The following is a 504612-nucleotide window of genomic DNA, read 5'->3' on the forward strand; positions in this document are numbered from 1 at the left end:
AAATCAATAAAATCTTTAAAAAAAAAAAAAAGGAGGGGGTAAAGTTTGTGGTATATGAGTTATAGCTCAATAAAGATGTAAAATATAAAATAGAATAAAAGGAGACCAGTCTCGGCTTCTCAATCCTTTATCCAGAAAGTATCATGCTCCAAAGAGCTGAAGCCAAGGTAAAAATTACCCCTGCTAACATCTGGAAGTAAATGTAAAATTACAAGCCACGAGTGAGATTGGGACTTTTTAGTTTATAAATTTAAAATAATACTACTTTTAAAGTTTTCTTTTTTTTCTTTTAATAAAATTTCAAAAGTAAATATGAATTACAAGAACAAATGCTAAATGTGCTAAAAGCAAAAAATTGGCTTGACAACCTCTGAATGTGTGATTCTGATACTAAAAAATAAAAAAAAAAATGAAGAAGTGAAGGGATGGATATCTGAGGTAGAAGGAAAAGCTGTGAAATGGAAAAGAGAGTATCAGTCAGAGCTGATGGGGTGCTTGACTGGTTTTCTCTTACCATAAAACACAAATCAGGTGTTTCCTGTCTCTAAACCAGGGACTTCTGCAACAGCTATAACAAGAATTATTTATGAGGGCTGGTCTAGCTACTAGACTTTGTAGCTTTGTCCTCAAGGTAGATAGAATAATGACCTATGGTGTCCTTGAGGGACTGTTAGGAGAAAACTGCCAGTCTCTGTGGTGCTAACACTACCATAACTCAGTCCTGGGGCCCCCACATCCCTCCATGCTTTTTCTTCTGCTCCAGCCGCTCTGGGTCAGAAGGTCGTATCAGGTCTTCATGTGTCTTCTCCAAATTTGGCTGCTCTGAATTCCTCTCTTCAAGCCAAGCATATTAACCTGTCTGCCATTTAGACTTCTTTTCTCAATGATGGCTGCCTCTTGAGGTTACTCCAGATGTTCAAGGGTCTCCAGTGCCATCTCTGCCTCAGCCACCCTCTGGCTGAGCCACACTGTGCAGGTGGTATGGCCCTGACTGTTGTGGGGACAGCATTCCTCTCTTTTCAGTGTTGGGGTCTTACCCTCGTCCAGAGTATCAGTTGGATTGATCCTGTCAGCTCCTGGTCACCCCTGCCCCACTTTAAACCTTCCCTTTCTAGAATAATCAGCTTGCCCCCACTTGTCCATATATCTCCCAACCTAGGCCACACTTCAGAACAGACAATAATTGTCTGCTTCCTCCTAGACTCTACTTCTTGATAAGCGGACCTCTCTCTCTCTCTCACCTCCTTTCATGTCTTGAAAGCATTTCTTCTACTTTAGTGAGTGGTGGTGCATTTAAAAATGGTAAGAAATTTGAAAATGTTTCATGAATCCAAAAATGATTATTTTCTTTCTAGTGCCTTATTTAATTTCATTTTTTATTAAAAAAAGAAAAAAACAAATATTTTATTCTCCTTTTGCCAAAGGCTAACAATTATTAAGTGTATACATCAGGCATCAGCACAAGGTAAATAATAGTATACAGAAGGTTTTAAGAAGTTCACAGGATATCTTTTATTTTCTTTTGGTATAGCATATGGTTAAATCACATCCGTCTTCTTTTTTGCTGTGTTATTGATTTCTATTATAAGATGCCAAGGGGTGTTTATGTGATAAGTCGCCCTATAAATGGCTTTGTACTCAGACAATGAAATGAGAAATGTTCATCTATAACCATAGTCCAGATGCTTCCTTGAAGATGCTGGAAGATGCTGCATTTAATGCTGTCAAAAAAACTTGGTTTCAGAAAAAAAACAACAAACTAGCTTCCCTTTAATTGACATACCTTGTCTTATGAAACCACTGTCATGCAGACTCTAAAACTGCATGAAAGAAAACACAGTTGAGAAAATTCCAATACTGAAATATTTAAATTCTGGTTTAAATTAATCTTTTTGTAACCAGTTGTTGAGACTAAACTCAGAGTTATTACTGTGTAATTTACAGCCACCAATAAAATGCCATTCCTAACAGCCAGATATTTTGGTGACCAGATTTAAATTATTTTTCACTTAATTATTTGGCAGAACTGTTCTTAAGAGTATTTCAGAATTAGATGCATTGCAAATGCACAGAAAAGGTTGAGAAGACTCTGGATGCAGAGCATCCCACAACTTTGAGGAACTCCTTTCTCCCGCAGAAACAATGAGCTCAGCATGAAAGGCAGAATAGACAAACTGGTTTGCCATAAAAAGCCTGGTTTCGTCTGTGAACATAACCAAAGGCAGTGAACCATGTAGTTATTTGGTGGTTATTTCACTTAAGAATATGTGAAAATCTATTCTTATTTCCTGTTTTCATGATCCAACACATTGGAAAAAGCTTGCCCCAGACTTTTGAGGCACAATGATGAAAAAGGTTATCCAAATAAATGTCAGAAAGGCATTAAATCCTTATTTCTTTTCTAAAACCAAAAATGTTCCTACCCCATATAGCTAGGTTCTGAGTTGGCAGAGAAAGTAAAACACTGCAGATTTCTCCTTCCTGGAACAAGGCAAGGACAGAGGAAGATGTGACTTAACAAGCGTTGGAGTCATTTCATAAAAGTGATGCCAGTTGTGAGGGATGAAGTAACAATAAAACTAACACAGATAGTGCTTTGTATACATTAACTAGTGCATTACTAATTACATATATATAAAAGGGAGCAGAGAAAAACCAATGAAAAGCAAGCGAGCCAGTGGCTGATGTGTGAGAGCATATTAAACTCACAGACAAGCGTAATGGATTGTAACAATGAAATTTATTACAAATTTCATAATTCCCTCAAAAGACTGACTGATAATGCAGACTGATGAGTGACGCATAACTAAGAGGCAGGGAAAGTTTGGTATGACTAAAAGGCTCAGGTTTCAAAGGAGCAGCATGCAAACAAGCCTACAAAAAAATACTCGTTTTTTAAAACCTAAAAGTATAACACATAATTTTGTAGATAAAACAACAGAACAAAAAGACAAAAAGGTAAAAGAAGGGTGAATTCACTGTCTGCTTGAACTGAGACATCTATCTTCACCTGCCTTTGGACATTGGTGCTCCTGTTTCTCAGGCTTTCAGACCCAGACCAGGATTTAAAACCATCAACCCCTAAGCCTTCAGACATAGACTGAATTACACCCCGTTTTCCTGGGTCTCTAGCCTGCAGAGGACAGATTGTGGGACTTCTCAGCCTCCACAACTATGTGAGCCAATTCCTGTAATAAATCTAGATGATATATGATAAATAGGTAACAGATGATTAGATCAGTAAATGATAATAGATGATATAGATCCCTAGATAGATAAATACAGATAGATGTGGAGATAGAGAGATAGATAGATAGATACAGAGATACAAATACAGAGATACAGAGATATAGATATAGATATATAGGAGACTGGCCCAGGGTATCCCACAAGGCTGCAGTTAAGGTGTAAGCAGAGCTGGAGTCATCTACAGGCTTGAAAGGGAGAGTATCCTCTTCCAAGCACATTCACATGGCTTTTGTCAGGGCTCAGGTCCTCACTGGCCAGTGGCCAAAGATATCAATGTCTTGCCATATGCCTATGGGACTCTCCATAGGACTACTTGCAACACGAAAGAGGCTTCTTCCAGAGCAAGGGCTCTGAGAGAGAGAAGGAATGAGGGTGCCCAAGACAGAAACTACATGTTTTATAATCTAACTCAGAAATGACTTTCCATTCCTTCTGCTGTAGTCTTTTCACTGGAAGTATGTCTTAAGTGCAGACCACTGTCAAGGGGAGGGGACTGCAAATACCAGGACTCGGGGATCACTAGGGGCCATCTCAGAGTATATCAACCATATTCCGCTTTTGCTATTCTCTCCTTTACTCTTTTCTCTTCACTTCTTTTTTTTCCTGATGGAGGCTTTAAGGATTCAGAAGTCTTCCCACTGGCTCACACCTAATGCTGAATGAGAATGCATGGGAATATGACTAAGAGCCATTCTTTTAGGGTCATTCCCTCCAAACCACTTGGGTTATTACAGCATCTCAACTTTTTCTTACTTCCTTCATGACAGGAGATCATAAAGTAGACTCTTCCTGAGGCTCTTTACCATCAACTACTTCTAACATAATTTTGCCTCTAAGTGCCTTATCGAAAACTGCAACCCTAATTAAAAAATAAGAGACATCAACAGAGCTAGAAAGGGTTAATCCTTTCAGCTCCTCAACCAAAGACTTTTTCGCTGTTTTTATAGACTGTTAAAAATAATTACCTGCTTGAATATATGACACAGAAAGAGAAGAGACATTTTTGTACTGTTGGTGTGTTTTAATATCCAAATTCCTATTCAAGTCCTCACTCCACAGTGGATCTCTGAGAATCTTCCATGCTACTAAAATTTGTATTAGAGAATGTCCAATTTTCTGACCAGCTGCCTCCTTCTCAGGTCCTCACGGTGTCCTTAGCACCTTATTGCCTCCAGACTGATACACTGGAATAGAGACACAAACATACCCAATAGTGATGTATATTATTGGCACATAACAGCTAATCTGTCTTCATGTTCTAGCAACGACCACTCTGGTCACCCTTATCCTCTCTGGTAGTAGCCAGTACTGGCATTTGGTAAGCATACATTTAAAAAAAATGATTTGCAATGAAGAGCTGACTCCTGAAGCTAAAATCCAGTATTATTTTTACAGTAAAATGTGGTGATTATCCTATGAGAAGCCATGAAGCAGAGTGACACGTTAGCACATATTCAAAAACTTTTGAAAATATGCTGGTGATATATTTCTAAACTTGTTAGTAAATAATTGCTGTTTATGATACAAACACTTCTCTTGGTATATGTACTGATGAATAAGTGATATGTTAATTCTAATTAGTATGGTATCTGATAAATCTATGAAATAGGGAAGTTCATTAACTACTGAAGCATTTTAGATGATGAGTAGCATGAAATGTCACGTATCGAAATATATTTTGGAGGAGAAAATCGTAGTTAGAATTATTCCCATCTATTAATCCTGACCAAATATCTTCCTATGCTGAACTTGCCTTTCTAATCTTTTTGGCTCTTTACTAGTGAGTAGAAATGGAGGGAAATAAGGAAAGGTAAGAAAAATATGTGGAACATAAAAGATGGAAGAGGAATAAAAGATTAGCATGTAAAATAGCAATGTAAAAATGTTGTAGAACAATAAAAAACCTCTCTGGAAATATTAAAAAGGTACTACAATTAAAATCCAAAGAGATCTCACCTCACAGCTGTCAGAATGGCTGAAATCAACCGTACAACAAACAACAGGTATTGAAGAGGATGTGGAGAATGCTACTGATGGCAATGCAGACTGGTACAGCCACTCTGGAAAGCAGTAGGAAGTTTCCTCAAAAAGTTAAAAATACAGCTACCCTATGATCCAGCAATTGCACTACTAGGTATTTACCCAAAGAATACAAAAACACTACTTCCAGCGGATACATGCACCCTGATGTTTATAGCAGCATTATCTACAATAGCCAATTTATGGAACAGACCAAATGTCCACCAAATGATTAATAGATAAAGAAGATGTTATAGTCTATATATCCAATGGAGTATTACTCAGCCATCAAAAAGAATGAACTCTTGTTATTTGCAACAACATGGAGCCAGAGAGGATTATGCTTAGGGAAATAAGTCAGTCAGAGAAAGACAAATACTATGTGATTTCACTCATGTGCGGAATTTAAGCAACAAAACAAATGATCATAGAGAAAAAAAGAGAAAGGCAAACCAAGAGACAGACTCTTAAGTATAGAGAGCAAACTGATGGTTACCAGAGGGGAGGTGGGTCAGGGGATGGGTGAAAGAGGTGATGGGGATTAAGGACTGCACTTGTTGTATGAGTCCTAGGTGGTAGTATGGAAGTGCTGAATGACTATGTTGGGCACCTGAAACTAACAATGCACTGTATGTTAAAACTAACTAGAATTTAAATAAAAATTTTAATTTTTTAAATACATATATAAAAGGGAAAAAAAACACAAAAAAACAGAGTTGCATTTAATTTCATTTCTTCCTCAATTTCCAATGCTGAATAATTGCACTTAGAAATATTAAAGACATAGTTGTAATTGGTCCACTTCTACATTGTGAATATTATGTATCATGTAATATATATGGCCTGTTCTTCTCATCAATTACTGTGAAGCTCAGAACTAAATATCTGCCTTACCTCTAACAAATGCATGGATTTTGTATGGTATACATTTTATTCTGACTTTTTCCTAGATTTAGTTTATTTCTTCCTATCTCTATTTTCATCTTTGGGGGAATTTGTTTATTTAAAGACTTTTTGGTTTTGGGGCAATTTTAGATTCGCAGCAAAATTAAGAGGAAAGTGTGGACATTTTCCATATATCCCCTGCCCCCAGAAATAGTCTCACCTTTTGTAAACATTCCTCACCAAATGGTACTTTTGTTATAATTAAGCTACACTGAGACACTGTAATTGTCTGAAGTCTATAGCTCACATTAGGGTTCATTCTTTGTATTGCACATCTAGAGGATTAGACAACTGTATAATGACATGTATCCAACATCATGATATTACACAGAGAAATTCACTTCCCTAAAATTTTTCTGCACTCTACCTGTTCATCCCTTCCTTTCCCGTAAATCCTGGTGACCACTGATACTTTTATAGTCTTCATAGTTTTGCCTTTTTCAGAATTTATATAGTTGAGGAATCATGTAGTATATAGCCTTTTCTGGTCAGCTTTGATCATTTAGTAATATGCATTTAATTTTTCTCCATGTTTCTTTATAGCTTGATTTTTTTTTTAACTTTGAATGAAGTTTATTACAAATAGACAGAGATAGAGCTAGAAGTTTCCATGGTTAAAATCTACTGTCTGGATGTAACACAGTTAATTTAGTCACTTACCTACTGAAGGATACTTTGTTGCTTCCAGGTTTTGACAAATATGAATAAAACTGGTATAAATGTCTGTTTACAGGTTTGGGGGTGAACATAAGTTTTTAACTCCTTTTGGTATAGATCAAGCAGCATGATTTCTGGATTGTACAGTAAGAGAATGTTTAGTTTTATAAGAAACTGCAAAACTGTCTTCCAAAAGTGACTATACCATTTTCCATTCCCACTAGCACTGAGAGTTCCTGTTGCTCCACATCCTTGTCAGCATTTGATGTTGACACTTCAGATAAGGGTCATTTTGATAGGTGTGTATTTGTAGTTCATAGTTGTTTAAATTTGCATTTCCCTGATGACATACAATGTGGAGTATCTTTTTATATGCTGATTTGCCATCTTTATCTCTCTTTTGGTGAGATGTGTTAAGTTTTTGGCCCATTTTGAAACTGAGTTAACTCAAATTTTAAAAGTTCTTGTAATTTGAATAACAGTCCTGTATCAGACAAGTCTTTTGCAAATATTTTCTTCCCATTTGTAGCTTGTCTTCTAGTGTTCTTAACATGGGTCTTTTGCAGAGCAGAAGTTTTTTATTTTAATTAAGTTCAGCTTATCAATTATTTTTCATAAACTGTGCCTTTGGTATTGCACCTAAAAAAGTCACTGTCATGCCCAAGGCCATGTAGGTTTTGTCATATATTATCTTCCAAGAGTTTTATGGTTTTTATTTTATATTTAGGTTTATTATCCATTTTAAGTTCACTTTTGTGAAGAGTATAAAGTCCATGCCTGTATTCATCTTTTTGCATGTGGATTTTTTCAGTTGTTCCAGCACCATTTGTTGAAAAGACTCTTTTGCTCCATTGAATATCATTTGCTCCTTTGTCAAAGATTAGTAGTTCTTTTGATCTATTTGTCTATTTTTTTCACCAATACCACACTGTCTTAACTACTATAGTTGGGTTTTTTTTTTTTTAATAGGACTTTTCTTTATTTATTTGACAGAGAGAGACACAGTGAGAGAGGGAACACAAGCAGTGGGAATAGGAGAGGGAGAAGCAGGCTTCCCACTGAGCAGGGAGCCTAATGCAGGGCCTGATCCCAGGACTCTGGGATCAAGACCTGAGCCAAAGGCAGATGTTTAATGACTGAGCCACCCACCCATGCACCCCGACTACTATAGTTTTATTTTAAGTTTCTTATGTCAGGTAGCATCAGTCCTCCAACTTTGTTCTTTTCCATCAATATCTGTTGACTATTGTGGATCTTTTGCCTCTCCACACAAACTTTAGAATCAGTTAGTTGATGTCCACAAAATAACTTGCTGGAATTTTGATGGGGATTGCATTGAAAATCTACTTTCATTTTTAAAGGTGATTTCATCATACCTATCTGTTAGCTGTTACTACATAAAAAAAACTACCAAAACTCAGTAGCTTTAAACAAGAAGCATTCAATATAAAACAATAGTCTATAGGTCATTTGCTGGTTCTTCAGGTCTAAACCAGATCTCAACCAATCTGCACATGCATCTGAGGTCAGTCAGAGTGTTATGTGGGAGCCAGCTTATCTAGGATACTGGCTGAGGTAACAGGCCAAGTTTATTCTCATGATGAGTACCAATAGAGAATGAAGAATCATGCAATGTCTTTTGAGGGTTAGGATTAAAACTGATACATCACATTCTACTAGCAAAACAAGTCACAAGGCCAGCCCAATTTCAAAGGGGAAACAGACTCTACCTGTTAATGGGAGAAGCTACCGAATCACATTGCAAAAGACACAGATGCCAGGAGGAATAGGAACTGGGAAGATTGTGTGTGTGTGTGAGTGCGCGCGTGCGCGTACCATGCAAGATATTTTTAAAGCTATTTCAAATAGTTTCTTTAATAAAGTGAGGAAAATAAGTTAAATTAAACATAGGCAACTGCATAACCCTTCTTCCATGATGGTTCTTCTTATCATGCAGGTCTCAGAATATCTTTCCCTGTCTCTCACCAAATTAGAACCATTTCAAATATCCTCTTTTTGTTATCATAAAGTACTTACCATTATATGAGATTATATTGTTTTCTTGTTTCCATATAGATACAGTATTCCTACTAAAATACAAGTTTTGCAAGAACAAGGACCTTCTCTGCTTGTTCACTGCTAAATCCACAGAAACTAAAATATAGACTGTTACACAACAGGTGTGAAGGGGACCAAATCCATACACAGTTTTAGCCCTCAATAGGGCTTTTCTCCTCCCCCTTGTCTGATGGCAGGCAACAAGCCAGCTCACCTAGACTAAGACAGTTTACAGAAAAATAACAGGACTTTTGGGTGATATTAACACTCTTCTTAGGGCTTTCATTATGTGTATCTTGGCCCTTAGTATACATATTCCCCAGCATTATTTTGGGGTCTAGAGGTTCTTTGTTCTGTGTTTTGTTACTTAAAGAAACTAGCTCTTTTCTATCCTTTTGTTATGGGCTGAATTGTGTCCCTTCCAAAAGTCCTAACCACGAGTACTTGAAAATGTTATTGTATTTGGAGACAGCACTTTTAAAAAGTTAAAATAAGGTTATTAAGGTCAGTCTTAATCCAATAAAACTGGTGTCATTTTAAGAAGAGGAGATTAGGACACAGACATGCATAATGGGAAGACCATGTGAGGATACCAGAGAAGGCAGTCATCTGTAAACCAAAGAGAGAGGTCTCAGAAGAAATCAACTCTACTGACGTCTTGATCTCAGACTTCTAGACACAAAAATTGTGAGAAAATAAATTTCTATTGCTTAAGTCACATGATTGAGGCACACAGTCTGTGATAGTTTGTTGTTACGGCAGCCAAACAAACTACTACACTCCTTTTAGATCAACACACAAATATGGAACCCAGCCTGCGAGTGATGGTCTCTCTCTTAGGGTATTCTTTGTTGTGTGTTCAGGGTGCTGGCAGACATGCTCCTGAGAAACACTTATTTTAAGAAATCCAGTACTTCCCTCTTACAAGGTATCATAACTAATGAATTTTGTTGTCATCAATATCACACATTTTGGGGGCACGGATAATTCTGCATTTTGCACAATAATATTTTAATTGCATGGATAAACAGACACATAAAAAAGGCAGCATTTAAAACTGGGAATTGAATAAGGCCATTCTGATATGTGGAAACTGATCAAGACAATGGATAGGAAACTTGTCACCCCTACCAAAAGCAATATTTAACTTACTTGAATCCTGATTTGTTCTGTCCTACAAAAAGTCATGTTTGATTTATGTATTTAATGAAACCTGCACTGAAGCAGAAGAATAATAACTCTGCATGAATTTTAAAAATTTGTTTCATAGGATAAAATTGAAGGAACTTGAACTGCACATTTATTAGAAAATGATAGATAATCCTAATAGATAATATAATGCTACTATCATAAATTAGGGTTTTTCAGAAAAGCACAAATCAGATAAAATGTTTCTCGTGGGATTAGTCAGTGAACTAAGGGGAAGTACTGAATCAAGAATGTACAATGGAGTAAAAGATAAAAATAACAGAAGAACATACATTCTCCATACATAATTTTTTAAATTTAATTTAAATTTATTTTATTTTCAGTGTTCCAAAATTCATTATTTATGCACCATACCCAGTGCTCCATGCAATACATGCCCTCTATAATACCCACCACCAGGCTCACCCCACCCCCCAAACCCCCCTCCAAAACCCTTAGTTTGCAACAAGAATACATACTATAAAATGGAATAGTGAACTATTATTAGCTATGAGACTAAACAGAAATAATAATGAGGGATTATAGAAATGAGGTATTATAGAAAAGAACACACATACACCCTAGATAGAACAAAGTGCTATCACTGGAATTCCCTAGGAACAGACTCTGAAATGGAAACTTGCATAGAAGAATTTTATTAAGGAGTGATTTATGGAGCAACATCTCTGAGGGAATGAAGGAAACAAGGATGAGATGTAAGAGAAATTAAATTGCTATTGAGCTGCAACAAAGGCCTCAACTGATCTCATGGAGAGCTATGGAACTAGGATGATCCTCTAGAGTAGCTTCCCATTCACAAAAAGAGTGAGAAGTTTGATCTTCTCCTAGATCGCTCATTGGATATAGGTTTGCCCTGGTGAGGGGGCATATGCTTGGACGATGCAGCACCTTTGGCTGAGAGCAAGTCCTCAAGAGGGCCTCAGGTTTGAAATTTGGTAGGCATCACTCTCAGCAGCTTTGGAATTAATGTTGTGGTTCTAAGAGAGAGATCCGGACAGTGTATCACATCACCTACTACAGCCCACCCCTTGCACTATTAATTGTTATTTGCTTCAAAAATATGTTAACCTGATCAGGGATATCTCCTCCAAGGTTCAATTTTGCCTCTTTTCCCAGGGAAAATTATAAGAGAAAGAATACTGGAATTAGCTACAGCCTGTGTTGCTGTTAGTTATAGACCTGCAACCAATCCTCATCATCTTCCTCCTCCATTATCCATTCTAGCTTCTCCTTACCCATCACAAGCAGTATTCCTAGTGTACACAGCCTTCCTCATGAATTGACCCCTACTCTCATTCTTGAGAGGTTTGGAGTTACTGGTCTCTATGTCCTTTTCAGGCCAGGAGGACTTGGATAATTGGGAAGGGATTTCAAAGGAAAGGTTTGGTGACTCATCTGAAGGCCAGATACACTGATTTCCCCCTTATTTACAGGAGACGTATACCCAGACTGGCAATGGATGCCTGAAACCGCATATGACACTAATCCAATATATACTACGTTTTTCTCTATACATAACTAGGATAATTCATAAATTAGGGATAGTAAGAGATTAACAAAAAGAAGTAATAGTAAAATAGCATGATTATAACAATACACTCTAATAAGAGTTATGTGAATGTGGTCCTTCTCTTTCTCACTCAAGATATCTTGTTCTGGGGGCACCTGGGTGGCTCAGTGGGTTAAGCCACTGCCTTCAGCTCAGTGTATCACAGTATGATCTCAGGGTCCTGGGATCGAGTCCCGCATCGGGCTCTCTGCTCAGCAGGGAGCCTGCTTCCCTTCCTCTCTCTCTGCCTGCCTCTATGCCTACATGTGATTTCTGTCAAATAAATAAATAAAATCTTTAAAAAAAAAAAAGATATCTTGTACTGTACTCATCCTTCCTCTTATTCTGATGATATAAAATGATAAAATGCCTAGGTGATGATATCAAGCAAGTTGAACAACATGGGCATTAGGCTACTGTTTACCTGCTGACCATATGTCAGATGGAGGATCATCTGCTTTCATATCACGGTTTATGTTGGGTAACTAAAACCAAGAAAAGTGAAACTCCAGATAATGGGGTACTACTGTTTATTATGTCTGCCCTTATTATAAAATAGCAATCTTATCTATTTTCAATCTTCAGAATCACTAACTCTTAAAGAAAGATGATTCTTTTTCCACTTACTTGTCCTTTGGGCCAAGAAGCTCAAAGGAATGGGTAGTAGTCATTGCTTAACATTTAATGGTACTCTGTTTTACCAATTAGTAGATTACTCCACAGGTAGAAGAACTTTTATCCAACAAAACCTAGACATATGTGGCTGAAACATACAAATTCCCAGAGAGGGAGCAATGATAAGCTGGCTAATTCTGTTTCTACATTTGATACTCAGACTATGTATTCTCTCCACTGGGGACATAGTACCATACAATTGTCACTAATTTAGTTGACAATTAAATATACTACATTCTAGAGGGAGAAAAGCACCCCATTATCACAGGATATCTGCATCTTCGAAAATCTATTCCAGGTTCCAGCTTCTGAATAGTATGATATGTAACAGAGTAAGGGGATGTGCCCTCTGTCACATTTCCTTTGTCACAAATTTCTTCCCTTGGTCCAGTGTAATGTTAAACAGTATCCTGCATCAGTGGATCAAATCTTCTGTGAGCCCTCAGGGAGTGCTGCTAGCATGGGCAAGAAAGAAAAACAAGCCTAAAGTATGTAGGTTGGTCAATTGCTGCAGCTTCCAGAGTGGAACAAATACATTGTAATCAACTTGTCACAAATGGCTAATTGCCCTTCTCAAAGAACAGAGCCTTCTCAGGGACCCAGCATTGATCTCTGTTCCTAGCCAACTGGACATTCAGCAGAGAATTAACCATACCAACCTTGGTGAGTGAAAGGTCATGCTGTAGGGCCTATGCACTGCCCCTTTCTCTGCCATAATGGCTAATCTGTTCATGTACCAATTGCAGCACCACTGGAGTAGACAGTATTAGAGTTGCCTGGGATATGTGACTAATCTACATCTACATCATAGTGTCTCTTCTGGATTAATGCTCTCCAGGGAAAGTTAACCATGTGGTCCTAAGATCTTCACATTCTATCCCCCCTCCAATATATAGATCCACATGACTCCACAAGATGTCTTTGTCCTTGACACACCAATTTTGATCCTTTGAGGCCCATGAACAACCAGTGAAGTCATTCACCATTGTTCGTGAATCTATATAGACTCTAACTGAACTCTTTCTTTCTCCATACAAAGTAGATTATCAATAATGCCTCACAAAGTTCTCATCACTAAGAGTATTTTCCCTGATTGCCATTTTCAAGACCATATCAGACAGGCGCTATAGTGCAGCAGCAGTCTGTTTTTGGTTTCCACCAAATTACAATACCGGCCTATCCACAAATTTTGACCCTTTTCTTGTTCAGTTAGATGGTCCTAAGAAATCCTCCCTACAGCCACAGGTGTGAACTAATGGACAAGTACCCGTGCAATAGTAGTAGATGATATAGGGGATTGGGATCTTTGCTCAAAGACCTTATTTGTGCCTTCTGGCATAGCTTGTGCATGATCCAAGTTGTATAGTTTCCCCCTACCAAAATTTACTGCTAGACCTACATGATCTTATGACTTAGTGTATTTCCTAGCTCCCAAATGTTTGTGGGCACCTCTGGATGCATTTTCACTTGATTTCACATGGTCAGTTGCTTACTTCTATCAAACTGGGTGCTTTGAACAGTGCATAACCTTCCATTGAAAAAAATGCAAGGTCTTGCCTCCAGAAATCTATTGGGTCTCCAGTAATCTTATTGATTACTGTAATATCAAGTAATCCAAGGTTACTTGATATAAACACTACATATTTTTTTTTCCATCACAGATACACCTGATACCACTGGGTCTGACAGACTGTATGACTCTAGTGGAAGTTCTGCTGATACCACAACCTGGACTGGTTGCAGAACACTTTTTGTTCTGACTCCAATCAGAGATGGTAGCCTCATGTGTCACTGGGAAATGGGCCAGAGCAATATTTCTCAGTTGTAGAAAATGCTATCTCCAGATCTGAAATCCTTGCAGTCATTGCGTGTGTTTGTTTGTCTCTTAGATTTGGAAGCATGAGATGCAATAATTTGTCTTTTGCTTCTTGTTTAGTATACCCCAGACAACAAAACTCCTTAAAAAACGTCAATAATATGATGGCTCCCTTACTTATCATATGGTTTATCTTTCTGCCTCTGAAGTAAATGTGTCTTACCAAAACCTTCAACACACTTGTCACTTATTTTGCTCTTAGAGTTGCTTTGTTCTAATAACTATCTTTATTGCCCTTTGCTGATTAGGGACCCCTGACAACCACACCAACCTTGCTCTTTTGATTAGCATTGTATCTACCTTGGTTTTGGTGGTTAAGTTCTGCCATCTGTCTTCTATTACTTCCTATCATCATATCATCCCCATTGCTATCAGGGAGCCCCGTTCTATAAGAAAATATCATCATCTCTGTTGTTCTGAATTCAGGCACCATTGGGCTCTTCCACAATGTTGGTTCTTCTCCCACCAGTGCATACTTCATAGCTTGAGGAGTCAAAGTGTCAACCATGCCATCCACTAGCCTGGATAGCTAGTGGATTTTCCAGTGTTTCATAGTATATCTACTCTACAAGGCCCACTTATCTGAGATTTGTATTCTTTTCCCCCACCATTCTCACAGAATTCTGGCATTCCTACTTAGTATGAACCCTAACTTTACCCAAGCTTTCAACAGCCGACCTAATCCTGTATCCTTTCCAGGTATTTAAGTCCTCTGCATGGGAAGGTCTTCAATAAATCCTCTCTTATCCAACTTTTTATGTTCTGTACCTAACCTCTACTTTGATCCAACCCTTAAGCATCCAGCCCCACACATTTTCTTTTGACTGTTATGTTGTCTATATTCCACAGTCTTGTGCAGGGTGAAGTCTATTTTCTACTTTAGCAAGTCCAGCAGTGCCTTGCTGAGTTATTCTATGGCTTAACCTTAGTTGTCTGTTGGCTAAAAGAGAGTTGGAGGTAGACCCTGACAGAGAATGGAAAAGACACACGTTCTCTTGCAAGGCATAGACCCTTACATCACCTTTGATCAATGCAATTTTAACAGAATGGACCATTTCTTCAGTTTCAAAACAGTCAAGAAAAACTAGGGATCCAATACTGTCAGGTGTGTCAGCACAGATGTCTCCCATTTCAGGTCTTACAAATTTGCTATCCTTGGCAGAGCAGACTTTGTGAGTTTGGAACTTAACCTTCTCTAAGGCCCTGGTGTCCTTCTAATTAAGTTCTGAGACTGATTCTCAGGGTTGGTTTTTTTTTTTTTTTTTTTTCCTAGGATTCCAGAAGGTGAGACTGTTTATATTCCCAAAAAGGCTATGGGAATTTCACACTTGAGCCCAAATGGGTAATTAACCACTCAAAGTACTTAATTTTCTTTCTCTAATACATCAGTAACACTCAGCATGGGCCATCCCAGTTTATAGACCTATTATTACCAATCATCCTAAACATCTCAAATCCCTGCCTCTAAAACCACTGCACCCTTTTCAACTGGATACCATCCCAATTCAATACTGGTGAAAGTTTTACCATTGCACCAAACAATGTAACAGCTAAAATAGAGGCCTCAGCCCATCCCATTGAAAGCTCTGGAGTTGAGACAGCCCTTAAGAATGTCCCAATATAAAGAAAGAGGCCCAGGCCCTTGAGCCACATCTATTATTAAGCCATTTCATATGAACTACCATTTGGGAGAGCACATAACCTCCATGAGGCTGCTCCCTTCAACTACAGCCAATACTTTGTAGGGACTCAAGCTGTGAACCACTGGCGAGCAACAACACTTCAGCAACTGAATGTCTTAAATCTGGGTGGCACATCATGACATCCACCATGCAAGGTTATTAGTAAATATGCATGGGCTGAAATCCACAATTACATTAAATAAGTTTAGCACTGCAACATAATAAATAAATCTGTTTTCAATAGAAAAAAAGTATCATATAAGCAGTTGCTGGGAATTTTAATAGTAATTTTAATTACTATTAAATGGGAATTTTAATAGTAAACTGAAAAAAATAGGTAATATGTTTTGATAAAGTCTTACAAGATGCTGAAGCACACTATATTAGACTTTTAAAAATATCCTATTGGGAGAAATCTTACATGGCGATAAAAAAGAAATTCAACAATCCCACAGAAGAAATTATAGAGTAAGGGAGTCTTTTTATAAATCTTTATTTTGGGGCACCTGGGTGGCTCAGTGGTTAAAGCCTCTGCCTTTGGCTCAGGTCATGATCCCAGGGTCCTGGGATCGAGACCCACATCAGGCTCTCTGCTTGGCAGGGAGACTGCTTCCCCCTCTCTCTCTGCCTGCCTCTTTGCCTACTTGTGATCTCTGTTTGTCAAATAAATAAATTTTTTAAAAAATTAAAATAAAAATCTTTATTTTATAATTAAACTCTATCCATTTATCTCCATCCTTCCCTGGAATGGATTTTTTTTCAAAAAGGGTGGGTTAATCCTCCCTTTCTCTTTCTGCCCAAAAGGTCATTAATTTTTCTACAGCAGCAACCAAGGGAATATATTACAAAAGAAAATTACTCACATCAGTATGTACAGGTACTGAAAACCCGTCGCATATGTAGAGTATACAACAGGCAATGACATTCCTGCACACAATAGATGTCCACTAGATTGTGAGTTCTCTGAGAGCAGGGATTTTGTCATTCATGTTTGTATACAAAATGCATGCCACAAAGCCTTGCAAAGAAAAATGCCTGAAAAATATTTTGTGAGGGAGCTGACTAATTAAGAAATTGAGGAATAAAGGGGCGCCTGTGCCTCAGTGGATTTAAGCCTCTGCCTTCAGCTCAGGTCGTGATCCCAGGGTCCTGGGATCAAGCCCCATATCCGGCTCTCTGCTCAGCAGGGAGCCTGCTTCCTTCCTCTCTCTCTCTCTCTCTCTCTCTCCCTCTGCCTGCCTCTCTGCCTACTTGTGATCTCTGTCAAATAAATAAATAAAATCTTAATAAAAAGAAATTGAGGAATATCAACTCTGTGCTTAGATTCAAAATTCATTCAGGTGTCTAGTAAATGAATCATCTGAGGTTGACTGAGAACATTTTCAATAAAGCTTCAAATGTAAAGAGTATGCTCACAGACTTTTGTTATGGGAATTATATAGCTTATTAAAGACAATTTAAAGTTATTTTCCTTAAAAAATGGGTATATAGTAGCCTGTGTTACTCAATAAATACTAGAGAGTCAGCATATATAGATTGGGAATGAATTATAGGACAAGATGCTGCTAGGTGCTGGGAAGTAGGATAAATAATACACAATACCTTCCTCCAGGAAACTTACAGGTTTCCAGTGATGGTAACATTCAACTGAAAGCTGACCATAATCAGGCAAGGTAACATAAGAACTAAGTAGAGGCATACAGTTGATTGGTAATTCTTGACTCAGCTGCAAGCTTTCCCTCTTTGAGTAACAGAACCCAATTTTTATTTGAATCTGGGAACATCAAGAATAATTATTTCCCAGCCTTGTTTGTAGCTACATTAGCCATGTGCTAATAGACTGAATATAATAATTAATAGTCTAAATATATAAAATTGTGTGGCCCTCCTGCCACAAAAATTCATGTACTGAAATCCTAACCCCCAAGGTGACAATATTGGGAAGTGGGGCATTTGGGAGGTGATTAGGTCATAAGAGTTATCTGTAAATGAGATTAGTGCCCTTATAAAAGAACCCCTAGAGAGCTCCCTCATCCCTCATACCATGTGGAGACACAACGAGAAGATGGCTATCTTTAAAATAGAAAGAGAGTCTTCACTAGACACTGAATCTGCCAGTGCCTTGATCTTAGACTTCCCAGCCATAATAAATGCCTGTTGCTTAACCATCTCAGGTTGTGTTAATTTTTGTTTTAGCAGCCCAAGCTAACTAAGACACCATGTAACCGAGATCTGGTGGATGGAGTATAAGCAAGTGGTCTGTGAGAATTCCAAGAAGTCTCTTTAAAAGTAGCTCTTTCCTGGGGTGCCTGGGTGGCTCAGTGGGTTAAAAGTAGCTCTTTCCCCACTGCTGAATGCTCAGAATGGGAACATAATGGCCAGAGTTCTAGACATCATCGTGTACCATGAGGAACTTAGAGAAAGAAAGCCACATACTGAGAACAGTAACTGGTAAACAGTCTGAAGTCCTGGTGATTACCAGATCAACCACGCTACCCATGGAAAGAAGCACCTGTCTTCTTTAGGCCACTTCAACTTGCTCCTATTTGTTGGTATACTTTACTAAATAAAGGCAAACTGAAATCTAGTGGATACTGGACAAGTAAAAAGTAGTCATTTGTTCTTACGGGAGGACAGGGAGTTTTAGGGAAGAAGAATCTTTTGAGTTAGATCTGACAGGATGAGAAAAATCTGTCTTTTTTTAAATTTTGAACTCAACCGTTACCATTAGCCTGAAAAAAAAAAATAGAGATGTATGTTAAAATATTTGTGTCAAATCCATTCCAAAGGAAAACTTAGTAATGAGAGCTATGTTTATTGTGGTTCAGTTGTTCCAGGCTTCTTATTTAGCCCTGGACATACTTAAAAGCTTTCTTTGAATCTCTAAAATGAAAACCATAATTTATTTGCCTGTAAAAGACAAAACTATCATAAAGCAGATCATAATTTTAAAAGCACACCTTAAAAATATACATAAGAGCTGATTATACTTTCAAATTAATTAATTTTGAGAGTGGAAATATATATTTTTCATGTGTACATGGAAATGACCTACTTGATTCCACTAAATACAGAATGAATTATTTTGGTATCATACTAAATACATAATAAGCTGTGGGGCAGAGCCTCCTGCAGATACCAATGCAAAACCAATAGAGAAGTATATGAAAAACCTTTCACTCTGTTAACACTAATTTATAGACTGCAGTAAATTTTGCAAAATAGGTTATTGTCTTCCTTGACATCTATTCCTAAACATATGAATATATAGGTTGACATACAGTCCTGGAAAGAGTGCATTTGGAAGAAGAAAGGAAGGAGAATATTGGAGAGATACCTCAAGTCATATAATAGTGTAACTAAGTTAAATATGTCTTTGGAATGAACCCTGCAGTGAATATTTTTATATTCAATTCAAAATGGGTGATTTTTTTAAGTTGTTTGTCAAAACTTATCAAGAACTGTGAAGAGTCTCCTACCCGCCTCGGAAGCTAACAGGTTGTAAGGTAACCAGAGTTCGATGGGTGGAAGCGGACGACCCAAGACACCCGGGTCAGAAACAAAGGATATTATTACTCCTGACAGACTCCACAGAAACAATGCAGAAGGCACAGGAGGGTACTGTACACACAGTGGGCTGCTGTCAAAGAACCCGAAATTTTTACAAAATGCTGCTAACTTTCCTTGGACAATGAAGAGTATATTGTTTTTTATATAAATATACATATATTATTATACCAGACAGTAAACAAATCTGTCCTGGGCTGGACAGGGAGACCGTACCTCTATCTTCCAAGCTATACAGACAACCTTAAGAAGATAGGCAGTGCTTGTGATTACAAGATGTGCAGAAATGTAAGGAGCCCAGGGAGCATTCTCTCTCAGAGAAAGCAGTACACTCCCCATTAGAGTAACATGACAAAACCATCTTTGGGAGAGGAATCAGATTAGCAAGTATAAGGAACTTAAAGGAGGCCAAAAGGACTATATCTAGAGCAGGTTAAGAAGGAAGAGAGCCAAAGACAGATCATACAGGGACTTTAAATCCACGGGGAAAAAGTAGGTTTTATTCTGAAGACAAAGGGGAGTCATGGAATATTCTCCAGCAAAGGAAAATCACGGTCTACAGTGCAAATTATATTTTAGAAATGCTACATTCTAAAAATATTGCAAGTACTGAGGCACTTGGGTGACTCAGTCCGTTGAGCATCTCATTTTGGCTTAGGTCATAATCTCAGGGTCGTGGGAATCAGCCCCATGTCAGGCTCCCCACTCAGCAGGCAGTTTACTTGAGATTATTTCCCACTGTCCCATCCCCTGCCCTCTCTCCCACTCTCTCTCTCTAAAAATAAGTAAATAAACATTTAAAACAAATAAAAAAACAAATAAATATATATATTACAAATATTGGTTAAAGGGTACAAAGTTTCAGTTATGCAAGACGAATAAGTCCTAGAGATCTACTATATAGCACAGTGTCTATAGTTAATACTGCATTATATAAGTAAAATTTTGTTAAGGGGGAGGATCTTGTGTTAAGTGTTCTTATCACAACATAGTAAGATAAATAAGGAGAGTAGGAGGAAACTTTGGGGGGTGATGGGGGAAAATATGATATCGGCTGCTGTGCTTTGTAGGGAATGCATTATACAGGAGGAGCAAGAACATGAGTAACACCAGGCAGACCAGTTATGAAGGGCAAAGATGACTGAGGCAAGGACTAGCACAGTCAGGGAGAGATGGAAAGAGAACAAAGTCTCTATTCTGAAGATGAAAATAATGGAACTTAGTGACGAACTGGGTATGAAACAATTAGATGGATAGATGAATATGTAAGATAGATTAGGAGCTCGACTGGGACAGGAGAAATACATTTGGAAGTGATAGAGAATATGATATGTAAAGATACAGGAACAGATGAGGACCCTGCATACAGAAAAGAATAGAGAAGGGAACCTTGTGGCAAAGGCATACAACATGATCAGATAGGAGAAAACAGAAGAAGTCATAAAAGGAGCCACAGATTAGGTATTCGAGATATTCAAAATTCAAGATAGTTTGGTGTCATGGAAACAGAACAGAGATATTTCAAAGAGCTACGTCTAAAGCTTATGAGAAGTCAGGTAACACAAAGAGAGGTAATGCCCACTAGATTTAACAATATGGCATTTTTTTGATGGCCTGGGAAAGCTCAGTTTTACTGAAAGCCAAAGAGTCAAATTAAGAGCGGATTTAATTGTTCCCACCACTAGAAGAAATGATAATTATGTGACCAGATAGAAGTGTCAGCTAATGCTACAATGGCAATCATGTTGCAGTATAAGGGTATCAAATCAATTTATTTTACATCTCAACATGTCTTAATGCCTACTCCATGTTACATATCAATTCTATCCAAAAAAGTGAAAAGTATGGTAAAGTTTATGAATTGGCATTCAGTGAGCATTTCCACTCAATACATAATAGAATATTTATTATAACATAGTCCCGTCTACTTTCTCACTAAACTAAGAGATCTTAGAGGACGGAAGTAGAGCTTTTCACCTTGGTTTCCAAAGGCTGACATGTAATACACATTTAGTAAAGATTTTAAGTGAAAGAAACAAAAGAGTGGATTGAGAAGAAAACCATAAGTGGATTGGTGAAGGCTGAGGAATGCTGAGCACAGACAACTCCTTCCTGGAGGTCTGCTTTGACCTCTACATCAGAGAAATAGGGCTCGTGAGTGTATAAGGTCAACGAACTTCTAATGGGAGGTAGGAGAGTATATTTTTACATTATTGGGAAAGATCCAGAAAACACCATGATCTTTGGGAAAATCAAAGAGGACAGGTGGAGAAGTTTGTATTCCAAGGCTAGGGGCAATTATTTCACAAAATAGGAGGGTAACTATAAAATCTGTGCATAAGGGAAATTATATTTGTATCTTTGGCACGAAAAGGAAAGGGTTCTATTCTAAAAGAACTCCATTTTTTTTCAATGAAGTGTGGTCCTCATATTTTTTCTTATGAAATTTCTTATTTTCCCAGTGAAAAATGGGGCCAGGGGTTGACTATAAGAGGAAGGGGGTGTGGGAGGATGGAGAAGAGAAGAAAATGCAGAAAAAATAGACACACCAGCAAGAATTCTTTTAGGGGGTTATAATTTGTTTGTTCCTAAAGAATGAGCATAAACAGTTCAAGAAGGTTTGACTAGAGAGCTTATTGAGATTATAGATAGAAGTCGGGAGGAATGAGAGGACCCTGATAACGTAAGTTGTGGCTACTAAACATTTGTTGCACTAGGTTAGGTCCTAGTATATGCTACTGTAATTTTCACAGATCACAAGGAAGGGATGATTTTCCCATTTTACAGTTTAAAGGACCGATGCTCAGAAACGTGAGGCAGTTTTCATGAGGTGAACCATAATCAGTAAATAACAGAATTGGTTTTAGGATCAAGTCTGACTCAAAAGCTCATTTTCTTCACACAGAAGTGGGAAGCCATCAGACGTCTTTATTCAAGGAAAGCATGGGAAGAGATCTCCATTTCAAGAAGGTATTTTTTCCGGAAGTGTGGATAAATCAGAGGAACAGAGATAAGAAGTGAAACCAAGCTTTGAGAGTGTCGCCCTCGGTCAGTTCTTGGTAAAGGCCTAGCAATGGAAGGATAGAAACTAAACATCTGTAGGTTTGTTAAGTAGATACTGAGGTGATGGACCCCACATCGACCTAAGGTTCACTTCCTGCCATTTCAATTTACTTCTTTTTTTAAAATATTTTATCTTTAAGTAATCCTTATACCCAACAAGTGGCTCTAACCTACAACCCCTAGATCAAGTTAGATGATCTGCTGACTGAGCCAGCCAGGTGCCCTTGGATCCATTTATTTCTATTCTACTACCAGTAGCTCTAAAAAGGAGACACTGTCACTATTTACTCCCTCTTTCCTTTTCACCTTTTCCTCTGACTTCAGAGAAAGGGGCTAGAAGGGGCTGGCGGTGGGGGTAGGGACAGTGAAGGGGGGAAAAATGGGAGGAGGGCATTTACAAAGCAGTAAGGCAAGCTCAGCCCCATTGTCTCAGGGAGATTCAGGAATAGTCAGTGTGAGTGACCTGAAATAGTACTGAGTATCAGGACGGGGTGTGCAAGGAGCCCCCAGTACATGCGCAAGACAACTCCACTTCAAATTCATCCTCCTGGGTTTGTGTTGCTTGAAAAACACTTTCCCCTTTCACATTTTTAAACTTTGTGTGTAGGTGAGAATTGTGAAAAACTGAAGAGAACAGTATCTGAAGACAGATGATCCAATATTAATTTAAAAACAATCACCTTATGTGGACATGGCCTCCATGTTTGCCAAATGTTCGTCATAAACACAAACATTCTCCTAACAGGTGCACTCGCTGCAATGAACATCACAGCGGGCACACACAGCATTTCCTCTACAGTTGGGCCATTGAAACAAAATGCAGAATAATGAAAATATATGACTGCTCAGATGTATTGGGAGAAAATCATTTGCCCAATGGTAATTGATGCTTACTGAGGACAGGAAAACACAAGAAAAGTACTGTGATTCAGCCGATATTTCTGTTGCCAACTGTATAAGCTACTCCACAGGCAGAACAGATACAGAATGTGAATTTGTCTTCGGGGCAGTATATAATTTCATGTATTTTTTTCTGTTGGGTTTCCTTTTATTCCTTTTTCACACAACACCTTTTTTTGATTTTCTTTAATGTGCCAGGTAGTATACATTTACTTCTCTCTTTTTTTTTCCCCTCATGGTGTAGGGGGAAAAAGTCCCTGAACAGATGTTGCTTTAAGATTGCCAAGCTCATTTTGCTTTTGATGTGCCATGCTCAAAGCTGCTTTCTGGAGAGCACATTGGAAGAATGTAGTCCTTGTTGTGTACTGTACATTTAATAGCAGGAAGACAATTGTGACACCATTCCTGAAAATGCTATTGTCACTGAGCATTCGAAACTGAGCAGAAGGAAAAATCTGGCAAAGGGTTCACATGATGAGACACAAAGATTGAATTTTTAAGTCTATTAATGGTATTTGGAGACAGACAATTTAATATTAATTTTAAAACAATCACCTTATGTGGACATGGCCTCCATGCTTATCAAAAAGTTATAATAAGCAGAAAGTTAAGAATAATACTATATTTTAATTATATACATATATGTGTGTATATGTGTGTGTGTGTGTGTGTGTGTGTATTCACTATATAGAGAGAGGAAAAATGCTTAGGGCAGGGAAGAATTTAACAACTCAGAGATACAATTTGGGGCCATCTGTACCCCAATGTTTATAGCAGCAATGGCCACGTTCGCCAAACTATGGAAAGAACCAAGATGCCCTTCAATGGACGAATGGATAAGGAAGATGTGGTCCGTATACACTATGGAGTATGATGCCTCCATCAGAAAGGATGAATACCCAACTTTTGTAGCAACATGGACGGGACCGGAAGAGATTATGCTGAGTGAAATAAGTCAAGCAGAGAGAGTCAATTATCATATGGTTTCACTTATTTGTGGAGCATAACAAATATCATGGAGGACAAGGGGAGATAGAGAGGAGAAGGGAGTTGGGGGAAATTGGAAGGGGAGGTGAATCACGAGAGACTATGGACTCTGAGAAACAATCTGAGGGGTTTGAAGTGGCTGGGGGGGTGGGAGGTTGGGGTACCAGGTGGTGGGTATTATAGAGGGCACGGATTGCATGGAGCACTGGGTGTGGTGAAAAAATAATGAATACTGTTTTTCTGAAAATAAATAAATTCAAAAAAAAAAGAAAAAAGAGAGATACAGTTTGATAAGCATTAAAAATTACAATAAAGTGCAGGGCAAAAAATTACCAAAATAAATACCAAACAATTAGTAGCCGAATTTCCCCTAAAACCAGCTGGCAGTGAAACTTGTAAGTTAGGCCTTTACCCTCCTGAACATAAGCACACCAACAGCAGCAGTGCTGGCTTCATTTTCAGGTCTCTCTCCTTGGCTTAGAGATGGCTACTACTCCCTAGGTCTTCACATAATCCACCTTCTGTGCTGTTTCTGTGTCTTAGTCTCTTCTTATCAGAACACTAATCACACTGCATTAGGGTTCTTCCCAAGGACATTACTTAATTTTAATTATCTCTCTAATGACCTTATCTCCAAATACAGTCACTTCCTGAGGTACTAGGAGTTAGGGCTTCAACATACAAGTTTCTGAGGGGCTCAACTTAGCCTATAACCTAACACTGAACTCCTGTGTCCAGAACTGAGCTACACGTTAGGGGTGTCGTCTCTGGTCATTGTCTTCAAGGAGCTTACAAATGAGTGACGCATAGTGCCTACAGAGTGCTAGAACGCAGATGATAAGGGAATATAAATGATGGAATAACCAAGTTGATGAAATCAAGGGAAACACAAAGAACATGTGACATTTGAGCTATGACTTGAAACCTGAGCAGAAACTCACTGGGCAGAGAAGGGTTATGAAGGCTAAATCAGGGAGACTATGACAACCTGGCAAAGACAGAGACCTACAAAGAGACATAGTCAAGGCTTATGACATCCCAAGGAACCACCAAACGCAAGCAAATGAATCAGTACAAAAGTTGTTTAAATGTCCCCTTCTAGAGCTGTAACATATTCTAGACAATTAAGGGAAAATTTAAGATATACATATGAAACTCAACTTCAAGGTTGGGTCTGCATGGATTTTTATGGCAAACTGTTGCTTCAACTTTAGAGTCTAGTAACAGTAATGAAAATAAGACCATCAGAAACTTCTAATCCTCCTGGGATTTGGAACAGAAATTTTTTAAAAGACTTTATTTATTTATTTGATAGAGAGAGAGAGATTGCAAGTAGGCAGAGAGACAAGCAGGGGTGGGGTGTGAGGGTCAGGGTCCCCGCTGAGCAGAGAGCCTGATGCAGGGCTTGATCCCAGGACCCTAAGATCCTGAGCCATTGGTAGAGGCTTAACCCACTGAGCCACCCAGGCGCCACTGGAACAGAAATATTTTAAGTCAGACTTAGGATCAGGCTAACACAGTCATGTACATTTGTGAAAGTGATGTTATAGACACAACGCACTTATGTATCACGGACACTCATCGCATTTAGATATGACTTAGGAAGGTTTACGACACTTTTGTTCTCATTCATCTGAGAAGAGAAAACTCAAGATCTAGCTGCTTCATTAACGAGAAAGACAATTCTTTTAGTAAAGACGGTGAACCTGACCATGTTGTGTGACTCTAAATGTTGTAAAATCATCAACTAAAAACCTACTCATCTTTTTAAGTTACGCTATTTCAATTCAGTTCATTTCTTTGCCCCAAATCAGTCACACAGTCCTTGGAACACTGCTATTCATGTAACACAAACAGATTTTAGAGAAGTGCAGAAGAATAGGGCTTCCCACTGCTCAGAAATTTGGCTCAGATCCCTGCCTTAACTACATATATTAATGCCTTCATTCCAGCTCAATCTCTTGAAAACCACAGTATTTATTTGTAACATATTTTGTGTCAAAACACCCAGAAAAAGAAAAAAAGCCCAGTTAGTGATGCCAGATTAAGAAACAACTAATTATCTATCAATTCTGAGGCCTGCAGTTCCTAATTATTTGCCTCTTCTTGTGTCCATTCAATCTATAGCTGAATAACTGAAAGATCTTCTCTTCAAGACTCTGTGAGGTGACAAATAACAGGTGGAAAATAACTGAAAGCACTGTTTGCAAAGATCCAAGCACAACAAACAATTAAGGACATACAGCTGACTCCAATATTGCTCTTAGATTCTCTTTAAAAAACTACTGTGGGGCACCTGGGTGGCTCAGTGGGTTAGGCCACTGCCTTTGGCTCGGGTCATGGTCTCAGGGTCCTGGGATCGAGTTCCGCATTGGGCTCTCTGCTCAGCAGGGAGCCTGCTTCCCTTCCTCTCTCTCTGCCTGCCTCACTGCCTGCTGGTGATCTCTCTCTGTCGGATGAATAGATAAAATCTTAAAAAAAAAAAAAAAACTACTGTGGCTGAGAAAAAATTCTGACACTGGGCATCTGGTTTTCCTGATCTCATGCTATCTATGTGGGATGTAAGCTTCCAGATTCAGCACCATTTACTGAAGTCTTAGATTTTGAAAATGCACTTGCTTAAAGTGCAGACTTTTGACTCCTGGATGTTCACAGGCTGAATTCCTCAGGATAGCTTACTTTTATTTAATAAATTCAGCCAACCAACACCCATGATATGATGATAGCATGGTGGCTCTTTCTCTCACCCAGCACGCTGGATCTGGGTCTCAAGACCTGGCAATGCGGTTATAAACAAAGGATAACAGGCATTCGCAGCGATGAGGATGACAGTTGCTGAAAACCACCTTTAAGAGCTCTGTCATTTCCTTTGTGCCTCATTAAACACATCACCAGAAGGATTAGACCAGAACTTCAGTATTTAGTTGGCTCACCCAAAGCGAAGTGTCTATCCAAGCACTAACTCTTAGTAATTATATTCAGTATATAAGCTCAGACTGTTTTTTTTAATTTGGTCTATAAGTCTTGATACAGCCTGTAAAGACAGACATCGCAGATATCTTGGATATTAGCAGAGAATCGCACCATCGCCTGGGCTAGCCTCTAACAGTTATTGCCCAAACACAGGGCATTTTAAAATGCCAACATTGTTAATGAATATTTCAAATGGGATGTGAAGACTGTACATGTATCCGTATGCACACAATTATGTATTTCAAACACAGTGATAATAGTTGTTTTATTGATCAGAAAAGTAATGCTATCTTTCTAATTAACCAAATTCCAGAAATGCAAGGGTTTTATTTTTTTAATTCACAAAGTTACTAAAAATAATTAAAGATAAGTGCTATTTAACCATTAAGTATTCAAAGCAACTATTTGAGAACATGGAATCGAAAATGTAAGAACATCCCAATTACTTATGTAAATGGCCTTCTGATTTGCGCTATTATCCATTTTTGGCAGCCATTATTCTAAAACTGCATTCCCACTTAAAAAATAAAAGAAGAAAAATGCACAGATGTGTAAGCTGAACTGAAGAGAGCTGTGATGGCAGAGGTTCCAGTTGCTAGGGTAACCAGATCTTTTGTCTGCCTATTTAAATGGCTTTCTCCTTGGCAAACTGAGACTGGCCTTATGACATTCAGTGAAAAGTAGAAGTTGAAAAGATAATATCTAAGCATATAAGTATTAAATGAACACTAAGAAGTTCTACTTACACACTATGAACATTCATTATTCAGTCAGTGTACTGATTAAATGATCTCACAGTTGGTCATAAATAAAGATAATACTACCGGGCATAGCTGAAAATATCAAAGCATTCTTAGATGTTACTTTTATCCAACAAATGGATAAAATTTATTTTTTTAATGGACAAACATTTCTGAATACGTGTTGTGTGCAGGCAGAGAGTTAAGTGTGATATTCCTGGTCAATAACCGAGTTTTGGAGCGATCCTCTTATACCCCTACTCACTATGAAATAAAGTACAACACAGAAGAATTCGGGGGTATATAAGGTCATTACGAATAATACCTCCTAAATGGGATAAGGTCAGGGTTAGGGTTAGGGTTAGAATTAAGTATGGTTTTTCCTATTTTTTAGGCAAGAAAGCAGATGGTTAGAGGGATTAAGTAACTGAACCAAGGTCCCTTCTAATCACTTTGTAAATATTAGAGATTTTTCCAACAAGATGTATGACTTCAGAAAGCATGAAGAATGACTTACCTTAGAAAAGAAAAACAGGATGCCTGGGTGGCTCAGTCGTTATGAGTCTGCCTTAGACTCAGATCATGATCCCAGGGTCCTGGGATTCAGCCCAGGATCAGATTCCCCTGCTCAGCAGGAAGCCAGCTTCTCCCACTCCCACTCCCCCTGTTAGTGTTCCCTCTCTCGCTGTGTCTCTCTCTGTCAAACAAATAAATAAAATCTTTTTTTAAAAAAGACAAAACAATAAAAGACATTATAATAACAATATATTTGCTGACTGAATTATGATTTGTAAGTTAGTTTTTTTTAATATATCATGGATTTTTTTAAATTTTTATTTTATTAGTCACCATACAGTACGTCATTAGTTTTTCATGTTGTGTTCCAAGATTCATTATTTACATGTAACACCCAGTGTATAAGTTAGTTTTCTGACTAAGTGTGTCATATGATGGTTGGATCACAGACTTGGTCTGCTCCACTCAAGACTAAATCCAGCCCTTATCTGTTGCTCTTTCCTTCCATAATTCCTTTTGCATATCCTGTCCAGTTCGTATAGTCATCCTGTAACTAAGCATTAGGTAGCCATGTGACTGATACTTACCACCATTTGCTGTAGTTATGCTTCAGAATTCTTATTAAAAGAGAAAAAATAATAAATAAATCACAAGCTGAGTTTCATATTACATAGACCTGTTCTCAAAGGGTTCAAGCACCAAAAAATTCCCGTCCATGTGCTCTCTCCCCTTTGGCCTTAAGATCCTTCACTCCCAGAGTGATGCCTCTCCAATCATAAAATTTTGTTCCCTAAGCCAAAGATAGGCTTCATTTGAATTCTTCACCTAGGATTAGCATTATTTACATTGATAATTGGGTTTTCTTATTAAAAAAAAAAAACTCCATGCGGTTGAAAGATTATTATTTTTGTTACAGTCTATGTAAATCAAGTTTTACAATTGATAACTTGAGAAAAAATAATGGTCCATTTAGAACAGAGAGATTTGCACCTGTTTGAATGACAAGTTTTGATTCAAATAGGCTTAAAGTTCTTGTGTGTGAGGGCCAAATCATTCTTACCTGAGGGAATAAAAAAGAACAGAAATGAGGGGAAAAAAATAAGAGAGAGTAAAATAGTAGAAAAGAAAACCAGCCAGAGGTCATGCATACAATGGAAAAATTGGCCTTATGTGGTGAAATTATTTTTCTCTTTTTGCTATGTGACTTGGCAAGGTGAGAAGGAGTTCTGAACAAGGAACCTAAATGAAAAATAGAAATCTTTCTATGAATAACCTATAATCAGGAAATTCTCATGTTTTCCTCCAGGAATGGAAGGATCTGGAACACTGAGATATTATCTGGGCATGCAGAAGAATTTGACCAGAAATATGGAAAGTCAAGGTGAACTGATGCTTCTAAACCAGGGAGTAAACTGGAGAAAATTAAACTGTATGAAATAGCAATTCATTAAGGTATAATTTGTAATAGTAGTGCATTTTGAGCATGTGTGCCTCCCTGTATAATTTTCCGTAAATGTTTCATTTTTCTTATAACTGCAGTATTTTAATAGAATGCTCATTTCTTAAATAAAGAATTATGATATGTTTTTCCAAAACAATTATTAAGCAGTTAATTACTGCATTTCAGTTGGAGTTACTATGGGAGTATAGTTCTTGTGCCAGGATGTTATGGCACAAAATGTGCTGTCTAACCCTTGACAGCAAACCCTAATTATGGAACAATCAGAGTGGCATGAACTGCCTCAGGGGTACAAATTATTCAAATCCAAGACTATGAAGAAAAAACAAACATTACACAGATCAAGTCCTGTTCTATAGCTGAAAATGTGTACAGTGTAGAAAAATCAGCATGTGATATGTCAATGCACCAGCACTCCAAGGCATTCCTGGCCTCAGAAGACATCATATTGCTGAACCTAGAGCATTTAACCTGTCAGAGTTAAAGATTCTCAAGGTCAGGTTACATGAGATGTATTTCTACAGCTATGAACACCTGGTAAATTTCCAATACATTTTAAATTACTTGTAAGAAATGTTTTCTCATAATTAGTCACTATTTATTGTGAACCATGAAGTGCTTTAAACATAAATTACAATTAACAGTAACAACAATCAAGAGTATAATTATCCTTACTCTAGAGATGTAGAACCTCTCTCTGGGTTTTTCTGTAAGTAGGGAACCCACTGTGGTCCCAGAGAGAGAGAACGTTTGTTCACTGTTCCCCCAGGGGCCACAGAGGGGAAGTCCGGTCAATGTCTTCAGGTCCCACATCAAGCAACTTCTTGCCTGTAGTTGTGCCCTATAGTATCACTGTGAAGTATAAGTCAGAGTAATCCGTGTTTTCAAAGCACTCTTTTCATCCAGCCAGCACTGTGCATTCACCTGATCTCTTGATCCACGTCTTCCCTGGGAGGTCTGCCCTTGTGGAAGAGTCTTGAAGCATCTCAGTTCTGGGAGCTCATTCAGTTTCTCTAGAAAAGAAATGATGGTACTAGTGGGAGGTATAATTCGGAATTTGTAGAAGTGTCTGGGCTGTGTGTGATGGTTCCTACAACTTTCCATTCTGAATATGTAAATGTTTGGGGACTCACGTTGAAACTTGCTACTCTCTGTTGTGGTGACCTGAAAAGCTAAAGAACTGGTAACTGATGTTGGAGATTCCTTCCCAAGAACATATGAATGTTTCCAATATTCTGAAAATTAAGTTACCTTGGGAAAAAAACCCTTTGCCATTAGTGGGATTCTTGAGTTGTCAGTAGTCTCCTCTGGAATTCCGTTGTATCTTCACTGAAAAGATTTAAAAGATTAAAAGATTGTTCCTCGACTTGGTAAAACCCACATTGTGGATCTTCTCTGCGTGCCGCATCTCAGTTTTACTCCTAAGAAATTATTAATAATTTTCTTACTAATGGAAAGAGAATAATAAGTCTTAGCCACACAGACAGATGTGCTACCTTCACTTTTCCATTTACTGCCTGACAGTAGGAAGCCTTCAATGTCAAGGGTTCAGTTTCAGCATCTGCAAAGTGAAGCCTCCCTCACAGGATTGGTGAGCACGAAATGATGTAAAGCTTAGAAAGGAGTTTAGTACGGGGGACCCCATACCCTTTATATGCATGCGTGTATTATGTTAACAATTAATATAATGTCTTGCGGGTTAGCCTTATTGGTCCACATAGCTGTAAAAGCTTATGGAAAACAAGCCATGGCTTTTTCCTTCTTTCAAGTTTTTAGTTAAATTCTAGTTAGTTAACATATATGGTAAAATTGGTTTCAGGTGTAAAATTTAGTGACTCATCACTTACACACAATACCAGGTGCTCATCACATATGCCCTCCTTAATGCCCATCACCCATCTAGCCTATTCCTCCACCCACTTCCTTCCATTGACCCTGAGATTGTTCTCTATGGTTTGCTTCCCTCTCCCTTGCCTTTGTTTCTCTTCCCCTATGTTCATCTGTTTTGTTTCTTAAATTCCACATATAAGTGAAATCATACAGCATGTGGCTTTCTCTGACTTATTTACTTAGCATAATATAGTCTAGCTCCATCCACATCATTGCAAATGGCAAGATTTCTTTCTTTTTGATGGCTGGGTAATATTCCATTATGTATCTCTACACCACCTCTTCTTCATTCATTCATCAGCCAATGGACATTTGGGCTCTTTCCACAGTATGGCTACTACTGATAATGCTAATATATACATCAGGGTGCATGTGTCCCTCTGAATCAGTATTTTTGTGGGTAAATACCTAGTAACGTGGGGCGCCTGGGTGGCTCAGTGGTTAAAGCCTCTGCCTTCGGCTCAGGTCATGATCCCAGGGTCCTGGGATCGGAGCCTCACATCGGGCTCTCTGCTCGGCAGGGAGCCTGCCTCCTCTGCTCTCTCTCTCTCTCTTTCTGCCTGCCCCTCTGCCTACTTGTGATCTGTCAAATAAATAAAAATCTTTTAAAAAAAAAAAGATTAAAAAATAATAAATAAATAAATAAATAAATAAATACCTAGTAACGCAACTGCTGGATCATAGGGTAGTTATATTTTTAACTTCTCGAGGAACCACCAGTTTGCATTCCCACCAACAGTGTAAGAGGGTTCCTCCTCCTTTGTATCCTTACCGGCACTATTGTTAATTGTAGCCATTCTGACAGGTATGCAGTGGTCTCTCCTCGTTTTGATGTGTATTTCCCTAATGATGAGTAATGCTGAGCATCTTTCATATGTCTGTTAGCCATCTGAATGTCTTCTTGAGAAAAATGTCTGTTCATGACTTCTGCCCGTTTCTTAACTGGATTATTTTGGGGGGTGTTGAATTTGATAAGTTCTTTACATATTTGGGGTACTAACCCTTTATTGGATGTGTCACTTGCAAATATCTTCTCCCATTATAAAGTTGTCTTTTAGTTTTGTTGAATATTTCCTTCTCTGTGAAGAAGCATTTTACTTTGATAAAGTCCTAATAGTCCCTTGACTCTGGAGATGTGTCTAGTAAAGAAGTTGCTATAGCATAGATTAAGGGAACAGAATAGAAAACCCAGAAATGGACCCACAACTATATGGTCAACTAATCTTTGACAAAGCAGGGAAGAATATCCAGTGGAATCTCCAGTCTCTTCAATAAATTGTGTTGGAAAAACTGGACAACAACACAAAAAAGAATGAAAATGGACCACTTTTTTAGACCAAAAATAAAGTCAAAATGGATGAAAGACCTAAATATAAGACAGGAAACAATCAAAATCCTAGAGGAAAACACAGGGACCAAGCAATGTCTTAAAGCTTTTTAGAATCTCATGGGACAACTAGGATGCTGCTAGATATAATATATTTACTGATAAGCTACCAGTATTTGCCAAATCCGAACAAAAGACAGCGTAACAACTCAGTCTTCCCTAATCACTCACATAAGCCCTGTTCCTTCTTCCACATCCCTTCCATGGACTCTGAGAAGTGACTCAAAAGAGTTACAGTGACATTTATATGGGCAATTATTATAAGAGCAACTTGGAAAGGGAAATTTGGAGAGCTGTGTTCAACTGGCCAGGCTAATATTGTCAGCTCTTAGAGGAAAAATCAAAATTAATCAGGTGTTCAAACATCTCCAAGACCTGGAGAAGGGCGGTGGAAGGACAGCCCCAGAGGAGTCTTCAGTATCACTTACATGTGCCCAGTGTAACCTCTGCCCTCATACCGGAGGCTTCTGGGAGCACAAAATGAGTCTCTTCCCTCAGAAAGCTCTTATGTTCCTATTAATCAAATTCCCCAATTATTCTAGTAAAAGCTGGCAATATTAATCACATTCTGAAAGATACTATTAGCAGCACTATGCTTAAAGAAATCTGAAGCACACTGATGTTGCTTGTCTTCTTCAAGGTCACTGAAAAGTTGAGACTAGAACCCCAGTGGTTTCAGGTTTCTCAGTCAAATTTCTCTTCATCAGCTTAGGTAAAAGCTATCACTCTGGATAACATTAGTACTAGAAAAACGACTGTAAGAGTTAAAAATATCTTTAAAGATTTGAACAGATGGATAGAGAGAGACAGACAGACAGAAAGGGATTTGAGGGAATCAATTGTTTCCACAGTAGATACAATAATCATATATGAGAATAATAGCTACTCTAAATCATGTCGTATCAGTATTATTAGTGTTTAAGGAAATACTCTAATTCCAATGAGCTGGTTCATAGCAAACATACTTTACTAATTTAGTTTTTGCATATTGGTTTCAAAAAAGGTTTTTAAAAAATTATCAAGTAAATTACAAAACTCTTTTTCATGTTAAAACACAAAAAAGTGATTGGGACGCCTGCGTGGCTCAGTTGGTTAAGCAGCTGCCTTCGGCTCAGGTCATGATCCCAGCGTCCTGGGATCGAGTCCCACATCGGGCTCCTTGCTCAGCAGGGAGCCTGCTTCTCCCCCTGCCTCCAGCCTGGCACTCTGTCTGCCTGTGCTTGCGCTCTGTATCTCTCTCTCTCTCTAACAAATAAATAAAAATCTTAAAAAAAAAAAACAAACACAAAAAAGTGATGTAATAAACACTGGGTGTTATATGCAAATGATGAATCACTAAATTCTACCTCTAGTAATAATACACTAGCAATACTATATGATACACTATATGTTCATTAAATTGAATTTAAATTTTTAAAACGTTTTAAGTTTATTAGCTGTTTTTCAGAAAGTTTTCATTTGATTTCAGAATCAATCCAATATACTGCATACCACCTGTAGCAAATTTATGAATACAACAAATTTCATTTCATATATGGGTGACTGTAGTGTGATATATTTAAAATCAACTTTCAGCCATTCTTTTTGCCTCTTTAAATAGAAAAAAGTCATAAAGTATCTGAATCACAAATCGAGTATACATGATAATTTCTCTTGGTGTGTCACGCTCCTTTCTCCCTCCAAAGGCCTACCACCAATGTGAGCAGATAGGGCGCCCCCTGCAGGTTTAAAGGAAGGGAGCGTTGAGGACTGACATGAAGAACACAAGGCTGGAATTTTGCCTCCCACTCTGTGAAAGTGTAACTTTAAACTCGTCTCTCCTCCGCAGTTCAGGGACTACCACCGCCCACACCAACACCACACCTTTAAGGGCCTCAAGTTCACATATGTACATAATCACCAAGCCTCTTAGCTTTGTGCATTCTTGAAATGGGTGTACAGTACAACCTACTGTAGCCAAGAGAAGCTAATTAACTTCTCTGGACCACTTTGAACAAAGTTCCAGAGGAGTTGCGGGGAGGGAAGCCAAGCGCAGAGTGAGTTACTTAATTCCCAAACCTTCCTCAAACCCTTCAAAACCCACTGTTCTAAACTGAGGACAGAGCTACTGTCTGTATGTAACCATTTGCTATCTGATTCAGGGGAACATCAAGAAACACTTTTCCCTTAGCAGATGCTTCGCTGTTGGAAATTCATTCCAAAGACAGCGAAAACCCTGAAAAAAAAAAAAAAAAAATCACAGGAAAACTACCAGCTTCTAAGAAGACATAGGAGGCCAAAGGAAACTCCCCATTTGTCTGGAAAAGTTCCTAACACCAAGAGATACTCATTTTAATGAGGTGTTAAGCGGTGTAGAGATCTGTGCGTTGCCAAAACTTGCCCTTCTTCCATGTCTCCCCCTTCTTCCAGAGCTTGTGCTGCTGGATAAAGCAGTTGTTCTTTTGTTTGTTTGTTTTTTCTTTTAGGACAGTTGTTCTTCATCTTGCTTTGGTCAAATCAACAAAAACGAAAAGAAACTTATATGCCCTCAGGGGGAAGATGTGCACCTCACAAAACTATAACTTGGTTTAAAAAACCTCAAGTTTCTGCTTTGTACTTCTTTTGCATAAAATTTACTTTCGCTTTCTCCTTTTATGCTTTAAAATACAAATTTTTGACTACCTTTCCCCAGTGCCTATGTGAAAATCAGACTATTGATTAAGATCCCAATGGAACTGAACTATATGTTTTTTATCATTGGCTTGAATTTTACCCGTATCATTCCCACTCCTGCAATTTTTAACTCACTCGACAATATTTGTTAAGCACTTAAGCTGTAGAGAGCAGTACGAAGGACTCGGGGGAGTGCCTGCAATTAGAGGAAGGCCAATCCTGCCGACCACCTTTGAGCTAAATCCAAGAACACAAAGGGTATACTTATGTGGGACTTCAGTGGGAGGACAGAACTCTTCCTGCTTCTGTCAGGTTGCCTAGGCATCCCTCCCTCTGTTCAACCCTCACAGCATTCCCATCACTCTGTACCTTGGACCAACTGGACTCATCTAATTTTATGTTTTATCCCTGTGTATACCAAACACCACAAAAGACCCATGACACCAAGGTCATTCTTCATTCCCTGGAAGTGAATCCTCATCTGGCTCCATAGGCTGCCTTTTCTGACCCATCTCCCACCTTCCATTCCCTGAAATCTTTTTGTTCACTATGACCCTGAAATTGTAGGTCAATTACAAACCCTCCTCCTTAACTTCAGCATCTTCTTTGAAAGTTCTCATCATATTCTTAATTGGTCTGATGCTGGTTCCCCTCTAAGGACACAGGTTTCCTCCCAGGCCTCTCCAACATTGGCTGTCTGCTACTCCCCGGGTGCTGTGGAGTCTGCAGCCGGAGTGTGAGCCCCTCTTATTCCTCATGATCATTTACAGAACACTTTCCCTCCTACCCTGGATGGCAGACTCCTCCAATGCCAACTCCCAGCATTGAGAGATAGCATCAGATGCTTCCCCTCCCTGTTGCAGTCGCTTTCCACACCTGCAGGAATCTATCTGTCTCTCTTTCTAGAAGAGGTTAGCTTTTGGCTACTGTCATTCTTTCCCAGTACTTTCCTATCACAACTTAAAACCCACACTGGTCATCCTTCCAAAAGCCTGGACTCTCAACTCCTTGAATTCCTCTCCTCCAAGGTCTTCACTTTAACCCCACCTTTGGCACTTATTCCTTAGCCACGCTTATTATTGCCTTAATTTCAATAATCCCCACACAATAATCACCACCTCTTAACTTTTAGCCCACACTCTACTACCTCAATTCTAATGTCATGGACTGAATATTTATGTCCTTCTTTCAGTAAAAGTCATAATAATTTGAAGTCCTAACCTAACCCCTAAAGTGATGGTATCTGGAGGTGGAATCTTCGGGAGATCATTGGGTTAGATGAGGTCATGAGGGTGGGGGCCCCCATAATGGGATTAGTGTTCTTAGAAAAAGAGGAAGAGAATCCAGATAGCATGTTCTCTCTGCCTATGAGGACTCAGCAAGAAGGCAGGCTATTTGCCAGCCAGGAAGAGAGTCTTCACCAGGAACAGAACTGTACAGGCACGTTGACCTTGGACTTCTCAAGCCCCAGAAACAAAGGTCTACTGTTGAAGCATCAGAAACAAAGGTCTACTGTTCAAGCCACTTAGTCTGTGGTATTTTCTTATAGAAGGTCACACTAAGGTCTCTAACAATTCTTCAACCCACCAGGACCTACAACCTATTGACTCAACCACCTTTTCGCTCTTACTCACCCATGTCATCCTCCTCTCTTCTTTCCTTACACAGCTGAAGTCCTGCCTGCATAACCTCAGTAACCTTACTACTCATTTCCTGCTTGTGTCTCGAATTCCTTTCCTCCCATTCTTTCTTGACCTCACTCCCATCACGTGTTTGCCTCCATCCCTCTGTAGAAACCATCCTTCTGAACTCACCATCATTGCCGCTTTTCTATATCTAACAGTCATCCCTGGGTCCTTAACTGTCCTGAGCTGTCGGCAGAATTTAACAAAAATGATCATCATTTCTTCCTTGAGACAGTTTCTATTTTTGCCTTCCAAGACACCAAATTCACTTTATTGTCCCCATATCTCTCCCCGTCTCCTTTGCTGTGTTTTCCAATCCCATTTCAAATGTTAGGGTTCCCAGGGCGTGTCTGCAGGCCCTCTCCGATTTCCCCTCTGCGCCCACTCCCCAGGTCATCTTCAACCACTTTGTAACTTGGGGACCAGCCTGGCCTTGATGGTTCCTACCTGTATAACTCCAGCTCCAACTTTTCCCTGGACCCCAAACTCACATCTCCAAATTATCTGCTTAATATTTCTTTGATAAGGTTATCTTTTATAATCTTCTTAAAGAACTTTTCATAGGTTATTTAGTAGACATCTCAAACTTAAATGCTCAAACTGAGCTTCTAATATTGTACCAACACCAGTGTCTCCTACAGCATTCCCCATACCATGAAATACATAGCCACACCAGGTATATATTTGTAAGCTTTTATACTTATTTATTTTTGTTATATCCTTTAAGTATGTTTTTTCCTCCATATCAAATTTCCAATCCACCCTAAATTCCTGCTCACTCTACTTTAATGAGCATTCCTGAGTGTGACCATTCTCACATCTCACTATCCATGTAGTCCAAGCCACCAGAATTTCTGGTCTGGTTTACTGCAGTAACTTTCCACATAATCTTACTTCTTTTATCCTTTCTTTTCTATAACCTATTTTCAACACAGTATCAAGAGAAGTCTTATTAAAGCTCTAGTCAGCCAAGCCCTCCATTTCCTTTAAATTCTCAAATGCATTCACATCTCACTCAGAGTAAACCATAAAAATCTTGTCACGCACAGGTCCACACACTATCTGACTCCATATTCCCTTTTCCCCTTTTCTCCTACCCTCCTCTCCCTTGCTCCAGCTATGCTGGACTCCCTGACGTTCCTCACACATACTAAACACAGCCTTTTCTCAAGGACTTCATGCTGCTTTTCCACCTGCATGAAAGTCCGCTATGCTAGATTTCTGCTTGGATGGCTCCCTTACTTCCTTTACTCAGTTGTCTCTCAGGGATATCTTCCTGACCATGCTATATACATTTTAGTGTCGTTCCATATTTGTTTTATGTGCTACCCCAGACCAGGGCCGTTGCCTTTCTTTGCCACTGGGATAAAAACAGGGTTAAAAACAGGAATGTCTATGCTGTTCTTGTGTCAAAGGATCTAGGTTGTTGCTGCCCCTCTAAATCCAGGAACCCACTGCAACAGTAATTCCCAGTTTTCTCCCACTGTTGGTGGCTAGTGCCCATCAACACCTTGCCTTTTGCCCTCTGCATGCACTTTTCACCTCTTGCCTTGCAATTTTCAGGCAGCCACAGAATCTGGAGATACCAGGGGACCTGGCCAGTGAGCTACAGGCACAGCCGGAAACCATCCACTGACCTCTTCTCCCTTCCTCCTCCTCCCAGACACTTCTGGACACTCCGCTCAGAAACAACTGCTTCATATGTGTGCCCTCTGAAGGGGTTCTGTGAGAGAGAATCAACAATGGCTTAGCCACAAGTAGAGTCAGTTTGGTAACACACTTCCTTACATTTGCCCTCCAAGAGTTGCCAGTATTGTATTCCAAAACGTCCATCTCCCTAAGTTACTCCTCTCATGTGAAACCCTCCACAGTTCCTCTTTGCTTGTAAATAAACCAGCAGGTTCTTAACATGGGATTAAAGTTTAACAATAATCTCCACCCTTTTCTCTTGCCCCCAAATAAACCAACATCCACCCCTAGACTATACCCAGAAAGCTTCCTTGTTATGTGTCTTGGCCCGTAATTTCACCTACTCCTGGAATACCAAGACCCTCATTTCTTCCTATCAAAACTCAGTCTGTAATTTCATGATTCAGATCAAATATCACTTATGCACAAATCGTTCCTTATTCTTCCCCAAATAAATGAGTCTCATTTCCCTGTGTGATAACTTATAATGTGCTTCCTCATATACCTGCATTCGTTTCTATCTTCTTAATTTCTTTTTCCTACAGATTTTGTTTTAGAGAGTGAGAGAGCATGAGCAGGAGGGGCAGATGGAAGGGAGAGAAAGATCAAGTGGATTCCCCACTGAGCATGGAGCACCCCCTGGGCTCGATCCCACAACCCTGAGATCATGACCTGAGCCCAGCCCAAGAGTTGGATACTAAGCCACCTAAGTGCACCTTACCTTCTCAAATTCTAAGATCCATGATGACAAAGACAGCATTATCGAGGTCTTCCTCCTTTGTAATTTCTAGTCCAGCTCATATGAGCATATCATTTTTGCTCAAAAAAATGTTAACCCTAATCAAATAGTAGGGCAGACTACCTGGAAACACCCAAAGAGACAGGAGTATTCTAGAGTATATGAGGTCGGCCCAGGAATGCCACGGGAGTCAGAAAAAAGCAATATGCTTCAGGGCCTGAGATTACATTGATTGAATTCTGACTCTGATTGAATCCCTGTGCACTTTCAAGTCTTTTTGATTTGGTTGTATTTTATGGATATGGCCCCGCCTACCATATCCTATACATACCTATGTATATGTCACCTATAAATAAGAGTTGAAGAGTATGTGCCTTTTAAAGTGCCTGCCCCATGGGGAGCCTGGGTGGCTTATTTGATTGAGTGTCCAACTCCTGGTTTTGGCTTGGGTCATGATCTCAGAGTCGTGAGATCAAGCTCAGCATGGGATTCTGTGCCCTGGGCAGAGTCTGCTTGAAATTCTTTCCTCCTCCCTCTCCCTGCCTCTCTGCTCCTTCCCCTACTCCCACTCTCCTTCTCTCTCTCTCAAGTAAATAAATAAATCTTTAAAAAACAAATAAAAATTTTTAAAAGTGCCTGGTCCAGGACCCACAACCTCATGTCCCAATTTTGCATTCTAAGCCCCAAAGGCCCCAAGCCTCTCTGTGTTGCCTCTGAGACAGATGCCTTAGGTCAAAGTGTCACAAGCACAGATACATAGAGGTCCCTTCCCCTTCTGGACATGGGGTGGGCTCCCCTGGCGGGTGAGAATGCAGTGTATCTTCTCCACCTACACCACAGCCTTGTGCTGCACGACTTGCCAACAGCAGCAGAGGATGCCCTGAGCAGGAGAAGCCCTTCTTATCTCTCCCCACGAGGTTCTACATAGTAGCTCTAGCTCCTGAAAGATGTGGAGCCCGAAAAAGATTGCCTTTTTAAGCTATTAGCACAACGGAGAGTGTGGAAAACAAACTTTCAAAGGGAGAGGGGGTCTTCTCACTGTTTGTCATATTGATTTCTCTCAAAATGGCTATACAATCTTATAGAATTGGGCAGAACTTCTGGGAAGCAAGAAAGAAGTTGAGAAATGCTAGCTCAGAACACAAAGTAGGACGAAAATGGGAAGGAGTTATTATTTCCTTGTCTAAAAGAGGAATAACACTGGAACTGTTCTTGCTTTCAATAATAATGTTAACATGCCGATATAAATGCATCTTGTCTTCAAGCTTGAGATTTCATGTCATAGTAATCGAGGTTTAGGCAGTGTTTATAATTATGTAAAATTGCATGGCTCGGAGTGGAAAGGAACTAAGCCCTCCTGCACTGACAAGTACAGAAGAGGAGGAAGCTCAGAAACGATAGATTAGGAATCGGGGCGATCCCTTCTGAAATATAGCATTTCACACACAGGGACACACGAACCCAGCCCGCTGATGACATTCGCCGCTGATGCCACGATAAAGAGATCGTGTCATTTTGTTTCGCACAAAAAGTCACTTCTGTGACTAAATCTCAAAGGCATCATTTCTAAATGAAGAGAACACTATAAATGTAACTCAACTGACCCTCAAATTCACTTCCCAAAACAAGGTTTTTACTGAAAGCAATTAACGGCACATTCCCCAAGTTACTTTCCTTTGTAAGAAAACTGACTGATCGATTGTGACTGTTTTATATGCTCAAAAAACCCTGAAGTTGTTGCCCCAAAACAACATTTGAATAGACAGGGACAATTTAAGCATTTTACTTATTTACATTTGCATACATGCTATTTATATACATATCTATGTACTTGTGTGTGTGTGTGTGTGTGTGTGTGTGTATTTACACCTGAGCCATGCTTAGCCATTGACAGATACCACACATAACTTATATTCTATTCGTCTTGGAACCCTAGCATTCAGTACTGTGTCTGGAAAGGGGTAGGTGATCCATAACTTTGTTCCACAGACCTATAATCTGTACAAATGATTTCCATTTGGGGATTTAACAGATTCAAACACAGCAAATCTCTTAATGAAATAAGGTCACACACTTAGAAAGCTGACCCTACCGAGAAGGAAACAATTACATTATTTGTCAAAGGAACAAAGTTTTGAGACAAGTGGGTAAAAAAGTGACTCCTGAATGTGCCACAAGCTTCCTTCTAATGTATCAATTTTTGGTTTAATGAAAATTTCTAAAAACTAAAAAAGCATTCAGAAAATACAGTTTTTGCCCCTCCCAAAGATAACCTACATTAGTTCCTGAGGAAACCAAGAGACAGAAGCCATACACTAAGAGCCATGGTCAGTGTACAGTGAGCCCCAGACCAGCACTGCAGGAGGACAGGAGCACCAGGATCTCTCTACTGCCTGGCAGAGGAGATGCCCAGTGGAGAGCAGGTGTAGTCTGCACTAAGAAGAATGGCTACAGAACAGTTCACTCACTGGTCAGAGTTCACATACTTACAATGTTCCAGGTGAGATGTATTAATAAACAAGAGAGGCAAAATCTCTAGAAAGAGACTAGTGTGGGGAGACAAGCAATGAAATATAAATATTATCAATAGGTTAATTATATAGTGATGAGAAGGTAATGACTGCTATGAAAAGTAGAGCTGGACAAGCAGAATCATGAGGTGGGTGGCTGCAAACTCAGCAGTGCACTTGAGTCAACCTCCTGAAGAAGGCACCCACAGAGCAAGCACATTAAAGGGAATATATCTAGGGATGAGTTAAGCATGAAGGGAAATGATTAAAAGAGATGAGTGTTTGGATCTTGACATACAGACATAGAAGAATAAGCAGTAGGAACAGAAGCAGAGGAGTAGCACAAAGGAGAAAGCAGAGTACGGAGCTAGAACATTCTAAAGGAAGCATCTGCGAAGGCTGGATGTCATGAGGGGTGGGGTAAGATGGGTCTTTATTTCCCCTCGTGGGGCTCCCAGGACAGGGCACAGGGCACTGTAGAGGACCACTTACAACATTCATTTTGGCTTCCGTTCCTTGTGATATAAGGGAGTACTCCGAAAATTCTGCTGAACTAACTTTAGGATATTCCAGGAAGCCCAGATATGTCTGCAGAGCATAGTAATTAAAAGAAGAGAAATAAAGCACATATTCTGGGAAAAATTCATATTGCTGAAGGTTGACCCTTCTCAAGAAAGTGCCAGCCAACTTTAGAGTATAACGTCAGTGGATCCCAGAGCGTCAGTGGACTTTTCTATGTCTTTCCATCTGTGTCCCTCTCAGTAAGGACGGGTAAACTTCTTCTGTTCCCTGTCTAGGATGGTGTCCTCCAACATTTCTCTAGCAGTGTTCAAACGTTCATTCTGTGCCTTTCACCGTGAAGCCCAAATGACATTGCAGTTACTATTTCCAATTGTAAATGTAGCCATCGTGGAGACAGACAGAAGACAGTGTCTAAGGGAATCTGGAAACTCCATCTTGTTAATGGGGCTCCCTTCAGACTAACTACAAGACCAACACAGCCAGCAGATCAAATGAAAAAAGGGTAGAACTACAGTTGCTTTTTATTTCTGAGCCTATGAAACCCAGGGCCTATGAGACCCAGGCCCATCAGACAGCTGACTTACATGTTATACATTGGAGAGATAGTTAAGGTAGAAAGTGAGATCCATACTTGATGTGTCATGTCCAATGGGAGATTTAAGAGGGAAGACAGCACAAATACAGAAAGAACCCTAAAGAGGTGTGTACAGAGCATTTTTTTAAGTCATAAATGGAGAAAGCTATAACCTCATAAAGATGGGGAGAGAAAAATGACACAGAAGATAATCTGATAAGAATTGAAGAATGACTAGTTCACAAGGCAAATAGAGAAGAACATTCCAGACGTGTGTGTGGGTGTAGGGGTGTGTGCGCATGTGGTGAAGGGGATGGATGTGGGGTAGAGAGGCTGTAAGTACACAGACCGAAAATGCATGACCAGAGAAAAGTTAAAGGTTTTAGTGAAACTATTTTCCATGTTTAGCCTCTTTTCAAAAATGTTATAGAAAGGGCTTTGCATAGATAGGTGTTTGGATTTTATTTTTAAATTATTAAAGTATTCTGATGCATGTTCAAAGGCATTCTATGCAAGTGTTAATAATGTGTTTCTCCAAAGTGAGTAAACTTGCTGAATTTGGAACAATGTTTAGCACTAAAGTTTTATATCTCACAGAGCCCCAGCTAGTTAGAGAATGATCTCTGCTCCAATCCATCTTGTCTCCCACTTGGTCTGGTTGATAAAAGGCAAGACATCAATCAGGAAAGAGCATAACTATCTAGCGCTTTAGGGAGAAATACGGACACCTTAGCAAGAACATGAAACCATTATGAAATAATTTGAGTTTGGATGAGCATAGGTCAAAAACATAACTTCTTAAAAAATGTCATTGGCATAGAAATCAGACTATACTGAAGGGATATAGTTCTCTAAGACGTTTCAAACTTTACTTCTTTTAAGATTGGAATCTTAAGTAGACCTTATAAGGTACGCTGTTTAGATGCATAAAATGGAAACATTCAATTTAAGCCAATTTCAGCTGCACAATCGCACATACCTAACCAATTCTGTCTCCATGTCCCTTCTGTGTAAATGGCTTCAGCATTAATCCAGCTAATCAAGGAAGGTGACCTCCAGTGTCACTGACTCCCCGTCTTCTCCTGCAGCCCTCCTACCTCCAACAGAAGCCTCTCCCCCTTCCCATTCCATTTCAGAGCCTCAGCTCTGAAAAGACGGTAAGGTGATTAAAATCTGGTGCTCCTGAATTCTGTAGATGTGAATTTGAATCTTGGTCTGCCAGTACCCTACATGTGACCTTGAAAAGTGACTTCATTCTTCTGAGTCTCAATATCCTCATCTGAACTGGAGAAAAAAAACAAAACCTAGTTCAAAATGTTCTATGATAATTAATGAAAATAACACACAAGAGGTATTTGGAACATGTTAAATACTCAATAAAATATAAATCTTGTTATTGAACTTATTATTACTCCTAGATAATGGGCTAGGAGGGAGTAAAAAACAGCACATGTGAATTCACGTGAAAAATATTAGACAGCAATATATAGAACTGTCAAGTCAATATCTTGTACAGCTGAAACTAATATAACATTGTATATCAAATATACTTCAATCCTAAATTTTTAAAAATATATTAGATATGCTACTCCATAATTTCATTGAAATATCTACAAGCTATAGATAAAAGGTATGTTTCTATTTTCCTGTCTTCTGTCACAATAAAGTATTTTGACATCTAAAAGCCACAGTTACTTTTTTTCATTGGTGTGGGAGAGCAACTGAACACAAAGTAACTATCCATCCGAGGCAGGCCATTGTCCTTCACGCATCGGTGAATTTGCCTCGACGTTTGTTTATCGAGGGATGGAAAAGACCCATTTTTTAAAATTTTTTATTTTTTATAAACATATAATGTATTATTATTCCCAGGGGTACAGGTCTGTGAATCGCCAGGTTTACACACTTCACAGCACTCACTATAGCACATGCCCTCTCCAATGTCCATCACCCCACCAAAGGGTTGGCATTTGTATAATGCAACATTGTTAATCCCTTATTTATTTCATGCCAGGTGAAAAACCACAAAACTGTAAATTACAGCACCCTGTCCTGCACCAGCGAGCTCCCTGTACCTCCCCCAGAGTCATCTCTCTAAATGCGGAAAGACAATCTCCAACTGCAGAAATATCACGTGAGTCTGTAGAACTGAGTTTAAACTCCTTAGCACAGCACCCTCGGCCTGTTCACACCCCGGCATTAATCCAGGCTTATCGAGCGCTCTTTCCACTCACAAACAAAAGCCTCTAATCATCCCATATTAATCCAAATTCCTGAACTCGAGTATACCATGCATACACGTATGCTGGCCCAGCATTTTCCCCTCTGAGAGTGCCTGAAAAGATTGTTCCTTGTTCCTTAACCCTTAACCCGGTAACACCCACACTGTGGATCTTCTCTGACTGCCCCACCTCAGTTTGTGTCTGGTTTTGTCTCCTACTGCGTGGGCCTGGCTGACAGACCAGAGTATGAGGACAGAAAGTAGAAGCAAACTTTTTGCTTTTGGACTTTGTGCCTGAGACCACAGGGTATGTCCCAAAAGTAGTTTCTGGGTCTGACAGTCAAATTTGTAGGGTCCAGTCTGTTTTTCCATATCCTAAGAGACATAATTACCAAAGACAATTACATAATTAAGTCACAGAAGGGAAAAGTTGGGGGGAAGTAGTGGTCAGGAGCCCTGGGAGCTGGAAGCACAGAGCGGATATAGGCTATAGGAGGTCAGGTGACTGCTAGAGACGTGCTGAATGAGATGTGCTGCCCAGAATCTCTTGGGGAAGGCCTTGCCGCTAGCTGATGGCTGGCAGCTCCCAGCCATCAGATCCTTCTGTCTCCTTCTCAGTTGCAAAGAGCTTCCTCACCTAAGGGATTTTGGACTCTTCCGTGACTCATCTCTGTCCATTACACCCCACATTCAGCTGACCAACAAATGCAGTCTGCCTGCTTTAATACAAATCCAAATCCAACGTTTCTCATCACTTCCACCACTGCCCTCTGGGTCTAAGTCAATGGTTCTCACCTGGGAGTGACTTTGCCTTCCAAGAGATGTTTGACAATGTCTGCAGACATTTTTCATTGCCACAACTGTGGGGGTGCCAGTGGCATCTGTGAATAGAGGCCGGCGATGCCACACAATGTTCTACAAGGCACAGGACATCCCCCATAACAAAGCATGAGCCAGTCCCAAATGTCAAATGTTCATCTGAGCCACCACCATCTATTACCTGGCTGATTTCAGTACTTGCCTTCTGACTAGGTCCTTGTCTGCCTCCTCTGTTCCCTCTTCAGCCAGTCACCCTTATAAAATGTTCACTGGTTCCGAGCATACCATTCAACTCTCTAAGGCTCCTCATCATATTTCAGATTCGGAACTCTGGCCTTGCCTCCAAGGCCACTTGAGTCAGCCTCTGGCTACCGTTCCCACTCTCCTTTGCACCTGTCTTTCTTTGCCCCCTAGAGGAAGGTGTTACCAGCTTCAATGGCCTTTTTGCTACTCTTTCAAACACAGACTCTTCCTGACTCAGGACTTGGGTTTTTCCTCCCAGTTTTTCCAGGCTTGTGCCCTCACTTCTGTAGGCTCTATGTTCCAGTGGCCCTTATCAGAAAGGTCCCCCATGACTGCCTTGCCCTGTCACCCATCACTCTCATCCTATTGTATTCTTCATAGTGTGTATCACTGTGTATATTATAAATGTACTTTGTATTTGTTTATCATTTAACTCGTGCACTAGGCAGCAGGTCCCCACTAGATCCCAACACCCCAAACAACCCTGGCACATAGTGGGTGCTCAAATATTTGCTAAATGAAGGAATATATGAAGCTACTTGCAACAGATCTATGAACATGTATGTGGGTGAGTTGGGTTACTTTAAAGGGAGGCAAGGGGGACATAATGGTCTGGTAGAATCTAAGCTTCTGGTATAGGCTCCTAGGTCATTAACTACATGGCATAAACTGTGGGTTTATATATGTCTTTCCACCATTAAATTATGTGGGTCTTAAGAAGAGAAACTGCTACTTTTTCCTGCTCCCACAAAACCTAGTTCTTTTTTTTAAAGACTTTATTTATTTGACAGAGAGAGAGATCACAAGTAGACAGAGAGGCAGGCAGAGAGAGGGGAGGAAGCAGGCTCCCCGCTGAGCAGAGAGCCCGATGTGGGCCTCGATCCCAGGACCCCGAGAGCACGACCTGAGCCGAAGGCAGAGGTTTAACCCACTGAGCCACCCAGGTGCCCCACAAAACCTAGTTCTATGCTTGAATCACAACAGTTTGTTGAAAATAAAAAGGGAAACACTGTTAGATATTTTATGGCAAAATATGGTAATGGAATAAATTTAGTAGCTATGGATCAAGGAAAATGGCTATTTAGAAATCTGTTTTTTTTTTTTTTTTTTTGTTTTTTTTTTTTTTTTTTAAGAATTTATCTATTTATTTATTTGACAGACAGAGATCACAAGTAGGCAGAGAGGCAGACAGAGAGAGAGAGAAGAGGAAGCAGGCTCTCCACGGAGCAGACAGCCCGATGCGGGGCCCGATCCCAGGACCCCGGGATCACGACCCGAGCCGAAGGCAGAGGCTTTAACCCACTGAGCCACCCAGGCGCCCCTAGAAATCTGTTTTTAAAACAATACCTTGATGTGATCCTAAGAGGTTAATTATCTTACTGTACAACATTTACTACAGATAGTCAGGGTTTTTTCTTTAATTATATGTCCTATAATATCTGCATTCCACTGCTGCAAATGTGGTATTTTTATATCAGCACACATGACAATAGTTATCTAGAAAAATACTCTGCTACAAAAAAGGGGAGACTATGGTTCTTTCCTATAGTTTTAAGTCTCTAGCAATTTTTCCTTTCAAACCATCTTTTAATATATGGTATTTCCTGAGGAACCTTAAGGAAATGGAGCAACACGTTATCTACAATTGCTATAATTCTGTATTTTCTCAGAGCTCTTATATTCTGGGTAGTGGATTTCAGCTTACTTTCTGACCAGAATTATGTTTAAAATGTAGACTGCCACCTACCTCTCAGTGTGTAAATACTACAAGTATATAACAATGGCACACTCTCCATCTACAATCTCCAAAAAGCTTCTTTGGTCTTCTTTCTCTATTCTCTTTCTATCTCTACGGATTTTCTTATTTCAATTTCAGAACACATAGAATTTCAAAGCAAAAACACTGCACTGGGTCGAGGTAAGCAGACAAGGAAGACTTGATTCAAACTATTGCAACAGGCAACAGAAACTAACTGAACTAATGCCACTGAATCAAAAGGCAGGAAAGTTTTAAGCCCTAGCGTAAGCTGATGGAAAACTACTGGAAGGCATTAGGGGTGAGGTTGATCAATGGGTTGTGTTGAGCATGTTGAGTTATTGCCGAGTTTGCAAATGGTTTTTGCTGTAATTACACCATCTGTGCTTGCTAATTGGCATCCACCCAAGTTAGGCTCCTACCTCCCACAGAGACAGAAGATGGGCATCGAGATGTTACCTTCCTTGATGTTTAAGTTTCAAATAGATGGTTCCTCCTGTCCATAAGAAAGACACTCCCTGGGCTGTAAAACTGGAAAGAGGCTGGGAGAAGATTTACACACATTTCAAGGAGCAGAAAAAGAATTTACGGTTGCAACTGTTCTAAAGAAAATGCTCTAAGAAGAGGGAGGCCAGGGGCCTGGAGTCAGGAAGAAATCTGCCTCAAGTTTAGCCAAGGGGAGGGCACAAAAAGTCTGTCCTGGGCAAAACTGGATCATTAAAACAGCTGCTCAGACATGCATACATTTCAGTCGCTAGAACTGTCACCTGGAAGACCCCATTATTGAATTCCTGTCCTCATCTCCGCAGAATCATCCAAATGTGACGTATACATGTGTGTGCATGTGTGTGTGTCTTTACAAAATACCATCTGAGATTTTTGAAAGGGCTTTTGTTTTGCCTGCTTTCCGTGGACCTACCATTTATGCCCCCCCAAACTCCGTATGGAGAAACCCTAACTTCATTGTGATAGTATCTGCAGGTGGGTCTTTGGGAGGTAATTATGTCCTGAGGGTGGAGCCTACATGTGGGATTACTACCTTATAAGAAGAGGCCACTGTTTCTGGCATGTGTGTACACAGGGCAGTCTTCAACCCTCAGCAGCAGCAGGGCAGTCTTCAACCCTCAGCAGCAGCAGGTCTTCACTGGAAGCCATTCGTGCTGGCACCCTGCTCTGGGACGTCAGCGCTCTCCCAGAAATAAATGTGAGAAATAAATGTTTGTCGTTTAAACCACACAGTCTATGGTATTCTGTTATAGCAGCCTGAGTTAACACAAACTCCACGGCTGCCTTATTTACATCTATCTTATCATCAATATTATCAATAAGTGGGCTCTAGTAATGGACCACTACACCTCATTTAGTAATGACCCAAAGCAGGAATTTCAAGGGCAGCAACAAACCCTCCCCAGCTCACCTCCCAGCCCCGCCCACCCCCTCCAACCACCACCCTCCCCACCCCGCCCACCAACCACCACTGAATTCCATCTCTTCTACTGCACTGGACCTGGAGCATCACAGGTCTTGCACATCATAAGACTGCTTTCAATTAGCTTTCTAAAATTGAAAAGCCACTGCCAATTCTGTAATTTAAGTAATTGAATGCCCGAGGAAAGGAGGACACGACAACAGAATGGAAAGGCGAACCTTCAAGCCGTTCTCTCATTTTGGCTGAGTGACGCTCCAGAGCTGAGATAATGGTGATGGATGCCCTCCTACTTCACCAGAGAAGCCAACCAGACTGCTCCCTCGGTTCAAGAATAGAGCCTCTTGGGTTCACAGGACATAAAACTAAGCCAGCTGAGACTTCGATTGCTGACCCCATTTTCTACATACTCAAGAGGAAAAGTAATAGAGTTTGTTTTTCCAAATTAATCTTCTAAGTCATTAAAAAAATAAATTTCATGCAAGAAGATCTTCAATGTAATGACAAAATTAACTGGAAAAGGATGAGCGAGAGAGGTCCTCAAGATCATAAGAAAGAAATGAAAGATAATATACCAGAGGCAGCAATAAATATTTTTTTCTTATAACCCCAGCTCATAATCAATGGCAGTTAATACATAAAGACAGCACTTTTCACCCATTAGCTAATTAATTCTCACTACATCCTTCTCAGAGATAACGATCCCCCTTAACTCCTTGCACCTGTCCGTGTGAAGATAAAGCTCAGTGTTCAAAACACACTCTTACAACTGTAAGAACAGGAAATTGAATTAGTACTTACATTCTGCCTGTTCACTGAAAATTTAGATCTCCACTTGAGGATGCTTTCTGAAACTGGAGCTTCCCAAACTTACTTTTACAGAATGACAAAAAACAACACCAACTGAATGACCTCAAGCCAACAGAAAATAAGCTGTTTAACAACATGTGAAGAATTTTGCTGAATACAGAGTTCTAATAGACTTTTTTATTCCTCCTTTTTATATTAACAATAATAATAAATCAGTTGCTGGTCATGCACTTAAGTACATAAATCATCTATTTTCTTGCTCGTTCTCTTCCCTAGTAATAACAGCCTAGCATTTAAACATCAATTATACCATTGCGTAAAATGAAGTACTAACTGTGAACAACATTGTCAGCAAGTACACGTCAGTTATAGCTCTAAGGGTCGTTTCACCTTACCTAGAAATACTACTTTCCAATAATATTTACTAAATGTCATAAGATACTAGCTATTAGAATTATATAAATCATGTAAAGGTATCGAATTCTACCTAAGCTCCCCAATTTAGTTTATGCCCTAAGTTATAAGCTTTCTATTAAATTATATAAAAATTTTAAAGAAGGAATACAGCCACATGATTCAAAAACAAAAAATCTTAAAAATAGATATCAACATGGGGGCTTAAGTGGGTAGGAGAAGAATAAATGAAACAAGATGGGATTGGGAGGGAGACAAACCATAAGTGACTCTTAATCTCACAAAACAAACTGAGGGTTGCTGGGGGGAGGGGGTTTGGGAGAAGGGGGTGGGATTATGGACATTGGGGAGGGTATGTGCTTTGGTGAGTGCTGTGAAGTATGTAAACCTGGTGATTCACAGACCTGTACCCCTGGGGATAAAAATATATGTTTATAAAAAATAAAAAATAAAAAAAAAATAGATATCAAAAGTATCTCTCTAATCCTTGTCCCAAATCCACCCAATTCCCACCATCTCCAAGTATCACAACAGATAAGTGCTATGAATCCCTCTGCATCATACCAAAAGGTTCTTTCTGCATGTCCACCATGGATTTTCATTTAATAAATGCTAGTGTAAAACAGAGAATAAATCAGTATTTCAAAAGGAGCACAAACTAATTTCATGACAAAGCATTCTTTAATTAATTAAACTTTTACCATATCATATTTTTTTTTTCCTAACACACTTGAAGCTTTCTATTATGTCCCAGAACTCTATTACATGCTTAGTGGTTCAGTCAAGAAATATGCCCATTTGTCTCCAACAGGTAAAGTGGAGTTTGGCAAATAACTGAGTCAGGCCTGAGGAATGATCTATGTTCTGGCTAACTAGCATAAACAGAAAAGCAATGTGCAATGCTATTTTCTATCCTAGCTTTGGTATTTCACAGGGATGCTAATTAATTAGAGGGTAAGACCTTATCAGACCTGTGAAGTCTTTTGAGATTTCGTCTGAAACTAGAGTTCTAACTCTCTCAGTTACACTAGTAAGTGCAAACGTAACTGTAGAAAAGGTAAAGAAATTACTCGTAATTAGCAGGTAAACTTATATAAGCAGGATTTTCATAAAAGGAAAGTAGGACAATTTCATACTTCACTGTCAGTAAACTTTTCCTGGGCATTGATGTAATGTCCTATATTCATTAAACCCCACTCTTCAAACAGGTATTGTCTCTGGCTTCCAGAGTTATAGTATAGATGAATTTGTGAAAAACTAAAATTGTACAGAAGTCTGATAAAAATTTATCGAAATTAAAATGTGTCATAAGAACATTGTTGTTTTTTCATTTTTTATTGTATTCATCAGCTATTGCTATAATAACACCATGTAACAAAACACCCTCAAATTCAGTGGTCTATAGTAGAATTTATTTTTCTTATCTTTCTGCACATTGGTTACAATGTGATGTTGTCAGTGAGCCGAGCCTGCCTCTAGCCCACAGGTTGAATTCAGGTCTGTGTCATTCATCTCCTTGTTCCTGGGCCAGTCTCAACCAAGGGCATATTGTTCTCAAGGTGAATGGCAGATCTTTGAATAACTATTTGAGGATTAAACATCATGCCAGATAAGATCCCAAAAAGTTCTTGTTAAGCACAAAAAGATTAAAATAATAAAATAATAAAAAAGAACACAAAGGAGTTGTTGATGGAAGAGAGCTTTACATGTCCACCTGGTCCAGGAAAAAAATCTGACGACAAACTCAGGTGTGAGGAGAGCAAAACGGACAGGGTTTCAGTCAGAGGAGAACAACTGCTGTGCTTACTGAGACGTCAGTCAAGCCCTCCATACTCTTACTTGCTTCATTCCTTTTTCCCTCGACCCAGACCCTGGCCTGAAAGCAGACATGATGGATGCTCTTGTCATACTGTGAGCTGATAACTGTCACATCTCCCCTCCCTTCTCGCTATAATTGCCTTTAGGAGGTTCGGTTTGCTTCTGGCTGAGTTCGAAGAGAGCTATTCTTAACAAACATAGGAGAGAAGTGAGAGAAGAAATATGGGTTTGTGACCAGTTTAAATGAAGAGGTAGAACTTCCCTGCAAATATTAAATTAGAGGCCATGATTCAGGCTTCGGGTCTTACTCTAGTTACTTAGCTTTCTCATGAAACTCAGGACTCGGAGAAAAAAACATGAATTTAGTATTTACCGGAAACATTCCTGGAAAACCACTTTGGTGCTTCTGTAAGAATAAATGAGAAACAGCATAAAAATACATCTTATTTCACAGAATGCCAAGGATCTCAGGTGCCAAAGGCCTTTGGAATTATTAATTGTTAGCATGACCTTCCTGGGGGTACTCCGAGAGCTTAGGAAAGAAGCATCCATAGGGCTTCTGAAAAATTCAGGACAGCTCTAGCAGGCAATATTAAACTGAAAAACTAGGGAAGATACAGGTGAATCTGATTCTGTTTTTAAGGTAATGAAAGTGGTTTTCATTAAGTGATATTTAGTATCAACAAATGCTTGCAGTTTGGTGTTTAAGATGCTACCACAGATGTACCTGTGCAAAGGTAACAGACACGGAGACAACGTGGATGGTCACTGTGATTTGATGATATCAGAGGAGCCTCTATGAAATACCTCAACATATCATTTTGACTCAGGGGAAACATCAGATTCCAGGTAATCAAGGCAGAAAATTCTGATCTTTTAGAAGGGGTGATTTCAAATTGAAGGGGTAATCTCAAAAGGTTCACAGAGTTTGTTCAGGTAAGCTCTAGTGGGATCCATCTAATCCTTCTGAAGAAGCAAAATCATGCTACAAACTTGACCCAGAAGGAAAAAAAAGAATTCCTATGACATGACCTCTTTCCATTTTTTCAAAACTTGTTCTGTTTTCTAGAATTTTACAGATTTTAACTCAGGGTGGACATAAAACATTAATATCAAAGTTGCATTCTCAGTGGTAAAAGAAAACTTTGCTTCACTACCTCGTTGGCTCTGGCATATTGTTGCACAATTCAAAGTTAAAGACGCTATCTAAAATCCAGGCAGCAATTTTATTACAACTGCCTTTTCAAAGTTCACAGAAGGCTGCAATCATAAATGTCATTTTCATTAGAATAATGTGAAAGGTTACATGCCACACGGAATAAAACAAGGCTTGACTGCCGTTTACCACTCTTTTCAAAAGTCTCAGGGTGAAGAGCTGTCCCCCAGGCCCCAGAGCCACAATACCTCACAGGCAAACCAGGCTGAGACATTAAAGAAAGCTCGCGTGGGCAGAAAACACAGCGTCTCAGCAGCAGAAATACCACAGAAGTAAACATTCTCTCAATTTAAACAACAACAAAAAACTTACCCAATCCTCAACTTTATCCCTGGAAAGACATCTCCAAATCTGCAATGCCTTTTTAGCCAAACAGTATTTCAGACAGCAAGAGCTGTCTTTTTGGAACACACAAGGTCATTTAAGACCACAGAAAAAGACCACTGCAGGGAGGAAGAAGTATGGGGGTGTGTGGGCATGTGAATGTGTGCACACTCGGGTGTGTGTTGTGCATTTATGAGGATTCCTGACAAATTTCAACAATTCTAAAATGTCACACGAGTTTAATTTCTTGTTTATCCTTTTAAAATACAGATACTCTGGGGGCACCTGGGTAGACTTGGTTAAGTTGCTTAAGCATCTGCCTCAGTTGGTTAAGTGTCTGCCTTCAGCTCAGATCATGATCTCAGGGTCCTGGGACTAAGCCTGGCATCTGGCTTACTGCTCAGTAGGGAGTCTGCGCCAATCTCTCTCTCTCCCCCTCTGCCCCTCCCCAATGCTCATTCTCTCCCTCTCTTTCAAATAAATAAAACCTTTTTTAAAAAATGCAGATACTCTGTACCAAGATTCCAGAGCAAAATAAAACTTCCTGTAGCAGAACCAAAGTAAGTGAACAATGCTAGAGGGCATCATTAGGATGCTAGCTGAGAAGCTGGGCTTTGCAAGTAATGGCACGTGATCACTATATCCTTTTATACGGGTATTCTATAAGATACTTCAAACAGCTGACTGATTTAAAGTATAAATCTAAAAAATTTTTAAGAGAAATAATGGAAACAGAGTGACCTACCAAAAAAAAAAAAAAAACAAAATTATTTGTATTGCAAGACCCTTGCAAACGATGGCCAATGTATAATTTAGATGCTTCCATCTCAAGGCTGCTCCTCTCTCTGGTTTTGTGTCTCCAGTACCTGCATGCTACATCTTTTAACTTTATTTGGACCTAGTTCACACGCTGCCTACTCAGAGACCTCATCTAGGACCCTCTACCAAAAGAGACATACATACCTCTCGGGTAGTGGTTGACCTATATGTCAACAGGGTGAGGCTTTGGTGACCAAACATTAGTCTAGATGCCGCTGTGAAGGGGTTTTATAGGTAGGATTAACGTCTACAGTCAGGTGACTTTAAGATTACCCTCCTTATTGTGGGTGGGTCTCATCCAAGGAGTAGAAGGCTTTAAGAGCAAAGCTGAGGTGTCCCAAAGAAGAACAAATGTCTGCTTCAAAAGCATAACACAGAAACCCTGCCTGAGTTTCTAGCCTGCCCACGTGCCCTACGAATTTTGGACTTAAGACTATAACCTCAACTCCTCCCTGAGTTTCAGACTTGCCTGCCTCCATGAGCCAATTCCTTAAAATAAATCTCATACATTGATGGTCTGTAGGCCTCCATCTCCTTTCTCCACTTCATCATTCTTCATGACAATTGTCAACACGAGCTAAGATACCTATGTATTTGTTAGGTTTTTAGTAGTATCTAGAACAATGGCTGGGACTTGACAGGCACTCTGCACACGTTTATGGAATGCATCAATGGTGTGCTGAATTTTACCAGTCACTGTTTTACATGCTTTGCATGGAATAATTCATTTAGTGCTTCCAGTATCCATGTTGATGGCTGAGGTTGATGTTGTTTTGCTCCCATTTGCAGATGCTGACATTGCAACACGGAGAAGTAAAGAGACTCCCCTAAATCCTGCAGCTGATACGAAGTGGAGCTGGCCTCTGAAACCAGGCAGCTGGGCCCCGGAGTCCAGGGTCTAAAACCCTGCATTTGAAAACCTCTCATGGGACTTTTAAGCTCTAAGAAGATATCATTTGGAGGGGGGAAATCTTCTTTTAGATGTTATGATAAAGTTAAAATACACAATATACCTATAATCTTGTGATGCTGTGTAATCTAGGGGAATGTTACCAATCACTCTGTTAGACTAGAAACGGAATTTTTAATCTAAAGAAGAAAAAGAGAAAGAAAGAGAACACTGAGAATCATCAGCTGTTCCACAGACTTCAGTAAAAATAGATTTCAAAAAATTCAAGTAGAGCAAATTGGTCCGCTGAAAAGACTTTAAAAGGAAACACAGCTGAAAGACCATGGGAGACATTTGAAAATGAAACTACTTTTATTATAACATCACAAATACCCTAGTGAGAAAGAAACCAAAAAGGTAGTGCGAGAAAACAGGGAGGAGGCAGAAGCACAGAGTCGAGTGGGCCCCGGAATATGAAGCATGCTGGAAAAAACAGCCACCATGAGGTTCCCTCAGGCCACACCCCCACCGGGTCTTACAGCCCAGATCCCAGTTCTTAGTCTCCAAACCTGGCTCAAAATTCACCAAGAGTTTTTGGAACTCTGCCCCACCTAGAGGCAATAAAGTCCAAGAGTCAATAAAATGAGATCCTTATAAAGTGCCGGGAGTAGAGCAAAACTCAGTCATTACAGCAATAATCACTACCGTGTAAGTCCCTGATGAGACAGCATCTGAGTTTTTTGGTAAGCATCCTGCAGAGGAAAGGGCTATGCCTGGGAAACAGTCAGCCATATATAGTTTCCCTTTGGGGTACTGGGTCTTGACTTCAGTAAGATGTTTGACAAAAATTGCATGGATGGTTGCGTGGGCAATATAAAAAATAAATGCACTTGCTTCTCAGATGGTTAGTTAGCCCAATAGCTGATTAAGTGGTAGACTACAAACACTGTGGACTGTATATGACAAGCGGATGCTGAGTCCCCGTGATGCTGGAGCTGTAAACCTCAGGCACAAGCCTGCTGTGGGATTGCCAATTTCTGATCCGAAAGCAGCCATCTTTCTCTACTAATAATAGCTGCTCACTCTGAATGTTTCCCCACTCCTCCTGAGCTTCTACTTTTCTCTGAGACTGGTAGAAAGTGGAGGGGAGCCAGGCTCTGTGGGAAAGGTGAGGTTGCATGTGTGGAGCACATCTACTTCCGAACGATGTCCAGTTACAGAGATCCAGGATGTCAGGCCCGGTTTTCTTGTTGATGTAATATTTGATGTTGGCAAATTAGCCCAAGACCATCAAGTAGCACTGCCCATGAAATCTTCTGACCTTGATGGTCTACACAGTACCATGGTATGGCCAACGCCTCACCCCTAGCAGGGAGTCCACCTCACAGCTTTCATATGGAGTCTTTTTGTATTTTGGGAGAGCCAGTGGACACTGCCTGGACATCCAGACCTGCCCTAGCTTATCTGCTGCATGGGAAACTTAGGAGTCTCGTTCCCACAGAAAACAGGGAGGAGATGGGACTCGGGACATGGCCAAGATCATCTCCTAACCAGCTCTGCCACTCTACCATCTTCTACAGGACATCCCTAATGCCACTGGAGCTCGTCTAGAGGTACTGCCACTGAAACGTCATCAGGTGAAGTCAGACCTGAGGCCCCAAGTTCGGAAACACCACAGTCTTTAGGGGAAAAATATCCAATGGCTCCTTCCTTGTGGAGAGAGAAAAATGGGAACTTCCCCCACTGGAATACTCTCTGAACACCCTCCATAACATTCTCTATCTAAAGGCCTCTCCTTTTCTTTCCTTATTTCTTTATTATTTTTGTTTTTATTTTATTGTGATAAGAAGAGTTAACATGAGATCTACCTTCTTAGATTTTTAGGTGCAGAATACAATACTGTTAACTACAGGTACAATATCATAAAACATGGTACTAGCACTTATTCATCTTGTGTGACTGAGATTTTATACCCACTGATTAGCAACTCCTCATTTCCCCTCCTCTCAGCCCCTGGCAACCACATTCTGCTCTCCTTGGAGGTGAGGCTGCCCACTTGTTCAGCAGTGCTCGGTCAGGTTAGTAGGGTCTCCTTGGAGCCCAAACATTCACAGTCGGGACAAGAGTGGTCAGGGGCAGTGTTTAACGTCTCAAGTTGTTGCTACAAAAAACTCTTTACAGCACTGTATTTATTACACAGCTTAATGTAAGTCAGTGCATAATGTGGCTGCCTGTTAGTTGCCTATTGTAAAAATACTAGCATGCTTACAATCTTCAGGGCTTTTCCCCTCCCTGACCAGCATCCCTCACTGTTTTGTGTATGCCATAAATGCCCATCCCTTGAAGAGTTCCAGAAAGCAGAGACAAGTTCTGGATTAGATTCTATCAGGAAGGCTAGGTGGAAGATATTTGGTGATTGGATGTTGGTCAGTTTCACCTAGGGCTGCCCACCACTCTAAAAGCCAGAGGGCAAATCCCCCATTCTGTAATAACCCTCTCCCAAATCCCTCTTACCTAGACGCCCCATGGTCCCTCTGATGTGCACTTTCCCACCTTGTAAAAAACTAAATAAACCTAACCTGGTTTGACTTAGGTGTATTCCGGTTAACTTTGGCTGAAGAGGAAAGAAAAGAGACACCGCTGATAGAGATGTACTGATTGGAAAGAGTCTTTAGTCTTCTTAATTATCAACGTGCCTGTTGATTCATCTGAGGAACTTGTTTCCCTGCAGATGTGGACTTAGTAGAATGGGAGTGGTACCCGAGGTTCTGTGTTTCTAACAAATTCCAGTGATGTCCATCCTGCCGTTCCAATGTACACACTTGGAGTAGCAAGTCTCTGGTCCACTGGCTCTCAAATACATAGGCTGTCCAGTTCAATAACCTGGAGAGCTGTTAAGAAAACCCTGAAGCTTGAGTTTTACCCCCAGGGATGATTCCAATATGAAGTAATGTCTAAGAAATAAAGTTTGCTATTCAATGGAGAAAGACAGATGGCACAGAAGAGTTAAATTAGCAATTTCAAGGGAAACCATACTAATGAGCCAGGTTATGTCAAGACAGAGAGAGACAAAACAAGGAGAGAAAACACAAAGAACTGAAAAAATAGTTCACATTCCTGGAATCACAAAAGCAAGTAAGATGAGCCAAGAATAGGGGACACTAACGAAGTAAGGTTACAGCCCTAGAGCAGTTTAGGGTATATTTACTCCATTCTATGTTACCCTGATTACAGGGCTCTTATCTTATGATAATGATATTATAATAAGGAATCTACATGTAAATCGAAGAAGCAGTAATTAGAGACAGAGTTCTAATCGTCTACTCAGCTATACCAGGGAGAAAGGTCAGGAAGGACAATGGAGGTTTTGAGCCACAGAAAAAAGGGAAGACATAAAGAACATAAATTATGTATAAGAGCCCAGGAGTCTGTGTTCTTCGAGAGCTTCTGGGTTCTGCTGACCTACAGTTTCTCCCACTTCCTGAGGTCAAATCAATATATGCAATAAATTATGTAGTTGCGAGGCTTATCTTTCTGCTCTTCAGTTACCACTCCTGGAAAGCAAAAGGCATGCGCCTACTCTCTGGTGCCCAGCAGAAGTCAGCTTCTTGACTTACTGCCTCAGTCCTTACACTCACCCGGAATGTTGGGCTTGACCAGAGCTGGGCTCTGAATTAAAAGTCAAATATATATATGTTTATAAAAAATATATGTTTATAAAAAATAAAAAATCAAAAAAAAAAAAAAAAAAAAAGTCAAGAGAACTATTAGGAAACATAATAAGGAATCCCCAGTGCCACGCACCCTGGCCTGGTTACACCTACTCATGAAAGAGTGCAATGGTTGGAGGGTTTCACCAGCAGCATCTGCAAAAGACAAATAACTGCCTTTGGGAGGAGATACCCATGCAGGAGCCCCAGAGTAAATCTGTCCCTCTCCAAGGAAGCTGTGTTTTGAATTGGACCCTTCCAAACATACATTCTAATTACTGTAAAGATGTAACCTCTGCTGATAAATGAGCTGACTGAAATAGATGGAGAAATCTCTCATGTCTAATATCAGATTCTGATAGATATGGATAGTAACATCCACTATCACTACTGCCATCTCTTTCCCTTTCCTGGGACCTTTGCGGGTCTTAAGTTTTGCCTTCCCCTTATGCAACACAACAGGTCCAAAAAAGTTTAGGAGACAATTGCCTTCCAATGTCAAAGGCCCTCACTAGCTCTCAGACTAAAGCAGAATTCAGCTAAATGCTTTGCAAAGGACCTCAGCCATGTAAGGGAAATTAAAGGTGGCATATTTACTCTAACACTATTCTGTTCCCCAATTCTCATTTTCTCTATTGATTATGTACATAATCCCAAGAATAATTCCCTTAGCACAAAGATCATCTTCTGATCATGGCTGCCAAGATCACAGCTTATTTGTCTTGAATGATGCTTTGGAGACTGATAGGATGGTAAGACCAGCGTCATGGGAGGCACAGACCGTGATCACCTGTGGATTCAATTTCCAGAACACCCAGATTTTTCAGCTTCTTCTGGTTGATCCCTTACATTTCATTCTGGAGTGATGGTCCCTCCATCACCTGGAAGCTCACATTAGTGCTGCACCCCTATTATGAATTAAATCCTAGAGCACATGTTTTGATTTCTAGATGAGGAAAGGGAGAAAGGTGAGGAGGTGGAGGTACGTGGGGGACACAGAAGAATGATTTTTCCCTCTCGCAGACCACCCAACTCCAGATGCTACCTTTTGCTCCATACACCTTTCTCCCCTGGGGTCCCTCTCCCATTCCTAGCCAGGTAAGAACCAAGCAGAGGCAGCAGCAGAGACCCTCCACTCCCTGGGAGGAATGCACCCAAGAGAATTGCCAGAGGCCACAATGGTGACAGATGCAGCTCATCCTCCCACTCCTCCCAAAGGACAATCATTCAGAGTGCGCTGATTTGTTCTTCCTTCCTCTCATCAGTCTTTGCTGCTTGTACTTACTGAGAACAGGAAAAGCCTTGTGAGCGTAATGAGAAGTGAAAGTCTCAGCAGCATCTGCTCCTCAGCAACCTCATTACTCCTCTCCCACCATTCTGCCCGCAACATGCTCATGTGCCATGCCTGCTCCCCCTCCCCACTCACCTTGCCCCCCCTCACCACGCCCTTCCAAAGGAGAACCACTAAAAATAGCAGCCATTGTAAAACAATGTTTTCCATGCTGTACCAGATAAATATCCATCTCAGAGTGGGGAAAGCATTTCCAAGCATAGAAATAAAGAAAGAGAACATAAAGTAAAAGATTGATGGGCTTGATGACATAAAAATTTTAAATGTTTATGCAACAAAAGCTGCCAAAACCAAGATCTGAAAAGCACAAGCTAGGAGGAAATTGGTACACCATAAATAACAGACAATGGGGCATTATTCCTAATATATAAAATGCTCTTCCATAAAGAGATGAATATTCCAGTAGGAAGCTTGGCCAAATGTGAAAAATTGATGCACAAAAGAAAAGATATACATGGACAATGGAACTATTTCTTAGAGTTCAACTTACGTACATATTAAAGAAAGGGACTATAAACATGAGTGTCATTCTTAACACACCATATAAGCAATTATTTTTATAATTCAGTATAATATTCAGTATTAATGAAGTTATGGATTTTATATGCTGATGGCAGTAGTGTAACCTGCTACATTCTTCCTTTTTTTAAATTTATTTTATTTTTTCAGTGCTCCAAAATTCATTGTTTATGCACCTTGCCCAGTGCCCATGCAATCCGTGCCCTCCGCAATACCCACCCTCCCCCCATTCTCTCCCTCCCCTCCAAAACCCTCAGTTTGCTTCTCAGAGTCCACAGTCTCTCATGCTTTGTCTCCCCCTCTGATTTCCTCCAATTCACTTTTGCTTTCCTTCTCCTAATGTCCTCCAGGTTATTCCTGACATTCTTTTTTTTTTTATTTTAAGATTTTATTTATTTGAAGGGAGAGAGATGACAAGTAGGCAGAGAGGCAGGCAGAGAGAGAGAGAGAGAGAGAGAGGAGGAAGCAGGCTCCCTGCTCTCCCTGCAGAGAGCCAGATGCGGGACTCGATCCCAGGACCCTGAGATCATGATCTGAGCTGAAGGCAGAGGCTTAACCCACTGAGCCACCCAGGCGCCCCCCTCCTGACATTCTCCTTAATAGGAAATACACCAATATTCATTAAGATCCCTGAAAAATATTTTTAATGTTTATCTTCCTAATTCTACTACTAGTGATTTACTGTGAGGAAGTTATCAAAGATAAACAATTATCTATTAAAAAAGATATTTTCATAGGATTATTTACAAAGAAGAAAAATAAGAAACAACTTATAGGTGGAACGGCCTATATCTCAAGCATAAATATGATGAAATATCTAGGAAGCAATATTTGTCCTCCATGAAAATTTAGGTTTTAAAACAATGTTTGATGACATGGATATTCACATTATAAAGGAGGACTTAAAAAGTTATAAATAGTATGGACCATAAACGTGTGTGTGTGTGTGTGTGTGTGTGTGTGTGTGCAGTGCTGCGGTGATCCAAGAGTGGTGTGACCAAATTTAAAGTTTCTCAAAGGAGCTTTTTCTTCTGTAATTTTCCAAACTGTAATAAATATGTATTTCATTTATAAATATTCTCAGAAAAAATAAATAACATTTTAAAAAATGTATATGTGCTTTTAATTGATCAAAATATCATTCTCCATTTATGGCAGAACAGATTATTTAATCAACTATCTACCACATTCATGTCAAAATGCCCATCAAAGATGCTTCAACCCTGGAGGAAGAGATAATTCTGCCTAATGAACCCAGCAAATGCTACACCCACTGCATGTGGTCACACCAGCTGATAACTCTTGCAATAATGTTTGGAGCAGTGAATGGCCTCCAGAAAATGAATGTAGGCTGTTCAATATGCAAATTAAGGCCTATAAATATTATAAAGATCTCAAATATTTTTGGAACAATGTTTATTTAAAATCAAGTTTTAACTATAAAGCTTTCAATATATGACAAAGTAAAAAAAAAAAAAAAAAGCAAGACTTAGTGCACTGAATTCAATGTAACTGAATTGTGATGTATTTGTATTTCTTCCTCTTCATGTAGAATTCTTTGCCTACAATGATCAGTGGTTTAGAGACTCAAATATAGTGCGGAAGTAGACTGTTGGGAGAGGGGCTGTGTACAGGGAGCAGCTCTAAACACCATTGGGCCATGCTCAAACATGGCATTCTTCTATATGGTGATAACTGAAAAATAGAAAATAGAAAATAATTCCACATCTGGTGTTAGTACGTTTCCACACAGAATTCCCAGTCAGATGTCATTTAAAATATAATCTCCCAACTGGCCTAATTTAATCCAGGTTTCCTCTCGTTCTTTGTTCTTTTGAGTAATAGCAGTCCCTTTGCACTTTGTCTTTTACGGTAAGCTGCATCTTTTCCAAAGTGCACTGGTGCATGGCTCCCCAAAATGTGTTAATCCTGGGGAGATTTACCTTTCTCTCCTAGAGCCTTCTCTAAATCACCATGCTGCTTCTGGTGTTTATCATTTTAATAAGGAACCTTGGAGAGCATCTAGTCAAAACAGACTTTCAGTTAGCACTTTTAAAAAAGTTAATGCCAATTTACTGATCCTTCAATATTTAAGGATATTTCACTAAAAAAGGTTTCTTGAGTCATTTCTAAAACTGATGAAGGGCTCTGATTTTTGTCTTACACTGACAATAAAAAACTTGATTTAGTCTGATAACCACCTCTCCAGGATCCAATTTCTCTTTCTCTGAAAGAGAAAAAATAGTGGGGGGGGGGGGAGAGAGAGAGAGAGAGAGAGAGAGAGAGAGAGTGTGTGTGTGTGTGTGTGTGCGCGTGTTTTGTGCGTCCTCTGTATGTATTGTATGTCGTGTGTTATGCGTGTGTTCTGCGTTCATTGTATTGAATATAGCCTAGGATCACTTAGCAGTGATCGCTTCTGGACAATGAGATGATGGGTAATTTTAAAATAATATACTTTTCACAAATACATGAAGTGTTTAAGGAACTAAATAAGGAAAAAACCTCTAGTTTTGCATAATCTACCCTAGATCATAGGCCCTTTATATTACTGATATTCAATATTTTCATAAAAAACACAAAAATATTTGTTTTTTAGAAGGTTTAAAGATCTATGAATTGGTAAAATAATAGTTTATATACAGTTTTTATTACCAAAAAACAATACAATTTTGTAATTGGGGTTGTGAACTAGTTCCTGCATATGTGGGTAAGAATTCTGAATATTTAATTGAAAAGTAAAAACCCATGTAGGTGGACTGAAATTAAAAAAGAGAAGACAAGTAATTTTACACATTGTCCAGAAAGAACAATGAAGTGTATTTGCTTTTCTTTTTTTCTCTTTCGTATCCCTGGTATAAATTTATAGAAAATCATTTCAAAGTAAAATCTGAAAAAGAAACATGTGGGGGCTTTGGAATATGAATAATAATTAAATAATAATTCATATTCAAGGAGCTTTGATCAGTTCTACCCTTCTTTCTTACAAGTTATAAGCCAATTTAAAATGAAGACAGAATAAGCAGGAAGATAAAAAAAAATATTACCAATATTGCTGATAAAGCCGACATTGGATAATGTGTCCTATGTCTAGTGTAAGTAACTTTCTAATGCTGCATCCCGACAGTGGGATGGCTCATATCTGAACCACTGAAGTTTCAGAACGGAAGGTCCCCAGGCCTGAACTACAGGGACGGGGCCTCCCAGCTAAGCTAACTCATGGCTGCAAATGATGGAGAACATTCGGTATCAGTAGACAGGCCAACTCTCAAGAGGAAAGGGAGATGAAGCAGCAATAACCTCCTTGCCCTAAAACTCCCCACGCAGGTACACTTAAGGGGAGGAACAAGCGAGGGTAGGGAGATGTGAATATATACATGAAATAATATAGCAGGGATTAATAAATACCTCCTACCAGTTAGAGAACATACTTTGTTTAGTACCCTGGGACCACTGGTGATTAAAATATTCCTCATCCATGAATTTCTCATCTAGCTAAATCTGAACCATTTAACAATGCACATACATGGTTGAGAACCCATTCTAAAATGTGACTCATCCTTTCCTGCGTTCTTAAATGGAGTTTGGAAAGCATGATGGGAAATTCTTCTGTTTTAAATCCACACTCCCTCAGCATCTGCCTCCATACTCAGACACCTGGGAACTTCAGGCCCGCGGTTCTTGTGACTATACAGGAAGGTCCACCCATCGTGATGGATTGGGTTGGCCAATGGAGAAACCTCCAAGTCATCTCTACCTAGATCCCAGAGAGTTATGTAGAACCAAGTCTCCTAGAGGCTATTTCTTAGGGTCCAGCCCAGCCTAACCATAGTTTTCTAGCTTCTGCTCCCCTTACAGAAGAAAAACCCAGCCCCAGATTGGGGTCCCTACCTAATAGTACTAATTAAAAGAAAGAGTAGGAGATGACAGCCCCCACCAAAAAATTTATCCCCAATAAAGTTGTCTCCTCCAGGACTCCTAGATTCATGTCATTTCACTCCTCTAGCCAGGGATCTCATACCCTTGGACCTAAAAAAATGGGGGAGTTCTGGGGTAACTCCTCTGTTTGCTAGATGGTAGAATTTTACATTTCTTCCTGATTTTTATTTCTAAACATAAACATGGTGCCTCCATGTTTGCCCCTGCTGCCTACCAGGACTCTCATTTTTGTCCATAGGAGAAAGAGGAAAAGGTACAGAATCATAGCTTTGCTGTTCTTTCAAGGCTACTTAAGCATCCATCACTGCAGTGGGTTATTTGTGATTTGTGACTTACACAGTGGGGCCCTGTGATAATATTGGGGCAAATATGTAAACCCAGACATCTGAATCAAATTCTTCTTCCAGAGATTACTTAATGATGTAATCCAGATCAAGTTAAGGCACTTCTTTAAGCCTTTCTTTCCTCTTTTCTAAAATAGCAACAAAAAAATCTCCGTCCTAGCAACATCCTACTGATTAAATGATGTGGCTTCGAGCATACAATAGAACGCTTAGCACTGTACCTTCCTCCCCTCCCTGTTGCTTTTCATGGTCATTAAGATAAACAGACTGTCTGCCTCTACATTTAACATCCTCAGTGATCCTAAGTTTTCTACTCAGGCCTCCTCCCCTGCCGCACGGTGTCCTGCTATGTGTGTACCCTGCAGCTCCCAGCCAGGGGCTCCACTCTACACAGCAGCCGTGACTGAGGGCTAAGGTCGCATCAGCCTTCCTCTCCTGGAGTGGTGTATACGTAGGCTTTGCAGCTGCCTCTTGCTGTGTAGTGGATGACTGTCCTATCTGGGCTGTCCATGCCCTTCAATCACCTTACCCATATTTCTTAACTCCCCGACTGGGCCAGCTACTACGATAGCATCTCGCCTACCAGCCAACCTTCTACATTCTGTTTTGTGATGCTGAATGGGGACTCTCTGAACCAAGGTCTACTTTGCCTGTGGCTCCCTTGTGGGTGCTGCCCAAGGCTCAAAACGCAGACGGCCAGGCTGGAAGAGTGAGAAGGGACACTGTCATTCCCTCTGACTCCTGCTCCATCCCTCCTCTCTCAAGCAGTGTTTCTTCACCATGGCAACAGCACTTCACTCTGGCAGTGCTCATTTGGTTCCAGTTCACAGTTTTTCCAATATTTACATAACTGGCCCCACTGCTTCCCCTTAGAGACATCAGAACCCCCCCCCCAATCAAGCACTCTCTCTATGGGTCTGGGTCCCTGCCCAATGCGACCCTTCCTCCAAGCAGCTTAGTCATCTACACATGAATATCTCCAACTTCTTCCTTTTCTCCCAAACCCTAGGGGTGGCCCCCATCTTCTGCAGTTGTTACACTAGGATACATTCACAGATTTTTTTTTTTTTTTTTTTTTTTTTTTGCCATTTCAGTTTCCTAGTCAACAATTCTTTATCTCTGGTTAGCAACTCTTTGTACTGAAATATCTTTGTTAAAATTACCAGTGTGGGGGCGCCTGGGTGGCTCAGTCGTTAACTGTCTGCCTTAGGCTCAGGTCATGTCTCAGGATCCTGGGATGGAGCTCTGCATCAGGCTCCCTGCTCAGCGGGATGCTTACTTCTCCTTCTCCCATTCCCCCTGCTTGTGTTCCTTCTCTCACTGTGTATCTCTCTGTTAAATAAATAAATAAAATATTAAAAAAATAAAATAACCAGTGTGATTGCTCAATCCTAACAGGACCCTGACTGAGAAACTCCCCATTGCAAGTTCCACCACTCCAAGGTAGGGATGCAGACCCACTTGCCCAGTGGCAGCCAGAGCACAGGCCTGTGTCAGAATGCTCAGCTCGCCCTAGTTTGTATGGGACAACATGGTTTTTGTACCACATGCCCCACATCCCAGAAACTCACCCAGTCCCAGATAAAACTGACAGTTGGCCACCCTACCTGTGGCCCATGTGTCACTAATCAGATGTACCTTGCAATATTCAGGAGTGCTCTCAATATTCAGGGAAGTCCAGGCATTTCCCTTGTATGAATGAGAAATAAGATATATAGAAAAGTACGGCACTCTATTTTTTAATAACTTTATAAATATACAGTAACTGAGATATAAAAAGCTGCATCTTTAATGTATACCATTAATAACACACTTTAGCACTTCACAAATAAAGATATTACTCTTGAAATACTGTAAGTATATTAAATCTATAATGTAGGCTCCTGAGAATAAGACCCATATTCTAGATACGTTCTGTATCCCCAACATAATTGTATTAGTTTGCTGAAGCTGCCGTAACAAAATCCCACAGACTGGTTGGCTGAAATTTTTTATTTTATGTTCTCACAGTTCTAGAGGCTAGAAGTTCAAGATCAAGGTACCAACAAAACTGGTTTCTAGTGAGGTCTCTCTTCCTGGCTTGCAGAGAGCAATTTCTCACTGTATCCTCGCCTGATTTTTCCTCTGTGCCCAAGTGGACAGAAATCTCTGGTGTCTCTTTCTCTTCTTATAAGGACACTAATCTTATCAGACTAAGCGCCCCCCAACCCCAAGACCTCACTTAACCTTCATTACACTTTTAAAGGATTCCGTCTCCAAATAGTCACATTGGAGGATAGGACTTCAATATATAAACTTTGGGAAGACACAATTTAGTTCATAATGTTGATCTTCAGCATTATGGGGAAGGGTGGGGGTATTACCTAAAATATGTGGGATTCTATCTTTACATTAATAGATATGAAATGATGAGGAAAATTTTTTATTTTAAAAAAGTTTTTTTATTAATTTAAGCATAGAATACCATACACCTTCTTCCCAATTCCATATCAAATAATTATCTTCCTTCAGAGATCAGTTTGGGATCCATGTGACTAACATGTGAGTTGATACCACTTGTCTGGAGGAGTGACACAGTTTTCCAAAGATTGAATATGAAGTATTTTTTATATCCTTTTAGCAGATCAGAAGTAAAACTTAATGGTTTCATGTAATTTACAATCCTTATATCATGCATTCAGAGTGAATAGCTTGGGCAGGCCTAATCTGTCTGTAAACACCTGTCTTAACAGTTACTGAAATTACTGCAAAGTAACACTGTCTATTGTGCAAAATGCATTATTAGGATTACAGTCCCACTTCGGGGGTCATTATGTAGTATCTGTCAATGTGAGGTGTCTCATTAATTAATTCTTTCTGAGCTTTCAAATGGGTACCAAGGGATACCATCAACAGCAGGAAGGAAAACAACTTACCCCATGTAAAATGGGGATAATTCCCGCCCCTGCCAGTTTCAGGAGCTTAAATGAAAATGAAAATGTGGACATGCTGCAAGCATTGGCACATTTAAATTGAAAGTAAATCTTAGGGTGTGTATTTTATAAGAGAAGTATGTGACAAAATTGCATTTCTGGCAAGCAGGGGAAAGACTGATGGCCTAATTTTGTCAACATGTTTTTCTTAAAAGTTTAGGGTTTTTTTTCCCCATTGTTGCAAAGTTGCCCTGATAATCCAAGACACTAAAGCTCCCCAGGACTAAATGATTCATTAAGATGAGGACACACTGGAATCACAGCCCAGGGCATGACCAAGGAGGAGATATGACTTGCCTCTGAAGAATGTGATTGCCCAATGTGTTATCAGCGGGAAGTTCTGACCACTCTAAATGTCAACGATTTCATAGCTATTGTCTTTGCAGGGAAAACTTCAACCCAATGATCAAAATTACAAAATTATGAGTCAGTTAAATGATTTACTCAGCTTAAAATTAGTGACAATGTAGATGCTAAATATTCAGACAGGTAAGAGGAAGGCAGGGCTAAAAATTCCATTCAGCCTCTCACTGGTTCAGCTTCCCTGGCCTTTCTCAGCCCTGGCACCCCACCGCCACAGAGGTCCATGCCTTATATGAGGTGGTTAACTCCTCTTCATCATTAAAGTCTCCACTGAGATACTACCTTCTCTGGAAAGATGGTCTGGCAATCACAGTGTAGGAGAGAAATGGAGGTCCAAAGCCCTCTGTTCCATTCCAGCTGCAGGTCTTCCCAGGCTATCTGACTACTGACTTCTCTGAATCACCCCAGTGGACTTGAAGCTTTACAGAAGGTATTTCAGTCATTCATTCTTTATTTAGACAGCCAACAGATATTTGCTGAGCATGTTACATGCCTCAAGCTGTTCTAGGAACAAGGACACCTCAGTGAACAAAATGGCAACGTCTCTGACCTCGTGAAGCTTGTGCTCTAGTAGGGAAGGCAAGTAATAAAGAAATACACCAGCAATACTGCTTTCAAGCAATCCATGAAGTGAGGTGAAAGATAATGATGAGGGTATGATTTCATTCAAGGTGAGTGGTCAGAGAAGACCTCACTGAGGGAGCAAAAGAAAGATAAGTGCAATCACCCATGGACAGAGAACCAAGTGTGACAATGCTAAGGTAGGAGCAGGCTCCAAGAGTGAAGGCACAGGAAGAAGGCCAGGACGATGTGAGAGCAAGAAGCAAGGAGAAGAACCATACAAAGAAGGCAGAGAGGAAGTCCAGGACCAGACTATGTAAGGCCTTGGGGACCATGATAAAGGTACTGGGCTTTCTTCCAAGAATAATGAGAAGCCCGTGCAAGCTTTCTACTGGCTGGGGATTAGGCTAAAGGTGGGGAAAGGAGACCGCTCATGAAGCTATTGCAGGAGTCAAAGAAAGAAGGGATTATGGCCTGGAACAAGGAGTAGGAACAGGGGCTGTAACAGCGCTCCGACTGGTCTTACAGGTTAACTGGCTTCAAGTTAACACACTCCTTACTTGCTAACCCAAGTCCCTGGATCTGGAGCAGACAGATGACTGGCCTTGAGGTCAGGAGAACCAGAACCTTTCCCAGGCTGCAGAGGCCAGCAAGTCTGTGTGATGCCACCTCAGCTTTCTGATTAACCTAACAATATTTTAGCAAAAAAAAAAAAAAAAAAAAAAAGTCATAATTTTATTAACCTCCTTTTGTGCATCTGTAGACCTTGTCCTCCTCTACAGAGAGAACACAGTCCTCCTACATCTCATGACACAGGAGCCTGACCCCTTCACACAACCGTTAAACTTGGAGGTAACCTTTGTAGCTGGCATCTTGTAGTCTGTCCATAATCAGGAGACATCACAGACCACTCACTGCACTCTCTTTTTGATCAGCTATCCTGAACCCCTTTAAAAAGCCCTCAGGCCAGGCAGAAACCTCAAAGTTGGCTTTTGGACAAGACCCAGCTTCTCCCCAGGCAGCCAGCCTCCTGAATAAAAACTCATATTGCTTTCCACTCAAAACTCATCTCTTTTTTTTATTTATTTCTTTTCAGTGTAACAGAATTCATTGTTTATGCACCACACCCAGTGCTCCAAGCAATCCGTGCCTCCATAATACCCACCACCTGGCTCCCCCAATCTCCCACCCCCCGCCCCTTCAAAACCCTCAGGTTGTTTTTCAGAGTACACAGTCTCTCATGATTCATCTCCCTCTCCAATTTCCCTCAACTCCCTTCTCCTCTCCGTCTCCCCATGTCCTCCATGCTATTTGTTATGCTCCACAAATAAGTGAAACCATATGATAGTTGACTCTCTCTGCTTGACTTATTTCACTCAGCATAATCTCTTCCAGTCTCGTCTATGTTGATACAAAAGTTGGGTATTCATCCTTTCTGATGGAGGCATAATACTCCATAGTGTATATGGACCACATCTTCTTGATCCATTCATCCGCTGAAGGGCATCTTGATTCTTTCCACAGTTTGGCAACCATGGCCATTGCTGCTATAAACATTGGGGTACAGATGGCCCTTTTCTTCACTACATCTGTTTCTTTGGGGTAAATACCCAGTTCAAAACTCATCTCTTGACTATTAGCCTTTTGAGCAATGCAAAGCCAAACAGGTTCAGGAACAGACCCATAAGAAGCAGATTTGGGATACTTTTTTTTTTTTTTTTTTAAGATTTTATCTATTTATTTAACAGACAGAGATCACAAGCAGGCAGAGAGGCAGACAGAGAGAGAGGGGGGAAGCAGGCTCCCTGCTGAGCAGAGAGTCCAATGCGGGGCTCCTTTCCAGGACCCTGAGATCATGACCTGAGCTGAAGGCAGGGGCTTAACCCACTGAGCCACCCAGGCACCCAGATTTGGGACACATTTTATAGGTAGACCAATAGCATTGCTGATAAATTGATAAAGACGTGTGAGAAAACGTAGGAATCAAAGATGACTCCAAGGTTTGCAGTTTGAGCAACTGTATGGACAAAAATGCCATTTACTGAGATGAGGAACGGTGGAGAGGATCAGGTTTAGACAGAGAATCAGAATCCTATCTTAAGAACTTAGTTAGGCTTGAAAGCCCTACTAGTATCCAAGATATCAAGTGGGCAACTCAAGATACATGACTGGAGTTGGGGAAATGCATTTATGAATCATGATCATTTAGACGGCATTGAATCCACTGGCTTGAGATTACCTCGATCAAGGTCCGCAAACCTGCAGCTTGTGGTCAAATCACGACACTTCCCTATTCTGGCAAAAACACTTTCTTGAAACACAGCCATGTGTTCTGCTCCTTCATGCACTGTCCATGGACACACTTGATGCCACACTGGTAGAGCTGAGAAGTTGTAACAAATACTATATGGCCTGCAAAATCCTAAATAATACTGTCTGGAGTTTTTTTTGTTTGTTTGCTTTGTTTTTTTTTAAAGCCAACTCTTGACCTAGAAATGAAGAGAGTAGGCCCAAAGACTGGGCTGTGGGACTGTCCAACATCCAAGTCAGGGAGAGGACACAGGAAAGGGTCAGAAGGAGCCATGGCAACGAAACAGGAAAGCAGCTGCTCTTTTTCACACTGTGTCCGTCATATCTAGAACAGAGTGTGCATGAATACTGATGGATGTCTGTCAGACTAATGAATAAATAAGTAATGGTATTAATAAAAAAAAATGATTGAAAACTCTTTGCATTCCAGTCTACCAACACTTTAACACAGTTCTATGACAAAGGATTCTGAAGTCACCATGAGATTTTTAGGGGAAAACATATTTATAAACTCATTTATGGGTAAGATGAAAACAGCAAGCTCCAGTCAACTTTTGATCTAGACTTCCCTTTTGATCCTAATAATGGGTTCTGTGTATTTTTATTGTAGGATCCAAAACAGAGTGGAGACTGACCAAAATAAAAAGGCTCAGACTAACATGATTCTCCATGTTCTATCACTGGAGAACATGGACATTTCAAAGTCAATTTGCACAGTGTAATTCATCCCAGCTGCCTACAGGAAATAAGTAAAACTCTGAGGCCCTCTCATATCATAAGATTATTTTTTATGCTGGACAGGCATTTCTCACATCTTTCAGCTGCATTAGGTATCTGAGAGAAAAATCTGTTAGTCAGAGAGGCTATGTCTTTTGCTTCCCAACATTAGGCTACAACAGTAGTCTACACAGCAGGTGACCTCTCTCCCTGCCTGCAAGTCAGAGCCTCCCTCAAAAGTGAGGCTAAATACGGGAAAAGGTGAATAGGAAAAGGGGATCCCAATTAGGGAGCCCCTCACATTTTTATGAGCTACCTCTATATCCTACCTAGAAATACCAAATTTTCTATACGATGTAAGGAAATATATTCAGTGTCAGTTGTAATAATCATCAGCCTGCACTGAGCACCCTTCTTGCTAAATCTCAGAAAAGCCTCACTATTGTCTTTGGAAGAAGAGTTATTTTCCTTTTATAAAGAAGGTAGCATGGACAAGAATGGTAAACTTACACACTACAAAACAACCTGTAATGTGAAGAGCCGTATTTTCACTGAAGTTTTGTGGGTTGTTGGTTTTTTGTTTGTTTGTTTTTTAACATCACCTCATGCTTCCACAAGACACACCACTGAACTATACATGGATTAAAAAGAACATAAACAACATTTCTCAGGACTGAATTAAACTGTTCAGGCATCCATGCAAAGTACAGATCCCTGTCCCAAAAGGTAAACGGAGGCACAATAAAAATATTTTTTTCAAGACTTTCTTTGAGCACACATGGGTTCCAACTGGGCAGCATAAAACCAAAAGTGGTTAAGAATAGACAGGAGAATAGACACAGACAGGAGCTGAGGAGGTAAAGACGCAGAAACAAAGCAAGGAAATTACTTAATTGGCTATAGCTTAGAAGGGAGCCTTAGTAGAAAAAGCCTAGTTGGCTGTCTGTGGCAGCTCTTCTTACATTTCATTTTCTCAGATTCAAGTGCACTGACTCTGGCTGAGGTTTTGGTTTGCTTACAGAGGCTACCAGCATTAAAGCCATTGCAATCTAATGGTCTCTTTGTTTCATTACTTGAACACTTTCATGGGTGGAGAGAAAGCCACTCCAAGTCACAAGATCCAAAGCCAATAAAGTTGACGGTAATTAATGAAGGCACTTTCTGAGACACAGACAAGCTGTCAGTCATCTGATTGGGAAAGATCAAATAACAGTTCCTAATCTAAAAAACTGGGCATGGTTACATTGATAAGCTTTTCTTTCTTCTGAAACCCATGCCAAGTAAATATTATCAACCAAGAAATTTCAGGGTGCATTTCCTTAATCGTCTCTATTCTGTTTACTAAGCGAAAACCAAAATTCTTATCTAGAACAAGCCCTTTTTACAAGCACTTTCTACAAAACATCTTGTACTCCGCAGCATTTTCATGTAGAGTAGCAGGTGTCTCACCTGATTGTCTCTGGCAAAACTTTTAATCTTTAATCTATAGGTTTAAATACTGGCATGCTGTTTTTTAATCATCGTTTAACTTTTGTACTTACTGTTTCACTTATCCTGCAGTTCAGAGTGGAGCCATGAGATCCTGCAAGTAATATTCTCCATGTGTATTCATTTAAAAAAAAGAAAAAGGAAAAAATACTTATGTTCAAGTTTCCAAACTCTTCCAAAGGACCTACTTGCTCCCAGCCTCGAGAAACACCGTTTTTTGTACATCGTCTTTTAACACAATTTTCTTCACTACTCATTTATTCATCAGTTCCCAGTCAACAGTGTTAAAAGAAATGAACTGTGGTTTCTCTTTCTCTTCTTTTGGAAGACACTGGTTAAATTTATTATAATTCTATAAGATTTATAAGGGAACTATGATGTGCTTGTGTAGGGAGAGTGAGTTTGGCAGATAAGAAACGTGTATTTCTTACACAGATGTTTATGTCCCTCCAAAATTCATGTGTTGAAAACTGATCCCCAATGTAATGGTATTAGGAGGTGGGGCATCTGGGGAATGATTAGGTCATAAAGGTAGAGCTTTCATGAATGGGATTAGTGTCCCTATAAAAAAAGGTCTCAAAGAGCTCCCTTACCTCTCTAGCCACGTGAGGACACAAGACGGAGAACAACCATCCGTGAGCCAAGAAGCAGGTTATCACCAGACACCAAATCTGCCAAATTCTTGATCACAGATTTCACAGGACTTCAGAACTAAGAGAAACAATTGTTTGTTGTTTATAAGTTCTATGGTGCTTTTGTTATAGTAGCCCAAACCGAAAAGACAGAAATAAATTTATATAAGTAGATATATATAGATATATCTTAAATATGTGTGTGTATGTGTATATACAAGTTTTGAGATCATAATAGAAATGCTCAACTACTCCCATGAACTTGGCTAAAAAAACTAATAAAACCTGTTTTTACTTTCCTGGAAAGTGATCCTCTTTGTAGCACTTAGCTACAAAGGGAGAAAGAGGCACCTAGCTATCCTTCTGCCCTGTGGTAGGCAGAATAATGTAACCCCTCAAAGACAGCCACATCTGAATCTCTGGAATCTGCAGTAGCAAGTGGGACTGACCTCCAAAACCTGAGATGGGGAGACTGTCCTGGATTATCTCAGCGGACCAGTCATTGAAGGGTCCTCATCCGGGGAGGTGGGAGGGTGAGAGACAAGACGTGATGAGGATAAAGGCGGTGCAGCAACAGAAGCAGAAAGACAATGGCAGATGCTGTCTTACTGGCTTCGGGGATGGACAAGAAGCCAAGGAATACTGGCAGCCTGTAGACTCCCCTCCCGAGCTTCCAGAGGAACACAGCTCTGCTAACTCCTTTTAGAGTTCTGGTCTCTGGAGCTGTACAACAAATTCTTTTGTTCTGAGCCAATAAGCTTGTAGTAGCCAATAGGCTTGTTATAGCAGCCATAGAAAACTAATACATCTGCCAAATCCATTCTGACAACAAATAAGGGACAAGTATCACAATCAGACTACCTTGACAATAAAGACTCATGTGCATCAAAGAGAATAAACCTCCATGATATCCACTACTGTAAGCTGGTATCCCATGACCGTTGGGTTCTTGTGTCATGGGCTATTTCATCTTTCTGTGGTTCTGCAAATGCTGGGCTGTATCTCAGAAGACAGAGCACATGGGTTTACCTGACAGGAGAAATCACTGCCAATGTCAATCATATGAGTAGAGGTGGGTCTTCAACTCTGTGAGGGCAGGCAGAGGAACCCAGTATCTCACCTTTGATCTGGACTCTGAAGTGACTAACCAGAGTGATGGGAATCAAAGTGAGATTTCTCCTAGAGAATCATGCCAGAGGCCAGAAAAGGACTGACCTTGGAAGTATGTGATTTCTCCCAGGACCACATGCTGACAAACCTGGTTTATAACCCTCAGGGCCAATCATATTTTATAATTGCATTTACCTTTATCTCTTAGCTATGAGTAAACTTAAAAAAAAAGAGACATTTTCTCATGTAATCTATAGGATATTTATGCAGGAGTTATAGAAGATATTTATGAGTGGTCACCATCCCACATTAATGATGAATTTTAAGGACTTTTAAAGAAAAGGCCAGCCTGATTACAGAAACAGCAATTCAAGAGTAAAGGCAATTTCAGAGATCATCAGGCCACAGGGCTGGGTGCCCATTCCCACCAGCTCATTCTCTTTCCACTGACAACCTTAGTGATGTCCACTTCGTTTTTATTGAGAAGAGCAGCATTTTATGGAGCACAATGAGTGCCATGGGAGAGCAAGAAGCACTATGAGCATGCACTGACAAATTGTTGAAGGGAATCAGGGAGACAGACGTGAGGTGGGTCTTCAAGGGCATATGGATTTGGATGGGTGAAGAAGAGGAAGAAGAGTGTTCTGGGCAGAGCTGCATGTGGGCTGATCCCAGCAGGGACTCGGGCGGGCACTGGTAGGACTGTAAACTGTTACTAATAGGACCATAGTATTGAGCCATTCTCCCTGAAGTCAGTCAAATGACGGGATGGCGTTCACATGCGAGGAAAGCAGGCAGAGGCTCTGAGAGAACACAGCATGGGTAGAAATACAGACCAATCTCACACGAAAAGGCTGGTGCTTCAGTTCAGTTAGGAAGAGTAAAGACTGCTGGGCAAGGACAGCAGAAGTAGAAATTGAGTCGAAGAAGGGATGAACCTAAAACATATATGGAAGAAAATACGTCAAAACTTAGATTGGCTATAAGAAAAAGTCAACTAGGAAGAATTTCATAAGGTAGGTACATTAGATTTCTAGGGTTGCTATGAAAATGTATGGGTCTGGGTGGCTTAAAGAACATAAATTTATAATCTCCTAATTCTTTAGGCTAAAAGGCTAAGATCAAAGTGTTGGAAGGATAGAGGGCTCTCTCTACAGCTGGCCATCTTCTCCTGGTGTCTTCCTGCAGTCTTCCCTGCGTATGTCCTAATCTCCTCTTCTTCTTAAGACACCAGTCTTCCTGGATAGGGCTTACACCAAAGACCTTATTTTAACTTAACGTCCTCTTTAAAGATCCTTCCTCCAAACAGCTGCATTCTCAGATATTGGGGGCTAACACTTCAATATATAAATGTGGAGAGAATGCAACTCAGTCCATAATAGTAAGGTGGATCAGGGAGACGGAGGGAGAAAATGGTAAGTTCAGCTTTGAACATGTCGAGTTAAGAGGAGGTCAAGATAGTCCTACAACTTTCTGCTATGAAGGTTTCTAAGCAGCAAGCCTCTTTTCAATCCCCAGGTAATGATTCATTTGTTTTAGGAACTGTCAGTGCAATTAAGTGCTGGGAACTCTAGAAGCTGATTTCCTATAGATACTGGAGTGCAGAGACGTTCCTAATTCTTTTTAGGACTCTATGCTTTATTGCATATCAGAATGCCTCAGTGTGTTCCACAGATCATTAGGCCCACAGAATACTCTGCAAGAACAAGCTTTCTGAGGCCAAATAATTTGGGGCCCTGCATGCTGTGGTATCCTTCCGGAGAACCACAATTCACATTAAGAAAAGGCCTTCAAGTCTTTCAGCTAAAAAATAACAGAATTCATTTTGTTTAATTTGCATTCCCAGCATGATCTGACCACAATTTGACCATTTTTTCCCCAAATACCATTTATTACTGTATTGCAGAAGATATTTCTGTGGAAAGCTCTTCTTAGATCTATTTCAAAACCATACTCTTATCTCAATCTCATAAGTTAATCTTAAGATTAGGGTATTGAGTGTGACATAAGCTCAGCATGAGAAAGCCCTCTAACACCCGACGGTAATGTCATATGCCATCAGGGAGCATTCATGTAAGGCAGAATAACACTACGGTGCCAACTGTGCTCTAGAGGTCTATGGCAGGTAGAATAATGATGGCATCCTCAATATGGTCACATACCATCTCTGGAACCTGTGATCTGATGTAAGGCAAGAGGAAATTATGTTTGCAAATGGTTAACTTTGTTGATTATCTTACTTTAAAAAAAAAGAGAGTATCCTGAACCATTCTAAATGGGTCCAATATAACCATAATTCCCTCTAACTGGGTAAGAGAGCAGTAAAAATCTCAGAACCAGAGAGAGAGACGACAGCAAGGCCACTGCTGGCTTTGAAGGTGGAAGCGGACCATAAGCCACAAAATGCAAGTGGTCTCTGTAAGCTGAAAAAGGCAAGAAAAGTGATTTTTCCCCTTGGGTCTACATGAGGAACGCAGCCTTGGCCACATCTTGATATTAGCCCAGCGAGACCCACTTTAGACTTCTGACCTCCAGAACTGTAGGAGAACAAATTAATGTCAATAAATTTTTGGTAATTTGTTACAGGAGCAATAGAAAATTAATACAGAACCTCACCAGAATAATTTAGATAGATCTTACAAATTGCTGGTTTCCAAGGGTAAGTCATAAACTTGCTGGAGAATTTAAAAAATAGCGAAATATAAGTGCTTAGTATTCATTTTGCATGCCAGTGATGTTTTAAATATTTATAATCCAGTTTTGATTATACGAGAGCAACAGCAAGGCCACCCTAATTATCAGATACACTTTGCAGATCAGAGGATAGTATATATACCATTTGGGGATGGTTTATTTGTTGATTGGAGGTCATATTCCAGAGCAAATCTGTGCTTTGCATTAGTATTACACATCGACTGTGTGCTTCATTTGATTCAGTCAAATCAGACTCCATCACTCCTGCATTCATCACTCCCCATGCTAGGCCCAACAGCAACAATTCAACAAATACAGATTGTGTCATACATACCACTTCCCAGGCATGGTTGTAAGTGCCATGATGGAGACAAGCAAAGTAGGCAGCTTACACTCCAGTCAATGAAGGAAGCAGACAAGTAACTAAATACCATTCACCTCTCTAGCAAAGGGTGATGTATTAATTCATGAGACTGCCATAAAAAAGCAAACAGACTAGGTGGCTTTAACACCAGATATTTATTGTCTCACAGTTTGGGAGACTAGAAGTCAGAAATCAAGGTATTGACAGTGTTGGTTCCTTCTGAGGGTTGTGAAAGAAATCTATTCCATGTATCTCCCTTAGCTTCTGGTAGCCTCAGCTTTCCCTTGGCTTATAGGTGGTATGCTCCCTGTGTCTTCACTTCATATTCGCTCCACATATATCTGTCTCTATATCCAAATTTGTCCTTTAAAAAAAAGGATACCAGTCATATTGGATTACAGCCCACCCTATCAACCTTTACTTGATCATCCACAAAGACCCTATTTCCAAATAAAGTCACCTGAAATACTAGGGGTTAGGACTTCAACATCTTTGTGGGTTGGAGGGAGACACAATTCAACCCACAACACCACTGTGGGGTTAATGTAGAGCATGAAATCAGCCCTAATACCTGGCTTGCTAAAATGTAACATGGAGGCTGCTGAGGTGGATGGCAGGTTTTGGTGAAGGGTGTAGACCTTTAGAATGCTTAGGCCTGTGTGACCACTCTGCCATGCCGTCAGGAGTTGCCTTCCTGAAGCTTTCTTACCTCAAACAGCCACTCTGTGATCTAAAAGGTATAAGCACTGACCCTTAGGCTATGTTTAATAGAACATGTAGAACATGCAGAGTAGCAAATCCTATCTTTCCCATCAACAGATTCTCCTAGTTTCAGTAAGACCCCTTGTCACACGTCACATGCTTGAGGAACAGTGATAAGGACTGGTGATTATCCCGAAGGACCAATAAAAGCATGAGCAAAGAAGAGCCCGCGGTCCTCCTCTCGGATCACTGACCCCCTTGCCTTCTCCTCTCTTTCATAGCAAAGTTCGGAGTAATCCTTCATTCCTCAGTACAGGGATTGCTGGCCATTCCCAGCACAACACATAGGCAGGAAGGCCCTAAAACCAACTAACCGGAAGCAAGGAGGTATCAGTTTAATCCTTGGGGATTTTTCCAACCAGCACCCCCCTCCCCCACCAATGTTATACTGGAAGACCTATGGTGAACAGCACCAGGTCCAGCTGTTCTACCAAGATGAATCATTCAGTTACTCATTCACACTCTCCCTGGCATTCGGTTCTATCAAGTTTTCAGAATCTCTTCTTCCAATGACTGAGTGATGTTTACTTCCCCTCCCATTTCACCGTTCCCTTGGATCCCCATGATAACATTTAACCTGGTCACCTTTCCCTGGAGGCAAGTCTTACACATTTTAGTCACTCAGATCACAGTTAAGTTAGGTGTAGCTTAAATTATGGTCAGCTTAAGAGATTTCTTCTTTGAGCATTTACAAATATGGCTTAGTCATGTCTGAAAGTGAGAGGACAATGTAACAACAATGCACGTATTTGCATTGCTTTCTAAGTAGCTTCCCTATAGATACACTGCATTTAGTCCTTGAAATAACTTTATGAGATGTAAATTAATATCCTCATTTAATGAAGATAATCAGCTCCAAAAAGCTTACGACCCATGCACAAAGTCACAATGTTCCACAATGGTAGGTATAGGATTCAAACACGAGTTACTAAAACATGACTTAAGATCATCTGTGACCTGGAATTATCTGTCATTCGAAAAGATGGTCACAATAAAAGGTGAGAAAATACAAGAATATGATTCAACTACTCATTAGATAAATATTTCCCCAAAATTATTCTTTCCTAGTATATCCTTTAAGTGAACTGAGAAACTGCCTCTTCAGGATCTGACTGAAGAGCTGATTAATCTTTCTTCCCTATGAGAGGCATGTCAGGATCAATATTTTCCTACATTGAAACAACCTATGTTTTATCACAAAAGTTCAAGCTTTTAACGCAATTCCATTAATTTCACTTTCATACTCCTCTTACTCAGATTTTTTAAAAATACATATCAAACAAAGTTTTCAAAAGGCAGATTACGATTCCCACATGGGGGCTGCTCTAAATGGGCTTCAGAGAGAGGTTGATGCTGTCGGAGTTGGTCAAAAGGCTATCCCATCAGTAGATGGTTATCAATTGAGAAAGAATATTGTCTGTATTCTCCAAAGGAGGAAGAAAAGGCTCACTTTTCATTACAGCTCTACCCTGTTTTCTCCATGACCTCTGTTGGAACTTGCTAGGTGGCAGGGCAGTGTACGGGCTTCAGGCGAAAGGAAGTGAACACTTAGCCTGTATAGGTCAAAGACTTCACCCCCTCATAATGAAATCTCAGAGACCAGCTCTTAATTCCAATACAGGAAACTCTGAAAAGGTTAATAGCAGGGAAAATCCATGGCCAGCAGTCAAGTTCACACCTGGAGAGTGCATACACTTACGTTAACTGAGAAGAAAGCTCTGTCTGTCATGCTACAGTATGGAAGCCAGGAATCAACTCTCTGGCATCATTCATGCTCCTTCATTCCCTTGATTCTCACCCAAGTTGAATATATTCTTTGGCTGAGTTAGCCTCTCAACTCTCTTTTGGAAAAGATTACAAGATTTCTGCACTGAGAACTGCACTGGTTTCCTCCACTGTTTCATGTCCTGCCACTTCATGCTAATAAAACAAGACAAGAATTTTGGGCAAAGGGCTTATTGGAAAGGTTTACAAAGAGAAAACCCGTTTGTTATAAAAATATAACCCCACTGGAAAAAATTCAAAAACGTCTTCTAGGCTTCCCTTAAAATGGTACTAGGAGGCGACAGGAAATGCAATGTCAACTATTTAGGAAAGAAAGTTGATGATGAGCTAAGTGCCATGACTTGCATAGATCTCCCTATATAGTTCACAAATTACCATGATATTTATAACTTGTTCTTTAAAAAAAAAAAAAAAAAGAGGAAGTTAATGACATCCAATTAAACCAGAGCCTTTAGAGACCTAAGCAGTTGGGGACCAGTTCTTAAGTGAATTTGTTCGGTAGCCCTAAGCAGCAACAACATGTTTGTCTTAGATCTCTGCAGCTCTTTACAGATCAGATTACAAAGGATCCATATGTCTTCTGATTTACCCTTCCCCATCCAACTGAAAGGAAGAGGACCTGGGGTATCGCTATCCCTGTTTGTTGTTGTTGTTGTTGTTGTTTTGTTTTGTTTTTTTAATTTGACAGAGAGAGATCACAAGTAGGCAGAGAGGCAAGCAGAGGGAGAGGGGGGAAGCAGGCTCACCACCGAGCAGAGAGCCCCACGTGGGGCTCAATCCCAGGACCCTGGGATCATGACCCGAGCCGAAGGCAGAGGCTTTAACCCACTGAGCCACCCAGGCGCCCCTCGCTATCCCTGTATAGATTAGGAAATTGAAGCTCAATTCACTTCTCCTTCAGTTAGTAACTGGCACACCTGAGATTCTGATTTTTGTCCAGGCTACACTACAACTCACTGATTAATATTATTATCTTAGCAAAAGTACAATCTCCTACTTCCTACATCATCTGCTTCAGTTACCATTTAAATACTGATGGGATTGGGAGGGAGACAAACCATAAGTGACTCTTAATCTCACAAAACAAACTGAGGGTTGCTGGGGGAAGGGGGGTTGGGAGAAGGGGGGTGGGGTTATGGACATTGGGGAGGGTATGTGCTTTGGTGAGTGCTGTGAAGTGTGTAAACCTGGCGATTCACAGACCTGTACCCCTGGGGATAAAAATATATGCTTATAAAAAATTAAAAAAAATACTGATTATGATTTCTAAAATAAATAAATAAACAAATAAATAAATACTGATGATGCCCAAGTCCATACCTGTGAGCAAACCCACAGACGAGACTTCTTCCTGGCTATATAAAACCAGATATCCCAGAAGCACCTCAAATTCAATAGGTTCAAAACTAAATGCACCACCAAGCAGCCTCCTTCTCATGGCATCACCCCTCACTCAACTGGTAAAGATAGATGCTGCAAACAATTTGAAGAAATGCCCCAGCACTAGCCAAATGTAATCCATCCCTCTCTCCATCGTCTCTCCGTAGTCTCAGCATTCACGGGGTGTAGCATTTATGCCATTCTCTATCTCCTCATATCCCAGTGTGTGTTTACACATGTGTCCTCCTGGATATTTAAAAGTCTTTGAGAGCAAGGACTATGTGGCCTGTCGCTTGGTAAGCCTGACATATATATTTGCTGAAGCTGATCTGAAAATTAACATAACTTTTACATTAGAAAGTCGTTGGGTTTTTTTTTTTTTAAGATTTTATTTATTTATTTGACAGATGGAGATAACAAGTAGACAGAGAGGCAGGCAGAGAGAGAGGAGGAAGCAGGCTCCTCGATGAGCAGAGAGCCCAATGCAGGGCTCGATCCCAAGACCCTGGGACCGTGACCCAAGCTGAAGGCTGAGGCCTTAACCCACTTAGCCACCCAGTCGCCCCTAGAAAGTCATTTTTCAATAAAGTTTTTATTTCAGAATAGTTTTAGAGAAAAAGTACAAGGATAATAAGAGTCCTTGTATGCCTCACAGATTCCCCTATTAGTATCTTCCATTAGTATGGTATATTTGTCACAATTAAGGAACCAACACTGATCACTATTAAATTCCATACTTTATTCTGACTTCCTTAGTTTTCACCTAATGTTCTTTTCCTGTCTTCCAGGACCTCACCCAAAATTCCACATTACATGTATGTATCATGTCTCCTTAGGGTCCTTTTGGTCATGAGACTCAGGGTCTACTTGTTTTTGATGACCTTGACAGACTGAGGGAGTACTGGTCAGACATTATGTAGAATGCGCCTCAATCTGCATTTGTCTGATGGTTTTCTCATGACTAGACTGTGTTTATGGGTTTTGGAAAGAAGACCAAAGAGGTAAAGTGCCACTCTCATCACATGATATCAAGGGTACATACTATCAACATGACTTGTCTTTGTTGATGTTGACTTAGATCACATTGCTGAGGTAGTGACTGTCAAATTTTTTCCACCATAAAGTTATTCTTCCCTCCGACCTGTTCCATATGGTACTCTTTGAAAGTGCGTCTCCATGGGCAGCCCACACATGAGTTATGCTTCACCTCCTTGAGCGCGGAGTATCCTCAAGAACTATTTGGAATTCTGAACAGACTTATCTCTTCTCTCCCATTTACTAATTCTCTTATTTATGTCAGCAGAGACTCATGGATATTTACTTTATACTTTGAGTTATAGTCAAATACTACTTTATTCATTTTCTTGTTCAGCTCGTTCCAGCTTCAGCCATTGTGAGTTCTTTCAGTTGGAAGAAGTCTTTTATTCATAAAAATAAAAATATCATTTACGGATGCAAGGTAGTTTTTTACAATTTCAGAAACTAACACAGGCCATGTCATTTAGATGCTTAGGACCTAATTTTAATGAACAGTAACATGTGGCTTCTGTTCGTTTTTCATGTTCTTCCTCCCTTTTCTTATTTTAACAGTTGTAAAAATTTATAACCCTTACTCATCTTCATATTGTACCTAACTAATCCCCACATCCAGCCTCGCAAGATAATGAAGGATTTTTATCTCTATTTTACAGATGAGAAACTAAGACACAGAGCAGCTAAATGGCATGCCCCAAGGCTTTGCATACCACACTAGGGAAATCAAATCTGTAATTCATCATGCCCAACCTTCCTTCAGAGCCCTGGGTCACCACTGCCTCCCTCCCTTCTCCAATTATGGAGGGCTTTGCAATCAACGTGGTAGTTATCTTGCCCTTTGCTAAGGCTCCAGTTCTCCAGCAAAGGTTAGCCTGTGTTTTGCAGTTCCTTGGGCATGTTTTGCCTTCTCCTGCATGTAGAGCCCTGTAGAGCAGGGAAATTTCAGCTACTTCTCAAGACCACCTGGAATTCTCAATTCCCAGCTCCCCCAAGAAGCTTCACAAACAAGCTTCTTGTTTTTGCCCTGATCCCGCAAGACCTTTATTCAACATCCAGTAGCCTGTTCAGTTTAGCTTTCCTTTCAAAACAAACAGGACTCCTTTCTGTTCTGAAAAGCTAAGCCCTATTAAGCCACTGTCTAACACTGACGGGAGATGAGATTTTGAGCTCCCCGTGCTGTATTACACAGGGATCGAAAAGAAGGACAAAGAAAGAAGAATGAACACACAGTAAAACAAAAAGTGCCTGTGATTCTATTTAGGGCTTTGCTGATAATTAGCTTCGTGACCTCGGGCTACCCCCTCACTCCCTGCAGACCTCAGTCTCTCCATCTGCAAAATGAAAAGGTTGTGGAGACTGAAGTTTTGTGGCCTGGTATATTAAAGCCTTCACATGAACAATTTCATACATTTATAACTGAAATCAAAGTTCACTAGCCATTATTTACCCTTTCTACATGTGATTACTCTGATATTTTATATTCTACTCCATATCTTTTTTTTTTTTTTTTTTTTTTTTTTTTTTTTTTTTTTTAATGCAGGTGGCTTGGGAGTCAGTAAAATGGACAACCTGGCCCATGAATGAATGGATCACGGTCTGCAGTTCTAAAAATCCTGAGGCTGGACCATTTCTGAGATGCTGGCCAGCACTTGTTCACCAAACCTCTAAATTAAGTTTCCAAGAGATGTTTATTATCAGAGCCACCAGGGCACATCCTAGAATCCTGCCCACTTATTCCGATTTCGTCCCAACTCTGCATTAGTTGTGTGACCTGCAGCAAGGAACTCAACTTTCTGAGCCTCGGTGTTTTATCTCTAAAGGAGTTCTGTTGTCAGGAGTATATTAGAGCATGTACAGAGCAATGCAAAGTAGTTGGCATTATTATTTAAAAAGACTGAAAGAAAAAAAAATCTTACCCAGGATGAGGCATCTTCCATAGAAAGGGAAAATGAACAGTGGAGACTTCTCCACAGAGGGGTCATGGAGCGCCAGGTGAATCCTTGCTGCACCTTTGGGCATCATTCTCTCTGCCTTAAGCCGACTGGCTGCATATGAGGATGCTGTAGATTTGCGGGTGCTGAGAGTCAGCAAGACCCTTAGAAACCCCTCAGCTATGTGCATGAAGATGCCTTCAGACAGCAATACTACTACTTAATTTTATAAGGTCATTGCCTCTCATACTTTATAAAACAGAGAATGTAGACTCAAACAACAAAATGTCTTTCAAAGCTTTGTCTGGAAATCTCTCTCTGAGTGTGTTCAAGACCTTTCTTACACACCCCGAAACCCCATATCCACGCATTCCAGACCCATCAATCTCCAGGTTCTTCAGCTATCAAGAAGTGTTTTCCAGGAAGAGGACAGGTTGGCCCAACCAAGGCAATCAGGCAGGCTTGTCAGCAGGTGTCATCTTTAAGTAAAGTCTTCTATAGGGAAGGAGGGTTTTTTAACTCCTCTGAAATGAACAGATATGAGAACAAACGCAACGCAAGTAAGGGAAGAAACTCTTCCTTTCTCCCTTTTCTTAAAGCAATTTCTTCAGAAAATTTGCAACTGTTAAGTTCTTTATCTCTTTGAAATATATGTAGATCTTTTCAAATGCTAAATGGGCTTCTCGGCTTTAGTTTCTCCAAGGATCTGACCATCTCTCAGATATGAGATCATCAAAGGAGCCAGACCCTTTTCTAGGGGAGGGTAAGCGTTCAGGGGAGGAGGTGTGGGCATGGCTAGTCATAGTGATTGTGAGGCCTGTGACTTTCACCAGGGAAAAACAAAAAAAGTACAATGATTTAGCTTCCCTAGGAAGCTAAAACCATATGGGAGGAAGTGAGCTGTGTTATGTACCAAAGGTCACTGTGACCCTATACAACTCTATTCCTCGCTTATAAGTACGTGAATAGGACCCTTTTTTCTACCTTGCCTCCTCTCCAGGCTTCTTCTTTTTCATTAGCATTCTCTGAATCTAGAGGTAATACCTGGATCAAATAAAGATTCAGAGTCTAAAAAAAGAATAGCAATGGACAGCTCGCCCTGCCCTGGCCGGTGCCGGGTCCAGGGGATACCAATGGCAAACGTCCACTGTATGGTAACCTCTGTGAAATAGACAATGCTAAGTGCTGTCTGATTGTCACAATAAGCCACAAGACAGACCACGAATCCCATTTTACAAATGAGGAAATTAAAGCTTGGATCCCTGAAGCAACTGGTGTGAGTGAAAATTCCAGCCCCAGGCTTGGTGACTTCAAAGAGCAGACAATCACCACTGCAGTACAGCTGTAAGTTTCAGAACCGTGGGCTCGTTCCTACTCAGTGTGAACTTGGGAAAGCAGTGAACATCTCTGGCCCTCATGTTCATCTGAAAGGCAGTAGATTTACACTGACCTGAGTCCTGCTGCCTCAGAGGATCAGGCTACATAGCAGATATGAAAGTACTTGGAAAGGTCTGTATAGTGTGGTGCAAGCACAAAGCACTGTTATTTACCCTGACAGCTCAGAGGATAGGAAACCGGGGAGAGTCCTGCTCAATAGAAATTTTATTAACACACTCAGAAATCAAAAGAGTGGCAGAATTCCTGGAGATCCTCCCCAGGCTTCCCAGTCACCGTGGGACTGCAGAGCACATTCCAACTACAGGGCCATGGCCTCCCTCACAGGCTCCATCAGAAGAAGCTTCCAGAGGACTCTTCAATGTGCAATTCATGTGAAAGACCTACTGGTCTGGGAAGATCAACGCCATAACCTTGGGACAGAGGCTCCTATAGGGGTATTTTCTATCCAAGACCTGGCAAGTGGTTCCTTTTCAGAAATACAGGAGGAAGATGAAGTTCCCAGACTCCAGTACAGTGGCTTTCAGAGTGGAGAGAGGGGAGGATCAGGCCACAGAGGGAGGGGGTAGAACTCGTGCATGTGGCCCCCAGCACAGAATTCCATGTCTGCCCTTAGTGCACAGGCGAGGCAGCTGCAGTGAGACTCCCCAGGCAGTGGCTAAAGAGAGGTGGCAGGTGTCTCTCATCTGCGTGGCCATGCAGAGGTAAGCAGTCCAGGTGAGGAGGGTCCTCTGTCCTGGCAGAGCCAGGCTGGAAGTTCCACTTCCCAGTCCTCAACATAGCACTTTCATGTGGTGGTATTGCTAGTAAAAGCGTAAAACCAGCTCTCAGAGTAAGCAAAAAACACCACCACCCCAACAAATTCCTGATTTGTAGCATTTGCCAATTTCCATGCTACAGAGACTCAAGCTACCACGAAGACGTCACTGCATGCAAAACAGAGAGGGGGTGTGTACAATTCGCTCTCCATGGCCCTTGTGAACCGCCCCAGTCCACTGCTGCTCCCAATTCTGCAATCCAGGAAGCAGTTTCAGCTTCAGCCAATGGAAAGGGGATGAGAGAAAATGATAGTAACCATCTTCTTTATAATAAAATGTTATCCCGGGGCACCTGGGTGGCTCAGTGGGTTAAAGCCTCTGCTTTCAGCTCAGGTCATGATCCCAAGGTCCTGGGATTGAGCCCCGCATCGGGCTCTCTGCTCAGCAGGGAGCCTGCTTCCAGCTCTCTCTCTCTCTCTCTCTCTGCCTGCCTCTCTGCCTACTTGTGATCTCTGCCTGTCAAATAAGTGAATAAAATCTTTAAAAAAAAAAAAAAAAAAAAAAGAAATGTTATCTCAAAGCTCTCTCTCTCTCTCTATGGTCGAAAATGGGGCCGTGTGACCATCCCTAACTGCAGAGGTGGCTTAGAAATATGGGAGCCATCAGATGGACATGTTGCATATATTCAGTTGAACCTTGAAAGACAAAAGGAGGGGATACAGATATTGCCCTCTTTTGAATTAGCCCTAGGTCCCCCAAATGACAGGTTTCCTCTACTTTCTCTACCCTCACCTGCAATTCAATGAAATTCTGTGAATGTCTGCCTTGGGATCAGAGAAATCACATCATCATCCCTCCTCCACCCAAAAGAACAAGGAGTCCCAGGCTGAAAGGAGCCTGAAGGGCAGAATTATCACAGACCTCAAGGAAACGTCCATGTATACACTAGAAGCATTCTTTACGTGGGAAAATCTGGCTGCAGTTATGCAGTGATAAATAACCAGTGGAAACAAAGTCAAACAAACAAAGACTCCTAACCTGGATACTGGATAAATCTACAACTGGACCACTTTTCAAGCCAGGGGTTGTTTCATGTATACTCCCCGTGTGCTTTTTTTTTTTTTTTTTTAATACAGGCTAAATGTGGTACTCATAGACAGTTATGGTTTCCCTTGCAGGCTGAGTACGCATCATTCATGTAACAAACTTTCTGAGCATCTATTATTTTCTGGGCTCTCAGCTGTGCACCAGGGCCATAGTGATGAAGAGAAGTCCTTCAGAGCAGGTACTCGTAACGCCACATGAGTGTGCAATAATCCAACAAGTCTAAATTCATCAAGTCTGCTAAGAAAGGTCACTAAAAAACTAATCAATTTAGGCAACATATACTGAAGGATTTTATAGGCAGTATTTTCTAGGGTAGAGGTTCTATTAACATTTGGGCATTGTTACATATTGAATATTTCTGTCTTCCCAAAACCCACATAATGAAATCCTAACCCCCAGTGATGATGGTAAGAGGAGGAGAGATCTCGAGGAGATAATTAAGTCACAAGAGTGGACCCTCAGGACTGGGATTAGTACCCTTATAAAAAGAGACATAAGGGCCTGGCTCCCTGTCTCTGCTCTCCACCACAGGAAGATAGAAAGACCCAGGGACACCTGCAAACAGGAAGTGGGCTCTCATCAGACACCAGATCTGCAGGCGCCTTGAACTTGCATTTCCAGCCTCCAGAAGTGTGAGAAATAAATGCCTCTTACTGAAGCTACTCAGTCCATAATAATGTATGATAGCAGTCTGAACTGACTAAAACAGCTTTGCATTTGTTATCAACAAATTACTGCAAATCTAATGGCTTAAGACAAAATGCATTTACTTTCTCAGTTTCTCTGGGTTAGAAGTCTGGGCACAACTTAGCTTGATTCTTTATAAGGCAACAATCAAGGTATCAGTGAAGACTGGGTTCTCTACTGGGGCTTGACGGGGAAGGATCCCCTTCTAAGCCTGCACAATTGTTAGGGGCATGCAGTTGCCTGTAGGCTTCCAGATGGAGGGCCTCAGTTTTTTGTTGGCTGTCAGGCAGAGGCCATTCTTAACACTTTTGCCACATAGCCTCCTCTGAGAGGCAGCAAACAAAATGGCAGCTAGCTTCTTCAAAACTAGTGGAAGAGAGTTCCTAGCAAGAAAGATATATTACAATCTTTCATAACATAATCACATTTTCCTAATCACATACATTCTGTCACCTTTGTTGTATTCTACAGTTAGAGACACATTATATGTCACTCCAGCATTCAAAGGGTGCGGATTAGAAAAGAGGGTGGAGACAAAGAGTCCATGGGGCCATCTTGGAGTCCGTCTGTCATGGGTGGTATGATTATTCCCTGGGTGCTACTATCCCACACACAGAGGATGTTTAGCATCCCCTCCCCTGTGTACCAAATGCCTAGTGCCCCTCAGTCATTCCGACAAACAAAACTGTCCCTATGTATTTTCAAATGTATGTCACGTGGCAGTATCTCTTCAGGCTGAGAACCACTGTAGCCTCTGGTTATCAAATTGACCACAAAATTCCTCAATTTCTATGCACTTTGTATCCCATGAATGTGACCAAGAACTGACTAGAACACACGTCTTCATCCTTCACCTTGTAAACAGTGTATCATAGTGAGACGCTGGAACCAGTGCACCAGCCATTGAGTTACATTAAATAAAGCTTAACGAGAAAGGAAACCTTTCAATAAAGTCACCCTAAGGATATACATTTCTTGTATCATCATGAAAAACATTTTTATTATATGTAAATGAAATATAAAAGATAGTGCAGTCAAAGAAATGTTAAATCATTAAACAGCCACAAATCTAGACCCACCATTTTTCTGATAAAAAGCCTCTATAAACTTCTGTTCAGTTCTTTTGAAACCAAAGTATTCACTTCCTCCCACAGCATGGTGGCACAATTGGTAGACCACGGGTTTAAATTCCCCAAAGGACGGACTTCATTTAATGTCTTTCCCAACTCTCCTTACAGTCCTTGATGCAAGAAAAGATAATTGTGTCATTTTCCATTCTCATTACACTGGAAGATTGTTCTGACAATGGATTTATTTGATGCCTTTGAGAGCTCTCCTCAAAGATACAGTCAAAAGAAGGAGAGTGCATCAAAGAACGCAGGGTATTTTTTTGTTGTCCTTCATCCTTCATGATGAGCCAAATTAAAAATAGAAACAGACTCCAAAGGAGATCTATTCTTGTTACCTTAAGGTTCTTCTGGGACTAGGTTGCTAGTTGTACAAGCCACCTGTCTGTGTTGAAATCTATTTCTGTACATATTTAAGTTTAAAAAAAAAGTAGACAAGACTTCATGGCTGGTCCTAAAAGCTAGCTGCTGTATAAATATACTTCATACAAGCTTTGTAAATTTAGAGGAAATTTAGGACCATCTTCATTTTAGTATATGTGCTGCCGAAGCAAGCACAGGACCATCTTCATTTTAGAAACTCACAGAATCTGAGATCTGGTAAGTCAACATTAAACCAAAAGTCTTCTTCCAGGATAAGGTGAGATACAGACCGTTTGAAAGCACAAGCTCTTAAGGGCATTTATCAAACTTCAACATGTGCATGAACCGCTTCACAGTCTTGTTAAAATGTCAGTTCTCATTCAGTAAGTCTGGGATGGAGCTTGAGAGCCTGCATTTCTAGAAGCTCCCAGGGGAGGCTCATGCTCCTGGTCTGGGTTGGGATTAAGGTGGGGAAAGTGAGGACTTGCCTCGAGCATGAAATTTAAGAAGATACCCAAAACCTTGCTTATCAAAAACAATCTTTTAACACAGTATTTTTTTTTTAAGATTTTATTTATTTATTCGACAGAGAGAAATCACAAGTAGGCAGAGAGGCAGGGAGAGAGAGAGAGGAGGAAGCAGGCTCCCTGATGAGCAGAGAGCCTGATGCGGGACTCGATCCCAGGACCCTGAGATCATGACCTGAGCCGAAGGCAGCGGCTTAACCACTGAGCCACCCAGGCGCCCCTACACAGTATTTTTAAAGTTAAAATGAATGTAAAGATATTCCTGATTAAAATATATCAAAAAATTTAAACAAGAAAAAAAAAAAAAAAAAAGGCTGTTATTAGCTTTACAGCTCCACACTGTTGTGCAACAGAACCGGTTATTTCCAGCCCATGCTTCTTTGCAGACCCCACCACACAAGCTCCTGAGTACAACAGTGGCTTGGAAACCGGCTGCACATGGCAAGGCTTTAGATATCATAATCCTTTATTACTGTTGTTGTCACTGTTGTTGTTGTAGGAGGAGAGGTTTGGTTTGGTTTTGTTACTTTAAGATTTGTTTTAGAGAGAGACAGCATGAGCAGAAGGGGCAGAGGGAGAGGAAGAGAGAGAGTCTCAAGCAGACTCCCCACTGAGGGCAGAGCCCAATGTGGGGCTCAATCTCACAACCCTGAGATCATGACCTGAGCTGTAACCAAGAGTTGGACACTTAACCAACTGCGCCACCCTGGTGCCCTGCAGTAGAAATTTTATCAACATTTCCCACAAGGTCTGAAACATGGTAGGGTATTTGTTAAGTGTATATTTCCTTTGGCCTCAGGGTCCAAAATGGCCCCACAGGGCACTGCTGCTTATCTTCATATCATAGCTGGAAGAGCAAAGCTACCATGGCTATCTAAGCCATCTGTATCTAAGATTCTGGCCACTCACCATATGCTCTCCTGGCCATTAGCATTGACATCATCTGGGAACTCCATAGAAATGCAGACTCTCCAGAACTTCTGGACCAGAATCTGTATTTTAACTTAATTCACAGGTGATTTGGGGCATAATACAACCTACAAAGTATGGCATTATGAATTTCCAATCAAGGAACTAGGATCTGCCAGATTGTGAGCTTTTCTTTCTCTAGCTCCTTGGAGTGGTTTCTGTGTGTCGCAGGTAAAGAGGAAAGCAAACATTTATTTCCTGCAGTATCCTTATATATTTTATATTCCTTATTGCACTTCTGAGCCAAAGGTGATAAATGACCTCAAAAAAGACTCCTATTCCCATGTGGAAGAAAGAGAAGAAATTTTAAAAAATAAGCAGGCTTTATGGCCACAGGGATGTTTGACATCTGCCCAGCACCAACTCTTCTCATGTACATAAATGCATAATTTTTCAAGAAGAATGTCAGGATTAACTGCATTAACCTTGAAACATGGGTCCCTTTGGGTTGTAAATTCCTGCAATCTCACAGGTGAGGCTTTTTCAAAGAGAAGAGCAGAGAGGAAGGGAGTGGGGGTGGAGGAAATCATCCCCACCTCCAGAGCAGAAAGAAGGGAGTCCTCTGAAGCTAAATTTAGGTAGTTTCATGGCCCAAAATACCATTTCTCACTACTCATCTCCAGGATGAAATGAATACATCTGTATTCAGTAGTACAATAGTATAATAATCTACCACTCCCCCTAGGAAAACAAATCTTATTATAAAAAGTTTAAAAGAAATTGCATTTGCACCTTTTCATCAATGGGGAAGCAGCATTCTGGAGAATTAAGCAACTTAAAAATCATGGCATTACAGAATTTTAATGTCATCGAATCCTTCCTTACATAGCCATGTTCCCATGATTATTTATGATCCTGAAACAAAACCTGAGCTCGCCATTACAGAGTATTCATATTTTTAGAGTTCACCAGTGCTGTTCAGACAGTAAGACTTAAGATTAACCTGAACTCTTCCGTCTGTCCTCAGAGGACTCGCCACAATGACACAGACGAATAACTGAAGGGATGTGGCCAGAGTAGAGAAGATGTCGGCCACACCCGACAAAGACGCTTCGGGGCGGGGCGAGGATATGAAATTGATGAGGTCCTGGATACAGTCTATTTCTCCTGATAATGAAGTAGCAAATACTGATGAAAACACAATTTTCTATGATATACACTGTGCCCCTTCAAAAGCCACAATTCCATTGGTAAACAACCTCCAGAAACCCCACTCCTATCGCACCTGACATAAACTGGTTCATAAAACTTACTATCAGAATGTAAGAAAATACTTGCTGATTTAGAGTAAAATAAAAAAGAATCATCTTCGATTTAAATAGCTATCTAACGAGGAAGGGTTAAATCCAGGAAACCGCAGCTGAAAAACACCATTTTTCTTTTGACAGTTTAGGTCACTAGCACTGTTTAGCAGCACCACATTTTAAACCTGCAAAATCCATTTTTCCCCTCCAGTGTTCTTTCCTTTTATTGCCGTATATATGCCACTCAGTTTGCTTTGTCTTGATATTTGCTTTGACTGTTATCCACTTCATTTTTGCCCTCCCCTTCCTACTTTTTTTCATTGTTTTATTTGGCGCTTGCTGAAGGAGTTAGATGGACAGCCCACGAGACCCAAATCCTCTGTTTATCCAGAGAAAAAGTAAAGAGAAAAGCAATGAGGCCGGGCTTCACTGACATCCAGCGCGCCCTCGGTTTTACTGCTGAGCCCCCCAGCTTATCAGAAAGCTCATCCACAGGCGCTCTGCTGTTACCCTCCAAGTTACTGTGGGGCAAGGCGCAGTACTGACTTCTAGGGAAATACCTAATGTCTTGGCATTTAATGTGGGTGGGAGATGAAGTCTGCCGGAAAGCAGGGAACACAGAGATCTCTTAACTGTTCGTTTTCTCACCTCCAAACCTCGGATAGCAAGCTTTCAGAACGGTGCATGTGGATGTGGATGTACCTGCAGTGAATCTGCACATTTTCCGTGTGTCATATTACCTAGGGATCTTGTTAAATTTCCAGACTTTAATTTGAATGATCTAATATAGTGCCTGAAATTCTGTATTTCTAAGAAATGCCGATACTGCCGGTCCAAGGATCGTATTTTGAATGACAAGACTTATGTACATTTGGGAAAGACCAGGGATACTTGCCACAATCAAGTTCCTCAATTATTTCTAGAGTTGGTTTCACCATAGAAATAGGAACGGTGCTGTGATACTGTGGTTTAGTGATACACTAAATCCCCCCAGAGTGAACATTATTGCCTTCTGCATCAGTGCTTCATGGCAGCAAACACTGACAGGATAAGAAATCCATGATTCATGAAGAATGCCAATACTTTATTATCTACAAAGCCCTGGACTGGGAATACGAGACCTGTACAGGCTGTAGAATACAGGATGCAGATACCCTGCGCTTGTACTTAAATTCGGGCTCTATGTTGATTGGTACAAGCCCTCTTGGCTGGTTGCAAGCCTGCCCTAGTAGTCTCTAGCTGTCGTGAATCATTTATTACTGCAACATCAGCTGGAGACTAGATCAGATTTTATTCTCCAACAATTGCTTTTTTTGTCTACTTTTATCACAGACCTCAATATGCTACCATTTTAAGCCACAATGAGAAATATGAATACATTCTAAAAAATAGCTAGAAATGACTCCTGCCCAAAAACTAGAGGCCAATGTTTAACTCTGGGAGCATCCAATGCCTAGTCTACTAGTCTATCCTTAAAAAAAAAAGAAAAGAAAAAGAAAAAAAATAAAGAAAGAAAATCCAAGGGCACTTACTTATATAAAGATGTAATAAGGTCTATTTTAGCATTCCCTAGCCAAAATTTTAAATTTGTTTCCTCATAGTTGTGGGCCATTATAGAAAGTTCGGCCCACAACAATGCGTCTCCACAGAACTTCTTCTCCAAAGTGGCATAAAATCTATGGATAGAATAGTGAATTATTTTAGGGCTGGAATGTAACAGCACTCCGACTGGTCTTAAGGGTAGTCTTGCTTCAAGCGTATACACTCCTCACTTGCTGTCCGAAGGCCCTTAGTAGCAGAACTAACTTGCTTTCTTTGAGATTTGCAGGCCACTGGCCTTGAGTAAAGGACCAAACTTCCCCAAAAGGTCTAACTACACTTGAAACAGCCAACAAACCTTTTGTGTTTCTGTAGACCTTGCATTCTTTTGCAGAAAGAACAAAGTCGTCCTAAACACCAAGAAAGAAGAACCACAAGTCTCTAGCACTGACGGCAATGTCCACAGCTGGCACCCTCAGGTCTGCACGTAAGCAGTGTTACAGACCACTTCACTCCCTTCACTGACCAGCTACCCTGACACCCCGTTTCAAAACCCCAGGGCCAGGCAGAAACCTCTGAGTTGGCTTTTGGACAGGAGTCTACCATCTCCCAAGGTGGCTGTCCTCCCGAATAAAGCTCAAATTCCTTTCTAATCAAAACTCATCTCTTGAGTACTGTGCATTTGAGAAATGGGCAGCCAAACTTGGGGGTCAGTAACAGGAAGCTGAGAGTTTCTGAATGGAAAATTCTCAAAGGTATCAAAGTTGGCAGACATCTTTTAGAAAATAATGAGAGAAATCCTCTTACTCCACTACCTACAAACATCAGAAATCCTTACATATATTTATGAGAAAATAAAATAAGTAAGAAAATTTCCTGTCATTTTCCTTTTATTTTTATTTTTTCCATTGTTCTTGTGTTTTTTTAACCTGCCGTCACCCTCAGAGCCTGGTCAACAAGACATCAATCATTTGTTTCAGTCCTCGCCGCGCTGTGTCCTGCACCTCATGCCCTTGTCTCACTTCTTCCAGGTCTAATTCCCATTTTTTTATGGTCTCTGAATGTGACATGATTGTACATTTATGTCAAGAGAACTGACTTGACCTTCCCTCTTCTCTAGAAAAACAAACATTACATTAGTTTGCTTGAGGGTTTCTTCTCAAAGAAGCAGGCCAGATTTTTGCTCTTTAAATTCTTCGTAATATTTTATTTGAAGACTTTTTCTTAAAAATCAAGAGAAACACCTTCGGACTTGTGCAATAAACTGTCTTAAGAATAAAGCAATAATCACTCCTCATATTCAACAGGTATCAAACTTGTTTTCAGAGTCCTCCTGGTTGGAGATCTCTGGGTTAGTGTACTAAAACCATATTACATCTGAAAAGAGGCTATACTGTAAGTACAAATTGTACTGTTTCAAAAATGTTTATTTATGTAGCCCTAAAGTCCTTACTTTTAGCTGAGTGCTCTTAAAAAGGTGGTAGATCTCCAGAAGTTTCTAAGAGAGATGCTTAGAATTATTTTCCCAAATTATGTACCTCATAACACCAATTACGAGAATTAGCAATAGGTATTGTTCTAAAAATAAAGTAACATAATCAAGTAAGTTTGAAAAGCATGAAGCCAAACACAGTTAAATAGGCATTTTATTGCAGGACTTCTGTGAGTTTTTCAGTTTTGTGGGGTTTTTTTTCCCCCCACTTACAAGTGCTTGAGTTTTTCAGTTTTGTAGTAGAGACAGGTCAGGTGCTGACCACTTATTTTCTATTGAAACACATGGAACTGCCACATTTCCAGCTACCTCTACTTAAGATTGAGGCCACAGGACTGGTTCTATCCAACAGAATGTGGTCAGTGTGAGGTGTGCCATTTCCTGGTCTGACCATCAAATGTCCCACCTCGTTATCTTTCCTCGCTTCACTCCTTGGGAAGCTTAATGCAGAGGGTCCACCAGGGACTCCCAAGAAGCTGAAGAAGATGGTAGTACCAGGGGAGAAAAAAACACAAGTCACCACATGGAGGGCACTTACCAAACATCTGATCACGTTGTGACCTGAGTGAAACTGTGCTTGAGTTAAGCCACTAAGATGTCAGAGATGCTTGTTCCAGCAGATATGCAATACCCTTCCAATTGCCTTTCTGCCTCCACTTTGCCATCAACTTAACCTTTCATAAATCTACTTTCATCATGGGCTTCCTTCTTCAAACCGCTTTGTAGTTTGTTAAGTTATGTTAAACTTATGAAAGATTTTAACACTTTAGTCAGCCTTAGGAGCCCTCTTCCATTGGCGTGTAGCTTTATATCCTTCTCCTAGGGTGAAACCTCTGTGCCAACAGGTCCACTATAAAGCAAAGTTATGCCCATAATCACCCATAAAAGTGCAACTTGAAAACCAAATCCAAAGGCATGGTTTAGAGCACTAGCTCAGAGGGTTCTCTCTCTGTTTGAAATCGTATCTCTTTCCTTTCATTTCATACATTCATATTTTAGAAAACCACTCAGTCAGCCAACCAAAACCAATGTTTATTAAACATCTATTAGGTACCATGAGCCATACTAAGTACTTAAGACTGAGTAGGAAACAAAGGATCTGCCCTTCCTCCCACGAAGCTAACATTCTAGAAATAAACTACCTGAGGGGATGGTATCTTACTGACTTCTTTTAATACCTGCATATAACATGACTCACTGGGGCTACTCAAAACGCTGAAATGCCATTGCAGTTATTGTCTTGGTGTGCTGATAACTTTCCCTTTATTATATGTTATCTTGAACCTTTTCTTCGCATTCATGTATTTTTGCCCAAGGAGACTATGGTAGAGACAATTTAAAAGATGTCTCCAGAAGATCCCTCTTATTCAATAAAACACTAACCTAGGAACTGCTCTGAAGGAGGTCCTGAATCAGTTGACCTGAGACAGAAATATTCACCAAAAAACCAACAGAAAAATTGGGTTTGCCCAATATAGTCACATAAGAAGCGGAGGAAGGCAGAAGAGTTCATGTGAGAGATGCAGCAGAAGGGAAAGTGGAAGAGATGTGAAGAACGAGACCCACCATTGTTGGCCATAAAGAAGGCAGGAAGAAGATTGTTAGCAGACTCTAGGAACAAAAAGACTGACCTCCCAACGGACAGCCAACAAGGAAATGGGACCCTGAGCCCTACAAATGCAAAAACCTGAATTTAGCCAATGACCTGGAATGCGCTCTGAAGTGGGATCCTGTCAAAGACTTCAGTACTGACACACTTGGCTTTTGCCCTAGGATGCAAATACAGAGGACCACGCAGCCCTGCTGTGCCGGGCTGTGCTGTGTGGACTTCTGACCTGACGAACTGGGGAAAATACAATTCTGCTGTTTGTAAGTCACTAAGTTAGTAGTGACTGTTATGACAGTGACTAAAAGCTAACACAGAGATTGGCACGTTTATTCCTTCAACCACACGGGTGGAGTGACCATTCTGAACAAGGCTGTAGATGAAAATCAAAAGTTAAAAAGACACTCTCATCCGAGCAGCCACAGCCCCATGCCCTAGGGCGTCGGCTCACTTTGGCGATCAGGAGGCACCTCTCTCCATTCGTGGGGGGTGGTGCCAGCGATGACCCCTGCGGGAACCCAAACTCAAGCTGGCCAACAGAAACCTCCCCTCCAGCAGGCATCAGTGGAGGCCAGATGAGGAGCCTGAGCCAAGGCAAAGGAGTGTTTGAAGGCGGGTCCGAACCGACGTCCGACCCGAAGGCGGGTCCGAATCCATGTCTGACCTGAAGGCGGGTCCGAATCAATGTCCGACCCGAAGGCGGGTCCGAACCGACGTCCGACCCGAAGGCGGGTCCGAACCGATGTCCGACCCGGCAGAAAGATCAAGTGGAATTACGACGTAAGGAAACATGCTCTGTATGTTATTTAGAAACCGCTGATGACTTGAGATGTTCTGTGATTTGTCGTGGACAGTGGCGGATGTAGCTGATGAGGCTACGACTGTAATAAATACGTAAAAAGTAAAAACAGTAGAAAGTGTTTTGCCTTTTTGTTTTTTGGGTTTCTTCTTAGGAAACTTAACTAATAAGGAAAGGCACAGGGAGACAGCTAGAGGTAAAGAGAAGGTTGTGTGTTACAAGAAGGTAAGGATTTAAACGGTCCTACCATAAACAGAAAGATTCTTTGAAGAACAGGGCCAGAACAACTGCAGAGTAGGAATGGGTGACTGTGAAGTTCTCCAGGAGCCTGCGAGGCTCCAATTACCAGGGGATTAGCCCTGGATGGGAAAAAGACTTCCATCCCTCCCAAGATCTCAGAGCAGGAGGAGGCTGAGCACAGAGATGTATGTTTTTAGTGGCAGGGAGTCTAATCAACCAAGTGCTTTCCTGATGATTTTGGGATTTTCTCAGTAGGTCAGAGGCACAGTAATTTGCAAATAGAAAAGAGGGGGAGATGTGTACTTAAAATAGTCTAGGACAGTTATACCCAACCAGTATAATTAAGGAGTAATTCTTTGATCAGTAATTATAATAAATTGAAACGATGATGTCTCAGATAGTTCTTTTCTTTGAGCATTCACATTAGATTTGAAAAATCATTCCTTCTCTTCCCGTGTAATAAAAAAGAACATTAGTAAAATTGCAGTGCTCTGCTAGTGGTTTTAAAAAGTGAATTATAGCTCTGCCATCTCCAGGTATTTTTAGGCAATTTCTACCATTTATTTGGGAAGAAGAAAACCAAAAAAAAAAAGAAAGAAAGAAAGAAAGAAAGAAAAAGAAAAAGAAAAAAAGTCTTATTTTCAACTACACAATCAAAAAAGAAAAATCACTGAGTATAACATTTGGCTACCTCAATCAGTGCTCAGCTACATCACTACTTATTGTTAATAAATGTCATGTTCCCCTTTTTTATTCCTCTCTTCATTATCTCCCTTGTTAGGAACCAAACGCTGGTATGTTTTCCTATCCTAGAAGGCAGGGGTCTAGCCCTATTCTCAGGAACTGGAGACACACAGCTTGTTCTACAAGTAAGTGTCTGAGAGACAGAATCAACATGTGGGAGCTCAGACAGTGAAGCGGGGAGGGGGCGTGTTACCATCACAACAGCCAGTCTTATCAGGAAGCCCCAGGAGAGAACAGAATGGAATAAAAATGGGGCTGAAGACACGTAAGAGAGCAGAAGCCTGGTTAGAAAGCCCTTTAACCAAAAAAGAAAAAGATAAATGTGCTGATGTCATCTACCAGCACAGGGATGCCATTAGCTCTTGCCCTGTGGCCCGGCAGGGCTTATGAGGGATTCCATAGATGTGTCCAATCTACATATGTCGGTGTGATTAAGTGTATCAGTCATGTCCTAAGATATGCCAGACATGGAGCCATGTTCTATACGACCGCACCGTTTGTTACCGTGGGTGAGGACCGAACAGCAACCCTGTAGTGAAGTCACATACAGAACACCTGAGAGCCAGGCTGGAAACAGGAAACTCTTGCATGTTATTTGTGACAGAGCACCTCTTTGTACTATGACTCCTTCTACTTAACACCAAAAAAAAGGAGTCATCAGATGATTCTGGAAGGGTCAGGTGATCCTTGTGCTAGTTCACCACGATTTAGCTCAAGAGCTTCTTCAGGTAACTTAACCTCTTCAGAACTCCAACCTTCCTTAAAAAGGAAATTGAGATCTTTGAATTGCTGAGGTCCAGACACATTCAAAAATCTGACGGGCCCCACCCCTGAAATATAAACTTGTGTATAGATACACAGACTTCAGATACTCCATGAGTCAGTGCAGTCCAGTTAAAGACCATATTGTGGGTTTAACTGTGTCCCCTAAAAAGATTTGTTCAAGTCTTAACCCCAGGTACCTATGAATATAACCTTGGGAATGAAAACTGGGTTTGGCATATGTAATCACATTAAGATAAAGTCATGCTCGGAAGAGGGGGGTGAGTGCACCAAATTCCAAATGCTGGTATTCCCTGAGAGACACGATAGCTAAGGAGAAGAGCATGTGATGATGGAGGCAGAGACTGGGCTGATGAATCTAGAAGCTAAGAAATGGCAAGTACTGGGGTGCCTGGCTGGCTCCGTCAGGGAGCACGCAACTCTTCATCTTGGGATTGTGGGTTCGGGCTCACACTGGGTGTGGAGATCACTTAAAACTAATCTAAAAAGAAGAAAGAAAGAGAGAGAGGAGGGAAGGAAGGAAGGAAGGAAGGATGGCTGTTGCTAGAAATGACCAGAAGCTGGAAGAGGCAAGGAAACGTCCTCCCCAGAGCCTTCAGAGAAAATATGGTCCTGCCAACACCTTATTTTAGACTTCCAGCCTCCAGAACTGTGAGATAATAAATCTCTGTTGTTTTAAGCTCTTCGGTTTGTGGTATTTTGTCATGGCAGCCCTAGCCCTGTATCACACTCGTACACACTCCATCAGCAACTCTCTTAGCTTTACCTGCAAATTTTGTCCAGAGTCTGACCATTTTCAATACCTCCCACCCTAGTTCTCTGGTCTAATACACTGTCCATTATCTCTTGCTTGGATATCACATTTCTCTACCTGATTCAGTGCCAGGCTGCACCATTACTTACTGCTAAGACACGTCATGTTCCCTCTTTTGCCCATCTCTTCATTGTCTTCCTTACCTATTACAAATCAGACATGTTGTTATTATTCTCGGACATGCAAACTCTTGTGTCCATGCACACAAGCATAAGTTCATTCCAGTGGAGGAAGAAGCTGGGAAAAGAATGGCTCCCCTGTGCCACCATGTTCCATCAAGAAAATCCAAGGAGTCTAAGAATTCTAATTTGAACCTGGTCTTTTTAAAATTATGGAGGGCGCCTGGGTGGCTCAGTGGGTTAAGCCGCTGCCTTCAGCTCAGGTCATGATCTCAGGGTCCTGGGATCGAGTCCCGCATCAGGCTCTCTGCTCAGCAGGGAGCCTGCTTCCTCCTCTCTCTCTCTCTGCCTCTCTTCCTACTTGTGATCTCTCTCTGTCAAATAAATAATTAAAAAAAAAAAAAGAAAAAAAAATAAATAAAATAAAATTATGGAGACAGATCTGTCAAGGTCAGAAGAGAGAACACACTTTATTTAACATATTTTAGCATGATGTATAACTTTAAATATATAGACATATGGGATATGGGTCTCCTTTGGATTGCATACTGCTCCCACAAGTGTTAATGCGCCTGCATCAGGAAAAGATTCTGGTAGAACTAAATTTCCATTTTCTTTCTTTTTTTTTTTTTATTTTGACAGAGAGAGAGATCACAAGTAGGCAGAGAGGCAGGCAGAGAGAGAGGGGGGAGGCAGGATCCCTGCCGAGCAGAGAGCCTGATGTGGGGCTCGATCCCAGGACCCCAGGATCATGACCTGAGCCGAAGGCAGAGGCTTAACCCACTGAGCCACCCAGGCACCCAAATTCTACTCTTTTATATGAGCCCAGGAACCATTCCATTTGCCTTATCAAAAAAAGTGTTTATAATTAATTGACAGATATTAATATCTGGCGAAGTTGAAATACATCTAATCCTAGAATGAGAGTCTGTTAATCTACAGATGCTCTGAAATTCAACTGATAGGAACAAGGTGTGGGAAAAAGATGATTTTAACGAATCTTCAAGCTAACTTATTTTGTTGACACCAATGGCCCTTCTAGCAGCCCATGAGAATGTGGTAAACAGAGACCATCACCTATAAAATGAGTCAAAACTGAAGATATTTGATTTAAAACATATTCTTTCCTTCACTATTTACCAACTAGCCACCCTGTAAAGGTAGATATAAATCACTGTGATTATGATATATATACATAAAACAAACACTGAGACTTTGCCGGCGGCTACCCTTACAAGTTGCTCTGGTGAAATATTCCTGACATTTGCTATGACAAGAGTCACTGTTGAGTTTCCAGCCACAGACTGTCACAACATTCATTCAACAGATTTTCAACGATGATAGCCAAGCTGTGCACATAAATAGGATTGCTAATTATGCTCCGGTAGGGGCATATCAGGGAACAATATAGCCGCACTTCATGCTGCCATGGAGCGTATGGTCCAGTGGGTGAGCCAAAAATTAAGCAAATATTAGTATGAAAAACATACCTATTTGAAATTCTTATATGCTAGGAAAGGCAGTGAAGGATTTGAAAAGCAATTAGAAGAGGTGAACCAGCCTTAGCTGGCAGGGAGGGGGTAAGTCACAGGTGGCTTCTTTCAGGAAACGACATTTAAACTGAGCCCAGTAGGATGCACAAATGCTAGCGGAGAGAAGACAGAGCAGTTGTCACAGCCCTGAAGCAGAAAGAGCTTTGATGAACTACCGGAAGACAGTGTGGCTGGAGAGGAGTGAGCAAGGGGGAAATGATGTTAGACAAGACTGGAGAGGGCTGCTGGGGCTGGAACAAAGATGGTCCTCCACGTGCGGCTGGCACACGTTTCCGGTAGGGGGCCCCAATGGTAAGTACTTACGTGTTGTGGGCCAATTGCCAAAATTAAAGATATTTTACCGGTAATTTATATCAGGAAAGAACGAATTTCCACATTTTTTATCGACAAAAATCAACACATAATAACAGTAATAACAACAATAAAGTATAGCTTTCATTTGTTATACATACCTAAAATTGAGAATGGAATTCTCTGGAAGAGGGATAATATTTTGCTTAGCACTCTAACGTCGGTGTTTCCTATGATCAAAATTGATTGGATTTTATATATTTTATCTCTGAAGACATCTTTTCACATATATAGGTACTACCAAATACTGATCCATGAATATATGATTCCAGCATGTTCATCACTTGGAATCAGGCATTTATAGAATTCTTCCTCTCTTGATATTTGCCTTTTAGCATATCATTATGTCTCCGATTAATCATTTCCAATCAAAAGTTAGGTAAAAGCTCCTCAAATGCAGAGTTAAACAGATTTTGAAACACTAAATTTCCTTTGCACACGCACTGAAGTCTGGAAAGTGCTGCTAGAATTATCCAGAGTCTGCTGAAAGGTCATTTATTAGATTAAATAATGCTGCATAATCTTTCTTATCAAGCCCTGAGAAAGGAAAAAAAATCTAAGATTCTACGCTTTAATTAAATAGTGGTTTATCTTCTATGATGAGCAGTTTTGTCTATTTTTATTTTTACTTTTGTAGACATTTTATTTATTTATTTGACAGACAGATCACTAGCAGGCAGAAAGGCAGGCAGAGAGACAGGAGGAAGCAGACTCCCTGCTGAGCAGAGCTGGATCCCAGGACCCTGAGATCATGACCTGAGCTGAAGGCAGACGCCTTCACCCACTGAGTCACCCAAGTGTGCCAGTTTTGTCTATTTTTAAAATGTCTGCCTGGTTCCCTTCTTTTACCAATCCAGTTTCTATGGCACACATTATGTATATTCTTTCTCTTTTAGTTAAAACTTTTTTTTAGCATTTATTGATCCTCCAGATAAGATGATCAGGAAGCACAGGGCTAACAACTCCCTTGTGGAGGAATTTGAACTGAAAATATGTCACCTCGGGGGGCCTGGGTGGCTCAGTGGGTTAAAGCCTCTGCCTTCGGCTCAGGTCATGATCCCAGGGTCCTGGGATCGAGCCCCGCATCGGGCTCTCTGCTCAGCAGGGAGCCTGCTTCCTCCTCTCTCTCTCTGCCTGCCTCTCTGCCTACTTCTGATCTCTATCTGTCAAATAAATAAATAAAACCTTTAAAAAAAAAGAAAGAAAGAAAGAAAGAAAAAGAAAGAAAGAAAGAAAGAAAATATGTCACCTCACAAATCTACTTTTCTTGGCTATTCGCACAGCATTGCTCACCATGGGCAAGTTCTTGGCCCAGACTATCTTTTGCTCAAAATTCTGTTTCAAGAATCTCAGAAGAACTTTCTACCAAATTACCCTAAACACTTAGATGGCAATAAAGATACCAAGGACAAGTTCATTATAAAACTTTCACAAAACACAATCCCTCAGACGTTAATGAAGAAGAGAATTTAATGAATTTTTTCAGTCTTTGCTGGAAAACACCCCACACACTGACAGCACTGGGTGGAGAGATTTGCTGCGATTCTGCTTCTCACCGTCAAATCCTGACCCACTCAAGAGAAAGCAAAGCAAAGGAACAACAACAAAAAGAAAAAACCACTGGTGAATGGACTTAAGAGCTGACAACAACATTAGAAAGAGACCCTTGATGAATACACTTCTATTTTAATTTTCTAGGGATGCGTAACTAATGTTCACACATTGAGAGATGTGAAAAGCACCCATTTATTAACTCACAGGTCTCAGAAGGTCCTTCAAAGTGTGAGTGGGCTCTCAGGGCTGAAATCAGATGGGTTGAGTTCTAATCTGAAGAAGCTATAGAAAAATCTGTTTCCAAGCTCATTTTTTAAAAATATTTTCTTTACTTATTTCAGAGAGAGAATGTGTGTGCCTGAGGGAGCACAAGCAGAAGAGAGGGAGAAACAGGCTCATCACTGAGCAAAGAGCCCATAGTGGGGCTCAATCCTAGGACCCTGAGATCATCACCTGAGCCGAAGGCAGATGCTTAACCCACTGAGACACCCAGATGCCCCACAAGCTCATTCTTATTGGCAAAACTTAGGGACTTCAGGTTGATGGGTTGGAGTCCACATTTCCTTGCTCGCTGCTAGTGGGGGGCCATTCTCTGTCCACAGAGACTGCCACATGCCTCAGCATGTGACACCCAGACAGGCCCACCCAAAGAACTGTCAATTATGCCAGATAACCTAATCAAAGGAGAAAATCCATCAAAATCATAATCCTGAGGTTTATGAAGGGTACATGTTCACAGTAGGAAAGAGAATTGGGGGTGGGGTCTATCTTGGAATTCTGTCTACTAACAACCAATGGGATTTCAGGAGAAAAATAAAGTTCAGTACACACACACACGTATATATACATACATCAGGATTCAATTCTTTTATCTTTTGGCTTTTTAGATTTCATTTCTGAATCTCAAAATGTAATCTTCATACTAGAAATGGTTTTGCAGCACCATGATGGTTCCATAAATAAAAATGATAAAATATCAGAGGGCCAAAGAACTTTGTGGACATAAGATCTCAAATTATAGTTTCATTTCTAAGGCTAAGATCACTCTTCCTTCAACCAAAAATTCCCTTCTCACCTAAATAGTTTCCTTACAAGGATTATAGTAGTTGAGAGCATTTAGCTACAAAATGCAAGAGTAAATATCTGAGTGTATAAGTATTCAAAATATTCAAATATTCAGAAGCTATAATCCATATTTTTTTCAGAAGAGGGAATATTTTTAGAGTCATAAAATGCACTCTATTAGGGGGAATGTATGTGTATGATGTAAAGAGAATCCATTACTTCCCACAAAATACAAACTTTTAGTAGAGCATTAAAAGTGAGCACTTTTTAAACTATGGGTGTCATTAACAAATTTATACAGAATACACACACACACACACACACACACACACACATTTCTGTTTATTTTCAAGCCTAAACTCAAGAATAGGCCAATGAACTAAGGATCTTTTTATCTATTGACCACTCAAATTCTTATATCTCTTTCCTAAAATATATATATTAGACAGAAGAAATTTAGTTATTTTATTTTTACATTTTAATCTAGCTCATATTTGATATCCAATGTCAAATTACCTTATTAATTTATTAGGCTTAAAAATCCAACTCACTCTCGGTGTTTGAAGGTAGTTTTGTAGGTGAATTGTCTTTTTTTTTTAATGGTAATCTAATATTAGACCACTAAGAAAACATTAAAACATTACAAAGAAAATATATCCATACAAATTTCTTTATCAATAAAATTACTCAAGATGCTTTTTGCATATAAAATCCTTCACAGAAATCCTGCTATGGCTATTCAAATTCTCTAGGTTAAAAACAAATCAAGAAATCAGATTACCTAAACATTAATTTCAGGAAAAAAATTTATAAAAGGAGAGAAAGATTGATTAGAAGGAAGGAAACAGTGTATAAATCAATTCAAGATTATGAGGAGGGTTGCAAAGTTGTTTTGCTTTTAGCATGAACTTTAAAAACAAGACATTATCTCAGTTGCCATGGAAAGTCAGCTTTTCTGTGCTGGCATTTGTTTGCAATCTATTTGTTTTTTTGGTTTTGGGGGGTTTTTTTGATTAGCATGCTCTCTGCTAATATAAGTCTATAAAATTAACTTTTTTGGAGTGAGAAAGTAAACTATTATTAGATGTCTCCAAATTGCCGAGGATGAATTTTTCTTCTTCTCAAGGAATAAAACCTATACCAGTCAACTGGCTGCCAGCTTGTCAGTTTCCAGTCTTATTCCAGTTATCTACTGCTGCAAAAAGTTATCCCAAATCTTAGTGGTATAAGAAATTAACACATTTATTATGCACTGCATTCTGTGGGTCAGAATTCAAACAGTATAAGTACCAATGACTTGTCTCTGCTCCATGATGTCTGAGGATTCAGCAGAAAAGACTCAAATTACAGGAGATGACTCAACAAAGCTGGAGGTAAATATCATCCAGAAGCTTCTACACTCATAAATTTTGTGCCTAGGCTAGAATGATATGAAGGGCCTTCCTTCACCGTGTGGCAGCCTCATGGTTTCTTATATGGTGACACAGGGCTCAAAGAGAGAATGGTCTAGCAAACAATACAAAATCTACATAACCTTTTACAACCTCATCTCAAATGTAACATGGAATTTTTTCCTCCAAATTTTACTGATCAAAGTAGTCACAAGACCACCCAGCTTCAAGGAAAAGGGATATCAACCCATCTATCAATGGGATGAATATTACAAAACTTTTTGTCATGTTTAAAAACCAACACTGGTCACCACTATCAATTCCCTGCTAATTTTCCATTGCTGTGATTATGAAAACAAGTGCCAAAGAATAACAGAGTTTTATGTTTATTAACTGTACATCAAACACATACTGTTTGGACATTCCCAGAAGCCTGGCTTGGTCTTGAACACACACAATCTGTTTGATTTCTTTAACTGATTAAATGATTCACATTAGCTGAAAACAGAACACAGTTAAACTGGTTTTTAAACAACTCACATCAAAATAAATCAGTCAGTATGTAATAGGTAATAGAGCAAGGAGCACACAATAGGGGAATTAAAAACAAACAGTATCTGAAAGAAAAAAATAATAGTAGATATTCGGTAAGTATTTGTTAAAATACGATCTGTACGTCCGTATCACCTCAGCTGTATTTGAAGTTCTTTTCGGAATGATCCTGCATCAGATGTGACCCTCATCCTGAGAGGTCAGCATTGAAACTAAAACTAATAGAAAGCAAACTGGATCCAGGTTAAGATAGAGATTCTAGTCTTCTCCCATTTATTATGTAACCATAATAACGTCATTTATCTATCCTGGCCTCACTTTTCTTACCTGTAAAATGAGCATTTGAATCTTAAAAACAACAAAAACAACAACAAAACTATGAATTCCTTTCTAATGCTGCCAGTTTCTGTTATGTTTTTTCTTTTCTATAGACTGATTTCTTTTGTTATATAACTTTATATATGAAAGCTGATAAATCAAAACCATATTTTGAAATGAGTTTGCCAATAGAAATGATGGTAAATAAAGATGGTTATCATGCTACCCCATACACCCCAGTTGTATAAGACTACAGTCCAGCCATGTTTGGAGTCTAACACTTTATTCTGGCCTTCCATTTGGGATAGAAAGTAAATGGGTATTGTTGGTGGACTAAATTGAGAATCTACTCAAAATCAATAAAATGTATTTTTGAGGGAATGTGCTCCAAGACAAAATTGAGGACACATGAGACATACAACCTGTTTTCCTAATCCCCAGCCATATCTGCATCAAGATCAGAAATCAAGTAAAACTGCATTCTTCTCTTGAAACAAGCAGTAGATGAATGCCAACCAGCCAAAAGGAAATCCTTATAGAAACTTACTGGGAGACTGGTCCAAAGAAATAGAGTTTTTGTTCTCCAATAACTACCTCCCACCTCCTGGTGTGGCTGCTACTTACTGGTACCTTGGAGGGAATTAAAGACTGCCCTATCTCCCACCTTCAGAGCGGACTGCCACTGACCAAGTGCACAGATCTCCCCATACATCATTCAGGCAGTCCAGCCACTGCTGCATCTCTTTGGAGTCTGAGACAATGGTAACGAGTCAAAACTGTGCCTTGAAATTTGAGTTTCTAGAAAAGAGTCTGCTGGTAGTAGGTAAAATGGTGGTGGATTCATACTGAACAAATCTATTGGTGTATTTCCACAGAGCTTCTAACACACATCAAACAATGATACTAAATGGCACCAAAGTGGAAAAAAAAAAAAAAATCACCTTGAGTTCCACTATGATAACAGGAAACGGGGTAACTTTACAGCAAGGTTCCAAGCAAGAGACACCACAATTCTATTCATCATTCAAAAAAGTAAGTGAGCCTTGGTTGTCAGAGTCAAGAATCAATTTCTCACGAAGTGGTATGGGGCACTGTATACCTTGGACTCCACCATATCCCTAGAACTTAACACAGTGCCCGGAACAGAGAGAGTACCCCATACTTTAATTCAACTCGGTAAAGGCAAAAGGAAATGAATCAGTGATACGTATGATAAGCAGATACAGAAGAGACCTGAATTTTAATTCTAGGCCAATTACTAACTAGATCTATGCCAAAGTTTTTGAAGCTTTCTATTAATTTATCTGTAAAATCATAAAGTAGAGCAGGACTTGCTAAAACCCCCTTTAGTGCTAACTCATCTGACTACATGACTGCTATGTCCTTGAGTTTTGGTTACAATTTGAGTGAAACCAAAGTGCTCAAAATACCCTCAATCAAAATACTCAATCACAAAATTTAAGACAACTTAATGTCAAAGTCATGAGGGAAGAATGACTACCACAGGCACTGTGTCATACCCCACTTGCACCATCACAAACTGCAAATTGCGTAAACCCAGAGACCCCTTTTGTTTAGAGGGAGACATCAATAACAACTTTGCTGTGTTGAAAAGAAAACTTTGGGATAAATTTCTGTACTCTTCAAAACTCCCCTTTACAGAAGCAAATTTTTATCAACACCATGAGAAACCCTAGAAGAAATATCTAACTTTCTAGTAAAAATTACAGTCGATTATTCCAAACAAACACGCCCTTCAATTGTATCTACTTTCCCTGTGAAATAGTTGTTGGCTGGCCATTTATCTTCAATTTATTCTCTTACCTCACATAGATATTAAAGTGTACGATAATTTAATTAACATCGTTTTTTTATCACAAAGAAGAATTACTGCATTGAAATCTGGCCCTTTTCTCTAGTAGTAATTTAATGTAAGTTTTTTTAATGAAATTATAGTGATATGAAAAACACAGATGCATATTTAGTGTACGGGGAATGTCACAGTAATGAACTGATGAGGTACAGATAATTTTCATCTACCAAAATTTATGTTTCCCACATATATTGTGCCTACCATTAGAACTATGATTCCCAGGGGCACCTGGGTGGCTCAGTGGGTTAAAGCCTCTGCCTTGGGCTCAGGTCATGATCCCAGAGTCCTGGGATCAAGCCCCACACTGGGCTATCTTCTCAGCAGGGAGCCTGCTTCCCCCTCTCTCTGCCTGCCTCTCTGCCTAATTGTGATCTCTGTCTGTCAAATACATAAATAAAATCTTAAAAAAAAAAAAGAAAAAAAAACGATGATTCCTAGCCCCCCCTTACACCCTGATGGTCATGTTGCATAAAGCAGTTGATCTCACCTATGGAATATGAACCCATGTACCATGTGTCACTCTTGGATAAGTGTGTTCAAGAAGCAATTTTGTCTTCTGCACCCTCTCTTCCCCTCTATGCCAGATGAATGCACAGGACTCTGAAGCTGTAGGGGTGGTTGGGCCACAGGATGAGATAAGTCTGTGTCCCTGAATCACAGCAACAAGACACCTGACCAGAAGCACTGACAATGATTTGTTACACAATAAGAAAGCTACTTCTAGTATGTTTAGTCTCTGAAATCCTAGGCATTATTTGTTACAGCAGTTGGTATTACTATAACTAATAGATTTTAAAAGTGAACACAAGTGCTTAGTCTCAATTTCCTTACCAGTGACGCAGAGACAGTAAAATCCACCGGGAGCACTGCTGTGAGAACAGATGAGACAACATATTAAAACCTGGCAGCCCAGGTCCCCGCATACTGGGGGTACTGAGTAAAGAACTGTCACAATAATGCCATGTCCCTCGCTTTCCCCCAATCCTTCCCCCACCTGGTTTTAATAGAAATCCTTCAAAAATTATTACAACTAATTTTGTCAAATAATAATGATGTTAAATTTCTGTGATACTCTCCTTTTTGAACATTAGCAGAAAATGTCAATCTAATACAACAGACCACCACCCACTCTCCCCCACACACACATGCACATAAAGAACACAAACATAAAACCTACCTTTTCATACAACAGTGTTTGCAATTGCCAAAGGTTTGGGCTTTTTTTTTAAGATTTTATTTATTTATTTGACAGAGATCAAAAGTAGACAGAGAGGCAGGCAGAGAGAGAGGGGGAAGCAGGCTCCCTGCTGAACAGAGAAGACCCAGAACCCTCGGATCATGACCTGAGCCGAAGGCAGAGGCATTAACCCACTGAGCCACCCAGGCACCCCTGCAACTGCCATAGGTTTTAAATGAAAGCAAGAGAGAAAAAAATTGGGACAACAAATAGGATGCTCACAATAACCCTCTTAGTATTAGTTTCCCTCTCATTATTGTCAGCCCAAGATATTTCAGCCTATGACTTAATACTAGCAGGCACACACACATACACACACACACAAACACACACAAGTACAAACCAACAGCAACAACGAAACATAGTTTCCTTCTCCTTGGTCTTGATTACTCTAACTATACCCATCTGTCTCAGCAACTTCAATCAAGATAACTAATTTTGAGAAAATTGTTAAAATATAAATTTTTAAGCTATTTTGAGGGATTGTGTGCCCAAGAAGAGTACTTGTGAATTTCAAAGTTATGCTAATCATCAGTTTCTCCTGCAATACATGACCATTATGGCAAATCAAATTCAGTTTGTAGTAAGTCCATTTTGCATCGGGACAATGAGGCACGTAGAATAGCAACAAAACCAGGCACTGCTTATCAGTCCTTTGCTCAGTTTACACAAGGCCTGTCAGTCCCTGGTGCCTGGTAAAGCTGGCTCACCCCCACAAGCATGATGGGTTTGGCATCTGGGTTGACCAAGCCCCAAAGGAGACTGGTCAGTCACACTTTAAAAAGGGAAAACAAGATCTAAATTTCACAACATGCTTATGTTTGTCGGGGAAATTCTTTCAAGTTCCTTTAATATAAATTCTTTAATTCTGTACTACTTCCATATTGACTAGAGTATGTATTGGATAATTTAGAAAACAGAAGACTGAAACTCCCCATTCCAATAACATTACCACTGGCGTATTGCAATTTTTCCTCATTATGCGCGCGTTGTCCATTTGTGTACATGTATATACAATACTTGATAGTGTGACATCTACTTTAAAGACACAATTAGGTGCTCTCTGAAGATTGCCTTAGCAGATGGTCTACAATTATTCTAAGAGTAAAAAAGTTACTTTCCAGAGCTGCCCTCTCTGCCACAGCAGAACTGGTATTACAGAGCTCCTGCTGTGTGGTTGAAAGTTCTCTTTTTTAGAAACACCCGCAATAAAAACGTATTTCTTCAGGCCTGGCATCATACTGGGTGAGGTCACTCTCTCAGGTCTTTCTCCCCATGGAAAACTACCAGACACCATCCCCTACAGACTCACCTTAAAAAAAGAAAGGAATACATGTTTATATTCTCTCTCCAAACATCTTCAAAATAACTGTATGAGAGGAAATTTCCCAGCACAGTTCTACTTGTTTTCAGGTTCTGTGCTGATAAAAGGAGGAAATGATGCTCCTAACAACAATAAATGCCCAGGGAAGGCAGAAATCCTCCCTGGGCAAGAATCTCCAACTATGATAAATAGTATCTTAAAAGCAACAGTAAGAGAACTCTTAGGAGCAGAAACGGGAATTTTCTGGATCTCAAAGAAATCCATCGTGACTGGGAAGAATGATTAAAAACCACTTAAAAATCTGCAAAAGAAAACAGCATTCAAATCCAATACTGTGATCATACCATGCAAGATCAATGAAACAACTGTAGGCAAGCACTTAAGTACAAAGAATTTTAAAAATTTAAAGAACCCACAGGTATTATTTCTTGGAGCTGCCATAACAAAGTACTGCAAACTGGACTATTTTAACAACAGAAATTTACCACCTCGTGGCTCCGGAGCCTAGAAGTCTGGTATCAGTATGTGGGCAGGCTGCGTTCCTTATGCAGGCTACTAGGGAATATGTGTTCCAAGCTTCCCTCCAGCTTCTGGAAGCCTCAGACATTCTTGGCTTGTAGACAGTGTCTCCCTGCATCTTCATGTCACCTTCCCTGTGTGAGTGTCTGTCTCTATGTCCAATTTCCTCCCTTTTATAAGGACATGGCCATATTGGATCAGGATCTACTTTAATGACTTTATCTTAACTTGACTATCTACAAAGACCCCATCTCCAAAGAGGGTCATGTCCACAGGTACTGTCAGTCAACCATTCTCCCTCTTGAAATTCAGTAAAGAAAAAAAGGGGAATGAGTTGCACACCCATGACACTTCTATACCTGGTTTTTTTTTTTTTAAGTTATTTATTTATTTGACAGAGAGAGAGTGGGAGCGAGAGAGCACAAGCAGGGGTAACAACAGAGGGAGGGGGAAAGTAGACTCCCCACCGAGCAGGGAGCCGGATGTGGGGCTCCATCTTAGGACCCTGAGATCATGACCTGAGCCCAAGACAGTCGCTTAACCACCGAGCCACCCAGGTGCCTTGATACCTGTTTTAAAATATCATAGCCCCTAAACTAGCACACTGTCTGTATCAGATTATCTAATAACCTGAACTAACCACATGTTCCCAAAAGGAGATTTCTGAAACAGTAACCGAAGATACTTTACATTATTTTTATTTACTAGTTTCACCACCTATAAGACATTCTGCTGACAAGTTATTAATTCAGAAAAGCACACATATAATCTTTTATTAAAGTTTGCTTCTTTGAAATAGTAAGCTAAACTTTATCATTTTTTTCATGGACAAATTGGCAGCAGCTCCTGTATACAGTTTTTGAAAATTCAAGGTCTACCTTCTGTCTTTATCTCATCAATTATTTGACCCACACAAAGAAGCAAATTATCAAGGGATTTTATTTCTACGCATGGATCTGGATGAGCAGCACTCCTCTAAGAAGGAATTTTGACTTTTGTTTAGGACTCACAATACTGAAATACACTGGTAGTCAGTGCCATGGGTGCTCAAGGGGCCTTAAGCAGTCAACTATTAGAACTCCCTTATTTTATGGACCAGCTGAATTCCCCAATGAGAGCTTGAGCCAGACTGGAATACCAGCATCCAGAAAGTCCCAAGATCTTTGTTCTACTGGACTCCAAGAACACATTTGAGTCACGAGCACTGAACGACAGTTGGCTTCTATTGCCTGGTCTGCCCAGCATCTAGAACTTAACACATCTCTCCCAGCTGATGTCAGAGTAGCCTGTCAAACCCAGGACAATGTGGTCCTTCATGATCTTCTGTCACAGAGATCGTTTTTAAAGAACCCATCTGAATGAACTTGGCAACCTTCAGAGCTGCAATTATCTCAACTTTTTCATAAGCTGCAAACTGTCAGAGAAAAATCACGAGTTGTTCCTTCTTGATGTGTTCAGAAATTCTGCCACTGTTTGTCTGTTTTCCTGTTTGTTTTCTGGGCTTTATCACTGTTATCCCAGAGGTGCACATACACAGTCCCACGCATTTGTACCCTGAACAGGAAGTGAAATGATGAGATGGGTGGTAAGTTGGGGGGTAGGCAAAATTCTAAGAAGTCAGGCAAGGTTCCTAGAACCAGTGGACACAAATCCCTCTCCTTGGATGTGGACAGGACCCATGGGTATGATGGGACATCACCTCCATAATTAGGTTACCTTCCAGGAAAAAGGTGAAGGGATGCTTGCAGACATAATAAAGTTTCCCTAATCAACTGACTTTGAATTCATCAAAAGACAGATTACCCTGTATGGTTCTGACCTAATAAGAGGAGCCTTCAAAAAGGACTGGGCCTTTCTTAGAGTCAGAGACTTGAAGCGTAAGAAAGAGATTCTCCTCCTGGTTCTGAAGGAGCAACTGCCACATTGTGGAGAGGGTCTGTGAGAGGGTGATGTATGTGGCAGAGAATGGTGGCAGGCCTCCAGAGCTGAGAGTGAACCTCAGGTCACAGCCAGCAAGAAGGGGGAGGCCTCAGTCCTACAACCGCAGGGAAGTCATTTCTGTCAACAACCCAGGAGCCCGGAGAAGGCCCCTGAGCCTTGGATCCAACTGAACCTCCACTGACACTTTGATTTCAGTCTGGAAGACTCTGAGCCGAAGGCCCAGTTAATCTTGTCTGGCCTCTTGACCCCCTAGAAATTGTGAGGTAATAAATGGATATTGTCTGAAGCCCCTCAGTTTGTGGTATTTGTTATGTAGCCCTCAACAAAGAACACAGGAAGTAACAGAAGACAGAGGTCCTAGAGGAGAGAGAGAGGAAAGTGTAAGCAGCAGACGGAGTTCACCTTCCTCTTCTCCGCTTCAGAACTTCCCACTACATGGCAGTCTTCATACAGCCGGGTCAAGAGAAACACACCTGGGGATCTGGTTAGTGTCTCACTCCTTCTGTCCCCATGGCATTTTTACAATGATGAGTGGTTGCTGTGGCAACATCACGGGATCCCAAATGATTTCTTCTAATTCACTGAAATAGTCAAATAAGGCGTGCAGTGAGCAATGCTTGGGCTCAGTGAGAGCTCCGCTCGCTGGCTGTGATAAATCTGTTTCCATTACTCCACCTGCCACCTGAAAACATCCCAATAAAAACTTCAAAATAGACTGAATAGTTGTTATATGTACAAAAGAACCCTGTCTCCCACAGGAGAAATGCAACTGCCTATATTACAGATAGCTAATCATAACCATGGAAATCATTCTTCATTAAGCTATCTTAAAACTAAACTCCAGTGAAACTGTTCCAATTCTCTTTACTTAACCATCAACAAGCAAAAGTCATTCATGTGTTTAGCCATTAGCTAATTGCCTCCATCACAAAATGAACACTTTTATTAGAAAACTTACTTTATGCAAAAGCAATAAAGTTCGTCCATAACTGAAGGTAACTGGAGCTCCCAACTAAGTGAGGTAGCATTTTGAGAGGCATCCAACCACAATTTAATAATGGTCCAATCCTTAAAATGTCTCTAACCACCACACTGGAAAGAAAAATCTCTAAAAGCCTGCTTATAAAATGGACTACCATGTTGCGTACCAAACATAAAATTAAATATCGAGGTCTCCAATGTGGGTCAATTACCCATTAATCACTGTTCTTTCCTTCTGTGTAAACCAAACCCTGTTTTGTGACCATGCTTTTGGGGAAAGCCATGCTTCTCCCCAGCACCAGACGAACTGCAACCAATTCCAGTCAAAGGTTCTCGACCTCTATCTCTCATCAGCTTCATCTCCAGGGCTCAGCAAACAGTTTGCTGGGAGTTCCTTACCCATGGGTGTGGGATGGGGCCCAAGAATGTGCACTGTTAACAAGCTCGCATGTGATGCTGATGCCACTGACTCTGGGGGCTCCAATGTGAGAAACATGCCAACCGTTTCTCTCCCCAGTTAATGATCTGTCTAGCTGGGGGCCTATAATACCATTCCAAACGCTAAACCAGGAGGGTAAATCTGCTGAGGGCTTTGGAAATATTTTTTGTGACAAAAAAAATCCTGAAACATACTAGTATACTTCTTCCTTTTCCTGCTTCTGACTTTTGTTGATTTCATTTGATGCCTAGAACATGGGCACTTACCTTTGGGGAAATGAGCCTGAAAGAACAAGACAGTGGAACAGGCTGAAAGGTTAGAGATAACCTGAATCAGGAATCTGCTGAGATTCTGAACTGACCAGCCCTAGGACCTTCTACTTCTGAACTTGTTCTTGCACATGGCTTATTAGCTTTGAGTCAACGTTGGTTTGGTTTTCTGTTACTTAAAGTCTTATTTAGACTCAGAGTAACAGAACCATTAAAAATTGGGGCACGCTATTTGTAATTATGAGGTTTGGATTAAATAAGTAAGAAAAAAGTTATTAATAAAGAACTATCACATGCTCGCCACATTCATGTTCTAGGTCCTACTGCCTTAGCTATTGAAACATTCAGGCTCCTGCTATGAAAACTGATCAGACCCAAACAGTATTTTGGATAGATTTTAAGAGCTGGAGAAGAAAGCACTGGACAAAAAATTTATTAAATGCAAAACTAAGTTTAGAAATATGTTTCAAAATCTTAGTACTCCAGACATTAGTAAACATTTACTTTATTGTCAACAGAGTATGTTAAAATGGCTAACTGATTAAAATTAAGGGGCTGCCTGGTGATTCACAGACCTGTACCCCTGGGGATAAAAATATATGTTTATGAAAAAAAAAATTAAGGGGCTGCACAGCTGGTTTGTAAAAGGGTGTTGTGGTCATTTCACTTTTCTTTCCCAGGCCATCTGTTTTACTCAGATTTGGGTGAGTCCAAGGTTCAGACAGCCCTTTTGCAGGAAGATTTATTTAGCATCTGAGTGTGCCCCATCCTGCTTCCCCAAGAACCTGTCCCTGGGACCTGCCCATGGGACAGCAGCTCTCATCCTTTAGTCAGAAGGGGGCTGTTCTCCACTTCAAGTCCAGGATGGGGCTGCATCCTAATCAAGAGCTCCCTCAGCCACATACAGTACTGTCTCTAGTTATAAAGCACAATGGAATTAGGAAAAAAAAAAAAAAATGGTCATTGGGATCCTGTGATCAGTGGTCTTCAAACTAATACTACAGAAGAGCTCAGGCATTCCATAAAGAAAAAATCATTTTTTACCAAACAATAACTATTTGAACTGCCTGAAAAACCCACTCAATGAACCTGCCATATTTACACGCTAGGATCATGAATAATGATTCACCAAATGTATTAAGTCTGTTGCTTAAAAAATAAAATAAGGAAACCACAGGCATAGTGCCAAAGCAGCAGACAGAATATTAGTCAATTTAAAATTAAGCTTCTTAAAAAAAGCAACTTCTCTTTAATTCATCTCATTGCTTCTCTGGACATAGAGACTGAAAGTTTTTCAGAATGTGTCCTATTTCCAGGTTTTATAGCTGCATCCTTTTACTCAATGACTTTGGAAAGTCTTGATTAGTTATTCTTCTCTAGGGAAGAAAAATCCATAAAAAGGATCTTTTTAAGTTTAGTTTATTTTTATATATAATGTATTTTTTTTTATTTTGGAAGCAATCCTCATAGAAAATTAGTAAAAGGTAGGACAGGGGCGCCTGGGTGGCTCGGTGGTTAAGCCTCTGCCTTCGGCTCAGGTCATGATCCCAGGGTCCTGGGATCGAGTCCCATGTCGGGCTCCCTGCTCGGGGGGGAAGCCTGCTCCCCCCTCACTGCTTGTGATCTCTGTCTGTCAAATAAATAAATAAATAAATAAAATCTAAAAAAAAAAAAAAAAGGTAAGACAGAGAGAAGTAAACCATCCATATCCCCAATACTCAAAGACACACATCACTAATTCATATTTTGATAAATCCTCTTTAAAATTTTTTGTCCTTGTTTTAATCTCTACAGTTTCCAAAACTTACAGACTTAGGTTTCTTCTCTTGCAATGATTTCTCAACAACTTTAGCTGATTATTCTTACTACGCCTACCTATTAAACTTTGTTATTCTTCAACTTCTACCCTTAAACATCTTCTAGTCTTACTCAATATACCCTCTGGTTAATGTGATCAACAGGCACTGGTAAGTCCCAAACACCTTCCATTTACAACTCTCTGATCATTAAATCCATTTTTCCATATCCTTACTGTGTAACTCCAACCGAATATCTTTACACGTAAGCATCAAGTCAGCCCTTCCTTCCTTAGTCTCCTAAGATTATTTTGGTTGCAAGTAAGAGAAAACCGAAGTCAAATGTGTATGTAAATAGAAGTGAAACTAAAAACAACATATTGGGGACGCCTGGGTGGCTCAGTTGGTTAAGCAGCTGCCTTCGGCTCAGGTCATGATCCCAGCGTCCTGGACGTCGCTGGGATCAAGTCCCACATCGGGCTCCTTGCTCGCAGGGAGTCTGCTTCTCCCTCTGCCTCTGCCTGCCATTCTGTCTGCCTGTGTTCACGCTCTCTCTCTCTCTGACAAATTAAAAAAAAAAAAAAAATCTTTAAAAAAAAAAATTCTAAAAACAACATATTGGTTCCAGGATAGGACTGGCTTGCTGAGGAAGCTCCAGCACTGATAAAAAGTCGGACTGATCATTGCTCCATCTCTGCTCTAATAGTTCCCAATGGCTATTCATTTTTTATTTCTAGTGTTACTTCTTGGTTTGTAACAACAAAGTTACATGTAACAACAAAATTCTAAATGCTTCCCAGCAAAAAAGTTCTAGGAAAAAGAACCAAAAAACGGAAAGTATGGAGCTGCTCAGGTAAACTTGCATTAACAAGAACGTGCTTTTGTTTCCATACTCTGTGCCCCACTGACCCAAATGTTCACTCTGCAGCCAGCCTTAGAATTCTGTTTTGCCATGTGATAGTCTCTACTCAACTCTTGAACCACACACGAATCAGGAGATGCAATGGAAGCCCTGCCTGCATCAGTGAGAGCCCTACGACTCAATGGATAGTAGCAGTCCAATCACCACCCCTGTGTTCTCTTCTTCACTGGAGGCTCTAAAGCAATTCCACTCATACGGTAGAATATGGTCATAATTCACAGGCATACACTTGAAGCTCAGTGAGCTGAGTGAGCTGACTGTCAAGTAGTCAGGAGCCTTAATCTACATGGTTTTGAATAAGAAAGAAGTTGCTGCCCCAAGAGTTCACTAAGGAGGGGACTTGCCAAAAATAAGAAAGCTGTGCAGATGGTCATCGGGATATTTCAATGGAAACAGTATGTTTCACTGTAAGATGAAAGACTCAGTGTGTCTAACAGTGAGGACACAGCTGTACAGATTTTTCTAGTGCCACACTATTAGCAAGCCAGGCTCTGGAGTCCACAAAGGAGGAACTGGTACAGTTGTGGATAAGTACACATTTTTTTCAGATTAATCTCCTTGGAATTACTCCTTGCCACAGCATAAAAACACCAGGAATCCCTTCTCTGAGCCACGATTATAGAGCCTTGGCATATGGTTGTCAGCTATTTCTTTGTGTTGCCTAGTGTCTACTTCCACAGAAAATAGCTGATGCAGTAGCCTTGATCTCCTTTGCTCCACTCATCAAATTAGCCAACCATTTATCTCTCTGATGACATATACGTGTGTGTGCTGCATGTATGGTGCAGTGGATCCAGCTTTTTGGCAATATAACAATACCTTATCTTATTGCCTGGGACACTGACCTATATGTGATGCCTCTTTAACCTTCCACTTTGTTTCAGTAAAATAGTAGAGGGGAAAACCAGGATTTGCCTGAATAAGCTGTCATTATATCAATTACACATACACAACACATACAGATAGCAATCAGTTAGAAGTGAACCACATAATTTTCAGGTATAACCAGCCCCTAAAAACCTGTTTCCTTAAGTTCTTCAGCTGTTAACTGCTTACCAATGGTAGGACCTTCTTTTCTAACTTTGAAAACCTTTAGCATTTGTAGAAAAGGCAGTTGAGTTCCTGTCCATCCCAGTCACCTACAAAAGATACTAACTGAACTGCTATCTTTATCCATGGCTATCATGGTAGAAAACTGCATATGGGAGAGAATGTTGTTTGGTTTTTTTCTTTGTTTTATTCCCTAGGAATGGAGGGTCATTCGGTGTTAACATCTTACAAAGTCAAACATAGTCTTACCCTATGATCCAGGAATTAAACTCTTAGAAATTCACTCAAATGAACTGAAAACTTTTGTCCACATAAAAACCTGAAGATGAATGTTTATAGCAGTTTATTCATAATCACCCAAAACTGCAATAAAACAAGACGTCCTTTTATAGGTAAATGGATAAACAAACTCTGGTACCTCAGTACAATGGAGATTATTCCATGATAAAGAGCAATGACGAATGAAGCCATAAAAAGACATGGATGAATCATAAATGCATATTGTTAACTAAAATGATTCAGTCTACATACCACCATATGATTCCAATTACACAGCATTCTGGGAAAGGCAAAATTATAGAAATGGTAAAAAGAAGAGTGATTTCTAGGGATTTAAGGGGAAGGTGGGAGGGCTGGATGGATGAAACGGGATTTTTAGGATGGTAAAATTAGTCTGTACAATACTATAATGGTATATCCATTAAATTAATATCCAATCTATATTTGGATATTGAATTAATATCCAAATCTACAAATCTTAGCAGAGAGAGTAACTCTTAATCATATGTAAATTTTTAAAACATCATTTAGGAGATTGAGGATCCCAGAATGGAATGCAAAATGTGACAAAACAACTTATATTACAAATGTATAAAACTACCTCACTGATTAGAGTGGGAGAAAAAATACTGACTTAAGCAACACTGGAAAAGTGTTGAGCCTGTAAAACGAAACACAGAAGAAACTGCATAAACACTGCACTCTAGTTCATAAAGTTTGTTTCCCATGACAGATACAGATTCAGAAGTATGATAATTGTATACAAATGTATGATAATTCAATATACATATGCTAGAATTAGAAAATTAAATAAATGGCAGATGGTGAAAATCAGGTTTCTTACTATTGGAGTACAGGTTACAAAGAAACAAGGAGAAGAGGCTAGACTGGTCCTTGTGGTAAAGAATTAGAGTCAGAGACATTAGTATAAACTCATGTTTAGCTTAACATAGATATATATCTTACACATAAAAGTATTTCTTGAGATGAATATGCATACCAGTTAGTACACATACATATATTTCCTTGCTCTGTTCAGCTGCAAGGACCTAGAAGTAATGACATCCCAGTGAAAATGAGCATACCTAATGCCCACATCTTGGTGTCTAATACCATTTTCCAATGACAGGAACCTGAGTTTTTGAGAACAATGACTGATATTAGTACTGGAGAAGAAATACACATGATGAACCTGAAGCATCGTGTGGTGCTGCAAAATAGGGCAGCGTTAAGGAAGAAGAGATGAAGACAAAGAAGAGGAAACAAAAAAACTATACACACATACAATGACAGGGTTTGCAAAGGGGTCTAAGAACCAACATAAAAGCTCCCAGTAGCCAAATTGTGAGCAAATCAAGCAACAAAATAAATAGAAACAGATTTTGCACAGCAAAAATAGTAATAATAATAATAATAATAATAAAGTAAAAAAGCAATCTACAGATTGGGAGAAAATATTTGCAAACCATATATCAGATAAGAGGTTAAATAGCCAAAATAGATAAAGAACTCATACAACTCAACATCAACAACAACCAAACCCCATAAATAATCCAATTAAAAAGTGGGCAATGGGTAACTAAATATACATATTTTAGCAAAGAAGACATTCAAATGGCCAAGTGTAGTCACTGTGGATGGAAAACAGCACAGAGGTTCCTCAAAAAAATGAAACTACCATATAATCCAGCAATCCAACCCCTAGATGGGTTAGCTAAAGAAAATTAAAATAGGATATTGAAAAGACACCTGCATTCCCATGTTTATTACAGCAGTTTTCACAATAGCCAAGATAGAAAAACAATCAGTGTCCATCAATAGATGAAGGGATAATATTCCACTATATATGTGTGTATGTGTATACACATGTATACAGTATGTGTATACACATATTCCACATATTACACATATACACATATTACACTGTATATATGTGTATATGTGTATACGCATATTCCACATATTCCACATATACACATATTCCATTGTATACATGTGTATACACATCAACAGATGAAGGGGTAATATTCCACTGTATACGTGTGTATGTGTATACATGTGTATACACACATATACAGTGGTAATATTACCACTGTATACGTGTGTATGTGTATACATGTGTATACACACGTATACAGTGGTAATATTACCACTGTATACGTGTGTATGTGTATACATGTGTATACACACGTATACAGTGGTAATATTACCCCTTCATCTGTTGATGTGTATACACACGTATACAATGGAATATGCGTATATGTGGAATATGTGGAATATGCGTATACACATATACACATATATACAGTATAATATGTCTATATGTGGAATATGTGGAATATGTGTATACACATACACATACACTTATGTGTATACACATATATACAGTGGAGTATTATTCAACTATGAGAAAGAAGGAAATCTTGCAACAACATGGATAGACCCTGAGATCATTATATTAAGTGAGATAAATCAGAAAGAGAAAGGCAAATTGTCATATTGGAATATGCGTATACACATATACACATATATACAGTGTAATATGTCTATATGTGGAATATGTGTAATATGTGTATACACATACTGTATTTGTATATGTGTATACACATACACATACACTTATGTGTATACACATATATACAGTGGAGTATTATTCAACTATGAGAAAGAAGGAAATCTTGCAACAACATGGATAGACCCTGAGATCATTATATTAAGTGAGATAAATCAGAAAGAGAAAGGCAAATTGTCTATGATACCAATGTAGAATCTAAAAAACCTGAACTAATAAAAAACAGAATGGAATGGTAATTACAAAGGCTGTGGGTGGGGGAATTGGGAGATTTTTTTAAGAATATAAACTTGCGGGCGCCTGGGTGGCTCAGTGGGTTAAGCCATTGCCTTCGACTCAGGTCATGATCTCAGGGTCCTGGGATCGAGTCCCGCATCGGGCTCTCTGCTCAGCAGGGAGCCTGCTTCCTCCTCTCTCTCTCTGCCTGCCTCTCTGCCTACTTGTGATCTCTCTCTGTCAAATAAATAAATAAAATCTTTAAAAAAAAAAAAAAAAAAAAAAAAAAAGAATATAAACTTGCAACTAACAGACTAAAAAGCCCTAGAGTTCTAATGCACAGCATGGTGATTATAATCAACAATATTATATTATAAACCTCAAAATTGCTAGTAAAAAGTTGCTATGTCCCAGGTCAAAGAGATGGCTGCCTATATTCTCCTCCGGGATTTTGATTGTTTCCTGTCTCACATTAAGTCCTTCATCCATTTTGAATTCATTCTTTTGTATGGTTTAAGAAAGCGGTCCAGTTTCATTCTTCTGCATGTTGTGTCCAGTTTCCCTAGCACCATATGATAAAGACATTGTCTTTTTTCCATCAGATAGTCTCTCCTTTTTTGTCAAAGATTAGTTGACTATACAGTTGTGAGTCCATTCCTGGGTTTTTTAATTCTGTTCCATTGATCTATGTGTCTGTTTTTATGCCAGTACCATACTGTCTTAATGACTACAGCTTTATAATATAGCTTAAGCCCAGAATCGTGATGCCTCCAGCTCTGCTTTTTGTTTTGTTTGTTTTGTTTTAAAGATTTTATTTATTTATTTGACAGGGACACAACGAGAGAAGGAACACAAGCAGCGGGAGTGAGAGAGGGAGAAGCAGGCTTCCCACTGAGCAGGGAACACGATGCGGGTCTCGATCCCTGGACCCCAGGATCATGACCTGAGGCAAAGGCAGATGCCCAACCAACTGAACCAACCAGGCACTCCCAAACTCAGGAGTTTTATTTACCACCACCACCCCTGGCATCAAACACCAGTGCTCATCTCTACAGGAAAATCTATCTTCATCTTTGATACCATGGATGAGGCAAAGGTGAGGTTTTTGGGAACTAGTTTTAGAGGTACTATCATTGCAGTGATGCTTTGTAGAACGCAAAAAACTGAACATGGTTTTCTGGCCAAAAATTACTCAGAAACATCATTAAACAATAATTTACAAAGTATCTGTGATACTATTTGCCTTTTCAACCAGTTGGAACATTAGTAGGTTAATAATTTCTGGTCATCAAACTGGTCATCGAACACTGTAATTAAAATGGAATGTACAGAAGTATGATTCAAGTCTATAAAGGATACAGAAGTTTGCTTTTCCCAAAACATTTTAGTTCAGTTTTTACACCTGTGTTTCATTTTAAGGGACTGGACAAAAAAACTGAAATTTTAATCACCAGTTAGTTTTGCTACAAATGCAAATAATTAGTTGCATTTATTTACTAGGTATCCAAGGTTTTAAAAAGAAATGCTTCAACAGATTCCCATTATCTAGTTCATGTAAATATCTGAAATTTCTTGTATTTCATTAAAGTTGATGTGCCTGTGCTACTACTTCATGTTTATGAATAATAATACATGCACAGTTGCAAAAACTGTTTAAGTCACTTGATGCTGAATTTGTGGTTGATGCTTTGAGGTTCTTGTATAATTATAAGTTACATAAAAGATATTCCTCAGCCTCAATGGAGAACACATTCTATAAAATTCTCTTGGGTATTTTCTTTATGATATTATAGGACTTAATCCTTTATTTGCAAGAGTCCCATTGTTACATCTGTCATGTTCCATCCTTTATTTGGCTGGCCTATTTTTTAAAAGAAAGAAAGTTCATTAAAACATTTAAATAACATTTTCTAAGCTAGAAAAACTACATCATTTTCTCTCAGATCTAGAGAATAGCACAGTTGCTATTTATTTCTTGCTTCAAAAGGCTTTCTCATTATTATGGAGAGCTATGTGTCAGTTAAAACATTTGTCAAGAATCACCGATAAAGAATCATCCAAGCCACTGACTGAAAGCAGACTGATTCTTTATGCAGCCGTGTACAGAGGAATTACAGCCGATGGAGATTATTCAGCCATTCAGTGTAGCAAACATAGGAGCCTCTACTTCTGTACCATGCGTGTATCAGAGAGCAGGCATCAGTAATCTCCTATAAAGGGGCAGGGAGCAAATAGCTCAGACTTAAAGAATCTGCCACATTTATCACCTCTGTTGCTGCATGAAAGCAGCTACAAAAAATACATGGATGAATGACTGTGCTGGTGTTCCAGTAAGACTTTATTTACATGCAGGTAGCAGCAAGTGCATCGTCGGATTTGGCCCATGGGCGCCAGTTCGCCAACCACTGTCACAGACAGGGAGAGCGGGAGAGAGAATGCGGACGGCAGAGACTCATCACCGTGAGGTCTAAAATGCGTTCTGCTTTCTTCTCTCTTTTTTGCTCCCTTCCTTTCCTTCCTTTTTCTTCCTCCTTGCAAATCCTCTCTCACTTTACCAGCCCAGCCTTTCCCTGCTTAACCACACACAGTTCGTTTTCTCTTTCTTGCACTGCGCTATTGTGGCTCTTCGTTTGCAAATCTACCATTCTTGGCTATTCACGGAGCTCCTTGGGAAGGGGCCAGCTCCGTCACAGAACTAAACATACACTATACACAACATAACCCAGGTCCTTTGGAGCTGAGCAACACATGGCGGTCCTTCCTGGAGAAGGAAAAATACCTCATCCGTCTCTGTATCATCATATACAGCAGAATGCCATTATCTAATTAATAAAGAAAAAGTGATGAGAAAAACAAATGGAGGGCCACAATGTGCTACATGAACTCAGAGGAAGGACAGTGCCCTCGATGGAGGGCCAAGAGAAAGCTGCATACGAAGCTGGTACTGACACAGGGCACGTAAGGAGGAAACAGCAGCTATTCTAGACCCTGAGCATGTCAGGCAGTCTCCAGGATGGCCCACGATGATCCCAAATCATGATATTCAGGCCCCGTGCAAACCCTTCCTCTTGGTTGTTGGCAGGACATAATGACTTCTTTTTTAAGATTATATTTATTCATTTGAGAGACAGTGAGTACATGAGCACGGGGGAGGGGCAGAGGGAGAGGGAGCCCGATGCTGGACTAGCTCCCAGGACCCTGGGATCATGACCCAAGCCGAAGGCAGATGCCTGATAGACTGAGCACCCAGGTGCCCCATAATTACTCACTCCTAATGAATTAAAACACAACATGATGAAATAAGGTCTCTTCCACCTTTGACTACAGTGGCTTCCATCTTGCTCCCTCTCTCTTTTGGTCGCTCTGGGAGAAGCCAGCTTACACCCTGGGAACAGTCCTGTCGGAGGGCCTCATGACAAGAAACTGATGGCTTCAGCCAACACCGACAAGATCTGAGCCACAGGAGGGAGCCACAGGAGGGAGCCCGGACATGCTGTCTTGTCCCGCGCAGTCTGGAGAAGACTACTGCCCCAGCTGACACTTCGATGCGGACTTGTCAGAGGATCTGAGCTCCGGGCTGAGCTGCGACTGGATTTCTGCCTCACAGGAAAACCCTGAGACAATAAATGTGCATTGTTTTATTGTGCTCAATTTTAAGCTAATGTGTTACAGTGCAACAGATAACTACCACAATTGTGTTAGATGATTTAGATACAATCTTGCATTTAATCTTCACAATAAACCTAGAGCATACAATTTACTGTCAACTTTATGGACAAAAAAATAAAGCCCTAGGAGATTCTGTAACCTATCCAAAAATTCAGTTATGAGTAGCAAAAGTGGCACTCAAATCTTTGCTGAAAAAGCATGAACTGAATGCAAGATAAAGCTGAAGAAAGAGTGCTCTGGAAACCACCACGCAGGCTCTGTTCTATTTCAGTAGACACGGAAAAAAGGTGATCTTAGCCAGTTCACTACACAAAGAGGACTTGTGGTGTGTCATTATAAAAGCAACTTTTTTTTTCTTTCTGGGCAAGGGGGTGGGTTTCTTACTGTGCCTTTATGTTTGCTCAGCAGGGCTGTCCTTCTGCTATAGAAAGCAAACTCTGCCAAATCTCATGGCGTTTTTGGCCTCTCTTACGTAATCAAAAGACCACTTTATCCAGATACGACCTTAATTCAGTGATGCAAAATGTCCAGGGTAATACACGATCAACTCTTCAACCCTCATGCAGAAATAATGCCTCACCCGCCCCCCCATCTGCAGACATGCTGCCCGGTGCCTGGGTCCAGCCTGTGCCGGAGGTCTCTCTGTGTTCCTGCGGCCTCCACGTACGAGCTGATGTCTCTACTCCTGCCATGGCTGAGGGGCTTGGGGGTGCAAGCAAAGGCTCAGTGACTGGAAGAATCCATCCTACCTAGCACTGCTGTGAGGTCGCTCAGTCATTGTCGGGCCTAGCAACTACTTAAAGTTGATTTCTTCTCAGAGTACTTTCTCCAGTTGCCCATGTGTCCCTCTGCCTACAAAATCTACATCAGGAGCTAGACCTCACCTTTTGCTAGCCTCCCCCTCTCCAGTGAGCTCTATCCCCGGCAGTACACACATACCATTTTACTTGACCCCCACCCGGAACCTGACACCTGCTCCCTTGGGCAGAATCCCCCCTCGAACCGCGCCAGACTGACACTCCTGCTCGGAGGGGCGGCAGCATCCAGGCTCGGCTGTTTGTTCTGCTTTGACAGGCTGCTTTAGCTTCTCCGCACGGGAGTCAAGGCCATCCTGCTGTGTTCTCTAGCTGCAACTGACTTGAGGCCTCTGAGGGGCCCCACCGAAGCATCGTTCTTCAGTCCTGAAGACATCCCTATCCCAAAACAGTGCAGGTAAGTGGGGCTCACAGCACAACTCCCGTCCATCCTCAGAATTATTTCCCAAACTCAGTCTCTGAACTCATCAAAATCTCCCTTATGGGTGGAGGATTTCAAAATTGTGAAGCCAATTCCCTGATTGCCTTTGAAAACCTGCTGATGGTCTAGTGCCTTGCTGCTGAAACTTCCATTTAAACATCAAATTACAGCACGAACAGAGTTTTGCTTAGGGGGGGCTCATCTGGTGTCTGCAGGCAAGGCTGGAGATCGACAGCACTGGAGGAGGGAAACTGAACAGGCAGCTACTGAGTAACGTGACATATAGACTGGTGAAGTTGGAACTGGGGCGGTTGTCGTGGGAAGAAAAACAGGAAGACTGTCTCAAGACTCAAGGCAGAGGTAGGGCAAGAGGGACTGAAAGAATAGGAATTTTAAAAAGTGGGGCTTGAGAGCCAGAAGGAAAGAAGTCTGGCCAGAAGTCTGGCCAGTAACAGAAGTCAGAAATCAGAAGTGCATCTGAAGGGGAAATGGTATGATCAAGCCTGTGGCCCTTTAGGCACCACTACAATCCCGGCTAGAGACGAGCGTCAGAGAATGAGAAAATGGGCCTCAGGATTCAGAATGGAAGCACAGCGTCATCTCCACGGAGGTAATTACTGAACCCACAGTAGTCATAAGATTAACACTGGAAGTATGTAATAATAGAAAATGACTGAGAAAAAGAGGAAAATGTCCCCGCAGAGATGGTAAGAACATTCAGAAAAGGGAACCCCAGGAAAAGGCAGGCCTTTGATGAGGGTAAAAAGCTGAATAACAGGATAAGTGAGAAAGTCCTAACTATGGCCTCGAAGAGGCCCGTCACCAGACATGTCTCCGGGAGTTGCTGAAACCAAGCCCACATGTCAGAGGTTGGAGACCGACTGGTTAAGAAGTGGAGGCAAGAAGCACAGAATAATTCAGGGCAATCTGTCGGTGAACAAGAAGAGATCTCTTGAGAAGACAGAGGGCCGAGAGAACGTTTTAAAACAGATGCATTTGGGACACCTGGGTGACTCAGTCAGTTAAGCGTCTAACTCTAAACTCAGTTAAGCATTAGCTCAGGTCATGATCTCTTGGGGCATGAGATGGAGCCTCTTGTCTGACACCTGCTCAGCAGGGAGTCTGCTTGAGGATTCTCTCCCTCTGCCCCTCCCTCCCAATCATGTGCATGTGCACACATGCATTCTCTCTAAAATGAATGAATAATTTAAAAAAAAAAAAGTGCATCTGTACATGTTTGTAGGCAGAGGGTGAAGAGCCAGTGAACAGAAAGTGATTTGGAGATGCATTAGAGAAGGGAGCTGCCAAGGAATCGACTCCCCAAAGACATGCAGCAGGACAGCAGGACAGGCTCAGGAAAATGACAGATAAGTGCTTCTCCTACACTTCTCCTAAAGGAAAGTTAAGAGAGGATGGCAGAAAGCCTGAGGTGCAGAAGAGAAAGCTGGGAGACACCAAATTAGAGCGTTTAAATTTTTCAATAAAGTAGAAAAAGTAAGGTCATTTTAAGGAGACAGAAGGGTAGGAGTTGGTCTTGCAAAGAGTAAAACAGATTGAAGCCATCACTGTGTGGGATGGAATTTTTAAAAGAGAATCAATTAGACACTAATAAAGAATTACTGATCCAAACGGAGGGTTTAATTGAAACTAACCTCTTCCTCACCACTTACTCCATTATTAATGTCATTTTTCTTCCAGGTCAACTAATTGGCCTTGGGTTGTGACTTTCTCCAGGACTACTTGCCAAATCAAGATGAGCAGAGAAAGCGGATAGTGCCCTGGGCAGGTACCTGGCAAAGTAGCTGACGATATAGGTCAGGGCGGAAGAGTGTTCAGGAGGAAAAGAGAGCAATCTTCAAGTGCTGACCGCTGGTCATGCAAGAAGAAAATAAGAAGTAGTAAGGTAATGGAAATGGCTAAATCCGCAGGGATGGCAGATGGAGATGGAAGGGTGATAGGTAAGAATCAAAAGGTGGAGTCCTGCAGGAAAGCACAGAGTCCCCCAAGCTGGTAGAACAGAGCGATACGAAGAAGGCTCAGCATTCTGAGCAATCACAGAGACCAGGAAGGCTGCACATGCCATAGGTAGCTGCCATTAGGGAAACCACTTCTGCCAGACTTCAGGTACAGCCCTCCAGGTGGCCTCTCCACTCTGCCCCACACAGGTGGTGTGACTTTCCTGACTGCCGAATTGGGCAAAAAATACTGAGACCACTTAGGTCAGCCTCCACCTTTCCCTCTAAGGTGTGAGCTCCTTGTTGGAAAAACACCATCTCTGCTGCTATTCCACAGACAGGACCCAAGTAGCATCAAGCATTTTCTCCCACTGGGCGAGTAACTGTAGCCAGTCCTGGGGTTCTGGTCCATTTGACTCTCACAGAAGTACATCCTCCAACTTGGCTGCTCTCAATTATTTTACCCTCCAGCTGCCACTTGGGAAGGAGGTGAAAGAAGAAAAGTTTTTACTGAACCTTCCCAGAAATCTAAAACCTCCTGAGGTCTGGAATGTTTCTGGTTTATTTCCGTTAGAAACTAAATCTATGGAAGAATCCCACTGAAGAGCCCTCTTAGCTCCTTTCCACACCCCCTTCATGATGTATGTCATGAGAATAATCTGGAAGTCACAACTGCTTAGTGCTCTAATGAATGGCCGGCCATGCCCAACAATGCAGAATGTCTGATCCAGCCATGGAGAATACACCGATACAATCCTACTAGCTAAGGAAAGTTTGCCAGTGACAGAAAATTGTAATTCCAGACAGGTTCTCAAAGAAAAAAAATGTTAAAGGAACTAAAACTGGTCATATTTTAGAGCAGAATATTAAAATCTATCAGGTCAAAAAAAGAATTAGAAGGGACTCCCAAATTTTAATTGGAGGTAATAGATAAAGAAGAAAACTTCACAACTTGAAGTGAAATTCCCTTCTGTAGGTCACAGGCCCTTGTTTTAGATGCATGGATTATTTATAAATATGCAATGATCCAGCTCCATATAAGAAACCATTTCTATATGATTGTCTTCATTTCTAACTACAAGGGTATAAATTCCAATTCAATGCTTAAATTAAGTTTGTATGTGTGAGTCTTTGAAAACTGTTTCTGCCAATGAATTGTTGCCATAGTAACTAATGCACTTCCAAAGAAGGAAAAAACGTGCACCAATCTTTTGCCTGAAATGGTAAACATTAAACTAAATAACAACAGATCGCAGCCATTTCATTAAAAGGTCATTCTCTCACAAATGGTATTACAAATCTCACTCACTTCCTTGAAATAGAAAAATAATACTCTCTTCCCCATCTTCATGTGTTCTCACTCAAGGACAAGAACAAAAAGCCCCTGAACACTACACCGAGAGATTCATGAAGAACTCACTAAGCAAACTTATGTGAAATAAAAAATGGCATGTTATAGCTTAAGTGGTCTCTTATTTTAAAATAACTAATTCAATATTAATAATAACTGTCACTTCATGTATTCAGGAATCTCCCGCACAGAATATGTAGGCATTCAAATTATATTAAATTCTATTTAAGCTCTAAACTTCAGGGACTTAGAAGAGATCCTGGACCATGAAAACAATGATATTCCACATATACTACTGAATATTTATAAACTAATACCTTTGCCCTTACTTTGTTTTCCTGCTCGTTCTGGTGTAAAATAAGGTTTTGAGCAAATAATTCTTACCTGAGCTGGGTCTTTTTTCTTTTTCTCATGTTGAATCACTATGATATGAAAGGTGAAAGTTCATCTATAAATTTCCATTTAATAAACTTTATATTACTTAAGTTTACTGATATTAGAAAATGGGGTATGCAGAACAAATGTTAGAATTTAGATTTTGGTTAACTGAATATGTCCTTCTCTCTAAGAGACTACAATAAACAAATAAATTTAGTACTCACCCTGAGATTTAACAAAAACAAATCAATTCCTTCATTTGATCTCATTGCTACTATTTTGCGTCTTTTTTTTTTTTTTCATTTAGAAATAACATCTCCAATATGGAACATTATGCTTTATATTTTCTGAAAGTCACCAACTTTGAAATCTGTGGAATAAGGCTGTATACACTTCCTAGTAATCATAGTAATCATTCCTGTTGGCATCAGTAACGGGAAAATAAACAATGTGAGATAAACAGAAATGGGGAAAATAAATTGCATATCAAAGGGTGAGAAAATATCATCTTTTTTTTTATTAACAACTCTAGAGTAAGAGACAGAGTTCTTTAAGCCAAATATTATAGGTATCACTTCAGACACTAAAGCAATGATAAAATAATACAACACAAAGTGAAATTAGATTTAGATAACAAACAGATGGATGATACACAGATGTTCCCAGAACAGCTGCTGTAACAATAATACTTGAACAGTCTTCGGGAAAATTTAGGTGATTACTTTCTGTTTGTGGAATGAAGTGTAGTTAAGATTTAGATCTAATAAGTAGTGCTACTTCATTCCTGCATGTGCCTGTTAGCCAATGTGAAGTGCAATGAATTGGGCATTTATTTTAAAATGTCTGCGGCTTATAACAATAGAGACATTCAACCTCATGGTCACTGCTGTCATTATCAGATTATGTCCCTAACGGATCCAAGTTTGGCCACAGCTTTCCTGGGAATAATTCTACCCCAAATGTTGTTGATTAGTACACACAGCATTCATTCGGAATGATCTATGGCTTCCAGTGCCATGTGAAAACAACGTACCCTGGCTCCACTTTGGGGCAACCCAATCCATCAGAAATCCAGCCAAACTCAGAAGACATTTTGGGTTTTGCCACACATGCGGCAAAACTGATACCTGATTGAAGACCAAGGCCCCAGTTTAATGAGTTTCCTTGGTCTTGAATCCATCACTGCCAGACTCCAAACATCAAAACCTGGCACCTTCCGTCAGAAACTATTTCACCTGTAAGTCTGCATAGCATAAAGAATTGCCAGCCTGGACATTTGTAATAATGAAAACTTGCCTGGCTAAGCCACAGGATCAGGTGCCTCACCAGTAAGAACCTTGAAGATTGAACTATTAACACTGGCTTTTCCATACTTTTAACAAGTATAAGCAATTACTAAACTTTCATTTTTTAGGGCTACCAGGATCTAAATAGCAGGTACAGAAACAAAGCATAAAAATCCATACATGTAAATTATTTGTGTGGGGATCAGTATTTATAGAAACTAATGCAAATGTACTTGAACAGGCCCATTCAGGATGGTCTGGACCCTAAAAACAATATCAACCCTAGCAGAAACAACTACTTTGGATAGCCTAAGGACATAATGAGATCATCGACCCATGTGAGACATGGTCTTGAGGGTGTGTGTAGAGAGAAATGTACTGGTCACCGATATTCATGTTTTCTCAACATGTCCCAGTTCTCTTGCAGTTATCCAGGGCTATATGACTATTCTAGACAATACACCATGTATAGGAATGAAATGTGCTCCCTCTGGTTTGAGGCATAAAAGTGGGTGTGAGTTTTTCATGCATGTGTCTGTCCCCTGCTGTAGTGAGCCACATTCTGAGATGTGAGGGTCACAACATGATGGCACTTTTGGGATTCTGGGTCTCTGTCCACCACCAACAACCTGTATTGGTTATAGCATAAGCAAGAAAAACTCTCCATGTACTGCCAATTTTCTGCTGTATAACCTAACCTCACACTGACAGAGAATGTTGGGAGTAAAAGTGACCCTCAGGCAAACCACTGATATCAGGAATGCTCTAGAAAAGAGTAATAGGTGACATCTAACTACCAGAGCACTGGGATTGGCAGTCTAGGCACCAGTTCCATTATGAGCTCCAGGCTGATAAGCATAGAGCTTTGGTCATGGAATGTTTTTGAAAAAGAACTTCATGAATGGCTGTGTAAGACTTCATAACTGGAATGGGGGATTACAGTGAGAAGGTATCAACATAGATACAGGAGAGATGCTTGTTTATCTGAATGAGGACACCATACAAGGAGAAGCCCACTGAAGCTTCTGTAAAAAGGCTCTGAAACTCCCTGTGACTAAGAATAAGACTTTTACCAAGGCTGGAATAGGACTAAAAATACCAGTAGAAGTCTTAAAATCCAAGCTCTGAGCAAAGGAACTTATTTTGAGGCAGAGAACCAAGCTGGTCATGACAATAACTTCAAAAATTTAAATGAAAAAAGCTTAAACCAGACTCATATGGTGATCAAGTCCATATTTATCATTAAAATGATGGTGAGTAGATTCTCTCACGTTGAGGTGATCCTCACAGACCATGTAGGCTGAAATCGGAAAAATCTTCAGGCAGCAGGGGCTGATTCAAAGTCAGATTCCTGCTAAGGCTACTTTGTGTCTATCAGCATAAAAGAAGTCTCTCAGCTCTCCTATATAAGAAGTTTTTCACAGAAATTTGATGTCTTCAGTATCGATAATCAACTTTATCATTTCATGGCATTCATAAAAAAGTGTGATTCAGTGAAATTCATAACATTTCTTCCTGCTTCCACAGACTTAAAAAGACATTTTCAAACATGTCTGATTGCCTTTTGAGATGTGGCAATATGAAAATATATATATATGTGTGTGTGTGTGTGTGTGTGTGTGTCTTTACCTATTGGCTTTGGCAAACAGAAGCTTCCATTCTTATGCAATAAAATGCATGAATTTTGTTTTAACCAATGTACTCAAACATGTCAAAAAGGAAAATCAGAAATAACAAAGTAAATTAGGATTTAGACTTTACCCAGACACAAATCGGTTTTGCTAAATTTAGAACCATGCAGAAAATTCAGCAAAACACTCATATTGGTCTTTAAAATATTAAATCAGCATTTTGACAGATGGGTGTCTTTACAACTGTGATCTGTCATGTTATAGATGGAACTACATCTAGTTTTATAAACCAACATCCAGATGATTTTCAAAAGAAGAAAAAGACTGCCAATGAAGAAGTCACCCAGAGATTTATGAAAAAGACATATACATAACAAGAAACTGAAATTTCATACAGAGCTAATCTTATGGTCACTAAATCAAATATTAACTGGCCATCCACAGTGGACTCAAACTGAAACAAACTTGAAACAAATATAAGAAACTGTTAATCAGTTATGTAAAACAATAATCAATTTGCAAATGATCAGGTAACTGATAGAAGTCTATGTAGATCAACTAAGTCTACATTTAAAAAAATGGCTTGATTTGATTAACAATGGTTTAAGTATTTAAAGTTCTTATAGTATTCTTTTACCTACTTAGTAAAAAAGAAAGTTCTTTCACTCTTTAGGAATTAGTGCAATATTTATACCTCTTTCAGGCATCAATATTAAACTGTCACTTTGGTTGTTCAATAACCTGGTGGCAAATATATATACAAGGTCATACACATCATATACACATGGAGATTTAAAATATCATCCCACTTAAATCAATAGTGTAAAATTTATTGATTTAATTCCATCTTGAAGAGAAGGAAAAATGAGCAGTATGGCTTTCTTACAGCCTAACATCGTTCATATAGAGTTTCAAATTTGTTTATGATTATAATGAAATCCATCTACTTCATGTCAAACGGATAAACAAGTAGGCCAGGGCATTATCAAGAGAACCAAATAATTTTCAAAAAGCCAATAGATAAACACATCAGAAGATATTTTGTGGCTAAGGAGTTCAAGAATATTAAACTCTTTTAGAGCCATATAGGTCATCTTTTCTAATTATCACAATATAAAAATACTTGGGATTTTGTTCTAAGTATGGGCAAAAATATGTGTGGGTGCATATGCGTTGTACATACAGACGTACATACTCAATTATACAGACATTCCCTAGGACACTGTTGCCACATGTTTCTTAAGCAAAGTGAAATTAATTTAGCAGATATGTTCTAGAATATCATTGAATTATAATAAAATAAGTAACATAAAATAATAACACAAAAATGTAATTAACCAAAAAGTAAAATACTGAGGTAACTGATAGATGCAACCTTCCTCTCCCTGTAAGGGAGTACCTTAGTAACAGTCTTTGATAAAACATCACTGAGTTTATATTTTAAGTCAAGCCAAGCCTCTCCACCATTCCCATGGTCTCAAAATCCAAGGCTACAGATAGGCAGGTAGACATCTTACCAACTTTCCTGGAACAGGACACTAGGTTTGGGTAGCTCCAGCCAACAGATACATGGGCTGAAGCATAAGAGCCAAACAGAGAGAAGGTGGTAACCAGATGGGAGATATGACATGAGATATCAGATATATATAAGAAAGAAGGGAAAAATTACTGGTTGAAATAAATATCCAATAGAGGAAGCAAAGCCCAAATTGGTTATAGGTAGAGTACACAGCATCACTGACTTCTGTACTAGGAACAAAACACAGCATTCCAGGTGGGGAAGGTCAGGCTGAGTCCCTGAATGAAAGTCAAAAATCACATTCCTCTTGGGAATCTCTCACAGATCAGAACTGTGTCCTCATACTGAGCACAGAAGTGGGCTTCTTTCAATTTTATATCATCCTAAGTAAAGATGAACTCCACGTTTTCCTCACTCCTAGCTGAAACAAACCTGGAGCATGACTTTATTAGGTTGGGTTGGTGGGGGGAGGGGGATCAACATAGCATGCCATGAATTTAGGCAATATGAACTTCCTGGTGAAACAAGAGAGACTGAATCCCATAGGCCTTTCTAAGAATAGATGGCCAGTGTCAGGATTATCTTTGTATTTCAAAGGAGACCCTGATCTCAACACATAAAAATTTGACAATTACAGACCTCACCGGGATACCCACATCTTGTTTCATTCTCTCCTTCCATTTAAAAAACATTCAAGCTTTATTCTTCTAATGACTGCTATCAGCAACTCTAATCTACATTAATACTTTTGCCTTCTGACTTCTTAACCCATATGTATATACTCATTTTGACATTAAGTTCTAGATTCTCCTACATAATAATAGTTTAATTAGATTATTTCACCAAGAACAGTAATAAATTCTTTTTAAAAGTTTCCTGCATAGTTAGGCACCTTCCCATTTGGGTAGTTCAGTCAGTTAAGCATCTGACTCAATTTCAGCTCAGGTTATGATCTTAGGGTTGTGGGATCAAGACCCAGCTTGAGCTCTGTGCTGGGCTCCACAGTGGGTATGGAGCCCACTTGAGGCACTCTCTCTCCCTCTCCTCCTCCCCACTCGTGCTCTCAAAAACAAACAAACAAACACTCCTGCATGGGGCTCAATATGCTAGGCATTTTGTACACAATAAATTGAATTTTATGAGACTTAAATTCTCTACAAAAATTTTCCTTAAAATGATTATTAGATTTATTGCATGGTCAAGCACAACTTGGCAAGAGGATATTCTTTCTGTGTATATTAAAATTATCTTATACAAAGGCATATTCTTACAGAACATTCTTATACTCTTACAGGATGTAAAAGATGAGGCAGAGTCGTTACCATGTCCTCAGTAGGGCATTTAACTAGGAACAGTGACTATAATAATCATTCCAAGGAAATCTGACTTCATGACTTAAGAGCAGCGGACAATGCTGGGGATTATGCCATGAGAGATATTTTTGAATAGCACAGAAGAAATATGAAAACTGTGGGGCACTCTGGGGAGACTGGGCATGAAAAGGGACGATTCACTCCTTTACCTCTCACCCAAATGTCTGTGTCTACCTCTAGGTACTCCCAAATTCCTGGGAATATGACTCAATCTTCCTTGTGTTCAGTCACTGATTCTTCATTTCACTTGCCCCACAAATGTTTATTACCTGCTATTTTGTGCCGGGCACTCAGCCGGGATAGGCCCATTCGTAAGACTGTCAGGAGCCCTACCCTCACTTAATCGTATTCTAGTAATAAAGATATAAACAGACGTTTGACTGATAAATAAAAAAACTAACTACAAACTGTGGTAAGTTCTAGGAAGAAAATGATCCACCTGAAATGGACAATAAGATGAGAACCCAGGATGATGAGGAATGACTGCTCTGAAACCTGAAACCTGTTCATGAACAAGCCATTCAATAAGGCTGGCAAAGAACATTCCAGGCCAATACTGGTCTCCTTCCTTAGCTATTTGTATAAGAAGGGAAATTAGGACTACTGCAGCACACCAAGCACACCATCTATGATGATTAGAATTTCAGAGTCAAGTTGTTCTTTAACAAAATAGTTAGGCACCTTCCCAGCAACACTCGATGATACCACAAGCCAAACGTGCAGACATTTTTCATCATATGCATATGAATGTATTCAGAAAAGTAGATGCCTCAATATACTGACAATTTGGAAAAACCACAAATCTCAATGATCTCTACATTATACCCCAAGACCATTCATTTTTTCATGAAGTAGACCAAATTTCTATCTAAAATGTCAAATATGTCCTAGCCATTCCAAAACAGACAATTAATCTTCCTTATACTTGTTATTCAACAATGACATGACTAGCATGCCCCTTCCCAAAGTTGCCCTGATGAGGAACATGCCATAGAATGAGCCCTTGCTTCTGTAACCCAGAGTCAGAGACATAACTGGGCCACAGGCAGAAAGACACAAAGGCTGAGGGGCTCAGGGCACCTATGATGGAGCTTACTCCACCAGAGCCCTACCCAAACAGAGTACTGCTAGACTTAGCTGGGCCAGCCAGATACTCTGTCTTGGAAATAAACTGGGAAATAAATCAAATAGTAAGCGGTAAGAGCTAAAGCTGGAAGGTGAGAAGTCAAAAGTAATAAGGAAGCTACAAAGCCCTACGGTATTGAGGGATACAGAAGATGCTGATGCCAAGGAAGAGGAAGATGCACAAAGTGAAGACCAGTAGAGCACATTAATGGTGGAACGTTATATGGAGGGCAGTCAAGTCTACAGCTGCCTCACTTGGAGTTCCAGCCTCCATTAGGCTAAGATACAAGGTTTCTGCACTGGGATTCCTGGAGCACCCCACCTTCCCTCACTGCCACATGTACCCACGTGTACCCACAGGAGCCTGACCCTCCTGAGTTCACTGAGCAGGAATGACCAAGTCTGGTTTTTGATACAAACAGCCCCTAACAGAAACATGCCCATTACACCAACCTTTCCCCTTCAGAAACAATGAGACACTTAAAATGTTCCATACATAGTACCGTTGCTGAATTGGCAGAGCCTAAGGAAGCACTCAATAAATGTGTTTAAAAGTTAACTGATGAGTGACTAAAAGAAGTGATACCAGTATTTGTATGTTATTGAAATACGAAAATTCTCTTCTCCAACCAATGTCTCTACAAAACTGAAGTTTAAAAGAATATGGAAATATTATTTTATATCACAAATTCTATAATTAATTATATTCAGAAATCAAGAAACCTTAAGAAATCAGTTGAGCTGTTGGGGTTAATGCAGAGGATGAAAACAGCCATCATGCCTGGCTTGCTAAAATGTAGCACAGAGGCCCTTAACGGCAGAGAAGATTTCAGAGAAGGGCATAGACCTTTGCAATGCCAGGGCCTGCATCACCTCTCAGCCTGGGGTAATGCCCCAGGGAAGGGTCTTCCCAAAGCCTTCTTTTTTTTTTTTTTTTTTAAACTGGCAAAGGATTTTCTTTTATCCAAGCATTTCTTTTATTTTTTTTTAATTAACATATAATGTATCATTTGCTTCAGGGGTACAGGTCTGTGAACCATCAGTCTTACACACTTCACAGCGCTCACCATAGCACATACCCTCCCCAGTGTCTCAGCCACCCTGTCCCTCCCCCCCCCCCCAGCAACACTCAGTTTGTTTCCTGAGATGAAGAGTCTCCTGGTTTGTCTCCCTCCCTAGTCCCATCTTGTTTCATTTTTTCACTCCTTGCCCTCCACGACCTCCCCTCAAATTCCTCATATCAGAGAGCTCAGGTGATAATTGTCTTTCTCTGATTAACTTATTTCACTTAACATAATACCCTCTAGTTCCATCCACCTCAATGCAAATGGCAAGATTTCTGTTTTTGTGTTGTTGTTTGTTTGTTTTTTGATAGCTGCATAGTTTCCAGAACTGTTCTCAGCCCAAACAGCTGCACTGAGATCTCAGAGATGTATGCATTGTCCCTTAGGCTAGGTTTTGTAAAACATGCAGATTAGTATATCATATCTTTCCCATAAACAATCCTCTTAGTTGCAGTAAGACCACTTGTCAAACACCACCTGCTTGAGAAACAGTGGTAAGCACTGGTGATGATCCTGGAGGACCAAAAAAAGCAGGAACAAAGAAGAGCAAAGGGTCTTCGTCTCTGAGCCTTATCCCCTTGCCTTCTCCTCTTTCACAGCAAAGTTGGGGTAATCTCCATTCCGTGGGCACAGGGACTGCTAGCCATTCCCAGCAATGTTTTTAGGTATAAATTGAGATACAAACAGTAAAAATGAGCCCCAGATCAAAGTCTAATTTGCTCCATTCCTAAAGTTGAACATTCAAAGCCATCCCCTGCTCTCTCCTACAGGAACAGGTAGAGCAGTTCTGAAAAGAAAGGAAGAAGAAAGGGAGGCATTGAGAAAGGAGGGAAGAAGGAGACAAAGCCGAAGGGCCTTAATATCCAAACATCCCCTTTCACTCTGCATAGCCCTTATTCCTCAACTGGCCCTTCCCTTTATTTTCTTATCTTTTCCCTTTGTCCTCTGAGAGCTTTTGACGCCCAGAGCACAGAAATGGCACAACTGCCTTTTTAAGGCAAACTCTCATCCCAAAATCAGCAACATGGTCTCTACCACTCCAGAGCCCTACTTCTCTCAGGCTTCACTTTGCTCTCCACTGGCTCTGACAATTAAGTCAAGGTTGTGTTCTACTGCGAACAAGAAATAAACTGGAAATCTTGTTTATAGAGTGTTTAGACCGGAACAGACACTGGCCTTTCTTCCTTTGTTTCTTAAGTAGTATTTCTTTGCACAAATAGGATAGAAAAAGAAGGAAAACCCACCACGTTCAGAATGAAACAACCCCGAGTTTAGAAGGTGCCCCTTCATGGAACTGATGAAACCAAGAAAGTGAATATGCACAACTTAGATTTTTATACTTACCAGTTCTACTCTTTAAAGAATCCTTTGGTTAATTCAGCTTAAGGGCAGTATCTGATGGACAGAATTAAATGAAATGCACAAGGTATTAAGTAGTCCCTAAGTGATCCTTATGTCTAATTTGAGAAAAGAATGGAACATTGATTGTCCTGCGTCCATTTTATCTAAGCAATCTCTTTGCCAGAAATTAATACTTATAAAAACAGGTTGGCAAATTAACATAAACAAAAGTGTCTTGAAATATGAATTGTCACTTCCTTAGTTGCATTCGGTCCCAGATATCAAAGGTCTTTCTGCCTATGTCTAAGAACAGTAATTCATAGCAGCTCCTTGAGTTGCTCCAATAAAGGTTTAAATCCTATGATAAAATTAGTGCTCTCTGGCTGCATCGAAATAAAAGATTCTAGCTATCAACTATGGATGGATTTACTCCACTGTATTTTATTTCAGAAAAGACAAAGTTGTTTGTTAAAAAGAATTTCTTGTTTTTGTTTTCTACATGGATGCATAAATCATACAATGTAACAAAGCCATTCTTTAAAGCTGTAAAAGAACAGCAATAAAAAAAAAAAGCCCTTTGTATTTATTTTTCCCTCTTGGAGCTTAAAAAAATTGTCAAACTAATTTTTTCCAAAATAAAAAAATTGCTCCTGGGTTTAATAGCTTGTACAATAAGTTACATTTCAGCCTTGGAGGATAATTTGACAAACTGAGTTATACCCTTAGAAAAACTGTGCTAGCATGGAAAGTTTGGTACGTTGTTAGCTATAACCATACCATAGCATACAACAATTATGAAAACTAGGAACAAAAATTGCGTATGCATGTTTTTAGTTAATTTGGGAAACAAAAAGCAAGTCTGTACATAAAAATTATCAGTCCTTACAAAGAGCTCCTTTGGTGTGTTCTGTATGTGCATAAGTAAATACTATCCCATGAGTATAGCTTTTTAGACAAATAACAAAGGACAAATATAAAGGAGAATGTGGTGTAAGCGTTTTACACTATTTAATATTTTCCAGATAATGACCTGTGGTTGTTGAGTTGTATAAAAATATAGTAAAACGATTATATTTAAAAACGAAAACAAAGTGAATGACAATAAAAACAAATCTCCCTTAAAAGAGCACATATCTGAGATTAGAATTCTTACTTCTCACTGGCAATGTGAATTGAGAGTTCTTGTTATTACCCAAGAGGAACTTCCCATACTGATTCCAGAGTCTTGCACAAAGTAGGTCATCCCGGGCCTCACTATGCACTGTCTTTTAGACTATAACAGCCAAAGAGGTTGGCCATATGTCACTGTTAAGGGGTGCCCTAAGGCAGGGGCACAATTATACCTGAGGGGTGTCAGGAGTAACAGAAACACCACGTAACACTCTAAAAAATCCCTAAACTAATTCCCAAACACAAATGGAGGAGAATAGGAACTTGTCCCCAGGGAAGAATAGAGCACAGGGTTCTAACCTTGTCCTAAAGGCAGACTACATGAGGTCAGCTGTGGCTCCTCCACTCACCCACTTCCCAACTTTGGGCAAGTTAACTTAAATTGTGCTTGACTAAATCTTCTCTTCTGCTTATGGCTGCTGCACTATAATATAGTTACGATAATACAGTCACACAACTTGTTTTCAATTATGGCCAGCTAATGGATGATATAGGGAGAACTACTATGTTAAATCAAAAATGCAAAACATAAAACAGAAACCATGTTACAAATATATATTCTATGGGGCGCCCGGGTGGCTCAGTTGGTTAAGTGTCTGCCATCGGCTCAGGTCATGATCCCTGAGTCCTGGGATCGAGCCCTGCGTTGGGCTTCCTGCTCAGGGGAGAGTCTGCTTCTCCCTCTGCAGACTATTTTGTTTAGAAATACAAAGCATCATGGTAGCTATGTCTGGGTGGTAGAGTCACAAGTGAGGGAGGGAGATGTCAGAGACATAGGTACATTTTTCACATAAGGAAGAGAAGTGAGCTTCTGAAGTGAGAAAGAAATAATATGTATAAAAATGAGAAGCTCCTAGAGAGATTTAAATGAATTTGCCTAGCTAGCTTCATCGTGCCGTGGGTATCCTGGAGGAGTAGGAGAAGGAGAGAGGAGAAAAAAATTGGAAAATCACTACAATGTCAGGAAAAAATTGGTGGGTAAAGGATTGCAAAGATTTCCACATTCTGTCTATTGTTACTGAATGCTGCAAAAGCACCATGTGCCTCCTCTCATCTCCACAGACTCATGTTTTGCTTTGTTTTTTCCCTCCAAGGGTGACAGTGAAGATATGAATTATTTCATTCTTTGGCATGCTGGGATTCATGTTTCTTTAAGTCAGATACCAACCCTAAGCAGGCCCCCAAGTAATTCTGGTTTTACATTAATCATATATCAAAAATCATCTTAAAAACTATATTTTTATTTTTTGCATAAAGAGGTTCATACTATATACATATGCCTCTATGTATTTTTCAACTTGATAATATATTGTGGACCTCTTCCCGTGTCAGGACTCACAGACATACTCCATTATATATTTTTTTCTTATGGTGTAGTATTCCACAATACACAAGGACCAGCTCTGGCTTTGTTGTTGTGCTTGAATTATAAACAATAGCATAATGAATGTCCTGGTAAATGTATATATGAGTGTTTGTGCAAGTATAATGAAGAGTCCGACTCCACTTTTTGACGTTTGGTTGCTGACGACTTTACAGCCTCACATCACCCTCTTCTCTGGGGAAACGAAGAGTAAAGACATGCTTCAGGGCACCCGGTGGTGCAGTCAGCTGGGCAGCCAGCTCTTGGCTTCAGCCAAAGTCATGATCTCAGGGTTGTGAGATCAAGCCCTGGATGGGGCTCTGTGCTCGGTGGAGAGTCAGTCTGAGATTCTCTCCCTCTGCCTCTGTCCCTCCCGCTCCATACTCTGTCTCTCTCAAATAAATAAATAAATCTTAGGAGGGGTGGGGGGAGACCATGCTTTCCCTTCCCCGGTGCTAGTAAGAAGTCCAAAACATGCAGCTTCTGTCTCCTACACAAGCACCCTCTGCCAGGCTCACCCACTAACTCAATAAGAAGGAGGGCATGTGCTATGGTGAGCGCTGTGAAATGTGTAACTTGACAATTCACAGCCACTGACTTCACTTTGCTCTCTCAATTTGGGAGTCTGCCCTGCTGTCCCTAGAAAGCCTGATTATGTGAGTAATAAATCTCTCAGTACATGTGTGGCATCTAGACATCTGAAACACATCTGGGTGGGTGGTTGAACATGTCCTTCCAGAGGGGAACCACAAGACAGTAAGTATTTACGTGGAACATATTTCTAGAAGTGGATTTCTAACACTGACAAGTTGTATAATGTCCCATTTTACCACATCCTTAGTATGTAATTAGGATTTTTCATCGTTTGCATCTTGAAAAGCCAAAAGGGAAAGTAAAGATAGAATTTAATTGCATTAATTTGTAATTCTCTGATTAGTAATGAGTTTGATATCCTTTTCATTTACTTCCTGGCCATTTGTGATTCTTATACAAAGTATTATTTGCATTCTGTTCTCATTTTTCTACATGTAGGAATACTTTATTAAGAATATTAATCTTTATCTGTGTTATATATTGCGTGTGTTTTATCTCATCCTAATGTTCTTTTAACTCTGTTTATGGTATTTTTTCTGTAGACAATTTTTTTAAATTTTTATATAATTAAATCAATTAGCCCTTTTTGTTTTATCTTTCTGGTGCTCAGTCATGTTTAAGAAGGACTTCCACAACCTAAGATTATAAATTCGTCTCTCAAAGACAATCATCATATGCTCTCTCTGATATGAGGAAGTTGAGAGGCAGGGTAGGGGTCCGTGGGGGTGGGGAAGGAAAAAAATGAAACAAGATGGGATTGGGAGGGAGACAGACCATAAGAGACTCTTAATCTCACAAAACAAACTGAGGGTTTCTGGGGGGAGAAGGGGTAGGGAGAGGGTGGTTGGGTGATGGACATTGGGGAGGGCATGTGATATGGTGAGCACTGTGAAATGTGTAAGCTTGACAATTCACAGACCTGTACCCCTGGGACAAATAATGTATGTCAATAAAAATAATCAATATAAATAAATAAATAAACAAACAAACAAACAAACAAACATCTCTACATTTTCTTTTAGAATATTTGGAATTTCATTTTTTACATGTATACATTTGAAACTAAAATGTAAATATCTGTGATATAATAGCTTAATTTCTTTCCTAATAAGTGCCTACCTATCTTAAACCACTTATTAAATAATCTTAATTTTCTTTGATGACTTGAAATATCAATTTTATCACATATAAAATTGCCATATTCCAAACACACACAATTTCTGTACTTGTTTTCTTTAACCTATGTGACTATCTATTGCTTTCTTTGAAAATCTACCTTTATAATATAAAGGATTTTTTTTTTCAAATTTTCAAATTTTCTTGGCTATTCTTTACAATAAACTTTAGCATTAGTTTGTCAGATTCCATGCAAATTTCCTTAGTCTTTATTCTTGTATCATTGCCTTTAAGATTAATTTTGAAAAAAAATTAATATCATCATTATATTTAGTCTATCCCTCCAGGATCTAGAAAAGATCTCCATTTATTTAGGTTTTCCACAATTTCTGCAATTAACTTACATATCCTAGATTCTAATAAGTGCATATTTACACTTTTCTGTCTCTGAATGCATAACCCATCACATGTATGTGTTCATAGTAATATTTCTGTTTTTTCAAAGTGCCATAATTAAATTCTAGATAATCTGAGAGAGAGAGGAAGCCTGAGTAGGGGCAGGGGCAGATGGAAAGGGAGAAGCAGACTCTCCACCGGGCGGGGAGCCTGACGTGGGGTCCTATCCCAGAACTCCAAAATCCTGCCCCAAGCAGAAGTCAGATGCTTAATTGACTGAGCCACCCAGGCACTCCCATATATTCTTTATAATGCAGGCTTAACCTGCTATTTAAAAGAAGAATCTTATTTGCCCTTTGAAAGTTTCTTTGAATTGATGCCACAGGTGAGGTCTAGCCCTTAGGAAGTAATAACAAATCCAGTATGAAGTGTTGGGAGTTTTCCTACATCCCACAATCCAGGAGTACAAAGGAATTAAATTGATATCATTAACCCAAATAGCTCAATCCCCTTGAAACTTCACTCCCAAGAATTTCTGGAGCTGGTCTCAACACTGCAGACGTGAGTTAGTCCACTCAATTACACAGGATTTCCACCATCTCTACCAGCTGCCTTTGTGGGACTCCATCCACCATCTCCCTCCAGGACTGCCCTAGGTACCCATGAGTTCCCAGAAACCAAACCTGTATGCCTGACAGTGAGCAGGGAGACTATGTTACCTTCTTGGGAGGTAGTGGGTGAAATTACCTTTTCAAGAGGTTGAGATCGTATGCGTGAACAGGAACATATAGTGCGTAACTCAGTTCTAGATCCATGCTGCCTTTTCTTTATGACCAGGCATTATTTTATCTAATAATTGTATTAAGTGCATACATGTTCCAGGAATTGAGCTAAGAAATACAGATGCAAAAATGAATAAGACATAGGCTCTGAAGTCCAAAAGCTTATGGTCTAGTAAAAGCTGATGCCTGTGTCAGAAATTAAGTATAATATAGAAATAGACCAAATTGCTCAACTGTTTTTCAAATATTTGAAGAAATCATGTCATTTCAAATCATCACTGTTCATATTGTCTTGATGTGATATTTCTCTTGCACACATATCTCTCTTTTGGACCCTAGGGAAATACTACAAGCTATGGTACAATGCAACCTTCACACTCAAATCTAGACTTGGGCTCCATTAATGCAGAAAAGAGAAAACAAGCCCATCCTGTTTGTCCAAAGCCCACCTCTTAAAGGCTTACCCTGCAATCAGGAATTGCCCAGAGAAAAGAAATAATAGTTAATATTTCCAAAATTTCTATGTTCTGATGCGTATTTTCATTCTAAAATAACCCCTTTATTTCCATGCCCATTATTTGCTCGGGATATGGGTAAATGCTATTAAATGGAAGAACATAATAATAATATGTGAATAATTAAAGAATATACCTTTCTGTAGTTGCTCACTCTCTCTCTAAGAAAACTGTTGATAGCATATTAGGAAAAACATAAACAAAAAGACCCAGCAATCTTCTAGTATCCATTTCCACACAGAAAGAGGTAAACAGGATGGCCTAGGCTTCCATTTTACCACTCTTCAAACCATGTTTAAAGGCTGACTCCAAATCTGCTGTTAACATGTTTTAAAGAAACGGTCTTTGCAGTTTAGTCTCTTGGCATGTGGCCTCTTCCAGATTCCTGAGACTCTAATTCCTAATCTGCAATGCAGCCTCTGAAGAACAATTGTCAAAGCTCCATACACACTGGAAAAGAGAGATTTTTCCATCTACTGCCAAATGAAAAATTCAATACCATGCCGGAATACATAGCAAAATCTTTTATTCACTAGAGGGCAAAAGTTGCTTTCAATACTTTATTTAAACTTACATATGTTATTACTGCTGGCACATAAAGTAACTCTCAAGCTTTCTAGATGTTTCCTTCTCTTCTTAGGGAAAAAAAAGTTCTGTTAATTTTTTCTCTCTTCCACAACAGCACCAGATTATAATTACACCAAATCTCCTTATGCTAGAACTAGGGGGAAAGAATGGGGGTGTTTACACGTTCAAATGAAAATCTTAATTCCTTCAAATTCTGCCACAACTCTGTAAAATTTTTATTTCATATTCTAAAGTCCCCCATGACATATGCTACCTATGAATAATATTTTTAAACCCACATATGCCAAATATGCTGTTACTGTTCTCACATTATTAGCCAAGCAAAGTTCCTCACTAATTCTACATAACAAAATGTTCCCAACACTTGAAGACACTTGCAAAATTTCATAGTTTTACTTCTTTTTTACCTTGATGCTCACAACATTAATTTTTAATTTCCTTGGGGAAATCATGAAACCAAAAGCAGATTTAAGAAGCAAAATTTTGTAACACCTAATAGGTCTTTTAATCATTGCTCAAACGGGCTATTTTCATGCCATCTTTCCGTTCACTACTGCGTCAATGCATATTCCAAAGAGATGTTTTGCCATCTCACTGGGTCTTTTTGCTGGCTGGTCTCATTTACATAACACTCCACAGTTTTTATTCCAGCCCATTTAGCCTCTAAGATTCCATGGAAACTCTAAGGGGACCATGGCTAAGTAAAGGTAAGATAAAGAACCAGACAGCTGGGACCCCCTCCTCTTTCTGCCACTTAACCTCCTCAAGTGCAGCGCTTCTAACCCCTCTGAGCACCTCCTCCATGACGCCCAGTTTTGCTTTCCTCATCGGTCTGTGTCTCTCTTCCTAATCCACTGTCCTATTCCATCTTTTCCCTCTTTTCTCACTTCCTCTCCTTTTCTCCTCCCCTTTGAAGTGGAGGCACACAAAGAAGAAAGAGAGAAAATCAAATGTCTGTCCTAGGGCTATTCACTAAAGTTAATAGAGACTTTTTTTATTGTCCATTTGTTCTTTTTTCTTCCCCAATAGCTCTGAGTTTATGCGTTGTTCGTTTTCTTGGGAGGAGGGGGTTGTTTTGGTTTGGTTTGGTCCCTCACTCTTTACTCACTATCCAGATCACTGAAAACTTGTCATATCTTCTCCTGTCCCCTGAGGGTCACCTTTCATTGTTTGTCCAGCAAATTCATGTGCTGGGATGAAGAGAAAGATGAGGCTAGGAAAGAAGACATGAGGCAGAGAGTGAAGGTCCTTTCATGCCAAGCTACAGAGTCTGATTTTTATCTCAAAGACAATTATTTATGCTGAATAATTATAACAGAAAATAGTATGGTCCCATGTTAGAATGTATTAAAACCGGTGTTACACAGAGTCTAAAAACACCATCCCTGAGGACACACAGATCTAGGTGTGCATTCCAGCCCCACTCTTGCTTATTCATGTATCTTGAACACATTTGAAGGGATCTGATCTCTACTTCCTTCATTTATAAATGACAACAGAACCTGCCAGGTTGTTCCGGGGATAAATGACAGAGGGAACTTAATTTAAAGCATCTAAAGTACTACCCTGTGTGCTGCTGAGTCTCCACTTGCCCTGCCCCTCCCCCATCTCCCATTCTTTCTCTTCCCTTGGCTGCTGGCTTTCTGCTCCAGAAGTCTGACCCTTCAAGACTCCATCATCAGGGCTCCTTTGCTCTCTGCTTCTTAGCCAGTGGGAGGCACCAGCAGGAGAGGGAGGCGGGAAGACAGGGGCCGCTGCATCTCTTCTCTGTCCTTCCTACTTCCATTCTGGGGCTCCATCAGTGGCAGCATTCTCTCAACACCAAGGCTTTTTCCACTGCCCTAGTTCTTAGAGGACTCCAGGAAGATTCTTCCCTCCATTTGTCCTTCATAATTCTCCCTCTGCCAGCCCCAGGGTGGCCCAAATCCTCTTTCGGTTTCCTTAGCCTTGCCAGGGCTCTACAGTTCTCATTAAGATCTCTCTAGCTGATCACACTGAGCAGAATTCTGTTCCTTGACAGACTTCCAGCCGATGCACCTGGCTTGTAAAGTGCCAGTGACAACAACATTACAGAGAAGTCTCAAGTACCAAAGAGCAAAGCGAGAATGGCTTTCTTCCCATGTTCATATTCTCCAAATGGAAAGCAACATGATTATCTATTAGTAGCCGTATTAAATAGAGTGTTGATCCTTTTCTATTAGTATTATAAAGAATGGTGAGCCGTTGCTAATCAGCTGGTATGAGCTTTGTTCTTCAAAACCCATTCCTTCTTTAATTCTGAATCTTAGAACTTTTTTTTTTTTTTTTCCATGAAAAAGTAGAATAGCTCTATGTGGGGAGAGGAGAGTGTACATCTGCCATCACAGCTCTTTTTGGTGCCAAGTCCCTGCAGTGGGAAGACAGCAACCTGCTGTAGCTATTAATATTGCAGAAAGAAAACCTACAGTAGAAGGAATTTGCAGTCAAACACCCGAAAGTCAAAAGAAGAAAGTGAAGAAATCTTTAGCTATAGTAGTTCACCCATACTTTGCTGAGGTCTTAATTAAATGTTAGTCTAGATTTGGATTATTTTCACCAGAAAGACAATTTTTTGTTTGGTAGCAAGGGAGGGGAAAAAAAAATTCTCTAAACCATTTAAGAGCTTACACATTCAAGAAAAATTCTATTTCCCAAAATATTTTTAACCAAATGTAAGAGTAATAGAGCATTTTGTAAAATCAAGTATTGCCACTAATATAATGACAGGATAAAGCACAAGATCTTCTTTCATATGAAAGCTGTCACCATGGAGAAGGATGGGCAATATGAATTTGTGACAATATTTTGGAGAGGCAGAGTACTTAGAAATTATTTTTTAAGATCTTATGTATTGATTTTAGAGGGAGAAAGAGAGCATGTGCCCATGCAAGGCGGGGGAGGGAAAGTACCGCAAGCAGACCTCAAGCTGGGTGCAGAGCCCCACGTGGGGAGGGATCCTTCAACCCTGAGATCATGGCCTGAGCAGAAACTAAGAGTCAGATATTCAACCAACTGAGCCACCCCAGTGCCCCAAGCATGGTGCTTAAAAATTCTGAAGATTGAAAAAAATGTGAGTAACCGGTTAATAATCAAGTAAACTGGTTAAAGCAGAAAAGTGCAGCTACAGGCCAAGGAGATTCTCTTCCGTTATATCTAGTTTGTATTTTATAAGGAGGACTCACCATCTCAATTGCAAACCAGCATACCTTGTTTAAACAACAAAGCAACAACAGGGATAATCCTGATTGATCAACAGATTTGTAAACAATTAAATGAAGGGCTTCATCTTCACAATGCAGAGATTTGCCACTTTCCATAATGGGCTGCTTTCTATAATGTGTCCTCCTAGGTCATAATAGTGTTTTCTAGATCACTAATTACTTCAAAGATAAGTTTTGTTTTGAGATGAATGTTGACAAGATAGATACTGAAATACTGACTTTTGGAAGTTGCAACCAATAATAAGAAAGGCCACAAGTAAGCCTTTCTGGAATTTAACAAAAATTTTGGTGAAAACAGGTTTCAAACAGCACACAAGGAGAAGGTCTCCTGTGCAATGTTCAGTACCACCAAAAACTTAAAGGAGTATTTAATTCAGATATTTTGAAAGAAAAGGGGGGGGGGGGGGGGCGCAGGCTTCCAGTACAAGAGAGCTGACGGATCATAAGCTTTCACCTCTCTTTGAAATCAGTATCCCACTGATGTAACTGAAATAAAACACAACAGAGGCTACATTAAAGCCAAATTAGAGAGGGCTTTACCAGCAAACCAAAACAAAGATTTCTCAGAGATTTCTCAACTGATGGAATCAAACTAATGACAAAGGCCCACAAAGAGAACCTAAAACACAGGATAAGATTGCACTAAGACAAAGGACATTTCCACAGAGAACCTGAGAGTAACTCCTATGGTCAAGGCTGACAGACAGAAGACTCTGGAATCAGAATGCCTGAATCCACATCCAGGCTCCAACACCTGCTGCCTGCCTCAGTGTTCCCAAATGAAGAACTCAAATGAGAATAGTATCTACCTCATGAGCTCGTGTGCAAGTTACACAGGATAAAGGAGATGAAGTGTTTCACAGTCTGGCTTACAGGAAGTACTCAAGGATGAAGGACTTAACAAAAATGAGAATATGCAATATCAAAACCTAAGGGAGGCAGTTAAAAATAAACATCTCATTGTGTTTTTTTAATAATGTATTTTATTTATCTCAGTGGTTCTTAGTCAGGGAGAGTTTTAAATGCCTTTATTATTCAAGAAGAAGGACTGAAATGCATAAACTAATTGCAGCAGATACTGTGGGTTCTCTGCCCAGATCCTTAGGGATCCTTTATCAGCCATGAAGTGTCTCTTCCTAATGACCTACACCTGTACATGTCTGCAGTGGGGTGCCCTTGGATGACTGCCTCCCCAGAGGTGCCTGGAGTTATGTCCCAGTTCCCACTGGCTTCACTGGAGCCAAAGACTGTAGTCCCCTCTCTTATTTGCAGGAAGTATGTTCCAGGATACCCAGCGGATGCCTAAACAGTGGATAGTACTGAACCCTACACATACCATGTTTTTCCTACATGTACATACCTATGATAAAGTTTAATTTCTAAATAAGGCACAGTAAGAGAGTAACAGTAACTAATATAAGAGAATAATTATAATAATAATTTACTATAATAAAAAATACATGAATATGGTGGTCTCTCTTTCTCTCAAAATATCTCGCTATGATGTACTCACTCTTCTTCCTGGGGTGACGTATGACAAAATGCCTACCTGGGGAGATAAAGTGAGGTGAATGATGTAGGCACTGTGACACAGCATTAGGCTGCTATTGACCTTCTGATGATTTGTCAGAGGAAGATCATTGCCTCTGCACCAAGACTGACCACAGGTGACTGAACCGTGGAAAGCAAAACCATGGATAAGGAGGGACCACATGTAATACTGGAACACAAAGGTCCTGTATTTTTGCCCCAAGTTAGGACAGGCTAATTCATGCTTCATTTATGCTGCAGAGCTCCCCCACCCCCCAGAATAAGCTGAGTGGGATCAGACTTCAGTCTCTCCCTGCGACCCCACTCCCTCTAGGTTCTTGTGAGCACTTCTGTAACAAACGAACTTGACAGGAATCCCCATCTCAGGTTTTGCTTCTGGGGACCCAGCCTAAAGTACAAGCCTTCAGCTCAGAAACTTAGAACAAGTATCCCACCAAAACTAAACCAACATACAAATACAAGCCAATAATAAAATGAGAGTAGAAATTGTTTAAAAGAAGGGAAAATGTGAGCTCGAAAAATTGAACCAAGAATTTGAACTTTTGAGTATTTCTCCAATGGACCACTCTCTCCGTTAGTCTTACAAATCATAGTGCTTTCAGTAAAAAAAAAAAAAAAAAAAAAAAGTTAATTTGGAACTCCAAATGGTTGATGTATTCTCATAAAAAGTCTTTATCCCTACAACAAAAGTTGTAAATGTATTCTTATGTGTATACTGTTAGAATAAAATGGGTCCAAATATTGTATCTGTTGTTTGTGAACACTATTTCTTTTTTCAGTTAATCACACTGAATTAGTGTGCTTCTATTCTACTCAAAAAAGACTTAAAAAAACATAAGAAAGGAAAATAACAAAGTATACACATACCTGCTTATTTGTGAAAGAATAAACCAGAAACCAATGTGACTGGTGACTGAGTGAAAACAGGGTGGAAAAAAATGGGAGAATGGAGGTGGGACAAAATTCAAAGTAGGTAAAATTGTAAAGTGGGGTAACATCCTCTTGAGCATTCTGTTTTGCATGACTCTAACTTTTAAAACGATTTTCATGTTTCACAAGTTTAAAGATAAATTATTAAAATTGAGCAGAAAGTGTGTGTGGGGGTTGGGGTGGGAGGTGTGTTGGTACAGAGTGCAGGCAACTGGGCTTTGTCCTATAGGGTCCACCATGCCCGTGGGGAGGGGGAAGAACATAGTTCTGCTCCTAAAGTAGGCTGGGAAGAGCCCACAGGGCTCTGTCCTATAGGATCCAAAGCTGAAACTTTGGATGCGGGGACAAGGCATCACGTCTTTGCTGCTCTTCACCTCAAATAGGGCAAGTAAAGTAAAAAAATGTTCTGTTCGGGGGGGGGGGGGGGGGCACCTGGGTGGCTCAGTGGGTTAAGCCTCTGCCTTTGGCTCAGGTGATCCCAGAGCCCTGGGATGGAGCCCCATGTCGGGCGCACTGTTCAGCTGGGAGCCTGCTTCCCCCCCTCCCCTGCCTGCTTCCCCCCCTCCCCTGCCTGCCTCTCTGCCTACTTGTGATCTCTGTTAAAAAAAAAAAAAAAAAAAAAAAAAAGTCCTGTTCCAAAGGAATTTCTCTTCTTGGTCATCTGGCTATAAGGAATGGGCTCTTTCTGGGGCTTTTAATGTCATCTCCCATTGGCAATTCTGGCTTTCAGGTCTTTCTAGCACCCAGGCAGAGTTAAATAGGAGGCAAAAGAAAATTCAAAGAACTCACTATCAGATCATTCTCGGGTCTAGAGATTCTCCCCCAATGTTCCTACATTTCTCTACCCTCTAGAGCCTTCTGATAGTTGTTTTGTTCATTTTAATCCAGGATTATTCATTGTTGCTAACAAGAAACAGGCTATAGGGTATACTTATCTTATATTACCTGGACCCAGAAGTCCAAAACTCCTGATTTTTTTTTTTCCCTTCAAAGTATTGTATTTCTGTTCTCTCTTACCTGGTTCTTTCTGGCCATGCTGTGGCCTCTAAATTAACTTTCCTGCTTCTTTTTTTTCTTAATAGATCTTCCAAAGAATGATACTTAAACTCTATTATTCCCATGTCACACGCTGAATGAAATTCTTCTCAAAACAAAACAAAAACAAACCTTTCTTTTATCAACTATTTGGATCCCCTAAAATACAGGATTTTAGGAAAAGTTAATGAATGCTTGATTTATTCCTTTATTTACCAGCTTTCAGAATAATGAGTTGCTCCTTAACATGCCTTAACAACCTCCAATGATGATCAATGAGGCTTTTTTTTTAGGAGGGGGGGCCAGAGAGCAATATGATGCCCGAGATTTTTAATCTATTTGAATTCATTGTATTTCAATCCATTGAATTGAATCTTACTTCCAGCCTTTGTCATAATTATTCTTTTTTAAGATTTTATTTATTTATTTGACAAAGACAGACACAGTGAGAAAGCGAACAGAAGCAGGCGGAGTGGGAAGGAGAGACACAGGCTTCCCACTGAGCAGGGAGCCCGACGGGGGATTCAATCCCAGGATCCCAGGATCATGACCTGAGCCAAAAGCAGGCACTTAAGGACTGAGCCACCCAGACACCCCATCCTTATTGTTTTTGATATACACATTGCCCTATGTTTGACTAGCAGGCATCCTTTCAAGATGGCTTTATCCTGTGACACAAACCCCAGCAGTCCTCGGTATCTTCCTTACTTTTCAATCTAACAAGAGGTTCTGGGCATATCTTGTACATTTTCTGGCCCCAAACCATCAATTATACATTTTCCCCCCAAGTTGTTCTAGTTAGCCTCAGTATGATGTAGTATTTCTAAAATGGAGTCTAAGTGCTAGGAATGCTCATTGTTACTGAGTTGTTTGCAACTTCTATTTCTCTTCTCTGGAAACATACACATTGACAAAGAAAAATCGTGAGTTAAGAGTGATATTTTTCATTTTATGATTGTATATTTTTCTGATGACAAAATTATTAGATGCTAATGGCATTAATATAATTATATTTTTGCTTTATCACTGTATATATTTGTTTCAAAAAACAAAACTACTTTCCTTCTTCCTATCTTCCTTTCCTCCTCTACTTAAGGATGGCCTTTCGGATTTTTAATTAATTTTTATTTGTAATTATGTAAAACATTTTCATGCTCCCAAAGTCAAAACTATTTTAAAAATAAAAAGATACATTCAGAGAAGCCTAGTTTCTTTCCACTGTCCTCTTTATTCTCTTTTCCTGTCTCAGTCTGCTCAGACTGCTATAACAAAACACCATAAACTGGATGGTTTAAAGAACCACCATTTATTTCTCACAGCCTCAGACAAGGCTGGAAGTCCAAGATCAAGGTGCCTTCTGCACTGGTGTCTGGTGAGAGCTCTTCTACCGGGTTCATAGGTAGCTTTCTTCTAACTGTGTCCCCACATGGCTGGAGGGATAAGTGAATGCTCTGGGGTCTCTTTTTATAAGGGCACTAATCCCATTTATGAAGGTTCTACCTTTATGACCTAAGTAAGCACTTCCTAAAGGTCCACTTTTTAATAGCATCACATTAAGTGTTAGGATTTCAATATATGAATTTCGGAAGAAAAAAATATTCAGTCCATAACAATCCCTCTCCTCAAATAGGTAACTGCCACTGGTGTGGGTTTTGGCATGTTTCTCTCTCTCTTCTCTCTCTCTCTCCATATATATGTAGATGTTTCGCCCCCGCTTTCCTGAAATTAAAAGCAATATACTCTAGGGGCACCTGGCTGTCTCAGTCAGTAGAGCATGTGACTCTTGATCTTGGGGTCATGACTTTAGGCCCCATGCTGGGCACAGAGATTACTAAAAAAAAGCAATATACTCTATATACATAGTTTTTCTATACCCATAATTTTTTTTCTACAGACCTATTATATCCTGTAGACCATATATACCACAATGTGAAGATATTACTCATTCCTTTTACAGCTGCGTTGTGTGCTTATTCAACTAGTCCTTTGTTAATAGAAATATGTGCTACTTTCAGGGGCAGCTGGATCGCTCAGTGGGTTAAGCCTCTGCCTTCGGCTCAGGTCATGATCTCAGGGTCCTGGGATTAAGCCCCGCATCAGGCTCTCTGCTCAGCAGGGAGGGTGCTTCACCCTCTCGATGCCTGCCTCTCTGCCTACTTGTGACGCTCTCTCTTGTCAAATAAGTAAATAAAATATTAAAAAAGAAATATGTGTTATTTTCAGTCTTTCACTCATGAATACTGCTGTAATAAATACTTTTCTCAGAGGTAAATTTGTGGTTTTTTCCAGTGTATCTTCTGAGACACTGAATTCCATAGATATGAAATTGCTGGGTCAAAGGGTAAAGCCATATGTACTTTTACTAGATATTGCCAAATTGCTCTCCATAAGATTGTCTATTGTTTCATTTCTACCAGCAATGTGTAAACATGCCTGTTTTTCATTTGCCTGCCAACAGAAGATTTGTCAAGTTTGTAGAATTTGGTCAATCAATCTGATAAGTGAGAAATGGTATCACAGTATTAATTTATATTTTTATCCACCTTAAAATGAAATAAATTGAGCTTATTTTCATATTTAATGGCAATTTGCACTTCTTTTTCTATGGAACTTTGGTTCATATTTCTCGCTTATTTTTCGAAAATGGTGGTAGAGCATTTTCCTCTCAAGTTTTAGAAAAGCAGTATGTATATTAGGGATATCAGCACATTTTCTATGACTATAATATTTTTCCCAGTTTGTCACTTGTCCAAGATGTTCTTGAATGGAAAAAAAGCAAATGGTACAAAAGTGTGTAAAATATACTTCATTCAAAAAAACTTGTGTGGGGGCCCCGGGGTGGCTCAGTCAATTAAGTAGCTGCCTTCAGCTCTGGTCATGATCTCGGTGTCCTAGAATCAAGCCCCACATGGGGCTCCCTGCTGGGCGGGGAGCCTGCTTTTCCCTCTCCTCCCTTCTTATGTTCTCTCGCTATCTGCTATCTCTCTCCCTCTCAAATAAATAAATAAAATCTAAAACAAACCAAAAAAAGCCCTCATGTACAGTTATTCTATAGTTTTCTATTCATGTATAGTTATTCTATTCATGTATCTATCATATATTCTATTCACATATTCTATTCATATATAATATATACCATACATTATTGTTATATAACCCCTAACAGTTGGTTTCTCTTTTTTGTAATGCAAGTGCCTGACTTAAGTTTTGATAGTCAAGGCTTCTATTTCAAAGAGGCATCCACTTCAAAAACAGCTAGTTGGGAAAAGCACAGTGCCAGCCACAGGACTAAATCAAGAGCCACACCTCCTCCCCACCTGCTCAGCAACTTTCTTTTAGAGATCTTAGTTGGTTTCCATAACTGGTCATTTGGACTACTTATTTTTTCTCTTCTCACACTTGAAATTCCTGCTCCTCCATTTTAAATTCACCAATAAAAAGTAAACCCTTGAAACTCTAAACCCCCACCCTCAACCCCAATAAAAGCAGCTGCATGAGTTCCCAGTCCCATAAGTTCTCTCCATGACCTTGTTTTGTGGCCCCTAGGTATGCCATGTAGTTTCAAAGACTTTGAGTAATAAAGCTCTTTCTCCCCAATGTTTCCTGATGGTTATTGCTGAGGGTGTCTTGCAATCGTAAGAACCACAAGGGCCGGTCCAGTCACAAGTTGTTATCCATAGACTGAGATCAGCATAAAATAATTATATATTATAGTACATAGTGTATCACATACACCATATACAATGTATACCATGATATATAGTACATTGTACATGCTATATTTAGAAGGATCTACATGACCTGATACTAGTGATTATCCTGGTGAATGGCAAAGGTAGTCAGAGAACAGAGGGAGAACCTCGATTTTCTACCATATTAGCGCTGTTTTGCTTGAATTTTTTTCAATAAGCAAACATACATGTCTTTTATAGATTTTCAACCAAAAAGAGAGGAGAAAAAAGTTCTTCATTTCTAAGTTTTCTGGCAATACTTTGCCAATATCTAGTCTATTAATGTTGTTTGAGGAGAAAATTGTGCAAGTGAATTGCTTAGCATCCAAAGTCCAAAATAAAGAAATGATGTAAGAATTTTTTTAAAAAAACAGAGGTCTCTTCTTGATCTTTATTCAACTGCTTAAAGAAAAGAAAATTATATTAATTGCTTTCCTGATACATTTGCCTTGATCCCATCTTTGCAGAACACTGGCAACACCACTTCCTCGGTGTGTATTGTCTCTAATAGTTGCCTTCAGCAGTGACTTTGAAATAGATTTTAATACAAAAGACCCAGTTCCTCTCTCCTAATTTGGTTTCATAAGACACAGAGGAGACAAGTAATTGTTCTAGTGATTTTATGAATCTATGATATATTTTCTCAAATATGTAATTAAAATGTTTCCCTTTTATCTTGGTAAATAAGCCAGTCAACCAGCTCAATACAAATGATGAGAAATCCTAGTCTGTGATTTGGGTAAAAGCACATTAGTATTTCAAGACTTTATTTAATATCTGTCCATGGATACAAAATAACTAGGAATTACATAACACAATGTAATCTGTTGAGAATTTTAAAAAGAACTTGTAAATGTTCTAAAAATATAAGAGAAGTATAGATATGAAGCTTGAGGCATCATATCTACACAATGAGTTGTCAATTCCTACAGCATTTCTTTCAGAGGTTATCAACATTCTCTGTTGTATTTTCTGAGCTACTTTGCAAAGTTGGAATTGTTTTACAACATCAACAACAAAATGACCAGGCTTCATCATGTATCAACTTGCATCACATTGATACTTGTGAGCTTAACAAAAACTCAGTGAAAGACCTCATTAAGTTCTACTACCTCCCTAGTGTTTGCTCCAATGAGGGGGGTTTAAAATCACATCTGCACTTCCAGCATGGAAGGAACTGCATGAATCTGGCGGCCAGCTCTACTAAAGCCTCACAGAGACCAGCTTCAGGGAACCCACACTTGGTGTAACGCAGCATGTTAGTAATGGATTTGTGCTTACTGGAGGGCTGGAGGAGCAGCTCTGTTAAGACACATACAAACCACAGATCAAACCACGCTGCCCTAATGTTTACCAGGAAATACTTGCCATTGACAGAGCCACCAGACTTGCAGCTGGGACCCCAATTCTGTTATGTGAACATGACAAAAAAGAAGATACCAGAACAGTCTCAACCACTCCCTAAAAGCATTCTCCACACCAGTCATGTGCACTGCCTATGGCTCCACCATCATGGTCTTTCCTCTAGTCTAGGACACAATACAAACACTCCTGGGAGAGAAGAGGTGGTGGGCATTCACCATCCCCTGGAGGTCAGTATGAATCCTTGGCCTAAAAGCAGAGAATGTGGGTAGTCGATACAGTTGATGTTCCACCTTCACCTTGAAGATGATGTTTCATCTTCCAGATGCTTTGAGTGTTGCCTGCTAATGGCTCACAGCTGCCCCTCCTGTAGACAGTCCTCAGTCTAATGGCAGCGGCCTTGCCGGAAAGGTTAGGCAGCCCTCACACCAGCTTGGGGAGCCCAGAGAGAATCACTAACTATACATGGTACAAATGGCTGGCTCCCATACCTCAAGATGAAGTGAGCCTATGATGCAGGTCATGCTCCAGAGCCTCCAAGCCAACACCACATCCAACAGCATTTCCCTACACCTGGTCCTGCTTCCTCACTCTCCTTCTCCTGAGAGCTCAGTACATGACATGAGCCGTTGGTACAGAGCATGCATCTGAGTCCCTGGCTCTGCTTCTAGGAGCCCTGACTCAAGACACAGGGTAAGTCTTGCTGGAAGGAGAATGGAGAGGAATGTCCATGGCAAGAGGGGACATGACCAGTTAAGGAGCTATCAAGAGGCTTTTACCATGAGGCCCGTAGAAAGGTGCTGAGGAATGGACCTGTAAGATGACAGAGAAGGGAGCTGGAGGAGAGGGAAAATTCGGCCGCCTCCTTCTCCTCGGGGCAGCCTTAGTGATCCCAGAGGAGAGCCATGTCATACAAAATGGTTTCAAGGACCAGAGAAGGTGCAGAGCCACAGAGAGTGGCAGGATTTGCAAAGACTGCGAGGCGCCGCAGGCAGCGTGCACAGTCCACAAGAGTGCAGGGGCCGCCATTTGCGTTCCAAGTCCAGTACATTTTGCTTCCACTGCAAAGCTTTCTCCCCTGACTCATACTCCATCTTCCAGGGAAATTGCCTAGTGGCCTTCACCTCCATAACAAACACTTTTTCCGTGGATTGGCCCCTCTGGGATTGTGGTTACCATACAGAGAGTAAATCTGTTTCGCTTGCCATTCAAATCTGTACTTTGTATAAACCTGAATCTCTTTCACACTCTCCTGCCCTCACTTCATCTTCCAGGAGAAACATGCCGGAGGGCATGGCCATGGTGCAGGTGGATAATAACACACCTGGTGGCTCTCGACTTCCCTGTCTCTTGTCTTTGCCTTATCAGGAGTCTCCCAGAAAGGCGAAGAAACAAGGGAAATGGGAAACTCGAGTAAAACCTGAGTAAATTGCAATACATAAGTAGAAGAACTGGTCCAAGTTAGGCAATTTCCCTGGAGAGTTTGAGCAGGGGAACTGCTTAATGGGGAAAGCAATCAATGATTACCCCGAAGGTTAAAGTAAAATAATTGCAGAATAACAGAAATAAATGTAGTCATCCCAAAGAACCCTTCCTAGATTCTTCCCTCAGGGTTCCTTCTAAAATCCTTGCTTATAGTTTATTAGCCTAGATGTACCTGACTTTACGAAAGAGAGAGAGAAAGACAAACAGATTTTAAAAATGTGAGTGAAGTGATCAAATTCTCTTCCAGGTACTGAAAAGTCATTCTTGAATTAAATCAAGAGATTGACAGCTTTGAAATGCAAATGATCACTCAATTTTAATTTATAGAGGTTCATTTTTCATCATTGGTTTGTGTGTTTCTATTTTCAGATGATGAACGTTTGTACAAATGCTATTCCATGAGCCAGCTGGAGCTCAGCATTCCACCAGGGTTGTCCTTGCGGCTTTCTCCTGTTCTCACCCCACGGCCACAGTATCTTTCTGCATCACAAATACTATCATGTGTCTCTGGTACCTGAAAACCTTTCAGGGGCTTCCCACTTCTCACAGCACCAGATGGGTACCAGATACCTCCATGATCTTGCTTCACCTCTTAATTTCTGCTTCTCCAACCCCTCCACTTCCCCCCATATCATTCCCCAGATACCTGAAAAACACCAAGACCCCATGATGTCTCACAGCTCCCTTCCATGCCTTTACTAACCACTCTGTTGTTTACACTCAGCGATCCCGCTACTCCAACTAACAGGGCTGCAAGGACCTGTTCATATATTCTAGCCCCTTCTAGATGGTGTACTCCTTAAAGGAGGAATTAGGTTTTGCAGTGGACTTTGTAGCATCTGCCACAGAGTGTGGCAATAGCTAGGTGTACAATAAACATCTTTTGAGTTAATTAATGCATTTTATATTAAATTGTAAAATATCTCCTTGTTTCAGGGCATCAACAGCAATACAGGATTAAATTCTATTTAACTTAATTAAGAGCAAAATTCAGGAAGGCCAACTTTCTGCCACATAGCCTTTCCATGCTAGAGCCTAAAGACTCAAATTTCCACTGAAAAAGTAAAAAGTAGAAACCTGACATTCTGGAATGATACATTGTTTGATGTTCAAAATCTTGCTGGAAAAAAAAAATCAAAGCTGTAACATCAAAGCTTTAGCTCCTTAATTTCTAACAAATCACTGTGTTTTCAGTACTTCATCTTCATGGCAGAGTTGATTTAACATATACTATAGTTCTCAAGGTCAATCCTCAAGTATTTAAACCTAAAAGGAAATTTAGGGGGTGTTCATTTTTAAAATGAAGAAATGGTGACAATTGATTTTATGTGTCTCTATTCTATTTTAGGTTCTGTCTTTCTTTGTTGCAGGAATGTGAGGCAGCTTTGCCTTGTGGCTTTGGATTCAATAAATAATTGTTTTTGAAAGAATCTCACTGTCTGCTTGTGTAATTGCCCAACACAGAATTTTCTGACAAAAATGGTGCCCAATAAAAAGACAGCTGGACAACACGGTAAATCTATTCTCAAGTGCTACAATTTACTTCGATATGCATGATGAAATTCTAGCGAATTCAGCGTTCTAAGCACTGCTCTTGAAGACACTAATGAGTCACATGTCAGTATGCCTGCTTCAGAAAATTCATGATGCTTAGTATCTCATGCTAGCTTAGAGAACTTAAGTAGAGACCTTAAATAGAAACTGTGATTATGTTCCTCAATGTCTGTGGAACCATCACATGAATCCCTCACCACCTGTGATTAGCCTCGTAGTAGGGCTGTGATGAACATGTAGAAATATAAAATTAGACTTTGCACCAATACCACCAGTTACTATGACTTTGCAGAGACAAGTTCTCTAAGAATAACATCAGAATAATAGTAGCTAAGATTTAATCACCACTCTTCCTACATACCAGCCACTGTACTGCAAGCTTTCATACTTTATCCCATTTAATCTCCTCAAAAATCCCATAGAGTAGATACTTTTAAATCCATACTTCCCCACGGAGGAAACCATGGCTTAGAGAGGCTGTATAGTTTACCTCAGACTGGTTTTTTTGGAATTTAGTTGAACAAATATGATGAGACAATAGAGGAACTCACAAAAATATAAAGGAGAAAATCTTACATTTTGAAAGTTATGAGGGAAAAAAAATAAAGAGAAGAGGGAGAACAAATGCAGAACTGGTATTCCCAATATCACTTCTGACAAATCCCATGAAAGCTGCCAGGCTTACCCCACTCAACCCAGGATGTAGGCAACCTACCATACGCACTAGTTAAAGAGGCTTCTAGGTTCTGGGAGAGGCTCAGTGTTGCCTGCACAAAATGCCTAACAGCAATCATGTACTTGTGTGCTGAGAGTGTTCGATGAGCAATGTAGCCTTCCTAAAAACCAGGAGTACGTTAGGAAACAAGCCAAGCAAGGTCTCTATTCCAAATAATCTCCTTTCTGGAAGGGTTAGGCCAGTGCTTGGCCCAGAATGTGTAGGCCTCTAGCTTATCCAATTTAGGGGGCTCCTTTTAAAATAAGAGTACCAAAAGCTATTAATATAAAATTAGGAACAAATGTGAATATTAATTTAGAATGAAATAAATCTGCAACATTTAAAACCTAGCAAATACCATAAATCTTGAAAAATATATAACATTTTTTGAAAAACAGTATAACATTTTAATTAATTACCTACTTAATGCATAGCAGAGTATTTTTCCCTTAAATTTTGACTGCATAATCTTTACTTCTCATATGACTTTTAAAAATCTTTTCCTGTAAATAGAATAGGAAGATAACCTAGTCTTTCCTCTAGTGTGGTTGAAAATATTTGTGTTTGTATTTGATAGTTCAGCCAAAGTTTATTTCAGCTTCACAACTTAATATTGGGAATGACATTTTTAGCATTCTTGTCAATTTGGAGAAAACCTTTATCAAGCTTCTTTCACATATGAGCTGTTAGAGATAATTCTGCTACAGATGTTGTATGCTACGAACAGAAGGAATTCTGAAAATTTCCATATTGTGAGAGTACCATCAAAAAGAAGATACTATATGGTTTATCACTGGCCATAGTCCTGACAGGGGAGAATACTCATTTTAAAAGTTGATGAGAAGGAAATCTTCCTTTTAGAATTTTTCATGTTTGACAACTGGCATAACTTTCTACAAATTAGCCTCTTTCCTCTTTCTTCACACATTTCAAATCTTCGTCCTGAGTGCCACAGGACGTGTTTCTCTCAGGGTATGATATCTGGCCCTGAACGTCTGTGTGCCTATACCAGGTAAGTCAGTACAAGGGGCTATGGAAGTACTCGTGGAAGGCTCTCCTACACCAAGACACTAGAAGTAACTTCATCCTCAGGGAATTTACCACATTCAAACATCCCTTTAAACTCAACTAAACCAATCTAGCTCAATCTCCGCCATGCATACGGACTCTCCAACACAAGGTATCATGTGAGAAAATGGAGGAAAATGTAGGGTGGGAAGAGACTCTATCCTTACTGATGACAGCTGAAGTATCTTATTTTGAACAACTTTACACATACTCCCCATATGAACACACTGTGGGACCCCTCCCAGAGCCTTGGTAAAAAGCAGCTTGACTGGAAATTTAGTTAGCCCATGGGTTTGACAAGAGGTTCTCAATAGGAGAGGAGGGTGGAATTCTCTCGTGGGGGCATTTGACAGGGACCTGAGACGTTCACTTTTGCTGGTCATAATGGAGAGGGGATAGGAGGGTGCTAATGGCAGCTAGCGGGCTGAGGCCAGGGATGCTGCTAAACGTCTTTCAGTGCACAGGAGAAACCCTCCAACCAAGAATCATCTATCCTTCGATGTAAATAGTACTGAGGTTGAAAAGCCCTAAGTTAGATTAATCAAACACAAGAAAAGAAATCCATGAACAAGATAATTCAAATAGAGATAAATACTGTAGAGGCATTAGGTTACACAGAATGTGGTGAGAAAGGTATCCCCAAAGAGGGAGAGGTGGCTTTTAAGCTGAATCTGAACAACACAGAGGACCCAGGGTGAAAAGCCACAGAGAGAAAGCAGTATAGGCAGAGTGAAGGATTAGTGCAAAAGCCCAAAGTGGTAATGAGCTTGGTGTGTCGTGAAACAGAGCAGACCAGTATAACTGGGTCCTAGCAGGCAAATGATGCAATCCAAAAGTGCAGGGCCTTGGAGACCATGGTAAAAAATGCAAAAGGAAAGTAATCGAAGTGATCTGACTTAAGTTATAAAAGGCTATGCTGATGCTGTGTGGAAAATGGAGGACAGAAGGGCAACAAACTTTTCAGGGAGACAGATTAGCACTTCACTGCAGTGGTCTAGGCAAGTGAGGATGGCAGCCTGGACCACGTGATACCAATGGAGAAGAAAGTGGTGGAGAGAAGAGGGGTTTATTTTGGAAATTGAGCTTAAAGTTCTTGCTGAGGGATTAAAAGTAAAGATGAAAAAGGACGCCCTAAAGAATGACCTAACGGTGCTGTGGCTGAGCACCTGGATAAATGTTCTTGAGATTTTCTGAGATGGGGAAACAGAAATTTTGGAGGGTGGCAGAATCTAAAATTTCTATTTGGCCATTCCACATTTGAAATGCCATTAGACATTCAAATGGGGATGCTAAGGAGGCAGACAACTGAATGGTATTTAGAGCAATGAAAATTCCATCAGATATACAGGCTTAAAACTTACATTACAAAGAAACAAAAACAAAATTTACATTGCAACGAGCATTAACTATTATTTATTATATCTGACAAGTTTTCACCTGAAAGAATTTGAGCTGTGTTTAGCCAAAAACTGTCAAATGACTCTGAAATTCCAAGGACTATATTCAGAGACAAAATATCTACCAAATGAAATGATAAGCACATTGCCAAAGACTTCATTCCCCTCTCAGGAATCAAGAAGCTAAAAATCCTGAAAACCCCCAAATATACACCCCTGGACCATATCCTTGCATTCCAAACCATTAAATCAAAGCCGTGACTCAACAGTATTCAGCATAATTGCCATTTTGAAAGATTTTCCTCATTCTCCAAGCCTGGGTCAATTCCTATGTGTTTCCAAAATTACCAATGGAATTATTTAGAGCAATTCCACCTGCTATCAGGAAAAGAATGTAAATGTAGCACTTACTACAACAACAGTAGAGCTGATGCTGGTGACCTGTTAAGCAGAAAATGAGAAGATTCTGATCCATATAGTCCTGTAGGATTCAGACTCAAAGAGACCCCATCATTGTTAATATGTCACTTTCAAAGTTACTTAAACTATGAGGCACACAGGAGATGGAAAGAGAGACCATAGAAAAGACAGGCAGGAGAGAGATTGTGAAGCAACACATATCACATCCAATCATATTCCACAGATGAGAACAAGCCATATGGTCATAACTACATTCAAGGAGACTGGGAAATGTAGTCTCAGGCCAATAACCCACCTCCCAGCAGCAACCCTACACTACAGAATATAGATCTCTGGTGTAGACCTGTGCATGTCTTCCACCCATTCACTTGTCTATGCCTACCTCTAAAGTGTAAGGTTCCTGAGTGAATGTCTTCCACCCATTTACTGGTCTGTTCCTACCTCCAGAGTGGAAGCTTCCTGAATATAAGACTATGCCTTGTTCAGCATTATGTGCCCAGAAGTCAGCCTAATCCCAAAGGAGGCATTGGTATATAGGTCCAAAGTATGGAGCCCAGTGATAACCTGAGCCCTAAATTACTATCCTATAGGCTCAGATTGCAGTATCTTTCAAGGATCTGTGGTTATAATTAAGACAAGGAAAAAATTACTGACTATACCCTGAAATATCTAAAATGGCTGATCTCGGACTCATCCACCAGGAGCACTGACTTCAGCAGAAAACTTAAGGCCAATTAATGGCATCATTATTCATATTAAACTAAGAGTAAAGGGGTGACCAATGAAGAACCCAAAAAAGTGGAGTGGTTCCCAAACTATAAACACTAGTGCTCTTCTATGAATGGTGCCTTTATGAAGCATGGCATGGCTTTCCCAAAGGGAAACTATCACATGACCTCTGTCATCCTACTCTTCCGTGTAGCTTCGCTGTGCCTAAAAGCCTTTGCTGGAAGAAATGCCTGGTGGTCTGCACTGATTTTGACACTGAACACATTAAAGTTGAGTAACATGAGACTGGGTAGGCAGCATATCTCACCCAGACACATCTGCTTTTCTATGTTAAGTAGCCAAGCAGTGCTCCCAAGAGTCCACACAGTCTTTGAAGAACCATTTCAGGTAAGAGGATCTTGTACGAAGATACTGCTTAGAACTGAAACCATGTGGTTCCACCCCAAAGCACAACCGCATCTTAGTGACTGGCTTAATGTGAGTTGTCAGACATAATACAATCAAATAACAGGTTTCATTAAGTTAGGGCACCTGTGGGCAGAAACTTTAAGCAAACAGTGGACAGGAGAAGAAAGCAAATGTAAAGTCTTATTACCCTCAAGCAAAAACGGTGCTGTAAGTTTAGGCAAACATTGAAGGGTGACTTGAAACACATTACTGAGTGAGATTTGTGAAGTAGAATTGGGCAGGCTTGGGCACAGAGAAGAACTAGAACTGATCCTGATTGAGCCTGCAAAATCAACAAGATAAAGAGCCTGGTCCCAGGACATTAAGTCACAGCCAACATCAGCATGAGTAGGTGGAGACTCGACAGATATGATGTTGCCAACATAATGCCACTGATTAGTATATAAAAATAACACATTATAACGAAAAAGGGCCAATCCATCCATAAGGAATTATGTAACTCCTCTGATCAAAGCTCTCCAATAGCTCACAACTCCACTCACCTAAAAAACAAAGTGTTATCAAAGGATCTAAGGTCCTACAAGTCTGAGCTCATTTCCTGTCACTTGGACCACACCGGCCCCTTTGCTACAATCACACTCCCACCCTGGGCTTTGTTCTTTGCCTTTTTTTTTTTTTTTTTTTTTTAAAGTAAGCTCTATGCCCTGAGCATGGAACCTGAACTCACAGGCCTGAGATCAAGAGCCACACGCTTTACTGTCTGAGACATTCAGGTGCCCCTCTCACCCTGGGTTTTATAAGACCTGATCCCTCTGCTTGTAAGGTTCTGCCACCGGAGGCCTGTGTGGGCTGCCTCTTTAATCCAGGTTTCCATTAAAGGTCACATTCCCCATGGGGTTCTCCCTGCCCACTCTACATTAAAACAACAGCTTCCCTCCATACATACTTCAGCACTGACCTTACTCTACTCTACTTGTTACCACCTGACATACTGCTAGTTTTCCTACAAATCTGTTTGTCTTCCTCCCTGCCTAGAATATAAATTCTGGAGGAGAGACTTTGTTTTATTTACCTATAGAGCCCCATTGCAAGAACAGTGCCTACATTGGGATAGGAAATGTTTGCCAAATGCACAGGGAGGGACTAGAGCCACTGGGTGTCAACTGGTTGTGAGAGTGACTTGTGAGTAGAAACAGAGTGGAGAACTAGTCAAAATCAAAGTACTTGTTAATTTTCATACTACTGTGGTTAGACATTGTTCCAGATATTATGCTAGGTGGGGCTTCCACAAATCCTTTAAGGTAAGCATTACTGTATCTACATTAAAGATGGGAATATTAAGGTATAGAACAGAGCAGGACTAAGTCTCACGCCAGAATGACTCCATGGTAAGAAAATCTTTTTTTTAAGACTTTATTTATTTATTTGTATTGATTTTGTTTTATTTATTAAAATAAGCAAAGGGAGTGAGAGAGGGAGAAGTAGGCTTCCCCGCCAAGCAGGGAGCCCAGTGCGGGACTCGGTCCCAGCACCCTGGGATCATGCCCTGAGCCAAAGGCAGACGCTTAACAACTGAGCCACCCAGGCAACCCCATGGTAAAGACATCTTAGATAAGAAGGAGGCAAAACTTGGGTGATTAATAATGCCTTTATCATTATTTCTTCCCCAACCCCCTAAAATAATATTGAAAAACTGCCCAAAAAAGTAATTAAAACCTACATAGATATACAGAAATTAAAATAAAAGGGCGAAGAGAGACACAGGGAGAGATCAACCCATTTTAGAACATGGAATGATATACAGCACCTGGTAGATCTGTAAAAGCTGATTTCCAAGAACCTGCAGAGAGGAGGAAACCAAAGATCAGAACGTCAGTTTGAGCCTGAGAACCCGGAAAGGCTCAAGTATCAGAGCTGTCTGCTATCCAGGGGATGGGGACAGGGCAAGGGGCTCAAAGCAAATGACTTAGTGGAGTGTCTATATAAGGAGGCTCACATACTGCCCTCTCCCAGCACATCCTCCCACCATGACTACCCTCCTCCAGCCTAACAGGAGGGAATAGTTATTCTGTGGGAATACTGAACCAGATGGGGCTTTAGACTGAAAAAACACCAGGAGAGAAGTGCTTTACTGAAAGCAAAAGAACAAGGTCAGGGAGTAATACAAAGGGAGATCTCCAGGTGCCTTCTCTCACTTGTCTCCCAGAGATGGCAGCCAGCTGAGGACCGTCTACTGAAAAGCCCAACAAGCATGGATTAATAGCCAGAAAAACCTCCGATCAACATGACTCACTCACATCCACAGAGCTTCAAATGGGATTTTTAGTACCTCAATCTTACTTATAAATAGACAGGTCAGGCCACCAGACAAGTGAGGGACAGGACTGAGACCAACACAAATCAACATAAAAACTGAGAAGAAACAGATACAACATAAGATACGGAAGAAATATTCATTAAAGATTTAAAGAGTAAAAATATTCTTAAATATTCATAAAAATCAAGAAAATTCCCAGAAAAATGAGCTAATTCACATGTGAAACTTGCAAAATATCATTTATAAAAGAAACCCAAAACACTCTTGGAAATTAATGATCATATAAATAGAATTACATACTAGAAAAAGTAGAAGGGAAAAGTGCCAAGAAAACATCATCAGATTAAAAAAAAAAAAGTAGGAACAAAATCTGCCCAAGTTATAATATTTAAGAAAACAGAGACTATCAAATACATTTTAAAATATAACTTCCCAATTGAAAGGACATGACAAGTGCCAGCCCAGTGAAAGAGAAGACCCACACCAAGACTTATCACCATGAAGGCCTAGAAAATCAAGGACAAAGACTCTCGAAGTTTCTGAGGGTTAGGGAGTTGGGGAAATTATTGCAATTAAAAAATTAGAAATCAGAGGGAAATTGAGTAACAAGCCTACAATTCCAAATCAACATGATTTCCAACCCAGAATTTTAGAACCAGACAGCTCCTAAACTGTGAAATCATTAAAAAAGACATGTTAGTTCTCAGTGGGGGAAAAGGTATCTCTCAAATTTTTTTCTTCTACAACAAGACAAAAGATAATGTCTGAAACTGGTATATATGAGAACAGTAAGCATAAGCATTTTCTTTAGAAACAAAGAAATAAATGCCAGAAGGAATAAAGCACTATTGATTCAGAAATGGTTAACCCTCTGAAGTGGAACTGGGGTTTGGGCAGGGACAGCTGTTTCTCATTAATCTCTTCTAGTACTACTTAACTTAATTAATACTCATATTACAAAAACAAAAAATGTTCATGACAAAATGGGCTTTCAACAGTCAACTCTGCTGGATTTCTGACGAAACTAAGGTTTTGATTTTGGACTAAAACTATCCAGATATGGTTGACAAATACAGAACCTGAGCATTTGTGCTACAGAAATTAGTCCCTGCTGAGAATGAAAGCAGGGCTTTTTCTTCTTCTCAAAATGAGGCCCCAGGTCTCATCATTCCAGATTCCGCATCATCTTTACTTTGACCCATGGTGAGAGGGCTCTGCCCAGCATAGTGTGACAACAGCAGAAATACCAGCTATATTCGCTAAATCCTCTTGTGCTGACTTTTCATTCGTAACCACTGAGGACTCACAGAGGTTTCCTTTACCCAGTGAAATGAACAATAAATCTATAGCCCCTGGAAATTCTGATATGGAGACTACTCATACATCTGCACCCAACAGAGCTGCAAACTTAAAAGAGAACTATATGCTCCTCCTCATAGTTAACAAACGATAAGAAATCTACAGGAATTATTCTTCAATATGAATGGCTGTACTGTATTTGACTTGCAATGGTTCTGCACCATATGAGGAGATGGAGAGGGGTGGGGACACTTGAGTCTCTTTGGTATCTAACTGTAGCCATTGTTGAAGGTCTGCTTTCCTGGTCACCTATTTGTTTACTGTCACCTTGAGAGCCAGCACAGGAGGAGGTGACAGTTTCTAAGACCCTGCTACATCACCATTTCTCTTTCCCTTGCTCATAAGAATCCTGAGAAAACTTACACCTTCTATAGATATTAAAAACAGACATCTTTTCTGTCAGCTGCTCTCATAGGAAATGAGCTGGTTCCATGATCCCATCTCTTTGGAGGAGAGATGGAAATCCTTTGGCTCCCCTTGGGCTGTCAGAACAAAAGGGAAAATGTGGCATACTACCGGCCTGCCATTGTTGAAGACTGAAAAGCACTGTGAATACAGGTGAAGAAACCCTTTCATCAGAATGAAATTGAGGCATTTCAATACGCTTTTTACCCTAAATTTCTTCCTCTTCCTAGAAGGTTGTAATCAAAACTATTATTTTATGAAAGAATTTAGAATCAAGTAAAAAGGTGTGAAAGAAGATAGCATTGATCAAACTCCTACCAAGATTAAAACACTTTACCCTCATTATCGCTCTTATCCTTAACAAAGACAGTACTATTATCACTAACTTAGAGAAAAGGAAACAGATTACCAGGTCAACTAAATCACCCTAGATGGCACCATCTAAGGGTAAATGGGGGACAGAACAAGCTCACCTTTGAGATATAAAAAATGCAACTTTACCCTGCCCTTTTAAAATTTCCCTTTAAAATGGATAAAAAGTCAGGCAGACTCCCAAGACTTTGTTGGTCACTCTAAGGAAATTAAAGTCTTATAGCCAGTTGAAAGTCACAATTTGGTAATCATATCTGATTGCTTTCCTAAGCAGGAAGCACAGAAGAAAAACCTTGACCTTCTCCTTTCCTGGCTGCTCTTTCCCCTTCTTCCTATCTACCAAGTGACCTACTATCTACACCATGCTACCTCTAGACTTCCTCTTGACCAGGAATAAGAAAGGAGGAGGGAACTTCCTACCTGCTGGCCTGTCCTATGCTTTCTACTAAGGACCTGGCCCATGAGAAAGTTGAGTCCATCTCCAGCATGCACCTTCAAAGACTTCCTGATATCTCCCAAAACCTGGGAGATGCATACCTTCCTCTTGGTGTTTCTTGGCCCTCCACCCTGGATTCTGCTGGTTCACTCTATAGTAATATTCTGACCACTCTAGTCTCATTATTCTTCAAAGAGGTCCTCTCAGAAAAAGTGAAGTGATTCACACTGGGACCACAGGGAAGACCCAAGATAGCCCCTCTTCCATCAATGTAGCTCTCAGAACACTTTACCAGCCACTCTCTCTGGGACAAGAGATCTTTCAAGCAAGAGACAATCCAAAGCCACTGAGCCCAACTTCAGAAGAACTTCATGCCATTCAAGTGGTCATATTAAAGCCCTAAATAATCTTATTAATAGCTTATAGAATGAGAGTTGAGACTCACAGAACTCTAAGAACTTTCTTGAAAGGCATCCATCTTTCAACTGTTCTCTTCTCCTTTTTCTTTTTTTAAAATCTTTTCGTACCCTTCTTACAGGTGGTGAGTTTTAGGATTTGCAACTCTGGTTTCCATTAGAAATTTTCCTCTCTATATAGAAATTCCCTTTGGAACTTTTTTCCAATATCTCTTGATGCTTCACTTAATAGGAAAAAAAAAAACCTTCTATGACATGGGCAAAAGACTGAAACCAGGATTCAACCTAGGCCTGGGAACTCCAAACCTGTTCTCTCTCCTGTAGGACCATAATGATCCTGGGAACTACACTGTCACTGAGGAGACCACAAGGACTCCTTATAACTGGCACGAATTTGCCAGCACAGTCTGTTTATTAACAGACAAATGTTCAAGGTATTTTAGATACAAAGGATAAAACAAGGTTGACATTTTAAGAAATATGAGTTTTTGGTAGACACAAGAGGTTGATAATCTTTAAGGAAGTGTCAATGACCATAAAACAGTAAGACAACCAATATTCTTCATAGTAAATACACTAAACACAGCCTCATCAAATATAATCATCAATGGGCTCACGTACAGGAATTCTGAAATTCCGGTTATGTTATTTCATTAATTATCAGAATTGGAATATCCATTAGATACCACCTGTCAGCACCTTCCTCTTATAGTGAGGAAATGAAGGCCCAGGCGAGTGAAAGATGGGTTCAATTAGCATGTGACAGAACCAGAACCAAGATTCAGAACTCAACATACTTATTCAATATCTTCATCTCTTTCACTCCACATTTGGTGTGGAGTGAAACTTAAAAACAAGAACAAAAACCAAGGGATAGTAGATATGTTTTGAGAAGTCACATTTGCAGTAATGAGGCTCAATGAAATTCTAAATTATCATCTATATTTCCATTGAGTTTTGCATTATTAATATTATGCTACCTTCTTAAGGTCAAGATACAAAAAAGAAAAAAAAAAAAACAGAGGTAAAGAGGTAATACTTGCTAGATTTTTTTCATATGTCATCTCTCCATTTTTATGCAAAAGCATCCCAAGCTACTGCATTTGTCTATAAAGATAATTTCCCTAGGTGTGCTAAAAAATGAAGCTGAATGATCCAAAGTATCATTTATGCTCAGCATGACACACCAATATTGCACTGTGCTTAGTTAAAAAATAAGCCTTTATTGCAGATTTTGTATTTTGGGCCTCGTTTGCATATTTGTCTCCAACCTGTGAAATATTTGTCTAGTTAACATTGACATTTTCTGATGAGGCAATCTATTCTGAAAGCTAGACTAAAACATACAGGTGGGCCAAAATATGTGTTTTCAAAGGATTATTTAGATACAGGTGTCAATTCTATTGTATATGCTAGAATACTTACTATCCTGCTGCCAAACTTACTTGATTTCTCACTTCCTTGATGATTAAAGTGGCCACAGTAAAAAAGGGTCAGGAAATTAACAATTATATGCATACACACACACACACACAGACATGTATGCACATGCACATGTATATAATCAACATCCTTTAAATAAGAATGAGAAACCAGCAAAACTTCATAATTAGAGGAGAGCTTCTTACTATGAATGGGATAATGGGCTATATCTAAATATATATATTACTGTGCTTAGTAGGTGTGAAATAACTCTTCTAAGACAAATCATTGATAGTAAATGACTAAATAAAGGGGAGAGAGGTCTAGGGGAACCTTATATTTAGCCCTATGTCTTTATTTTGTAGATAAGGAAAAATGAGACCTAAAGATATTAGAAAAGTCAGACCAAGTACACACAGATAGAATCAAAACTAGAGTCTTCTCACTCAACCTGCATTGATATGTATTATCACTGAATTTTATAAAACATCAAGTACAGATAACAACCCACAAATTCTGTACCCATGGAATGTAACTTTTTAACTTTAATTCTACACTGTATTTAATTTCTATTTTAAATTTCCACTCTACCAGATGGTATAAACTAAATAGCAGCCAATTCAAGGACTTGCCCACGTCCCCAAGTCCCCAGAGTAGCATCTGTGTTCTGTAAGAGCTTTCACGATGCCAAACATGAGTGTGTGTGTATACAGTGCAAGGTTGTGAGCCCTGTTGGTCTTACTAACATGGATTAAAACATCATTGTTCTGGTTGCTGGCCCAAGTTGGTCACTGTTATTCTTCTCCTGCTGACTGTGAGAACTCTCCCAGTCAAACTACCTCTCAGCTGTTTGCAGGCCCCTCTATGTTAAAAGGAAAATACTGGGCTTCCATGTCTCTGAGAACCTGATTTAACCTTCTAAGATTCTCCTGTCCCAACACCACACAACCATTTCTAGGCTTTTGTCCTTGCACCAGGGGATTCCTGAGATTCTGGGGTGTTGTCACCTCCCCAAGCTCCCCTTTAAAAAAAAGAACACAGGTTCACCTCTTTTCCTGGGTTTTCCAAACCCATCTAGTGTTAGTACCACTACCACCTGTGGCCTGGGGTTAGAGGGCAGACTGAAACCAGGAGGTTGGGGGAGTTGAGCAATGAATTATAATGATACAAGCTGCATTTTAAAAGATCATTCTGACTGCTGTATAGAAAGTGGGCTCTAAGAGACTAAAGGGAAATGGGAAAACATATAAAAAGGTTACCTGCTACTTATATAAAACAAACATGAATTACACCAGAGAAGTAGTGGAAAATAGCAAGGATATGATATGAGGGATAGGCTGGGCTAGCATAGATAGAATAGTGTAGGACAAGATAAAAAATACATTTTTGGAGCTGACCAAACATCTTGATAGATTAGACATACAATACAAATGGAAAAGAAGAATCTAGGATAAAATCCTAGCATTTTGTCTGGTAGCATTGCTGAGGGAAAAAAAAAAAAAAAAATGTTTCCAGAAGAAAGAAATGGTCAACAGTGTCGAATGCTGCTAAGCAGTTCTGTACATGGTTGTTCACAGGACAGAAAACTGACAGTGGATCTAGAAGGATGGAGGGCATGTAATAATGACTTTAGAGGAATGGTAGGGTTGAAAAACTAATGGGAGTGGATTGAAGAAACAGTAAGAGATGAGAACATACAGAGAGCAATTCATTACTGTTAAGGGAACAGAGAAATGAAGAAGTGGCGGAAAATGTGATGACAAAAATGTTTTAATTAAGACAGGTATATCTGTAAAAAAAAAAAAAAAAAAAAAAAAGGGCAATGAGCCAGTAAAAAGGAATACCTGTTGGGGAAAAGAGGTCTGGAAAGAGAGTAGGAGAGACTGAAGAAGGCAAATGTGAGAGGGTAACAAAGTTCTTGAGAAATCAAGAGTTGACATGATCCAGAGCACATAACAAGTTTGATCTCAGGTAGAAGGCAGCATACCTGCAGGTCACTTCATTGCAAAAGGAAATAAAGAACTGGTATTTACAAATCATATGGGTTAGTAAATTAGGGATGGAAAGTTAACATTGTTCTTGTCCAACTAAATCCATTTTCTTTGTGAAGAATGAGAACACATCAGCTGAAAAGTTAGGGGATGAAGGTATTAGAATTGAGAAAGGGACAATATATGGGGTGGTTTTCTCAGAGTGTAAATTTGAAGTCTGAAGTCTGAAATGCCCAGTTGTGAAATGTCCCTGAACACTACACAGCTGCCAGGGGCAAGCACCACTTTTGATGTTTAGAGAGAGTTGGGTACAATATATGTGGAGCTGATCATCTATGTGGTTGTGAAAGTCCTGTGGAAAGATGAAGGAATGGACAGAGGAGGAGACAATAAGGCAGGTACCGAAGTCATCAATGAATAAGGCCAGCAGATGACAGAGACAAAAATGTGAAATGAGTGGAAAAATCCTATACACCACACTTTAATGAATTAAGATTTCCAAAGGATAAAAAGAAAAAAAAAATTGAAAGCGGCAATAGAGAACAAGGAGGACAGTGATCCCTCCATCAGATCCGGGGTACCTAAGGTGCCCAAAGAAATCACAGCCTTCCCAGAGACATGTCCTTGGAGGAGAGCCAGTTTTCAGTCAGGGGGGAAATGATGAAAGAAATTATCAAGAAAAAGGCAGTGCAAGAGAGCACAATGGGTGAGTTTGGGGAAGCGGAGAGGAGTATGAGCTAGGGTCAGATTCAGGGCTGTACAGAGTAGTGAAAAAAAAAAATAAATCTTGCAGGAACAGATGGTGTGGGAAGTAAAAGCTTATAATGGTACTGAAACAAAAAATAAGTACTATTGTACAAATTCAATTGTTTTAAGGTAATTTCTTAAAGCAAACTAGAGCAAACCTGACCTATATTAATTAACCTATGTTAATCTTATCACTCTGATATTTATCCCATTATGTTGTGTGAACTATGAAGCTATGAAATTTTTAACTTATATGACACAAAAGTCCATTAATCATTAACATAGGATTATGTACAATTAAAGCCATATATTAACTTTTTAACATAATGTTCAATTAACTCATAACCTGGCCAAATAAGACAAAATGTGACAATGAGCATCCTGGAGATATTTAATCTCTGTCATAGGGATGAAGTTTAGAAAGAGTTAAATGGTTAAAAGTTTCCCTCAGGATGTAACTAAATCTTCCACTCATTCATAAGCAATAGAAAAAGCCTATACTAAGTACTTGTATTTATTTTCATTTATTTTGTTTTAATTCCAGCTCTATCTTTTAAAAATAAAGGGAAGAGAAGGGGAGATGAGCAAGGAGGGTAGAGAAGTGGGGAGGGGGGGTAGAACAGAGAAGAAAACAGAGGAAAAGGGAAGGACAAAAAGGAAAAAGACACAGAAAGGATGGCAAGAGAGCTATAGAGCCAGGAAAGGAGAACAGAGGAGAGAAGGGAAAGATGGAGCAGGACCAGAGGTAGGATGGCAGGGAAGGGGAAAGGAAGAGAAGGGAGGTGAGCAGGAGGTGGATCTTGGAATGGATATTTCCTTACCAGAGAAATACTCATACCACTGCACAGAACTTTGATTAAAAGAGATGCACAGGGGTTAATAAAGCTTGGTTTTTCCTTTAATGTAAGAATTAAAGATGAACTGCTAGTACTTGGAGTAAACAAAAATTGGAACTAGCTCTACTGGTAGCATTTAATTTGGCCCAAAGGGAAAACTGTAGGTCAAGCAAAATGGGGAGACAGAAGAATATGCCCCAAAAGAAAGAACAACAACAACAAAACTCAGAAAAAGAACTAAATGAAAAAGCAATATGCCTAATAAAAAGTAATTAATGTAAATTAATTAATTAATTAATGTAAAGATACTGGGCTAAAGAAAAGAATGGAAAATGCAGTGAGATCCTCAATTAAAAAAATAGAAAATATTACGTATTAAAAAGAACCAATCAGAACTGAAGAATACATAACTGAAATTTAAAAAAACACACACTAGAAGGAATCAACAGTAGATTAGAAGATGCAGAAGAATGTATCAGTGATCTTGAAGACTGGGTAATGGAAAGCACACAAGCTGAACAGCAAAAAGAAAAAAGAATTTTTAAAAAATAAAAATAGTTAAGAGATCTCTTGGACATCATGTAAACAAACACTTGTATTATAGGAGTCTCAAAAGAAGAGAGAGGGAAAAGTGTACAACACTTATTTTAAGACATACTAACTGAAAACTTCCCTAACCTAGGGAGGGAAATAGACATCCAAATCCAAAAAGCACAGAGAGCTCCAAACAAGATGAAGGAGGTCCATACCATGGCATATAATAAATAAATGTCAAAGATTAAAGATAAAGAGAGAATCTTAAAAGCAACAAGAGAGAAACAAAAGTTACCTACAAGGGAAAACTTACATGATTTTTCAGCAGAAACTTTGCAGCCCAGAAGAGAATGGCATGATATATTCTAAGTGCTGAAGGGGAAAAAACCTACAAACAAGATTCTACCCTGCAAAGTTATCATTCAGATTTGAAGGAGAAATAGTTTCCCAGACAAGCAAAAGATAAAGGAGTTTATCAGCACTAAATCAGCCTTACAATAAATGTAAAGAGATTTAAGTGGAAAAGAAATGGTCTTAAGAAAAATATGAATAAAAACATATAAAATGTGGGGCACCTCAGCAGCTCACTCAGTTGAGCATTCAACTCTTGATTTCAGCTTAGGGCTCAAGCTCAGGGTCAGGATCAGTCTCTTCATTGGGCTGCATGCTCAAAGGGGAGTCCCTTGAGATTCTTTCCTTCTGCCATTCCCCTCCTCTCTCTTGCTCTCATAAAGAAATCTTTTTTTTTTAAAAGATGCAAAATATGAGAGCATGTACATCAAATGTAGAAAAGGGGGTAAAAAGGGAAGAGAAGGGAAAAAAAGAAAAAGAAGTTTTTTCTTTTGTTTTTTTTTTAATATGTTTAAATGTAAATGACCACCAAATAAATATGGAGTGCTATTTACTTAGAATGTTACATGTGAACCTCATGGTAACCACAAACCCAAAACCTATGCTAGATACACAAAAAATAGAGAAAGACAAGTAAAACACTACAGACACTCAACCACCACAAAGAAAGAGAGCAAAAGGAGAAAGGAACAAAGAACTACAAAAACAACCAGAAAATAAGTTTTTAAAATGGCACCACATACTTATCAATAATTACTTGAAATGTAAATGACCTAAATGCTCCAATCAAAATACAGAATGGTGGAATGGATTTAAAAAAAAAAAAAAAATCCATCTACATGCTGCCTACAAGAGACTCACCTCAAACCTAAAGATGCATACAGACTGAATGTGAAGGGATAGAAAAACATTCAACTCACAAATGGAAGTGAGAAAAAAAGCTGGTATAGCAATATTTATATCAGACAAAACAGACTTTAAAACAAAGGCTGTAATGAGAGACAAAGAAGGGCACTGCATAATGATAAAGGATCAATCCAACAAGAGGATATAACAATTGTAAATATCTATACACCCAAAATCGGAACATCTAAATGTATAAAGCAAGTATTAATGGACAAAAAGAGAGAAACTGATGGTAACACAATAACTGGAGGGGACCTTAACTTTTTACTCACATCAATGGACAGATTATCCAAATAGAAAATCAATAAGGAAACAGTATCTTTGAATGACACACTGGATAGGATGGATACAACAGATATATACAGAACATTCTATCCCAAAACATCAGAATTCATAGTCTTTTCAAGTGCACATGGAATATTCTCCAGAACTGATCATATACGGGAACAAAACAAAGGCTCAATGAATTCAAGAAGACTGAAATCATATCATACAACTTGTCTAACCACAGTGGTATGGAACTAGAAATAAATCACAAGGGAAAATTAGAAAAAAACACAAACATGTAGAGACTAAACAACATGTTACTAAACAACCAATGGGTCAATGATCAAAGAAAAAATTGGAGATAAATGAAAATGAAAACACATTGGCCCCCAATCTCTGGGACACACTTAAAAGAGTTCTAAAAAGGAAGTATGTAGCAATATAGGCCTACCCCCCAAAAAACAATAAAAAACTCCAATAAACAATAAAACCTTACACCTAAAGAAAGGAAAGAAGAACACACAAAGCCCAAGGTTAGTAGAAGAAAGAAAATAATAAAGATCAGAGCAAAAATAAATGATGTAGAGACATAAAAAAAAAAAAAAAATAGAAAAGAATCAATGAAACCAGGAGTTATTCCTTTGAAAAGAAAAAACTGACAAACCTTTCGTCAGACTCATCAAGAAAAAAATAGAAAAGATCCAAATAAATAAAATTAGAAACAAGAGAGAAGTAACAGCTGACACCACAGAAACACAAAGGACTATAAAAGCATACTTTGAAAAATTATATGCCAAAAAACTGGGCAACCTAAAGAAATGGATAAATTTCTAAACACATACAATCTTCCAAAACTGACCTAGAAAGTAACAGAAAATCTGAACAGACCAATTGCAAGCAATGAAATTAAATCAGTAGTCAAAAAACTACAAAAAAAAAAAAAAAAAAAGTCTAGGACCAAATGGATTCACTAATGAAGTCTATCAGACACTTAAAAAAGAGTTAATACTTATTCTTCTTAAACAATTCCCAAAAACAGAAGAGAAAGAAAAGCTTCCAAATACATTCTACAAAAGCAGCATTACTCTAATACCAAAACCAAAGACAGCACAAAAAACGAGAACTACAGGCCTATATCCCTGATGAACATTCCTCAACAAAATATTAGCAAACTGTATACAACAAATACATTTAAAAGATCATTCACCTGGCTAAAATTAACAACTCAGGAAATGACAGATGCTGGTGAGGATGCACAGAAAGGGGAACCCTCCTACACTGTTGGTGGGCATGCAAGCAGGTGCAACCACTCTGGAAAACCACATGGAGGTTCCTCAAAAAGTTGAAAACAGAGCTACCCTATGACCCAGCAATCGCACTAATGGGTATTTACCCTAAAGATACAAACGTAGTGATCCAAAGGGGCACATGCACCCAAATGTTTATAGCAGCAATGTCCACAATAGCCAAACTATGGAAAGAACCTAGATGTCCATCAACAGAAGAATGGATAAAGAAGATGTGGGAGATATATATATGGATATATATATATAGTGGAATACTATACAGCCATCAAAATAAATGAAATCTTGCCATTCGCAATGACATGGATGGAACTAGAGGGTATCATGCTTAGCGAGATAAGTCAATCAGAGAAAGACAACTATCATATGATCTCCCTGATATGAGGAAGTGGAGAGGCAGTGTGGGGGGTTTGGGGGGTAGGAAAAGAATAAAATGAAACAAGATGGGATCAGGAGGGATACAAACCATCAGAGACTCTTAATCTCGCAAAACTAACTGAAGGTTGCTGGGGGGAGAGGGGTCGGGAGAGGGTGGTGGGGTTATGGACATTGCGGGGGGAGGGGTGTGCTGTGGTAAGTGCTGTGAAGTGTGTAAACCTGGCAATTTACAGACCTGTATCCCTGAGGCTAAAAATACATTATATGTTTATTAAAAAAAGAAAAATTTAAAAAAAAAAAAAAGATCATTCACCATGATCAGGCAGGTGGGATCTATTCCTGACATGGAAGGATGATTCAGTATTTGCAAATCAATCAATGTCATATACCACATCAAAATGAAGGATTAAAGTCATATGATCATCTCAATAGATGCCGAAAAAGAATGTGCTAAAATACAACAATGATTCACAATAAAATCTCTCAATAAAATGGGATTAGAGGGAGTATACCTCAACATAATAAAGGCCATATATAGAAAACCCAGAGCTAACATCATCCTCAATGGTGAAAAACAGAACCTTCCATTTAAGTTCAGGAACAAGACAAGGACATCCACTCTCATCACTTTTATTCAACACAGTACTAGAAGTTATAGCCACAGCAATCAGACAATAAAAGGATGTGAGAGGTATCCACATTGGTAAAGAAGAATAAAAAGTCATTACTATCCACAGATGACATAATACTATACACAGAAAATTCTAAAGATTCCACCAAAAAACTACTAGAAGTAATAAATGAATCCAGTAAAGTGGCAGGATACAAAATTGATACCCCTAAATTGGCAGTATTTCTATTCACTAACAACAAAGTTGTAGGAAGAGAAATTTTAAAAACAACATAATTTACAACTGCACAAAAAGAATAAAATACCTAAGAATAAATTAACCAAAGAGGTATAAGATCTGTACTCTGAAAAATATAAAACACTGATGAAAGAAACTGAAGATGACACAAACAAATGAAAAGATATTTAATGCTGGAAGAATTTATATTTTCAAAATGTCCCTATAACCCAAAGCAATCCATAGATTCAATGCAATCCCTATCAAAATACCAACAGCATTTTTCTCAAAAGTAGAATAATACTAAAATTTGTATGCAACCACAGAAGACCTAGAATAAGCAGAGCAATCCTGAAAAAGAACAAAGCTGGAGGTATTACAATTCCAGATTTCAAGATATAATACACGGCTTCAGTAATCAAAAACAATATGATACTTGCTCAAAAACAGACAAAGATCAACAGAACAGAATAGAGAGCATAGACATAAACTCATACTCATATAGTCAATTTATCAAAGGAGGCAAGAATATACTCTGGGGAAAAGACGGTCTTTTCTGTCAGAATACTAGACAGCTACCTATAACAGAATGAAACTGGACTACTTTCTAACACCATATACAAAAATAAATTCAAAATGGATTAAAAATATAAATGTGAAAATTGAAGATATAAAAATCCTAGAAGGGAACACAGGCAGTAATTCCTCTGATATCAGCTCTAGCCATATGTTTAAGATTAATCTCCTAAGGCAAGGGAAATAAAAGCAAAAATAAGGTATTGGGCCACATCAAAATAAAAACTTTTGCACAGCAAAGGAAACCATCAAAAAAAAATAAACTAATGAATGGGAGAAGAGATCTGCAAATGATATAACTAATAAGGGGTTAATATCCAAAATGTATAAGGAACCTATACAACTCAACACACACACACACACACACACACACACACACACACACACACACACACAAAAGCCATCTGATTTCAAAATGGTCAGAGGACCTGAACAGACATTTTTCTAAAGATGACATACATAAGGCCAACAGATACATGAAAAGATGCTCAACATCATTAATCACCAAGGAAACACAAATCAAAACCAGAATGAGTTATCACCTCATACTCGTTACAATAACTAAAATCAAATCAAGAAAGAGCAAGGATTGGTGAAGTTGTGGAGAAAAAAGAACCCTTCTGCACCATTTGTGGGATTGTAATCTGGTACAGCCACTGTGGAAAACAGTATGGAATTTCCTCAAAAAAATTAAAAAGAGAAGTACTGTATAATACAATAATTCCACTATTGGGTATTTACCCAGGGAAAACACTAACTTGAAAAGACAGGCACCCTTATGTTTACTGCAATATTATTTACACTAGCCAGACACGGAAGCAACTTGAGTGTTCATCAATAGACAAACAGATAAGGAAAGTATGACATACATATCTATCCTTAGACACACACAAGGGAATATTATATGGCCATAAAAAGGGATGAGATAATGCCATTTGCAACAACATGAATAGACCTAGAAGGTATTATGCTAAATGAAATAAGTTATAGTTAGAAAGATAAATACCATATGATTCCACTCATAAATAGGATCTTTTTAAAAAATGAATAAATGAACAAAAAGCAGAATCAGAAATAAATACAGAGTCAAATTGATGGTGGCCAGAGGGGAGGGAAGTAGGGGGTTGGGCAAAATGTGTGAAAGGGAGAGGGATATTTAGGCCTCCAGCTATGGAATGAGTAAGCCACGGGAATAAAAACCAGAAGGTAAGCAATACAGTCCATGATAATGTAACAGCAATGTAATGGGATGGATGGTGGCTATACTTGTGGTGACCACAGCATAATATACAGACTTGTTAAAACACCAAGTTGTACACCTGAAACAATTGCAAAATTGTGTCAACTATACTCAAATTTAAAAAAAAAATACATTTAAAGCCCTTAAAAAAGAGTTGAACAAATTAGATCAAGAGAATACTTTAAAATGATGGCTTTATAGAAAATGTACATTCCCTGAGAACTTGTTTTCCATAAATTGCTAAATTCTTCGGGCATCATATGCAAGTTCTCCAATGCTTTCTGTCATTTCTTTTTTTTTTCCCCTTTCATGTCATTTCATAGCATTATTTCCCACTCTTTTTTTTTTCAACTTCTAGTCACTTTTATTCCTTCTTTGTAAAATTTGTATTAGAAATACCTTAATTTTATAAAATTATAATAAGCCACATGAAAAGATGGACAAACAGTATAAACAGACATCATAGAAAAAGAAACACAAACTAGTGGTTGACAACATTAATTATCCTCCAACTTGTACAATTAAAAAAATTACACAAACTTTGCTGAATAATTCAGAGAAGACATAGGTGACAAAATTTATATTTTAAATTAAACTGACTGAGTACTTTTGTCATTTACAGTGTTACTTTCTCTTACTATAAAAACAGTATATTTCATTACAGAATATTCAGATTAACAAGAAAAAATAAAGAACATCCATAACACCAGCCACTTGAAAGCATCCACTATGTACACCTGAAAGTGTCTTATACATTCCAATTGTTTCTACCAAAAAAAAATACTGTTTCCACCAGATCACCTGGAGCCCCAGCTATTTATATTCAATGAATGCCAGCAACAATTTAGTCCATTAAATCTACAAATTGTTTTCCTGCTTCATCTTCAATCTGTAATATCACGCTATTCTTCGAAGCATCAAGTCACTCTGATTCCTCTCCATGCACCCCCAGTATATAGGGCTGGCAGGAGAGCAGGCTGGGTGGTACCAGTTCATGAACCAGCTCTGGGGTGCTCCTGCAGGAGCTTTATCTCTAGGAAATTTTAAACTTTTACTTAATTAGTAATTGTTGCCTTTAAGGATTTCAGTGTAGTTCCTAGCAGTCAAGACTCTTTGGAGAGGAGGGGAAAACCTTAGGATTTGTTTTTGTACTAGAGATAGACAGTAGAAGAGATAGATAGATAGATAGATAGATAGTAGAAGAAGCTTTCGCCTCCTACCATAGACCCAAAAACCAAAAGAAGTGAAAAATGAAGATGTGGGGAACTAACAATAGAGTCAAGAATAGAGCCAAATTAAACAATAATAAGGATGAATTAGGATAACTGGAAATGACCCGATGAAAGCCAAACTGTATTTAAATATTATGTGCTCACAGAAGACAATAAATAATCTCCCACACACCCTAAATTTCCCACAGGTGGGAAAAAAGCTAATAAAACTAAATCAATAGCAAAAACTATAAAGTTTGCTTGTGAAAACATGAGTGCATTTTGCAGGAAAAGAAAAAGAATTGACCCAAAGAGGGTCTTCCAACATTCAAACATCTAGATAAAGTTTAGAAGCCACAATCTTAATAGAAAGAATTATTTGTTGACTTAGTCACTTATTCATTCATTATAATTTCTGTGTTTTCAAGTACATGACTACTTTATGAGGTAGCTCTGAGAGCACTTACCTTTTAATTAAGACAAGAGCTTTACTATCTTACTGTACAACTTTAGCCCAATGAGACAATCAGTGGAGAATCCTTCAAGATCTAAATTTAGGGCAATGCAGTGCACTGGGTGTTTGGAAATGTTGAATCACTATATTATACTCCTGCAACTAACATTACACTGTATGTTAACTAACTGGAATTTAAATAAAAACTCTAATAAATGGGCACATATGGCATGAAGCACGGATGTAGTACATAAACAATGAATCCTGGAACATTGAAAAAATAAAATTAAATTTTAAAAAAACTCTAAAAAATGAAAATAAATAAATAAGTCAATTGTAGCAATGCATGATCCTGAAATCCCACTCCTGCTTATATATCCAAAGGAAATGAGAACAGGATCTGGAATAAATATCTGTACTCATGTTCACCGCATTATGCACAACAGCCAAGATATGGAAATAGTTTAAGTGTCTGTCAACAGATGAAAGGATAAAGAACATGTCCTGTATAGAGAGACAATTCTGTAATATATATATTCTGTAACATATAGGAAGAAATATAATAATACATGTATTATACACACACAGAGAGAAAAATTATTCAGCCATGAGAAGAAAATCCTGCCATCTGCAACAACATGGATGAAACTTGAGGGCATTACGCTGAGTGAAATAAATCTGACAGAGAACAATACTGTATGATATCAATTACATGTAGCATCTAGAAAAGGAGAACTCATAAACACAGAGTAGAATGTTGGTTACCAGGGGCTAAGGAATGAAGATAAAGGGAAGATGTTGGTAAAAAGGTACAAACTTCTGGTTATAAAATGAGTAAGTTCTAGAGATTTAATATACAACATGGTGATTATAGTTAATAATATTGTATTATATACTTGAAAGTTGCTAAGAGAATAGATCTTCAAGGTTCTCCCTACAAAAAAGATATAATAACTATGTGATGTGCTGAACATGTTAGCTAGCACTATGGTGGTAATTATTTCACAAAATACACATTGTACACCTTAAACTTACACAATGTTATTTGTCAATTATATCTCAATCAAGCTGAAAACAATAAATTAATAAATCTGGGCAAAGCCATGTCCATTCATGATTGTTATGGTGTCCAAGCCTAATCATCCCTAACGGCACATTATCATCTTTGTATCATCCACCTTTCCTCTCACACTGACCACTACTCCTATAAGCAGAGAGCAAGTCTTTCTTTCCCCCACAACACTTGGCAAAATACCTGCCAGAAAGCAGACTGATATCAGACGAATGTCAAGAAAAACCAAACTATTCACTCTTTTGCAAATGCTATGAGTATGGTACAATTTTTAGCTACTGACTGTAAAGGTAACTGAAATCTCCATGACAAAACCATGAACTAACCTGGACTGAAACACCCTAATGAATTTTAAATCATCAAAGGCATCCTATTTTTATCTTTCTTCCAAAACAGAGCTTGCAAGGCACTTACAAATTTGAATAGACTTCTTATTTATTTGCTTTTTCACATTGTTGGGTAAAAATGTGAATATATGGTAATGGATTTCATTGATTTCTGTCAAGCTGGACAACAATTCGTAGCATTAGTCTATCCTTTCAGGAAGAAAGGTAAGAAAGCTGTTGTATCAAGCCTTCTTCCTTGTCAGCAAAATATTGGGAAAATATTATTCTGCATTGACTTTAAAAATGATGAGAGGTACATATCAGGATTCAAGCCACTAGTGGCTGAAGCCACTAGCAATACAGCTTGTACAAAGAGGTATTAAAAAGAACTCTCACTTACCGGCTATTTCTAAGCAGACGGGGATGCTACAGGAATCCATCAACCAACTCCACGCAACTATTCTTGTTCACAAATGATTGTCCGAAATTCCGGGGAAGAGATTCCCAAAGGCAGTTGCTGAAAGGCAGCAACACTGCGGGAACTGCCAGGAAGCAGTGCCTGAGGGAATCAGCTACCCCACAGTGTGGAGCACTCCCAGTAGTTTTAGACTCCGGTTAGACACCACTCCTTTCAGTCAAAGAACAGAAGTGCACTTCAGAGAGGATAATTCAGCTACTACTAGAAGACGATTATTATACTGCTTTAGAGATCAGACAATTCAAGTTAAGAGGGAAAGGATTCCTGGGCCTTGTGGAAAGATTCTCAAAAATATATTCTAGTGGGGCAACATTAACCACAGCAGAAGGGGATTGTCCCAAGTGCCAACACCTTGACTCAGGCTTAGTCAGGCTTGGAGTTAGTATCCAAAGTCCAAACATGGAGCCCTGTGCTGGTCAAGTGGTTCTAGTCAAAGCTTTGTGAATATACTACATGAACTAGCAGACTATGTGTGGCTGGGTGGCGAGATACTCATGGTGACGCTGTTTCCAAAATATCCATGAAAATAACATCTCCTATTAGTTCTGTTTTCCAACCAAAGACAAACAGAAAATCTGAAGTTCAATCAGGGCCAGAACTATATTTCTCTAAAAACAATACTTCAGGGGCACCTGGGTGGCTCAGTGGGTTAGGGCCTCTGCCCTCAGTTCAGGTCATGATCCCACGGTCCTGGGATCGAGCCCCGCATCCGGCTCTCTGCTCTGCGGCAAGCCTGCTTCCTCCTCTCTCTCTCTCTCTGCCTGCCTCTCTGCCTACTTGTGATTTTTAAAAAGCTTTAAAAAAAAAAAAATAAAAATAAAAACAATACTTCAAACTCAGCAAAATAGCAGAATCAGAAGTCCTCAGAATAATGCTCTCCTGCGCATGACTCTTACCACTAAAAAACTACAGTTTGATAATTTTTCCAGTTTCCTGTACTCATTAGAGTAAAAGCCAGTGGCAAAATACACGGAGTCTCTTAATACACTTTGGAAAAAGGAAATCACACTAGAAAGTTTTATCCAAAGAGTCACACAGGTATTCCATGGAGTCACCTCCTGGGAAAGGATGGCCCAGACTTCTCCAAGCATAACACCCAGTTTAAAAAAAGACAGGGGTTGGGGGAGGAGGTGGGGTATAAGGACATTGTAGCTTTCACTGCTTTTCTTCCCCGAGTCAAAATATCTGTGAGGATGGCGACTATACTTAATAATCCTGTATTATATCTTTGATAATGATGAGAGTAGATCTTAAAACTTCTCATCATACACACTAACTCTGTGCTGATGGATGTTAACAAGGCTTATTGTGATGGTCATTTCACTATATATACATATAACAAATCATTATGTTGTTCAAAAACTAATATATCATATGTCAATTTTATCTCAAAAAAAAAAAATCTGTGATGACATATTCCTGGCAACTTGTACATGATTGATGCAACTTCCGTACTGAAGGATTCTACTCCCCTTCCCTTTCTGTAAACTTGGAAGGCAAGAGTTTTGAGTCAGCAGTTCTATTCGACACTAACTTCAGCCACTTCCTCAAGTTATGTGTGCATCTCTTGCCTCCTGGACTCTCCTCCAGGCCAACAAGTCCTTTGCCTTTTATTACCACAACAGCTTGGCCCATCAGCCTTGGTTGAAGTGTGTGCCCCCTGTGTGCTTCCAGGATTCAAACAACATGGCTTAGATGAGGCCACTGGTGATGTATATATAGCTTGTACAAAATAGGGAAATAAAAGGATGCCATCTCACAGGATGGACTTTGACATCCTTAATGGCCACAGGCAGAGTTGAACAATGCAACCCAAAGTACAAGGAAATGAACTCTCTGTTGAGTCAACTTTGAGCGATGGTCAGAAGGAAACAGGAGGGAACCAAAGCCTACCCCAGTATGGACTCCATGCTCTGTTCGCATGGGCTTCTTTGTCTTCTGGTGCTGAGGAAATGCACCTCCAGGCCCCAACTGTGTCTTTTCACAGCATTTTGTGATGCAGCAGCTGGTCTGGTAATGCATCCCTTCACATCTCTGCTTACTTTCCCCTCACTCTCACTGCCTCGGTGTTGCACCTCCTAAGTAATACATGAATACTTTAAATCCTTGCCTCAGACTTATTTTCTAAGAAACCAAGGGTAAAACTCAATCTATGAAGTTTCACTTAAACTTGATTTTTCAGTTATTTTGTTCATCCAAATTCTAGACTTAAAATATAACTGAGAGTAAGTTCAAATTAAGTGTGTCAAGTCCTTGGGGAAATATTGGGATATATATGTATATATATATATATATATATATATACACACACAAACTCACCAATTTTAAATTAAAGAAATATCCTTGGAAAGTTTTATAATTAACTATCTTCCTTCAAGCACTCCAAACAGTGTTAATAAAGACTCACTCTCAAAAAATCGACAAAGCTAAAATCAAAGATCCATCTCTGAAACTGGGGTGAACAACCAAAAAATTGTCAAAGGTTATTACTTCTCTTCATCAACATTATAGAAAAAGAGTATAGGTGACATGCACAATCCCCATTACAATGAACTTCATAGTCTTGACAAATTTATATCTTGGGGCCCAAAACCTGCACTTTTCTTACGTGGCTGGAATTCATAGCCTCGGGCAGCTGGAGATAAAATAGCTATGTCCAAACTCTCTAAAATGAATTAGCAAACATAAACAACTGCTCTAAACACAGTTAAGAAGTTGAAAAATAACATGAATCCTCTGAACAAGTGATTCTTTGTACAAATTGTACAAATTGTGTAATTTTCTTTTGGAGGGTGATCAGGATATTTGAGAAGGAAGGAGATGATGAGAATCAGCTGTGCAGTGTTGGGCCCTGGGGATTCAGAGATGAATAATAAACAGTCCCTGCTTTTGATAAGAGTCCGATAAAAGAGAAGAGACAAATCAGAATTCAGAATTCATTGCAGTTAAGTATTGAAAGTAATACATTTCGTGTTATGGTAGTACAGATGGCAGTTGCTAATCCAACTTAGAGGAAGTCCGAGATATCAGTAGATGTTCTAGTTAACATGCTACTGTTAACTTGTTTGAGGTATGAATTTTCTCAAGGAAGGAAAGTAAGAGGTTTGGTTTGGGATATGCTGCCTTTAAGGTACCACATCCAGGTACAGACAAATGGAAAATCAGGCCTGATGTTCAAGAAATACTTCTAGTCTAAAGAAGGAGATGTCAGTAGGAAGGACACAGACTAGAGTTGCATGCATACATGAGAACATCCAGGGACAGCATATGGGGGGGGGGGGGGTTGGGAGAAGATCAGAGCCCAATTTTGGAACCCCCGCGAACACAGCTATTTGGGATGAACAGAGAATTAGAGAAAGAAAAAAGGGAAGAGTAGTCAAAATTTAGGAGGAAAACCAAAAACATACATTATCTCAAGTGAAAGTTGGAAAGTTTCAAAGAGAGAGAATGTGCTCAGCAGTTTCAATGCTGCTCCACTGTCCACAGAAATAAGTGACCAGAGAAAAGTTACCGTTGGATTTGGCAGTGAGCAGGTCATGCTGAGAGGACTTTTTCAGCATCAGAAGTGACCGAAGCCAAGTTGCAAATGGCTGAAAACAGAAAGGCAGGCAAGAGAGTGGAAAGGGTGATGAGTGACTAGTGTGAAACAGTGATACCGCATCATCACGCTGGGTCGGAAAAGGAAACTGCATCAAATACAGTTGCTGTGTGTGTGACAGCTTGTTGTCTCTTCCTGGGGTCTGCATCACCTCAGCAGGTCTGGTCCCTCCTGCAGTCTGCTGTTCCTGGGAGCCCTCTGCTGGTTCCCACTTAAGTATCTTTAGGGACCATTCTGGCTTCTGGGGCCACCTGGGATTTACACACTCAGCTCCCTTTTCATAGGCTTCAAGCAGGAGCACTGGGCTGGAGAACAGGACACAGGCACTCGTGGTTTGCCTCCAGTTTCCCAAGACAGTTTGCTGCTTCCTGCTTTGCCTCCTGTTGCCCTCCAGCTGCTGCCCCCTCCAGATGTTAAAAAACTGTGGCCACCACCACACTCTCCCTCTCCACAGCCCCCAGCCTGCTCCCCTTCCTGCAGGATGATGACAGGGCCCCTGACAAGAGAAGGCGGCTGTAAGAGGGACACACATGCGCCTCTACCAGGAACCGCAGAGGAGGAAGAAAGAACTTAGCTACAGGTGTCTAACCTCTGGTGTCGTTTCAGTTACTTTTCAGTATTATTATTCTCTAGTCCCTCATTTATCATCTACTAGCATTGTATCAAGTACCGTGATATGGAAACTAACGCTTGGATAGAAAAGACAGACTTCATATATGGTAGGATATCGACCTCTACAAAACTGTGCCAGTTGTATGTCTCTGGCTGTCAAATCCATTTTCCACTCTTCCTCTAAGGAATTTCACTCCCCAGTTCCCCTTGGCACCTGGATTCCACATGACGGCAGCCAGGGAGAGGCCCCAGCCAAAGACCTGATGGAGGGCAGAGGATAGAACGCAGGAATCTCTCCCTCTCTGACTCGCTTCACGCAGCTCCCCCAGCAGTGGCTGTGTCTTTCTTGTCACTGCAGATTCACCATGCCACTGCCATGGTTCTCTCTCCCTGAAGGTGAGCCTGGGTCCCAAGTTCTGGTCATACCACTGCCCCCCACTGTCTCTCCAGTCTTACGTGTGAGCACAGATCTCTGCTGTCACTAATCTTTTCAATGCATCGACTTCCCCACTTGGCTTCTCAGATCTTCCACTACCCAAGAACAAATTCCCTAAATTAAACTCCTTTTGTTTAACCATCTAGAATGGTTTCTGTCCTCTGATTAAACCATCACAGAGAAACCACCATAACCAGATGTAGGAAACATAGTTTTAGGAGGATTACTAGCAAATATAGAGGGAAATATCTCTATTAGCCTTCATTATCACACTTCCCTACCCAGCCCAAAGTGACAGAGACACTATGTTCACAGTGTCCTCCCTAGTGAGAAAATGTAAATGGATTTAAAAGCAGGAAAACGTGAATTCAAGGAAAGACAACGCCATGAAGGACAGCAACACGAGAAGTCAGGGCTCTCAGACAATGAGGGCTGGTGGTCCTAGATGCAAATTAGTTCAGGGAAAAGGGGGACATACCAGAGGCTGAGAGCTGTCAGAAAGGGAAAAGATGTCAAGATGAGATGCATAGGGAAATGTGCAGAACAAAGTCAGAGGAACCGAGGTGAGGAGACTGCTTAGTGAAGTTAAAATCTCTGAGATCTGTGAGGTAAAAGGACACAGGGCTCCACGGAGGGACAGAGAGAAGGAAAGACTCTACTAGAAAATAGGGAAGGGGGTTGGTTTCGTTTTGTTTCGTTTTGTTTTGTTTTTAACATCAAGAAGAAACAGCAAGTATACTAAATGGTTCAAGTCTCTGCAGATATAACTGGACCAATGAAGCCTATGTTTAAACAACTTCACTCATGGAACCTTAAAAATAAAACAAAATAAAAACAAATTCCTGGACTCCCACTCTAGAATTACTGAAACAGACTGTCTAGGGGGTGAAGCTTTGACTCTGATTTTTAAAGAGCTCCCCACACAAAGTTGAGAGGCCCAGCTGAAAGGATTTCCTGCAAGACCTCGTGGGCAGGACGAACACTAGCACAGTTGAATCATCTCCCAGCATGGAGGAGTAGAGGGAAACTTCTTTAATAGAAGTGAGGAAATCTGTCTGATACCAGAGATCCCAAGAATTAGAAGAAACATTTCACAGTAAGTCTTTCTGGATACTGTGGACAGTGATAATGTAAAGTTGTTTCCAGCAGACCTGGGTAAGCCTTCTGTTTGACCACTGCCTTGAGATGAACCTGCCTCATTCCAGCCCAGAGTAAGAGTTTGGTATCTATGCATACTTCCTTGTTTAGGATGTACACGTCTATGGATCTCCTCCATTTCTTTTTCCTGCATTTGTGGTTTGGTCCTGAAATAATTTTACCTAACTTTCCTCACCATGGCAGTTTCTTTTAATTCTCAGTTGGAAAGTTCTGGAACATTAAACAAAACAAAAAGGCTCTTTGAAAAATATTATTTTATAGAGCTATTTGCTGCACTTATTTTACACACAGAATGATGATTACTTCTCCGGGCTTTTTTCCTCCCCTTCCTTTTTTTTGTTTAGAGATAACTAGATAAGCAATTTTTAGAAAACAGTCACAGACACCCATTACTAAATGCCTAGCACATTCGGGGAAGCTTCAAGACCATTTGTAACACTACTGAAGACATTTTCAATAACTGGCACAATTTTGAAATGGAAATTGCTCTTGGTGTTAAATTTTAAAAGCAATTTTGTTTGGAAATATTAGTGCAGTCTACAAAGAAAAATCAAATCATACAGCTAAGGGGACTAACAGCCTTTGAAGCTTTAGCGGTAGACTGGAGATTTCTCGTTCTTTTCTTTGTGCTTGCTTGCCTTCCTTCCTGTCTTCCTTCTTTCCTTTGTTCTGGTAGATATGAGGAACGCAGGAGTGAATAAAACACCTATTATATCGGCCTTTATGGAGCTAGAATCCAATGAGACAATTAGATAATAAGTAAAGAATTCTATCCAAAAAAGTAGTTATAAATGTGAGTGCATCTAAATGTGGGATTTTACACAGGGATGAGAAGTTTCGGTGCCTTTCAGACGCGTAGGAGAAAAGATAGGTAGACGGGTGGTTAGAAGGTAAAAGTCGAAAGACAGGTTGTGGTTAACAGATTACAGGCTGAAACTATCCTGATTCAACGCTATTTCCTTTGCATTATCATTTGAAATGGCCTGGATGAAATTTATTCTTTCAGGTAATAATCACTAAGTAGTTAACATAGCGGTAGTACATATATGGTCTTCACTGGCCTGGTCCTTCGTGTGAGTGAAGGGGAAAGATGGGTATGTTCGAAATGGTGAAGTAGAAAGCCCTATATAAATTCAGACCCAAGATGAGATCCGAGGCAGGGACTGATGCCCGAGTCCGACGGAGAAGATCAGGAGCCCCATGCACAGGGTTAGGGAAGGTGGAGGACATGGAGAGGAAAACGCATTCCGATGAGGGAACAACCGTGGGTTTCCCCAGCTGTCTGGAAGGGACGCATTCTCACGAACCTTTCCTAAACCTAAATGGCCTAAGGAAAGACGCAATTACCATTAATTTAGATGGGGAAAAGTTTGAGCATTCTCAACCCCAAAACTCACCTCCTTTAGGTTTTTCTGATACCTTCGGTCACATCTTGCTAACGGACGGACGCACACAATAAAAGGAGACAAAGCCCCGAGGCTCGCAGGCACAGTTCAAAGCCCCGAGGCTGGAGGCCCGGACCCTGGGAGCCGCTCCCGGGGAAGGGGCCGCCTGCTGGCAGGCGCACTGCCTCCGCCAGGCCCGCTGCAGAACCAGCCAAAGCTGCACGCCCTTGCCGCCCCCACCTCTCACCTTACGGGACAAGCCTCTTCGGATTTCTTACCCCAAACCAGTAGGGTGGTCCCCCCACCCCTTACCGCGGGGAATACACTCAAAGACCCCAGTCAACACCCGAAGCCACAGATGGAGCCGGACCTCCTGTAGAGTACGCATTTTTCCCCAGACAGACGTCGGTGACCAAGTTTACCTTGTAAGCTGGGCACAGCAGAGGAGCAGCAGCGAAAGATTAACGTGCTGGACTCACCCTTCTTCTGGCGACGCCCCAGCCAGGAGACGCAGTGAGGGCAGTGACGCGGCCGCGGGCACCGAGCGCGGTTCCCACTGACCTTCGGACGCTGCGTCAGAAGGAGGCTCATCTGCTTCCGGGTCACGGTTGACCGCGAGCAACGGAAATGATGGAAGCGAATCCCCAGATCCGGGGAGACTCCTGATGCAGGTCTTCTGCAAAATACAAGTGGCCTAAACAAACTTTCGAAAAGCAGGGATAACAGTTTACCAAAGCAAGTATCCGCCGAGAAGAAAGGCAGATCCCGGCATAAATGGGGCTGCTGTGAAGTCACTCAGGTCAGAGAGCCACTCAAGATACTGACCGAAGCCCACATCAGAGGGTGGGTCTATGTATATATGCTTATCAGTATATGCATATGTATACGTGCATAATAGACAAATATTTATTAATTAGTATGTAAGATGCAAAAATACTAAAAATTTTAGCTAAAACAGACTCATAGCATGAGAATAGGTAAGAAGTTGAGCCAAACTTTAGGGAATTTAGAAATTGAGAAGGTAAGAGTTTAAATAAAACTGGACAAGTTCCCCCCCAATACCCCTTTCTCTTGTGGCCTTCCAACCTTTCCCCACCTCTTGTTATTGTATTTCCCCAAAAAGCTATTATTATCACCATAAATGGCCCAGACTATGACTCAAATCAGTTTTAAGGTATATAGAAAGTTGACTAGCAGTTCAAATTTTCTAATACCCAACTATCCCATTTTAAAGTAACCCTCAAGGAGGTGAACCATGAGAGACTATGGACTCTGTAAAACTATCTGAGGGTTTTGAAGGGGCAGCGGGCAGGAGGTTGGGGAACCAGGTGGTGGGTATTAGAGAGGGACAGATTGCATGGAGCACTGGGTGTAGTGCAAAAACAATGAATACTGTTACACTGAAAAGAAATTAAAAAAAAAATTTTTTTAATAAATAAAAAATAAAGTAACCCTCAAAAAGAAGGGGAAAGTCTCATTACTGTGCATTAGTCCATTCAGGCTGCTGTAACAAACTACCATAGACAGGGTAGCTTAAACAACCAACATTAATTTCTCACAGTTCTGGAGGTTGGAAATCCCAAATCATGGGACCAACAAGTTCAGTGTCTGGTGAGAGCCTGATTCCTGATTCCCAGATGCAAGTGCCCCTATGTTTTCCAACATGGAAGGTCCTAGCGAACTCTATGGCATCTCTTTCACAAAGACACTAATCCCATCAGGAGGGCTCCACCCTTAGAACCTAATTACCTCCCAAAGTCCCAACCACCTTGCAGGTTAGGATTCCAGTATATGAATTTAGGGGGAACACAAACATTATATACCTGAACTAAAATGGAAAAAAAATGTATCTGCATAGTTTATATGATCAACATCAACTACAGTCACCAAATTAAGAATAAAGCACTAGGAATGCATCTATGTGTATTAAATACCCTTATCAAAGAAATAATCCATCATTAAGGAAAGTCTTTTACTATCATAGATAGAAATATGCTTTCTTTTTTGCTGGTGCATTTAAGTATTAGCTCTTTTGTAATTGTACACCTCCCAAGGCTACATAAAAAGTCTAATTATTCCAGAAGTAAATAAGACAGAAGGGTTTTCTTACAGAAATGATTCTTGAAAATGACTTAAACTTCAGCACAGTTCCTTAATTATTCATTGTTCTTTGTTTCACTCATCAGCCCTTTTCTCTTTGTCTCACAATGAAGAGCTAACTTTCCAAAAGGGAAAGGAAAAAAAGCACTTTGGAAAAAGCACATAATCTCTCTGAGCGTGGAGCTCCTCCTATGCAGAACGGGAGAGCAGCCCGGTTGGGGTATTGCCTGCTACTGTCAGGGGGCGCCCCAAGCAACTCAGTCTTCACGACTTGGAGGTGACCATCCTCCCATTACAGGTAAGGAAACTGCAGTTGAGCTACTTGCCCATCAACACAGGGGAAGGGAGGAGAACATGGGAAGGTTCAAGTCCAGGGACTTCAGCACCGTTTGTGCCATGTGGCATCATCCTGTATAATCAACAAGTCAACCTCCTAGGATTCTTCTGCAGACCAAAACAGACAAATTACGTGAAGCATTTATTACCTTTTAAAGGATTACACAAAAGTAAGTTATCATTTTTATTTAAGTGAGTGATGAAATGAATATCCAGGGCTATTATGAATGAAATTACCTCAAGACCTTCACCCTTAAGTTGCCTGATTGGAGGGGCACCTGGGTGGCTCAGTCCGTTAAGCATCTGACTCTTGGTTTTGGCTCAGGTCCTGATCTCAGGGTCATGAGGTCAGGCCCTGCACTGAGCTCCACACTGAGCAGGGAGTCTACTTAAGATTTTCTGTCTTTTTCTCCCTCTGCCTCTCCCTGCTCACATGTTCTCTCTCCCTCTGTCTCAAAAATAAATTAATAATAAGAATAAAAATAAGAATAAGAATAAAATAAAAGTTGCCTGATTTGAGATGTCAAATGGGAGGGGAGAAAAAAAGATAGACTTTACATGTTTCACAATACCATAAAACATTATTACGGACATTATAGCTCACTATGAGTAAAATAAAGCCTTGAAAATATGTGATACCTTACAGCTTTGGTGGTCTGATTAAATCAGACATGAAAACAGTAATCTCTTTTGTGAGTAAGATTATCGTGGGTCAGGCTATAAAATTTTTATTTTAACTCACTTCATATTTTAGGTCAGATGTAAGTTACCTTTAATATATATTATCTGTCACTTCCTAAGAAATTTGAAATCAATTTTTTCTAATTCATTTGAAAAACTGTGCTGCAATGATCAAAACTAATTGTTCAATCTTTAATTTAGATTTATTCTATCAATAAAGAAACATAGCAACCACAAATTTTTACTTTTATTACTATTTCTTCTAACTTCAGTACTTTAAGAGGTATTTCCAATTTTCTTTTTTTTTAATTTATTTTTTATTTTCAGCATAACAGTATTCATTATTTTTGCACCACACCCAGTGCTCCATGCAATCCGTGCCCTCTATAATACCTACCACTTGGTACCCCGACCTCCCACCCCCCTGCCCCTTCAAAACCCTCAGATTGTTTTTCAGAGTCCATAGTCTCTCATGGTTCACCTCCCCTTCCAATTTCCCCCAACTCCCTTCTCCTCTCTAACTCCCCATGTCCTCCATGCTATTTGTTATGCTCCACAAATAAGTGAAATCATATGATAATTGACTCTCTCTGCTTGACTTATTTCACTTAGCATCATCGCTTCCAGTCCCGTCCATGTTGCTACAAAAGTTGGGTATTCGTCCTTTCTGATGGAGGCATAATACTCCATAGTGTATATGGACCTTAATAGATTTTATTTATTGACAGACAGAGATCACAAGTAGGCAGAGAGGGAGAAAGGAAATCAGGCTCCCCGCTAAGCAGAGAGTCCAATGCGGGGCTTGATCCCAGGACCCTGGGATCATGAGCCAAAGGCAGAGGTTTTAACCCACTGAGCCACCCAGGCACCCTTCAAATGGTTTTCCATCATTTACTTGTAATTGTGGCAGATGAGCCACACCCACCTAAAATATCATTGCATAACATTCATAAAAATAGAAATGTATGATACATAGTTAAATATTTATATGGATATATTAAAGTCACAAAACAAAATAAATGTTAGAAATTGTTCTATATCAATGTAAAGCATCATAGTTTTATTACTTTCAATCTTGGAAACAGTTTGACATCCATGAAACATTCATTCATGGATTTCAAAATAGTTTTATTCCTTATACTGTGTCATATTTTAGACATTTTATATTCTTTTGCTATAAACTGCTTGAAGTCACCAAAGTAACTCGAACTTTGTTGAGTATTACTTTAACAAGCAAGAAGTTTGTGTGGCAAGTTGTGGAAAGTCTAATGGTATTCAATCAAAAGGACAAACAATACAATGTGGTAATATTGAAAGGTTCATGAAAGGTACGTAATTATAAATCCTCTGGTGGTGTTGGTTCTTGGCTAAGTAATTTCATTTGTGGGTAAACCTCAGGTAAACTAGAAACATTGAAGAAACTGCAGAACCAGATTCCAACACAACAGTAATTATTTGAAAGGCTATAATATATAATTTTTTCGAGAACTAAATGATATTCTAATATTTATTGTATTTAAGGATGAAGTAATAATTATAAGAAATTGACTGAATGGTAACTATGTTTTAAGTACTTACTAAAGGCTTTATGCCCGTTATAGTTAGAAATAAAGAAAATCGATTCAGTTGCACATACAAGTGATTTACATAGAGTTAGGAAATGAAATGGGTCATTAGGAATCTGTGTTCAGTCTGGTGATGTTTGATGATATTTTATTCCAGGAAGCTAAAAATCCTCCTATTTGGCTTTTTCACTAAGGCTAACAATGATTAATAGGAAAAGTGGACATGAAAGGCACCTTATTAATATTAGCCACTGCCTAAAACACTTCCAAAGCAAAATTCCTGCTGAAGCCGGCACAGCTCAGGCTGAAACTTTCCAAGGCCTTGATTTTCCTCCTTGCCTGGATTGCAGTGGAGCCCCCAGTGGTGGATGTAGTGAAGCACAGCAGGGAGAAGAAATAAAACAGACTCCAAGGGAACCACAAGTCACTTACTAATATCACAGAAGAGCTGCCAAAGAGGCAGAGACAAGCTATACCCATGTGAAATACCATAGAATAATGGTCATAAAAAAAGAAATGTGTAATACATATTTTAAAAATTAAAGCCATTTTCATTATGTTTTAATGTACAAATGACTTTTAATTTGGAAGAGTAAAGCAGCCAGAAATCATTCCATAGGGGTTCTATCCTAGCTGGGGAAGTGTGATAAGTAACTTTATGTATCAACTGGGCCACACTTTGGTGCCCACTTCTTTGGTCAAATAGTCTAGATGTTGCTGTGAATGTACTTTGTAGCTATGATTTTCATTTATATTCAGTTGGTGTTAAAGCAGTGAGCGCCATCCAATCAACTGAAGGCCCTAAGTGCAAAAACTGAAGTTTCCCAAGAAGAAGGAATTCTGACTCAAACTTGTAACATAGAAACCCTGCTTGAGGGGCCCCTGGGTGGCTCAGTCAGTGAAACATCTGCCTTCAGCTCAGGTCATGATCTCAGGGGCCTGGGATCAAGCCCCACATCAGGCTCCCTACTCAGTGGGGAATCTGCTTCTCCTTCTCCCTCTGCCTCTCCCCCAGCTTTTGCATGCTCTCTCTCTCTTTCTTGCTCACTCTCTCTATCTCAAATAAATAAATAAAATCTCTTAAAAGGAAGGAAGGAAGAAAAAAAAAAAAAAAAGGAAACTCTGCTTGGGCTTCCCAAACTCCTAACAGGCCCTGCAGATTTCGGACTTAAGACTACAACATAACCCAAATTTCCGTTCTACCTGTATTCCCTATAGATTTTGAACTTGTCAACTACACAATCATGTAGGCCAATTCCTTTGAGTATATATCAGTCAATCAATCTTTAAAGAGAAGAAAGAGCAGAACTCTGAATTATGTGGAATGGTTAATTTTGTAAGGTAGAGAGGGGACATTTAAGAAATATTTAAATATTTAAAATATATAAAAATATATTTTATAACCTATGGATGACATATTTATTTTCACCTGGTTAAAAAAAAATTGCTTAAAATGATCATATTTGTGACTGTAAAAGAATTCATAGTACATTCCCATTAGCAGAACTATTTCTAACTCACAATGCATTAAATCTGGTAATGTAAGAATGAATATGTATGAAAACTCAAAAGACAAAAATAATAAAGGTAAGTGATTATAATACAACCAAAAATCTCCTAAACTACTCCTAGGTCAAAGAGGAAATTTACATCTCTAATTACAGAGATCTTTGAGAATGTGGTGTATACCAAATGGATGTATTTGGCTTCACACTGAATGTGCCCCCCTAGTGTGGCAGTATTTGGCAGTGGGGCTTATGAGAGGTAACTGAATTGGAAGAGGTCTTGGAGATGGGACCCCATGAAGGGACTGGTGCCCATATTAGAAATAAAGAGACCAGAGCCCTCTCTTGAACTTATGCAAACACCATGAGAAGGTGGCTGTCTCCAAGCCAGGAAAAGGGCCCTCACCAGAATCTGACCATGCTGCCACCCTGATCACATATTCTCAGCCTCCAAAACTGGGAGAAATAAGTATTTATTGTTTAAGCCACCCAGTCTATGGTATTTTGTTACCATACCAGTAATAACCCAGGCTAAGACACAATCATCCTAATTTTCTGCTGAAGTGAACCAACAAAAAGAGAAAGTGGCTGAGAAAATTGTATACCATTGTGGAAAAGTCAGGAGGCATTTTAATTCCGCATTGCAATGTCAAGGAATGATAACTTTTAAATAATGCAGTTAAAATGAGATTATGAGTAAGAAACAATGTCAACCTCTTCCACCACTGGCCATGTCAGGAAGAGAGACCATTGAGGACAAACATCTACCCTGAATTGTTCCTGCAAAGAGAAATTATCTGGTCAAAAGTTAATTTTTCAGGAAAGAAAAATGCAAAACTGTACCTCTCATACAGGTGTAAAAACGAACACGTTATAGATTTTGTTTAACTCATTAATGAGGAAGCTGAAGAGGTGTCACAACCAGTTTCAGGAGTTAATATTACAATTCATTTACATTATACAGATAAGAATTCTTTCACATTGCTTCTAGTTACCTGCAACTCGAATAGTTATAACACAGCTCCCACAGAATCCGAACCATATGATGTCATATTTAGAAAATAAGTAGAGGGGCTCATGGGTGGTTCATTCGGTTACGTGCCTGCCTTTGGCTCAGGTCATGATCTCAGGGTCCTGAGATCGAGCCCTGCATTGGGCTCCCTGCTCAGTAAGAAGTCTGCTTCTCCCTCTGCCTCTCCTCGTAGTTTGTGCTCTCTTGCCCTCTCTCTCACAAATAAATAAAATATTTTTAAAAAGAAAACTAAGTAGATGCTCCAGCAAATCGTTTGTAGATGTTGAATTTAACAGCTCTGGTTATAGTGACTTCTATATAATATGAATCATGTGCTACAGTAGATTTCTCTCATCCCTATTTAAAAGGTCATGATATTTATCCATTCAAGTTGAATGCATTAATATTTATATTACAGGCTGAAGAGAAAACCAGAGACCACTACAACAAGGCTGTTTATAATTTCTTTTCTTGAACACCAAGTTATCCTACATCCATCCTAAAAGTCTGCCCTAAACTATATAAACTATACAGGAAAGCTGAGAAATCTTCAGACATGAAAAAAGACAAAAGAATGATAAAGAAAACTTATGTGCGAGCTGAACATCCTTCTCCTGTTCACTCTGGATTTAGCATTTTTTAAGAATCTGATATTTTTCCCCTCCATGTGCAAATTCTTAATGAGTGCGAGCATGAGCATTTGCTTCTTTTACTTGCCCTGGCCTGGATTTCTAGACATTTTAATATTTGCAATAAATTCCTTTGAGTTGGAAGCGAGAGGTTTATTCACATAGAAAAAGGTTCACAAAAGTCCAGACACCCTTGGTTACTTGTAACTATTCATGATTATATGTGGATAGTGGAATTGCCGTTCTTCTTATTTTCTTATTTTTGCTTTATTTATTTCCCATGTTTTCTACAATGAAACTACCATGATTCAAATTGAGAATCAATAATTTTTATCTGAAAATTTTTAAAGGCCACTGGGAAATTTCGATGTCTCTTAGAAGCTTATGTTTGTTTCATGTGAAGGTACTAGGCTGAAAGCCTTAGGCCAGACATTAATTGATGTACTACTCATTAAAGACCTGTATAGTTTATAATTCTAATAACTAGCTATACCCTTCTCATGCTCAGGGAACACAAGTCCCACTCACTCCATCTCCAAAAAAATGATGGGTGTGTTCCTTATGCACTTTCATCAGCTTCTTATAGTTATAGAATTAATCATCGCCAACATCACCATCATAGCTAATTAATCATGTTCTATGTGCCAGACTCCATTCTAGCTAATTTATAGATAATTCACCAATCCTCATAACAATCCTACATGGTATGTGCTAACATCAATCCCATTTCACAGATGAAAACATCAGTTTGGAGAGAGGTAAAGTTCCTTGCTCTAGATCACACAGCTAGGTAGTGCTATAATTGAACTAGATACCAGATGAGAGACTCCAGATCACACACCCTGAACTCCCAACCTCTCTGTCTTGCTATTGTGTAAAGCACATGAACAAAAAGAAGAGGTGGGAGCAGCACGAGCAATGTGAAGGTCACACACTTAGAAGCGAGCAGAAACAGGCAACATTCTCCTGCACACTAAAGTTCCACTGATGACCTGTCCATCTTTCCTGGCATGAGTACCTAACAGTAGGCACCATATACCTTGACCTAGAGGTTTTCTGCTGGGTCATATTTATACATCAGACCAAATGGCACAGGGGTTAAAAATGCTCTGAGTTTTTGAACAAAAACTTTTTGAACAAAACCTTTATGTATGATATAGGCACACAGAATAAAAAGGTGAAGTCTATGATCAGAGAACACCCTGGGATTTTAGGGCACATCCTGCCTTCACTCAGCTACTATCTTCCTTCTAGCTCCGCTTGCCTTCTCCAACTTGAATGCCATTTTCAGTCACTTTACAACCTACCCAACCATGACCAACCACATCATCTTTCCACCATGCCCAACTTACCATTTACTGACCCCAGGAAAGCTGACCACGTGTTCTTGTTTATTTCCCGCTCCTACTTCTGACCTGCCAGGAATTATGAGAAACAAAATAAAGTCATGACAACTGGCTTGATTAATCTCATTAATCAGATTATGTTGCCCTCTCTCTCACAAATAAATAAAATCTTTTTAAAATAATCTATATAATATGAATAATATACTATAGTAGATTTACTATATATACTATATACTATAGTAGATTTCTCTCATCCCTATTTAAAAGGTCATGATATTTATCTATTTTAGAAATGCTCACCACCAGTTTTCATTCAGTTCCTCATTATTTCCCTTGCCCATAGTAAGTAGCAGGTATCAGAGAACATTCCCGTCTCCCCACCTCCTTCCACCTTTACTTCCTCCTCCACACTCAGCAGATTGCCTGAATCCTATTCTTAGAAGGTTAGGGCTGTCCACATTGAGTCTCCTCCGCTTCCATTCTAGCCACCACAAAATCTGTCTGGCATTCAATCTCTAGGTATTTTTGTCCCTGCTTTCAAGAAAAGACATCAATCCCTTTGACTGCAATAGTCACCTCTAATTGAGCTCTTTGCCCATCATCTTTCTGTATTTCCTTACTTTACTCTTTATCCCTTTGCTCTTGGAAGTATGTATTGTCTCCCTCTTGACTTTTAAATTTGGCCATTTCCTGCTATTTAGGCCAAATAAGGGTTACTAGCTTTCTGGTTTTCTGTATCTGAACCTTAATGTTTTTGCTCCATGTCTTCCTCAGTCAACCAGTTCTTTATCACATTCATTTATTCAATAAATATGGATGTGCACTCCTAGTATCCAACTCTATTCTAGTAAATAAAGTAGGCATAAATACCTGTCTCTTGACACTTACACTATAGGGGGAAACAGGCAATAAAATGGACATAAAAGTAAAATATACCATATGTTAGATCATGCACAGAAGAAAACTAAATCAGGAAAAGGAGATCTAAAATATCAGGGGATAGGAGGTTGAAGTGATGGAGAGACTAAGGAAGAAGCACTGGGAAGGAGATTTTGAGTCAGAGCCTAAAGGATGGAAAAGAACTTGCTAGCAAACATTTAAGGCAGTGCTCCGGATAGGGGGAGCAGCAAGTGCAAAGCCTTGGAGTTTGGTGTGTACCTGATGTGCGTAACGAAGAGGCCATGGGACTGGAATATAGGATATGCAGGAGACAGTGGTAGGAGACAAGGTTAGGAAGATAAAAGAGGAGGAAGAGGAAACCACATCAAATAGGGCACTATTGATCTACAGATCAGTGTAAGGACTCACTTTGGCTCTGAAAGTCTGTTTTCTTTAGAATGGAGAGCTGACCCAAGGAAAGAGTGCATTCCCAAAGTTGTGGGTTAGTTTTCTCATATATATCATCATGCAGTTCAGAGACAAATAGTCCAGGACTGTCACAGTCATAGGAACCCACGCTCCATTTATGTTTTTGTTCTGGTTTCATTAGCTTGTGACTTCTTTATATTCAAGACTACCTCATGGTAACGGAATGAATGCTGGGACTCCAGCCAATGCCTATATCCCATGCAAGGGCCACTCATAAGCCCATTTTAAAGGCATTCTCAGAAACCTTCAAAGACATGTTCTGATATATCATTGGCCATCCCTACTTTATAAGAGAGGTTAGGAAGTGTTGAATTTTAGCTAAATACATTGTCATCTCCCCAAATTAAGAGCTCATTAAAGGAGAGAGGAGAATGCGGTTGGAGTGGGCAACTAGCTGCCCTAGATAGTTAACATTTTTATAGCTTTTGATCGGAAAATGAAGAAGCTGGATAAATTTTTTAGAAGTGGAATTCTGAATTTGGCAGTTACTTTATTCACAAAATAAAGGTATGTAACAAAAATACTATTTAAAATAAGAAAGGAAACCAATATTTGAAGCAATTTCAGTGAGTATTTCATCAGTGGAAACATACTAAGGAAACTTGGAAAGCCCCCCTTTTTTTTTTCTTTTGTTGGTGTGGGAATATAACTGAAAATATGACTCTCCAAGATAATTATGAGCAAAGAGGCTCTCAAGAAGCCATGGATCTACTCTACGCTTACTATGGCAGAAAAACATATTTCAGTTATGGGGAAACCATTCCACAAAATGCAGACCCAACTGGTATCCTCTGAAACACCAGTGTCCAGAAATCCTCAGGAGAGATTATGATGCTTGAATAGCATTCTGCGAACTTAAATGTTGCACATTTGTGGGGTGTTAAAAAAAGAGCTCAAGAGGAAAAAATAGATACAAGAGGTAAACTAAGTGTTCATAAAATTAAAATGTAGAGGCAATAGTAAGAGAAAGTCATTGAGTATCTCTGCGGGCACGTTGAGTGGAGGAAGGAAAGAGAGAGATTTGCAGTTTGAAGTGCTACCTTGACCAGAGAACTCATCCTTTCTAGGTTCCTTATTCCTGAGATCCTCTGTCGAGGTCATAAAATCCACGGAAGCCCTCATTGCTCCCACTTCCGGGTTAATGTATTTTATAAAACTCTTTCAAATCCGGGAAGGTGGTTTTCACTAAGACAGTACAACCTTCCAGCACAGGGGAAGCTTCGTTTCTGTCTTCAGGAAGCAGTAAACCCAGAGTCATTCTCTGTGGGCGCTAAATGAACATTAATTAATGATGAATGGAGGATACTTTGCCATCTGTTCAGCACTGATTCAAAATACACTGTTGTTATTTAATTGGATTATTTTTAGTCTCCCAGTTTCAGCTGGGTGAACACTAATGGCTGGAACTGTGAGATGCCCAGGCAAATCATAACTCCCATTTTGAATTCCTTGTCTGGAAGGGTGGCTAATTATTGGATGATAAGTACATCCAAATAGCAACGAAAGAAGGTCTTTTCTAACATTTGGTTTTCGGAAAGTGATAAAGCATCCCCTCTTCAGTAAAATAATTCAAGTCATGTATAACAAGTGACAGCCTGAAGGACTGGGAGCTAATGGAAGAAAGACAAGGAAAATATATTTTTTTACAGGGGAAAAGAAAACAAATGGGATTTACATGCATAGTAAATAGTAGGACATTGTCTTTTTTGTCATTAGCAGCCCTCTGCACACCCACCTCACTCGCTAATCCCATCAGAGCTGCCGCGTGGTGCTACCCTCTGGAGGGAAGCCCTGTGATACGCAGCGGGACCTGCCCAGAGGATTTCCGTTCAGTCATTTCATATTTACAATACAATCGCCATTTCCTTGTGAAGGATAAATTGAGCTGTTTTTAAAATTACCTAAGGCAAGAGGTTTCCGAGAGGTTACACGACTTTTTTTTCAGACTTTCAAATTAAAATTAAGAATAAGAAGTAAAGATATTTACTTAGGTGAGCAAGGGAAGCTATGGTTTAATTTGAGTGTACTTTTTTTTAGTTCATGCATTGCAGGCTAGAATAATCGATAGCCCCAAGTGTTTTATTTGCCCCGGTGAAGGACTTTATTAAAGGTGTGATTTTACCTAGCTTGTTTTCAGCTGCTCCAACAACACAGCCATCTCAGATATCTCATGACGCAAGATATAAAAGACAATCACGATCGTGCTTCTAAGATGGATGGCCGGGCTGGCAGAGTGTATGGAGCACAGAGGTCAATTGTAAAGTATCATATTCCAGCTGCAGCACATGCCAGATACGTGACCTTAACCTCTAGAAGTTTCAGTTCTCCCTGAAGAAAAAAAAATGCACATTTTAATAAAATCTAAATCACAAAGTTGCGTTGAGTATCACATTAAACGATGCCTCTTAGGTATTTTGTACAGTGCCTGGTACTTCCCATGCTTTCTGTAGGTACATATAATAGAGAAAATGCTGACCACGCTTGCCCTAAGGGAAGCTTAACAGCTACCACTCACCCAGGCCCCTTCTGAAGAGTCATTTTCCCATGGATCCCATGATTTGAACCCAGGTCAAGATGGATTTGACCAGAGCAGGGAGCCTAGTGCAAGGACAATTGATCTATGGGCTGAGAAGAGGCCCACAAGGTAGCCTACTGCAAAATCTTTTCTCTACAGATATAACTGTAATTAACTGAACCAAGGGGGGGGGTGGGAATCCTCTTGGTCAAGAAGGAGATGTATGAACAGAATCCGGTGATGTCTGGGGCAGAAGCAACATGACACATACGTGGGGAAATGCAGCAAAGGGACATGAAGCAACAGAACACACAGGTAAGCAGGAGCAAAAGGCAAGGAGTTTGAGCTGTGGCAGCAGAACTGGTAGGAGAGGCAGAGTGAAAGCATGAGTCAACATAGTGACCACAGGACAAGATAGACGCCTGTGACCCTGAGGAACAAAATATCCCAGTCCCTAGAGCCAGCAGCCTCTGGCTGGGTGCCTCCTGTCTGTGCCCAGGTAAGGGCCAAGACGGTAGCAGGTGGCCCCAATTGATCAGAAACCAGGTCAGCTTCTACAGGGCACGAGGTCTGTGCGCAGCCTCTACTTCTCAATCCTCAGTCCCGGGGCTCCCACGCAGGCAGTAGTGCCGAAGAGCAGACCCCTGCGTCTGAGGCTAAAGCTGCCTGCTTTGTCCCCCAGGTGGCCCTTGCCAAAGTCAGCAGGAAAAGCTACCCTTTCCACTCCTCCGAAGCTACCTGGAAAATGCCGGCTGAAGTTTACCCTTTGTACCACTCCCTTCACCGACTCTCTCGTTCCTCCCTGTTCCAGACCTTCCCTTCCTTGGCTCTTCTTACATCTGCGTGAGCTTTGCCGCAGCAAACACCTCGTCCCCATGCTGTTCTGAGAGGGGCTGTTTTCTAGATTCTACTTCTAACCCTAATTAATAATCATTTCCTAAGCTAATAGAAGGGGGAAATTGAGTGTTTTTCTTCTACCAGACACTGGTCTGAGTCCTCCACGTGAATTAAACCACTTTATTCCCTACAACAGCTCAATCGGCTAGTAATGGAATAATCTTCATTTTATAGAGGAAGAAACTGAAGGACAGTAATTCTAAGTAATTCGTTCAGCATCAGTCCCCTGAGGCTTGTCAGTGTGGCTGTTTATGTTTGATTTGCTTCTCCCTATAGCATTGCAACAAAATCCGAATGCCCAGTTTAACATACATGTTGAAATAACATGGAACATCTATATCGGTTTCTTGAAGCCTTTTTTTAAAAGGCCCAGCTAAAATTCCTTAATATATTTTTACATGCATGTCTCCTTAAATATTTTTCCTTTGGAAGCCAGAGTCAACACAAAGAGATTATTATTTCTTGAAGCAGATTCATAAAGAACCACACTTGGGCCCAATACGAGCACGCTTGCTTTGGTTAGGAAACAGGGGCTCCGCGTGGTGTTATAGACAGACACAAGAGGAGAGCAAGAGGAGGGAAGGTCAGAGTGGTGGCTGGTGGCCAAATCATAGAGAGCCTTGTAGGATGTGGCGAGGACCGTGGTAAAGCCAGCAACGTAGCCGCCGTTCGCAGGATATGAACTGGGGAAGGGCATAACGTGGTCTGTGTTTTAGAATGATAACCCTGGCTGTTGTTCGCAGGAAAAAAAAAAAAAAACCACAGTTGGAATGTGGCAGTAAAAGAAGGTAGATCAACCAGCAACCTGCTATAATTATCCAAACAATAAATGCTGGCAGCCCCAATTTGAGAAGAAGGGGGTCAGAGCGCAGAGAAGGCATGAGATTCTGGATATGTTTAGGAGGTGGCCGTCAGGATTTGCTGATGGACTGAACGCGACACGTGCATTCGTCTTCTGCTGCTGCACAAGGGATGACCACACAATTAGCAACTTAAAACGACAGTCATTTATCTCTCAGCTTCTGCGCATGGGGACGCCAGGCGTGGCTCGGATGAGCCCTGTCTTCTGGGCGGCCCAAAGCCGAAATCAAGGTGTCCGACAGGCTGCATTCCCATGTCAAGGCTCAACAAAGGAAGGACCCACATTAGAGCCTCCTCACGTTGTCAACAGAATCACTTTGCTCGCAGCTGTCGAATTCGCCGCAGCCTGCTTCTCCAGGGCACCACAGACAGAAATCTCAGCTATTTGAATTCTCGATTTCAGGAAATGTCTAGGCCCTTTAATAACAGACTCACCCGACAAGGTCAGGGCTACCCAGGATTCTCTCCCCCTTTGACCAACCTAAAATGGACTTATAGGGGATCTTCTCTTTTTATTTCTACCACATAACATGACGTAATCACAGAAATTCTATCCCATACACGATGCCATCTTCTATAGCATAGAAGCACATCATCGGGACACCCACAAGGGGAGGAGAGTGCACAAGGGTGTGTATACTAAGGTGCAGAAATCATGGGGGACACCCCAGGATATGTCTTTCCCCGCCCCCGAGAAAGTGTAAGAGAAAAAGAGGAGGCCTGGATGGCTTCACATTTTTTGCCCAAGCAACTGGAAGAATGGGAGCGTTCAGGTACTAAAATAGAAAAGATAGGCTGGAAGGTTTGTTGGAGGACTGGAGAATGAAGAGTTTGCCTTCAGACATATTTTCTTTGATATGTCTATTTGATGTCCCCCTGGAGACGTCAGGGTAAGCATGTGCAAATTGCAGGTGACGTGGGAAGACTGCATGATTGTCCAGGCGGAAACCAGCATGTGGCACCTGCCCGGCTGAATTTTGCACGGCGCAACTTCCTCACCTTCCATCTCGATGGTTCTGAAATGGGATTGGCTCAGTGCTCCACGGCTCAACACACTGAGTCTGCTCCCTCGTAAGAGATGAACGTAATAACAAGAACATATGATTCACCACGGTGATGTCACAGGAAAGCAGACTGGATTTTCATATAAATACGGGGAGCACTGCCGAACAGGTCTAGGGAAGCACTGCTAGTATTTGATCTAATGACTTGCATTTTTTCTATGAATCGGTAACTGGCCACCTCCCATGACCAATGCACACATTATTTCTTTCACTCAGAAATTTCGACCACCACTACCCCCATATAGTTCTGAAATGCATGCTGAGTGGGACTACTCCCTGTCAAACATCCCTGCTTTGGTTTTTAAATGGGATGTTGCTCCAAAATATTAGATATTCATTTCATAACTCTCCAAGAACAGTTTTTATCACCTCACTTCCCAGTTTCTTGAGGCTTACCTAATCATAGTCACATATGACCTGCTACTTAATGAGGTACGCATAATATCCAAATTTACTGATGAATATAGAAGCTCAAAGAAGTTAAAGGACTTCCTTAAGTCCCACATCTAGAAAGGATCAGGGAAATTCAGACTCGGGTCTAGAAAACCCCAAAGATCACGTTCTTTTTTAAATATCTGCATTTCTAAAACCGTGCTCTGCGTAGCTTGGAGGGTGAAGGGAGGAATAAGCCAAAGAAAATTGGAAACTTCTTCCTTCCTGTGTAGAGCAATTAGAAGTTAGGTGAATAGTCCTACAGAACAACTGTCTATATCATTTTCCCAATATATTTTCAATAAGTGAAATAAGCAGATTAATACATCTCCAAATCCCTATTTCCTCTTAAAATCACTATTGATCCTTCAATATCTAAGTTCGAATGACTCTCTAGTGAAGTCCCCAGACAAAATCAATAGCCTTCTCATAGTGTTCAAAACAGGAATCTATTTTAGTACCTTCCATATTTATTATAATTATTGCCTTTTCTGGCTGTCTCCCCAATCAGTCTAGGAGTGTCGTAAAGGTGGATGTCGTTTCTGCATCAGATTTATATCTTTGGCGCCTAGGACCATTTACCTAAGCCTAAAGGACGTTCAGGCACTGTTGAATGAAGGAATAAAAGAATAAACAAATGAACGAGCAAGGGAATAAATGAATGTTTTATGACCCATCATTGTCACTGTGATTACAAGAATATAATGTCTAGAACAGAATGGCCCAAGATAGACTTCTCTTCTATTTGCTAAAGCCGACAACACACAGGTTAAATTGTAGATTCCAATTTTACGTCCTGGCATATGTATAACTTTAAATAATAAATAACAATGACTCTTATAATAATGGCTCTTATTAATAGAGTCCAGCTTCACTCTGGCCCAAACACTGTGTTATACTTCCTACATACATCATCAGTTTTGAGCCTGACAAAAGGAGGAAGAAGTGAGTACTCCTATCTCCCTTTGCATATGCTATAACTGACATGAAACTATCCTGCAAAATTCACACCTTTAGCATTTCACACAGCCAGGATTTAAGCCCAGCTTGTCGGATTCTAAAGTTCATGCTCTTCCCCACGACTTTATAATACCCTTAAAAATGTTGCTAAATAAATCAAGGTCTGCAGTAATTCAATGTGGAAGAAAAAAATTAAACAGATCCAAAAGTGTATTGTTCTGCTTTAGTTTCTACGACTGTTCAGTGCTCCAGGGTGTGTATACCTTCAATAGCTAGTTTATGGGGGGACATTTAGAGTGACTCTGGAGAGTCTCTTTTATTACTGCAGCATCTTCGGTTGGCACCAGTTCCAGCTTGTCTGATGAAGCTGTTTCATCTGAGATTTCTTTGCATTTAATGTGCGTGTGTGTTTTACACTGTGTCCAACCATTCTGGTAGGAGCATATGGTTGGTTTTGTTAATTGGGCTTTTTGTTATGCTGTGTCTGCAAAGCTTCTTTTAATTTATATTCAAATGTTTGTCATCCTCTGGCAGTCTGTTTTGTGATGTCTGTGTTTGTTTTGTGACCCAGGACTGTAGCATGTTTTTCAAGCTGTGTCCTGGCACATTGTTTGAAGATGCCCACCATGTGCTGGCTTCGTGCTACAATATAATTCCTGCTCTGTTTCCCTAACGAGCCAGCAGAGTTGGCCCTTGGAGAGAGTAGGGGCGGGGTGGGGGAAGGGGGGTGTCACTGTTTCAGCCCATTCTAGGCAGCTACATTGTTAGGCATGATATAGATGAGACAACAGTTGGCCTGCTTATGAAATACACAATGCTAGATGGTTCCTGTAGCATGAAACATTCCTAAAATCCTATCCTTTGCCAGGCACTGTTCCTGGCCAGGCTCAGGAGATTCAGTAAAAGGTAAACTAGGGAAGCCACGAAGAATGGTACTGATCTGGGGCGCCTGGGTGGCTCAGTGGGTTAAAGCCTCTGCCTTCAGCTCAGGTCATGATCCCAGGGTCCTGGGATCCAGTCCTTGCATTGGGCTCTCTGCTCAGCAGGGAGTCTGCTTCCTCCTCTCCTCTCTCTCTCTCTCTGCCTGCCTTTCTGCCTACTTGTGATCTCTGTCTGTCAAATAAATAAATAAAATCTTTAAAAAAAAAAAAAAAGAAAGAAAAGAAAAAGAATGGTACTGATCCCAGACTCTTGAGACCTAACTGCCTGGGCTCAGATCCCAGTTCCACTGCTCACCAGCTGTGTGACCTTGGACAAGATACTTCACTTCTCTGTGCCTGAATTCTATCTATATGGTATGGAGAACAATATCTGTTTCATAAAATTTGTGGAAATGTTAATGAGCTAATCTTATAAAACACCTAGAATAATTCCTGGGATGTAGAAACATTCATCATGTGTTAACTATTTTTGCTATCTTTGCTATCATTGCACTAATATAATTAGTGCAAGAGGCACTGGACATCAGAAATTAAAAGACCGGGATGCCTGGGTGGCTCGGTCGGTTAAGCTGCTGCCTTTGACTCAGGTCATGATCCCAGGGTCCTGGGATAGAGTCCTACATGGGGCTCCATGCTCAGCAAGGAGCCTGCTTCTCTCTCCACCTCTGCCTGCCACTCTGCCTACCTGTGCGTGCACGCACTCTCTCTCTCTCTCTCTGACAAATAAATAAAATCTTAAAAAAATATATATATTTAAAAAAAGAAATTAAAAGACCAAAGGGGTCCAACCAATATTTCTCAAACTGCACTCTGCAGAAAATTAATAAATTTAAGGAAAAAGGCTTCTGTGGTTAATATGAATAAGAAATGCTGAGTTAAACAGATGCCTATGAACTTCACAGAGCCTGTGTTAGGCGAATGTGGCTTGCGACTCTCCAAAACGAAAGCAAACACGCAGCCCTCAATCATATTAAATACAGGACCTTCATCCTCACATGGGGTCTAGATGAAGGGGCTTGTCTAGTGTAACAGCCTAGTATTAAGGGACTAGTTTCCATAGAAAAATCTTTGGGAAGTTCTGATCTGAGGAAAAATGTGAACAGTCACAACTGGAAATTACAAGGAAGCTAAAGTTAAGGAGAGGAACCTTGTTACTAACTGTTAAAGATCAAATTCTTGGAGATTTAAGTGCCAGTGCAGTAATGCAATTATGTGACACCACACATGTGCACGCATACACATACAGGGAACTTGTCCACAGCACAAAGCTTGGTGTCACCATCAGAGACCAGATCTTACAACATTTTTGGTACCTCATCCTTTATGGAATGATTTTTCTCAAAAGAGAAACCAAAGAGCCTCCAATCCCCCAGCAAGGGAGAGAGCTGAAATGCAGCTGGGATTTTGCTGATGACTGGCACTTCTGTGCTGCTCATGTGAAATTCTGAAGATGGAGAATACTGTCTCCCTCCCATTTTGTTTCTGAGAATGTAAAAATACACTAATTTGTTTGTGCTGTAATTTGCCACACGTATTTCTAATGGTGAACGACTTGGAGAAGACCAAGGGTAAAGAGGAGCCCCAAAGGAGGGGGATGGCAGACGCCAGAAGGCAGTCATGTTGGGGCAACACCACTAAACGGAAGCACTTCCTCCCAGCTTAAGGAACACTTATGTTTGACTCAAGAAAAGTTTTTACGGAAATATCTGACCAGTTTTAATGTGACTGTAATTCTTTAGCATGATTTCTACATTGTGCTAGATGCTAGGTGGGAAACGGTGGATTTGACACAAGAGTCTCTTCGTGTCCTCATGGCTAATCACACAGGCGTTAAGTTAATTCGCAGCAAAGTAGCTGTGGGCTGAAGAGGTTCAGGAGCTGTAAAGACAAAGGGATGAGTCACTTAACTCCAGCCGGCTGGGGAAGAGGCGGAGTACTTCCAGGGGAAGTGGGAGTCGAGAGAGAACTGGAGTGAACAGGAGTCAGCAAGATGATAAAGCGTGGGATAAGAGATGAGTTTGACAACAGAGAAAAACCCAAGGGCGAGAGAAAGAAGAGCAGAGCTGGGAAGCAGAAATCAGGTTACTATGGTTGCAGTGCAGAGTCCAGAGGAGCAGAGTGGTGAGAGATGAGACGGAGAGGTAAGTCAGGGGCAGACAAATGACTTCCCAAGTCAGGTTAAAGGGCCTGCAACTGCTCCTGAGGATTATGGGCAGCTATTGAACTCTTTAGAACTCTGTTCTAAACAGAGCAGGGACGTGATCAACTTGCTTTTCAGAAAGATAACTCCATCTGCTATGAGGAAAATCAGTTTGGTTGGGAACAATATTGATGGTCAGAAGACCACTTAGGAGTCAATATCTGTAAAGAAGGCAAGAAATAACAAGGGATGGAAAGGTGTGAGAGGTGGAGGAGGTAAAATTTGTGACTGGCCGGATGTGGGAAATGAGGGAGGAAAATTCAGGATGGCTCAGTTTCTTGGAATGTGGGTGCCACTCATTGCTTTGGGAACAGAGAAGCAGAACAGGGTGGGGATAATTAATTTAACTTTACATATGTGGACTCTGAGATGCTCAGTCCGCTGTCTACATGGAGATGTCCAATGGCCAGTTGGATATGTAAATCTGGATTTCAGTTGTGAGTAGTCTATGCTGGAGATAGACTCAGGTAGTGTCATCATGGAGTAGACGCCTGGGGAGAGTATATGGAGAGAGGACCTCTAGGACAGTTCTCTGGGAGACAACCAGAAGGCAAGGTACCCCCAGGGAGACTCAGAAGTCAAGGAAAGAATGGGGGAAGGAAAATCATCAAGAAAAATAGAGGCAGCCACCATCAATGCTAAGAAATGACAAAGCTGAAGCCTGAGAAGCATTCTTCAAATGCAGAACCACCACCATTGTTTCAGGAAAACCAGTAGCAACAGCACCGTGAGTATGCTGGAAACGGGGTGCAAATGAGGAAGGGGGAGGAAAGTGTGCTCTTGAGGGGAAGTGATTTGATTGGGAGCTGAAGGAGGATGCTAAGTCATGGAAAGACGTTTTCTCTTGGTACCAGGTTCATCTAAAGAGAGGAAAGGGTTGGGTGTTTAATTCTGATGAGAAGGAGCCAGTAGATAGGAAAGAATTATCTGGAACTATCAGTTGAGTAAGGTCTCTGAAGAGGTAAGAAGGGATAGGAACCTGAGCTCACCAGTCCTTGGTTTTGTATTCATGCCCCCCAAAATCACAGGTATACATCTATCGTATCACCGATCTTTGAGCCTTGTCAAGCTCCTTTGCAATAGCTGTGTATAGTGAACTCCATGCAGGCCGGAATTATGTCTGCCTTCCTCATCACTGTATCCCTCACACCCATAGTAGTCAATCAGCACACATGTGATTTTTAGTATTTCCATAATGCAAATTTTAGGAAAGAAGACTTGGCATAAGGACTAGAGGCCACAGCATGTTCTTTCAAGGCCTTAATGTGTCTAAAACTTAGCAGTAGCTCAACAATATCCTTTTCTAACTGAAACCTTAAGACTTCATCAAAAGGCAGCATGGTTTAGCACATTGCAAGTCGGCTGCCTTTGGACCTAGCAGAACTGGGTTATTCAACTTACTAGTTACTAGTAATGGGGGACCTCAGACAAATTGTTCCGCATCTCTTAACCTCGGTTTCTTGATCAGCAGAAGTGAGGAGGAAGACAGACCTGAGGGAGAAGGACAGGAGCTGCTACAACCTCACAGAGCATCAGAAACTTTTACAGATTGTTAGGGAGCAAATATTCAGAACAAATGTGTTCAGGGTTCAGTAAAGAAAAATCTCATGGAGCTCTGCCAGGTAGATATTTTTTTTGGAACTTGCTTTGTTCCTAACAAAGAATGATGTTTCATGTCAGCATTGAAATGGTACGTGAGACTGTTTAAAACATGTGTTCTCTTAAGCTCCCTCGTAGTAGACTGGTGGTCTACCCAGTCTAATAACACACAGCTTGCAATTAACAAAGCCAGGATTCAAGTATAGATCTAACTGAAAACTAGATCTCAAATCCCTCCCACAAACCTACTAGGAAAATATAGACAATGCATGGAATAATGCACAAAAGACTAAAGAGGCACTTTGCCTCCCCCCCCCCAAAAAAAAATCCAATAGGGTAATGAATGTGTGCAGTGACGCTCAACATCATTGATCATCGGGGAAATGCAAAGTAAATCCACAAGCAGATACTTCCAAACCCTGACAGAATCACTAAGACCGGAATTTCTGGATCAGCCAGGCATCTTATCTGCAGATCACAGGAGTCCTTTTGGAGTAACTATTCAATCAGTATCTATAGTCTTATGTTGGAACGCAAAGATTTCCATGAGCTGGAGGAAGAAATTTGAATTTGGTCTATGATGGAGCTCAGAGTTTGGCTTGACTTGGTTTGGTCCAATTTATCTATTTTTGCAAGTTAACGTGCAACACCTTTTGAAAAACTGATTTCTCTCCATTTCTCAGTGTTCCCTTTCCAGTCTAGCTGCCAGCAGAGCAAATTCTATCTTTATTGCTCTATATTTATATACTACATATTAATATTTGCATATATATTCATTGGGTTCCTCAGTTACAACATGTACACTTTCTTGACCTATATTATATTTTAACATAAACTCACAAAAAGTAAGAAAAAAAAAGACATGAATTTCCCATTCCCACTCTGCCTCTCTTCCCTTCATCTTCCTGTTTTTGTGTTCTGCTCTGCTCCACCTCCTAGCCCTGTGAACTGGTGGACACACTAGCTTTTACCCAAACCCTCCCCCAGAATGTGGATGCCCTCGGAGTCTACACATCTCCCCTGAGAAAGCAGCTTTCATCTCCTACACCCACCCTCCCGCTTCCCACAGGAAACCCCTCTGGCTCTGCTGGACTTTCCCACAACCCTGACCGTGGTTCACTTTAGATTAGCCTTCTACACATTAGGTCTGTTTTCCTCTCATATGCTGTATACTTCCAAATGATGTTGATACAGGGTTGTGCTGTTTGTTTCAGAACTTTTCCATTTTTAAAAATTTTATATTTCAGAATGGGTTTTTTATCACATGGGAGAGAAAAGAATAGCACTTTTTTTAAAATCAAAAGTTTCTTTTCTTTCTTTCTTTCTTTCTTTTTCCTTTCTTTCCTTTTCCTTCTTTCTAGCTGTAGATACACTGAAATAACACCTTCTTCTGCACAGAGGAATGTTCTTATAACTTACCTAAAAGTAGTTAGAAGCTAATATAAGAAGCCCCCATGATTATTTTTAAGATTACTTTGCTGACACCTACTGGACAGGATCTCTTACACAAACATATAACACAAGTAAGGCAATCAAGAGTCCCTATTCTAATTATGATACATGAACTATTTTTTTCAAAGAATAAAATGGATGGGATTAACTGATTTGTAAACTCCTTGTATGGATCCAAGTTAAATTTTGTATTCCCTTTCCTTCCTTTCTTTTCCTCTCCTCTCTCCTGCCCTCCCCCACTTCCCCCCTCCTCTCTTCTTTCCTTTCCTTTTCTTTCCTCTTCTTTCTTTCTTTTGACAGGGAATGGATAAAGGTCAAACATTTCCAGCTTTTCAGCTTGGAAAGAAATGATATCACTTTTCTTTAATACAATAATGTATTAAGAAAATCAGTACTTAACAAGCTATATCTAAATTGTAATAGCTGGTAGATCTTCCAGGTTAACAAAACAGATGAGACGAAAAAATATTTTGAAATTAATCCACTGGTTTCCAATCAGAAGCTAATGTGCTCTCTTAAGTCATTTAATAAGGCCTTTTGAATCCCAAACAAACATTTATGAGCACTTGGAATTCCAAAGCAAACAAGAGTTTCATTTAATAGTTAATAGAGGTAATAAAGCTGTAATTCCTAGAGCTATAATTTTAAAGTTGTTAACAAATGTGTAGCCACAACAAAACTTAAAATTTATTTAAACATTTCATTTTTTAGTTGTACAGATAGTAGGGGGACAGTCGAGGAACTGGAATTACAAGAAACATCAGAGTTGTGCCTAGAACCCAGAACCTGAATCCCAAGCCAGTGCTTCATGCAGTATCTACTCTATCCCTGGCCCTTAAATGTGGGCTTACTATTTATCCTGTGAGAGCAACAATTTTCATTATATTATGGATCAACACCATTCCTTACTTCAACTCATTGATTAGATGCTAACAATGGAGCAAATGATCTGGTGACAAATTTGGGGAAAGATGTGTTGATGCATAATCAATAACCACAAATTTAGTAGCTTAAAACAGCACCTACTAACTGTCTATAGTTTCTATAGATATTTTCTGAGGTCAGGAGTCAAAACACAACTTAACTAGGTCTTCTGACTTAGGATCTCCTGATGTTAAAGTCAAGATGTTGGCTGGCTATGGTCTCACCAGAGTTCAACTGGGGAATGATCTGCTTCCACAATCTCTCAGGCTGTTGGTAGGTTCTTTTCCTTATAGCTGTGGGACCAAAGGCCTCATTTGCTTATTTTATAGGTCAGAAAGTGCTCTCAGCTTCTAATGACTTCCTAGAGTTCCTTGTCATGTGGATTTCCCTAACAAGGTAGCCTCACTCCATGGAAGCTTGCTTCTTCAAAGCCAGCAAGACTCCACAAGACAGTGCTAAGTTTTATGAAAGACCACCACAGAATATGTGGTGCTCATGTAATCACAAACATCCCATCTCCTTTGCCACATTCCATTGGTTGGAATCAAATAATGTGTCCTAACTACATAAAAGAGAACACCAGGAGGCAGGGATCTTGGGGGCCACCCTAGAATCTTTACCCCGCAAAAGAGATCTAAAAATACCAAACTCACATTTATATCCACCTTGCATTTTAAAACAGAAGAACACCCATATGTATAATTTTGCCTTGAAAATGTGAGTGTGTATCTAATGGAATATAAAACAACACTTAAGTGGTACAGCTTTTACCCTTCCAAAAATGAAACAGCTCCAGTGAAGATTCCCAGAGTAAAGGGACCACTGGCCGGAAACCATTAAAAGCCCCAAGAATACTCCTGTCGCTAAAATGGAGTTGTGAATGTTTTCAAGGAGAGATGATAGATATGGAAGAGGAAAGCTTGTTTCAAAACAGCTACAAAATAGGAGAAAAAAAAGAGAACAAAATAAAATAAACCTCTTTGCATGAACCCTGCAGACACATGACTGTTGTGAGCTTTAAAACTAATTCTTCCATAGGAAGTACAGCCAAATATACCAAGTATAGCACATTTTTCAACACCTATTTCAATTGTCTTGATTGCATTTTAAAATAACATACATTTGAGAAGCTTCTAATATGAGGCAGGCATTTACAATTTTGTCAAGTTATTTGTCCTCCATTAAATCTTGGAATTCATGGGCTTGGATTTGACTAGCACCATAGACAGCACTAGAACAGATGCGGGGAATGTTTTATTAACACAACGAAGCAATGTGCGGTTGTTTCCTATATTGAGAGAGTTTGGCTATAGCAATATGTGAAAGCAATTTTGCAGGCTCTAAAGATGAGTTACAACTAATTAAGCATTGACTCAGCCATGTTAGCATACTGCCAGATTGGTAATGGATATTCAATAAGTCTCATTTAATCTCCAAATAACCTTGTAAGTCACAGTATTACCCTTACTTTATAGATGAGGAAACCAATGCTTAGAAGTTAGGTAACCAGCCCAAGGTCAGGCAGATAATGAGTAGGAGTTCTCTAACTTTATACCTAGTGCTATTTCCATCATAAAATATCTACCTAATATTTGTATTTTAAATTAATTTCTTATGTCCTAAAAGATCTAAAGGAAATATCTTTGCTCCCAACAGATATGATTTGCTGGAGTTGGTCAAAAAACTTATACATACACCTATTTTAAGTTGAAGAATGTGAGTATGTGCTGCACATTTACACATTTTTTTTAAATAACTCATGGATTTAAAAAAATGAATGTATAAAATATAAAAGGTCCTTGGCTATCCAAATGTGGCCATGACACTGGTCTGCTGGCACAGGAGATTTCAAGTTGAGCTCTTGGCTACTGGGATCTATAGATTGATTCCTTAGGGGCTGTGAGAGCTAATTCAGGGGGCTACCTAGAGAAGCTGTAGAGCTCTCATGACATGGGGTGCATTGTAACAAATAGTGGAGAGATCTGTCCTCTATTTGCTCTGTGTGTACAAATGGCAGTTTAGATTTCAAAAATAATATCCATTAAAAATCAGTTGAGGAATGATAAATTACGCAATAGTTTCTGGGAAATGGGTTCAAAAGATAGCTCTATTTCACACCAAAAACAAATTCTTATCATATTAAATATAACTATAAAAACAGAAAAAATATTACAAACTTGTATCATGAAAAGGCTTTCTTAGCATATCACTTAGGTAAACAGTGCAGGGATACACGCACACAAACTGTAGAGATAGTCTATTGTTCTTTCTTGTCAGTGATCCTTCCTTCCTTTTTTTAGTAAGAAAAAACTTCTGAGGCTTTCAGGCACCATTTTTTCCTATTGCTCAGTGCCCATGACTTACCACCCTACCTTCCAGTTCTAGATCAAAACCAAACCGGCCCATCAGAGCCACGTGCTTCACATCACTTAACATTCATGGGCGTGTAACCTGTGTCAGCCCAGACAAAGTCTTCCAAAGGCTTTTTTGGAATTCTTGGGAGAAAAGACTCTCTCTTCAGGGTCTTGGGAACTGAAGATCTTGTAAGTCTGAATCTGCTAAAGGGGTGAAGGGAGAGGGTGAAGGGAGAAGAGTTCAAACAGGAAAGACAGTAGGAAAGATAAGGGAGAAAATGAAAGATGAGAGAGAAAAGGGGAAAGGCAATGATCAAGAATCCTCCCCATGGGAGGGTATGTGCTTTGGTGAGTGCTGTGAAGTGTGTAAACCTGGCGATTCACAGACCTGTACCCCTGGGGATAAAAATACATGTATATAAAAAAAATAAAAAATAAATAAAACTGAAAAAAAATAAAAAAGAATCCTCCCCATGCAACAAATCTTTGAAATAAATTGTTTTAGCCTTGAGATGGATTTGAACCCAAAAATTATTTTGAATTATAGAACAGAAGGGAGTTACCAATTTTCAAGGGTTGAATTGCTTTAAATGGCTATATCCAATTTTGCTGTATTGGGAAGTCCGTCAAAATTAAAGCAGAAAAATGGCCTACTGATGGGAATGAAAAATACTTTCATTAAGAAAGGGAGCTGAGTGTGTGTGTTTTCCATTTTATTGTATCCAATACAGGAGTCTTGCTAAGAACTCTTCATTTCCCTTCATCACTCTTTATTGAAATTCATGGACTTTAACGGAACCTTAAGGATAACGTGGAGGATGTGATTTATTACTATTTAGAGAATTTTAATGATCAGAGAAACTGAGAGCTTATGTTAGTATAAAATACTTAACATCACATTCTGTAGTTACCAAAACAGATGCACAATTATGTCAACTAATTTCTACTTAATCCATTGTTGGAATAATTTATTTATGAAGATTAACTTGAACAGCATTGCAATCAGTAGGAGAACTGGAATGGGGGAAAGCATAAATAGCATAAATAAATAATGAAGTGAAATAAATAAATGAGAAGAAACTATAGAAACAAGTTAGTGCTATGTGTCCTCCCTTCATATGAGAGAAGGGTACAAAAGATCTCATGTGAAAATATCCCCTGAAATGTGGAATGGGCTGAGCTCCTGTTTCAGGAAATGCTTTATTTTACACCAACAAACCATTGTCCTTCAAAAGATATTCTGTCCACATTTGTGTCCCTGCCTTTTGCTAGTATTTGTGGAAGAATCCATTATTTTTTAGTCATTTTGTTTTAACACCTTCATTCAGGTAACTATTAAGGGCACACATTCTGCACTCTTCTCATGCCCAGGTGGAAGAACGTCCATTAAGATAAGCCCTCACTTGTCTCTTCTGCTGCCCTCATTACTTCTTGAATAGCAGAGCAGTTGTCTAATACTGCCTGTGATTAAGTGGGGGAGGTGATTCTGGGATAACATTTGGCAAAGCTCTGTGGGGTCACAACAGAAGCCTCATTCTCCAACCAGTTTTATTTGCAAATAGTTGAAACAATGATGTATCTTAAATTTCCTTCAGTCCAACTTTTGAATCAATCCATCAGTTGATACAGACAGAAATCAGACAAAGAGAGAAATTCAGTGTTGCCTTCTTGAATTCCAATTATTTTGTCATTAGAGTTAGGGTCTAATACTATATTTAATTCAAAACCTCTCCTCTTTATTTACTCAGGTCTGACCCATTATCCACAAGCCTCCAGTGGGCTAAAGAGTGTGGTTCATTCTTTCACTCTTCTCCTCTACTCACTAGGCAATGTCCTCCTTCCTGACCTCTGTGATAGACCTACTCAGCTCTCCTTCCTCACAGCCTACAGTTCCTTCATCTCAGGAAGCTTCTGTCTTGAGTGGGTTCTTTCAAGATGGGTTGGGCCCACTCACCCATCATGAGAGACAGTATGGCAGCCAGACTCATGATATTTCATATGCCATTCACATGACCTTGAAAAAGTCTCAGTGACCCGTGTATAAAATGGGAAAGCTAAAATACCAGTATCATGTGGTTGCTTAAGGATTAAATGAGCTAATATACCTATTACTTTACACATACATACATACATACAGATATAGATATAAATCTAGATATAGCTATATTAAGGTATTCATTTGGAACAGAGCATGAAGAATTGCATACCAAAGTGTAAAAAGCAATGCAGATATTGGTGGTAAGTACTTAAGAAGAACCCATAGTTCCATGATAGTAAAACAAATAAAATGGACAAGCACAGAAGGTTAACAAAGCCAAGGAAAGATTGAAGGAGAATGCAAGGATCTCAACTCTGGGTGTTGGAAAGACTGTATGCACAGAAGAGATTGCAACCACTCAGGGAGCTATCAGAGCAAGATGTGGGATAAAGTATTCCCTAATCCACACAGAAAAGCATCAGCAAAGGGCAGAAGCCTTAGTGGTTCACTGACCAAACACTTACTAAAAAATAAGCTCTTTTGACCCAGAGACAAAATTTAGGAAGCTTAAATTAAAACTAAATGGCACTCCTTCTGGGTGATCTGGAAAATTGTGTGCATGCTCAAAATTGAACCTTCTCAGTGGTGACTAGAGAGGGGGGTTGCAAATGTCTAGACCTTGACAGAATGTGGAACAAAACTATAAAATCCCTAAACTGTGAACACTGTCTCCAAGCCACACAGACACGCAATGATAAAGCCTTACATACACATACAATCAGGAAATTCTAACTGGCTGAGGAGCTCAAGCGCAGCCTTCATCCAATGACTCAGGAGCTGGCTCAGGAAATATCTTAGGTAGCCACACTCGAAGACAAAAACAAGGAGGGGAAAAAAAACAAAAACAAAAACAAAAAAAACAAAGCAGGGACTTCAGAGCCTACATGCTCCTGAGCAAATAGACTGCACAGCATGCATTCAGCCAAGTCTCTAAACAAATAAACAAGTGACAAGACAGACAGCAAAAATAAGTGCTGTGGGGGAGAGGTGGAGTCAGTACCAAGATTTGTCACAATTTATTATCTAAAACTGTCTGGTTTTCAAGAAAAACATTATAAGGCATGCAAAGAAACAGGAAACTTAACCAATATCCAGAAGAAAAGAGCAAACAATAGAAATTGCCTTTGAGGGGATCCAGATGTTGGACTTTAAAAGCAAAGCCTTCAAAGCAGCTATTGAAAGTATGTTAAATCAATAAAGAAAACTCTATTTAAACAACTAAAGCAAGATATAAAAATTCATTAAGAAATTCATTGAGTAGAGAATACTAATAAGAAGACAGAAATTGTTTAAAGAATCAAACAGAAATTATGGAGTTGAAAAACACAATGCTAAAATGAGGGGGGAAAATTACTAAAAGAGTGTGTATTCATTTGCTAGGGCTTCCTTAACAAGATATCCCTGCTTCTCCCTCTCCCTCTGCCTCTCCCCCTGCTTGTACTCTCTCTGTCTCTCTCTCAAATGAATAAATAAAATCTTAAAATATATATATATCAAAAACCGAGAAGCTTAAACAACGGAAGTTATTGTCCCAAGTTCTAGAGGTTAGAAGTCTGAGATCAATGTGTTGACAGAGTTGGTTTCTTCTGAGGGTTATGAAAGAGAAACTCTGCTCCATGCTTCTCTCCTAGATTCTGGTGGTTGGCTGGTGGTTGGCTGGCAATCTGTTCCTTGACTTCTGCATCACCTCAGTCCCTGCCTTCACTTTCACGTGATGTTCTCTCTGTGGCATGTATCTATGTTCAAAAGTCCCCTCTTTATGAGGACACCACACATATTGGCTAAGGACCCACCCTATCACACCATGACCTCATCTTAATTAATGACATCTACAACAAGCCTATTTCCACATAAGGTCACACTCTTTGCTACTGGAGGTTTAGGACTTTATACACACAATTCAACCTTTAACAGAGTGCAAAAACAAATTGATCTGATGGAAGAATCTGAAAACTTGAAAACAGATCAATAGAGATGATGAAATTTGAAGAACAAAGAGAAAAAAGAAATAGGAAAAATGAACAGAGCCTCAGAGAAAGGTGGGCATTAGCAAACAGGTCAACATATGCACAATGGAAGTACCAGAAGGAGAGGAGAAATCTATTCAAAGAAATAATGTCAGAAATCAATAAGAATTAGAGGGTTGGAGTGGTGAGTGAGAATGCTGGTGGGAGGCAAGAAAGTAGGTGTGATAGAAATGTGGGCGCCTGGGTGGCTCAGTGGGTTAAGCCGCTGCCTTCGGCTCGGGTCATGATCTCAGGGTCCTGGGATCGAGTCCCGCATCGGGCTCTCTGCTCAGCAGGGAGCCTGCTTCCTCCTCTCTCTCTCTCTGCCTGCCTCTCTGCCTACTTGTAATCTCTGTCAAATAAATAAATAAATCTTTAAAAAAAAAAAAAAAAAAGAAATGTGACTAAAACATGTTTATAGCAGCAATATCTGTTTGATTTTAATTTCTAATATATGCTGTACTTTGTTATCCTACCACCATATAACCCAACTCATCAGCAAAAATCTACTGTGCACAGCAACCATAAGCCATCAGTGCTGGAAAAATTAAGGAAAAAACTACAGAGATGGAGAAGAAAGCACTGAGTACAGGTACTAAACAGAAGATCAAGAAATCAAAGCCAGAGTTGACTGAGCCGTAAGCAGCCAAGAATCATCCATTAAATTGCAAGAAGCTTTGGGCTTCACACTGCAAGTAAGATTATATTTAAGCCAATTTTAAATGAATCTTCAGGGACAAAGAAAAACCAGCCAGGTTGCAATTCTTATTATAAATTCAAAAACAGATAATACAATTATTGCTCAAATTGTACTAAAAGGTTAATGGCTAAAGAACTTGGTCTTAGTTGCATTTTCTTAACTTGTTACATGGCTTTAAAATACGTCTAAACAATGAGTTGTACAGCATATAGACTCATATTGCTTGCCTCAGATAAATGTGTGCGTTCTTTTTCCTTTCAGGGTGATTTAATTCACATCACATTTTTGCATACTTAGGGGAATACAAGTAAGGTGAACTTTCAACTGTAATTTCTGCTGTAAGATCATTTCCCCATCTTTAATATGAATCTTCTCCGGTGGGGAAGGATTCCAAACTGTTTGGCTGTGGGCTCACTTCATAATACATCAAAGCCTCAGCTCTACCACAGCATCAAGCCATTCCAGAAGGGACCTGTCATTCTCATCATCAGCAATGCCTCCAAAAATTGTGTACTCATTTTGTTCAATGTGAACTCTTTGTATAAAAGACAAACACTTGAATGAAGACTCTGTGCATCTCCGATCTGAGAAAACTCAACTATAAGCAGCAGCATGTGAGTGAGGAGTGAGCTGAACTCATGGGAGTGTCTTCAACTGAAGAGTTTCATCATCAGGGATTTTATGTTTTTAATGACATGTACCATTGCAACTGTCTTCTTTTCCTCTATCACATGTAAAAACAGCCTTTTCCTTGAGTGAGTGATCCTAAGATTACTTTTCCTAGAGTTAACAAGGAACCTGTGGCTGAGACTCCGCAAGGCCAAAGCACGTCTAAGAAATGAGCCATGTAGGCTCTTTGACCTGAGTGAACATGAAAGTCAAGGAGTAACCGACATAGAAGCACTTGTGTCCAAGCTGACTTTCAGGGCAAGCTGATGAGGACTAACTAGCTCAGATTAATGAAGGAGCTGTGGGACTGAATCCTGAGCTCCCAGAGAATGTCCATGAGCTTGAGAGCCAGGAGCACTCCACCATTTAGTGGACGTTTCATCTTGGCCTGCAGCAAAGTGAGCTTCTTAGCCTCTTCATATTCTCTTATGTAAAAGGAAGATATTACTTTTTAACCTCGAGGGTTGTTCTGGGCTTAAATGAGACACTGTGGGTAAAACACCTATAGGCTGACTTGGCAGAGCGAGTTTTTGCCCTACTGTCATCCCCAATGAATAAAATAAGTCTACAATGCAATGTTTACAAATAAGGATTGATAATTCTTCATGAATATTTGTTTGAAGAATGGTGTTTTTGTTAATAAACATGATGTGGAGAATTCATGACCACAATTTTTGATGGAAGGAGGTCTGCAAGGAAAACCATTTTTTTAAAAGATTTTTTAAAAATTTATTTATTGGACAGACGGAGATCACAAGTAGGCAGAGAGGCAGGCAGAGAGAGAGGGGAGAAAGCAGTCTCCCCAAGGAGCAGAGAGCCTGACGCGGGGCTCAATCCCAGGACCCTGGGATCATGACCTGAGCTGAAGGCAGAGGCTTTAACCCACTGAGCCACCCCGGCGCCCCAGGAAAACCATTTTTGAGCAAAGGACAGTGAAGGGAACACTCATGTCATCTAAGAAGCATCCCAGCTCATATCACTTCCTGAGAAGTGATTCATTTAACTCAGTCAATACAAAGTTGCTGAGAGACAGAAAGTGCCCCAGAGCCCTCGTAAGTGTGTTCATAGACCACTGGCAAGATCCCACTCTCTTCTGGGCAGTGCCTGCCTGTCCTCTTTCTTATCTACGCAAATGAGCGGGAAGTAGATGGCAAGGGTTCCACTCCTGTTCCGATTCTAATTGGCATTTTCATTTCCTACAAAATAAAAGTCATTTCGTTGATCAACATGCAAGCAATTGACTAACTGCTCCTTTTAGCAGATCCATAGAATTTATCCAAGATGATACTATCCAGAAAAGCTTTTCTGAGGGAACCCAGTAGGACGGTATTAAGTAACTAACTAGCATGGAAAAGCCTGGAGTACACTAAAAGTCTAGGGACTTAAAGAGCTGCCAGAAAGTAGCTTTCCCTGTGTTTCTAATGAGTCAACAGCCATCGCTTGCTGTATGAAGAGGCAGGACATCAGGCAGGGTTAATGGTACCAGGTGCGAAAGGCAGATCTGGCCGAGATCATAGGGTCCACCCCTGCTGACTCAGTGGCTTTGAGCAAGTTACCCAAACTTTCTAAGTCTTGTGTTCATCATCTGTGAAACAGGTGCTGACAATAATACCTACAATAATGATGAGTGTTAAAGGCACTAATACAGAAAAGAACTTTGTCAAAGCTTCATGTTCAAGCAAATCAATAGGAATCTTGCTAAAATGCAGATTCTGACCGAGCAGATGTGATCATGCATTCCTAACAGGCTCCCAGGTATTTGACTGCTGCTGGCACTACCACGATCTTTCTAGTAGCCAGGCTTTAAAGATGTTGTCTCCGGCTTGGCGCACCGTAAATATTCAGTGAGTTTTCACTTTATTATTATGATTTTTATCCATTAAAACCCATATCAAAGAGCCCTGCATACTGGCCTTCCTTTCAACTATGGAATGCCTCTGGAACTATTAACCGTCAGGAACAGTGATGTTCAAGAAAAGTTTGTATACTCTAAAAGTAAAATAACACTGGGAAGTAGGCTGAATATTCCCACCCAAAGACATTAGGTCCTAAGACTTGGAACCTGTAAATGTTACTTTATAAGGAAAAAGGGTCTTTGAGATATATTTTCATAAGGCAAAGAGGCCTTGGGTCCATTTAGAATTCTGAAATGAGATTACCGCGGCTTATCTGGGTGAGCTGTAAATCCCATTGTGAGTGTTCTTGTAAGGAAACGACTGAGAGAGATGAGACACACAGACAGAGGAAAAGGTAAGACAGAGGCAGAGCGGGGTGTCTGGGTGGCAGTTAAGCATCTGACTCTTGATTTCAGCTTAAGTCATGATCTCAGAGTCCTACAATCAAGCCCTGTGTTGGCTCAGTGGAGACTCTGGTTGGATTTTCTCTCTTCCTCTCCCTTTGCCCCTCCCCCTGCTCTCTCTCTCTCTCAAATAAAGAAATCTTGAAAAAAAAAAAAAGAGGCAGGGAGTGGAGGAAGGTGGCCAGAAGCCAAGGGAAGCTAGAAGCCACCAAAGGCTGAAAGACGCAAACAAGGATCCTCCCCCAGAGCTTCTGCCAGGAGCACGGCGCTGCCGGCACTCAGAGTTTGGACTTCCGGCCTCCAGAACTGTAGGGAATATATTTCCTTTGTTTTAAGCCACCACACTTGTAGTAGTTTGTTTCGGCCTTCATGGGAAATGAAAGTAACTGGTTTTAAGTAAATCGTTAACATATATACAAACGAGGCTGCAAACACCTTGAAAACTAAGCATTTTAACACAGCAAATTACTTTGTCTCTGCAGAAAGAAGGGTCCTGACCCTCGCCGAAAGCATAAAGAGACTGAAAGCATATTAACACTGAGATTTTACTTTCAGAAATCAGAAAAACCCTATATTCTGCTCTTCTGTAAAATGTAGAAAGTTTTAAAGAAAGTTGTCACTGTTCTTACCATGAGAAAATGGTAAAGGCATAGATAGGCCAAAAAGAAAGGATAGAAAAACATAATCCAAATAAGTCTGAGTGGGAATATTAATATCAAACAAAGAAACATCAGGAGAAGGAATATTACCCACCTTAAAGAAAAACATTACATGATCATGGAGTCAACTCACTGCAAAGACACAGTGATCCTAAATGAGTATGTATCTTTTTGGGGGGGGGAGACTTACAATATTTATTAGTACGAATCAGCGTGTGTTAAACCCCAAATAACATACACTTGGGTGATGCTGAGGGCAGTGCCTTACTATAGAACACAAGGTGGAAACGTCCTAATTGTCTGCAGAAGCATCTTCTATATGTGTGAGAACAGGGTCCAGCCCAGACAGAAGCCCTTTATAAAAACACGAGAATAAGGAGCAGTTTATGCGACAGAGTGCTCACATTGGATCACTGGGTCCGCTTTCAACAAGGATGGCTCAATCCCGAATGGATCTGAAAACAGCAAAGGTTGAAGACCTAACATGAACTTTGAGCCAACAGAAGGGCTGTGCCCCAGGGAGAACTGAATTCACCTGCGGAGGGAGGTTTGGATGACGGAAATAGTTCCCTTATGGTCAAGGACTGTGGTATACGTGGGCTGAGGCCAAGCTCTTCTTATGGGATTCCACTCGCTGCCATGCTCGCGGCCAGTCGAATTACAAGCTAGCTTATAAGCTAAATTCATATGTATTAAAAACAACTTCAAAATCCACTTAGAGATACATGCTGTCACGTAGGCGGCATTGATACCATCGGGGAGCTTGCTAGACATGCAGAGCCTCAGGCCCCTTCCCAGCCCCACTGATTTTAATCTACATTGGTAACAAGATCCCCACGTGACTTGAGTGCATTTTAAAGTCTAAGAACGCGGGTAGCCTTGTGCCACACTTCTAATAAAGAATATATGCTCGGGTGGTATATTTTCATAGCAGTTCTTCCCACAGGCACAAAAAAGAGGCTAACTCTGTGAGGGGATAGACACGTTGACGAACTTGATTGTGGTGATTGTTCCCAGTGTGTACAAATACCAACTCATTAAGTTTCACACCTTAAAGAGACACAATTCTTAATTGTCAATTAGTCCTCAACAAAGCTGAAAACAGTTAATTAAAACATATTTTGCCACAAACTCACTAATAAATATAAATAAAACCATTTAATAAACCTATAAACAATTCAGTGAAATAATTACAATTTCTTTAAATTTTTTAGAAAAGAATCTTTTTGCTTCTTGGGTTCATAGAGGATACAGAATTCAGCAACAATGTTTTATAATAAAGATTTTAAAGTTGGAGACTAAAATAGAGTATTAATAGGAGAAACATTAGAGATGCCTGGGTGGCACAGTGGGTTAAGCATCTGATTTTGGCTCAGGTCCTGCTCCCAGGGCCCAGGGATCAGGTCCCATGTCAGGCTCCCTGTTTAGCAGGGAGTCTGCTTCTCCCTCTGCCCCTCCCCCATTCATATTGGTGCACGTGCTCTCTCTGTCTCTCTGAAATAAACTAAAAATAAAAACATTTTAAAAATAGGGGAAACATTAAAAAAATGAGAAACATTCTAATATCATATTTGAAAGGTACTTTTAGCATTGCAACTCTCCAGTTACATAATTGCTTTAAGCTGTTTGAGCCACAAACATAAGTTTCCTCATTGATGAGCAGTAGTAGTCTGCAACCATTCACTCCTTCAACTAGTGGTTCTGGATCCAAGCTGCTTTAACAGGAGGCCCAGGCCCTTCCCCTAGATATTTTGATTTTAGTAGACTGTAGTAAAGCCCTGGCAACAACAGGTTTTTAAAGGTCCCCAAGTGACTCTACTGTACCACAGGATTAAAAAAAAAAATACTTTAAGAAATTAAGGGATTTGTGGGTATTTTTGAGAGACAGAAACAGCATGAGTGTGCATGCATACCGGGGGGGAGACAGAGGGAGAGAAAGAATCTTAAGCAGGTTCCACAGCCAGTACAGAGTCTGATAGGGATGCTTGATCTTCCAACCCTAAGATCACCACCTGAACCAAAATCAAGAGGCAGACACTCAAACAACTGAGCCCTCCAGGTGCCCCACAAATTGAGCTTTCTTTAAAACACACACACACACACACACACACAATTAGTAACTGTGATTTCAACCCATGCATAACCCATGAACACTGTATGTGGCCTTATTAAAACTGACTCTTGCACAAGTAGTGGGGAAAACCTAATTACCTAATTGGCTTTCCAGGCAACTCTGTTTGTGATTACATTTGATATGAATGTTACGTGTATTAGCCTAAGTGAAGAAATACATGAAGAAAGGTATTAACAGTAATCATAAGACCTTACCAGAGCAGGGGCAGAGCTTCGCGCTGCACAATATGTCTTGGCTCTATCCACACGACACACAGCAAGGAACAATAATGTAGAGCCCAGTGAAAAATGGAATTTGGCATACAAATTAAAGACAGAACAAGGCTCCCGATCTTGGCCCCGTACGCGCCCAACATAAGCTCAAACTTGGAAACAATTAAGCTTGCCTATAAATCTGGAGCCTTGGGAAACTAAATGGAGTCTTAAATCAGAGAAGGTACACAGAAGGCTAGGAAGAAGACTCATTAGCCAAATTCACACAGTGGTTTGATGAGTGTTCCTAAGAGGTGGCAGCTGATAGGACTTTTATAAAATCTCAGAGTCTACCCTTTGAGGCCCTGAAATTCTTTTTTTTTTTTTTTTAACTTATTTATTTGACAGGCAGAGATCACAAGTAGGCAGAGAGGCAGAGGGAGAGAGAGGAGGAAGCAGGCTCCCTGCTGAGCAGAGAGACTGATGCAAGGCTCGATCCCAGGACCCTGGGATCATGACCTGAGCCGAAGGCAGAGGCTTTAACCCACTGAGCCACCCAGGCGCCCCGAGGCCCTGAAATTCTAACGTTAGATCATAATACCACTGGCATTTTGTAATGAAGCCTTTGAAATCCAAGGGATAAAAAAAAGCAAAATTTTAAAGGAAAGGCCCTGTCGACAGATTGGGTCGACAACACATTCTGCTCTTGCCTGGGTCAAGTTCATTGGTTTTCACATGCAACACAGAATGGAACTGACCATTTAAGGTAAATAAGAATGCGTTCATGGGTTCAGGGTCTTAGACAAGTTCCTCTCTGATTCTAAAGCTGACCTCGAATTCTCTCCTCTTCTTCAACGTGGTGGTATATGCGGGTTCTTCAAATGCACATTCTGGATACGACAGATGTCAGTCAATTGACCAGAATGCATAAACTGCAAAAATTACCACAACTAAAAGCCAGAAAATTACCAGCCGAAACTACTAGATGTCCTCATGTTTTCACAAGCTACTGATTTGTTTATTGGTCTTCCGAAGCATTCGCCCAATCTGGAGGACCATATTGTGAATAGAAGTAGACCATTTGTTTACCCTTAAGAGGTATTATTTTGATGGGCTGCTGAGGGCTTCCCATCAACGTCATCAGTTACACAATATAATTTTTAAAAATCACCCTGAGCACTTGCAAGAGAAAAGTATTTAAAATGTAAAAGCATTGGGAGATGGAGAGGAGAAGGGAGTTGGGGGGAATTGGAGGGAGATACAAAGCATGAGAGACTGTGGACTCGGAGAAACAAACTGAGGGGTTTTGGGGGGTGGTGAGCCTGGTGGGAGGCTCATGTATTGCGGAGGGCACGTTTTGCATGAAGCACTGGGTGTGGTGCATAAACAATGAATTCTGGAACACTGAAAAAAATTTAAATTTAATTTTAAAAATGAATAAAATAAAATGTAAAAGCAATTATGCACTTCAGCGGGGTCTGACATAGGAAAAAAATATGTTGCAGAATCTGGGTGGGAGTGGAAATTATATCTTCTAAGAGAAAACTGCTCATGTATATATTTTATTACTCTTATCATTACTAAAGATTTCTGCGCTGCAAAAAATCTGTCAACTACATTATCAGCAAATGTATCAATTTTTTTTGTAATTCTACACCTTTGAGTGCAAGTTTATCACTAATAAAGATATCGCCAATGCAGTGCATTTTGTATGTACTGGAGACTCCTGCAATCCATTTAACTACATAACACGTGATTTGCCTCATCCTGTCTCCTACTGTCGAATTCTTGACAAGACTTTTCCATCACAAATAGCGTTTAACACCAAGAAGTGCTTCTCACTCTAGTGACTTGGGAACACAGGATTTCCACGGGCCACAGCTCTGTAGCTGGCAGCAGTCAAGCAAGGTTTGAAATTCCATTTAGGAAGCAGCCCTCCTCAGCCCTCCCACTCCAGGCTGGGTTTCCTGTCACCCTTCCTGTGCTCCCTTCCTCTCATTAGGAAGCAAAAGAAGACTCCCCAGTCCTGCCAGGTGGGAGAGGTTTTCCCTTGTCCTTCAGATCTAAACTGAGATGTCACCTCTCCAGAGCTGCCCTTCCTTAGGGCCAAGTCACATGAGGTCTCCATAGGGAAACCACCCATGGTAGAGAGGTTGCTCAAGAACACCTGGGCTGTGGCTTTGCCACGTCCCCTAATGGGGACCTGGCTTTGCTGCTGCTGAATGGGTTCAATGCTTGCCAATGCTCCCTTAAAGAGAAGCTCAGAGGAGACAGAAGTAAGTGGAAATCCCCACACATCAGGACAGTTCTGATGTGGCAAAGTGTTTTCTTTTGTCTCAATTCTGAGAGGACTTCATTTGCATCAAGAGAGTCATCAATACCTGCCCCCTGCCCAGGAGAACCAGGGGACCAAGAAAAGCCAGACAGCAGTGTAATGCCCAAGTTTTCATGTCCAAGAGACCACCAAGGAGCCAACACCGATGCAATCACATGAGGGTTTATTTGACAAGCTTAAGCTTGGGCCCAAGAATACCCAACACAGCAGAGTAGGGACCTGGACCCCGACACTAGCTAAGGCAGGGGTTTTTATGGGTCATTACAAGAGGCCTGCGGTGGCGCAGGCGGGGAGGAGAAGTTTCTGACTTTTCTGCAGTAAGCTGATTAGCTGTTGCCGGGCTGTTTACGGGGTTAGGTACTTTCCTGGAAGTGTTTACAGTGTTAGTTATAGTGGTTTTTCCTGTAAGTGTTGACAGGGTTAGGTATTCCTGTTACTAAAGCAGGGTCTCAAAGGGGCATCATTGGCTCTTCACTTCTTCAGCGACATTCCTTACTGAATTTGTCCCTAAAAATTTCTAGTTGTCTCCATGATGTCCTTTCCCACTTCGGGTCTCAAAGACTTGTACTTACATACCAACAATTTCGTTTCACTGGAACTAAAGTAAAGTACGGGAAACTTCAGCCCTGGGTCACAGGGGCCTGAGACGGCTGCCGAAGCTAAGATGGCTGTACTTGAGCTAATGCGAAACTCGAGGTGGGATGGCCTTAATTTTCTCGGCCTCCACAAGTAGCTGCTTTGGCTCAGGGGAGTTCCTTGCTGCTGGTACACTTGGTGTCCTCTGTTAAACAGGGACGCTGTAGTGTGGCTTCTGCCTACTAATCCGTGACACCTGAATGGCTGTGGTCTCCCTCGCTTCTAGCACCTGGCATTTTCCTTTGGAGTGCAGAACGCCCATCTCTATACGTCCCTCTATGAATCTCATACATGTGTCATACTATACATTCATATGTTGAGATCATGTAAAGTTGCATATCTGAATAGTCGCTTATTTTCCGTGTCTAGTCCTCTTACGCGAAGTCCTTGAAGTCAGGGAATGTGGCATTTTTTTTCCCACCGTTGTTCCTGACACACAGGAATCAGACACACTGAAGTAATTTTTTAAGAAAATCAATACTGAGATGATGACAAAGACTCAGCAATGACACCCGTACCCTCACCGTGTGTTGTTTTCTCCTCACACAAGCAGTTGGCGACTCTTCCCATCACCGGGAAGAGTCAATGAGTTGGTTCTCTCTTGCCCCACACCCAATTCAGTAGAAGCCAAGAACCTTCTGTGGGTGGGAGCTGCAGGGTGAGAGCTGGAGGTGGTGTGGAAAGGGGCATCATTGGCTCTTCACTTCTTCAGCGACATTCCTTATTGAATTTGTCCCTAAAAATTTCTAGTTGTCTCCATGATGTCCTTTCCCACTTCGGGTCTCAAAGACTTGTACTTACATACCAATAATTTCATTTCACAAAATTAGATGAACTATGCATTTTCAACAAGTTAACTTGATAAGAAACCTCGTTTTGAAAGCTTATTTCTGGACACTCAATGGCACTTGCTCCCTGGCTGAGAAATAGCAGTTACAATTTTGACATTCATTAACAGCTCTTTATTAATTCACGTCATTTCTACATCTTATTATTTGTTCTTCAAAATAAAATGATTGCTTTATCACAATTCCCACAATTAACTAGTATATAGTAATTCAGACCAGCAGAAGCTGCTCAAATGAAAAGAGTATTGTCCAAGATGGGTGAGGTCCCAAGAACCGTCCAGGCCCAGCTCTGACCATAATTAACATAACATGAGAGGGACCCACACCTGCTTCCTATAAAATGGTTTATCACCAGAAACACAAAGTTAGACAGGAATTTAAGCAATCATTTGCAGACCACAGCTCTAATTTAATTCTGACTAAGTTTTCTAGTCAATAAGTTATAGATGAAGCAGTTTATAATTCACAACAGGATTTAAAATAAAAACATATGAAGAGTTCCACAGATAGTATTTTCTTAATTAATAAAAGGCCCCCACAGCATCTGACTTCTATTTTTTGCCTGGTCTCCCAATCATTACACCATTTCAAGTCAACCCGATATTTTCTGAGGTGTATCTTTCACCTCATACTACATGTTTACCATTTCCATGTTAAGAAAGCTTTGATCCTGTTCATCGTGGCTGCCTCACATCCCCTACTTCCGTAACTATAGACTTAGTACTGAACACGTAGGGTGCTCCCACTGTTTTCTGTTATTAAATACATTTTGATATATAAATTACTTCAGCCTCTTCAAATTGTTTTCTTGGTATAGATTTCCAGTAGAGAAGGTAAGACTCAAAGCATATGAACATTTTTATGGCTCTTTCTGTGCTTGGATATTTACTTATTTTACAAAAAGAACGGGTTGATTTCCACTGCTCTAGGAATCTCTAAGCATATCACTTTTACAAAGACCTCACCACAAGTCACTTCCAGCCTTCATATTTTTTATTATAACAAATATCTGTATCTCATTATTAATTATCAGTGGAGTTGAACATCATTCTACATGTTTATTCTCTAAGATTACATGAATTGTCTATTCATCGATTCACAGCCTTAACCCAATCATCTACTTCCTTCCATTTTTTTTAAAAGGTCTTCCCAAATGGCTGATTGAGCTGTGAAAACAAATCTCTTAACCTGACCTAAATGCAAAAGGCCATAGAAGCAAAATCAGCACAAACCTGCCTGTTCCCTTAGTGAACAGGGCTGTTTCCAGAATCACATTAGTGGAAGAATAATACGTTCAAGGAAATGTCTGCTTGACCTACCCTGTCTTTAGACCTGAATGCATTACTGTGGATTTGCAGGCCACACTTCATTAGGGAGTTGTAAGTTTTGCTTTTAAATCACCAAATAACTTTTCAATAAATACAAGGATTGGTCATTAAGGATGAAGCAGGTTAAAAGTGATTAAGCGTCCAACTAAGGAGTAGGGAAAACCTACACAGCTCATTAGCTGCGTGATCAACATTGTTCAGCGCTCACGGACAAATAAAGGTTAGGGTAATCCGGACCTGCATTTTCTGGAAGTTTTCAGTAGGGACACACCCATGTTACTTGACATCACAGAGAAGGGCAACCCCACGGAGCACCCAGTGTTCAGGGACCTGGGCCGTCCTGAGGTCCACAGCGGCGATGTAGTTCAAGTCTGTTCGAACTGGCTTCTTGTAAATGGGGCAGGAATAAAACCGAGGATCTCTTAAAGCTACAAAAAAATCCATAAAAAAAACTTAGTGAATTTCAACATTAGGCAGCCCCAACAGCACACAGAGGCAAATCTGTGCATTTTAAAGATCATTCCAAAGTTTGGGTAGAATGAGAGAGATTCTTCCTGAGGTCAGCCCGTCCCTAGATGTGAGGCAGACATAACTGTACCTTTGCAGGGAGTATGACAAAACACCCAGACATCTTCAGGTTTATCCGGCTGGCCTCTTGTCTCCTGTCCTTGACGATAATCCCTGCCCACATGAAATGACAATGGACCTCCCACTGCTTCCTTTCCACTCGTCAGTTCAACATGGCCCCCGCACTCCTCCTCTAAGTCCTCACCCGATCTTATGCTTGGACAACACCCTCTCCATTTTTCTCTCAGGGTTTGCCTTTGACACAAGGCACTTGTCACTTTTAATCAGATACCCAGCACCAAGCGTCACTAGTATTTCATTATATTAAGATTATGATTTCAAATCTCTGCCTTTGACCCTCTGTGCCATAGTCTAAGGATATTCGAAATCACAGGACAGAGGATGTTCCCCTCGCTTATCAGGGGTTGTGAGTTCTCCATGTGTACAGAGGAAGAGAAGTGGCTGGGAAGAAGACAGCCATGGCACAGTTCAACAATTCCCTGAGACGCAATCTACCATTTTGGAGTAGATGAAGTCACGGAGTTTCCAAACTGTTTTTGCAACAAAGACAACTTCCACATGTCCATCTTTCAAAGACCCTTGCTAATATATTCATCCCTAACCAAAGTTTCACATTCTCTCCAGTCTCGGAAACCCCATGATCAGGGACAGATCCACAGGTCTTACAGGTGGCACAAGGCTTTCAGAAAAAGAGTAAAAATTTACAAATACTAAATTGGGCTTTGGGAGGAGCCTCTGCATGGAACAGCTTGGAACAGGAACTTGGTCAGCTTCTCCTTCACTCTACACTGTCCGCATAGCTCTTCTGTGCGTCTCTGCACATCCATCTCAGGAAGCAGTACTTTATTTTCTCTTCTCTTCCTAAACTGTTTCCGTAGAAATGTGGTGTCTGCACCCACCGTTGTGCCCCTCTGGAAGGCCAACACTGTACATGACCCTCACAGAAACATTCAGACAGAAGCAAGTTTAATGAAGAGGAGAATGCTGCTTTGGTGAATTCGTGTGACGCACACATGTGAAACTTGGAAACAGTAACTCAACGCTCTATGTGAGATGCTGACATATTGCTGAATTTATGTCCCAAAACTAACTTGTATGATAATTTATCTTTTTCTAACAAATTCCAAAAGCAAGTCACTCTCAAAAGTTAAGATCTCATTTTCTGACCCAGTAAAACCCTCTACCTGCTTTGCCATGTGTTTTTATAACTCCACTGTAATTAATTTATTGGGAGAAATTAAACACTTGAATATGATGATATTATACATTAGGTTTCAATATAAAGTAAATATTCTAAAGCAGTGATTCTTAACCAAGGATGATTTCACTCGTGGGGGACATTTGTGACTATCTGGAGATATTTTTGGTTACCACAGCTGTGAGACCGCTACTGGCATCTAGTGGGCAGAGGCCAAAGATGCTGTCAATGTGCTATAATGGACAGGACAGCACCCCCTGCAACCCCCCCAAAGGGTATCAATAATATCAAGGTCAGGGAACCCTGTTCTAAAACAAACTCATAGGTACTTTAAAACTACGGGTTTGCTTAATCCCATGAAATTAATCATGAGAGCGAATCTAAATTAATTTAACACCTAATTTTTAAATCTGGGTGTTGTTTTTTAAATTACCAGGAGACTATCACTCATAATAATTATTAGGCAAATATATCAAAAATTCTGATTAAACAAGTGAATCGCAGTAAATTCATGGAGTGTAGTTAATACTAACAGTATTGACTGATATCATCAAATCCTTTAATCCTGGGATCTGTAAATATATAAGTGTTAAATATTGTTCTTCTTGATGCAAATTTGACTAACGTTACAAATATTGAAGGAACCCAGTGTAGTCTCGCATTTGGCGCAAATATAATTATAGTATGTATGTAATAATAAATATATGTAATTGTAATAATTACACCTTGGGAAGTATTGGACTACTTGGATTTTAATCCCAAAAGCAAAGACAAATTGGGGGGTGGGGTGGGAAATAACATTCTTTTCAATAGACAGGTAGAAAACAATCCTCGGAGATGTTTATCCAATTTTGTTTATTTGTAGTTGTTGCAGAACTGAAGGTGCCCAAGCCACACCAGAACAGGCAGCCAACTTCCGCAGCAGGATTAGAAGCTGCTGGAAGTGCCATTTCATGGTCAAAGTGCCAACAGACACTAAACAACCACATCAACAGATGATTCAAAGCCATTAGCCCTAGTTAGAAAAGTAACTTTGAAGACAAAAATAAACATGCTAGGTAGGGAAAGCAAATCAGCTAATCACGTGGAAAGCCTTAGAGTCCCAGAAGGAGGAGCCGAGACAAGAGGCTGTCTAAATCGGGGAGAGGCTATGGTTTCGGATCTGAAAGGTTTAAACAGCTTGAGGGAGTTTCACTTTCTAACTATGTCACTTCCCTCTCTAGCCTACACTTTTCATCCAGGTGCTAGTATATCACTGCATCATACGTTCCTTCCGATATCCAAAACTACCAAGTTACATAGAGATTCCCTATATAACCTTTAAATCATTCCTTTGTTTAATTCCTCTTTGTGAATGACATTGAAGTGATTTAAAGGGGACTCTTAAATGTTTATTTTAATCCTGCAACAAACATGTGAGTTAACTTATTAATAACAGCAATAATAACAAAATGATTTATTTTATGCTAACTGGGTGCTAGCCACCTGTCAGTTTAATGCTCTTAACAGCCCTACGTGATGGGTACCATTATGAAATCCATTTTGCAGACAAGGAAACTGGAACACAGCAAGGTGAGCTATTCACCCAAGGTCACAAAGTTGTAGGTGATAGGAACAAACCTGGCCAGAATGGGTCGAGAGCCTATGCCCTTAATCTCAGCAATAGTCAGAATGTTGTAAGTGTGTGTGCCACTGCATCTTAGCAGGAGGAGGTGAAAATGAACTGGAAATAACAATTAGATGTCTGAATTCAGCTTAAAGCACATTTGAGACTCCTTCAAAGTCACACGACTGAGGCACCTGGGTGGCTCAGTGGGTTGGGCCTCGGCCTTCGGCTCATGTCATGATCTCAGGGTCCTGGGATCGAGCCCCGCGTTGGGCTCTCTGCTTGATGAGGAGCCTGCTTGCCCCCCTCTCTCAGCCTGCCTCTCTGCCTACTTGTGATCCCCCTCTCTCTCTGTCAAATACATAAATAAAAAATCTTTTAAAAATTTTTGAAAGCTACATGACTAATTACTGGAGTGATAAAATCAGAAGTACAACTCAAATACCCAGGCTCCTGGCTCACTGCCTTTTACCTGAGCCCTGTGCCCCATCCCCCCCACCCCTTGCCACCTGGCAGGGGAGGTGACCACATTTAGCCCTAGGTGACCACATTTAGCCCTTTAGCCTGCAGCATGCAGAGAAGGAGGCCACAGGAAGTGAGAGCTCTCATCCAGACGGGCAGACTCTGTGTCTACTTCACCATGTACCTGAGAAAAATAAACTCATGACTTCAAAATGCAAAGAAGCTGTCCTCATTTGTAATTTAGGCTTTGATTTGAGCTTCAACCCAGACACCAGAGAGACTCCCTAAACGCATAGTCTTAAGTAGAACACAGGAGTTCCCAGAGGTGTGCATTCATCCCACATTCTGATACCAGCTTTGATAGCTGGAAACCCTAGGCCAATTTCATACATCTCCACCCATTAACTTTCCCATCTGTAAAACAGGGACGATACAGCTTACTGAGTTGTTGTAAATATTAAACAAACTAATATATGGGACGGACCCCCCAAGCATAGTATAATACTTGAAATGTGACAGATGCCCAAAGTATGTTAGATTTCTCCTTTCTCTCTCTCCTCACACACACATGCACACACACACACACACACACACGCACAAATCTACACCCACCTTTATCTTTTTACTGAAAAAAATTCCCCAGATTCATCTTCCCCATGACTCTAAACGAGTCCCAGGTTTACAAACTGAAGGTGGCTTAAATTCCATGGGGCTCAGGAGTCAGGAGGCCCCCAACTCCTGGTCCTGGCATGGGGCTATTCCCACCCCCAGCCTCATGGCTGCACAGTGTTGGGTCAGGGTGCCTCACAGAGTGTTCTAGAAACACCTTCTTCCTCATTAGCTGTAGAGACCCTGAGATCCTTCTCACCCTACTGAGTGCCCAAAGATACATAGTAAGTCTTGCTTTGTCCCCGCAAAGTTCCAGTTACCATTTTCCCATCACATTGCCTACAGCACTGAAGTTCATTGGGAAGCATCACTCTATCTATATATAATCTATAGGGAGATAGAAATTTCCTATGTCTGCCTCTTTGCAACTTCCTTTGAGAGCAAAGGAGCTAGAGTTGATATGGGAGGTTTTGCCCTTTTGGTGAATTTCATACTATTTGGGTGACGTTCTTATGATGTCCTAAGCATATGGGGACACATTATGCAATTTTTTAAACTTACAATAAATATCTAGATTTCTTTTTTAAAACAAACTGGTCTTCAATGGTGAGTTATTTAAACTAAAAGTTACCCTTCATGTCAACATAAAAATAATTTACTATAAGAATTTTAACCTTAAACTTTAAAGCTTTATTAACAAAGCTACACCCCTTTAGCTCAATTAGAGCCCTCTATTCAAGTTATCAAAATTAAATGAAAATTAAGTTTATAGTATGAAAACAACAATGGAATTTTAGCTTTTCATCACTAAAAAACACTTCTCTGACAACAAAGCTATTTGGCAAAACAAGTTTCCACCAACTGCTACTGAAATTAAAAAAAAAAAAATGAGAGAAAGAAAAAGAAAAAAGAATGAAAGTTTTCCTTTTTTTTTTTTTCAGTGCTTTGAAATTAGTCACTTTTTCCTTTGCTTATTCTATTTCCTCCCTTAACCTGCTGCTAATGAACCTCACCACTGACTAATTCCCAGCAGGGTGAGTACAGTTCTTCTATAAAAATGTGTTCTTAAATAATAAAGAACGGCCTGTATTATGAAATTATTATTTTATTGATACCATGCTGAGATGTTCAAAATCATGTTACAATGGATTGTTATAGTTTAGTCATAAGATATATAAAACTAACACCTAACTGAATATGAAGAAGATTTTATTTTATTTTTACTTTATAAGGGAAACATTTTTTGCAATGTGTCGACTGGGCCCAATGATATATTAAGCAAAATTTCTAAAATATTATCTTGGTTAAAAGAACACTTAATGACTATTTCTACAAAGTAACCACTGCCCCAGGTCTTCACACCACCCGAAGAGCCAATAAATCTGAAGCCTCAGGCAGCTTGCTTGCCTAGACTCAGCCAGACACATTTCTCCTGTCAGATTCCCTTGGGGTACGTGGAGGACCTCCCCGTTTCTTTACTGATGCGCCCTCTCTTCACAGGCTCCTCTCCCTTCACGCACCTTCTTTCTGTTCCTCACTCACAGCATAGCTACCTCATGCTTTTGCACTCTCACCTTTGCTCCTGAATATTCGCAGAGCTGCCTTCCGTCACCTGGATCTCAGCTCAATGTTCTCTCCTCAGCGAGCCTCTTCCCGAACCCCTAAACTACCCGTTCCCTAGCATGACACGAGTGTGTTTCCTTCATAGAAAAGAACTATCTGGAACCAGTATGTGCATTTAGAGTCGATTCTCATTATCTTGGGACTTCAGTACATAAAATCTCTAGGAACAGGGAATTAGCAACTACTGAACCATTGTTCCAAGGGTTTCCAAACAGAGGGCAGGTTTCCTACAAGCCTTTGGTTCCATTATGTTCATCAACCACTCAATAATAACCTTATTGTAAATGTGTTTTTTTAAAGGCACCTTTTTCATATATATTGTTGATTCATGAACATTGAACTCATGGCACTTTAACTCACGCTTCAGTGAAGCTTGTGTTAGACAGGTATTTTCTCCATGAGGCACATCACAGCCTTCTTCTGCCTGCAAATGACCATGTCTCGTGCATGGACTCGGGGGTTACACACAGATTTTAGAGTACAGTGAATTCGGAAGTGCAGAATCCATGAGTAACAAGGACCAGCTGTGTCTGTCTGTTTCCTTTTCGCTGCCTGTCCCTCCTTGACACTGGGTTCCTTAAGAATGGGGATTCTGCCTGGTCTTTCTTCCCTGTTACATCCCCAGCACCAGAGCAGAGCACACAGGCGGTCAATACCAGACAGATACTGGATGACCTACTGGGCTAATGTATTTCCCTCTGAGAAGAAAAGTCTATCGCCTACTCCTCTCACACTCATTCTTAGCGTCAAAGCACACTTCATTATGAAGTGCTTCGCAGCTCCCTGGGCATTCTGAGTGTATCTCTATCTTAACATGTATCAAATTCCATTTCAATTATTGATTTACTTGGCAGTCTCCCTAACTAGAGGGAATCCCTTCTGGGCTTGATCTGGTTCATCATTATCTTTGTGTCCTCTGCACCTAAGACAGTGGCTGGCCCATATCAGGCATCCAGCAAATATTTGCTTAAAAAATAAATATTCATGGTTTATAAACTCTTTTCCCTTAACCCATGTTCCCAAATGTGATATTTATCTAAGAGATGGGGATCCTAGAAGCTGTCTTTCAAAAAGAGATGGTCTATTCCTTACTTGTTTAAAGAAAAACCTATTGTGTTTCTGTCATAAAATCAGTTTTTCCTTGAAATCCACTATCATGGCCCTCACCAAAGTGCATGGCTTACATCAATCATCTCACCACATATATATATGTGTGTACATCAAATCGTCTTGTTGTACACCTTAAGTATATGCAACTTTTATTAAAAAGATAAAATAAATTTTCTAAAAATGAGATGAACAGGGAAGTCCCAGGTGTGCTGAAAGGTGGTTATTGCTGAGGAGATATTAGCTGAGTGAAATGTAATAACAAAAGCCTCCAGAACACATCAGGCCAATGATGGAAACCACTTTAGATCTTTTTAATCTTACCACACAGAACTTTGTCAAAGTGCAGTAACGTTTGCTTCATACACATGCTATTATGTTCGTAGGCTGGAATATGAACCCAGGTTTTTACTATTAGCTACTGGATTCAGCCAAATGGCCCTGAATTCAATCTGGCTTTCACACCGTGGCTTAAATCTCCAAGCTGGTAGAGTCACCACCTCCAGAGGGTCCTATGCTGTCCTGCCCAGAAAGCCTCCCTTGCGCCACTCATCCTACCTCATCTTATCAAACCTTCCGGGCCCTGTCGAGGCTCTGCTCCTAAGACCCAGCCCCTGACCACTTCTTCCCACTCCCATCTCCCCTCCTTTCCCATCCTCTGTTAACTATTCCAAACACTTGCTTCTTATCTCATCACCATTTCGTGGGTATCCCTATATATTTTACCTGCTTTCGTAAATAGGCAAGATTGATCTAGATTCATGGCCTCCCCTGTAACACCCAAAAAGTACCTAGCAATCAACAAGCACTCATTAAACGTGGGTGTGAATGCAAATGCTGATAAAACAGTAAAATCCTCGTGCCATGATAATAAATATATGAGACCTTGTGTTTATAACATTATCCAATCTGACGCCAACCATCCCTAAACGCACAGGACAACTTACTGTTGTTTTCCGCGTAAATCCTTATGACAGGCATCAGCTCAAAGAGCACTTTTGGTTTGGACTCAATGAGCTTCATGTTCCTCTTGTCCCAACCAGCACCTTCAAGATACAAGCCGTAGACATAGACACCCTCGGTGGGAGGGGCGGAAATGTCATCCTTCATCCACTTGGTGACTTCATTGCAAAGCACCATGTTGTCCAAGGCCCAGCCTTCGTTGGCCCGCGTTATTTCCTGCTCAGGACAAGCACACGAGCAAAGGACGGAGAGCGTGGTTAGAGGTTTATCTTAACATAAAGAGGTAACAGGGATGAAAGGGTAACCCCCAATTACCCTAATTCGGAGGAAGTAGAATTGTCCTTTTACAGTTACAAAGATGCTCTCATAAACAATACCCATCTCCTAACTCAACCACTGTATTTTACCAAAAAAACAATCAAATTATATCAAATATAAAGATAACAAATAAATTCTTTGAAAGTCAAGTTAGCAGCCTGAGAACAAGCTGCTGGATTTCCTTTCAGGACAGCGTAATTGCTGGTGGCACAAACGGACAGCCATTCTCTGTCTCGTTACAGTCTTAAAACTATACTGACAGAAGAAAACCTTGTAAAAGAAAAACATAATAACACAACAGGTGTAAGTCGAAACTATTACCTGGCGCATTGCAGTTAAAAATCCTTGGGGGTTAAAAAAGCCTGTCATCCAGAAGCAGTGGGGTCGGCCGTTGAAAACCCAGGAGGTAAACTGGCAGTTTCTTTCTAGAAGTTCAGTAAACCAGAAACCCAACGTACTAGAAATCCATGATGCCTGAAATGCATACATTGAAATAATTAATTAATACAGGCTTCATTCTGCTGTGTGACTAGCTATGTGCACAGGAAAAAATGAAGAGATACCAAATCACTTTTAGAACTTAAAAGTTCCTGAGACAGGAATTTCCCTTGGGTTCTGACATTTAAGTTTTCAAATTATTCTTCCTCTTCCTGATTTTAAGATATGCTAGAATCAGCTGATCATCACATGAATTCCAGAACAATCTAGCACTCAGTATGCTCTTCAAGTACAAATATATTCACTACCAATTCTATTATAAAGCAGCTAAAATAGTTAATTGAATTAAATTTAGTAGGTCTCAACTATTTTTCCTTAGTTTACATTTTTTTTCCTTAGGTTACATTTTTAACAGCTACACATAAAACAGGGTTTCCATTTACATAAATGTGCTCATGGTCTCTTTAAACTATATTGTTAAAAAAATAAAATATATTCTGTTGCTGAAAAATGATAGAAGCCCTCCTCCTCTTCTCATTTTTAATGAGGCAAACAACAGTTATTTTCAGAAGTTCTTGTCCCTGAGAATGAACTTTTATTCCTCTGATGAAGGAGCAGAAATGGAAACACAGGTCCCTTACCACCAACAAATTAATTGCATTCATTGTTTGTAATATTCTGCCTGAATTCACACGTGGAACTTCTGTTATTACAATTGGTATGGGTATGTCATTAGTGTTAGCAGCAACTCTACCAGTAGATATCTCCAAACTGTATTTTATATCATTTTACTGGAATTGGAATACCTTATGTATGAATAAATGTAGTGCTCAAACTGTGTAGATATACTGCTTGAATTTCAAAATCTTAAGAATTAATTTGCCTATAAAAAATGAGATTCCAAAGACCGACAATAAGTTGAGTAGAATAAAAAACTGTAAATAAAATCATAATTTCAAAATTAGGTAACTCATTCTATCCTATCTTTATAGGTGTGTTAACTGGAAAAGATGTGTTTATACTGACCTGGGGGCACAGGGAACCATTAATGCAAGGGCCTCCCCTGACAAGGATCCCTCCTCCAAAGAAAGCCTTCCAGGAGCTGACCAAGCTGGGTGAGCTGGTTTGGTGGGAAATGAACCTGCAAAGGCCACTGACTAGTGACCAGGCAGGTTCTCCCTCTGTCACCGGCAACAAGGACAGTCAGTCCACACAGAAAACTCTCTGGCCTTGGGAATGAATTCATTGAAGGTGAGGAGAGAATGGAGTGTGGTCAAGGCTGATCTGGGTTTCTAGAGCCCAGGGTGAGATACCAGAGTCTCGATGCGAAACAGTCTCCTTCCATTCTAACTCGATCATGTCCCACCTTCCCATTTACCTGAGTAGCTTCCAGAAGGCCAAGACCTGTCACTGCATGACCCACTCCCATCTCCGGATGCTGCCCTCACTGCACGTGCCCCCGCCTGGCCCAGCCCCAGCTTTCCATCCTCCCCAGTGCTCCCGACATAGACCCAGATCTTCACCGCCCCCCCCCCCCAATGCATGAACTCTGGACAAAGTTACTCTGGTACTCCCTTTACTTCTCCAAGTAGACAAGCATTTGTCAGAAGTGTATCTGCCATGTAGCACAAGGACCAGCACACGATCAGTAAGCAGACTGTTACATCCTTATCTTGTTACCTGAAGATATACATACTCACTTATCTACAGGCAAACCCATGAAAAATGTTTCTCTTTGGTGTGACTTTGGCAGTGTGTGTGTGTGTGTGTAGGAAAACTTCCTTCTACAAAGCTAACATCATGGGCTTTGAAGCTCAAGAGCCGGGGTTTAATTTCTGACCCTTGGACTTCGTAGGCATGGGATCTGGGAAAAGACTCAGTGTCTCCCAATCTCAAGTCCCTCACCTGCAAAAAGAGGGCTATAAAATGCAAAAATTTAAATGAAATCATGCATACAAATGGCCTAGTAGAATGCCCCATACGTGGGAGATGCTAAGTAGTCTCCTTCCTGCACTAAATGCTACAATTACAGACCTACTGGGGGACCTGTCCCTAAAAAACAGAACCCTTCTAAGTAAACGACTCTCCTGCTTTCCCCTTGCCAGTCCGGACTACCGACAACAATAAAGTGAGGAGGGAGACGGGGAGCAGACGTGACCGTACTTTCTTCCACCGAGCAGGAATTCTGGCATCGAATATGCAGTTCAGCGCATCTCCCAGATCTTCGCTCATGATGATGGTGCCGTCGACAGCGAGTTTCAGCTCGGTCAGGGTGCTGCGGACCAGGGAGAGCAGCCTCTGCATTCTCTCTATCTCCTGCCTGAGGAAAATGTTCATCGGCTGGAACAGCCCCATCTTCTGCAGCCTCTCTCTCACCTGCCATGGAGACAGTCAGCACATGTTCAAAATGTGACAGCAGGGCGCCTGGGTGGCTCAGTGGGTTAAGCCGCTGCCTTCGGCTCAGGTCATGATCTCAGGGTCCTGGGATCGAGTCCTGTATCGGGCTCTCTGCTCAGCAGGGAGCCTGCTTCCTTCTCTCTCTCTCTCTGCCTGCCTCTCTGCCTGCTTGTGATCTCTCTCTGTCAAATAAATAAATAAAATCTTTAAAAAAAAAAATCTTAAAAAAAAAATGTGACAGCGACGGCTATTTATGTAACTGGCTCCCTGGGGCTGCTGAAAGGCCCCTGATTGTCCAATTCCACTAATGGTAAGCTTTTAATTTTTTTTTTTCACTGCCAGAAAACAAAGGAGAAACACAAAAGGACACATCTGTGGGTGGACCAGCTGACTTCCTGTCCCAGGCAGGAGAGAACAGGCAGCCATTCATTCCCAGAAGAAGACGAACGCATGACCACTATCATGCAGCCTTCCACACAGCAGTGGCGCTCGTCGGGAGATGCTCATGTACCTGCTGGCCTAAGACTGGCAAAAACACACACAGACACACAAAAAACAGATGTGTACATGCACACAACCATCCTGCTGGCTGCTTCAAAAGACTAGACTCCTGTCTTCAGAGCTTCTGGTTTTTTCCATCAGAGCATCCATCCGATCGTTCCCCCCCAGCCACCCACCCATTTCCATCCTACGAGTACTTATCGAGAGCGTCTTCTATGGATCAGCTATCCTGCTGGGCTGAGTTGCTTTATCCCAAGGCAACACAGACAAAGGAAGGAGGCTCTCCTAAACCCCATTACTTGCCATGTTTATTTATGTAACTGCTATTCCATTTTTAGATATTTTTATTGCTTCATAAATATTTCAGCCACTGTTAGATATGAATGACCTCTCTCCCGATACTACAACGACAGGTGCTTATGAAAGCTGATAATGGTATTGATTTTCTCCAAGCAAGTGATCAGTTTTCTCAAAGGGAAATTATTCCCTTGGTAATGGGTCCTTGAGTTCAGTGTACAGTACCAGAAACCAAAATGGTCTGCTTTGTGGAAAAATAATAAGATGTTAAAGAAACAAAATGCTGCAGGTTTCTTTTTTGAAAACCAGGTAAAGAAGGGCAATATATATATATATAAAGGGCCAGGGGGTCCTGTGACAGAAGTGTTACAGGGTTAGTCGGGGCATCTGCTAAAACTACATGGAAAGTTAGTCACTGGTGCTTTTATCTAAGATTTTAAAATGTTTTCACGGTAAATCTTTTCACTAACATCTGCTAAACTGTCTAAAAAAATGAACTTTCCTAATAATAAATTTGGCTTAGAAGTCACTTACATATTAAAAAGACAAATCAATTTTCAAAACCCATGAAGCTGTAGAGTTACTGATAAAACCTTCCCGAAATTAGGATGGCCTGAATTTTAAGATGTGCATTAAATTGCACAATATTTTTTCATTGACCGGGTGCCTGATTCTCAAAATACATGACCTCCCTTTGAACGAATGACAATGTGAAGAACCTCAAAGGAAAGTTCTAGAAAAGCAATCCTAACCCATCGGTATACACTTAGAACCTAGTCACAAACATGAACATTCTTGTCAGGGTTCTTTATTGTTTCTATTTCAAAATGATCACATTTATAGACTTAAAAACTTCTTTTCCTGGTTCCTCAGGAAGTGAGTTTTTGAATGTTTTTTTTTAGTTTCAGAAAAATCATTTTTTGCCCTCCTTCCTTACTCTTCACTCCCACCAACCGAACAGATGCTTCCCACTGCTGACATCCAGTCAGAACGTCAACTCACTTCAAATGGGCTGTAGTCGGGGGGCAGCTTTTCCAGCATATCGTCGGCCAGCCGGGCCACCACAGCCTCCCGGGTCTCATCCCCTCCCCCAGAGCTGTCCTTGGGCTGGATGCTGAGGATGGTGTCCAGCACATCCTTGGCCAGCTTGCTCTGGTAAGTAATGTCGGCATTGGGATGCAGTCCGAACACCTCAGGGCTGTCGTAGGTAGGCAAGCTCTGAACAACAAGTACCCCACATTAGCCCACATTGCTGATATAAGCACCCCTTAGATTATACAGTCTTAGGAAAGAAATGTTTTTATTGAAATAAATCATGTAACATTGGGTGTCAACTATACGCGAATTTTAAAATGAATAAATAAATAAGTAAATAAATAACATCAAATACTATCCCTACCACCACCAAAAAAATAAGCATTTACACAATATGTCTTATTAGTGTCAGGCTTCAATCTCAATAATTTCTCCAGGAAAGAGTCAAATGTTGACGTGAAAGAGGATGAACACTGAGAAACACAGTAAGGTCAGGGGTCCTTACTGTCTACACTTCCAGCAAGTTTAATCAGAGACACTGTCTTGTTTTAGAAAATGTGAAATAGAAAGAGAGCTCTGGATTAGTATTTTGTTTTCTGAAGGTCTAATTTAAACCAATCTTTTAAATAAATGTGATATAACTAATGGTTTCTGTGCGTTAAGGTACCAGAAAATGATAGTTTTAAGGTACCAGAAAATGATAGTTTTAGCAACTATGGCCCAAAAAGGGCCACAGGTGGGAACTGTACTCTCCCAGGGAGAAAGATGGAGATTAGGAAAAGAGGAATACCGAGAGCGACCCAGTGTGAGAGAAAGGCAGACAGCAAGAGATGATCCGAAGCAGCATAAGCAGGAGAAGAACACAGCTATTTGAAAGAAAAAAAAAAGTACCTAAATTTGACATTGGTTTCAATGTGTGAATTGTATCCTAAACTTCATTATTGTCTCCTATTTTTCCTGCAATCTCCTCCCTTATTTTATTCCTTTTTACATAATGTCTTCTCATGAACAAACTCAAGTTCATTGTGAAATGAAGTATATGTAAATAAATGCATGTACGGGCATATCTAAATTTATATCTTCACAGGCACTTTTGTATTCAGTGCTAATGATTTAAAGACATCTATAGAGCAGTTAAGACAAATGTATTTGTTGATGTGAATTAATACAAGTGTAGAGGTGGTAATGTACGATAAACTCATTACATTCATATATCACAGAACCTCTAAATGTACTGATAATTTGAGCCCTTTGGGGCCATTGGGTTTTAGTTTGTTCACTCTGAGATGAATCTCAGATAGAGGCAAAGAGATTTATTTTTGTTTTTTAAGATTTTGTTTATTTATTTGACAGAGCAAGAGAGCAAGAGGACACAAGCAGAGGGAGCAGCAGAGGGACAGGGAGAAGTAGGGGCCCGATCCCAGGACCCCAGGATCACAACCTGAGTCAAAGGCAGACACTTAACTGACTGGGCCACCCAAGGAGTCCCAAAAGAGTTTTCTAAATAATGATCTAATGAGTTCAAGGTATGGAGACAGAAAATGTAGTTACCCTGAAACACAAATCAGATCTTTTCCTCAAATTTCCTGTCAAAATCTACCAGATTCCCTCTGAGAGCAACACTTCCCAGCCAGGGGCAATTTTGCCTCCCGGGAACATTTGGCATGTCTGGAGACATGGTTGGTTGTCACAACTGGATGGGGGATGCTGACATCTAGGGAGCAGAAGACAGGGTTGCTGCTAGCCCACTGACAAGACAGCTCCCCACGGCCAAGAAGGTTCCTGAAGATCCTCAGATTCTACCATCCGGCCAGGACTGAGAACCAGAGGTCTCAGGATGAGTTCCCATGTGGCCTTCGCCCTGTTACCACAAGGAGCTGAGATCTCAAGAGTTTCCAGGGACTTTCGTAGCTTCCCTAGTTTAAAACCCATCCAGTCTGTCGTATCCCCAAAGAATATTCCTCACGAAGAATAAAAGAGAAGGAAGGGAGGGAATTCATACAAAACCCACACTCAGAACAAATACAAACATTGTAATCATTAGGTGATAGAAACATATGAAGAAAGCACTTACAGTGAGAGTATGTATCACCATTAAAATTTATTTTAAAAGCAGTGTTTGCAGTGCAAATAAATATCAAAATGGTCACTAGGCTGTAGACATGCGCTCTAGGCATATAATTCTGAAGCAGACGAACCTGGATATATTGAAGATAGTTATCCACTGTGTTGCATTTCGGAATATTATACCCTTGGTAAAAGCTGAAATCTGATCCAAACATGTTTTCACTGAACCAGACCTTAGCAAATGTGTTCAGCAACCTCTTATCATAGTCGTCGGTGACTCTGCCTCCGTACTGAATCTCTCCTATCATGTAGCAGACAGTGGTCCAGGAGACGCCCTGCGAACATGGACAGAACCGTTGTGGAGAACTAATTACCTGGTTCATCCTGGTTTTCCCCATGAAGCAACAGCTGTGTATTTGTGGTCACCAAAGTCATTCATTCATTCTTCATCAGTCATGTTAAAAGTGCAGGAAGAAAATGACATAGACAAACCTTGAGGATTACTCAAAGCTCCTGTACATGATTTGAAATCGACCCCTTTGGTGCATTCCTATGCTTTCATATTTTAATTTCAACTTAAAAAAAGCTAGATTTGGGGAATACTGAGGCAGCTCCTTAAAAAACACATGCTTCAAAAGTGACCTAGACTTTCATTTTTGTTTTTTAGGATTCTAAAAAACAAGTTTTCTCACCCCCCCCCCACCAATTCAACCCTTTTGCTTTGCATGTAATTTCAGCTCAGCTTTGAGAAATACAAAGATAAACAAAACTGGTTTCTTTTTTTTTCATCTGAAATCCAGAGGCAAGTGTGACCCCAGCTGGCACGACTTAAAGGTAGGACTATGCAAGCACGGAAGGCCATCACTGTCACAGGATCCGTTCCGAAGCTGGGCAAGTGTGTGAACAGAAGGCCCTGTGCCCACAGGAACTGACAGCACAGGGTGGTGCACACACGGTACCTTTTTGACATCCATGTCATCTAGGTGGTTTTGGATGAACTGCACGGTGGCGTTAAAGTCAGCCTGATTAAATTCATAGGGGATGTTCCATCCCAGGGGACCAAACTTCCTCCTCTCCTGGACTGTGGAGTGCAGGAAAGCCACCGCATAGAGCATGGGTTTCCACTGCGCTGCGGTGCTTACATCCAGCAGGTCCTGGCTCACACCTGTCATGGCCGGTGGGGCGAAAACCTGTATCGTCACTCACACCCCTTGACTTCTTATTACACTTATACATTATTATTTTTGTAAATTTCTGATAGTAAAATTCATTTATCTTGAATTATTTTTATCACATTCATATGACAATTATAATTTAACTTTGGGTGTCCAGAGGGTGTTTCTTGCTGAAAAATCTGCAAAGAGACTGGGCGAGGAGGTTGGGGGCTGGTTAACTTAACTTAACATGGGTCAAGTTCCTGCCAGTCTGACAAGATATTGTGGGTATAAACTAGAGGTAGAAGAAGGATGGCAGTACTATTACTAAAATACTAGTATTTCAAATGCTATTATTAATATTATTTATTATTACTAGTAACCTAATATCATTTAATATAATACTATTATTAGTATTATAAATGCTACTACTAAAATTAGTATTATAAATTAGTATTATAAATACTACTACTAAAACTACTATTACTAATTATTTATTATTGCTCTTATTATCATTATTATTTGGAATCTGTACTCAAGTTGCAATGAACTTCAGTATATACTACTCACAATTTAATATCAATTAAGACAGTGTATCTAGAAGCCCACCACACCCGAGTATATTTCCCAAATTATGCTAAGTGAAATAAGTCAATCAGAGAAAGGCAATTATCATACGGTTTCACTTATTGGTGGAACATAAGGAATAGCATGGAGGACATTAGAAGAAGGAAGGGAAAAATGAAGGTGGGTAACTGGAGGGGGAGACAAACCATGAGAGACTGCGGACTCTGAGAAACAGACTGAGGGTTTTAGACGGGTGGGGGTTGGGGGGGATGGGAGAGCCTGGTGACGGGTATGAAGGAGAGCATGGATTCCATGGAGATTGGGTGCTATACATAAACAATTAATCATGAATATGACATCAAAAACTAATGATGTACTGTATGGAGACTAACAAAACATAATAAAACATTATTATTATAATTATTATGTATTTATATTACATATATAACTGTATATTTTTTACTTAGAATTTTTTTTACCACCCTCATCCTTCCCCATCTATTTACTCCCACATTATCTCGCAGCCTGACAAGCATTTGAGCCTTGTTAGCAACTCAATAAAAACTGTAGAGTGTTCAGATGGCCTCATGAAACGCAGGCAGGTCATAACTTGAATTCAGCCTCTGCTTTTGCAAGAGGCTATTGGCCAACTTTAGGTAGGGAGCATGAAGAACCATAAATGGCAAAATAATGTTAACATAGAAAGGCGGGTGTCTAGCTGGAGAAGAGCACAGGCCAAAGCAGAGCAATCCAGGGAATACAGGAAAAGTTCAAGGTGGATGACCATGAGCTCTGATGTCCTAAGGCCACCAGAACGTATTCCATGTGGGGTGTGACAAGGTGTTGTCCTCTCCTCATCATGGTAAATAATAGTATAGTTCACTACAGCTCTATCTTGACTTATGGCTTTTGCAATTTCTTTAAGACAACAAATTTAAGCACAAAAAGTCCCCTCGACTCACCACCATATGTTCTTTTCAAGCCTGCCCGGAGGCCCTGTGGAGGCTCATTGGCAAATTTAATGGCCATCTGAAGGAGCGTAATGGGAAAGTTCTTATGAACTTCGGTGGTCATCCACAGGCGGAAAGCATCATGTACCATCTCGGTTTCTACAATTATGTCCATTAGCTCATCCATGAAATCGAGTCCCAGATGGCAATTCTGCAGAAGTGCCCATCCTCCCTAAGTCAACAACAGTAAATGGAAATGAGACACTATTTCCTGTTGCACCCAGAGATTTAAGTTAATATATTCTTCAGAAAGTAGGTAATCAAAATTTAACAGAGAAGCACACTAACCACTAAATCAGTCCAGGTCAAATCTACAGATACAATGACGTTGAGTTGAGGTTAAGTGTGTCTTTTTCTTTTTCCATGCATTTGTCCCAAAGCATACTAGCACGCCAACTGATAATATATAGTAGGAGTCATGAAAATAACCAGAGTTGGTGCCAAAAGAGATAACATCACTGCCTTGTACAGGTGGTTGAGTGAAACGTCCATGTACCTCAGCTTCCTCCCAGGTTCCGTGAGAAGTACAAAGAAGGGACATTTTTAGAGGCATGAGTTTTTACGAACAAGGACAGTGAGGGTGAAGACAGTATCAGTAACATTTAAAACAGGAAAGCTAAATCCTCAACTGGCATTCAAGGAAAGCTGAGAAGTAACCTGATTTACGCCACATAACCCCAAACACACAAGAGCGTGTGGTGAGATGTTCCTGTGGAAGTGGGGGAGAAGATGGGCTCACATGAGAGACCAAAAGCCCAGCCCTCCAACCTGTTCCTGCCTCCCTTAAAGAAAGAGGGAAAGCTGATTTTCTTTGGAAGGTACCATGGACAGGGCCGGACTGGAGGCCATCAGCACATTGAGGGTCTAGGAACCTCACTGAAGACAGGTGAAAGAAAGGCTACCTACTCAGTTTCGAGACCTATTCCATCCCTTCTCCCACGGAGTTCCCAAACTTCTGGGCAGGATGTCCACCACCTAGAAAGTGGGAGAATCTACATACTATAAGAACAAGAGCCTTAGAAAATAAGACTTATCTTTTGTATAACACATGGTATGAGCCTAAGAATGTTTCTTGTATAAAGCAATAGAGACAATATTTTAGATCATGTTGTAATAATTTAGTCAACACCTAATCTATATAATATTTCTGCTAGAATGATCTATAATATCCAGATCATAATCTCGAGTTGTTTTCTTGACTCTGTAACTTTGGCTGGTTTTGATTTGACTAGTGCAGCCCGAGTTATTTCTCTTTCCGAGAAACAAACCAAGCACCAAATTTAAAATCTTGGTATAAAACGGATCACTGTGAAATTTCACATATCCCCTTCTATTTTCTTGAGGAGTATATAGCACTGCTGAATAAGTAAACTATTTTTTGTCCCTTGAAAAATTCAACTGGCACCGTTTACAATTAAAAAAAAAAATTAGATATAAAACATAACAACCACAAAAAGGGTTGAGCCACTCTCTGTCTCCCAGCATGCCGGGGAATCTGAGGTGAGAAGTGGGCTGTTTCAACCCTTCCCTGGAATCTATTCTCCATGGCTGTTTCTGTGGGGTTACCATATTCTGTATTAAATGTTTTATGTTAAGGAGATCATCCACATTGCCAGTCTTGGGTAGTCAGTTCAATCTGTCATAGTGCCTCAAACCTTCCTTTTTTTCTTTTATTAAGATTTTATTTTTTAAGTACTCTCTAAATCTACCATGAGCCTCGAACCCATAACCCCAAGATCAAGTGTAGCGGCTCTACTGACTGAGCCAGCCAGGTGCCCTGCCTCCAATCTTTCCTACAAAACTTTAAAAAAGCTAGTATCTCTGACAAGTTGTAAGCATGCTAATAATAACATTTTTTTTCTTTTACTTGATTTACTAAACTACTAAACAGAAAACATGAATAAACTGAAGGCTAAAATTATTCCATTTATACTCAACTTAGTTGCCTGAAACTATAATTATTAAATATTTATTTTAAATTAGAGTTAAATAGGTGTCCTGTTATTGCGGGTGTCTTTGTTCTAAGCACAGTAACATGCAGAGGGAGAAACAGAGAAAGTGAAAAGGAGGAAGGGGAAAAGGAGGAGGCCAAGAAGAAGGAGGGAGAATGCGGAGGAGGCCGAAAGGAGGTAGAAGCCAGGGTAGAAGTCTACTAAGCCTTCATGTCAGACCAGACCTGGCATTCTTTTTAAGATTTTATTTATTTATTTTATAGAGAGAGAGAGAGCATGAGCAGGAGGAAGGACAGAGGGAGAGGGGGTAGAGAAGAATTCAAGCAGACTCCACAGAGCCCAACATGAGGTTCAATCCCAAGACCCTGAGATCATGACCTGAGCCAAAATCTAGAGCTGGATGCTTCATCAACTGAGCCACCCAGGTGCCCCTTCCCAATCTGGCATTCTTAAGTATAGATGCATGTTTTCATCTCTGGATACACTTCAGTCCACCCCTGCCACCCTCCTAACTGCATAGCAAGTGCTCAGACAAGGCACACACATGTGAGCCTCCCTACAACCTTCAAGAAAACTGGGGGTGGGGCATATTGTACTTGGGGATAAGAGAGGTGCTAGGTAAATATGGAGGTTCTAAAACCTAGTGGGCTCAGTTCTAGACCAGAGGAAAGAGACTAGACTGCAGCAAAATAGTGAGGTTCTAGATTCAGTGGCCAAGACCTAGAACCCAGTGGTTTCATGGTGGGCCTAGTGGTTGGAGGCTAAGAGTGGTGTGAAGATAGCTAGTCTGTCCTCAGGAGGGAGATTCCCTGGGGGGGCACAGAAGGAGTTTTGAGATATGGCAGGGGAGAGCTCAGACTCAGGGAAAGAGGATTAGGGTCCGATCTAAAAAAAAAAAGAAGGCCAGAAAGGCATCTAGATCAAGACTGCATATTCTCCAGTAGGAATATGAAGCCAAGTCATTCTGCCCCACTTGCCTGGCCAAACTGTGGAGGAAGAGGGAAACGGGGCAAGGGTTCATCCAGACAGAGTTGGACACTCCAGAGAAGGCTAGACCAGCATAAACGCATGAGTGTCCTGTCCTAGAGATGGAATTCTAGAGAAGAAATGGAAGACCTTGCGCATTCAGTTAATTTAAGTCCCTGGAAGTGCCTCAGCTCTGGACTTGACTATCCTATTAGCAAGATTATCATGTGGTTTCCAGCACTTTATAGCTCCCCAGTGAGGCCTGAGCGTGGCATATTCTGCATGCTACAGAATTTGCAAGCCACAAAGGGCTCTAGGAGCCCCAGTCTGGAAAGCAATAAGCGAAGTTTCCTAAAATCTCTGGTACCACCACAGGGTAACAGCAGATTCCTGGCCTCTGGGGTCTGGGCTAAGCCTAGGGGACTCCAAAGCACAGATTATACATTATGGAACTCAAGAAAGACATGCTGTGGTGGGTTCTGGAGTGCTGGGCATTACAAGAGCAGAACTGGAAGCATAGCTGAGGTCCTGGAGTGTAAGGCACAGGGGGTAAGGCTGTAGACCTCCCCCTCACACTGAGGGTTTGGGATCTAGAGTGGGGCTTAACATTATGCAAATTTGTTGTGAAATAAGATGCTCTAGTTGGGTAAGTTTTCCATAAGTCAAGGCTCAGCAGAAAAAAATTGTATGTTGTTCCATGAAAATTTTTCCAGTGAATATTAAACTTTTCCCTGTTTGGTGAACATCACAAAGCACATAAATTTTAACTCTTAATGATTCATAAGTTCTTTTCTGCATTGCTATTCTTTAACCTGTATTAACAACATAACCTAAAAGTAGACATTTGGCCTCACATTCGCCATGGTCTGCTGTAAGAGCTTGCGTGCGTGGACCTCCTGGCCTTGGCCCATGGACACATAACGGGTTTCTATTTTTAATCTCTTCCCCAAGGCAATGATGGAATCCGTGGGATCTGAGCCCATAGACAGGAGACAGATGAGTGGTGTCCGTGGATCAGATTCCTCCCACGTTTTTTCCAAGTCCAGGATAACTCCTTCTGCATAGCGCTCTCCCATGGAGTCCATGATGTACTTGCGGGCCTGCCAAAAACAGTACAGGAGTTACCAAAACGGATCCTAACTCCTCCATGTGTTATGATGCAGGGTGGCTCCCAAAATTCATTTTGGTAGATTGTCTCAGTGATGTTCACAGTAACTCTGCCTGGGAAATAGGACAGAGACATTTTCCTTATTGTATCTCTACTCTATAAATACCAGAGAGGCTGTGTGTTCTTTGCCAACACACAATCACACAGTTCAAGACCAGAACCCAAGTTGGCTGACCAGTTGTCTGGAACCTGTTTCTATACGCTGGCTACTTCATGGTACATAAGAAATTTAAAATATTAGGAAACTGTATTATTCAGGATGCTTTAAGGGAAATGTATATTCATTCTAATAATCAAATAAGCAGCACAACACCTGGGATTTAATGGATACTTATCAATGGATAATTACTGAATAACTTCTAATTAAATAAAATATATTAGATATTTACTGAATAAGTTAGTCAATATTTTAAAGATTTAGTCCATAGTTATTCTCCTAATCATTCTTAGAATCCCTTTCCATTTTGGGCTCATCTCCTTTACCATTAGTTTTGTTTTGACTGAAATACATGCTCACAATATCACAGACTTTGTCAACTATATTATCAACCATATAAAATATTTCACGTAAAAACATAGCCCCTTTTCCAACAAAGTAAAATAATTAACCAATAAAATACTATTTGATCTTTAGTCTATGGTCTCCCTCTGGTAAAAACTGGATTCCCTCAAAGAAAAATTTCCTATTCTGTTTTCTTCTCCTACCTCATGGGAGTAAAACCCAAATTTCTCTACCCAATGAGATTCCCCAGAAGAATCTCTCTCACGTAATAATCAGAGCCCAGCTACAGGTGCAACATGACCTTTAACCTTTCCAGGGACTGGGTAAGGTGAACTTTGGTGAGGTGGGCCTTGGCGGGACCCCACTTCCAATTCTGGAGAAACACAAAACAGTTGTAGTCAGGGTTTTCCTTAAGTCAGAGAGACTTGAGAAAGACTTGGGCCAAAGCGAGAGTGGTACTGGTTAAACTGTTTTCTTTGACTTAAAAACACCCGAAGTTCGATTTCAGTCAGTAATACAGGCTCTTCCTCCATTTTGAATATCCAGCTATGCACGATGCATTCCCAAAGTAATTGTCACCTCCCAGGTCTCAGAGCTTTAAAATTGGGATGATGTCCGCACTCATGTCTGCCCACTGCAGGTTAGAGTGGGAAGGTGGTAGCCACAATAAGGGATTCATCCAGATCTTTGGGTGATGAGCGGGATTTATCTAGATGAAGAGGATAGGCAGGAGAGCTAGCGTGGTGAGCATTCCACGCAGAGAGGACACACACAGAGAACTTGAAACCAAAAAGAGCACGTCACCAAGAAGGGCCAGAAGGACATCCAGTATAACTCATGTAAGATTCAGCTGTGGGACATCCCGGCTTCTGCATACCTCATCGGCATGAATGGAAAGAGAGTGCCACATTGTCACAACTTACTCTTCACATACCTGTGAAGAACATTTTTGTCTCAATATCTGATTTCAGTGAAACAGACTCAAGTGTTGAGTCTGGGTAAAAAAATCAACAAGTAAACCTCTGCACCTGTTCTGACCCTCTTCATTGTTCTTGAGACACAAATGTGTATGAGACATGAGATAACCTCTGAGGGTGCTCTGTTTTTACAACCAGGCCGCTGAAATTCGCCTGACGTGGGCAGTCATGCTCAGCCAAAATACTGAGAACAAGCCTGATGCTGCCTATGGGGAATGGGGACTGCATATACCCACGCTGTAGACTTTCAAATATGCTTCCCAAGAAGGTGTCTGGTTGAAAGGCACAAAAAGAATGTAATGTGAGCATAAGAATTTCAGAGGAGAGGACATTTTTCCAGAGGGGCCTTGCAGATCTTAAGACTTGGGTGTTTTAATGGCCTTGGGAAGGCACTGAAAGTCTTCAAAAAGGAAGGAATAGCATAATCATATTTCCATTCCTTCTAGAGTATACAGGATTGACTGGAGTGGACAAGGAGGAGCAAGAGGGGACCCCAGCTGGGAAACCATGGCTCTAGTCGATCCATGGACAACAGAAGCTACGATGGTGATGACAAAGTTACAAAGGAGCTTTGTAGACTTCAATTCAGTATTGAACCAAATGAAGTGTTACATAAGGAAAAAAGGAAGGAAGAGAGTAGAGGGAGAGAGAGAGAAGGGAGAGACAGGAGAGAGAGAGGAGAGGAGGGGAGACGAGGGGAGGGGAGGGGAGGGGAGGGAGAGGAAGGAAGAAAGAAGGAGAAAAAGAAAGAACGACAGGTAAGGGAGGGAAAGAGGGAGGAGGGAGGACATGAGAGAAAGGAAGGGAGGGAGGAGGGAAGGAAAGAGAGAGAGAGAGAGAGGAAGGACTGCTTGAAACTCCTACACTGTCCTTAAGGCAACAGTCTGACAAGTCTTTGGGGCAGGATAAAAGTAATGAAGTTGAGAAGAGAAACTGAAGGAAGGGTGATCTCCGTTGCCCTGCATTGCAAAACTCATTTTTCTTTTCTCAATAAATCATCGAATCTAGTTGTTTTCATGACTCCTTGGTACCTACCTGGACTTGGAATGGGCCATTCCCTGTTGTTCAGGCTCGCCCCGGAGAGTGCAGGGGAGCGCGTCCCACACTCTAGTATAAGCCCAGCCTGCTGGTACTCTGTGGCTTGTTTGGGGAGGGCCTGAAGGAATCCACCTGAGCTGAATATTCAAGCTAAATTTTTCATTGTGGAGGCAGGACACAAAAGTCTTATTAGCAGTGACATTTCCATGACAGGAGGCCAGCAGATTAAAGGTCTTTGAGAAGATGGATCTTCTGGAGGCAGCATTCACATTTAAACCATATGAAAAATTCAAAGAGTTTTAAGCAGGTTCTTGCATCAAGGTTCCTGAGACTTTCTGGGGTTGTAACTGTAGATTTGGGGATACTCTGCCTCCCTCTTATCTACCTCTCCGGCCAGAATTCCACACTCTTCCTACTTTTTACGACTAACAACATGGAGCATCCACATCATTTTGGAGTTAATATAAAAATGGTATGGAGGAGTAATACATTATCTTTACGTCATACCTGTACGCTGACCTAAAAAACACGGCTTCCTCATTCACTCTTGTACCATTTAGACCAAAGAAGATTATTAAATCATTTAGCCCAAATGCACACCTCGCTACATTTGTTTACTTTTCCATTTGTCACATGGATATTGCCAGAAAATTCCATAGAAGCCTCCAATTCTGACTGGGATTAAAATATTCAATATTTCTTTAAATTTAAATGGAAATTCTCCTTAAAAATATTCTCCTAGGGGGCACCTGGCTGGCTCAGTTGGTGGTGCATGTGACTCTTGGTCTCAGAGTTGTAGTACGTTCGAGCCCCACAATGGGTGTAGAGATTATTTACAAATAATACAAACATCTTTAAAAAACATTCTTCTTTACAAACTTTTTACCTGGGCAATGGTTCTGTCAGGACACCAGGATCTAATAAGGAGAAGACGTCTAAAGCAGTCAAGAGATTTGTCATAGGCATTTGGAAGGGGCTCCTCCTCAGGGTTTTCCTTATCAAACCAAATTTTCCACATTTTCTCATTTCTTGATATCTGAAAATACCAGGGGATAAGAATTGCATCACAGCACAGAAAAACCTTTCAGTAATAGTTCCCGGCTATTTTTCATCAAATCTTCTGACTTTTCCAGACACGTGTGAATGATATCCCTTGTTTTGCTTTTTATAAATTTTATATTCCACTACCAAAAAGTGTAACAGTCTAAAATCAAATGTGATTTTCTCTAAAGCCGGTCCACATTAATGCCAGCGTACAGTAGCTTTTGAAGTAGGGTACCTTTCTCATACCTTTGTGCTAACAAACTTATGAGGAATAAAGAAATCAATGAAAACTCATTTTCATTATTTTAAGGAAATCTGATTTGCTCCATGAAATCCTTTCATGATCAGGAACCCATTCACTCATTATTCACGTATGTTTCCTCATTTCCCAGGGCCACTCCTGGCACAAAAGAAGACATTTAATATATGTTTATTATTGAGCCAAAAGCCTTTTGGTCAATACTCCATTAATCTAGAGTAATTTGAAATATATGACTTAATATCGTATCAAATGAGTAATGACACACATGCTTCCTTTAGGCAATTGATAAGGAGGAAGAGAACACAGTCCATTATCCTTTGGAACTTAAAATCAGGGACAGCAGTCCACGGGCATTCATCTCTAAAACACAGCACAAACAAATAACGTCTGCAGATAAATATAATCCAATGTTCTCTGGTATATTCCCCTTGATTAAAGCCCCGGATATAGTTCTTGGAGGCCTAATCAAAGGGAAAAACGTGCCAGATCCACACTAGAAAGTACTGTGTAAGAATAAAAAGTAAAAACCTCCCTCTGTCGTGAAAGACAACATGATGTGGAGGGACTTCAGGCATAAGACAATCTCCAGAAAACGGCAACCTCAGGAACAGATACCAATCGGAGAAAGGTCACTAGGAGTCATCTCATAGGGGAACACACTCGAGTGCATTAAAACCTCCCAAATGAAAGTTATTTTACACAAAAGAATGGGTTAAATTATACAGCAGAAATAATGCAGATCACCAGGCATAAAGCCAACACATACAGATAGAGCTGAACAGTAACTTTTTGGTCAAACGAAACCGGGAAAGTCAGGAACCAACATTAGCATGTTTTCTGGTCATAAAAAGCCTACAGCTTGTGGGTACATAAAGCCACCTTGCTCTAGTGTGACTTCTCTCTGCTCATCTGATTCTCAAGAATCTGTTCCCTAGTTTGTCCCCATTCAGCTCTCCAGACCCAACTTCCATGATGCCAGCACGTAGACAACTCACCAGGAACTGGCTGGTTATGACCGGATAGTGACTTGTAAAAGGGGCCAAGGACTGGCAGCCCATTTATGCCCAGACACCTGGCTAAGGCCATATCATGGGAGCACAAGAGAGGAGGAAGAAGAGAAAAACAAGAGGCAAGAAAATCATCTCCAGCATTTAGAGGTCGGCTGTTCATGTTTCTTTTTGTTAATCTCCAGGAAGATGGCAAAACCCCTTAAACATGTCGAGTGATTTCATTAAATCTCAGTGTTCCCACTCATGGCTCTCCGGTCGGTGATACTGACAGAGGGCACTGGACGGCACCATTTCGACGTGGTGGAGTTTGCTTCATCAGAGTGCGAGTGGGTGGGAGGAAGGTCAGGCACCAGGGCAAGAGGGACCACATTAAATGACTTCTCTCTTCCACAAGGACCGCAGCTACTTGTGAGTCAGGGAGCTGCTCCCTGCGACGCTGCTGGAAACTTATTCAAAGCACAGGTTACCTGATCAAGGATGTCTGAAAACTGTCTGAGTTTGCTGAGTTCCACCAGATTCAGCCAGGTCATGTCCAGGATCCATTTAGCTGGTTTAGGAGGACAAGCTTTAAGGTCCAAGGAGGCACCTCCTTTAAAATCAAACACAGAAAGTTACTAGATTGTTCTTTCTTTACTCTAAAACAACATATTTATATACAAAAGTTTTTTCTGAAACATTTTTTTTAAGATTTTATTTATTTATTTGACAGAGAGAGATCACAAGTAGGCAGAGAGGCAGGCAGAGAGAGAGAGAGAGAGGAGGAAGCAGGCTCCCGGATGAGCAGAGAGCCCAATGCAGGGCTCCATCTCAGGACCCTGAGATCATGACAGAGACAGAGGCTTTAACCCATGAGCCACCCAGGCGCCCCAACTTTTTCTTACACTTTTAATTTTAATTATTTACCACCTTGACATTTTTTAAAGGTTTTAGTATTCTGAGAGAGACAGACAGAGTGTGCACGAGCAGGGGGAGGGGCAGAGGGAGAAGCAGACTCCACACCAAGCAGAGAGCCCGACACAGGGCTGTATCCCAGGACCCTGCAATCATGACCTGACCCAAAGTCCAACACTTAGGGATGCGGGAGTGGCTCAGTCTGTTAAGCATCTGCCTTCTGCTCAGGTCATGATCCCAGCATCCTGGGATCAAGTCCCGTGCCGGCTCCTTCCTCCGTGGGGAGCCTCCTTCTCTGTCTGCCTGAAGCTCCCTCTGCTTGCACGTTCTCCCTCCCTCTCTCTCTCTCTCAAAGAAATAAAATCTTTGAAAAAAAAAAAAAAAAGTCCAACACTTAACCAACTGAGCCCCCCGGGCACCGCATTACCTTGTCATTTTTTAGGCTCAGAAATATGTCATAGTAATGAACAAGCTTTAAAATCAAATAAAGGAATTGATGATTTTAGAAGAATCAGAAGCACAGGTATGGGCTACTGGATTCTGTCCTAACTCTGTGTGGTTAAGGTCTAGGACAAGGCAGCTCATCACCTGGGTTCCTGTTTCCGAATAGGTAACAAGGATTAAAGAAGCCTGGGTGTTGTGATGGTGACAGAATGAGAGAAAATATGTATGTAAAGCACATGAGACAGGACCAAGACCACAGCAGAGGGACACTAAAGGAGCAGCTGTTGTCGACATTGGCACAAGCTCTTTCAAGGAGAGAGTTCATCTAGAAATGTCAGCAGCACCCACGTGTTTAAAGGGTTCTTGTCTATGAATCAATATATTATTTATATCCATTTGAGCACACCCAAGCATCCTGCACTGTGTCACTTATTTTTGGTCAGTCTAACCACAGCAAACATTTCCACTGGGTAATGACTCTTACTTCGTAGCTGCTGACTTACCTAAGCTCACATAACTCATATAACTCCCACGACACCATAAAATAAACGACACCTTAAAATGTTATTGTTGCCCATCTCAGAAGAACTAAATGTGTAAACAATCATATTTTAAGTCAAAGAAATATTATAGGATGAAATATATTGTTTAATAAACACCATCTATTAAAATATTTCAAGGAAAACATGCTCTAAGTATAGTTCTTAAAAGGATATAACCAATTCATTTGGCTAACGTTAAAATACTTTTTTGAACACAGCAGGTCAAGAACAAATAATAACACTCCAGATATTTATTGAACCAATCTCCACTTTATCCAGGTGCCATGGACCCCACTAAATTACTATCTTTTGGCCAAATCCATCTTAGTATATTTCCAACAAGGTAAAAGTATGGCCTTGAAGCAATTTTGATAAGATTATTAAGTCACCAAATCAAAACAGATTGCTTCAATGGCAGAGAGCAGTTAAAGACCTGAGGACAATGGCATTGTGTTGAAATATGTCATACCAATTTCCATGGAAACTGTCCATTTTCCAACAAACTCAAAAGAATAAGACAGACACCAGAGAGTTAGGGAGAAGCCATTTACAGGAAGGAAAGGGTGGTCCTTGCAACCAAAGCATTTATTCATGGGTTAGCAGAGGGTAACAGTGGCATGAATATTTTTCCTGCCTCAAAAGTGTACAATGGGCCACAGAGGATGATGGTATTGGGTTGGGGGCAGATATATTCCTGGATGATACGGCACCAGATTAAATGTACTTCTGATGAGTGAACAATTGGAATAGGTATAATTCAAAATAAACTCTCCAGGTGACTGAGAGATATGCTGTTGCCTCCATTCTGTGAATCCTTACTCTGGGAAGAAGTAAGTTTGAATTTATACCATAACACTTTGTAAAAAAAAAAAATTGATACATTCTTACAACAAAAATTTCTACAAGTGATATCCCAGAATCATAAAGTGGTCTAGGTAAGGCAGATTTAGAAAGTCATCGGGGCTGAACCTGTTCCACCTTAGAGATGAGAAAATTAAAAGACCAGTATCCAAACATTTTTACTCTCTAAATAATATTTTCAAAGAAATGACTTTAAAGTCCTTGCAGAAGAAGTTCCCCCACTGGGTCCTTCTCGCCAATATCTCAGCCCCTCGTTGAGCAATCTTGTGACATAGCTGCCTTGCAAAGCTTCCTCCAACTCTGTTGCATAAAGCAGGGTCACAAAACTGTTGAATGCCAAAACCCCGCAAAAACCAGTGCAGATTATGTGAGCCTCAGATTAATAAAAAAAATAAAATAAAATATTACAGATAATATAATAATGCCTATCATTTGCTGAACATATCCTACGTGCCGTCATTTACACAAATTGTGTGACTTCTCAATAATCTGCTGGTGTAGACTTGACCATCCTTGTTTTATAGCAGAGGAAACAGGAGCCTGAAAAGTTTGAAGAACGTGCTTGAGACACTCATCAAGAAATTAGCAAAGCCACTACTTTCTCTTAGAGTCATCCTAACCCTAAATCCCACGTCTGCTATCATCACATCAAATGGCAACACATTTCCCAGTATTTCATCCAGACTTGGATGGAGATGTCGGGGACAACAAGCCACAGGAAACCTCCATCAGCTGGAGCAGTCAATGACACCGTGAGTCGGCTATTTGAAGGGCTCGGTGAAGAAGTCAACCCCTACACCTACGCATCTCCCTAAGGGATGTTTCCCCAAATCATTCACCATCCACGTGCTCTGATTTAGAAAATCTGGAAAATAAAGAGATCTAAGGAGCCAGAGTTCAAGAGCTGGAGACAAAGAATAGAGAGAGAGAAAAAGAGAAAAATTGTCTGTAAATCATACATTCCTAAGTTCATGTCTCACCAAATGAGTCTTGGTTGTTTCTATAAGATAGGTATGCAAATGTATATTTATACAAACACGAATACGCATTTGTTCACATTGGACATAGACCTATGCCGCCCAGGGCACCACAGGTGCAGAGCCACCCCCCTTCCCTCCTGCCCCTTCAGGGTTGTCTTCAAGTTCCTCTGCAGCTCCACTCTCCAGGGGAACGTGCAAATCTCTCCCCACCCACTGTAGAGAAAATTATGTCTTTTCTGTAAAGATAAACCTTTGCTTAGAAAGATACAGTAAATAAAGCCATGTAGACCCAGCGACATTTCCACTAGTTTTTGTCCAGATAGTCAAGAATGTGACAGCAAATGGGTTTCCTAGCCTTCCCTGGGCTGTAGTGTGCAGTGGCACAAGGGACCTGCCTGTGAGCGGTGCTTCAGAAAAAACACCCAGAGGATGAGCTCCACAACTGCCCCGCCCACGGCTTCTGCCTCTGTCACACCAGGCTTGCCCCCACCGGCACCTTGATGCCCATTCCTCTCCCTTTGACACTCTCCCTCTGCCTGTCTTCAGGGCCAGTGCCCCCGCCCCCTCCAGGCTTTCGTTCACCTGTCCATCTCTCAGGGAGGCCTACCCCATTAGGTATCCCACTAAATACTCCATTCCAATATTTTAACTGCCCCCACCAACTCTGCATACACTGTTCACTCCCCGTCTCCCTTATCAAGCTCTGTTTCTTTTCCCCATCATGCCTACTAGCTTCCACATACTACATAATTTACTGTTTCATGATGTGCCTAGTGTCTAGTCTGTGACTCAGCACACAGGAGGCTCTCAATAAATATTTATGCAATAAATGAACAAATAAAATATTGCACATATATGCAACCTTCAGTGAAATGCAAGACAACCGTTAGAGAAAAAAAAAAGTGCTGCTCTGCACCTTCAAGTAATTCCTACATCTGGACCTTTCTATTGTTATACTGACCTTTAACAAGGGTGAGAAACTCTTCATGCTTGACTCGGTTCCTCTGGATGTCGATCTTCAGGGTGAGCAGCAAGGTGAACAGGAACTTGTGTTCTTCATACAAGCCCCGGGCCGCATACTTATGAACCTCATAGGTCATATGCTCAATGATATTAGCAATCCTCTTGCTCGTAATTGGGCTTTTGACAGACCTGGTGGAGAGAACCAGACTTAAATCAGGCTTATCCCACTCCCCTTTTCCATTGCCCATAAAAATGTCTTTAGCGGGGGCGCCTGGGTGGCTCAGTTGGTTAAGCAGCTGCCTTCGGCTCAGGTCATGATCCCAGCGTCCTGGGATCGAGTCCCACATCGGGCTCCTTGCCCTCCGCAGGGAGCCTGCTTCTCCCTCTGACTCTGCCTTCCACTCTGTCTGCCTATGCTCGCTCTCGCTCACTCTCTCTCTGGCAAATAAATAAATAAAATCTTTAAAAAAAAAAAATGTCTTTAGCAGAGAACAGGTAACTTTGGAGGGCCAGTTCTTTTTTACGCATAAGAATAAGCATCCTAAATCCAAAATAACAAGCATTCTCTCAACATAAAATAACACAACAGAATCCGCAATGTTGTCTAAATCAATTTTACCCGCAGGGTATTATCACTCACAACAAGGTCTTGGGAATTCTCTTGTTTAACAGAAATAGATGAAACCCAAGGAATCAATCCATGGATGAAGAGTTGGTAGAGCTGTCTCTGAGCGTAAGAGGATTTATGCGAATGATGTGTTAACATGCTGGTAATTACACTCGGCTTAGATTTAAAAAAAAAAAGACTCAGTAGCAAAAGGAAAAGAAGTTATAAGGTCATCATTGGACCCCGCAGATAGAAAATTCAGCCTGGCTTCCTGAGTACAGACATACCTGGCTAAGGAAAGGTCGAACAAGCCAAGAAACTGGCCGAGCGAGGTCTGATACATTTCATTGACCAAGCGCATCTCAGTGATGAGGAAATACAGAATGCTGCCTCGCGTCGCCACTGAAAAACAAAAAAGGTTACATGGGCTGGGGTTGGACAGTGAATGACCCGTGCACAGACCAGTTTAAACTCTAAATGAAAACAGGTCTTAGTTTTGTTTTATCCATGACTATCTACCAGCACTAGGAGTCTGAAGCAAGGCTCATGATGTATAAATTAGTTCTTATTCATAAGCTTTGTGTAAGCAGTCTGTTGTTGGTGTTTATCAAGTGGAATTTTGCACGTTAGAACTTCCAGATCCCTTATAAACATACTTCACTCTCTTTTCTCATTGGCAGAAAAGGCAATTGATGGGAAAGCAAAAACTGTAATGACCGGCAAATTGTGTAGGCACCTTATGCACCTCATGTCTATGCTCCAGGAGAAAGCCCCAATCACGTGTGGCCTCAGGTTGGCAAAACAAGGCATGGCAACGATGACTCTCCACCAGCACATGATACCGCTCTGATTATTTCTCTAAGAAGAATGATATATTTCTAAAGGAAACAAGGCTTTCCACAGGTCCCTCTTGTAATGCGTAAACAACACTGATTTGCAAATTTATGAGTAAGACTCCAGCACTCCAGGTGAGACCAAGGAGCTACTTTTCTAATACAAAGACTGTAAACAGAATACTGGCTGATTGCTACCAAATGATAAAAAACTAGTGAACAGCCCATAAATGCTGCACTAACTCCTCAGATTTCGAAACAGTTGTCAGACGTTCTTTCAAAATCCTCCCTCTGTACTTTCTAAGTGTAAAGAATTTGCCAACCCACAGGAACGGTAAGCACCTAGAAAATATACACCATTGCAAATTTTTTTCATCTCAGTTTTACCGAATGCCTCCCAAAGTGATGCCACAAAACGTGAATGGCCACCCTGCCTCGTGCCACCATTTTCATTAATGTCCTTCGTTCCTTTAATTTCTCCGATGTTCGATTTTTTTCTCACTTCATTTTCCTGTGACATTTATCTTTCATTACCAAACTTACCAGGTCTGTATTCCTCCCGGGCTGAGTTAATTTGAATTTCTGTCTCTGCCGAAATTTCCAGCTTCTGTGTCACCTCTTCCGCGGTCTTTTTTGTGTTACTCAGCACAACTATGAGACTCTCGTCTTCCACCAGGGACCCCCGGGTACTCGTCAGCCGGTAAAGCAAATTATCTTCTAGCTCTTTCATCCTTCTTTTGTTTGCAGTTACCTCCTCCACGAGATGAGTTCTCTCTTTCTCCAGTTCCTGTGAATTGGCATAAAGATATTTTCCTCCTTAATTAACAACTATTGTTTGGCCATTCCTGAAAAAGTTAACCTATGGGGCTGCCTTCCTCCACTGTAGTTCTCATACTGGACTGCTGAAAATACATCAGATTAAGAAGAGGGGGAGAATGAATGGAAGAAGGGAGAATGGATGGCCAATAACAAGAAATTTGCTAAAAACACTACCAACATCCCTGGACCATCTATCTATTTCCTAAAGTCAAATCATTTTAAGTGACTTCTGGAATTATATGTAAGCTTGTTTTGAAGGTGAAAAATAGTTGAGAATATATTGGAATATATTCGAAGACGCATATCGATCTCTCGGATTAAATACATTTTCTTCTGTTTAGTTTTTGTTTATAAGAGCTCTGTTGTTGTCTGAATGGGATTATTGTCAACTCGCTGGTTGAAATGGTATCCAATCCCCCGAAAAGCAAGTGTCCAAAAAACTTAGTCAAACAATCCACATGGCTGTTGTAAGTATCTTTAAATGGGAAACTGTTTTTGGTCTGGAAAGGTGCTATTCTCTCCAAGAGAAGGAAAGTTCTAGATCTTTCCTGAAAGATCTTTTTAAACAGCTGGGGAGAGTGGGACGCCTGCGTGGCTCAGTTGGTTAAGCAGCTGCCTTCGGTTCAGGTCATGATCCCAGCGTCCTGGGATCGAGTCCCACATCGGGCTCCTTGCTCAGCAGGGAGCCTGCTTCTCCCTCTGCCTCTGCCTGCCATTCTGTCTGCCTGTGCTCGCTCTCTCCCTCTCTCTCTCTGATAAATAAATAAAATCTTAAAAAAAAAATAAAAAAATAAACAGCTGGAGAGAGAACGGTTTTGGAAGGTTATTGTCCTTACTGGCTACTTCTTCGTCATGGTGGTTTGGAGAGGGAGAGTCTGTGGAACAGAAGGAAAAAAAGGATGAACTGGGGAGGGTGGAGAAAGAGGCCATGGCCATGACACAGAACAAGCCAAAGGCAGCACAAAGCCCAGTGGCTATAACTGAAAACCACAGATCTAACATAAAGGTGGTAGTAACAAAACTGCATGAAGACAAAGAACAAAGGCCACTGGCCACTGCATTCTGTTCTGGCCAACTAATCACCGTTGACCCAACACTTATGATGGGTACAACCCTACCAGGCTTTGAGCAAAATCTCAGAACTTGCTTAAGTCTTGGAGACAAAGCAACTCCAGCACAACCTGCCTTTATCTGCTTCCTTTTACTGGGTTACATTGAAAAGCTTCCTTCATGGTTATTTTCATTTCACTTATTCACCGGATAAGAATCTCAAATTTGAGAAAATGTAAAAAAACAAACAAGCCAACAAAAAAAAAATGAGTACAGAAAGTGAAAATGAGTACAGAAAGTGACATCAAAGACACCTGCAAAATTCCTCACCAAAAGTTACTGTTAAAAAAGAGAACTTACGCTACAGTTACACTAAGAAATAAAGTAATAAAGTTTAAGGGAAAAATTCAAGTATTTTTTATTGTCATATTCCCACATTTCCCACACTATCACTATCATGTCTGAGTTCCTAAATATCTATCTAAATATCCTAAGTATCGGTCTAAATATCCTCACCTCTTGAAGATGACCAGTAAGGGAAAGAACGTAAAGCCGTAGGGAGAATCATGGTTTTGACATCAGGGAGACATGTGCTTGAATCGCAGCCCCCAGAGATCTATCAGCTAAATGGTGTTGGCCCTATTATATAACCCTAGAGCCTCCGTTTCTCTATGTGTGAGATGGCTATGGAAACAGCTCAGACAGTGATCATCAGGATATAACTAGTAAAGCAGCTACAACAGAAACTGAATCACAATAACTGCTCCAAAGATTGCTCTCTCCCTTTTCTCCCCTTCTTCGACTCTTCCCAAGCATGGATTTTTCAGAAGCATTATAATAGTTATTGGGAAAATAAGCAGTTTGGAAAATAAAATTATAGGTTGGCACAAAATAAACCCTACTTCGGAATTTCACAAATCATTATAATAGCCCAATCAAGTGGCTGAAATGGGACAAAAGAGAACTTTCCGATCTTGTACTTATCTTCGAGATGCATGGTCTCGTGTCTGCTGGGACGAGAACATGGGCTGTCAAATTCCAAACTGTACCGAGTCTTACAGATTCTTCCAGCACCGTAGTTCTTCCTCCATCTATGGGTTCCAAACCAATAGCCAGGGCCCTGGGTTAGCCTTTAGTTACTCCTCAGGGACTAGTCTAACTACAACTGGTCTCCCTGCTCATCCTCTGCTCTGTCCTCACCTCCTTTCCTGCTCCTAGACCTTTGGGGATCTCTCGCAGCTGTTTTGAAAGATCCAACATTCTCAACATAGTTTACAAGACATTTCAACCTACACTTCCAATCTCATCTCCGCCTGAGAACTACAGAATCAGTACTAAAATCATAACCCCATGTTACTCCCGAAAACTGTTAATCACAAAACAAACAGTTAATATAATGTATACAAAGGGGCAAATCATCCAGTTTCTGATTTTAAAAATAGCAAAGCTTGAACACTATTCAGATGGTTGGAGTCAGTTCAATATCATTGTTAACACCAACAAATCTGTCAATTAAAGTAACTGCCTGTATTCCTAAAGGATTAAAATGAGCCTAAGAAGTACATTTCTCCCGAAGTCTGAAACTGATAAAATAATATCCCCTAAAGTAAACAGTATAATTTAAAGCAATTGGGAATTATGAAAGCAATCTGTATACTAAATAGTGGGTAAACAGCCAATCACTACAATGGGACAAGAGTTATGGAAAAAAAGAAAGTAATCTCTGAAGGTAAACAGAACAACTATTTGCTTCTCTTTTCCTTTTCTTTTCTTTCCTTTTTTTTTTTTAAAAAGATTTTATTTACCTGACAGAGATCAAGCATGAGCAGAGGGTAGGAGCAGTGGGGGGAGGAAGAAGCTCATGCCCCACTGAGCAGGGAGCCCCAAGCAAGGCTTAGGCTCGATCCTAGGATCTGAGGACCCTGAGATCACCACCTGAGCAGAAGCCCGATGCTTAACCAACTGAACCACCCATGCACCCCTGCAACTTGTTTTTCACTCAGGATTTTAAAACAGAAAACCTATTTTGGGATAAGGTTTTCAGTGTATGCTCACATGTATGGCTGATTTAAACATCGTTCTGTTGAACTATGACTTTAGGTCCCCCAAACTATAAGAAGATAGTTCTTTTTGAAATTAATAATAAGGAGCAAAATTGATCAAAATCATTTTGTCTATAAGCATTTTCCCATCAAAGGGATTACCTCAACACACACACACACAAACACACACACACACACACACACACACACACACGTAAACATTTGTGTTATGTATTCTATTTACTAAGGCTGCCATTTAAATTTTTTATAGAAACTTTGATAATATGAAAAGTATCCCCAAAGTGGGTAAGAAAGTACAGTAGTGATTCAGAACAATATCAGGAAACATACTATGTATTAATCAAAGTATCAAAAATTAAGTAGCTCAACAAAGATGCAAATGACAACTAAAAATATTTGTGTACCTAAACTGCATCTGTCACTACGGTTTTGAAATCAGTAAAAGGAAACAGGTGACAGCCTTTCAGTTCTAAGAGATCACCCAGGCTTTCATCCAAGGATCCTTCCCTTTTGTACCTTACATGGCAATTAAAATAGAAAGATTAAACAATAGCATTCAGATTTATTTTTCTCTATAGCGATGAGCTGGTGATAACGACATCTGTTTAAGGATCCTCATTAAATTATTTCTTCTGTTGGATCCACCAAGTTTGGGTGCTTCCACCCCTAAAATAAATCAAACATCTGTTGTCTCCTCTGGGATTTTGAACAAGGTGACCTCTGAGGCCTTGTGTTGTGTGAACAATAGAAGCTATTAATCTAGATTAGTATTTTTCGCCTAATACTATATAGCTCTCTTTGAGTTTCTGTCTTGTTCTCGGGGATCAAGGTAAGAGTGAACCTAAGGAAAAAAAAAATTAAGGATAGTTACTAGAGAACTACTGGTTTGCTGCCTGTTTAAAAGGGTCTTGATACCTCGCCTTCTGGTGACAACAGCAGGCTACCTACATCTACTCACAGGTACATCAGGTCAACAATTGAATATGGCCTTGATGTGACCTTGAACAGCTCACACATTTAAAACGACTGCTTTGCAGCACCCAGAAAATGTAGAATCATTAAAAATCTGCCTTCCCTGCATTCCTGTGCTCTGGGGTTTGCATCTGTTTCTGAAAGGCAACAAACCCCGAGAGCCAGCAGTCTAACAGCAGAGCACTGACGAGACCAGAGCCCATGTGATAACAAGGCTCCTCACTGCCAGTATCTCCAAGACACTGGACAGCTGGTGAATTTATGGATTCAGAGAAAAATAGCCTTTCCCCGGCATCATAAGTCATTGTTCCCAGCCACCTTTCAGAAGAACCGACAGACCGCTAAAGGTTGGATTCATCCTGACTGCAGAGAACCCACACCTGGTTTCAGCTCATGTGTTAGGGAATTTCTTAGATGCCTTCCAACACCAGCTTCTTAAGCGGGGTCTTCTCTGCTTTCAATACCCACCCTTGGCTCTGAACAGCATGTTATCCTGATGGAGTATACACAGTAATCACCTAAGAAGAGACCATAGTCAGAGAGACTGCATTGTCACAGAAGTCAAAGGAACACTTTTTGAACCTGTAAGGCTCTTTTCAAATGAGTTACTCAATTTCCAGAAAGCACCAGAGACCAACTCAGACCCCCTTGCCACCATCCAGGCTAAGGCGATTTAGCAATGTGAGTGAATTCGGGAGTGTGGGGGGAAGACGAGATGCTACAAAAGAAAAGGCGGCTTGCAGGTTGTATATTACTGAAAAGCCTTCGAAAGTAAGTTCAACAGCTCACTTCATGCATGAGACCTTGTGTTAGAGGGAAGAAAATACAGGTTACGTGTTGTCTAATCATGTGTTTCAGGGTAGGAAGACCCTCTAATACTCTAAGAGAGTGAGGGTCCCATTCATATGGCCATACTTTTCCCAAGAATTATCTACTCGGAGCCTGGAATAGATTCTGATCATGAGACAACAGCAAAGGAGTAGTTTTCTCAAGACACTCAAGGCACTTTTCTGGGGGGGGGGGGCGGAGAAAAAGCCCAGCCTGGGATCCACATTGGCTTTTCAAGGCTGTTGAAAGCCTTTCCAAAGGAGTTTAAAGTGCCCCTCGCATCCTCTTAAACTTCTGTTTGAACAATTATGGCTTCAGTGCTGGAGCTGTTTTGCTGCAAATAAAATCTGTCAGAACAAATTATTTCTTCCAAGGAAACTATATTCATCTCAGCTGAATGTAAGAAAACCAAAGACAAGCCTATGTTTCAAACTGCTGCTGGGACTCCTTATCTGCTGGAAGCCAACACCACAGGTGAAAGCAGAGCCTAACACAAGGGTATTGGCCACTGCCCCAAAGACTCTTGGGGATTCCCTGCTCGACATTGCATGTGGCGGATGAAGAATCCCAGTCGCTCCTAAGGATATGGCAGTGCTAGGCTTCCTCAACCAGCTCGAGTCCGACTCACAAAATAAAGAAGCGCATATTCTGAAGGCTGCTATCACTTCAGGAGCAAGTCTGTGGTAGGAACTCTGGCCTCAGTTCCTGGCATTCTGAGGTCACTAACTACGTGAATCTACAAAGTCAGATTTAATGCTCCTAATAAAACTTCCAACCATAGGACTCTATGATTCATGCACTATAAACTAAAAAATAAAAAGAGACTACCCATAAAAAAGGAAAGGAGGGAGGGGGAAAAGTGGTGAAGAAGCAAGAGATAAACATATAGAAGGACTCCCAAGACCAAGCATGAAGCACACACACACAAAATGTTTTTTCAAAATCATAGAAAGGACAAATTCCAAAGATTTTGCCAAAGGTTTTAACCTAAATAAATCTTGAATCAGTCTAAAAGGGGGCTATAAAATAAAGTAGACTTCTCGTTGCTCCTGGAGAAAATCAATAGCAACTCTTAGAGTTCATGCAGTTCTACCCAAACAGTCTTATTAAAATCCGGTGACTCAAAACAAGGAGGTTTATAAATTATTGGCTATTTTTTATCGATCATTAAGTTATTCCACCAAATAGAAGTAGAGAAAACAGATACGTGACCAAGCCAGAGCCTCCAGAAGGTGCTCAGGGAGGTTCCAGAGTCACAAATGTCTGTCCCGTCACAACATACATGCAGCTCTCTCATATAGGCAACAAGTAAGACTTGAGAATGTTGTCTGTTAGCTGTTTTTAATCCCAGGGGTTTGAAGTCACTAGTCTTAACTTTATACTCCAGAAGCATAATAATGAATTGAATGAAAGCAAAACCTAGCTGTATCCTAGAAACCTAAAAGTTAACAGGCAAACAGAACTCACAACCATGCAAACTCTTCAGAGAAATGAAGCAATGTAAGACCAGAATAATGATGCCGGGCATGAGACTGATATTCTCATAGTCCCGTCATTATGCTCCACAAAATCAATGGATATATATGATTTATGAGACAGATGAAACACAGAGGGTAATCGGTTAGTAATTACCCAAGACACCTGGGAATGAATAATGGAAAAAAAAAAAACCACAGGAATAAAAGGCAGGGGGGCCTTAATCCTATGAAAACTTTTATCATATTATTTTCGTCAACGAAAGAATCGTAACACAATGCCGAAAAGGAGGTGGTCACACTTCACTCACCTGCTTCTCTGTGAGGATGACTCTCCCCAGTAACTGATCTTCCAGACCTTTCATGGTGACAGTGAAGTCAATGATAGAGGTCCGAGCACTTATTTCGGGGGTGTAGGCTGGGTTGGGCAGTTTGGTGGTGATGTAGAGTCTGAAGCCATCCATCACGTCTACTTCCTTATCACCAACTTTCACCTTTATTATAAAAATAAAGTCAAAAGTAATAAAACATGCATACACCTTCCTGTGTCCTTCTCTGCACAGGATCAAGCATTGCTTTAAGTAATTATATAACTGGAGATCTCTGTATACTGAAAAAGAATTCATCATTAGGCATTCACAGGGCTTCAAACCACTAGGATGAAAGAAAGCAAGGTGGGTGGAAAGGAGGAAGGGAGGGAGGAAGTTCAATGTAAGCCAGTATATACCATAAATTAGAAGTTAGCACCAAAATTGGTGTGATCGTGAAGAAGTGAGATGGATAACCCATCCAAAATTTCGTTCAGAGATCAAAACTGATGACATCACATATGTACCAAAGGGTATAAAAATGTTTATTACTCATATAATGAGATTTCTAGAGAGATTAAAGTAGGTCCCCAACCGGTCCCAAAAACTGATTGAGAGAGTAAGGAAAAGTAGCGGTCTTCGGGTTTTATGGTGATTAGGAGCTTGGGCTGGGATAAAGGTTCCCACACAGGGCATCAACAGAGGATTGTATGGTTTGATTTTCCCACCATTGTCAAAGGCAAAAGTTCCACATTTTCTTGTCAGCTTGCCCAGATTTGAGACAGGAGGGGAGGGTGAAGGTCATGATGGGTTTTGAAAGACATCCCTACAGTCAATCATCAAAATGGAGTCAGATTCTGTCACACAAAACAAGTAGATATTTCTAAAAGGACTGTTCTTAAAAACTTTAATCCAAACTCAGGAAGTGTAGAAAAGAAAAGCAAATGTCTCTTCCAATGACTCAAATTTCAGTTGTTGCCTAATGAGAAAATTTCATCTATGTCTATGTCACATTTACCCGGCCTCGTGCTAATGGTTCCACACATTATTATCAATAGGTTTAACCTACCTTAAATGTAGACCCAGTCTTAATGAAGTTCCTCTCCAAAACATTATCCAGCGCTGGATCTAGTTCCTCCCCAACATCTTCAATAAGCAAGGGCCTTCCAAGAGAAAGACTGTCCTCCAGATGGTTTCTGAAATACTTGTGATTGAGAGATGTGATCTAGAAACAAGACCCAAAGGTTGCTGTTGACAATATCACGATGTCACACACACAGAGAACGGACATTAAATGGTGCCTGGGCATTCTATCATGGGACACAAATACGGAGATCTTTAGAGAACCTTATCTGGAACCCATAGAGGGTGAGACTGTACTGCAAGCTTAAACTGTTTCCATTCTTTTCTTTTACAAACTGTCATTCCCCAGGGCAACCTGTCTTCTCATCACCATCACTTTTGTGACAAATAATAATGGGATAATCACGAAGCGTCCTAGTTCAGTGCTACACACATGGTGTGGTACAACTCCACACTGCTCTGTTCATCAAGGAAGGATTTAGGCTCTAACAGGGGAATCTGAAACCTTCAAAAGATGGCATTAGTAGAGATCCATACAAATGTAAACACAATTTTTAGAAAAGATTTTAATATTAGAGTTTAGACTTGTATCTGTTACTGCTCTATCAAGGATTACAATAGCTACTATTTTCAATTATTTCTTACTTCTCAGACTCTTGTTCATCTGTGGCAATAAAACCTCTTGGTAGCATGAATGGACTCAAACACAAGTTACCTGGAGTTCATACTGGCTTTCTTTGTTTTTAATCCAGATCTTCCCTTGAGTCTGTGGGTCAATTAACAGAGGATAGCGAGATGCCTTTGTGACAATGATCCCGTTCTGAATGGACAGGTCATCGTTTGGCAGACCTTGGAGGTTCCATTCACTAATAGTGGGAGCATCAATCAACATCTCGTTGAGATTTAGGTTGTCTCCAAATGGAATTTCCCGGACTTTCATTTCCTTCTGCCAGTCATTGAGCAGCAGACTGCGAAACTCTTGGTTAAATGGACCAGAATAAGATAGAAAAGCTGTAGCCAACAACACATCCCCTAAAACAGAAAACAGAATGCCACTGAAATACTTTATAATCAGCCTTGTAAATGTGCAGAATATTAAATATATTCTAAAGGCAACCACTCTTTTAAACTAACTTCCAGAAACCAGACCGTGACCACATGTTGCTATGTCTTGGTGAATAAGCAGTAGATCATCGTTAAACAGGTCCAAATGGTCCACCTGACAGGCAAGTAACACCTGACAGGCATCATCAACTAGGTTATTTTGATTCTTGCTGGATGTGAGAGTATGACTTTGGAGCTTAAGGGATACAAATCCTGAGAAGACAGAGCTTCCATTCCAAGTGATCCTGGTCAATAAGACCATTGACTCACAGGAAAATTTGAAAGTGACCCTTTGAAGGTCAATAGCACATCTATCTAATAAGGACTGCACAGATGCCAGACCGGTATTCATCCTTCTGAAACATCTGGACACATACACACAGGAATTTGAAGGACTAGAGGGTTCGTTTGTATTCTGATTAAAGTTTCAGTTTCCTAACGCCCTAACAGAGTCCACACGTAATCTGATTAATACAGGAATTTACATACCTACAAGTCTTTTTGTTTGTGCAGCAAACTCTTTGCTTTGTTCCGTCCATCTTTCTTTTTCTCCTGCCAAGCCCCCGATCAGCGCGGAGGCCGTCTGCATCTTCCGCCTGCAGCGCTCCGCGTCCTCAAGCAAGGTCTAAAAAAGGGCCAGAATCAGAAGAAAACTCTGTTCAGAAAAATATGGCCTCTGGCTGAGGAATATAATTTTAAACCATTATATATTATCTGCCCTTCTGAGACCTGTGAGCCATTTATCTCACAGGAAGTATAAAACTCAATTCCTGTGTGCCTGTGTTAGCCAAAGCCCAGCTTTTAAACCTTTACAAGGGTCCTGAGCCCACAGGTCACACTCTCCCCAGGTGTTAATAAGTAAGAGATAATAGAAATTTGTGTCATTTATGAGTTCCTTATAAAGAAAAATAGAGATAAAATACAAGCATACTTACTAAAGTAAAATACATATCCTACTTGAAAATCAGGAATATTTCTCCTGTTAAAGTTCTCACATCATTAATGCTTCATGTAAGTGCACATCTCCTCTGACTTGAAGTGAAACTTTATATTAATCTTCAGATTGTGCTATTCTGAGGTTTGCTCACAGATCCCGTGGACACCTGACTCAGCAGGTCCCTTTCTGGTGCTCTGTGCATCAGTAAAAGACCATGAACCAGAATTTCACATGCTGTTGCCACTCAAGTCTCCATTCTTAAAAACAAATGGTCCTCCTCCTGAAAACCACTGCTAACGCTACTTGTAAAAATGTGTATGTATGAAATAACAGTGGGGACAGATAAAGATTTAGCTATAGGACCTGTCACTGGAAATTCATTTATAACATATATGTATGTTACACATAATATATAATTATGTTATATATGCTAAATGTCTAATGATAGAGAAACATTTAAATAAATTATCGTGGAATAAGCATACTCTGAAGCCATTAAATTATTTTATAAAGATTTTTATAATCAAGAAAATATTCAATTACTAAGTTAAAAATTTAATTTATAAACAGTATGCATTGAATTATGTTATATATTTAAATGTTATATTTTACATATATTTTTAAAATATATGTAAAGCAAGGAAGATGTTCAGATGGGAAATGAAAAAGAGCAAATACTTCTCGTGTTCATTTCCAGGATTCTCTATGCGTATATTCCATAAAGAACATGAGTTGCTTCTGTAATAATAACACAACACAGTGTTTTTCAAAAGCAAGATACGTATTCTAGTTTGTTCTCTGAGATTCTATTCTCCTGTTCCCTTTCCCCCAGAGTTACTGCAGGAGACCTCAAAGCCCAGCTGAGGTGTGCCCCCACATCTATGTTGTCCGTATTTGTTTATTTGTTTCTCCCCAAGAAGAAAGATGCCAGCTAGGAAGTGTGACCCTACAGATCACTTATTTCTGCCTACCTTTGAAACTAACTTTTCATGTAAAAGATATTTTTAAGATTAAGTTGTCTTCCCCAAATTCCCCATCCCACTCACAAATAAGAAAACGGCCAGGACCCTCTTCTCTGGCATTTTTTTTTCTGGGAGCCCATGCTCATTTGGGGGATGGGAACAGCAAGAATGGAGAGGAGCGGACATCAGAGAGTACGGAAGCCAGGGGCAGCTCTTCCCTCCAAGCCTGGCTGGGGCAATGAGCAGACTTCCCTGGGTTCCTCGGGCAGGGACCCAGCCCACTCTCAGTTGATGCTCCTGGGGGGTAACCAGCCATCCTAAAGGCCTAGGGAAGTGGGCCCCACAAAGGCACCACCCTGTGCAGAGAGGAGTGGGGCACACACTCCTTCAGCGAACAGCAGAGACCTGGGGCTGGAGGTTATGGGTCCCACCATGGTGAACTGTGAATTCAAGGCTCCCCTCCAACTTTCTGTAAGTCTGTAAGCACCCGGGACTTGCATGGCGCTCATGGAGGGGGAAGGAGCCACAGAATGACTAAAGGTCATCTTCACTCCAGCATGGGGGAGGCAGGTAGACTCCCAGCCAGATTTTGTGTTTTTTAATTTAAAAAAATTTGACATTTGTCAAAACAAGTTTTAAAGTCAGAGCCATGCCTTCACAGTAGCACTTCTTGTATGGTCCTAACAAGCAGGAGATGCTCAAATCCAAAATAGCATATTGAACGAACTGATGCAAAAATATTCCAACTGAAACAGAACAACACGGGACCTAAAATATTTCCAGTCTATTCAGTAGCGCCTCCAAATGGATGGGAGTGTCCCCCGTGGCAAATAATGATCACTCTTTCACCATAGTTTCCGAAGTATATTTTCTCTTTATGTGATGATGATAGGTGAATCCCAAAAGCATAATAAACAAACCCCAACAGGTGATGTACAATTACTTCTCTAAAATTTCTAAAAGTCTCTTCTTTTGCTTTCAGGAGTGGAAGTATCACACATTCTCACATAGTAAAATTTGAGCATTCATAAGTTCCCTTGTTGGGACTCCTGTAAGAGACTGGACAATCAGAGTGGGAACCACAACCCTGACCACTGAAGATCGAGAGCCGGCAGGAGGAAGGGAACAGAGTTTTTCCTTTATCTCTTATTTACCAAACACGGGATTTACCAGAGCCAGATACAGTCTTTGTAGGGCCAGAAGCTAACATATCTGTCCACTTCAAGAAAATCATTAGAGATTCATAAATACAAAACACCAAGGTGAATGTGTGTTTAGACTGAGAGGGGAAAAAACACTACAAAGTCTTGGTGTTGGGGCATCTGGGTGGCTCAGTGGGTTAAAGCCTCTGCCTTGGGCTCAGGTCATGATCCCGGGGTCCTGGGATCGAGCCCTGCATGAGGATATCTGCTCAGCAGAGAGCCTGCTTTCCCCTCTCTCTCTGCCTGCTTTTCTACCTACTTGTGATCTCTGTCAAAGAAATAAATAAAATCTTAAAAAAAAAAAAAAAGTCTTGGTGTCTTAGAAACTCAGGTACCTTTCGTCTGAAATCTCTAGGCATTTTATCCAAATGCTTATATGCAAATACTTGCCAACCATAACCGGGTCTCCCTCTTACCTACAACTCCCAGGATCCCCAGCGCCTAGGACACTGTGCACATGAGAAGCTCTGAAGCTTAAGCTACATTAGTTGTGTGTTAAAGCTGCCTGAATTTCCAGAAGGAAAGAAGTCCGTATGGAGCTGGAATTATTAGAAACAAGATAAAGAACCTATTGCCCAGTGAACCAGAAGTGTCTGAACCCAAATTCTGAAAGGTTCTACAGCTGCTATTTGCAGCCTAGGTTGAGAAGACCATAGACGGTCATTGTCATCAGATGCAACCATGTGGCCATAACACTGGTCCAGCAGAGAAGCCTGAAGTGGACAGCAGAAGACCAAGATCTACTTCTGACTGCCCAGCCCTACAACTAGGAGCTGTCCTCTGGACCTCAGCTCCTTTCTCCAAAATGACAATTTAAAAAGCCATCTTGCTTACCTTGCAAGATCAATTTAAAGCTTAAATGAAATGAAGAGGGAAGACATGATTTGAAAAACAGAAAGTGCTCCACAAGGGGCTGTTTTCACCATCATCCATGAGAAGACTCAGAATGTTTATGTTCCAGAACAGACGCCCATCTTGGCTGACCATCCTGACCTCTTACCACGGTCCTCAGGGCTTAGTGAAGGATGAAGTGTTGTTTATGTACTATGTATACATTGAATCAATCCCTGCTGGGAACCAAACCCTTGGAGAAAGAAAGGAGCAAAGGAAGGGTTTACGGTAGCCATATTAACGTATGACCGTCCCTTCAGTGCTGAGGAGTTACCTGCTTCTCGGTCATGGCATGTTCATACTCAGCCTGCACCACGTCGAGCTCTGCACGCTTGTCATCCAGCTCAGCCTGGGCCTTTTGCAGATCTTGCATGGCCAAGACGTAACGATTCTCCTGTATCACCAAGTTGGCCTGCACAGGACATACCCGGGTTGAATGAGGGACTAGGAACAACCAACCAATCAGCCAGCATTTCTTCTGAGATCTCAGCCATGCTCATACCTGTTCTCTGCTCTTCCCCTAGAGTCTTGGCATTAAGTCAAGACCAAATTTCAGTGTGGACTTGACATAAATGTTTATAAGCAGAAAATTGTAATTCATTCGAAGTTAGCACATCTTTTCTGTCAAGTGACAGATAATAAATAGTTTAGATGTCTTGGGCCGAGGGGCAAAATTGAGGCTATTATTCAGGCACTTACTTAAAAACCATTTAAAAATGTAAAAATTCTTCTTATTTCACAAGCTGTACACACGGAGGTTGTGAGCTAATTTGGCCTGCAGGCCGGAGTTTGCCAGTGCTTAGATCAGAGCATTGCGGTATGAAAAGCACAAAGGTACTCTACAGAACATTGTAAGATTATTGTAGGAAAAGAAAAAAATGAATATTGAGAACCATCTGCCGAGTAAGACTCATCACTATTGATGAGGATGTTAAAACTAGATAAAAAACGGAACCTAATTATTCACTGAAGGTAAAATATAGATTTTCTGAGCCGTGGTGATCTCGATGTCGTTCTTGTAGTCTAGTCTTCTATATTGCTTGCCTTCCATAAAAGAATTGTTACCTTGATCTGTGACTAATTAAAAATACTTATTTTTAAGGAAGCTACTAAATTTGACTCAAAAGCGATATTCAAAAGCAGTATTAGCAAAAGAGGAGATATAGAAATCAGTTCAGGAATTTAGATGCTTTAAACAATTTTTTGGAATCAAATTTTTCCTTTTTAAGTCTCTAAGATGTTAAAATTGACTTTCATGGGGGATAATCCACTATTAGGGCCACGTTCTCTCTGGGGTGTTTCAGAAGAAAAGATTACCTTGAAAAAAATTTTTTGAAATAAATAATTTTCCTGTCTGAAAACCTCAGGCTCCCAAATTTTGGAAGAATAACTCTTTAAGGGAAACCCCAAGTTCTATAACTTACTAGGACCAATGACAGGCAAAAGCGTGGCTTAACAACTACACTTTAAAAAGGATCTAACTCTTGGGACATGTTCTTCTCTGGTCTGCTGTAAACCACACCTGTGGCTGTGGCATAAATATAAAAGAAAAGCAAGTTAACAATGCCCAACAACTCTCTAAAGCAACACACTGATGTCAAACCATCACAGCTCCAGAGATTTTGAATATTTTCTAGAATTTTCTAAATTGAGGAAACTTTTCAAGAAGATCTCAAAAGCTGCCAACCAAAAGGCATAGAATCCTTCAAGTCTAGCGGCTCGCCTTGGGAGCTATGGGCCTTCATGCAGATAGCTTACATTCTGTAAGATTCAGTTTATCCATGACGATGCTGAAGATCTACCTCCTGTGATGTGTGTGAGAGAGGATTAAATAAGACAATGCATGTAAACACCTACCACTGGTGTTTGGCATAGAGCAAGAATCCAATAAATAACAGATGTTGTTGTCCAAGTTGAGTATTTAAGGCTCTATTGTTATAAACATCCTGTTTCTGTGAATGGATATTTACTGGTTTTCATGGTTTTCAAGGAGAAATCTCATTATAATTAACTTGAACAGAGTCTAAATTGCTATTAGTTGGTATTTAAGTTCATTCTCTACTAGATGTCACTTGGCCCGTTGACAGGAGTGTTCCCCGGACAAAGGAGAAGAGCCCCTCAGGGTCCTCGTCACTGCTTAGTGTTGAGGAGGTTCCAGCTGGAGTGTAAGGAGTGTCCTTAATCTGTCTTCACTCAGAAGCAGGGAAGCCCCTCTGGGAACACGCAAAATCAGAGGCCTTGGTCAGGGTTGTTGCATACGTTTGCAGAGTTGCCCAGCAATAATCTGCACTCCCTCCATCTTCGCCTTCTCTGAAGCAGTGACTGTGTAGGCTCTAACTGCACTTCTGTTCACGACAGAACATTCAGAAGGACCTGATGCACTCAAGGCTCCCGGGGCCTGGGAGCTCATAAGACATTAGGAGGTCACTTCCGGGTCTGACTTCTCAGAAAGAGAAACAGAGGATCTAGGAGCAGATAAAACATTCCCCCTTCTGACAGTGTTCCCTTCACTTCCTACTGCATGATCAAGGGTGTCCTAGGACCAGGGGGAGGCTAAAATGTCATAGAATAGGGGAGTGGATTTCCTTCTTCTTATGTAAACCTTGTTCAGAATGGTCATTATTTAGCATTGATTTTGGCTCATTTTCTTTAGAATAGTTATAGTGACATAAAAGCTGTCCATCATGAATTCAACAGTAATTCCCTTAAAAACACTGCATGCTCACTCACTGGAAAAATTTGCGAAGGAGGTCCTGCACGTTTCATTTGATAAGGCTGTTCCAATTCAGCCAGTATCAGAAGGCCCATTTTGGAGCTACGCTGGAGTCTCCAATGGTCCCAAAATTCATAATGTTGACAGCATGACATCAATCATTGGTTCTGAAATTCCCTAAACCAAATGAGCCTCTGTTCTTTAAGTTGCTTTAAGACCCCAAGGGGCTTTAGCCACTGAATAAATGACCCTGGTATGGTAACAGAAAACGAAATGGGACTTGCAAGTCAATCCCTATCTTCTTTCCACTCTAAGTTATTTGTATCATGTTTATTAAGTTCCTCACATAGTTTATAAGCGTTAGTGGATTTCAGTTGATGCTTGAGAGAGATCGGACTCCTACAAAAGCAAAATAATCAAACAGGCCACACGTGCCCTCTTTGAGACACCGGTATTCCATTTTCAAAGCAAGTATTTGCCTCTCTGTCTGCTGAAGACGGTCACTGATGGCCGGGGACAGGGCACGAGTGTGCATATGAAGCCTAGAAATGCAATTACTCAAAGGGAAACAAGCCTACTCTCCAATTACCTTAAAGAACAGATGACATTCAATGTCCTTCCTGAGCGGGAAAGGAGGAGAGTGGGAGTACTGTGTCATACCTTACAACCAAGACCAGCCACCAGCTGTGTGTTGATCTGCCTCAGTCATAAGATTCCCTGGCAGGAGATCTGGGATGTTATTGGGGGATTCTATGCTATCGTTTTCTATGTGTCTTTTTTCCAAGTTGCCATTGTGGAGGGAGAATATCCAGCAGCCTACAGTGGACTTGGCATCCTTGTTGAGAGTCCATGCTTAAAGGCTTGCACAACTCAGCCTGGAGTGCTTGGCCTTTCTGTCACTCGCTCTCCCCATGGACTTGAATGCAACCACACCAGAGGCCAAAGGCTCCTGTGCTACATGGAAAGACAAGACGAGCTGACCTCAAGGGCTCTCACAGGCACGTAACATGTGGTTCTACATAGGAGGCTCACCTTCAGAGGCAAGACTTCTCTGTTGATAGAAAAGAAGGAAGCCATGGCTTTGGTCCAGGAACAGAGACCAGCTACGTTCCCACACACACGCTTAGCAGTTTCAATGTTGTAGTCTGTCATTTCAAAGTAAGGATTCAGAAATTCTATCACTTCTTCATTGATCGTGTCTTTGGGGAATTGCTATGAAAGAAAAGAGTAAAATTAAGTCAAAATACCTACTTCCATAAAGTCATACTCCCATGATGCTTACAATGCAACTGCAATTATTGAACAACCAGGAAAGGATGAATGACATCATATTCTGTTGATATCTCAGGATATGGGGCCAAAGTCTTGAGAGTGAAAACAAAAGTGGGCAGTGACAGCAAAGAAGTCAGAGCAAACTTTAGCTTCTGTGAACAAGAGATACCAAGCCCCAGTAAATGTTCTGGGATCCAGGGAAAGAGTAAATTATTTAGGTGAATACTAATATGGTTACTAAAATTTCCAAAGCAATAACATTTTCATGTCATTAATCCTAAATAGGTGAATTGTAGGCCCATAAAATCAATAATGGAAAACTAACACAGTCAGGTATACTCAGCCTAAGGATAAAATCTATTTAGCATTTAGCAGCAACTAAATGCTTAATACATTCAAAGAGAGACTCTATTAAACTCATCTGAATTACAAAGTAACAACCTGGACATTAGGTCTTGAGGGCAATGAATTAATTTTTAATCATAAAATTATCCAGAATGTGGGAGAACTGGTATCTTCTGAAGCGATAAAACTGAAAAACAGTAGCAGAAGTGGATTACGAATGCTTTCTTACGTCAAGAGACAACTGTCCAACCAACGAACCTGGACCTTTCTCAAGAGGTATTTGCGCCTCTCAAAGAAGATGACTAGATCTTCTCCAGGTAGACTGGATCTAAAAGCTTTCACAGAACATCCATGAGGTAGGGTGCAACCCACACTCTCATTCAGACATCTTCCACTACAAGTTTCTTTGATGACACTTGAGAAATAGTGAAGCCAGAAGAAGAGCCAGAAGAATATTTGGGAGCCATGGAAGGGTGGTGGTGATGGCAAATGGCAAGGGAACTTCCAAGACCAGGGGCCCTGCCACCAGGTACATAGACCAGGAGTCTCGAGTCACCTGCCAGGATCCTCTGTGCAGTCCAATTCCATCGTCATATTTTTCTGTGAAAGCTTCTTAAGTCTTCTCTGCCACCTAGCTCCCTCAGTCAGAGTTCATCACAACCTTCCCTCCATACAAACAGCATGCTATTCCTTCTTGGTGCTACTGACATCCCATATTTTAATTATCTGGGGAAGACCTGCACAGCCACCAGTTCATAAGCTGCTCACCACCACGGCTGCTGGAAGGTACCTCACAAGGCGGCCCAGCCACACGGCACTTGGGCAATGTGGCATTGGAAACTGAGTGAAAGGCAGTGCTAAGGTCATTGCTTGGGAAATAGGCGTGACTTTGGTATTCCCAGGTACTTATGGCAAGATCCAAGTATGAAAGATAAAACAATAAAACTTCTAGAAGAAAACACAGAACCATTTATTCTTCCTTAGAGGCAAAGATTTCCCAAACACAACACAGAAAGCACGATTAAGGAAAACTGAAAAACTGGATCATGTTAAACTTAAGAATGTCTGTGAATCAAAGGACACCCTTAACAGAATGAACAACTAAGGGAGAAAGTGCAACAAGGTATTTGCAGGTTACTCATGTTTTATAGAAAGTAATTCTACCCATGAATAAAAAATTAAATGGACAAGAGACCTAAACAGGCATTTAAGGGAAGAATTCCCAAAAGGCTCATGAACTGATGAAAGAGTCTCAACGTCATTACTCCCCAGGGAAACACAAACTAAATGCACAATAATAAGACATTACTACAAACCCATCAGAATAGAGAAAAACAAAAAATAGTTAAGATGTAGAACAACTTAGAATCTCCTAAAATCAACAAGTCAGGAAACAAACAGATGTTGGTGAGGTGTGGAGAAAGGGGAACCCTCTTACACTGGTAGAAATGCAAACTGGTACAGCCACTCTGGAAAACAGTATGGAGGTTCCTCAAAAAGTTAAAAATAGAGCTACCCTATGACCCAGCAATTGCATGACTAGGTATTTATCCAAAGGATACAAATATAGTGATTCTAAGGGGCACCTGCACCCCAATGTTTATAGCAGCAATGGCCACAATAGCCAAACTATGGAAAGAGCCCAGATGTCCGCTGACAGATGAGTAGATAAAGATGTGGTATATATATATACACACAATGGAATATTACTCAACCATCGAAAAGAACTAAATCTTGGGGTAGTGGGTGGCTCAGTCGGTAAGTGTCTGCCTTCAGCTCATGTCAGCAGGGGCCTGGGATCAAGCCCTCCATCAGGCTTCCTGATCAATGGAGAGTCTGCTTCTCCCTTTCTCTCTCCCTCTATCTCTGCCTCTCCCCTGTTTGTGCTCGCTCTCTCTCAAATAAATAAAATTTTTTTTAAAAAAATTTTTAAAGAGTGAATTTTTGCCATTTGAAATGATATGGGTAAAACTAGAAGGTATTACACTAAGCAATCAGAGAAAGACAAAAATCATATGATTTCACTTATATGTGGAATATAAGAAACAAAACACCTGAACATAGGGGAGGGGAAGGAAAATAAAATAAGATGAAAACAGAGAAGGAGATAGATCATAAGAGAGTCTTAACTCTAGGAAACAACTGAAGGTTGCTGAAGGGGCGTGGGGGATGGGGGAACTGGGTGATGGACATTAAGGAAGGCACGTGATGTGATGAGGACTGGTATTAGGTGAAACTGATGAAGCATGGACTTCTACCCCTGAAACTAACAATATACTATATATTAACTAAATATAATTTAACAAAAAAAATTTTTTTTAAAAGAAGTTAAACTCTGCTCACAGATCTGTAAACTGACACAGCTACTTTTGAAAATTCTTTGGCACTACCTATGAAGCTGCTTAAACATATACAAATGGTAGTTACACTGTGCTGAGCATACCACAATATACAGAGTTGTCCAATCAGTATTTTGTATACCTGAAATTCATGTTAACATTATGTGTCAACGATACTTCAATCAAAAAAATTTACAGGATTAAAGAATGTATAACCTAAGACCCAGAAATTCCATTCCTGAGTACAAAGCTAATTGAAATGCAGATACACCCAATGAATGACCTATAGGCCAATATTCATAGTAGCTTTATTTATAGTAGCCCCAAACCAGTAACAACCCAGAAACGCATCAACAGTACAATGGAAAAATAAACTAAAACATATGATAGCATTTCACACTGTGCTGGTTCATACATACTCATGAGGAACCATTCCTAAATTCTCAGGAATTTTATAAACTGTGTGTTAAATAGAACAGTTATTAAAAATATATTGTATATACTTACACTTGAACAAATTTCATTTAAAATAAAAATAATGCATAGTCAAAGTAATCACTGTCTAACATTTAACTGCATTTTACCCCCTATTTTTTCATGTCATTTATATCTATTTTACCTATATTGTGGTACATTGCTACTATTCTACTATGTACCTCTCCCCAGCTCTCCATTCAACAAGACCATTTTGGTAGCTTGAAATTGGCCATTGTGGGCATATTTACACCATGGAAATTAGCAAACACTACAAATCAGACTTTTTACTCTTTTTTTTTCTTTTTTCTCCAAGAAACAGTTGTTTTAAATAATTACCCCATATTACCGCTTCAGATACTGAACAGCCATACAGCAATGAAAAAAGAATGAAACATTATCCTTGCAAAATAAGAATGAATCTCAAAGACTTGTTGAATAAAAGATATCGAAACAAAATAGGTCATATGACATGATATCATATCTATAAATTTCAAAATGAACAAAATTAATTATCAGGATAAAGATCAGAATAATGGTTATCTTAGGGGAAGTTACCGACTGGTTTGGGACACAAGAGAGATTTCTGGGGCCTGGAAATACAAATCTTGATTTCAGGGCTCATTAACAGGTATAAACATATATAAATATTTATTAATCCATATACTTAAAATATGTACATTTTATCATATGTAAATCCTATATTAAAACTAAAAATGTATAAATCACCCCCCAAAAATCACTATTGAGACTTGCAACATATAAATATGCATACATTTGTATCCATATGCATATAACATATGCACATATGCATTGCTTTCTTAATATGATTTTTTTTAAAGATTTTATTTACTTGAGAGAGAACGAGGATGAGGAGAAAGAGAGCATGAGAGGAGAGAGGTCAGCGGGAGAAGCAGACTCCCTGCAGAGCAGGGAGCCCAATGTGGGACTCGATCCCGGGACTCTAGGATCATGACCCGAGCTGAAGTCAGTCACTTAAACAACTGAGCCACCTAGGCACCCCTTAATATGATTTTTTAAACTTTTATTGAAATATATCACTGATGATGCTTTAATATGCCTAAAATCTGTCAGGCAAGGCTCTAATGCTTGTTTTTAAAGCTTTAAAGTCTTGGTTTTGAAAGATAAAATTCTATTCTGAAAAAATATTTATGTGTTCAATATATGTATGTAGAATATTATTCAGGCTTGAAAAAGGAAATCCTGACATTTGTGGAGGACATTATGCAAAACAAAGTAATCGAGACACAGAAAGACAGATATTACACTGTCTTAGTTATATATAGAATCTAAAATAGTCAAACTCCTAGAAGGAGGGAGTAAAATGGTGGTTGCCAATGCTGAGGGAAGGGGAAATGGGAAGATGTTGGTGAAGGGATTAGAAAGTATCAAGTTACAAGAAGAGTAAGTCCTGGAGACTTCATGCGTGGCAATATGAATACAGTTAACAACATCGCATACTCCAAATTTTCTAAGTGTTCTCACCCCAAAATAAGAAAATGGCGACCGTGAGGTCATAGAAACCTTAGCTGGCAATGATTTCACAATATACAAATCTCCAAATATCAAGTTGTACACCTTTATATAGAGAATTTTTTCTCTCTCTCTTTTTTTTTTTTTTTTTTTTTTTTTTTGAGAGTGAGAGAGAACACATGAGTGAGGAGGGGTGGTGAGGGAGGGGCAGAGGAAGGAGGAGAGAGAATCCCAAGCAGGCTCCATAGCCCTCAGATCATGACCTGAGCTGAAATCAAGAGTCCGACACTTAACCAACTGAGCCACCCAGGAAATCCTGCCATTCAGAAAATTTTTATACATGTTATGTAAATCTATATTCTCTCTCCAACTCTTTAAGAGAATTTTGGAGGTAGCCAATCACTAATGCCGACCCAGCGGCTATATCAAAGATAAGGACTGCGGATTAGCAGTCTGGATGGCAAAGGTGGCTACCAGACACGCAGGGAAACTTGGTGTATGTAAGTTTGGAAACTTTGTTTTATACATTTGTAAAATAAGTTAGTAGATCACTATTGTAAACTTTTATATGTCATTATACCTCAAGAAAGATAGGAAAAAACTGAGTAAGTAAAAATATGTAAATTTTTTAGTAAAAGTAAAAAAAAAAGTAAAAATCTGTAAAATTTTTTCTGAAATTTGTTCTACTAAAGGACTCAGACACTCTAATGAAGTCTCACTCAGCCCATCATCGCTGAACTACCAACCTGTAAGTTCTGTAAGAAGTTTCCTGCCGTCATGAGTTTTAAAGATTCCTGCCATGACGGAATTGTACAGCTTTTTTCCAGGTCAATTTTCACTGCATTGACTTTCCTTTGAAACAGGAGCAGCACACAGTCCATGATCCTCATGATGAGGTGAGGGGGTCGGCCCAGCGTGCGGACAGTGGCGATGTCTGAAGGCTTGATGGTCTGCGGAACGACAGGAGGTCATCATCCCACCTCAGATAAGACAGCGTGGACCAACTTTTCATCTTTAAATGCTACTTGGGCGGAGGAAAGCAAGCATTTTTGGAGTTAGATGCCAAGTCATCAGGCTTAAATGCATAGTTAATCCCCAAGAAATGCCATGTCCCCAAAAGTTCAAACTTTTACAATTCAACTGGCAGTAAGAGGAGAGACAGTGAGGGAAATGTCGGTGAGCAGCTAAGAAACTGTGACTTCTCTAAAATTACACACACCACTTTGTGTCAGAAAAAAATGAGTATAATCTGAAAGAAAAAGAATACTCAGCACTTACGGAGCTATGAGGAATTCTCAACCAGGAAAACTCCCGGCTGGTGCTGTGCTTTTTACTCATTAGTTATGTAGGTCAAGAATCTGCCTCTCTCTTTAGCAACCCAGACTTGTCACGGTGGACTAACCCTCACAGGTAGCCCCGGGGCTGACAGATTGAATAATTAGAGATTTCTGAGCTGGGAAATGACCTTTAACTTATGGAACTGAAGCAATACGATTTCACTAAGTCAGAAAAGTCCTGTCGCATTTCTAGTATGGAGATTCTAAAAGAGTAAATTATTTAATAGTCACATAGAATGATTGTGATTGTTAATAACTGCTCTATCTCTTAGCCTCTTTATGGAATAAGTATTGGAAAAATGTGAACTATGAGAATCTAAAAAAGTCTTATTTCTAGGACAAATAGTGTACACTCATTCCTTCCAGATCTTATTTGCGTGTGCCTACCCACCATCAAATGAAGGTGACCAATGACCTTCTTATTAAAGCTACTAATCTTTTCTCTGCGGATTAAGAAAAAATAATGAAGATGAAAACCACTGAACTTGTTAATTAGAAATGTAACTACTTTGAAAATGTTTGTGTCAGGATTAGTTTTTGTGAACACAAGACGACTGGAAGTGAAGGGGAATTTGTGTTCAAGAGCTGGCAATGGCAGATAGCTATTGATAGGAGATGTGTGCCTAGAAAAGAAAGGAGAGAGATACAGCAGCCAGTGGAGAAAGCAGGGTCGAATAAACGTTGTGTAAGCTGTAGGAGCTGGACATGCTTATTTTACTTTAGCTTTAAAAGGGAGCCTTCTCAAACAGAATTGAGCTCAATTATGTTAGGTGCCCAGGTAAAAGGAGGTGGAGGAAAAGGGATATCTAAAGTCCAACCTATTTCAGCTAAGTATTGGATTCCGCTTTTACTCTGCAGGCAAAGCAATATGATTGCCACAGAATTTCCTAGATATCCTTGCAATATAATAGTTATTTAACATCTGGAGGTATTTTGTATGATTGCATGGAGTCAGACTAGCTTTGAGATAGGATGAGAAACAATCTTTGCTATTACCTTATTTGTTGTACAGATTTATGTGACCTGATGCCAAAAAGTTAGCTTGACTGGGTCTGGAACTTCTTAGAATATGTTGGTAGTACCATATTTTAGGATTTCAAAAGCTCACAAAAAAGCAATAAAATGGAGGCAGAACCAATAAAGGAAATTGTTGAAAATCTCTCCAATACACATCATCATGTCACCCCTGTTTCCACCCATTTCAGCACTAAAAATTAATTTTATAATGCAGAGTATCTTAGTGGTTGAGAATATGAAATTAGAAGGATGAAGGAAAATATTTTATAATATCAAAAGGATGACAAGTTTTTTTTTAAATCCTGGGAAAATGCACACCTTTAAGCATGATCTAAGGGCCATATGATCTGTTTCTATGATGTCATTAGGTATGGAGATTTCTTTACATTTTATCAATATATTCTGTCTGTTGATCAGAGACTCTCGGTCTGAAGCCAAGAGGCCCCAAAAAGGGGAGTGTATGGAGATCAGGATCTTGAAGAGATATCTGCACTCCCATGTTCACTGCAACATTATTTATAAGCACCAAGACCTAGAAGAAAGCTAAGGGTCCACCAGTGGGTGAGTGGATAAAGAAATGTGAGACACATATATATACACAATGTGTGTGTGTGTGAGTGCCTATGTACAATGGAATATATTCAATCTTAAAAAAAAAAAAGAAAAGAAAGAAAGAAAGAAAGGAAAGAAAATCCTGCCATTTGAGACAAGGATAGACCTAGGGGCCATTTTGCCAAGTAAGGTAAACCAAATAGAGAAAAACAAATACCGTATGATCCCATTTATATGGAATATAAAACAGTCAAGATTCATAGAAGCAGAGAGCAGAATGGCAGTGGTCAGGGCCTAGTGGGGAGAGGAAAAGGGAAGCTGATGGTCAAAGGGTACAGATTCTCAGTTATTCAAAATAAAAAAGCTCCGGATATCTACTACAGAGCACAGTGCCTGTGGTTCATACTGTATCATATATTTCAAATTTGTCGGAGGCTAGACTTTAGATATTATGCTAAATGTCTTTGACACATAAAATAATAGCAACATTAAAGGGAGCGGGGGAAACTTTGGGAAGTAGTGGACCTGCCAGTGGATTTGAAGGTGGGGATGGTTTCACAGGTACACACTTATTCCCAAACTCCCCAAGGTATATACACTATACATGTCCGGCTTTTTACACACCAATTGTATGTCGATAAACTGGTCTTAAAAAACGGGTCAGGGGGAGATGAGGAGGCCACCAACCTGAGCGACTAAAGACCTCCCAGAGCTCCGGGGATCAAGAAGCCCAGTTTAGCCAGCGTGAGGACAGAGGAAAAATAAGTGAAGACATACCCCGGTAAGAGTAGTGTGGAAAGTCGGAGAGATACAGGAGAAGGCTATTGCTTCATTGTCTCAAAAGAGTAGAAATTCATATTTGTCTATTGTTCAGGAAACTTAAAGACTCAACTTGGGTCAAAAAGACTGAGAAGTGGGGTACCTGGGTGGCTCAGTGGGTTAAAGCCTCTGCCTTCAACTCGGGTCATGATCTCAGGGTCCTGGAATCAAGCCCCGCATCGGGCTCTCTGCTCAGCAGGGAGCCTGCTTTCCCCACTCTCTCTGTCTGCTTCTCTACCTACTTGTGATCTCTGTCAAATAAATAAATAAAATCTTAAAAAAAAAAAAAAAGACTGAGAAGTGTTTCAGGAAGGGGTTAAAAAATTACATTATCAAGTAATGAGAGATGCTCAGTTGAGGTTCTAGAACCTGAATTAGCAGTGGACAGAGCAGCAGGCTTCACCTCTCCAGCTGTCTTCTGGAACCAATAACAGAGGGCCACAGAGGATTAAGATTGAAGTAAAAGCAATCTTAAATTGAGTCCCAAGAAATCTTATATTGAGTCTTCAACACTCAACCAGCCCCAAAAGGTGTGGCCCATTTCACCAAACTTATCATATGTTCTCAGAATCCAACCTTCTCTAATTTCCCCATTTCTGTTCTTGCCCCACAATTGCGCTGAATAATTGTCAGAGGCTGTTCAAAACCCGCCATTCATGAGCTCCTTACATCAGCAGTTCCGCATTTGATAATTCACAGATAAACTCAGGACACACCGCATCTCACAGACCTGCTCCAGTGTCCTCAGTGCATGAGGAGGGAAACATTATCTTAGAAATTTCATGGGACATTCCCGACGCCGTGTGCCTTATCGTTGACAGAGTGGAAATGAGAACCCGGACTCCTGACCGTCAACGTAGGACGCTGCCCAGCATTCATGAGTGAAGAAAATGAGACGGGAAGTAGCAAGTGAAAAATCTCTAAAGGGCTAATAACACCTCCCTGCAGAAAACACTCCTTGGAATGGTTCCAGTAGGTCTGAAGCCGTCGAGCGTTTCCTTGCTATTACTCATCTTTTCTTCAACCTCGTCCCTCGTCTCTGGCACTACACGTGACATCGGCCACCCGGCACAGATTTACCTGCAAGGCTGCTTCTGCCTCTTCTAAAGCTGGTTTTGCCGCTTCCAGTTTCTCTTCGGCAATGGCCTTATCTTTAGAGATGCCGTCCACAATTGCCTGGGCCTTGTCCTTCACTTTCTGTACCTCAGCCTTGACCTTTTCGGCAGCCTGCGCCTTCATTGTCACTTCTTTTAAGACCTAATTCAATATAAAACAAAACAAATCTTGTCAAACATAACTTGTCAAGCTGAAAACATACACCTTCCCTTGATCTGTTGATTTTGTCCACTTCTAGGAGATTTCATGGAAAATGAAGAGTACTGTATTCTATTAGAAATAATGTATCCTTTCGTGGATACAATGTAGTGAAGATGTGTACATTGTTAAAATTTATTACCAGGAATGTAAACCTGGTAATACACCTTGCAGTATGGTCCAAGCAGGAGGGCCCACACACCGTGTCAGCTTTCTCATTGGCCACTTGGAGCTCCTTTTCTTTCACTTCCAGTTCTTTGCTCAGGGCTGCAACAGACTCTGAGGCTTCTTTTAGCTTTTCCAATCCAGTATTCATTCTAGGATTAAACATCCAAGCAAGCCATGTTAAAAATGTGTGATATTTGGCCACATTTTCCAAGCACGGATCCATTAATATGGAGAGTAATGGTCATATTTGAAGAATGAGTGTGTCTGCAAGTAACAAATCCCAGAGGGCTTGACAAAAAGAATATGCACCCAGGGTTGATGCTGGACTGAGCCCATGTGCATGTTTTTTCATAGACTGCGTGTGGGAGCATGAACTCATTACAACCCTGCAGAACATGAAGAATGGGTCCAGAAGCTGTATCATGAAGGATACATGCTTAATGAAGTTCAATTCAATGGCAACAGACTTCAAATGCCTGAAGCCCTATCACAGAAGAAGGAAAATAAATAATTTTATATATACTTTTAAAAGACAAATTAAATTAAAAGAAGAAAGATTTGGGATCAAGGAAGAAACCAATCTGAAGTCATCGGAACAAGCCTGTGAAGGGACTGCTCACTGTCTGGACCTGAGATAATGGTCCCTCAAAGACCAGAGCTCTCAGAGTCAGCCAGTCCAATCTCCCACCCGGGGTGCCTTACGGAGCAGCGCTGGCTGGTCCTGGCCACACACAGAAGAAGCTGGAAGTGTTCAGAAAAAAGCAGGCAGAGCAGTGAGACCTGGAACAGGCTTCGGTGAAGTAGGGTATGCAGTGCAGTGAATATGCAGTGGACGTCAGCATCAGTCAGACTCTCCTATCCTAGACACCGCAAAGGATGGGAAGAGAAGGACGAGAGGAGGGAGGCAGGAAGCATCGCTACCAGATGTCCCTCCGTATTATAAAAACTGGTAGGCCACATAAACACCGGGCAAGAATAAAGCTCCTAGCAATCACGGAATAATCCTTTGAATAGGCCTGAGGAGCAGGTGTCTCGGCCTCAGCACAATTGGCATTTGGGGCTGGCTGATTCTTTGCCGTGGAGGGCTGTCCTGCGTACCACAGGATGTTCAGGAACGTCCCTGACCTCCCTCATTTGATGCCGGTAGCACCCCTTCCAGCCCCTACTGCCTAAGCTGTAACAAACACAAATGCTTCTAGTCATTGCACAATGCTCACTAGCAGCAAATGTGCCGCCCGTCGAGAGGCACTGTTGTAAAATCACCTTGTATCTGACCTTCACACTTACCTATTGGCCAGAGTCTGCACTTCCACATGCTTTTCTCTGTATGTGCACTTATATCCCTGAATAAAGGAGAGGTACGACTTGGGAGTCACATGAGTAGAGCGTCGGAATCTCTGGAAATAGTCGACACACTTCTCAGCTACCCCATCCTGGAAGGAGCCCATGCACTGGACCACCTCCTTCTTGGTTTCCGAACCGCAGTCAATGTCATAGGAGGACAGGAAGTGTTCGGACACTAGAAAGTATAACGATGGCAACGTGTGAAATATGAACATGAATCACCATTTTAAGAGTTAACTAATTATGCTTGAAAGATTTAGACATTTCTCGGGACTGCAGACCATTTTAGTAGCTCCAGCTAGGTAGGTATCTGTTGACATTTTTGGCCCCAGGCCTACGACTTCAACAGTTTTATTTTCCCTTTCATATACAAAACTATCAGGGCACTCAAGCCTGCCATCGGTCTTTGTTTTCTGGTACTTATGCAAAGAAGTCTCTTCTCTCTGGCTGCGGGTTCTGCCCAGGGGCCAGACTATTCTATACTGTTCTATACAGAAGGGCCAAGGGGCACAAATAACTCAGAAATCAGTGCCCACTGGCTACTCATATTTAACAAACTCATTTGTTTTTAAAGGCAGAACCTGTCATACCCTTAATTCCCCCAGGCCGGGACTGCATTTGGTATGTGGAATGTTTGTCACGAAATTTTTATATGCCTGGGCCAACTTGTTCTCAAACGTGGCAGCTAGCCACCTGCAGTCAATTCTAATTTACAGTGCCCTTTAAAACTGTTTGGGTAAAAACCTCCTGTTGGAGACCGTTATCTTCCCAACAGCACCAATCATGGGACCAATTCTAAGGCAGCATTTCCTATTATAGGAATAGGCCGTAAAGTCAGAGCTCATCAATCACCTCGTATACATCAGCATCTGCTGCCCTCTCACCCCGTGATGGGCCATGACGTGAGACTCTAGTACAAAGCTTGGTCTCAACCCTAAAGAACTGACAAAAGTTATGCATGACACAGTTAAGAATTATTATAACCATCTTTACATAGCTTGGAAAAATTTGCCTATGGATTTTCTTGAAAAGTACTTAGAGTATTAAATAATGTACATAAGGGTTGCAGATAGAAAGATGACCAATAAAAAGGGAAGGAAAGAGAAGGAATCAAGTAAACCTGATAGGTGAGAGTTGGCAAAGATATAAAAAATGATCAGTAATCACTCGCTAAATTAATTTATTAATGCAGTCATCATGGAGCAGTATTTACATCTATGTAAATAATGGGTACCCTCTACCAGCTTGGTTACAAACATAGTTTACCATATACAGTGAAAGGCAATAAATCAAGACTCAGAAGTCATATTTTCTCATGAGTTAAGCAGCCTCTACAAAGAATATTTGAAATTCCAGGAGGTTTAAGTCTAGGCACTGGAAACATAGAAACAATCCTTGCTTATGATGATATTTTTGTAGGTATTCAGTCCAACAGTTGCAATATTCATCATGTACTACACACGATACTAAATGCTTTACTCGGCATTATGCTGTATCCTCGGAGAAGTTCCCACTTCCTGAAATCCCCCCTTGATTTTACCATGTAATGATTTTTTTTCCTTTTTATATGAACAGAGGATATCAAGAATGGTGACTTATTTCTTTATATAGCAAGTATTCTTTTTATCTCTCTAAAAAGTCAAAGAGAATAAAAATAGGGTGGATTCAAAGTATATTTTTCCAAAGACCCCAATCTCTGATGCAAGAAAGGTTATGAAAAGAATCAGATTTCAGACTTCCAGACTTTCATTTAGAATGGCCCACACATGCTAAGACTCAAGCAAGAGGCCTTAGAAAACCCTTCCAAGGTCATCTTCATTATCCAATCACCAAAGCAGCAATGCCAGTTTTGGGGCCCACTTTCAGACTGATGCTTGAGGTTGGTGTGGGTTATATTTGGTCATATATGTTCATATCACCTGATGGGAATGAACTAGGGTATGAGTGGGATAGAGAAGAGAATGCTGGGCTCCATCACTGAATTTTGGTGTCCTCGGATTTCTACTTCATTTAGATTAGAAGAACTAAAGTCACAAAGTGAAAAAGGCGCATTGGTTGCCTTTCCAGTAGCCATCTTCTCTCTTTGCTACTAAAAGAATCTCTCTTTTGCTCAGGGTAACAATCTGCCCAACTAAAATCCTTCAATTCCCCGGACTCTCTTATAAGTAGGGGTGACTCAGTTCAGGCCAATGACATGCAGACAAAAGTTCTGGAGGAAGAATGTTGTCCTGAAATAAAAGGCGAACTTCACGAGGCATTGACAGACATGATGCTCGGGGACGCAGCAGCCACTTTGTGCCTGTAGGAGTAAGAGCCACATCCCGAGGATGACAGCGAGGTGGAAGGAGTAAGAGTCCCCCAAAGGCACCATCCTAGACTGCACAGCTCTGCATTCTCTTGGTCGCAGGAAAAAGGGAGAGGCCAAAAAAAAAAAAAAAAAAGGACTTGTTTGAGCAATGACTTCTCTGGTTTTCTCTTACAGCCAAACACATCTTAACCGATACAGTCAGAGGGTAAGCAAGTCTAATCTTGGCAAATCCTAAATCACAGAACCGTATCAGTTAATCCTTGCAACATCCCTAAGTAATGAATTTTAATATGTACCTCTTGTAGATAAGAATAATGAGGCTTAGAGAAGTTTACTTGCAGATGACAGATGTGCGATTCTAACCCAAGGGTGATGGGCTCCAAAGTCCATGTCACCTTGATGCAGAAATTTAAAGAGAAATTTAAAGAGAACCAAACTATGTAGTCTAAGGAAACATGTTTAGTTGCAGCCAATTAAAAGTTCAAAAACGTTTATTGACTACTGTGCTTCATAAATAAAATGTGCTAATTTTTCTGGGAAACCATTGGTACTATTGTGGTTAGTGTTACTTTTTAAGGGGTGTATTAGGTGTCCTAGCCTCTTTTATGCTCTCTCGCTAGTGGCTAGCAGGGACAGAAGCAGGGGAGGCTAATTCATAAGACCAAAATCTTGAATATTATTTATCAGGTAGTAATCTTCAAAGGGGGCCATTTTATTTACATAATTTAAATGGCCTACCTTCAAAAAAATATGCCATATAAGTGTTATTGATTTTGCTTGAGACTTCAAGTGAAGATGGTCTATTTTCATAACAATGGACAGGTTTAAAATGTAATCTAGAAGAACATTAAAAATTGTCTTTTACCCTTAGAGAAATCTAAATGAAGTTTATGGATTTAGTAGTAGCATTAGAATCACAGAATATCATTAAGAAACACAGGACTATCATCTTAACAATGCTGGAATTAAAAGACAAAACCTAATAAAAAATGAAATACAAAAGGAGAATCAAAATGCCTCAGCTGATAGAAACCTCTGCCCTTCAGTCCTCCCTCCCCCAAAAATTAAAATGTAATACAACACTACAAATTGATGCCAATATCCTCAAATAAGCCTCTGAAAGAGGAGAAACTGCTTTAAATCAGAAATTCAAAATTAGGGATGCTGGGGTGGCTCAGACGATTAAGAGTCTGGCTTTGGCTCAGGTTAACGATCCCAAGGTCCTGCTCTCCCCCTGCTTGTGCTCTCTCTGACAAATAAATAAAATCTTAAAAAAAAAAGAAATTCAAAATTAAAAAGAAACTGACCAAATAATGTACCAAGAAGAAATGCAAAAAGAATCGATTGAACTCAGGAAATAAAAAATAAAAGACAAAACCAGCTTAGAAATGAAGACTAAAATATGAGGCACCTGGGTGGCTCAGTGGGTTAAGCCTCTGCCTTCAGCTCAGGTCATGATCTCAGTGTCCTGGGATCGAGCCCCATATCCAGTTCTCTGCTTCCTGTTTCCCGCCACCCCCTGCCTGCCTCTCTGCCTACTTGTGATTTTTCTGTCAAATAAATAAATAAAATCTTTAAAAAAAAAAAAAGAAATGAGGATGAACATAAAAGTAACCAAGGAAGGGACAAAGAAGCGGGGTGGAGAAGGAATACAAGACAGGAATGAAGATAAGACACTTAGAAATAATTAATTCAAAACAACTCCATATATAGCTTTAAAAAAAGGGGGAGGGTTGCCAAAATGGAGATTATTAAGTGTTAGAAAAGACATGATTTTACAGCATTAAACAAAGTGTATTAAACAAACATTAAACAAAATGCTTCGTCAAGAGACTTAGTCAATTTAAATTCACATGTATAAAAACCTTACATTTTTTCCAACAGCACTTTAGTTACTAAATACTACAAAATCTACGATTAACTTTCTGAGCATCTTTATTTTTTTTAAGATTTTATTTATTTGAGAGAGAGAAAGCACAAGTGAGCGGACATGAGGCAGAGTGAGAAGCAGACTCCCTGCTTAGCAGGAAGCCCAGTTGCCTGGGATCATGACCTGAGCCAAAGGCAGACTCTTAACCGACTGAGCCACCCAGACACCCCCTTAGCATCTTTTAATGAAAAAAATACTCTATACAATAACAACAATTCAAACAAGAAATTAAGAAAACAATCTAGTTTAGAATTGCATCAAAAAGAATAAAATACATAGGAATAAACTCCACCAAAGAAGATGAAAGACCTGTACACTAGAACAATAAAATACTCATGAAAGAGATTAAACACAAACATATGGAAAGATATCACATATTTAGAATTATAATTTTTTAAATATCCATACTGCCCAAAACAATCTACAGATTCAGTAAAATCCCCATCAAAACCCCAATGACATTTTTTATAGAAATATAGAAAACAATCCTAAAATTCATATGGAACAACAGAAAACCCCAAATAGCCAAAGCAATTTTGAGCAAGAATAAAGCTGAAGGCTTCACATTTCCTGACTTCAAAATATCTTATAAGGTTCTACTAATCAAAACAGTATGATATTGGCATTAAAAATAGACCTATAGACAAATGAAATAAACCCATATATATGTGGGCAACTGATTTGTAACAAGGCTGCCAAGAATACATACAATGGGGAAAGGACAGTCTCTTTAATAAATGGTGCTGGGGGGCGCCTGGGTGACTCAGTGGGTTAAAGCCTCTGCCTTCAGCTCAGGTCATGATCTCAGGGTCCTGGGATCCAGCCCCGCATCGCATCGGGCTTTCTGCTCAGCAGGGAGCCTGCTTCTTCTCTCTCTCTCTCTCTACCTGCCTCTCTGCCTACCTGTGATCTCTCTGTCAAATAAATAAATAAAATCTTTTAAAAAATAAATAAATAAATGGTGCCGGGGGCACCTGGGTATCTATAGACAAAAAAAATGAAATTGGGTTCTTGTCCAAATTCATTTATACAAAAGTCAACTCAAAAATCAGTTAACGACCTAAACATAAGACCTGAAGCCTTAAAACTCCCAGAAAAAAAATACAACAGGTAAACACTCCCTGACATCAATCTTGGCAATGACTTTGGATTGGACACCAAAGCATAGGTAACAAAAACAAAAACAAATGGGACTACACCAAACTAAAAAAATCTTCTGCATGGCAAAGGAAACAATTAACAAATGAATAAATAATTTATGGAACAAGAGAAAATATTTGCAAACCATACCTCTGATAAAGGGTTAATATGCAAAATAAAGAACTCCTACAACTCAATAACAAAAAAGGTAACCTGATTAAAATGGGCAAAGGAATTGAAAAGAGATTTTTCCAGAGAAGACATACAAATGGCCAACAGGTATATGAAAAAGTGCTTAACATCAATAGTTACCGGGGAGATGCAACTCAAAATTACAGTGAGATATCATCTCACACCAGTCAGGATGAATGTTATCAAAAACAAACCAAAAAACCCAAAAGATAAGTGTTGGCAAGGATGTGGGGAAAGGGAACCCAGGTACACTATTAGTGGGAATGCAAGCTGGTAAAGCCGCATGGAAAACAGTGTGGACCTTCCTCAAAAACTTAAAAATAGAGGGGCACTGGGTGGTGCAGCCGGTTAAACATCCAACCTGGTTTTGGCGCCAGTCGTGATCTCAGGGTCATGAGACTGAGCCCTCTATCGGCTCCCCACTCAGCTCAGAGTCTGCTTGAGTTTCTCTCTCCCTCTGCTCCTCCCCATCCTCTCTCAAATAAATAAATAAATATTTAAAAAAAAAAAAAAAAGGTAGGTAGGACCCCAGGTGACTCAGTCAATTAAGCATCCAACTCCTGACTTTGGTTCAGGTCATGATCTCACAGTTGTGGGATCAAGCCCTGTGTGGGGCTCTGTGCTCAGCATGGAGTCTGCTCGAAATTCTCCCTCCCTCTCCCTCTGTCTCTGCCCCACTCCCTGCTCCCATGCATGTCCCCACTCTCTCTCTCTCTCTCCCTTTCCTGCTCCAAACAACTAAATAAAATCTGAAAAAAAATTAAAATTAAAAAATAAAATAAAAAATAGAATTACCATAGGATCCAACAATCTCACTTCCAGGCATGTAACCAAAGGAAATAATATCACTATCTCAAACAGATGTCTGCACTATCCAGTTCACTTCAGCATTATTTACAGTTGCCAAGATGTGGGAACAACCTAAATGTTTGTTGATATACAATTGGATATACATGCAATGGAATATTATTTGGCTTTAAAAAAAAAAAAAAAAGAAGGAAATCCTGCCATTTGCAACAAGGATGAACCTGGAAAGCATTATGCAAAGTGAAGTAAGCAAGACACAGAAGGGTAAATACTACACGATACTATTTATAGGAGAAATCTGAAATTGTCAGACTCATAGAAACAGAAAGTAGACCTCTGACTGCCACGGGTAAGGTAAGGAAAGGAGGTACCACTCCCCTCTCCTCCGAGTCAAAAAGTCAAAAATACAGTGTTTTGGTTATACAAAATGAGTAAGTTCTAGAGGTCTAGTGTAAAGCAAGATGTCTATAGCTAACAATACTGTTTGTAAACTTAAAATTAGCTATAAGAGATCTTAGGCTGTGTTCTTATCACAAAATAATCACAATAATAATTGAAGAAATCAGGAGGAAACTTTTGGAGGTGATGGATATGTTTATGACATAGATTACAACATGGGCCCCATGGGTACACACTTACTTCAAAACTCATCAAGTTGTGTATTTTAATTATGTATACTATTTTGTATATCATTCATACCTTAATAAGCTGGTTTAAAAACAAAACTAAAATCTATCTTAAATTCTAAATTAATTAATATTATTAATCTTAGAAAGTTATAATAATTTAGTACTTGTATGGGAAATATTCAGTAGAATCTAAATATACTAACACAAACAAAATTGTATATTTCCTTTACTCATATGGCTGAATATAATAATTTAATTTAAAATCAGCATCCTGAAGACAACTTAAATAAGGTTGGTTCTAGAAACCTTGTTACTAATTTTCCAAAAAGAATAAATAACACTTAAATCCCTAAGTATATTAAGTATTTCCAATACCCACAGATGGTATTCTTTCAAAATAACATTAGCCAGGTTCCAGGTTAATGTTAGGTGTATAAATGTATAGATTTTATATTTCTTGCATAAAGGAGCTATGTTTTATATCTTACAATTATTTCACCCACTACTGTAACTAGCACAGGAAACATTTATCAGACTAGACTAGAGATATAACCACAAAAGATTAAAGGTTATCAAAGGTTTAAGAACATTTCAAAACCCAGATGCACGATATAAAATACTATAGATACAGGAGGTCCATGAAGGTGTCGGTGGGGGGGAACTAAATATTCCTAAGGAAACAAAGAAAGCGTGAAGGATGTGATGAGTTCTGATTAAGCTTTGGAATGTAGATAAACAAAGGAGATGGAAGAGAATATTCTTGATCTAAGTGGGCTAATGTGCAGGATGAGGATGATTTAAGTGCATTCAGGGTCACCTGGGCAGCTCAGTCAGTTAAGAACCCAACTCTTGATGTTAGCTCAGGTCATGATCTCAGGGTTGTGAGATCCCACCCTGGTCAGGCTCTGCAGTGGGAGTGGAGTCTGCTTAAGATTCTCTCTCTCTCCCCCTTTGCCCCTCCCCACTGTGTGCTCCCTCTCTCTCTCTCTCTCTAAAAGAAGGAAGGAAGGAAGGAAGGAAGGAAGGAGAGACAGAGAGAAAGAAAGAAAGGAAGAAAGAAAGAAAAGAAGAAAGAAAAAATAAGGGAGGAAGAGAAAGAGGGAAGAAGGGATGGAGGTATATCTAGGGGGAAAAGAGAGGGAGGGTTCATGTTTGGTTAGAGAAGACTGGAAGTAAGTCATGGCCGTACTATAGAAGGACAATGAATTTCAACAGACTGACTCATTCATTCAACACTACAACCATCAGACACTGGTAGCGGCCACGATTGTGAATGAAAAATAGGTAGTCCTTGACCTCATGGACCTTTTAGTTGAGCCAGACAAATCAGCATTAATCAAATATATACACAACTAAGTATATAGACAGTAAACTGTGGTTAGTCCCAGAAGGAAGAGCACAGAGTGCTAGAAAGTGTTAACATGGAAACAGGCTCTGTAGAAGAGAGGGAAACGGGATGGCTCCCCTGAGGAAGGGATATTTGGCTGAGCCAAGATCATCCAAACAAAGGGAGGAGGGTCCCAGTCAGATGGAGGAGGAGGGCGTCACATGGGAAGAAAACGCAGCCTGTTCAATGATCAGGAAGAACAGAGCAGGGGTAAAAAATCGTCAAGGGAAGCTGGTGGAGGTGAGCGGGGCCACTCTTCCCAGCCTTAAGGCCAGGCTAGAGACCATGGCCTTTTTCCCAGGAGCAAGAGATGGCCATAGAAGTAGAAAGCAATGTGGTTGTGTTTGTGTTTTCATCACTCTTCTGTCAGCAGTGTGAGCTGGCTGGCAGACAGCTGAAACTGGAAGAGAGGTCATCCGAGCTATTGAGGTTTTCCAGGTGAGTGACAATGACAGCTTGGCCTAGGAAGTCTGCCTGCAAGAAGGAAAGCACTAGAGACAATGCCCCAGTATTTAAAAGATAGGGTCGATGAGACTTGGAGATCGAGCAGACTTGAGAGCTGGAGGAGGCCCAGATGCTCAAGACAAAGCTCTGATTGTGTAGTTGAGTGGATGATGTCGTGATCCTGGGCGAAGGACCAGGGGAGAGGAAGTTCGGTGTCAGGCACTTGGAGAAGCAGTCTGTGAAACCCCCCTGAGAATGTATCTAGCAAGACCAGCCAAGTGCATAGATTTCAAGCCCAAAGACAGGCCAGACTGGAGAGAAAAGCTGGTGGGGCCCATCACCCAGGAGGCTAAGGATGAGCTCGCCTGGGAAGAAGACTGGAGTGAAGAAAGAAGTCTGCCTTGCCCTCCCTGGGCCTGGTTCCAGAAATAGCCTGGAGCTCAGTAATAAACAAAGACATAGAAATCAAAGTCTCCCTGACCTCCATTTAATCCTGGCTTGGGTTGATACAATGAGATTGTTTTTTTTTTATTTTATCTTGTTTTTTACCATGAAATTTTAAAGAAAGGGGCAGATTTGTGAGAAATTAATGAAGGGAAGATCAATAAGGTCTTTGTCTTGTAATAGAAGAGATGATTGAAATAGAGACCTCACAGGAAGGGCTCTGTATGTAAATTAAATCATCTTAATTATGGTGTATTATAATGTTTGTCACCTGAAATTGTTATTTTATTGTTTGTAATAATGCCTTACATGATACTCCACAAAGTACTTCTACACTAATTATCATCATTTATAGTTAATTTTAATATAGCTCTGAAATTCTGTCATTTTGTGCTCTGCATTTATATCCTATTTCAAAGAATTTTTAAGTTTTATCTTTAGTTGTACTCACATTTTAATAGGACTTAAAATTATAAGTCACTGGCCTTTTCTCAAACTTCATAAGACAAAAGAGAAAACTATATATGTATATTTCAAATATGTTTAAATATTCTGTGTTTAAAAGCCACAGATTGGAAGATCATTATTGTCAACAGCAGTATGTAGAGAAGAGAATGTCTCCGGAGGCTAAGAATAGATCCATATACATAATAGACCCAGATTCGGCCCCAGTATTGATCTTTATGGCTTCTTACATCTCTGACAATCTCCTCAGCTTCAATGTCCCCAATGTCTCCATCTACCAAAAGCAAGAGATGGGCTAATCAGTTGTTCTCATGGTGGGTTCCATGGACCTGGAGAGCCAGATGTGGATATAGCACAGATGTGCATTAAGGGGGTAGGCTCCAGAACTCTTCCTCACCTCCACTTTTTCTTGTTTTATCTATTAGGGCCACTGTAAGATTTTACTGAGAAATTGGACTCTAATTATTATTAAAACATAATGAGATAAAAAGTTTGAAAACCACTGCCATGAACCAGGGCGCCCCCTGAGGGTCTGATACAATTGGTCAGGGGAGACTCCTAAACATCCCTACCATCTAAAATACCCACAAGTAACTTCTTGCCAAAAGCTAAAAACCATAAACTTAATGATCTCTAACATCTCCTCTACCACATCTATGTTCAATTTCATTTAGAGTGAGAGAGATATTCGTGTTCTGCAGGACGGATGATCATGGACAGAACTGGAAGCAGTCAAGGAGCCAAGTCACAGAACAGTCTAACATCCCCTTTCAAGGACAGAAGCCAGCAAGAGCATTGCTGGGTAAGGTGTTCTTCTTTGAGGTCCAACCCTGCAGCCACAAGAACAAAATGTCCAAGAGACAATCAGCTTTAACTACCCTGAGGTTGACCAACCACTCTGAAAAGAACACAAATGCTATCAAAGTAGTTAAAACTTTAGTGCCTCCTTGGGACATCCTGGAACACATCTGAGTATCCAACTGAGACAAAGCTTGCTGGCATCCCTGAAAAGACTACAGTCACTGGAAATTAACTCAAGGGAGTAGGAGATTGAAGACCAGTGTCTGAAAAAACAAAACAAAACAAAACAAAAAAACAGTGTCTGATAACCACACTCCGGGAAAAATTAGCTACCTCATTTTTGCACCTTTGGTAAAAGAGCACCATCTTTCAAAAGTCCTCAAATATTGGACTCAAATAAAGTGAATGTGGGCTCAGTCCAGATAATAGCATAGAAAGTAAATTTATACATGCATGCGCGCACGCACACACACACACACACACACACACACACACTTTTAACCAAAAACTCTAACAAAAGTTTCCACAACACTAACCAGCAATTAAGGCATCCTTCGGCCACCGGCTGAACCAGTCAATAGTGCATCCTGAAATAAGGGCAGGGAACTTCAACGCTCGGTTTCGAAATTTCTCCCCCACAGGTGAAAAGCAGAGCACAATGTGAAGATTCTGTCGGACCCGACTCATGAAGTAGTCATGCAGGTTCTCATTGGTAGGTGGGCACCTGGGGTATTCCTTTTTCATGACGGATAGGAGATCACTATGAATTTCATCAATTTCATCACGAGCAAATAGGTTGGAGACCTTCAAAAGAAATGCAGACATTCAAGTTCAGGACAGACAAATGAAAAGAGATCAAAATACATAGCTTAGCTATGATACATATAACAGCTTTCCTGCATTTCTCCTTTAGAAAATTAACCAAAGTCTTCATGATACAAATGGAAAGGTATTCCACACGCATAGGTTAAAAGAATTAATACTGTTAAAATGTCCATCCTTCCCAAAGTGGTGTATAGATTCAATGCAATCCCTATCAAAATACCAATAGTATTCTTCACAGAACTAGAACAGATTATCCGAAAATTTGTATGGAACCACAAAAGACCCCCAAATAACCAAAGCTATCTTGAAAAAGAAATAAAGCTGTAGATATCATAATCCCGTATCTTAAGATTTACTACAGAGTTATAATAATCAAAACAGTATGGTGCTGACACAAAAACAGTCCTACAGATCAATGGAACAGAATAGAGGGCACAGAGATAAACCCACACTTACATGTTCAATTAATCTATGACAGGGGAATCGAGAATATGTAATGGGGAAAGACCATCTCTTTAATAAATGGTGCTGAAAAAACTGAACAGCTACATGCAAAAGAATGAAAGTGGACCACTATCTCATACCATACACAAAAATAAACTAAAAATGGATTAGAGACCTAAATGAAAGGCCTGAAGCCATAAAACTCCTAGAAGAAACATGACAGTAATTTCTCTATCATCAGCCATCGAAACATTTTTTTCTAGATGTGTCTGTCTTCTCAAAAACAAAAGCAAAAATAAACTCTGGGGACTACAACAAATTAACAGGCTTTTGCAAATCCTTTTTTTAAAAAGACTAACCAAAGTCCTCAAGATAAGATACCCCAAATTTTAAATACACAAATCATACACAAATGATTCTATCACTTTCATGGCTTTTTAAAGGGGTAAAACGTTACATATCAAAAATTCAATCAGCTGTTTTATTCTCTAAACCCCAACAGAAAAGGCAATTCTTCCTACTACTGATTTCCTAAACCCTAATAATGTAAGGAAATAGCTCTAAAGTTGGAGATACTCTGGAGTCAAAATGCATGAAGATTAATGAGCTCCTACCTCACCCGATGATAAAACGTTGTTCATGTATTCCAAAAATGACTCATCCTTAATCTCATTGTCTGTAAAGATGAAAGTGATTCCTTTGCCTTGCTGCCCCGCCGTTCTATACAAAATCTTCAAGTCTTCCACCAGATTTGATGTGTTGTATGATCTAAAGAGATATTGTCATTGTGTCATTAGCTAAACTATTCTGGTGGAAAGATCCTTACAACAATGCTTTATGCCATTCGGTTAATCAAAAGAAAGACGAATGTTGTTTCATCAGATAAGAATTTTATTGTATGTGAATGTTACTCGTCCATCAAATTTCCTTACAAAGATGAAACTGATTTTTAAAAAATTTCTTTCATTTTCTAATAGCTATTCCTTTGAGAGTAATAGAGGTACATCTTGGTAAAATTTTGAGTACTTCACCATTCACAAAAGTTAAGAGCTATTTTTTCCATTGAGGCATACCCGACATATAATATTATCTTAGTTTCAGGTACACACCATAGTATTTCCATACTTGTATATATTGCAAAATGATCACAGATAAGTCTGGCTAACAAGCCAAGTAACTTTATATTTACCTGCAAATATGAAACTGGCTTTTAATTCCAGATTTCATTAACTGTTATAATTAATTTTTACATGCAAAATAAAAATCTAGAGTAAAAAGTCAACCTGAAACCAAAATATCATTTTTACCACAACTAAATGTCATCCGAATGGGTATGTTTCATTTTGAAAATATTCGTTGGTAAGGCTAACACAAGAGTCAAATTGGAATGCTTATTATGTACCTGTCTGCAGCTGGTATTTTTTTTTTTAAGATTTTTTTCTTTAATTTGTCAGAGAGAGAGATAGAGAGCACACAAGCAGGCAGAGTGGCAAGCAGAGCAGGCAGAAGCAGGGTCCCTGCTGAGCAAGGAGCCCGAAGGGAGACTCGATCCCAGGACCTGGGATCATGACCTGATCTGAAGTCAGATGCTTACCCGACTGAGCCACCCGGATGTCCCTGCAACTGGTATTTTAGAAGATACCTCATAAATTAATCTAAATTAAATCATATCACGCCTTAATTATATAGGCTGAGGAGAATGCTCTAATTCAAATATGCCCTCTTGGGGCGCCTGGCTGGCTCAGTCGGAAGAGCGTATTACTCTAGATTTCAAGGTTGTTAGTTTGAGCCCCATGCTAGGTATAGAGGTTACTTAAAAATAAAACCTTTTAAGGTGCCTGGGTGGCTCAGTGGGCTAAAGCCTCTGCCTTCGGCTCTGGTCATGATCCCAGGGTCCTGGGATTGAGTCCCATATTGGGGTCTCTGCTCAGTAGGGAGCCTGTTTCTTTCTCTCTCTCTCTGCCTACTTGTGATCTCTCTCTCTCTCTCTGCCAAATAAATAAAGAAAATCTTTTTAAAAAAATAAATAGGATAAAATCTTTTTAAAAAGTAAAATAAAATAAAATAAAATATTTTTTTAAAAATGGTGGCCTCTCATCCCCCAAAACAACTTCATTGCATCTTTGAGTTCCCTGTAAGAATTTTCTGAGCAATCAGTCTACTGTAATATAACAGCTGGAAACATGAAATATCACACTCTAAATCTTCTTTCACTGTCAAAAGCAATTCTTTAGTGGAAATCAGCCTGCAGTACTGAAATATTAGAGAGGTCCCAAAACAGAGTAGCTCATTACCACCAAAAGTAAAAATAAAGATATTCCAATCCTGGAGATTCAGACTTACTGAAACATTATTTCAATTTTCTGACATTAAATAAACTCAGAGTTCAGAGCACAAGAGCAAATGGCCTTCTGATTTTTTTTAAAGCTACTAACTATTTAACTCTATACTCTGTGCTTTCTGATCATCTAAAACCTAAAACCTAGAACCAGAAAACCCTCGCAATGCATCAGTATTTTAAGAAAATGTCTGCAGAAGTGCTATCTGAGAGATTAGAAAAGTATTTCAAAGATGCAGTCCCCCATAGAGAGAGAGAAAGGAAAAAACCTCACCTCTGCTCTTCCTGACTTGGGAAAACTTTCAACCCAGTCCATGGATCAAGGACCCACTGCCTCAAATAATGGCCTCAGCCCTCTAACGCAGGGCTGTGCTTCCCAATTGGGAGGTTCTTGCTTCCTGATTCTTGGCCACATAGCGATTCGCTGGCTTGGGCAGTAAGAAGGTCTCTTGAAGGTGTGAGAAGCAAATGAGTTGGCCCTCCTCTTCATCAGTAATGGTGGTGACTAAGACCCTTATGACATGCAGAGAAACTAACTGATTACTGAGGGAGGAGCCAAAAGACATTTTTCCTGAGGCAGTATGGGACGGTGAAGGTCAAGCCAGAGCAGAAACCAGAAATACCGTGGTCAATTCCCAGGCAGATGTGGGATTTCAGATAAGTGATAGCCTCTGAGTCTTGGCTGTAAGATAGGCTAATATTACTATATGCCTTGCTAACTGACAAAGTTTCTTCGAAGACCAAACTAGCCTATGCATATAAAAGTGCTTTGAAAACTGTAATACAAATATTAGGAACAAAAATGTCAGAGTCCAGTATCTTTCCTGCATGGGTTATCTTTTACCTAACTCAACTGCTATCCACAAACTCGCAGAATTATACACAAGGCGATGAGAATTATGTCTCTCTGTCCTAGTACTTGAAAAACAAGGAGCAACCTTTTGGATTTATTCTCCAAGCAGAAGCCTATAATTCTGACCAAATGAAAAGTATGACAACCCAGACAAGGGATCTTAAATGTGGCGTTAATAGTTACCAATTGTCCTAGCGGGTATCTACGGGCCTCCATCAGGAACAGATGGAGGGATGCTTTGCCTGACTGGGCCAAGCCAAAGCTCTACAGCACCCCCAAGAGGCAAGACTTCCTGCTCCCACCCACAAGTTAACCTCTAATAATTCTCAGCCCAACTAAACTTTCCAAACTGGCTTTTTTTTTTTTTTTTTTTTCAGGATTGCTGGATTCCTGGTTTCTTTCTTTTTTTTTTTTTAAGATTTTATTTATTTATTCGAGAGAGAGACAGTGAGAGAGAGCATGAGAGGCAACAAGGTCAGAGGGAGAAGCAGACTCCCCATGGAGGCTGGGAGCCTGATGTGGGACTCGATACCTGAGCCGAAGGCAGGTGCTTAACCAACTGAGCCACCCAGACACCCCCAAACTGGCTTCCTGCCTCTCATCTTGATTAATCCTGAAATTCTGTTCAGCCCCTCTGGGTCACCTCTGCGTATCTCCCCATGCTGAGAGAGATTCACTTCCTAGTTTTACCCACACTACACACTTATGACCAAGGACGCCCGCCGCCCAGGGTTTCCGACCTTGATGAGTTGTACGCATCAGTCAGCTACCTTCCCAAGCCAGAACTAGGACGCACCAAGTTCAAAAATTCAACTTCCCAACCAGGTGGTGGGTATTATAGAGGGCACGGATTGCATGGAGCACTGGGTGTGGTGAAAAAAATAATGATACTGCTATGCTGAAAATAAATAAATTTTAAAAAATTTAAAAAAATAAATTTCAACTTCCCAGTGATCCTGAGTCCATCCTTTTTCCTCCGTCCTCACCACTTCCACTCCTGACCCATCATCTCCTGCCTTGTAACTCTCTCCATGTAGCTCCTCCCATCCGTATTCTGTACATACAAACCCACAAGCCCTTCCTATCAGTAGTTCATTAATGGTTCCCTGTCACTTTAGGATCAAGTCCCTATTCCTTATCATACCATCAATAGCCTCCACTTCTATCCCTTTCCCACTTGCTATCTCACGCCGCACACCCCGCCAGATTTAACTTCTTCCAGGGCCTCAGTGTGACTTCACGTGTGCTGACTCTTTTGCCAGGAACACTCGGCACCTCACCTCTTCTCTGAGATAATTCCTATTCATACTTGGGTCTCAGTTTAAACATCTTTTCCTCCAGGAAGCCTTTTCTGACCATCCCCCAGACTAAGTCAGGAGTCCCTCCCCCATGTTACAGCAGGAGCTGGGTGGTCTTCATTGATTCTCTTCCAGTAGACAGCACCTGAGTAGGACACCTTCCTGAATGAACTGCTCCACTGCCTGACCCCCTTGACTATTGGAAGCTCTGTGATGACACGAGCCAGCTTTACCTTGGTCACCATGAACTCCCCAGCATCTAGCCAGTGCCTGACACATGGCTGATGTCCAAGAACTCTTTCTAAATATATGAATGACTGAATCAATATAAATTTTCCATCTACTCTTTTAGTTTATTAACATTCTTGAAATCTGAAGTAACAATTAGGAGGGATAAATTTCTTCTGAAATACACCACAAAGAACACACGTAATATTCATGTCATGCGTAACATAAAAACAAGGAGGCATCTATTCATTACAATGAGAGAGGTTGAAATACTTCAAAAGCAAATTATTAATGTGAAAATTTCATAATCTATAATAAAAGTTGAAAGGAGATGATGATAACTCAGCATTTAGGAAGGAAAGTGATTGATTCCTCATGTATAAGAAAAATGCATTCTTTAGTTCAAGTGGCCTCTGAAAACCTGCTATCAAAATCCATTTCAGGTGAATTAAAGTGAAAGCATGTTACCTGGTCAGAGTGATCTGGAAGGAAGTATAGCCAGCAATGAACGAAGCCAACCTCGTCAGGCTCTGCTTTCCTGATCCGCCCACTCCGACCAGGAGGGCATTTCCCCGGGGCGTGCCAATGACGCGCGAGATCTAGAATGTGCAGTAGAAAAGGGACATATCATTGTTCAATGTGCAAATATTCCACTTTTTTCCTATATAAGCATTTGGGAAGACATAAGTGTCTCAGGATGGGCATGGAAAGAGACATTGTCTGGACGAAGGAGGCTATTTCTGAAAGAGAATGCTGTTTGAAGAGGGTGTGTTTTAGGGGGTGCCTTTGGGAAACTAGAGGAGACCAGTACTGAAAAGTCAACCCAAGCTACCCCTATGGCCTGTTCTGGGTTTTAAAGGAGAGAAATAAAGAGGACGTGGAGGTTTCCTTTTGGTCTCCCAACCTAATGCAGTGGGACAGGAAAGAGACTGAAATTTCAAGGCAACGTGTATTTCTGGAATACAGAACACACCGTTAATGAGAATATCCTCAACATTTGAAAAATGGCGGAGAGCTCAAATTGAAGGGAAGAAAATCCCCAAAGTGCAGCATAGGTGATGGAGTTTTTTAAAAGAAGAGGAGGAGGAACAGGAAGAAAACAGGCATAAACACCGTCCCATTATTTGGCACAGACAGTGAGACCTAAGGAACTGCCCAAGAAGTGAATATGGGTGGGCGAGTCAGTAGCCCCAGACTCGCTCAAGTTCCCCTCATGGCAGAAGTCCATGTTTCTTTCGCTTTATTGTTATTGATGACAGCTTCTACCACCAGCTTCTAACGCCCACCTAGAGGAGATTCAGTATAGGCTTCTCCTTGATGCTTGCTTCCCCATACTCCATACATGCTAACTATTTCTCTTCCCCTCCTAGCTGCCGTTTGAGCCTGGGGAATTACCGTGATACCCCCTTGTCTGCAAACTGATGACAGAGTGTGAGACAGGGCTGAGAAAGTCGCTTCTCTGCAGCTGGCGGAAACTCCCTGGGGTAACCCGGGCTCCGTATTCTGCCAGTGGATTGCTAAACATCCTTTCTCAGGATTACCTCCTCTGGGAAGGGCTGTACTTTCCTCTTTTGGGGACATCTCCTATTTTCTTCTTATTGAGGTTTAATAAAATGTTGGGACTATGTTTGTCTTTTAGATTATTTCCCCCAGCTTAGTGTGAGCATGGGAAATGGAGACCATTTTCTTGTCTCTGCTGTGGACCTGAGAGCCTGTGGACTAGGTGGGGGATGTCCCCGTGGCATTCCTATTCGGCATGCCCTCGTGATTCTCTGTAAAGTTGTTGCAGGCAGGGTAGGAACGGTACTGGCAAGAATGATTTTGCCAATATCTGTTTGTATTATTTCCCCGATATTCCTTCAAGAGGCCTAGATATGGAAGGTAAGGAGCTATTGAAAACCACATAAGAATCTTCTGTGTCTTTCCTTAATGAACATTTTTTAAAATATAAAGTTTTTGTCATAACCATTTCCTTTCAGTGGTGTTGGTGAATAATTTAAAATTAAAAATTATTTAATTAAAAATTAAATAATTGGTGAATAATTTAAATAATTGTTGTTAATTAATTATGTATTGGGAACCTTTACCCCACATCTTTTCCTGCAACTAGACCTAGGTCTTATATTAAAATTTTCCGTTCCCAGTCTCTAGCACACAATAAATGCTTAAACCCTCTACAACAAATAAACATAAATATGAACAAACAAGTTGGAGGGTTTAAAAGAGACTCAAATCTCATAATCTAATTACAAACTAAAATTAAATGAGAAAGCACAATTGAGTAAAACCTTTAAATGGGACTCTTTAGTCTTACTCTATACAGATTGTGAGACAGAAATATTCTTCAATTCTTTTAGCAAATATTTTAAAAATTAATACTGCCCATCCTGCCCCACAGGTGCTCACATGCTAGCAGAGGAGAGAGACCTATTAAAGGAAATGTGAGGCTGCACAGCCCACAGTGAACGTGGAAACAGGTAAGAACGGTAGTGAAGGGAACAGTGCTGCTGGTAGAGGCAAGTCTTGGGTGTTGAGCTGGAGAGCGATCTGGATCTTGGAATAACTTGAAATCAAGAAGGGGGCATGCCCGGCAGGAGCTGAGCTACATTTCAGGAAGAAACGATGGGCTACAGAAAGTCTCAGAATCGGCAGAAGGGCTGAGGTGTCCCCATAGAAATGGAACTCCAGCACGAGGTACAGAAATATCAGGAGGCGAGGCAGCAAAGGGTGCTTTAGGGCCACACTGGGGATGGGGTTAAATTCCAAACTAATCTATCTAGTATCCCAAGTGTGCCTATTCTCCTTTTGTGAATACTGAGGTGAATAAATTGGGTGCCCGTGTTCACAGAGCTTATTGCCCAGTAAGGAAGACACACACACACACCGACAAATTTCACATGAGTCAGCGCATGGGTGAAGTGCTCTGGAAACAGGGTGTGCTTCATCAGGAATAGCCGATTTTTCTGGATTACATGCTAAGCAGAGTAGAAGCCACTGGCCAGAGTGCTACGCAGGGGCTATACCATGAAAAGCCACATGCACCATGGTTTGAATCTTTACCAAAGACGCAAAAGAGCTACCACAGAGGTAATCTGTGTTTTGAAAGAAAATCTTTATTTTAATGAAAAAAGGAACCAAGAGATATGTCTGGTCTCCTATCACACCCTGTAATGCTGCAGTTTTCATCTTAATTCTGTCTCTTGGCTTCTGTCATGTCTTGTGACTAAGTCACACATTTCAAGGTTCACATTCACACAACACAGTTGGGATGTACTGTCCCAGGAAACAGAAGAATAGAAGAGAGGGTCAGCCTAGGAGAACATGAGGAATGCAATTAAAACCTTACTCAAAAACTCTAGTCACGAATTCCTCACCTGATTCCAGAGCAGACACAAGAGTCTAAGAGGGAAGTTGAGGGAAAGCAGTCAAAGACCCTATGCTAAGTCCTATGTGCCTCAAATGTCATGTCCCCACATTGTGAAGAAATGGTCATCACTTCATGGCTGTTCATGAAACACAGAAACAAGAGAGTTCCAGAGAACTTCCTCAAACATAAGACTAACATAAAGTCTCATCTTTAATCTGAGCAATTATGAAATTCTAGGCCAATCAGATTTGTCTCCAAAAGACATTAGTTATAAAGTTGCCTTTGGTATTATTTATTTTCTTTTCTCTCTTCTTCCTCTTAATCATTAAATATGACAGTCATTATTTATATTTGGAAGAACATTTGTGCTCACAATTCAGTAGAGATGTTTCAGACTCTGAGAATTGAGAATGTCCAACCATATGCCCTCGTGGGGGAGACTCAATCTACAACAGTCACTCTGTCTTCCTCCGTCTCCCTGACATACTCCAGCCTTCCCCACCCTATTCTACTTTCAGAGTGAGGATCGACTAGATGAACCTTAGCTTCAGTAATTATCAGAGGTGACACTGTGTAATTATGAGATTTTTTTCCTTATGGATAAACCCAAGTAATGGAAGACAGCCTCTTTCTAACTAAAAGGATGTAGCCTGAAAAAGTAACTGACATCAAGAGAGTGAGAATATCAACAACAGATTTAAAATTGCATTATCCACAGATAAATTAAGTCATATAAGTTATCAAATAAATAACATATTTTACTTCCAACCTTTGAGAGTCAACTATGCTATGAATAGATACTGGAATGACTCCTGTGACAAAGTAGAAAGGAAAATGTACTTTCCTGGTAGACTTCATTCTAACAGAATTTTCATCCAACTCAAACTCAATCGTTTATGAATTCTTTTTAAATTATCATTCCTAACTGTGGTAAAATATATATCACACAAAATTTACTGTCTTAACTACTAAGTGCATAGTTCAGTGGAATTATGGGATTAAGCACATTTACATTGCTGTGTGAGCACCACTACCAACCATCTCCAGAACTCTTTTCATCTTGCAAAAATGAAACTCTGGACCATAAACACTCCCCATTCTCCCTACCTCCAAGCCCGAGGCAACCACCATTCGACTTGCTGTCTCTATGATTTTGACTAGATTAAGTACCTCCAATAAGTGGAATCATAACAGTATTTATCCTTTTGTGACTGGCTTCTTTCACTGAGCATAATGTCTTCAAAGTTCATATACTATTTTTACAGCTTTCTTTTGCATAATGCAAAAAAATAAATAGACTTTTTGCCTGTGCTTTGAACTCATATGTCAACTGCATTCATTCAATGTGGTGAAAACACTGAGCCGGAAGCCATATGGCAACACTGGATAAAATTATATCACACATGGATAGTATCCATGCTCTGATATTCCGGCTGATTTTCAGCCTACAGGTGTGACACGGTGCATTCCGTTTGGAAATGAAATTGGAATATGGCATTGAGTTTATTTGCAAATTGAATATTCTTCCAGGAGATGAAAGAGGAGAGAAAAAAAAAAAAAAAACTCTGGTGTGAAGCCAAGCATCCATCACTTTGGGGAGGGGTTACTGGGTGTGGCCACTGACCTTGACTAAGTGAACCATGGCGTCCTGGAAGAAGACCAAATCCATGCCCATGCCGCGGATGCTCTCATTATACAGCTGCAGGAACATAGTCAAACGCTCTTTCAGGTGATCAAAAGATTCAATTCGCTCATAAATCTTGGGCATTTCAGTATCGGCCTCCTCCGGGGTTTCACCTAGGTTGGGGCAAAACAATTTGCTTTCTTCAAATCACTGGGCTTTCCTAGTTCCTTCAGCCTAAATTAATATACTCATAACTCAACATTTTCACATGCGATACTAATTTCATCTGAATGCCATATTATATGTTTTTAGAAAAGAAAAGAAAAGAAAAGAAAAGAAAGCAGGGGCACCTAGGTGGCTCGGTCAGTTGAGCATTTGACTCCTGATTTCAGCTCAGGTCAGGATCTCAGGTCCTGGGACAGAGCCCCAGTGGGCTCCATGCTCCGTGGGAAGTCTGCTTGAGCTTCTCGCTCTCCCTCTGCCTTGCCCCCACTTGCATGCCCTCCTCCCTCCCTCCCTCTCTCTTTCTCAAATAAATAAATAATATTTTTTAAAAAAGAAAGAAAGTAAGTAAACAACAGTAAAAGCATTGGATTTCTTGTGATCCTACCTAGTCTTAGTTCTTCACAGTCTAGAAAGGGCCAATTTCAAATAATGTTATATATATTGAATTTAATCCAAATCTATATTTGAATATTGGCATTTCAAGGAAGTTTCCAGAGGTATTCGCTTAATGGTCAAAATGAAGATCGAAAAAGTAGGGATTTAATGTCAAAATCAGCTAAAGAGGTCAAGACTTAAAAGATTTTTCAATAAGAAAAAAAGAAAAAGGTCATTGCATTTACTTAGGAAATTCTTATGAATCAGGAATTTCAGGCTAGTTGTGAAGACAAAAGTGAATTTGGGGAGTGGAGGGAGAGAGCTGAGAGAAAACAGAATAGTGATTTCCTAAATAGACATAGTGAGTTATGTCCCTGGGGTAAGATGTATTAAAATCAATCTAGTTTTTTTAAGGTTTTTATTCATTTATTTGACAGAGACAGATACAGCGAGGAAGGGAACACAAGCAGGGGGTATGGGAGAGGAAGAACCAGGCTTCCCGCTGAGCAGGGAGCCCGATCCAGGGCTCGATCCAAGAATCCTGGGATCATGACCTGAGCTGAAGGCAGCAGCTTAACCAACTGTGCCACCCAGATACCCCAAAATCAATATGCTTTTCTAAAAAAAAAATTAGAAACACCTAATATACCAGCGTAATGCTCTTCCATCTTTGACTACAAAGCATAATGCTAAAAGAAAAGCTAAACTGGGCATAGAGAAGTTCACCAGCAGTTAACATTAGTAATAGGAAAAAAGTGATTCATGAGTTGAATACACCAATAACAGCTTAGGAATTCGCTGGATACTAGAAGAGGGAGTGGCTCTTCCAAACTTCGCAGTACATAATCATTTTTCATTGACCCTGTCCTGATATAATAGCACATTAACCTTATTATGACAAAGCAAGAAAACTAATTTAACATAATCATGAAGATTGGCTTATTTGCAAAGCTCTCTCTAATTGAATTTCAATAGTCACTTCAGTGTTTCATAAATATTCAACTCAAGCTTCGAGAAACAAAGTGCTTAGAAGTCAAAAAAGGTTATGTGTTTGCCTCCAATGCAACTGCCCCACAAAAAAGCACTTGTGCTTTGCTCCTCAAAAACCATCATCTGATTATTTAGCCTTCTGAATTAAAGGAAATAAAATACATAAATTCTAATTTTTTATCCTTGTGAATTAGAGGAAATGAGATACATAAATTCTAATTTTAAATGCTCTTACACTTACAGGATTTTTGTATGTGTGTGACCTCGTTTAAAATAAAATGTGTCAGCTTCTTTCTGTAGAAGGATCCCTCCAACTGCACAGCCAGCAGGAATTCTCCTTTTGCAACAGTTGCTCGGAAACTTTTGATAAATCATATACAACCTTACCAAACTAGAAAGGCGCTGCTGATCATTTTCAACCATATATGAGATATCAATAGCATATATTTAAATATGTCTTTTAAAATATGGAAATTAACTTAAAATTCACCCTCAGTATTAAAAGAGGTAATTAAATGAAAGAAAATAGTCTACTTAAGCTCAGTTATTTCTGAGGGAAAGAAGTAACTGGAGCACTACTTCTTCTCCTAAGAAGAAAAGTAACATACATCTTCATTTTTCATAGAACCATAACCACGGAAGCTTCTGTCCACATGGCCTCTTTCCAATTATAGTCAATGGTCTTCTCAGATATCTGAGGTTTATCTATTTTCAAACAGTCAGGCTGACCTGAATAATAATTATCATTATTTTTGCTACCTTTCATTTGGCAGACTGCCAAGCCACTCTCCAGATAACATTTCATTTATTCCCCACAGTGCCCTAGGGGGCATATATTAATATTTGCATTTTCATAAATGAGGAGAGTGAGGTTCAAGAAAGTTCAGAGACTCGCCCAGTTACTATGTGGTAGAGCCCTTCCTCAAACCTACCGCTGTGTGACCGCTCTAAGTCCTGGGCACTTTCTTCTGCCCTGTCTTGTCTCCCAAATCTACCTTAATAGGAAAGACTAATATGCATAAAAAATAGTTAACCTCTGAACTCAGTAAGTATCCACTTGGTCTCTATTTACTGACCGCATACTATGTCCCTGGCTTGTTTCAGTGAAGCTTACTAGACAGAAATTCAACACGCCTAAACTGAACCTTCTGTCTTCAGGTATCCCTTTGGTGAATTTCAAATGCCACTCAATAGTTTACCTGTAGCTTCAGGTGCGTCCCTCAAGAAATTCACAAAATAAGCATCCATTCCACAATCCACCAAGAGTTTTTTCTCTTCACCAAACTCCTCCTCCACCAGACCGGCTAACGCCTTATCAAACCAGGTCACGTCTTTGGACACTGTGAAACGATCAGCTATAACACGTTTACACTCGTGCTTCCACAGCTGTAACAATACCTGTCGAAAGCATAATTAAAATGTGTTACTAGTTTCTATTTGCCACAATTGGGAATCAAGTTGACAGAATTACAGAGCACCATCCTTCCTGATCTAAGACGTTATATTTTAAAAACCTGATGTTAAAACATACTTAACTTCATTTCATATTGGTCTCATTCAAGTATAGCAAATAGAGAGTAATGTCTATTCATTTTCAGTCTTTAAATTAAAATGAAAACATCCCTTGACAAATTACTAAAACCACTCTGATTAACCAACAGGGTAATATTTTATGTGAAAGTCTTAAGTCTGTGATAAATGAGTCTATTTGGATAAGACACATATATTCATGTGGCCAGAACATAATATAAAATATAGTATATAAACAACTCTCATGTACACAATAGAGATATTACAAAGGTATATTTACTTAACACAATGTGAAGGAAGTTTGTGGCAAAAATCTGGATTATCTGAACAATGCAATCACCTACTCTCCATAATCCAAGCTTCAAAGTTAACTGGAAGTTGAGGAAATTAATTGCTCTACCAACCCTTTGTGTGGCAAGCTCATTGGAATTGAAAGATTGGTGGAAATTTCTTAACTTGCTAGCACTCTGCAAGTTAGGAGGTTTTTTTAAACCTTTCGATTACTAATGATAAAGTGTTATTTGGTTACCAAAATATAAAAGGAACTTAGTAAAATATATTCAATGATTGCTGGAACTATTTATGGTAATTTAAAGTAAGCATCAAAAATGGCTACTCAAGAAAATAATATTTGGGACATGCATTCTGTATTACCATTAATTTGTTAATAAATGTGAGGGGGAAAAAATCAAGATAAAATGTTCCCTGCTGGTAAAATGACTCTCTGTTCTCTGTAACAAGGAGCGTGAGTTTTCCCTGGAAGAATTGTCTTGGAGTCAGCCACTGTGGTTCCCTGCTTTATGATCATCTGGGGCAAAGGTGGGGGTTTTTATAGTCACTACTTGGTGTGCCTAGTGACAGTCTGGTGGATACCTCAACTCTCCCTGTGTGTTTATGCGGACAAGCCCTAAAACCTACTTGTTTAACCACCTCCTCCATTCCATGTAAAGCTTTTAGAGAAGCCGCGTTACCTATTGCCTGAGCACAACGGCCAGCATTTGGGGGGGGAATAAACACTGGATTTTTCCGTAAGTTTCCTAGTCTGAAGAGAATTCTTTTAAAGCTAGGAACTTTAATATTCAAGTGTGTGAATAAATGTTGATTTTTCAGCCAAATGAACTTTCTATTTTTCTCCCTCTTTTCAATTATACCAAGAGACGTAATTCTTTTAGTGCATCTAGTTACTTAGAAAAGAAAGATTGAGGATGATGAACAATAAAATGGTCTCTTCAACTTTGAATGTTTATAAAGATAGCTACTTTTTTAAAGTTAAAAATGTCAAGTTTAAACTATGAAGACTATTACATAATAAAATCAATAGTGGTTCTTTCTGTTATTTAGTATAAGGAGAATAGCTTATAATGGGAAAATAAGATCAATTGCTTCTTTTATTCCATTCATTAGAAAATAACTGTGTATGCTATTTCCTTAAACATAAATTAATTTAATGGAATTTTTAAAAGAAATTCTGACACACTTTTCCCTTATTTATATCAATTGAAAACAACCCAAAAAATTAATATCCATGCTAAAACATCCCAAAATATCTCATCATTCCACAAAAATTATGTTATGAATAGTATTTAGGACATGGAATAAATAACAATGCCGTTTGTTTCCCTATGTATCACTCACATCTGGTTCCGTGATAACCTCCGAGGTGGTGTTCAGCATACCCTGCCAGATCCTGGAAAGATCTCGAAGGTTAAATATGTAATGGAATTTTGCTGGTGTAGGGAGCATTTTAATCTTGGTCATCTGCCACAGTCGGCGTGTCAGGGGAACCAATTTCATCACTAAATCTCTCACTTCTTCTGAGAAACCCCTCTGAGCACAGTAGTAGCCTCTCCCAATAACACCTGAAAGAGGAGCAAAGTCATTAACATTTTGAGGGATGGTTCAAGACAGTGAAATTAAAATGAAAACCATTACAATGTAGAGTTAGCACAAATATTATACACATTTTAATAGATGGCCACATAGCAAAGAAATTTATATTAATGTTCTCTTTTTTTAATCTAAAAAAATAGATACAGGTGCAAGCCAGTTAGCATTCGACTACTGGCAGGTTGATTAAGAATTACCACTGCAAGCTCTAGCTGAACAAATTCAATATTATTAAGTGAGTGATGATAAATATATAAAGTCGCCTTACAAAGACATAAGAGACAGCGAGTCTCATGAACCCTAAGATTTCTCCATTCTGTTGTTGCTTTTCCATGCATTATAAAATATTTTAATTTACTTTATATGTAAAACTTTCTAGCAAAAAGAAGAATAATTAAAATTGATAATAGTCATTTTTTCTGGTCCGTTGTACTTTTCCCAGGTTTATATCATTCACATATCATTTGGCTTCCAAACTTTTGCCCACTGCTGCAATCGAAGGCAGATACTTCCACACTCCAGTAGTTCGGGGTGCTGAGATGACATTTTAGTCTGCCAGAAATTAATTAGGGTAATCCTAATAAGTTTTCTCTCAGCAGCAGTTTCAGAAGTGGTAAATTAATACCTAACACCATGTGTACATAATTTTACACTCTTTTTCTGCAAAGAGTTAACTACAAAATCAACTATAAACTCTTTTCTTTTTCTTTTATTTATTTGACAGAGAGAGAGAGATCACAAGTAGGCAGAGAAGCAAGCAGAGAGAGAGTGAAGCAGGCTCCCTGCTGAACAGAGAGCTGCATGGGGGGCTCGACCCCAGGAATCTGAGATCATGACCTGAGCCAAAGGCAGAGGCTTAACCCACTGAGCTACCTAGGTGCCCCTATAAACTTTTTTCATTTCTTAAACTATCACAGTTATCTACTGGGCCAGTGTTTCTTCAATGATATTAAAGAAGCATCAGAAGGCAACGGGCAGTTAAATACTATCTAATTAATCAACCAATAACCTGATTTCAATCCTATAAATTACTCTGAGATCAAACTCTGGCTAATCTCTGCTATAGGCAAAATTATTTCTTTGGCCAAAATCATTATGTGGGTTGGTTAAAGTACACAAACTTTTGGAATGGCATTCCATCAATCCGGACCTCATACAGGTATATCCATGAGGAAACAATCTCCTCATCTCCTTGTTCATTTAATGTTTTCTTCCTTGCCTAAGCCAGCAACAGTTACTTTAAGAACAAAGATAGAAAAGATCTGCCTATGCACCCAATTCAGGATATAATAAATCCTTATAGAAACAAAATCCTGATATCAACACAACTGGTAGAGCACCTAGGTGGCTCAGTACATTAAAGCGTCTGTCTGCCTTTGGCTCAGGTCATGATCTCAGCATCCTGGGATCTCAGCATCAGGCTCTCCACTCAGCAGGGAGCCTGCTTCCCCTCCTGCCCTGGCCTGCCTCTCTGCCTACTTGTGATCTCTCTCTCTCTCTCTCTCTCTCAAATAAATAAATAAAATATTTTAAAAATTAAAAATAAAAATAAACACAACTGGTGAGTGATAAGGGTAAAGACTAAGGAGCCACCCAATGCCCCTTCTGTGTTGACCTCTGGGTGCATATTTTCTGATTGGAATGCAAGCAGATGTTCTTGGTTCCCCAAGCCCCCTTGACCCATTTTACCGAAGATCTTGTCCATGGAAGCATCAGAAGGCAACGTGCAGTTAAATATAGAGAACTGTCTCTTGAGTCTTTGCGGTATATCATTCCGTCCACCCCCAGGATGGATCATGGCTGCCAAAAACTGGATGTCCACGATGCTGGTAAACTCCCCGGGCTTCTCTAGGTTATAAAATCCATTCTGTTCCATCAGCTGTCGTACTATCTCATTAGTAACCTAAGAAAGACAACTTTCAGAATTAAAAGGTCACTCCTTTACATCCCAGAAACTAGCTCCTTGAGTGTTTCCAGATAATGAAATTTATTGGAATTGAGGAACTGCATATTGAAAAAGTGAGAAAATATTTACTCCTCAAGGCATAAATCAATGTTGAATTGAAATGAACCACGTGATGGAATCAATATACCTGATCTCCCCACTCATTGATTATTGGCATATTCACATCATCAATAAAAACAGTCATCTTCTTTCCTGCAGGAGGGCCGTATGTTGTACCCATGCGTTTATCCACATAGCTCTCTATTGTCTTCTGTGAAACAAGAAAGCCAACAGAAAGATCTGTGAAAATATCCTCTAAGGCACGGTAAATGATTTTTAAAATCTAGGAACACTGGAATTGATGTGAATTACTCACAAACACCCCAAAACTCTTTTTAGTTCTGGAAACCAAAACATGAAGTACCTAAATTATCTTGCCATAATGTTAACCTTTGAACATCTGCTTTAATTTAGGAGTTAATGGAATTCTAACCAGTGTATATTTTAGTGGGATAGGACTCCTCGGTCCCATTTCTACGATTTTTGCCTTATTGTTCCTGTGTTGATGACACTGTATCCCCCAACCCCATTATTCAAAAAATAATTTAGCCCTTGCACCAGTTTCCCTGCACTGCCCAAGAAGCTTCTCGGGTCTGTGCTCTGAGCCAGACAGCCTGCCACTCTTGGAAGACTGCTTGCTCTCCACTGAGAAGGCTGCCAGTGGCTTCTGTAGCCAAACACAAGCCAGATTCAGGGCTTTGGGGCAGACGGAATCCCAGGGAATCCCCTGCCCTCTCAGCCGCTGAGACAAAACTGCAAACTACACCATGTGCGTCTCTCTCATTGCTTCATTCTCTGCTTAGGTGGTAAAGAAGACTACACTGCGCTCTATTAAAAATAAAAACAAATCTTCCCTAGCAATATGAAAAAGAACTTGACAACTGATTAAACTAATGTAACGTGACAGGTCAACTATTCCTCAATTTAAAGAAAAACTGATGGAAGGAGTGTTGGAAGAGATAAGGGGGAAGATGGGGAGATAGAATCAATGTACCGGAGCTCCCCATTCATTGGTTGATCCAGACTATTGATCACGGGATGATCATTTCCATAAGAATACCATGTGGCTTGGAACTCAACCATCATTCGAAATGCATGAACTGAGTAACCAGAGCTAGGACCACAAAGAAAACAGAAAAGACTTCACATGTTCTCATGCTCTAGAAACTCAGTCTTAAAGGCCTCATTCCATTCCTACTACTGCAGTAATCTACTGATTCACAATTTTAAGTCCTGTTAAAGGTGATGTATAAATGTAGGAGAAAGCAGGGGTTTATTGCAATAAAATACATTCTCCTCCTATCCAAAAAAAAGTTTAGTTATTTCATGATAAAGAGCAAATCAGCTAAGAATGACTTTAATAATCCAAGATACAACCACAAAATAAGGCCAACATATAAGCAAAAATCTATATATTTGTCCTTGGAAACCTTTGTAGTTGGTAATTTGAAGTTGTAATTTTCCAACAACATTTTAATGAATAATGGCAAGAGACATAAAAGTTTTTCACCATTTCCAAATATAAAGATATACAAATATATCACAACTCATTCAATTACAAAATAAATCTCTCATGACAACAGTGCAATGGCAAAAAGAATTTCCTATTCCCCGACATAAAAGCAAACTGTTTAAAGTAATGTACTAGGCTAAATTTAGCTCTGCTTTTCAATGAATTTAAATGCATAAGGCAATTAATAATCTCCTGACACCTCCCTATGGCAAGCCAGAGCCTTCCACACATTCCCTTGTCTGTTAATGAGAACTCACAGGCACATGAAGATTTTATGTCTCAGGGGCCATCTAGGAGCTAAAAGGCCATAGGTGGGATAATATGAAGTAATAGCCCCATATGAGCACTTGCTTTCCCTTCATTGTAACCCTATTTCTTTTTCCAAATAAGAGGGAAATTACTAGTAAACTATATATGTCATAAAAGAGCTGAGCTGACAAAAGCAAAAACAAGGGAGGGGTGAAATGAAATAGCCTTGTGACCCTGGAATTGAGACCTTTCTGTTTTTAGAACTGCTACCCATTAATGCGTAATTTGAAGTTTGGGGACACCTCCTAAAGGCCTGAAATACAATAACTGCGGCTTCTACTCCATCACTTATCTACTGGGAAATGTTCAGGAAAACCACCCTAAGTGACTGGTCTCTCCAGCTGGACTTCCCCACATGAATGATCCATAGCATCACAAAATCAACATAGCTTTTTTTTTTAATTTTTTAAGATTTATTTAATCACAAGAGCAATATATCTAAACATAAATGCCTCCTACCCCAAAATCTGCACTCCCTGCTAAGTGCCCATTTGAGGGAATGACACCAACGACCCAAATGTCCCATCCAACATCAATACATCCCTTCTCTTAAAATTTCAATATTGCTATCGAATGTATCTCCTCCCTGAACAGTGATATGCCTGAGGACTGTTACTTGTCCTGGGAATTCATGGGAATTAATGTCACAACCCTCTTAAGTGGCCCTCCCCCTAATGGTGCCTCCTCCAATAAGTCCTGGGAACTTCTTTAAAAAACATATACACTGTCCATATCGTGTGATTTACAATTTTACCCAGAATTTTCTGTCTCCCCTCCCCCAAAAAATCCATCTAAAGAACCACTGCTAATCTTTGTAGTGTTCTGCCACCTACGCTCTCCCTGATCTCCTTCATCCGGGGGAGATCACCAACCACCGTTTTGGTTAGATAACCACAGTCCAGTTAACAAAAATAGGTATATTTGTTTATCTGCGTATTGTCTGCCTCTCCACCTAGAATGTGAAAAGGGAGAGCACCTTGTTTATCTTGTTCATCACCGCATCCTCCGTGTCTAGAAAGGCATGTGGCACACTGTACCGATTTATAAATGTTTGATACAGGGACACTCACGCAGAGAAGTATCCGACTCTGGTTTTGGTTCAGATCATGATCTCAGGGTCATGACATCAAGCCCCGAATCAGACTCCATGCTCAGTGTGGAGTCTGCTTGAGATTCTCTCTCTCTCTGCACTTGCCCCTGCTCGCACACTCTCTCTCTCTCTCTCTTTTTCTTTCTCTCTCCCTCTCTGAAATAAATAAATCTTTAAAACCATATATTTGAGGGCGCCTGGGTGGCTCAGTGGGTTAAGCCGCTGCCTTCGGCTCAGGTCATGATCTCAGGGTCCTGGGATCGAGTCCCGCATCGGGCTCTCTGCTCAGCAGGGAGCCTGCTTCCTCCTCTCTCTCATGCCTGCCTCTCTGCCTACTTGTGATCTCTCTCTGTCAAATAAATAAATAAAATCTTAAAAAAAATAAAATAAAATAAAATAGTCTTCCTTTAAAAAAAAAAACAAAACATATATTTGATACATAGAAAATGAAGAAAAGAAACCTGGGGGCCATCTGTGACCTCCTCCTCTCTCTTCTGTCCCTCTCTTTTAACCACATGTTCCCAGCCCACAATGGTTGTGCTTCCTGATCACAACTTGAATTCATCCTCACGCTGGTTCCATTCCGCCCTTTGTTACTTGGTCCAGCCCAACCTTCCTCTCCTCCTGGGTCTCTCCGAGGACACCCGTATGTCTTCCATCTTTTCCTCCACTCTGCAGCCAGAATGAACCTTCTGAAGGGCAGTGTGACCCCACACAACTCCACTGGCTCCCCAGGAGTGACTTACAAAGAACTCCATGATGTCTCCACTTATGCGTCCAGTCTCTCCTCTAAACCCTCCTCAGTCTCTTTGTCCTGGCCCCTTGTAGTCTTCATTCATTCATATTCAGTTAACAATAAGACACACACCATAAAGTGATCCTCAGCTCACCGGCTAATGTACATTAAGATTAAGAGATCCTTATTTACATATTCCTAGAACAGTCATTTCTGGGCCAAAAAATCTCTCTCACGATTAGCCTCAGCCAAACACAATTTGTCAAATATTGATTCAGATGAATGATGGTCCATAAATGTTGTTTCTCTCAACCCAGCTATTGATAAAATTGAGATCTCCAGCACGGACCTGAACTAAGGGCGGTTTATGCTCTTCTCTGAGAATAAACAAAAACTTTACTCTGAAATCAGGGAATAATAGTCCATGTGGTACCATCTTAAGCAATCCATGGAACCTAGAAAAGATTCTGATCTTCTTGTCTATCTATCTCACACTCACCTAGCATATCAAGGTTAACCCAAGTAGTGACAGTGGCATTTTAAGAAATAAAAACTTGAGGGTTAGAAATCCAGACAGACTCAGGAAGGCAGATAAGGCAAGCTGCCCTTGTCCACTCTAAGCTGGGACTCCCTAAAACCAGAGATAAACAATTTTCTGAGTTAATTTCTTGGTAGACAATTCAGTCTATATAATTCCTTAAAAAATATATCATATTGATATAATATAAATATGGAATTTCTTCAAATAATGTCAACTCTTTCATTAATTGATCTCTGTAATCCTCTAAAGGAACTACTCCTTTCCCCCTCTGGGTCTACAATACTTAGATTATACCATAACTAGCATTTATCACATCAGTTATACTTGATTGTATATATGTCTGTTTCCCCAACCACACAGAAGGAGGAACACTGCATTGGAAGGGATATTGATGGGTCATGTGCAGTTGTGGAGGTTGTATACTGCCCAGTTTTGGGGGCTTACTATTCACACCACTATCTCTGTGAATAAGACATATCACAGATCTGTATAAGCTGCATGGTCACAAGTGGGAATGTATATAAAGATATTTAAATAACAAATACTTATATTGTGTGTGTGTGTGTGTGTGTGTGTGTATGCACAGGAGAGTATTATCCATAAATGATATATGTAAAAGCACCTGATGAGCTTAATGCATTATAAAAATGAAAGGTATTTTATTATTATTTTAGGTATCTCTATATATCAGCATTTAAATCATTTTCATACATATTATACCCAATTAAATTGAAATGTTTTGAGATACAAATGTAAAAAGTAAGCTAGAAAGATATTATAAGAAATTACTGGACATTTGTATAAATTCTCTTTGGTATTCTGTGTGTTTTTTTAATAGCACCCTGTTTTTATTTCATGTTTACAATACCTTAGAACTCTGAGAATAATAAAAGTTTCCATCTGCTCTTAAATAAATAAATAAAAATAAAGTATGCTCAATTTTAGGCTTCTGTATATCTGCTATTTAGCTAAAAGATAAAAACTGAGAGCTTGTGTTCTTTATTAAGACATCTACTGCCTAAGTAAGATCTTCCCCTTGTATTATAAGTTACTCAAACCAAATGAAAACAGTCTTCCATGAATAAAGTTTAAAATGCTCAGCAGCACGTCGTTAAAAAAGTAAAATATCTAAAACAACACGAAAATACAATAACACATAAATAGAAGCTAAAAATAAAACAAGAGCACTAAGTGATAAATCAGTGGGTTTTGAATATTAATGTGGATAAAGAAGAGCCATTGGAAGGAGACATGGGGCGAACTGGAAGAGCAGAGTGAAACATATGGGAACCGGGTCTCTCTCCAGGCTCTGGTACGAGCTAACTGTGTGAACACAAGAAGGACTTGAGCTCCCTCCACCTGACTGCAGTAACAGTAACAGTAAAACCTGGCACTTGCAGAGAGCTTTACCATGGAAAAATAATTTCACGTATAATCTCTTGTGATTCTTCTTTGGAAACTAGTTTTCAAACTACGCTCTAAGGAGTCAAAAGAATTCTGTGCAATCGTGGGGCCCCTGAAGGAAGCAAGGATAAAGTTGGGAAGGATTTCAGGAGCCTAGTTCCAATGCCACCAGAGCAAATCTGTGGTTATCTGTTTTATAGCTTAGTCTTCTGCAAAAGATTTCATTTGGAAAAGTGGTTCTAAGAAAAAAAATGTGGAACTTCTTTCTAGGCTCTATGATTCTCATTCTTTTTTTTTTTTTTTTGTGGAGGATTCTCATTCTTTTTTAATGAGAATGCTATGCAACCATTTATAAAATGGTTATATTCAAAACACTTTAAGATTCTTTTTAGAAAAGATAAACCTTTTCAGAAATTCTGTAAAGAAACTTTCTTCTTACCTTTCTGTATTGTTTACATTTTTAAAGATACGTATAGATTACTTTCAAAAATAGGAGGAAAACCCTTAAAATGATATTTGTTTTGAAAAAAATTGAGATCTCTTTCTTAAAAGACTGATTGAATTCCCTTAGCCAAAACAATAAAGTGACCATACAATTTTTGCCCAAACTCGCTTTTGATAGTGACGGGGATGCCATTATTAGTCCAAGGCAATGGAAGTAAGCTAGACTTTCCCAGACAAAGAGGGACATACAGTCAGTCATCCTACTGATGAAAGATGTGAACGTGACCCCATGGGAAAAACGAATGAAAACAACTATTGAAAAACAGACGTGTGTCCTTGACTGCACTATAGGCCATCACGGTCCCACAGACATGCCAGGATGCCCAGTATCTGTCTTCTCATGTACAACCTCAGCTTCATTTGGATCTGGATAAGCGGGAGATCTTGAGACAAATGCTCATCTCTATCAGAACTCACCCCAGCATGAACAGCTGAGAAAAGTTAATTCCAGCAGTTTGGCTAATTGGAAGCTCTCTAAAATTAATGAGTCTAGCTTAGTAGAAAGCCTGGCTACTCAGCAGTCCAAAGAGGCACGAAACAGAGTACATGATCCTACAATGCTTCCGAGCGGAACTGTCAATGCCCCCTTCACACTGTGTGGAAGGGAACGGGGCTAATGTACTTGCGAATCAGACAATGGGATCCTAAAGAACACAGATGTTTGTGTTTTGAAAGCCTGCTTTATTATTGTCCTAATTACTATATTTCAAAGTGGCATGACTTCCAGAAATGTATTATATAGTTTATGGGTTTTTGTATTAACAAACAAGTTGCTTTCTACATAAAATATACCTTTTTCCAGGAAATTAATAAATGTCTCATGTTAAAGAGATACACCCTACAGATCTTCACCACCTTAACGGAGTAAACAATACCAGAGCTACTAATAAAAACACAGTGACAAGGTCTTGTTATACATTAAATAATTTGGCTGGCCTTTGTCCCTGGTTCTCAGGAGGGAGCCTTTAAACACCAGCAATTTCCTAAGTAATGGGATTTTCTTTGTTATTCATGGCGGGTTTCTCAGACTACTCTTGCCAAAAAGACCAACCAAGTGATTGGGGGGTTGGGGATTTGAACCACATGCTATCAGCTGACCTTTTAGGAAGGGAGGGGACTTGAGGACTGAATTCAATCACATGGCCAATGATTCAATCCATCATGCCTATGTAATGAAACCCAGTAAAAACTCTGGAGATTGTGTTTCAGGTGAGCCTCCTGGTTGGGGATACACATTGAGGGGCCTGAAGGACAATGTATTCTGAGGACACAGAACGGTTACAGTTGGGACCCTGCCAACCAATGACTTGCTGCATCTCTTCTTTTGCCTGATCCTGATTCATATCTTTTGTAATAAAACCATAATCATTAGCACAGCACTTTCCTAAATTCTGAGAGTCATTCTGGTGAATTATGGAAACCGCAAGTCATAGGAATCCCTGAATCTCTAGCCAGTTCTTCAGAAGTACTGGTGGCCAGGAAACCCAGACACGTGACAGATATCTGAAGTGAGAGAGGGCTTGTCGGGACTGAACCCCTCACCTGTGAAGTCTTTAGTAGGTCCAGGCAGTTACTGCCAGGATTGCACTACAATGCTAAAGACATAATCTAGGCTCAAGAAACGTGAATAGCTAAAAAATTACCCCACATAATGGGGAAAAAAAGTCACACTTTGATTTAAGGTTTTAAAACCTGCATTGACCAATAAAGTTAAAATTACAACCTTAAGAGGATGTTCTCCTAAAGTAAAACTAACAAAAGTTCTTTTAATGTAAAACAATATTGAGGGAAAGTGGCTAATGTTAGTAACAAAGGAATGTGTAAAATGTTAGCATCCTGCCAGCTTAGGGTAATTTAATGTGCTATTCCCCAAACACAAAAATACCACAGCTGAGTCTTTGCAATCTGTGGCTGACCTTCCATTCACACCTTCCTTCCCATCACCACACTGTCAATGGCATTCATCTGCTAGAAGGCCAGCCGGTATTGGAAATTGCATCTCTAACAGAGGAGCATAATATAGTTGACAGTCTTATTTAGAAACTTAATCAATGGTCTTAGTTTTTTGGCACTCCACAGTCACCAATCACATTAAACGATACAAAGTCATGATTTAGCCATGCCATCAACAATTTTCACAGCTCTTTGATATTTTAATTCCAACAGCTAAAGAACAACAAAGTTAGACAAGAGCCAAGTTCTTTGGGTTGGGATTCTCCTAAAATTTCCCTTCCATTTTCAATGTTAAGAAATGTGTTCTTTTTATAAATGTGTTATTAATGTTCTAGCAGACATGAGAGATGATTCGAAAACAACTGAAGCATGAGGGGACACACAGGATTCCCTCCCCCAGAGTCAGGAGGGTCTTAGACAACATGGAAATAAGAGCAAACAACCAGACCACCACTGCAAACCCAGGTCATGCTTGGCAGTTCCACTGACAAAAGCAAAGGAAATTTGTGAGAATTTTTTTTCTGTTACTCCCCAATGATATGATAGGGTAAAACTGTCAATGCAATAACTCGAGATTTATTCCTGCAATATTGATAGGAGCCTTTGTCAAATGTTCAGTCAGGGAACAACAAGATGAATTGGAAATACCAGAACCATAGATTGGAAGAGGAATGAAAGCAAGACTGGAAGAGAATCAGACTGGACCAGCTGGCGGTCTTTCTGGGCTCATTCCCTGGTGTGGATCATGAGGATGTGAATTATGCAGAGGTCTACAAGAAGAATGAAGAGAAGAAATGAGACATGGAAAGTATTTCTTTAGCCACATCAACAGCCCTTGATTCAATAGAGACCCATGTGTCTAGCCTAAAGCCTAGAATAATACTATCGCCCACAGAAAAGCAGGTATTAGGGACAGCAGGCAAGTTTGGATGCAGGAATAAATGATACTCTTTTTAGTTTAGGATTTTACATGTTCACAGGATTTGCTAGATATTTTAAACACTACTGAGGCTTTTAACACCCTAGATAAGCTTCTTACATCTCCACAATTTACGATTATACAGTATAATCCGATGAGGGAGATATTCTGCTGCAGGTGAAGAATGGAGGGTATACGCAGGGGATTTATCACCACTGGGAAAGTGCAGATGAAGCTCACGGGCACACACAGAATAGTGAGGAGAGCTGAGCTACTACAGCTGATCACACATTTGGTCTTCATGGTGACACCAAAGAGCCAGTACCTGAAACATCAATGGGGTGGTTGCAGAAGAAAAATTCAGACTCTTGATCATGTGACTTTCAGAATCATACTTTGACATAAACCCTTTGATAATGACAGTTTTGGCTGTTCCTTGTTCACCAATCAGCAGCACGGCCTGAAAGAGACGTTGAGAAAGAAATCCAAGGAATGCAATACAAGGAGTATGAGCTCAACTGTGGGCTCCCCCAACGCCCCAAACCCCCATGTTGAGGCCCTAACACCCGGTACTTCAGAATGTGACTGTATCTGGAAATAGGATCTTCAAAGAGATGATCAGGTGACAGTGAGGCCATTCGGGTGGGCCCTCGTTCAATCTAACTGGGATCCAGGGAAGAGGAGGAAATCCAGATGCACATACACAAAGCAACAGCATGGAGGGAGTCACACGGGTAAAGAGCATGGGACACAGTGGAAAGATAGCCACCTGCAAGCCAAGGACAGAGGCCACAGCAGAAATCAAACCTGTCGGCACCTTCCGTCTTGGGCTCCAGACCTCCAGAACTGGGGGAAAAGAATGTCTGTTGTTTAAACCCCTCAGCCTGTGGTGGTTTGTGATGGCAGCCCCAGCAAACTAACAGAGTCATCAGAAGAGAAGGATTTCTCCTTGGAAAAAACAAGTCAAAGTCGGCTTTCTCTCAACCAGTATGTGAGAAATAATTACTTGATCATGCGTCGGAACTACTCCACTCTTAACACTAATAATAAAAGAATATACTAATTTGGGTAATACTTACACTTACTTGAACAGCAAACCAAACACTCCAAGATTAAGGCGAGAGGCCTGGTGTTTTCAAGAGACATTTTAAAATATGCTACTGTCAGTGAAAGTTAAGGAGCCGCACCTTGCCCTGTTTGGCGATGGTTTTAATTAGAAAGTCGGTCCTCATGTTGTCGACATTGGGCACCAGGATGGAGCCATATTCTGGGGTGACGTCAGACGGATACACATACTCCTCAGTACACGTGCTCCAGTGCCTCCATTCACCTGAGACGAGCAGAGAACACGCGCGTCTTCATGCCTACGAACACCTGAATTCTGACCTAGAACAGGCAGACGCCCCTGACGTCTCATGAAGGTTTCAAAAACGCTCCATGGAATGAAGAGCATTAGAACCATAGGTCTAAGTGGTAGTGAAATGTGTTAGCCAAGTGAAAATTCCCCAAGGAACAATTCCAAAGTGGTATTATTAGGAAATGTTAAGGAAAAAAAAAATATCCTGTAATTTTCTTTTTAAATATGTCAGTCTTCAATAATGTCTATATAAACATGAAGAAAGCAGTGATAGTAGTATGTGCCTAAAGCCATTTAAAATATCTAATCTCACGTTTTCATTACATTTTTTAAGAAGATTTTATTTATTTGACAGAGAGGGAGACAGCAAGAGAGGGAACACAAGTCGGGGAAGTGGGAGAGGGAGAGAGAGGCTCCCTGCCAAGCAGGGTCCCGGGATCATGACCTGAGCCAAAGGCAGACACATAGTGACTGAGCCACCCAGGTGCCCCACATTATATACTTTTTTTGTTTTTTTACATTATACGCTTTCTTAATTATAAACCAAAAATAGAAAATATATAAATAGTGTGTGTTTATGTGTGCGTGTGCGTGTATATATATATATATATACATATATACACTTAGTAGTATGTACTTTATATATATGTAGGCACATTAAGTAAACTAGAAGAATATATGAATAGATATATAGTTAAGCATGTACAGATGAACACACATATTTGTAAAAACATACTTCACATTTTGTAATTTTTATGTAACTACTGATTATATACATGATTGCAACAGATCTGATTTAGAGATTTTTCTCTAATTTGTCTTTTTTTTTTAGATTTATTTATCCATTTTAGAAAGAGAGAGTTAGCATGACTGGGGGGATAGAGCAGAGGGACAGGGAGAGGGAGAATCTTCAAGCAGACTTCCCGCTGAGCGAGGAGCGAGCTAGGGGCTGGATCCCAGAACCCTGAGATCATGACTTGAGCTGAAATCAAGAGGTAGATGCTTAACCCACTGAGCCACCCAGGCACCCTCTTAGTTTGTTTTTACTTCATTAAAAGTTCAGTAAACAATATACTTAACAAGGGGAAGATGTGCATTTGGAACACAAGTGAAATACAATTTCAAAAAAGGAACAATTAGGTTTCTTCACACATGAAAATTTCCATTTTAATTTTACAGCCAAGTGTTTTAACTCACATTTAGAAAAATAAAATTTATGTAAATATTAGCCTGTGGGGGGGAAAAAACTGTTCCCATGTGTTGTGTATGAGGCCGCGGAAGCAAGGACCCTCACCAGTGGATGAGACATAATAGTCAAACATGCTGTCCTCTGTCCCCTGCGGAGGTGGCAAATCCAAGGTCAGCCCTTCCTGAGAGCGTAGCCAGTGCTCCACCCGGCGCCGGCCCTCCGGCTCCAACAGGGCGCCGATGCTCCACATCAGGGAAAAGACGTATAGTCTCCCCAGGTGCTCGGGGGTAACCTCCACACCTTGCTCCTGAGTATGAAAGAAAAATTTTGTTTTAATGCTTGATTCTCCAACTAACGTTTTACTTTGAGGTTTCAATGAAAATAACAAATATGTAAAATGGACAACAGTTTTCTCCAAGATCAGAACAAGGGAAAGATGAATGAAACGGGGAGCAAATACAGAATGGATCTCAAGGAATACCACGCCAGTCTCCACAATAAATCTGGATGCTTATTAGATGACAGTGAACTTGCCACTAAATTACAGAGCAATGGCTTCCTTGGTGAAAAAAGAAATGAGAAAAATGCAGAAGATGCATGTGCATGTTTAAAACATCCCCCAACCACGGGTCTAACAGAGCCAATTTCAAATATTGTACTTTCTGCACAACATGGCTCTAAGAGAGAAATTTCTAGAAAGTTGAACAATTTACCTTTGGAGGGATCAGCCCTTGAAGCATGTTAATGCTCTGCATGATTACAAAAGCCTCAAGGATCTCCATCTTGTATTCTAAGTTCTGGATACTGAAGCGGTAGAGGCCAGGGAAGGACTTGCCGTAGAGCTGACGAAGAATTTCAGCTTCTTGAGGCGAGCGTTTCTTAAGGAAACCCTGTTTATTGACAGATTAATGCATTAATAAGTTTATTAGCATACCAAGAGAATGTCCATTTGCAACAATAATTTTTTAAATATTAATTAATGATAATAGGGCATACAGGATGTCAGGCCTCGCTAACCGTGCTTTCATTCATTAGATTGTTTAATACTCAAGATAACACTTGAGGTAGGCATTATTCTTATCTTCTTTTTACAGATGAGAAAACCAAGACCCAAAGAGTTGAAGTAATGTGTCCAGGATCCCATAGCTGGTGGGTGTCAAGGCCAGCATTCAGACACACACGTTCTGTTACCTCCCTATGTGTGTGCTCAGGTGAAGAGGGAGAAAAAGTCTTAAGCTCTTAATTAAAGTATTCTAGAACAAAATAAGGAGGCATTTATGGGGAAATAATTTAAGAAAAGAAAAAGGAATAAAAAAAACAAAGGAAATCCACACCCACATTGTTTTAAATAGGGAGAAGGATTTATCAAGTTAGTTGTTTCCTTTTATGTCTTCTAACTTAATAACCAATGTAGAAAAATACCCAAGAATACTCCAGAAAATGGAGAAATGAGTCATTTAGTGTACCCACTATTAGAAAGGTGTGTGTGATTTCTAACAAAATACCACTGACACAAAATATTCTCTGAAGCTGAAGCAAGTTCCTTCAGCCTCAAGAAATCGGCTCATTCTTAGACACAGAAGCAATAAAATGTTGATTCCAAATTATTCATCAGTTCATGAATTTACCAGGGTGCCACAGCCACAAAAACAGAAAGTAGTACTTTAAGTTGATGGAACCAAAAACAATGTCATAACACAGGGTCAAGTTATCAGCTTAGCTCCCAGGAGCAGAAGATTCCCACCCATCTGCCTCTAATAACTTCCTCGGAGCTGCCTTGGATCACTCTCAACATTTCCAGTCTGATTCTTTGTCAGTCTTGCTTCTTGCTAAGCGTTCGTGAAAAGAAACTGCATTATTTAAGGTGAGCACTGGGTGTTATAAGCAAATAATGAATCATTGAACACTTCATCAAAAAAAAAAAAAGCAAAATAAACTTTCAAAATTGGAGCCACCAAAAAATAAATAAATAAATAAATACATATAAAAAACTAGGTAAGGGGCGCATGGGTGACTTAGTCAGTTGCGTGTCCGACTGTTGATCTCAGCTCGGGTTTTGATCTCAGGGATGTGAGGTCAAGCCCTATGTTGGGCTCCACGCTGGGTATGGAGCCTACTTTAAAAAAAAAAACAAAAAACAAAAAAAAAACCCACTTCAGTAAGTATAGCTTTTTTTTTTTTTTTAAAGATTTTACTTATTTGACAGACAGAGATCACAAGTAGGCAGAGAGGCAGGCAGAGAGGGGGAAGCAGACTCCCCGCTGAGCTGAGAGCCCGACTTGGGGCTCAACCCCAGGACCCTGAGATCATGACCTGAGCGGAAAGCAGAGGCCCAACCCACTGAGCCACCCAGGTGTCCCCAGTAAATGTAGCTTTAATGTAGGAACCTTATTCAGCCTCAACATAGAACATAATAGAAGCTTCCTGCATAAATAGAAAAGCCTAAATATTCATTAGCTACTCATATAAAAGTATTCTTTAAAAGCCTTTGTGAATGTGAATATTTGGGGAAAATCACAGAAATACTTTTCTACTTGGAGCTTGCTGCTGTACCTGTAGTTACCAAATCTGGACCTATTATGGTGCTTTTAAAAACAAAAGCAAAATCAAACCAGTTCCTGAACCTCCCCCCACCACATTCCCCCACCCTGAGATTCTAATTTGGTAGAACTGGGGTATGATCCCTTCAGCTGTATTTTAAAGAACTGTCGATGATGATTATTCTTGCAAAGCCAGGGGTCAGAACCCTTGCCCTGTATTCTCCTTAATGGGCAGATAATTTGATTGTGAAATCTTAAATCTTTAGAAGCATGTTTAGTGACATATCCAATTATATATAAGTATCATTTTTCTCTATAATCCCCTCTTTTCTCATATCTTCACATTTTACCAAACCTAAACCATTTTGCCAACCAGGTTTCTGTAAATTTTGAGAAGATATTATTAAAAGCTAGTATATATTCATAGAGAAAGAGAAGCACAAAACAATGACAATATAAAGCAAACATCTACTTAATTAAATTATGATTTTGTAAGTTTTCAATCAAAATCTTCTCCAAAAAAATTATGTAAATAAAATAATAAATTTCACCAACAATGTCAAAAAAGATTTCACATCTGTCTTGTCTAATAAGCATTTTGCCTTATAACATTTAAAATATCTAAGTGTGCAAGTCATTTAACTATAATCTGATTATAATCAATATACTCTAGGATGTATTGGTGATAAGAAAATAATATACCTTTTCATGAACTGGAGATACTATCCAAAATATTATTTCCAAGAACAAACCTAAAATCAATGACTAGTAGATCTCAAAGAAGTTGCTTGTATGTAATTTTTCCCTTAGATGGAATTTTAATAAATTGTTTTCTTCAAGCTGATATTCTAAGATGATTGCTCCCAAACTTTATGTGACTGAGTATTTTTTAGAATGTCATGAAGTCCCAAAGTGATCAAATCAAATTTTACTTATTCACAGTTTGGCGGGATTATTGATTCAGTGATGGCTGGCAATTACTCCACAACGCACCGTGGAAATCATAGGTCCACAGAGATGAGAAGATCCCTGCAGACACCAGAATGCTAAAGGAAGCTGTAAGGGACAGTCAGGGTTCCAAGGTCCTGGAGCAGACAAGGAGCTGCCAAAAACAACAGCGATGGGATGCAACAACACCCCAGGTCTGCAGAAAAATTAGCACGTGCTCTACAGGAACGCACTCTATAGGAATGCACTCTACAGAAACGCGCTCTACACAAATGCTAAAGATCTTCTTTCCTCTCTCAGTGCACAAAAGACAGACTCCACTCATACCTCAAGAATAGGACTCCAATCGAGGATAGATGAACTCATGAAAACCATTCCATTTCTTGAGACAGTAGCAGGTGAAGCATTGTCAATGTTATGGGGTTCAAAAATGATCTTGCAGTTGGGAGCCATGGGAATCCGATCGCCATTCGCAAGGGTTAGAGTTTTGTTATCATCCAAAACAGAATTCAGATTTTCAATCCAAATGGCATCAACTGGACCATCAAGAACTATCCAGATATGCTCGCCTAGAATATTCCACCAAAGGTGGGGGGGAAAGCATACAGACACAGATATACATAGACCCATAGCTATTATACTTGAATAAGTACTATAACTTAATGTAATTGTCATTAAACTTTGATAGACATGATTATCTTATTTTATCCTATAGGACTTTTCCAGTTCTTTATATACCAATTGTTCAAGCACATAATCAAAGCAAATAGTCATTTGTTCATTGAACAAATATTCATTGAGCACTTCCTATATATCAGCACTGTCCTAGAGTCTGGGGACATCATGGTAAATAAGACAATGTCTTGCTTTCACAAAGCTTACATTCTAAGGGATGGAGATGATAAACCAATAAGCAAAGAAATATGCAAGATAAGAAAAATTAAGAAGGTCAAGAGGATGGGGCATTGCTTTAGACAAGGCAGTCAATAAAATATTTCAGGAGAATGAATTGATGGAAAGATCTAGAGGTAGAATCTTCCAGATAGTAGGAATAGCAAATGCAATGGTCTCAAAGTAAGTGCAAGCAAGCGTAGGGTGTCCCAGGAAGAGCAAGAAGTTGAAACTAGTAAGCAAGAAGAGATGAAGGAGTAGAATGTGAGTACAGTCAGAAGGACTGGCAGAACCACAGAATCAACTCTTGCTTGCATGTCTTACATTGGAGATGTCCCACAGACATCCCATAGTGTCATTGAGCTAGAGGTCCAAGGGAGAGGTCAGGGTTGAAGATGAACATGTAGAAGCCACCAGCTTAGAGATAACATTTAAAACCATAGACTAGGTATGGTTTTTTCTAGATAGTAAAAGTAGACAGAAACAGGAGGTCTGAGGACAGAGCCACTTCGATGTTGAGACTTCTGGTAGTGTCTCCTTTGCTGGTTTCTCTCCCTGTCAGACCCCTTATGAGGCAGAAGTAGAAGGAGAGCCAACAGGTAAAGTTTCCCTGAATCCAAGCAAGGGAAGAGTTTCAAGAAGGGGAGTAATCAACCGTGCTAGGTACTATGGGAGCCAGACTAGCCTGAGAACTGACCATTTATATCTGAGTGGCCTTGAAAGAGTCATTTTGGAGGACCACTGGGGACAAAACCTAATGGGAGTCATGTATGGAGATATTTGGAAATAAAGAAAGTGACAAGCATCAGCAGAATGGTCAATGACAAGGCCATGATAAATTGAGGAATTTGGTTTAATAGTTCCTCTTACTCACCTAGTCTCTAGTTTCTCTTTATTGACACCATGATCAAGTTTGCAACTCTAGTTTTTATTTACTGTGTAAAACCTATAATATAATCAATGCCAAATCAACTGCTCTGAAAATCTTCATTATGCTCATTGGACCTGAATTTAGAAAAAGCATGTTGCCCTCTTTAAGGAGGGAAAAAACCACCTCTCTGAGCTCCCATTCTTGGGAGCACCGGGCACTGGGTCTTGTTTACACGGGACTATTGAAACAAGGTCAGAAACAAAATTTGATTTCCAGTAAAGCAATAATTCCAAATATGAACACACTTTTGAAATCCCAAGTTTTCATGTCTCTTCTACAACAGATTTTAGGTTGATTAGCTCCATTCCCTTAGAACTTGGATGTCATCACATTAAACATTTATCAGTAGAAAGTGTTCCTGAAGAAATAGCTCCAGTATCTTGTCCTTCTCCTAGATCCTTATTTCTCTCTTCAAGTGCATTCACTACGCCTTTCTCCTCCTTATTCGGGAGTGAGAAAGCATGATGAGAGCAGAGTTAATGTCACCTCTTCCATCTGAGCTTATATTGTAGGAACAATGGGCTCAATTTCCAGACTCCACAAGTAAGCAAAAATTCAGAGTGAACCAATAGCCTTTAACCAGTTGGTTCACAGGACAACCAAACACCAGGGTATACCTAAACAGAATAATTTCTTAGTTCAATATAAACTTCATTTTTGGTATATGTAATCGTCTTCCCAAAGAAGACCCTTTCCTCCTGTGATTTTATAGGAGAATCAGTCTTCTAAAAATAGCCTAGACTTAAATAAAAGTAACATTTTTAAATGATTCAGTGAAATAGTTATAGTAAAATCACTTTATTCAACACCATCAATTTTCCTTAACAGCTTTTTCTTTCTCTTTTATTCTAAGATACCACAGGGAAACGGAAATATTTATTCAAAAGGAAAATAATTCCCCTTGTAACAACAACAAAGAAAAAAGGTGAGCGAGGGGGATTTAAAATACCCTAATCAAATACACTGATTTAGGACTTCTTAGTCTTGGCTCAGATATTATATGGAGAACATGTTCTACTAATTCTAAATAGGGACCAAGGATTTTATTTAGAAGGACATGTCAAAAATAATACTTCATCTTCTACCTTTCTTAGCCCTCAGTGTTTTCCTCCAAAGGGTTGAAAATATCCCATCAGTCCAGTCGTTCGTGGCCACGTCAAGCCGACCAAACATCTGTGGGGCCGTAATCGCTTTAGGATTCATCCTCAGTTCCCGGTGTGGCTTTCCACAATCTGTACCAAGTAAATCCAGATTTTAAATGACTCACATGTAGAGTGAACCATCCTTTAGGTAGCACTGAACTAATTTGCAATATACCATCAGCGGGTGTTCAAAATACGAAAAGGCAAAATTACACAGAGAATATATGTCTTACTGCATTCCAAGTTATCATAATTAACACTGTCATATTTTATGGACTAGTCTACTTTTGTTTTTATCCTTATGTAGAAGAAAATTACAGGAAACATAAGGGGGGAAAGATACCACATTGGCACTAATGAACAAATTAATATGACCTGGAAATCTTTCAAATTTCACAGCTCAGAAATCTGATTTATGGTATACCAGATTAAGTCTACTCCCAGAAATGTCACCCAGAAGATGCCTCATTCTCTCCATTACTGGCTTCGATTTGCTGAGATGTGTTCTTGCTCATTTAGGAAAAGTCCATTAAACTAATCCTGCAAGAATCGAGGACTTCTTCTTTGTGGCTGACCTCAGAAAAATGTCTTTGATCCTCCAAACCCTAAAACTACTCTGAATGCACCCACTGTACATAAGGGACTGTAGTTAATAAGCAGAAAGGTGAAGAATAAGGTTTAAAGTAAAAAATCATAAAAATGGATGCTAAAATATTACATATCACATGAAAGATTGGTGAACACAGGCAAGCATACATACCCATGCACTGTGAAAAAGGTGTTAAAAACCCTTTAAAACTAGGGCACTTGGGTGGCTCAGCCAGTTAAGCGTTCAGCTCTTGATTTCTGCTCAGATCATGATGTCAGGGTCAGGAGATCAAGTCCCACATGAGCTCTGAGGGGTTACCCACTCAGTGGGGAGTCTGCTTCTCTCCCTCTGCTCCATCCCCACCTCCTGCCCCTCCCTGCTCTCTCACTCTCTCATCCTCACTCTCCCTCTCTTACATAAACAAATAAATCCTTAAAAAATATTAAAACCAGGGCGCCTGGGTGTCTCAGTGGGCTAAGCCTCTGCTTTCAGCTCAGGTCATGGTCTCAGGGTCCTGGGATCAAGCCCCTCATCAGGCTCTCTGCTCGGTGGGGAGCCTGCTTCTCTGCCTGTTTGTGATCTCTCTTTCTCTCTCTCTTTCTGTCAAACAAATAAATAAAATCTTTTAAAAAATAAATAAATAAGAAATAAAAAATAAAAAATATTTTAGCCTATTTAAAATTAAACCATAGTTCTCCTTTTTTTTTTTTTTTAAGATTTCTATTTATTTATTTGACAGAGAGCGAGAGAAAGTACACAGCAGGGGAAAGGCAGAGGGAGAGAAAGAAGCAGGCTCCCTGATGAGCAAGGAACTGAGCTGGATTTGGGACTTGATCCCAGGACCCTGGGATCATGACCTTCGCTGATGGCAGATGTTAAACCAATTGAGCCACCCAGGCACCACTTTAGTTTTCCTTTTTTTTTTTTTTTTTTTAAGATTTTATTTATTTATTTGACAGAGATCACAAGTATATAGAGAGGCAGGCAGAGAGAGAGGAGGAAGCAGTTTCCCTGCTGAGCAGAGAACTCGATGCAGGGCTGGATCCCACAACTCTGAGACCAAGACCTGAGCTGAAGGCAGAGGCTTTAACCCACTGAGCCACCCAGGCACCCCTAGTTCTCCTTTTTGAAATCACAAAAAGACTCAGAGAAATTATCTGCAATACTTTATGATGTTGAAGTTAAACTGAGTCACAATTCAGCTTTTTCAATAAATGATATCCATAAGACAAGCAAAACTGTTTTTTAAGCTAATCACACTTTATAAAAGGCCAGCAAACTCTCAAACAGTATGACAGTGTCATAGGTAAAAACTGGATTTGGTCTGTTGCCCATATAAGAAAAACTGTCAAAAATTATTTCATTATGGTAGTAGGTAGAATTGCATCGTTTTAATTTAAAATATCCAATGGAAATAGGACAGTCTGTTCCATAAGTGGTCCTGAGAAAACTAGACAGCTATATAAAGAAGAATGAAACTCGACCATTCTCTTACACCATATACAAAGATAAATTCAAAACAGATGAAAGACCTCAATGTGAATAGGAATCCATCAAAATCCTAAAGGAGAACACAGGCAATAACCTATTTGACATTGGCCATAGCAACTTCTTTCAAGACATGTCTTCAAAGGCAAGCGAAACAAAAACGAAAATGAATTTTTGGGACTTCATCAAGAAAAAAAGCTTCTGCACAGCAAAGCAAATAGTCAACAAAACAAAGAGGCAACCCAAGAAATGGGAGAAGATATTTGCAAATGACTCTACAGACAAAGGGCTGATATCCAAGATCTATAAAGAACTTCTCAAACTCAACACACACAAAACAGATACTCACATCAAAAATGGGCAGAAGACATGAAGAGACACTTCTCCAAAGAAGACATACAAATGGCTGACAGACACATGAAAAAATGTTCATCATCATTAGCCATCAGGGAGATTCAAATCAAAACCACATTGAGATACCACTTTACACCAGTTAGAATGGCAAAAAGTTGACAAAGCAAGAAACAACAAATGTTGGAGAGGCTGTGGAGAAAGGGGAACCCTCTTACACTGTTGGTGGGAATGCAAACTGGGGCAGCCACTCTGGAAAACAATGTGGAGGTTCCTCAAAAAATTAAAAATAGAGCTTCCCTATGACCCAACAATTGCACTACTGGGCATTTACCCCACAGATAGAGATGGAGTGAAAAGAGGGGCCATATATTCCCCAATGTTCATAGCACAATGTCCACTGTTACCAAACTGTGGTTAGAGGGGACACCACTGGCATTTGTGAGAGAAGCTGTCCAACAGCTACATCTGTACCAGGGGAAGGCCAAAGGGATGAGGCACTGGGTTCCAGTAGCTTCTGTTACAGCTCCCCTACTCCCACCCACACACAAATTACATTTATCCATACCAAAGCAATTTCTGGGTATGCCATGCTCTCTCCAGTTCCCCCTACATGCATGGGCTCTTCATTCTGCTAAGAAGGCCTTTTATCCAAATGCTACTCAACCTAGCACATGCTCTGTAAGCCTTCCTATCATTCCTTAGAAAAGCTTCTGATCGCCTTTGCCTCTGCTCACAACATAATTGTCCAAACCTCCTCATAGCAATTCTGTGTTGACTAATAACTATCTGTGTTACTCCACTAAGCTGTAAGTTCCTTGAAGACACAGCCTTTTGTTTTCATGCCTGCTTTCCCATTTCTGCTACTGAAATTAGCAGGACCTCAAACATTAGAGAAATTTGATGAATCAGGAAACAAATATATGTGGGTCTAGTATAAGTTCAACCCAATTACCTTCTTGATCTTTGGGATAATGAGTGGTTTCAGCAAGAAACAATGCATTGCTTAAAATAATGACTATTTTCTCTACATTTAAAACCAAGAATAGGTTAATCAACAGCTAATGATTAATTCATCTTTGCAAAGAACTTCTCCAAAACCAGTGATACCATATGGGTTACATAATTTAGACGTATTATACATAATGTATCACTGTTGTTTAATATTTAGAACTCCTTTGTTCAAGCCATTTTACCAGGTGCATTTGTACTTTATTGTAAACAGAAGGCAGCAACATACCAACAAGAAAGTATTATTAGGCATAATTTGAGAGAACACATCATTTCAAAGCACTATAAAATCCCCAGACACAATCTTAACAGCACGTGAAAAGCACATGATAAGTCTTGCAGGTGTGAGTTCTCAGTTTAGGCAAGGTGAGTGATAGCAGGAAGCACAGTTCTTTCTCAGTGTGGAGACTCCCTGGTGGAGTATTGATGTACAGAATTCACTGGGCCCCATCGCTGAGGATACCTAGACTACGTCCAACGTGTGCAGGAACCTAGAGCAATATAGAACAGTCTCCACAACCACCAACTCAAGATCGGTGCACTGGGGCTGCATGGGCTTCCTGGAAACCCAGCCAGGCACCTTTTCCCTGTGGGACCATGTCTGCGCATTCCAACGGCCAGAGTTCTGTGCCATTTTGGAACCCAAATCTGCCATGGCCAAGAGCTGCCGACACAGTACTTTCAGTATGAGAGATATCAATGTCCAATCAGGAAAGAGAAGAATAATCACAAATGTGGCAATGCCTGTTATCTTTAGATGACCTAGCGCTGGGTAGGAACTTAGCTATCTAAGGCTTAGGGAGATCTGGAAATTAAATGCCTTCATTTAACTTCACCACAAAAACATCTGATTCTAGGTAGGAAATTAGTTTGTGATTAGGATGATTTTAGGAATTGAAATTGCCATGATTTTTTTGTGTACTGGGAGGTTATATTAAGTCGTACTGGAAAGTGTGGCAAATTATAATGGAAAAAGTCTAGGCTTTTCATTAGTGGACCCTGACATTAATTCCGAATCCTACCACTTACCGTCTTTGCAACACGGAGCATTTCTGAATTTGAGCCTTGAATTTTTGTACAAAATGGGATGGTAATAGCCACATCTCAAGATCATTGTGAAAATTAAATGACATGAGTAAAACATACAATGCAATATGTAAAGTCACTGTTCAGGAATTTTTTCACACAACATTATTCCCAGAAGCCAAGATATGGAAACAATTTAAATGTCCATTAATAGATGAATGGATTTAAAAACATGTGGTGTGTGTGTATGTACATATATATATATATATATACGTATATTTATTTTTATATATGTATATTTATTTATTTATTACTCAATCATGAGCTAGAAGGACATCCTGTCACTTGCAATGAACATGGATGGACCTTGAGAACATCATGCTAAATGAATTAAGTCAGACAGGGAAAGACAAATACTTTGTGGTATCACTTATATATGGAATCTAAAAAAATCAAATTGTAGAATGGTGGTTACCTCTATCTGAGGTGTAGGGAAATGGGAGATATTGGGCAGTGGGTACAAACTTCCAGCTAAAGGATCAATAGGTATGGGGGTCCAATGCACATTATAGCCTACTGTGGTAGAGTGATTGGAGCTAATTATACTGTATCATATACTTGAATGTTGCTAGAAGAGTAAATCTTAAATGTTCTCACCACAAAAACGAAATGGGGGTCAAACCTCACGGTGGTATTCATTTGCATCATACAAATGTTCCAAGTCAATACACTGTACACACTAAACATGATGTTATATGTCAATTACATCTCAATAAAGCTGAAAAAGCTTTTTCCCTTCTAGTTCATTATTATGTTATCTCTAAAATGTACCCAATAATCAGTAAAGCAGCATTCTCTCCTATACAAATATATTAATGTGTCTGACTTTTGTGTACCGCTTGGAATATTCAAATGGGTCACAACAATTTAAATGTGTCGCCCAGAGCAATGGGGCGTGGCCACCCCCTTACCGGCCATGGCTTTCATCAAGGTGTGGATGCAGGTGGTCTTTCCTGCTCCACTGGGCCCCAGGGCCATCATCCCATGCCGCACTCTCTGCGTCTCAAACAGCTGGATGACTTTGAGCTTCCAAGGAGGATGGTTGATTAAACCAGCTTCTTCAACCTGAAAACATAAAAGCCCCATATTGGGCCATATCAACAGCAACTGGGACTTACCATTGTGCTCAAGATAAGCACAGACACTGAGTGGGGCTGGGGAGAGGAATGGGGGCTATTGTTTAATGGGCATGGAGTCTCAGTTTGGGAGGGTGAGAGAAGTTCTGAAGATGGATGGTGATGATGTTTTGCACAATAATGTGAATGTACTTAATGCCACTGAAAAATACATTTAAAAATGATTAAATGGTAAATTTTATGTTATGGATTTTACCACAAAAAAAGATATATTGCTGGGGTCCCTGGAAGGCTCAGTCAGTGTAACGCCTGATCTCAGGCTTGTCAGTTCGACCCCAAAGTGTGGCATGGAGTTAATTTAAAATAGAAAATTTTCATATATATTGCATAAATATATATATATACAAAGACAAAGAGCAAATTTAACACTCAAAATGTTATCCCAAGCCAATAAGAAACATCTGCATTTGCCTTCAACAATTGAATACATTCATATTAATATATCCTTGAATATATGCCTAGGAACAACTTAAGAATAAAGACTCAAATGTCAATATGCATTTTGAATCTTTAATTTAAAATGTGATATTTAGTAACTGAAAAACTTTGCAGCATACCAAGTTGACTGATATTCCATAGAAAATTCCAACTGTCTATAAATCTACTGGGTAGTTTTAATCTGTACAACACATGCGTGAAAGTTAACATGCCAAACACTATTCTAAGTTCTATATTCATAACAACACTATAAGATTAGTCCTATCGATATCTTTCTTTTACAGAGAAGGAAACTGAGGCACAGAGGGACCTAGCAATTTCCCCAAGATTATTACTTATAGAGTGGGGATGTGAGCCCAGGAAACTCAGCTCTATCGTGCTATGCTTAAACACACTATGAACGATGCTTTTATTTTTACTTAAATAATTGTTGGATAATAATCATGTATCATTTTATGCTATACATCTATGCTTTTCAAATTTTCATATGCTACAAATTATGCTGTTAGTCACCCTATACGTGACTTATACTAAGTTTTTAAGACAATGCTACAATTAATTCAGCCATATGATGAAGAAACCATTTGCAAAATGAATCATCACTCTTACCTGATCAGGAGATTAAGATTTTTTTAAAGATTTTATTTCTTTATTTTAGGGGGTGAGCAGAGGGTGAAGGGAAAGACAGAACCTCAAGCAGACTCCTCCTGAACACAGGCCCACGCAGGGCTCTATCTCAGGACCCTAAGATCATGACCTGAGCCAAAATCAAGAGTCAGACGCTTAACTGGGCCACCCACGGGCTCTGGAGATGAAAATTTTTATATACTTATTTTTAAAAGGAAAATATCCATCAAATTCCATTAGATTGGATTCTAAAATTCTAAATTCTAAATTCCATGAGAATGGATTCTAAATCCACTAGATTTGATTTTTGTTAACAAATATCTTCAAAGAATTCAAATGTATTTTATAAATATGAGCTAATCGCCACTTCTATAAAACTTTTTTTCCCCCCAAACTCTTCCTTGTAGGAAAAGATACAGAAGCATAAGGTTTACATGGTTCATTTTCACTCCTAGGAAAACTATAAGAAAGCAAAGCTCTATCAAGTGTCATGGGAAATCTGGACCCGTAATGATACATATAACGTGGTAGACCCCCCAGGGCCCCAGGAAGAAATTGCAAGTGATGCTGGGCCTGGGAGAAAAGAATGACAGGTGAGGAGCCTCATGAGATCATTGTGTATGACTCTCAGGGGCAGGAGTCAGAGGTCAAGGCCATGTGGAAACACCAGGGCCACAGAAAAAGCCAAGCTGGGCCAGGCAAGGCAGCCAGCTGAGCCCCACTCCTCCTGCTCCCTTGTCATATTTCTTTCGGAATCTGGTGTGGAACAGCTTCCATCAATAATGGGACCCTGGGCACATGGCCAGCTAAACATGTGGCTGTGGGATGGTGGGGGACTCCCTGGCTGGAGGAGCTCTGTCAGTGGTGAGGAAAAGCCTGTCCTGAAACACTGGCCACAGCCCTGGGCGCTGTTCTTGGAACCCACAGAGCTGGAATCTATCAGCGCCACCTGACGCCCAGGAAATTCCAACAGGAGGGACATAGCCCTGGATGCCCTGAGAAATGTATTACCTGTCTACTAATCGCCATTTCCAGTTCAGGGTAACCTGCTTTGTCCAGAAGAATATTTGGGAAGAGATCTTCAATCAAACTCAAAAATAAGGGTTCGTCCTCATCAATCTAAAAGAGAAAAGAAACGGAAACTGGACCAACTATTTTTGCACGATGTACAGATAAACTGAAAATGCTGAACATACCAAATTTTTTTATCAAAACTATTAATAAATAAAATACCATCTTCGTTGAAGTTGAGAAATATTTTCTCAGGCTACCCGTAAGTTAGCTATTTATAGAGAGGGGGGAAAGAAAAGGGAGGAAGAAGAGGAAAAGGAAGGAAGTAGATAAAGGGAAAGTTTGCCTACAGAACAACCTCCCCATGAAATAACCAGTTTGGAAAGTTACTATATAACCTACAAGTTTCTAATTTGAATTTTAAAAAGTAATTTAAGTAAGAGACAGTAACAAATTCATGAATTGGAATTTGCCTCACACTTTTATTTTGAAAGAAAAATATATCATTCTGTCACCTGTGCATAGATTTGCTGATATTGAACAAAGGATTTTCAGTCTCTACTGTGAAATGAAAGAGTGTGAAATTATTACACACTTGTTAAATTTACATATAATTTCCTGCTGGGCTCTACAGACTTTAAAGAAGGTGAGATTTTAGCTCTAAAATCCAAAAGTATTTCAAGGTATTTGGAAACTTAACATGTGGATTTTTAAAAATCCATTTCAATTCTATGGAAATAGGCGTATGTTATACTAGATACGAGTTACTGCAAAAATAACTTCCGAAAAAGTCTAATTTAAAGCTATGCTCTCCAGCGCTTTTAGCTGATAATTAAGCATTTTAAATGAGTATTTTAAATAAATATTTCTAAATCTCATTTGTGCTTAGTTAGCTGATATTAAAGTGGGTGGAACATTTCCATCTGTGAATCTTACCAGTTTAGAAAGATTCATGTCTCGTAGAACGCGCATGACGATCGTTGATTCCGTATCTGTGGGGTTGGCTCTTTTGGCTGCTCCCAGTGTTCGCAGAACTGACAGAATGTTCCGCAGACCAAAATCATAATGTACCTGAAGCACATGAGGTACACAGGGCTTATTTTCAACATTAACTTATGCGTGAAAACTATACATTTGACAAAAGGCCTATTCACAATAATGAACAAACTGTAATTTTCCTTTAGGAAAAAACTGTACAGCTGGTGGAGCAATAAATTTTTATCAATACATATTTGGAGCAAATTGAGACTATCCAAAAGAGTCCTCTCATATATGACCATTAATTTAAGCTCTTAGGCCAGAACTAATAAATTTATCTTGACAGGGAGAAAGGAATAAATTTCCTCTTGAAGTATCCGCGTCCCCCTGAGCCTCTTCTTAATCAGGCATCCATAGAAAAATTTCCTCGTGTATCTAAAGCTAAAATTCTGAACCAGGAGAATATATATTTATATATGATGGGGAAAAGACAAAGGTATTCAGGAAGAAGAAAAGTAGCTACCTTCTAGGATTACATAAACTGGGAAATGAGGACAAGTCAGAAAGCCAAGCCCCCAGCTTGGTTATTCCCTTAATACATATTTATAAAAGCTCAATAACACCAAATTTCATCATATGTAAAGTGAATAATTAAAACCCAATTATCCAACCACTATAAACTTTATTTATTTATTTATTTATTTATTGAGCTAGTATGAGTGGGGAGAGGGTCAGAGGGAGAGGAAGAGAGAGAATCTCCAGCTGACTCCAAGCTGAGCACAAAGCTAGATGCAAGGCTTGATCCCATGACCCTGAGATCATGACCAGAGCTGAAATCAAGAGTCAGACCCTCAATCAACTGGGTCACCCTGGTATCATATATTACCAACCACTATAGAAAACAGTATGGCAGTTGCTCAAAAAATTTGAAAATAGAACTACCATATGATCCAGAAATCCCACTTCTAGGTATATACCCAAGTAATTGAAAGCGGGAGCTCAAAGAGATATTTGTACACCCATGTTCATAGCAGTAGCAGTCACTGTAGCCTAGCGGTGGAAGCAACTCGAATGCCCACAGATGGATGAATGGAAGAAAAAATGTGGTATAGCCATACAGTGGAATGTTATTCAGTCATAAAAAGGAACTCTGTCACCCCCCAATACCACAAATGAACCTTGAGGCTCATGCTAAGCAAATAAGCCAGTCAAAAAAAGACAAATGCTGTATGATCCCCCTTATGTGAGGTATCTCATGTAAAATACAAAGCAGTAAAAAACATAAAAACAAGAAGTAAAGCAGGGGGGTATCTGGGACTGAGGGTAAGAATAAGAGAGCAATCGCTGTTTAATGGGTTTAGAGTTTTGCAAAAGGAAAAAGTTATGGAGATTAGTTTCATAGCATCGTGAATACACCTTTTTTTAAAGATTTTATTTATTGTCAGAGAGACAGAGAATGCACAAGTAGGGGGAATGGCAGGGAGAGGGAGAAGCAGGCTCCCGCTGAGTAAGGAGCCTGATGCTGGGCTCCATCCCAGGATCCTGGGATCATGACCTGAGCCGAAGGCAGAGGCTTAACCCGACTGAGCCACTCAAGTGTCTCACATTGTAAATACACTTAACACTACTGAATTGTACACTTAAAGATGGTTAAGGTGGTAAAGTTAATATTATGTATGTTTTACCACGTGAAAAATAAAAACGATTATTTGCTAAGGTGACTGGAGTTGTATGCATCACTTCATACTCACCAATGGGGGGATGGAGACCAGAAAAATATTCCGATGGAGTTCCTACTTGATTTCAAGGAGCTTAAATTCTAATAGAAGTAACATGATAAAAACGTAAACAAATTCACCAAAAAGTAACAATGACTTGAAAGTGCTGGTGTGTGGAATTAATTAAGGAAGACTTCTCAGAACTGGACTCACTCAATGTATGGGCACGAGGTGAGATTCACAGGGTGTTCACCCAGAGATCAATCAGCACAGGGCCAACTGTTTTGGGTGCGTTGACTCATTTTGTCGGACAATGACCCCGTGAGCAGGGGGCATGACGGAAAGAGAAAGGCGATAGTGGAGAAGAAGACCAGAGTCGGTGATGTGGGCGTTTTCTACATGCAAGAAACAGTGTGGGGGGCGCCCGGGTGGCTCAGCGGGTTAAACCTCTGCCTTCAGCTCAGGTCATGGTCCCAGGGTCCTGGGATCGAACCCCGCATGGAACTCTCTGCTCAGCAGGTACTCTGCTTCCCTCTCTCTCTTGCCTGCCTCTGTGCCTACTTGTGATCTCTGTCTGCAAATAAATAAAATCTTTTTAAAAAAAAGAAAAGAAAGAAAGAAAGAGAGAGAGAGCATGGAAAAACACTTGACAGAGGAAGAAGAAGAATGGGTGAGTAAAGGCTGCAATAAGCAGAAGAAACCAAGAATATTTTTAGAGAAAATATAATTTAATGGAGGCTGGGGGTACAAAAAAATAGTCAAAGAAGCTGGGAATGGAGGAGAGTGAAGAGAAGGATCGAAGTTATGTATGTCAGGAAGCTTTATTCGTGTTACAGTTTTACGTTTATTTTAGTGTTTTATTATTTAGCATGTGCTTTTGGCAATGTTTATTTATATGTCCTAACGATCTGTGCCATGATCCCCACTTCCTGGTGGGATCTTTTCCCTTTGAGTGTGGTAGGCCCTGTGATTTGCTTTAACCAATACAATACAGCAAAGGTGACAGGTCATATGTGATTGTGTATATGTGATTCTGTGGTCACATGACTTAAGATTTGTGATGGCTGATTTTATGTGTCAATTTGAGTGGGCCACAGGAGGTCCAGGTAGCTGATCGAACATTATCCGTGAATGTGTCTCTAAATGAGTTTCTGGAAGAGATTAGCATTGAACTGGTGGGCTGAGGAAAGAAGACGGCCCTCCCCAGTGTGGGTGGGCACCACCCCATCGATGGAGACCTGAATAGAACAAAAAGGCAGAGGAGGTTGGATTCACTCTCTCTGCCCTTCTGCTGGGCTGGGATATCAACCTTCTCCTGTCCTCAGTTCTCCCGACTGTCTGGCCTTCAGACTTGGACTAGAATCTACACCATCATCCCTTCAAACGACACCCCCATCTTTCCTGGTTTCCAGCTTACAGACAATAAAGTCTGGGACCTCTCTACCTACATACGTGTGTGACCTAATACTGTATACTGAATTTCTTTGTAGGTATAAATGAATGTATCATATTGGTTCTGTTTCTCCGGAGAATCCCAATACAAGACTGCTGCAGCCAGCTTGCTGGAACCTCTTCCCCTCACGGACGTTGAGAGGGCAAGCAGCCATGAGGCAGATAGCAGCGTGCAGCCTGTGGGGACCGGTGGTGCGGCCTTGTCCAGCTGACAGCCGGCAAGAAACTGAATCCCCCAGTCTTCCAACCTCGAGAACAGAATTCTCCCAACAACTGGAGTGAGCATAAAAGTAAGTCCTCCCCAGTCAAGAACGGGCCCAAGACTTGATTGAAGCCTTGTTACGCTCTAAGCAGAGGACCCAGCCAAGCTGGACCAGGACTCCTGACCCACAGAAAACACGAAATAATAAATTATGTATTGTTTTAAGCTGGCAAATTTATGGGACTATTGTCAAACAGCAACAGATAACTCCTACAAAAGTAATGTAAGATTAGTTTCATGCCTCATAATTAAAAAACTGCATGAGGGGCGCCTGGGTGGCTCAGTGGGTTAAGCCGCTGCCTTCGGCTCAGGTCATGATCTCAGGGTCCTGGGATCGAGTCCCGCATCGGGCTCTCTGCTCAGCAGGCAGCCTGCTTCCCTCTCTCTCTCTCTCTACCTGCCTCTCCATCTACTTGTGATTTCTGTCAAATAAATAAATAAAACTTTAAAAAAAAAAAAACTGCATGATGTCAGAAACTGCTACTCTAAACAGTGCTAGGAGGGCACCTGGGGGGCTCGGTCAGTTAAGTGTCTGCCTTCGGCCCAGGTCATGATCCCAGGGTCCTAGGATGGAGCCCCTTGGCGGGGCCCCTACTCACCCAGGAGTCTGCTTCTCCCTCTGCCTCTCCCTCCTCCCTGCTCACGCTCTTTCTCAAATAAATAAATAAAATCTTTTTTTAAAAAATTACAGTAAATGAATCACTAAACTCTACCTCTGAAACTAATAACACACTATATGTTAATTGAATTTAAATTATAAAAATGAGAAATAAATTTTTTAAAAAGTGACAGTAGATAAAATAGACTATTATTAGCAAGGCATGGCCGCTATATGAGGGACTTGGAAGTGAGAAGAGCAATGCCTAAGAGGTTCCTGAAAACCATGAGGACACACAGCACACATTATGATTAATGTACCAGTGGGATAAAGAGCAAATATTCATATTTATAATTCTTTGGCTCTTCAATCAGTTCCAAAAGTACTTACCTCATTTCTTACGCCACAAATATTAATTTATCTAAGAGCACTTTAAAAAACTATGCATATAAAATTAATTTTGTAATGATATGACTTTCAACTTCGTATCACTAACATAATCTGCCGACAGCCCTAGCCTACAATTTTTCAAAACGAGCAAATTTCACAGAAGAGAAGAACTAAGGGGCTAAGTGCGGAGAGCCCCCAAGCACCTCACACCTGCTTAGAAAGCTGCTCCTCGCACAGCTTGTAGAGTGTGAAGAACTTCCGGGCCAGAACAACGTTGTCGATGAAGCCACAACTAGCCAGCTTCACCCTTATGATAATCTGCCGGTCGGGCACCATCATGGCCACAGAGCGGAAGTTAATCTTCAGGTTCTCAGGGAGCTCCTGCCGCCCAGCATAGCCAGGATTCTACACGGGAAATAAACACCAGGGGTGAACGTCACAGTCACGGGCAGCACACCCCCACCGGTATGCCAGAAACAGATTCATCGAGCACAGGCAGCAAATCTGGACTGATCACTGGAGAACGCACTTACATATCTTACTCCCCTTTTAACCGGAGAGACGACATCACAGGTTATTACGATGAGCTTTGTTTAACACCCAAGGCTTTCACACAGGAGTTAAAAATACCGTCCCAATTTCCATTCATGGAAACGAAGGGCCCTGAGACCCGGGCGAGGCATGAAAGCTGCGATAAGACTGACATTCAGCAGCTCTCCCTGTGGTTCCTTACCATGGTCAGGAAAAGTCCAAATTCAGGGTTCATAGTCACATTATCTCCATCGGTAAAAATAAAAGACTTTTTCCGCTCCTTTTTACATGTCAGAATAATGGAAATTTGCTGGGCTGCCACGGACAGAACTGGTAAATCGATACGGTTAAATTCATCAAAACAACCCCAGGATCCAGACTGTGCCAGTCCTTCGAAGGAAAATTAGATAGAGAATCCAATTATATATAATTTCAAAAAGCCGGGGAAAAGGGCATTTTGCAGCTGCCAAGACAAGCCAGAGATAAGTCTGTTCAAAAATAAACTTGAACAAACAGACTATGCACAGGGTGCCCCCAAAATGATTCACCATGTGGTGCTTCATCTGGAAGCGGCCAACCTGCGGGGATACAGGCGAGTGAGCAGGACATTTGATCCCCACCACACCGCGAGGCTCAGTTTCCAAAAAGTTGCGCGAAGTTGAAAAATGACACTGCACTGTAGCCAATGGTTGAAGAAAAGAAATCTTAACAAGATATTCCACCTTAGCTTAAAATTTTTCATCAAGTAAAAACTATAACCATCACCTTTAAAAATCCGTCCGAGGCCTCGGAAATCCATCTGGTCAGAACAATTGAAAACCACAACATACTTCCCAAGACACCGTCCCATATCTTTCGTGGTCTCCGTTTTCCCGGTTCCTGCAGGTCCAGCCGGAGCTCCTCCCATGCTCATTCCCAGAGCCTGAGCCAACGTGATGTAACACCTGGAGGAAAAGAGACATCACTAGAACCATCCCGCCAGCACCCGGAAGGCACTGCGGAGACGCCACAGAAAAATGAAACCTGCGCCAGATTTAAAAAGGGAAAACTCGAGCCACTGTCCCTACATAATATTTCCCGAACTGCATCTTAATATATGCTTTTCTTACAGATAGAAACATGTGTAGAGGAAAGAGGAGGGGATGGCCTATGGCCAAGTAAGTTGGAAAATTCTTAAAAAGGTCCAATGAGCTTTCTCAGGATAATGTATAGTGAGATTCTCTAAGCATGAAAAATAGTACATAGCATTTCCAAAACTTACTTGGCAAATTTTCACAAAAACCTACCAATCTTTAAAGAATAATACTCTATAGAACAGACTGGACACCATTTGATTGTCTTTTGGGTGGTACTGACAGTTAAGCATTTGATTCTTGGTTTTGGCTCAGGTCATGATCTCAGGTTCGTGAGATGGAGCCCTGCGTGGGGCTCTGTGTTCATTGTGGAGTCTGCTTGGGATTCTCTCTTGCCCTCTCCTGCTGCCCCTACCCGCTTCAAATAATCTTAAAAAAAATAAATAAATAAAGATTAATCCCCTTTTGAATCTAATGAATAATTTGAGGTATAGGGGGCATGATATTTGATATCTGAATCACACATTGCTAAATAATCACACCTTTGATCTATTTCTGGGAACAACTACTGTCCCTACACACACCTTCTACTGTCTCTTACTGCATGATATTAACAGAAGATTCTAGAAGAAAATACAAGAGTGCCTGGGAAGGAGAAAACTAACCTGATAACTCGCTGATGAATTATTCGATCCCCCAGCATCCCACTGTGCTGTCAAAGGAAGTCTATAAAGTGATGCAGTTGAGGGCTTTCCTGTGGCTGAGCTCTGTAAAGCATTCATCTGGACTCAAGAAATATTTCAAAGGATAGAAAGTGATTGTCCAGCATGAAGGGTGGAAATAAACAGTGAGCACATCAACTGGAGGTCCTCTAGAGTCTGTATTTTATCAGAAGTGGGCTCCTAAAATAGGCTAGTAAATGGCTGAGCCCTGAAAGTACGCAGAGCCCAGAGAGGGAGAAGACAAGGTAAACTCAGGAGGACTCCCAAACTCACTTTGATTTTGCCTTTTAATTCAAGGTTTTCTTTCTCATCTTGCCCTTCCGCTATCCCTGGCAGAGCCGTCTCAGTAAGAATAGTTCACGTGATGGGCTCCACCTACAAGATCTCATGTAAGCCCAGAGCGGAGAACCCTGCAGGGAAGCTACTGTTGTTTTTCCCATTTTGCAGACGAGGGGAAAGGTTCCCAGAGATGGAATTCCTTTCCTCAGGATTGTGGCAGCAGAGCTGAGACTCGAGCCTGTCTGGCGACATGCCCTAACACCGCCAGGTTCTAGAACATGTCCACCCCGCCAGGTAAGGAATAAATCTCCAGGAACTCTGGCCACCCACTACTTCGTCTTGCAAACTCTTCTTACAACTGGGATCATCTGGGTCTATATTTGACCTGAAGTACCAGCAAGTTGTTAAGGTGCCTTAAAGGCATCCTAATTACACGAAGAATAAGTGGGCGAGCCAGGGGCTGGATCCTTCGTTCCTCCGCTGGGTGAGGCTTCGGCCCAGCTGCTAGGCTGGCCCCCAGACTCCTCTAGGACTTGCCTTTCAGAGACAAGCATGGATCTTCATGTCCACATTCATGTGATGCCCCCGAGTATTCTAGATGTATGTGCATCTCTCCTCCTCTTTCCTACTTTCCTTTCTAGTCTCTTGGCTGATTTAAAAAATGTCATCATTCAGGAAAAGGATTTGGACTTCTATGTGCTTAGTGGTTTTCTGCAGCTTTCTATCTCCCCAGCAGACTGCCCTAAGCTCTCTGCTCTCAGGAACGGGGTCTAGTTCATACTTGTACCTTCAACTGTTTCCCTAAACCTGGCACCTAGTACTCTACGAACTCTTATTAAATAAATGTCTTGTGCCAGCCCAGCTGTACAGTCTTAATTGGCTCCTCCTCTCCCAGCAGCTACTGGAATTAGAGATGCACAATGTGGGGGCACCTGGTTTACTCAGTTGATAAAGAGCATGTGCCTATTAATCTCAGGGTTGTGAGTTCACGTCCCAAGTTAGGCATGCAGCCTACTTTTTTTTTTCTCTTTTAAAGATTTTATTTATTTATTTGACAGACAGATCACAAGTAGGCAGAGAAGCAGGCAGAGAGAAAGGAAGGGAAGCAGGCTCCCCGCTGAGCAGAGAGCCCGACGCAGGGCTCGATCCCAGGACCCTGAGACCATGACCTGAGCTGAAGGCAGAGGCCTTAACCCACTGAGCCAACCAGGCGCCCCCATGCAGCCTACCTTTAAAAAATAAATAAAATAAAATAAAATAAAGAATAAATATTCTTTAATATTCTTTAATAATAAATATTCTTTAATAAATATTCTTTAATAAATAAAGAATAAATAAATAGAATAAATAAAGAATAAATATTCTAAAGAATATTCTTTATTTATAAATAAAATAAAGAATGCAACTATAGTTGCATTCCTTCCTATATATCAAGAAATTTAAGAAAAAGAGAGAGAGAGAGATGTAGAATTTGACTATCACGTTAAACCAACAATGGCCAGCCCCATGATCCAGGTCTTATGATGGAATTCAATTTAACCAAATCCAACCACAAAAACCAACATTCATAGTGTTTTCAGCTCCTATTCTTAAAGAGTATTGATTCCCAAATGCTAAAAACCTCCTAAGGCAAGGAGACAGACATCAGGAACTTATTTTTCTTTGTTCCTTTTCTTTGGTTTGGTTATAGACTCTGATTATAGAACATGCTTAAGGAGAAACAAAAGGAAACATTGATAAAGAACGTCTTATTGATGATTAAAAGAAACCATAGTCATAGCAACAACAATAATGACTAACATTTACTGGGTGCCAGGCCGGGGTACCTACATCCATCACCTCTAGTCCACACGGTAATTCCAAAAGGAGGCAATCAGAGAGGTTAGGTGTCTTGGCCAAGACCAGACAGCTGTGGAGGGCAGAGTCCAGGGCTCAACATGAGACTGTGACTCACAGGAGCCATGAGAATACTTGAGACAAAGGCGCGCGGGTTGCTTAGACCTACCTACATTTCTTATCAAGTAGACGAGAAACTTCTACCAGCATTTGATTTCTGCTGCCCTCTGCCCGAGTGACAGGGGCAGCAAAGATGACTTTTGTCTTCTCTACTTGTGCCCAGAGTGGAAGGAAGGACTAGTCATGAAAAACACCATGAGCTTTCAGAGAAAGGTGCTGTATGTTCTTAGCAAATTAGAACAACTATTTTGTCATCTGGAATATCAGCAGCTCCATCCACCTGACCGTGAACTTCCCAGAGACTAAAGCTGCCAACATTGTTGAACTGCCACAGGGCAATCGGGAAAAGACTGACAAGTAGATCAATGCCTCTGGTCTTTGACTTTGTAAGTATTAATCTTAGTGAGGGGTGCTTCTGTAAAAGCGCAGCAAAGCTCGCCGTGGAATCCCGGGGTTCAGCAACAACAACAACAACAAAGTGGTAACTCGCTTCTCCCATCATCAAGATAAAGAAAAATAAGCAAATGAACAGTTAGGGGGAGACAGGCTGAGACAGATTTACAGATACCCACTTTGCTTTTAAAGTTATCCAGTTTTTTGATACAGTGAACACAATGAAAGAATGAGGGTGCAGAGAAGTTTGTATAGTCTGATACTTATCTGTGAAAATGAAAAAAGAATTTTAACACACAAGCATTAGACATTTCCAGGAAGAAAGGAAATAAACTGGTTTTAAAAAACAGGGGAAACTTTACTCTCATACTTCCAATTGTATGTTCTTCTGTCCTATTTAAATTTTTCACCACAAAGATGTGACTCTGAAAATAAACATTTCTTGCATTGATTCGGGAAATGCTTCTTCAGCACCTATAATGTGACAGCACTATTCTAGGAATAGTAAATAAATCACGGGAAGTCCATGCTGGCTCTTCAGCAGACATCCTAAAGGAAGGAAACAAGTTATTTAAAAATAGCAAACAGAAAAAATAAAGACAGCTCTGGGACATCATGTGAGCAGAGCCCAGAAGGCGGGGACATCATGTGAGCAGAGCCCAGGAGGCGGCGAGGACGCAAGCTCTGCCGGTACTGATGGGAGAAAGAATTCAGGTCAAGGGGACAGCAAGTGCCAGGGCTCTGAAGCAAGGGTGCGCTGCTCAAGGACCAGCCAAGGAGCAAGCGGCTGAAGCTGAATGAGGAAAAAGAAACAGAAAAGCAGCCAGAGTCAGCTCGTGCCAGACCCTGCGGACCAACATGAGGACACTGGAGTTCATTTTGGGTGAGAGAGAAAGACAGTGGGGGGACTGAGGCAAAGAGGCGACAGAATATGACTTATGTCCGGTGTCTGACTTGAGAGTAGACTCTGCAGGGGAGGGGGGCAGAAGCAGGGAGACTAGTTAAAAGCCTACCGCAATAATCCCGGCTAGAGATTATGGTGGCTTGGAACAGCATGACAACAGCAAAGAATGGTCACATCCTGGATGATTTCTGGAAATGGCGCTGAGCGAGCTTGATGATCGATGGGATGAGGAAGCAAGAGAAAAAGGAAGGCACCAAGGAGGCTCCGAGGATTTCGGCTTGAGCAACCGAAGGATGGATTCGTCGTTTGTTAGGATGGGGAAGACTACAGGAAGGCGGGTTTGCAGGGGCACGATCAGACGTGGTAAGTGTAAATCCCCTGCACCTATCCAAGTGAACATGTAGCACCGGCAAGTGGGTCTGTGTGTCTGGAGTTCAGGCGAGAGGCCCCGGTTGGGTGCAGACTGGGGAGTCCACATCTGCATGACACCCAAAGCCACATGAGACCACCGGAGCAGGGAACGCAGTTGGACAGAGTCCTGGCATGTTCTACATTTAGACCAGGAAGATAAAGAGGAACCAGAAGGCATATGAAGAGACAACCAGAAGAGTGCAGGTGACCGGAAGAGCACGAAGCGCCAGGAGAGCGTGCTGTCCGAGAAGTGTGTGGAGAGAGCAGATCACAAGGAGAGTGTGTTTCCTGACGGGCCGGGAAAGCTGAGAATGAGTAATGCCCGGTGCATGGGGCGACCCGAAGATCTGCGTGGCATCTGCCCAGAGACGGGAGAGAGCGTGAGAAGCAGCATAACCTCCCCCCAGCAGAGAGATCCACGTTCTAATCCCTGAAACCTGTAATAGGTTCCGTCGAATGACTCAGGGACTTCGCAGCTATAATGTCGAAGGCCTCGTGAGAGATGATCCTGGACTACCTGTTGGGCCCAATCTAATCTCTCGAGTCCTTCAGAGGTGAGCTGGGAGGCAGAAGACTGGGTCAGACACAGGACTGAAGCCAGAGAGAAAGTCGATGCACAAACTGGTCTCAACCCCCCGCTGCTGACTGTGAAGATGGGGTCGTGAACCGAGGGACGCTGGAGCCTCCCAAAGCTGCGAACAGCCCTCAGCTGATGGTCAGCAAGAAAACCTGGCCGGGGGCCCTCCACTGCCGAGAAAGTTTTGCCAATGACCTAAAACATAGGAAGTGGGTTCTGCCTTGCAGACACCAGGAGGGAGCACAGCCCTGCGGATACCTGATGTCAGCCCAGAAAGACACAGGTCAGACTTGTAACACGCAGACCATAGAATCAGCCATTTCTGTTGTTCAACCTTCCAAATTTGTGGTGAGCCCCTATGGGATCAATGGAAAATGACAGAGAGCCGAACCAGAGTGAATTCAAAATAAAATAGGTGAAGAGGAACAGGTGTTTCTGAGGCGTTTTGACAGAAGCACAGAAATGGGAAGAAACCCTGAGGGTTCGCTGTAGGATTTTCTTTCTGATAGCAGTTACAGCGGATTTGTATGTTGATGAGAACGATCCAGCTGGAAATGAAAACCGATGATGTTCCCAGAGAGAAAACCACTGTCGGTGGAGACGTTGGCTGTGGAGGATGGCACAGAATGTCCACCCGGAGAGCTGACTGCACAAAGGCAGACACCTGGGTCGGCAGACGCACGAGAGGGGAGTGAGGGCACGGTCTCTCCTGGGACAGCACCTTCCCCCTCAAACAGGAAAAGTGGTCTTCACCAGAGATGGAGAGTGCGGGGTTGGGGGGGGGGTCTGAAGAGGCAAAAGGTGGGAAATCACTGCTCGAGCCACAGATGTTTCAAGGGATTTGCCACATCTGGTGATCAGCCACCCCTGCACTTCAAAACAGAGACAAACACTCCCAAAGGACATCCAAGTACATCCAGCATAAACCATCTTCAATGCAGGCTACGAAGGACTAGAAAGAGGACGGCGAGGAGGAGAGTGAAGATAAAATCTCTCCGCTGAAAGCCAGCATTGCACTTAGCATCACAAACAAGCAGGAGGAACAAGCTTCTCGGAAGGAACAGGGGTATGATGTCAAACTTTTATGTTTGGTCTGATACTTTTCACCTAATGGCCCAGAGATTCACTTCATGAAAATGAATGAGATTCAGCTTCAGCTTCTACTTGGGCCAAATCCTGATTTTAGCACTCATTTTGTCCAAAACAGGTATCCGCTGCCTCCCTGAGCACAGTGTCTGCACAATTAGCGGGTGCCCTGACGTTTGAAAGGGACTAGGGAGTTACAGAGCTGTGGAAGGACTCTCGCAGGCAGCCTAGCTCATCTCACGGATGAGGACGCGGAGTCACGGAAAGGTGTGAGGCATCTCTGGCTAGCGCCGCTGCTAACGTAACAGGCAGAGGACAGGGAAGAGCGCCAGAGGTCCAGGCCACCATCCTCGCCATTACTTTTCTCCTGCACTGATACTCAATTTCATTCCTGCTAAAACACCATCTTAATTCTTTGTAATAACAGTAGGTGCCACCGTCCCCAAAGCAGCCTTCAAGGCCATCTGTGATTTGTACCTATTGACATGTGGCAATTAATTCCTTTCCTTGCCCATTTGATGTCCATTGAGTCCTTTAAACGTGGCCCCTCTAAGACTGAAGGTAAAGGAAACAAAGCGTTTCAGTCACAAACCTAAATCCCAAGCAAAGATCCGTGGGTACAGCTAAAAATACTGAATTTCAAAGACGCTGGTATCCAAGAGCCTCTAAACCCTAAAGAGACATTAAGCAGAAGTCCCCGGAGGAACTCACGAGAATAAAAATGCTGGGGAGGGGGCGGAGGGAGAGAGGTTGTGGAATCACAGAATCCTTCCATCACCTGTCTGTGAGCGGAGTTATGACAAGCCTGTCAGTGCAGCCTAAAAATTCATTCTGGTATATGAAAGCCACATCTGTGATGTGGATCATCATCTTGTCAGAATCTTCGTTAAAATAAAATCTGCACTGTTTCAGCCACTCGAAGTCTGTAGGGCTCTTGATATGCATGTGACACTGAAATGCAAAAGATACACGTTAACGCTGAGATGAGAGCCGCGTATAAAGTATGCATGTGAGCACTCCTGCGGATCCTAATGCGATGCAAATGAGACTCAGAGACAACCCCACTGGTTAGGAGATGTCAACTACATCACCAACCAACCCGTTCATTCACTGATCAGCAGAAAGGACACTTTAGAAGTTACGGGAATAGAAAAATTCAAGAGAAATCCCTAATTGTGCCCACCAATGTAAGGAGCGGGACGTATTTTCACAGTAAGGTACTCATTTCTCACATTGCACGTTTCTGCAGTGCTCTTACGGCAGCCCTGCAGAGCCATAAAAGGCACAATCTACAAAAACCATGTTTTGGCATACAATCAAACAATCTCATTGGGAAAAAGGCATCTCTTATGATTATGACAAAGTACACTGTTGGGTTTTTCCCCTAATCCATTCATTATTTTTCCTAGGATTTGCAGCAGGCCAAAGGGCCTAACATCTAAATGGTAGGTTATTGTCCAGCAATGCTTTTGCCTGAATTTTTTAACCAAAAGTTTAGGCCCTTTTAATCATTTTCTTTGACAAATAATAAATGCAAAATTATCCAGACCCCTTTATTTCTCAGAGAAGCAAGTGCTGTGCTTAACTGTTAAGAGAGATTAGACCACAGCAGCTTGAAAGAGCTTCTTCCCAGTACATCCGAATCAATCTTTTATGATCTTTTTTACATAATGGGGTGAGACACGATCCAGCAAATTACTAGGAAAATAAGAGCTTCTTGCCTCTTATCTAGTGTTCTACTTTAGAGTACAGGACAAATTTCATTTCTTTTCACACTTCCTGTTTTCTGTAGCTACTAAACTCTGTTTGCCCCTCTGTCCTCTCCTTAAAGGTAAAACTCTGCATGTCACCTGAATGTCACCAACCATATTAGGAAAGGCCACTGGCAATCAATGACATAAAAGGTAGCAAAACTTGTTCAAGATGGGATTTATCAAAAGCCTTGGAGGAAGCACAAAGCCACTCTTCTAGCAGTGTTACTCATTTTTCTGTAACAAGAAACTGGTAATCCTTACCTACTAACTATAGGAGCAGAAGACAAATGAAAGGTTTTCTGGGATGCTACCTGGCAGTTTAGTGTTAACAGTGATCACGTAAAGAATTTTAAAAAGAAAGTTGAATTGCTCAATAACATCTTAGCAGAGATCATCAAAATGGGATTGAAAAAGAAAATCTGAGCAATGATGTCTCATCATGACGGTGACCCTTTGCCTGACTCTTCTGTTTGCCTGACCTTTTCTTTGAATTCATTCAAACCAATTCCCACAAGTAAACACAGATAATGCCCAGTATTTGCTTTTCTGTATATGCCATAGCATTTATAAAGCATTTACCAGGCCATCAAAGATATCCCTTTGGTGCACGTGAATAGTAATCAAAGTCTCATATTTGACCCGTTCCATGGAACTCAGATCCTTTGTTGTGATGCCTATCAATGTGTTCAGTAGCTCCAGAAAAGCCTGATTGGTTTTCTGCATGATTCTTTTATCAAACTTGGCATTTCTGAGGGCTTCTTCTGAATCCCGTGTCCATATCATTTGAATTCCCAATAATCCAACCTTTTGGAAACGAAAAAGGCTTTATGAGTGTGTGTGGCATATTAATATATTTAAATAGAAGTTAAAATACCGTGGATAATGGTGATTAGTATGCAAATATAAGGTCATCCTTGATTGCATCAACTTGATTCATCGTTTGGAAACCTATGGAAATTCTATTCATACCATCCACCTGGTGATTACATACATAGAGACTCATGAGGTGTCCACAATGTTTTCCTTATAATTTTAAATCATTTACTGTTAAAGTCATATTTCCTTTCTAGATACACTTCAAGTTACTAGAAGGGAAAGAATATGTCTTAAACCTGTTTTCCTTGAACTAACACAAGGTCTACACATGGTGAATACTCAGAAAAATCTTTACTGATCATAATGGCTAAGAAAACATTTTCTCCATTTTCATACTAAAATCCATTTCTTGTCTTTCCAGTAAACCATACACTCAGTACTTTTTTGTAATTTATTTATTAAAGACATTCAGCAGGGGAAAAAAACCTTTTAAGTTAAAAAAAAAATAAAGAAAACATATGTAAGACAATATATGTGTTTGGACATATGACATACATATAACCAAATAATCTGTAGTGAAACCTTTAAGATTATTCACATTAAAAAAAATTCTTGTGAAAATTTTAATTCTGGTCCAGTCTTAAATTATAGCCAGTTGTGTAGCTTACAATGTATGAGATCTCAAATGACTATTCTGTAGAAAATACTTTCCAATTTCAATACACTGACCTGAGCGGGGAAGGAAGAAAGAAATTCAATCAGCTGGAAACCTGTTTCTTGAATATTTGCAGCTGCCTGGCGAATCACGAGATGCAAGGAGGCCTGACACTCCTCCAGGAGAGAATTAAGCCAAACTTCCACATTACCCTCTGCCATCACAGGTTTATCCAATTCAATGGTCTCACCCTCTCGAGAGGAGACTGACAGAATGCGATCATAGATCTATGGTAGAAGCCAAAAAAAAAAAAAAAAAAAAAAAAAAAAAAAAACCAGCTATATTCATATAAAGAATGAATACCTCTGCAGCTCTCTTGGCAATGCTATCCTTCCCAAAGGAAGTTAAGCTATGGATTGTAAAATAAAAGGCAAAAGATGATATAAAATCAATTTCAAGCCAACAAAAAGAAGGTACCCGTGAAATCTAGAAGGGAATACTAAATCAGTTCCAAACAGTCTATACCTGAGAGGGGAAAGCTTGTTTTCTAAGAGAAATACTCAGTATGAATGTGATGATCAAAAGACAACTAGTTTCCCCAAATGAGACAGGACACCGTAAGAGCCTGTCATCCATACTACAAGCTTACCAAGTCGACATTGGCACTATGATCCATGCAAACACCTTACCAGGTAAGCCCAATCCTGTAGGAAATGCCGTGGTCCTTACGAGAGCTCCCGGCAGCACAGAACATTTTCTGATTCAAACCCAGCTCCTCGACTGGTCTTCTCACGCCAGCCCCCACACAGTATGGCCTCTTGAGAATAGAATCCTGTTTACTAAAATATGGGCTCAAATGGTGTTCTGCCACTCGTTGACCATGCAATGATGGGGACACAGCTCGGAGACTAATTCCCGCTTATCACTAGTCCATTAAAAACCATGCCTGGAGGGTATGTGCTTTGGTGAGTGCTGTGAAGTGTGTAAACCTGGTGATTCACAGACCTGTACCCCTGGGGATAAAAATATATGTTTATAAAATTAAAAAAAAATTATACAAGAAAAAAAAAAAAACATGCCTGTCCTGCTTCCCCACCCACTTCATAGGCTGATGACAAGTACATCAAATACAAGTACATCAAAACTATTGAGTAAATACGAATGTTTGTTGTCACTATCATTCCCTTGAGTTCCAAGTTAGGACCATATTAATGAACCCTCCCTCGTTGTAAATAGACGTGATCTACCAAAAAGCCCACAAGACACAATTTCCATGGCCTGTCATTTAAACAGTCCCTTTCCAAGTCCTGAATATAAATTTGTATTTGTCATTTTATAAGAGTGAGAACCCACAAAAACAGGATGTGCCCCTGGTTGTAGAGACATTATGGTTAAGAACAAAGGACAAAAAAAGCAATGCTAGTAAGCCAGGAAACAACAGATGTTGGCAAGGATGCAGAGAAAGAGAAACCCTCTTACACTACTGGTGGGAATGCAAACTGGTGCAGCCACTCTGGAAAACAGCATGGCGGTTCCTCAAAAAGTTGAAGATAGATCTACCCTACAACACAGCAACTGCACTACTGCGTATTTACTCTAAAAATACAAATGTAGTGATCAAAAGGGGCACGTGCATCCAAATGTTTATAGAAGCAATGTCCACAGTAGCCAAACTATGGAAAGAGTCTAGATGTCCATCAACAGATGAATGGATAAAGAAGACGTGGTGTATATACACAATGGAATACTATGCAGCCATCAAAAGAAATGAAATCTTGCCATTTGCAACAACATGGATGGAACTAGACTGTATTATGCTGAGCTAAATAAATCAATCAGAGAAAGAGAATTTTCATATGATCTCCCTGATGTGAAGAATTTGAGAGGCAAAGTGGGGGGTTTGTGGGGTAGTGAGGAAAAAATGAAACAAGATGGGATCAGGAGGGAGACAAACCATAAGACACTCTTAATCTCATAAAACAAACGAAGGGTTGCTGGGGGGAAGGGGGGTAGGGAGAGGGTTGTTGGGTGATGGGCACTGGGGAGGGTATGTGCTATGGTGAGTGCTGTGAAGTGTATAAGCCTAACGCCTCACAGACCTGTACCCCTGGGGGTAATAATACATTTATGTCAATAAAAAAATTTTTTTAAAGCAATGCTATTTATTTTAAGAAGTAATCTCTATGAACGGTGGCTAAAAATGAGGAAGTTTAATTTGATCTCACGTACAATGAGACCATGAGAAGCTTCCCTCTGTCACCTTGAAGTCCTAGCCCAAGAAGATTTGAGCAAAACATCAGGGAGAAATTCCTGTGTAATTCAGTACATCTTTAAACACACACATCCAGCAAATCTACAAAAAAAACATGATTTTCAACCACTAAGTCCACCCTGTCCTCCCTTCCTCTCTGCCCGCCCTCCTTCTCAAGGCTTTGTCGTAGCAGCTCAGTCTTTCCATCTTACCGTGCTGTCATTTCCGATACTAGTTTCCCTGCCCCCCCTTCTATTCGCCCATGACACGGAGCCAGAGAATCTTTCTGAAATATAGGTCAGGTCACTTCCCTATGTAAAAACCTCCCTTCTGTCACGTTCGGGATGAAATGGAATTCTGTAGTGTGGTGCACTTGGCCTTTTGGAATTTGGTCCATATCTCCTTCTTCCCTTTTCCCCTTGCTCACCACTGCCTCTTCTGGGTTAAACTGTGCACCCCCAAAATAAATGTTTAAGTCCTAAGCCCCACTACCTGTGAATGGGACCTTATCTGGAAATAGGGTCTTTGTAGAAGTCATCAAGTAAGATGAACGTGGCCCTACTCCAGGAACTGGTGTTCTTATAAGTGGAAGGAAACTAAGACACAGACACACAAGGAAAACATCATGGGAAGACAAAAGCAGATGCCAACGTGACAGGTGTCTAAGCAAAGGAACATCCAGGGTTGTCAAGTGCCACCAGAACGTAGGAGAGACGCATGGAATAAATTCTCCTACAGACCCTCCAGTAGGAATCAACCCCACTGGCACCTTAGATAAGACAGACTTCCAGCCTCCAGAACTGTGAGAGAATATATTTCTGTTGTCAATCCAGAGCAACCCTAGCAAACTAGTACAGTTCCTCACAGTTCTGACACCCCGGTTGCCCCACCTCCAGACCCCTGCACCTGCCCTTCCTTTGAACGGTCCATGTTCAGCTTCCCCACCTGCCAGGCTGTGTTTCACTTCAAATCATCAGTTCAAGCACCACGTTCTTTGCAGGAGGCCTTCCCTTACACTACCAGGCGAAGGCCCCCAACAGCATCCCCATGCTCTCTGTGCACAACACAAGCGCAGCCAATCGATAATTATCAACCATTAAATTGCCAAATGTCTGACGAATGCTGTATTGCATAAAAACGCCTTCAGTGTTGATTATGATCATTTCTCCCTTAGAACCCCAGGACGAGCACCATGCCTGACACGTACCCACGGGTGTGAACTTACAGGACCGACCATGCCTGGCACATACCAGGGCCGTGAACTTACAGGACTGGCGTTTGACTGTTTGTGATGCGACAGGCCCACCACCGCAGCGACTACGCTCTAGAAAGACCCCACTCGAGCATGGCTCCCCGAGTCCTCCGTATTCCCATGCTACACACGCCGTCTGGCACACAGAGGCTGCTCAGTAAGAGCAAACCGCACACCAGGATGAATAAATGAGGGTTTACAGGAAGCCCCAGGGGACGACAGAACACACTGTCAGACCAGACGAGTCACTGTCTCAGGGAACTGTGGGCAACCGGATGGATCAGGCGGCGTCCCCGGGCAGCTGTGCAAATGGCAACATCCTCCCATTGAATGGCTTCTCTTAGGTTCCCTGCAACTCCATGATTCAAAAAACTTCTTGGAAGTGTTTAAAAAAAAAAAAGGTTTCAATCAAGCATGATGAGAAACAGGGACTACGATCATGCCAAAAACGTCTGAAAGCTGATAAAACAACCCAATCACCGAGGTAATTCTGTTTAGCGAAGGCATTATTCTCTGAACAATTGCTTTCTTTGGTTTGTCGAATTTCTGAACACCTAGCTTGGCATGCAAAACCACGAATGCTACACACAGTGCATTCCTAATCACGTTTAAACTCGTTGTTACTCAAATTTACACTTTGGAGATTAAGAAATCACACAGTTCTGAAGACAAATGGGGCCCAGAAGTTCGCTTTTCATCACGGGCTGAGAGCGAGAACAGACGGGGAAGTCACCCTTTGTACCGACCAGAGAGCTACTTCATAAAGACAGTGGAAGTCTAAGAGATGGCAAGTGCTGGCCAGCAGTTCGAAGTAGACAAACCTTCTCATGGAACTTGACAGTTTTGATGTTGTCGAACACGTTCAGCAAATGGGCCTGTATAGTGTGTGTGTCTGACGCCTGCCCCAGGATCTCCAAGAGCGCAGGGTCTGAGACGAAGAAGAACCGAGGAAAGCACAGCCGTTTTTTCTCCAAGTACCTGTGTGGGGAGAGGCAAAGAGATACTGTATAAGCACACACAGCAGGCCTTTCTAGAAATAAATTAATCTGGGTGGGGAAAGATCTTGAGACAATCTCATTTTCCCATATTCTGTTCAATGTCTTGTTTTGTTTTATTCCTCCTCTTGCCAAGTAGCATTCCACATTTGGAAAGGAAATTTTTTTTTTACAGGATTAATAGGTGAATTTTTTCAGCTTTCACAAGGGTAAGGTATACATTTGACTTCATCTGGAAAACTGTACTTTCTTGGTGGCGGACAGGAGCAATTACACACCAGGAGTTTGGGGGGGGGGGTTAGATTTGTTTGCAAGCACCGTGCTGTGTCAGCGAAAGGCTGCATCTCATTCTTGGATTGCATCTTAAAGAACTCAATGAATCCATCACCAAAGCAGAAGTAAAATCCAGCTCTGAATAAACCGTATGAAGAGGTTCTAGTGCTGCTCCCTGCTCCAGGAGGTACTGAAACCCGGGGAATGTTTCTGTTATTGCCCTGCTTGCAACTGCGCTTTCATTTCTCTATTTATTTTACAGCGACCCTTTGTGCTATGGATATAATTTTTCTGTTATTTTCATACCCGTACCACTGTAACTTTATTTCCTTGCATACTTCCATATAATTATTCCAGTTTTCACTGTAATTCCTTACATTGTAAAATCTTACCAGAAATCCTTTTTAAGACAACTATCATATGATCTCCCTGATATGAGGAAGTGGTGATGCAACATGGGGGCTTAAGTGGGTAGGAGAAGAATCAATGAAACAAGATGGGATTGGGAGGGAGACAAACCATAAGTGACTCTTAATCTCACAAAACAAACTGAGGGTTGCTGGGGGGAGGGGGTTTGGGAGAAGGGGGTGGGATTATGGACATTGGGGAGGGTATGTGCTTTGGTGAGTCCTGTGAAGTGTGTAAACCTGGTGATTCACAGACCTGTACCCTTGGGGATTAAAATATATGTTTATAAAAAATTAAAAATTAAAAAAAAAAAGAAATCCTTTTTAAACTTTTATCTTTTTTTTAAATTTCTGTTCCTTCCTTGTCATGTATATTATTGTTTCATTCCTTGTCATGTATATTATTGTTTCATTTCATTATTGTTTCATGTATATTATTGTGTAAAATCATGGGGGAAATGTTCTTAGTGCATACAGGCAAAGTCTTTTCTAGGAAGGTAGAGTTTTTACTAAGGACAGTGTAGACCAGAAGCCAAGCCAGCTGCACCCTCTAGACCACACTTGGCCGGCCACACTTAGTCTAATGCTAGACATGTGTGTCATTGCATGGGAGGGCAGAAGCCAAACTCCTTAGGACAAAAGAGAGGACTTTTTTCAGAGGCTGAAAGAAGCAAAGAAAGGAAGGAGACAGAGGATAGATTGTGGAAGTGACGTGCCTCTAAAGCCGCAGAAATGGACAAGCTTTGTGTGCGATGTAATCTTCCTCCTCAACGCTCATGAAATACTCAGTAAAATACACTCTAATCATTTTGGCAATTTGGATTTATTCACTTTGGGCACGTGAAAAAAAATAAAGTCTGGCCTCAGAGAGGGGGCAGAATGAGACTGCCCAAGAGTCTCTGATTCCATCTTCCTCATTCTCCTAAAGTCTTACTTTTATGCTCAGCGTGTTTTATGTTGTTTGTCTTAGCTTTTCTTTCCTTACCCTGAAAAGGTGAATTTTATTTTAAATATCCCAATCCATCTTATTCGTAGAAGCTTAATCTTTACTCTTTACTGAGAATAGGGTATTCCTTATTCTTTATTCTTATTGGTAAGAGTAAAAACATTCTTACCAATTTATCCCCTTTACTTGCTGTCCCCTTCACAGTAACCTAGTCTGATTCTGATGAGGAATCAGGTAATGTTGTCTCTCCAGTGAGACAAGACTGAAAGGAGACACGTGAAACGTGACCACAAAACCTCTGTGACAGAGTAGACAAGACAATTTATTCCGGACCTGTCAGAAGTCCCCTCCGATTGCTGCAGACCTCATCAGCTGAGAAGGGTGTTCTTTTGTGTAAACATTAATATTCCAGTGTTTATACCAGGAATATGTGCTTTGGCCCATAACCCTTCAGGAACCAAAAGTCATGAAAAGCTCATTAAAAACTATGAATAATTTCAGAGTAGACTTATTCCTCCAAGGAGTTATAAAACAATGTCAAAGAGAGCACAATAAAAAAAAATGAAAAAGAAAAGAGGAAAAAAGGAGTGTGCTTGCATGCATGAGTGTATATGTACAGTGGAGGGTGGGGAGGAGGAAGTAAAGCAACAAAATCAGCTGCAGAAAGACCAGTGATATGACTCCTCAGCAAGCTTCTCAGGGGCAACTGAGTCCTGCATGATGTCCTAGTGATTCATGCCCCTCAATCTTTCCAACATAAAGAGCTCTGAGAGCATGCAAGCTTTCTAATACTTTTCTTCTTTCCCTCTGGCCTGAATCTGGTGGTAGACTGCATGGCCATCAAGCTAGATCTCTAGCCAAGAACTTTTAGAGGCACTGCAACATGGCTGGTCGTGCTAATCATTAGGGTTAAAAAGAACGGTACATGATCAACTATTCGAAAACAAAAGTCCTTTCGTCAAATGTCCTTCAACAGTCACTTGCTTTCATACAACAATTTTACAAAATGCATCAAATCCTTCATACCTGAGATTCTATTTTTTCTTAAAATCTATTTTGGAGGATTCGCTTGCAAGTAGTTTTGTTGTATATTAAAACTAGTATAATATTGTATGTCAATTATATTTCAGTCAGAATAAAATATAAATGAAAGCATGTGTAGTTAACTGTTTTTACAATATTACTATTTAACGTATTTCTGCTCACATGACTTGATCTTGACTAGCCAAAGGAAAAGAAAAATATCTGTTGCTCCTGGAATTCACCCAACCTGCTTCCTGTGTGTGTGTGTGTGTGTGTGTGTGTGTGTACACCACAGATGTATGAAGCCTCATTTCTATATAATCTTGACTACGTGTGTATATTACAGTGTTCATATTGTTCTTGGTTGTGTATAATGAAATATTTTGTCTCTTCAGATGTTTTTCCAAGAAGGAAATCAGAAAAGTAGGTGTATTAATTTTAAAAAGCAAAAACTTCATGAGAATGTTTGCAAGATCTTGTCCCAGTAATGGAAGAAGCCCTAAGTCCCCTTATTCCAAAACATGAGGTGCTGAGCTACCAGTTTTATCTGTACAACAACATCAGACATGAACTAAGTTTCGGCAAAAGAAAATCAATATTCTTAATGCTGTCTAGTCCCTCTAGTCCTGTTCATCTCTGGGATGCTAAGGCAGGTTTCCCAGGGCCAATTAACTTACCCAGTGAGGGATTTCTGGCACATTTCCAGCTGGTCCAGCAAATGTGGTAACAGCTGCCCCATGGTCTCATCCCCAACACAACACTGAATGACATTTGGCATTTCGTGGGCCCGAGTCATAATCTTCACCCAAGATTTATCGATGTTGGAAAAGCGCTTGGCTTCCTACAGAATGAGGTAACAACACACACTTGGACACATCTGTGATCTCAAGGTCAGAGCATCTCACAGACCTTCCACTGAGACCAGATTTCTGACCAGTCTGGATACCCCAACTGTACATGCCTGAAAAGTCACATGTTCTATTTCAACTCTCCTTCAGCACCACCCCACCCTCTTCCTTAAAGAAGATACCCCCATTACGTTAACTAAAAGAAGACAGATACGGAAATGAAAATACAATATGAGACAGCCTAGGAGGAAAGAGCGCTCCCAAGCATTTTTGACAGTTATCTCTAAATAAAGTGAATTTTATGTTTTTCAAGTTTTCTATTCTGAGCACTGAATTGTTTTCATATCTAGGAAACAAGGCAAACATTTAAAAATAAGATACAAAATTAGGGGATGCCTGGATGGCTTAGTCAATTAAGCATCTGACTCTGGGTTTCAGCTCAGGTCATGATCGCAGAGTCCTCGGATCAAGCCCCACATCAAGCCTCACATGGAGCCCCACATCAGGCTCCCTGTTTAGCAGGGAGTCTGCTTCTCCCTCTTCCTCTGCCCCTAACCCCACTCTTGCTCTCTCTCAAATAAATAAAGTCTTTAAAAAAAAAAAAAAAAAAGACTCCCTCTGCCCCTCCCCACCTGTGTGCACTCTCTCTTCAAATAAATAAATCTTTAATAAATAAATAAATAAAACAAAATTAATTATAGTATAACCCTAATGCTATAAAATTTTTAAACGTAGATTTTTTTAGAAGAAAAAAGTGGAAAATACAGAGATTAATTTGAGAGAGTAGAAATAATTTTTGTTTTCTTCCCTTAAACTTCCTATAATTTACCAATAAGTATGTAATATCAAATAGGAGACCCAGATACCCCACCCAGCTCCTTCAATATTGTATGTGACAAGTTTCCACTATTAAGTCCAATTTGAGATTCACCTCCCCCCAGCAAGAAGAAACCCTCGCCCAAATATAAAAGCAAAACTAAATACAAATACTTTAAAATTTCAGTGTGTGGAAACATTTCAGTGGTAGGTAAAAAATCCATAGGCCAACAGATCTGTCCTCTATAATGACACTGAAAACTTGTCACAGGAAAGGTAGGAAGGCCGAGCACAGAGAGCACTCAACATAATTGTGCTTCTAAAACCCAAGCATATCGTTAAAACATGGCAATTTTGCAAACAATTTAAGGTAATTGAATAAGAATCTTTGAGATTTGGTAGAAATGTTTTTTTCATAAAAATCTCAAAATACTACCCTCCATTTTCCCCGTGAGATGATTTAATTTGGTGACAATCCTGAGAAGTCCTTTTTTTTTTGTTCTGGAGCTTTTTCCTGCCTGTTTCCACCTCCCAGTTTTCCGGTGCAGATAGAATTGGGTAAACCGCTCAGCATGGGTGTTTTAAACTGTCAGTAATAGCAGAAGAAATTATCCTACCATTGTCGAGATAACAATTCCATAATTCTACACTGTTCCAAATTCTACCTTCAAATTACCTGAAGAAACGTATCAACTATGCAGGCATCTGTCCTTTGTTTTCTTAATCCTCCACTTCCTACAAAATGGCCCAATTCTCTAGCAATTGCATCCCTTCTTATCCACAGCTGCTCTTTAAAAAATAGTTCCAAGGCAACAACAAAAAGATTGAGGGGGGTGTGGCTCAAGAGAGGTTGAGCTATTATTGCATTTTTAAAGGAATTATTAGCTATTAGACAGTTCTCTAAGCTAAACCTCTGATGAAATCCTAAGGACAATATTCAAACCTTGGGCAGCTGCTTAGCAATATCTCCTCCAACAAAAACAGCTTCTAGGTAAATCCACAAGTTCTGCACCATCATCCAGTTCTCAATGATGTCTGTTGAGTTGGAAAGGCACTGCACCCACTTTTGAATCTGGGCCTTGAATGGCATATTGTACCTAAAATGGAAAATACATACGTTCAGCATTTGGGTGGTATATATTTTTTTTTTAGTGTTTTCTTTTTATTGTTCTTTTCAAACTGAAAGATTTTTTTTTATCCTAATCTTTACCCATTTCTTTAGGACTTTATGTTGCTGGCTTTTTAAAGCTTTATTTATTTAAGTAATCTCTTCATCCAACGTGAGGCTTGAACTCGCAACCCTGAGGTCAAGAGCCGCATGCTCTTCAGATTGAGCCGGCCAGCTGCCCCCTGTTCCTGGCTTTTAAAATGATGCTACCAAGTGACAAATTCATCACTATTTATTGTACATTGCTCAACTTGTTAGCAACTTAGACTTGACTCCACCCAACTTCTAGAGAAATAAAATGCGAGTCAGTGTTGCTACAGCCAAGAGCATAATATTCTTTCTGCTGACCTTCTGTGCTCAATTCCAGGAACTCTCTGGTTTTTCATTTAAATGGAGTAATTACAGAGACACTGGTGGAGACCAAACAACTAATTCAATTTTCAAATATGACAACCTCTGCGATCTCTTTAAACTCCCCTTTTCTGGGTCTCTTTCCAACTTCCCACTCACTCATATCCACCCACTCATGATTTTGTGTGTGTGTGCGTGTGTGTGTGCATGTGCACATGCAAGTGTGCATGTGTTAGGGCTTACACATCTGTACGTGTACACTCCGAAAGCCACTTTTGTGTGTATGCGTGTGTGTGTGCATGTGCACATGCAAGTGTGCATGTGTTAGGGCTTACACATCTGTATGTGTATACTACGAAAGCCACTTTTGTGTGTGTGCATGTGCACACGCAAGTGTGCATGTGTTAGGGCTTACACATCTGTACGTGTACACTCCGAAAGCCACTTTTTATAGTTCACCTATAGCTCCCTTTTTCTTTCTTGAGACAGAAACTGACATGGTCTTGCAATGTCTTTTCTCCTTCTCTTTGGATAGAGAACTCCATTTCTCCCTGGACACAGAGCTGCCCAGTTACAGTACCGAATTTCTCAGCCTCCTCTGTGGCAGTGTGCAGTCCCAGGACTAAGTTCCACATCAGTAGTTCTTAACCTCGGCTGCAGTCTGGGATCATCCAGCAGACCTTAAAAACGACTCGTGCCCTCCCGGACCCCACCTCCAGGAGACTCTGATTCGACCGGTCTGAAATGTGGCTCAGGCACAGGGATGGAAGTCCCTAGGTGTGTCCAGCTTGTAGCCAACTCTGAGAACCACTGTTCTGGAGGAGCAGTCGCAGCACGGGACAGAAGGGGAAATTACAGTAGGGAAGGACCACACTTGGACGAGACAGAAAAGTAAGCCAGACAAGGCCTAGGTCCCTGATGATGAGGTGGAGCTTCTCATCAACCTTAGAGATTCCCCTATGTGAGAGACACGGAAACCTCAGTCTGATGCACGCAATGTCATGTGTGGTGCCTCTATTATTCGCAGATAAAATTCTAAATGATGCCACTGCCTATTGCTGTTCTCCCTCTTCTTCTTCTCCCTATCAACATTCCTATTCCAACAGACTATGGACTTGAAGTCTTCTCAAATATGAGTCATATTCGTGAATAAAATTTTCATTCCCATAGTCTTAATTGTTAAATAAACCGTTTCAATATTGCACATTTTCGGGGGGTTATTTATGTTTTTCACTAGAATGCAGTTCCACGGCAACGGAGGTCTTTGTTTTATTCCCTCTTCTTTCCAGAAGAGCACAGGGCACACGTAGGTGTTCAACAAATTCGTACTGCATATGTGTTCCTCACACAACTCTTGTCTGTGAATTCAATGTCATTGTAAGGAGAGTTGACTGATCCTCAGCATAAATAATTTTTACTTAATTTATAAGTCTACATTTTCTACCTCCCTAAGGAGTGCTATTTTCCATCCATCCTTTATCTTACTTGGGTATGAATCACAACCGAATTCATTAAAACTCTCAAATCCTGAGCAGTTCAGAGTCAAGATTACCAATGGTCTAAATCTCTAAGATCTAATTGTATACTCCAGATTACTCACTTCAAACACTCAAGTGAACCAAGTAAATATGGAGAGAAATTTCTATGCAAACAGTATTAAAGGGTTATTAATCCTTACATTAAAATTACTGAAACACATGTGTACACAAGGTAGAGTGATATTTGAAAGACAGAATGCAAAAAACTCATATCTCAATGATACCCACATGATACCCTATCACCAAATATTTGAGAATGCTAGAGAATAAGAAATTATTTCCGAAAGAGCAAAGCCAAGCAATGGACCAAGGAAACATTCGGTTCATGAGTCTAACACTCCTGTGTCCAAAGCGTGAAGGCTTTGCTGGGAAGTGTCAGGTAGAAGTGTTAGACTAGTATCTGACTGTGCTGTTTTACTTCTTTTTATGAATTAAATCCCTTCTCCATCTTAATCTGTCATCTCATTAAAGTATGGACACAACTAAGAGTTTCTAGTCCACATATGTTGGCACAATGATTTCCCAAGTAGATGATTATTCTGAAACTCAGCCTAATTTCCCCTGGACTCCAGAGCCGGTCGAGCTGTCAGCTGTGCGGCGAGGCTTGTCAGCAGCAAAGCTGAAACGTTCCGCAAGATCCGAGTGGCTAATTACATGTTGTGCTATTTTGTCCACTTGACGGTCTCAGACACATCCCACAAACAGGGGATAATGAAATAAAAAAGGGATTATACATGCTGTGGCAGAGGAGAAAATTACAACAAGGATTTTTAACATTTAAATGATATGGGGGCTACTGCGGCATCTTAAAAATGAATTTCCCTTAAAAGTGTTTGTTACAATGTTTCCCGAATCTCAGGGGAGCGACGGATGGACTTCTTACCTGTTGCTCAGAAGGGAGCCCAGCAGCATCAAGCTGTCCTCCATGCTGGCGATGATTTCTGCGGTGCTGTCTCCCCGTAAGAGGAGCTCTCCACGGGCTTTAAAGCTGCCAAAGGTGAATGCTTTGCTGTCCCACTCGTTCATCACCTGCTTCAGCTTCTGTTCAATGTCCCTCTCTTTCACTGCACTGATGCAGATGTCCTATTAAAATTGCAAGCTCTCGTTGGATCACACGAAAGTCACACATCCTTCGTCAACAGTCCAGATTCAGCAAAGGTCCTAACCTCACTATTTGCCTCGTACGTTCCTATACTTTTTTTCCAGCTATAAAATGCAATATAAGAAATGGAGCATGTATATGAAGATACACAATTAGGGAAAGAGATGAAGATGGAGCTATTACTAAACAACAGAACCTTAAGTTGGAAAACTTCCCATCAAACTCTACCAGAAAGAAAGATGACAGAAAAGACATGCAACAATGGAATGCTATTCAGCCATGAGAAAGGACATCCTGCCATTGGCAACAACATAGACAGAACTTGAGGGCATTAGGCTGAGACAAGTCAGACAGAGACAAATACTCTATGATATCCCTTACATGTGGAATCCGAAAACACCAAACTCAAAAAAGAACCAAGGGGGAGGAGCCAAGATGGCGGAGAAGTAGCAGGCCCAGACTACTTCAGCTAGCCGGAGATCAGCTAGATAGCTTATCTAAAGATTGCAAACACCTGAAAATCCATCGGCAGATCGAAGAGAAGGAAAGCAATTCTGGAAACAGAAAACAACCACTTTCTGAAAGGTAGGACCGGCGGAGAAGTGAATCGAAAGCGACGGGAAGATAGACCCCGGGGGGAGGGGCCGGCTCCCGGCAAGCGGCGGAGCAACCGCACACAAAATCAGGACTTTTAAAAGTCTGTTCCGCTGAGGGACATCGCTCCAGAGGCTAAACCGGGGCGAAGCCCACGCGAGGTCAGCGTGGCCTCAGGTCCCGCAGGGTCATAGAAGGACCGGGGGTGTCTGAGTGTCGCAGAGCTTGCGGGTATTGGAACGGGAAAGCCGGCTACAGAGACAGAGCCGACAGTAAGCTCGCAGCTCGGTGTTACCTTGAACCGGTCGCAGGCTCGGTGAGCTCGGAGCGCGGCCGGAGGTCAGGCAGACGGGAGTAACTGGGCGCTGTTCTCTGAGGGCGCCCTGAGGAGTGCGGCCCTGGGCTCTCGGCTCCTCTGGGCCGGAGACCAGGAGGCCGCCATTTGTATTCCCGTCCTCTGGAACTCTACCGAAAGCGCTCAGGGAACAAAAGCTCCTGAAAGCAAACCCGAGCGGATTACTCACCCCGGCCCCGGGTAAGGGCGGTGTAATTCCGCCTGGGGCAAAGACACTTGAGAATCACTACACCAGGCCCCTCCCCCAGAAGATCAACAAGAAATCCAGCCGAGACCAAGTTCACCTACCAAGGAGTGCGGTTTCAATACCAAGGAGAGCAGCAGAATTCCAGAGGAGGAGAAAGCCAAGCACGGAACTCATGGCTTTTTTCCTGTGATTTTTTTTAGTCTTGCAGTTAATTTAATTTTTTCTTTTTCTTTTTTTTTTTTTTTTTTTCTCGCCTTCGGGTAAAATTTTTTTTTAACTGTTACCTTTTTCTTTTTTAACGATTTTTTACTAGTTTATCTAATATATATATTTTTTCTTTTTTACATTTTTCTTAGGTATTTTCTTTTTTAAAAAAATTCTTTTCTTTTCTTTTCTTTTTTTTTTTCTTTTCTTTTTGTTTTTTTTTTCTTTCTTCCTTTTTGAACCTCTTTTTATCCCCTTTCTCCCCACTCACGATTTTGGATCTCTTCTAATTTGGTTAAAGCATATTTTCCTGGGGTTGTTGCCACCCTTTTAGTATTTTACTTGCCCCTTCATTTACTCTTATCTGGACAAAATGACAAGACGGAAAAATTCAACACAAAAAAAAGAACAAGAGGCAGTACCGAAGGCTGGGGACCTAATCAATACAGACATCGGTAATATGTCAGATCTAGAGTTCAGAATGACAATTCTCAAGGTTCTAGCCGGGCTCGAAAAAGGCATGGAAGATATTAGAGAAACCCTCTCGAGAGATATAAAAGCCCTTTCTGGAGAAATAAAAGAACTAAAATCTAACCAAGGTGAAATCAAAAAAGCTATTAATGAGGTGCAATCAAAAATGGAGGCTCTAACTGCTAGGATAAATGAGGCAGAAGAAAGAATTAGTGATATAGAAGACCAAATGACAGAGAATAAAGAAGCTGAGCAAAAGAGGGACAAACAGCTACTGGACCACGAGGGGAGAATTCGAGAGATAAGTGACACCATAAGACGAAACAACATTAGAATAATTGGGATTCCAGAAGAAGAAGAAAGTGAGAGGGGAGCAGAAGGTATACTGGAGAGAATTATTGGGGAGAATTTCCCCAATATGGCAAAGGGAACGAGCATCAAAATTCAGGAGGTTCAGAGAACGCCCCTCAAAATCAATAAGAATAGGCCCACACCCCGTCACCTAATAGTAAAATTTACAAGTCTCAGTGACAAAGAGAAAATCCTGAAAGCAGCCCGGGAAAAGAAGTCTGTAACATACAATGGTAAAAATATTAGATTGGCAGCTGACTTATCCACAGAGACCTGGCAGGCCAGAAAGAGCTGGCATGATATTTTCAGAGCACTAAACGAGAAAAACATGCAGCCAAGAATACTATATCCAGCTAGGCTATCATTGAAAATAGAAGGAGAGATTAAAAGCTTCCAGGACAAACAACAACTGAAAGAATTTGCAAATACCAAACCAGCTCTACAGGAAATCTTGAAAGGGGTCCTCTAAGCAAAGAGAGAGCCTACAAGTGGTAGATCAGAAAGGAACAGAGACCATATACAGTAACAGTCACCTTACGGGCAATACAATGGCACTAAATTCATATCTCTCAATAGTTACCCTGAATGTGAATGGGCTAAATGCCCCTGTCAAAAGACACAGGGTATCAGAATGGATAAAAAAACAAAACCCATCTATATGTTGCCTCCAAGAAACACATTTTAAGCCCGAAGACACCTCCAGATTTAAAGTGAGGGGGTGGAAAAGAATTTACCATGCTAATGGACATCAGAAGAAAGCAGGAGTGGCAATCCTTATATCAGATCAATTAGATTTTAAGCCAAAGACTATAATAAGAGATGAGGAAGGACACTATATCATACTCAAAGGGTCTGTCCAACAAGAAGATTTAACAATTTTAAATATCTATGCCCCCAATGTGGGAGCAGCCAACTATATAAACCAATTAATAACAAAATCAAAGAAACACATCAACAATAATACAATAATAGTAGGGGACTTTAACACTCCCCTCACTGAAATGGACAGGTCATCCAAGCAAAAGATCAGCAAGGAAATAAAGGCCTTACACGACACACTGGACCAGATGGACATCACAGATATATTCAGAATATTTCATCCCAAAGCAACAGAATACACATTCTTCTCTAGTGCACATGGAACATTCTCCAGAATAGATCACATCCTCGGTCCTAAATCAGGACTCAACCGGTATCAAAAGATTGGGATCATTCCCTGCATATTTTCAGACCACAATGCTCTAAAGCTAGAACTCAACCACAAAAGGAAGTTTGGAAAGAACCCAAATACATGGAGACTAAACAGTATCCTTCTAAAGAATGAATGGGTCAACCGGGAAATTAAAGAAGAATTGAAAAAAATCATGGAAACAAATGATAATGAAAATACAACGGTTCAAAATCTGTGGGACACAACAAAGGCAGTCCTGAGAGGAAAATATATAGCGGTACAAGCCTTTCTCAAGAAACAAGAAAGGTCTCAGGTACACAACCTAACCCTACACCTAAAGGAGCTGGAGAAAGAACAAGAAAGAAACCCTAAGCCCAGCAGGAGAAGAGAAATCATAAAGATCAGAGCAGAAATCAATGAAATAGAAACCAAAAAAACAATAGAACAAATCAACGAAACTAGGAGCTGGTTCTTTGAAAGAATTAATAAAATTGATAAACCCCTGGCCCGACTTATCAAAAAGAAAAGAGAAAGGACCCAAATAAATAAAATCATGAATGAAAGAGGAGAGATCACAACTAACACCAAAGAAATACAAACTATTATAAGAACATACTATGAGCAACTCTATGGCAATAAATTTGACAATCTGGAAGAAATGGATGCATTCCTAGAAACATATAAACTACCACAACTGAACCAGGAAGAAGTAGAAAGCCTGAACAGACCCATAACCAGTAAGGAGATTGAAACAGTCATTAAAAATCTCCAAACAAACAAAAGCCCAGGGCCAGACGGCTTCCCGGGGGAATTCTACCAAACATTTAAAGAAGAACTAATTCCTATTCTCCTGAAACTGTTCCAAAAAATAGAAATGGAAGGAAAACTTCCAAACTCATTTTATGAGGCCAGCATCACCTTGATCCCAAAACCAGACAAGGATCCCACCAAAAAAGAGAGCTATAGACCGATATCCTTGATGAACACAGATGCGAAAATACTCAACAAAATACTAGCCAATAGGATTCAACAGTACATTAAAAAGATTATTCACCATGACCAAGTGGGATTTATTCCAGGGCTGCAAGGTTGGTTCAACATCCGCAAATCAGTCAATGTGATACAACACATCAATAAAAGAAAGAACAAGAACCATATGATACTCTCAATAGATGCTGAAAAAGCATTTGACAAAGTACAACATCCCTTCCTGATCAAAACTCTTCAAAGTGTAGGGATAGAGGGCACATACCTCAATATCATCAAAGCCATCTATGAAAAACCCACCGCAAATATCATTCTCAATGGAGAAAAACTGAAAGCTTTTCCGCTAAGGTCAGGAACACGGCAGGGATGTCCATTATCACCACTGCTATTCAACATCGTACTAGAGGTCCTAGCCTCAGCAATCAGACAACAAAAGGAAATTAAAGGCATCCAAATCGGCAAAGAAGAAGTCAAATTATCACTCTTCGCAGATGATATGATACTATATGTGGAAAACCCAAAAGACTCCACTCCAAAACTGCTAGAACTTATACAGGAATTCAGTAAAGTGTCGGGATATAAAATCAATGCACAGAAATCAGTTGCATTTCTCTACACGAACAGCAAGACAGAAGAAAGAGATATTAAGGAGTCAATCCCATTTACAATTGCATCCAAAACCATAAGATACCTAGGAATAAACCTAACCAAAGAGACACAGAATCTATACTCAGAAAACTATAAAGTACTCATGGAAGAAATTGAGGAAGACACAAAGAAATGGAAAAATGTTCCATGCTCCTGGATTGGAAGAATAAATATTGTGAAAATGTCTATGCTACCTAAAGCAATCTACACATTTAATGCAATTCCTATCAAAGTACCATCCATCTTTTTCAAAGAAATGGAACAAATAATGCTAAAATTTATATGGAACCAGAAAAGACCTCGAATAGCCAAAGGGATATTGAAAAAGAAAGCCAACGTTGGTGGCATCACAATTCCGGACTTCAGGCTCTATTACAAAGCTGTCATCATCAAGACAGCATGGTACTGGCACAAAAACAGACACATAGATCAATGGAACAGAATAGAGAGCCCAGAAATAGACCCTCAACTCTATGGTCAACTAATCTTCGACAAAGCAGGAAAGAATGTCCAATGGAAAAAAGACAGCCTTTTCAATAAATGGTGCTGGGAAAATTGGACAGCCACATGCAGAAAAATGAAATTGGACCATTCCCTTACACCACACACAAAAATAGACTCAAAATGGATGAAGGACCTCAATGTACGAAAGGAATCCATCAAAATCCTTGAGGAGAACACGGGCAGCAACCTCTTCGACCTCTGCCGCAGCAACACCTTCCTAGGAACAACGCAAAAGGCAAGGGAAGCAAGGGAAAAAATGAACTACTGGGATTTCATCAAGATCAAAAGCTTTTGCACAGCAAAGGAAACAGTTAACAAAATCAAAAGACAACTGACAGAATGGGAGAAGATATTTGCAAACGACATATCAGATAAAGGACTAGTGTCCAGAATCTATAAAGAACTTAGCAAACTCAACACCCAAAGAACAAATAATCCAATCAAGAAATGGGCAGAGGACATGAATAGACATTTCTGCAAAGAAGACATCCAGGTGGCGAACAGACACATGAAAAAGTGCTCCATATCACTCGGCATCAGGGAAATACAAATCAAAACCACAATGCGATATCACCTCACACCAGTCAGAATGGCTAAAATCAACAAGTCAGGAAATGACAGATGCTGGCGAGGATGCGGAGAAAGGGGAACCCTCCTACACTGTTGGTGGGAATGCAAGCTGGTGCAGCCACTCTGGAAAACAGCATGGAGGTTCCTCAAAATGTTGAAAATAGAACTGCCCTATGACCCAGCAATTGCACTATTGGGTATTTACCCTAAAGATACAAATGTAGTGATCCAAAGGGGCACGTGCACCCGAATGTTTATAGCAGCAATGTCCACAATAGCCAAACTATGGAAAGAACCTAGATGTCCATCAACAGATGAATGGATCAAGAAGATGTGGTATATATACACAATGGAATACTATGCAGCCATCAAAAGAAATGAAATCTTGCCATTTGCGACAACATGGATGGAACTAGAGCGTATCATGCTTAGCGAAATAAGTCAAGCAGAGAAAGACAACTATCATATGATCTCCCTGATATGAGGAAGTGGTGATACAACATGGAGGCTTAAGTGGGTAGAAGAAGAATAAATGAAACAAGATGGGATTGGGAGGGAGACAAACCATAAGTGACTCTTAATCTCACAAAACAAACTGAGGGTTGCCGGGGGGAGGGGGTTTGGGAGAAGGGAGTGGGATTATGGACATTGGGGAGGGTATGTGATTTGGTGAGTGCTGTGAAGTGTGTAAACCTGGTGATTCACAGACCTGTACCCCTGGGGATAAAAATATATGTTTATAAAAAATAAAAAAAATTAAAGTCTAAAAAAAAAAAAAGAAAAAAAAAAAGAACCAAGGGGAATGGTAGTTACCAGAGGCTGGAGGAGGGGCAATAGGACAGATGTGTTTTGTTTTGTTTTGTTTTGTTTTTAAAGATTTTATTTATTTGATAGAGAGAGATCACAAGTAGGCAGAAAGGCAGGCAGAGAGGGAGAGAGGAGGAAGCAGGCTCGCCGCTGAGCAGAGAGCCCGATGCAGGGCTCGATCCCAGGACCCTGAGATCATGACCTGAGCTGAAGGCAGAGGCTTTAAACCCACTGAGCCACCCAGGCACCCCAATAGGACAGATGTTTAAGGGTATATACTTGCAACCAGTAGATGAATAAGGCCTGGAGATCCAATACACAGGATAGGGATTATAGAGAACAAAACTCTATTGCAAATATTAAACTTTCTAATAGATTAGAGCTTAACTGCTACCACTGCTAGATGAAATGGTAACTATGTGGCCAACAGAGGTGTTAGCTAAAGGCACAGTGACAATCATGCAGCAATATCAGTGTATCTACTCAATACATTATATACCTTAAACTTATACAATGTTATATGTCAATTATATCTCCATTTGGATAAAAATAGATCATGTAAAAACCTTTTAAATTTTGAAACTCTAATCAAAGACTCAAAGTTTACTGTATATCTGACTTAACCGTAGAGCCAAATCGGTGCAGTATGAGAGGAGGAATTAACAGAAACCTGACTATCCCAGGCTCCTCTGCAGCCACATTTATTTCTGGACTATGAGCCAAGCCCTGTCCTTCCCCTCTCCTCCTCTCATGCTGCACTCCCTCTCTGGGTGAGCTCTTCTATGCCCATAGCCTGTAACCTTTTGTGTCTCCATATAAGACCCATATCCATTTGCCAACTGGGCCTCTGTACTTGGATCTATCTAGAGAATCCCAAACACAGTCTGTAAAATATCAGATTCATGCCCTAAGTTCTCTGCACCTTGTCATCCAACTGATCTCCTTCCAATAATTCCCCATCTCACTGATTAGCACACTCAGCCACTGAGATTTCTCAGCAGGAAATCTAGGGTTCCTCCTTAACCCTTCCCATTTTTTCTCCTACCATGTTCCCCCGCTCACCAAATTCTACCCAGCTTTGCCTTCTAAAGATCTTCTCAATCTTCTCTCTCCTCTCCAGCTTCACTGCTTGCCCTCTCGCCCAAGATACCATTATCTCTTGTCTGAGATATTCTTATAGCCCTCAGTAGACTGTCCCATCATTCCCACTGGCCCTCCCCCAATCCTTTCTCCATGCATTTACCACAGCGGTCTTTACAAAATGCAAACCCAACCATGTCATCTCTGCTCAAAATATGTCTCCCAGATGGCTCCCCATGGGCCCAAAGACCAAATTATGCTGGCTTTCCTCTAGTTTCTCAAACACACCTCAGACCTTTTACACATGCTGTCTTACCTGCCTGACACTGACTTCTGGCACTTTCCAAACCTCTCCCTGCCCTACCACAGAAGCTCATGGACACGTACTCCCCAGCAGTCATGGACATGCACTCCAGCATTCCCTACTTTAACACTCCCCACCCCCAAAGAGGTTAAGCTTATTATTATAGTCTGTCCTAGTGCAGATACTTTTACTTTAATGGTATTTACCCCATCTTGTAACTATACGTTTATTTGGATAACTATTTCACTACACAAATTATTAATGATCTGTGAATGCAGGAATGTATCCTTATGTTCCCCGCACTTAACACAGAACCTGTCATGTAAACATTTGTTGAAGGAAGGAAGAGCTGAATGCCCTGAAAAGCATTTTAATTCACTTAATATGGTTTCCTGATCCAACATTCTGTAATGTAGGAACACTATCAAAATAAACCCTATGGGACCTTCCAATCCCCCCACTGCATCATACTTTCTATCAACTGTACCTCTATTTCTTCCTTGTATTTCAGAAGAGGTGCCTCCATGATATTTCTCAATTTAAAGGCTTCATTCCCCACATCCAGACTATGCCCAGTGAGAGCAGCTATCCTTTCCCAGTGCCTCTCCATCATAGCCTTACTGGCCATGTGCTCCAGGAGTGGGCAACATTCACTGAAGTCATCAATGGTCTTCTTCAGATCCAAGAAAGCCTGCCAGTCCTTCAAGGCTCGGGGCAGCTTCCGACACCTGTGAAGTGAACACCATGAGCAGTTATTCAAAGATGAGCCTGACTGTACCTCATCCAAGACTCTCTCCTAGCATTTCTATCAAAAACAGTCATTTTGAATATTTACCACATTTTCAAATCTCAGGACTGAGAGGATATCTGTTAATATAACAAACTTATACATTATAGAAGATTGTTCCTCCCAATGAGGAAAGATTTTTTTCAATTTTCTCATAAAAATTAACTAGAAAAAAAAGGCATTATTTTAAAGGATAGAGGTACCTCCCAATTCAACTCAATTCTACTAACAGGTATTAAGAGCCTTCTAAGTACAAAGCACAACAGAGTGTATCAGGCTGTCAACCAAAAAAAAAAAAAAAAAAAAAAAGTAACAAATGACCCTCTATTTTCATTGGGTTCAACACTTAAAAGAATAAAGAAAAATCAAGGGGCTCCTGTTTTTATTATAGGAAGTCATCTCACATAAACTTCAAATGTTGGTAAGTATAACATAAATAGAGATCATCTCCCTTCAAGATGCAGAAAAGCCCTGGACCAGATTCATCCAGGTTTAAATGATGTGCTTGTCTCACCACGCACACACAGGGGTAATTAATAAATAGTGTCTGACAGGGGTGATGTCAACAGACAACAGCAAGGCAGCACGAGATGTGCTTGCAAAACATCTGGGGGTGAGAAGAGAACTTGACAACCTATCAAAAAAAGAAAGCATTTGAGATTCAATAGCTCTGGGTGTGCTAAACATTTAATTTCTCACCTGTTCTGGAACTCTGAAAGTTCACTGTTGATTTTTTCAATATTCACTTCTGACCAAAGGATATCATGATAGCTATTTACAGTTTCTATGACGGTGTTGTATAGAGTATATATTTTCTGTAGAAGATTTAATTGCTTCTTTATTTCAAGAAGCTGAGGATACTGAGTAACTGGCAGCCCAAAAAGCTCCTCTCCTCCGGTATAGGTGATATATTTCCGATAGATATTATCAAATTGATTCTAAAGAAAACATAAGAGGAAACTCATCGAGACGACTGACACATGAATAAACATGTAAATTTCAAAAGCTTGGCAAAGAAGCAAACATGTATGATCTCTGAGCACAGACAAGTAAGAATAGTAAATAACTATAGCTAACTACATAGAAACTAACTCCAATTATAATCATCCCAAATCACATTGTTAAAAACATTCCACAATAGGCCTTTCTATATTAAGGGGGGAAATGTATGTGTCCAAAACACCTTAAGGTTTTGGTTGTTTAGGAGGCCATAGAAACTAAAAAGATTACCTGAAACATGATAAGCCTATCACTGGCTTCCTGGGGTTTCAAGCCACTGGCCATTGGACCATTCTGAAACAAAAAGTTAAACATAAAATAGAATAAAGTGTTGCCTATGGGTTTTTTGTGCATCAAAGTTAGCTTTCATGCATGTCACATCAATGACAGGAAACTTCATTTTTTAATTGTAGAAAAGGACTCAGGAAAGTGTCTCATTTGGAAATATTTTCAAGTCTAAAAAAATCACAACTTCCAAATAATACCACAACAAATACCACAACTTCTAAATTTCAAGAAATTTTGAAAATTAAAAACTAATACTATTCATTTCTTAGGTGACACAGGCAAAGAAATGTCAATAAGCACTCGCTAAGAAGCCCATATATCTGGTTTTCAATTAAAACACTAATGTGTTTTTACCATTCTCATATCTATTTGCAAAGTGACCTATAACCTTAACATTCACAACAGGTTTTCCTACATTAAACACCTACAATGGGTAGATTTCTGCACTTCTTCATCCATGAAGTTAGTCCATGGATCCAATCTCATAACTTCACCAACTTTGTGGTTTGGTGTGTTTTTCCTATATAGTAGACACAAACTGTACCCTTTACGCTACATATTTCCTTTCTGTGGTATATTATAATTGGCTAGAAATGTGTCTTATTATACAGCATATTCCCAGTAGGAGAGTTGGCACTAAAACTCTTGAATAACTAAAACATGAACTCCATCTGTCTTGTTCACTGTCTTCAGCACCAAGGACAGTGCCTGGCACATGCGAGGAACTCTGCAGTATTTGTAGAACCAAGGAAAGCTATAGGTCTGTTGTAACTATATGTGAATAGCATTTGTCTACACAAGTTTAGAAAGTTATCAGACAACCTCAGGAACAGACCAATGACACAACATGGACAGCACTTCTTAAATTCTCTTTTTGTAGAGTGCTCTCATTAAAATAAAATTCCCACTCCTAGGGAATTTCATTAAACTTGACATAAATCTTTGAACATTTTGCATGCTCTGTTCGCTCTTCCCCAAAAACACAAACAGAAAAAGCTGGAGTTGTACCAAATCATAGTCCAGGTAGAACTGGTGACAGTCCTGGAGGAAGACCTCCACGGTGCTGATAAGTTCCTTCCGGAAACCAGGCTGCAGTGAGACTAATTCATTCTGAACTTCTCTGGCACGTGCCAGAAGCTTCTCCCAAGAATAACGCAGAGTATCAACTTTGTCCATCTCTTCCTTTGCTATCAGAAGCCCGTATTTGTTAAGCAGGGCATAGGATTCCTACACAAAAGAAGGAAAATTTAATTTCTGCCAGTCAGACGCACACACACACTCATTTTCTTTGATCTGTCAATTCCTCACAGATTTATTGTCTCTTTGCCTACAAAGCATAAAAACTGCCTGTCTTACTCTCATATGATCTCCCTGATATGAGGAAGTGGTGATGCAACATGGGGGCTTAAGTGGGTAGGAGAAGAATCAATGAAACAAGATGGGATCGGGAGGGAAACAAACCATAAGTGACTCTTAATCTCACAAAACAAACTGAGGGTTGCTTGGGGGAGGGGGGTTGGGAGAAGGGGGGGTGGGTTATGGACATTGGGGAGGATATGTGCTTTGGTGAGTGCTGTGAAGTGTGTTAACCTGGCAATTCACAGACCTGTACCCCTGGGGATAAAAATATATGCTTATAAAAAATAAAAAATTTTTTAAAAAACTGCCTGTCTTGCTCATTTTTTTAGTAATTTCATTACTAATAATTTCATTATTGGGCCTTTGCATATAAATAATAAAACTTTGGGTTTTCTCCTAATAATGTCTCATGTCAATTTAATTCTAAAATCATCTAGAACACCAAGAAGGGTAGAGGGTGAATTTTTCCTCCCCCACAGCTCCATCCAGGTCCTGTTAACCAGCTGGTATTCCTATCACAGCTGCTAGGAGGGAGTGCTGTCTGTGGAGATCATCGCTGCCTCTTTCCCTGCAAAATTGTTCTCCACTAAATGGGAGCCTCCTCAGGGGAAAATTATGGTCAATGATGAATTGACTTGTGGGTATAAAGGGCAGTCTTCCTTCCCTCAAGGTAGGACTGACTGTGTGATATATCTCATGCTCTAGAGTACCCCATGGGATCAAGCAGAAATCAGTCTACAGCTAGTATCACACCCTCTCTTAGCTACCCCTTGTGCAGAAATCCCCATCCCAGGCTCTACACTTAGGAAGCTTAGATGTCACATAAAGGACCAGAACTGACCCACAGAAGGTATCCTATAAAGTTAGATATCATCATTACCGAAACTGTTCTTCAGTTAGATATGTATCTATTTGTAAGTACAGTCCAAACCTAGACAATACTTCAGCTAATATCACTCAACATGTAAAGATAATTCCAAAATGAGCAAATGATTATCAGTTACCTCAATAGGTCCTACTTCAAAGTCAATGGAGATTTGCTGCTCCCTGATTTCTTTCAGTGCCGCCATAGTAATCCGAATATCATCTAGGTCTTTAATCTGACGATTCAGTTTCTTATTGAATTCTTCAACAAGTGTAAAAATGTTTTCCATCTCACTCCTGTATTTTTTGTTACAGTGACGGCCGATGAAAACCATCCAGGCCTTTGTCTCAGTAGTCAGAGTGAACTTCAAGTCAGCTGTAAAACCCAAATGTCCACAGATCAGTTTGAAAAATTTGAACCAGTAAGAAAAGACAAAGTGCTGTTGTTCACCAATAATAAATACCTTGCAATTTACCTTGTAGTACATAAGAGAATCAAACTGGAAAAAAAAAAAAAAAGATTTTCCTACTCATTATGTATTCATTCATTTTATAAAGCTTGTCTTACAACAATTTGGAACATTATTTTGAAATGCTAAAGAAAAAAGTACATTATCAAAACCATTGGAGATAAGCCTCAAATGTTTATCATTATTTATTAAAGGAAGGGTGAATTTTGATTCCAAATACAACATGCACACCCTCTTTCTCTGAATTAGCATTTACTTTCAAGGTCTAGCAGCAATGTGTTCAAAATAGTACAGAATATATAATTATGCAGAAGGGAATTAAAAACAAATCTACAAATTGGTCTTAAACTTAAAGCCCATAAAAGAAAAGTCAATCTTAATGATAGCTAGACTCTCTGGAATACTAATCTAGGTAAAGAGAGAGAACAATACTGTTGAATTTTTATGAGAGAAAATGAACCAACCTGTGTACAGAGCAACAGCACCCACACAGATGCACTCTGGCTCAGCATTAATTTCCTGCTCTAGCTTTTGGAAATAGAGAATCTGAGACTCAAATTCAGAGAGCAAGGGGTTTTTCGTAATAAACATTATAACCATTTCTTCTTTCTCTTTTTGCCAAATATGATTGTAACGTTTAAAGCAATCCATAGATGTAATAACTTCCTAGAATACAAATAACAGATTTGTGTTGAGAGGAAAGATGTGGAAATGGATGTATACATGAATGTTGGTCAACTGCTGTTGGTTCCCACAGGTCTGTTACAATCCTTAATTAGTGAGCTGTGTGAGTAGTTAGAAATGCCACAGAACTGGAACTAGGTACATCATGGACACAGTAAATCAAGAGCAGCAATGACAAAACTATTAGCTTTCCTAGCCAAAAGGAGAGGGGGGTCATTTCTAGAAACTGGAAAAAAAAAGTCCCTAAAGACTCTTTTGGATGAGAGCCTCTTGATTGGAGCTGGCCTTCCGTTCAGAAACCACAGTTGGAAATCATGCCACACCAAGGGTGCTATGGGAAAAATCTGAGGTCTGAGGTCACTCTCTTCCCCTCCCTCTTCTCCACACTACCACCAGCATCAGCCCTCCCCCATGACTTTCTCATTGGTCAAATCTATTGGAAGCCTCAGTGGAAATCTATTAATCTGTTCCCCAAGGTCAGAGGGCAGAGATAAGGTCTGGAGAGGCAAACAGAATATATCCAGCATCAAACTCCACTGGAAGGTTGCATGGAATCACATAAAATGTATACACCCATTGGATTAGGACTGGCATCTGTACAATATTAAATCTTCCCATCCAGGAACATAGTATATATTTCCAAATATTCTAATTTTTTTAATTACTTGTTAACTTACAGGAATCTTCATAGAGACTTCACATACTCTTTATCATGTATGTTCCTAGGTATTTTTCAATGAAAAGATTATTGTAAACAGGAGCTTTTTCCACTATTTTTATAACTGACTATGGATGGCATATAAGTTTTAAAAATTCATTTTTTTAAAAGACTTTATTTATTTATTTGACAGAGGGAGAGATCACAAGTAGGCAGAGCAGCAGACAGAGAGAGGAAGGGAAGCAGGCTCTCCACTGAGCAGAGAGCCCGATATGGGGCTCCATCCCAGGACCCTGAGATCATGACCCGAGCTGAAGGCAGAGGCTTTAACCCACTGAGCCACCCAGGCGCCCCCAAAATTCATTTTTTAATAAACAGTCCTCTTTGCTATAAAGTGTGCCTCTGTGAGATGAACCGGCTCACTCACATTAGGTAACCAGAGAAGAGGCTGACGTAATGAAGAAGTCACATCAGATGCTATTTTTCCCAGCATTTTGTTCTGTACCAGCTAAAGCAGCAGCCATGGAGGAGCACAATCTTGTGAGCCACGGTCCTTACACCACGCTTTCCTTTGGGGCCAATTTGGTCACCACTTCATTTCAACAATATCCTTTGCACAGTGCAACATGGTCTTTCTATATCGTTTCCTTGTTTCCGTAACAGCGTCTTCAACTTGTTCTCAGACCTACCCGTTCACCAAGTTTCCTTCACTTTCTGATAATGAAGTTCTTTACTTACTCTACCCTTATTAAATGGGTGGATATTTTACTGTGATTGTCATAGTTTTGTAACTACAGTGATTAACAAAATTTCCGGGTTTCGGCGATCTGCCTCAAGCCTGTTTTTCTCATAATCCATGTTAAATTAAACGTGCAACCTTGCACAAGAGGATTTTCAGGAATACACTCATTGTATTACAGCAGAGATGCCTACAATTTCAATTAACAACTAACTTAACTCTCATTGAGCCTTTTTTTTTTTTCAGATTAGCCTTGCAGATTTACATACCAGAAAATCATTATCTATAAATAATCATTGCTAATGTTTATACCTGTTGGGAATCAACTTTTCCTACTGACTTACAATTTCAGAGTTACATCTACATGAGAAAAAATTTTCTAAACTGAGATGGAATTAAAAATGCCATTACTGGGACACCTGGGTGGCTCCCTCAGTTAAGCATTTGCCTTCAGCTCAGGTCACAGTCCCAGAGCCCTGCGTTCGAGCCCTGCATCAGGCTCCCTGCTCAGTAGAGGAGTCTCGAGTCTCCCGATCTCTCTCCTGCTCCCCCTGCTTGTGCTCTCTCTCTGTCAAATAAATAAGTAAAATCTCTTTTTAAAAACGCCATTATTTGCAAAAAACATGACATTATTGACAGCATTCTCAATGGCCCAATCACTTCGGCAAATTTTACCTGTAAGAAAACCAAGCAGCTTCACCCCACTATTCCCCTCAGGCCGCTAAAATGTCTCTCCCAGCTTCAGGTTTAACTGCTACGGAGACGTCTCACTCATGAAAACACACAAAGCTAAGCTGCCACTACTTATCCCCACCAAAGCAGTCCCCTGGCCCAGGCTGAGATGTTGGCGTTCATACCCAGGAAGAAGTGCCACAGCATGGGACTTCACAAGCATATGATGTCTTGGCGAATGAATTACAGATTATCAAAGATGCCTGAATATGGGTAGAAATTCCAGAACCCTGAGTTCTTTCAACATTCTCTAATCTTTATAATATTACGAATATACCCTAACTAAAGAAGTTTTGGACTCTCACTTATCTTTTCTCACAGTGTCACTCGTTATTAAATCAGTAGTTTTTAAAGTGGCGGTATCCACTCTATGTTAATAATACTGGAATTATAATAAAAACTTAATTTCAAAAGTTCTAAAAAAAATAAAAAATAAAATAAAGTGGAGGTAACCTGATGCTATAAGGAAGAATTGCCTGCACTGCATGTGTACAGCTGTTCTGCTGATTTTTCCTGCCAAGGTTATTTCGATGGTTCAGTCCTATTCATCCTTTCAAGGCCGGCAGGGTTGTAAGTTGATGGCTAGCTTATGGATCTGCTGAAAGTAGGTCAGATTTACATTCTGATCCAATCAGCTGTGGCAAGAAGAAAAGGGCTGGGATCATGGGATTTTCCCTGGTTGAGGCAGAATCACCCAGAAGGGTCCTTGGCTGCAGGGGAATGGCCATGTCTGGTACGATGCTTAAGTGTATATTTACTCTTCCAGAAGCAATTCATCCATCTTGTCAATCCAGAAAAAGTTCTTCGAGTTATTCTAAGTGCCTAAGATTTGCACTTCCTTCATATAATAGAAAAGTCAACGCAACAGAAATAACACAAAGATAACCATTTTGTTGCCAGCAGTATGCTAATTTCAACTGCTATGACTTACCCTGCGATTTTCATAATCACGGATGCTTACATTCAGTGACAGTAATGAGCTTCATTATTGATTTATCTTATTGTATTTCCCATGATTACTGCAACATTCAAAAATATATCTGAATGTTTCTTATCATCATAGACTACTTACCTTTATCATTTCTGTGGAGCTTGACAAAGTAAGCGCTAGATAAATATTTGTTAAATTGAATTATGTGAACACTGTCCCTAGGGCAAAATTAAATATAGGATCAACGATATATTAAGAAGAGAAAATTGAAAATGCATACATGTAAAAGCTTCCAGTTCCCTCAGGAACACATTGAAATTAAACTTAATAATATTTCTTCACATGGTTACAGCAATGGCAGCTTTTCAAAATGTTTCCAAACAAACGAAGCTCATTCTCTCTGAACTGACTAACAGAAAAGATGTATTTGCCGAAGGACAACCATTCCCTCAATACTGAGAGTCATTTTTAAAGAGTCAACAGGTCTTGGGGGGTAATGTGAATATAGACTGTTTTGAAGTAGAAATGGACTTCAGGGTTTTGAACCCTTCTAACAAGAACTGATTCGCCTGAATAAAAACAGGGCATCAGGGAGAAGAGCAGAATGGAGGAAAAGTTAACCTGAATTTACACCCCTGTTGAGTATAAGTTGGTACCAACAGCACTACTATTTGCTCTGTCCTCTGTATTATCTTATTTCCACATGGCAACACACATAAATTTTCAGCTGATGGTTTATGAGATTTACCTGACTATAAACATCTGAAAAACTGACTATAAATCTTACTAGGTTTCAAATGATACTAGTCGCTACTGGTATCACCGATTCTCTGAAAGTGAATCGCTTTGAAACATACCAAATTGTTTAACAATTAGGTCTATGTGTACTAAATCAGTGAACACATGGGTTTACAGCATTAGACAGAACACAGTGTGAAATGTAGGAATAATCGCTCTTTTTCAGTTTGCAATCTACGAAGAAAAATCTTAAGTTAAAACGAACATTTGCTGACCACATCCCAGGTTCAGTAGCTTCCACCCACTGCCAGCCCTGAAGGCACAGTGGTTAATCCCCAGGCTGTGTATAGGACAAGCTTGTGACCTTTGACCACACACAGGCACACACTGTAAAGCACAGGGCTCTGACGACAAGCCCTCTTGACATACCTTTTTGGTGGAGTTGATGATTGTGCTCAGCACGGAGACTAATTTCACAATCTCTTTGTTGTCGGACACATTCTTATAATAGTTCCTGGTTTGTACAGGAATGGGTAAGTTTACAGAGGCTACCTCAAAGGTATCTAAAAGCAAAAAAAAGCAAAAGAGAGAGAGAGAGAGAAAGAGAAAAGTTTATCTCAACAGCAAAGAGAATATGCTTTAAAACACTGAGGGGATTTCTGAAAGGAAGACACTTCTATAAAGGAAGGACCTCTGACAGCCTCCTTCCTTGCAAAAGCAACTGAAAATGGGGAACATTTGTCAATATCAGTTTTTCAGAACTCTGGACATTAACCAAAGCTGGCAACAAGCCAAGTGGTGCTTCTTTATTCAAGAAAAAATGCTAAAATCGGGGTAACAATAGTGAGTTTTGAGGTGTTTTACTTCCTTAGGCCCACGGCCCCTCCCTGGCAATGTGGTAGCCTTGAGAAACACAGCCACAACCTAGACAACCTAGCAGTCACCAAGGGGCCAGACTGCACTGGGACATTTGTCCCTCTTTGACCCACTGGGAGGTTCTCTGGAAAAGACCCATTCAGAGTTTACTGTTACTTGACCTGACAGAACTCACTGAGTAAGGGCAGGAAAGAATCCCTATCACCAAGGCATTTGTTAGAAAACATCAGCAACAATTAACTTCACAGACGACTGTGACGTTGATATTAGCTGAGCCAAACAAGAGGCTGACCAAAAAAATTAAAGATCTGGGGAATGAGAGATCCACAGAGGGCACTGGAAAGCCTTGACTTATCCCCTGGGGCTCTAGAAAGTCATGCGTCTTGTACAGAGCTATCCACATGCCCAGGAAAGCCCTAAAATGCCCCAGTCTTTTACTTGGGCCTTTCACAATCAAGTAAATAAAAGCTAAGGCAGAGTTGAAAACTTCCTGAGTATTCAGGGTGATCCAGCATCCATACAGCTCCCAGGGAAAGGGTGTAAGCCTTAGCAGTCCAAAGGATTAGAAGTCTCTGCACAATTATTAGCTGACCTTCAAACTAACCAGCCAGAGTCCACAGTAGTGCACACCACAGGAAAGACCAGTCTTACAGAATTAGTCCAAGAAAGTCAATACAGTCAGTCATGGAACAGTAACAACAGACTCTTGGGGCGGGGTGGGGGTAGGGGGTAAAACAAGCAGATTTTCAGAGCTTTCACACTATATGCTTTAAAATACCAAATTTGGGGGGACACCTGGGTGACTCAGTGGGTTAAAGTCTCTACCTTCAGCTCAGGTCATGATCTCAGGGTCCTGGAATAGAGCCCCACTTTGGGCTCCGTGCTCCATGAAAAGCCTGCTTCTCCCTTTCCCTCTGCTACTCTCCCTGCTCCTATGTGCCTTCTCTCTCTCTCTCTCTCTCTCTCTCTCTCACACACACACACACACACACACACATACACACACACACAAATAAATAAAATCCTTATAAATAAATATCAAGTTTTCAACAAAAATAAAACCAGTAAGCCATGCAAAGATAAAGAAAAGCAGTGCCCACACATAATAACAGCATTCAATAAAACTATACATGAGAAAACCCAACGATGGAAATTACTAGACAAAATTTCTATCAGCTTTTATAAAATGTTCAGAGAACAAATGAAAACCCGTTCTAAAGAATTAAAGGAGTGTGAGAATTGTGTCTCACAAAATAGAGAATACTGGTAATGAAACAGAAAAACAAGAGTCAACTGCAAATTCTGAGGTGGAGAACATAAATGGAATTCTCGAGAGGACCTCAACAGATTTGTCACTGGAAAAAAAAATTAGTAACCTTGAAGATAATTTAAGATAGAAGATGAAGTTATTGATTTGAGGTATTTCTTCTTTTGTAAATTTCCCGCTAAGTGCTGCTTTAACTGCAATTCATAAATTTTGACAATCTCTCTTTTTAACTCTCTTTTGTCATGACAAAATTATATATACAGCTTCTCATTAAACATTTTTTCTTTGCAATCTCAGATATAACTCATGACTGAGCATAGTTTGAGCTTAGAAAATTCTGAATTTTAAACTATTCTAGGACATAAAGCGATGTTTCCAAATAACATAAAAATTGAAATGGACACAATAACATATGCTTTTTTGGGGTTAAATAAATAATTCCGTAAGTTGTGGGCAAAGTTGCTTTGAGCTATTTTTATCCTCCTCAGTAACAGACAATTTTAAAGAGAAACCTGCTTCAGTTTCTTCTCATGGTTCGTTGATTTATCACACAGGGAGATGAAGAAAAATTGAAAATTACATGGGGTCTGCCTTTTGCAGAGTTGCCTTAGAGTTTGCAGGACTAAGGGCAACATTTAATGTCATTAGCGACTTAGATAGCATATGTTCTCTAATTTTACAGACTACAAATGAAAACCATGAGATATACAGCAAAAATCACAACATGTCAGCACAACAGGACACATAATGGGTTAAGATACAAAATGTGTCTTAAATCTCAGAAAATATTCATTGTGAGGATGACAAGTTTCTCTTTAAACTGTGAGATTGAAGTCCTTCTTATGCCCCTGTTCCTAGCATTACATTAGACCAGAAATCAGTGAGGCAGCCACATTTGGGACATACACACTAAAGAAACACAATTTATCATGGAGTCGTTAAAACACATGGATTTTTATATTACATTAACTTAAAATAGGCTCGTAAATTAATATTCCAATCAACACTGATTTACGAATTGCATGGAGGGAAAAATCCATTTGAGCTCCTTCAACATTGCTTTTCAATGAATGGTTCAAAAGAACCAAAGGAACATTCACCTTGAGGTCCGTTTTCTCCCATTTCAACATCAGAATCACTGTCTTCATTATTCTGCAAAGCAGCCATTTTTCTCTCCTGCATCTTTTTCTACAAAGTAAAAGGATATTTTTCAGCTCGGTCCCATCGATAAAAGCGGCACCTTCCATATGCAACGATGCCTTCACCCCACACCCACCTTGGACAGCAGCTCGCTGCTCCACTGTCTAACCCCCTTGGTGACACTGACGATGCAGTCCACGGCTTTATTCAGTGTCTGCTGTATGTCCTCCAGGGCAGGGACCATGGCGATGTTGGGAATGGCCAGAGTGATGCCTGCCCGGAAAATGGGCCGGCTGTTCTGCTTCAGCCTAGATGCACTCTTACTGTCTGGGTTAACACAAAAGAGGGAAGGCTTACAAATTTTTTTATTTAAAGTGGGGTTTATTTCCTTTTAAGCCAGGAAAATTAAAGCACCTGGAACAACACATAGGACATACATTATCAGACAAATATTTGGGGGATGAATGAAAGCTACGGAAGAATTCATTTTGTTCAATGTAACGCAGTTCAGTGGAACTCGACAAAGTTTCTGCTGATCTAAAACACCTCAAATGAGGCTGTCCACACACCAGCCTCCCAACGAATTAGTTACATGTGGAGCAAGGAAGCAAGGCATGAAGAACAACAAGAGTTGTCAGAAGAAGCCAACCTCAGAACAAAAAACCAGTTTGGAATTTCACATAAAACATATGCCTTTTCTACCACAGTGTGTATAACCCAATCTGGGAGCAGTTAAAGAGTGAAGATGAAATAAAGTGTAACTCACCATCTATTTCCAAGGGCTTTTCAAGTTGCATATAGGTATAACTATTGGTATAGGAATAAATACATAAATGTGTGTGTGTGTGTGTCTGTCTGTCTGTCTGTCCACATGCATGCATGTGCATGTAACTTTATATAGTTGAAAATACCTTCAATATATGAAGTTGGGGAAGACGTGTGATTTAATATTCAGCACATCAACCAATAAATCCCTTTGTTAGATAAAAGCACTATCTTCTGTTCCATGCTACCAATCAAAAATCTCTTCAATGTATCCACTTTTATTCTACTTTTAATTAAATATTAGGGACACTTCCCCTTAAATGCTTATATTCAAAACAAATAGGGTTTATTACCCTATCATTTACATTAATAATGTATTTTCATTTTTAATTGAAAATTTAATTTCAGAATGTCTCTAGATTTGATGGATTTTTGTGGCTCATCTGGGAGACGCAACACCCATTTCTGAATTTTGTTGTCGAGAAAATGATTGTATTAAGAAGGAACAAACCAGCTGGAAAGTACTAAATTGACACAAAAGTAGTAAAGAAATGTTCTGCTTTGGAGAGTACGGATTAATAAGATCTACTTCACAGAAGTGTTGGGATAATCAAAGTTCTTACAAGGAGGCTCTCAATAAATGATGGATTTTTTAAATTATTTTAAAATAACAGGAACACACACACACACACACAAGCAGCAACCTGGGCTGCCAGTAGACAAACTGTGCTTAATTATTACCCCGGAAGTTTGTCATGTTGGAGGAATGAATACGTCTGCGGATGGCCTCTAGTGTGTTCCTTGTAACTTTCAGAAGCGCATCCATGTTCTGGTGGTTGAAATGGGAAAGCAACCCACAGGCTTCCTCCTCTAACATCTCAGTCTCCTTCTTCTTTCTCAGGATTGTCGCCAAAGGCAGGAGGCCTGCCGGGGCCTTGCGGGATGGTGTCGAGGTGTCTGACTTTCCTTCTTCTCTCTTTGCTATTAGGAGATGAGAAGATTGAGAGAGATGGAGAAAGAAAGAACCACCTACTGTAATTAAAGATGAGAAAACTGAGATAATTATACGCAAGTTGAATAATACTTAAATGTCAGGTTTCCTAGAAGGTGAGTCCATCAAAGAACAGGAAGAAGAAATTGGGGCACGTGATGGGCTGATGAAGGCCTCTCCTACTCAGTGTGCGGAAACAGGAGGAGAGACAGGAGTTATGGCTGTAAAGACAAGGCCAGACCGCAGGGCCCTGGGTTCTGATGCTCTCTCTCCCCCACCAGTAGCCATAAAGCCTTGGGAGAATCACTTTCCTTCCTGCCTCTCAGTGTCTTCATCTGTTCTACAGAAGCTCTGCTTTAGTACAGGTAGAGGTTCTCCGATGGGGATTCCAACCCATCAAGCATCCTACTCTATCAATAAGGTACATGTGTGTAGTTTAATCAAAAATAATGGGGTGAATGACAATATGCCCAGAATCATAATTTCAGATTTATAAATATCCTTATAAAATGAGGAGAGTATTTACAGAAAGGTGAATTTAATCACCACATAGAAAGTGAAATTTTAGTTTTCAGTAACGTCCTAGAAAAATAAGACCCTTCCATGCCCATCTCTTACCTGAACTTTCATTTTTTGAGCCAGCACCATTCATATTAGACACTATGTCACTTTCTTCTGTGGATAGAACTTCTACATCCAGCAACATATTTATTAGCTCATTCACTGCTTCCTCCACTAATGAGCTTTTAAAATTTAGTATCTGAGCGCCCTTTACACAAAGGTCCTATCAAAAAAAAAAAAGAACATGGTGTCATATCTGTCTAGCTCTTGAGACTACAGCAGTAACAATAGTAATGTCATAGATTCAGCTTCTAGATGGGATTTTGGCCTCCAACGATGCTTGGCCACACCCCTCACATGAACCTGGGCCAGGCATCCCATAAAGGAACACATCAAAGATAGGGATTCTACTGAACAGCACAGACAGACCAAAATGACACTTACTTCTCCAACAGGGGGGAAATACCTCTGAAAGTTTATCAGCAGCCTCTCTTTCCATGAAGTATCCTTTATTTCACATCAGTCTGCTCTAGCCAGCCTTCCTTCTCTCCTCACCTTTGGCAACAAGCCACAGTCAGCCCCTAATTAATTTCAGATTCCTCTCCCCTCCCGGGAGAGTCCTTTTTTTTTTTTTTTCAAGAATGATATTTAACAAATACAAACTAATATGACTGGGACACTGGAATCAATTCTGTACAGACAGATAGACATATAAATAATGGATGGACGGACGGATGGACGGATGGATGGATGAATGGATGGACGGACGGATGGATGGATGGAGATAGAGACAGATGATACAGACAGTCAGCAATTTACCACCTGGCTGGACAATAAGCCCTTGCGAGAATAGATTCTGTTAGTTGGTCACAGCCCCCAGTTCCTTTCCAAGCCCCACCATCACTCATCTTGAGACTCTTCTAATGTGCTCATGGACCATCTACTCCAAACGTCAGCTTCATGGCTCATTTACCTCCTCATCACCAATGACTTTCACCTCTACTCTACTGCTGCAGGGCACATGGCGTTTTGATACCATTGACATAGGAACATTCTGATGTGTCCTGAAACAAACTATTAAACTTCTTTATCATCAAATAAAATATAAAACAAGTTGGGAACGTCACTCCCAACTCAGAACTTCACCCAACTACCAAACTCCATCCCTAGCTTTGAGACCATCAGGAAAAAAAGGTGGGTTGGAGACTAGATAAGAGATGGGATAGAGTTAGCACCATCCAATAATAAGTCTATACTTACAAAATTCCTGGGTTCAAATCCTAGCTCTGCATGATTTGGGAAATCCTTGGTTCCCAATCTGAAAAGTGGTGACTATGGTAGAACCTACCTAAGTTGTTGGGAATATTCCATAACATAATGTACATAAAATACTAGAACAGAGACTGGTAAGTACTCAGAAAGTATTTGTTTTGTCAGCAAATCATACATAATCACAAGACCTACATTTGCCCAGGCTTGTTCATCTCATGCCACAGAAACCAGTTCCTTGTCCTCTGACAGGTCGCTCTATGTGTTTTAAAATCTGTATCATAAATCCCTCACTCTACACACTGTTTCCTAATGACTTGGTTTCTCAGTTCAACCATTCTTTTGCAAATACCCTTACTTCTATCACTCCCTCAGCCTTCCACTGCCCCACTCAGGAGAAGCCCAAACCACATGAACCAGGTAATCAACCCTCTCCACCTGCATACACAAGTCAAGGCAATGCAGGTATTGTACTGGGAATTCGTGATCCCCAAATTCAGTCAGGCCCCCAACACTACCCCAGAATGATTCTACATGACTATAGTCATGTTCCTCTACTGGCCCCCATATCAGCTGTATCCTCAAATCCTTGTATCCTCAAATCTTTACACCATCCTCTCCCACATACTCAACTAATAGCCTTGATTTCTACAGCACAAAGCAAATGACACAGGGACTCACCCAACTCCCTGACCCCATGCCCTCACCCTGAAGACAAACTGGCTTCTATCATTAATCCCTTTTCAGTGAATACAGTATTTCCCCTTCTCCCTAAGAATTATCACATAACCTGAGTTCTGAATCATGGACTCCTCTGCTTCCCCAGATGCCATGCTTACTAACCATTCCTCTTCTCCTTCCCCCTTCCCCCTCAGCATAAGAACATAAGAGATGAACTTCAATGCAACATCTCTCTCTTCCTCCAACTATCATAACAAGTTTCTGCCTCAGGGCCTTTGCACTTACTGTTCCCTTTGCCTGGAATTCTCTTCCCCAAAGATATTCACATGGCTTGCTCCTTCACTTCCTCTGCTCAAATGTAATCACAGAAGTCAGCCCTGTCCATCAACATAAATCACAGCTCTCTGTCAGCTATGCCGTTTCATCACTACCCATTGAGTTTATTACCACCTAACTTATTGTTGGGTTTTTGCCATTTTTGTTTATTTGCTCTTCTGTATCCTGCACTTGAAAAGGGCTCCATGAAAGCAGGAATTTCATCTGTTTTGTTCACAGCTGTATCCCCAAGCAGTGGTTTCCATAGAAGCACCATAAAAATTGTTGAAGAATAAATGAATTATAAAAAGTAAACAAATTCAAGAGAAAGCAGTCACTTACTCGGTAATCACTGATTTTGGTAATCAAAATGCAAACTAAAATTAGGTTCTATGATTTTGTTACTTAAACTAAAATTAATAAATTAGAATTTCTGATTATTTATTATAATAAATTTACTATAGTTTATTTATAACAAATTTGTTGTTTTATTATATACCTCATTATAAAATCTTTATTACAATTTATTACAATTACAATAAAACAGTATCTGTTGGAAGATAGTGAAATTGGTACTATCATATTGCTGAGGGCATTGTAAGTTGATGTTATCCTTTTGAAAAGCAATTTGGCTACAAATATTAAGAAGCTATTAAATGAACACACATTCTTTGATGCAATAATTTTACTTTGAAGGAAGAAATACTCCCAGAGGAGAAAAACATGGTACATATAAATATATTCATTATAGCTCTTGGCAAAAACAGCAAAACTTTGGAAACCATCCAAATGTCCAGCAATGAGGAACCAGTCAGTAAATTAAGGTACATAAGCCCAATAGAATATTCTGAAGGCATCATTGAAAAGGTTGACTACGAAAGCCACATAGCAACATGAAAAATATTTCTTGAAAAGATGTTAAGTGGGAGAGAAAAACACTGTTTGCAACTTTATTAAGAGGCATATAAATAGGCAATACACCAAAATCATAACAGTAGCGGTCTAACTGATAAAAATCCTACTTCTTTCCATTTTTAAAAATATTCTAAAACTTGGGCTTACATTGAAAAGGAACATTTTTATAAAATAATACTAAGAATAGGGGTAATATTAAAACCATGGACCCCAGTTTGCCCAGAGGGCAAGATCACGACAGGGGAGGTGGGGATTTGGGGGTCTGGACAGAGTTTGTAAATCTGAATAAAGGAGGAAATGGGAATTTCTAAAATGTAGACATTAAATTTTGATTATCTGACAGTAATTTAATGTAAACTGAAGATGACTGCATATCCAGAAACGGGTTATCAGGACAGGCCTGAGTCTGAAACTCTGCATGGCAGGTTGGTCTCTGGCTGGTGTCAGGGCCTGGATGTCATGAAGGTTCCCACTCTGCCTTACCCAGCTGTGCAAACAGTGCGGCTACTCCTGCCAACCTGTTTTCCTTCTGGGTATCTGGAATTTGGGTCCATCCTAGGCAGAGGGTGCCTTTGTGGCCAGACCCTTTGGAAACCCCAGGCACTGAGTTTCTCAGGGGCTTCCCTGTGCAGAAATGTGGCAAACACTTTGCTGCATTTTTGTTGCTGGGGCGAGAGTAAACTCTCTGTGGCCTCTCCTGATAGCGAGACAGTATAAGGAAGCTTACACAAGCAAGCAGTCCTCCAAACTCCCGCCTCTTTCCCCTTAGGGTCTCCCTATCTTTACCACATCCCCGTAGTAAATCTCAATCCTCGGTGCAACTAAAGGCTGAGTTCCAGGAGTCTTTCTTACAAATCTTATGTCTTAAGATTAAATGTTACCTTAAAGATTATCTTAAAGATTAATCTAAGATTAAATGTTATCTTAGGGTGCCTGGGTGGCTCAGTGGGTTAAAGCCTCTGCCTTCACTTGGGTCATGATCCCAGGGTCCTGGGATCAAGCCCTGCATCGGGCTCCCTGCTCAGTGGGGAGCCTGCTTCCTCCTCTCTCTCTGCCTGCCTCTCTGCCTACTTGTGATCTCTGTCTGTCAAATAAATAAATAAAATCTTAAAAAAAATGTTATCTTAAATCTTAATCTACCATTCTCATAAATCATCCTTCTAGTGGTGATGTCTTGGGGACTCCTGACATGCCAGAGTAAAACCATCCCTGATGAATTCTTGTACTCAGGATGCCCATCAGGAACACTGCAAATGAGAATGCCAAAATGACATTCCCAAAAGGCTGCTTCATGGAGAGAGCATGGTTTCTAGGATCTTAACCCCAGCATAGGGGAGAAAGGGTTCCTTTTGCCAAAAAAGTTTGATAAATAGTGGGCCAAAGAAAATTAAATGGGCTCTTTACGTAAGAGACTTTCTGACGACCTTTATTTTAACTGTTAATATGTAAAGACTCTGCAAGGGGAAGGGTCCAGCCTTTACCCTGAGCAGTTTGAACACAGACCCAGCCTTCCTGTTTTCCTGGCAGTGGCTGCAGGACTGTATACCGTAGAACACCAGTTTGGGAAGTGGTGTTCTCCAGAAATGTTTAAAGAAGAAATGCTGTCCCAAAGAGATTTAAAACAAATGTCTTATTAATTAACACTAGCCTACTGGAAACTTCAACAAAATAGCTCAGTTCTTCAAAAAATATGGAAAACGAGAAATGTGTCTCATGGCAATTTCTCTCCTACTGATATGAAAAGAAACGATCTGTTCCTCATGTCTAGGTGATGCCTTAGATACGTTCCTCTTCAGTTTCAAATTACTGTCAGAAGGCTCAGCGTTGGATCACATCTATCACAAACCAATCACAGACAGAAAAAAAGTATAGTTTATGCATCAAAAAATGTCATTTATTTAAAAAATTTTAATAAAGGGGTGCCTGGGTTGGTTAAGCTTCCAACTCTTGATTTTGGCTCAGATCATGGCTCCGTGCTGGGTGTGGATCCTGCTCAAGATTCTCTTTCTTCCTCTCCCTCTGCCCCTCCCCCACCCCCACTCTCTCAAAAAAAAAAATTAACAAAAACATTAATTTCCTAATAACCTTTGTCATTTGGAGGAACTGTGCACAGGTAAGTGGCTCCTCCTGGGGGAGCTGGCAAAGCTCCGTGCTGCTCATTTCTTCCAGAACGGCATCAATGCGGAACTCCATCAGATCGTTGACCCGGTCAAGCAGCAATTCCAGGTCCTCTTTGGAAAGAATAAAAGAGATTAAGCATTTTGTTTAAAAAAAAAAAATGCACACAACTTGGGGGCCTGGGAGGCAGTTGGTTAAGCCTCCATCTTGGTTTTAGCTCAGATGGTGACCTCGGAGTCATGAGATCCAGCCCCACATCAGGCTCTGCTTGAGATTCTCTCTCTCTCAACTAAATAAATAAACCTTTTTTAAAAATCCACCTGACTAAACTGCAGTAGTGAAATCAGGATTAAAGTCACTCCAGCCCATTTCTCACTTGGGTTTCCGCACACTGTTCTTCCTCTAACCAGCTTCCTTCCTGCTCCGGCTCTTTCCACCTGCCACATTCGGACTCCGACTTGAAGAGCTCACTCCGACGCAGCACCACCAGGAGGCTTCCTGGGAATCTGCACTTATTGCCAGCAGCCCCCCTCCCTCGGCCCTGGCACTGACCCCAGAGCATCCCTCCATCACCGCATGTACCCTACTGCCTCCTCATCGACTCGTCACAGGCCTTTCCTTCTGGAACCCTCTTTGTCATCCATGATTCCTCAACACAGCCTATTCCACAGAAGGCAGCCAACAGATGGTCTTTTTTTAAGATTTTTACTTTGAAGTGATCTCTACACCCAACATGGGGTTCAAACTTAACAACCCTGAGACCAAGAGTCGCCGAATCTACAGACCGAGGCAGCCAGGTACCCCAACAGATACTATTGAAGTGAAATTTCTTCAATGTTTCCTTTACAGTTACTATCATAAGGTACCTTTTTTAGAATTGTGCTGAAGTAATACTGAACACTAAGTTCCATGGACAGAAAGGTCAATTCTAGAGGAAATTAACACTTTTACATCAAAAGTCAGAACGATGGTTAATAAAGCTCCAGCTAAGGGATGATACCGTTTCAACAGATACCGTAGAGTGAGTTCTCTTTCATTCTGATACGGCTTTTGTCTGGGGAATGAAGTTAAAATTGAATCCATGTTATACACTCATAATGTGTCAAAGACATAAAACACTCCCTTAAATAAATATCTTTGCTTCCTCAAGAATAAGGCCCTAGAAGTTTTCAATTATCTCTAAGCTAATACCAAGATACCAAAAAGTTCTGCCTGGTAAGCTTATTTCCTACTAAAAGAGAGCCAGGCTTCTATGTGAGCATGCGTGCACAACATAATTCTTCACTCTTCTGATTCTTGAAAGCTCCTCCAAGGACATCTGTGACCCACCACACCCCCACAAGATGTTCACATCCCAATCCCCCACAAATGCTACCTGATATGGCAAAGGAAACTTTGCAGATGTGAGATATAGAGACCATGCCTAATTATCTAGGTGGGAATTATCTACACTCAGTGGGGCCAGTGCAGCCAAAAGGGTCCCTGTAAGAGGGAGGTAGGAGAGTTGAAGTCAGACAGAAGACAATTCACCCATGAAAGCAAAGAAGCAGAGAGAAAGAGACTTGAGAATAATATGTTGCTAGCTTTGAGGATGGAGTGACTATGAGTCCAGAGGATGAGGAGGGCCTCCGGACACCGGAAAAGATTCTCCTCTAAAGCCCCCAGAAGGAACTATCTCTGCTGACATCTTGATTTTTAACTCCCAAAGAGCCATTTTAGACTTCTCACCTCCATCTTGGATCTTTCACTTAAATCACAAAAAGAAAACAAAATCAGAGAACGAAGGAGAACTTTAGAAACTAGCTCCTGTCTCCAACTAACGTCATAATAAAACATCTAAGTGTAAACATTCTAATCCTAATATTCTCTAGGGAGAATAGCATTGAAGTCTACCTTGGTAGCCTATTGTAATTTGGTTTGGAAAACTCTCTCTATGAAGTTTTTATGCCTTCCATAAATACCTCCTTCTAGAATGTTAGCCTATTTCCTCCTGTTTTAGTTCCCAGGGAAATGTATTTTGGGAAGACTACTGGTTTAGAGGCAAAAGAGCTGGGGTCCAAACTCATCCTTTCTGCTTACATCTCTGTCACATCAGAAGTCACTCGGCATCTCCAGATCGGTTTTCCGACTTTAAATTGCCCGTCTTATTTAAAGTCTAGTGTCCGATAATAATAATGATTTTTAAATGTAGTTAATCTCTGGGAATAAAATTAAATAGTGAATATACACAGTTTCCAGGAAATCAACAAGCTCATGCATTTTGATAAAACTCCCTTGGGAACACTTTACGAATAACCCTCCCATTGTATGATTTACATCACAGTTCTCTAGGAGAAACTATACGGTAGACAATAAGAACTCAGCCTTTCAAAATGAGAAATAATAACCATTCAGACAGACTTACTGATCTTTGCAAAAGTGTTTTTTAAGTACATCTCAATGTTCAGTGAGGTCCAGGTAAGGGCAGCCAGGCCAGGCCGGAGAGCTTCGTCCACTTTAGCCAAATGAGGGGCCATCAGCGGCTCTACGGTGGGAGGCATTTTTGACTTCACTCTCTGATATTCAGCCAGCATCATCTGTAATGAAATGGAGGTTAAAGGATCAATTAATATCACACTTTCAATATTTTGGGTTTTTTGGTCCAAAAGGATGGCCTCTATTTAAGGTCTAGCTATAGGGTTCCAAAGCAGCCTGGCAGCTACAGGGGTAAAAACAAAACAAGAATAGAAGTTGAGAAATCACTCCCTAAACATAAATTCCTAATCCAATAAAATACAGCTGAAGAAGAGGGAAAAAAGAACTTAAGAGTAGGAGTTTCACACCCCTTACCCAGTCGAAAAGGGGAGAAAAGTTCTAAGGTCAAGTGAGTTTCCTAAACCAAGTTACCAGTGCCTTAGCCTATGCATCACGAGGCTCATTCCTTCAGCTTTGCATGCGGGCACCCTGCCCTGCCTGCTCCTCTGGGCACTTCCTGGGATCATACTCGTCACCCTAAGTGTGGGGGTCACCAGAAGTCCGCCTCAGCCACTGCTGAAATCGAAGGCCAAGTTTTGATGTGAGACCCAAAGCATAAAAGGAGTCAGGAGCCAGCGTTTTTGTCAGCAAATGTCATGGCTTTATGTATCACACATACGCCAAAGACAACCAAATTCATGTCTCAGCCCATATCTCACTGCTAAAGTCTAGATTCATCTATGGCGAAAGAGTATTTAGTATCTCCAACTGAATATAAAAGACATTTCAAACTTAGCATCTCCAAACCTTCTCTGCCCACAGCACTCTCCACTGGCGGCTCCTGTCTTTCACACCCCCAGGCAATGCATCAGGATATCTTGGTTGCTCCATATTCAAGAGATCTGTATCTGACCTGCTTACCATATGCACTGCTCTCACCACCACTAACTCTCCTCTAAATTATTTTAGTGGTCTACCATTGTGTCCCTGCTCCATCAATGCCCGCTACAGTCTATGCTCAATTTAGCGGTAAGAGAGATCCTTTCAAAATGTAAATCAGACTATTAACCCCATTGCTTACATGGCCTCATGCCTTCCTATCACATTTAGGGCTACAGGTTCTTCTATGAGGCTGCACTGATCTGGTCCCCATTACGTCTCTGATCTCATCTGTAATCACTCTTCTCATCCCTCACCTACTCCTGCCCTACCACCTTCCTGGCTGGTCCCTAGCTTCAGGGACTTTGCATCCCCTTCAAATAATTACTCAAATGCCTTCTTCTCAATTAGGCCTATCCTGAATATCTATTTAAGGTTGTAAGTTTGTAAACCATCACCAAAAACCACCTACACACTCTTATCTCTTTGCCCTGCTCTATTTTTTGGGTATACCTGTCAGCTTCTAATAGACTATGTAACTTACATATTTGCAATGTCCGTGGTTTATTTGCTGTCTAAGCCAACTAGAATATAAGGACAAGAGTTTCTGTAAGAACAAGAAATTTTGTGTGTTTTGTTCAATGAGTCTCAAACAGTACCTGGCACATAGGAGATGATCAATCAATATTTCCCTCATTTATTAATTAACTATTATCAGGAACATTTGTGACTGGAAACTCATGGATTCTGTTCCTACGCTGAAGTTTATGGGTTGTATAATATTGAACTGTGTTGGTATTTTTTTCATATCTTATCATTTTAAATAAGACTAAAAGTGCTTCCAGCGTACCTCTTTTGGTAATGTTCGTATTAATAGTAATTAATTATAAGAAAGTAACTTTAACACACTTCTCAAATACAATTTTTTTCAAGTTCGTATTTGTAATGTGTGTGTTGATATTACTTTGTCATTAGATCAATGGTTACCCAAGCATTTTCCCTGAAATACTAGCCCTAAGACATTCTGTAAGAAAAATGGTCCCTGGCTGGAAAAGTTTGGAAAACACTGTACACACAATCTGCCTTCTTGGACAATCTCAATTAATATTAATGATTCTGAGAAAACTGCAAGAAGGAAGTAAGAAGCCCAGTGGATTTTTGTGAATTTTATTAAACCCAACATTTCCCAGATGGACCACACAATCCTTTCTTCATACAATTCTTTTCCACAATTTCTCTGTATCTTTTCAATGTCCATGAAAGCCACTTTGGAAACACCTACCTTGATGGTTCTATTAGTACCTACTGACACGTGCTGAAGCATATCCACGGCTTAGCTTTTTTCAATGTCCATCCCTTATTCTACCCGGGAAGCACATCAGCAGACCTTCTACTTCTCCCCTTAATCCTTTTTAACCCCATGAGATATTATTCATTTTATAGGTAAGAAACTGAGGCTTAGAAGGGTAAAATAATTTGCCCAAAGATAATGATTTGTATCCAGATCAAATTGGTTTTAGAAGGTATACTCGTAACTCTTAGTCTAGGCAGCCTCATCTCTTTTTGAACTACATTCCAAGGAGAAGATGAAGAAAACAATCTCTCAGCTACTTTGGTATATCCACGGGAGCCTGATGGTACAATAATTCTGCAATAGCGGAGGTGGTCCCCCAGACGTGCCAAAATATCTGTTCTTACCAGCTTGGATAGGGACATTTCACTCTTTCAACCTCCAAGATATAATAATGCCAATTAGATGACAATTTACTTGCTCAAATTGTCGTTTATATGACATTTTAACATTTTAAAACATTTTTTGGACCCTCCTTCCCTCATGGTGTAGGATCTGTGTCCTCTCCTTGAATTTGGGAAGACTTATGGAGCCCATGTGATTATAACAGAAGTGGTGCTAAGACCTGTGAGGCTCTCCTAAAAGCCGTGCACTTTCCTCTGTGTGTACTGCAATGCCCTCTCTTAGGACCCTGAATGAACATATAAGAAATTCTACTACCCTGAGATCTCCATCCTGAAAGACCACACACAGATGCTCCCGTCCTTAATCCCAACTGAGTGAAACTTCTAGTTTTACCCACCAAAGAACCAGACATGAGAATGAGGTCACTTTGGACCTTCCAGATCACACACTTGCAACCCAAACTAAATAACCTTAGTCAATGCCACAAGGAACAGACAAATCACCTAGTCAAGGCTTGCTTAATTCTTTATCTACAAAATTATGAAATCGTTGTTTTAAGCCACTATATTTTGAGGTTGGTTGTCACCTGAACAGAACACTGAAATAATCATTCTGTGAACCAAATTATTTTTAGCAACTTTATATTCTGATAAATATTATTTCTTAGTAAAAAATACTGGTTTTCCTAACAGGCAAGAAAAGACTAAAGGGGAATCTCAACATGCTGACCCGTATTTGATGGTGCCACATTTGAGGAACGTTGGTCCGTTGGCAATATCAGTTTTTTAATATAACATGAAGGAGTGGAAAACAATAGACTCCAGGTCTGGTTCAGGTTCTACTTCTGCCAGTTATTAGATATAAAACCCTGGCTAAGGCATTTAACTACTCTGAGTCGTGGTTTTGTCATAAGATAATACAATAGTGTTCTATCCCAATTATCTACCATGGCTAAGATTACATGGAATAATGAGTAGTTGAAATGTAAAGCGTTACGCAAAGGCATGGCTTCCCTGGCCTCATCCTATGAGGTTGTCCACCATAAGATGGCAACGAGGGTTTCCACGTCAGACATCACAGCGGCATCTCCGCACTCATCTTGCCGTCCTTCAAGCTGCCTTTGTCCCTGGGGACCATCCCCTCCTGCATGAGGACTTTCCTACCCTCTCCTCCCACCTCAATGACCAATCCTTAGTTTGTCTGCATCCTCCTCCTCCTCCATCAGACTTGCTGATACTGAGACAACCCAGCGTTTCGCCGAGACCCTCTACTCTTCTTTACCTCTGCTCTCCTCCTTGGCGATTTCACCCAGGACCATGACTAAATACCAACTATGTTTCAAATTTTATTTTTTTTTAGTAATCTCTGTACCCAATGTGGGGCTCAAACTCATGACCCCACGATCAAGAGTTGTATGCTCATGGGATGTCTGTGTGGCTCAGTTGGTTGAGCATCTGACTTTGGCTTCGGGCCAGGTCCTGAGCTCCTGGGTCACAGGATCAGGTCCAATCTCAGGCTCCGTGCTCAGCAGGAGGTCTGTTTGGATATTCTTTTCCTCAGCCCTTTCCCCCTCTCTTGCTCTTTCTCTCTCTTTCCTTCTCTGTCCCAAATAAATAATCTTAAAAAAGAGAGAAAGAGAGAGAGTTGTACAATCTTCTGACTGAGCCAGGCAGGTGCCCCTAAATACCAACTATATTTTTAAAACTCTCAAACTGGGGCGCTGGGTGGCTCAGATGGTTGTGTCTGCCTTCAGCTCAGGTCATGATCCCAGGGTCCTGGGATCAAGTCCTGCATCAGGCTCCCTGCTCAGCAGGGAGATTGCTTCTCGCTCTGCCTCTGCCCCCCTCTCTCTCTCGAATAAATAAAATCTTAAAAATAAAAAATAAAATTAAAACTCTCAAACTATGCCTTCCACTTTGACTTCTCCACTCAACTCCAGACTTAACATATCTATCTGCCTGGATAACACCAGGCAGCTCTAAAAATCATCTTGTGCTTCAGATGGAAATTATTGATTCCCTCCTGTCTTCCAAAATTACAGTAGACCCAGTCTTTGCCATCTCTAAATGGAACTTTCATTCTGGGCCACTGCACATTGTACAGAAAAATGACCTACACAGTAATACATAATCACCTTACTTTAGTAAATCTGTTGAATCGCTCACACCAAAAACAAAGGAATCATCCTTGAGTTCCCTCATAACCTGCTATTGGCATTATTCTCTGATCCACCCATCTACTCGGCTGCCACCCTATTTTAATCCCCCTTCATTTCCAACCTGAGCCACTACATCAGCCTGCACGCCGCCTTCACTCTGACACTCTTGTCCCTCTAACATCTGTTCTCTACCAGGAACAAGAACAGATTTTATTACTTAAAAAAAAAAAAGCATCCTCCCTCTTCCTCCTGCTTCAATTCCTACAATGGCTTCCTGGTGCGTTCACCAGGTGAATTCATGGTGCATCCACCATAAACACACCCTGGTTTTATGAGATCATGGCCGACCTGGCCCTTGTCGACCATACCGTCTCATTCCCTCAGGCTCCTGTCCGGCCATCCTGAGTACTTGCTGCCCCTCAACAGTGACACACCATCACATTTTTGTTTTTAATACAAACTGGGGCTCGCCAGAAAGGAGGGGAAAAAATTAAAGTACCGTACCTTCATGTTACTGAAGTTCTTTTTGTATACATCTCGTTTCTGGAACAGGGCGGCTGCAAATGGTGAAATTTCTAGACCCATCTGTGTCATACACTCTGTTTCTCTAAACAAGGTTAATATCTGAGGGTCAAAGTTGACGAACAATTCCCCTGTACGTGGAGCCTTCACCAATAAAGACGCCTTGAGTCCTCTGTGAATTTCCTCAATCTGTGTGAAGAGATCAACATTTTTACTAGTAGAAAGTTCAATGCCTACACAGGGTATCTAGCTCAGCCATTTCTGGGAACAATGACCAGTAAGTATTGTTTCATGGATGGGTTCTTCTCAAATTAAAGACAATGCTCTTCTTCTAAGGTCACTTTCAGAAAAAGGCCTTCAAGCTCTTGGCAGTGAGGCCATGCAGTCAATCTGACAGAACAGCTGTGTTGTGACTCTCTCACTTCCAACAGGTAAGTAGACACAGAAATAGTGATGGCTTCTCAAAAGCCATTTAGCATTGTGGTACCTTCATGCCTACTCCATTATTTTTCCTAATATAAGTTTCATAAAATCTACTAAACTCCATTTTCAGTTATCTAGAAAAACAGTGAATACCACTATGGAAACATGTTTGTTATAGGCTCAGGCACCAAAAATGGAACCAGGAAAATGAGAAACCACATTAGAGGCCTTGTCAGTCTGAATTTTATCCTCCATAATACTTCCTGCCAATCTACAAAGAGATACAAGTGTTGGGAGGGTATGAGATACAATTTGATGAACCTAGTATAACCAAAGAAAACTTAAGACTTCGCTTAACAGAGACATACTAGTATTCACTGACCCATTACAGAACTTAATGGATATAAAAAAATCAGAAATCCTAATCAACTAGGTAAAAGAACCAATAAACAGGATCTTCTTTCTCCCTTAGGACTCTGCAAGTTAAATAAAAATGAGTTTCTGTTACCTGGCTTATAATTATTTTTTCAAAATTGACCATTATTTTTCTTCATGGATATACTATACTCTGATTATCTACATTCAATCAAACCTGCCTTAGGATCTACCCACAAATCCAACTTCCTACAGGAATGAAGCTGTCCAGTGCCAGCAGAGGGGTCCCCACTTTTGACAGTGAAGATGTCTTGGAAGAGCGCACAGGTAGAGACTCACCTGCTGAAGCCATGCCCTGTGGTACAGAACCTCGAACTCCAGGAGCACTCTGGCTACCCTGTTGTAACTACGAATCACGGGCTTGGCTTCAGGCGTCTGCAAAACAGTCGGGTGCTGCTGGAAAAGCTGCATTGGTTGCTGAATCCTGTAGAAGAGCTGACGGGCCCACAGAATCTTGCCGGCGATGGGAGGCTGATCTCGAGCCAAAGGAGGATCACATTTCTGCTTTGTGTACAGCTTGGAGATCATGTCAATGTCAGCCCCATAGTTCTCAAGAATACGCCGGTATTTGTCATCAATACCAAGATTAGGTATGTTCAATCTGATATTTTTAAAAAAATGAATGTTTTGAATTAATGAGCAGATACCTAGCAACCTTCTTTATTAAGAGTTATTTTAAAACTTATGGTAATGGAGGGGCGCCTGGGTGGCGCAGTCGGTTAAGTGTCCGACTCCTGGTTCCAGCTCAGGTCATGATCAAGGTCACAAGATCAAGCCCTGCACTGGGCTCCATGCTCAGCACAGAGTCTGTTGTGCCTCTCCTCTATTCCTTCCCCACACTCACTCACTCTCGTTCGCTCTCAAATAAATAAATAAATAAAACCTTTAAAAAATATAAGGTAGTGGAAAAGAATGAGGTATTTATTTGGCATTTTAAATAAACCAAAATAGCATCAATCCATCCATTATATCTCAATAAAGTGGTTTTAAAAAGTAGGACTGGGGTGCCTGACTGGCTCAGGCAGTAGAGTATATGACACTTGATCTCAGAGTTGTGAGTTCCAAGCCCCATGTTAGGCATAGAGCTTACTTTAAAAAAAAAAAGGTTCATCCTTAAAAATCTAGGCAAAACCATTAACCCAGTAAGAATTTTTTCAAATTACCTAAACATTAATATGATAAGCAGTCACAAGGTACTTCAAAGCTAATAGGAAATAAAACAAATTCTTAATCATCTTAAGAACTTAAAAACTGAGACCTTGTTATGCAGAATGACAAGAAAGGATTTTCTTTCTATCAGAATAGGAAAAAATAATAATAATGAAATAAACTAAACTGTGCTCATATGACCCCCGTTTTAGAAGACAAAACAGAATTTGTTTCAAATTTTTACCTTTCAAATTTCTTTAATATACTTAGAGCTTGATTTGTGTTTTGAATTTTTTCAAATGTAACATCCATGAACTTCTGCAACTCATCCTAAAATGGAATAAAGTCTGATTATAAATAGTGAATCTGCATTGAGAAATGCCCTGTTCATAAAAAAAAAAAATTTAGAGTACACCTTTTATATCAAAGTGAAATTGACATACAATGTCACGTCAGTTTCAGGTACAACATGTTGATGTGACAACTCTACACATTACTCAGTGCTCACCACATCAGTGTAGCCACCATCTGTCACCATAAATTATTACAATATTATAGAGAAAAAAATCTTATTGAGCAGCAAGACAAAAGAGCGCCCCATGCTCTATGAACACATACAATATAGGACAAAATACAACAGAAAACTTAATATTCACCTGAGCTTAAAAGATAAATGCCCAGAAGCCAGAACAAAGAGGGACTTGAAAGCCAGAGCAGTCACAGGAGCTGGAGCCGGCACCATGAGAGGCTCCATGGGCCTGGGGGTTAGCACTGGGGTTTTACCACAGGGTGGGCAGAGAAATTGTGGGGTCTTAACACTCTCAAGAGATCCCTGCAGAAAGCCAGGGCCCTTTAAATGCAGCCCAGCGCAAGCAGTGATTCTGTCCGCAAGGTGGGGAAAGCAGCAAGGGGGCTTGCCAACTGCCCAGAGCTGTGAATGGATGAAACAGGCCATCATGATCCTATATTTCCTCCATAAAGGGCCATGCAGCCACTATTTTCAGCTTTTACAGCAGGTACCTTTCAGAACTACTCATCCTCCACTATGTGCAGAGGCAGCCATATATAATTCGTAAAAAAGACACAGAGCAAGATTTAGCCCTTGGGTATAGTTTGCTGACCTCTGCCCTAGAGCAAATGAAATCCTGTATCTGTGCTGCACTTGGGAGAGGAGTCTGAGTTTAGACTATGCATGACATGGGAGGGTCTAATCTAAGAAATTAATATAACAGGTAGTCTGGGGTGCCAAAACCACTGGGGCCCCAGCAGAAGGAAAGCAAAAAGCTAATCTATGGAAACACGTCCATAGGCCAGACCATAAGTCCAGTAGAGAAAAACTGGTAAATAACTCCTGAGAATTTCAAAAGGAATGACTTAAATATATCAAAGTTTTAAGAAATACCTCTTTCATACAACTCTCAAATCAATTTTCCAAAATGATCTTCACTACGGTTGTCTTGAGGGCCTCACACATCTTATACTATTGTATAATTTTGTTCAAAAATAAAATTGCACCAAAAAATGAAGCATGTGATTACTTATTTGTTCACTGTAAGACTTAGTACAGTTGTCATTAAAATCTAAACTGAGGGGGCACCTGGGTGGCTCAGTGGGTTAAGCCTCTGCCTTTGGCTCAGGTCATGATCTTAGGGTCCTGGGATTGTGCCCCACATCAGGATCTCTGTCCAGCGAGGAGCCTGCTTCCCCCTCTCTCTGCCTGCCTCTCTGCCTACTTGTGATCTCTGTCTGTCAAATAAATAAATAAAATCTTTTTTTAAATATCGAAACTGAGTTAATCAGAGACAGAAAAATTATTTCATTATTTTCTGGAACATTACAAAGTTTCAATCAATCTTTTTTTTTTTTTTTTTTGTCAGTTTTACCAGACAGAAGTTTTGAGCCTCTACCATTCTAAAGGAATCATTAACTTATGTAGTGATAAAACCAGGAAGCCAGTTTCATAGGCGGTGAAAATTAGTACCAAGATGAGCATGATAGTACACAAGTATTTTGGCAAGACAACCAGTTAGAAATATCCAGAACACCACTGGAAACACTCAACATTTGAAGAGACATTGCTACCTGGGGAAGTAGGAATGCGCCTTGCCCCAGTCAGCAGAGCCCCAGAGTTGAAGGATCACTAGACTTATGACAATACATTTTTGCTCTCTGTACTTCTCACTACTCCCGCTGAAACTATATATAGAAAAAAAAAAATATATATATATATATATTGACTGACTGATGTTATTTCTGCAAAGACCACATCCTAAGACTCAGAAATTGTCTTGCACTAAAGGACAGTAGAGTTACCCTACCTAAATAAACCCTCAAACGTCGCCCCACATTCACAGAAAAAAATTGCATATAAACTATGTACAACTAGAACAAGTGCAATGTTTCCATTCCCTCCCTCGAACTTCAGACAACAGCAACTTTATTGAACCCTAACACCTGTACCTGGTTTTCCTTGTTTTTCTGCCCTGTGGCTTTACAAAGCCCTGTGCTAAACTCTGTATGAACATCTAAGACACTGAATTCGTCTTCTTTCCCCTCGTCCTTGGGTCCTGCTTTGTCTTGTGGAGCCTGGTCTTGGGATCTTCACACTACTCCTCTTATTAGTTCTGGGCTCTCAGATCCTGCTCAGTTTTTTCTCCTCTCAGCTTGACATCTCAACAGCTCATACTTTACTAAATACTGCCTTATCTGCCTGCTGGAGTAAGGATGCTTCTAGACTTCCAACACTCTCCTAGTTCCAAGGTACTCCCTCTCTTTGACCAATCAGCACCAGCAGGAACCCTCAACCTGGATAGGATTCCGGGCTCTGATCCCCTGAACGGTAGAGTGCTGGACACAGCCCTGATCCAAACCACTCATCTACCCCTACCCCACCCTCTAAGCCCTCTAAGCCCTATCTTGTGTACATCGCAGTTACTGGTTCCCTCCATCCCTTGTCTCCAAATTTCACCACCTCTGCCCTTAACTCCAACCAGAGCTATGGAAAGATCAGTGTTTTCACCCTGATTTTATAGAGATAAGGGCTGAATTCATGAGAGTGGATGAGTAATTTAAAGGAGAAAGGGGCTGATTAAGAGAAAGAGAATGGAGGGGCACCTGGCTGGCTCAGTCGGTGGAGCGTATGACTCTTGATATCAGGGCTGTGAGTTCAAGCCCTACACTGGGTGTAGAGATTACCTAAAAATAAAAATCTTTAAAAAAGAAGAAGAAGAAGAAGAAGAATCAGAGGCAGCAGCAGCAGCAGCACCTGTGTGCTCAGAAGGTTAAGCACTGTACTCTTGATTTTGACTCAGGTCATAATCTTGGGGTCATGAGATCAAGCCCTGCATTGGGCCCCGTGCTCAGCGGGGAGTCTACCTCTCTCTCTCTCTATCTCTCTCTCTCCCTCTCTCCCTCCCCCCAGTGTGTGTACTCTCTCTCTCCAATAACTGAATAAATCTTTTTAAAAAAAGAGAGAGAGAGAGAATGGACAAAGCAACAAAGAAGTCAAAGGAACATTGGTTATCCAACCAAAGAGACATGGTGACCATGTTTGAGGTGTAAGACGAGATAAACAATAGTGCTGACTTTAAAAAATAAAAGATTAGTGAGAATAGGAACTAGCATCTGTAACTAAAGCCTTAAAACCAGGCTGTAGGGCATCTATAAAATAGTGTTCTTGTTATTATACAAAGTGGGCACAGTCTTGGAAAGGTCTCCCCACTCCTCTCACAACCCTCACCATGCACTTGGACGTCTAGTTCTAGCGTCAGGTACGGCCTCCTTTCTGAAGCCTTTGCTAATCCAAGCCAAGCAGAGGGTGGACAAGGCTCTGTCCTGTCACCGGTGTTGCAATGAGTCTCTCCTGTGTGACAGCTGGTCCTCCCTGGAAGCTCCCTTGGGACTTCTTTGGAATATGTCCTTTTATCTTTGAATCTTCACTTCCGTGACAAGATCAGAACATTATACTGTTATAGTTGGTCATTTTAGCCACTAGTCACCCTATTTTAGCCACTATTCACCCTTTTAATATGACGGGCTCATTATTCGAACACATATGTACGTTTTAGTCATATCACATGTCTGCCTCTTCTGTCTGACTGCGAGCTCTGAGGGCAAATCCACATGACTTATTTCTGTCCTGGTCACCCACAGCATAGAAGCACAATGCCTAACTGATATGCAGTAAATACTTGTTTAATTGCAGCAAATCTAGTTGCTATTAATTCATGACTCACACAATAATTTGGCAAACATTCTTTACTCTCCAGATATGTGCGGTGCCCTCGAGACAGAAACAGGAATGAAGACAATTCCTGCCCTCAAGGTGTTCACCATCCCCCTCTATCCCACATCCAAGCCACTAAATGAACTACCACGTGATCCGAAACTGCTGGAAGTGCCGAGGGAGCAGACAATCCGGACTGCCACTGCCCATCGGTCTCCAAAGAGATCAAGTTCCACTGTCCTTGGCCCTTGTGTGGCTCAGCTGGGATTAAGTCTCTGCCTTCGGTTCAGGTTATGATTCCAGGGTCCTGGGAATAAGCCCCACGTCGTTGAGCTCTGTGCTCAGCAGGGAGTCTGCTTCTCCCCCTCCCCCTGCCCTTCTGCCTGCTTAAGCTCTCCCACTCTCTCTTACTCTCTCTCTGTCAAATAAATAAATAAAATCTTAAAAAAATAAAAAAATCCAATCTCCTTATATCTGAATCAGGCTCCAAAAGAGGTGACTGCATAAGTTATCATAGGCACTGTATCTCCCCATCAACTGAAACATTTCTTCCAACATAATAGTTAAAAACTTGAATCCTCGAGCCAGACTCCCTGGATTTAATCCTGACTCTCCCAATAGTTATCCCTGTGACTTTGGGCAAGTCACGTAACCTCTCAGCACCCACTTTATAGGATTATTGTGAGTATTACATGGTCGACACCCATAAAGTGCTAGGACAATACCTAACATACAGAATTAGCTCATTCTATTATAATTCCTTTTACCACTGAACCCACCCCCTCTGACCTCTTTTTTCTTCAAGTGCAGAAATTGACATCAAATCAAAATTTTTGGGAAAGAAGTAACAGAATGGCCACTTTCCTTTCATAATCAGAAAGGTGTACATTTAGCACTTCACTAGGATGAAAAGAATTTTGAATATGAACTACGGTAGGCAGCCACGGGGTCATCTTCCCTTCACCCTCCTTGATCTTCCTCCTCTAATGACAAACATTCCCAACCCCCCCAACCCAAAGGTCCCAACCCCCCTACTTTCACCACAGAACCCACAGGTGACAGGTCCAGGGCTAGACACTCCACTAGAACTGGCCAACCCAACCCCTTCCTTAGGGATTTGAAGCTGGGGCTGGTTCTAATATATATTCTCAGAAGTTGCTAATGGGCATTCATTGCTCATATGGACTGGAAGTCAAGATGGCTGGTCTATGGTGAGTAGGGGTGGGGCTGGGGGGAGAAGGAAAAGAGAAAGAGGCTGCAGACCAAGAGGGACCCAGGTGGGGTCCTGGTACCACTGAGTGGGTCCTGGTACCACTGTTTCTAAGGCCAGCTGCAACCCTGCCTTTGCAAGCTACCAGACAGCTGGTCAGAATCATAGCTATAAAGTAACAAACAAATGGAAACAAGTTTCTATATTCTAATAACCCCACATTTCAACAGAAGATGAAAGTTAATTTTCTAAGAACTAAGATGGAAGACATGCAGAAGTCTGTGATTACAGATCATTATCCAAAGCTATATTTATGACCCTTTAATCCATGAAAAAGAGCCTTCAATTATTAATGTGAAATCACAAAATGCAGACTGAGGTTACAATCGGTCACCTCTGTGACGAAGATGCCTCTCCCTTCTGAATGGTTAATGATTAGCAGCATTATACAGAATGGAAAAAATAAACACACACTGTCAACGGGAATTTTATTACATGACTTACATGAAGGTCATTAGTCTGCTTGCAAAACTCTTCATAATCCTGGTCAAAATCCATCTTCCGCTGGTCTAAGAAATTATAATCCTTTTTCTTTATGGTAGCAACCATACTCTGAAATGTTATGAGAGAAGTAAGACAATATTTCAATATTCTTGCATTATTTCATTAAATACAACCTTTAAATGTAGAACCTGTGTAATCAACTTAAAAGGAGCCTTATTTCTTTAATTATTTGCATTGCTTCATGCTTATCAGAGGCAATATAATGTTGCCTAGTGCATTCAAAGAAATCATTTAGAAAGCATTTTCATGAGGTTTTACGTATTCCTAAAGAAAAATAGAAAGTAAAACCACATCTGAAAAGTAGGAGAGATGTTTTCTCTAAAAATTTCTTACTAATGACATCTAAATTTTTTTTAAAAGCCCAAAGTAGAATTTACTAAAACATTTTTCATTGAAAAGTTTAAGTCTTCTCAGAAAATAAATAACATAAACAGAACCCAAACAGCCTAGGAAGAGAATACGTGTAATATCTAGAGATGAAAAACTATCTTCCGGGCCTCACATGCCTTAAATAAAACATCAAACCACAATCTGCCATTTAAAGACTCTCCAGAATTAACTGCTGCTTCCTCCCACCCTGCAAAGCCACAGTCTGTGACTACAAAAGTACAAATCTGGCAACTCATCTCCTTGAGAATACTATTATCCTATGTTTTGTTTGCTCAGAATAATGAGCTATCGAGCTCCATGATCATTCTTAACCAAGTACTAAGCCATTCCCAAACTCAGGTGCCCACACTGTTGACACAGGCATATAATTTTTATGAAGAAAGTTGAGCCTCCTTCCATCATCTCTTCTTCAAAGTCATTTCCATTTAAACATCAATTCAAATCTCTCAGTAGACAAAAGTGTATAAACTGCGTAACTTCTTGAATCAAGCTTACTAATTAGAACCTACCCTTTCCATGCTGTATAGCTACAAAATTGGTTCCATGAAGACACTGTATCCATATAAAGCCGCCCATCACGTTATGTGCCCTGTATATAAATGGTCACTTAAGAGTATTAAGTTAATAAACTGATTAATCATGACCTAAAACCAACTCATCAAATTTGATCTACTAAACCATGAACTTGGCAGATACTTAGTGCACCCCTATTACACACTAGTGAACTCTGAAGACACAGGAAGGAGCAGAACAAACAACTCTGCCCTCAGAGGACGTCCATCCTTGGTGGCAGAGGGGGGTCAGAATCCATGTAAAGCACAAATAATTTCACACCATGATAATTTCACACCGTGGTAAAATGAGCAATGCAACATGGAGTGATTGAGAGGAACAGAGGTCAAGGAAAACTCTACTGAGAGGATCATTTAAATGAAAATCTAGAAGCCAAGAAAGAATAACCATGTGAAGATCCAGAGGCAGAACTTTCCAGGAAAAAAAAAGTTCCAAAAGCCCTCCAGACTGAACTGAACTGATCTGTGTCTGGAGAACATCAAAGTACAAAGGTAGGCAAGGAAGTGGGAGGCATGGACAGGACCCTGATAGGCAGGCATGGAGCCTTGAGTTTCACCTCCATGGTCACCATTTTGAACTTCTGACACTGGTCCCAACACAAAAATCTCACCTGATGCTTTCATGCACCGTCTGCATTTTATGTCACTACCCTCTGGAATGTCCATTTCTCCATATCTCACTTTAGAGTTTCAAAGCTATTTCTCTTCCCAGTATTTTTATCAGGTTAGAACAGTCTTTATCTGCATTTAGATGTATAGTTCAACTTCTCCCTCAAAAATAAACTTTGACATATGCTCCAAAGTTATTTTTTCATTAAGAATAGAAAATAAATAAATTCCAAACTGAAAAGTAAATGAACACATTCTGTCTTTGTCTTGCAAAACTGTCGTTTCAGATACAGATTACCCACCCGGCAGGTAACACCCAGCCCACCTAAAACGTTTCCTGCTGTATAACAAAGGTATTTTTTCTTTTTTTCCTAAAATCTGGTCTACTCAGGAAATGAAAAAGATTCCTGATATTAGCCTAAACGGTTAGAGGACAAAAACCAACGTGCGGCAGTAAATGTTATGATCCTTTTCAAACGCAAGTACAAAAAAAAAAAAAAAAAATTGAGCTTTTCATATTCCTGTCCCCAAACAAGAGAGACTTGACTATATCTAGACTAAGAATCTAAAATCCATTTTGTTTGTACATTGTTTTTTTTTAAATCTTCAAAACAGTATTAGATCATTGTGCCCACTTAAAAAACTAAGATATACCTTTATATGATAAAGCAGTTAAAAATCAAAATAATTGGGAGCAGTTGAGCTAAATTAAAATCTGGTCCCTTTATTTGGTTGACATAGTTCCAAATAAAATGCTAAGTGCGGCCACAATTGGATACACTCAGAACCTGGTGTTAGCTAGTGCCTGACACACAGTACATGCTTCATTAAATATTTCTTGCATGAATAAATGAAATAATAAGTTATAGTCAAACATTTTTCTTGCACTACTAATGAAAATGCTTTTACTAATGATGATTAATTTTAGAGTATTGAGAGGTCATTCTCGAAATCACATACCTGAAAGGAACATATTAGCACCATTACACAATTCTCAAATAGATTTAATTTCTTTATTGTTCAAGGGCCATGAGCTTCCATCTAACATTACAGATGGATTATTTGAGTCATTCTAAATATAGATATTTGCATAAAATATTAAAGTTTTAGTTATGGATGAGGGTAGCAAATTTAGTTTAAGGTAGAGAACCTGGGGTGGGGTGGGGTGGGGGTGGGGGTGGGGGAGGAGCCCTGACTGGTTCAGTTGGTGGAGTACAGGACTCTTAATCTCTGGGTCACGACGTTCAGTCTCATGGTGGGTGTAGAGATGACTTTAAAAAAAAAAAACCAAAATCTTTAGGGCACCTGTGTGGTTCAGTGGGTTAAGCATCTGCCATCAGCTCAGGTCATGATCCCAGGGTCCTGGGATCAAGCCCCAGATCAGGGTCCCTGCTCAGCAAGGAGTCTACCTCTCCCTCTGAGCCTCTCCCACTCTTTCTCTCTCAAATAAATAAATAAATTTTTAAAAATTAAAAAAAAAACTTTAAAAAAATAATAAAAAAGAAAGAAAGATGAGAACCTGGTATTTAGTGACCATGTCTTCCAGCCCTTCAATTTTAGAATCTTGCAGGACTGAATATGTCCGGAAGGTTGTAAAGATGTCTATTATCTTGGCGAGACGTCGGTGGAAAGTTTCAAATTTTCCAAAAATATACATCTCACTAAATTCAAATTGCTTTTCACTTGGGTCTTGTTTAAGCTTTTGTTTTGTCTTGTGAAAGCAGTGCTGGTATTCCTTAAAATTAAAAATCAAAATATTAGGCAGGAAACATAACAGAGGTATCAACCTTATTCTCTTAAGTGGAGACTGCCACAAATTTAGAGCAGAATTACAAACCCTTCAAGTTTCATGCCTTTGTGTGTACCCATTTTTCAGCTGGGAATGTCATCATTTCCCAAATCCCAATCTAACAAATCCTAACTATTCTTGATCTAACTCAAGGGCAGAGCCTTTCCACTTGGTCACTCCAGCCAACAGTAGCCTCACTCCATGTCTAGCTCCCCATTCGTCCTAAGAAACTGAAGACACTACCGCATCTTTGCATCTCTCCTACTGAGTATGGCCTCGGGACATAACAGGTCCCCAAAACAGTAGAGTAAGTGAATAAATTGTGAAAGCAGATTTGCTAACATTCAATTTTCTTAACAATAAAGAATTACTGTTTTTACAAAAAGAATGACTTTTGAGCAACCAATAATATGGTAACTACCAAGTGATTTAAGATGCATCGGCAAAAACAACACACAAATGATAAAACGTTACCTAAATATGTTATTAAGCTGACCATTACCTCCTTAAGCTTAATTGCGGATAATATTTTCTCCACCACGACATCCTGTGGCTGGCTCCAGATGGAAGCAGTTCCATTGTTGGTAATATAGGCTTTACACGCAGATATCATCTGATTAGTCACCTGGAATGTCCCAGTAAAATGGCATTAAGTACACAAAACAGTCATCAGTCACCAGCTGGGCTAGAGGGTCCTTGACTCCTCTACGTCTCCGAGTATAGCCTGTGAACTTGACATTAGGTTTACTTTTTGCCATCACAACTATGATCCAGCACCAAGATTTTTTCACCCCAGCCTTAAGGAGGTATAAATGACAAACAAAAATGGTATGTATTTAAGATTCACAACATGATGCCTGATATCTATGAATATCAGGCATCATGTTGTGAATCTTAAATATATACTTAAGTATATATTATATACTTAAATATATATTCATAGACAGAGTGAAATGATTCCCACAATCAAGTTAACATATCTATCCCTTCACAATTACTGTGTGTTGAAAAGATTTAAGATCTGCTCTCTTAGAGACTGCTGAGTACACAATACAGTAGTATTAACTATAGTCCCCATGCTGTGCATTAGACCCCCAGAACTTATTCATCTTTTTTTTTATTTTTTTAAAGATTTTTATTTATTTATTTGACAGACAGAGATCACAAGTAGGCAGAGCAGCAGGCAGAGAGAGAGGAGGGGAACCAGGCTCCCCACTGAGCAGAGAGCCCAATGTGGGGCTCAATCCCAGGACCTTGGGATCATGACCTGAGCCAAAGGCAGAGGCTTTAACCCACTGAGCCACCCAGGTGCCCCAGAACTTATTCATCTTATAACTGAAAGTTGTACATTTTGACCAGTATCTCCCCATTTCCCACGCTCTCTGGCTCCTGGCCACTATCCTTCTACTCTCTGCTTCTATTTGTTGGCCAGTATGTACTGTCGAAATCATTCATGGAATCACAGAGTTGGAAGCACTACAGCAAATCAACAGTTCGGGCCCCCTCATGGGTACACGGTGAACACCTTAACCAGCCAGGAAGGGATTCACTTCCCTACCTTCCCTACCAGTCTCCTTAGGTAGCCTGCTAGAACATGTCACTCACAGTCTCCAAGAGCCATGAGAAGGCCTGTCCACCCTGGTCATTTCATGACACCAGGAGCTGGAGCAGAAATGTCAGAAGAAGAAGCAGCGGAGAGTCAAGCTGACATCCGTTTCCACTCACGTTTTATCCATCCCTCCAAACTGTAAAAAACTTCTTCAGAATTTTCCTATGACTATTTTTTAACAGTTTAAAAGGAAAATCAGATGACCAAACAGTATACGTAGAAAGACATGATGTCTGGGACGTGTATGCAAAGGTTGGCAGTGCGCATAAACCATGGACGGCGTGTGGCAGAACCTGGGTGTCCGGAACCTGGGGGGTTGTGTACATTCTCTTTCCTTTTGTACCTGCCTCAAATTTTCCACAGGGAAAGGTTTTTCAAAATTAGATAAATGATGATTTCACAATTTTGTTCACAAACGGGCCTTGTGGATCAGATGCATAAAGCCTGGCGTGATGACACAAAGCGACTTTTGAGTCTCCTACTCCAGGGAATATCCCTCATGACCATAACAAGTCCTTCTAACGTGTAAAGAAGTGTGGCAAGAAGCTCGTGGATTTCCCTCCTCTTTCTACCCAAGTGCCTGACTGAGCGCAGAAGAAAGGGAGTCTCCCGTCCAGCTCTTGAAGGGGACGTTCCCCTTCCCAGGAAGACCTGTGCCTCCTACTATGTTAACATTCGCAACACAAGCCCAGATGAGGCGAAAATGCCTCTGTCTTAATACAACACTTAAAATTTTCACCTTGGGAATGAAAGTCATTTACTTCTCAGAGACTGTTCAAAATGGGAAAAACAACAGTGCTCACCATAAACAGTTACGAGTTAGGACATAAGGTTTCAAGATCGTTATGTTTTTTGGCAGAATCATTATAATTGCTTTATGGATTACTGAAACATTGCAAGTAGCTTTCATTATCATGATTACTGTTCTAATAACACCAAGTAAACAACTGTGGCATCAGATAAATTTGGGAAAGTGGCACATAAAATATAAAGTAGGAGAAAGCCAGTTAAATATAGTTTTTCTTAACTAAAATTTACCCAATAGGAATAAATAATGTTGCTAAATAACATAGGGAAAGAAATTCAAAGAGAATCTTTATTTTTTCATTTTATTATATAAATAACACCATATTTATTATCTTTGGAAATAATGCCTTATGATTTGTGAGAGTCAGCCTCGCAAATACACTTAAGTTGTATCTCTATTGAAAGATTAAAATTTTTTCTTTCACTGTAGGATACATACACGCTGAATTATGCCAATGTAATATTTTCTAATTATTAAAAAAATTAACCACTGCCAAAAATATGTATGTTACCACAGACAGACTCTATGCTATCCACTCACCTTTACAAACAGAGATGTGATCTTCTCAGAGGTGTTATAGTAATGAGAGATACTATAGATCATTTTAATTGCATTTATAAGTGTAGGAATAGCATCAATCATGGATATCTGAAAGACATCACAAAAGTTTTCAATGTTTGTATCAAATTCAGCAAAATTCTAATACTCTAACCATTCAATCTTCATTAGAATAAAATTAGCTAAGAGGCTTTTTTAATTTTTAAAATATTAACTAACACTACTAGTTACTAACAAACTATTAAACACTTACTAATGAACTACTTACTAGCAAACAACTAACTTAACACAATTACCACTCCCACTAACATATTGACATTTCACATAAATGTATTCAAGAGTAGTTTTATTTGTATTACTTAGTCAGATGCAGTTAATCAACTTTTGTTTCAATGCAAGAAACATTAACTTTCTGTTAATGATAAGGTTAATGGTGAATGTGTAATAAATAAAAGCAGACACTCCTAAAGTTTAAAGACAAAACACCAGCCAATAACGCTTCCCACACTTCTTTGAATATCATCCAGAATATCAATTACAATACTTAACGGAAACTGGAATATACAATAAAGGTTTTTAAAAATAGTATTTCTTATCCATCATAGACAAACAGATCTAGATAGACATGAATACAGCTGACCCTTGAACAACACAGGGGTTAGAGGCACCAATCCCCATGTAGTTGAAAATTCAGGCATAACTTCTGACTCCCCCAAAACTTAACTACTAATAGCCTACTGTCGACCAGAAGTCTTACCAATAACATAAAAAGTTGATTAACACATATTTTGTTTTTTACGTGTATTATATACTATATTGTTACAATAAAGTACACCAGAGAAAAGAAAATAGTTAAGTAAGATAAACTATATTTACAGCTCTGTACTGTGTTTATTGAAAAAAATCTACACGTAAGTAGACCTGCAAAATCCAAACCCGTGTTGCTCGAGGGTCAACTGTATACATATATAATTTTCTTGAGAGTAAAAAGAGGTTTCAAAGACTTTTCCAACAGACTGTAATAATAACGAACCAAACTCCACACTCAAATCAGCCAGGGTAAAAGGGTCTTCAGTAGACTAAGCAAGTAGAGACCTTTAACTCACAGGGTCATTACCGTACAAGGGGTCACAGCATTTTTCAAGTGTGTACAGGTATTTGACATTGTCCTTGGCTTCATTCGCTGCATCAGTGACTCGAATATCCATCTCCCGCCACGTCTGAGGCAAGACAGGAAAGCACTGTTAATGCATTGACTACAGAGGAACTTCCAATAGGGCAGCTGCTAAAAGTCACCACAAGTCCCCTGTGTCAGACATCCAGTTTATCGTCTGCACCTTGCAGGAAGCTGAAGCCACAGGACCGAGGGGTATTGCCACATTGAAGAGCAATGTAGAGTTTTTGAATGAAGTTTTAAAGGGATCTCCTCACGGCCTTCTCTTGCAAAATCCCCTCAGTAACTAGAACAGCATCAAGAGGGCGGCGCCCCATTTGAATCCACTCCTTCTCTCCTCCCCCAGCTCCTGGATCCATTTTGCGCCTCGCTCCCTCATTTTCTATGGTAGCAGACGAGAGCCAGCAAGGAACAGAGCCCAGCAAGATGCCCACGAGCAACTTGGAGGCAGGTCCTTCCCCGGGCGAGACTCAGATGAGCCGATACCCTGACCACAATCTCAGGGAAGATGCTGAGTCACAGGCAGCCACCTGAGCTATATTCCAACTCCTGACTCACAGGCTGTGACATAATACATGTCTGCAATGTTAAGTTGCTAAGCTGTAGGGTAATTTGTTACACAGGGATAGAAGAGCAATACTCTAGGGCCAAAAAAAAAAAAAAGAAAATTAAAAAAAAAAACATATTCAAGTTAAGTTCTTATTTTACTACTCCTGCTTGGTCCAAATTCAAAAAATATATATAATCGTGATCTTGTGCTACATCTTAATTACATGCAATGCCCTCTAATAATATGTATACTTACCTGGACAGCGGCCAACTGATACCGTTGGTTTAAAGCCTATTTCCACAGAATTATAAAAGGGCAACATAATCCAATCTTAAAGTTTGATCCACATTTTCCTGTGCCTAGTTACTCTACAACATGAAAATGCACACCGAATTTTTACTCCTGTGGCACAAAGCAAAAAGAAATGGCTGACAACCTTCAGAAGCTTCGACCTGGCAGCAGCAAGCACAACCAACACACCCCTCACATCTGGGCTTTTTAACTGATCCAAGAGGTAGTTAAATTTGGACAGTCTTTTTTTCCAGTGCTCCAGCTCTGCTCGGGGCCCAAGGTCATCCGCTTCCTTCCGCAGCTGGTTGTTTTCGGCAAGGACCTGAAAAGGCACAGCAGAGCCTTGGACCTCTAATGAGGACTGGCAGTACGAAAGTTACACGTAGACAAAGAAAAATAAGGAAATAAGTCAATTATGCTATTGGAATCATGATATATTTTCATTCGCGTGTGTGCTTCAAATGACAGCCTTCTACTTGTATCCATTTTGAATGCTTTAACAAAAATTTAGTTGACTTGTTCTAACTGAAAACTACTTATTTAAAAAGCTTGAATGAACTTTTGCAGGACCTGACTTCACAAAGTTTCCTTGACTATCCCCTTGCTGTTTAATTCTGGAGCAACAGAACCTTGGAAAGCCCCTGTGCCCTAAGTTGGTTAATTTTCATTGTGCTTATTTTCCAACTCAATGTCCACCTTCACTAAGGATTTTTCTGAAAATATTTTTCTTTAAGTTAAGTCTCAAGCTCCCTTTCAGAAGGCAGTGTTTGGAAAACTCCTTGTTCTTCTACAGAGGTCCTATCTCAAGTAAAATACACCTTGAGAAAACAATTGGCAAAGTGCAGTCTTCTTGGACATAAGTATTTAAAGCCATTTGTTTCATCTCTTCAAATTCTTACTCTATCTTCTTAACTAATCACTATAAATTAAATTACATTGAACTTCTCACCTTTTTAGGGGCTTCAGGTTAAATACTGAAGAAAAAGGGAACAGCATACGATATGCTCTTCCATTGACTACTTCAGTAGCGTGGCATGTGAAACTGATGATTTTTTGGAAATTACCTGTTCTTTCTGGTTTCGGAAAATTACCTGTTCTGTCTGTTTGATCCATATTCTCACATAACCTTCTATTTTCTCCAAAGTCTCAGGGTTATTAGCTAGAGTCATGTAGTCTATTGGTTCCTTCAGGGTTTTCAGTTCAAATATGTCACACTTTTGAAGGTTCACCTAATTAGAATGAAAGTTAAATAATAAGATGATGTTAATTTTAAAACACACACACACACACACACTCTTCTGTCGACCCTAGGCTTAGAAAGGTCTCAAGGTTTTCTCTAAACTACCGTGTTCCCTGGCATCTCGATCCTCCTTTACGAACTGATGTGCCACTCAAGATGACGGAGAGCAGACTTTAGGGAAAAAAGGAGTGTACTAGAGAAAGAGAGAATCATCATAACATCACTAAATTTGGGAATTAACAAGGAACTTAGAAATTAAAGAGTCAACTCATAAAACCAAAGAATTATGGGAGAGAGAGCTTCAAGGAAATTGACTGGAGGAAGAGTAATTTCTAATCCATTACATTCTTTTTTGACACTAACCAGATGAGAAGACTCTCATGTCCTTACCCAATCACATCCTTATAGTTAGCAAGTTCAATGGCAGGTACGTGGGATGAGCTTAGGGAACAGGTGTGTGAGGTTTTGACTTCACAAAGAAACCTGGTGCATTTTCTAGCACACATAAATGGACATCAATATTTGAGAAGGGCATTTCCTTCTCGTAAAGATGCACCTGCCACTGGAAATGCCTGAATACAGGTTTCAGGCCCAACTGGCTTTTACCAACCACAGAACAAGTACATTTCTCTCAACTGGTTCAGAACCAGCAGGAAGGGGTGTGGTTGTTTGTCACCCTCAAATGCCAATATGGCCAAGGAGCCACTTGACAAAGCCTAGGCCCTAAGGGCTTGTTGGTAACCAACACCGAACCAGAGCTTTCCCATTTCCTTCACTTGCTTCCTACTACAGCCCTGCCAGCTCTAACCTTAGCTGATGGCCTCCAGCCCTGGCTCCCACGCTCAGAAGCTCGATGTCTGTCCATCTATGTGGGGCTCAGAGACACCACTCTGCTCCCAGAACCTAGCCTCCCCACTCTGTTTTTCACTTGGCTTCGCTCCAGCAAAGTTCTGAAAATCCACCAGGGCAGGCACCTGCCGCCACTCCCCTGGGCTTGTGCTCACGCTGCCCCCAGTCTGGAAGAACCTCCCCAGCACGCCTCCATCCCTGACCTCTCCTGCTCAGCACCTGCCACCTGCCGCACCTGCAGGAGTGATCCTTGGTTTCCTAGGGGCGGGCTCTCTATTTCATGAAGTGGCACAATCTCCCCACTAGGTGGCGGTCCACCCACCCTTTCGAATATCTCTACAAGAGGAGGTGGAACCCTATGAAAGCATTGCTTTTTTAGATAGAACAGCAATTCAACTGGCTTCAACTTGCATCTCACTATGGCCTGCATCAGCGTTCACTGCAGATAGAACTCGGATATGACATGGAATCATCCCACTCCTGTCTGGATGAAAGTAACTCCACTTCCGCATTCATCCTTGGGAAAGCCCAATGCCTCCCTTCCCCACTACTCCACTAAGTCCAAAACGCTCAGCATTCTCTGGAGAAAAGTGAGTGACACACTGTCATTGGTGGAGGCGCCTGGGTGGCTCAGCCAGTCAAGCATCTGCCTTTGGCTCAGGTCATGACTTCGGGGTTCTAGAATGAACCCAACATTGGGCAACCTGCTTAGCAAGGAGTCTGCTTCTCTCTCTGCCCCTTCCCTTGCTCATTCTCTCTCTCTCAAATAAAAAAAAAAAATCTTTAAAAAAATACATTGTCATTGGTATCATAGGCTGCATTTCTCTGTCTCCCATACATACCTGATCTGGGCTGTTGTCGCCATGGTTTTGAATCCAACACCTTCTGCCCCCAAGGAACCGGTAACACAGGCTTACCTTAGATCACACAAATTTTATGGAAGCTAAACCTGACCTTTGCCAAACTTATTCTTAAAGGCCCTTTTGGTCACAGGCTGAACCACAGGACCCAATCCGCTCCTTCCAGCTGTGTCAACTCCTCTCTCCTTTCTGTCTCATCTTCAGGATTTCCTCCATCCCAACCCATAATCCACCACCCCACACTCACGTGCACACACGTGGACACACACAGACATATACCACACACCCTGGTTCCAAATTCCTTTCCTTCTAGGACGCAGAGCGATGCCACGAGCATTCCATATGCTCCCCTTTGCAGTCGAACGTTTGCTATTCCTAAATAGAACCCTCCATCATGGCCGACCCGTCTAAGGGACCCCCTAATGCATTAATCCCTTAAATCTCGTCACCACCACCTCTTGAAGGGGCAATAAAAACTCCCACAAAATGTTTTTCCACATTTGCTGGGCAACGGAATTAAGACCATCGAAGGGAAGCCTTCCATACTTAGTGCTGATTTCTTCACCATCTGATAACTTCTGAAGGAATTATTTATTCCCTCTTACCTTCTCCTTCAAGCTCTCCTGGGCGCCTGACAGGACGCTCACAAAGCCTTCCAGAGAGCTCAAGAACTCCTGCCGAATGCTGGCTGCTTCCTGAAGACCCTCGAGCTCGCCCAAGCCCTGGCTCGTGGCCCTGAGAGCGGGAATGAAGATCTCGGACAGCAAGCGCCTCATGCTGTTAAGCAGACCTCCATCCGCGGTGTCCAGCATATTAAAGCTCACCTCCTGGAAAACAGTTAGGAGACCCTCTGCTGTATAAATCACCTGCAACGGCAGCATGGCTGCTGAGTCGTTTCTGAATGCTGTCAGCTCATCCGCTCTCTGCAGAAGTAAATGAAGATGGACCAAAAGAGAAGAGCAAAAGCTCTGAGCCGACCCCTGCAAGAGTTGGTGACCATCGCCTGCATGTCAGCAGACGCTCAGAAGCAGGCAGGGGACTAGGAAAGCCTCCCGGTGGTGGAAGGGGACAGCGTTAGCGGTGGGGGAGCTAGAGGCAGCTCCAGGAAGTGGGGCATCCTGCAGGATGGGGGAAGGGTGCATCTTTGGCTTTCTCTTGTCGGTCCCAGGGAAGTATGCTGGGAGTACGGACGGATGGAAGACAGCTGGCACTCATGAACCAGGTCCTGACCATGTTGGCCAGTCATTAGCATGACTATTGCTTGCCTTCCTCGTGGCCTCCTGCAAGTCTCACACTGCAGGCCAGCCACCCGGGCTGTTTCCTGGAGAAGGGGCTTGGTTTCTAGGCAGGTTGCTGCCAGCTGGAGGTCAACATTCTGTTTTCTGTATGGACTGGCCTTGAATTGTGTGTAGATTCAGTCTCTAAGTCCAGGAAATTACTTTTCTGATACCCTGGTTAAGATGTAAGCTTTATACTATTCTAAACTGCAATCCTCAAAATAAAGTCATGAACTAAACAGAACCCGAGACGTTACCAGCTCATTTGCTCCAAGCTGATAATGCACCCAATGTGCACAGAGGAGATTTACACTTTATTTTGCACAAAAAATAAAATTATATATCCATCATTGTAAATCTTATTGTAAATGTGTGAAATTTGCCATTAAGTAAGTAATGTATGGGAAATTATGTTTAAAAGGCAAGACTTCCCTGTTTCACCCACCCACACACACATGCGTGCCCAGGCATACATATAATATTATATCCAATTGTGATAATAAACTGAACACGAAGTCCTCTGACTCAACAGATTTAAAGGAAACATCCTCTTGTTTGCTGTGAAGCCTTTTAGAAATATCTCTTCGAAAGTATTTTTAGATAGGCGATGGACACAGTGGCTAACTCTCTAGGGAGGGATTTTTTTTTTTTTTTTGAGAATTTATGTGAGTTTTGGCAATGTGGGGTAAAGGACTGCTCTTGCCCCTTACCCAATGGATGTTCTCAGGAGTGATGGCTCTGGAAGGGTCAGTCCTGATGAAGAACACACATACTCCGGTAAGAGCAACATCTTTTCCCTCCGTCACGAACACCTTGGGTTTTTTAATCTTCTCAGAAAGAGGATTTACTCCCCCTGGAGCACCAAGCTGTCCTACAAGGGCAGAAGAATTTTAGTTTCACCATTACTATCTATAGTCCACGTGCCTGCCTCTTAGAATGAAGCCTCCTCAGGAAAATATTGTCATTCTGACTCATCCATGTGCCCTGGAAGGTCCACTGCTCGGACAATCTCTAGCCGAAGGCCTGAAGGGATCTAAAAGGAGCTAGTGATTCCAGATCACAGGTTTATTTCAGAATCATTGCTCTAGCAAAAAACAGCAATGAGAGGTCCAGAAATGAGACTTTGGTCCGAAGTAGATTCTTGCCAAAGCTACAAAAGTCATTTCCACCCACAACAGGTCACACAGTAGAGCCATTGAGAAGGGGTGAGTAAGGGAGGGGACAGCATCTACTGCACGTGCTGTGTGTCAGTTCCCCTACTTGGTACCGTGTCGATGTTACTGAAGTCAGTATAACCCTAAAGGCAGCTGTGACCTGCCCTGAGTCCCAGCCAACAGGTGGCAGAGCCAAGATCAGAAACCAGCTCTGACTGTAAAACTCCAGACCCCTGCTGACCTGTCAGTATGGCGCTAGAGTCAGGACACTGTTGACCCAGGAGAGGGTCATGATGAATAAGGAGCCAGACTCCCAAGGCTTGAGTCTTGGGCTGCACTTCCCAGCCATGTGACCTTGGGCAAGTTACTTAATCTTCCTGTGCCTCAATTTTCTGATCTGAAAAATTCAAATACTAATCCTAGATCCAAGCATCTGGATTAAAGGAGTTAATACGTGTGAAGACCTTAGAAAAGGACATAAAAATCGTTGCTCACTAAGTGTTCTCATTATTGTCATTTTAAAATTCATTTTTGGTCATGTAAGCACGCAGCTCATTGAGTGGACCATTTAAGTACGCAACGCTGGTCCACTGTGCTCTCATCTGCCCACGAAAGTTTTAGCTCTTCATGTGACACAGTAGCTCAAGCAAGATTACTGGCGTGGGAGGAGGAGGAGAGTGCCAAGGGCGAGATCTGGGGAAGGACATGGACTGGAAGTTGGGTCCTAAAACCCTGGGACTAGGACCTCTTAGAGGAACCCTCTCCTAGGCTCTCCCCCAACAGCACTGGGCTGGGGACTTGGACTGAGGCTTTGACAGAGAATGCGTCCAATAACAATAACCAGAGGAGGGACGCCTGGGTGGCTCAGCTGGTTAAGCAGCTGCCTTCAGCTCAGGTCATGATCCCAGCATCCTGGGATCGAGTCCCACATCGGGCTCCTTGCTCCACAGGGAGCCTGCTTCTCCCTCTGACTCTGCCTGCCACTCTGTCTGCCTGTGCTCGCTCGCGCTCGCTCTCTCTCTCTGACAAATAAATAAATAAAATCTTTAAAAAAAAAAAAAAACAATAACCAGAGGATATCACCATGGGATGCACAGCCACCAGTCACCATCTCTGGAGAATCCACCTAGTGCCCACAAGAGCAAAGATCCAGAGAATCAAGTTCAGCCAACTGTGAAAGTGACAATGTCAGTCAAGTCAAAGCTCTCCTGCCACCTGTCGGCTCTTGTCCCTGCCCTACTTCAAGCTCGACACAGTCAGCAACTGTGGTTTACACAGTGTGGACAGGAGTTTCCAGAAGGATAAGCTGAAGAAGCAGAGGAGGACCAAATGCTTCTCTCCCGCAGCAAATACGGACCTTCTCAGATCCCTGCTGGAGTGGAAGGAAGGGAGAAGACCAGAAGTGAAGAAGACTGAACTTTAGACCAATTAATTTTGATCAACTGGATGTTTTTTTTTAGTGTCTGAATTGAGATAGTACTTACAACGTGAAGCAACAATAGGAATTTTTCTTACTCAAGAATATCCAGGAAAGTCAAGGAATGGTCTGAATTCTAATCCAAGGTCAAAAGATTAAAGACAGTCCCACCAAAAACACTTAGAGGGAGAGCGGGAAACAAAAATAAGCTTGCATCGTGTCTACATCCTATGAACCCTTCTGGTTCAATGTCAGATTTACACACAAAGGCCTACTCTACCCAGCACACATTTCACAGACAAACTCAACATTTCATTTGACTTTATGTTTTGCAATCTGGGATAGAATTCAAAACGTATGTATTTCGACTTTTCTCTCAATGTAATGAACTTTCTGACCACAAAATTTCAGATGAATAATTCTAGAAAAATGCCAATCACTTTGAGTACATATTCATAATTTTCTCAGTTTTTAAACAAAAAAGCATTAACCATACTATATGCCAACAGCAATAACTACTTTCCCTTTCTTCAAAAAGGTCATAAAAGGATGAATATAATATTTAAATATAATCATTATATTTTTGTTTATGTCCCTAGTTTGGCTTTAAAATTATATGAATTCACATAAAAGTGGAATGGGTTATGCCAGTTGAATCCACACAAAGATTTGCAAATTTTTCTTAAGTGAAAATAACTAAACTTGTCATTCCATATTACTCGTTTGAATCATCGACAGTAGAAAATAAACATAATGTGGTATTTAACCAGAAAACTCATTATGCTCATTGGCAACAATTCTTATGTTAAAAATAAATGATGTCTATATAGAAAAGAAGCAGATGCCCATAAAAAGTTCTAGAACATAACTGCATAGAAGGACTCGCGTGGACAGAAAAGAAGCCTCAAAATGTAAAGTACATTGTTATTCCTCAGTCACCAGCCCAACCTGAAATGGGAAACCAAATATCTCAAAGTTAGAAAAACCAGGCTACATACCTATCATTATCAGTCCCTTCTCCTTCAAGGGAAATGGAACCCGGGCCTCAACTCACAGAGGCCCATTTGTCCCATCGGCCAAGGTGGAAATGTCAGCTCCAAGGGTGGCCTTCAGCTTCATGCCATCCTTGGATGAACCTAGCAACACATTTGTGGGTAACATAACACCAAGTCTGGATACCTGTTTCTGCCACATCCACATCCTGATAATAAAATATAAGGTGACGAAGACCGCCAGCAGTGAAAAGCTGATCGATTCTTTCAATCTGCAAAAAAGAAAAGGCAAGGTCACAACTTCGTGCTGAATTAGAAACCATACTTGTATCAGCAGTTGCTGTCATCTTCTTTCACAGATAAAACTGCATCAATGCAAGCCATAGAGAAGGCATCATATTGTTTGCAACATAAAAATAGAGTAAGTGCCTCACCATAATAAAAATGTAACTCAATGAAGGAATTCAATTAATCATGAAAATATTTGTTACATATACACATTTGAAAAGAGACTGTCTCTCCAGTTTTGCTAATTTCTGAAAGTGCTGAGCTGTTGAAAGCAGATAAATATAGAGGTGCTTTGTTTTCACTCAATTACAGATCAGAAAGAGAGAACAAATACCTTTTAAAACCCAGTCTAATGCACTAGAGACAATTAATATTAAATTATAATAATCACTGAAAAATGCCAGAAGAACACACATGATTACACTCATCCAAGAGCAGTCCAAATCTTAGTCTGTGAGCTTTGCCATACAACTAGAAGTCTGCCAGATGGCCTACTACCAGTGGCACAGTTTTAAATTCATATTAGAGGAAAAAGGATAAAAATCTACATGTCCATTAGGATAGCTACTGTTAGAAAAAAAAAAATCCTAGAAAATAAATGTTGTCAAGGATGTAGAAAAATTGGAACCCCTGTACACTTTTGGTGAGACTGTAAAAATGGTACAGTCACTATAGAAAACAGTATGGTGATTTCTCAAAATATCAGTGGAATTACTCTATGGTCCAAAAACTCCACTCTTGGGTATATACCCAAAAGGACTGAAAGCAGGGTCTTGCAGAGATATTTGTATACCTTGCTGACCCAGCGTTATCCACAGCAGGCAAAAGATGGAAGCAACCAACTTGTTCATTAACAGATGAATGGATAAGCAAAGTATGGCATATTCAATGATGGAATATTATTCAGCTTTAAAAAATGAAGGAAATTCTGATCCATGCTACAACACGTATGAACCTTGAGGACATTTTGCTAAATAAAATAAGCCAGTCACAAAAAGACAAATACTGTATGATTATACTTATAGGAGGTATCTAAAGTAGTCAGATTCATAGAGACAGAAAATAGAATAGTGGTATTCAGGGGCTAGGGAAATGGGTTTTATGATGATACCGAGTTTCAATTTCACAAGACAAAGAGCTCTGAAGATTCGTTACCCAACGATGTGAACATACTTCACCCTACTGAACTGTATACTTAGAAATGATTAATGGGGCACCTGGGTGACTCAGCAGGTTAAGCGTCTGACTCTTGATTTCAGCTCAGATCTTAATCTCAGTGTTAAAGGGTGTGGAGCCTACTTTAAAAAAAAGTTTAAGATGGTAAATTCTATATCCTATGTCATTACCACAATTTAAAATAAAATGTTTCCAAATGAAAAACTCTAGCCTGAAAATTTTACTGTGGAAATAAATAAGCCCCCTTCGATTTCTACCATATTATAGACAAAACTATAATAAATAAGGAAGAGCAAGTGGCGCCTGGGTGGCTCAGTGGGTTAAGCTGCTGCCTTCGGCTCAGGTCATGATCTCGGGGTCCTAGGATCGAGTCCCGCATCGGGCTCTCTGCTCAGCAGGGAGCCTGCTTCCCTCTCTCTCTCTCTCTCTTTCTCTGCCTGCCTCTCCATCTACTTGTGATCCCTCTCTGTCAAATAAATAGATAAAATCTTTAAAAAAATTAAAAAATAAAATAAGGAATGTTTCCTTCATTAGACGTCCTTGATAGAGGATGCTCTGGGGCCAAGTAGGAGGCCCTTATTGAAATGAACTTCCAAGCCAAAAATGTGAAGGAGGTACTTCCAGTTGAAACTTTTGCCCCTCTACGTTGCTTGTGAGCCCAAGCTAGGATGTTTTATTTCAGTCCCTAGGTTTTGACCTTCCTGGTCCTGAATATGACACAGCAGCTTAAACTGGGCTTCCTATGGTTCAGAACTTCTACTCGTTCATTCCACTTGCACAATCCCAAATCCAGATGTCTGAATTGGGGCGTGGGGCAGAGGTAAACGTTTCACCCGTGGAACAATCTTCAAGATTGAATTAGGTAGACTCTGTCTACTTTTATGCCTCCATTTTGGGAGGCTGTTTAGTGCTCTCCACCCCTAACTGTTCCACTGACTCCTAGTGACCCCACCAAAGTGACATGGCAGGAAGGTACACAGCCAGCAGAGTGCTGGAGACAGCTCATACTCGTCATGACAGCCAACTGATCACAGCTCTTTCCAACTAAGCCTTTAGTAACATCATGTTAGTAGTCTGGAATCAGCCATGGTGGAAGTATTAACGCCACAGAAATCAGCAAACACTCAAAATGGTGCTTCCCTCTACCCTCTTGCTCAAAGCTGTTTTGTTAAACATTTAAAAGCGTAACACCAAATAACATTATCAATACTGTGACATCTCTATCAACAGACAGGACTCACCCTCTCTCTCTATTTTTGTGCCTAAAAAACAAACAAACAAAAACAGCAACAAAAACATTCAGCAACTACTATAGGGCTCCTGATGTGCCTTTCTTGGTGCTCAGGAAACTATATCCTCCCATATTTTGACCTACCCTCTCCAAAATCAAATTATACCCCAGATTTTGGAAAGAAATCATGGTAGAAAATGGAAATTAAGTTCAGGAACAAAAGAAACCAGATTCAGCTGCCAAACCAAAGTCAAAGCCAAGGAACTATGGCACAATTCAACCACCAGGTTAGAACAGGATAAATGCAAAACACAATAAATCAGAGGCTGAGAGAAGATTCTATTCTCCATATTCAGGTTCCAAGATGGTGCTTAAACCCAGCTTCAAGGATTCAGAAATATGCAGAATTGCTGTCAGAATCATGGGACTTCAACGACAGTTATAAGTAACCCATTCAACATGAAGAGTTGGAGAACCCTACAGTCAATCTGCCATCACCTGTTACCATCAGAATGGAGTCCTGCCCATTTAGAACAGATACCCCCTCCACAGCCCAGCATAGATCATGCCATAGGACTGAGTCAATAGGCTCTCTGTGCCCTCCATAATTAAGTCAGTGAGAACTCAAATGCATCTCACCTGATTCCCCTCAAGAATGGCATCTTCCACTTCAGTTTTGTCCAGGTCTATGCAGGAAGCTATAATTGCAAATAAGTAGGCATGCCTACCATCCAAACGTGCCCGTTTGGCTTCCTTCTCTTCCTTCAGTCTTTGCTGTAAGAAAGGACCAAAAATGTTACATGACAACTGCTGTTCTCAATGGATTCATTTTATGATAATTTCATGTCACTATTGCTTTTTCAAGTCTTGAGTATTTGGATAACAGACCCCTGAATGGTACCAGTTTTTCTGTACTATCTTCCATTTTCAGAAATACTGTTATTCTATCATGAAAATAAAATGTGCTCATTGTTTTTAAAATTGTATAATACAGAGAAGCTAAAAAGAAAAAAATCATCTGTCATCCAGAAATTATTGTGGCAATTATTTTGTTCTAAATCTTTACATATTTATTTCTATGCATATATAAACATTCAACAGACATACAAAAAGAGATCCCTATTTTTTATAAACACTCCCTAAGCCTTTAAAGTAATATTCTCCTACATTACCTCTTAACTTTATTGTTTGTCTACAGATTTTATCTGGTCTTGAAATCGATTTCTGAGTACCACTGCTTACCTTTAAACTGATTAGCCATTATAATATTAAGGCATATTCAATAGAACAAATGTGAGCAGTTGGAAGCATATCCTTCCATTTGCACCATGCTCATACTAACATATGCAGATGTCTACACACATCTCTATAGTCTACTATAAAATCTGTCATGTATTTTCTTTTAATAACACACCACAGACCTAGTTCTACTTGAATATAGGGTATTCCTATCTGTGTGATAGCTGCAAAATATTCAACAATACGGATACATCAGTTAGGACATCCTTAGTAACTAACTGTGTTTGTAGCTGCAGCATCCCACAGCTCTTTGGCAATATGACCAGGACATGAACCTCCCCTCCTCTTGAATTTGGCTGGCCCTGTGATCCGTTTTCACCAAAAAAAAAAAAAAAAGTGCAGACTATAAACCTGTCTAGGCTAATCCTTAGATCTTCAGTTTCTGCCTTTGTGTTTGGGAATTCCCCCCTGGGAACCCAGCTACCATGCTGTGAGAAGTCCAAGTCATATGGGGAGACCACAGGAAGAAAACCAAGGTGTTCTGGCCAACAGCCCCATCCAACCTAGCCAACAACACCCCAGAACCAACTTTCTTGGTTCTGGAGTGAGTAAGCTATCTTGGACATTTCAAACTAGTCAAGTCTACAAATGACTGCAACCTAACCCAACACCATGTGAAGCAGAACCACCATCCAGTTAAGCCCAATCACCCACATACTCAAGAGAGATAAAAATAGATTGTGGTTGCTACTGTGAGCCATTATGTTCTGGTATGGTTTGTTATGCAGAAGTAGGTAACAGAGTAATCCTTGTAGAATAATTTCACTGATTGGACAGAAAGCAAATGGATGTAGGCTTGAGAAAAGATAATTGAGAAAAGAGAAATACAAAGATATTGAATGTAAACTATTCTTTCCAGAAGCTTGACAATAAAGGAAAGAAGTGTGGCACTAGTAGATAGAGGGGTATTTACAATCAGGAAAGAATTCAGGTCATGATCTCAGGTTCATGAGAGGGATCCCCCCATCGGGCTCTGCACTGAAATGGAGTCTGCTTAAGATTCTCTTTCTCTGGGTGCATGGGTGGCTCAGTTGGTTGAGCAACTGCCTTCAGCTTCAGTAATGATCCTGGAGTCCCAGGATTGAGTCCCACATCCAGGTCCGTGCTCGGCAGGAAGCAAGCTTCTTCCTCTGATCCTTTCCCCTCATGCTCTCTCTCTGTCAATAAATAAATAGAATCTTTAAAGATTTTTTTAAATTTATTTATTTGACAGAGAGAGAGAGATCGAGAGATCACAAGAAGGCAGAGAGGCAGGCAGAATTAGAGGGGGAAGCAGGCTCCCTGCTGAGCAGAGAGCCTGATGTGGGGCTTGATCGCAAACCCTGAGATCATGACCTGAGCTGAAGGCAGAGGCTTAGCCCACTGAGCCACCCAGGCACACTTAAATAAATAAAATCTTTAAAAAAAAAAAAAGAGAGATTCTCTTTCTCTCCTTCTGCCTCTGCCCCTCCTCCCCAATTTGCATGTACACTCTTTCTCTCTTTCTCCCTCTCTCTCTAAAAAAAAAAAAAAAAAGAAAAAGAAAGAAATTTTTAACACACAAAAAGGAACTTAAAAAACAGTGATGAGAGAAGTTGGGGATTTCAGACGCATTGAAAGGCCGTCCCTGGACCCACGCAATGAACATTTGTCTTCCAGAACCTGAAGGGACTGCTCCAAAGAAGAACTGGGGAGGCGGGAGAGGGATTGGGTTTAAAAAATAATAAACAAATAAACCTATTTTCATGCCCATTTCTCCCTAAAGGAACCAAGACAGGTCTTGACACAAAGTACACATTCCATAAATATCAAATAGAAAGAATTCTAAATCTCTTTTCAAATGTGGCTAAAACAAGACGATGTCCTGTTGTTTCAACTGTTTTCTTCCTTCTTGGCAGGGAGAAATAAAACGCTTTTCAAAATGAACTCTTAGGGTTTGCACTAAATGGCTTCAGCGGCTTGAGAACCTGGTGGGCAACCAGGGGAGCCAGGAATCAGGCGTCAAAACAAGACGGCCAATGCTGGGTAGCGACAAAGAAAGCAAAGAACTGGAGAACCAGAAGAGCCCGGATGTGAAGTTACTGAAGGCTTCCAAAGAATAGAGAAACTGAAATAAGACTCTACCATGACAACACATTCTCTATGACCTGATTTTATAAGACTCCAAAGGAAAAAAAAGTATATATATTCTAGTGGCAGAAAGGAGAGATTGCTCCCTAAAACAAAACGCTAATTATTCTATTTTTACTTAAGTATCACATAGGAAGAAAAATTCCAAAGAAGTGTCATGTGTACAAAGAAAATTATCAATGTGTTCTTAAAGTAAACTTTTCAGAGCTACACTGAAAAGCATGTCAAGCAACAAGTATGTTCTTGCATAAAATGACTGTTGTCTCTCTAAAGACAAGTAACATGAAGCAAGCGCCCGGAGCCATGGAGAAGAAAGACCATATGTCTGTCAATCTCAGCTCTCATTGCCTTATCCTAAGGTATCCTGGTACAATGAGGGAATTGGGGTTTTCCTACCACAAGAAGTCAATAACATCAAACGAGTATTGAGTGGCCAGATGGGAGCACTGTCAGCCCATACACTTGAGCCTGCAGCTCTCTGGCTACTAGGGAACGGCAGCAACCAGCAGTCAGGTGATTGGCTGTCTGGAGGTGGCTATTCTATCGGCCGCCATGTTTCAACATGGAGGACACTTAGAGTGGGAGGGTGGAGGGGGATGAAAACAGCAAGAGGTAGATGATGGAATATTTTTTTTCTAGAATCACATTAAAATTGTTCTGTGTTTTATAAGCAAGCACCAGTGGATGGAGGCAAGGAGGAGCCCAGAAACCTATTGGATTGATGTCCAAAGAAATCTAGAAAGTAGTCTTTCTGCTATTTGATGACAAGGTATGCTGTGGCCAGCCTAGAAGAAAAAGGTAGCTAATACACTAGCTCACAGGAAACAAGTGCAGCTTTAAGGCCACCGACGTCATGTGGACCAATGAGTCCTGGTTGTCAGAAGGGTCCCGGGTTCCAGTCCTGGCTATGCGACTTGCGTCTGTCAGTCAACACCTCTAGACTTCCATTTCCTTAATTCTAGACTCCAAGCCTTAGATGAGCTGACAACTAAGCACCAATCCTTCTCTACCACCCACCATCTACCATGAGCTCCTTCTCATTGGATCAAAAGTTAACACCGACAAGAGACTTGAGATTTTAGGGGCACCTGGGTGGCTCAGTTGGTTAAGCAGCTGCCTTCGGCTCAGGTCATGATCCCAGCGTCCTGGGATCGAGTCCCACATCGGGCTCCTTGCTAGGCAGGGAGCCTGCTTCTCCCTCTGTCTCTGCCTACCACTCTGTCTGCCTATGCTCGCTCTCCGTCTCTCTCTCTGACAAATAAAAATAAAATCTTTTAAAAAAATAAAATAAAAATTTAAAAAAAGAGACTTGAGATTTTAAAATACAAATCCCAACAAAGACCCAAAGTGTGTGCTTTCATAATAAAGCTCTATGACTTTTTTCATGACAAACCTACCCATTCAATTTTTTTAATATACTGACTTTTGCCTTTGACTCTATAGTTAAGCATAAGTCTGCATGCCTAAAGATAGACCACACACATTTCATTTTGGCTCCAGGTTGACAATTCCCAAATATATGTAGTAAAATGGAAATACAGGTCCAAACCTGAAAGGTAATCGTGAAGATTAAATTGGAAGCAGTCTTGAGATAATATTAAGTCAACTAGCACTTGAATTAAAATGGTATGACCAAGGCATTGACCCTGGACATCAAAATTCAGGAGGAAGAAATTGTTTCAATAATAATGTCTTAATTATACAAATGTTTAAACTCCCTCCACCCTTAGAAAACCCAGCTCCACTGGCAGGTATGTCTCAGATTCAGACCTATCCCACTGATATCACTGGAAGCCAGAAGTGAAAGTCGGGTCTAGGAGCCCCCTTGTGGCTGAGCAGCAACAGCCTTTTCCCCACCCGTCCTGACAATGTCAGAGTACATTTTGCTCTGTTTGCCCTGGTGACAGCGCTAACTATGGTTCTGCTAGTCATCGTTCACGTACTGTGGTTAGGTTTTGATGTCACAAAAGCCCCATGAAGCAGACATTCCTATCTCCACACAAGGAAACTGAGACTACGGACCATTACCAATTTCTTAAGAGCACACAGCTCAGTAAGCAGCAGGGCTGGGAAACCAAGCTCTGTCTATCGTGTTTGCAGGACCAAGCCAATACATGGTTGTCCCAGGCAACTCAAATTGCTATTCCGTAAACATTATTTCTTTAAATTTCCACTCAAGGACTATCTAGGACACTCCTGGGGGGGTGGGGGAGGCATATACATTGCATGGATTAGAGAAGGAGCTGTGTGTGTGTGTGTGTTTGTGTGTGTGTGTGTGTTTGTGTGTGTAAACTGGGGTTAACTGGCACCATTTTCTGAGTTACACCAGAGACATTAAGTGCCACTGCAGACTGGTTCTAGCTGGCTTCCAGCCGGCATGCCCTGGGTCTGGCTCTCTCATTGCACTCCTGTGTCTGAACAAATGGTAACCTCCATCCTCAACTCCTAAGAGTGCCTACAAGGTGGGCTTCCTGCTTGGGCGACCAGTAGGCTGGACTCCATGCTTTCCCCGCTGCTGCTGGTTTTGTCTGAACAACTTCACTGTTATCTATGATGTGATCCTGTATACCCCAGGTCTTCATAGGACGCCATTGCACAGAGAAGTGTACGTGCCACAGAAGGGATTCCGCAGCCAAAAAAATATTCATTTAAAAAAGAAAAAGTTTTTCCAGGTGACACGACCAGCCTTGTTGCAAGTCTGAACGTGAGAAAGAGATCTGTTTTGCTGAAAGTCAGTTGCGTACTTTTGAATAAATGTATTTTTACTTTCTTGATTTGGGTGTTTTGTTCTTTGATGTATACAGATACAAGCAGCAGTGTAACAAATATGGTCAAGGAGCGTAAAAACTAGATTAAAATCCTCACTGGAGATACCTGCAAAGAGGATGAGTCCAGGAATTACAGGTGAAACCCCTCATCTTAAATCACAAAGCAATACCTCTGAGACTGATTCTGTTTTGGCTCTCAATATCAACCTCAAGTCCACAGGAAATTAATCCCTGATGAAACAGTTTTAAAGAGGCCAAGAACATGGGTTTGATCATCTCAGGCCAGTTAGCTTCTCTTTCTATCATCTTCCCGGGCTGTGGATGAATCAGGGCAAATCCATGAAGGGATGAAGAAATTATCCAAAGAGTATGCCCAGCTGAAATGCCTCATTATTGGTAATCTGCCACGTGTATAACTTGTTCTTCTTAGCTCTTGAGGGTTAAAATAAAATAAATATCAACTGAATCTCATCATTCTCTTAAGAGGAACAGCTCCACAAAGTGGGATGTTTTCTACTTTAATTTTTACGATATCCCTGGTGCCTAGAACGGTCCCTGGCACATAGTAGAGCGTCAACTGATGTCTAATGAGAGGATAAATTAACCAAATCAATCATTTACAAGCCACTGTCAAATAATTAAGAGCTGGAACACTTTATTCTAGTGCAGTCTGAGCCCGTGATTGCAGGCTCGGAATTCAGTGAATGAGCTCCTAAGTCTTCAATGCTACTGTGTCCCGAGTATAAACCACTGCACAAAACGGCACCATAGTGTGGATTATGCTCTCCCTCAGTTTACAGCAAATATTACTAAGCTCACTCTGCCTATCGCCTACTTCAGTGTGTTGAGTGATGAAAACGGAGGCAGTGGTCCTCCTGCTTACTTCCACGTAGAGATCTTTCTACAAAGTCAACCCACTTTCCAAGTCTCCCAACCAAGAAAAGCCTTCCTCTTTACCAGCATTTTCTTTTTGACCCACAGGGCCCTATTTCCTCTGGGAGCGGCTACTCATGGTGATTCCTGGAGCATCCAAACCTGATCCTTAACTAGCTGGGAGACCCCAGAGCCCAGGAACTCCCCACTCCTAACTGTACTCTTCACGTCCTGCCTTCTCTTACCCCTTCCTCTCACTTCTCCTGCTGAAGGACCACACACACAGAGGAAGGGCAGCACATCCTTCCACACGAAGAGCACTCCAGCAAAGTGGTTTCTGGAAGGAAAGACACTCCACAGTAGCTAATTCCACTCATAGCAGGTGCTACAGTGAAGTCCACTATTCAGCGAGAGCTGTGCTCCACTCCACTGCCAAGAGACCGCACTTAAACTGAGAAGATCCCATCGATCTTCTTGTCCTAAAAGTACGTTCTGGAATCTGGTCTATTTTTGCTCCCATTTACTCATTCCCTTATCTGTCATTCTTTCCAGGCCAGTAAAAGATGTCCTCTTGGGGCACCTGGGTGGCTCAGTGGGTTAAAGCCTCCGCCTTCCGCCCAGGTCATGATCCCAGAGTCCTGGGATTGAGTCCTGCACTGGGCTCTCTGCTTGGCGGGGAGCCTGCCTCCCCCTCTCTCTCTGCCTGCCTCTCTGCTTACTTGTGATTTCTGTCTCTCAAATAAATAAAATCTTAAAAACAAAAAATCCCCTCTTTACCTTTTACTATATGTGGATTTTTCACCCAAATCGATCCAAAACCTGCTGGAGGGATCCACAACCATCTCTGCCCCCAACATTCCATGATCCACATTCTTAGTCTGTTTTCTGTAAACTAAACCTTGGGATCTGGTCAAAGGTCCTTCGTGGACCTGCACAAGGCCACAGATTCTATCTCCCCTCCCATCCCACAGTGGTCTTACTCTGAATCAGGATTACCTCTTACTCTGAATCAGGATTACCTCTCCTGTGGAATTCCAAGAGCTCCCTCTGGCCGCTCCCTCTGGCCGCGGGGGCCGTGTAATTCAAGTAGCCACGTAATTTCACCCACAAGCTAAAATATACATGATGCCGCCATCCACTTTACCTATGGCACAGGAACAAAATTCAAAAATTCCCTTTTGCATCTCAATAAACCGGAGTACTTCAAGCTGGCTTCTCATTGAATCATGGGGGGAGTTTTAAACTACTGATGCCTGCCTTTACCCCAAAACTCTTGGCCTTGTCCCAAGGGGGGCCTGAGCCCTGGTATCCCTCAGGCAATTCTAACCCACAGACCAGTCTGAGAACACCACTCCGAAGGAAATCATTTTATGAATTGATCATGATTGAGGAGTATGACCAGGTTCTCACTTGAGGTAGGACCTTAACAGAGAAAGCCCCGGAGCATTAACTTGGAATATCACCAACTCTAGACCGCTTTTTTTCCCTTCTTCGTTACTGGCATGATGCCAACACTGGCCATTATCACTCGTTTCAGCTCTAAACTTCAGGCTAGTTTATGGAGCACAGCAGCACTGGCACAAAGTAGGCATTCATTCTACAAACAAGTGTTGGAGAATGGACGGATTTTCCACTCGGCCGCACCTTCCCAGGGTCTAGCTATGGCATCGTGATGATGTGGGCATCTCGAGCATTAACTCCTTCAGGCTCAGGAATAGACGCACCCAAGCATTAGCAAGCAGTACCTGTCCCCTCCTCCCCCAAGCTGAATCCTGGAGCCGTTGCCTCCCCCAGCTGCTAGAGAATTGTTTTCATATTGTATACCGTATTGTATGTGTGAAATGCGTTCACCAGCAAACATGTCTGGGCCTGATGAACAGAGGACACTGAGACCTGTTTGGCTGTTTTACCAGAGGATAACAAAACCCACACCCTTTAAGCTTTCAAAAGATATATGAGCGCAAAGGTTTTCTGTCTTGGTTTCTACCCACGCACTCCCAAGGGAACAGAGGTGGCCCCCACCTGCAGAGTTTCTCAGCAGGGGAAGGCACTGCGCCTCCCCCAGGAGCCTGCCCCTGCTCCCCCCCCCCCCCCACAGTCTCTACCACGGAGAATCACTGTTTGGAGAAACCTAGCAATCTGAAATTTGATGAACAACAATACTCCCTCGCACAAGTGCGTACAGGGCAAAACATGAATGATACACGTCCTTGCAGATAGGAGAGAACTTTTTCCACTTTAAATCAGCCTTGCAAACAGGTGAATTTAAGTCAAGAGGACCATCACAAATCTTTCGAGTTTTCTTCTAAAAGTCAACAAAGCCAACCAGCAAAATTACATATTTCAGTTTCATTTTAAAGAAGGGAAGAAAACAGAATCCAAAAGTCTGGAGCTCATGCCCATTGTACACTTGTAAGTTTGTACTGAACACTGTGCATCTATGAGAAAAACAGAAAGAAGGCAGACTATCTGGGCCATATTGTTGTAAATGAGTGAAGCCATACAGAATTACTTCAAGTTGTTTTCATGGAGAGCATTTGTGTTTATCATACAACAGAAAGGATGTATGGCTTCCTTTTCTAAACCAAGGAGCTTTTGGTACCTTTAGTTGTTATTTGTATGTATAATCTGGATAAAGTCAGTTATTATATTACAATACCCTAGTTATAAGATAGCATCATTGCAGTAATAGTTCCAGACCAAGGTTCTGGACATAGAGATTTAGAGTTTTTATGTTAAGTAGTCTTGTAATCTTGGTCATTGATTATTTTAGGTCACAAAGTTATAATTTAATAAACTGTTATACCAGTGCACTATATAGAAAATGTGTGATTATTTACAAAATACACTGCAACCTTATTGAGGTAATTCTATTAATCTTATTCGTCAGTGTGGAGAACAGAACAGCACCCAAAATATATAAATGAGGGGCACCTGGGTGGCTCAGTCATTAAGCGTCTGCCTTCGGCTCAGGTCATGATCTCAGGATCCTGGGATCGAGCCCCCCATCGGGCTCCCTGCTCGGCGGGAAGCCTGCTTCTCTCTCTCCCACTCCCCCTGCTTCTGTTCCCTCTCTCGCTGTGTCTCTCTCTGTCAAATAAATAAATAAATTTTAAAATATATATATTTATATATGTAAATATATATATATATATATAACTTCCCAAAACTTGCTTCCAAATAAAATAGTAGCTCGTGCCAAAGAATATAATTCCTTAAACCATATATAGTCAAGATATAAAATCACCAATTTTAATGTTTACAACTTGGTAGTAAGATACAGGAAAAGGAGGGGTGCCTGGTGGCTCAGTGGTTTAAAGCCTCTGCCTTCAGTTCCAGTCGTGATCCCAGGGTCCTGGGATCTAGGCCCACATCGAGCCCCGCATTGGGCTCTCTGCTCAGCAGGGAGCCTGCTACCCTTCCTCTCTCTCTGCCTGCCTCTGCTTATTTGTAATGGCTGTCTGTAAAATAAAATAAATAAAAGCTTTTTTAAAAAAAAGATACAGGAAAAGGAATCAGACATGTAAGAAATTTAACTCATTCACTTTATTAACTGAGCAAAAAATTAAGACTTATCAGTGCAGGCTCTGTGCTGGGGAAGTCTACTAAAACTGGAAAGCCTGTCACCGCTGTCCTCTAGGAGCTCCCAGTCTAGTGAGAGAAGGGGATATGTAGACCAGTGTCACTTCCCTGCAGTGACAGGACAAGGGGGCTGGCAGATGCAGAAGCAAAGTGCTGCGAGGGCTTCTCAGAGGAGGCACTGCTGGTATTTGGTCTTAAAGAATGAGTGCAGGCACACAAGTTCCAGAGCTCAGCTGGAAGATGTGCACCTTGGCAAGGATGTACCAGAATGGGGGGTTGGGGAAGTGGGGGGCGGCTGGTGGCGGACAGCTGAACAATGCGGAGACCACATCCCTGCTGTCTGGTGGTAAAAGAGGAGGTTGCAAGGCTGGCCAGAACCATCTGGGCCCCTGGGGCTGCACAGCAGACACAGAGATCCTGCCCTCAGGAAGCTTGGGTTAATGTGGAGAACAGTCCTAGAGCAACCTCCACTTTCTCCGGACATCAACTGGCAGCGAAGAGGTTCCAAATTCCCCTCTGCATTTGCATAATAAAAACTGCTGAGCTAAGCCCTCTTTGCCAGGGAAGCTCATTCTTCAATGTGATTCCAAAGGCACAGCCTTGCATCTCTCACGGTCTGTGACTTCATTTCCAGGCCTACAGAAAAGGGGGGGATGATTCCAAAGAGCCTAGAAGACTTGCCGCCCAGAATCGGCCTTAACTACCAACAATTACCAACAAAACCTCCCAGGTGTGAGAGAATGCAAAGTCACCAACGTGCCCTGAAGGTGTTTTTCCCCTCAGAGGAGCATCGGCCCCAAAGAAGTAGCCGGCATCCCTACAAGTAGTCAACATTGGGGCGGCAACCTGCACGAGAGCCGAAAGACACAGTCCCCTATTTTTTGTATTTGAAATGTCACCCTGGAGCACTATGAACTATCCATAAACTAGTAAACAAACCCGTTTATCACAAATTCATGGGAACATGACTTTGAATTGCTTTTAGGTACTCCCCTCCTCCCTGGGGCGCAAAATATGATCCTCCGAGACCCCCTTGCAAGCCCACGGACCACCGCTCCTTACTGATAAAATGCGGGTGACGCTCTGTTTCCAGAGCTGTCTCCGGCCGATCCGAAACATCACCGAGGTCTGTTCAGGGCACACAGGGGCCAGAGCTCTTCCTGAAGGATGCTCTAACTCCAAGATGCCTACTCCTCGTCCAACAGGCTTTCCAGAAATTCAGCCGCCCATTTCCACTCTGCATGTACCGCTCACCGTACGCACAGAATAAAAATTCCGAGCACACCTACACTAGTCAAGGTCTCCTTCTAGAGTCTCTCCCCTGGGGCCTCCCCTCGGTTCCAAAGCCCGTGTTGTTAGGGAGATACTGTTGACAGCCGTGCAGGTTGACCGTGACTCTCAGGTGTGTTTATAGGCCAATCAAAGCATCTTAACTGCTCGGTTACAACACTCCTGAGGTTCCTTTAATTCTAGACGCTGCCTAACAGTAAGCTTGGAGTCAATAGAGATATTTGAATAATTTCTTTGAACAGTGAGAAACTTTAAACCGTATCAAAATACAAGCAGAGAACGCCACTCTGAATAAATTGCTCAAGTCAAGAAATTCAGGAGTAGTTCGCCTCAACAACTTTGTGTGCACGATTAACTGCCAGCATTGTGACTAATTGTGACTAATTGTCAGATAGGCTAATTGTGACCCAAAGGAGCCATTTTTCTCTCCATAAAGATAGGAATCCTCTTTCATATGCAAATAGCAAATGATGTCCATAAATTACTTTTGTTCACCCAGTTGCACATACAAATAAACCGAGGTAATTTATTCTGTGTGACTAAACATCTTGATCATCCTTACTAGGAGGACAAGGATGGGAGACCACAGCCGGCGTGATTTGAGAGATCCAGTATGGATGGTTTCTGTCATCGAGAAGAACACAAGGCAGGACACTTAAGGTTAGGCATGTCAAATCTAGGATTTAGACCCTGGAGTTCAAGTCTCGGGAACTCAGATCCCAAGGACAATCAGGAAATAGGGGACTCATCCTGCTAATACTCTGTTAACTAAACTTATAAGACTAACAGGAAAGCAAAGATGCTAATTTGGTTTTAAAACACCTACTGCTAATTAGGAGGCTGGTTTGGTACTTGAACTTGGGAGATTCACCTCGTCAACATCAGCACCAGCCACTAGGGAGGAGCCTCCACATGTAGGGTTAACACAAGAGACAGCACTCAAGCCTGAAGAGTATTTGGTAAGCAAAAAAACTAGAGCATAAGAAGGCAGAGTTTGTTATGGGACATTTTTAAAATCAACCTCTGGGTATTGGTGAGCATCTACTCCCTGTTCTACTCGTGAATGAAATGGTATCCAGACTATGAGTCATTCTCCTCTGCGTGGTGTTAGAAGGTCACCAGCAAATAGCAGCATTTTCCCATCCCCCTTCCTCAGCATCTTAGTCCAAGAATCCTCAGTCAATGTGTGACCTCTGGACAGAGGTCGCTCTTCCTTATATGTCTGCTTACCTTACGTTAGGTACATTACATGGCACTTCCCTAATGGGATGTCAGGCTCCGTCCTCATGCCAGCAGCCCATTTACAACAGTAAACTCTCTTCGGGGAGAGTTACTTTCTGGAAAAATTTCCACACATGGCTGATGGCATTCATTTTGTGTTTGGCAGGCGTAACCAGGGCTCTCTCGAGGCTTCGTGGTAAACTGCAAAGTCTTCCAACCTCTGTGGCTGAATTCCAACCCCTCTTGGGCACGGCAGAGACAGGTGTCTTAAGGGCTTCCCTCCAATGAAGGAGGCTCCCTGAGAACTGTCATTAGCAGCACAAACCAGGCAAAGCACCAGCCTGAATCTCCATCTGACCATCTGCCCCTTCACTGCTGGCCTGAGATAAAATTGATTTCTGGAGAAGAGTTACCCAACATTACTTGGAGGGAGACTCCAGGGTTTCCGTATGAGTGGTTTCCACCAGGCAGCAGTGGACAAGACTCCTCCTACAGGACCTCCTAGGCCATGGTCTCTCCAGCCCTAGCTGGGTGAACAGGGCACTCCTCCAGGCTGAGAATACCAGCTATAAACAGATCTTAAATCAGATATGACGAGAAAATGAGAGTAGACAGTGGGCCTCACAGAGGCAAGAGACTTCATCCAGAAATCCAAATACCTTCAGGCAAGGTTTAAAGTTCCACTTTCAGGGTGCCTGGGTCTCAATCATGAAGCGGCTCCCTTCGGCTCGGGTTTGAGTCCCACAGGGGGCTCCCTGCTGGGTGGGGAGCCTGCTTCTCCCTCCCCCACTCTCCCTGCTTGTGTTCCCTCTCACTGTGTCTCTCTCTGTCAAATACATAGACAAAATCTTTAAATAAATAAATAAAATAAAGTTCCACTTCCTTTCACTTATAAGATCATTCCACTCCACAGAGGTCTGTGGTGCTTTATACGGGGCCAGATAACTATACTTCACACGAAGCATTGTGCAGCTGATTAAAACACACTTAATCAAACAGCAAAAAATTAATTGTGATGTGCATAATTATCTTATGGAACAAAGAGAAAGATAAAATGCTGCCAATTAAGCTTAAACACAACCTCAATTTTAAGATGCACTCTGAAATCGCAGATATTAAAATGTGAAATATGTACATCTCAGAATCAATGAAAAACCGTCAGTCCTGCCTTCGCTGAGGGAAGATAGTAAACAAACAATGCAATGATAAACCCATAATGATAAATAAGACATAATTATAGATTGTGAAACGTGCCTTAGAAAAAGTAAAAACGGTGCAAGCTTCGGCGGGATCTGTATTCTGAATCACGACCACGTTGTGCTTAAATTCCTGAACTCTCCATCCCTGAGTTATGGAGAGTCACCTACCGTGGGCTTTGCGGCTTTGTGTGTACAACCTATGCTATGTGGTGATGTAGGACAGTCCAAGCATTGAGGTCAGACAGACCTGGATTTAAGCCCCAGCTCTGTCCTCTTCCAGCAAGAGGACATCAAAGCTTTTGTTTCCCAAGCTGTAAAATAGGAAGTAAACCCACCTGCCCAAGAAACGTGTGATGATTTAATTCTACATAAACTGCCTGGATGCTCAAAGGCACCTCATGGATGAAAAGTATGACTATATTCTTTAATTGCAAAAAGGCTAGAGCTACAATTAGTGATAACATCAAGATAGGGGAGAAATTCACAAGGAATTGAACGTGACCCACAGCGCTGCTTGCAAAATTTGGTCTTGATTTCTGAGTCGCTCCTAAGACAAGAATGGATCCAAGTTTTATCAGTTACCATCTACGTATTTTTCTCAGATTTCCATCCCTAGGAATGTGTTACCAAGGTCAGCAGAACCAAACGCATTCATCAGTTTAACGGTCTTGTAAACAATGACACAGGGGGTAACATATAAGAAGGACAGATGCGTTCAGTGGGACGAGAAAGTACCGTATTTTACCCATCCTGAGTTGCGCTCTTTATTGTATGGAAGCTGGGTGCATCTGATAGGCAGCCTTGTAGCTGCCATTGATCGGCCACCATCATGATAGAGCTGTCATTACCAGAGTTTGTGCAAACTCGGCTGTCACTCTGGGTGGCGTGACGGGGCCACAGCAGCACTTCGATGCGAATAAACCACTGGAGACACATTTGAAGAAGGAATGCATGTCCTGGCTCTTTTCTGAAAATCTTCCACTGACACCTTCTGGGAAGATCAAGAAAACACCAGCATCCCAACTTACAGAATGAGTGACCATGGAGGGAAAGAATCCCAGAAGAGTCACACCCTGAATGGGAAGAAGTTTTAGAAATTTCTTCGCCAATTCATTCCCCTTATTTTTGTGTGGATGCACAAGAGAGATCTATGGTTGTTTGATCTGTGTTTAAGTAAGAGAACTTTTTTCAATTAAATTAAAATTCTAGAAAAGCAATGCATCCTAGTTTAATTGACAGTTGTTTTCCTATCTTACTGGTGAATGAAACAGTGATATGTCTTATATCTGATGTTGACTTAGATCAGATGAAAAACAATTTTGTGCTACCTAGTGATCAAAGAAAACCTCTTGAAGGGGCACTTGGGTGGCTCTGCCGTTAAGCGTCTGCCTTCGGCTCAGGTCGTGATCGCAGGATCCTGGGATCCTGCCCCCCACTGCAGCGGGCCTGCTTCTCCCTCTCTCACTCCCCCTGCTTGTGCTCCCTCTCTCGCTCTATCTTTCTGTGTCAAATAAATAAATAAAATTCTAAAAAAAAAAAAATTTTAAAGGAAAGAAAAACTCTTGAGGAAGATAGGATTTAAGTCAAGGCTTGTGGAAGAGTGAAATTCAAACTGAAAGAGGTAGGGCCTAACATGTGGAAAATATCACGAACAAAGCATAGACGTCAGAACTCAAAAGAGAGCCTGTCCTGTGTTACAGTTGTGAGGAAACATGACTGACTCATCTCTGACAGGTATGTGGAGGCTGAACCGTGGGTGTCAACCTCAGGGGGCTGGCCTGGCCCTAGCAGGCCTTAGGGAGTCACTGAAGAGTGTGTTGGTTAAAGCCCTATTTAGGAAGGTGACGGTAGAGCTGTATGTAGGAAGGACTGGGAAGGCAGAAGACTGAAGTCGGAACGCTGGGCATGAGGAAATTCAGGACTTAACAGAGGGGCAGAAGCAAGGGGTCACCCAAGCTCCTCAAAAAGCAAAAAACCCAGCTAAATAAAAAGAGGCAAGTCCTCCTGTCCCAGCCTTCATGTTGCTACCCCTGAGATATTTCTCAGAGAAATCCTGTCTGAAGAAGAAATGGGAAAAGACAAACGGAACTTGACAGTCGGTGATGGTTTGAAGACCCAGGTGTCAAAGATGGGTTCTACTTTGTCAAGCATGGGTGGACGGAAGAATCATAATAACTCTAACAGAAATGGGGAAATCTAGAGAAAGAACATTTTGGAGACTAGATGACTAAAAAAATATAACAAAGTTCTCATTCCTTACTTTTCTTATGGTTCTTTTCATCTTCAAAAGATGAACCCTGTATCTGCAAGAGGAAACCATCAATACTTTTTTTCTTGATTCTATCATAATTTAAAAATCACAGTAGATGAAAAAAAACTCTTCATAAAAAGAAAATAAAAATATACTCATTTGATAATCATTTGAGCTGCCTCCTCCCAAAGATAAATGATCTTAAAAGTTTCGAAGGAAGTGGTCTGGGTTGTTGGTTTTGCCCCCTTTTTCATGGCTTGAAATTGTACAGCAAAACCTAAGATGCATAGGTTTACTGAAAGCCTCATCTGCCAAAGTTCAAAAGAGAGGAAGGGAGGGAAAGATCCTAGAGGAGGATTCAGAAAGCTGACCCACTTAGAGTCGGGCATACGCTAAAAGGAACATCCCGGTTCTGGAGGCAGAGCCTGGAGGCGGGAGGCTCTGTGCTGAGTGTCCCTTCCTTACGCAGCTCCATACAGAGCCTCTCAAGGAAAAGTGTAAGAATTAGGAACTTCCGGGACCAGAAGAGGGATATGCCAAAGGAAAGAGAATCTTGGGAACTTCCTTCTGCCTTTTCTTGTCTTTTCCTTGCTGACACTTCCACTTCACTCCTTAGGACTAGCGTTGTCCTGGCTTTGGGAAGCCACACTTCTGATTGCGACTCCCACATGGGCGACCCTGATAAACCAGCAGCCACACCAGCCGGAGTCTCCCCGTGAACAACAGGAGGTAGGTGGCCAGGCGGTCTTGCAGGCTCCAGCCAGCTCCAAACAAAAGGCATGGCCTAAGTGAGTGATCTCTGTCCCTGGGACCTCATGCACAGAGAACGCTTCAAGTTACTGGAATGTTATCTTCGTATGAATTCTTCATGTACAATCTTATAACAATGTCATATAAAACACCGGAAAAATTCTGTTATCACCGGAATCGTATGAAATGAGTTTGATCACTTTTAACACTGCAGTGCTAAGACATTTTGATAATATTGTTTTCCCCGTAGGAATTTTTTTCCGTTCTAGATATCCAAAACTTGAACAAATGATGCTCCCTGGGCCATGGTATTAGTTCCTTGTGTATAAATGCTACAGTGTTTTGAAAAAAATTCTTCTCCCAAACCTAAATGTAAGGCTCAGGAGCTCTGAATGGACAGATGGAAATCAGGTTTTAGGCGCATATCATGGAGTTCCTTATCGTAAGACCTTCTAGCATCGGGGCTTTTGGGTTGGCTGCTTAGCATGATTATAATTATTCATATTGAGGCTTTCTAGACCATATTGCCTAGCTCAGTTACACCAGTCAGTCCTCATTTAGGACCAAAACTTCCGCATCATATCACATACAACTGAGAAAAATAACGCTTCCTTAATCAGGCTCTGTTTATGGTTATAATCTAAATGATAATCAACAGCTTGAGAATGAACCTTAATGACTTATTTTTTCAGAAATTCAGGGTCCAAGCAAATAGAAGACCAGTATTAATTACAGAGATGTGAAAAGAACCCTTACTAATGTGATAATTCTTGCTTTGGGAAAACAGTAGACGCATGATATTTACTGTTACGTTACCTTTCAGTTGCTATGGTTCAGCATAGGCGTCCGAAGGCATGAAGGCATCATCAGTTTTCCAAATATACAACAACAAAAACTCCAACTCAGGGCCCCAGTTTTTTGGTTCTGATTTAGTATGTATTTAGGAGGAAACTGTATTTCATTACATAAGTCACTGCCCATACCCAGATCTGATCTCTAGCATCGAAGACATCTAGGAGCAATAAATAATACTGAGAAATTCTTCAACTCACATCCGCCTGCTCCTGCTGACTCCACGAACAGGCACATACAATTCTGCAGGATTCCATGACTACAGCTGCAGAAATGAGGCCCTGGGGCCCAGGTCTCACTGGGGGGTCATTTTGAGGATATCTGCTATTTGTGCTTATTTTGGTTCAATAGGGAAAGAGAATGTAGAGAGTTAGGTTCACCAGCAAACATAAAAAACCTCATTTAATACTGCACTCAGTCCCTCTTTTGCTTTTCTCTTGTGCCAAAATATTGTAACATGGTAACCTCAAAATCCTGTTCCTTTTCTATAGAAATGTTTACGAGAAAAGTGAATGCAATGTCATTCAGTGTAAAATCAAGTCCTGATATTAGAAATTATTAGTTGATTGACTCTAGAGGCAACGAAGAATAACTCCGACCCGGGATCTCAACCATCCTCCTGTCGGAAGCATGTTAATAACTGCCATGCAGAGGAACTTCCCAACTTGTGATAGCTTTACTTGGCAAACCCATTTACTCTGATTTTTATCATAAATATAAACCCATGAAAATAACCAAGACATATTTATAAATATGCTAACCAAAGGTTAGCGGTCATGACCATACCAAGGAGTCTGGCAGTAACATGAGATGCACTGACTTGTAAGACAAAAAGCTTTGACTCCAAGAACGTGATCAAATACGGAAAATCCATGCAACTGAAACCAAGCAGTCATTTCTGGAAAGAATGTTTTGCCCCTCTTTGAAAAGCTTAAGAATGAACTTGGGGAGACACCAAAGGAAAATTTTCCAACCAGAGCCAAGAATATGATTTTATCACCTTGGAAAGAGAACAGTCGGCAGATCAGAGTTCTAACGGGAAACTGAGATGTTTTGTTTCTGGTCACCCCAGACCACCACTGCCAGCTCCTAGAGACCAGCAAAGGATCTGTCTTGTTGTAACTGGATCTGTGGGTCTCTATACTGTTTCATTCAGTGAAGGAAGAACAGTCCATTTATAACCTCACCCAGGAGCTAATTAGGTATTCCACAGTTACAAATTAGTTACTCTGCTATCAACAAAGCAAAATGTATATTGCCAAGGAAAACAAAAATAACCCAACCTACTTACCTGTTACTATATTCTATACCTCATCATTCTTAAAGATCATGACATAATTTATAATAAAGATCATTACTACCTATAGATTTCACAAGGCAAATTTCAAACACTGGTGTTTCTTTCCACGTCAAAAATACTAAAATATCATTTCAGAGAATAAAAATAAAGTCTATTACTGCATATGTAAAGAATAAATTGGTTTTTATTGCTTGGTTTTATTGCTAACAAAACTCTGCAGACCAAACATTCTTTCAAAGTTTCTGTAAGGTTGAGCCTCAGTGTTTACTTCTTACCAAAACCAGCACAACTTTCCTGACAGCAGAGATAAAAGGACCCAATTAATATTAACGTATATATACATTTCTTATCATAAGTATATTTAACAATGCTTCATAATGCAACATCTAGTTTTTGCTTCTTAAAGAACTGCCAGATTCCTGATTTTCTATTATTAACTCTTCCACTGAAAACTGTCAACGTCAGATCTTGTACTTTCAAGTATCCAAATGAACTGGTAGAGTTAATTATATAAATCAATTTCCACAGATTGAAGTGAATTAGATTATCATGGGGACATAAATATACCAAGTATGAAAATACAAAGGCCAGGATAAGACAAGATTTTTTAAAACATAGCCCTTACCTGGTGATTTAGTATTTGACATGAAATTAATCTGAACAATTACTTTCTTGGGATTATTTTAACTTTCAAATATTATACCATCAAAAATGTGGGAAGTTTCCTGTTTCAAAAAGAACCAAAGGTAACAAAGAAAGACCCAAAGGATCAAATCTTGTGGTATAATTCCTTTTCTAGGTGGGAAGGATATTAATTCTATATTTTAGGTGTGATTTAAGAAGATGTATTAAGTATTTTAAGGAAATGTTTTAGTAGAGCTCATTAATTTTACCAAAGCCACCACCATTATATTTATTGAGCTTCTCTGATATGCCCAGCACAACATTATTCAAATATAAGATACGAAGACTTTATAACCTAGCAAAAAACTTTATAACCTGACTCTATAACCTTAGTCAACAATAAAGTACTAAACTGTAAGGACCTATCAAGGCACATAAGAATCCAGGTGGTTATATAAAGCTCATGAGCCAACGCAATTAAAATATACCCTTAATATGCAACAAGATTTAAAACTTAAAACACTTTTCATAAAACTCAGTTTTGGAATTACTTTAAACCACTTTTAAAAATTTTGGACCAGGGCGCCTGGGAAGTTCAGTGGGTTAAAGCCTCTGTCTTCAGCTCAGGTCATAATCTCAGACTCCTGGGATCAAGCCCAACACCGGGCTCTCTGCTCAGCCTGCTTCCCCCTCTCTCTCTCTGCCTGTCTCTCTGCCTACTTGTGATCTCTCTCACTCTCTCTCTGTCAAATAAATAAATAAAATCTTTAAAAAAACAAAACAAAACAAAAAAAACCTTCAGACCAATAGCACACAAAAAAATAAAGGGAAAAATTAAAAAGCTGAAAAAAGTCTTTATATTTTCCTTTCATAATCTAAGAAAAAAAAAAAGGGAAATATGTTCCTGAGGGAAGTGTCCTGAAAGTGAGCTACAGCAGGCCAGGAACAAAATGCTTCCTCTCTGATTTTTTACTTTTTTCCTTCCCCTTTCCCAAAGTAAACAGTGAACATTTGAATCTGCTGCAATAGAACATTCTAGAACAGTGTCTCCCTGTTCCCTGCGAACCACCCCACAGCACTGTATCACTGCTACTTCCCGCCAGCACGGACATCCCACCTTCTACTTCCTGGTCACCCTCCTTCTCCCAGAACCTCCCCATGGGCTTCAGTCCCTCTTCTTCCTTAAGGGAAAGCCTACAGGAAATTCATCTCCCAAGCAAATCTCACACAATCTCCTTCACATCATCACCAGTCTCTCTGCCATTCAGAGCATCAGTTTGAAACAAAGGAAGACCAAACCATCAACCCTGAGGCTAAGGCCAAGGGAGCCCAGCGTGATGGGGACTGGGGGGGTGGTTCTCGGCTAAGCAGCGGAAGGAAGCAAACAGGAGTATCCCCTTGCCTATCACACAATAATAACAACTGGGGAAAAACAAAAGTTGAAGGGGTTAATTCACGGAGTGATCTAGAGCAATGGGAGAAAATCTATTGCTTCTCTAATCCAAGAAACACACAAAGCTCAAAACAGCAGTCTCCTCAGAGAAAATGTTAAGGTAATTACCACAGAAAGAACAATAGCTGAAGGCAATTTTTCTCCAAACTGTTATTCCCATTTGGGAATTACATTCCTCTCTCTCTCTTTAAAGAAAATTAATGAAATGGAAAACATTTTTAAATCACAGCAGTTTGTTCTGTGGAAAGTTTTCCAAATGGTAAGCATTTGCCTTAGAGTTCATTTTTCCCTAATTAGTTCTATCCAGCTCTTGTACAGATCAAAGCTTGTGAACCTCAGTTCAAAACTCTTATTTAAATATTAAAATTTTATTACAATATACAGGAAGAGGCGAGACCTATATTTATTCTAATATACAGGGGAAGAAAGGTCCTTGCCAAGAGCCTGTGACATTGAAAAAAAAAAGCCTCAAGCTGCCTCCTGCCCTTCCCTGCAAACACCCGCTGGGACAAAGACTCCACTGGTCATCCACTCCTGCCAAGGGGGTACAAGTGTCTCAGAACACACTTCCCTCCTTCTGTGCAGGACAAACTGCCATGCACATGGCAAGAATCTATTCCCATGTCCTTTCCTCTGGGAAGTCTCAGAAGCTCCTTCTCTGAAATTCTACATCATTTTCATCCTGAATAATGACATTTTAGAAATAAAATTTGTACTAGGATTTTTTTCAACAAGACCTTTTAATAACTGGATTAGCACAGCATCTGACACATAATAGGTATAGATAGATAGATAGATATAGAGAAAGAGAGAGAGATAGATATAGAGATATAAATATATCTCTATATCTATCTCTCTATATATCTATCTCACAAGGGATCATTTTTTAAATCACTTACTCTATAACAAACTAAAATAATATTTTTTAATCTTCTTGAAGGTTTCCTTTTTCACACCATTTTTGTTCTCATTTTTGGGGTCGGTTTTCTTTTTTAATGTGTTGGTAACAGGTAGTGATCGTGGAGTCTGGGGTGTGCTGAACAAGGAATCATTGGTGCAAGTGAAAGGCAAGTCCCATCCCTACTGCACATGTCAGCTTGTCTGGTCTGTGCCAGTAGTTGAATAGAGGACGTACACTTGCTTGTTCTGAATTTCCATTTTCCTCTATTAGCCTAGACTGAAGCATGAGGGATACACCATGATCAACTTCCACATCTTTTTCTTGCATTGGAATAACAAGCGGGTGCTCTTCTTCATTATCATTTTACTGAGTGATTATCAGATGGGATAGAAGTGCAAACTGGAATTCTGTGAACTGAATTATTCATATGAATGAATTTCAGTATACAGAGCAGCCGCTTACCATCGCTCTTAGCGATCAGCTACGGTTGACAAACATTCCCTTACAGGGGACTGTTGTTGCAATATTATTTGCAGTGTGGGATGTCAAAATGGCAAAGCTCTACTATTAATAATGGATCTCCAGATTCATGGAGGGAGCACTGGGCCGGCAATCAACAGGCTCAGGTTTATCTGGCTTTTCTCTTTCCTTTTTAAAAAGAAATCCTCAGAATTCCAGTTACAAGACTTGGAGCACGTCAATCTTATGCCCTATAAAATCTTACGTCTGGAGGTTAATAAAATGAGATTAATCCGAAGATACTACATGTTGAGTTCTTTCCTTTTTTCATTTCAAACACAATACATTAAATGATGCCGGTCTCCTCTATGGAAGAGGGTTCTGGAAACAGCTTACTAGTGATGGAGGTTAGCTGCCATCCAGTGGTTGGAAACAGAACTCACTCGCCAGAAGAGCGAAGGAAGTTTAAAGTGGGCCCGTGTCTCGTGACCACAAGGCACCAGTAGCTTACATTTGCCATCCCATATTTACAAAAAAACAAGATGGGGAAATTGTCAAATGTTTTAAAGGGAGAGAAGCCAAAGTCTCCTCTTCTCTAATTCTAAAGCCATAAGAAACTTATCTCTACTCGTTTCCCTTTCAAAAATCCCCAATTTAGAAACTTCACCTACCTGTACAATATAAATGAAACTAAATGATGAAATAATTATAAAAGATAAAATAGACCCCCACTGCATGAAAGATGGCACATCAGAGAGACAAAAAAATTTTGTATCAATTTCTAAAGAAGAAAAACATGAAATATATCCATATAGTGATCCCAAGCCTGATAGTTTCATAGCAAATTCACTTCAAATGATTTTTATCATTTTCTGTTATGTAAAATGTTAATATCATTCTCTCACTTGCTCCTTAATTTACCCTAATATGAACAATCCTAATACTTTTAATAGTTTTAGATTTATTATTATTAGTTTTATTTTTAAAATTTGTTATTATTTTATATTGGAATATATAATGGAATATATTATTATTCCATTTACTGTGGAAAATATAAGAAAGTGAAAGTAAAATATAAGAAAGTGAAAATAAATATCAATAAAACCTGAAGACTATTAACATATATTCTGCCAGTCTGTTTTCTATGAGAAATGTCCCACGTCTCCAATTCTCTTATAAAAATTAATTCAAAAATATGTATCTATATGTATTTTTTAAAACCTTAAAAAAATTTTCAGTAAGTTATTAGAAAAAAGTATTCCCTAAAAATTATACCCTTTGGTTCTCATGAGAAATATATTTATCTTTGCCTACATGATAGGTGGAAAATGATAAGCCACTGTAACCTCATTGCTAATATAACTTGCAAATCTTTAGCAATAATAAGGCTGAACAAAATATTTATTAGACATTTGGTGAGGGGAGGGGCTGTATGTATGTGAATTTCCAGTTCTATCTCTTCCTATTTTTCTCCTGGTAATTTTCTTTCTGTTGATTTGTAATTGCTCTTTCTAAGACTGGATAAAGATACAGCACACGTACAGAAAATGAAGAGCAGCTTCACTGCTATCATATAAAGTAGAATTAAAGACTTGGACCAAGACAGACCCTTCATTTTTATAAAAGGTATAATCTGCTATGAGTATATAGCATCTATGTGTTAAAAAAAAAAAAAAAGCTAACAAACAAAAAACAGTATTGACATAAAATAAGCAAAGCCTGTTAGAGGCAACATTAACAGAAAAACAATAATAAAAGCGTGTTCTAAACAATGTGTTAATAGAAATATATTGAAATTTACAGTCCCCAAATAATACTATTCCTCCATAGTGCCACAGATGGTTAACAAAACTAATTAGATCAAGGAAACCTTAATACATTGTAAAGAACAAAAGTCACACAAGTCACAATCTCTTACAATAATGTTATATATTGCAAATTAATCATGAAGGAATTCTACGTCCCTTGACTACTTTAAGAAAAATTTTGGAGCACTTGGCTGACTCAGCCAACAGAGCTTGCAACTCTTGATCTCAGGGCTGCAAGTTTGAGCGTCACACTGGGTGTAGACATTACTTAAAAATCAAAAAATATTTTTAAAAAACCAGTAGAAAAATCTCTTATAAATTACTACTGGATCCTTGCAGAACTCCAAACTGCAAATAACAAGCCATTTGGAATATAAATCCCACTAAAGACTCAAGAGAACTGATAAACATGAACATTGAGAGGGACATATGTGGATTCACTTCCAGGGTCTTGAGAAAGGTAGGTAGAGAGTGTTGGGGGCGGGGGGCTAGTTAGGCTGAGTTGGCCAAACCACCCCTGAGGGGTTCTGACCCTTGAGGCTTTGAGTGCAAGTCTCTCAGGACCAGCTCAGCACCCAAGACGAGTCCTGGATCACCCCCAAGTGCGTGAGAGAAGGGACGGCACACAAAGACGGGTCCAGGGCAAAGAAGACAGGTGGGAACTGGAGGTGGCGCGACCATCTAAGATCTCCTCAGTCATTCCGTACCTGGTTCCCAGGACCTCCCTCTGGAATTCTAGATGTGTTCCATCAAGGTTCTTCATTACCCTCTCCAAGAAGTGCATCCCAGATCTAGACTCAAACTACATCTCACTTGAGTATGAGGCTCAGAGTAGAAGAGAAAACAAGCGCTCAGGTGAAAAATCACCATCAGAATAGTAAAGGGACTTGTCTGAAGCCTGAAGACAAAGTGTCTCCCTGTTCACACACAGCATTGTAAGTCCTCTCTTAAAGTTGCTTCTCTCATTCTTTCTACTAATCCTTGACTCTCAACTTTGCTTGCCATCTGACTCACAACATACCTCCACGAAGGAGGATGCCCTGATTGACACTATCTCCTGACCCTGAGTGTTCCTCTACACAGAAGTCAATCCTCAAAAGCTTCTGCACAGCAAAGGAAACAGTCAAGAAAACAAAGAGGCAACCCACAGAAGTCAATCCTTAGAATTTTCACTATTTGTTTATATTAGTTATCTGTTTATGTACTTGTTTTGAATTCAAAGCAGGTACCAATCTACGGATACTTATATGTAAAAGAGAAGCATCAGAATTACTGTGTGTAAACTGAGTTTCAGAAGTCAGATTATATTTTCTCATTTATACTTCATAATTTTGGTTTTACACAGAAAAAAAATGACTAGAAGAAATCATAAAAAGTGTTTTCATCTCCTAGAAAACAATAAGCATCTAATAACACATTCAATATGTTCAGATTTTAATTTTAATATTGTAGAACTTTTTAAGGCTTTTTTTAAATTGTAAGAACAGAAGAGCATTTTTTAATTTTTTTAAAGATTTTATTTATTTATTTGACAGACAGAGATCACAAGCAGGCAGAGAGGAAGGCAGAGAGAGAGGGAGGAAGCAGGCTCCCCGCTAAGCAGAGAGCCTGATGCAGGGCTCGATCCCAGAACTCCGAGATCATGACCTGAGCCGAAGGCAGAGGCTTTAACCCACTGAGCCCCCCAGGTGCCCCCAGAAAAGCATTTTTTTAAAAGACTTTATTTATTTATTTGAGAAAAAGGGCACGTGCACAGGAAAGGGGTAGAAGGAGAGAATCTTGAAGCAGACTCCCTCCTGAGCTCGGAGCATGACGCCAGGCTGGTCCCATGACTCATGAGATCATGACCTGAGCCAAAACTAAGAGTCAGAACTCAATTGACTGAGCCACCCAGTTGCCCCAAGAATAGAAAAACACTTATAAACACAGGTATTAAAGAAAAACTGCTATGGATACTTGTTGGAAAGGGCAAAGCAGATGTTACTCAAGCTACTGCAGTACAGAAGAGAGACTTCTGTATAGAACGGGGCCTAACTCCAAATCCAGCCTGGGCAGCTGGGGATCTATAGCCAACAGGCAGGGCTCAGTGGGTAGAAAATTACTAAGAGGAACTTAATTAGAAATCAAGGGTAGGTACAGTGTCTCAGAAGGATTCTTGTAAAACATGGGCTTGGCAGGCCCAAGGACAAAGCAAGTCAATGAGAGGGCTCGGAAGCCTGATGAATGAGCATCTGGTCAAGGAAGGAGTCCCTGTCACAGGTATGGGAGTTTACGAATAAACAAGCAAATGAAAAACTGTCTCAGTAGTTGCTCAGCTGGACTCACAGCAAGAGACTCCTAGGGGTACATCCGTCTTCGGTGGTCAGGCTGTGGGAGCAGGGAACGCTCTCCACACCCAAGTGTTCTGCCATGTTGATGACTCAGCAACCTTCTCCCTCTCTTTGTTTCTAGTGCTCCAGTTACCACTTGGCTCCATCAGAACTCCTGGTTGGAAACAACTAGAATCAACTCTAGACAACTGGAGAGTAATCATAAAACACAATATATCATTTTTTTTAAAAAGACCAATTCCTAAAAATAAATAAATTGAAAAAGAAGTGGCTCTATGTCTCAAGTCAGTGGCTTAACCACAAACAGAAGAATTTTTTTTTTTTTTTTAGATTTTATTTATTTATTTGACAGAGAGAGAAACAGCGAGGGAGGGAACACAAGCAGGGGGAGTGGGAGAGGAAGAAGCAGGCTCCCCGCTGAGCAGAGAGCCCCATCCAGAGCTCAATCCCAGCACCCTGGGATCACGACCTGAGCAGAAGGGATCTGCCTAATGACTGAGCCACCCAGGTGCCTCAAACAGAAGAATTATTTTAAGCAACTCAAAATGCAATAAAGTTTTTTTCATATCTGAGATATATCCTAAAGACTGAAAAAAAAGGGCAAGTTGTTTTAAGCAATCATATTGTTGGTAATACTGGGATTATTGTTTTTCATATGTAATGAATAATATATGTCCTACCATATAGTAGGATAAACAAAATAAGTAAGTTGGCTAATATCATTGGGAACTAGAATTTTCAGTATAAAATAAAAGGGATAAAAACATAAAAATCAAATAAATAAAAACTGATTAATTTTGAATTAAAAATACCATTATGAACTCATGAAGTATTTTTCTTTTTTAAAAAGTCTGGGGCATTGCTTCCCAGCCTTTTGGCTAAGATCAAGTGTAGAAGTCTGGGGCACATGATCTCAGGGTTTTGAGTCCAAGCCCCATATTGCATGTAGAGATTGGTTAAAAATAAAATATTTTTTAAAATATTTTCTATTTTCCTTGCTCTATCCAATGAAATGGAAATAAACTATGATCAGCTCGGTAGCAGTGAACACCCTTAAGCACCCAGATTACAGTGTCTAACTGCATCTCCCATGAAATAGAACCAGAGCTCCTTAAGGAAGTCACTAATTCCTAGAGTAGGGCAGGAAATGTACAAGATGGTCATGACTCATCTCCATACCAGAAGGCAAGGAAGCAGTCAAAGACAAGTGGGATCATACCAAAGGACACAGGTGCCAACCTGAAGTGACTTTCATGGACCAAAGAGAAAATGTAAGCAATAAAAATAAAATGACTACAACAGATTTAAACAGAAAAATATATAAGATCCATGATTTCATGCTGATACTTAAAAAACAAAAACAAAAAATATTTTACTCACTTCTGGTGGTTGCAATGGGTACCAACCTACTTTAAAAACTGATAAAGGGGGAAAAAATCATTGTTCCTGCTTTTCCAGAGCAAACTGCATTTCACAGCCATCAAACAATTTATGAGAGTTGTTTTTAGAGAAGAATTATTGTTTTTTGTTTTTTTGTTTTTTTTTTTTTTAAGTAGGCTATATGCCCAGCATGGAACCCAATGTGACCTCATCAGAGGTTGTGAGTTCCAGGAGCCCCTGGAGAAATCTTGTTTAATCCTTATGGCAAATTATCACTGAAAACAATTTAGTACTTTGTGGTTTATTTTTTTTTTCAGTCTTTAAGATATATCTTAGATATGCACAAAAAATTTACTGCATTTTGAGTTGCTTAAAATAATTCTTCTGTTTATGGTTAAAACCAGTAACCTGAGACATAGTTAGAGCCACTTCTTTTTTCAATTTATTTCCCATTTTTAAGAACTGCTTTTTAAAAAACTGATACTATTTTTTTTTTTTTTTAATGTTCAAACCAAAAAGGCATGGACGGGCACTTGGGTGGCTCATTTGGTTGAATGGATGATCTCACCTCGGGTCATGATCTCGGCGTGGAGAGATGGAGCCCCACCTTGGGCTCTGTGCTGGGCCGGTGGAGCCTGCTTAGGGTTTTCTCTCCCTTGCCATCTGCCCCTCCCCTGCCACCCCTGCTGATGTGCACATTCTCTTCTTCTGAAAAAAAAAGCATGGGGGGCATGGAATGAATACCAAGAATATTGAGAAATTATTACTGGATGGGTATAATACCATAAATATGGTTTTTTAACCTTTATTTACCAAAGTTACATACTCAAGGTGCTAGGGTTGGGAGCTAAAGTGAGTTTGGCATTTTCCAGTGTCTGGGCCACAATGGCAGCCCTAGGAGCAGAGGTGGGGCAACCCCATTAGGTTACAGATGAAAGGGATTGGAGTTGGCTGGCCCTGCTTCTAGGGGCCCCGCTGGGAGTAATGGAGGCTCGGAGGAACCAGGATCTACACTGTGGAGGCTGTAGGGCCCTGGTGGATGAACTAGAGTGGGTAACTGCCCAAGAAGACCTTTCAGATGGGCTCTTTCCAAATCAACCCAGATGATCACCATTCAGGGGTGGAGGTGCCCCATGCTCATGCAGAGGCCCGTCTCACAGAGCTGCTGACTGGATGCAGGAGCACGGCGGTCAGACTGACCCCTCCACCCACTGCAAGAACTATGTCCATGGAGTGCACCAAAATGGAGAATCCAATGAACTGGACCTGGAGGCTATCTGGACAGATTCAGACATGTGGGGCACTCTCAAATTTGCCAGTGAGAGTACTGTGGAGGAACAGGAGGGTGAACTCATTGAATTCTATTCCCAAGAGGCTGACGATGCGAAAGACAAACTTACTTGTAGCTGAACAGAAGTATGGGCTCATGCCCTGGACATATCCCTCGATGAGCTATGAACCACTGGGGCCACCCAGACTGACAGGCTTGACGGGTCACCCCCAGGAGGGAGAGAGTGAGGCAATACCTTGCTATTATGTTTTTACTGAAATGAACAGAGAAATTATGAAATCAAAAGTAAGAGGAAGGAAGGAAGGGAGGGAGGAGGCTACATATTGATGTATCTGTGGGTGGAAAATTGTAATGTTTGGTATTTACTTTAAAATCCTTCAGCCATGGGGCACCTGGGTGGCTCAGTCGGTTGGGCGTTCCATTCTGGATTTAGGCTCAGGTCGTGATCTCAGGGTCATGGGACCAAGCCCCATGTCAAACCCCCCACTCAGCTTGGACTCTCTTCCTCTAAGATTCTCTCTCTCCCTCTTCCTCTGCCTCTCCCCTTACTCATTCTCTCTCTCTCTCTCTCACTTGCTCTCTCAAAATAAACAAAATAATTTTTTTTTAAAAATCCTCCAGCCACAACAATGGAGAGGAATAAATAAAACCTTTCTCCAAAACCATCAGAAAATGTGGTTAACTGTTGAGGTGGGTGATCAATAATACAGAGGTCTCATTAGATGATTCTACTTTTATGTATTCTTCAAATTTTCCATAATAAAAGCTAAGAATTTTTCAGGGGTTTATAGTGTTTGAAGCTACACACAGCCCAAGTAGGATAAGGTCTGAGAAGAGTGACAGCTTGGTGTGAGTACTATGAACTGAGCAGACACCACACTGTCTTGTTGCTCTGGGGCTCCAGGCTTTCTTCTCACTCCCAACCCCAAACCTGCTCCCTTGACACCCCGTCAGCATCTGCTCTAGTAATACTACAATGCCTCAAACACACTGGGGGTTCCAATCTTGCTGTTTCATGAGAAATGCCCTGTACCTTTTCCACTTGGTAAGTTCCTGTTCTTTGCTTCCAGCTTGCTTAGGACTCATCCACCTCCACAGTAAAGCTTTCCCGAAAGTCACTCCGGGTCTCCATCGCTACCTCCCTCCGTCCTCGCACAGAGCACAACACAGTGTAACCATGTGTTCCCATGGCTCGTCTCCTCTCCTGGAATGAGCCCTTTAAGTATTTACTGTTGTGGGATATTAATATTTTACAACCTATACACTAACGAAAACTGGAACCGGAAAGCAGAGGGACTGACCCCAGAGGCTCCAGAAAGAAGGCCTGCCCAAACCCTGATCTGAGCCTAGTGAAACGGACTTTGGGCTTCTGACTACAAGACAGTGTGAAAATAAATTTGGGTTGTTTTCAGTCACCAAGTTTGTGCATTTGTTACAGCAGCAAGAGGAAACTAATAAGCAAGCAAGTCTTCAAGGGTATTTGCTGGCATGTCATATTTTTTTTTATTTTATTTATTTATTTGATAGACAGAGATCACAAATAGGCAGAGAGGCACGCAGACAGAGAGAAGGAAGCAGGCTCCCTGCCGAGCAAAGAGCCCGATGCGGGGCTTGATCCCAGGACCCTGGGATCATGACCTGAGCCAAAGGCAGAGGCTTTAACCCACTGAGCCACCCAGGTGCCCCCAAGGCATGTCATATTTAAAATCAAACCCAACCGTTCAGGTTCCATGAGAAACGGTTCTCTCATGTGTTTGAGGACAGTTTGGGAGCTTTGGTATAAAGTATCTTCTCTGTGCTTCAGTGTCCTCCTTTGTAGAATGAGGCGGGGGGAGGGGAACACTAATTATAGCATCCAAACAAATCTTTTTAGAACATGGTTGGCCCAGAGCAATGCTGTATGTCTTACCCCAGCTTTCTCAGAGCCAGAGTCCTCAGGAGAACACAGTTTCTGCAAGAGCCCACGACCACAGGCTCACCCACCCAGAGGGCACCAGGCACCTTCCCACTGGGGCGCCAGTGCCACCACCGTTTCCCCACCACTTCTGAGCCCGCCTGGCCAGGAGGAGACACATGGATGTGTAAGGTAAGCTGGCTTCGGCAGGTAGGACACTTGCAGGGCATAGGACATCCCTATGGCAGGCTGCAGGGGGTTTTCCCAGGAGCTGGTGACCATCGGTGGAGTGGACCAACCCTCTGGAGTCCACAGAAGGGGGCAAATGGTGGGCATCCAAGAGGCAGAAGTGTAGGGACACGGAGGGTCTTGCTCACACACACACACAAAGAGAGCAGATGGCAGCCCCTAGCTCTGTGCCAGACAATAGTCCTTAAAATGCTGGAAAACTGAAGAAGTTCGAGGATTCCAAGGGAGGGGACATGGTGGCCATGGCAACAATGGGGCCCTCAGGGATTCTGAGGCAGGGGTTACTTACATATGAAATGAAGGTACTCAGCCTTCCAGTAATTAGTATGGCAATACCTGCACGGGCTCGCTCATCTCTGCCTTACATAAAATTCTGGTTTGCTTACCGAAGTGGATATTGAAAACTGGCTCATTCAACACCCATGCCAATCCACTTCTAGTGTTTGTTTGCCGAATTTTTGTTGGGCTTTTCATATTTACTTTTTATTGAAATATATTTGACCTGTAATATTGAGTAAATTGAAGGTATATAACATGTTGATTTGATATGTCTATATATGGTAATGATTGCCATTATAACAAAATTTGCACCTCTATCACATTAGATGATAATCGTTTCTTTTTAGCCTTTGGGCTATTTTCAGTTTCTTAGCTAGTTTAGTGATTACAATACAGTATTTTTGTTGACATTCACTATCCTGCACCTTAGATCTCTAGGGCTTATTTACCACTCGTTGCAAGTCTGTACATTTTTTTTTAAGATTTTATTCATTTACTTGACAGAGATCACAAGTAGGCAGAGACGCAGGTAGAGAGAGAGAGGAGGAAGCAGGCTCCCTGCTAAGCAGAGAGCCCAACTCGGGGCTCGAACCCAGGACCCCAGGATCATGACCTGAGACGAAGGCAGAGGCTTTAACCCACTCAGCCACCCAGGCGCCCGGGGTCTGTACCTTTAAACAATGTCTGTCCCATCCCCCCAACCCCAATCCCTAGTAACCATTTCACTCTTCGTTTCTATGACTTTGAATTCTTTTTAGATCCCACATCCCACAAGTGATATCATACAGTATTTGTTTTTCTCTGTCCGACTCCTCATTTAGTACAATGTCTTCAAGGTCCATCCATGTTCTTGCAAATACCAGGACTTGCTTCTTTCTCAAGCTGAATAATATTCCATTGTATATCTATATATACCATATCTTCTTGCTTTTTGCATTGTAGTAACCTAAAAGCTAAAAACTGCATTTCACAGAACCACTCTGCAGCTCTCTTCCAGCCAGAGGTCCATATGTAATGCAGCTTCTTCCATTCAGACAAACTTGTGGGAGATCTTGGACAGACTAAGCTTCCGGGCAAGGTATGGTGTGGGACATCTCTTTTGCTAGTGCAAATTAAGGCCAAGGTAGTAGATTCTGGAGCCAGACTCAGGGTAGTGGCTCACTAATCAGGGAGAAGTCATTTCCCACAGTGGCCCAGGTCTATTGTATGATTTTAGAAGATCAGCCTAGGTTTGTTTCATTCAAAATTTCTAATGATTCAGTCTGGTAGTTGTTCCTCTAAAAGAGTCCATCACACTTCAAACAACTAAAATGAATACTGATACCTCTGAGAACAACAGCCAAGTAAACGGTACCAGAAGTAAACTCAGAGAATAGCTCCTCACAGGAACTGGAATCTGAGCTTGGCTTGTATCCAGTTGCCTCCAGACACTGGGACACTGACAGTCACAGCCCACGGGGGCAAATCAGTTGCTTAAGCTGTCATTTTTCATTGCCTGGAATGAAGTTGACATTGAACGCCCCTGGATTTAGAAGCCCCAAGGCCACCTGCAATTGCCAATTATGGGGAAGATGAAGAATGCAGATCTACCAGTAGCAGCCGCCAAGCAATGTGACAGTGCAAGGGGGAAGGAGAGTCCCAAACCTTTGGAAATCACTGAATCCAGCTCTGAGCTGGCCAAGCATGTGGTGTGGCCACCAGTTGAATGGGGGAGCGTTGAGTTAGTGATAAATGATGTTTGAAACTGTATCTCTCACACAGTGACCCAGCAGATACATAAACTCATTCTGTGACCCAGTAGACAGGTGAACACATCCTGTGGTCACTTCCACAATGCCTAAGTGTATAATCACAAGAGATACCCTTGGCAAATGGCAGAATCCCACATTTTTCCAGGTATAGATTCTCCTGGAACAATCTCTTCCTGTGAAAACAGAAAGCAGGGCCACCATCAAAGATAGAGCAGATGCAGGTGGCAATCCCTACCACAAGTCCTTTAAAATTGCCTCTTCTACTAGGACCTATCTCAAGACTGAAGAGCTCAGGGCTCTAGTCCTGCTACCATTGATATTCTGGGCTGGATAAGTCTTATGCTGTGGAATTCGTAGCAGCATCGGTGCCCTCTAGCCACTAGATGCCACTAGGACAGCCTCCCCACTTGTGACCATGTCTCCAAACATTGTCAGAGCAAAACTGCTCTTGGGAGAGAAGCACTGAGATGATGTGAAAGAAGCTTCATCAGGGATTGACTCCAATTAGAGCTGCTGTTCCAAATGGGATTTCTTGAACTAGAAAGAAACACCATTCTTGTGGAGCCTCTTTGGATTTGGAGGCAGTATGTCCCATATTGGGGTATACCGTTCCTGCCATGTACTCAATAGCGTCTAAGACTTCCAGCTTTGGGTGGCCTGGGTCAAGACCCAGCTCCAGCTGGTGCAAACCTTTCTGAACATTTAACCTAGCTTGACGCTTCTGGGAAAAATGGGATGCTACATGGAACTCAGAGAAAAAAATCATAACATATTGCCTATTTTGGAAATAACTCATTTTTGAAACAGCTCCTGGCTTGCTACTAGGTCTGACAGAAACTCATAGTACCCTTGGTACCTGGAATTGCCATTATGAATCCAGTGTTTTCTGACCCTTCAGGTCACAAATTCAGACTTACATAATGAAGGTCCACCAGATCCTGAAGGCACAGGTAAATTCTGTGAGCAGGAAGCTCACATTCCCAGTGAACCTACACCTGTGAACAGTTTCTTCTCTCTCAACCCACACCTGGCACCTCTTGGGAGGCAGGTCACTTTGGGCCCTCCTCCCGTGCATCGTGCAATGCTTCCGGTTTGACCCAACTCCTAGAACCTAAAAGATGGACTCTTACAAGATCTTCTTTTCCCAACTTCCTAACAGGACAGATTATGTAACTCATGCCTGGAAGTTTTAGTCCTTTCCCCAAAATGATAAAGGCAGGTGGTGACTGGCTAGGGCAAGAACTTAGGGCTCCTTACTCATGGTCTTTCTGCATATCTGAAGGTAAAGAGTTGGTCTGAGTTTCCTGAATAAGAAGGGATTCTGCATCCTGCTTCGACCCCTTCTTTGACACTTGTCATACCCAGAGAAAGAAAACTTATCAGTCTGTTGCATTTCACAACATTGTTATACTTCTGCAAAAATAGAGGAAGCTTTGACTATATAACCCAAAACCTTCCCATCAGTTCTCTGCTTCTTGTCTCTATCCCTAGATGGTTTACTTAGCCTCTCAGAGCTTATAGGAATCCTTTTTCAAATCTAGGGTAATCATAAGCCCACTTTGTCCTAGATTTGCTAAAAAACTGACATAAGGGAATACATTAGAATTGTGAAAATAATTCTTTCTGCAGGAAATTAAGGGTAAGTTCATAATCCATGAAGCATAATAACATTCACATTATAGGGTTCTCAGAACAAGAAAAGAGAGAAAGGGGGCAGAAAATTTATTTGAAGAAATAATGACTGAAAAATTTCCTAATCTGGGGAAGGAAACATATATCCAGATCCAGGAGGCACAGTGATCTCCCCCAAAAGTCAACCCAAAGAGGTCCACACTAAGACACATAGTAATTAAAATGACAAAAAGTAGTGATAAATAAAAAAATTTTGAAGCAGCAAGAGAAAAGAAGACTGTTACGTACAAAGGAAACCCTATGAGGTTATCAGCAGATTTTTCAGCAGAAATGTTCAGATCAAATTTCCCCCCAAGATTCAGAAATTCACATGCTTCCTGCACATTTATATAGGATTTACATGATTGATTAATAAAAGTTAATAATTTTAGAAACTTAAAAATGCAAAGAAAATTCCCACGTGAATATGTATGTCCATATGTCAACAGTCCCTTTCTTTCATCAACACCAGCCCCATGACTGTCACGTGTGCCATAAAAACAAATGGACTTACTGAATCCTAAAAATAAAAAAAGAAAGAAAGAAGGAAAAGAAGAAGAAGAAAAAAGAAAAGAAAAGGGAAAAAAAGAAATTTTGTAGGTCAAAAGGGAATGGGCTTGCTGGCTGTCATTCAAAGTACAAGGAGAGATTAAAGAGTTTCTCAAACAAGGACTAAAGGAGTGCATTAAACTAGCCCTACAAGAAAGCTTAAAGGAGACTCTTCGAGTGAATAGAAGAGACCATAAGTAAGAGTAAGAAAAGTAGAAAACACAAAAGCAGGAAAAGCAAGAATATCTGTAAAAATCAGTCAAGAGATTCACAAAATAAAAAGGTATAAAATATATGACACCATCTACCTAAAATGTATGGGGAGAGGGGTAAAGAATGGGTTCAAACTGAAGTGACCATCAACTGCAAATAGACTGCTCTGTGCAGAAGATGTTCTATACAAACCTAATGGCAACCACAAATCAAAAAACAGCCAAAGATATGCGAAAAATAAAGAAAAAGAAATCCAAGTATATCACTAAAGAAAGCCAACAAACCGTGAAAAAGAGCAAGAAAGGATCAGAGAAAATCTATAGAAATAACCACAAAATAAGGAACAAGATGGCAATAAATATTTATCTATCAACAAATACTTTGAATATAAATGGATGAAATGCTCCAATCAGAAGACACAGGGTGACAGAGCAGAGAAAAAAAACAAACAAACAATACTCGGGGTGCCTGGGTGGCTCAGGCCACCTGCCTTCAGCTCAGGTCATGATCCCAGTGTCCTGAGATCGAGCCCCGCATTGGGCTCTCTGCTCAGCGGGGAGCCTGCTTCCTCCTCTCTCTCTGCCTACCTCTCTGTGTACTTGTGATCTCTGTCTGTCAAGTGAATAAATGAAATCTTTAAAAAAAAAAAAAAAAATACTCATCTGTAAGAGACTCATTTCAGACCAAAAAAGACCTGCAGATTGAAAGTGAGGGAATGGAGAAACATTTATCATGCAAACAAATGTCAAAAGAAAACCAAGGTAGCAATATTTATGTTGGACAAAATAGACTTTAAAAACAAAGATTGAAACAAGAAACAAAGAACGATACTGTATAATAATAAAGGGGACCACCCAACAAGAGGCTATAACAATTGCAAATATTTATGTATCTAAGATGGGAGCACCCAAATACCTACACACTGAGTGAAGCAGCAGGAAGTAAAATTCATAATCCCATTTATCATTGCACCAAAAACAAAATATCTAGGGATAAACAACCAAAAAGGTAAAAGACTTGCACTTTGAAAACTATAAAATACAGATGAAAGAAATTCAGGACAACACAAAGAAATGGAAAGATACTCCACGATCATGGATGGAAGAACAAATACTGTTAAAATGTCTGTACTATCCAAAGCAATGTACACATTTAATGCAATCCCTACCAAAATACCAGCAGCAGTTTTCACACAACTAGAACACACAATCCTAAAATTTTCATGTACCCACAAAAGATCTCACATAGCAAAAGCAATCTTGAAAAAAAAAAAAAAATTGAAGGTATCACAATTCCAGATTTTGAGTTATATTACAAAGCTGTAGTAATTAAATAGTATGGTTCTGGCATAAAAATAGACCTATAGATCAAGAGAACAGAACAGAAAATCCAGAAATAAGCCTGCAGTCATACAGTCAATTAATCTTCAACAAAGAAGGAATAAATATAAATTAGGAAAAAGATGATCTCTTCAACAAATGGTGTTGGGCAAACTGGACAGCTATAGGCAAAAGAATGAAACTGGCCCACTTTCTTTCACCACACACAAAAATAAACTCAGAATGGATCAAAGACCTAAACGTGAGACCTGAAACCAGCACTGGCAGTAATTTCTCTCACATCGGCCACTGCGACTTTTTTTCTAGATATAGCAAGGGAAATTAAAGCAAAACTAAATTATTAGGACTACATTAAAAAGTTTCTGCATGGTGAAGGGAACAATTAACAAAACTAAAAGGCAACAGAATGGGAGAAGAATATTTGCAAATGACATATCCAAAATATATAAAGAACTGATACAACTCCATACAAAAAAAAAAAAAAAAATCCAATTAAAAAATGGGCAGAAGGGGTGCCTGGGCGGCTCACTCGGTTAAGCGTCTGCCTTCAGCTCAGGTCATGATTCCAGATTCCTGGGATCATGCCCCAGGACAGGCTCCTGCAGGGTGCCTCCTTCTCCCCCTTCCTTTCCCTGTGCTTGTGCTCTCTTTCTCTCTCTCTCTGTCAAATAAATAAAATCTTTTTTTTAAATAATAGAAGATAATAATAAGAAATGGGCAGAAGACATGAACAGACATGTCTCCAAATAAGACATACAGAATGGTCAAAAGACACATGAAAAGATGCTCAACATCCCTCATCAGCAGGGAAATGCAAATCAAAACTATAATGGATATCACCTCCTACCTGTCAGAATGGCTAAAATCAAAAACACAGAAAACAAGAGTTGTTGACGAGGATGTGGGGGGGAAAAGAACCCTTATGCACTGCTTTTGGGAATGCAAACTGTGGAAGACAGTGTGGAGGTTCCTCAAAAAGTTAAAAATAGAACTACCCTATAATCTAGTAATCGAACTACTAGGTATTTGTCTCCCAAAATAAAAAACACTAATTCAAGGGGATACACGCACCCCTATGTTTATAGCAGCACAATTTACAACAGCCAAGATATGGAAGCTGCCCAGGTGTCCATCAACAGATGAATGGATGAAGATGCGGCATATTCGTATATGTGTGTATATTACTGCCATAAAAAGAATGAAATGTTACCATTTGCAACAACATAGATAGGGCCAGAGAGTACAATGTTAAGCCAAACAAGTCAGTCTGAGAAAAACAAATACCGTATGATCTCATTCATATGTGGAACCGAAGAAACAAAACAAATAAGCAAAAGGAAAAAAAGAGAGAAACCAAGAAAGAGATTCTAAATTACAGAGGGATTAAAGAGTACACGTCAATGAAAAAATAAAATAAATGATATAAATAAACAGATAAAATTTTAAAAGAAATTAAGGCTAAACTATGTGGAGGTGTCTTATTTTGCTTTTTTTAAGATAGTAGTGCAATTATAGGTCAATATCATCTGATGAAGTGACTTCATCACCTATAGAAATATTTATAAGGGGTGCCTCGCTGGCTCAGGCGGACGAACCTGAGACTTTTGATCTTGGGGTCTCAAGTTCAAGCCCTATACTGGGTGTAGAGATTACTTAAAAAAAAAATTTTTTTTTAAATAGGCTCCACACCCAGCATGGAGCCCAACACAGGGCTTGAACTCATGATCCTAAGATCAAAACCTGAGCCCAGATCAGGAGTTGGACATTTAACCAACTGAACCACCCGGGAACCCCTATAAAAAGTTAACTTTTTTAAAAATATAGTTACAAGTTTCACACAAATATGAATGGTCTGATTATGTAAAACTTACAGGTATTTTCTGAAAAAAAATTAAAATTCAAGCTTATTTTGCCTTGATTCCTTCCCTTCAACCAGTATGTCACTTCATTATTTTTAGGCTTCTCCACAAGGTGGGGCTAATCTCTAAGCAAGTCTGTTGCTGAGGAGTGAGGAGTGCTGCCATTTGGAAATGTCTGATTGCAAAGTGTAACTCCCATGCGTGTTCTCGATAGGCTTGCCCATTAACAGCAACTGTAGGAATCATTAATTAAGATAAAGGAAAAATATTTCCAGCACTATATGAGGAGCTGTGACTTCTCAGCTTCTGCTCATTCAGGAAACGGTCTTCCAGCCCAGGCTTGCCCTCTGCTTCTCCCCAGCTCCTGACTCTGCTGGGAACGCCAGTGTGAAGGGCATGGGAAGCCAGCCGCTCTTCCATCTTTGTTCTCAGTAACCAGCACTCCCGTAGCCCCTGATTCCCCCAGAAGCAAATGCCACGCCAAGAGTCAGAGGTCTTTAGAAGATCTCCGTTAGCTCAGGGGAGGCAGAAAATCTATTCAGGTCTATGTCAATGATGCGTGAGGCAGGAGAGTAGGAAGACGGAAGGATGGCCTACGGTAAGCCCTGCGCCGGGAAAGCCTCTGCCTGCCTCACCTCACTTTATCCTGTGATGACCCTCCAGTGGGCTTGATTCACCCCGCCCAACAGAAGATAGAAACTACAGCTTTGAGAAGCCGGCTCAGTCAGTGGAGCCTACGACTCTTGATCTCAGGGTGGAGTTTGAGCCCCATGTTGGGTATACAGGTTACTTTTTTTTTTTTTAAGGGGAAGAATCAGCAGCATCTCACTCTAAGGTCGCCTAGCTGGAATGTGACCATTTGTTCCAGGACCCTGGAATCATGACCTGAGCTGAAGGCAGACGCTTAACTGACTGAGCCACCCAGGCGCCCCTCCTGCCCATCTTATTCTAGGTCGCCTAGCTGGAATGGGACAGTTTGTCTGATGGCAAACCTTACTTTTCTACCTTTTCTACCACACACGATATGTAGATATTTATAACCCTGTGTAAAAAGTTAGAATCCTGGGGCCTCTGGGTGGCTCAGTCTGTTGAGTGTCCAACTCTTGGTTTGAGCTCAGGTCATAATTTCAGGGGTCATGCAATCGAGCCCTATGGTGGGCTCCACACTTGGTAGGATTTGCTCCCTCTGCCCCTCCCCCCAAAATAAATAAATAAATCTTTAAAAAAAAAAAAAAGGCTAGAATCCACATGGCTCCATCTCCCCATGGAGTCCCATACACAAAATATCATAGCCCTGGAGCCAAAAGTGGTTTCCAAAAAATTCTATTTCTTATACACCTAAAACTAATATACCATTATATGTCAATTACACTTCAGTAATCAAAAACATCTAATTATCGCTTGCGTATCTCTAAGAACATGAAAGGGGATTCAGCTCCTAGCCCATAGAAACGTTTCTCAAAATCTCTCCCTTCTGCTGCCCCCTCTCTCACACCCCAGGGCTGTTCCAGGATGCCTCACACTCAGACTTCCACAGCTCCTCTCTCTCCTCTTCCACTTCCCTCTTTCCTAACTCCAGCTACATCCTTACCCGTTCCCTGCCTCTCTGAGTCACTGCCAGGCTGGCAACTCCAAGTCTCCCTTGACGGTGGATGCCATTGGCACAGATCTTGTCCTTGGCTATCCCGGGTCCCAGCTCAAGCCAAATGGGAGTCAAACACATATGGCATCTGGATGTTTGAAATAAGATGGGGAATCCCTCAGGGATGGTGACTCATACGAGCTGAATTACATAAGGATTGGGAGGGGGGTCTCTTTCCTCCATTTTGACCAATGGAGAAGTAAGACCACTGAAGATTCCACAGAATCGCAGAGGAGAGCTAGGGAGGGATGATCGGAAGGACAACTCTCCCAGATAATGCTCACGCCCTAAACCATGGCTTAGGCTGAGAGAAGGGGCTGCACGTGAGCTCCACAGAGATTCTTTGAGAACTGAGGGGAACAACTGACACAGTTTTGATGGGACTGAGCACACCACGGTTTTTAGTTCGTGACAGTACCTACCTCCCAGCCGTGCTCTCAGAACCTAAAAAGATAGATGCCTGGGTACCAGCAGCCAACATCTTTCCACACTATGGTGATGATAAATTTTATATGTCAACTTGGCTAGGCACAGAACCCAGATATTTGTCAAACACTAGCCTTGATGTTGCTGTGAAGGTACTTCTTCAATAAGATTCACAATTAAATAGTAGATTTTGAATAAAGCAGATTACTCTCCATACTATGGGTGGGCCTTATCCAGTCAGGTGAAGGCCTCAAGAGAAAAAGGCCGGAGATGCCCCAAGGAAGAGAGAACAATTCCTCTGGACTATTTTTTTTTTAATCTCCAGACTTGAACTTCACATCAGCCTCTCTCCCTGGGTCTTCAGCCTGCTGGCAGACCCTGCAAATACTGGACGTGTCAGGCTACAGTCGTCAGAGCGAATTCCTCAAAATAAATCTCTCTTGATCTATAGGTAGATAGATGATACACCTATCCTATCGCTTCTGTGTCTCTGGAGAACCCTAATACAACTACTGACCCAACCACCATCCCCAATAATCTCACTCAGCTAACTTCCTCTGTCCTCCATTGGTTCCCTGTTTTACTCAGTAAAAGCCAAAACCTTCACAAAGGTCTCCAGGACTCCCACCCCATTTACACAAACCTCCTGGCCCCTCGCTACCTCTACATCCCATCTCCTCACCAACCCATCCCCCACCAGCCACACTCCAGCCTCAGGCTCTTGCACCCACTGTCCCCTTTGCTGCAATGGTCCTTCCCCATGTGTCCACACGGCCGGCATCTACACCTCCTACAAGCCCTCCCTCAACCATCACCTTCATCAGGGCTACTCAACCACGCCATTAAAATTTCAATCTCCGCTCCCCAACATACATACCTGAAGCTACTTACTCTTCTCTCTCCTTTTAAGCCACAGCATTGGTCATCTTTTTTTTTTTTTTTAAGATTTTATTTATTCATTGACACATAGAGAGATCACAAGGAGGCAGAGAGACAGGCAGAGAGAGAGGGGGAAGCAGGCTCCCTGCTGAGCAGAGAGCCTGATGCGGGGTTCCATCCCAGGACCACGACCTGAGCCGAAGGCAGAGGCCCAAGCCACCAAGCCACCCAGGTGCCGCATTTGTCATCTTCTAACATATCAAGAAAATGTGCTTGTTTAATCTCATTGTTTACTGTATTCCTTGACTAGAACAGAAGCTGCACCAGGGTGAGGACACTTAGGTTGGGTTCTCTGACGTAACTCAGACTCCCAATGCCACACTTGAGACATGGTGGGTACCCAACAAATATGTGGGTCTCCCACATCACCACCCGACCCCAGCTACAGCCCCTCTCTCATCAAATCTTACCTCTAAAGGTCAGCTTCTCCTTGTTCTCTCTCACTGTGCCCCTCCTCCTCATTCCCCTGTGAACACATCCTATCTGGCTTTTGGCCCCTCAACTCCTGACACAGCTAATCAAAGGCACTGGGGTCCCCATGTGGCTAAATCCAATGGGAAGTTCTGTCTTCATCTTCAAATACATCCAGCTGTATTTGACAAAGTTGGTCACCACTTCTTGAAACACTTTGTTCACTTCACCTGCTCTCAATTCTGCTCTAACCCACTGGCTCCTTCTCTTGGCTCCCAGATGTGTGAAGGTCAAGATGTCTCACCCAAACTTCGATCCTCATTTCCACTAACACTCATCCCTAGATGACCTCACTGAACCTCCAAATTCCTCTCTCCAAACTTGACCGTTCCTCTGAGCTCCAGCAATAGACACCCATGCTCTCTATGCAGGAGTCAAATCCGTGTCAAACTCAGCACTTCCCAAATCATGCCCTGTTTCCTCCCGAACATGCTCCTCTCAGCATCTTCCCTACCTCAGGGGAGAGCAACTCTGTCCCTTAGGCGCTAAGGCAGAAAAACATGGAGTCAACCCTGACTGTGTTTTCTCATTACCTCCTCTCAGTTCTAATCTGTCATCAAATCCTACCAGCTCTGCTCCAAAACTCATCCAAAATCTGATCATCCAACACTAGCACTCCCGCCCAGGCCACCCTTACCTCCCCCTCCCTAGATTATGACAACAGCTACCAAATGCTTCTACTTTCCCACACCAGCCAGATCTGTCCCCTCAAAATGGAGGTCAAAACATGTTCATCCTACTAGGACCCCCAGGAACTCTCCATATCTCTCTTACTTCATCCCCAACCCCCTTTTCCTCTTTGTCCTCTACCCTCCAGGTACATGACCTCCCTCATCTATTCCATTAGCATAACGGTCACATTCATGCCACAGGACCTTTGCATATGATGTGCCTATTCCCTGGAGCCCTGTTTGCCAGATGTCCACATGATTCTCTGAAGTCCTTCAGGACCCTGGACAAATGCCCTTTGTCAGTGAGGCAACTCCTGACCACTTTATATAAAATAACAACCCCTACCACACCATCACCACAGAGTTCTCCAGCCCCTTGCTTCACTGCTTTTTGTCCACAGAGCTCATCAGCAGCTAACCTAGTCCATGCTATCCCCCCAGAATAGAAGCTAAGGAGAGCAGGGATTGGAGGCCACTCCTGAAGCCCAGGACCTAGAATAGCTCCTGACTCATAGCAGGTGCTGAATAAACACACAATAGAGTGAACATTCAGGTGATTCGGACATACGCTTCTGAAGACAACTCGTGAGCTCCCTGGAGCCAGGATTATCTTGTTCCCAGCCACCTCAGGGGCCCCAGCACCGTGCCCGGCTCAGACTGGATCATTTAAACGTTTGTAGAGGAGACCAGTGAACGTTAGTTACTGCCCACGCCGCCTCCTTCCGTGTGGCGGGACGTCAGGCAGATGCCCGCTCCTGGCCTCTTCCCCACGCCTCATTCGTTCTTGCCTGTGGGGAGGAGTGACCTACGTCATTGGAGAGCAGGGGATCGCGCTGGCTCTCTCCATCCTCCCTGTCCTCTGCAAGGCTGCTGCGTCCCTGCTGGAAGGGGCAGCTCCAAGGGAGGTGTCCCTCACCCAGCAGCAGGGAGACCTGAGTGGCTGCAGAAAGAAAGCCGCTGCCACCACCTTCATCAGTAACGGCAGGAAAATATTTCCATCTTTAGGGGCGCCTGGGTGGCTCAGTGGGTTAAAGCCTCTGCCTTCGGCTCAGGTCATGATCTCGGGGTCCTAGGATCGAGCCCTGCCTGCATCAGGCTCTCTGCTCAGCAGGAAGCCTGCTTCCCCCGCCCCCCGCCTGCCTCTCTGCCTACTTGTGATCTCTGTCTGACAAATAAATAAACAAAATCTTAAAAAGAAAAAAAATTTCCCGCCTTCGTTAGTCCGACAGCGTCCGGCTCGCTCAAGCCTTCTGAGGGAAGGCGGGAAAGGGAGCGATTATTTGTCAGCCCCTTGCTCCCAAACTAGCTGGCTCCGTCTTCTCTTTCTCTTCGCCTTGCCCCATTCCCAGCCTGCTCAGACTTTGGGTGTCTGTGCACCTCTGGCAGACTCGGAAGTCATTCCCAAACCCGGAGGGCACTTGAGTTACCTGCGGTGCTGCAAAGAAATACAGATTCTCGAGTTCTCGAGCCTCCCGCGAAGCCCTGAGTTGGCACCACTTCACAAAGGACCCAGGAAGTGGTGCCTTCCCTACCCCCAGTTACCGCTGCCGCACAGTGGGACAGGGCTGTGGGGAGAGACCCAGCCCCGCCAGACCCAAAAAAGGCCAGGACCCGTTCCATGAGTTTATTCCCCTTCAACTGAGCTTCCAAGCAGGTGCAGCCCCCAGGTGACACCCCCACCCCCATCGGCTCCCACCCAAACTTGAGGGCTGAAGTTGTAAGGGCGCTGGGGCAGTGGTTCCCAAACATTTATGTCTTGGGAACCCCTTACCCTCTTAAAAACCCTCAAGAACCCAAAGCCTGTGTGCCTGTGCATTATGTCTACTGATGTTTACTGCATTCGAAATCAAAACTGAGACATGTTGAAAACACAAGAAAACTCCAGCACGCGTTCCATCAGCTGTCAGAGCAACAACACTGCCACACACCAGGAAGCCACTGGAAAGCAGCTCCACGTGCAAGATGTCTCAGGACTAGTATGCACGTGGTTCTGGCCTCTGGGACTCCCTGGAACAATTCTGAGTGCTCCCGCCCAGGGATCCCTGACAATACTTAGAGAACATCTGTGCAGGAGAACGGACAGGATCCCCAGGCCTCCTGCGGGACACCGATGGGGGCATGAACACACTCTGGCTGGCGGTAGCTCCTCCTCTGTTGGAAGCACGAAGGGTCCTAGGACGTGAAAACTACAAGGCAATCAATCAGCCCAATCCCTTGGACAAACATCAGACCCAAGTGCTGGCACCCACAGAAAAATACCCATTGAACAGACAGAATAACAGCTCGGGGAATGCCCACATCCTAACCCTGGAACCTGCGAGTGTGTTAGCCTGCGTGGCAAAGGGAATTCGTGCAGATGGAATTAAGGTTGCTCATCAGCTGACTTTAAAATAAGAAGCATATCCTGGATCCTGCAGGCGAGCTCAGTGTCACGACAAGGGCCCCTGAAAGTGGATGACATAGGCGGGAGAGGGGGTCAGAGGAAGAGACGGGACTGAAGAATGATCAGAGACACAGTGTTGCTGTCTTGAAGAGCCTACAACCAAGGAACGTGAGCAGCCTCTAGAAGCTGGAAAAAGCGAGGGAACTGTCTGTCTCTCCTAGAGCCTCCAGGAAGGAGTGTGGCCCTGCCCATGCTCTGACTTTAGCCCCGTGAAACCCACATCAGATTTCCAACCTACGGACTCTTAGATAACAAACTGGTGTTGTTTTAGGCCACTAGGTTTGTGGTTGTTTGTTACAACAGCCGCAGGACATTAACTCGCCTGTTAAAGCTGCACAGCCTCTGAGCCTTGCACCTATCAGGAACAGCCTAGAAAGGTCCTGAAGGAGGGGACACCTTCGTATGGGTGAAGCGTGGCAGAATCAAACCCAGCAAGGGGCTCACGGCACCCGCCAGCCAGCAACAAGATGCCACCAGAATCCCAGGCCCACCATCCCCGTCACTCCGCCCGTCCACCGCCTTATGCTCTGGATCGAAGGCCAATCCAGTGGTTTCACTGAGGCTTCTACACCTTCCAGTGTTTTCCGTATGGGCATTTGGGTCTCAGCAGCCTGCGCCCCACCCCCACACCATGCTACATCAGGTGACTTGAGAATAACTAATAATTTAGCCGTTAGTCCCCAGGCATAGAGACACTCCCTTAGCCTGGATCATGGCCACATCAGAGTGACCACTTCCAGGAGACCTGGAGACATCAGCACTAGGTGTGCGAGGTGGACACAGCTCCAGGTGTTTTCCTGGGGGAGGTGAGGCCATGGAGTGAATGTTGGAAGGGGCGTGTGTGTCCGTTCTGAGAAGCCCAGCAGCCCAGGGATGGAAAACCATGTATCAATCAGTGTGTCAGCCCCCTCGGAACGCAGAGTTAGAGCTAACAGAGAATCTGTCTCTTGGGTGGCTTTAAATATGGGGGCTCAGAAACCATGGGTTGGCTTCTTCTGCCTCCAGGCAGGCTAGGACGCGGACGAAGCTGGTCTTCACAAAGAGAGGAGCACGAGTGCAGCAAACAACCCTGAGTGCAGGGATCAGAGTCAGGTTCCCTGCCGGTCCTGACTCTGCCACCTCCCTCTGCTCCAAGAACCTCACCACCCACATGGTGATTCCCCGACACAACCCAGGCCTATTCCTGGCCCATTTGCCTTTCCTGCCTTAGTGGGTGCATGTTTCTTGCAACCAAAAGGATCTTGCAGGAACCCTGCAGAAGCATTTCCTAGAACACACATGAAAATCCACACCCAGCATTCAGCCAGCGCCTCGGCAGGCTCCCATGAGCAGGATCTGGGGTGAACACACTAAGCCAAGCGGTAGAGTCCCACACTTTTTTTTTTTTTTTAATCTATTTGACAGAGAGAGATCACAATCAGGCAGAGAGGCTGGCGGGGGGCCGGGGGGGTGGGGAGCAGGCTTCCCACCGAGCAGAGAGCCCGATGTGGGGCTCCATCCCAGGATGCCAGGATCATGACCCAAGCAGAAGGCAGAGGCTTTAAGCCGCTGAGCCACCCAGGCACCCCGAGTCCCTCTCATCACCCATCTCTCATCGCCCAGCCTCCCTCCTTGGGGCCCTGGGCCACTGGTTCTGCCCCAGCTGTCCCTGCTGCATCCAGCTCTAGTGGGTGCCAGCACCTTCTCCTACGCACTGCCCACATCTCTCGCTGGGCGCCCGGGCTCCACGCCCCCCACCTCCAGACACCTGCAGCCGGCTTGTTGGCCAAGATGTCTGACCAGAAGACCCAGGGGATGAAAGCCAATGAAGCAAACATCCCCCAATGGGGAAATGAAGCACAAGATAAATTCTCCCTCACTTCCCTCCCCTGGACTGACTGACTGAAGCTCATGTGGCCTCGTGGCTGACAGTGCCACCAGGCTGCACCCTGGAAGCAGCCAGCTCAGCAAACACAGCCGCGTGCTGACGCCCCTTCCTTCCCCGTTTCTCACTGATCCTATTGGCAAATATACGGAGATCAAAATATACAAAAGATCCTATTGGCAAATATACAGAGTTTAATGCATCACCATCCACCAAAGATGAGAGAATGTAATCAGAGGCTTCAAAGGGACTCCTCAAATAAGGATTACTTTTGCCGGGAGGAAAATGAACACAGTGATGAACCACGTAAACCTGTCTCATGGAAACCACCACCAAAAACACCCGATTCAAGAAAGCCACTTCACAAGCAGCCAGTAGGTGGCGAGCTTGAACCATCCGTTGGCTTCCTTATCTGGGTAAGGATTCACTCCAGGGTTGGCTCTGCCCTCATTCTAGTCGATAAGAATCTAGTTGGACAAACTGACAATTATTCACAATAACCTGAGAATTTAAGAAATCTCTAAATTCTGAGAGTTGTAAATTGTTTTATTAAATCAGAGAGTACTTTTTCCTTGTCCTTTAGCCATGTGTTTTTGTTACTACTTCTAAGCTTCCTATTTTTGAGAGGGAGGCATTTCTTCCTCTAGAGGGTTTGATGAGTCTCTAGTTCCGTTTTACTTTAATTTGGAGGAGTTTGTGTGTTTGCTGTTTAAACAAGGTGTTATGAACTCAAACCTGTCCTAGAGTAAGTAGCATTTCTCAAACGAAGCCAGGGCAGAAACAGGCTGAATCCGAGCTGTGCCAAGGAGTGGAGGACATGGTGTGTGTAGGACGAGAGAAGCAGAGGCGTCCCGTGGTCACCAGCTATATGCATACGTGTGTGTGTGTGTGTGTGTGTGTATAGTCATTTCTTCATCATTGCTAATGTGAGAAATACTTAAAATACTTTATACCTTCACAATAAGAAATTCATAAAATAACTTGCTGTCGAGCTGTACCATGGAATTCTACACAGTCATTAAAACTGGTGTTGGGGTGCCTGGCTGCCTCAGTCAGTGGAACCGTGTCGGGGACTCTCGATCTAGGGTTCATGAGTTCAAGCTCCATATTGGATGTAGACGTAACTATTTTCAAAATCGTGTTAAAGAAACTTTTTTTTTTTTTAAGATTTTATTTTCGACCGAGAGAGACACAGTGAGAGAGGGAACACAAGCGGGCATCTGGAACAACAGGTGGTGGGGCATCCCCCTGGCTTCCTGGGATCATGACCTGAGCCGAAGGCAGACACTTAACGCCTGAGCCATCTAGGCAGCCCACGTTTTATTTATTTACTTATTTTTAAGATTCTTTTTATTTATTTGACAGAGAGAGAGAGACACCCAGCAAGGGAACACCCAATGCAGGGCTCTATCCCAGGACCTTGGGACAGTGACCTGAGCTGAAGGCAGACGCTTAACGACGGAGCCACCCAGGAGCCCCTAATGAAGCATCTTAATGAAACTGAAACATGTTTATGATATGTTATAAAATGGAAAACAAAATCAAGCTCCAAAAGTAGGAATCAATGTTTGTTAAAAAATTTTTTTCAAAACAAAAATAAATTACAGGGCGCCTGGCTGTCTCAGTCAGTGGAACATGTGACTCTGGACCTCAGGGCCATGAATTCAAGCCCAACGATGGGTATAGAGATCACTTAAAAATACGTTTCAAAAATAAACAAATTTTAAAATAAAAATAAATTACACGTACATACACATGGGGAGATGACTATTGATGGTGATTATTTCTGAGACTGAAAGGTAAGCCTACATATTATTTTTATGCTATTTTTATCCGTATTTCCTGGGTTTCTGTCATTTTTAAAATTTTAATTATTGATGTTTCTCTTTATTGGGCCCTGTTCTAAGCACTTTAAAAATATCAATTCAATCCTCACAACATGACTAGGAAGTAGTTATTATTACTATTCCCATTTTTTTACTGATTATAACACTGAAGCACAGAAAGGTCAAGTTACCAACTCAAGGTCACACAGCTAAGGAACAGTATGGCCAGGATACATACCCTTGGAATCTGGCTCCAGAGTCTATGTTCTTAACTAATAAAACAAGAGAAAAATAAATAAAAAGCATAGCAAAAAAGAAAAGAACCAAAAAAAGGAAGAAGGGGAGGAATGATGAAAGAGGGTAGGAGCGGGAAGGAAACCGTGTGCCACAAGAACAATACGCAACTGTTCTAACAAACTTAAATAAATCATTTTATGTGTCTGAAATGTTCATATTAAAGGGAACTTGCTTTTTAAAAAGAAAAAATGTAAACAGAAGAATGCGTAGCAAACATGGAAACGGTTAATCCTGAATAAATTAACCGAAGGAATCCAGAGACACGCAAGTGAAATGTCTTAAATAAGAGGCTCTTTTTTCCTTTTCATTTTTTCTCCTCTTACTTCACACTAGCTACTTCCCCTCTCAGAGCCCATTAGGTGTCTAGGGGCTGAATTCCCATCTCTACCCTACAAGTCTGGACTGTGTCTCTCTCAAGCATGTCTCAACCTGACTCGCATGCATGGCATCATTTTCTTTTTTTTTAAATTTAATTTAATTTTATTTTTTCAGTGTTCGAAGATTCATCATTTTTGCACCACACCCAGTGCTCCGTGCAATCCGTGCCCTCCTTAATACCCACCCCCGGCTCACCCTACTCCCCCCACACCCCGCCCCTCCAAAACCCTCAGTTTATTTCTCAGCTTTTTTAACTAAGTAGAAGAAAACCAAATTGTGTTTAAAAAAAAAACTGGAGAAGGTGTCATGCCCAGGTGAAAATATGACAGCCCTTAAATAGTAGCTACTGGCCCTCTTTAAGAGCGTCTTCTTCAAGACCTAGGGCTGAAAGTGAACCAAAGAAATCTACATGTTTATGCCACCAAAAAAGGCCCAAACCAACCTTTTCAGCCAGAGCAGCTGCTTGGCTTGGCACAGAGAGAGGAGGGGACAACACCTGAATCCCTCGGACCCCACTTGGTGGGGGGGGGGCGGTGATGCTTTGCAGGGAGATCCAGAGCCAAGAGGGCAGGCTTGGGGGGCAGGCAGGAAGAGGAAAGGGGCAGGAGGGACAGAGAGAAGCCTGTGGCAGAGGAGGAGGGGAACAGGAGTCAGCAGGGAGTGAGAGGAAGCTCTTCACGTTCCCAGGGCTGGAGTTTCTGAGCTGAGGAAGGGGACACAAACACGGTCGAAACTCAGGAAGCCTAAAAACAGGAAAAGAACCATTTCTTTATTTCCTCTGTCCTGCAGCGCAGACTTTGGGCAAAAATCCCCATCTGCAAACGTGGTGAATGTGTCTTTGTCTCAAAAGCATGGCAAGGACCAAATTTTGTAAAGAAGTCTGGGTGTCATAGGGAACAAGTAGTGAGCAAAATCCTTTGCTCCACTGCAAGGATCCTCCAGCACCCAAAGCTGGAATTTCAATGTAAGAGATTGAATTTTTGGAGATGAAGACCACTGCCATGGTGGTGTCGCAAACCCACGACGAGTGCCACACGCCTGCGTGGTCCTCTCGGCTCACCTGCTCACCTACCTTCCGGGAAAACTACTTCTAAATAGTCAAGGATTAAACTGGTTTTTTGTTTCTTTTTTGTTTTGTTTTAAAGGGATTAAACAGTTTTAAAATATATTGCTCATGTTCCTGCAAACAGTAGGTCTTGTTAAAAGGAGCTCTCGACAACCCCAGAGGATGGAGGGTTTGTCGGGTGTGCATCCCCGGAGACTGGCTGGGTGGAGGCTGCTGAACTGAGAGCAGCTCGGAGCTACCTGGAATCCTTCAAATCCCGATGTGCTCCCGAAGACGACCGGGTATCCTCTCCCTGCTGGTATACTAGTCCCACCACCAACCTCAGACCCCAACCCAAACGCCCAACTGTAGTCCCAGATTACCCACAAAACTGCACAGAGCACACTGAAGAAATTCAGGGAAGGACAGACAGAAAGTAAGAAGAAAGCGAAGCCCATGACATCTCTTTTCAGGACCTCAACTGATCATTTGCACCTAATCTTTGCTCTTTCGCCTTTAACAAAAACGCATAAAAATCTCAACCTAATTTCTTCACGCTTACCAATTTACTGGTGATGTGCTGGGCCCTGTCTCCTACCACTTTGGTGCCAGTGGCCTAAAACCTTGACTTTGAAAGTCTGTGTGTAAGAAATTCCACGGCAAGAATTCATTTCTCTCTCCAGGGGACGCCCTTGTTACGGAGCGGTGCGCACCCAGCGCTGAATGAAGAATGGCTAGGCTGTCTGTGTAGACGCTCACCCGATGCGATTGCCCAAAACTAAGAGCAGATCAAGGAGGTAAGAGTACTTTATTAGCCGTTTTCAAATCTTATTATAAAATTTAAAATCTTAGCTCGCCAGGTGGAAATTCGCACGTGGTCCCCGAGACATAATCATGACCCCCAGGGCAAGCCGTTTCCCGAGTCCCTTATTAGACACACTACTGCCACAGAGCCCACGGGGCAGTGACCCAGTTGCTTCTTTCGAGGCCTTAATTATCCCAGAAACACTGAGGCTCGTTTTTGAGAAGTGGAAATCTATTTTTGCTCTTCATTAACACCCTGGAAGCCCGTATAAGCCAAGGAAGGGGCAGCGGGAAATCACAAACACGGATACCAACATCCTCGATGAGCACGCAGCGGGCGCCCATCTGCTTCCTTAGTGGCGCCTGTCTGCACGTGCTCAGCTTTCCAACGGAGAATTTAAAATTCTAACAAAGGTGAAATCAGGTCCTTAAGTCATTATGAAGTTAATGAACAAATGTAATCATGACACAGATGCTGCAACACGGTTGAAAACAAGTTAGATACACTGTGCGTTACTCTCTCTCCATTTTCTCTGTAAGCAGGGAGAACATATTTTAAAGGTAACTGAACTGATGGGAAGGACTTCTCATCGCTCTGTTCCCAGGTATACACAAGCCTGGGGAAAGGGCATTAAAGAGCCAAGAGTTCTGGGATTCATTCTCTCAACGAAAAGAAAATAAAGTATTTCACCCACTCTATTATTAACTACAAAGGTAACAAATTGCGCATTGCATAGAATTTGATCTCGTGAAAAGACTCTTCAGTTAAACATTAATTGTCTCATATACTCAGCATCGAGCTAGAGATAGACCTAAGTGTCTCCCCTAATAGCATAGGAGCATAAATAAAATGAATTTTGTAGAGTCCAGCATGAAAAAAAAAGTTTAAAAAAACATGAGTATGGCTATAAAGAGATTTGCTTCATAGATGGTTCTGGAATCTGCTTCACTAATTCATAGTCACATTCCTGCAATGAGAGACCAGAAGTGGGTCAGCTGTAAGGCATTAGCCTCTTGAGATCAAGGTGAACCTGGCAAGGGCACCCATTCTGGGCCTTCCCCAAGACTTCAGCAGACCCCCCCTCCCCCATGGGGCTGAAGGGCTCAGGATCACCTCCAGCTCTGACCTTCTTCCTCCCGGGTCCCAGGGGGCAAACATCCAATACTGCTCATTGCTCAAATTTCAGAAACTAAAAAATGGCTCATGCATCAAGCACACCTCCCCAGAGGTCAGATTCCCCGGGGAATCCTTCTATGACTTCTCCACACCTGTCTATCCCCAGGCACCCCAGCTTTCCCTCTAGGACCTTCAAATTCCCTCCACCCCTCACCTCCCACCACCCCCGGACAGTGAACTTGCCATCAGCCCTTGCTCTAGCTTCCCCTCAAGCCTCATTTCCTTTCTCTAGTGACTTAACTGAGTTTGTTTGTTTTTCCCAAACAAAGACAATTTCCTCCCTGAAAAGGAACTCTGCCACTGAGATCATTAATTATTTATATATTGACCTTCCTGGAAAAGTACCATCCTCAACTCTGCACCAGCCGAAAATGTAGGATACATTAAAGAAATACAGAAATTTTAAACCCTGACTACAAGAAACATCAGCAAAACAGCCTGTCGTACCATGAAAAGCAAAGAGGAAAGAATAAAATCCTGCAGAAAAATGACTCATTATACATTGCGGCTATGAAAAGACACCTAACCTCAGACCCCAGACACAACAGCCTCCTACGATCAAAGCTGGCATGACACAGAACACAAGGTTTTCCTGCTCTTCAGCATCATTACTAACAGAGCCATCGAAGGTCCGACCGTCTTCACGCACAAGCTCGGATGGAAAATCGTGACCTGGCTGGAGAAGGACCTCCATCTGAAAGCTTCTCACCAGCCTCTGCCTCTTTGCTCCAAGACTGCCGCTCCCTTCATCCCTCCGTCTGCCTCCATCACCAGCTCACCTGCAACGTTTCATCTCCCTGTGTGGCTGGCTGCTGACTTCCTTAGGTGCAGATGGAGGAGCCGAACAGGTTCATGGCCACGCTCCGTCCTGAGCAGCAACCGTCCATCGCACAGGTGGTAGTGACCTCGGGTCAATGTGCAACCACACTGACCACATTCCGGGAGCTCCCTGTCCAACGGCTGCCATGGGACAGGGCTCCGAGGGGCCGATGGAGGCCAGTGGGAAGTTCTTCCCCCTCCCCCTGACACCCCTGTGCTCTGCCACCATGACAATCGCCGGCATTCTGGGCTGAGTGGGTTTTCATTTCAACTTGTGTAGGATTCCCCTCGGCCTGGGGCATGCCCGCCTTCCCAGGGAGACGGTTATCTTGCATGTCCACGTTCTCGTCCGTTAACATGAAGATCCTGACAGCAGCCACCTTGCCGCGCCATAACTGGGATTAATTGAGATAATTTGTCCACGCCATTTAGCACACCGCACGCTTGCTCAGGCTACCGTAACAAAATATCACAGATGGGAGGCTTAACAGAAATGGATTTCTCACAGTCACAGGGTCTAAAGGTCCAAGATGAAGCTGTTGGCAGGTCCGGCTTCTCCCGAGGCCTCTCCCCTCCGCTTGCGGACAGCAGACTCCTCACCATGAACTCCTGCGGTCTCTCTGCATCTGTGTCTTAATGTGCTCTTCTTATAAGGATCACATTGCATTAGGGCCTTCTTATTTGACCTCATTTGACCTTAATGACCTTTTTAAAACTCTGTCTCTACCAACGCAGCACTGCCTCCTGCCTCCTTCCACACTGGCCTCCTCTCCACCTTGGCCATCGGGCTGCAGTGCTCAGGGGCCATGTCCTCTGGCCGGAGAGCTCTGTCCACCCGACCTCTCCCACCTCTCCCTGGCCCCCTTGTGTGCCCTGCCACACTGTCTGCCCCTCCAGGCTACCAGCTTCACACACAGGGGAGGACCCTGGTCTGCTTGTTCCCCAAGGTCTCCCCAAACCCCACCACAGTTCATGTCACTTAGGGGACCCCCTTTGGGGAACACTGCCAGAGTAGGTGATGACCGCTTCCTCTGAGCGAGGCTTTCCTGCGTTTCTTTGTAATGAACAATAACGTGGACATTTCAGGACACCAAAGCTTCACACCTTCCATTCTTTACCCCAAATAGGCGAAACAATGTTCAGAAGTTGCCCACACTGCATTCAGCCCTCCACAAATATGATTTTTTTTAAACTTTCCTCAATGTCCAAGCGTTCCAAGGATGCATACAACCACTTCCATGGGAATGGACACAGGGGTCTTGGCCCACATCCCACAGCCACACCCTATTGGCTCTATCTGGAAGTTGCTTCCAAAAAGAAAGACATTCTGAACTCTCCATACTGACTCCGGAGAGGCAGAAACGTTGGCCCATGGGAAGCCACGCATAATTCTATGACCCCATCCACGGATTTTTCTAAACCGACTTATTAAAATAGCATAGCCTTAAAAATAAAAAATAAAAAAAAAAAATAAAATAGCATAGCCTTTGGACAGATTCCTCCTAGGAATCTGACAAATGTCACACGTCCTCTCTCCTTTCTCCATAGGGAATGACCCATGCCCTGCCAGACAGACCTACGGAGAAAGGGCTCGACACAAATGGCGGGAGGAAAGCAGGAAGAGGAGCTGACAGGCAGAAGAGACGAAGGAAGGAAGGGAGGGAGGAAACCCGGAGGAGGAAGCAAAGGTCGTGCTCCGCAGTGCTCTCCCCACAGTGATCGAAACACAGTGGGTCCTTCGAGAGGTCCTCATAGAATAGAACCGAACTGCTCAGGCATCTAAGACACCACCTCCCAACCCCAGCCTCACTCAAAGCATCTGCTCTAGGGAGTAAATGCTAAAAGGAAGCTTGCCTTCAGGAGATTCCACCCCATCAAACCACGCCCGGAGCAGGCAACGGGGTGGGGCTGTCCCTCAGACGAGAGGGGGGCGAATCCACCCAGACCCTGGGTCCGGGCACAACAATGACTCCACGGTCAGGGAGACCAGAAGCCCCTCCCCAGGCCATCTACTCTCGGAGCTGAAGCTGCTGGCTTTTATTCCTAAACAAAGTAATGAGTGAACAGTTGTTCAGCCTATTTTTTTTTTCCTCTGTTTGTTAAAAGGAAGGCTACAAAGAGTAAAGCCAAAAGCAAACAGCAGAGAGGTATAAATAATCAGCCACAGAGCTCAGTGCCAGGAAAGAGCTTAGCATGACGACAGGAGAAAATGTAATGGTAAACTTCCTGCTAGCATTCCTGATCAGCGGGAACCAATTCCTCGAAATATCCACACTCTAGCAGCCTCTTTCTGCCGCTGGTACCAGCCTCAGGCACGCCCTCACCTGCACCTGGGAGAAAAGCAGGGGACCCCTGCCTTCCCCCCTGCTATTTAAAGTTCCTTTGAGGTCACAGTTCACAGACGTAACAACTCGTACACCTTATACTTTGCCTCTGTAGTTATAGGTCTCCATTTTCCCACAGAAACCATCTTTGCAGCTTCCCTGATAAATTACTTCGGCTGCTAAAAGTCCTTTCCACATGAGCCTGGAGTTAGGGCAATAAGCTGCCTGGAGGAGGGGTAAGAAAACCGTTTAGGACTCGACAGAGGCACACGTGTGTTTCGTAC

At 40.7% G+C, this 504612-nt stretch overlaps 1 protein-coding gene, 2 long non-coding RNA genes and 1 pseudogene across 4 annotated transcripts; 3 read left to right on the forward strand and 1 right to left on the reverse strand.

Annotated features, from left to right (window-relative positions):
- Positions 1–116847: 116847 nt before the first annotated feature.
- LOC131831297 (uncharacterized) lies at positions 116848–127465 on the forward strand. Its single transcript, XR_009353584.1, has 3 exons — positions 116848–116966; positions 125837–126102; positions 127359–127465. It is a non-coding gene; the product is annotated as an uncharacterized LOC131831297 (long non-coding RNA).
- A 69589-nt stretch (positions 127466–197054) lies between these two features.
- LOC131831298 (uncharacterized) lies at positions 197055–204444 on the forward strand. Of its 2 annotated transcripts, none has more exons than XR_009353586.1 (3): positions 197055–197360; positions 198704–198915; positions 204135–204444. It is a non-coding gene; the product is annotated as an uncharacterized LOC131831298 (long non-coding RNA). The 2 variants fall into 2 exon arrangements; XR_009353585.1 differs by lacking the exon at positions 204135–204444 and adding an exon at positions 201394–201683.
- A 31991-nt stretch (positions 204445–236435) lies between these two features.
- Positions 236436–459600, reverse strand: DNAH5 (dynein axonemal heavy chain 5). The gene is made up of 79 exons (XM_059173668.1): positions 459351–459600; positions 448297–448431; positions 445150–445234; positions 442110–442270; positions 440728–440949; positions 438265–438402; positions 437319–437495; positions 436265–436378; positions 435141–435248; positions 432686–432808; positions 431914–432129; positions 428764–428871; positions 423069–423154; positions 421955–422276; positions 420800–421006; positions 415513–415684; positions 413076–413221; positions 407868–408033; positions 407000–407239; positions 405630–405820; positions 405454–405541; positions 402640–402773; positions 398193–398394; positions 397399–397634; positions 396044–396262; positions 394979–395041; positions 394448–394686; positions 393449–393689; positions 384510–384709; positions 381513–381666; positions 379583–379746; positions 376083–376239; positions 371833–372045; positions 370867–371091; positions 369312–369484; positions 361898–362076; positions 361335–361522; positions 360812–361006; positions 356140–356274; positions 355204–355311; positions 352903–353056; positions 347410–347556; positions 344830–345071; positions 341728–341904; positions 341120–341321; positions 339656–339798; positions 338794–338928; positions 329588–329710; positions 329184–329397; positions 327243–327466; positions 325277–325475; positions 322488–322660; positions 317965–318095; positions 313394–313547; positions 312047–312314; positions 300907–301138; positions 299654–299768; positions 299218–299394; positions 295159–295362; positions 289521–289700; positions 286050–286187; positions 282273–282408; positions 281395–281711; positions 280666–280821; positions 279600–279782; positions 272625–272868; positions 271536–271650; positions 270640–270830; positions 266428–266549; positions 264531–264680; positions 260814–261059; positions 256994–257213; positions 255270–255475; positions 254442–254645; positions 252211–252426; positions 250177–250389; positions 247897–248049; positions 247242–247473; positions 236436–239529 (listed from the first exon to the last, which is right to left on the reverse strand). Exons 1-79 carry the CDS (start codon positions 459405–459407, stop codon positions 239378–239380), a joined length of 13875 nt encoding a protein of 4624 aa, XP_059029651.1. The 5' UTR covers positions 459408–459600; the 3' UTR covers positions 236436–239377.
- Positions 459601–476296: 16696 nt separating this feature from the next.
- On the forward strand, positions 476297–477564 carry LOC131831508 (protein canopy homolog 2-like; annotated as a pseudogene).
- The last annotated feature ends 27048 nt before the right edge of the window (positions 477565–504612 follow it).

This window comes from Mustela lutreola, chromosome 5 (genome assembly GCF_030435805.1).
Source record: "Mustela lutreola isolate mMusLut2 chromosome 5, mMusLut2.pri, whole genome shotgun sequence".
Lineage (NCBI taxonomy): Eukaryota > Metazoa > Chordata > Mammalia > Carnivora > Mustelidae > Mustela > Mustela lutreola.

Excerpts from the sequence above, each read along its gene's own strand:
- DNAH5 (XM_059173668.1), bottom strand. The coding sequence starts at position 459,407 with ATGTTTCGGATCGGCCGGAGACAGCTCTGGAAACAGAGCGTCACCCGC. Across the intron at positions 435,249-436,264 it reads CCTTGTACGGTAATGACCCT|ATATCCATGATTGATGCTAT; the intron begins GTGAGTTAAAGG and ends GATGTCTTTCAG. Across the intron at positions 384,710-393,448 it reads AATACAAGGAAGAAATAGAG|GACATCTGCATCAGTGCAGT; the intron begins GTACAGTTGATA and ends CAATTTTAATAG.